Source organism: Ochotona curzoniae, unplaced genomic scaffold (assembly GCF_017591425.1).
Source record: "Ochotona curzoniae isolate NIBS_2020 unplaced genomic scaffold, NIBS_Ocur_1.0 contig_523, whole genome shotgun sequence".
Lineage (NCBI taxonomy): Eukaryota > Metazoa > Chordata > Mammalia > Lagomorpha > Ochotonidae > Ochotona > Ochotona curzoniae.
The window spans coordinates 2,801,554-3,279,492 of NW_024466459.1; the positions used below are offsets into that span (position 1 = coordinate 2,801,554).

The window sequence follows — 477,939 nt, forward strand, 5'->3', positions numbered from 1 at the left end:
AAAAAAAAAGACAAGGGGCCCAGCTTGGTAACCCAGAGGCTAAAGTCCTTGCCTTGCACATGCACCAAGATCCCATTTAGGCACCAGTTCTAATCCCCATGACCCTGCTTCCCATCCAGCTCTCTGCTTGTAGCCTGGGAAAGCAGTTGAGGATGGTCCAAAGCCTTGGAGCCCTGTACCTGCATGGGAGATCTGGAAGAAGCTCCTGGTTCCTGGCTTTGGATTGGCTCAGCACCGGCCAATCCACTTGGGGAGTGAATCATTGTACAGAAGATCTTCCTCTCTGTCTCCTCCTCTCTATATATCTGACTTTACAATAAAATCTTTTTTTAAAAAATCTATGAATAAAGTAAAACTTAACATGATGAATTCTCTACAGACGATGGCATATACTTCTGGGTTTAGCCTAGAGGAATAAGCATTTATAAAAAACCTGGAAAATTATGGATGAGAAGGCATTTATCCTAATGGCTAAGATGCCTGTGTCCCCATGGGAGAGCCTGGGTTCAGTTCCCAGCTCTATCCCCTGACAAGCGTTTCCACCAATGCAGACACTGGGAGGCAACCATAATGGCTCAAGTAATTTCAGGTCCCTGCCACTGTTTAAAAAAGATTTTTATGTATCTATTTGAAAGGCAGAGTTACAGAAAGAGGAAGGAAAGAGAAAGAGAGAGAGAGAGAGAGAGAGAGATTCTTGCTACTTTTGTGGGAGATTTAGATTGTGTGTGTGGCTCGGTTGCTCTGACCCCGGCACAGTTCTGGCTTTTGCAGCACGGAGTAGTAGATAGGAACTCTCTGCCTGTCAAACAAAAGAGAGAGAGGGAGAGAGAGAGACAGACAGACAGAGACAGAGACAGAGAGAAGAATAAGGACGAGGAGGAGGGGGAAGAGGAGAAGAGGGGAAGAGAGAGAGAGAACGAGAAAGAGAAGGAGAGAGAGAGAAAACAGCAGAAGAAAAGAGAGAGAAAGGGAGGGAGGGAGGAGAGCAATCAGTGAGCGGGAACTGCCAGGTGCTTATGCTTGTCATTCAGCTATAACAATGCAAACAGTCTAATGCTGTTGAACAAAATCAATCAATGAAAAAAAGTAAAAGCCATTTCTTATTGTGATTAATTACCTTGTTAAAAATAGCCATTTCTGGCTATGATTAACTAGCTTGTTTTAGAGCCACTCTTCAGCTGAAAATAATTAGGACAGTTGGATGAAGTGAAAATACATGGTTAACAATTCTCAAGTGCAACCAAAGAGACAAAGATTTGGGGGCGGGTCAAGAACTGAAGACAAAGGAAATGCATTGGAATCAGATGGGCATTCCCTACGAACTTTTCACTTGAAGCACAGAATGTGTCAGTTCCTATGGAGTTTGGCCCAGAGAGGCTGCCCAGATCCTACTGTAGTTAGGTGATACTGGGGAACCAAAACTAGGAACTGAGGACCTAGAAGGGAGGACAGATGTGGTCAACTGCCAATCCATCAAACAAGGGACCAGGATCAAGCAGCAGATCGGTCTGCACAAAGACTGCAAGCTCTGTCCACAACTGGAGTAGATGATCTACAAACACCCATTTTAAGCTGATGGCAACATGATGGAATGCTACGCTATTCCATACCGATGTCTAGCATTCAACAAGAAGTCATTACACAAATCAACGGGCAAGATTAAGGGGGAAAAAATCAGAAACAAGAACAATGAAAGTCAGAACATAATGATATTTTCAGGCCACAACGCCAGCTAGTTCACATTAGGGCTGGGACAGGGGTCAGGTGACTGCAGTACCCACCAGCAGGAGCTGGCACTGACGGGAAACTAGACCGAGTCAGGTCACACAATACAATAGTGTATGTTAAAGGGAGGTGAGCCATGCTAGCCTGGAGTCAGTGAATGCTGGATTCATGAGCACCGGGGGCTGGGGTCCAGTGGGGCTTGGGTTGTCTGGCCTGGGTTCAGGGGCCTGCCTGCAAGGTGGGTGCTGGGTTCATGAGCCCCAGTGTTGGGGGGATTTGGCGGGGCTCAGATTAACCTGCCTGGGTCCCCGTGACTTCCTGAAACGTGGGTGCTGTGTTTGTGAGCCCTGGATGTGAGGGATCTGGTGGAGCTTGGGTCACCTGGCCTGGGTCTCTTGGCCTGCCTACAAGGTGGAGGGTTGGGCTTGTGAGGTCCGGGGTTGGGAACCCGGAGGGGCTCAGATCACCTGGCCCAGATCCTTGGACTTGCCTGCAAGATTATACCCTCCTCAGTGAAAAAGGTGGAGCAGTGGACACAGACCCTGACACACACGGGGAACATAGCAGCCCATTGGTACCATAGCAGAAGAGGAATAGATCAAATTGGATGAGTACCCCAGTCAAATGATGACAGCAAAATCTGGATAAATGGAGACTTGAGGCTGACGATATCAGCCAATGGACATTGGGAGGACTGCATCATTCTTGGATCAGTGAAATTAACAGCATTTCAGAACTATCCAAACCCCTTGGGCAGAACCCTCAGAACACTGCACACTCCGGACCCTGGGTGGATATCAGGTGGCGGTTCCCCACCCTGGGCACTGGGATATTTGGGAAGCTGGGTGTGGTCTTCCCCATTATCTCTCCCCTTCCCCCAGAAACAAGAAGACACAGCAAATTTGGAAATAATGATTTCATCCATTTATCCCTAAACCTCAATCCTTCCCATCCTGATCAACCACGTAATTATCATGGAAAAAAAATAATTGCAATTTATCTGAGAGAGAGAGAGCACATACTACCATTTGCTAGTTCACTCTTCAAAGTATCAACAATGGGCAAAGTTCCAAAACCAGGAGCCAGGACGTCACACATGGATCTCACACATGGATGGGAGGAAGCTAAGCCCTTGTCATCACTGCAGCCCCCAGGAACCTGGGTAGGCAGGAAATTGGAGTAGGGAATTAAACTGGGGCAGTCTGCTGTGGGACTGGGCCAGTGTCCACTCTGATGACACTTTTCACATGTTGGATGAGAATCATCAATTCAGAATTTTATACCCAGTAAAGATATCCTTCAACATCGAAGAACTTTTTCAGACAAACAAAACTCAAAGAAATTTGTCATCCATAGACTTGAATCAAAAGAAACACGGAACAGATTCTTTAGGCAAAACTATTCAGCACTGAAGCACAGAAAAGCAATGGGAAGGGGAAATCATTTGAATAAATCTATGTAAGCATTTGCATACTATGTAAGCAGTATGTGTAGAAAGAAATGATAACACCGTCTTGTAGGTCTGACATGGCATATAGGATTATTTTAAGGTGGGCCTGGTGCAGTAGCTTAGTGACTAAAGTCCTTGCCTTGCATTTGCTGGAATCCCATATGGGTGCCAGTTCATATCCTGGCAGCCCTGTTTCTCATTCAGCTCCCTGCTCGTGGCCTGGGAAAGCAGTTGAGGACAGCCCAAAGCCTTGGGACCCTGCACTCACGTGGGAGACCCAGAAGAAGCTCCTGGCTTTGGATCGGCACAGCTCTGGCTGTTGCAGCCACTTGGAGAGTGAATCATCAGATGGAAGATCTTCTCTGTTTCTCCTCCTCTCTGTATATCTGACTTTCCAATAAAAGTAAAATAAACCTTTTTTTTTTTTTTTAAAGAATGACTTTAAGGTGCTTTGTTACCTTAAGTCCCTTGCAATACACACTGTCAGACAGACACACACACAGACTCCACAGGCTGCCAAAATTTTGACACAGGCACTGTCACACCTACTTGGTGGAAGTGAAAAGACAGAACAATGTGATGATATCCACGAAAACATAAAATTCTGCTATTTCATGACCTAGTAATTGCACGGCTAGGAATGTACTCTATGTATACACCAACAAAGGTAGACCGAGATGCATGAAGGGAGATGCCCCATGCTATACACAGCCAGAAGAGATCAGGGGCAACCGACATGACCCATGGCATAGGGGGCCGGTTAAATCGAGATTCCTGCATATTATAGACTACTGCAGAACTGCAAAACACGTAGATATTCCAGAGGTGCATGGAAGGCTTTCCAAGGTTGAGTAAATGATGAAGCTAATAATGCAGGAAAATACGGCACTCTCAGGTAAAAGAAGGAAGCAGATCTACTGTAAAATCTATCTCATGAAGTTCTAGAAGGCAATTTCTAAGCGACAGAGTTTGGATTCAAACCTACATGTGCCTGGTGTCCCAGCCCAGGCTCTGCCCACTCCCTCCTCCCCACACTTCTACAAATAAAGAGATCCATAAATTTCAGAGATTCTGCCTCCTCTCTCACACACAGTGGTGAATTCTTGAGCAAACAGGTTCATACCTTAACATTTTTTTGTCCTTCTGACTGATGGGCCCCCAGCCACAGTATCAGTTGTGCTCCCCAGTTGCAGCCCTCTCTCAGTCAAATCCCAACTAGGACCACGGCAGTAGAGGAGCATCCGGAGGAGGGTGCTGTGGTGCAGTGCGTAAAGATGGCCTATGGGAACCCCACATCTCATAGTGGAGTGCTGGTTCAAATCCCAACTTTTCTGCTCTCCAGATTCAGCTCCCTGCTAATGGACCCCGAAGGCCACAGGTAATGGATCGAGTGCTTGGGCCCCTGCCACACATCTGGCACATCAAAATGGAGCTTCTGGCTTCAGCTTGGCTGAGAACTGGCTTTTGTGGGCATTGGGCGAATGAACCAGCAAATGGAAAATCTCCCTGATTATCACTCTAACTTGCAAGTAGATTAAAATAATTTTTAAGAGACCCACCAGAACTCCCAACACCAGCTCCACAATGAAATGGATTCTTCTTTTTGCAATATTTGTAGAAATGAAAACACCCTTTAGAAAAAAAGGGCTGCCTACTTCCTTTCTCCTTTAGATTAAGCATAGTGATGATGGGGGTTGCAACCTACGGGATTCAGCAACAGGAAGCCTTCCTGTTGGCAATTAGAAGCTGCTCACACCTTCACCTGCTCCCACTCTCCAGCACCTCCAGCAGCTTCAGCTGAGAATCCAACCCCCTCTGCCCTGTGGCTACAGGGTGTGATGAAAACACTTCATCCCCCGTGTCTTAATATATGTAGGTAGGAGGAGTGTTCAGGGCTGATCTAATTCTGGTAACACTGGTCATCCATCACTTCCAAGCTGCAGAAGTCTACGGAGAAAGTGAAGACTTTTTCCCCATATCCTTTCTCTGTGCTAATAGACTGAACAGGAATTTGCTTCCTAAACTCTGCTGCTGTTTCAACCCCACGTCTTGTGTCAATGGCTAGCGGACTGATGCTAATGGTTGACGGGTCAAGGGTCGTGGCTTGGGCTTAGTGGGTCTTCACTGCGTCACTGGGGGCTTGCCCTTGAAAGGCAGATCCTGTGGGAGGGCTGGTTAGACAAGCTGAGTGTGCTCACCTCCAGCTCCTTCCCTCCACCACGATCTTCCCTCCTCCGCATGTGTTAACAGTCCACTGCCCCCTTCAGATACTAATAGGGCTGTCCCAACTCAGGTTTTGATTCTCCAAAAGTGCAAGCCGAGATGAACCTTCCCTGTTGATGAGCTCCTACGAGATGTTTGGTGTCGTAATAAAAAACCAGCTTGGCTCGGTTTTTCCAGCACCTGAAGAGACGGGCAGCTGGAAAGGTTGGAGGATTTGGAGGAGCAGGCTGCAGAAAGGTAGGAAGCTGTCCCCAGGTGGTTGCTGTCCATGTTGAAGAATGCCTAGGAGCCCTGAAAGCAGGTGGAAATGCAGGTGGTGAAGGCCCTACTCATGAGTTTGCAGGGAACTTATTCTCATTTTATTTGAGAGGCAGAAAAATATCTTCTAACCAGCGATCCATTTGCCAAACACAAGCAACAGCCAAAGTTGGGCCAGGCCAGGAGCCTGGAACTCACACCAGGCCTCCCACATGGGCGGCAGTGACCTGAGGACTTGAGCCATCACTGCTTCTGCCCATAGTCAGCATTCCAACTGCGGAACTCTGTTGTGGGATGCTGGGGTTCCAAGTGGCATCTTAACACACAGTGCAAACACCTTCTCCAAAGAATCTATCTTCATTGTGTTTGTCGTAAGACTTTATGGGTTGCTGAAATTAAAGATGGTGGGCTGGGCTATTTGGCAGAGGCAATTTCAAGACAGCCAAGCATGTAGGCACAGATGTTGTTGGCTGCTGTTGGCAAATTTTACAAGAATCAGCAGCAAATGGGAGTAGAGCAGGAAGAGTTGGAAAATCAACAGCCTGTCCACAGAAAGAAGAGAGTGTTTCCAGCACAGTTCACTGGAGAGATGGCTTGATTAGTTCAGGAAAGGGGGAATTTTGTGCTAACAGAGAAGCTATAGGAGAAAGACCTTAAGGCATTTCAGAGGCTTTCAGGGTATCCCCTCCCACTGCAGTCCCACCAAAGGTCTAGAAATAAAAAATTTGTCTCAAACATCTTCCAGGGTAGGTAGACTCTCTTTGGGAAAGAGCCCCGTGGTCTCTGGCTAGCCCAGTACCAGTGCTGGATTCTGGATTGTCCACCATGTGTTTGAAGCCTGTTACAGTGTGTGTTTGAACCTGCCTAGGTGTGGCTTCTGCATGGGGCATCCATGAGATGCTAGCTTTGCAGGTGTGCAGGATGCAAGAATTATAACATTGTTGCGACTTCCACCAAGATTTCAAAGAGCCTGGAGAGCCAGGCGGAGCTGGACCACAGGGAGGGATGCCTAGTGAAGCTGTGAGTGTAGGGGCACAGGAGACCCCAGAAAGGGAGAAGAAAGCAATGCAAGATGTCTGCCTAGGAAAGCTGCAAACAGTGTACCACGCCAGCCTGGGAAGGCCACATTGGCATGCAGCCCCAACACGCAGCCAGGAGGGCCCTGGATACCTCCACGGAGATTGCACAGGAATCTTCAGATGAGTGGGTGGTCCAGGCAGAGATCACAGGGAGGAGTCCCTGAGAGGAGCTTCCCCTGGGGGGCAATGCCATAGAGACATGGGGCTGGAGCTACAGTAACCCTGGCAGGACAATGCCCAGCGCCACTGCAGGACTGAGACTCCTGCCCCTGAGGGCCAAAGCAAGGGCTGTGCCCAGCACCGCTGCAGGGGTGGGGCTGCCTGGGCTGTGGGGACCCCAGACCCCAGCTCAATGAGCCCAACCTGTGGCCCACAGAGATCTAGGATTTGATATTTACCTCCTGGCTTTTGATCTTGCTTTGGGCTGGTTTCTCCTTTCCACTTTCCTGTCTCCCCTGACTTTGGTGTGGAGATGTGTAACTCTGCCCTGGGCCTGTTCTGCTATTCTACCTTGGGATTTGGGGGAACCAGGGACAGAATATTATGGACTAGACAAGATTTACCTCCCAAATTCATAGATGTTTCAACTCCAAAGTCTTCTGCTGGCAGTTAATGGATCGGTGTTAATCGCTGATGGGTCTCAGGCTGACTGATCTGTCACACTGTCTGGCAGGAGGGCTGGTGGGAGGTCTTTAGGTCACTGGTGGGCTGTGAGAGAACACTGGTTATATAAACTGAGCATACTCCTTGCATCTCTCCTCCTTGGTTCCCTTCGTGAGCCTCCCTGTGCACCTGTCCCCCTGTCCACCGTTCTCTTCTGACCCCAGGTTAATAGGGCTTCCCCATCTAGGACTGTGACCCTGGAAAAGTGTAAGTTGAAACCAAGTTTTTCCCTAAGAAACCCCTCAGGGATTTGTTGTAGTAGTGAATAGTCCATGAGGACAACACGACTCTGCCCAAAGCATGGGCCTGCCTTTCTCTACCTCCCAGGCTCATGCAGGCTAGCGTATCCCGGGACCACGAGCATACAGGACATTGATCTAAAGCAACTTCCATCTGCCAATTCACTGAATCCCCCTAGAATCCCGGCAACCCTTTGCAATGAGCACTGTTATTAAAACCAGGATTGTGAGGGTGACATAAGCTAACAAACAAACAGGCTTACATAGTGGCTGCAGCCTGGTGTGTATAGCAAGTACATGGGGCTATTTATTTTAGAATTTGTTCTGTCGATTTTTTCTTTCTGGCTCTTCCTCTCTTCCCAGGGTGGGGTGGGGGTTTGGCATCATTTACTTGTCCCAACACAGCTTTGCAGCCCCTCACCTGTCACCATTCTTTCTCTATAATCAACCCAGGAGGATCACATTCACACCCCTCTAACCAGACCCTTTGTCTGGCTGCTGGGGAGCAGAACAATCGGGAGACAATGCAGTTACAGCCTTGTGCAGTTCCACAGTTGCCTTCCCCAGTGCCCTGTGGTGATTTTGTTTTTTGTTTTTGTTGGGAATTCAGTCACTTGTGGTGTCACTTTCTTTGGGTCTGAAGAGCTGCTCTCTTGCCACATAGCTCTTCCAACAACAAGGTTTCTCCGTTTCTGTTTATTTTGGGCATCTTTAGTCCATCTGCGTGCTAGGGAGATGGTTTTTCTGGCTGAAAGGCTCCCAGTAATTCATTTGCTGTCTGCCAGTTCAACAGGAATCCCCACTGCCTTCTTGGCTGCCATGTGCCTGGGGAGCTGGCTGTGTGTCTTACTGGGGAGCTCCCCTGTGCCTGCTAAGTTGATTTAATTTCATGGCTTCCACAAATTCCCGTCTGCTGACAGTTTAACTACAATGGGTCTAGGAGGGGCAGACTTTACCCTAACCACAGTTCGCAGCCAGCCACCCCACCCCCCACCCCACTTTGTAAATGGAAGAGTTTGAGCCTCAGTGCAGCCCAGTCAAATGGCTCAAGATCATCCAGCCAGAAAATGGGGGAGCTAAGATTTGAATGCAGCAACCTAGCCCCAAAATGTGTCCTGCTTGGTTGCCTCACCCAAGCCTTCAGAGGATTCTAGAGGGATTTTGATGGCGTCCGCAGCTCAGTGCCTTGGGAATGCGTGTTTCTGAAGAGCAGGGACTTCTGACCTTAATACCTTAATTGTTTTCATAGAGGTCAGCCTCTTGCCTAAGATGAGGGAGCTGGGACTGCAAGGGCTTCCTTCTCACATCACACAGGGAATGGATGGATGGAACCAGTTTTTTTTTTTTTCTTTTTTAGTAGGAGTCTGAGAAGGGGCGGGGAGGAAGAAGAAGGTGAGGAAGCAGGGGGGAGGCAGAATTAGGTGAAAATTAGGTGAAGAAAAGGGGGGGAGGCAGAGGGAGACAAGAGAAGGGTGAAGGAGACAGCAGGAGGAGCGGGGAGGAGGGTTCGAAGACAGCAACTGGGTCCTGCAGGAGTTATCCGTGATCCTGCCCATCCTCCTCCACCATTAGAGTCAGCAGTTATGTTTCTAGAAAGAAATGCCTTTTCCTGCTGATTCTTGCTTCTGGGAGGAAGGGTGGCGGGAGGGAAGCGAGTCCTCGCGCAGCTCCTGGGATGCCTCGGGCTCTCCCCAGAGAAACGCTGTGCAAGGCAAAGAGCCAGCGCAGCTCCAGCCCCCGCTCGCTGCTATAAATACTCCCCGCCCCTCCCCCGCTTCTCTGCCCCCAGCGTGGTTACTCTAAGTCAGATTTCAGTGTATGTAGGACGGCTGCTCAGGTCTCCCTTTCTGCTGCCCCATGGGGTGCTAGGGGTCCAGCACAGAGTCTGACAGCTTGCTGGGGGCTCCAGGACAACACACCAGAGCCCACAGTCCCAGCCTGCAAAGGTCAGTGCAAAAAGGAAAACGGTGTTACAGCCGCTTCCGGGTGAGTGCCTTGAACTCAAGGAGAGAAACAGCTTCAGGGGAGCTGTGCTTCTCTGGGGAGCCGGTGCTCAGCATGACACTGCCTGTCCTCTTCATGAAATCACGTCTGAGCGGACCTGAGGTCCTGGGTGGCCTGGTTCAGAGCATGTCCCTGGGAATAAGGAAGGCCACGTGGAAGGCACAGCCTAGGCGCACCTGCTGACATGGCCCTGCCCTGAACCTCCCGTAGCTGGGTCCGCACCCCCCCAGAGGTCTCATGGCTCCTGGGAGATGACATCAAACTGCTCTTGGCTGGCTGGTGGAAGTGAAAGTCTAGGGAGAGAATTCTGGATCCAGAGGGATGGCCCCCTTAGGGGAGAATGGTGACAAGGTGTAGGAAGGCAAGGAGCTTCTGCCCTTTGCTCCTGTCGGCCAGTGACACTGCGGCACAGGCTCCAGAGCCGCCGGGCACACATGTGCACTGGTCTGGACATGGTCAAATGAAGCAGGACAGGTGTGAACCTCAGCTCGGCTGACGCTGTCCCTGCCGCTATCTTCCACATCTGGCTCCTAACCTTGGCCAAATGAGGGAGGCAGATGCAGGGGCAGGAAGGGGGCAGCTGTCAGGTTCCTATCCTGCCTCCACCACTAGGGGACGCTGGCTCAACCTCGCAGAGTGTTACAGACCATCCAGGGGTGAACACGTCCTTACAAACCTGCCTTGAGGAAGACACCGTGGAGAGAGACTGCACTGGTAGACTCTGAAAGGCCATGAAGACTGCCCACAGGAGTGCCTGAGCCCAGAGTAGCAATTACAGAGCCAGAGGGATGTTTGTGGGGTGGAAGCAGTGAGTAAGCTCATTCCAAACCAGCCTCCAGCTGGACAATGCAGAGATGGAACAGGACAGAGAGCTCAGGGCTCAGTCCAGAAGAAACCTCTAGAAAGTGCTGGAAAGGGAAAGGATCTGCCTTCCACCGAGTCAGGAACTGAGAGGAGACAAAAAGATGGCCTGTCCTCCTGGGTCCTTCCCAGGAGCCTGGCTGGAGCCCGGGTCCACAGTCACTGGCTCATGCGAGCCCTGTTGGGTCTCCCGTGGGTTTGGGCTGTGTTGAGCTTGGCAGGTAGTAGCACATGGTGTTGGCGGAATGTGTGTGTGTAAGACACAAGGCCTGCGTATGAGTCCGGGACTCTGCAGGTGCCCCCTATAACCTCCACAGTGGCACATAGGGCTAGAAACCACTCTTTAAAATAATTTTAGCTATGTATTTATGCTTTCTTAGTGTGACTATAAAAAGCTCTGAATTACATTCTGTAGCTTGGATCCCACTTAAATTGGACAGTGCTGACTTAGAGATCAGCCAAGTAAAACATGTATTTTTCTCTCATTTGATCTGTAAGGTGGCTTCATCTGATTCTGACAAGAATTTATCTTAAAACTTTCCCTCCCCTCCATTGATATTTTCTGACATGATGAAAACAGCCGAGTGCTTACTTACGGGGAGACCGCTGTGACAAGGGTGCCATCAGAGACCCTTGGATGATGCAGTGTCCTGTGTCTGGGCTGTGACACGTGCTCCCGGGAGGAGGACTAAGCAAAGGTCACATGGAATCTCCTCACGTTTCTTACAACCTTAGGTGAACTTACAAGGATGTCAAAATCAAAGGCTTCATTATGAATTTTTTGAAACAGCAACTTTCATACTCTTCGGCAGGAGCATACACAATGTGACTCTGTGGGAAAGCAACCTGATTGAGCTTTGAGCATTCACATTTTCCTTGGTCCCAACAACTCCATTTCTGGAAACTGCTGTGAAGGAACACTCAGAGATACTTGCTGACAGTTGCCAAAACACCAACCCACAAGGGAAATGTCACCTGAACTGTGTTCTAAGCATTACAGCCTATGGGACCTCGGTTTTCTGGTGACCGTACATAACCCCTGCACACAAAGGGGTGGAGGGCATGGCACACAGCAGCCCCGGGGAGTGGCTAGATTATCCGAGGTGATGCCCAGCTGCCTTCCCAGGTGGTTCTCCCACCTGCGGCCCATGGTGGGTACAGAGGGACACTCACTTGGCAACTCTGTGGAGCAGTGGACATACCATGTATTGTAAGCACACACTCATCAACTTGCACACGATGGGTGAGCTTTCCTGTGTGTGAATTACACTTTGTAGCAGGAGTCCCATCAGGGTCTGTCTTGGACTCAGCAGTTAAGATGCTGGCCAGGCTGCCCATGTCCCACACAGGAAGTGTCTGGACTCACTTCCTGCCTCTGTAGCTCCACATTCCAGCTTCCTGCAGTGTAGACCCTGGTAGGCAGCAGGGATGGCTCAAGTGACTTGAGCAGGATGGCCCTTCACTCCCCCGAGAACTTCATCCAGGTCTCCCGTGAGGGTGGCAGGGATCCAAGTACTTGGACCATCTTCCGCTGACTCCTTTGTGTGCAAGAATGGAAAGATAGACCAGAGACCGAGGAAAGACTTAATCCCAGCACCCTGATGTGGGCATCCCACATGGTGGCATCACCGTCACCTGCGGAACCACAGTGCCCATCCTCTTGTATTTTAATTCGGCTTTAATTTTTCTAATGGCCACAGCCTATTCAGTTTTTCCAATTCTTCTTTAACAACTTTCTAGAGAGCTGCCTATATTAGCATAAGCTCCTTATATTCTGTGTTAAAAATTCTTACATCTGTTGCTTTGTTCCACTGTCAATTTGAAGTCAGGTGCTGTCACTTTAACACTGTTTCCAGTCCTTCGTTTTCTCTCCCTGGTTATTTCAAGCACGCTGGGTGGATCTTCTCAATCTTTCCATACTGATCTACAGTCAATTTCTGGAGCTGCCAACTCTCCCAATGGCCGTCTGTGCTCTCAGGCTGCAGGATGAATCGTGCCCTCGTGTGCTTTGTGATGCTTCTGGTAGGTTCACCTTCTAGAAGGCCACTTGTCCTGCAGGAACCCTGCAGGCCTGGGTGTGAGAGGAGCCCTGGAGGGTGTTTGGGATGGATTCTGTGGAGTCCATCATCCAGGGCCGATTTTTACACTAACTTCTTAGCTCACGCTGTGTCCTCCTCGAGGGTGTTGAGGATTTTGACTCTGGGTTGCCTCGGAGCCAGGTACAGCTCAGTCTTCAACCCCTGGCATGCTGAAGGAGGCATCTGGGCAGAGCCAGATGCCCTGGCAGCTTGATCAGGGGCTGAGAGTTGGCAAATTTCTAGACTGCCATGCAGAAGTTTCAACACCAGCCCCCTCACCAGGGCTCACGGCCCCATGTCTTTCTATCCCCGAGTGGACACTTGCGCTCCAGGTCCATGACCAAAGCCAGCATCCCCAGTGCTCCCTGGGCCAGCTCTCACACTCAGCACCACTGAACGAGTTCCCTGTGGTAGTTTCTCCTTTCTTAGGGTCACGTTTGTATTTCAAACCCTTGGTCAGGGGCAGCAGGTTAAGCCAATCCGTGAAACCTCAGCACTCCTTCAGAGGGCCAATTCAAGTCCTGGTTGCTCTGTTTTCAATCCAGCTCCCTAACAGGCCTCAGAAGGCAGCAGAAGGGGTGGCCCAAGCACTTGGGTCTCTGTTTCCCATGTGGGAGACCTGGGTGGAGTTCCAGGCTCCTGGCTTCACCTTGACTCAGCTCAGGTCCTTGCAACCAAGTTAGGAATGAAGTAGTCAATGGAAGGTAGGAGTGTGTGTGTGTGTGTTTGTGTGTGGTCTCCTTCTCTGTGATTCTTTCAAATAAATATAACAAGTCTTAGGGGGAAAAAAAACAATAACACACCAACTGTTGTTACAGGGACTGCCTTAACAAAGTCAGTGTAACTTAAGCCTATGTTGGTTGCTTCTCTCCTGGGAAAGTGGCACCCGAGGCCTCTAACCAACGCCCCCCAACCCCAGCCTAGCACTGTGGAGTGCAGATGGGGGAGAGACACCCTCCCCACCTGTTTGTCAGTGTGCTGAGAACACATGTTCTTCTCCAGTTAGAGCACAAGGACGTGGGACATCTTTTAAAACCTGCATCTGTAATGAATAAGTCAAATGTTTGGGTGCCTATTCCCTAGACCATACAGGGTAGCGCTGACTCACATGGACATCATATTAGGTATCACACACACACACACAAATTCTAAGGATGCTTGAACACAAATGGTGGATATGGGTAAGAGATAGGCAAACACTAGGCCACTTCATGCAAGGGACACAGGATTTTGGTGTTTGGGGTCCCTGCCACCAACCCCTTCCTTCATCCCCCAGGATGCCAGCGAAGACAGTCTCCACACATGGTCTATGACCGGGGTGGCTGGTGGCAAGTCCCCTCCTCCTCCCTGGAATGGCCTTCCCTATTGCTCCCCAGGGTGCAGGCCAGCCTGCTCCAGGCTTCACAATGTTCTATTTTTGTCCTCATGATTTCACCGTGTCCCATATAAGCCACCCAGTACAGCACTCAGTCCCTTGGTTTAATGGCCGGCTGAGCTGGGTCTGCAAAGGCCCAAGTCACGTGGGTTCTCAGGCCCTTTCCCTGGTCACCTTCAGGGCAAGGCCCAAAGCACAGGGATGGGACCTGGCTGCCACGGGGAGGTTCCAGGTGGGTGCAGCAGGTGGCAAACCCCAGGGAGGGGATGCCGGGCAGATGAAGCTGTGGATACAGAAGGTGGTGTCTGCTCTCAGTACCGAAGGTTGTGCAGTGGGTTTTCTCATCACTGCTGCCTTGCTTCTGAGCCCTAGACTCAGCTCCCACTGTACCTCCTGGCCATCAGGAGCATGAATTCTTCTCTTAACAATTTCATTTCTAGACCTTCATAGTGGTTTTCTGACCACTGTATCCCAAACAGGCTGCACTCACAGGAGCCTGGTGAAGGAAGTTACAAGGCAGAGGGTGGAACCACAGAGCACAGAAATGTCTGTCAGCCAATGGCAATGACCTTGATCCTCCCTATGGGCCTGTGTCCCCACTGGATTCCTTCCTGGAGTCTAGGTGCATGGCATTGTGGGCAGTGTGGCCTACCTGACCTATGAGGACCCAGAGGCTGAGAGGACTGCCGTGCTGGGGAGGTGAGGGCAGGACTTGAACTTGGGCACTCAACCTGTGTTCACCACAGACACTGGAAAACAGTCAGAAGACATGTCCCCCAGAATGTAGGATCGGAGGTATTCCCAGCTGGGGCTCTCAGCATCACCCCAGGCTGGCTCTACTCCACTCCCCCAGCCTACCCCACCCCTGCCAATTTCCTGGGTGTGGACAGGCAAAGCAAGATGCCACTGCTGCCTCCTAGCGTCCTTCCTTCTGGGTGCCCAGCCCGAGTACGCCTCTCTGGGTTCCTCCTTCCCTCACAACCACTCCCAACCAATGATGTATTCATCAGGAAGGTAAGACAGAATGGAAGAGACCAGCAATGGAGACTGTCTCCTCTGTGTTGTGCCTTCCCTACTTTGCTCCACAGATGTGGAATGGGTAAAAAAAATGCTGGCTGCAATTTTCATTCTAATTGATTTTGAAACTAGGTGAGCACAGTAGTGCTCGCTTAACCTAGAGCTGATACTGGCTGGTACTGGGCTTGACAGTGTGCCTGAGAGGGGTGGCCCACAGGTCTAACGCTGGCCTCCCAGTATCTTCCTGTTCCCAGTGGGGCCTGAACTCACATATCCTGGAGCCCAAGAGGGAGCAGGACAGAATTCAGAGGAGAGGAGCCTGGCAGCCAGGCCAGCGTGACCTCCGACCCATCCTGCTGCCAGGCATGTATCCCCACCTGCTTCTGGCTCAGGTGTCTTCAAAGCTTAGCCGAAAGGCAAGTGGTGCAAAGAGCATGATGGGCCAGTGATGCCTCAGTCTGACCCTGTAGAACCTAGTCCTCAGTGAGGACAGTGACGGAGCTTGGCTCGGGGATGCAGTGAGGTGTGTGGGTCCTGGGGATGTGACTCACAGCATCCTCTGGGGGCACAGCATCTGCACACCATAGAAGACTGCTTAGCCCACTCATGCTGGGAAACGCTGGGCTACGTACAAGAACCCAGACAGGGAAGGACACGTGCTGTGTGATCATGACGTTGGGTACCAAGGACAGCCACACAAGGACAAGGCCAGAGACACAGAAAGCCAAGGTCTCACAGGGGAAGGCAAGGGGGGGGGGGTGGTAGAGGTGGTGGCAAGGGACAGCTTCCTGGGGACAGATCTGCCCTGGATAATGGTGACAGTTGCACAGTGCTGCAATACACTCAATGCCACTGAACTGCCTGGTAAAGATGGCTTAAAATCAAAGGTAGTGGGGTTGGTGTGGTGAGCTGGTATGTTAGTCCTCTGCCTGCGGCACTGGCATCCCATATGATTGCCAGTTCTAGTTCTTCCAGTCTGGGAAGTTCTTGTCCTGGTTGCTCCACTTTCAAGCCAAATCCCTACCAACGTGTCTGGGAAAGCAGTGAAGGATGGCCCAAATTGTTGGGCCCCTGCACCCATGTGGGAGACTCGAAAGAAACTAATGGCATTGGATCAATCTAGCTCTGGCCATTGTGGTCATTTGGCAAGTAAATCAGTGGATGGAAGCTTTCTCTCTTTCTCTCTCTTTCTCTCCTTCTCTCTGTAACTCTGCCTTTCAGATAAAAATGAATAGATCTTAAAAAAAAGGTAGAGGGCCTGGTGTAACAGTCTAATGGCTAAAGTCCTCACCTTGCACGTGCTGGGATTCCTTATGGGTGCTGGTTCTAATCTCGGCGGCCCTACTTTCCATCCAGCTTGGCTTGAGGAGTGAACCAGCAGATGGAAGATCTTCCTGTCTCTCCTCTCTGTATAACTGACTTTCCAATAAAAGTAAACAAATCTTAAAAACAAATGGTAGAACTGGTGTTGTGTGTTACGTTTCTGGATAGAAAGCAGGAAAGGTTGCATGTACTGACCTCAAAGAGGAGAAGCCACCACTCTTTGAAGAGTGTCCCTCCCTTGCCCCACCCACTCTTTGTCCCTGCACATGCGCCTAGGAAACTGGGAAGAAAGCTAAGTGCTCCACACAGGACAAGCCACAGAGTAACCACACTCAGCTCAGAGTAATTGGGGCTCCCACTGCAGTGCCCCGTGTCCACTGTCCTTACCCACCTACATGGGCCCATGATCCTACCACTGCACACCAGGGGTCAGCGACCCGCTGCCTCCCAGAGTGGCAGGAGACAGGCAGTGCCTCAAGGACCCTGAGCAGCTGTCATCAGCACCACGGACACCAACCTCCTAGGCAGGAACAGATGCACCAATGGCATGGGTTTCAGTGACCGTGGAAATGAATGCCACTCAACCAGCAGGCAGGGAGCATGCCCCTGGGTGATGCCCTGGTTGAGTGGGGTGGCTGGGAAGGTGCAAGTGCTGCTGGCAGAGCTGGGGGCAAGCAGGCTGATGCAGCTTAGCTGGGGATCCCACAGAGGCACAAGCAATGACCCACTACCCTGGAGCATCTGGGAACACTTCCTGGAAGAGAGGATACCTGAGCTGAACCCATGCCATCACCTGGTTCCTCTCTGGGGAACACTTTTTGTTTTAAATGGAAGGAAGGGTAAGAGAATTCTGGATGAGTTGTACTTGTGCAAAACATTCTAGTTACATTTCCCTCTGGCAAATTCCAAAGTTGCTGGACAGTGTCAGTAGCCACTGCCTTTGAACAGTGACTTTGGGGCCAGTGGTCTCGAAGGACTTGCTGTCATCACACCCCCAGCCATGGGCTTCAGCTGAATCTGCTCAGATGCCAGGGCAGGGAGCAGTGGGCACCCTGGCCCTGGTGCCAGGAAGTCAGGTCCTCCATGGACAGAAGACCTGTGCCTCCCACTGCTGCTGTCTCCCTTCTACGTGGCCATCATGCACCAACCCCATGCAGTAACCATTGTCCATATCTTTCTAAGAGAAAACTAAGATACAATTTCTTGCCCTAGGTCATCTGGAGCAGTGAGGGTCTGAGTCCCACACCCTGGCTGTCCAAGTTGTAGTGTGTGGGTGCCAGGGCTGGTAATGGAGAGCTTGGGCTCAGCCCTCCAGCTGGTACCCTAGCCTAGCCAGCTGGAGTCTTCCTTTTGCCCAGTTGGGGTCCCACACTAGGATGTGGAGCAGGGACAGCTACTGGAGTTGCTGCTCCTTCTAAGCTTGGGGTCCCCTGGCAGCAGCCGATTCCAACATTGGTTCATTCCAGTGGCTGCTTGCTTGCCCTACTGACTCAGGGTCTTGCAAGCAACTGGCTCCTTCCCAGGTCAGAGCAGCATCAACCACCTGCCCTCCACCCCACCTCAGAGTCCCTCATCCCCCGCTCCACTGCAGCCCTGGGACTAGGGGTTTGTGCTCTGGTCATGGCGGTGACCACTGAGCACATTAGGGCTCTTGGCCTGAGATCACATTACATCTACCTCTGATCCCAACTTCTTCCTCCTGCCAATCTAACAGGTCTCACTCCCTAAATGTTCAATGACCAGAAAATCAGCTCCATGAACACAGAGGGTCCCTGAAGGTCCAGAGACCTCCAGAGACAGGCCAGCCTCCTCTCCCCTCCAGGCCTTTCCTGTCCCTAGGTCACAGCTCTTCTGCCTCAGGGACTGTTCCAGTGGAAGCTTCCCCTTAGCACCATGGAGACCAGGGTTCTAATCCCCACTCTGCTGCTCCAGAGCCATGTGGCATGGGGTGGGTTTACTTTGTATCTCTAAGCCCTGGTTTACCCATCTGTGCAATGGAGACCAGAACACCCACTGCCCAAGATGATTTATTCTTTTAAATAGATGGTGCAGTAAGTACCAGATGCTCCCAAAGTTACCGTCAGCTACCAGCTTCTGGAGATGGCCCAAATAGGCAGTCTCCATTTGCTGCCACATGGGACTGAAGCCTGCACCCCAGCAGGGTGAGCTGTTGGGTGCCACGTCCCACTCACTGTCTGGCTGTTAATCTGCCTACCACCTGGGCCTTTCTCCAAGAACCCCCTAAACACACCCCTTGGTCCCAGCTGATTGGCCCAGAAGTAGACATCTGACTTACATGGTCCAATTAGACTCTTCCTCTTGGGGTCATGGTCCTGTGGCTCTTGGCTCTCTGGGTCCAGTGATGTGTAGCCAGTAGGGACCCTGGCCTCGAAGGGCTGTGTGAGCTGGTGGGTCCTGCCTTATTCCAGCTCCCTGATATCACACTGTGAGACCCACTGCCAGGTTCCAGGAAATGCCCGAGCCTCTAATCTACTCCCCTTTCTGCTTGAGCTGCTTTAAGCAGGAGCAGCCCGCAGGATTTGACTCCTTAGAGGCCTAGGTTCAAATCCCAGCTCTGCTGCCTCATTGAACAGGAGACCATGGGCTGTTGGCTAACTTCTGTGTGCGTCACGCTTGTCATTGCGAAAGTTTTCTTTGCAAACCCACCACTGTGAAACTCTCCCAGGAGTGTCACCAGGGAGGAAGGCTGGGAGACAATGAGCAAGGAACTGGCTCAAGTGGCAATGAGAGGTGGGCACAGATGTCAGCCCTCCAAGGCTGGGACCTAGCCATCTCACCACAGCCTTGCCCGAGCCTGCCAGGAAGCCATGCTCCCCACTTGTGCTTTGCAGGTGTCCTCTGCAGACCATTGGCTTCACCCAAGGTCACTGGGGGCTTTGGGGAGCCTAAGGTCCCCTAAACCACATGGGGAACACGGTGCTCTCTTCTGCAAAGCCACAGCTGAAGCCTCCACATCCTTCCTCAGCTCCTCTGTGGTTAGTGTCAGGTCTACTTTCCAAGAATCACAGCATGGTGAGGTCCAGGGCAAGAAGGGCTGTGAGACTGTGGGCTGGACAAGCAGGCTCAGGCATCCCTTCACCCCTTGAAACTACAGCATGGAGAACATGGCCCCTGCTGATGCCATTTGCTCAGGGAATCAAACAGCAGGTACACAGACACCAATGCACCTGTGTGCTTACCAGTTCCATAAGTGTCCTTCCCGGGATCACCCTCATCGCTGTGGCTGCACTCCCGTGTGGGGAAAGCCATCAGCTGCTTCTCTCTATTCAAGTATGCTTTAAATCCCCATTTACACAGGAACCTGCCAGGTGGGCTAAGTGAGACTCGGACTTAAGGGACTCAGGATCCTGGGGCTACAAGTGTTGCTAACACAGCCTGTGTCAGATGCACCCATTCAACCACACCGGTCTTCCCTTTGGCTTCAGGCTTAGCTCCTGGGTCAGGGTCACTGGACAAAAACAGACAGGCTGGTCTTGCAGGCCCAGGGAGGCTAGGACTCAGTGAATCAGCTCCTCCTCTTCGGCCCTCAGCGAGCGGCCTTTGATTGCCCTTGACCTCCTGCGGCAGTGGTCCCAACCTCACCAGATGGCTCTGGCACAGCTCAGTGGACAGAGGCGCCCATCTAGAACAAAGGCCTGTGGCTGGGCTGGGCAGGAGGCACAGGTGCCCTGGGGCATCTGGTGGGCACATGTGCAGGAACGGGAGGAAGTGACACAGAGAGGACTGGTTGCAAGATGTCACCTCGGACAAAGTGCACTGGCTGTCTGCAGAGGAAACTGAGCTTGGAGGAAGAGAGTGATCCGTCTAGGGCCATCCAGGTTGGTAAGCAGACTGGGCTGGGATTGGAATGGAAATCTGCCTGGCTCCAAAGGTCATATTGTGGCATAGTGAGTTAAGCCCCCACCTGCAACACCAGTATCCCATATGGTTGCCAGTTCGAGTCCCAGGTGCTGCATTTCTAATCCAGTTAATGAGCCTGAGAAGGCAATTGACAATGACCCAATGTTTGGGTACCTGCAGGCACATGAGAGACCCAGATGAAAGTACTATCTCCTGGCTTCAGCCTGGTGCAGCCCTACTATCACAGACATCTGGGGAGGGAACCAGCAGGTAGAATGTCTTTCTTACTGAAACTGACTTTCAATAAATAAATACATAAATCTTAGGAAAAAAAATCAAACAGGGGTGGGCATGCAGCCTGGCAGGTAAGGGACCCAGGTTTGACTGCACCTTCCTACCAGAGCAGGCCCTGGAAAGCAGTGATGGCCCAAGTAGCTGGGTCCTCAGCATCCTGGGAGATGCACATTGCATCCTGGGCTCCCCGTTTCTGTCTAGCCCAGCTGCGGGCATTGGAGACATGAACCAGCAGGCGGCAGGGAGCTCTGCCAGGAGAAGAGTTAGGGAAGAACAGAGGGTGGCCTTACAGGAGTATTGTGTGCATGGCAAAGGACTTGGCATGGGTTTGTGCCCAGCAGGCAGGAGTGTCCCTGACTCCCCATTTTACTCACAGAGCCCACTCAACAGCTGCCCAGTCTGCCTACCCCAAGTCTCCTCCCCACACCCCTGCTGGGAAGGCTCTCCCCGTCTCACTCCTCCTCCAGTCTGTACTTGACTTGCAGCTACAATACATTGGACGTTTTTAGCTTATTTCTTGTTTCTCCCCTCTTCTGTGTCCCCACTGGTTCCTAGCAGCTGGTTATCTTCTCCTCTCCCCTGCTAGTGTCTGGGGGCTAGTGGTAGTGGTGGCATGTCTGGCTGTTGCCACAGGTGTCATGGAGGTGGTGGGTGTCATTCATCCAGTGGGGAGACCAGAAGCGCTGCACTGCCCTACCCCCATAACAAAATAACCCAGCCCCAAATGTGGAGAGTGCCACAGCAGCCAGCATGTACACACAAGTGCTTAATGCATGCTTGCCACGGAATGGAGAGCTGTTCTTGCTGCTACTTAACACAGCTTGAGGATCACAACCCAATTCCTCTGGTGACCTGAGACTTCCTCCAGGGCCACAGGGCCAGGCTGCAGACTGCTCAGCACTGTGTTCTCCCGAGCACCCTGTGGACGCCAGCCCAGCTCTCTCTGCCAGACACTCGCGCATGGATTGCCCTCACAGGGATTCCCACTCCTCCCCATACACAAGTCCTCACCATGAGTCCACATGAAAAAATTCAGGACCTTGTGCTGAACTAGGCAAGGAACCAGCTACACAAGCCTTTGGGCCAGGCCCTAGCTGAGTCAGGCTCAGACAGCTGGGGGAGCCAGCAGCTTTTACTCTTCTCAAGAAAGGGCAGCAGGAGGGAGGGATGGGATGGAGGGGCAAGGGGTACTCAGGAGGCACAGGTTCCAAACTTGTCCCTGGCCCTGCACAGCCCAGGCACGGGGCACACGCATCCAGGTCTGTTAACTTCACCATGACCAGGTTTTAACAGCAAGGGGTTCCCTAGAAGTGAAGGACACGACCTGTAGGACACCCACTCCACACTGTGTGGCTTGGTGGGGCAGCAGGAAGCTGAGCTTGGGGTCTTTCCCACCTCTGCTGCCTCCACAGGCTGCCTGCCTCCCTGCCAAATGGGAACACCCACTTCCTCACCCAGTCGCATCCCGACATGCCCATGGGCAAGTCCCATGTGAAAGCCACTACTTCCCCTGCCTGCCAGTGCCCCTGCGCCATCTCCTTAAGATGCCCCTTGCCCCACCCAGGTCTCTTTGGGCACTATAGAAGTCCAGGGGTTGGCAACATACACCCCCTTCCTCTCCCACACCCTGCAGCCTTCTTGTCCTCCCCTCTCCAAGGTCCTGAGAGCTTGTGACAAGTCAGGATTACAAAGCCTTCTTAAGGAGCCATCACCCTAGCTGCAGCAAGGACCTGCTTGAGCTACCATATAGCTCCATGGCTGGGTCAGTGTCAACAGTGAGGCGGTGTCCCAGCTGGGAAGGCAGTCCACCTTCCCCAGCCAGCCACTGTTGGCCGTGTGTGAGCTGTTCAAACCAGTGTTCACAACGGCTCACTTCTCCCTCCTCCACTCCTCCCCACCTACTCCAAACTCAAGAGTCAGGTCAGACTCTCAAAGCCCTGTGGTCAGCTAGCGGGGCCAGGCCTTCTCACATTAACCCTCCAGGGAACGGGACTTGTGTCCAAGGGCAGCCCTCGTCTCGCCAGTGCCTCAGCGCACCCACGGCCCTGCACGCAGGAGGTGAGAGTGCAGGCTTGGGTGGGGACGGTCTCACCCAGGAGGCACCCTGGCCACCAGGGACCCAGAGGTGGTGACTCCAGCCTCCTGCCCCATCTCGCCCTCTCACCACCCAGAAGCCAGAGCCAGGAATTCTCAGACAGGTGGGAGACTCCAGAAGGAGGGATTGTCCACCACGAGGGGCAACTGACGACTGTCCCCACAGTGCCCATGGCTGCGATTCCCTGAAGACAGGGCTTGGGCCCCCAACCCCCAGCACTATCTAGACTGCTAACTGGTCATGTCACGGGGTTGGCTGAGTCAGAGACGGGAAAGGGATTACAATGGCGGCCAGGGGACCTGGTCTGGTGTTCCCCTAGGATGGTTGTAGGGCAAGAACTTGCCCCCACTCCCATGACAACTGACTATGAGGTCCATTCTATCCAGACACTTGGGGGCTGCTTTGGACGGTCTGGTTACTGATAACCCCTGCGGGGGGGAGATCCCTTCCCTTCTCTGAGCAAGAGCTTCCCCAGGGAGTCAGCCCTGGAGCACCTTGTGACTTGGAGCCCCTTGGCTCCCAGGAATTAGTGAAACCCCCTTCCTGGGTCCCAGGAAGCAAGACCGTTTCATTTCACTTAATGACTATCTTGCATCTTTCTTCAAACCCAGTTGCCGCTGCCACTGTCTCCGCGGCCAAATTCGGAAGTGGCAGACACAGATGAGTCTTCAGGGCACCCCGCACAGCTGCTGGCCGCTCGTGCGGTCGCTGCGCCCAGGCGGCCGGGAAGGTCCCTCCAGGGAAATAGGGCGACCCCTTCCCCGCGGCTGGGTTAAACGGGAGTGGAGGGGTGTGTGTGGGAGTGGAGGGGTGTGTGTGGGAGGGGAGGGGAGAGGTCGGCCCGCGTAGACAGTCCCAGCCCAACAGGTGGGCTGCATTATCCGGATAATTTCCTCCAGCCGGTCCAAGTCCTTTGGGAAAGTCTGCCCCGGCTTGGGCGTGAGCACCCTACCCCGCGCGCAGCGCAGGAGGAGCGACAGCGCCGAGCCCCCCGTGCACCGGTCTCTCCCGGGCTTGAGGTTTCCCCAACCCGGTCCCTTCCAGACTGCGGGGCCACCCACCGGGGGCTCTCGGGCCGCCGCCCTGGGGAAAGGAGTGTAGCCGGCATGGGGGCTGAGGTCGCCCCTCACCGCTCTCGCTCCTGTCCTCCCGCCTCTTACCTCGTTGGAGCCGCCTCGACCCCCAGCCGCAGGTGCCGTTCGGGGCTGCCCCGACGCCCGCCCCGTCCGGTCCGCCCGAGCCGCTGAGCGCCAGTGACCGTGGCCGTGGCCGCCGCAGTAGCCGGCGCGCGCGCCCGGGCCCGGGAGGGCGGGAAGGGGCGGTCCGGGGCGGGGCCTCCGCACTGCCGGGGCGGCGGACGGGCTCTGGGACCCGGCGGACGAGGCTCCTGATCGCGGGGTGCCCACCTGGGGTCTGCGTGGGGAACAGAGGGTCCTGAGGACGCCGGAGGGTTCGCCTCGGGCTCCCCTCGGATTCCAGCCGCGCGCGCCGCCGCCCGTGATGGTGATGCTGGTGGTGGTGGTGGTAACAGTCCCCCCAGCTGGTGGTTACTGGAAGCGAGGCACCCGGGGCGTGTAGGAAGTCGGTTAAGCCGCGCTCTGTCCCCTGTCTCTCAGGAGAACACCGAGGTTGCTGCGGCGGCTCCGGCTCAACCTGGCCAGGCAGGTAGGACAGGTGGAAGCCGGGGACTAGCTCCTCTGGCTCTAGTGAGTATCCGTTGGTCCCTGCCCCGGGCTCCTGGAGGTGGGAAGGAGTGTGCTTCCCACCCCTATCAGGATCACCCCCATAAAGTGGAGGGGTGATGTGGGGAGCAGTGCTGCCCAGCTGCATGGGCCCGTGAGGACTTGCACAGCTCAAGCTTGTGTAAAGAGACACACCAGCTTTCTTGTTTAGGTCTTGGACTTCCCCCCGGCAGCCATCTCTTCCCGGCTGGAAGTGCTTCTCGGCACCCCTCGACGTCCCCAGGGGTCAGGCCTCTGAACCCCCTAGTGGCTGTCCACATTTCTCAACTGGGTGGCTCAGATTGCCAACCGGTGTCACCCCAAGGTCTTCTGAATGCACCAGTGTCTGCTTTCCCCTGGGCTTGCTTTGTTCTCTGCCTGGAAAACTCCTATACATCCTTCAAGCCCCAATTCAGTTTTTTCCCTCTAACCCCAGAATTATCATCTCTTTCCTCCTCTGGGCACAGGAACTCTAGTCCAGTCTCACTCGTGAGGAGTTGGTTGTCTGTGATTTGCTCTGATCTGAGTTCCTTCAAGGCAGGACTCCTGACACACAATAGGTCCCAACACACAGTAGGTCTCTACACACAGTAGCAGGTGCTGGCATGCAGTAGGTCCTAACACACAGCAGGTCCTGTCACACATCAGGTCCCAACACACAGCAGGTCCCATCACAGCAGGTCCCATCACACAGCAGGTCCTGGCACACAGTAAGTCTCTAAACACAGCAGGTCCTATCACACATCAGGTCCCGACACACAGCAGGTCCCGACACACAGTAGGTCCCATCACAGCAGGTCCCGATATACAGCAGGTCCTGATATGCAGCAAGCCGTGTCACATAGTAGGTCCCAACACACAGTAGGTCTCTACACACAACAGGTCCTGTCACACAGCAGGTCCTATCACACAATAGGTCCTGGTACACAGTGGTTGCATCATTAGTTTTGGTGGTATGGGGAGAGGGCTATGAGTTGGGTACATTTCACCAAGACAAAAAGGAGAATGCTGCTAAGCAAATGCCTGGGTGGGGCTTGTCTGTGATACAAGAAGGTGAAAAGGAGCCAGAGTGGTACCAGGAGATGGGCCTTTCTCATGCTCTGAAGTCCTGAGAGGCGGGCTGGGGACCCATGGCCTGTGTGGTCCATTCTGCTGGGCGCAGTCAAGGCCTCAGGCTGCTTGACTGAGGGGTGCCAGGGTGCCCACTGGCTCGCCCTCCAGCATCCCTCTCCTGTCTCCGTGTCTGTGCTCTGTGGGTCACCCTGTGACATCCCAAGAGAGGTGACAGATCAGGGGATTGTCCTCCCTAGAGAGACCTCCCCCAGCCACTGTGCCATAAGGACAGTTAGGGGGCATTGTGGAAGGGGGCCTTCAGCCTGGCCCTGCCCCAAACAAGCTGTGTGACCTCACGCAAGTTTCTTGACTTCTCAGAACTCTTGCCTCTTTGAATTCTTCATCATTTCTGAGTCAGGGGATGTGTTTCCCTCTCAGCTCTGGACTCCTACAAAATGGCCCTTTTGCTGGCCTCCCCTTGCTTTGGTGGTATCTGAGCCAGATCAGGCATACATGACTCTCTGATCTAGTCCTGAAGGAGGAGCCGGCAGATGGAGTGCTGGGGAAGGGGCTTCAGGCAGACGGGCCACCACGGGCTGAGGTCTGAGGCCGTGGAATTTCGCCTCCAGTGGAAGGGCAGACAGGCTGGAATTGGGGGCAGGGAGCAAGGAGATTGGGGAGAGGACACAGCAGAGAAAAATTGGGGCTGGAACATGAGATGCTCTGGGTCCAGGACCCACAAATCCCCTTGAGGGTACACACTGGCACCTGTGCGCCCTGGGTGCGCAGTGGACAGTTCCAGTCATGAGGCAGGCAGGGGCTGGCGGGGGCGTGTCGGAGCTGATCACTGTAGACATGCTGGGAAAGTGCTGGAGGTGTGAAAGCCAGCAGCTGTGCCTGTGGACGCGGGGACTCCAGGCCCGATGAATAATGGAGCAGCTTTGGATCTCTGGATCTCTTTTTCTGTTCCTCTCAATAATTCATGCATTCCCCATTGGTAGAGAAGTTGCATAAAAACTCTGCTTTCTCTGAATCCCAGAGCAGTCTGGGCACATCTGAGGATGGCACACATGCACTTGCGATCAGCACTGTGGAGTCCTCCCCCGGCAGCAGGTCCAGGGGTCCCTGGAAGAGGCAGGGCAGCCCCCTGCTGGCTCTGTGCATGGCGAGCTGGTGACTTGGGTCCCAGGCCAGGTGCATCCGTTAGGAACCACTGAGTGCTCTACCATCCTCCATCCCCTGTCCTTGGGAGTGGCCCTGTCACTCTGCATTCCAGGTCATGCCCAGCACAACTCCCTGGATGGCCTCTGACACACTCATGAGCCAGGCAAAATGTTTCCTTCCAGCCACGGAGCTGCAGATGGCCGGGGGGCTGCAGGGGAGGGGGTGGGGGCTGAGAGGGCTGGGGAGGCAGTCAGCCTGGCAGAGCGTGGATTGGCCTGGGCTGAGTCTCCCTTCTGCTGTCTCCAGTGCAAGGACTCGTTTGCCGAGGAACTAAAGGGCTATGCTCTGCTTGCAGCAAGGAGATGAACAGAGGGAACTCAAACTCCAGGTCTCAGTAGCTAGCAGCGCTGATGCAAGGTGACCTGTATCAGGAAGATGAAGGCACCTTTATATGCACAATGCTTCACCTGGCTAATCCTCTGCCTTAAAGTGCTAATATTACATGTGGACATTGTTTCATGTCCTTGCTGCTCCATTTCCCATCTAGCTCCCTGCTTGTGGCCTGGGAAAGCAGTCAAGGACGGCGCAATGTCTTGGGACCCTGCACTCATGTGGGAGACCCAGAAGAAGCTCCAGACTCCTGCTTCAGATCAGCTCAGCTCTGGGCATTTGGCCATTTGGGGAGTGAACCAGTGGATGAGTAATCTTTCTGTTCTTTCTCTCCAAAAATCTGCCTTTCTAGTAAAAATGAACAAATCTTTATAAAAATATATAAATACAAAGAATAGCTCATTTATAATGTTGGTTAAAATCATGAAGAACTGCTAAATCACTAGGTGGATTAATAGTTCAACTTCAAATTAATGTGTGGAAATATTTTCAACCAATCCCAGGATAGGGGAGATGGGAGTGCCTTAGCAGGTCCATGGTCAAGTGTGAGCTGGGTATGACTGGAAGGCATATGGCGGAGTGTCAGGCGACTCAGCAGAGGGAAGGGGAGTGGAGCAGACAGAGTTGGGCATGGGCAGAGCAGCAGGAACTGAGCTTAGGATGTTCAGACACTGTGAAGAGTGGGTAAATACTACTAAGTCCTACTAGTACCCTTGCCTAGTACTCACTCTGCTGAGTACATTGCCCATGTGGCTGCTGGCCTGACAAGCAGGGATGTTACTGTCTCCTAGCTCCAGAGGTGGAAGTGGATGTGTAGACACATGATTTGCAGAAACGGCCACCATTGTCCATACCGCGAGAATGTGCAGCCGCCAGATGCTTCCAGCTGTCCCCTGCTCTGGCCAGGGGAACCGGGAGCTGTGCTAGGCCCTATGAGCCACAGGGCTGGACACACAGGGCTCTGGAGTGACTGGGCTACCGGGCAAAAGCATTTCAAGAAGCAAGGTTGTCCTGGTGAGGGAAGCCGGGCTCCCACATGGCACTTCCTGCCTTAGCTTGATCGGGAAGGCGGGCTGCATGTTGTGATATGCTAAGGCCCAGGGCAGCTTGCTCAGGCCCTTGCTCCTCCTGGCCTCTGCACCCAGCCCTGAAAGTGCCCCACTCTTTGCCTTTTCCTGGACTTGACATCCAGGATCCACAATGATCCTGGTTCTACCTCTCCCTTCCTCCACTCACTCAGACCTCACCACATCCTTCCTTTTTCTATTGCCCTGCTCCATTTGGTCTAAGCTGTTGGCCATGCCCCCGCCCGGCCCCTCTCCTTTTGGCAGTCCCACAAGTGCACAGCTTAGAGAAGGTGCTTGTGCCTACTCTAGATGCAGCAAGGGCTGAAGGCTGGGAGCCTTCACATGGCCCTGGGGTCCCTGCCCGGTGACTGGGCCACTGTCTGCTCCTGCTGGCCCTTTTCCAAGCTGCCTGCCTGCCCCCCTGAGACCAGCTGTTCAGCCTCAGCTCTCATCCTCTGTCCCCTTGGTAACCAGATGATAGCTTATAACACAGTTTCAAGGGCAGGGGAACCCGGCTACCAAGGAAGACATCTCATGGTTTTGATGGCTGAGCAAGCCATGGGACATTCAAGACAATGACACTTCACTGACTGGGACCCTGGGTGCAGGAGAATGTCCTAGGGGCCAAAGAGAAAAAATTGCGGGCAGGAATGTTGCTCAAATAGGTCAGCAGCTGGACAGCTCCCTGGGGCGCTGGGAGCCCTGGCGCTGGGGGAGGCTCAGTGAGGAAGGTGATTCATGCCGACAAGCCCCTGGCTCTACGTGGGTCTACCCGGCCTTGGAGGACTTCTGTGATGACTCGTGTCCTCGAGCCTCAGGGTATGCTGATGGCATCCGATTAGCCAGCGGTAGTGTGGGTCCACATGGCCAAGGCACTAACTGTGCCAGGTGACAAGCACACGGTGCCCGAGAACTTCTGCCGGGAGGGCCGGTTCCTGATGATAGCAACTGCCCTGGTCCCATGCTTGGCAAGCCTGTGGCTAATCCCAAAGGCAGGTAGCAGGCAGCTCAGCTCACCCACAACCAGGCCGAGGAGCAGGGCCTGAGTGTGTGTGTGTGCGTGCAGAGGAATCACAAAACAAAGACAAGAACCCTGGAGGGGGAGGATGGGAGTGAGGAGGAAGGAAAGGGCAGTGTTTCCTTGTATTACGTACGAAGAGAACAGTCCAGCCTCACCCCCGGCTCCTGGATGGCAGAAAATAGCTTCTTAAATAGCCATTTCCTACCTTTGAAGTTCATGTCCACAGTCCTGGAAGATGTAGGGAGAGCGGTTCAGCGGTTCGCTTGGCAGGAGCTGTCTGGGTAGGAAGCTGTGGGTGCCTTGGAGGAACCAGCCAGTGGGACAGGAGGCTGGTGTGCTCCCTCCCACCTCCACCCACGGAACATGGCGGTGTCTCCAACCCAATTTCCTTATCAGGGACCCACTGGCCCCCAGCTGGGATAGGTCAAACCCCTATCCCAGGCAGGGACTAGATCTCGAGGAAAAGGGCGATTCTAAGATTGACTCCTCCGGCAGGAATCTGCTGATGAATATTCACCACTTTACTCCATGCAGGTGAGTGGGAATCACCCTGAAAGCCCAGTATTGGGGGGTTAATTAGTTCAAGGGATCACGCCCATGGGGTAGGATAGCCATGGAGCCATTAAAGGTAAAGGAATTTTGGGAGGGAAGTGTAAGTATTGTGGCACAGTGGACCACGCCGTATTTGGGACATCCACACCCTACACTTCTGATCCACCTCTTACTGAGGCACCAGGGAAGCAGCCGAGGTTGGCCCCAGTACTTGGGTTCCTGCCTTCCACATGGGAGACCCAGATGGAGCTCTGGGCTCCTGGATCTAGCCTGTTCCAGACCTGGCTGCAGTGGGCCCTTAAGGAGTGACCCAGTAGATACAAGATCTCTTTATCACTTGGCCTTTCAAATAATAAAGGTTTTAAAGAGTATTCATACAGTAGGATCCTCTTCATGAAAGGGCAGGGGGTTAGCTGCACATGCATTGTGGAGGACAGAGAGGATGGCTGACACACACCTGAGTGTCGGCGGTTCTTAACCCTAAGAGACAGTAGGGGTGGTTGTTACATTACGCCGCACTCTTCCGTGTTGATCAAGGTTTGCTTCATTTCATTGATTTGTAAGCGAGACCAAGGGACAAAGACAGGAGCTCCCATCCCCTGGTTCACCCTAAAATGCCCACAATAGCTGGGATGGGGCCAGGGTGAAGCTGGGAGCCCAGGACTCAATCAAGGTCTTGCGCATACCTGGGGCCCAAGCCTGAGCCAGCATCTGCTGCCTCCCAGTGTGGCCTTCGCAGGAAGGTGGGCTGGAAGTGGAGCTGAGATTGGAATGCAGGTGCTCCAACACAGGGTGTGGATGCCCGAGTGGTGACTTCAAGCACCACCAGCAAGTTTTGCTGTATAAACATTATCTGAGAAATAACACTTATTATCTGTTCCTGCAAACCATCACTATCCTGAGATGCCACATTTTAGTTGTATCTTGGGATGACATTTTCTGTGCAGATCGGAGCTGAGAGCCGGAAGCTGGAATTTTCAAACTGGTGCTTACCATGGGTCCAAAGAGGAACATGCTCCAGGGTATCAGCCTGACCCCTCCTAGTTGGAAATAACATTTCAATATATATATTTTCTTAAACAGCAGTTTATTGAGATGAACTATGAAGTCACAGCATAGAAGCAAGCTTGTTAAAGGGAGCGGTCCTGTGGCACTCAGTGCATGCACAATGTTGTGTGTCCATCATGGCTCCCGAGATCCCAAACACGTGATCCCAAGACGAAACTGTGCCCATGCAGCAGCAGCCCCTCCATTCCCTCTGTGCACAAGCCAAGGGCAGCACCACCACTTTGCATCCTGTGTGCGTGCACTTAACCTGCCTGGATATTTTGCACCTGTCCTCAAACAGCACAGGGCTCTCCATGGTGTTCTTGCCTCAGAACACCATGTTCTCAAGGCATGTCCACATGGGAGCATGTTATCTGTCCCCTTTTTAAAATGACTGGTTAATATCCCATTACATGTGTACAATCACACTTTGTCTCTCTGATCACCTGTTGAAAATCTGAGTCACTTCGCTTTTTGGCTGTTGCAAATGGTGCTGCTGTGAACATAGGGCCACCCATGTGGTTAAGAATTCCTGTTCTAATTCCAGTGAGTTTGCGCCGTGGAGCAGAATTGCTTGATCAAGTGGGAACTCTACCTTCGGCTCTTTCAGATCTGCCAGGCGGTTCTCCTGGGAAGCTGCAGTGTGTCGCACTCCCGTCGGTCTCGTACCAAGCTTCCGATTTCTTCACACCCTTGCCTACAGTTGTTCTCTCCTTGCCTTTGGGCGACAACGTCGACACCTCAGTGGGTGTGGAGGGAGGGGCGCTGATCTGTGGTGCAAGGAGGTGAAGGAAATGCTTGCTGACTCCCACGGCTGCAGCAAGCAGGTTTCTCTGCAGACAGGCCTGCCTTGGCCTGTCTCGAAGCTTCAGCCCCTGGACATCTTGATTAAGAATGACAAATATCTCCAAGACCACAGTATGGCTACTCCTCTGCTTCCCGCCCCCATCACTGCCATCTACTGGCAGATGCATACAATTGCGGGCAGGGCTCAGTCCTTCATAGGACAAAGGTAAGTGCAGACAGCTGAGTTCTGCCACCAAGCAAAGCACGGATGGCCCCAGGGCCAAAGGACAGGGGCTCTGCACATCTGTCACCCCATCCTCCCAGGGTGGGACCTCAGTGGCCAGAGAGCAGACTCTTGGGAGTAAAACGAGTCTGAGACGGAACCTGGTCTCTGGCTGCCACTGACCAAGATACTTGGGCAAAATCCTTGGTCCCTCTAGGTTTTGGTAAGACGAGCACCACTTTGAGAAACTGAAGAGATCAGAGGAGATGATGTGTTCAAGTGGTCGCATGGGGGCAGTTCTGAGGGAGACTGACCACCCATGAGTGTAAGAGCTAAGATGACCAAAGCCTGAGCTAGGAGCCGATGGGATGGGAGGAAGTGGACTGGGACTTGTGCTCACCTGCCGTGATGCTTTCGAGATGACAAAAGCAATGCTCAATGTACCCGGTGCTTCTGGGACTATGGTAGGATGTGCGGAGCAAGTGGACGGCACAGCACGCACAGGTCGGTTGCAGATGGAAGAGCCTTGCGTCCTGATCGGGCCAGAAGCACGGGGGCTGCACAGGTGGCAGAAGCTCCGGGTACCACACACATGCACGCAGAGCGAGTGCTTGAGGCAGGATGAGTTCCAGATGCACCTGCTGTTGAGTTGATGGCTTGGGATGGGAGTGGGCGGCGGCAGCCTGTTTCTGCGCATGTCCTGTGCTTATGTAAGAGCTGCTCGCTGGGGAACTCGGGATGAAGAATAAGCGAGAACAGACTGTGCCACTTGGGCAGATTTCTTTTGAGTGTTCAATTATTTCAGAATAAAAAGTTTCACAGAGAGGAAGGCTGAGGAGGCTACATGAGTGATGGAGGAAAAACTCAGCTTCCAGAACGGCCTGGGGTCCAGCGATCACCGCTGATGCCAGCCCCTGGCGAGGCCTGCCCGTGCTGATCACACCCCAAGGAACCTGAGCTGAACAAAAGCCTAGCACCCGAGTCTTTTTGTGCATTTTTGGTTATTTCCTTAGGAAAGAAAAATAGTCCCTGTGGCAGGATTGCTGTGGGTAAGCACATTTCGAAGTCTCTTGTGACTCGGTACCAAATTGACCTCTGGAAACCCGCACAAATTTACATTCCAACCCGCCGCCTGGGAGTGGGCTGGCTTCTCCAACTCCTGCCAAATGTGATTTTAATCTTTAAAGAAAGTTTAATCTCTGCCAAGATGACAGATAAAACATGCTATCTCACTGTTCTTTTCCCCTCCAGGAATTCTAAACTCTTTGCTTAGATGGAGTTGGACTCCCCTCATTGGCCACAGGTCTGGGGGACCTGGGCTGCGAGTTCCCCCCATGGGTTGCCTTCTTAATGTTTCAGGAGTGCCTCTAATTTGATGAAAGGCACTAAAGAAAGGCCCTGGGCAGTTTGGTGCTGCCTTTATTGTTCAAAAATGGAAAACTCAAATGTAGTTGATGCCATTATTTCTTAATATTGGTCCATGTCTTGTCCACTCAATAAAATCAGACTTGAGAAATTTCTTCTTGGATTTTGTGCCAGGAAAGGCCTTCTTTCCCCAAAAGCATTCTCGGAAAATGGAATAAAAAGGTAAGTGTTGTTTGGTTCAAGGAACAGAAGAAATTTGTTATTCATGTATACTGGGGATCTTCAGAAAGTTCATGAAAAATGAGTATTCATGACAAAGCTACTTGTGGACTTCAATTTTTTTTTTTGCACAAAATATACTCAGCTTTTCATTCCATTTCCCACATTTCCCCACGTTTTTAAAAAAAGCATTTGGGAGACAGACAGAAAGGAGGAGAAAGTGAGAGATACAGAGTTCCCATCTGCTGGTCCACTCTCCATGTACCAGTAGACCAGCTGGAGTGAGAAGCTGGGAACTCAATTCAGGTGTCCCATGTGGGGGCTTGGGATTTGCGTAGCAGAGCCATCACTGCTGTGTTAGCAGAAAGTGGAAGTGGAGAGCAGAGCGGTGGTTATCCCAGGCGTTCTGACATTGCACGTGAGTGTGTTAAACACAAGGCCAAATGCACATGGCTCACTCCACATCACGCTCACACCCACGCTGCTGTGAAAGCTTTGAAGTCCCCTTGCGTATATTCTCTTTTCCAGGAGTGAGAACCATATAGCTGGCCATCATGAGCTCCACCTTTTGGCCACTAAGAAATGTGAGGCCAAGTCTGTGACCCATGAGGGCAGTTTTGTGGACTCCAGTGGGACCTGGGCTTCTCTGAGGGCTTCAAAAGCACATGGAAAATTTGCATCAGCCTTTTTCTTAATGCTTCTTTTTTTTAAAAAAAAATTTTTGGTTTATTTGAAATAGGAGAATTTGAAAGGCATAACAGAGGGGGCCTGGGGAGAGAAATAAATAGCTTCCATCTACTGGTCCACTTTCCAAATGCCAGTTTTGGGGCTGGATCAGGCCAAAGCCAGGAGTCCGTAATACTGTCTGGGTTTCCCACGTAGGTGACAGGAACCCAACCACTGGAGTCATTATGTGCTGCGCGCCAAGTGCCCACTCACGGGAAGCTTGTTGGGAAGTTCAGTAGCCAGGACTTGAACCCAGTCACTCCAATACAGGACACAGGTGTCGCCCACAACACGGCACCACCATGCCCACCACACACTGCCTTTTAACTACATTTTTCAGTATGTGTGAACTTTCCGAGGTTCCTAGCATGTCAGTTTGGTTTTTTATTTGCAGCATTTTACTGGCAAGCCACTGCAAAACCCATTGAAAGAGACAAAGCCCCAACAATTCTTGATGAAGTGCATTCCTAGCACTGAGCCCATTTGTTGAATGAGTGAATGAACACACGAGTGAATGGATCTCCCGATGACAAGCTGGGGAAGGACAGCAGGGCACCAGAAGGACACACCAGCCACGAGTTAATGTGGGAGGACGATGGCTCACCGTGGGAAACACAGGGTTTCAGGAAGTCAAACAGGAGACACCAGAGTCCCAACAAGTGTTCCATTATCGATTTCTGAGGCTTCGTTGGAGCAAATAACCCAAGATGCATTCAGCATTTTAGGAACAAAAGTGTCTTGTCAGTCATTTGAAAATAATAATCCCAATAAAACTGGAAAAGCATAAGATTCCAATAATGATGAGGACGTGTTGGTGACTGGTAGAATGGGAAGAAATTGAAGGTATTCCGTGCCAAGATCTTCTTGACTTGGAGAAAAATGGAAGCAGTATGACATGAGGGAGGATGCAGAATTGTATATTCCTTATGCTTGTGAAATGGTGTGTGCAGTGGTCGACTCCAGGCTCTGCGAGGTTTTATCTTGACTTTTCTATGTTTCTTAGTTGTCAACAGTAAGCGTGGATTTTAGAGAAATTAAAAGTGGAAAGGAAAATGACATAAACCAACAGTGTGACTCACCAAAGACCCCTTTTAGGACAAAGGGGATTATTAGTGCAGCCTCAGGAGACATCCCGAGCTAAGCTGCTACCACACTCCTGGTCCCCGTATGGATTTGCTGTGTGCAGTTGCTAAGTCTGGGAATAATTTGTTTTGCAGCAATAGATGACAAATACATGCGGTAACGATTAACTCTGCAGGCATGAATGTGTGTGTGTGTATGTGAAAATTTAAGTGACTCATTGGTGAAAAATTAGAATTCACCACTTCCTTTGTTTCTAAGTACATTTTAAAAAAGATTTATCAATTTTTATTTGAAAGGCAGATTTTACAGGGAAGGAGAGACGCAGAGAGAAGACTGTATGTGATTTGTAATGGTCGTAATTGGAATGTTGGAAGCCAGGAGCCAGAAGTGTGAAACTTCTTCTGGATCTCTCATGTGGGTGCCCAACAACCTGAGCCATCTTCTTCTGCCTTCCCAGGCACATTAGCAGGGGACTGGGTCAGAAGGGGAGCAGCTGGGACTTAAAAAAGCACCCACACGGGATCCCGGGGCCACAGGTGGAAGATTAGCATGCTAGCCCACCTGAGTGCATTTTTGATGTTGTATAGAGAGTCCTAGAAGTGCTCCTAGCCACTGACTAAGGACTCTACAGATGGGAGCTCATACCAAGGAAATGGAAACTCGGCACTCGAGTGTATGGTGTCTTGCTGGTTCGATTTTCTGCTGCATTTCTGACACCCAGACAGTGGCACCTCACACCTAGCAGAGGCTTGATGAATACTGGTTTGAATGAGCAATTGGTCAAACATTTGAAGACATAATGTTAAGGATATTCATCACAATATTTCCAATGGTAAAAAACGCATGAGCCATCTAAACACCAGGACACACATGATAGAGACAAACCACGGGTGTGGATGAGTTATAACGCATCTGGACGCACTGGAATACAAGGCAGCCCCGACACATGATGTGACAGGTGAGCCTTGCTTGGGAGTGCAGCTCTCCTTAGCTGAGAGACAGCGGGCAATCTCCCAGATTAACAAGCTTTCTTTTATCTCCTCTATTAAACGGTAATTTGTTCCCACGATATGGTAAACACCTTTTTCCTCTCCTCCCCATTCTCATTCTCTCATATTTCCAGGCAGTTTTGTTTCTGCTATGATTTGCTATGAGGCAGTGGATTTATTCCCAACAGATGTGGTGCCTGCTCTTCTTGAAGTTAAGTCATTTAAGCAAATAGTATACACAAGTGCCAAAAGGAGAATGGTCTTAATACAACATGACAGATGGCTAAGAAAAAAAATGAGTTTTTAAAAATGGTAATAGAGCCAGTCAGTTGCGGGCAGGGAACCCAGAAGAGTAGGAAGCTGTGGAGATGGATTTTGCATTCAGGTTTCGTTGTGAAAGTCTTGCTTTCTTTTCAGATAAACTCAAGTTGAAAACTTGAAGTCAAGTATTCTGAGTGGCCCTGAAAAACTTTATGGAACAAGGCCATCATGAGTCAATTTTATGATGTGGTGGGTCAAACTAAGCCTGTGTTATCAGCATCCCATAGGAACACTGGATCAAGTCCCACTAAGAAGGAAGTGAAAGATGATCCAAGCACTTGGGCTCCAGCCACTCACGCGGGAGACCTAGACAGAACTCCATGTTTCTGGCTTCACCTGGCGCAGCCCCGACCATTGTGGCCATTGTAGGAATGAACCAGCAGATAAAAGATTTCTTCGGTCTAATGTGATAGCCTAGTGGCTAAATACTCACCTTGAACGCGCCCGGGATCCCATATGGGCACCAGTTCTAATCCCAGCAGCTTTACTTCCCATTCAGCTCCCTGCTTGTGGCCTGGGGAGTCAGTAGAGGATGGCACAAAGCTTTGGGAACCTGCTCCTGTGTGGGAGACCCAGAAGAGGCTCTGGGTTCCTGTCTTTGGACTGGCTCAGTTCCAGTTATTACAGTCACCTGGGAAGTGAATCAGCGGACAGAAGATCTTTGTCTCTGTCTCTTCTCCTCTCTGTATATCTGACTTCCCAATAAAAATAAATAAGCCATAAAGAAAGATTTCTAACTTTGCCTTTCAAGTAAATAATTATTATAAAAATGAAAAAGTTAATTTTAGTGTAAAGAGTCCAAAATCTACACATATGAAAGGTTTTAAAAATATGGAAAATCTGTATTATAAAAATTCATGGGTTTCTAAATTTTTTTACACCCCCCAAAATATCTCTATTAATTTCATTTTCTGTGTGAACTTTGGGAAGTAACCTGGGATCCTTTCTGCAGGAGATGCCTCGCTCAGGCGTCCCCTCCTTTTCTGATGATTCAGTGCCCTCCGGTTTTCTAAATATCGTGTGTGTGTGTGCGCGCGCGCGCGTGTGTGTGTGTGTGTATGTGTGTGCGCGTGTGTGCCCACATACATGGCTCCTGCCCCCAAGGAGCAGCCTGGGCTCAGTGCTGTGTGATGGGTCGGCTTCTCCGACTGTGGCACAACAGCCATTGGCAATGACAACAGTGGCCGCCTTGGGGGTTTCTTTTGCTTCCCTGTGCCAGTTACAAGCATCTGACGTCATGGCTGTGTGTTTTCTAGGACGTGACAGCATCCCATGCTGCCCGGGCCAGCCTTCCTTCCCCACACTCACGCTGTCCAGTGCCAAAGGCATCTCTGGTTTCAGTCTGATCATTTCTGCACCCACCACCCACCTCGGCATGGACGAGGGTGACCAGGACCAAGGGCTGCTGTTCCTGTCCTCCCGCGGGAGGCTGCAGGTGCCTCCTGGGCTCTGAGAGCTGGTGCTGCTATTTTTCTCTCTCCACCCACAGGAGACGGTGCAGAATCCAGAGATGAGAAGAGGGAGGGTGGAGGTGGAAGAGAACCTTCTGGAAGTGGCAGTGCCAGAGCTTTATGGCTCACAGGCATTTGAGCAGCCCAGGAAGGAGACATCTGCCTTAGCAATGTTGGCCAGGGGCTGGGAGTGGGGCGGAGGGGGTTTTGATGGGAGCCACAAAGGGGCCCTGGCCCCTGGAAGTGCACTGGGCCCTCAGTTCCATCTCCACAGCCTGGCAGGGTCAGGAAGACAAGAGGGTCCTGGCACCCAGCCCCACTGTGCTGCTAGGGGTCCTAAATCAGCTAGTGACTCGCACCTTGGCTTCACCTGTGCGATGCTAATCAGGCTCTTGGTCCCACGGAGGTGTTACGGCGATCCAATGAGAGGGCTGTGGTTCAATTATACCTTAGGTGCCAGATAACCATCCATCCTTCCTGTGGGCTAGCTTCTGCTTACCTATGACCACCTCCCCATTCCCGCCATCCTTCCTCAGGCTACCCACTCCCCTTGCCGCCTCCTCCAGGAAGGCCTCTCTGCTCTTGTGGTGGGCTCAGACCACCCTGTGTTGCTCACTAGGGTGTCATTATTTAACCTCCTTGGACTTCCTATTTTTCTGAAAACAGTACAGTAAGCAGGACCTGCCTGGGGGAGTCACGACTCCAAGGGCCCTGCAAAAATACATCCCTCTCTTGGCCCCTGTATTGCAGAAGACCATGGACTGTATGTCACCTCTGGGGATGCAAATGACCACAGTGTCTTGGCGAATGGGAGGCGGTGTGGGAGGTGACAAGTGGGGACAGTAACACGTGGGTGATTTACCTAAGGCCGGGGTGCTGGGAGTATGGGGTGTGGGGTCTGGGTGCAGGTAGGGAGGGCTGGCCCAGCTGGGTGGGAGGATATGTGGGGTCATGCTATGAGCATGAAGAAGAGAATCCCCCGCGAAGCAGACAAGAAGGTTTGAGACGACCCTCACCAGGGCTGACTCTTGGCTTTCTGAGATCGGGTTGTTGTTTTACCTCTTCGCGGACCCAGTTCTTTTGCCAGTGTCCTGTGTTAAGTGTTTCGCCTTTGAAATCATCTCCCACGTTGTTTTCACCCCATGAATAACCTTGGGATGAAGGCTGCTGACCCTGAAAGTGGGAACAGCCCTGAAGTCCATCGCATAGCTAAAGTTGTGTCAAATGGAGCATCCCCTCAGCGCTGGGTGGGCTTCCTCTGTGATCTGCACCCTGCTGTGGACAAGAGGCTCATCACCACCACGGGCAGATGGGCAGTGCAAGACCTTGCCACCATGCCCCCCGATCCCAGGGCCTGAGCTGCAGCTTGCCAGACCACTGGGAAATGGCTGACTGAAGCAAAGACCCATCCGACTTTCTTCTGGTCATTGTCGGGGCTTTGGTTCAAAGGACAGAGTCTTTTGAGAAAAAGGCAGGGATGAAGCTGGCAACACGCACAGGTGCTGCAGGGCTAAGTGAGAGGAGCACTGGATGAGCCTGTCGCAGCGCCGCCAAGGACCTAAGTGAGACCGAAGCTGCGAGGAATGATCGTTATCTTTATTCGAACACACTTGCTTCCAAACCACAGCTAATGTATGTAACAAAGCATCGCATGCAAACACAGATCAGAAGTTGTACAAATGGAGCAATGTGGTCATTTACACACCCATCTCACCTGCTTGGGAAGAAATATCTTGTCAGTAGGTGCTTCTACAGAAAGGAAAAAAAAAATACCCTCATCTTCCATCTCTTCCTCTGTGCACATTTGGGTTCTTAAATGATGGTTTTTTTTTTCAATTAATAATTTAAACATGGCATGTTCTTACACACACACACACACACACACACAGAGCAAAAGCAAGGGTGCAAATGTTTCTGACCATCTAAATAAAAGATACTGTGAAAGACCCGAGGAGAAGGGAGAGGAGGTGTGACTTAAGAGACACCTTAGATTCCCTCCCTGGGAGATTACAGCCCCCCAGGAAAGAGAGAAACTCGAGTCTGCAAACCCACCCAGGAGTGGAGACTCTTACATTAAAGGAGAAGCCACGGACTTGGTTGTTCAACCTGACATCACATAGCCGCCCTTCGAGGGTGGCCTTGACAGCCGCTTTCTGCAGGGCAGGTTCTGTCTCCTTCCACAAAAGAGGAGGCCGGCAGGTGAGTCTGCTGCCATCTCCTGTTTCTGTTCGAGGAGCTGGAGGGATTCCAAGTGAGCGAAATCTTTCAAGAGCGGCTCTGAATCTCCCCCTAGTATGGAAACCTGGGGCCCCAGAAGGCTGGGACAGAAATGACACATTGTCTCCTCCTTTGGTCAACAGGTGGTCACAGACCCTCACAGAGCGAGCGAGGAAAAGGGCCCCGAGATCTCTGGGAATACTGTCCCATAGCCACATCTGGAGGGGGGACCCTAAAGCTGGTTTTCCTACCACCTAGAAGTTTCTAGATTTGTCTCCGGTGTTCACTAAAAATGCAGGCAGTCTCAGATTCTTAACTGAGAGTCCACCACCATGGGAAAAGTCTGCAGTGGGGCTGTGGGTTGGGGGCACTCTAGTGGAGGCCAGTGGAGTCTGCCCACAGACTCCGTGACTGGAATCTTGGAAACTGACAGCAGTGACAGCAGCTTTGTTTTAAAAATTCATTTTTAAAAGAGTTATTTAAGTTTTCTATAAAAAAGTACAAAGATCCCAGTATACAGTGTTGCTCTGTTGGAGTTAACACATTTATTTCTTAGATAAGGTTAAAAAACAAAAGGTCTTTGGAACCTGTGGGTTTCAGGCTTAGGGACATCGTAAGGCTGTTCAATGGCTAAGTGTGGCTTGACACCATCAACAACTGAGGGCTGACCACACAGTGGAGCCCAGGGTAATCACAGCCAATCTCGCCTCTACCCCAGCCATCGCCCCGACATCACAGAGTTAATACAACTGGTGACTGATGCCATTTTATCTTCATCCTTGTATAACTCAGGAGGCATTTCCCAGCATCCTGGAACTTCCAACACAGACAACGCTGCACTCCCTGGATGTACTGCCCTGGCTCAAATGGGAAAAGTTGGGAAAAAGCAGACTGCCCAGGATGAACCAAAACGAGTAACCGAAGCAGCTGAAAGAAACAGATGGCAAACACATTTCCCAATACTCCTGGGTCATTAACTAGCGCAGTGTTTATGCTCTCTTGCTCAGGGTCACAACTGTCCCTGTGACCTGCCTGGGCCTCTGCCCTCCTGGTCCTGAAGGTGGCACTCTGTAGGGGGAGCAGGTGGCTGGACCGCATGGAAGCTGGAATCGAGACTACTGCCCAAAACAACAGAGGGTGCTTCACATGACCAAAGTGAGAAAGTCACGGTCAGGTGGTATTGCCTGAAGCTTTTAAAAAACCTCAGACTCCCACTGAGCAGGGCTGACAAAACACAGTCCGGCCCCATCCCCCAGCTCTTCCTTGAGGGAGCAGGTGTGAATGGCTGTGGCTGCCTCGTCTATTTTTGCCACTTTCCCATTCACTTTCAGTGGCTCTATCTCTCCTGCTGGGTGGCCTCTCCCTGCTAGCCACTGCCTGAGAGAATGAGGAGCTGCTTCAGGCAAGAGCAGGGGCTGCTGTGGCAGGAAGGGGTGTTGCTGGCAGCCGGGGGTAGGAGGTACAAGCTGTGTCTGGCAAAAATAGGTTCAAGGGCCCGCAGGCAGTGGCTTCCATGGCTCCCCACAGCAAAGCCGCAGGACATGCTGCAGCCTCCCGCTCGCCACCTTGCCCTTCTTGGCCCTTTCATGGGCACCGGCACCCTCACTGCAGCAAGCCCCCTCCTCTGCTGAGGCCACCGGGGGAGCCATCGTTTGGTTTCCTGGGGTTTCCCTGGGCTTCCTGTCCACCTCTGCATGGAGTTCTGCAGGGAAGTCTGTACAGGCCTCCGAGGGCTGCCCCTGGAAGCAGCCTTGGGTTCCTTCCATTCAACCTGGGCACCTGGTGACTGCAGGTGCAGCACCGTGTCTTCCGCCAGCCCTTTAACCTGTGTCTCACCACTCAACATAATGCAAAGTGACTTTCAGTGATCTTTTTGGGGTCACCACCTTGTGGGTCCTGTGGAGTTTCAGATTATACTAGAATTTCCCCTACAGGCCCTGGCAACAGCGGCAGGTAGTTAGTGGAGGGTCCCCTGGGGAACCTGAGGCTCCATCCAAGATGCACATTTTAGATGCCAGGCTTGAACACTGGAACCATCTCTGCCATGTCACTTCGCACAAAGGACCCAGATGTGGGATGATGGAATGGAATTTGATAGACTGATTTGTGGGAGAGGCAGGAGTCATGAGCAGTTGCCCACATGAGTTAGTCTTTTAGCAATAACTGCTTCACTGCTCAGCCTTAGATTTGGGGCAAGCCCACAGCCAGCACCGTGTAAGCCAACAGCTGACCCCGTGGCAGTCCTTCACAGGCCCTGCTTATTCCTGCCCCTCCTGATTTGCTCTGGAGATTGCTTCTTTGGCAGAGGGCTGGGCTCCAGGCTCAGGGTCTGTCGCTTACACTCTGAAAGGACACACACCTGCTGACAGGTGTCTCTCTGCAGGATTTTGCTCGACTCCTGGGGGACAGGCTGGGGTCAGCTAGCCTGCTGCTTCTGTGTTGGGGCTGGCAGCTGGACTTTGTGTCTCCTGAGCTGTCTACAGATCAGCCCCTTTTCTGTGGGCACACACTGACCAGTGGGCATGTAGAGAGCCCTGAGTTAGGGTCCTTGAGAGCCAAAGTGCACAGCCTGAGTCTCGCCTCAAAGCCATGAATTCCAGACAAATGCTATAGCCACTGTGAAGACAGCTGAGCTGGGAGACTCCTGCCTGGAGTGGGAGGCGTGTGAATATAACAGCTGATTTGGACCAACAGCTACTGTCATGGTCACTTTTATCCTGCAGAAGTCTAGCTCTTCTGAGGCCATTGTTGAATGGGGAGGGGCCAATTCTGGCAACATGTGGAAGGCAAGGGCAGCCTCCACGAGCACTAGGGGATGTTTTTTTTTTTTTGCGACTAAGGGCCACTGGATATTTGTAATCTCATTCACCAAATGACCAATTTAAAAATTAGCCTGCTATGGATTTATTGAATTTGGAGTACTACCTTTGGTTTTCTTGGCAGGACCAAACCAAATAATTTTTAGGTCTTCTGCAACCTATGGGCTGGACATACCCTGACCCTGCTCCCCACGGAGTCCCTTGGCACCTGCCAGACATGACTGGGCTGGTGGTGGTGGTACACACGTGGTTCGTCTCATGAGGTCTGCACATGTTGGAGCAAATGGCAGGTTACCCAGGGACAGCATGTGGACCTCAAGACTCCAGGGTGTCCCGGGATATAGCAAAGAAGGGAGTCTCCTGGTCCCTGTCACCCCAGAGTTATCAACAGCCATAAGGCTGAGAAGAGGAATGAGCAAATACATGCACACATGTGCACGCACAGACAGACACACACACACACACACACACACACACACACACACACACACACACACTCAGTTCAGTCCAGGTGCTGTGATACCGCCTTAAGTGCACGCACAGCCCTTATCCGGGGAAGTTACAGAGACTTGCAGCTATCCGCAAGAGGAAGAATGGTGAGGAATCCAAACAGAGGACAGCATCACGAAGTGCAGAGGCTGCATCTCTAAGGTCATTGCTACCAACACCACATCTGTCCGCAAGGAGGATGGACTATGTACATTCGTGTACAGGGCAAGCCTAGCTGGGCATGGGAAGGAGCCATTTGTTTCTAAAATTAGATCTACATTGAAAAAAATAATCAACGTACTGGATATGGGGCCAAGATGCAACACGGAGGAGTGGATGGTGGAAGGGAGGGGCAGAGCTACGGAGGCATCTCAGCAAAGAATGAATCTATAAACTTAATCACAGAGGTTAGAAACATGAGCCTTCACAGAGCACGATTATGTCTTATAAAATTATTATATAATACTCTCTTTATACTTGATATGGTTATGTCAATAATATAGATTTCACTTGTTATTAAGGTTTATTAGAAACATGCAAAATTCATTGCATGATGCATCTGCAAAACGTATGAAAATCCTTCTACTCATAGAGCATCCTGTGTCCTGATTCTATCGCTCCAGGAGTGTCATCCAATGGGGACTGGAAATGGGGACCCAACCCACATTGCCTTCCACCCCCAAGTGGACGTCGGGGCCTAGTGGAGGGACGGGGAGGTCAGCCAGAGGGGACTGATGCTGGAGTCACCAGCTTAGGTTCCTGTACAGCGTACTTTTCTAAATGTTACTGCAGCCTAATAAATAAATAAGTACAAAAGGGGATGGGGCACACACTTCAGATTTTCAGGGAGGGTGATAACATAGGTGGCAAGGGGGTCGGGGGGAAGGAGGGGGTTGGCTAACAAGATGCGTGAGTAGTGGCATGGTTTCTGATGGCACCCTAGAAGGAGGAGCCAGCTCCCAGAGATTAGGGACACCCATACACACTGCTCTTGTGTCATCTGAAATGATTCCATGTGCTTGCTTAGCAAAGTCCTTCACGGTTTGGCCTCTTAAAAAATTTTGCAAGTATCAAGACAGTTACCCACCAAGTAGGGGGCCAGGTGACAGAGTCACCAGTGCTCCTTGGAGATGGTCTTCCTTCTCGAAGCTGGTGTCCGTTGGGCTAGGGTTGGGATATGCCATGTCATCGTTGGGGGATGGGGGTTAGTTCATCCTGGCCTCTCCGATTGACCTGAGGGTCTGTCTCCATGGAGGCAGAGAACACGGCAGATGGGAGTATCCTGAAGGCTGCCCCAGTCCTGGCCCTTCCTGACTCCCTCTCCGAGCTCCTCATTCCTTCATTCTGGAGACATGCTTCCAGTCCCCTAGGCGGGGGGCAGGTGTCCATTTTCACATCTCTGCTTGGGGGATCCTGATGGTGACATCCAGCCAAAGGATATGGAAAATATATCAAATCGTACCCAAAAAGGGGGGAGGGTAAAAGTCTGCTTTTTGCCTGGGAAGGGTTAGCCTACGGAAGGTGCAACATCTACATGATCAAACTGGCCACACTACACCGATTTTGTCTTCTGCTAAGATAACATTCTTGGTTTTAACAGTGAGACCCTGGACAGCTGATCACGTTGGGACTAATAACCCTACAATTTTCAGGCCTCCATGTGGAACAAAGACATAAGGCCGTGGCCTTAAAATTTTAGGGTTAAGGATCACTTCCTGCTGCTGGGGGTGCTGGGGACGTGGGGAGGTGATGGTTCTTGCTGGCGATTCTCATACTGAGCTCTGTATGATGGGGTGCACAAACTGGGGGTTGACATAGGAGAACCCTTCGAAATCAGACTGGTCTATGTTCGCGATGACCAGCTGATCCGGCGGCGTGAGGACGGGCTGTCCTCTGGTGAAGAACTTGTCGAAATTCTCGGCTCCTTTGCCACACTGTGGAGAGGAAAGCAAAAGGAGGTCAGTGAGGGCCCTGAGTAGTCGGTCACTCTGGAGGGGCGTGGCCTAGGGAGCAGGGCTGGTCAGGCAGGAAGACTCCTGGAAGATCTGTGGGCCTGCTGGGGTTGGGAGCCAGACACAGCCAACAGCGACTACAGAGACACACTCACTGAACCCTCAAACTGTCTTGTGGGCCAAAGTGGCAACAAGGAGACAGCCTCTCTTCTTTCCCTTCCCCATCACAGACAGAGCAAGCAGAGCTATGAGTGCAAGCACCATGCACAATCGGGGCCCTCAGTCAGGGCTCCATGGTGAAAAGGCCAGGATGTTGTCTGGGATTGTCACAGGGATGCCTGAACTGGTTGGGCAGGTGACAACCCCACAGCAGTCACATTTGGAACTGATTCCCTGACTGCCCACACCCACTCTAGGTTCCAAGAAGTATGGGGCAAGCCTGGGGAGATGTGCACCCAGGCCCAGCTGGCATTCTGCATGTCCATATGGAGCAGCCTGCAAACTGGTGGCCAGGACAACACGGAGTTCATTGGCATGCTGGTCCCAGGCTGGAGGAAGCTGGCACTTGGGGAGGCCAAGTAAAGGCTGCTGTCTGGGATACTTTGGCAGGGACCGTCGTGGCAGGGCTTCTGAGAAACGGCATAGTCACCCAAGCAGTGTGGTTTATTGCAGTCCGACTCAAACTGAGGTGGAGGTGTTGTGTTCTTCCTTACTCTGCCAGCCACCAGGACAGGATGTGGTAAGTGGGGATCTATGGGATTGTGGGGTGACCCAGAATCAAGGGGAGCTGGGTGTTTTTCTAACAACCCAGCCCATGATTTTCAACATGCTATAAACCATGCCCTTGAACCTAGTAGTAGTGACCATGGCAACACAGGTTAACGCAGTTAGCAGATGTCTTACAGGAACCAGGCATGGCAGCTTTTAAGCCGTCTTTAACAGAGGCTAGCTCATGAAGTGGGGACCACCACTTTCCTCACTTGTAGAGTGGAAAGAATGGTCTTGCCTCCCTCCCCAGGTTGTTACCAAGCCTGAAAGTACAGAGATCTGCAGGGGGCTCAGCATGTGAGGAAAGCTCCACAAGTTTGCAGAAAATGAAATTACAAGATAACTTATTTTGGAACAAATGTTTTTCGATCTGTGCATCTCCAAAACAGTTCATGGTGAAATGCAAATCATGAGCAAACTGCATGATTTCAAAATATATATATATACTTTTTGTGCCAGAAGAAATTTATCTTTTAGTTCCTGTCTCCACAAACTTTTTGAGGTGCCCAGGTCTTGGAAGGCTAGCTTGGTCCCCAGGCTGTACTTTCTCACCTTCCCTTCCCTTCTGTAAGGTTTTCTTGAGAATCTGCTTGCCTTACACTTTCCCTACACAAAACCTGCTCCTAAGAACCTGGTGAGGTGGAAAGCATATGACGACTTCAAAGTCAGAGTTTCCTAACTGGCAGATTTCCTCTCTGGGGTCATTTTTAAATAAGCACCAAAGCCACTCTGCACTCAGAGTGACTCACACTGCAGGGACTGGTATGGAAGTGGGGGACACATACGATGAGGCAGAGGGGAGAATGCAGGAGGAGGTTCTTTAGGGACCCCCCAATCACCCTTTAGAGGATAGCCAGACCATGAACCCTGACCACCACACTGATGTCACCTCCCACAGGTGACACAGGGATCCTTTCCCATGCTGGTCCCACATGGCTGCTCCCTGCCAAGATCAGCAGGGGCGGGTTATCTCACACATAGGCTGTGGAGAGCTCAGGAAGTGATTTTTGGGGAAAATGAGTGAGGGTGGCTGCAACCAGAAGCTGGCCCTTGAATCACTAGTAATGCGAGAAGCACCAGCAACCACAGTGCTATGCTTAGTTGCTGTGACGGCTCTTTGCAATGCACCTGTGGCTCTGCACCAGGGACAGTTTTGTCCCCTTAGGAAGCCCACATCTGACTTGGGCAGGAGCTGACCCTCACATCTAGTAGGTAGAAGCAATGGATGCTGCCAAACAGTTTGTAAGGTGTGTTCACACACACCACACACAAGCCAAATATGCACATCACCCACACACAGCATGCACTCACCCCCTTCCAGCACTATTGGGGTGTAGCTGTGGAGGACCCTGGGAACAGCCAGCTTCTGTGTGAGGCTGAGAGGCTCCTGAGGTCAGCGTGAGTGCAAGCATGGGGACCCACAAAGGACTAAGGCAGGGTCAGTCATGTGTGAGCACAGAGAAGCTACAGCAGCTCAGTGTGAGAGCAGGGTCACAGCCCACGGGAACTGCTCTGAGAAAAACACCTTCTGGGGACCCGGATGAGGTCACATCCACTACCTAGAGGGACTTGAATGAAGTTCTGTCATTGCTCTCCTGACTTATGTCCTCTGTCCCTCTCCTGACACTCACTGACCATGCAAAGCCAGGCCAGAAAGATTGCTGGGAGAAACTAAACAATGCCAGTCCCCAGAAGGAAGAGCAAGGCAAAGTGTTGTCTCTCCCACGACCGGCTGGACACCCACCTGTCTAGCTCTAGACTGATCAATTTGTTCTGAGCCCTTTCCTTTGAGTACTTGCCTTCCACAAATCACCTGGCTGCAGGAAAGTCTCCCAATGTGGTAGCTTTATGGCTAAAGAAAAAAAATCAATAGTCCAGGAAAATGTGAGTGAACAAGATCAGAAAAAGGGGACCCTGTGACCACCCCCACGGAGAAGCAGGGATACAGAGGTTGAAGCGGTTGGGTCTTAAAGCTGGAGCCCAGAAGGATGCATCCTGTCTGTGGTCACAGAGATAGGACAGAGCCTGCCGCTGGTGAGAGCCTTGGGCTCCAACTCTGCTGCTGACTGCAGGCAGAGGACAGGGGAGACCTGGGAACCACAGTCACCCAGTCACCAAGTTGCAATCACACCAAGTGATGACATCATTTTGAGTCTGAAGATGCTTGCCACTAGTGACTCCTTCCTTCTTGTTCTCATGCCAATCTCTTTGGGGTTCTCCCTATTCTCAAGATGTCCTATTTAGCAAAGGAAAGCTATTCCTAAACTGGTTTATTTGAAAGAAGAGATCAGGAACAAAGATTCAATACTGATCATGGAATCCCAAAGCAGCTAGGGATGGATGTATCTTCACACGCAATGGGGAAGAAACCTTGGAAAAGCTGAAGGTGGAGTCTAAGGGTCAGGTGAGATCATGTGAGGATGACCAAGGAATGGGGCTTACAGGAGTATCTGTTGAGAAATAGTGCTTATTTTTGTTTCTATGACCCCAATTAGGCCCAGAAACAAATTTACAGCTACTTGTCCTTCAAGGCGTCTAAGGGAACAATTGTAACTATCCTGTAACAATACTGCCAGCCCTGCCACCTGCTTGGATCCTTGGGGAAAAGACAAGCACCAAGGTGAACACATTATTACCTTTCTACATCAAAAACATTTATTCCACAACCTATGATCCAACCTTACTTGTCTCCATCAGTTTGATGGGCAACAGAACTCAGGCAAGATCTTGGATCTGAGCTGGGAGCAGGAAGAGGCACAGAGAAGAAAGGGTTAAGGGGGTGGTACTTGGTGGTACTGGTGAACATATCAATGAGGAAATGAATGAGTTTGGGAAACGAAAGTGGCCAAACTGCAGATAACTCCCCTTGCTTTGGGAATGAAGCAGGAAGATCATAACCATGGGGAGGGCAGGTTACTGGTGGTCCTTAGCCATGGGCGGATTACAGTTGTCCATGGCCTCAGAGCTCTAGGCCACCTGATGATACCCAGGAGCTGGGAGCAAGCCCTGGGGCTGGGTGTACATGGTCTCCACCGCCATAGGGCCATCCATGTCTTTTACTAATGGGGACAGAGGGGCAGCTTTCCATGTGAGACCTGATGAACCATACAAGTTGGTGGTGGGACAAAGGAGAAAGGGGATAGAAGAGAGGCGGAAGAGGTAGCCCCATCCCTGTGGTGCAGGTGCATAAACCCAGTCCAGTTCCTCTGGGTCCTCCCTGAGACCAGATGATGTCTTGTGCACTCACTGGGCAGGGAGTGCACTGTGGGTGAAGGAACAGATATCTGAGCCCCTGGGTGTGGCTTCAGAGCTGACCAACCACATTTCAAGGCATTGTGAAGACCAACGGGACGTGTGTGTGTGTGTGTGTGTGTGTGTGTGTGTGAGAGAGAGAGAGAGAGAGAGAGAGAGAGGGAGAGAGAGAGAGAGAGAGAAACCCTTTCTAAATGGCAAAGCATGACACAGACATGAGGGCCAACACACGTGGTGAGTGTCCAGCATGCACAAGGTATGTGATGTGTATTTGCTCTCTTGTTCCGCTCCCAGCTCTGGGTGTTGGAACTGACTCCTCTGTTGTGTTTGACATTCTCATCTGTTGAGTAAAATCACTGATTAATAAAACAGAGCTGGGCAACATCAGGTGTCATGAGGAGGGTACAAAGCACAAAGGGCAGAGGCCTGGTGGGATCCAGGAGAGCAATGCTTCCCATCCCTGCCCTGTGTAGCCAATGGCCCGCTCCCAAGCCCGTGCATCCCATGCCCTGGCAGGGGTACAAAAGAGGGCTGCAGCAGTGGTGGGATTCTCAGCTGTGACGCTTACCTGTGGGAGGTCAAACCCCGCCCTGTGCCTTCAAGCCTCTGCCATGAGACATATGACACATGGTCACTGGCATAGGAACATGACTAACTCAAAAAGAAAGCCACTAGCAAACCAAGCCAAGCCAAACCAAACCAAATCTGGAAGAGCAGGGTGAGCCCAGATGAAACAGAGCTAAGACGCAATGCAGAACCACCAAAAAGGGGAACAACCAGGAGAGGAACATCTCAGCCTGCTCTGCTTTGTCTTGGGTGAATTTTAGCCCCCACCCAGTGCTGCGGTGATGCAGGATTCACTGTGACCCTGCTGTGACCTGGGATGCACACTGTAATGTCTCCATTTGTGTTAAATGCCCCACAGCAACAAGCTGCGCTGCCTTCTGGTCTGGGCTTCCTGGGTGGCAGTGCCCATGCCATGAACCACTCTGGACCTCAGCAGGTCAGCATGCTTCGGGGCGGGGAGGGCAGTCTTCCGTGCAGAACCCACACAGGCAGGAGCACGTGGTTACGAGTTAGAGAGTGGGGTTAGTTGGCTTGTTTAGTCACCCAAGGTTCTGGAAATGTGCTCACCGAAGGCCTGGATGCCCACTGAAGCCAGTGCATTTTGGTACACAAAGTCTGGAGAGTGAGAAGGGACACAGAGGAGAGGATTTGGAGAACAGTCAGTTCCTGGCTTTGGGTCAGGAATGGCCATGAGAAAAGTGCCATAAAGCCCCTACGGGCTGATGTGGGAAAACGTCCCAGATACAACGCCACATGGAAGGCACATGATGCAGGATACAGTATAGCTGTATGCCTGTGTGTGTGCTCAGGTGGGCCAAGTTTCCTGGAGGGTTCCAGGAAAGACAAGGAGTGGTGAGATGGGAGGCTGGGGCAGCAGGGACAGCAGCTTTTGTGTGAGAGCCTCCCCTACTGCTCCACAGGTACTTAGCTGGAAAGTATGCTCACTGCTGTTTTTTTATTAAGAGGAATAAGGGCTTCCTTGACCTTCTGGTCACATCACTGCTTGTGGGAGCTTGGAGTGGGGCATTGGCTTCCTGGGCCATGCCAACCAGCTCCGGCTGCCTGGGTCCTTGCAGTGTCTCAGCGGGGCAGGTCTGTAGCAGCGAGGCTGTAGTTAGGTGACTGACAACTGATGCAGGCCACCAGCTGCCCGCCGACCAGCAGTGTGACAGCCGTGTGTGTGTGAGGGCAAGGCTCTGGCCAATTAGGGGTGTATCAACATGCACCATACCTGCTCTTTCTGCCCTTTCTTGACCAGCTGTAGCGGACTTATGGCTGCTTTTTCCAGAGCAGGTGTAATGGTGTTCACTATCAGGAACCCTGATTTGAGACAGTGGGAACTTACCCACTCATTGCAGAGGTCCACAGAGCACGTGTTTGTGACGGCACCATGGAACTCCCTGAACCTCGCAGCACTGCTACTGGCTCGTGTGGATTATTAAATGTCTCAAGTCTCCCATCTTCTCTTTCAAGTGGAAAAGTATTGAAGAGAGTAACTTTCTAAGAATAGGAAGCGGCTTGCCTCTAACTAGCCAAGATGCTCCCTTAGACTGGCTTAGGGCTTAACCATACCTAAGGTCATGGTGATATGACTTATTCTCATCTCCATAGGCTGGCAGCATTTACATGTTGTTGGCAAAGCACCTCATGTCTATAGAATCTCAACTTTAATCAGTATCACCACTGCTGGCTCAATAGAGGCCACCTGCCACTCCAAGTAACTGACAGGTGCAGCTTAGGGTTCTCTGTCAGTCGGTCGCCCCCACAAATCCCCTCCACTGTACCTGGACATCTGCCTCTCTGGATAAATAACCTTTTGGATCAGCTATAAGAGCAACAAAGCCCCAGGAGCTTACTCTCGGGAAGTATACACAGACTGACCTAGGTGTAAAGAGATGTTATGCCTGCAACTTACTCTCATGTGGTCTAGGAAAACAAGAATATTGTGTGTGTGCCTCTGTATGCAGGCATCGGCAGAGAAAGCAGAAAGAGAAAGAAACAAACATAGTCAAGTGGTGACATTCAGGGAAGATGCTCAAGGCAAGGCAGGGACTCCTGCTGCTGCTTTGCCAACTCTTCTGCAAGTCTGAGATTACAAATCATTTCAGACTACAATGAAAAACCTGTATCACTATGCCATGTTTGACAGTTAAGTCGGATAGAATGCTCTAGGCAAGCGAATGGCATGGACATAAAGGATTTTGTGGTGACTTCAGCGAGGAGCCTCGCAGCACCAACTCATGGAACAGAACTCCACAGCTGTCCTCATGGTGCTCTGTGGCAAGGGTGACAACATCCTGATGAGAGTTATTCTGGTTTTTTTTCCATCCCATCTCTTTCTGACAAAATAACTACAGCAATTTCTCCCAGAAAGGCCCATTTTCCAAGTGCTGCCTACCTTTCAGCTCAGGAATAGGTTTCTTGGTGTTAATGACAACAATTCATTTCTGTCTCTCTAATAACCATTTCCATGCAGTGCATGGTTCCTGCTTGCCTGCACCCCAGCTGTTCTGCTCTTGGGCACCGGTGATGGAATTCACAAAGGAACAATCAATTAGCTTTGCACTTTCAGTATCTGTGGCAATGGTGTCTCGTGGCAGTTAGGGTGAGCAGAGAGTTGAAGGCTGGTCTTGGTCATTTCATTCACTCGAGTTAACAAATCAATGGAGAAGCTGACAAAATTCAAAGCAACACTGCATCAGGGTCTTGGAGCTTCTCTTTTCCAAGCAGAGCGGAGTGGATGCACAGTCCAGCCCTTGGTGAGTTTCTAGCTTGCTGGACATGGCAGGTTGGCAGCCCCAAACTTCCCCTGTCATCCCCTTGCTTGCTTGCTGTGCACATGACGCCTTTCCTGCGGTGAAACCTTTCCCCCCAAACTTGCAAGGAACAAACCTGTATCTTCTTACTCTGCACACTGACAGGCCTTCTCAGTGCTTTGGGTTGGCTGCTGAGAACACCAGGTGACTAGGAGTTGGCCATCCTCAAGCCTGGGAAGGGAGTGGGGGCAGGGAAGAAGGGGAATGGAGGACCCTCTCCATCTACCGGCTTTCTGGAAGGGGTCATGAGACCAGGCTGCTGTGTGCTTTCCTGGCAGGTAGGAAGCACAGACACATAGCTGCCTGGTTAACCCCAGCTGCCTCTGCTTCTGCGTTGCAAAATAAAGCAGCACATGAAAAGCTGGGTGCTGCTATGCCATTGTTTCCTGTTCTAGAGAATCACCTGGTGCATGGTGGCCCACTGGGGACAAGAATGGCTCCATCTAGGGCTGGAATCTCCCACAACTGACTGCTCCGGGACAGGTCTAACCTTACGGCCATCAGAAAAGATGGCCACAGGGGTCCCACAGAAAGGTTTTACATAGAATCTGCAGCTACACTGATGTGGCTGCCAGCTGGGAAGTACCATGCATATCCTCCTGATGGAGCATGGTGTCTGTCCTTTGGCCAAAAGGTCAACCTCATGGAATCCATCGATGTGAACCTGATCTATTCCAGCAGGTTCTGTGACTTTGAGGCTGTGGAATGCCTCGACCCTTCTGGGGGTAGCTGATTTTGGGATAATTTTTTTATCTCAACACTGAAACAACCAAACATAAAGGGTGCAGATTCCAGCCGCACAGCCTTGGTCTCTGGAAGCAGAGGCTTATTCTGGGCAAGAGCTTTTACACTCCATGGGGGACAAGAGTGGTGCTGAGTGTGGGAGTAGCTTCTGCTTCTCAGGCAGTGGCACCTCTGGCAAACTAGATCACAGGCACAGTGCCAGGCAAACTGCACCAAGAAGACAGGGCCTGTCGGGCAGCCAGGGCTGGAACTATGTTCCTGGGGTGCAGTCTGTGGGGAGGCAGTAGCCTTTCCCAACCTCCTGCCCCATGGCACCTGCTCCGTAGTAATAAAGCATGTGGCTCCGGTCTTTGTCTGTGGACCTTTGTGCCTTTATGAGTTGGCTCTGTGGATGGAACCAGGTCGCTGGAGAATGTTGATTCTTCATTGGCTCCCCATGACCCCGACTTTGTTCGCGATTGTGCCATGGAACATTCTCCTGGGCCATATGGCTATGTTTGGCATGGAATCTCCGCTTCAGTTTGGGATGGGCAAATAGACTGACATTTTGGGTGCCCTTTGGGGAGAGGCCCCAGTTGGGTAAGGGTAAGAGCTCAGCTGCCATGCATGTGGCTGGGCCCAGACACCTGGGGAAGGCGAGCTCCCAAATGGCTGCCTGCTACCCTCTCAGAGACCATGACTCGCCTCACTCATCAGATGTCTGTTCCTGTCCTCTGTTTTGTGTTTCCCTGCTTTCTGTCCCCTGTCCATCTGCATCCCTGTTAGCACGCCTTCTCTGAAGCAGGATGTGGACTTGGTGCCATGAGCAGACACAGCCTCTGCCTTGAGCAGACACAGCTCTCCTGGGCCAGGTCTTCCAAGGGACCCTTCCATTTTAGGGCCCTGGATTCAGCTCTCAGCTCCGGCAGTAAGTTCAGGAGCTGGTCTGTCACAGCAAGATGCAAAGCCTGCCTTCTTCTTTGTCATCCAGCACTCAGGGAAACCCCACAGACAGACAGCCACACTCCGGGACTAGAAGAATAAACGCACAGCATCCATAGCCCAGCATCCCCCCATAGACAGATCTCATTTTTGCTGCCACAGCCTCAGCACCTTCTTATCAGAACCTGCTTAGGGTCCAGGACCCATAGAGTGGGAGATAACACCAACAAACAACTTCTTCTAAAACAAGGTGAAAATTAGCAAAGGGGTATAAAAGGATGTGTTTTATGGTTGACTTTGCCACAATGCATCCCTTTCTGCAAAGTAAGCAGAAAGTAGTTGCTTGTGGCTTGATCCTTAAAGCAAGGCGAGCACATGTGTGGAGACTGAACTGTGTTGTAAGCACTCAGGGACACTTGTTCTGTCTTGGGTGGATAAACAAATACGAAAGGCAAAAGGGGAAAAAGAAGACTTGGAGCACACCATATTCTTCCAAGGCCCATGTCTGCCATTGTTTGCCACTCTGGCCTTCACCTAAGGGGTGCCCCCAGGAATCAGTGCCCAGGATCCAGCTCAGGAGAAGGTGGAGGTGGCAGGTGCAGAAGGATCCTGTTGGAAATGATGACTCCCAAGCAAGTCAACTGACAGACCCCATGTGTTTCAGTTTTTCTTCAGTTTGAGTTAAAAATATCTACAAGAAACAAAGTGGGGCAGGCTCACCCATCATGGCTCTGACCTGGGCAAAGAGGACTGGCAGGCTGGCACCCTGGACGCTGCTGCTGCTGCTCCCGGAATAGAACTGTGCCAGCTGCCCAGTTGGATGCTGTCACCTACACCCCCTTTGCCTGCTCATGGGCACCCATTATGTGGGACAGATTTGGGACAGACCAACATGGTTGATGGTCCTGAAAGTGACAGTGGGACAAAGCCGCTGCCTGTGCAGGCACTGTGGACGAGGCACTGTGGTCAGCTGCCTGGTGTTGACCACAGTGAGGGCAGATCTGGAGTCTGCCTGGCCCCGAGCTGGGGAAGTGGGGAAAAGCAGGTGCCCTCAGCGACACTGCACATGGCAGGGGGTGTGAGTGAGGAAGCTGGCATCCTTGAGGCACTCAGTTAGTTCTGATACATGTGAGGTGGCTTCCGTAGGCTCATGGGGGAAAAACAGGATACAAAGATGCTTTAATTTCAGTGCAGGAAATTTTGCCATCCAGGCATGTGATTTCATAATGTGAATGTCCATGAATTGTTTGCAATAATTTTGTAGAAACAACTGGAAAGGCACGGGCTTGCTGCCACCAGTAACAAGATGGAACACTAAACAGGGGTGGGAACCAAGACTCTATTCTGGCTCCCCTCCCCTCAATCCATCAGCTGCATGTCCTTTAGCAAGTCACGCTGCCTCTTCATGCTGTGCTTTTTCTCAACTGTAACCTGGGGACAACAGTACCAAGTGCTGACGGGGTGTTGGGAGGTGTCACTTACTGAATGGTTATCAAACCCGGGGAACAGTGTTTGCTAAATTAGTGAAGCCCACAGAAATCACACCGGAGGCAGTGGGGAGTGTGGGAGCCGCAACCCGGCCCTGCCCATGTGCTGGCCACGGCTGCCCCCGACAGTCCAGGCGGATCAAGACCTGAGTGCCCAGGATAATCAGGGCAGTGAGCACAGCACTGCTGGATGTGCAACTCCAGGAAGCCTTCCTGCCCTCCCCCCCCCCCACTTCCCCACCTTCCCTGCTCCCCTGCTCCATTGTTGGAGGGCCCAGGGAGCCTCTCGAATTTGTGCTCTTCTTAGGTGGCAGGGTTCCCTGCCTGGCTGTCCTCCTACTCCTGCCGAGGCCAGGGTCATGACCACCCTCCCTTTGAGACTTAGGTGGCCGGAATACCCCCAGAACACGGGGAGGGCGGTGGCTCAGAGCAGAGGCCGCTGGCTGCACTCACCACTTTGGGCTTGAACGGTGGTTGGATCTCCCTGTTCTCCAGTTTCTCCCAGTCGATCCTCCGGAAGAAGGCATGCTCCCTCACGTCCCGCTCGCCCTCGGGCCCGCAGCCCAGCCGCTTGGCTGGGTGTTTGGTCATCAGCTAAGACAGCAGGGAGGAAAGGAGAGCATTGGGTGGCTGCGGTACTCCCAGAAGACTGCAGCTTCCCTCTGAGCATGGCTCTGCCTGCAGCCCCAACCACAGGGATGCCAGGATCATGGCTCAGGGCACTACCCCAGGAACTCAGGGGATTGCATGGAGGGACCTTGACCCATGGGGGGATGCTGATGGGAACAGGCCTTTGCACCACTGGGAGAAGGGCAGCAGTGTGGATGTACAGAGTGTTTACAGGCAGCTTTGCATTCTGTGTGTCAGCAGCACCCATTGACCTGTAGACAGTTAACCACTGTGTATTATAAGAGGAACTTGGGGGCTGCCACCAGCTTTCCACCCCTACTTCCTGCTGGGGCTGCGGTAGTGTTGGTCAAAGACTCATGGGTTAGGGTAAGAGAAGCTGCACCAAGGAAAGATACTGGTCCACTGACTGTGCCTCCTGCTGGACACAGTGGCCAGCACTACTTGGGAGCTCCCTGAAGGCAGAAGTGCTCTCCCTGGCCATGGTGTCTTTTCTAAGTGCCATGCCCTTGAAAGCTACATGACAAGTACTTCCCAAAAGACCAAACTAATCAGGAAGTATGTACAACATTTTCCCATGTCACTTGGTCTGAGAATTCTGTAAAATGAAACTTCACCATTAGAAGCTGATCAAGCCATCTCAGCAATTCCATTCCTAGGCACTGTCTTGACAAGAATGTGTTTGCATGTTTACGAAAACACACAATCCAGGAGGCTCAGGATAGCTGTATTTGTAAACTGTGCAAACTGAAGTACAGACAGTTGGCAAGTGAACATGTTCACCCAATGGAGTACAACACAGCATATGAAGAGAGCTGCGCCTGCCCACAGCAGTGTGGCCAAGGCTGCAGATGCCAGCTGGAGTCAAAGAGGCTGGGTCCCCTCTATAAAGTTGAGGACAGGCAAGGCTTGGTGGTGCCCACGGAAAGTGGGGTGTTGATGGTTCTGGGTGGGCCAGTGACGGTAAGGTGAGATACACAGGTGCATCTAGGGGGCCTGAGAAGCTCTGCTTCTTGCCCTGGGTGCGTCTGCTCTGGAAGACTTTGCTGATCTGCGCGCTGATGGATGGCTTGAACACAGACACACCCACAGAGGGCTGCCCCAGCTACACTAACTGAGCCAAGGACAAGAACCAACACTTCCCAGGGATTTTGTGAAATAGGGTGGAAGCAAAAGCAAGGAATGAAGAGTGGACCAGTCCACGGCCATAAAGGGAACCACACACTACTTACTCCCTTGCAGATGGAGACAGCCTCCTTGGATAAGGATTTGGGGTAGGAAACGTTATGTTCCATGATGGACTGGAACAGTTCATCTTCGTCTTCACCATCAAATGGAGGCTACAGGGAAAAGAACAGAGATGGGAGGGCACTGAGGAGGGGGTAGAATCCACGACCAAGGTCATTCCCTGGGAACCTGCAGATCCGACTCAGCCACAAGAAACAGGACAGGTTTCCTGACATGGCAGGCTGCCGAGAAAGCTCAGTTGACTTGTGGATTTGTTTGATTAGCTTAAATTTTTAATGAGGCTGGTGACTGTGTATTTTTCATTTTTTTTTTTTTTCTTCATCTCTCTCTTGAATTAGTTTGCTCTGGGCAATCCTGTAGAATCTTTAGGGAAAGTGTTCTTCAGTAATTCTTTTAACGATTTGCAAATAAATTATAATTAATCCATTAATCTTGTAATTACGTACTGAAAACTTAATTACGATGAAGTTGGGTCACAGATGGCTCGGGGTTCAGAAGGAGGGGGCACGGTGGAGAATGCTAATGCTTTCACGTTGGGTGATGCAGTAATGTGAATCTCTCTGGGGCCTTCCCACCCAGTAGGAGCAGCTTTATGGGGCATCCGGTGCCCGAGGTGCCAGTGATGAAAGCTGGGTTCTCCTTGGACACCCCCTTTGCCCTCCCTGTTGGGTTTACCATTACCACCTGGAGGGAGGCCTGGTGGCACCCAGGGAGATCATGGCTTTGGACTCAGGCAAATATTGGACCAGCCTCCCAGCTGTTATTCCACAGGCCAGTGGCTGACTCTGTGACACAATTTTCTACTTGGTACAAGGGGTTTCTGGTGACTGCGTGTAGCCCCTAGGACTGTTGGTGGGGCCCAGTAAAAGGGACTTGATGGTGTTGCTACTAAGTTGGAAGAATCCTCCAGGGAGGAGATGTGAGAACCCCCGTGGGAGGAAGGACTGAACCAAAGAAGCCTCGCCAGCTCCCTCTGCATGTCTGGGGTCTGTCTGTGTGTTAACGCACCTGGGAGGCAGCAGGTGACGACAGAAACCAAGTACTTGGGTCCCTGCCCCTTGCACAGGGGACCTGGATAGAGTTCCTGTTGCCGCCACTGAGAAGTGAACCAGTCGATGGAACATTTTATATTTTCTGTTTCTCTTCCTTCCTGCTTTCTCTCTTCTATCCTCCCTCTTTTCCTCCCTCCCTCTGTTCCTTCCTCTGCTCTCTTTCTCCACCTGCTTTTTTCCCCTGTCATTTTGCTTTTCAAATAAATCTGGACCAAAAAAATTCAGTCTGTTGTGGTCCACAGGTGCACAACAGTTGGCATTTAGTCCTTCCAGTCAAATTCTTCCTCAAAGTAAGACAGAACCATTGAGCTAAGAGTTTATGACAGTAGATCTTACTTCTTGCCCATGATACACATCCACTGGGGGCCAGCTCTCTGGGGTTCTGCTCTCTGTGGCCATGTGGAGGCTCCCTGGACAGAGCAGTTGCCACTTTGGTCTTGCCTGTAGAAACTGGCACCAGAGTCTGGGCTGTCGCCCACTGACCCTTAAGCAATCTGGCACCTCCATTCTGATCTCATGGATCAGAACTGGTCATGTGTCAGGAAGGACAACCCTGCCCTGTGCCAACAGGAAGGAAGCCCAGGAGCACTTGATGGAGAGCACAGCAACCAGGATATTCAGAAAAGCTCCCTGGAGCCCTGTGTTACATTGAAAATTACATCACACTAGGAAGGAGGGAGCCCACAAAAGGAGTATCCACATGTCATCTACCTAAACATTGCCTCTCATTTGCATGTGGATTCCCAGGCTTGCTTTTCCAACTGCAATTCATCAGAGGCAGTTGCCAGTCTTTCACTGACTATTGTAGTCACCAAGAGGACACATGACCCTGGCCTGGTTCATTCCTCCATGGGCACAGCTGCTTCCAGCTCGGTGTTCTCATGCCTAACGACCCCACAAACATCACACCGTACACTGTTTCTTTCACCTCTGAGTGACTTCCTAAACAGGATGGCCCAGCTAGGGGACAGCGCAGACCAAGGAGTTGAGCATGTTTATGACTCAGGTTAAGTCTGCCCAGGTCATACTTGGGGCATCCTGACAGGTGACTGCTTGCTCTCAGGACTCACTGTTGCAGCAGGTCAATGGCAATGAGTTCTAATCACCCCCATTTTCCTTCCCAGTAATGGTAGTTACTTAGCCTGGGGAGTGTGGAGAGTAACATGGTATCTTAGGACCTAACATTCTGAGCTTGCTCCTCTCTCCCCTTCTCAAAACTAAGCCCCCTATGAGCAATCAAGTCTTGGGTTGGTGCAAACATTTCCTACACAGGTGGTACTTCCCATCTACTCTGAGATATGTAATTAGCAAGATTTGAGCAGACAAATGGGGGTGCTGGTTCTCCCTGAGAAATTGGCTTCTAAATCACCAGTAAGTGGGCATGGCTACCCATTGCTGTGCCAAATTGAGGACTCAGGGTAGGGGTGGGGGAGCAGCCATGGATCATTCAAGCCAATGGCCCAATTACTGAGATGAAGGGCCACCTACTGATTCATCAGGAACAAAGGCAAAGCATAAGTAACCCTGGTACACAGCACATAAAGATGAGGGTGCTGGTCCCATTATGGTGAGCACCATGAGCACGGGGAGCTGCATCATGCTCATTAGAGTGCCGGGGAAGTACTATTTATGCTCCAAAGTCATCATATATGTCAAACAACCCAGGAACCGAATAAAGACTTGGGCTCCTTCTGCCTCACCACCCCCTGGCTGCTGATAATAAATATAGAAAACCGAATGACAGGACAATAACCTTTTCTTTTCCTCTTCTCTCTGCTCTTCAGCCCTCTGAGATGATAGAGAACAGATGGAGATTTCATGATCCATCTCACTTTTTGACAAGAGCACCTGTGGTCTGAGCTTGGCCTCTGAGACTCCTACAGCATGGAGGAAGGTACAGGGTAGGACCCCACCAGAACCTTCTGCAACTCTTTCTGGACTGACTGATAGTCCAGGAACTCATTTAAACTTGCCCTGAAAAGTCAGGGAAGAAGATGAGCAAAAGATTTTGAATGGCCAGGTAGACTCAGAGCCACCAGTGCTCCATCTGAGCGGATACTGCACCAGGTGTAGGAGACGTGCAGGTGTCTTTTTTTTTTTTTTTTTTTTTTTTTAGAATATTTTTGCTTTTTTAGAGCCTTGAGGGGAGGCACATAAGGCAGGCTAACTGGTGCCAGGAAGCAGGATGTGAAATGAAGGAAGAGGCCAGATGCTTATGGAATCTCTGGGTATGAGTAGGAGTCCAGTGCTCCATGGGGAGCTTGAGCGAGCGAGGGAGGACTTCAAGTAAGGCCTGGAAATTGAAGCCTAGGAGGGGCAAGGCTTTACAACACACCTCAAAGGCACTTCCCTGGCATCGTGGAGCCTTCACGAAGCTTTCCCAAACTGACAAGAGCTATTTCACGTCCCTGCATGTAAGGAGCCCTATGACACAATGCTGCCTACATCTCTATTCAACCCATAACACTTGGTGGCATATGCAAATGAGCCTCTTTATGAATACAGGGTTTGTTTTCTGGATTCCAAGTCCAATATTCAAGTAGGATCAAGGTGGGGAACTCGGCTTCTGGTACCTTCAGGCACAACATGACTCCTGTTGTGTTCCTTTTCTATTTCAGCTAATCATGGGCCATGACATATTTGCATCATCTACTTAGTGTCTGGTCAGTTTCTTCTCATAAGCTGCAAGCTTCACAGACATCAAGCTTTTCATCCGTTTTATTATTGTGCACACAGTAAGCGTTCACGGACATGGGCTGGATGAATAAGTGGATGGGTTGGCTGTGAGGGCGGCTCCCCAGCTGACTGTGGGATACTGTGACTGTATCCATCATCTCTTGCTCAGCTCTCCGGTGCACCTGTGAGGCTGTGGTGAGTTGAATTTGATGGCCCTCATGCTTGAGTGTAGGGAATTCTAAAACCCACCCACAACAGAATCACTATTCAGGCTAATGGCAGAGATCGGCCAGGAGCTTGGCTCCCCTCGCTGAGTGTTCAGACGGAAGTGGCCCTCTTGAGTCTCAGTAGAGTCAAACTTGGGGACAGGGGTTTGGTAGTGGAGAGTCAGGCAGGGGTGAGGAAGCCACTTGAAGGCCTGGCTTTAAAGCTTTCAGTGCAACTCCCTTGGCTGGCTAAAAGAAGGACCAATCAGTCAGTGGGGAGGCAGATGGTGAGAGAACCCAAGCCTTCCAATGATGACGTGGCTCTGTCTCACTCCCACCCTCCTCCACCACAGAGGACTATGTAAGGAATGTGAAATAAATCTATGCTTTGTGTTAAACCACTAAGATGTGGGGGCTGTCAGCATTGACTAGCCGGTGACACAGTTAAGAATACCACTGTGTCAGAAGATGTTAGGCAATAACACACTTGCTTATCTCATTAAGTCACATCCTAAGAGAAACCTAAATTTCCTTTTCTTTTGCTGGAAGTTTAGCTTCATTGGATTTTTGTGAAGAATTACTGTGAATTGCCAAGGGTGAGATAAGAGGAGATGAGGAGAAGCTATTAAAACACTCGTTGAAGTTTAAAGGCTTCCTCCTTAAGTAATAATACCATCAATTATGCACCTGGGCAGGAGCCAGGATAATCCTTGTGGGGAGACTACAGAGAACCACAATCCAACCCCAGATGGTTGATTCTGGAAACTGACAGTAGCCATGGCTAAAAACTACCCAGGGGGCATACAGGCACCGCCATTACGTCAGGTTGCGGCTTTCAGCTTGAGTATTTTTGTGACCAGAAGATTATTTTTTGTGCCTACAAGATGTGCCAATCCACTCTCAAACAGGGATCCCTCCCATGTCTCCCTCCTTCCCTGGATCAGGGAAGACAGACCCATCCTAGCCATGTTGCACTGCCAGGTCTGGTGATGGTTGGCTGAACACAGCTCAGGAACTCACCTGACCTGCAACAGGCAAACACAAAAGCACAGGGAAATATTACCTGTCCAGCTAGCATCTCATACAGCAGGACGCCGTAGGCCCACCAATCCACGGATTTTCCATAAGGCTGATAAGCAATGATCTGCATGAAAACAAATACACGGGTTACCCTTGGTGGCAAATCACACAGCTCCTGTCAGGACAAGTGAGTCAAGCATTAATACTCTGTTCCTGCACATGAGGTGATCGTAGGATCGGTCATTGGTTTATTCGCCAAGGTAAGGGGGTTCCCGCCAGACACACATGCTGTGAGCCATGGACCCCAAAGCTCACTGACAACAACCTGTTTGGGGATTCTGCTTTCAGATTCACCCGGGGAGATGCAGAGCATGGACTGAAGGTAGATTTAGTTGTTCCCCTGGGGGAAGGATATTTCAACACTGAGATGCATTTGCTTTTTGGAAAACACCTGAGGTTGTCTAGCACGAGGGCCTGACACAAAAAAAATGGCCAAACTCAGACATCAAAGCAGAGCTCTACCAAAACTAACATGGTGGCTGCTGGTGCCTGAGAGGAGCAGGAAGCACGTTGCTTTCTTTCAGTGAGGCACACTCAGTCAACCGAGGTTGTAAAGGGTTTTGAAAGAGGTGCAAAACACAACATTCAAAAGCAACATTTGGACATTGTCTGACTCTTGATTCAGGTCTGCCAACTGCAAAACAGAAGCTCTGAGATAACCTGGAAGATGAAAGCACAGACGACAGAGTGGGTGACTTAAAAGATTTCTAGGTGGCATGATAACCAACGACTGTTTTAGACAGCGTCCGTCTCAGCTAGAAAGGAGGGTATCGAAGGGTGAAACGTTTGAGAGATGACGTATTAGCGGGAGAAATGACGCAGTACCTTCATTCTCTAATAAGGTGCCCTTTCTGAGTAAAAGGGAGTGGGAAAGGATTGGACGTCATCACCACAGCTACAGTGCGTAACTGCATTTCGAAAGTGAATAAAGCCTGTCCCTGAAACCATTTATACTCTATGGTGTTTTCAGTAAAAAGATTTACCTGGAAGTCAAAGAGGCAGAGAAAAAGAGACAGACAGAGAGATCTTACATTCACTGGTTCACTCCCCTAATGGCCGCAACATCCAGAGCTGAGCCAGGCTAAAGCCAGTTCTAGGCTCTACATGGGCGGCAGCAGCTGGAGCTCAAGTCACCCTCTGTGGTTCTGCAGGTATATTAGCAGGGAGCTGGATTGGAAGGGAGTAGCTGGGACTTGAACAGGCACTCTCATATGGGAAGTTGGCATCTATGGAATGTTGATGTCACAACAGACAGCTTAACCTGCTGGTGCCACAGCATTGGTCCTAGTCAACTGATTTTGAACACAGGCTGAGCTGAAGCTGTGGTGTTTCCATAAGCACATAGGTGTTTTTATCAGCTGTTTTCTCCACATGGGTGAGGCACATTGATCTGGTTTTGCAAGCTGTCGGGGCATCTGCTTAGCTACTGGACCTAGACAGCAAAGCCATTTTAGACACCACAGTGTCTCAACTGCAGTTACAGGATTGGGTTTAGCATTTCACCAAACAATTTCTCCCTGGAGAAGCCCATGCGCCATCACCCTTGAGCTGGCATCAAAAGAAGCAGAGGTTTCCAAAGGGTTCAGTTATAGATAAAGAGTGCAGAGTCTGAATGCTGTTAGATTCATTTTTAGCAAAATGCATGCTTATCCCTCAATGACCCAGTGTTAATATCTCTAATTAACCAAAAGCAAAACGGCTACAGCACTAACTACAGACACACACCATTTAGGATGTTGGTTTTACCACCTTTTTGGAGTTCGATAACTCAATACTGTCTAATATGTAGCCAGTAGCTGCAGACAGGCAGTGAGCACGTGAAATGCACCCAGACCATGCTGAGATGTGCTCTAGCAGTAAAACACACATCAGACTTTGAAGGCGCAGGGAAAAATGCAAACAGTTCATGAGTGATTTTTATCTTCGATATAGATAAAATCCATTGCTGCAGTTAATGCCATCTATTTCGGAGCCTGATTTTTACTTCTATCTGTTCCTCCTGATCCACTCTGCTTCCTTGGCTTTTACTGGCCTGGGAAGGCAGCTTGGGTCTAAGGAGTAAGTTCAAGGGCCAGAGAATAATAGATGCTGAGCCTCTCTTGAGTCTGCCCCTACTGGGGATGGAATAGCTGTCTCTGGCAGTTCTGGCCAGGAGGCGGGTTGCGGCCAAGCACACAGTTGCCCAATATCCTTGAAGCCCCAGGCAAGGGGCAGCAAGGCTGACTTGGTTTCCCACAGCAGAGTGGCTTATAGAAGGAGAGGCTATCTTGGCCAGTAGGACCCATGCTGGCAGATTTTTCTGCAGCACATGGAGGTTGAACTTTGGTGTCAAAGACAGATGCTCAGCAGGGCCAGTGCCATTCAGTTTCACTGTTCTTTGTCACCATGAGCCTTATTCTGATTCTTACATGAGCCAACTGCTTGGGGGTTATGTCAGGATGCTACGAATGGCTGCCTGTCTTGCAAAAGGGAGATGTGAATGAGCTTTCTTCCAGCCTGGGCATAGGACCAAGTCCCAGAAGCTGACCAAGTAAACTTCTCATGTTCTAGGCCAAGGGCCTGTAGCAGCTGGAAGGAGGCCTTCTGTCCTCTGCTCTCCTACACATGCTGGGGGGTCTCCCAGAGAAGATGGGGCTTCAGAGCCTTTCTGACTTTAGACAGAGCAGCTCTGGGCGCACTTGGGGACGTAGACATGAGATGCCATTGGCATTAATAGCAGTGACTAACGAACGTCACCTTCACTGCATTCACTCTCTGCCAGGCTGCTCAGTCCCATTAGCTGATTTCAACCCTCACTAGCTCATTTCACAGATGAGGAAATGAGAGGCCCAACAGCTAGCTTAAGGCTGTTTATGAGGCAAAGCTGGCTTTTGAGTCTGGCCATCAAGCTTTGGTGCCTACACTCTGGCCCACATTTCTACTTGGAAGGTCATGGCTATGTGTGGCTCCCAGACAGCAGGATGGGAACTGGCCTGGTGACACTCAACAAGAAGGACTTCCCATACTCAACAGGATCAAGACAGTCAGGATGCCTGCTAACTCAGGAACTGAAGTGTGGGCCTGAAGGCTTTGTCTTAGGACAACATCTCCTTGTCTCGGCTGCACCTGAACTGGCTTCCATCCTTTTTTCCCCCTTAAGATTTATTTCATTTATTTAAAAGGTAGAGTGACACACAGAAAGGGGAGAGACAGAGAAAGACATCTCCCATTAGCTGGTTCATTCTCCAAACAGTCACACTGTCCAGAACCAGTCCAGGAAGAAGGAAGGAACCTGCAACTCCATCTGGATCCCCCATGTGGATAGCAAGGTTGCTGCCTTCTCAGGCACATCAGCAGGAATACTGGATCCAAAGCAGAGCAGCCAGGACTCGAACTGGTGCTCTGACCTTGGGTCTGAGCTTTGCAAATGGCAGATCATCTCACTTGCACTCTAGCACTGGCCCTATCCACTCTTCATTTTCATGCTACGTTTATTCACCCACCCTTCCAGTGTGCACTCTTAAACAATGATGCAACCAGAAATGTCTTTCTTTCACCTGTCATTATAACACAGTAACCTTTATGCATAAAACATGTCCAAGTTCTTCTACTATCTTAAGGAACCAGGAATATTTTTCATTCCCCATGAAATACATTCTTTTTTGCTAAAAAAATTATGACTGTTTTGGAAGACATCATAAACCTCTGAGGATGAAACATGGGGAATAAGAAGCTCTACTTATGGTCATGGTCAAAGCTGTCAGCCATCTGATAGGCCCAAACAGTACCACTGGGGAAGAAAAGAAGATGGACTGGTGTTTTTCCAGTAGTTCTGTGCTGAAGCCAGAGTCTAAGGCCAGAAATTTCTCCTCTGCTTCCTCCACTTGGACCCACAACTGCTACAGCCATAGGCATGTCATTGTTGAGGCTGATTATGCACACTTACTCCTCCCCGAGATCCAACCAGCACCCAGTGCCTGGACCTCATGCAGCATAGGGAAGACACAAGAACCAAGAGGTTGGCCCCCAAGTCCCATCCATAGGCACCTCCCCTCCCCCACCCATGGGTGCAAAATCAGCAGAGTGCTTAGGACTGGGAAGGCTGGAGGTGCCTGTGGAGATGGTTGAGACAACCACCTTTGGGGTTCTGCAAAAGATCCCAAGGTTTCAAGTGGCAAAGCAGCTTCCTCCAGGTTGCCAGGATGCTTAGCATCAGTTTAGGTAGAGAGAGGTCTAAGGTGGTCTGACTGTGCGCCCTTCCTCCTCAGAGTGTGATAACCAGGAAGCACCATGGTGGGGTGGGATCCCCAGTACTCATCTGGGATGCTCCCCAATCAAACTTCACTGGGATCAGAACACCAAATGGGAAGAAAGCACAGCCTGGTGAGACACTGCTGAACCCAGCTCCAGTGCTCCACCCAGAAGCTGGGTGGCCTTGGGCAAGTTGTACAGCCTCTCTGAGCGTCCATTCCCTCATTTATGTTGGAGTCCCAGCACCCATGTAGCAAGTATATTGGGGGGAGCTTAAGAGGGGATTATGTACATTGAAACAGGCTTATGTAGATAAGCTGAATATACATATGTTCATTGTGTAATTTCATACTAACATCAGGAATAGCGGACTCCCTGGCAAAGCATGTGGGTGGAAGTTATTCAAGGTAACAAACAAAAGTGAAGGAAGAGGAAAACATTTTGGTATGACGTAATGTTAAAATATCTATTAAACATCTACCAATGATGATTGACACCTGGAAATTTCCCATCAACTCCATATCCTCCATTCATTCTTTCAGCAGGTATTATCTCATTGTGTGCTAGATACTGTATTAAGCATTGGCTACAGAAGTGAATAAGAGAGATGGAAGCCTCCATCCCATTGGTGGATTTTATCAGAGCGGTGAAACTTCTCTCTTCTCCCTTGGCTGCCAGTTTCTGGGACTGTGTGATTAAACGGCCAAGGCACTCGGTAAGACATGGGGATTAGAAACCAAACCAGAGAGAGACGCAAAATGGATACATAAATAAAAGTGGGATTTCGAAGATCAAGGGTCTTAATATATCCCACGAGGAAGATCTGTGATATTTGAAATCTTTGAAGAAAATGCATTACATGAAAAATATTAGCACAAGATGACAAACTCGAACAGCCCAGAGCCCAAATCACATGTTATCTGTGAAAAAAAAAAAATTGTGCTTTTAGATGAGAGAGAAAAGAAAAATGGTTTCTTTAATGGCAATAAGACAAGGAAATGTGTTTTACAATTTGTTTTCTTATAATGTATGCCTAGTTTTGGTATTAGGGTAATGCTGGTGGCTTAGAAGGAGGCCAGTCCTTCTGTTTCTATGTTCTGAAGGAAATGGCAGAGAATTAGTATAATTTCTTCCCCATGGCTAGAATTCACCAGTGAACCCACCCAGGTATAACACATTGCATTTTGGAAGGTCATCAACGATAGAATCAACATCGTTAATAGATACTGGCTAATTCAGGTTGTCCATTCTCCCTGTTTTACTCTGGACAGTTTGTGCCTTTGCAGGAATTAGCAAATTGCATCTAGATTTATAAAGTTTATGGACAAAGAATTGTTCTCCGCAGTATTCATTATTCTTTTAATGCCTGTGGACCTTAAGAGAAGTCCCCTCTTCGATCCTGACACCAGTAATTTGTGTCCTCTTTTTTTCTTGTTAACTTGGTTAGAGGCTTGTCAATTTTATTCATCTTTTCAACGCACTAGCTTTAGACTTTTAAAAAAGATTTATTTATATATTTTAAAGGAAGGCAGTGTTAGAACAAAGGAAAGGAAGAGAGGGAAAGGGGGAGGAAGGAGAAGCAGGAGAGGGAGACACCTTGATCTTCCACTTGCTGGTTCACTCCCTAAATGTGTGCAAAGGGAAAGGGGTCCAAGCACTTGGGTCATCTTTCACTGCTTTTTCAGGCATGTAAACAGGGAGGTGGATTGGAAGTGGAGCAGCCCAGACTTAAATCAGAGCTCATATACGACACTTGCAACACAAGTGGAGGCTAACGCCACTGCACTGCCACATCAGTCCCTGTGGTTGTTGCTTTTGGAATTTCCTCTTTTGATGTTTCCAAACTTGCTCTTTTGCTCACAGCTTCCTAAGTAGAATCTTAGACAATTGATTTTCAACAATTTTTTTTTAAATTAATATATGCAACCCATGCTACATTAAATTCCCTTCCAAGAACCACTTTCACTGTAGTCCTTTTAACATTGAATACGCTGTATTTTTACTCTAACTTGCTTAGAACATTTTAACCTTTTCTCTTGAGATTTCTTGTGTGATCTGTGTGTCATTCAGAAGTGTGTTGTTTAGTCTCCAAGCACTGTGGAATTTTCCAGCTATCTTTCTGTAATCGATTTTGGGGTTAATTCCTTTGTGGTCAGAGCAGACACAGCATGACCCAGAATGTGGTTTATTTTGGAGAATGTGTTTCTGTGTGAGCCAGAGAAGTCTCTTCTGCTCTTGTGGATGAAGCTGCCTGGATGTCTGTAGGGACGGGTGACTGATGATGCTGAGCTCCATGGCGTCCTACTGGCACTCTGCTGGCTGGTTCCATCCACTGCTGAGAGGGGAGCGGGTACAGAAGTCCTCAACTAGGAGAGTGGATTCTTCCCCTTCTCCTCATGGTTGTAGCCATGGATTTTGTAACTGTTCCATCAAAGCATGTGATGTCTTCTTGGGGATCTGACACATTGATTATGCCCTGGTAGTTCTTGTCATCCCTGAGAACTAACCTGACTCTGTCTGAAATCAACACAGCCACTCCTGCTTTCTTTGGAACGGTGTGTCTTTCTCCACTGTTGTTTAATCTGTGTGTCTTTATTATGAAAATGGGTCTCTTGTACACAGCACGTGGTTGGATTGTGACAATCTTGAAGCAACATTGTGAAGCTCCAGGTGTGACCTCCAAGAGTGTCTGGGCTCTACTTTTGCCCTCTGAGTAGACAACAACTGTGTCCAGATTTTTGGATAAACTACTGAGTCATGGGTGAGGGACTGCCTGGAAGAAAAGGCTTTGCAGAACTGAACCCAAGGGCACCTGGCCAATAGTCAACAGCTAGGAGTCACTTCAGATACCCCAGCTCCAAGCAGAGCCCCAGGCAGGCAGCCAAGGCCCCTGCAGGAGCAAGCAGCTGTATCTGCCTGGTTAACGCAGTGGATTGCAGTCATCAGATATCAAGAGATGATACAACTGTCAAGGGGTCAGCATCATGTGCAACAGGCTGGACCACCTCTGCAATGGTGGCATTCTACATGGGAACCCTGGCTGCTCTGCTTCTGATTCAGTGTCCTGCTAATGTGCCTGGGAAAGCAGTCAATGACAGCTCCTTGGGCCTCTGCACCCCAAGTAGAGATCCAGGTGGAATTCCAGTCTCTTGGCTTTGACTCACCCCTAGGCATGGGGCTGTGGGGGATGGGAACAAGTGGAAGAAGACCTCTCTCGTGCACTCTTTCTCTGTCTTTTACTGTCTGAGACTTTGCCTTTTAAGACAATCAATCTTAAAAGAAAAATGAAAAACAGAACAAGGCTAATGGTGAGCTCTGCCTGTGGCCAGCTAATCCATTACAGACAAAACTCAACCCTTTGATGCAGGTGCTATGATCATCCCCATTTTACGGATCTCACGCCAAAGCTCTTGAAAGTGCAGAGCTACAGGCAAAGCTTATGACACTACCATGTAGAAAAAGCCAGACATCAAACAGGAAGTCTTCCCACTAGGAGGAGATGTTAAGACAGCCTGGGGCTACAACTCAGCAGAGCAGAGTTAGCTGGGAATCAAATTCCTTGTCATTGATCCTCCAGGCTCTCTCCAGTGGGGGAAACTCAACCACCCCTGCCCTGGTCTTGGGTCCCCTTTCTGGGGGTGGCTGGTAAAGGCAGATGGCTGGTCAGGACTCATAGCTCCGGGACCTCCATGGGGAGCCCTCATCTCAGGCCTCCACTGTGGAACCATGGGGCTCTGTGAGAAACCAGTGTGCATCCAAATAACAAGAAACTTCGAAAGGAAAGACTTAGGAGTACCATAGTGGGAGCCTGGCAGTCTGGTGGGCCTAGCAGCCAAGCAGGGACCAATAGCCTGCTAATGACTATGAGGCTGGTAGACCAAGGTCCTGGCTTCATGCCTTGCTATCCTGGATGTCTGGGCTGAGCCCTTTCTTCGCCCAGCAGTCTTTATCTTGTGGATAAAGCAGGCATAACACTGGTCAGCTCGGAGAACTGGAGCACAAACAGCAATGGTGCATACCAGGAAGTGAATAAATGCTATCTTCCTTGACATAGACCCACCTCCTCCCCACTCTTGCCCAGGTAATTTAACTAAGAGATGAAATACAGCCCAGAAATCTCTGACCTATTTTTACAGAATTAAAAAAATCCCTAACTGAGGGGTCAATTAATTCAAGTCCCAGAACGCTGGGAGTGGAAACGGATCAGAGCATTACTGGGGCTCTGAAAACATGTGGCAGAGCCGAGGCAGCAGCTCCCCAGGCCATGGGCACCTGAGCCTGGGTCTGCAGCCCCTTTCTCCAGGGAGAAGTTGCTGGCCTTGGCTGTAGACCCCCTAGTCCACCTTGAGCTGGAGTGCTAGGGGAAATGAACAAATCTGTGTGCCTCAGTTCCAGCATCCAGGAAGCAGAACCTGGCTTGAACATTAGACAAAAGAAGGAGAATGAGGTACTCAGGCCTGGTCTAGGAGAGGGGAGGCATTCATAGAGGGGCTGAGATTCCCCCAGGGGCTAGCTGCTTCTGCAAGGCCCAGTAGGAGGGGGAACGGGAGAGAATCAGGGCTAAGAGATGGTTGCAGCTGTTTCCCCAACTTCAATACCTGAGAGGAGACCCAGCATGATGAAGTGGGCTGGGCTGACAAAACTCAGAGAACTAAAGCAAGGCGTGTTGGTCCGAGCCAAAGAACTCTTGAAGAGAAATGCAGAGAGGAATACAGTTTCTGGAGACCGCTCTCTTCTGGCATCCCATGTCCCCATGTCCCCATGTGTTACTTTAGTGCCTGATGGCCTGACTGGACACACCATAGGAGCTATTCCCTGGATTTTCATTCTTTATCACTCATACCTCTCCCCCAGGGACAGACCTAGCTCAGGGTTGCCGATACTGGGGTTCCTGGGTCGAGACCCCATAGACCTGCACACTCTTGGAGCCCCCAGACTGCTGCCTGATTTTAATTCCTCTGACACCGCGTCCCATGTGTTTTGTCCTGCACCAGTCATGGTCTGGTAACTGAACTCAGGAGGTCCCTGGATCCCACAGCCTTCATCTCCTGTTGCTGTGGGGACCTTGCAGTCTCTGAAGGGAATGTCTGACTGAGACACGGCCCTGTAGAGCTTTATGGAGTGGACAAATGGAGAGAATCCGAGCACATGCAGTCCATCCATCATGGGCCAAGGAGACACACCAAGGACAAACCAGGAGTGTGCACTGGAGGTCAGCCAGGACAGGGGACCTGCATGGGTGACATCTGGACATGGACCTGAAGGAGAGAGAAGTGGGGAGCCATTGGAACACCCAGGGCAGGACATGTGGGACAGGGGATGTGAGGAGGCACAGTCCAGGGGAGGAGGATGTCTAAGGCCCAATGAGTGGCAAGGAAGTCCAGCTCTGCTCAGAATCAGGCTCAGGAAGAAGGGAGCTGAGATGCAGGGGGTAGTGGGAAGGCAGAAAACCAAGGGCTCCCAATACTACCTCTAGCTCTGCTCCTGGGGCTGGCTCCAGCCCCTCACACAACCCCCTTATATCCCCTCTTCCTCAATAGTTTCTGGGCTCTTCAGCACCTGGCCGCTCCTGGACAGTGCCCAGCGCTAAGCCACTCCTGCTCTCCTGCTCCAGGACTACTGAGCTAAACTGGGGATGGGCACCAAGCTGGACAGCTGCTGTGCCATCTCCTGCTTTTCCGGGCCTGGGGCATGGAGAGGGGATTAGATAGGCACTCCTGTCTACCTCCTGGAGCTGCTCAACCCCAGGCATTACTGTCCCCAAAGATGCTGCTACTCTTTCAGGACCACTGGCTCCTGGTAGCTTCTCTTCTCCCCACCCTGCCCCTGTGCCTGTCTGTTGGACCTCTGCATCCTTGGCCACCTCTAACTCATGGACATGTGCCTTCCTCAGGCTCCCCACACCAACATCTCTTGCTTCCTCCTATCTCCCGGGACTCGCTGGGTCTTTCCACTCCTACCTGATGGGTGGGTCCTCCCTGAAAGCCTCCTGAAGCAAGGTCATAGCTGATGGCCCACTGAGTAAATCTTATCTTGTAAACTTTATTGTTCTCACTGTTAGGCTACAGCCCACTTGGAACAACTGGGCGGTTGCCACATGGGAATGCAGGTGTCCAGGTGCTGTCACAGGCATCCCTGGGCATCACATCACTGAACTGGAATTCCTGTATGGATATGGCCAAGAGGCCACACCCAGGACCGTTGTCCAAACCCCTGGTCTCATTCAGTGCTCACCCTGCAGAGGAAACTGCCCCTTACTGAGTGGTAGCTGGCCCTGGGGTGGGCGAGCACACCCCCAAATGTCTCCCTTGGTGATTTTGGTCATGTAGAGGGATCATCTGTCATTGCCCAGAAGGATATATCTCAGCTATGTCTCTGTATCCACCCTCCCTGGGTCTCAGCCAACATTCTAAACAGTCTCCAGGCCCAAGGACCACCTAGCAGGTTGGCAAAGAGGGCCTTCCAGCTGGGCACCCCAGGCCTGTGCCACTGTGGGCAGCAGCAGTGTTCTTGGCTCACCCTTGGTTTCCCTACAAGGGGAAATGCCAGGGTCAACAGCTGGGCATGATTCCCAGTCGCTGACTATGTCCGAGTGAGCACAACTCAGCCCTGATTCCAGTCTGGGTGTTCTCCCGTGAGCTGCCAGTGACAAGACAGTCTCCAAACAAGTGCTCAGGTTGACTACTTTGTTCTCTCATGAGCTTGCAGACAACACATCATGGGTGGCAGAAATACCAGGCTCTCAGAGGCTCTGCTCAGAGGACATGCCCAGAGCAGCCAGTCAAGTGCATGGTCTAGCCTAACCGTCCTGCAGTGAGGCTGTGAGGGAGATACCACTTGGCACCACTTGAATAAGCCTGGCTCCCACGCAGTAGAGTACACAGAAGGACACTGCCGGGAGCAAGGGCTCTTGTGCCAGGAAAGAGCAGGCACTGCTGCAACCTGGAATTGTGATGCTTGCTGCCGGCACCCCTCCCATACCTGCTAACTGACTGGCACAGGGAATGTGAGATCTGACAACATTCTCCATCAGCCTTCTCTTCTCATTCTCCTGTGTCTGCCACCCTATGCCTCTTCCATGGGCACCTGCTCACGGCTGTGGGTGCTGCTGCCTGTCTCCACCTGCCTGGGCTGCTTAAGGAGATGCTGGAGTGTTAATTGATTTCAAGGTGTTTGAACAAATAGCCATGAACATGTACGCCTCTGTGTGGCCTGCTAAGGTAAATGCCATCTCAGGTAACTCTTTTGCATCTGCCCGACAGGACGATTTACACAGGAGATGGGATTATTTTAACCTTGAACGTGTCTGGTACACTCTGTTGCAGCTATGCGTGCGGGCACAAATGTCAACTCCCCGAATGCCATGAGGAAAAATGCTGGCAGAAGGTGAAATGAGCGCAAGTGATTGCGGATCGATTTCATGAAGCAAGGTGGATTTTTTTTTTTTTCTGTGAAGGTCAACTGAGATCTAAACACAGTGTTTGGGTCCTGCCTGTTTGCACGGTATCACCTCTTCTAAGGTGCAAACGCCTGGCTAGCCCCTCTCTGATGTGTTTTGTTTTCCTGGTGGCACCAGGCTTGGCACAGTGATGCATATGTGACAGTGGCAGCGCACACCAAGGGCAGGTTGTAGGCAGGTTGATACGGTGAGCTGCACAAAGGCCTGGAGGTGGCCTGAACTTGGAGTCCAGGCTTTGTGGTTGCTGACGAGACGGCCTCGACCAGGCTACTTGCTGCCTCAGTCACCTCATCTGGAACACGGGTCTGAATCCATCATCCCTACAGGGTGTGGGCTGAGGGCTAAATGCCTACGTACCTTGCATACTGCAGGCACTTGAGAAGTGGAAGCTGCACCCTCTCTTAGGACACACACAGTGGGTCTAAGGAGAGTCATGATGACTGCAAAAAGGACGTAATGTAGAGCAAGAACTTATTATTCTCGGAGGCCCAGAGTTATGGAGATGTGCCATGTGTACGGTTATGCATAACTGCTGGAGGAAGGTGGGGTGTCTGTCCTGGATAGAATGCTATCCCCATGCACAGGACAGACCAAATGATGTCACTGTCCCCCACCCATGTCCACATCCCATCCCCAAAGTCTGTGAACACACTGCCATGATGGGACATTAAGGACTGCGGCTGTATACTGAGGATGCTGAAACAGGTGGATGATCCCAGGGTTCCTGAGTCATCACCAGGGCCTGTTGTGGGCAGAAGGGGCAGTGACTTGGGGCTGAAAAGGTCAGAGAGAGAACAGCAGTAGTCACATGACATAGGGGGTGGGGAGGGCGTCACTGGCCAGGTATGTGGGCATCCTTGGCAGGGATAGAGACCATTCAGCCTGTGGGCAGTATAGGCCATGAGCTCACGTGGCCTGGGCCTGCCAAGGAAACTGTTGGCGGGACCTGAAATCCCATACATCTACAGCAGGCTGATTTTTCAGCTGCTGGTTTTGCATAGCCTAGGAAATGGCCATAGACAGGGAAAAAAATGTTCCCTACCCTTATCAGGGGTAAGGAAAGGCCAGGAGATAGGTTTCCCTGGAAAGCTTCCAGAAGGAGCTGGTTCTGGCCTCTCCAAGTGTCAGATGGCAAGTCTGTGTCACACCCAAGTTTCCATTTGCTTTTTAGGCTGGCAGAGCTGTGACTGTTACTGTGGTGACAGGAGACTACATGCAAAAGTACTGAACAAGATAAAAAGGACAAGGTTTCTCAGGCGTGAAGACTTAAGGATAAGGAAAATCTCTCAGGGCTCAGTGCCAGAAGTCATTTGATCTTTGGAGCCGTGGCCTTAAAGAAGATATTCAAAGCCACCTTTATTCCTGAAAATGCTACCATCCTCAGTCCCTAGGCTTCTGTAATACATCCATTGGGCTGTCCCACAAAGCTGGCGAGGTCCATGACCTTGGCTTGCTTGGTGCCTATCGGGCGTGGGAAACCTTCGAACAGGCTGTGTGTCGGGAGGGGCTGTGTGGTTCCAGCCCACCTCTCTAATCTTCATATCTGAGAACCAGGACTTGCTATATGGCTCACGCTGTGCCTGGGAGATGCTAATGCAAGAGTGTTTGGGGGGGGGGAAGCCCAATGAGCAACCTGTCCCCTCTGTTCCTGCAATTTCAAATTTGCATTTCTAAGCGAGCGCTCAGCTTCCATGCCAAACAGGTCCCTCAAAAATGCATCAACATCAGCTTCCCCGCTCTAGCAGATGGACTTTCGCCAGGGTCATGCTAGAGGCAGGTTCTTATTCAGGTACTTGCAGTCCTCAAAGCAAGCGTACACAGATGATACAATTATCCCCAAGTTGTCACTAAAAAGATGGGGGCCCAGTGGGGTTCAGGAACACACCTGAATTCCCACAGAGCCAGGAGTGCACCTTATGTAGTCTGGCTTCTGCATTACCTCCAAGATCAATGTATGAAAGACAGTGTGCCCAGGGAAGGTGGGAGCTGCTGCCCATGGCTGCTGTAAGGGCATGACTGCCCACTGTTGCCATCTACCCTGGCTGGGAAAAGGACTATTGCATCCTCAGGGCTGGGTGTGGATGGAGAGCTGGATACACAGCAACCCAGGGAGATAACTCATTCTGTCACCACCATGTAGGATAATTTACAAGGTAGGAAAAAAAAATTATCCTCCATTTGTGCTGTCATAAAGGCAGAACTGCACTCCCACTGCCGTAAAGATCTGGATTCTGGGACCACCTTGCTCCTAAGCACACTAAGGTGTACTTCGGGGGCCTGATCCACTTGGATGCCACTCCCAAGCCATTCTTGCCAACACCTCCTTAGCCAGCTTCTCCAGGCAGGGCATTTTTCACAAGCTCCCTGCACCCAACAGTGTTTCTTTAACTAGGTTGACCATGGCTATGCAAGGTATGTATTTTATGACACACCTAGCACTCTCGCTCTTGCTCTCTCTCTCTCTCTCTCTCTCACACACACACACACACACACACACACACACACACACACGCAAAAGGACAGGAGCCTTCCCATGTGTGAGGGGCTCGCCTGCTTCCATTTTCTTTCCATCCTTGTCCGGTTCAGTCTATCTGGTTGTCACAATGCAACATGGACTCTAACTGACAGCTAGGAGGGCTGGGGTCCCTACCTCTGGGGCAATGTAATCTGGAGTCCCACAGAAGGTCCTGGTCGTGACCCCATCCATCATGTGCTCCTTGCACATCCCAAAGTCGGCAATTTTGATGTGTCCTTCTGAATCCAGCATGACATTGTCGAGCTTCAGATCCCTGCAGAGAAGAAGGTTAGCATCAGATCCTTGGTCTGCAGCTGCTTAAACACAAGGACATTTAGCTGGATGGACTACAAGCCCAGGGACCAGAAAGGGCTACTTCTATCTCATCAGAACCTAAGGCAGAGCCTGGGATATGGCAGGGTCCATACTGAGGGGATGATTTAAGAGCTGAATTTGTGGGGCTGGCATTGTGGCATAGTGAGTTAAGCCCCTGCCTGTGGCACCATCATACCATATGGGCACCAGTTAGAGAGACCTAGCTGCTCTACTTTCTATCCAATTCCTTGCTACTGGCCTGGGCAAGCAGCCAAAGATGGCACAAGTGCTTGGGTCCCTGCACCCAAGTGGCGGGAGACCTGGAAGAAGCTCCAGGTGCCTGGCTTTGGCTTGGCAAAGCTCTAGCCTCTGTAGCCATTTGAAGAGTGGACTAGCAGGTGGAATGATCTTTCTTAGTTTCACCTGCTCTTTGTGCCTTCCAAAAAGCAAACAGGTTAGTAATTTCGAATCTTGTTGGGCATATTAATGCCCATATACCAGTCATTTCATTTATGAATGAAATGGGGAGAGGGGAGATAGTTAGCATACCACAATGTTGGAAGACATCTTTCTTCCATGGGCACCAGATTTTTGGGCAGCTAATGCCAACAAGGATCTAATCCAACAGTTTCCACCTTGCCTCTCTCCCAGATCCCCACATGCCTTTCCTGCTGAGGACATATGAGAGTAACGGAAATTCAGTGCTTAGCACTGCCTGACCTTTGTTCTAGATAAAAGGTGGTAGGAAGGAGCTGTCATCATAGAGAAAATCAAGACACCAGAAGGTGACCCTGACTTGTCCCCAGGCTGCTCTACTGCTTGGGACAAACGTCAGCTCCCCATCTGAAGGCCCCTTGGCAGCCCTCGGGGACCTGGCAAACCATGAGGCTGCTTTGATACACACCTATAGATGATGCCTCTTTTATGAAGGAAGAACAATCCGATGGAAATCTCAGCTGCATAGAACCTGCAAAAGAAAGTGCACTTGAGGGGGCTGCTTGCTTCCTGGGCCTTCTACATCCTTCTCATCTTCAGGTTCAGCATCAAAAAGAAGGTAAGACTCCAGGACTGTCAGAGATCAGTGTCACTCTCCCATGTCCTTCCAAATCTTGGCCCTTTACCCGCCATCTTATTACTCCAGTTCATCCAAGAATGGTCCAGTCAATAGACAGTGAGGCAGGTGTACTCTGGCCTGGGTAAGGTGGACAGGCAATTAACTGCCTACAATGCACTTTCTAATATACTCATTCAGAGAACGAACACTTGTCCAAGTGTTCCATATCAGGAGTGATAGTGGAGTGGACAAGATTTCCATTTCCCTACTCCTGGGCGGGATACCATGGCATCTGAAACCACAAACACTCCCAGAAGACAAAGCTTAGTGGATAACAGATTCTTCAGGGAATTAATTCAGCTCCTTCCCTAAGTGCTGAGATAAATGGGACACACACCATGATTCACACTTGAGTTTACCCCGTTAAATAATTCATCATAAAGAGCAGTGATTACTATCATTTCAAAATCATTAGTAGGGTAATATCCGAAACTCAGATGAGATACCAAAGGATGTTTTAAAAAATCTGCACACCATTTAGGAGCCTTTGAAGTTGGGAGATCTGTAGTGGTGCAATTATCACACCCAGGAGGCTTAAAATAAGCACACATACACATGTATGTGGAGCCCACCATGATGGAGAGCGACTCATACCAGGTGTGGGGTTGTGGGGAGGGCAGGAAGAAAAGCATGGGGCTGCAGGTGGCTGCTACATCTCAAGCTTTTCAGTATTATTTTAAAAAAGATCTGCCCCCCGCCCCCATCCACACAAATACAGCAGAAGGCTATTGGATAAGACTCCTTTATGCTACTCTGTAAGGCAGGGCTTCTGCTACCTGTTCCTTACAGCTCTGCCCTATTTTATAATCCCAGCATCTCTGTGCTTCCTAAACAATCATGTGAAAGTCAGGGATAAGGACAGGCATTTCTGAAAACTAAAGTAAAAATCAGAGCAGAGATATCCCCGGTCACCTTCCTTAAGCCTGCTACCACAGAATTCCCAGTGTCAACTGCCTTCAGTTAATCTTGCCCAGGGTGGGTCATCTCAGGTGGGCTAAAATTTCTTCCAATTCATCTTTCAGACTGAACATGGACCAGAATCCTGCGAGCATTTGCCAACTTGATTAGTCAGGAAGCGAGCCCACTGTGACCTCTGGGAGGAAAACACACTGCTGTGAGCATCGACTTCCGCTGACACTCCTGACACTTCCTGCCTCTGAGAAGGGAAATGGCTGACTGTCCATGGACATGGGAGAATCTTCCACCTTCTCCAGCAGCCCAAGCCTCCCTCCCAGACTGTGACTCCTACATTCCGGGATCCAAAGCTCATCTTGGGGACCCCTGCCACGCTGAATGTGATCCCCTTTCCCTATCTTCTCTCAGGGGTTGTCACGCCCCCATGTGCCCTGCCTTGGGCGCTTTCCCTCTCTCCCTCTCCCCAACCAAGGACCCCATTCTGATTTCCACACCCAGCCAGTTTCCCACAGACATTCAGTTAGGGATCAAGCACCGGTGATAGTCTGCTCCTTCTCCCCCACCATGGTTCTCTGAGCCGCCCCCATCCCCCGACACCAGCTGCCACATTCCTACCCATTCCGCCTCCCTTTCGTGGCCACAGGGCTCGGTCAATTGTCACTCTTGTGGTGTCAAGTCCCAGCAAAACTTTCCCTTTTCCTCATCCCATGAATGCCCCCTCCTGCTGCTCCTCCTGAACATGCTGACCTACAGGTTCTTGCAAGGCTCTCCCACATTCCTGGGAGCACCTGCTTCCCTCCCTCCCCAATCTAGGAAGCTTGTGTGGCTCCCTGGGTAGTCTCTTATATGACAGGAATACGTTACAATTGCTGAATTACTCCTCTAACTCCTGCTGGGACCAGGCGCTCCCCAGGGGCAGGGGTCACCTCCTGGGGTACACAGTGGGTGTGCAGTTCCTATTAGTTGCACAAATGGAAAAACAGTTCCATCCAGGAGACTAGGACTGAATGATGCTGGGATTTGGCAGCATCTTCCATTTATTGGCAAATAAATCAAACCACTCCTTAGAAAGCAGCCACATGGACTCTGCCAATAAGGTTGTCCCATGGGGAGGCCATGGTGCCCAAGCCCAATGACCAGAACCGCCCTCCAGCGTCTGACCTGGCAGAGGTTCCCACTGGGGGGAGTGGGCTGCCCAGAGGGAGGGACTTACGGTCAGTACTCACACTGCCTGTGGCTCCTTAAACTTCCCCACTTGTTGGATGTGGTACATGAGGTCTCCGCCGTTGACGTATTCCATGACGAAGTACAGTCGATCCTGAGGACCAAGGCCCCACATGTGAGCAGAGGACTCCCTTCACTCCTCATGGCCATATTTTGTTTTCTTACATGTCCCACTGGCCGGCCACACTAGCAGTTCTGCTCCATGTGGAACACCTCAACTTTTTTTTTAAAGCTCTTTCATCTGTTTGTTCTTTCCCCAAATGACCATAATGGCCAGAGCTGAGCCAATCTGAAGCCAGAAAGTTCCTCCAGCTCTTACACATTGGTCCCAAGGCTTTGGGCTGTCCTCTACTGCTTTCCCAGGCCACAGGCAGGGAGCTGGACAGGACGAGGAGCAGCTAGAACATGAACTGGCATCCATATGGTTTGGCACTTGGAGATGGAGGATTGGCCATTTGAACCAAAGTGCCAATCTCAAATTGCTTTTTTTTCCCCTCCCAAACAAAGGATGAGTGAAATGCCCTATTGCATAAGGATTGTGGGGTGTACAAAGCAGTTATGTGATTCAGAACTATTAATTCTTAGCATGTCTTCCACTTGAGTGACACGCAGCTCCCTACAATAGGAACGGCCTCCAAGTTCCCAGGCTCATAACGCATTTCTAAGCCAGAGACAGTGTGAAGGCTGCGTGCTGGCAAACAAACACATCTTAAGTAGTGCTTCTTGTGACATCAAATGTTGAAAGGCTGGCGTGCGATGTCTAAAATACATGGCATGCTACTGTTCCACGTGTCTGAACGAATGTCTGCAAACTGGCTGAAGTTGGGTGTATGAATTACACACACTCAGTGTAGCATACTGGACAGAGAAAAGTGCAGGCCATACACAGAAGAGTTATTACTCTGATAAATGTTCCTCTGTGGCTGTCACATGTCCTAGTATTGACTTTCTGCCTTGTGTCACAGGTGTTCTACGTGTCGGCCTCATGACACGTAGACTCACTATGTCTGTGTGTTCGTGAGGACACCATGCTAACAGTGGCATACAAGAGCAGGGGCAGCGTTGTGGCACAGAGGGATCAAGCCACCGTCCACAGCATCAGCATCTTATATGAGCACTGGTTCAAGTCCCGGCTGTCCCGCCTCCAATCTACCTTCTGCTGATGCACCTGGGAAAAGCAGCCAAAGAAGGCCCGAGGGCCTGGATCCCTGCACCCAGCTGGGACACCCGGGTGGGGTTTCAGGTCTGGTTTTGATATGGCCCAGCCTCAGCAGTTGCATCCATTTTGCGAGTGAAGATCTCCATATGTGTTTTCTGCATCTGTCACTCTGCCTTTTAAATAAACAAATCTTCAAAAAAAAAAAAACCCCAAACCCACCAAAACTCTAATAATGCAGCCTACCAAGGTAAAAGCTGACCTCTGTTCTCCTCCGGCAAACATCCCCATCTCACAGAGGTTATTAAGCATTAAAGTGTTGCAGAGGCAGCAAAACAAAGGGATGAAACTGGTACTAATAGTCAGAAAATGGCTCTGGGAGCTTCCCTCTCCAGCGTTCCCATTACGGACTTTAATTTCATCTCCCTCTTTGTTTTGCAGCTTTCCGGTATCTTGTAACCAGGGTTACCGGGTCTGGGCTGGCGACTGGTTTGCCTCCAGCTCAGTCAGCTCGCGGCTGCCACTCAGCGGCTGGCACCTGCCACTGTAGCCTGCTCTGTGCCTCCAGGCTGTAACTGTACTGTGATGCTGATCTTGTGAAGCGAGCTGGCCACCCAGGAGAATCTCCTCCCCCGAGCTTTTAAAGAAAAACATCAAATACAAAGCTGCCTTCTTGACCAGTTGAAGATAATCATTTTAAGAGGGACAAGGGCAGCTACTACTAGTGAGTCACATGCAAAGAGGGACAGGAGGCTGTCGCTGGCAATGCCTCACTGTGGGATTCCTTGGGGCCACTGGCAAGTCCCCATCTGACTGGTCAGGGCCTTCTGTGACAGGGTTCAACAACATTTTTCCTTAGAGGCCTACCCAGTAAGCATCTAATGCTCCGTGGGTTCCCTACATCTGCCGTCCTCACTTCTACCTTCATCACATGCAAAAGCAGCTAGGGGTGACCGGAAACTTGAACTTCATGTGACTTTCACACAAGATAATGTCGTCTGGGTTTTCTGGGGGAAGTGGGTGTTTCTTCAGGCTCACTGGCCAGAGACAGCAGGTCACAGTTAAACAAGAACGCATCCTTTTTAAGAAGCTGAGTCTCCCAGTGTCCTGGTGCTGTGCTTGGCAGCTGGACCAGCAGTCTTAAACAGCTGGGACTGTGAGTGAGTTTTATGCTTCTATACCTCTGGGGTCTTAACACCAAGCCTGGCATGAGCCCTGTGAATACTGCCAAGGGATGGGTTCCAGGCTCTCTCCTGGGTGTCCCCGATAGAAAATGGCCTAGTGTCTGTACCTAACCTGTACACATTCTCTCATGTGCTTTAAACTAGCTTCAGAGCATCTCTAACATGCCACACAAAGCCAATGCCAGCCCAAGAGTCAGGGGACAAGGTGAAGACCAATTCTGCATGTGTTTAGTGAAGATGCAACTTTCCCCCTAATATTTCTGCTCTGCAAGTTGTTGGCTTTGAGAATGTGGCACTCATCACTCAGATGCTGAATTAAATGGAACGAATCCCAAGCCTTGAGGCAAGGATGTCAGAGAGGACAGATGTCCCCAGTATACCCGTGGCAGAGGAATAAGGGCCAATCCTGCCTCCTGTGGCCTTCTTGTAGGCAGCACTGGCTCAGCTGGTGCCCCAAGGGTACCCCATGTCCTTACCACTGTCTGGAAGCAGGAGTGCAGCTGCGTCAGGAAGGGCGGCTTGTCCAGCAGGGCCAGGACCCGCTTTTCCACCATGGTACACTCCACATCATCGTCCTGAATCACCACGTCCTTCTTCAGGATTTTGATGGCGTACAGCTCTTCTGTTCCCTTTCGGTCGGCCAGCATCACCTGAGGACAGACCAAGGCCCAGCTGGCTGATCACTTCCGAGCAGACACCTGGTCTGTGGAAGGATGGCTGGGGAGTGGGAGGCCAGGTAACAGTTCATGTGGATTTGCAGAGTGTGTGATAGAAACACATGAATGAAATGTCTAAGCCAGGTCTGAAATACTGCACATCACCATGAATCAAACCCCTCAAGCATGTGCCTGACATGTACACTGCTGGTGTCCATGCGCTATGTACCATGTAGTGTGCTGACATAGGATGCTGCAACTTGGCTACTGGAAGGAATCAGTTGTCTGGGAGCACATTCTTTGGGTGAAATGTGACTGAGCTTTATAATCTCATGAGTCAGGAACCTGGACAAAGAGGAGGGCAGGACTGAAGCTGGTTCCTGGGTCCATCATGAGGAGGGGGACCATGCAAGTGAAGCTAGAGACAGCCTGGCTGTGGAAGACCCCGTTTTGGTGCCTCTGCATGGCTACCTAAGTCACTGTTTATGTTCTAGTTGTAGAAATAACTCATTCAGCCAGTGTTCTGGAACACTCATTCTGCTGCTGTGGCTCACAAAGCATACAGTTGCTTTTCAGGCAACAAGAAGGAATCATGGGAAGAATGGGCACAAACAGTAGGGAGACCTAATGAGTTGTTCTGTGTATCTCCAAGTGCAACACGTTCCTTCCGCCTCCTCCCCAGCCTGCGAACCCTGGATAAGCCCCTCTGCCTTGCACAGGACCGTCCTCACCTTCCCGAAACTCCCTTTCCCCAGCACCATGAGGAAGTTGAAGTCGGTGAGCTTCACTCTGTCCAGGTTGTTGGAAGGCTTCCGGTCTTCTGAGGAACTGATCACCTTATTGCCAGCGGGCCCCAGCTTGGCTTTCTAAACAACAAGCATAGACAGGAACAGCAATTGGTCATTCTTCCAGGGGAAGAGAGACAGGAAGAGGGAGGCAAGATGGGCAAGCAGGCATCAGAAAAACTCAGGTCCTTCCATCCGTCAGTGGCTCCTCTTTGCCTCTGGCAACAGGTAGCGGAGCACCAGCTGGTAGATGGCAAGAAGATGGATTCTTTCCATGACTGATGCCAAGGAGTCAGAAGCTGCTCTGGGTAGGTTGGCTCTAACTCTGGGATGTCACAGTCAACTTGTCTGGGGGGAAATATAGCCTTTCAGGTCTGTTGATATCATGAAGGAAAGAAACTGTGTACCGCTGTTTTCCTTATTTGTAGATTTTTTTCCAACTTAAAATTAATTCACATATAGAGTGAACTTGCTCCATCAAAGGCAGGAGAACAGTTCTCTAGCCATTACAGGGAGGTACAGTAATGGATAGCTCCGAGGTGACTTGCAGCTGCTTCCAAGCGCACGAGGAATTGAACTTGCAGAGGGAATGGGGATACCTGTGACAAGATGGCTTCCTGTGCGTCCCACAGTGCCCTCTGTATTTGGGGACTATCTGGTCTGTGATGGGGAAGGGATCAATAAGAGCATCCAAAAAGCAGACCCAAGATAAACACCACCCACTTGACTCTCACAGTCACACTGAGCTCAGGGTCATGGGGGAATGAGGAGAACTCAGTGAAAAAAGGGACCCCATGGAATTAACATAACAGCCAATGAAAGGGCCCCTTAAGAAATCAGAGATTCTGCACTGAGAATATCTGTCTGATAGCATCCATGGTCCAGTAGACCAGCTGACCCTCTATGGCACTAACCCTAAGCCCCAGGCTAAGACTTGCTTTGGGTCCACTGTTCACAGGAGAGGACGCCCTCTTCCCCATCGCAGCACAATTGAGTGGCTAGGACATCACAGAAGCCCACACCTCTGTGGTAAGGTGGCTGTGAAGATGGCAAGGAAGACATTCCAGGAAGCTCAGCAGGAATCAAAGCAATGGCAGGGCTGGCTCTTTGCTCAAGGGCAAACAGGTAACTTCCATCTTTTCCTTCAGTGAGAAAGCTTAACTGGGACTTACCATCATCTTCTCTGCAAGCACCAGCTTCCCTGCCACCCACCGTCAGGGAGACAGCTGCTTCACATGGCACCCACCAGCAGGTTCTGGCTTTCCAACCCTCACATGTGCTCAATGCTTTGGGAATGTGAAGGTCCCTATCAGATGCTGCAGGAACAAATCACTAAGATGGGGACCAGGTCATGTGCTCTGACAACCAGAGCACAATCTTGGAACATTACAGCATGACCTACAGTGTTGACATTAAGGCTGCCAAGTGCTGAACATGGCTGTGTCTTTTGGGGAGTTCAAATGCTCCCTCTGAAGTGGCAGTTGGGGAGTTTGGCAAGAGGAGCAGGAGCAGAGAACACTTGAATCAATATCAAAACACCCATGCATGGCACTGTGCAAAATATAAAACCTAGACAGTGTTGGATGGCTGAGGCTTCAATACTCTGTGCAGGGACGAGGGAAGAGGAAGGGCAGGCTATCTGTGGTCTTCTAGGGGCAGGAAATGATGTTCAGGGCGTACGAAGGAGTCCAGAGAGCAGGTAGTGATCTGAGACAGGTTCCTGGGCTTTGGGGGTGGTGTCTGATTCTCAGTGACTTCTTCAAGATGGGGATTTTTATCCCTGGGGGCGGACACTTCATGGAGATCTGGAAGTGTCCTCCTTGGCATCTGTGTCCCTTGGGGAGCTTGGGGAGTTTTGGAGACCAGCCTTCCCTGCTCTGGCTACCCCTAGCTGTAACTCCTTTTGGAGACAAAGTGGAATATTTTGGGATGCAGTTTTGTGAGCCCTAACATACCCTACTTCTACTAGCAGAAAGAATGGTGGGCAATTGTGGGTCCATGGGAAATACTCAAGTCCATGAAGACACAACATGAGCTACAAAGACTCATGGCTGGGCTGCCCCTTTGGGCAGAGGGTACGAGGGCTCGACCACTCAGGTTTCTCAATGTACCACCACCTAGTCCTCCAACTACCTGCCCCAGGAATGATCCTGATCTGTGGGTCCGTTAACTAGAAAAAAACAGGAATCAGCATTGTGGCATAGGGGTTAATGCTGCCCTCTGTGATGCTGGCATCTTATGCAGGCATCCTATACATTTTATGTCCCAGCTGCTCCACTTGTGATCCAGTTCCCTGCTAACGGCCTGAGAAAAACAGTGGGAGATGACCCAAGTCACACACGTGGGAGACTTGGAGGAAGCTCCTGGCTCCTGGTTCCAGCCTGGCCCAGCTATGGCCATTGCAGGGCTTACTGATACCTGTCTCCTGGGATCCCTTCTTCTTCTTCTTCCTTTTAAAGATGCATTTTTCTTAGAAAGGCAGATTTACAGAGAGAAGGAGAGACAGAGAAAATAATCTTTTGTCCATTGATTCACTTCCCAAGTGGTCACAATGCCCAAAGCTGAGCTGATCTGAAGCCAGGAGCTTCCTACAAGTCTCCCATGTAGGTACAGGGTCCCAAGGCCCAAGTCCTTGGGCCAGCCTCTACTGCATTTCCAGGCTGCAAGCAGAGAGCTGGACATGATGTGGAGCAGCCAGGGCATGAACTGGTGCCCATATGGGATCCCAGTGAGTGCAAGACAAGGACTTAACTACTAAGCCATTGGGCTGGGCCCCTGGGATCCCTTCTGAATGAAACCAAGTCCCATGACTGAATCACAAATGCTGATGAAACAAATGTGGGAACCTTCTTCCTATCCTGCCCCAACCTTGTCTTCCTCAATGGACAGTGGGCCTTAGGAGGGAAAGACCATGTCTTACCTCTCTCTGGACCTTCAGCTCTAGATACCTACGTAGAACTCACTGAATTCATCCCAGGCATTCATTCATCTGTGTGTTCCCGAAGCAGCAGGTGACCAAATTTACAGAGGAATGCACACAGCCAGCATGGCTGGCTGGAGGAGAAACCATGGCAGAGCAGCTGTTGTTACTGGGTAGGGTGTGGGAACAGTAATTGCTGGGCACCAGGCACCTGGATTTCACTGTCATCTGAGCTCTTGTTATCAGTCAATTACTGGCTACATTTGGAGAGCTGGGAGAGAAATGCTGGTGGGAGGAGACAGCCACACTGGACTTAGCCCTATGGCCAGCAAGCCAGCACCATGCCTAGGCTGTTTCTCTGAAGTGGGATTTCCCCCCCAAGGAGAAGTGTGATTTTCCTCTATTTTCTCAGATCCTGGCCAAACTTCTTAGCTGAAAAACCACAGCAAGCCCTGAGCTGACCATCTCTTTCCTTGAGCCTTTGAGGGGATTGTTTGGTAACTGGCCTTGCACGTTGTTGACATAACTGTAGCTGCTGTGAACACAATCTGAACTTGACTGGGAGCGCAAGTGAAGTCAACATATGTACAAGGATAAAGCCAAAGCTGACAGCCAAACCACAGAGAGTTCTGAGGACCTGAGAGGGGCACAGGCAGAGGCCTGTGGGTGTCCTTTACCACACTTCACCAGCACGGCCCCAAAGCCAGGCAAATGGCTGGAGTTCAAATTGCAGGGGCTGCCCTGTGCAAGTGCTCCTGAGCTGCTCCAAGCAGATGTCAGACCCTGAGTAAATTTCCAGCTGGCTGCCCCCAAGTCCTGAGTCTTGCCCACTCATTCCACTCATGAAAAGAGAACAATGGAGTGGCACCAATGAGTTGGAGACCCAGAGCTTCCATATGAGCTGCCAAGCCCTGGCATCTGCCGGCACCCCTTCCCTAGACGGGATTCCCCTCCGCTTTTTAGAGTTTTATTAACTCTGCAGAGAATAGCTCAGCCAAGAGAGTGGAGCTTGCTTCCTGACTTGGTCACGAACGGCTGGTGGCTGGGGATGAGTTTCTTTTCTTCTCCAGCCCTCTGGCCCTTCCTCTATAAGACATGTGTTGATTCTTGTTAGTACTCTCCTGGGCTGTTGTAGAGGGTGAGTGAGTGGGACAGTGTGAGCCTGGCCCTGTTGAGAACTCAGTGCTGGGTGCTACTTGTTTGCCTGTGTTCTCCTCTATTTTCTTGAGTTGCCCAGTGGAGTCCTGGCACACAGCTCTCACACAGGACATGTGTGCTGTTGAAACTGTGGGAGCCTCGTGTGATGCACATTCATCTCACAAGAACCTTGTGTGTCAGACATGCCCTGGACAGGGTTCCGGGAACACCAAGATCAATATGAAGTCAGCTCTCCGTGGAAGCTCTTGCGGTGCAATAGCCCTGCAGTCTACATCATTGCTACCCAGAGTGTGGTCACAGTACCAGCAGCATCAGCTTTGCTGGAGGGGCTTATCCGAAATGAATTCCTTCCAGACCTTGTGAATCAAAATACGCATTTATAACAAGATCCTTGAGTAGTCTCCTGTGCATGGTTAATTTTGACACATGCTGGTCTAAAACACTGGGACACATTTCAAAGACCCCTTTCAGATTCAACAATCCTTGAGATCCTTTCTGCCTTGAATACTCCTTGATGATAGAAAACTCAAGCACAATCCTAAAAAATATTCCTTGGATTTGTATTCCCAGAATTGGGATCAAATTTGGGACTTACTCATGTTCGCTGTGCAGTGTGGTGTCTCTGAGCACCCAGCCCCTGACTGTGATCCACAACAAGTAGGACTGCACACCTGGGCGTGCCACAGGAGCTGTGATGGCACCCTTCACCAAAGCACCTCACGCTTCACCCTTCTGGTCTCTTCTGCTTAGCCTGGGGAAGGAGACACTAGACCCACTTTTCTCTAGCCTTCAGGTGCCTGCCACACACCTGAGCCCTACGCATGGACCAAAGGCCTCTAGGATTCCATGAGCCACCACAAAGAGCTTGCATTAGTCGGCCAGGTGGATTCAGGGACCACAAATCCTGTGTTGTGCTTGGAGTAGGGCTGGTCCCTGCTGTTGGGTAGCTGCCAATGTTATACAGCCCTGGTGAGTGATGGGGTGATGGGTCATGGTGGGAGAGTCCTTACAGAAGGAAGAGTGCTTTTCTTGCAGGAGTGGGTTAGCTGCAGCAGGAGCCTGGCCCCTTCTCTCCTTCCACCTACTCCCTTGCTCCTTGCTCTTCTATTTCCTAGCCCAGGTGAATCCAGATGGGACTCTCACTGGAATCCATGCAGCTCACATGCCAGTGCCATGCTCCTGGACTTCACCACAGTGGGCTAAATAAACTCCTGCTTGTCACCAGTCTTAGGTGCTGTGTTCAAGCAAGAGAAACTGGACAAAGAGACCACGAGGCTGCAGAGGGGGCACTACAGTAGCTTACAATGCCTGTGGAGGCTGAGGCATGCATGACCTTACCAGTGGGCTCCCCCTCTGTTATGGTGACAGGAGCAGGGACAGATTTGGGCTCCAGCAGTTTACCTGGAGTATTTTAAGGAGCCTCCCTCCTGAAAGGCTGGGCCAAGCCTGTTACAGGAAAAGCCCTTGCCTGTACTTTGCTTAAAAAAAAGAAAAACTTTGATAAGAGGGAACCAACCTGAGCACCAGGATCTATGATGTTGAAAAATAGAACAAAGGGACATGAAACACTGCAGCTCCTTTCTTTCCTCATCCAACCAATGCACCACAGGCTTTTCTGGCTGTGATTCCACAACTTGGAATGCAGGATTTTCAGGTTTCTCCCCAGGTGGTGTCTGTGGCATGTACTGGACTGTGGCTCTGTGCTGCCACCGGCACAGAGCTTTGAGACCAGCCATGGTCCTCTCCTCCCTGAATCAGAAAAATCACCAGTAACTAAAGGAACTACAGATAGTCCTGGAGAGCCCTAAAGGCTCACAGCCCACGAGGATGTTCACAATTCCAGGATCTCTGGGGTGGCATTTTGCAAAGCAGATCTTCCCAGGTGAAGTTGCATGTGCTGAACCTGAGTATTTGCAGCTCCATTGCACTCAGAGCCCCAGTGCAGATGAGCTGCTGTGCTTATGTTCAGCTCGGGGGGGGGGGCGGATTTCACCAGAGAGGGCTTGCACCAAATAACATGCACTATCCACCCACAATGGGAGCCATTTTTTTTCTCTGGGAATTTCAACAGCTTGCAGGTGCTGAGACGGGACAGCCTGGAAATGGTTGGGGGCACCTGGATTTGCTGCACGCTGTGGCGTTCTGCAATGTCTGAACACACACCAGCTACGGTAGGTGGGAGAGCAGGACAAGCAAGTGTGCTAGCACCAACTGTCGGCTTTGTCTCTGATACCTTTTAGTATGCAAGTCCCTCCTAGAGGTGCTGGTTTCTGTCCAGAGATACATGTACAGGAAGGATGCCTGGGATTGAATGCACTCATGTCTCCCAGGGACCTCTGGGAAACCCTCTGAAGGAGGGCTTCACGTCCTGCCATATATTAAACATGCTCATTCTTGGCTCTTTGGCACCTACATGTTCAACAATATAGCATTTCCCAGCTTTATCAAACATATGGCTTAGATTTGTGTATTTATCAAAGACGACTAGTACGGATTGAGATGAACTCGACAGCAATGGAAGTTTTGTTCTAATTCTAAGCTTCTAAGGGCAGACAAGGCAGCAATGTCCGATTGCAGGGACAAATGACTAGCCATGGATTTCTCCTATAATACAAATTTTTTTCTGTACAATGAAAATGCTCTGCCTTCAGGATTTATTATCTGCTGGGCCCTGACAAAAGAGAGGAGCAGTGTTGCCATGCTGCTCCACATGTGGGAGAATGGTCTACAGTAACAGCCACGTCTTGGACAGTCCAGCACCAAGGTAGCAGCTCACCTCTAACTCACATGCTTAACTGGACCTACTACATACGGCACTGGTCAAGCAAGTGTTTCCGAAACAGAAAACTGCAGAAGAACCATTAAGGATTTTCTCAGCCAGACAGCTGGATTATTCTAAGCCATGTCATGACACCTGCCTCCTCCTTGTTAACTGGGCGAGTGATAGCCTTCTGGTGAGCCTTCCTGTAGTCAACCAAATGCCCACAGCTTTCCCTGGCTGAGTCATTCCTCACCTCTGGATCCTGCCAGCACACGGCTGCCTCTGCATGGTCTGCTTCCAGGGTACTCTTGGGGTCCCTTCTCTCGGCCCCCCACCATGTTTTAACACCATGCTTCCCCCACTCGCTCTGTTGACCTTCTGTCCTGTCAGCCCATCCCTGTGGTCTGAGCTCACTCCTATTTTTTTTCCTACCAGTTGGCTTGTTTCTCCTTGACACTCCCTCCACTGCAGGGCACACAGGAGCCCGAGTGGTTATGGGAGTATCTCCAGGGCTGGAGTGTCTGTAGTGTGGTGCTCCTCCACCACGGTCAGAACATGTAAATGAGTGCATGGGGAAGGCAGCTGAGTTTCACAAGACATTTTAAAATTAATGGACTTACTTAAAAGAAGAAGAAAAGAGAAGGGAAACATTGAGTACTGCCTCCTAAGTCTCTGGGAAACCCCTGCCCCATCAGGGTATCCGGTTCAAGTCCCAGCTACTCTGCTTCCAACTATAGTCCACTCCAATATGACAGCCCCAAGTACCCGAGCCCGGATCAAGTTCCAGCTCTTGGTTTCAGCCTGGCCCAGCCTGACTGTTGCTGACACTGAAGGTGGGAAGCAGCAGGCAGATATTTCTCTACCTCTCTGCCTTTCAAAAAGTTGGGAAAATTATTGCTCATAAATAATTTTTATACCACTGCTGCACTAAGTTATAAAGGGTATAGATGTTCATTTTAGAAAACCTGAGAGGCATGCATGAGTTAAAAGCAAGACTTAAGTGCATATAATTTCTTTTGTCACCCACAGATAATCTCTGCTAACATTGTGAATGCCCGGTTGAGCCTTTCTTTCCATGTTCTCTCACATGATATACACAGAATGACACAGCTTGTAATTGGCTTTTACCTTTATGACAAGTGGTCTTCTACCACAGGACCCACAGGACTGTGAAACTGTCCCCTTATGTGGCTCTACCATGGTTAACCATGCCCTCTCGTAAAAGGGTGACAGCATGGAGAACTTGACAGGAACTGGGAGTAAGGCTGTGCCGGCACAGAGACGGAGATGAGGCCATGTCTCTAAGGCAGCTTTCCTCCTCGGGTTCTGGGTCCAGAAACCCTGGTTTTTTTTAACTGGGGCTCTTCCTCCCATCACCTTTAAAGGCCAGCAAACTTCTCCCGTGAAGGTCTAGAGCAAAAACGCCTGTGGCAGCCCATGCCCCACCCACCCAGCTCCACCTTTGCAACAAGGGAACCAGCCTGGCCGTCTCCCAGTCACAAGGGTGATGAACACTGCCACCTGCTCTGGGCTGCTGCTGTGCTTGTCTCTGTCCAACGTTCTCAAACCGTTTATCTTGCTGTACAATTTGACTCAAAACATGGGCAGCTCCAAGAATCTTTGCAGTGCACTGCAGGAAGTCCAGTCTCTGTCTCTCTCTCATCTCTTCCATGCTGTAGGATTTGCTGACTCTCACAAGACAGAGAAGTTCTGTGGCCCCCATAGCACAGTGAGCTAAGCACTTACTCGGCAGAGCAGACAGATGAGGGAAGGGCAATACAGCCTCCTCCTTCTTCTTCTTTAATGAGAGATAGTTTCTGTGAGCACATCCAGCAGGGCTGTTACCACTGTTAAAAAATGAATTTGCAGGAAGCCAGCAGGCCTCTGTTGTCATGGTGACCGAGCCATACTCCACAGGGGAAAGTGACACTGGTGGCAGCGACAACACCGCACTTGGCTGGATGTGAGAAACGAAGCAGAGCGCTTGGCTCCTCTCGCACCATGCATCGGCCGCTGCCAGCACTGGTGTGTCTTTTCCACGGCCACCCCCATCTTCCCCACCCTGCTTCCTAGGTTTGGCCACTGACTGCTGGCACACCCACCTGTCAGGTGGTTAGCCTGGAAGGCTGATCTGTTTCACCTGCTCTGTGCCCTGTCCCTCCCTACTCCTTCCAAGCTGCCTAGAGCCCAGGCTTACACATGTGTCCCCCCTAAAGTGGCTCTCGGTACGTTTTCCATCTGTAAAGGGAGTTGCTGTCTTCCAAGGGAGCCTATGGCACGTGTGCATCTCCTGCCCACCTGAGAAGAGAGATGGATGTGAACAGACCTGGCTGTGGTATATGGTTACAGGTATTTGGGGACACTGGTGAGTGTTTTAAAACCAATTTGTCTTCTTGCTAGGCAGGCTGCCCTGGGGTTTGGGGCTATGCTGGCTATGGCTGGGTCAGGAGCCATGGGAATTCACCAAGGCAATCAAAGGAAATGGCTTCCCAGACAGCCAGGTTGCTTAGAAATGGGGTACTTCTCTGTGGCCAGGCAAACAGTACACACGAAAAGAGCCATCAGCAGGGGCTGACAGGCCCTGCCTTGTCCTGGGGCCACAGTGCGATTGGGAATCTAGAGCTCAACCTCATCATCAAGTTCCTTAGAAAGTTCTGCAAGATCCAAGTGGCGTGCAGCCAGTCAGTGAATTTTCCATTCATGGATCTTTACTGCCCTCTTGCGGCACTGATTTTCTCGAGTCGCTGCATCCTGGCTAGACCATCAAGGGAGGCCAAGGCCCAATTCATGCTGCAAGGTGGCACAAACAGGAGGCAGAAAGGGAATCACCCCAGCTTCACCTCCAGAGAAGAAGACCCGGAGGCTGATGGGGCCCCTGGAACCATGGAGTCTCCCAAAGCCAGGAGTGGGTTTTTGGCATCTCCACGAGAGATAGGCACAGTTCTAGACCTGGATGTGTTTTCTGCATCTTACCAAACATTCTCTCCAGGACTAGATCCATGAGTCACAGGTTCGAGAATGGGGCAGGAAGGGAAAGGAAGCAGTGACAGAGGTGAGAGGCCCTCCTGCAAGGGGTGGGGATCAGAGTCGCTGAGTTTACCTTTAAGATAGAAACAAAGAACCTGGAAAATAATGCAAGATGATGACAATTCCATGAGGGCAAAAATCAGTGCAAAAGCCACTTACTAGGAAATGTGCGGCAAAATAAGCAGAGTGGTAGCTCCTGAGGTCAGTGACAATGAGACAGATAAAGCATAAACCCAAGCCATGACTCCCCCAGAGGGGGGCTTCTGGCCAGGACCCTCCTCAGGAGGGAAGATGAGCAGCATGACAGGCAACCAGCGGTCGAGGCTTGGACTAGCAACCTTGCTGTCCCTGAAATGCTGTGGATATCAATTTGGCGGCTCCATCTGCATCTTTTATGTCTTCACAGATCACTGCAAGCATTATGAAAGTGGAGCTGATGGGCATTAAATTTAGCATGGCATTTCCATAATCGTTGATTTCATCCCATCTTCATAGAGATGGTTTTAAAACCACACCAGTGCTTAAAAGCCAGGGACTTAATTATAACCACTGGGACACCTGCTTCCAAGGCTGGCACAGCTGTATGGATGGGGGCTGCTCTCCAGGCACTTTGGAACCATGGGCTCATGGGGAAACTTCGGGTGCCAGGAGCGATGATGAGCATGGGATTTGGGGTTCACCACAATTGGACTGGAATGCGAGGCCTCAGTGTCCTCTTCTGTGGCATGGACTCAGCCTGCAGGTGGAGAGTTAAAGCAGGGCTTGGTAGTTGCTGGCAGGTGGCAGTATCAGAGTGACAATCCTCCAGGAAGGGAGCAGAGATTAAGCTAAAGTTATTGTGGGCTTCTCGTGAAGAGGTAAGGGGTCCTGGGGCCACAGGGGACTTGATCATGGCTAGCCCAATGACAGGGGTTGTTTAGCAGAGCTGGTCTCTAGGGCAGAAGAGGTCCAGGTGAGGATCTTTGGGGAAGGGGGCTTCCCATCTCTATCAGCAGGCACAGGCCCAGGGACACAAAGGGCTGCTGAGGTCAGGGGCTTTCTTGCTTTGTTCATTGTGTCCACACCAAAGGACACATGTGGCTGAAGCATGGATTCACAAGCTTGCCTTCTCTCTGCAGGAGGAAGAGGAGAAAAGTGACTGAGACCAAGTCACCTTGAAGGTGGAGGAAGCCTTCAACCAGGGACTTCCGAAGGAGGGAGTTCAGAAGAGGGTCAGGCTGAGCCTCGTTTTGATGTGGCCACTGTCCTCCCTGCTATGCAAGAGTCACTGGCTTGTCCTCAGTGGAGTGATGGTAATACCTTGATTTTTTTTTTGAGAAATTAGCTCTTTGTTGTGCTCCCAGGGTCACTTGAGAGCCCTAGGGGTGAGCACCTTCTCATTGTACTAGAGATACCAAGAGCTCCTGGGGGTAAGACCATGCAGCTCATCTCTTCCAGCTGCGCCCATATTCACCCAACAGTGGCCCCTCTTTACTTTCCTTTTCAGCTGTATCTGGACTTTTATATCAGCATCCGATTTGGTGACATACTATGAAATATGGCCCTGTTCTTCATGTGATTCCTCCCAGTGTCTACGATGACAAATGACACACTGCACAGGCACACCACGCCATAGCTGAGGGGTCTGGGTCATGCTCAGGGTCATTTCGGCCAAGCAGAGATGTCCTCTGTGCCTGGTGAATCTATGTTTATAAACAGGTGCCTCTTACAGCTTCTGGGAGGCATTGACAGTGGGGAGAAACTGCCTGGGGGCTCCTCCAAAGTGCCCATGCTGCCTGGCATGCAACCAGGACTGGGAACACACATCTGAGGATGGCAGTGGCATCATGGGCCCCGAACGGACAAGGTCACCCTCTCTGTAAGACTTGTGAAACCTCAAGAAATAATTCTCTGCCTTTACCACTAACCTCCTGGGTTCTTTTCAGACGACCGGTCTGTGGGTGCACACCCACATTCCAGAGAAGAGAAACTCCAAAGTCAATACTAAGCAGATGCTCCCTTTAGGAAAGAAAACATTCTGCATGGATTCTAGCTTGAGGGTTTATGCTTTCTAGATTTTTCTGATATAAATATACTGCAACAATCTATGGCTGGCTTTATCTTGAATTATTTGAGAGGCAAAGAAGCAAAGAGACCAACTATCCATCCACTGGTTCTCTCCCTCAAAATCCTGATGCAGCCAAAGCCCAGGTCTGCCACATGAGTGGCAGGGATTCAGACATCTGCTACCTTCCCAAGGTCTGCATTACCAGGAAGCTTGAATTGGGAATTGAAGCTTTGAAGCCAGGACTCTACAACAGGATGCAGACATGCCAACCACGAACAGCGATGCCCTAGGGCTGTCACACTAACACGGCAATGCATAGACAGTGCAGCTGCAACTAATCAGTGGCCCAGAAGACAGCAGTGCCACCAGAAATAACAGACCAGGTTTTAAAAATAATTCACATGCAACTTGCAAAATTCTACCAGATAGTCTGTGAATAGAACAGTTGGCTGATGATGTTGCAATAATTAAGCGAGTTGGCAAAAAACTTAAAATGAGAAAAAAAAATGCAGCGCAGCAAGAAGTATAAAGATAGGCACCAAGGAGATGGCAACACTCCGATGACTTTAGCCCATGATGTGTTTCAGCACATACATTCCACGTAAAGGCATTCATGTAGTCTAAGTGTACCATCCTAACTGCATGCCTATGTACATATGCACATCCACAAAACTGAAAATAAATTGTAGGATGAATTTACCTTTAGTCAATAGTTCCTTGATAAATATTAAAATGATTCTAGTTTGACAAGGAGGGAAGTCTGGTAAGTTCTCTTGGGGACTGATATACAAATTATTAGTGTTTTTTCCCTTGCTGGGCTGGCCACTTGGAGGGGCCTGGATGGACTAAGACATGAGCAAGCATGAGATGAGAACTCCTGGATGCACACTACATCCTCAACAAGGGGAGACATGCTCAGAGGCCAATGGTCAGCAGCTACAAAAATCAAGGCAAGTATTTTTGCACAAGACCAAGTGGAAGAGAGGGTAGGAGACATACTACCTCAAGAAGTGGATATGACATCTCCCAAAAGGAAAAAAAAATAGCTAGGTTAGTAAGGGAAAAGGCTATGTTTAGACAAACAAGCTCTATGAGAAAAATCAGAAATGAGGACAACACAGCAGGAGGAGGAGAGGCCGGACAGTGAACTTGGGCAGGTGTACTGCCTAGGACCTCGCCAGCATGGGCCTCATTCAGCCCTTGGTGGGGCTGTTTGAAAGGTCTGGAATCAGGCCATGGGAGCTGGGACCCTCTTCTCTTCTTCCTCATGGCATTTATGTGACTAGATGTGGTCTCAGGTCACACACTCCTACTCTCAGGAACATGCTGGGTTGTGCCTGACCCACACGTTGCAGGATTTGCTTTACCCATTTGCTCGAGGTAACACACAGGGAGATACCCAAGAGCTTCACACACTGCCATCTTTCAAGCAACTGGAATAAAACCAAACTTGCCATGAATACTATCAACCAAATTTGAACCAGAAGGCCCCCTCTGGATCCTGAAATGCCCAAGATTACACAACTTGGTGGGTTAACTGGATGGCAGATGACCAGAACCACTTACCGCTTCTTTTGGTCTTTCCAATATTGTTCTAGGAAACCCACTGTGATTGGGCAACTACAGTCCCTCAAGTGTAACTGGAGAACCGGCTGAGACCATTCTCATGAAGAAATCTATGGGAGGAATAATGGGAGTTCACACGGCCCCGTGAGATACCTTCGGGGGTGAACCCAAGAGCATGTCTAACTTCCATGCACTGAGTGTGTCTGACAGCCCTGAACCTCAACAGGGGAGATCAAAGGGAAACAGAGTTATTCTTTTACTTCTAAAGCTTTGTCTGCTAAAATAGGAAAGTGGTTGGATCATTTGTTACAGCTCCTCACAAGGTTCAGATAGGTTATCTCTTACTGCTTCTACGGTTCTTTAAGTCAGTAATCATAAATTTATAATTGTTCTCAATATAAATCATTTTAGTCCAGCCCCAAAGGCTCTGTGACCTTAATCCACATCAGGAGGGACCAACAGAGATATCTTACTGGAATCCTAATGCTCAGAAATCTTGGAGGAGATGCAATTTTCCCTGCTCCTTTCTGATTGGACATCCCAGTCCCTGGGCACTAGATCTCCTGGACTGGCTGAGATGCCCTCAGAGCACCTGGCCAGGTTTTAGGGACAAGTCTCCACCTCCAGCTTCTCTGCACTTGGGCACAAAATCCCTTCAGCAGAGGTACTACCATATCATGGCTGCACAGCTTCACTTCTTTCCACCAGCCTCTGGATGGCGTCTTCTTAGGTTCAGATGGACTCAAAAAGAACATTCAGACTATTTCATGCTTGGATATCATAGATCCCCATTTGCAGAAAAAATTAAACCAAAGCAAAGGAAAGGTCAATGTGGGGAATCAGCCCAGACACCCATCTCTCTCGTCCCTTCCCTCACAACGTGTACAAGAGCTCCATGGGATCATGTCCTGGGCTGCATGTCTGGTGCCTGGGTGGCTATGAGGAAGTAAAGTTGCTCTGCTCCATGTGGAGGTGGTACTACTGCCCCCGTGTTACTCATTCAGCTTCAGTTAAGTGCTGAAGACACGACAACCATTGAACTGACCGAATGCCAGAGCGATGATGCTCTAGGACACCAATGGGTTGCCTGGGTGAGCTGCAAAACACAACCATTGCTTGTATGTGACAACAGTTTCAGAATGCTGAGATCAAACTTATGCAAACTATAACACCCATGAACATTGCAGTCACAGATCCTGGCCCTCATTTTGGGGAGCAGGGATGGAGCTGCCAGTTTGAATTTCCTGAGACCTTGATGGTCCTGAGTCCTTGGGTGCGCCATTGTCACATCAGGGAAGCAAAGATCTTTTCAGCAATGAGGCTTGATTAGGGTCCATGGCTGGAGACTGGACACAGAACTGACTTGTGGCCTAAGTCTGACACCTCACCTGAATACCTGCTCATCCATTTACCTACTGCTTAGCAGAGAAGCCATGGGCTGAGAAGAAAGTTCTGCTTCCTCTCCACTGTGGCACTGAAGTACTGAGATGAGAAAAGGAGGTTTGTGGAGGGGTGGAGGAAGAGACGGGAGAAGAAGTCAAGGAGAAGCATGGTCCTAGCTAGGAGCTCTGGGTCCTTCACCAACAAGCTAGAGTATGTCCCTTCTGTGCTGCCATTTTCCCATCAATGAAGATGACAGTAAACGTCCCCTCCAAGTCCTAACACTGTTGTTTCATGAAGCCAGGGCTCAGTTAACTTTTTCTGCACAAGACCGATGGCACATGGCTGAAACTTTGGATTCACAAACTCTTTTGCATAGCCATAATTCTGCTGCTGTAGTACAAGAGCAACCACAGGTAATATACACACAGGTGAATGTGCTATGTTGATTTAAAAAAAAAAAAACCCTGTTTATGGACACTGAAATTTGAATTTCACCTAATTTGCATGCTTCACCATTTTTAGATTACTTTTAAGCTGTTTAAAAATATGGCAACCACTCTTAGCTTGTGGGCTAAGCAAAAACAGGTGGTTGAGTATGGGTCACCACACCTTGGGTTGTTTAATGTAATGATGATATGTTGAGGGACTCTGTCCTCACCATGGTGGAGACTGAGTTTTTCCTTCATCTTTGAGGTTTCATCGTCTTCTTGAATACTTCTTACATCTTCCTGGGCTGGAGGATCACTTGGCAATTGCATGCCAATACAGGTGGGATCAGTGTAATATCAGGCAAGGCCTGGAACTCCACATTCTTAGCTCCCTTCCTCCCAGGTGTCACTGGCCCACCCATCCTGCCTGAAGGTGTCAGTATACAGGGCATGGGCTGCTACCTCCTCTATGAGGACTCCCAGGGGTCTAGAACTCCTGGGACTAATTTTCCTGGGGACTCCTCCATGTTAATCATGGTTCTCTATGGGTCAAGGGAAAACACCAACTTGTTTACATGTGATGTCGCACTAACTCAGGGTGTTTCCTGGGGAGGGCAGTCGGTGGTGCCTGAGTTAAAGTCAGTAAGGACTTGCCACCCGGTTGATGTTTGTACCAAAGGGCAGGGCTCTGTGTCTCCTGCCCTTCCAATTCCTGAAAGTGGAAAGGAACATCCTTGGTACTTCTGCTAACTCCTGGTGCATACCAGGGCCTGGTAAGCTTGGCAACTGCTTCTAACATTTAATATCAGGCTTGTTCTCTCTTCAACCAGCAACATCCACCCACAAGGCCACCCGCTTAAGACTCTCCACATCATTTCGAGCACGCATTAGGATGGGGCAGACAGCTGGAATGTACAATCTTCTTTTGGTCTCTTAAAAAAACTTCCCTAGGATAAAAGAAGCTGAAAAACATTTCCAACGCTCTCCTACAAGTGCACTCCCCTCATGCCCCAAAGAAGTCAGAACTGCAAGCTATTCCTTGCAGAGGCTTTTCAAGGGCTTATCTGCCTGAAGGGCAGCGGATCTCTGATGGTAACTTAATGAGCAGGTGACAACAGCTTCCACTACCAAATCTTGCGGTTCTTCAGGTTTAAGACAAAGCTGAAGTAGAAACATTAATGTGTTCTCTTTTTCAATGGATGTGCAGCTCAGATATTCTTTCTTTTAAAACCACAAATTTTAGAAAGTAATTAAGTCAGTTATTTAGGGACAAAAAAAGAGCAGAATCCATATTAAGCACATAGATTTTCTGTTTTATATCTAAAAGGTCATCTGAAAGCACTCAGGTTTCCATAGTAACTGGTAGGCCTGATCAAATCAACAGATAGCTACCATTTGTCCAAGGGTCTCCAGTGAACTATATATAGAACTATATATATATATTTTCTACCTTTCTGGAAAAGAACATCCTGAATTAGATAAAGTAGTCAAAGACAAAGCACTTCTGGAAAATCCAATTTCAACAATAGCACCTAGAGGAGAAAAATACTTGCTTGCTCTTTCTATACATAACCTAGCAACAGTCTCATATGTTGATTTCGGCACTTTAACTGCAGGAGTAACTGGGTCATCTTACTTATTCATCACATTCGTGGTCTCCAAATGTATGCACGTGCACACACACACACACACGCACACTCATGAGGCCATCTGCAGTACCGCTACGCTGGTTCCTGTCAGGCTTCTTGTACCTTGGCACAATCCCCACAGCAAACAGATCCTTCCTGATCCTTGCTGTCTGGCTGGTGGGCTGTATCAAGCCTCTGAAGCCACTGGGTCTGGCCCTGCCAAGGTAACTGCAGTGGGACTTGAAATCCAATACATCTAGAACTGGCTAGTGTTAAAGCTGATAATCTTGCATGGTCTGCAAATGATGTTATTAATAGCCAAATGGCCTTTGACAGGAAAAAGGTTCTTTATTCATTCTAGAGGCTGGGATAGCTCTGAGTAATCATACACACAAGAAGATCAAGGCACACACTTGTTCTGCACTTGTCTGTAGGCCAGCTGGAGGAGGATTCTGCAGGTGAGGCTGCTCCAGGCATCCTGATGAGATCCCCGGGCCCCTCTCCCCATTTCTTCTCTTCATGTCAGTCATCTGGGCAAGCCCTTGACAGAGCATCCTGTGCCTTCTCACTGTCCATCTCCCTATTGCAGGCCTAGACTCCATCTGAGTTCTGAGCTGGGCTGAGGGAGAGTGATGCAAGCCAAGTGAAGCTGTTACTTTCACCCTCTTCATTGCATGCATGCTTGGGTTTTCTGCACCAGTGGTGTAAACTTTGCTGCACTCCCAGGCTCCCACAGAGATTTTCTCATCTGTGGATAGCTGTCACATCTGACGCTTCTGGGTCAAGTGTTTGGTGTGGTGGTTAAGATATCACTTGGGATATCCACAGCCCATACTGGAGTGCCTTTGTGTCCTGGCTCCTCCATTCCAAATTCCAGTTTCCTGCTAATGCACACCTTGGGAGACACCAGTCGATGGCTCAAGAACTTGGTTCTCTGTCACCCATGTGGGAGACCTGGATTGAGTTCCTGGCTCCCAACTGCAGCTGTGGCTCTAGTCCCTAGTCATTGCAGGTGCTTGGGGAGTGAACCAGAGGATAAGAGCATTCTCTCACTCTCTAATACACAGATTAAAAAAAAAATTAAAAACACACACTTATGTGGGCCGAGAATTGTGAGAAACAGATCCAGAACTGCACATCAGCACTATATTAAAATTGGAGGGACCTTTAACAGGTTTACGGGCAGTGGAATAAGATCTCTTTATTTTGGTGTAAAATATTTTGAAATCCATGTATATGTAAAAGTCCTTCAAAAATTTGATGGCAAATGTGTACTGCAAAAACACTGCAGAGTTCTATGGATGAACAAAGCTTGCAATGAGCTAAGCACTCAGGTTCAAACAACTTGCAGCAGCCTTGGGGTGTGGGGCCATGAAAGAGTGGGGCAGGGCACCATGAACCGGGAAGCCAGGGTGCTGAAGGGCTGTCAAGAAAGGAGACGGGGCAGACCAGCACTGCAATATAGCAGGTAGAGGCGTTAGCATCCGGTGTGTGTGTGCTGCTTCACTTCCAGTCAGCTCCCTTGCTAATGCACCTTGGAAAACAGTGGAAGATGGTCCAAGCGATGGGACACCTGCACCCCAGTGGAAGACCTGGCTTTGAATCAGCACAGTTCCAGCTACTGCAGCCATCTGGGGAGTGATTCATCCAAAGGAAAGATCTGTCGGCACCACAGGCAGAGGCTTAGCCAATGATGCTATATCACTCTCCCCTATTCCCACTTCTTCCTTTTATTTTTTTAAAGAGAGAGAGAGAGAGAGAGAGAGAGAGAGAGAGAGAGAGAGAGAGAGAGAGAGAGAGAGATATGTAGAATTAAACCTTGTGCTCTAGATAACTGTGATTGTGGGACCACCAGTCACCTATGAGGGTGGCAGGAACCTAGTTACTCGAGCAATCATCAGGGCCTGTGAAGCTAAAGTCAGCAGCTGGAATTAAGAGCTGCAAATGGAGCCCATGCACGCCCCTGTGGAATGCAGCTATCTTAACCACTAGCTAAACGCCTGCTCCCTCAGGAATGCTAAAAGCAAGAGTGAGAGAGATAGAGTGGGAGACAGAGAGAAAGAGATGCTCCAACCTGTGGTTCATTCCTCAAATGGTTGTTAATGGCCAGAGCTGGGCCAAGCCAAAGCCAGGAGCCAGGAATGATGATTTTCCATTAACAAGGAGTTGGAACAAAAGCCAAATCACCTGGACTATCCTCTTAGCTTTTCCCAGGCACATTAGCATCAAGATCAATTACAAGTGAAGCAGTCAGGATATAAACCCACACTCATATGAGACGCTGGTGTTATAGGCTATGGTTTATCTGCTATGCCACAACACCATCTCCCTGAGTTTTCTTTTAAAGATTTTTATTTTGTTTATGTGCAAGGCACAGCTTAAAAGAGATACAGAGAAACATATACACAGAGGGATCTTGCATCTGCTGATTTATTCCCCAAATGGCCTCAACAGCTTTGGTCAGGCTAGGTTAGGAGCCTAGACGTCCATCTGGGTTTCCAACATGGGTGGCAGGGGCCCGAGAACTTGGGCCATCCTCTGCTACCCTCCCAGCCACATAAACATGGAGCTAAATCAAAAGCAGGGTAGTGGGGGTGGAGTGCTGACACCATATTGCCATGGCTGAGTCCACTGTGCCACAGTTCGGGCCCCTAGTTCTAAGTTTTCATTATCTGCCAACATTATAAGAAGTCAAACCCTGTTTATGATAGAAGAACCTGAAATGTCGGCTTCTCTCGAACAAGTGAGCTTGTGTTTGTGCAGAACCACAATCAGCAATGCGGAGTTATGGAGGCTCCACATTCGGCTGGGCTTGATTTCACTGGCTTTCCCCAGACCCCACCTCTGCACGCTGCCTCACTCACTCTAAGGCGATGGTTAGCTGCCGTATGTTCACATGGCCTATGAATCATTTATCTTCCTTATAGCTCCTGCCTCTTGGTAAGTATTGCTAACATCCACTTTCACTTGGCATCAGGGTCCCATAACACGAGGGTTCTTAAACACTTTTTTGATCCACCGTCTTTAGGATTCATGCTGTCCAGATGAGACCTTTATGTATCTGTTTGTGAACAACAGAACACGGAAGACAAGACTACCAGCCTGCCTTCCCCAGTGATGTTTACAACAATCAGAGGTTGTGACATGGAACTGCAGCCAGGTGCTTACAGAAGACAAAGTTGAAAGCAAGCTGAGATGTTTGAAAGAAAAGAAAAAAAGGGAGAAATGGGAGAGGAAAAGAGAGAGAGAGAAGCTAGGAAAAGAGAAGCAGGGGAAGGAAGCAAGATGAGGAGGCAGGCAGAAGCCAAACCCAAGCACCAACCGGGAAGAAGGGTAAGAGGCTGGCAGTTACTAAAGGTCTGGGGCCAAAGTCAAGGGAATCCCAAACACAACGGAAGAGCTCTTTAAGCTGCCCCCTGGCACAGGATCAGGAACATTCTGCTTTCTGTAGGAAAAGAATTTGAGATGCAGACAAGATTTCAGAACCCCACATACAGCCTCTAGGAGAGGTCAAACCAGCGTCTCCCGTTGGGAGGAACACAAGCCCTTCTTACAGGGATCCTTGCTCATCTCCCTAGCGAGGTGCAGACCAATTTCTTATTCAGAACTTAACCATGCTCTCATTTTCTCCACATTTCCAATCCTCACTCTCTAAATGATAATAGACACAGAACATCAGCAGCTGGCACAGGGAAGTGATTATAGGCAACATTTGTGTTTTTAAATAAAGAAAAAGATTAACATTTAAATTACTTTTTGCCTTTCAACAGAGTACCCACAGCAGTTTGGTGCTGCTCAAAGTTCTGCTTTATGTAACTGAGGAAAGATGTGTCCAGTGTCCTTGTGTGTGGGGGGGTGTGGGGAGGTTCTCACCTCGAATTTCTGCCTGAGTTCTGCATTTCCATCTTCGTCGCCCTCTGGAATGGGCACATTGTAGTATTCCCCTTCTTCTTGGTTCAGCAACTTGTACCTGTCAACGACACAAGCAAGAAGGAAGTTGGGGTGCTGTTTCAGTACCCCATGGGTGCACAACCATACTCAACCTCTAATCAAGCTGCTTCACGAAGCACATCGTGGGCAGACACCACCAGCAGCGCTCTGCTTGGCATCAGAGTCTCTAGACATCCAGGATTTGGAAGCACTGGTGGTCTTGGGGCCTTGCTTACCATCCGCTTGCCGGCATCTTCATTAGCTCTGAAACACCGAAGGAAAGCGATCCCATGAAGTCATTCCTCGTGGTTCGATCCCAGTCCCAGATTTCTACAGATAGTCGTCGGTCTTTGTCAGAGGGTTTCAATTTGCTGCAAAACACAGGTGTACGCACACACATGGTAGGTTATGTGGATTGTGATTTCCTGGGAGATGTGGCTTGCCCACTTTAAGTCTGAGAAACAGTGTATTCTCTGCTTTTCCGGTGCCAACAAAACACCAGTTCCTTATGCCAGCAAGCAGAGCCCTAGGCCAGGGCTTAGCTAACCATACCCCTTTATAAAACTGCCCACTGCCTGTTTTACAAAGTTTTATGAGAACATAGCCACGGCCATTTGTTACAGATAGCTCATGGTTGCTTTGGCACCTGGATATCAGAACTGCGTGTGTATGACAGGGTCTGTGTAGGCCACAAGTTCAACCCCACACACAGCACAGCGGCTTCCTGGGTGGCAGTGGACATGGAGGACTGTGTGCCTGGCTCAGCTTCTCCTTCCTCCCCCTCATCGATATCTACCTCTGAAGTTCTGGCAAATCCTTCAAGGTCCATTCTAAATATCACTACCTCTGAGAAGTCTTGCCTGAATGAAGGTGAAGGTGACATGTCCCTTCAACACCAATGAGAACTTCTATGTTATTCAGCTTTCAACATCATGACTTAAATTCTTGCCTCATGCCCTTCTCTCAGACAGACAAGATAACACTTGGCACATTTTTATATGGGCTGCAGCAGCTCACATAGAATTCTTCATTATAGAACAGGCAGTGATCATCACAAGGGCTTACAGAATACAACTCTTCGCAAATGAAGGTACCATTCATTAACAGGGGTGATGGCAGCCACCTGATGGCAGTAACCTGAGAAGGTGTGAGGCAGCAAGGCAATGGCTAAAGAGCTTCAGAGGGCATGTGCCTCATTACCTCTGGCCAGTGGGTGGGTAGCTGCGTGGTGGGTGGGATTCTCACTGGGCCAAGAGAAGAGACCACTTACAATGTAAAGGATTCATTCCACTGGGGGTTTAGTGTGGAGCGGATGGTTTTGGTTTTCTGTTTGCTTTCATTCTTGGGATCAGGAATGAGTTTCAGCTTCACGTAAGGATCTGAGAGCCCGTTTGGATCCATGGGAATCAGGTTTTTTGCATCTCGAACTGGGAAGAGAGAGGGAAGGAAATGTTAAACAAAAGGGAACCGCTCCATATGCACCTGTGTTCTGTTGTTGATCCCAAGCTGAACAAAGTTAAGGAAAAGGAGGTGAGACTTGAAAGCATCTTTCTCAATGTAAGAGCCACCTGTCACCATCCCTGGAAGAGTCAGCAGGCATATACGGGTCTTGGTGCCCAGCATCACCTGACCCTCAGGCACTTGCTGGAAATGAAGACACCTGGGTCCCACCCCAAACTTGCTGAAGAAAAATTTGCACAGGAGTCCCTGGGGGACTTTGCAGCTCTCCCCTACCTGACCTGGACCATGGGACTGCAAATGTACTTGAGCTTCCAGTAAGTGGTGATCTCAAAGGCTGTTGGCTTCAAACCCTGACTGTGACTTGGCAAAACTTGTGGGGGGAAGTTGAGGAGATGTTAACAGGATCAGAATTAAATCAGAATGTCTGAGGGAAGTGACCCAAGTACTGGTGCTTAAAAGCTCCAGGTGGCTCTGCTGTACTTGGTGATGCAGAGTTCCTGCACAGTGCTCAGGCCCATGGACCAGCAGTGCAGCCGCCATTTGAGAGCTTGGTAAGCCTGCAGAACCTGGGCCCCACCTCAAAGTTACCAACTCAGAATCCTTATTTTTAGCAATACTTCCAAACTCCAAGGCACATTTTAGCTTGAGAAGCACTAGTATGGGATTCAACAACAAGCAGCAAGAAAGGTCATTTTACTGTAGAAGTAGGGCTGCCAGAAGCCAATCAGGAAGCCAACACACATTCATGTCACAGGTCACTTCCTCTATTAGCTCAAGCCAACCTGTACCACATACCTCTGCTACCTTCCCTGGCTTATTTACAACAGCTCTGATGATTCCCATCACCAGAATCCCCCATCAGTCAGATGCCTTCACACACCTGATCAAGAACAGGCTCCCTAGCCCAGGGATTGTCAGTGTGGCCCTTCGACTGGCAGCACTAGCACCACCTACTGGCCTAGGGGCCAGTGACCTGTGCTTATCAAATGAGCAGGTGATTTTGATGTCGGTGAAGGTTGGAGAACCCATGGATCTAGCAAGTGGTCCCAGATGATGGACTATGAGCAAGAGAAGAGATGTAGAAGAAGGTGGTGCTAAGGTGGCAGCAGGCAGGGGTAGAGGAGGGGATGAGAGAAAGTCAAAGATGCTAGGTTTGAACACGGGCCTAGGGAGTGCTTCTGAAAGTAGAACTCAGAGCTAAGTGTCCTCACGATGCTGGCTGTAGGCTGACAGCCTTATAACCTTGCTTGGCACAGGAAAGAGACAGAGGTGACTATATTAAAGTGGTGTGAGCCAGGGAATGGGTGGCTCAGTTCTGCTAACCACAGAGAAACCAAGTATAAGTTCTTTTGTACCCTGCTACCAATTGTACCTCTCAAGCATTTTTAACCTTTTTTCATAATCTTGCCTGTCTGGGGGAGTGAATAGAACATGAATCAACAAACAGGCATGGCCCAAGAGGCCCAAGAGGTCTGCTTCCAAATCCTGCCCCTTCCCCATGTAACCATGAGCACTGGGGGATGCAATTCCCCAGCCTGTTTCTTAATCTATAAAAATGAACAGCACCTATTTCCAGCAGTAGAGGGCTGCTGGGAGAATTAGGTGAAATAACATATAAAAGCCACTACACAGTTGGGTACTTGAAAGATGAGAAGAAAAAAAAAATCAAGACATTCCATGATATGATTGATGCTGGCAAGGCCTAGGCATGATGGTTTAGATCCATTTCCACTGCTCATCATATCATTTTGAAATCCTCAATGGGGTGGGATGGGAGGACCCCAGCAGATCCAGTGACTGGTGAATTCACCAAGCTTCTTCATAAGGCTTTTTGTTGGTTGTTGTTCCTTATTTTAAAAAGATTTATTTATCTTTATTGAAAAGATTTACAGAGACAAGGAGAGACAGAGAGAAAGCTCTTCCATTTGCTGGTTTACTCCCCAAAAGACTACAAGAGCCAGAGCTTAGCCAATCCAAAGCCAGGAACCAGGAGCCTCCTCTGGGTCTCCAATATGGGTGCAGGGTCCCAAGGCTTCGGGCAGTCCTCGACTGCTTTCCTGGGCCACAAGCAGGGAGGTCGGTGGGAAGTGGAGCAGTGGGATCTGAACTGGTGCCCATATGGGATCCCATCATTTGAACAGGGAGGATTAGCCAGTTGAGCCATTGCGCCTGACCCTGCAGAAGGCTTTTATATGATGCACAAGGTATAGCCTCCTGAAACACGAGCCCTGAGTAGCACAAAAGAAGGAAAATGTAAGAAATGGGCTCTCCTGGAGGGAAAGGACAGGAGCTCGGGTCTGTCTCTGAATAAACAGCATAATGGAAAATCAGGATACTTCCTGAAAGACAGAACTCGCCCACGCATGGTTAGCGTCAGAGGCTGCAGAAAGTCACATCTCAGAGAAGCAGAGGAAGGACCTTATCCAGGCCACTGAGAGCTCCTGACTCACCCCTGGCCAGAGGCAGAACATGTTTGGGTGCTGACTTCTATATTGTCAAGTTACAAAGCCGACAGGCAGCACACAGCTTCCTGAATGTGATCTTCGTAAACAGCACAGGCTGCACTCTTCTGAAAGGTAATGGGATAAGATCCGGATGTGGCTTAAAGCTGTAGGCTTCCCACAGAGATGCTACCGTGTAAGTTGGAAATAAAAGGAGTAATCCATTCCAAATGCCATGGGAGCAGGGAGCAGGTCCAAATTCAATTTCCTGCTGCAGCCAACAGCAACTTCCCAGGCTCAGGAGTCGGGACTGTGAGCATCCTATGTGGGATGTGCCCATCAGGTGAAACTGGGGCTACACACCACCTGCTCTCAACTCTAGCTCTGCTGCTCTATGGTTGGGAGCAACCCTAGTTTCTTCACCTGGAAAGCAGCACCCCCTGCCCTCAGGTCAGGGTTATATAGGTTTGTCAAAGTGGTAACAAGCACACAAGCAAAGGCCTACATGGAGACCGGTTGCGGGGGGACAGCAAAGCCCTGGTCTTCACTGTTCAGGAAGTGGGTTGGCAGCTGAAGGAGCTGGCAGGCAAGTGCTTGGATCCAGGGCAGCAGGGGTGTTTTCTGACATGGCTGCAAGCTGTGTGGCTTTCAGGAAGAAGCAGTGTTCAGGGGCACTGCCCGGCTACACAAGGCATGCACCTGCAATGTCCTGGGCCCACTCTAGGGAATGGGAGTCTCTTGTGTTGCGTGGGGGCCCAGGCTCTGGGGTCATGGAAGGTTCTCCAAGAATCCCTTTGTGAAGTCAGCTGGGACACTGCTGAGTGTATTTGTCATCTTTTGTGTGGGGCTCCTGGACTGGCATTGGTGGCATCATCACTATCTAGTCCTCAAATATATTTGTTTAACATGTTGTTTGATTTTAAATTCTTTTTTAATTTTAAGGAATTCAAAAAAATATGTATTTAAAAGAGCTTCAGAGAGAGGGCGAGGGAGGAAGGGAAGTAGGAGTAAAAGAGGGAGAGAGGGAGAATCTTCGTCTACTGGTTTTATTTCCCAAATGATTGCCACAGTCAGGGCTGGACCAGGCCTAAGTTAGGAGCCAGGAGCTTCATCTGGGGTTTCCACATGAGTTCAGAGGCACAATCAACCTGGGTCATCCTCCTTGCTTTCCCAGGCCATGAGCGGGGAGCTGGATTGAAGTGGCATAGCTTGGATGCCAGCATTGTAAGTGGTGGCTTAAACCTTATGTTGTAAAGCTGGTCTCTCAGTTGCTGTTTTAACACCCACCATTTAAAAGGAAACGTTATCACTATAGTAAATAAAAAGACAAAAGTGCTGTCTAAACAGAAAACAACAAGTAAATATAGGTACAATGAGAACCTGACGGTGTTGCTGATTTCTGGCTGGATACAGTAAGGGAGCTACAGTGGGGAAAGGAACCAGGGTTAGAGGGCTAAGGGACAGCCCAGTCCCAGACAGACACTTTCTTGGTCTTACTACCAAGACTGAGAGCAAACTAAAATGGAGTGGCTTCCTTATACCTACCTTGATGCTTCTAAATGGCAGTTCAGTGTCTTAGAAGTCCTCTGCAAGTACAACCAAAACTCACATCCTCCCACGGCCCTCCACATGTGCAATGCATTGCTGAACTTAGGACCAGTTCTGAAGTTGTGATGGGTGGGGAACACCAGTGGGTCCAGGAACAGCCTAGCTCAGTCCTTCAACTCTTATCTCTGATGTTGCACAAGAACTAAACTGTTTTGACCAATAGAATAAAGAAGGCAGAGAAAAAAATCATGCTACTCTGATAAGCTATTGAGGATGGGATTTTTTAAAGGTCTAATAGGCCATGTGAGATCAGTATAGTCAGCTCAGAGGATCTGGTAGCCTTCGCTGGACACCCTGAGCCATGGTGCCCCAGTGTGGATGGCAGAGCACAGAATCAGCAGTAAAGACAGAGACTTCATCAACAGCCTGCTTGATGGGCAAAAGTGAAGCTGTGACCGTGACTCGTAGACTACCACCAGGACCACTGGCACCACTCCCCTGTCCCATCTCAGGATAAAAAAAACCATATGTTAAAGTGACAGTTCCTCTAATCCTGGAACTGCCAAGGTTAGACTAGAGTCAGTCAGCTCCTACTTGTTCCAAAAACAGTTTGGGATTTAAAAAAAACAAAAATCAGTGCAATCCTGAATTCACTCAGAGAACAGTCCAAGACAACATATGCAGCATCACCTGCGACACGTAATGACACATACCCACGCACTTTAGCGCCTAACTCAGAAGCTGCACACTGAACCATCCTACCTCCCTACCTCCACAGTGGCTTTCTGACCTCCCTCTGGGGTTGCAGTTGCTGAGGGGTCCTCTGGCTGGGTTCAGGTCGAAGTGAGAGTGCACAAACAAGGAGCTTTTGCTGAGGACACAGTCACAAGCTGGACTTGTCAGCAATGTCCCACAGAGACCCTGCCTCGCCCACACAGGGTCACTGCCTGGCACTCACAAAGGTCAAGTTCTGCACCATCGAAGACAACGTGGTCCATCGGATGATCTATTTGACTTCAGTAAACTGTTTCTGGCTGCTTTTTCTTCCCCTCTAAGAGCATCCTTGTTTAGCACTCCTGCCTGAAAGCCAAGGACAAGAACAAAGGCTCAACACAGGGACTTGATGCAAAAGCCAGGATTGTTCTGCGGACACTGACCCAGTGATACCCTCCACCTCCACCCTGCCTGACAGCAAAAGCAGAAACAAAATTCCATAGTCCCACTCTACACTGTGCCTAAGCAAAAGCCAAGTCTTCTGACATGAAAAAAAAAAAAAAAAGAAGAAGAAGAAGAAGAAACAACCACCACTCTCCTTTGTTTGCGGTTCCCAACAGCAAGGAAATTAGAACACAAATATGCTGGAGGGACGGATGGGCAGACAAGGGCAGAGGACAAGTGGCATTTGGTGTCTGTCCACAGGACCTGGTGTCATTCAGTCTCAGGCAAGAGATGGATGGTGGTTCCCCGCATCCATGGACCCTATGTTCTAGCCGCGAAAAGTGACTTCAAACCTAGATCTGTGATTTTATTAATTGTGGGACATCTGCAGTGTGTGTTCAAAGAACTTTATATCCATAAATTGATTTCTCACAAAATGATGATTACATCTGAATGTATGTTTAATGCTAGAGGAACCTGATGGAATCCCGTCCAAGAATTTCGCCTTCAGAGATTAGGTGTAGGTAGTCACTTCTTGCTTGCTGTGGCTGTCTTTAGATGACCTGGACACAATGCAGTCCCAGAAGAGAGACAACAAAGCCAGGCATAGTGGGGAGGCCATGGGGTGGGGAGTTCATTTAGGAGACCGGGAGGAAGGAAAGAGATGAAACACCATCTCACTGGAGAGGGGAGTGAGGGCAGGGCCCGGAAGGACAGGTGACAGGCAGGGTCTGGGTTGAGGTGCAGGTGCACCGAGAGTGGTGGGTGGGAGGAAGGCAAAGGGTACTCAATTGCTTTTTCCAAAAGGAGAGTTCACATTGACAAATTCCAGGGGTAAGGATATGACATCTTCCTTCTCTAAATGGTCCCTGTCTAGCTCAATCCAGCTGCCATTAGGAAATTTCTTTCTGAGGTGATAAAAAATGTTCTGCAAATAGTGATGTTTGTATCATCTTGTGACTACATGTGGGGTCTTCATAAAGTTTGTGAAAGGTGGAAATTATGAAAAAAAAAAACCACACCTGGATTTCAACATGTTTTTGCACCAAAGCAAACATCTTTTAATTCCATTTTCCAGGAATTTTTTTTGAAGTCTTCTTACACTGAAAGCTACAACATTGTCCGTTTTTTAACGGATATAGATAGCCTTTTGGCCTAGCAGCTGGGATGCTGGTTGGGATGTCAGGGTCCAATCTTTGCTATGCTCCTCATTCCAGCTTCCTGCTGCTGCACACCCTGGGAAGCAACAGGTGACGGCTTAAGTGACCGGGATCCCTGGCACCCATGTCGGAAATCTGCACTGAATTCCCACCTCCTGGCTTCAACCTGGCCTATACCTGGTCATTGGAGGCATTTGGGGGTGTGAACCAGTGGGTGGCAGTCCTCAGTTTCTCAAATAAATAAAAATATCTTAAGAAATCAAGGCTTATTGTGTTCTTAAAGGGTGAATATGTTAGGGCGTGTGAGTTACATCTTAATACAAAAGAACAGATGCATTTACTGGCAAAGTTCCTCCTGACTTACTACACCGCTCACTGGAGCCTCACTATGCTCCTGTGAGATCATGACTCGGTGCTCAACTCGTGGATGAGAGAAGGGGCAGGGGCTAGCGCACTAACCTGAACTCAATCTCCCTGGAGTGGGCTCTGCATTCAGGGTTCCCCATCAGTGCAGATCAGGGGACAGCGATTATCAATGATTTAGGGTCTTGCTGACCACAAAAGTCTCCATGACAAGAATACTTGAGCCTGCTGCTGAACAGCAAAGCAGCCATAGACAGGATACAAACAAACAAATGTGGCTACATGAAAAATAAAAACCAAAAAACAAACTTTGCTTAAAGGAAAAAACCTTGCCAGCCACATTCAGTCCTTAGTTTGCTGATCCCTAGCATAAAGCAAACACCACCCCAACAGCACAGTGAGCTGTTTTGAAGAGAAACTCAGCTAAAGAGGACTCTTTGTTCTCCTGTACTCTATGCCTCTTGAACTCTGATTGCCCTGAAGCCTGGGAAGGATCCTGGACCGGGTTGGGAGAGGGCATCCTTTGTTGTCACCTCCTTACTCCTTCTGAGCCAGTATGCTTCCTATGTGCTTGTGTTTGCTCCTTTGGGTGCAAGCCTCTCCTGTTCCACACACCCGATTTGCAGCTTCCTGCCTGGACCTTCTGGAGTCTGGCCATGATCCTAGCCTGTTCTCCACTGAGCTCTACCTGGAGGCCTATGGCCTGAGAGTGATAATGCATCAACGGAGCCATTCTTTGATAACGGCAAGGTTGCTCCAGAAATAAGGATTTTAATGGCAAAATGCTGACCTGTTGGAGGATAGCTGGGCGGGTTGAGGATTCTGCTTCTGGATACCTGAGCTGGACACCCAAGGTGCTGAGGGTCTGTCCAGCCTAGAACAAGGACCTGGTGACAGGTCCTCAAGGGGCTGATGATGGGGCAGATCGGAAAGCAAAAGGACAAACTCCTTCTATCATTCCTGACAGTGTGGTAGTAGCTGTCACACGGCTCACACTATCCCGGGAAGAACATGCAGTGCCTGAAATTTGTTTGTAGTTTCTTGGACAGGCCTCTTCTGTTGAGGTGCCAGGAAGAAAGTGTACGTGAGGCACCGCCAGCTCCTCAAGCTGTCACAAGGCTGTTCTGCATGGCATGGTGGGGGGTGGGAGTGCGGATGTGTCAGGAGGCAGGACCGCCCAGCAGATGCGGCTGGGCATCCTGGAGAAGAGACAGATTGTTTTGGGGATGGGGCTAGCTGGCTGGTCTTCCCACTGACTCTCTCTGGCAATAAGTTTTTCTGAGTATAGGAGGCTAGGACTTGGAGTCTTGAGACTGAGGACTGTGCAGGGAGGCAAGGGTGGGACACATTCCAGGTGGTGTGGTGAACAAGGTAGCAGGGGACTCAGCAAAGAGAGCAGAAGCAGTTAGGGTCACCAATGGAGGAAGGGCCAGGCAGGTTCCTGCTGGCACATGGGGAGGGCACGATCTGCTCTCAAGCCATATTCCTGATACACTGGGCTGTTTCAAGAATCAGGGATATCCTAAAACCTTCTGGCCAGGCCTTCTTCATCTTCCTTAAGGCATAAACCACTCCGATGCTTTTGTTGGAGTTTTTATGACATTTTAATGCAACTGTGGGTCCTGGATTAAGGACCTCTGCTGGATGACAACGGAGGCAGGGTCTCTAAGGGTTTAGGGTTCTTACTTCCTCCTCCACACTTTAAAAGCCCATATGAAAACAGAGTGTAGCTTTCTTCCAGGCCAGTTACTATTTGGCCCGGGGGTGGGAAGAGGTGTGTGCTGAGGTCTGAATGTCTGAGTCCTCCCCTTCCCATTGCCTAAGGTTACAGGCTTAAGAGATGGGACCTCTAAGAGGCAGCTAGGTCCTGAGAGCAGATGCTCAAAAACAAGATCAATGTTCTCAGGAAAGATGCCCCAGGAAGCTTCGTGGTCCCTGTCTGCCCCAGTGGGAAGGAAGATGTCAGGAAACAGACCCTCACCAGCCAGACCTGGAATCTGCAGGAGCTCTGGTTCCCAAGCTGTGAGTAATGCCTCTCTGCTGATGAGGTCAGCAGCACACATGGCCCTATTGCAACACCCACGAGGGACTGAGACATTGTGGGGATTGAGAGGAGTCCTGGCAAGGGCAGGGACCTGCCAGGGGCGTGTGAGCAAGGGTGTGGCTCCACAATGGCCAGATGCCTATCAGCGCGAGTCCAGGTCTTCATCCATGAGCTCCTGCTGTCTGGCAGGCTCTGTGTTGGGGACAGTTTATTCCTAAGGCAACCCAGAGCCTCCAAGTTGATAGGCAAAGTGAGAACACATGAGGGTAGTGGCCCCAAAGACCATGGACCAGCAGACTGAATGAACAGAATCGTCCAGCCCAAAGAAACAGCAACCAAAGAATCACTTTCTTCTCTCACTAGCAAATTAGAAAAGAGAGATTTTCCATAGTAGTTCGATGGGCATTTTGTTCCTTGACCTCTGAGACTTCTGCGGAAAAAAGGACCAATAACCCACGCTTCCTATGCTTTAACAATTCCAGCCAAATTCTAGGGGTGCTACACACTGTGGCCCACCTTCATGTAGCTTGTGGTAGGATGACGTAGGAGCTGATATCCATTCTGTCTGGTTGAATATGTTCAACATTCAACTACATCCAACCTATTACATTGAGCTCTCACATCATCTCACGTCAGGGAGGCCACTCCCCTTGCTACTGACTATTTGGAAGCCCTGATACAGAGTGTATGAATCTCCAAGCTACACTTGCTCTGATCTTGTAGGTTCATGATGCCCCAGGCATGGGCACAGCCAGCTGGTCACCCTCTCCCCTCTTAGAGTTACTAGCTACTTCTCCCCTCTGCACAAGACTTGTCTTTCCAGATCTTCCACTTTCCTTCCGGCCCCAGCATCTCTGCAGACTGACAGCAGTGTGGGGGTAGGGGCTGCACCACATTAGCTGGGGCATCTGATCCCCAACACATCAAGGGTCCCCCATACCTATTTCCTGAAAAGCTAAGGTGGACAGAAAAGCTTGAAAACCTCTGGCCATCTAGCTGCAGTGCATCAGGTGGCCATTAGGAGGGACTCTAGGACAAGAGAAAAACCTAATAGGGCCTTCAAAGGGAGATGAAAGGCAGGACAATAGGAGTCAAACAGTTTTAAAAAATGTCAGATGCCGGGAAGAAATGTGCATATCCATGCATAGGAGAGGTTTTGGAGAATGTGTATAATAGCAAAACCGTGCATGGACTTTAAATTTTGTGTATGTGCCCAAACTCTCCCTTTAAACCCATCTTCAATCAACTTTTTGAAGCCCCCACTATGAAATATAAATTGGCAACTCTCCAGGGTCGCTCTAGGCTAACCCTCGGGACAGAAAAAAAAAAAATCAGGAATAAGGTGTGAGAAGAAAAAGCACATCAATCAGTCCTTCACAAACCAACTCCCAATATCTCACTATTTTTCTTACAGTCAGTGGAGAATAAAATTTTCTATTAGACTTCTACAACCTCAACGTTCCCATAGGAAATGGGATCCAATTGTGAGAGAAACACTGTTTTCTAAGTCATGAGAGATTGAAATGATTTTGTATCAATAACATAGGAAGCTTCTGGTGTAATGGCTCAACTGGGTAAATCCTCCCCTTGCAGGTGCTGGGATCCCATGTTGGTGCCAGTTCATGTCCTGGCTGTTCCACTTCCCGTCCAGATCCCTGCTAATGGCCCAGGAAAGCAGTGGATGGCCCAAAGCCTTGGGACCCTGCATCCATACTGGAGACCCAGAGGAAGCTCCTGGCTTCTGCTACTGGATCGGCTCATGTCTGGTTGTTGTAGCCACCTGCAGGGTGAACCAGTGGATGGAGGATCTGTCTTTCTTGCTCTTTGTACGTCTGCCTTTCCAATAAAAGTAAACAAAAATCTTTCAAAAATTAAATAAATAAATCATATATGAAGGTATTAATTTTAAGAAATACTTATAGGAGTAATGAATAGTCTTATCACACAAAAATCTAAATATGATACAAAAATTAATCTTAAAAATTAAATATGAACTTCCAATATGAAGATACAGGGAATATTGAAATTGTCCGTGCCTCTGCTAGGAGACAAGCTAGTTAGTGTCTTAACTGTCGGCGCCTTTTTCTCGGCATCGGTCTAGACTAACATTCACCTTTTTAGAAGTCACATCAGACGTACTATGATTGCAGTCTCCGATTTTGCCTTTGTAACCTAGGAAAGGCTATACTCTCCAGGTGTCTTTGATGCTCACACCCTTACACATGGCTCTACCATAACACATCTAATCAGGTCTACAAAGGGGACACTGTCATCTTCGTGGACAACACAGCAATGGACCATCTTCAGGTATGAAAACCTGCCCACGTTTCAGACATTTTCTTATAGGAAACATATTTTAAAGTAGATTGAAAGGTGCAAAGTTATCCCAGACGCTTGATATCTGTCACCACATTTCAGCCCCAACCAGGGGTGTGGCGGGGAAAGTGAAGAACAGCCTTGCCCTTCTGTCTCCCTTAACCATTTTTTAGGCTTGGCTTTTTTCCCATGTGGCTATTTGGCCATCAGTGCTTGCTTTCTCTGGATTTACTCCTTGTTCTGGTTTCCTACAGGGAGGTAAAGAATGTTCTGAGTGGGTCAGGAGAGTTGTTTGCATAGGAATGGTAACAGCCCTTTGTCATATCTGCCAGACTGTGTTCAGATCTCACGGCCATGCTTCCAGACACACGGAGGCTCCACCTCCTAGGCAGCTAGGCTGTCAGGCAATTCCTTCCATTCCTTCCATTTCTTTGAGGCATAGACAATCCTTCCCCTTTCGGAGAGAAGCTAAATATACCCTTGTGTTTTCGTTCACTATTTAGTTTAACTTTTCAAATCCATTTGAAATTTAGTATTTTCATGTACAATGGGAGGAAAATGTTCATTGGTTTTGTTTGTTTGTTTGTTTGTTGATTGTTTTACTTTTCTTCCAAGTGTTGCGACCATTTTCCCTATCGTACCATGGAAGCAACTTTTCCATGAGTTCAGGTGGTTGCTGTGGGTTTGTATGACACGCTGTTTTCAGGGTTAGCTGCTTTTTTCATTCAGTGTTATATGAATTCTTGCAATGAGCTGACCCTTTGTTCTAGATCACCAACATGCTTCCAAACACGGGGCTAAGAGTCCCATGTGGCCTCTTTCATCAGTGGCCAAACACGGGGCAATTTCCTTCCAGGTGAAACTCAGCCCACCCTTCACTCAGTGAGGGGGGAAGGTGGGCAGCCCAACCCTGAGAGATTCTTCCAAAATCAGCCTGAGACTGGATCCCTCAATGCTAGACCACAATAGAGCTTCACAAAGGCTCTGGAAGGAGACAGAGGGTCCCCAGGCCTATGAGAGCAGCATGGGTTCAATGTGTAAACACTCAAATAAGCAGGGAGAGAGCAGAAACTCCAAGGAAGGCATTCCTGGTGCCCGAGGGGCCAGCCCAAGGAAGAGAATCAGAACATCTAACTTTAAGTGGCGTCTGGTCCCTTAAGCTCAGAAGCCTCTATGTTGGGACAATGGTTCAGTCTTAGCCTGATGCCACTAACCATTTACCTAATTGCCTTGTCATGATACCATATTCTCTGGGCACTGCTCTGAGTCTCCGGAGGTCTGTCCACAGGGAGAGAAAGCACTGCCCAAGTGGATTCCTGCTGTGTAGGACAGCGTTTTAAATATAATAGTCTCTTTATCATCATTTGCCTTTTCCTGGAGCTTGACAACACAGAGAGACTGATGAAGTCAGTAGGCACACCGACAGCTTGATTTCTCTCTGTAAACTAATAAGCTGGCATCCTGCTGTATTGCTCAATGGGGATTACACTGGAATAAGTTTCCAGGGACCTGGTCATTCCCTGGGGTCTCAGTTGGGTAGGCATAATTAGTGACCTGCCCCTCCCTAACCCGCTTGGGTCCCTCCCCACCCCCGTCCTGCCTTCTGCAGTCACTTTGCTGGTGCACACCATGCCCTGAGCAATGGGAAGTTCTAGTTTTAGTCACTTCCCTCCACTACCAGCCTAAACACAGAGGCATTTTTTTGTGTTTGTGTTTTCAGTAACTCTAACCCACTTCAGGGCCAGAACAGGAAATGCCCAAGTTGCAGTTCTCAAATGTTCCATACACGACAATCATCTTACAAAACTCACTAAAGGCCTGAATCTGCTGTCACAGAATCTGGTTTGGGGGATCCAGGGTAGGAGGAGCTACCTGCCACAGGGAATGAATGATAAACAGGAGACAGCACTTTCCATCTCCATTCCATCTGACCATGGAGGGAATTTGATCCACTGGAGATCTCTCTTGCCACTCCTATGGCCAATCCCAAACTATTCCATGTTGGACCCACACCTCACACAGAAGACTCCTCAGGAAACCTTTGGGTCAAGTTCTCATGGAAACTCCCTGATTATAAGATGCTCAATTCAAGTATTCTCTCTGCCTTGTAACCTGGCAAGTCCCTGAAGACTTCCATGTCTCTACTTCCTCACTGATAGAGTAAGGGAAGAGTATCATCCAGCAGGAAGTGTAAGTATTACCTGGAATTATGCAAGTAAAACCCGTGGCATGGTGTTTGCACAGAGTCAGTCCTCAATAACTGTCATTACCATTGAGCATCAGTATCACCTAGAGAAACCTCTGGCATAGGTGGCTGTCCCTGAACACTTGCTGGGTGCCAGCACCAGGATGAGCTCAGGGATCCTTGAGTAAAGCTGACCTGGAAGGGTTCTGGGCTCATGTAGCCAGCACTCCAGTGGGGGTACGACTCTGCACTGCCAGAGCTGACATGAAACTGGATGACATTGCTCTATTTTTATTCATGCTCGATACCATGCCAAGTTCACAACATCCCTGGGAGCAGAGAATAATGGGGTGGCCCTGGAGTGTTGTTCCAGGCCTCAAGGCTGGCACTGAAGCTCCTGGTCAGAACATGCACTCAGATTATACCCACTGCGCAAAAGGTCTCTGACATGCTGGCCTCCAAAGCTCCCCAACCCAGCACATTCAGTCTAAAGAGCAAGAGTTCCAATGACACACTGATAGACATGGCTTGCTAAAAGAAGAAAGGCAGGGGCTGGGGAAGGTGTTATTATTCTAGCTCCAGAGAGAATTGCTCTATTTGTATTTCTGGCTGCCTAATTAGTATTCCCAGTCTTCCCTCCCCGCACAGAGCTTTTTTCATAGGAATGAGGGGACAACACCAGAGGCAAACAGAGAGATCCAGAATATGGTTGGCAAGCCCTGTGTCCATGAAGCTATCCCATTCATGTCAAGATGGGCTGGGCTTGAGATGGTAGGGAGGGGTGTGGAACACCCCTCTGGTCCTTCCCTCATCTGCCCCTCCTTCTGATTACTTCCACGTCATCTGTGCTTTAAATAGACTACACCAAATGGAAATAACCCAGGAGATTAAATTGAATTAAATCAGGCCTGGCTCCCAAGCAGCTGCTAATAAAATCATAAGCATTCACATCACTGAATGTGAAGGCAAAAAAAACGTTTATTGCTTGTGTCCACCCATTGCCTGAAGTAGCTGAACCCTTAAGAGACATAGTCCAGTGAAACTGACCTTTGGTCCATATGTACAAGGAAGAAGGCACAGAAGTCATGGAGGAGAGTGATAAGCTGTGCTCACCAGCTTGCCTGCGGGAGCACCAACATCCTGTGGTAGCTTAGGGCTGAGAATGTTCTGGCTGTGCATGAAGGATGCTACTTGCTAAGTAGCTTGCAGCAGCATACCAGTAAGAACGCCTTGCCCTTCATTTTTAGTCTTCACAGAGGGGATCAATAGTTCCAACCCAGAACTGTCCCTGCTACTGCAGAGCCCGTGGCTTCCGCATACCTGTCTGTTCTTGGTTCCCCAAAATGGGCTCAGCAAGCATTTTCTAAGGGACACGCTGATCAGTGGAGAGACTACCAATATCTGTCTCTGGATCATATCTGTCCTTGGCCAAAAAAGACAAAGCAGAACAGACCATCCCTCCCACCACAATCCTCCATTTTTCTATCATTGACATCTTTGAAACTACAAAGCTGAAGATACACATTAATTCAACATTATGTCATCCAGCTTAAGAGATTTTCACAGGCCAAACCTTGTATCACTACCAAAGTTCTGGCGAAAAGTCTGGAAGTAGGCATTTAGTCTAGTGATTAAGATCCCCACATTGGACTGCCTGGGTTTGATTCCCAGCACTGGATCCTGATTCCAGCTTCTTGCTAAAGCAGACCCTGGGGGGCAGCCATTGCGGCTCAAGTAGTTGTACTCTTACCACCCATGTGAATTTCTAGTTCCTGGTTCTGGACTGGCCCAGGTTGGAGTTTTCTCCATCTTCCCGTTTCTCTCTGCCTCTTAAATAAAGTTTAAAATTCAAAAAGTGTACATATATATTTGATGTTACTTTTGGACCTTATTCTGATAAGGTCAACTGTCAACACCTTAGACCACCACAAGGTAGTCACATATATCTAGCTAACGAGAGAGAAACTTGATCCTGCCTAGGGGCTGTGAGGACTGTGTGATGTGAAGATCCCCGGCCCACCCCACATAGCCTTCTAGTGGGTACCCTGACTCCGGGTGCTTTAGAGAGGATAGGTGGGTATCAGCCAGAATTGAACAAATCAAGCACGGAAAGCATCTTCTCAGCCACGGGAGGGCCTTGAAAGCCAGGCAAGCTGGCTTTTTCAGGGAGAGGCTGAGAACCCAAGGTGTGATTCCTTGCCAACTCATTCTTTCTCACAGCTGGTATTCCTTAGAATGCAAAGCTCCAGGGGTAATAGGCATGGGCCTGCCCAGTGAGCCTCATGGTCTGCAGACAAAGCTGCCCTAGGGAAGCGTGTTTAGGGGCAACAGCTCAAAGGCAGCCTGGAGGGCTTTGTCCAGTTCCCAGGCCCTAAATTAATGTCTCCACTTTTCTGAGCTACTCATTCGGTGCTCTGATGGTGACCACATTCATGGGACTCGGCTTCCTGCTGGCATCACCATCGCTAAACCTCTTCTATACCAATGCCATTTACATGTACAATATGGTGTGCTGTTTCATGGCTTCCAAAATAAGAGAGGTAATTAAGGCTCCAGGTGGTTGAGTTGGACAAATGTTACTGAATCAAAATTTTTTCTTTGTCCTTGGCTGTTTCTGGGAACTGGCTGGGCCACTTATGCGTCATATTCAGCTTTTGTACATAGGCTCAGATATGGTCTGGCTCTTCAGTAACTCAATAGATGGGTGATATGAAGGCAAAGGACACTGAAGTGGAAGGAGAGGGGTCTGGCTCCAGTCCCTACACCCAATCCCATTTCCTGTGCAACTGTGGCTGAGGTCTGTGGTGGTAAAAAGCAGGTAGAAAACCTGATGTTTTCTTTGCTTAGCAACCCTCCCTCTTCCCTAGCTCCCTTTTTACCTGCTTTCCATCACAGGTGATCGGTTTAAGGTGGAACATGACCTGGAATAGGCCAATAGATTTCTTCCCCAGAGGTTCTGAATTTGTGTCTGACACAGTAGGAGAGGTGAAGCTTCAGGAGGCAACACCATGGGATCCTCTGAGATCGTGTTTTCTGCAACATGAAGGAAGCCTACCCCGCCTTGAACGAAAAGCAATGGTGGCTGGATGCAGAAATATGCTCTCTGATTGGACGCTCTTGTCCCAACTGTGAATTTCAGAAGATGTCTTACAATTATTAATAACATTTTTTTTTCTGTTCTGAGAGTGAGGAAGGGCACAAAAGAGTAGGGAGAATGGACTTTCTCTCTTCAAGTAGGTTATTCTCTAAATGCCTGGAACAAGCAGAGCTTGAGCAGGTCAAAGCGGAGATCTGGAGTCTTTATCTGGATCTTGTACTTGGGGGCCAGGGATTGACTATTTGAGCCATCATCAATTGCCTTCCAGGGTGTGCCTTAAAAGGCAGGAGGTCTGAAACAGCAGTGGAGCTGGGACTTGAACCCAGGCACCCTGAAACAGGTTGTGGATATCCAAGGCAGCGCCTTACTACTGTGCTAAACATCTGCCCTTAGGTGGTGCTTGATCACTACCCTTTCTTACCAAAAGTCCTTACACACACACACACACACACACACACACACACACACACACACACACACACACCCTCTAAAACCTTGGTTTTACACCTGTAAAACCAAAGGCTTGGATCCCTACAGGAACTTCTAAATGGAATTACAGAACTCTTTCCAGTGGAAATATCATTCAGATCAGATGTTCCTGGGAGGAATTTGCTGTCCAGTTGTGTTTGCAAACCACTGGACCAGAAGCTTCTTCAATCCAGCTGTCTCATTCTCCATAGAGGCACCCCCATGAGCTGCTTGTCTTGGAAGCAACTCTCCCAGCAGCAGACCGCTAGTGCTGACGGCAGCCTCGGAGTTCAAGCAGATCAGGTGCCTTCACTGGAGTTTGCAGATCAGGACAGGGGAACAGAGAGAGGTTAGGAGCTGAGGTTCATAGTCAGTTCAGGTTTCTAAGGTTCATACTTCAAATTCAGATTCAACTGTTTTACCCGAATTTTCTTCTTTTTGAGGAGGGAGATGGGTAAGCAGAGAGCAAGAGTGAGATAGTGCTTCTCCTTCTGTTGGCTCAATCAAAAGCTCTGGGTGATGGGGACTAGGTCAGGCTAAAGGCAGGGGCCAGGAATGCAATTCAGATCTCCCACACTTGTGGGAGGAACTCAACTACTTGAGCCATTGTTGCTGCTCCCAGGGGTCAGCATTAACAGAAAACTGGAGTGAGCAGCTGAGCCAGTAGTGGAACCCAAGTACTCCAACATAGGCTGCAGGTTGCCTTAACTGTCACTTTGATTGCTTAGCTAAACTCCCACATTGTTCTCTGAATTCTGGAAAGCAATTCTGCAGCAAGTCTCTGTCATGCTTGGGAGGGATGGTAAAGCAAAGGCAAAGCTTTGGAGTTAGATTTTCTGGATTGCAGTTGGAGTCCCATGGTGCTTATAGCTACATCACCAAGGAATGAATGCCATCCAAGTGTCCCACTTGAAGGCACTGAACTCTATGACTAAGTTTGCCTGCAACACAGTCTCTAACACTTATTCAGCACTGGGTTAGTGGTACAGTCAGGAGTCAAATCAAGTCTGGCTCCAAAGCCAATGCCACAGGAGCCTTGAAAATTAGGTAGCCTCTACTACTTTGGAAACACATGCCCCTGCCCCCTGCCTCCCACTCCCCACTCTGTCTTCACAGCATACTGGTCATTGGAAGAGTATGGAGGACTTTTCTCAGGTGTATCTTGGCTTCTGCAGAGGAGCCAGATGTCTGTAGGGTCACAGCGTCCCTGCAACACAGGAGGAACATACAGCCATGTGCCATGGGGCCATCCAGAGCAGCTGGAGGTTGACTGATGCTCGTGGCACATGCACATTTCCTGCTGGCCTGTGGCCAATGGTGGCCCCTTACACATTCTTCCATAGGCAACAACAAAGCCCAGAGAAATGGATTCCTCCCTTACCTAGCACGCCTCTCCCCAACAAAGGGAGAGCAAAGAGAAAGGGAGGCCAGGGTGGCACTTTCAGAACAAGGACTCTCCTCTGTCCCACTCCACATGGGGTGTTCCGGGAAGCTTGCATTTCTGACAATTTCAACCGCTGTCCCTGGAAAGTCTCAACTGTAGAAAAGACTCTTCCCATAGGTAACCATTCTCAATTCAGTGCCCCCAGCTTGAAAACTTTTATAGGAAGTTCGCTTGACTTCTCTATTCATTACTCTGGGGCAGGAGGGTGGATGAAGGGACATGCCTGGCTGGTTTTGTAAAGGACCCTGGCTGTCTTTAATTAGCCACAAACCTTGTGTTAATTACAAAGGAAAACCGGAGGTGAAGTGCAGCTCCTTTCTGCTTGGTACAGAAAGCCCCAGGGATGCCGTGCTCGGATCTGCTGGCAGGACTGTGGCCCACGCTTTTCAAACAGGGATATTTTAGAGCCAGCCCAGGAGCTGACTGATCTGGTCCATTTTCTCAGGAAATTCAAGTGGAAATGCGTGGAAGCTGAGAGGAACACAGGTTGGTGTTCCTCTGCACCATTTAGGGAAAGGATTTCTTTGAAAGGCAGAATGAGAGCGAGAGTTAGTAAGTGAGATACAGACAGACACACAGAAAGACATTTTCCACTGGACCCAGTGACTCCACATAGCTGGCAGGGATTCAAGTACTTAGCCATCTTCTGCTGCCTTCCCAGGAACACTGGCAGGGAGTTAGGTCCTAACTGGAACAACTGGGCATCGAACAAGGGCACAAAATGGGATGGAAGGATTGCAAGTGGTGGGTTACCTGCAGTGTCCTGCCCTTCTTTGTACCATTTTCATGCCAATAATCAGAGCACATACATTCGCATCAGTGGGAGAACCCAATATAAACCATTTAAAAAAATAATTTTCAGCAAAAAACACTTTTTGGTGGCCTCTCAGAGCAGCTCAGTGTTAGCAAGGACTCTAAGAGGGCCTCTGTCTGTTCTACCTCTCAGCTGGACAACAGATGGAGAGAGGAAGAGGTCTTGGCGTTTATTTTCGGGTATTTCCACTGGCAAACCTACCCATTTCCTAACATGACTCAAGTTTTCCAATCTTCTGATGGAGAACCCAAAAGAGGCATTTACCTGTTGCCTGCATCCTTTTCCATTTCAATCCTCTTAGATCGTCTCTCCTCTATCAAAGGGTTAAGACACTTTCGATGGAAGTGATGGGAAAAGATACCATTTATAGGTTTCTAAGAGATTCTTCACAGAAGCTCTGACTTTCTGGAGAACGATCAAGTTCCTTGCAATAATTCCATGGCAATTAATCCTGCACTTAAATGATAATCCTATTATTAGAAGCAATTAAAATCCTGTGCAAGGATGACCCCGCTCAGTCAATGTCAAGTCTCTGTGTGCTAACAGGGGAACCTTGAAAGAGGCCCCAAAAATGATTTACTTCGCCTTTTCTGCAGCACAGGCATTCAAGACCTATCTTTAAGAGTGCCTCATTGTGGCAGCAGCTGAAAGTCAAGGAGACAGACAATGAGGTCCCTGTGAAGAATCAGGGGACTCGGGCTTCCTCTAAGCGGAACTAGAAAAACCAAGCCACTCTGTCTATGGTTATCAGGGGGACCGTCAGACCAAGGCAAGCACTGCATTAAGGAAATGACACTAGCAACCCATTTGCCCCTCGCCCCGATCTTGCTGCCTCCCACAGACACCCAGTGACTAAGCACCCAGCAGGGAAAGCTATCTTTGAATTGCTGAAGAGAGAACCAGGCATGAATAACAACCCGTAGGAGGGCATGCTGCTAGTTAGTACGCATTTGACATTTAGCTGTGCCACTAGAAGTCAGGACGAAGGGGCACAAGGAGGATGTAAGTAATGACACGCTTCTTGGAGAGGATGTAGCCTGTCTCTTGGTGGATGTGTGTTTCTCAGAAGGATCTTGCAAGTCTTAGGGCTTTGTGAATGAGACTCAAGCAGGAGCACTTTAACTTGGTCCAGACACGGGGTTCACATGGCAAGAGTCACTTGGATGTGGTGATATAGGAGCACAGTATGACCCTGTGTAAATTTCCTATGTTGTGCTCATTGAATATATCCATCATCCTTGCCATTTTTCATGACCAACACAAACTGGGCTGGGCATAGGGTTTATGATCTGGTAAAAAATAAAACAAAAGCAAATCCCACCCCCCCCCCAAATGTATAGACAAATTTGTGAAGTCACACAACAAAGTCAGAAAGGGCACAGGGAGAAAGTGGTCCATGGTAGGCAGGACATGAAACATCAGCAGAGACTTCATCAAGGTAACCAGGCCAAAAGCTAACATGGTGTTCATGAGAGAACAGGGCAATGGCACAAGCGGAGGTGAGGAGGGGAAATGCTGGAGGGCTGGTACCTGCCACACTACGGAAGCTGCACAAAGCCTGTCTTTCTAACAGAAACACAGGGTAAAGAGGTGGGTGCACAAGGATGATAGTGGGGAGGTAGGCATGGGACTGGCTGCAGATGGGGTTACAGGGACATAACACAGATGTTCAGGAATGACCAACCAAGGGAGGAGACAGAGCAGATGGACCCATGCAAACCTGCTGTCTTGGACTCAGACTGTGCTTGAAGAAGGCTGTCACCCCAGCAAGCCTTATGTGGGGACCAGCAGGTTGCTACAGGTTGGCTTAGAGGTGGGGCCCTGCTGTCTTCTGCTAAGGATGCGCCTGCATGGCAGGTATCAAGATTCAAAGCAGATGCCTGTAAGAGGTGATTTCTTCAAAGAATGTCTGAAAGGGAGATGAAGAGGAGGGGTCTCTAAAAGAGAACATCCCAGGCTAGGAGAAAGAAGGCAACAACAGCAGGGTGAGACCAGACTGATCCAAACACATACCCAGCTAACTCACACACTGTGAAAATACACCCACCAACCTTTGCTCACCCCAGTCCTCTACTGTCAGGCAGGGAAGGTCTCAGCCAGCTGCCCTGCTGCCAGACCTTCCTCCACAGTGGTGCCAGTGGTGCTGCAGTAATTACAGGTGCTCTGAGCCACTGCAGAGCAGCCTCAACTGTTAATTGCTGGGATAGTGCAAACACTATAGCAACAGTGCAGGCTTCATCTGTCCTCAAGGGAAATGGCTGTGAATTAGGACAGATGCTTCCTTGGCCAAGCTGGGTAAGAGAGTAGAGGGGCCATGTGGGGTTCTGGAGGCAAAGTGTCCCATTTTGGTAGCTGCACAGCCTGGGGAGGCCTCTGTATCTCTCTGACATTTTTCTCAAAGGGCTGTCATGATGAAATAATACATTGGAAAACATGCAAGTAGGGCCTGGTGCATAGAAAGTGTCTGATCAATGTTGGTCACCCTTCTTACAGGATATAGCCATTCAGTAAGTAGCAGCAGTGTCTTGGCCTCCTCATTTGCCAGACACCAGGCATGGATGGACCAACAGAAAAGGAAGGGCCTTGGCCAGTTAGATGCTATGACTGTGTCCTGAGCCAAAGGAGGGCACCAGTCCTCTCTGTGGACACCTGGCAGACACTGAACTCTTCATTCTTACTGCTCCACCTGCAAACCAAGAAAGTCCCTGCTTTTCATGTGCCTCCTATGGAGAAGCAGTGCCACAGTTCATTACCCACAGAACCAGCAGGTGTTGATGGACCTGTGGAGCTTTGGCCAACAAGGTCACTTGAGGAAAGGACACTCTGTATCAAGGATCAGGAAGTGCAACACCAGTGTGGATGCCCAAACTAAAGGAATTATAGTTCCACAGAGATGTGAGACTCAATGTTATTTTCTAAAGAGACACAAGTTGACTTGAAAGACAGGCTAACACAGACAAATGCTGAGCTGGTTCTGTGAAGTAGACACAGGAGATGAGGAGGTAGCACCCAAAGTGGAGGCAGGGCAGGTACAGAATACAACTGGCCCACTCAGCATTTTTCAGTGCCTCCAAGTTGATTTGGATCATATGTAACAGTTTTGCACCACTTGTTAGACACATCACTCCATGCACATGTGCACATATGTTCACATCCACAGGTGATTCCTTTAGCTGGCTAATTTGGGTTCTTTTTTTCTCCCAGGGTATTCAGAGTGGACACAACCCACAAGCTCCCAGAAACACAGAACACAAGTGCTTGCCCACTGTGCCAGGAACCTGCACCCTGCCAGGTTGAGTAATGGCAGGTCTCATACAGCAAGCACCAGGTAGCTCCAAGGTTATGGTCAGTGACTCAGCCACCGTCATTGGGGTCAGGTGAGAGCTCTTCCGGAAGCAGGCTCTGGGCCTCAGCCTTGACAAAGCAGAACTCAGGGTTGGGTAGAAGCATCCCATCTAACCACATCTGCTGGGGAGTCGAGGGAAGTAGAGGGCAGAGGAATATAAGGAGCTCTGAGAACTCACAAAACACTCCCAGGGATTGCTCCCCTGGGGATCTTTCTCGCAGCTGAGAACACTTGCTTAGGAGCACAGGTAAGCACCGATCAGTGGAACAACGTTCCATACACATGTATCATTGCCTGGCTTCTCAGAAGTCTGGGGTTGGCTTCAACAGTGAAGTTAACAGTTCTGTGAACATCTGTATACCCTCTGCCTCTGTACACTCATCTTTAACATTAACATCCTGCCATCAGCATCCCTGCTTGTACTCATGCTCTCTCCACCCCGCTCCAAGACTTGCAGTCTTTTTTGCTGTGTTTTGCTTTGCCTTTGATGATCCATTTGAAAGCTGTAGATGTTGGGGGAAAAAATGACCCCTGAAATATCTCAGCCTTCTCTTCCTAATAACATCAGCATCACTCAGGAACCTCACAACGATACAAAAACAGGTCTACAAGATAATGGAGATTTGACTTCCCACTGTACCCCAAGAGTCTTTTACTGCTATATTTTTTGTTTTGCTTTGTTTTGGGTCTAGGATCCAACCAACGGCTGCAGATTGCATGTGGCTGTCAGGTCTCTTTAGTCTACTTTAATCAACAACAGTACCCTTGACTGTTTTTATTTTCCCAAACATTGAATTTTTTTAAAGTCCAGCCAATTATCATGCAAAACACTGTGGTATCTGGATTTGTCTGTTTTCCCCACTCCTGATTAGATCTGGGATATAACACTGTGGCGGAACACTTGCTGCGTGGTGCTGTGGACTTCATGTGCTGTCACATCAGGTCAGAATCCCTCCAGTGTGAGGCATTACTGGGTAGGCTGGGGATAGGAAGGGGCCATGGACTGCATAAGGAAACCCAACCCCAGTATGACTGCATCCATAAATGGGCCATTGGGAGGGGATGAGCGCCCTTACAAGGGGACAGAGGAGTTGTGAGGACACCACAAGAAGACACCATCTGCAGATCATGGAGACGGGCCAGACACAAGATCTGCCAGAGCTTTCATCTGGGACTTTGAGCACTGAACATCGAGTCTCCAGAACTGTGAGAAAACATAGGTCTGCTCTCAGTTCACTGTCTCTGGTGCCTGTGACAGCTGCCAGAATCAAGGTGCATGTGTTGGGTGGGTTACTGATAACGAACGCCACACAGAACATTTAGTTTAGGTCATAGAGTTCTGGCTATACACTCTTAGTGGGATATAAAGATTTCTATATATTGCAGTAAAAGCTTGAACTCCATTTAGTAGGTTTGCTCTTGGTAGATGTATTACTGGTATAATTCTCTCTGCTACATGTAATGTGGAATGTGCACAGCTCAAGAACACAGGTCTTGGACTCCAAGCACTTTTCCCCATGAAAACACACAACACAACTCTGGAAAAACCCAACCCAAGGTTTCTCAAAGAAACAAATGAAGTACAGGGTGGGCTTTTTTTTTTAACTCAAGAATGAAAGAATGTGCTAAAAAATATCCTGTTGGGTGATGTCAAAAGGACACAGGAGCCAGCTTGAAGGGCCTCCCCTTGGATAAATTTTGGAAAAATTTGAACATTAGGAAAAGTAACTCATGAGCCCAACTGAAACTTTTTAGAGAATGTGTAAAGAAGCAAAAGGGAAAGTCTTCTTTCAGAACTACCGCTAATGAATACAGAAAGATGAGACAAAATATGACTGTCCTTTAGCCACCCATGTAGTATCTGACGAAGGCTCCTCAATGAACACCTATACGACTGAGTGAGACTCCATCACCACACCCAGACTCATTATTCATAAAGACATAAAAAGATGTCCTTGCAGTGGCAGTACCTGCAAGAGGAGACCTTTACCAGGGGATTCAATGAGACACCTCCAGTGACAGACAAGCTGGACATAGTAGAGGATCAGCAATTTCTGGCTGGCACCTCTCTTAATCCCAATCTCAAGGCCCAGATACAGCAGCTGCATCATTTTCTGTATCCTAAATTGGATTCAGATCTCATAGCCAAGATTTCATCTTTTAGAAATTATCTCCTGCTGGGCATGTCTGGTTTTTGAGTCAAGTGGAGGAGGCTGAAAGCTGCCCTTCAAACATTCTTCCTGGGGCCAGTGCTGTGGCTCAACAGGGTAAACCTACATTGTTAAGTGCCAGTTTGTGTCCTGGCTGCTCTGCTTCTGACCCAGCTCCATGCTTACGGCCAGGGAAATCAGTGGAGGATGGCTCAAGTCCCTGGAAACCTGCACCTGTGTGAGAGTTTCAGAAAAAGCACCTGGTTCCTAACTGTGAATCGACTCAGCGCTATCCATTGGGATCATTTGGGGAGCGAACCAGCAGATGGAAGATCTTTTTCCTCTATCTCTCCTCCTCTCTGTAAATCTTTCAGATACAAATAAATGAATCTTTAATTTAAAATTTATCTTTCTTAAATAAGCAGTTCAACTTCTCCTGCTGCTGGCCCAAACTAGTTATTATATTCCATAGCATACTGCCAAGGGGCACAGGCATCAGTACAAAGCAGTAAAGCAGTCGATGGGTCTCCCAAGGACCCCAGAGGCCTTGGTCACTGTGAATCCCAAACTTTGGGAGAAGGCTGAAGGAACTCAGTATGGGTGAGTGGTTATTCTGTCTATTCTACTTGAACATGTAGCCAGCTGGAACTAAGGATCTTCTGATTGAAAAAGGAACTCAGAGGACACCATCTCCCCCAGAGTGTGCCACCTGCAAACCCCTAACCCACACAGCTCTAATCCCTTGAAATGCACAAACATTTCTTCCCAGCTCCCCATCTCTCTCACTCCCCAATTCCCCAAATCCCTGAATGCTGTGCAGCATCCTGACCATCACCTCCAATGTCCTTTCCAGTCTTGCTGGCCCCATGACCCTGTACCATGGCAACTGAAGCACCCAAGGCTCTCACTGCACATTAAGGGATATAGTGGTTGCTCTGTAATTCCATTTCATGTCTTATAGCTCCCCACTACCCGTGCCATCCCATCAAGACCACACATTCTATGACAAACTCTATTCCCACTCTGCACACATGCTCCATAAGTACAATTAATGTGTAATCAAAGAATGAATGATGGTGGGCCCAGGGTGGTAGCTTAGCAGCTAAAGACCTTGCCTTGTACATGCCAGGATCCCATATAAGCATCGGTTTGTATCCCAGTGGCCCTACTTCCCATCCAGCTCCCTGCTTGTGGCCTTGGAAAGCAGTCGAGGACGGCCCAAAGCCTTGGGACCCTGCATCCGTGTGGGAGACCCGGAAGAAGCTCCAGGCTCCTGGCTTCGGATCGGCACAGCTCTGGCTGTTGCGGCTGCTTGGGGCATGAATCAGCAGATGGAAGATCTTCCTCTTTGTCTCTTCTTCTCTCTGCATATCTTTCCAATAAAATAAAATAAATCTTTTTTTTTTTTTAATGAATGATGGCTATATGAAACTGCCTTGCCTGAATACCCCAGGATACGAGGAAAGAATGCTCCCAAGAAAATGATGGCTTTAATCCCAGGAACAGACTCAGACTTGGGGAGCTACAATGTCACCCAAGTTACGGGTCTCTGGGCTGCAAGGATCCTCCGACAGGAGCTTGGCTCAGTATTTCACTCTCGACCCCAAATCAACCACTTGGAGCACTTGACAAATGAGACCTGCCTGAGACTAATCTATTGTGGGAGAAACATGTTTCTGCAACAGCTGAACAGCACATGATATTTTTTTTCCATTTACTTACAACACTAAATTGAAAATTGGTTCCCATGAGGGATTTTTTTAACCATTCCTCCAAATAAAAAAGCACACAAGAACGTAGGAAACCCATTAAAATCATCTGCTGCAATGAACCAAAAAAAAAAGTGACAGTGTTCTGATAACATCAGCATTGCTGCCCGGAGGCAAAAAAAAAAAAAAAAACCCCAAAATATACCATGCAAGCAGAGGCCTTTCCCATCAGGACCACATCGCTCTGCTTTTTCCTAAAGGTGATGTCCACCCCACTGCTGGACTCCCCACAGGGGCTGTGGGGTCTCCTGGCCTTGGGAGTGAGTCTGCACAGGTCAACAATGGAGACTGAACACGTTTAGCAGTGAACACAGCTGCCAGGGCTTAGGTTTGATCGCATTTCCCCCAGAAATCACCTGCCTTTGGACCGTCAGCTCTGCTCATCATGCCTTATTGTTTCCATTTGCATTCTCATGAAAGTGGGGCTCCCTCAGTTGGCGCTCTTTCTCCTCTGCCTTCTCTGTCTACAGCCCTGCAGCCTCCTCCACTCCCAGGTGCCTTTGCTGGCCTTGTTCCTCCTCCCTGCCCAGTGGGCCTCCTCCTGGGGCGCTACTTATTGAAGGCATGATTTGGCTCTCGATTATACATGAACTTGGACTGTTCTTCAGCTCCTTCCTGTGTCACTCTTTCCTTCCCTGGTTTTAAGATTCATACCTGGACTTTGTTTAACACCTCATGTGGTGCTGAACGCAGGCACAGCAAATATTTGTGGGTTTACAGCTTGTTGAAAAGGAGATGCCTTACTTGAGGGACTTGGGAGGTTCATAGTATACGCACTGTAGGTCAGACCTGGCTTCCAGCCCTGACTCCACCACTTTCTACCATGCAACCTGCAGCAATATCCTTCCCTTTGCAGAGGTCCTTTGGTCTTGTTGAAAAGGAAGACAAGAATAGTACTCTGTGATAAGATGACTACTGGATGCTTCGTGAAAAGCAACAAGCTATCCTTGATGAAGAGCCAGTTTACAACAAGCACTCCCTAAATGATAGCACCTGCCATCAAATTTGTACCTTAGCTGAGATGAGGTGCAGGCAGGTGAAAGTTTGTACTCCTTTGTTCATTTTGTACTGGGATAGCCTATTCTGGTGTCTTCGGCTCTTTAAGATAGCTCTCAGTGGCTAACACAAGTACCTGTTTTTTTTTTTTTTTTAAACAAATATATCTGGTAATGTTTAAGAATGTGATTGCTTTGGTACTTAAATTACAGCTATACAAGGATGCCATTATCAGTGGGCACCGGGTGAAGAGGTAAATGGATACTGTAATACTTTAAGGATTTTAAAAATTATCTTAAACTACAAGTTTCAATGAGACACTAATAAGCTATTGCTCTGATTTTTCTTTCTATACTTAGAATTGGATTTCCTTTATAGAAATAATTGCATTTTATAATAGACTTCAAGTTTTATTGATGCTATGATGGAAATATCCTTGTCCTCTGGTACTTAAATTTTTAACCACTATGCTTACCATCTGTGTGATCTGGGGCAAGCTGCTTCATTTTCGTGTGTCTTAGTTCCTTTGTTCATAGAATGAAGGTACCAAGGTGGGTATTAGGTATAATGGTTAAGATGCCATTTGGGACATCAGTGCCTGCTTGAAAGGAAATGTGTTTGCCCCTCACCATGTCACAACCCTTCCTACAACACCAGGACACGACATGAGGCAGAATCCATGAAGCACTGAGTGACCCATCACCACAGCCAAGGTCTAAGGCATCTTGGGATATAGCAGCCTAGTGGATAAAGCAGTATAATCCTTAAACTACCACTGAGCATGCGTTCTTGGAGTACAGCTGAAACTTACAGAAACCCTTGTGAGCTAATTTCCCAGAGACTTGACCTAAATAGCTGCTGTAAGTTATACTGGCTGGTTTTCATGCATGAAAAGTTCACGTCCAATACAGTGAAAGATATGGTCTCTTAGGGCAGTTCAACAATTCTGTGATAAGATCAGTCCTCAGCAGTGGTGAAACAATTAGTATGTCACGAACCTGGATCTGACGGGACCTGACCTTTCTCTTGTACTCAGGTGTCACCCTTGCCAGAGCACCTGTGCCCCTCTGCAGTTAGTTCCCTACCTGCAAGGCTCTTTGAGCTTCTAGAAGCGACCAGATGCCTCGAGCAGCACTGTATGATTTACTGCTTTTATTCTAGCAGAAGGCTCAGGGCAAGTCCAGCCTGCAGTGTGTGTTTTTGCTTTATCCAGAAACACAATGGGTGACAACTCAACATTTAAAACCTGTCCAGGCATTCTGGCCTTTACAGGGAGTTATGAGGTGCCACAGGCAAGTCCTATAATTAAGCTCTGACTATTCACCTGGGATGTCTGTTCTGCTGCCAACAGTAGTAACTGTGGAAATAAGGGAAAAGCACAGGAACATTTCACCACTAAAAGTCTACTTAATGCTGTTTAAACCCTTATGGCCTACGAAGACTTTATGTTACAGCAATTTCCTCCTCAATGGCCCACTCCCTGCCCTCAACACATGGCTCTGACAATGCAGTGGAAGAGAGAAGCAAACATAAAGATGTGACATGGTCAGTGTTCTCATGGCTCCCAAGGAAACTGTCTCCCATGGGCAAAGTGGAGCCCATGGATAGCATCAGCCCAATCAAAGGGAAATGCAGTTGATAGCCACAGCCTGAGTATAACGGCCCAGCAGGCATGGCTTCTGAGAAAACAACATAACTTCTCTAGAGCGCAGAATCCAAAGGGGCTCTGTCTATGACAGGGATTTTATTCACAATTCTGCCTAGTCAGTCTCAACAGGTGGTTTGTTTCATAGGGTTATCCAGAGGCAAACTGTTCCCAGCGATGTCTCATTATGCCTTGCTTTGTTTTCTTACTCAAGAGACAACATTGAGAGGAAAGTCTGCTTATTTTCCAAAGAGAAGGATTTGAGGATGTTTACCAAAGTTAGCTTTCTCAGAGAATTCCCCTGACCCCTTCTTTCTCTTAAGCAGACCTCTCCAGCTTTTCTTTTAAATACACAAAATTAAAGTAAGTCTTACAACACATACCACACATTAAATTTCCTAAATACAGATATAGCATCTTTTCTGGCCAAATGAAAACAAATGCCTCTGTCTAAGAAGTATTGTTTTAGAGTTTTCTGTGATCCACAAGAGAGACCCCAAAAGCAAGGAAAGAAAGGTCTGGATGTTAAGCCATAAACCACCACAGAGAGGGTTACAACACACAGAAGCCAAGCCATCCTGAGGCCAGTGGAGGGATCCTGGTCAACACAACTCCAGGATGACTTCAGTGAGTGTGCTAATGCATCTATAGGGGGCTGGTGAGAAAACTAAAGGAGAAGTCATGTCATGGCAATGCCTAGACACAGCTCTGAGGAGCCAGTATCCCAGCCCATTGTAGGGGATTCTGATCTTACGGCCTGTTTGTAGGAAGCTCAGATGCTGGGAGAATTAGAAGCACAGGACCTGGAGTCCAAAGCCGAATTCGTGATCCTGGCTCCTCACTTGGCAAATCTGCAACACTGCAAGCTACCAATTGCTCTTTGCCTCAATACCCTCCTCTCCAAAGTGAGGCTGCCAACCAGGCAGTTGTGAGGACTTAACAGACAGGTCTGGGTGTGGGGGGAGTGTTCCTAGCACCATCCCCTGCTGCTGCTGCTGTTGTTGGAGTTAGGAAGTCATCAGAGTCCCTCTCCACTAAACTTCTGGGTTATCCATCAGCCCCTTCTCCCTGCCTCTTCCGCTCCTATCAAGAGCATTTGATGAAAGTCCTTTCCTGTACAATACTATCCAAATACCCTAACCGACATAATGCTTGAGACTCTGAGCCCAGCTTCCTGGTGGATGTATTAAGTTAGGCCTGCAGTGCAGGGTCTAGGCACAGTGGTGACTCCACCACGACAGACACATTGAGTCTGGATCCATCCTGCCTGTGTGTACGCTTGACCTTCACCTGACTGTGCTGCTCTTGGCCAAGCAAGGCTTACCTGTGACATGGAGCTTCTCATCGGTGACCTCAGCCTTCAAGTAAATCCGCCCTCTCTTCTCGGTATGATCCATTCCACAGAGGCTGGGGACATTGATCACACACTGCTTGTGGACATTCATGTCACAGGCTGTGGAGAGAGAAGGCGCAGAGTGAGGGTAGCCATATGCTCTGTCATCACTGCTTCAGTGCTTTGCTGTCGGAGCAGGAGTGAAAATGAGTTATCCCCTAACTTGATACTTTGCTATCATGTTTTTGGTGACATAAAGAACTGTTAGCAGATGTCCCTTATGGCACAGGCTTTGTGTGAGTGACAATATCCTTAAAATACCCATACTATATTTGTTCAGTCTTAACTGAAGCAAAATATCCCAGCCTGGTCTTCCGTGATGGTTTCAAATATTTAACAGGATATAAGAGTCACACAGGTAATATGAACAGAGCTCTGAATAAGTCCTATTTTCTACACACAGAGGCAAAGACTGTTCATTTTTAGCAGAGAATGCTTTTTGCCAAAGAGCTCCTTATGTCTTTCTGAGCACACCACCACGAAAGAGTGAAAAGAGGTGATTTGGTTATAGGAAATTCTTAACATTTTCTTTTCCTCAACTACTTCTGTATGTTCAAGAAGGTTTAAGTACATTGCCTTTTTTTTTTCTAAAGAACCTGTATTTGGTATTTTAAACCTGCCTCAAATATTTAAATATCATTTCAAGTAAAACAAATACAAGCCTGGCATTATAAGCCACTCTTTTCAGCTGACATTACGTGGGCGACTTGGAGGTGGATGTGAAAGAGATCAGTCTTATTGCAGTGAACCAAAGAAACCCTGACAATAATCCTGGGTGCCGACCATGAACACAAGACTCGGTGTAGGAGCTGCTGCCCCCTTGTCCTTTCTGGTGCCTGGGGCTTCCAGAGGGATAGTGGCTGTAACCTCAGAATTCCTTCATGGTATGCTCATTAGGTCTGTCACTCAAGGTGCAGGCGTCCTATGCATTAAGTCAAGCCAGACAGTAATCTGTGAAAAGCATCACGAATGATGTATATTTGTTGTATGTTAAACACTGTGAGCAGGAAGATGACAAAGGGACAAAGGGCGATTATAGCTGACTGACACATAAGGGTCCTGCTGGGCTTTTATTTCCAAAGTAAATTGTGCAAGATCCTGTGCCTTGATTTAGCCCATATAAAGATGTCAGAAAAGTTGGTGTTATTGATATAATGTAAGTTAACTAAATCAGAGCTTCAAGTGTCTTGCCCCAATTCCCAGTATGGGTGTTTCCAGGCTCCACCATGGATAGTCTCTGCCCACACAATCTATGCTTTCTCAGCCAGCTTCTTCCTCTACAAACTCAGAGCCTGGCCTACCCAGGTAAACTTCCCCCACAACTCTAAAATGGAATCACATGCAGGATCTCATCACACAACAGGCAAGGCACAGGAAGACACTTCTTTTCCCATTGAAGTTAGAACAGAGGTTGGAGCCCTGGCACATCTGCTTATTTTCTTTCTCCCTTCAAAAGGCACCTGGGCAGTGTCCCTGGGAAGCTTTAAAACTCCAAGGAGACAAGATTACAAGAAAACAAAAGCACTGGTTCAGCTCAGTGGTTTTCAAAATTTCTTAGTAATGGATCCTGTTTTTTGTTTTTAAAATCAAAATCTAAACCAGACTCCTAACAGACACAGGAGATGACTGTTATCTCATTAACATAAATTCAGTTAATAATAAATTCAAATTCATACCATATTTATTAGACATTCAAGAACAAGTATTAAAGCTCTCTGATCTAAAGAAACCTTGAAACAAGCTGTTAGGAATACCAGCTAATATCTGCTATGGCTTGAATGTGTCTCTTAACAGCTCATGAGTTGGACTCCTAATCCCCAGTTGTGGGATCCCCAGGATGGTCACAGTAGCTTTGACAAGAAAGAGACTTGAGCTTGCACACTTGCTGCCTACTCACCCCATGCCATGGGAGGAGACCCTCACCAGATGCTGCCGTCATGTCCTGAACTTCCTGGTCTCCAGAATTGTGAGCTCTTTAAATTTTCCCAGCCTCAGATACTTTGTTATAGCAAGAGAAAACAAACTAAGACAATATCCCAGACCGGCATCAGTAGCCCATCTATTCTTGTATTTTCTTTTTTTAAAGCTCTGTGGCATCCACAAATACTGGTTCATATACAGGAATGTATAAGCAATGAGGAGCTGTACTTACCAGCACGCTTCTCCATCCAGGGACCCTTCAGAAATGTGACTACAGGTACTGTCCAATCAGTGAAGCTGGCATATAAGCTCAGCGAGGCACCTTGACCTTTGTCAATGCCCAGTGTACAACATAATCGAGTGTTCATTCTTGTTCAAAGGTTTACAATAGTGCATACAGTGTGTTTACAGAGGGTAGACAGTTTGGTCTAGCAGTTAAGATGCCCATGTCCCACACTGGAGTGCTGGATTTGAACCCAGGCTCCACTTGCGATTCCACAAAGTGATGGCTCCAGTGGTTGACTATCATTTACCTAGCAGACTTGGTTTTGATAATCTCGGCTTTGTGAGCATTTAGCATGCTTTCTCTCTCTTTTCTTCTGTCTTCATTTCCCTCCCAATTAACACATGAAATCTAAATGCCTTCAGGACATATTATGAATGCACACAGAGCTGGCACTTACAGAACTCAGAAAACCACATGTCTGAATCCTAGGGTTTTCAGAGACACGAAGGCCACTGGCTTGGATGATGGCAAAGGCATTGTAAACTGCTCTGTGGTTGTGCAGCTTCAGGAAATGGACAGTACCTGTGGTTGCAGAAACTCTTTCCCGTCTACAATATTCCTACAGAGTCCCTTTACATACTGTGTTTGCCCCCTGTAGGAGACAAACGGAAGGCTCTAGGGCCCTGTAGGACTTCAGCGAACGACAGCATACTGAAACTTCCACAACGCCTTCCAGCATATTAGAAGACTTGAGCTCAGTAATTACCTTCTCCTGTCCTAAAAGCCCCAATTTTTACTTAAACAAAGAGTCTGGGGAAATCACATAATTTAAGAATGCTTGAAGCCAAGAGTTTCCAACGTTGTTTTTTCCTTTCTCCTGGTGTTAGACAGAAATATGCAGATGATGGGAAAAGAGAACGCAAAAGGCTGATGTCCTCTTGATGGAAGTCCTCGGGGATTTCATCTTGAACTGGACCGAGATAAATCTGACCTTTGGACAACGTGCAGGATATATGGACTTAAGATGTGAGCCTGGGTTTTGAGTTCCTTTCGTTCCCGGTTTTAAGGAGCGCCTCCTGGATTTTTTCACATCCACCCACTAATTAGAAACACAGGAGGAGAATGACCACGGCTGCTCAGCTTTATGTGGAAGTTAAACCAAAGGCAGAGTCTGGAGGTGAGTGTCTTCTATAGGCTCTGACTTTAACCTGCATTTAACAATAATGGATGATTTCTACCACTAAAACCTAAATGTAAGGGCATCTACCCATTTCATTTAAAGTCAAGTGTCTTTTTGCCTTTTGTTCATTGTTGTGCAAGTAAGTTTAACAAGCTAAAACCATCCATGGATGGGCTGGTGATGAGAAGCGACTGGGCATGCAGTGCTCCATGGGCCATGAAGATGGCTGAAGACCTTTGCAACCAGAGAAGAAAACTTACTGTCACATTTCATCCCCTGGTGGATGAGTCCGTATAGCAATGACCCACAGTGATCGCAGAAGGTGGGGCTCCCGTAGGTATGTATTTTGAACTTGTGCTTGCTCCTGGGATCCTGGGGGGAGAGAAAGTACAATGCTTACACCATGCTCGAAAGGGACACATCTTTGGATTAAACCAAATTCAGACTCCACGCCAACCCCGACACCTACAAGGCTCTGTAACCAAACGGCACACCATTCTGCAGGGTCACGGGATGGGGATGGTAAGTTACTGAAACATCAGGTTCACATGTGGCAAAATACACATTTCCTTCTCTGGCATGTGATTGGCACATGCCAGGCTTTTTACTGAAGTTCTCACTTCTGGACCTATAATTTTCAAAACCCTGGGAGTGTGTGTGTGGGGGGGGCAGTGTTATCATTGCTGTTTTCATTTACTTCCCATTTTCACTTTTATCTGAAAAGCAGTGAAGATGCAGAGAGACACACAGAGCACAAATTCCCATTGCCAGTTCACTTTCCAAATGCATTCCTGCAACAGCCAGTGTTGGGCCAGATCTAAGCCAGGAGCCCAGAATTCAATGCTAGTCTCCGATCTGGTGTAAGGGCATCCAGTACTTGAGCCATAACCTGCTGCTTCTCAGGGTGTGTGTTAGCAGGAAGCTGGACTCAGAAGCGGAGCTGGGACTCGAACCTACACACTCTGATAGAGAATGTAAGCCCTATGCTGCTTCTTAACTGTTGTACCAAATGTATGCCCATGGCCAGTGTTTAAACAACTCAGCATCCCTGCCTCCTTGGGGCACAAAATCAGGGCCTGTTTGTGAGGCAGCCCTGAATGACCCTTACCTTTTAAAACAGCTGTCGTGCAAAGTTTCCAAAATGATGTATCCCCCCAAAACTGATAGTGAGACCTTGACTAGAAACTACAATATACTGAGAAACTGGGTGTGCCCCCAAACTGATGGAGACCTTGTCCTGAAACCACAATGCACTGAGTACCAGGGTGTACCCCCAAGCTGATGGAGACTTTGTTCTGGATCTGGGCTGTCACAGGAACACTGTCTAGGCAAGCTCTAGCACAGGTGGAGATTGGAAAGGTATGGGATTTTTTTTCCTATGCCCCTACTGCAATGCCATCTCCTACCCTAGCACACCACACAAGGGACCCAAAGGGTAACCAAACGTCATTTTTTGAGTAGGTAAATTTCAGTTGTATAATTCACAGATGAATTACAGACAGGGCATACCAACTCTGGTGATTCACAAGCTTAACCTCTGGGGTCACTGCATGGGCTCAGAATCTTGCCTCGGATGCAGATACCCGTTTTATCCTTTCTGCCTCATCGATAAACTGAGAATTCGCCCATATCTGTGGCTGTTATGAGGACACAACACATCAGTCTTCACGTAACGCTTCCAATGTTGCCTGACACAGAGTCAGTCCTGAGAATATGCAGCAGGTAAGCATCTTTGCTTAGTAATTTACAAAAGTTGAGGGGTGAGCTGCGAGACCGTTTGTTTTATTTACACTCAACATGATGCAGCAGGGCCCATTAAATTCTTCCCGTCACTGAGAATCACTCTTCGTGACCTGAGTGGCTGCGAAGACAGAATTTCTGTCACCTGAATTCAGGATGGAGGAAGTCAGGGTTTATGGAAAGTCAGGAGAACAGGAGTTGATTTACAGTGGCTCACCCTGAGCTATCCAGGGTAGGAGTTTGGCATGACGGTTAAGACACTGCTCGGTTCTCCAGTGTCCTCTCTGAGAACCACTGTGTCCGAGTCCTGGCTCCATTCTCATTGAGCTTCCTGCTAATGTGCACCCTGAGTGTCGCCAGCTGATGCCTCAAGTGCCTGAGTTCCTGCTACCCATGTGGGAGACCCAGAGGGGAACGCTAGTGCTGGTTTTGACTTGGCTCAATTCTAGCTGTTTTGGGCATCTGGGAGATGAACCAGTAGATGGAAGAACTTTCTTTCAAACAAGTAAAAAGAAAGTAATAATAATAATATTAATCGTGAGATATCCTATGGTCTAGTGTTCCTCAAGTACAAGACACAAAGGAAACCATTGGCTTTTGATGTTTTAGGGCTTAGGTACTGGTGACTTAAGGAGATCACAAAGGTGATTCTGATTTTGTTTGAAATTTTTGTTAGAAAAAATTCACCTTTTGTTTGATATTGGGACATCAAATGTCAGCCACATAAGCCAATGAGTTCTGATGATATTTTTCAGATGTAGATTCGAAAATTTCAGTATGTTCAAATTGTGTAGGAAAAAGGACGGTAAACCATACATACACTGATAAATGCCTTGGCCAGAACTGGTAAAAATGAGCATCCTCTGTGTTTTTTGTTTTTGCTGTGTAACTATCACCCACATTTTACAGAGACATTAGTGACCTTTACAGGAACACGTGACAGTGCAAAGCCAGGGCTGAGACCTGACCAACATCTGATTTCCACCCCAGTGCTTCCAGATCTCAGAATGAGATCTGCCTCTTTAAGATCTTTGCAATTTCTATATCTGCAACATAATTTTTTTTGTTGGTGGAGGGGGAGATAAGCCTGCTACCTGCTTTTATAAATAAGCTTACGTTGGAAAAGAGCCATGCTCATTTATTTACATACTTCCTTGGCCACAGTGGCACAGATGAGTGATGGTGACAGTCTGTGTGGGCCCAAAGCCTACAGTGTGTACTCTCTGGACTGCCTGGGAAAGTCCTGCCAGTCATTGACATAGGGAACCCTGAAAAGTGTTACATCACCGGGAATCTGTTTGCACACTGCGTGCAGGGCCTGTTAACAAACAGACCATGAAACCCTGTCTTCCTGCAGGTGACCCTAATGGCAGGCACATTGAAGACGGGAAATCTCTGCTGTAGCAGGCCATTCCAGAGTGGTTGGTAAAGTACCTAATGGGTGCTAAGCGAGCATGCATGTAGGTGATTCAGCATTCTTGAGACAGGTCACTAATTCACCTTCTAAATGTTTCTCTTGGAGTGTAAAACATTAACATCTTTCTTGAGAGATTCCTTCCCCTAGCAAGTGGTGGCTGTGACTCTGTCTGAAGCATGGGCACAGACTGGCGCTGCGCAGAATTCCCCAGGACCCCAAGACGTGAGACAGAATGCTGAGGGAACAGACTGGTGTCAGTGTCAATTAGAGATACCCATGCTGACAGCAAAGGTCGTGTCCTATGTCTTGGAGGGCAAAGACGATGCCAGGGGAAAGAGGCAGACCAGTTTTTCCCCTTTAGAAAGCAGGCATCAGCTGCTGGCACTCAGTAAATCAAGAGTGGCAGCTCACACAGAGCCTCTGGAGTCTGCCTGTGCCAGGCAGCCCCAGGGCAGCTGTCCTGACAGTTGATTGTGTAGCTCTCTACTGACATGGCACACAGGCAGCCTGCCTCATTTTCCAGGAGAATCCATGTGCTATTCATGCAGCACACACATGGTGTCACCAGGCCCTAGCCATCTGGAGGTGAGGGAACAGAGGAAACTATTGCTTCCACCTCCTGGGTAAGCTCTAAGTCTTGGAGTCCTTCCACGCATCTGAATTACAGGTGTGGCCAAGGATCCTGCTGATGCAGTAAAATGATGACAACAAAAACAGCAGCAGCAGCACCTGTTAGTCAGTCATCAAATATGCACACTTTAGCATGCTTTCTTATGAGCAAGATCTTATTGTAGAACCAAAGAGTCTTCCATCAAAAGAGCATTTACTGGGCCCCTGGAGACCTGGCACAGGCTCTGTGACCATGAAAAGTCAGGTCACTAATTTGTAAAGCAGAAATAACACCACCAGTCTACCTATGTCATAGGCAAAGGGTGAAATTCAACTCAGGGTACAAATAAGAACAATCTGGTAATGTGGAGATCACTGGATGAACACATGCGATTACTATTGTATCAATCCTGGAAATAGAAGCATGTCCAAGGTTTCCCCCAAATACATCAGTGGCCTGGGTTGAACGAGAGAGACTGACTTTCAGTGTTCACAGGAGGTCAGGTGAAAACCAACTGGGCTCCTACACGCCTTTCCTCTGCACCTCAGTGCCTTGGCCATTGTCCTGATTGATGACTTGTGAACCTGCCCACCTGAACCACCTTATGCACTGTGTCCACCACATGGACATGGGAGTCAGGGCCCTGGAAGCCCTTCTCCAGCATGACTAGCCTCTTTTTGTCTGATAAGACAGCACATCATGCAAACTAAAGGGAGGTGACTCATGATTTTCAGAGTGCTCCTCCAACCAAGATCTCCCTGGCTCTCCGCATTACTACCAACATCCACTGATGAACGAGGCTTTCCACTTTTTTGGGATCTGACTTCTTCCTCTTGGGACTTGAAAGTGTTGAATCAGATTGGCACTTTAAAAATGGTTTTGCATGAGGCCTAACAGGTGTCAGGAGGTGCCTGGGGCTGCTGAGGGTGGAGGTAGAAGACAAGAGGGAAGCCACTGCTGCTAGAATTAAAGTTGGAAACAACTGGACTAGATGGTCTTTTTCATACTATCTTGATTAATTTTTTATTTTGAAATCATTTAAGACTCAAAAGATCTTGCAAAAATAGTACAGACTGTTCCTGGGTATTCTTCATCCTGCTTTCCCCAGAGAGAACATCTTACATAACCACAGGACGTGAGCAGAACAAGGACATGGACACCAGCCCAATGCCATCAACTAAATGGCAGGCTTTAAGGTTTCACCACATTTTGTATACATAATTCCAGGGCGAGTATTTTCATTGTACGGTTTATGAATTAAATCTCTTTTGACTGAGGACGGAACAAGGTAATATTGGCTAGCTAAGCACCCCAAACTCAAGTGCAACTGCACTAAAGGGACATCTGTTCCTTGTGCATTAAATGTGTAACCCAAGGGTATTCATGTTAAGGGACGATGGGTGGATGAAAAGTCTGATCAGAATGGTCCCTCCTAAGGAAAGAAAACACAGGCTGTTTCCAAACCTTTCTGATAAGTTTTCCCAAATGAACTGATCTGAAGGCACAAGTTGACACCAAATACGATGTCAGCCTGGGTGATGAGAAATGGAAAGGAACGTAGGCACTGGATACAGGTATTGAAAGGTCATCCCCTACACCCAAACTCTGTTCACCTATTGTGTATTAACTAAAACAAATTAAAAAATACTAACTACTCTGAAGTATTCCACTCTACTCCAATAACAAGCATAGTTGAAAAACTAAGGGTGTCAGCCCAGTGCAATAGTTTGGTGGTTAAATCCTCGCTTTGCATCCACTGGGGGTCCCATGTGGGTGCCAGTTTGCATCCCAGCTGCTCCAGTTCCCTTCCAGCTCCCTGCTTGTGGCCTGGGAAAGCAGTGGAAGATGGTCCAAAGCCTTGGGACCTTGCTTCTGCGTGGGAGACTCCTGGCTTCGGATTGGCTCAGCTCTGGCTATCACTTGGAAGAGTAAACCAGTGGACAGAACATTTTTATGTATCACTTTCTCTCTGGAAATCTGCCTTTCCAGTAAGAAAAAAATAAACCTTTCAAAATGAAGCAAAAACAAATGGTGTATAGGCTTTGGGGCTTCCAGAGGATGCTAGGGGTGTGGACTGGAAATACAAGGTCAACAAGGAAATTTCAAGGCCTAAGCTGTGCCCCGCTGAGTTGCAGAGTAAGTTTCTTAATGGCTGCCAAATAAACTGGGCAAAGGGTGACTCATACGGGGTTCACACGTGGCTTGATGTGACCCAAGATGTGTGTGGCGGGAAGCTGGGCCATGGAGGAGAAGCTGATGTTTTTGGCAGGTGTCCCAATGTCACTTGTGTGCAGGCCATGAGGAGTCTTGGGACTCTTCCTCAAATCTCTCAGCCCTGGCCCTTAGCTCCTCTCACCTGTCCTTTCACCTGGACTATCGTCTTCATCCTCCTCATGCCCAGAACCTGCCTGCTGACACAACTGAGGGAACAGCAACAAAGTTTCCACACTTCTCTAGGAAGCAGCACCGGATACACCCAATGTGTTTCACTTCTGTCCCTAGAATGCCAAGATACTATTGGCCTAACTACCTCCATTTTCGGTTCTTCTTCACAACCATCATCATCACCACCATTATCCTTACAACACACATGCATATGTGACTGACACAACAGTCTATAGGAAAAGAGATACTCCTTAATCTGAGGACACCTGCTGAATTAACATCTGTACCAGAACTAAGAACAATATGGAGCTCTGAGCTTCGTGAAAACCAAAGCAGGAAGGTGAAAGACACTTGGTTCTCATGGGACAGCACAGCTACCTGCATACAGACATTTGTCTTGTTCTTTGAAATAATTTGTCTCATATATGGTAACTCTTCATGAAGTGGGGATGAAAGCAAATGACTAAATCCTTAACCAAGGGCACTTACATCACTGGCTCCCCGAGGATTCTAGGGGACATGGTCTCATCCAAAGGCACTTCAAAAAGTTGGTAGAAAAATGAATTAAAAAGTTGACTTCAGGACATCTTTTTTTCTCCTGAAGCCCATGCACAGTTCTTTTAAAATATTACATTTTGTATGAGCATTTTTTAAAAGTTTTATTTATTTTTATTGGAAAGTAACTCAGAGTTAGAGGGAGGAGATACAGACAGAAAGATCTTCATCTGCTGGTTCACTCGCCAAGTGGCTGCAATGGCTCGAGCCAAGCCAATCCGAAGCCAGAAGCCAGAAGCCAGGAGCTTCTTTTGGGTCTCCCATGTGGGTGCAGGGTCCCAAGGCTTTGGGCTGTCCTCTACTGCTTTCCCAGGCCACAATCAGGGAGCTGGAAGGGAAGCAGAGCAGCACGACACAAACCGGTGCCCATATGGGATCCCAGCACATGCAAGGTGAGGAATTTAGCCACTAGGCAACTGTGTCAGGCCCTTTGCATGAACTTTTAAAAAACCCCTTGTGTGAGTTACGACAAGTTTGGCCGTATTTAGTGTCATGAAGAAAGTGACCGGCAAATGTCAAGTCTGCCCTATTACAGGTGACACCATGCGTCTTGCTGCTGAAATGCATGCAAGTCCAACTTTTTGCTTCTCTAGCACTGGAAGGCCGTCTCTAACCCAGTGGGGCTCTAGGCTATGACTTCCTTCAGGCTCCCTCTTTCTATTTTTGATTTTATTTATTAAAAATGTATTATTTTTGATACAGTTCTACAGACTCTAGGACCTCTCTCTCTCCAAATCCCCTTCACCCCCTCCCCTCTATTATTATAGTAATATCGTCCTTCTTAACCAGTCATAAGTTCATCATTCTATTTAAGTGTACCCTGACACTGTAAGTATGGACAAAGGTAGAGAGTTCAGCAAGCTACTGTCAAGACGTATTTAACAGTCTCATTGACAGCAAGAGGATGCCTCACTTTCACCATCGATGAGTGCTCATGAGCCCCACCTGCAAGCCCACTGTGGGTCACTCAGACGCAGAGAACATATGCAACACCAGAACGCTGCTCTCAGGATGAGCCGGGTACCAGTCCTGGGCACTTTCTCTGGAAGTGTTTTGTTTCAGCTCTATGGCATAAAGAGTTTCCTACTATAAGGCTGCTGTGTTACTGTGACAGAATCAGACCATGTGATCAGGGTGGTTTTTTTTCTGTGTGTGTGCCTAGTGATTACTTTGTATAAAATGTATATAATTACTTTGTCTATAATGTCCTGAGCAGTGCCCCATGGCCTGGTGGCTCTCTGCCTTGCTCACACTGGTCTTGCCGAATGCTGCTTATTTGAAGAAAGTTTAAAGAACTTCAGTATTTGGAAAAAATATTTAAATTTTGATCCTAATACATGTGAAGCACTTTTACATTTGGACTGATCTGTCAACCCAGACTTTGCAAGTGAAGGCAGTCTAGCAGTCCTCCATTCATTAAATACTGAACCACAAACTGTTTAAGAAAACATGCTAGTCAATTTCCACCAGTGAGAAAATGGCTAAACAAACCATGCTATATTTCTATGCTGGAATACTATGAAGAAATTAAATCAAATGAACAAGATCTTTGTGACAACACAGACAGGTCTCCAAGATACGCTTTCTGGGGAAAAGAAAAACTCCTAGCACGAACATCAAATACCATGACATTTATATGAAAAACAGAAACAAAAATAACCCTGTCACAGACACAAACAATGCTGTTGTTTTTCCTCTAGATGGATATTTACTTCAAATGCCTCTGGGGAAATGTGGGGACAGGCCAGGTTCAGAGACAGAAGTGAAAGGAAGCTTTCAATATTATCTGAAAAGATTTCAGTTAATAAATGAGTTCCTGCATTATCTACATAATCTAAATTAGCGAGCACCCCCCCTCCCCGCCGGCTGCATCCATCTGCATCTATTTAAGCAGATCCATGAGATGCCATTAGGAGAGGATGCAGGTGTCGGGGAAGCAGGCTCAAGTGCATTATCTGATGACAAACTAGTGTCTACAGCTTCTCCAGGCATCTAGTGAGAAGTGTCTATATGCAAGGACCCAGAAGACATCTGGTACAGTCAGCTTTTATGGGGTGCAGCCAGTGACAGCCAGCACCCATCAACAGTGGGCCTAGGAGTTGATTAGTGCTCCTTGAGCTGGGCAGGAACAGGAACTGGGCTTGTGGCTAAAAAACACCTAGACTAATTGGATTCATCTGTACCCAATATCCTGGCTAAATTAGGACGGGAGGAAGGGGAAGAGTATATAAGGAGAGGTGAAGGAGCAATAAAGCGGGACTTCACAAAGACTTCTACCATCACTGGTCTCCTATCAGTGCTTCTGGTTCTGCTGATTGGAGCAATCATGGTCCTTGTGTACTGCTTAGATGGGACAATGGATATAGTAATGTTGTTTCTGGTTTGTGTACTATCAGGAGTGCCAGGAGAGTTGAGACCTAGCAGTGGAATGTGGGCAGAGAATTCAGGGAAAGGTGAATGTTTGCAGCTTTGTAACTGTATCCAGGTTATTCGTTGCAGGTCTCATAGGATAACTTATATTGTTGGGGAAGCTGGAACATAGGTCTTCAGCTTAACAGATGGACTTAAGGGTAATGGCCATTTGTTCCTTTTTGGATTATGTTTGGTTGGATAATGATTGGTTGGATTGCCGTATGGATTTGTGATTTGCTATTTCTAGTATGCGCTATTATCACCAAGCTTGGCTAATAAAAACTCCTTAATAAACCTTAGACATGCCTGGAGTGATCTCGCTTGCACCCCATAACAACTATCCATACATCTTAAATTTTAATTAAAAGCTGTTTTATGAACAATATTTTCCTGTCCTGCAGTACATTTATGGCGTCATCAAGATTAAGTTTTAGCTCCATCAATTATAGATTTCAAATTACAAAACACCTTTAAGAGTTTAATATGGAATTCCAATATTAAAACATTTAAAATGTATGCATAAATTATAAAACCTAATCATTATGTCTAAGGAAAAAACAAGGCTATTTCCTAGCTATTTATCAGCTTCTTCATTTTGCCTCACATGTTCCTATGCTGACGTCACTGTGTGCTTGCACAGGTGGTTTGTCCAGGTTTGCGGGTCTCAGATGTGGACCAATCCTGTTTCACTTGTGTGAGAAACAGAAAGCACTTTTAACTTGCATTCACTTTTTTTCACCGTTCACTTTGGGAACCCCTAGCTGATACAGGAACTTGTACCTGGAATATAGACAGTCTCATGGCAGAAGGAAACAAACAGCAGGACTACTTAAAAGGCTCTTATATCTCCTACTCAGGAATAATAGCATGATGCCAGCCCCCATTTCACTGGCCACAGCCACAGGGCCAAGCCGAAAGTCCACAATGCAGAGGAAGAGGCAGCTAGTATTTTGAACAATACTCTACAAAGACCCTTAGGAAACGTACTGTCTATTGTCACCTTTAGAAATTTGGTTAAGAGTGAATAGGATTGGGCCTGGCGCGGTGGCGCAAGTGGTTAAAGTCCTCACCTTGCACGCCTGGGATCCCATATGGACGCCGGTTCTATCCCGGCAGCCCCACTTCCCTTCCAGCTCCCTGCCTGTGGCCCGGGAAAGCAGTCGAGGACGGCCCAAGGCCTTGGGACCCTGCACCCGCGTGGGAGACCCGGAAGAGTCTCCTGGCTTCGGATCGGCATAGCTCCGGCCGTTGCGCTCACTTGGGGAGTGAATCATCGGACGGAAGATCTTCCTCTCTGCCTCTCCTCCTCTCTGTATATCTGCCTTTCCAATAAAAAAAATAATAATAAAAATAAATCTTTTAAAAAAAAAGAGTGGATAGGATTAGGGGTTTGAACTTTGAAAGCATGCAGGTTTAAACTTAACAGAAAATCATTTCCAGCAGAGGATGTAAGATAAAACTGTCCTACAAATGTTCTATTAGCTTGGCAGGAAAGCAGTAACATACAACCTCAGAATGTCACTTAGCACCTGGAGTGTTTACTCACTCATTTTGTATGTCACTGGCCACAGAACACCTGTCCACCCAGTCCAGACTGAGCAATGAAAGAACATCTTCCATGGGGAATTCTCCATGCTCAGGGCAAGGGCAAGGGCAAGGGCAAAGAAAAGCTAGCGGTGGAAGGGAGCAAGCGTCAGTTAATGCATCCTGCAATGGGCGTGCTTCAGTCCCTCAGCTCTGTGGGCCTATGTGGACCCCAGGCGAAAGTTCCACATCACCAGGGGAAGCTGTGGTCACACAGGAATGGATGGGGCTAGGAGCCTCATTCAGGTGAGTAAACTCCTGGAGAAGAACCAGGATGCAAGCTTCCACAGGCATTTCTTCACGTGCACGACATTCTCAGGAGTTCACGGATGTTTCTGTTTAAGGACATATTGTTATTTTTCTTTTTCCCACTGTCATACTCAATAAAAGAAATTCATTTGACTATTGTATATTTTTGCCCATTCTATTCTAACTGCCCTTATAACCCTGAAGACAGTGAGCTCTTCAGGAAAATCTCAAAGCTTGAAACATGTTTTAGGTTGAAGTAGTTTCAGACTCACAAGTTACAGAAAACAGTGAAGAGAGTTCCTGGGTATCCTTCACTCAGCTTTTCCCCAAGATAATCTCTTATATAACCACAGGACATTGTATAACACTATGAGCCAGCCCATGTGTCATCACCAGGTTTTATACACACTCGTTGATTGTGTGTGCACGCACGTACATATAGGTGCATGCATAGTTCGATGAAACTTTATCACACTTCCAGTCATGATACAGAGCTGCTCCACAAAGAAGCTACTCCCTGCATCTGTTGTCTACTACAGGGAGTTTTATAGAGCTTCTTAGCACTAAATAATGTTTATGCTAATTACACCCTTGGTTAGCCCCAGAGCCACAGCTTGAAAGAGAAGGAAACTGAAACATAAGGAGCATCTTAACGACGTGAACCTTGCCAGTGTTGTACAAGGTAGCACGACTCCTACAGACATCAATGGAGAAACACAGCTATTCAAGAGCTTCCAATATCTCACTGCCTGTGGTAAACAGAAGACAGAATTGGGTCACTGTGTGAGACGTCCTCTCCGTCATTCTGGATGCTATGGGATACAACATCATTTGCAAAAAGCCTGGTTTTTAGGCAAAACCGTAACATGGGAAGATTCCCCAAAGGCTGGTGTTTACTCATCCGATGAAACACAGAGGCGACTTGGTGTTATTTGACTGCAAAGTCCATGTGGACAACATCCCGACTTTAGGTACTGCTAACCGTTCCTGTTATCTTGTTTAAATGCATTGTATTTTATTTCAAAGGCAGAATGTGTGTGTGAGAGAGAGATTTCAAAGGCAGAATGTCTGTGTGTGTGAGAAAAAAATACAGGAAGAGAGAGAGGGAGGGAGTGGGGGGAGGAGAGAGAGAGAGAGAGAGAATATCATATCTTCCATTTTTCCATCTACTGGTCTTTTTCTACCACAGCCAGGGCTGTGCCACGGGTCTGGAACCTTACTGAAGTCTTCCACATGGGTGACAAGGACCCAGGCACTTGGACTACCTTCTGCTGCTTTCCCAGGCACATCAGCACGTGGAAGGGCAGCCAGACCCTGCACCTGTGCTCTGATAAGGGATGCTGGCCCTGGGATACCCCTGATCTTTAGGCAGGCTGCTCACTACTCCCAGAGAATACTTCCCAAACAATTTCCTTCTAGTTGTGAACAGAGAAATAGACTTTCTGACATGCCATGATCCTCACTTCATTTTTATGGTACCAATGCCTGTAGTAATTCATTAATTTTCAATTGTTTTATTCACATGTGTATTTACTTAGAATCACATTGACAGTAGGTAACTTAAAGCATGTAGTTAAATATAAAGAAACATAGACAAGGATACTTGAACAAGTTCACAGAAAAAAAAATAGAAAGAAGATAATATTTCAACACAAAAACTACTACGTGAAATCCGTGCATAGTTTTTTTTCAAGAACTTTCTTAGGAGCTCTGGATTCTGAACATTTTAGTCTAATTCATTCAAAAAGGATATGAAGGAGAGGGGAACAGTTTTTATAGCTTCCACTGTTGTTTACCTCAACAGTTCATCATTCCCTGCTACAGGATGCAAAACTGAACACACCTGAGTGTCCCACACATCATCATATGTGCGGAATATGCTGTTTTACCAAAAAGATTCATCCTCAGTTTCTCAACATGGGCTATTTTTACTTTCTCCTGCCACAGGCATTGAGTACACATTGTCCATGCATCTTAATGGATCCTTATGAAAAAAGCAAACATGCGCCAAAGAGGTGGACACACAGCAGCACACGAGAAGCTCTCAGTCCGCTCCAACACACGGTCTGCTTCAGGTTGGCCTCTCCCGACCCCCTCGCCACCCCAGCCCATGCGTTGGGGAGCCTCCTGTTAAAGCCTGACAGCAACCCCCCTCCCATCTTAGCCAGAAAGCACCAAGCTCTAACTATCAGGCTTGAAGCTAGGTTTGGGCATCCTTCTACAAGTTAGGTTTCCTCTCATCTGCTCAAGGATGGTTCCAAGCGTCCACAATCTGGTGGCTGGTACTTTTCATCTCTCCACGTCCCCAATCTGTTTCTGTTTTGATGATTGACCTTTCATGCCTTGTCCGAAACTGGGACTTGTTAACATTAAAGGTTCAGTCATCTTATTGAGATATGAATCTCTATTTGTTAGCTAAAGTTGGCTAATTTACAGCTATAAAGCATCAGAACATCTTATAAATTAAAAAGGAACCCCACATATAGTTGTTGCCTGGTATCCACGGGAGACTGGTTCGGAGACCTCCATAGATGCTAAAACCTGCAAGTCCCTCCTGTAAAATAGCATGAGCTGGCACAGAATCTACACACATCGTAAGCTTAAAGCATTGCTTGATTATTCATACTAACTGACACAATGTAGATGCCATGTATGTAGTTACTGTGTAGTATTGCTTAAGCATTAAGGACAAGAAGAAAAGTCCACACGTTCAGTACAAATGCAGCCATTGTAGGCCTAACTGTGTAGTCCAAAGTTCACAGTGCACTGGCTCTGCAGGGGAAGAAGCCACTGATCCCAAGGGTTGACTGTTTCTCTAGCCTGTTAGAAGTTTCCGATGCACAGGATTAGCTTTCGTACAACGTGACTAGGTAAAAGATCCTTCTATCTTGGTCTTCACTCATAACAGGTACTGTTCCAATACAGCTGTACTATCCTTCAGCATGGCTTTCTCTGCATCCAACTCCATACTTGCCCTCCTTGTTTTTGTCCAAGCATCTCTGAATCTGCCTGCTGTGTGCTGGTGGCTGTAGCACTGGCACAAGCATACCACTGATGTATTCCTTCCTCTTTTCTCCTCCCCACCGCCATGCTTTTTAAACAATAGGAGGCAACACTAATGCACTTTGCTCCCACTGTGACTTTACATACATCCTAAAAGCAATGCCTCCCAAATCCAACCTAAAGAATAATTGGGGTTTGGGGGGAAAAGGACTTGAGATGTCCCCCAGGACAGCAAAACCTCCAATGTCGTATCTTAAAACTCACTGGTACTGTTTGTTAAGCTCTCATAAAAATCTGAAGCTTGCCTTTAGGGTGGTGGAAAGCTACTATGCAGATTTGAGATTCATTATTCTGATTCTTTTTATTTGAAGATGGGGCAAAGATCTTTTATTTGCTGATTCTCTCCCCTCAGAGCCTGCAACCACAGGGACTGAGCCAGGCTGAAGGAAGGGGCCTCCAGCTCAATCAGGGTCTCTCCCAAGTACCATCACCTGTTGCTTCTGTGGGGTGTGCATTAATAAGAAGCTGGAATAGAGGCAGAGCTGGGGCTGAGCCCAGGTGCTACAATATGGGATATGTACATCCCAAGAAGTGCCTTTACTGCTGCACCAAATGTCTAATCCCTCCTTTTTTTTTTTTTGCTATATTTGTAAAACAAAAACCTTAAAAAATACCATTACAGAGATACTCATATATCTGCTTGTGGCAAATAACTGTTAATACAGAGGCAGAAATGGAGTGCTGCTTTCCAGGACAGATGTGTACTACTGAAGGTTTATATCTCCTGTTTGCAGGGGGATGCACAAGGATGCAGAGAAAGGGGAACAATGTGGTAACTAGGTGCATTCGTCCATTTACCTCTAGTTATCACGCACTTATCACTGGTAGATACATAAATGTCATCGCCAACTTGTTTAGCATCAGAAAAGTCCAACATGTAGAAGAAGACAAGGAAATACAACACACCAAAACAGTAGCTGGTGTGTTTGTGGAACCAAGTTAAAAGCAGTCCCAGATGCCATTGCTCTCTCTCTCTCTCTGTATGCAGTAGGCTTGGAAACAAAATGGCCCAAGGGCTGGCATTTTTTTTTTTCTTTTCTGATGTGGCCTTGGGGCATCAGTGGGCAGCCCCCAGTTTGAGGCTAGGGTGGAATGATTTAATCAGGATCCACAGCTTATGATTTGTAAAATCATGACTTCACCTCATGTCTTTGACGGAATTAAGTGCTTCTAGCTCTGTGCTAGACCCTGAGCCAAAGGTAGATCTTACTACATGTTAAATTCATTCTGGTATCAGCTTACAAAATGATATCTGCTCAGCCTAGTCTTCCCACTCCACGGTACCAATGGACATAGGGCTCTCTACCTTGCAGTGAGAAAAGGACAAAGATAAAGTATAAAAATACACCATGAGATGGAAATAAATAACATCATCTCCCATCTTTGCTGTCTCTCGATTTCCTTGCCTCCAATGGCAAATGCATCCCAGCTGGAGCTTGGAAAGACAAATCCCTTTTCACTCCACTAGAGGGGAATAGAATGACATTAAGTCAAGCATTTGCAAGTTCTTCCCCACTGGAGTACAAGGGAACTCTGCTGTCACTGCACTTCTGATGAATTCACATCTCAGACCCTATGCACCCTCTTACACACGACAGTCTCCTGGGGAGAGGCACAGCCAGGCTGAGATCTTATTCTGTCTCTATAATATGTGCAATTCAAACATTCTGTTCTTTCTGGAAAGTGATTTTTCTATTAGTCTTTGTCAAGCCCACAGCATTCAACCATCAAACCGATGTAATATCACAAAGAGCCTAATTGGTATCCATAAGTGGTTATGTTCTGTACAAATAGAAATTTCCACAGGAAGGTAGCTTGTGATATAAATCACCATGGGAGGATGTTCTCGTGATTTATAGAGAGACAAAGGGTTTGTTCATCAGAAAAATTAATGATCCAGCTCAGCGCTGTCTCACAGAAACTTCTGCAATGATGGAAATGTTTTCTACCCGCACTGCCCAAATATAGCAGACACTAGCTACTTGTGGCTGCCAAGCTCTCGAAATGCAACGACTTCTACTGCGGACCCGATTCTAGAATTTCTTCTAGCTACACTGAAATAGCCACTGGTGGCTGAAGCCACTGTGTTGGCAGTGGGAATTGAGAAGTAATAGCCAAATACTCTGCAAGGCAAAAAGCTCCTTTTCCCGAATTCTTCCCCAAAGGCCCTTGATGTAATATCTGAACAGACTGGTGTGGGGTGGAATCTTAGACTGTGGAAAGAACAGGATAACAGGGGCTGTTAATTAGGTTGGGGTTTCTCTGGAATTGGCAGTTTCATTCTTCTCCCTCTCTACCAGTCCAGGCCAGACTTTTTAAAAAAGGGATTTATTAATATCTTAGATTCTCAGTCACAATAAATGCAAGAAAATTACCACAACACAGTTTTCATCAATTCACATATTAATGTGATAGCAATACGAACAGAACAGATTCAGTGTGATCAAACACCTAGTCTTCTGGTGGCTTCCTTCCCTACATCCTGACCAAGTCATTCTTTATGATTCAATGACTGGCACACATCATTCCCTTGCTCAGAAAACTCTGGCGGCTTACTTTTGGCCACTTAGTCCAGCCAAATTTGGACCAGTCTAATAGCCTACCCCCACAAGCTTGCCTTGGTGTCTTGGTTCATGGCCCCTCCTGAACCTGCACCTTACTGTCCACATTGGGGAAACTCATCTTTCCTTTTCCCTTATGTCTTATTAGCATGGATCCTGAACAATTTCCTAAGCCAAATCTCTAGGATGCCACCACTTCAAAGCCTTCTCTTATCACCTCCAACTACCCAGTTTCCCACCGCCACCCTATATCTGTCATACCTCTCATTTTCTAAATGTTTTCAAAGAATTGTTGTCATCTGTTTTATGCACGTGTCCACTTAATCTGAAGTGATATTCTGCATTCTACTTCTACTTGTTTAAATACTGCACTTTTTTTTTTAAAATGCTAATTCCACAAGCACTGGAGAGTTTGCCTTGCTCATGCTGAATCTCTGAAACCCAGATAGGGCCTCTATATACAGTTGCCTCTTCATAAATAACTGCCAAATGAATGGATCCTGTCTGCTTGCCCAGTGGACAACACCTTCTTAGAGATCAGAGACCACATCTCACATCTCCTGGGAGATCAATACATCTGATGAAGATGTTAACAGTGATATTTAGCCCAAACAGAAGCCCTCGACTCATTATTACACAGTGACACAGCATGAAAGGAGTTGCTTTGCAAATTGGCCTTCCTGGGTCTCTAAACAAAACTATGATTTACTCATGAATATCTATGCCTTTCCAAAAGACTACTTCAAGGGGGTGGGCTTTTGGAGTAGACGTGAAGACCCTCTTTGGGATGCCTGCATCCCATGTCCAAATACCTGAGCCTCAGCTCAGCTTACAGTTCCAACTTCCTGCTAATGTGCTCCTTGGGAGGCAATCGATGGTATCTCAAGTTGTTGGGCCTCTGAAACCCATGGGGGAGATCTGGATTGGGTTCCTCACTCCCTGCTTTGACAGGCATTTGGGGGGGAGTCAATTAGAGGATAACATCTCTCTCTGCCTTTCAAACAAAACAGTTAAAATTTAGACGAAATACCTATGTCAAGTTTAGGCAACAACATATCCAGCACAAGTCAATATTTAAGGATGGAATAATCAAGTAAGATCTGTATTGTTACGGTGTAGGAAAATTCTAAAGCTCCCATTCGATTTCACTTGTGGATTTATGCTCCTATGGGTGATAACTTGGACGTTCTGGTGCTTAAACTTCTTTCACCAAGGCAGTGAGATGTGACAAGGCTTTTCCACTGGGGGAAGATAGTAAAAAACCTCCTTGATGTCTGTCCTCTGGGAAATGAGAAGAGAAGGCTGTGTTGGTAGCACAGCTTGCATCCAACTTATTCACAAATCAACAGTTCCTGGGAAAGGTCAATGCCCTATGTTTTTTGGGCTCATCACCTGCCATTTTATCTTCTGTAGGATGTCAGCCTTAAGGAAGGAAATGCCCCAAGTCCGACTGCAATTCACTTAAAATCCTCTGATACAATGTTGTGTTCCTGGGCACAGATTAAACCAAGTGAGTCATCTTCTAGGACTTCCATCTGCTCCACTGGGATAAAACTTCAGTTGTAAATGTAGCTATTTGTAACTGGCTTTCCCCTGTTACTGTTAATCTCATTTCTCAGATTGCAGATGGAGAAAACCATTGTTTGCATGCAATTAATTCTGAAAAACGCACTATGCATTTGCAATCTGCAACGAGGTGGCTGGGGTACTGCTAATGAGTGCTACTCAATTGATTTTTTTTTTTTTAAATTTTTGAAGTTTTACTTATTTTGAAAGTCCAAGTTACAGAAAGGAAGAGACAGAGACAGATTGGGTGAGAGAGGGGTGGGAGAGACAGGGGAGAGAGGGAGGGAGGGGAGGAGGGAGAGAAAGACACACAGAGAGAGAGAGAGAGAGAGAGAGAGAGAGAGAGAGAGAGAGAGAAAGAAAACAAGCTGCTGGTTCACTTCCTAAATGGCTGCAATTGTTAGTGTTTGGCTAGGCCAAAGCCATGAGTTTCACTGAGTCTCCCACAAGGCAGGCAGGTGTCCCAACATATGAACCATTCTCTGTTGCTTTTCTCAGAACATGAGCAGGGAGCTGGATTGGAAGTAGAACAATTGGAATACAAACTGGTGCCCATAAGGGACACTGTCATCACAGCCAGTGCCTTTACCTAATACACCAAAATGCTGGCCTCTCAACTGCCCTTTTTTTTTTTTTTTTTTTTTAAAGATATTTAATGCTAAGTTTAGCCATGAAGTCCTGGAAAGGTTTAACACAGTAAGCACATCTGAGGACTGAAGTCACTTAGACACACCCCAAAATGTGGGTCCCAAGGAGAGATTCCTAACCACATCTGGAAATGACATGCAGCGAAACAAAGGACTGGTTCATGCTCTTGCTGTTCTCAGTGATTTCTGTCACATTTTCAAAGAAAACACCAGTGCAGCTACAGTAATCTGCCTGGAAGAACATTCTACTCCATCAGTTAAGTCCAAGTGCTTACTGCTGCCTCTTAACCCCAGCTCTAAGAACCAAAGACCTTATGGACAAATCTCATCGTAACAAAGATACAGGAAGATGCCTACCTGGTTCAAGTGATCTTTCTGTTGAGCGTGAAGTGGTTTAAAACAGGGAGTATGATTTGATTGCTTATAACTGGTTTTCCAGTATTAGGGAAAGGCATCTTTAAGCACAGGGAATAGTAGGAAATGGGGTGTGTGGCCTTTTGGTCAGGAAATAATCACAGTTTAAAATGCCTCAAAGGATACACTCAGGATGCCACTCCATGTCTAACCAAAATATTTAGATGTACCTGAGTTCTGCATCTCCATAGTGCTAACAAGAAAATGCCACTGAGTGTGGCTCAAACACAAGCCTTTTTTCTTCTCTGTTGCATCCTGGAAGTTCTAAGTTTCCGCTGACAAACTTAATCCCCAATCCTGGGAACAGAAGGGAGGCTCTCTCCTGGATGAACATCAAGGTCACCCTGAGTCTCTTGACAGGACCTTCCGTTCCTCTGTTGAGGGGTCACCATTTGTTAGAAGCAAACACAGAAGCAAGAGCTACGTCACTGAAAGGACCCAGCTGAACATGTACTGGTGAATGGATGGATTTATTTTTTACCCACTGCCAGAAGTCATCTTCAGCATGGAATTTAAGAGACAAGTTATTTTCAGATGCACCCAGATACAGTATATTCCAAGCCCCAAGGCTATTTTGTTAGCTGCAAGGCAGATCTGTTTCTCTAACAAAACATGCATACATAAGAGCTGGGCAGAGTTCTTGGCTCCCAAGGGATGGAGAATGTTTGCTTGCTTCCTGTGGACTGCCCACAGTGAGCTCCCTGACCGGATGCAAACTGTTCCCCATGTCCATGGGGCTAGCACAAAAGTGTTCGTTTGGTTAACTGGAACAGTTTTGTTTCCAATTTACTGGATCTGAGCTCCCTCCCAGTAGCCAAAGCTGCTAAGTCGCTGACCAAAATCCATTCCTCTTCTGCTTCTTAGGAATACACTTCCAAATTTTGCTGGAATGAAACATGTGGCTAAGAAAATACACTTCCCCTGGGGCCAGTGTGATGGCTTAACAGGCTAATTTTTTGTCTGCTAGCACCAGCATACAAAATGGGCAATGGTTATGGTCCCAGCTGCTCCACTTCTGATTCAGCTTGCTTATGGCAGCCTGGGAAGGCCAGCAGAAGATAGCTTGGGTCCTTAGACACCTGCACCCATGAGGGATACCGGAACAAGATCTTTGCTCCTGGTTTCAGATTGGCTTAACCCCGGCCGTTGCAGCCATGTGGGGAGCGAAGCAGCAGACGGAAGATATCACTCTCTTTCCTTCTTTGTAAATGTGCCTTCAAATAAAAATAAATAAATCTTCAAAAAGAAAAAAAACCCACACTTCCTAAATTCTCTTGCAGCTACTGGTGACCCAGGTCCATAAAATCTGAACCCGAGTCTGCTGGGCACATGGAGCAAGGCTGTTTGCCTCTCCCAGAACCCTCCCCCTCCCTCACTGCTGCTCCTTTTCCTCTGCCTGCCTGGAGGTGAAGAAGCCCTGTTGTGATCAGTGAAAATCTTATTTTCCTTTTGAAGTGGAACTACTTAAAGAGGGATTGAATTTTTTTTTGTTTTTTACTTGAGATGCAAAGCACCAGACAGCCACCATCTACTGGTTGCAGTCAAGAGCCAGCAACTCAATGCATTCACAGCAAGCTGGGGATAGGAGTGGCGTCCAGAATGGAACCCAGGCACTGCCACATAGGACCTGAATGATTAAGTTGAATGTCTACCCCCAAGGAGCTGAGCCTTCCACAAGCTCAGGACAATAGGCACAAGCTGGGAAAGGCCGTTTACTGGTGGTGGGGCAGTTTGGTGGGGTTTCAAGCACTCTAACCAAGTTTCAGCTGCGTTAGAAACCAGCAGAAAGGATAACTGACTAATGTGCAGGCTGAGAGCTCATGGAGGAAAGGCTGTTCTTTGAAAGCTGCAGGACCTGTTCTGGGTGGCACCTGTGTCTGTAAGTCCATGTTATCAAAGTCCCAGAGGGACCACATGGACAGTCACTATAGATGACTTGCAAAAAAAATTTTTAAATAAATTAAAGAGCTTGTTTTCTTAGATATTTTGAGCTGTTCCTAAGTAACAGCTACCACGACATCTCGATCCAGTCTCCTCTGTTACTTTACAACGTCTTCATGGAATGAAGAAGACAAAGAGGGGAAAACAACAACAAAAACCAGAGAGCAAACGACCATCACATTCTGGACATTACACAGACATCTTCACCCCCACGTTCTGTCTTTTTGTTCTCCCTTTTAGAAGCTTAGAAAGAACGAGCATCAGCTTTGCAAAACATCTGCTTAATGAGGTTCTGCCTTGAGACACAGAATGGGGAGAGCAGGGATTGGCTTCAACATAGCTCAGCTTTGCCAAGACCTATGGCTTTAGGGAACATGCACGGTGCTGCCACCCTCCAAGGCTTTTATTTCATGGATGGAGATAATGATATTCACTTGAGGGGCATATTATACCCTTCTGTTGCATATACAAACCAGCCTTAATGGATATTTTTTAAAACTTCCCACGGGGAAAATAGGCCATGTGAATATGTCAGGCATCCAGCTGTCACTTCCTCCTAGGGGAAAATAAATGAAAGAAACTAACAGCCCTACTTTATTGGAGTCAGCGACGACTCTCCCTGTTAAACGCTCTTAATGTACTGGTCTACAGGTTTGGCTTTGGGGTCTCTTCAAACCTACCAACCCTGGGAGGGGTGACACCTGTCAGGATCATAAGCCAGATGGCAGCAGTGACTGAGCTTAAGACAGAGAAGAGAGAGACTCCCCTCTGATTCATTCTGTAACCAGTTCTAACTTCCATAATCCTACAGCTCATAGAGACTCAGCCAAGATTGTCAGTGAACAGCCCTTTTATCATCTAGGAAAATTAGTTTTCTGACCCTATGTCCTCTGGTTGACTTAGCCCATCAGAGAAAAATGTCAAAAACGAGGCACCTCTTTTCCTTTATCTTTTAATCCTTATGACTTACTTTCTCAGTCCCTAAGGGAAGAGGATATGATATTTGGGGTGAATTACACTCAGCCGGATCAATTTTAAAAATCATATGGGTTCTACTTCCTTATACATATATCTCAGGGAATGTCTGAAAAATCTAGAAACAAACGAGAACTGTGATGATTATGGATTGGATGAAAAAAAGAATGGATGGGTGGGCATGTGCATGGATGGATGGAAGGTACAGCAATTTGTACCTGAAGAAGGGGGATACAGCTGTCCTGTTGTTAAATCCTCTTTAGAGTCAGCTAAGGCTGATGTCCCTAGCCTAAACCCGCAGGAGGCACAGGTACAGTGGCAAATACAAGCATTTCCCAGAACACAAAGTCACCTGAGTCTCCAACTCTCACGTTCACATTCATGAGGAACGTCTCAACAGTCATCTTTTGACGCCTGGTATCTGTGACTTGTCTGAGACCCCTAGAGCACCCTCACAGCTGTACACGGTATTCAAGATTTTTAAAAATAACAATAAAAAAAAACCCTAAGTAGGCGGTTGGTCTTTGAGCAAATGTCTTAATGGTGGGCCCCCAAATAGATTTTTAAGAGACAAAACAACTTGTCATTTGTGCACAGTGAGAGTACAGATGGAGAATGAAGACTGGACTTTCCTGACAATGAAAGTAAGAGTGGACTGGGTTGAGTTCTGGCTGCTTTGCTTCCAATCTAGCCTCTGTTGATGCACCGGGGAGAACAGTAGATGGTTCATGTCCTTGGGTTCCCGTCACTCAAGTGGGACACCCAGAGAGATCATGGCAAATATATGAGGAGTGAAGCATTGAGTAGATCTCTACCCCAACTTTTTAAAGTTGATGACAGTAAATGAATAAACAAGTGGAGACAATATCAAAATCTTTAGTATAAGTCTTTCATTAGTATACTCTAAAGAACTAAATTTACAGACTGGACTGACCTTAAGGAAAAAAAAAAAAAAAGGATGAAGTTACTCTTGACAAAAAAAAATCTACTTGATGCCTGTTGTTCTGTTTCTACTCAAATAAGGGGACCTTGTTGGTAAATAAGCTTTCCATGATAAAATGAGAAAGTTAGCCTTTTAGCCAGACAAAATTTTAGTGGCAATTCAAAACAATGAGGGTTGATCCTTCATTAAAATATGATGATCAGACTGTGGAAGATAGACGTAAAAGTGCTTTATTTCCCAAAGTGCACCATGCTCTTCATGAAAACTTTTCAAAGGCAGGCCCCAGATCACCTAACAGGCATGCAGACCCAATTTCAATATGGTTTGTTCAGAAGTGAGGGGCAATGAGGTGGCCCCGTGTGGCCCCTATCTGAAAGCCTCCCTGTGGTGTCTTCCATGTTTGTATCCGGGTTTCAGTATCTGCAGGTGGCTTAGTCTCATCTGGCAGCTCCCAGCTAGCCTGTGCATAATTCGCCCAAATGGATGCAACAAGTCCATTAGAGACAAACCTTGGCGTGTCCCCCCTGGTTTATGATCAAATTCGCTTGCTGTTTGATCTCAGTGGCCCTGCAATCCTCCCTCTTTGATATACACAACGCTGGTGTCAGATAATAGCAGGAGGCATCTGGCGGCAGACAGGCCAGGGTCCTCTTGAAGAACAAATTTAGGCTTCCAATCCTTCAAGGAGCCAGAAAGGAAACAAGTCCCCAAACTCGATTACAAGCTAAAAAAAAAATGTCCATACCGGGTGCAGTCAAGGCATATGAAGCAGCCTAGAGGTTCCCTGTGTGAAACCTGGTGTACCACCACCCTGTCCCCGTCAGGCCAGAGATGAATTAGTTCCTTGAACACCTGCCTCCCTTTGATCTTGGGTCCCTTGCATTTTTCATCGCAAAACGACTAGGAAGGACATATGATAATGCCTTTCGTGTCACTACTCCAGGGGCTGTATTTTATAAATGTTCCATGTTAATGAGAATTACGAATGAAGAACTTATTTATTTTTAATCCTGAGAGCTGCTCAAACCCGCACTAATCTTCGCCAACCTCTGACTGAGGAGTCTCTGCACCCACCAAGAGGCAGAGCATGGCCCGTATCTCCTGTGCACCTTGGCATCTGAAAGCTTCCCATGACTTTTGAGAACTTCTCCTTGGCTCCAAGCCCTTCTCTCATCACCTTCCAGCCTATTGCTCTTTTTCTCCCAGCAGAGTCCCTCTGGAATAAAGGCTTATTGCACATAGCACAACTGTGGCTAATTAATGAATTGTGTGATGATGGTGCTAAGCAAATCCTGAGCGGTGTCCACCACCTTGGGAACAGGCTTCTGTGGCTGGGGACAGATGTGCCTGTACGCCCTCAAGCTCAGTTTCTGTGTAATTTATGGAATGTGTGGGCACACCCCTATGCCTCAGGTAGTGCTGGAGCACAGCAGGTGCTCAGAGGCAGTTGAACCCAATGAACAAATAAATGAGCACACGGACATCAGTGCTGCAAAGGCCTTCATTGTTGTACCTTACTCATGCCACATCTGTACAATGTTCCATCTTTGTTATTGGGGTGGGATTAGGGGACAAGGACCCCCCCATAGCCACTTAAATATGATAAATGAATTGCATATAACATAAAAGTTTCTGTGTGTATTTTGCTATTTCATTCCTCCTAGAATAGCATTTATGGATATTTAGCAAGCAATGATTTGCTATGCCCCAGTGAGGGTCGTAAATTATTACAAGAAACACTTATTGTAACAAGATATGTTTTGCAAGTGTTGTGGCACAGTGGGTTAAGTATCCTTTTGGGACATCTACATCCAACATATATGTTGGTTTGTGTATTAGCATCTCCACTTCCAATCTAACTTCCAGTAAACGTGCCTGGGAGGCTGCAGATGATGGCTCACATGCTTAGGACCCTGCCACCCATGCAGGAGGCCCAGACAGTATTCTGGGTTCCCAGATGTTGCAGGCATTTGCAGAATGAACCAGCAGGTCTTTTTTAATCTGCCACCCATCAAACACCCCAGCTTTCTAGTAGAAGAAAACAAATAATGATTTTTCTTGCTCTCTCAGATCAGGATTCAGATGAACATCTAGATTAAAACTTCACTCAGTAAAGTGGCTGAGCAAGGCATCGGGGGATCTTCCTCATTCTGGGTCTGTAAGCAAAGCATTCAGTGTTCAATTCTAAGCAGTTGTACCTCCTACCACACCATGCATGCTTGGGAGGCGGAGCCTGCATAACATGGAAGGCGTTTCACCGAAATCCTGAACAAGTCCAAGGCTGCAACAGAATGTTCTTTTCACTACACCATGTCCTTGGTGTAACAGTTAGTCTACATGTGTGGGTCTGCATCACACAGGAGCACCTCTACCCCAGACCACCCGCAGGTCAGGAAGGACCAAAGGCTACAGAGCTGACTGAAACAGAGGTGTGCATTATTCATTTGTTCTCAGGCTTGGGGGACGGAACAGCTCTCTATGGATGAAGGGGAGGCTTCATAAACATGTGCAAGCCTGTTGTCCTAAAACAGGATGTTTACACTCTCCAAAAGTTCACTGCAAATAGTAGTAAAAGATAGGCCAGTTTCCCAAGAACTTCCTGAAGCCCCTTTGCATCTGGTTTACTCCCCCAGACCAGATCCTCAATTCTGAAATGCTCTCTGCAAAAGCCCTACAGATTAGCATCCTTGTAAGAGCAGAGAATGGTGACTACCTGTCTTAGCACCTACTTCTCATTCCCTCCAGAGCTGGCTGTTGTAGCTTTAACTGAGATTGGAAGTGAAAGCACACATTTCTCCTCTGGCTTGTAGCGAGTGTGGCTGTATGACAGATGAGATGAATGGAAATGGTAGATGGAATCTTCCAGAGAAGCTCTTAGAGGAAGGTCTCTCAGCTAGGATACATGTTTTTTTTTTCTTTCCTTTTTTTCTCAGCTCCCTAACTTGTTCATGGGCTTCCAAGTCTGTTTCAAGTTAACCCAGGATGGCTTAAGTATTTAACATCAGACAGCTATCCACATGGTGAACAGGGTGGAAATGGCAATATTGTGAAGCAATCATCAACCAATTCAGTAAATTGCAGTTATGTCAAAAACTAGAACGAAAAGGAAAATCATGTGACAGAATTAATTTTAGTAATATATGCACAAGTACCTAGCATGTGATGCACAGTTCAAAAACCACCATCTTTTATCCAGATTTCTCATTCTGAGATGTATTTTGTTAGGCTATTTTGTTTGGGGAGGTAACAATATGGAAACCTACCATCATGAAAAATGAGAAATGCACATGGAAATGAAGTGGCTAGGTCAGGGGACTGGCTTGGACAGAGCCACGCTTCTGTCAAGTTTATGTCCATCTGGAATTTCAGCATATAGCTTTCCTTGGAAACCAGATCTTTGTAGATGCAATTGTTTATATTAAGATGATGTCAGGCCAGCAGGTCATTAATCCAAGGGCTGGAACCTCTCCTTTCGAGAGAGGATGCCCAGCGACAGCCACGTAATGACAGAGACTGGAGTGATGGAGCTGCCATTAAAAGAATGCCAAGAATTGTGGTGATCCACCAAAAGCCTGAAAAGGCAAGGAAGGACTCTTTCCCCAGTGTTTGAGAGGAATCATGGCTTTGAAGATTCCCTTAACTCCAGATGTGTAATCTCAGGGTTATGAGAGAATCAGTCTCTCATTTTAGCCTGCCAGTCATGGCAATTTGCTCCAGCAGTCCCAGGAAATGGCGAGTGCTTAAAAACAGATTCTCAGTGGTAAAATAGCACTGACTAATGAATGTATTTGTGACGTGCAGATTCAGCTTTGTGTATGTGAAAAACACCACCTGTTTGGTAACTTGCTTTGCATTTGACCTCTAGCTTTTGCTGCTGAGAACTACTTCTGTGGTGTTCTTGACTTAGCTTTTAGGAGTTTACTCCAAGCTTCTGGCTGAGAACTCCAATTAGAGGTCATTGCTCCACTACATCTGCTGATGATGTACTAGTTAGGTGAGAAAAGTTGGCTGGTATATGTCAAATACACCAATAAACACTTGCTAATTAGGTTTGGGTAAGAATTGATTTTAACCTGGAAATACAAGCAACCCTTGTTCAAAGTTACAACACATGCCAATTTGTATAATTCCAAGCTCAACGTTCTATTCTTCTGAAATTAACATAATCAGGGTTAGTATACTTATGTTCAGAATATCAAATGAATAAACATAACTTCATACATACTCCATAGTCTTACAAGTCTGTGATGCAGAAACCAAATTAGGATAATTTAAAAACAGAAAAGATAATTTCCTTTAACTGTCTGCAAGAGAAAAAAATGTTTTCTCCCACCAAAAAAATTCACAATACTCCAAATGAGACACTTATCTTCCGAGTTTCCACACAACTGAGCTAAAGACAAAAAATGTCCAAAAGGATGTTAAATTATACATATGAGTCTTGAATTTATATAACACGAGACATTCATAAATACAAAAATGTTCTCAATGTAAAACATTTATCTCAATAAACGCAGTAGTCTCCCAGAAGGCCACATACCTACTCTAAAAGGCTATAAAGCAATTCATGATTTTGCATGTGTCATATTTATGCTATCAATATCATATTTCTCCCCATCAGAATGATCCCTAAAATTCGGTTATATGAAAGTACAAGTTACTCAAACAGTTCTTAGCATCTCTTGGGTGTTTAAAACACTTGCTATTTTTCTCCACTCATACTGCTAGACATGTAATCAAAACACAAATAACAAACATAAAATGGGCCAATATTTGAACTGATAGTCCCCAGAGAAGATATCCAATGACCAATAAATATATGAGAAGATGTTCAACCTCAAACAATAGTGTAAATTAAATCAAAGCCACGATGACAAGCCCAGTCGGATAGCTTGAGTGAAACCCTGTGGTGACATGAGTTGAGGAAAGAGAAACCAGAGCTTCCAAGTCATGCTGATGAGACTGTATACTTCGTAGCAGAGACTCAAATACTTGGGCCATCTTCCACTGACTTCCAGGATGTGCCCTGGCAGGAAAATGGACCAGAAGTAGAAGAGCAGGAACTCCAAAGAAGCACTCTAATAGGGAATGTGGCATTCCAAGAAGCAACTTAAAAGCTGTGCCCAATACCCAACCCTAAACATAGCCTTTAAAATTTTCAGGAGCTTTTTGAAATACTCTCACAGATTATCATATGACACAGCAACTGCATGCCTAGAAAACATAAAGTTAAGTCCACATGACACCTATATGACTGTTCACACGGGCATTATGCCCAGGAGCCAAAAATTCTCTCAAGTACTGAATGAGTGTTGAAAAACATGGCTATTTCCATACAAGTGAATACTTTTCAGTCATTTAAAGTACCACATGCTGACAGATGTATAAATATTTGTGCATCTATACAAAATTACAGGTGACCTTGAAGACTAAGTAAAAGAAATCAGTCACAAAAGGATATATATATATAATATGCTATGCCATCTATTCGAAAGGCTCAGAACAGACAAACCCAACAAAACTGGAGGGAGGTTAGTGGCTGCCAAGAGGTGGGACAATGGGGAAACGGAGAGTGACTGCTGGTGACTACGGAGGCTTTTTCAGGGGTGATGAAGATATGCTAAAACTAGATTGTGATATCTGCATGACTGAATATTTTAAAACACCAAGAATTGAATACTTGAAGTGGGTAACACTTATGCTCTGTGAAATACCAATTATCTATTAAATATCAAATATCTATTACATTTTGGTTTGAGAATAATACATACCAGAGAGCCATCTTCTATCTAGCACCTCAGGTTTGATTTAAAAATTAAACCCGACACATAGCACTTAGCACAGTTGAGTGTGTGTTTGAACTTTATTCTTTGTAATCAAAGAATAAAGGTACCGTAAAACCTTAAAAACCCCAATAATGTGATGTTGTGATACAGTAAGAAATTTGGTTTCTGTCCCAGTACACATCTCGTAAAACTCTTATAATCTTCTGAGCAATGCAGATTCAAGCAGACTCTTTTGTCCACTATTTGATCTCCCATCTCAATTCCTATCACAGAGCCAGTCTTTCAATAATTCCTGGTGGGAAGAACATCACGTGTTCTAATGCGGTGGGTTTCCAGATGCAGACTGGTCACCAGAGACACCCAGTCATGACTGGAAGCCTGGAAGGTCCAGTCCCATCCCCTGCTCTCCAGGGGAAGCAAAGGGACTGGTCAATCATGTGTGCATGGTGAAGCTTCCACAAAATCCCCAGACTACATGGTCTGGAGCTGCGAGATCCCTGGATACCTGCAGGAGCTAGGAAACTGCTGTACCTGTGGCAGGCTTGGAAGCTCCTCCCTTTCTCCCCATGTTCCTTGCCCTCCATTATCTGTCCCACCTACCTGTGCTTGTGGTCCAACAGCACACAAATTGTGGGCAACCTACTAGTGATTGACGTCTGAAGGAGGGGCAGTGTTGGACAGTGAGTCCTCTACCTGCGGTGTTTGATGCTGTCTGCAGATGGATGGCATTACAACTGAACTGAATGATACGGACTCAGTTGGTGTCCTCTGGGGAAATGATCCTCCTTCTATTTGAGGGACCAGGGTTGCTGTGTTGAGCACATAGTAGATGAAAACAATTTTTTATCCTACCATAAAAATTTTTATTTTCATTGACAATTTAAAAATATGAGTCAACATAAATCAACGTAGTTCCTATGAGAATTCCTTTAGCCTCAATTATGTGATGTTTCCCTCCTCCCTTCCCTACTCTTTCTCTTATCTCTTTCTCCCTTACACTTTTGGGGCTTCTGGTGACATTATTCAGACACATTGGTCCATTTTTAACTGAGTTGGTGGGCTGTCTAAATCAATAGGATGTATTTATATAGCATGTAACTTAACCACACACTTTGTTAAAGAACTTTAGAAGGTGAAACCAGATGGACAGGATTGACCAATAATGGGCAATCAGGCAAAGTCAAAGTCCTGTTGTTTTCATTTTCCAGGATGTGGCTGGTCTCTCCTGTTTCTGCTTTGGCAGCTCTGTTCATTAAGCACTGTTCAATACAGATGCACATTTTCATCACTTTGTCCTACTCATTCATTCTCCTATGTCTGGACTTGCCTGCTACCTAATGGCAAAGTGCAAGCACCATAATCCAGTCTGCAACCCAGTGACTATCTTACAGTTCAATGAAATGACTTTAAACACACAGAAAAGAATAAAAAGTGTGAAGGAGGACACACAACTCACAAAATGTCTGTGGTTAAAAAGATAACTGAGTTATACAAATCAGAAGTCGGAATGCTCACTGTGCCCCAAGAAGAACAGCAGAACGCAAGGCGGACAACCACAAGAACGTTGACCTGAGAGGCAGAAGCAGTGGCTCTAGCTCCCTCCGTGAGCTCTGTGTACCTTCACCTGCTCATTCTCACCTGTACTTTCCAAACTTGGCTTTCAGAGTTTGAAGATTCACTTTTTTGTTATGTAAAACTTCAAGTGCAAAGGTTAGAGAGCAAAATGAATCTCCAAGGACTCATCATCAACTACTGAGTCTATTTCTCTTGGTGAGAATATACTGATATTGTCTCCTTCTCTGAAAGCTACTGAATGCCACACATGGAGGCCACTGATTCAGTAGATCTGTAATAGAACTATAGGGATTGTTGGTCTTTTCTAAAAGTTGGACTTGGAACCACTGACCTAAAGGACTCCTTTCCTCTGCCTGAAATGCATAAAACACACAGAAGGCATGCTTTTGAAAAACTCAAAATGTATTTTACATGTTGTACATACAATTAACAGTACCTTGGGTCACTGAGGAAGAAGATCACAGTACTTGTTAAAGGCAGATAGCAAAGAAAGCAAAATTCTGCTCATTGCAGGCTTTGACAAAATCCTCAGCTTTCCAGAATTTAGAGACACAGACTGTTGATCCTCCCAATTGCTTGCCTGGAGCCAGAGTTAAACCTTTTCCAAGTGGTGGTGGGGTACGTGCAAAATCCTGTATACCGTGCAAACTTCAAATTTAATCCACATGAAGTGCACCTATGTATTGTGAGCTCAGCTGATGGAAATCAGGGCCAAGATGTAGATGCAATAGCTGGCCTAACATATACTGCCCCCTTGGAAGGTCCTGAGTAGGCACACACTTTTGTCTTAGTCTTATCTTTAAAAAAAATCACACCTCTATTACTCTCCTATTGCTCTTGTGTTACCATCTGAGCTTTCAACAGTGCTGTTGACAGAAGAATCCATCCAATTCCTCCAGGCAACTGCATTCAAAAACCTATTGTTCAATCTCTAGACTGAATCACAAACAGCCTTTAAAGGGAAAATTCCACTGTACATCACAGCCCTGAAATCACACAACCCCAACAACCTCCAAACGAAAGGAACTTGGGGGACCATATAACCACCCAAACTGAAGAAGTTTCATTTAGAACAACACTTTGAACTTCCTGGAGAGTGTGTGCCATTTAAATACATAACAACGTGTACTGAACAAAACATAAAACCAATCAGCCCCTGCACTTTAGGATCACACTTCATGAGTCCAAGGAAAACCAGGCTGATGGGAAGCAGTGAACAGCGCAGAGGGGCTAGAAACAGCAGCGAGAGCTCTAAGTGCATCCATGGAGGGGGCAGGGTGGCAGGGTCAGCACGTTGGTGAGGAATCAGACATTGCCACCAACGAACGTCTACAGCTGGGTGAACATTCATTAGGATCAATACCAAGACACACAGGGGAGGGAGAGAACGACACAGTAACTCTTTTTAAGTACTAAACAGAGCACATTTTTCTTTAGACATTAGAGACTGAATACATTAACACGATGAGTCACTATCTCCTTTCCTGGAGAAGGATAAGACTTTTTTAAAAAAAAAATAATAATTTATTTTTATTTGAAAGGCAGAGTTTTACGGAGAAGCAGAGGTAGAGCAAGAAGGTCTTCCATCTGCTGGTTCACTTGGCCAGATGGCCACAAGCTGCCCAAAGCTTGGCAAGCTTTCAACAGGCCATTCAGAGCCTGTTTACGGCACATCTGCACTTCACTGATTGCATGTCTTTTTTTTCCCCCCAGAAAACTATAGAAATTGGAAAAGAGAATCATTTAACCCTAGAGTGATTTGTTAAAAGTAGAATTATTCCATGGTGTCTTAAGCACACTTTCCTCATTAAGATACTAACTGCTTAATTAACATTGCAATCTGAAAACCAACCCATTAAATCGGCTTCGTTGGTTTGATATTGATTGAAATAATCTACATAAAAATTAATAAACATTTCAGGGAACATAACTCTTAGAAACAAAGTCTATTTATACAAGTATTTTAAAATAACATTGAAGCAATCAGAATTCCTATTCATTAATCTTACAATCTAATGACTTTCCTTAAGCCTATATGTACATCCAAGGAAAGTGAATATTTTGAGAATAAGTAATAGCTGCATGAGAAATCTGACCACCAGCTATAGTCTGACCAGCGAAATGAAACTATCTCAGTGGGAGAAATGCATAGCCTTAGAGTCAGATCTCTCTACCAGGTGAACTCACCCTTGTTACTCACCTGGATTAGACATCTAACTTACTCCTCTAACTACATCCTGGTTGCCCATTGGTCGCTTTCTTTCATTATGGGGAACGGTGTAATTTTGGTCTCTGTTGGTCTGACAGGTATTTGCCGAGTGCCTACCATGCATCAGGTGCATGGTGACACGCTAGTCAATCGCCAATGAGAACACTGAACTCACACTTTCATTTTACTGGAGAATCAAAAAAAAAAAAAGTGTATACTGTTATACTTCACACGACACCATAGTGGATGACGGTGCACAGCAGGTTAAATGTTAAGTGGATGAATGAGTTCCTGAAAGACACAGAGTGATTCTGGACCTTGAACTGCTGTGGGTTCTCCTCTTACAATACAATTCAACCATACTGCTGGCATGCTCTCTTTCTCTCTCTAAACAACCCACATTTATTCAAATGGCCTCTGGGGACCTGGTGCTATGCTCATAGTAGTCTCTACTGTGCGAAGACCACTGATGAAGCTCCTTGTGCACTTGGGAGCAACGGGGGCCTAGGGACCTATAGCTTAGACATCTCACCTGCTAATTTTCTGAGAATTTTGCAGAGAATGAAAGGCCCAGAGGCTCTTGGTGAGCTAGAGAAATCCAAAAACAGCACAGATTTTTCTGGGTCAATTGTGGAGGAGAGAATTTATCAGAAGTGAGCATTTCATCTCCCTGTTTCATTTGTCCATTGTTCTGCTTCAAATAACACATCAGCAAAGCTGGAGAAGTTTTAAAGAAAACATACATATTTTGGCTCATGGCTCTAGTAGAAGAGGGAAGAGAGCTAGGTCTAGTGATGGCCTGCCTGCTGGAAGAATCCAGAGGGTGTGTGTGTGTAAGAACACCAGGAGTCAATCACAGCATTCCACCCTGCTGACCATATCTAATCCCACTACTTCCAAAGGCCCCACCTCTGGACACCAGAGTCAGATGATGTTTCCATCTTCTTAATGCCTCACTATGGGGATTTCATTCCAACATAATTCCTTGGGAGGCACATACAAACCATTTCCAGACCTCAACACTTCATCATGTTTGCTAAGAACACATACGATTATTTCCAAAGGCTGCACGAATACAGAAGTGTGGCAGGAGTTGAGCTGCGTGACTCACTGCCTAGGATCCTCCAAACTGCAGGATGGCAGGATCACATTGTGCCAGGACCTTTCTGCCTGCCTGGGAAGGTGCTGCCCTCTTTCTGAATGGCCCATGTCACAGGTGATACACCTACATATCTTCTCAGGGGTAGCTAAAGTAGAATCCTGAGAGTATCAGAATTGTAGCAATTACAATATTTTCCAAGTTTTAGAATCTAAGCCAATTTTGATTTTTATTCTGAGAACTCAGGGGATGCATCTGGGCTTTATTTTAAAGAAATGAACCTGTGCATGTGGCTAAAATCAGCTCAGAGTCAAGACATGGCCTTTAAAAGGCAGCCGCTACTGGTATGGCTAGGAAAGCCCCGATTTTAAGCAGTGTGGTGGTGAACTTGCACTTCATTCTGTGTACTATGGGAGTGAATTCAGCAAGCCAAGTCTAACACAGCAGAAAGACAGACAATTCCATTTCAACTCTGATTTACAATGAGTAAGGGGACAGGAGATAAGCTTGGTGACTGTCAACATTATTTTCATCGTAACAAAAGTCACACAAGGTTAACCAAAACAACTGAGTGCAGCCTCCAAAACCCAAATTTTCTTTCAGAAGTTAATTCCTACAAAAACCCACAAATGTAGGATTTGCAAAATGGTTTAAGAAACACTTTATTATGTCAGGAAGCTTCCCTGACTATGTGTCTCCCAGACGTCACCAGAGCCAAAGTAAAGCAAGTTATCATTTGGGATTATTATCTGTTCTTTTCCCTTTGTGCACATTTTGGGAGAGCCTGCTTGTGCAAATGGTTCATGACACATGTTTTATTGGATCTTACCAAGGAGATGCAAAAAGCAACAGCAAGAGAAGGTGAGATTACTTGCCTGTCTGGGCAAACCTAGAGGACACTGTGTCAAGTGAAATAAGCCACACAGACAAGACAAATCCTGTGTGATGCCACCTGTATGAGGCAAGAGTGGTGACATTCATGGAGAGAGAGAGAGCCGAACACGGGACACAGAGACCAGCATTCCCAGGGAAGAGGTGCTCAGGCTTGGAGGGAGAAAGCTGATGTGGGAGGTTGTCCCTGGGTCCAGGTCTACCTAGCCCATATAGGAGGCCATAGGCACATGGCACATTGTGTCCTTGACTAACTGAGACCCAAACATGGCTGTTAACTTGGCACGCAGTAAGAGCGATGGGCTGCGCTGTTTTCTGCTTCTTTCTGGGAGGATGAAGTTGTGCAGATGGATGCTGGCAATATTGCACAACAATGGGGATATGCTGAATGTGTCCCAAATGGCAAAAGTGGTCAATTTTATGTTACCTATATTTCACCAGGATAAAAAAAAAGGCAGCACAAATTAAGATTTCTTTTGAAGGCGACTTGGTATTTCTTGTCTTAAATAGGAAACAATTCAAACGAGGCCTTTTGGACAAAGCTGTTCTCTTGTTCCTTGTACCCTCAGAGGGAGCATGCGTTTAGGAGAGGGCTGATGGTCAGAGACTCAAGGGCAAGATATAGGAGTCATCTGGGAGGCATCAGAGCTGCATTCATATCCAGATGTGAGGATACGGTGCAATGTGCATCTCTATTTCCAGATCGATGATGGACACCCAGTGAAGCTGTTGGCTGTGTCATGACAATAGAATGCTGGACTCTCTGTCATTGTCCATGCCCACAATGATGGACTTATGACTGTTTATGAGGAACCATACTGTTGTAATGATATGGGGGAACTCAGTGAGGGAGGAGGAAGGAAAATCCCAGGGCCTATGGAACTGTATCATACTATGGCAATAATAATAATTGAAAAAAAAAAAAAAAACAAGGCTTTCCCCCATCCCTGATTCACACTGAGATTGGTGCAACACCTAACTTCCCTAATAGCAGTGCTGAGACATGCCCCTCCTAGGAAAAATGCATGCCTGACTTGCTGGAAATTGATATTTCTCTAATTTCATACAAGAATCCTAAACATCAGAAGGTAATAACATCACATTCCCAGGAAGACCAGAGTCACTCCATAGAGGGATATGTGGGGGTGGCTTCCTTCCATTGGGTGCAGAGTGGAGCAAAGGATGGCTCTGAAGTGAGGCAGTGAAGGCAGGAGGGCAAAGGAAAAACACGCCAAAGTGAACTTCATAGAACTAAATTACAGTGCTGATTCTCCCTGCCCTGTTCTCCCTGGCTTTTTATAACTCGCTTTTATTAGGCTCGAAGGAACCACAAAGGGCAAGGGTACAAAGCAGAAAACACGCCAGAAGGTGCCCATCAAGGAGTACAATAACATTTATCGAGCCAAGGGAGATGAATGACAGGACACATCCACCCACCAATTCCCCAGGCCAAGAAAACAGGCACACACCCAGGATGCCCACAGTGCATGGCTGTCATGTTCCTGTATGGCTGTGCAGACAGGGTGATCCATGAACATGGATGGGCATGGTCTTAGATGGCCCATCTCTCCAGGATGAGCTAGCTCACATTCTGGCTTTTTAAAATTTTCCTATTGCAACAACAACAACAACAACAATAATAAAGAGCTTCCTGCATTTTAACTCTCTACATTGTGAATCTTGGTAGTCAGCAGAACGGGATTTGGTGGTACTGGATCCAAAATCCTCTCTAAGGAACAATGGCTATGATGCTACTGTATCCCTAAGAGATAGGCCTAAGTTCTAATGTTGCTGTCTGGGAATGTAGCCTCCTAAGGAAATAAGGTCTTTGCCAATGAAATTAACATCACCTAAAACTCAGGATGGGCCTTCAAACCAGTGAGTGATGTTCTCAGGAGAAAAGGGGCTTGGGGATTTGAGACATGAGACCTAGGAAGAGGGCCTCATGAAGATGAAGGCAGAGCAAGGCTTCCACCAATTCAGGAACTATAAAGACTGTCAGCTACCAGAAGAGATTAGGGGAGCATTACACAAGGGAGGGAAACAACCCTGTGAACACTTGGATTTTACACTTCTCTTCTGAAACTGTGAGAAAACATCTCTGCTGTCTTCCACCAACAAGCTGACACACCTACCATGGAAGATCTGGGAAATGAACACATCTGCAGTGAATGGGTTTGCAGCAATTTCTACCATGGTCCTTGGCTGAGCACTGTGGATCAGCGAGCCAGCAGTGAGCCCACGGCTGTACCTGACCACACAGATCTGCAGCAGTGTTTCATGACCCAGGTTCTCCACTGTAGACAGGAGCTAAATCCCATTTCCATTCATAAACGGCTAACGGTTTTTACTAGATTCAGGGAAATTTACCACTGTGATGATGATCTCACAAATGCACAAGGTGTGGTAGAGGAAGTCACATCACCTGCCAAAAGTTGCAGAGCTGTTTAAGTGGCCTAATTGGGACTTGTGAGAGCCAAGCTCAGTCTCCCTTCACTGGGTCCTACAGAAGAAGATGATTCTGTGTCCCAGTTATGGGTCCTGGGAGCTGCCTCCTCATATGCTCAGCAAAGACAGTCTTGCTGCAGGATGAGCATGGCCTTGAATGTCCTCTGGGAGCTGTTACTCATCTTGTATGTGCCTGAGGACAGCATTAGTGGTGAACTGTTTACAAGCAGTGACACAGTGCCTGACAGACACATGATGGACTTGGAAAAAAGACACAACACCACTTTTCCATCCAGTATGCAACTTGAATTTCACACCTGAGAGGTAGGCCAGATGGGTGCCAAAGGTATCCCGTGGGTAGTAAAAACTGAAGTAAAAGACACTATATGTTTCATATCCAAGATAGGGGGTCATAGTTTCAGCCAAAAAAAAAGTGCTTTATAACACTGGCATGGAAAGTTCAGATGTGGTGGGGAAGTCATGGGCATCACTTCCCAAAAGAATTTCTGGCTGTTTCTGTTCATTCTTTTCAATGGAAATGAGCCCCCTTTGTCCTAGCAACAGCCCTTCTTTGTCCCAAATCTGCTGCCTTCCTGCTCAACAGCCCCACTTCCTTTTTGCAGAACGGTTTATTGCAGAGTAAGAGAGAAGGAGAAGAAAGAGAAATATCTTCATCTTTTGGCTCACTGCCCAGATGGCTACAACAGCCCATACTGGGCAAGGCCAATGCCAAGAGAGCCATCCAAGTTTCCCACATGGATGGCAGGGGCCCGAGCACTTGGGCTTTCTTTTGTTACCTCCCAGGGACATTTGCGGGGAGCTAGATGAGAAGCAGAGCAGCCAGGACCCAAACTGGCATCTGTCAACATTCCTTGCATAGCCCCATTGACTGATGAGCCCAGGGATCAGCATTATCATCTGCTCTGTCTCCCTGATTCATGAATAATGCCTGGCATAAAACATGTGCTCAACAAGTATCCTCTAAAAGCATGAACAAGTCAATTCAACAATGGTGGGTTGGATACCAAAGGTCTTAGAAACAAGCATAGCAATTCCAGGTCTCAGGATTTGGTTTGCTTTTGTTCACCAGAAGTAATTAAAGATATTAACAAATGTACATGTACAAAAAGGTTCACTTCTGGGCTGCTTTTAGAGCAAAATGGAAAATAATCACCATATTCAATAATGTGGAATCTTTAAAAATCTTTACTATTCAAAGGAACTCAATGAAGCTGTTCTCTAATGGTTTCATTGTAAGGGTATGTTCATTAACTAGGAAGACCTCTAAGGCCTATGTTATGTGAAGAATGAACAATGAAGAGCAACAGGGATATTACTAAGACTCTCATACTACTTGATATCCATCCACTCCTAGAAACACGGGGAGAGGTTCAGAAGGAGTTACATTGGAGTGCAAACAGCAGTTGTCTCTCATCAGGTCGAATGAGGCTTGGAGGTGGGGGTTAGTGATGCATTCTACAGCTTCTGTACTAAGTAAAACTTTGGAACAATGGCAGCTAATCATCTCCCTATTTCTGTGTGTTGGAAGATTAGTCTAGGACCTCCATGTATCACAAAAACAGTGATACAGCTGCCCTGTAGAGGATTACATAACCTCTGGTGTAACCTAACATCCACAGGTGCTGAAGACCCTTGAATACATGAGCCACTATTTGCATATAACCCATGCATATCCTCCTATATACACTAAGTCATCCCTAGTTTACTTACAAATATGTAATGCAAAAGCAAAAGCTATGTGAACAGTTGTTGACACCAATACTGAAACACCCCGTTTGCTCTCATCAAGTAGAATTAATGAACTGGGATTGGTGTTGAAGCCACTGCTTGAGCTGCAGGCACCTTGCATCAGGGCATCAGTATAAAGTCCCAGCTGAGACTGATATATTCACAGTAATGCCAGTAGTGCCCTCCAGGCCAGGGCATGGGGATCTGCTTTCAAGTTTAGCTGCCAGATGCTTCCTTGTCCCAGTTGCCCTCCATCTGTACCATGAAATTGGAGAGTAGACCCTTCCATGGAAAGTTCAGCTCAGTGGTTATTTAACACATCAGTGAAGCCAACTATGGCAGGTTAAATGTGGTTCAAAAAAGGTAAATCCAGCTCCAAATTCCCAAGACATGAGAATGCAACCTTATTTAATAGCAATATGACCTTTGAAAACATCATGTATTAAGGATCTCCAGGTAAGAAAAACACAGATAGAACATAGGCCATAGTTCAATGATTGGTATCTGCTGATCAAGATGCAGAGAGGTGGGGCAGAAGGCAGAGGAGAGATGGGTGAGGCAGCCGCAAGCCAAGGACACTGGGAGCTGGGACAGGCGGGAAGGGATTCTTCCCTAAGGATTTGTATGGAGACTGACACTGCCAACATGTTGATTTTGGACTTGTGGCCTCCAGAAACGTAAGAAAACAGATTTCTGCTCATCTAAACTAGCAGATTGTGGTAATTTGTCACTGGAGCCCCAGGAAATGAATTCACCAAACCTTTACATCACATATTTCCTTTATGCTAGGACAGAGTGGGGACACAGGAAGAAGGTAGGAGAGGAGGACAAGAATGTTTGTTCCTGACTGCCCACTCAACAGACTTCTGCTTGGAATCCAACGCCAAATCAAAGGCAAAACCAGTAGCACAAACAAGAGGTGCTCCGTGAAGGCATCTTGGAATAGCTGGACCTTCAAGACGCTTAAGGTTGTCTGCCTGGGTGTTCAGACACACATACCTCTGCAGTGTTAAAGCTGCCCTAAAGACAATTAATCTGGGGGAGACTGCTTCCCCTCTGCCCTGCTGTGAAAAAGGCAAATGTATCTTTAAAAAAAGATTAATACTTATTACCCATAATCCCAACACTGTAATAAATTTCCTTCTCATTTTCAAAAATTACTTATCGAAAATAATTTATTCTGCTCTCAACCCAGTGAAGTGATATATTTTCTTGGTTCACTTAACTGAGTAAACATTAACCTGGGAGTTATTTGATTTCGTAAAGATACATGAGAGCAGCACTAGGATTTCCTAAAGGAAACTCACCATTAGTTATGACTTCCTTCAAGATGTTTCTTTAACTCACAGATTCTTTTCGAACAGTACTTAAGACTTTATCATCCATTCTTTTTTTTAAGATTTATTTTTATTATTTTTTCATTGGAAAGGCAGATATACAGAGAGGAGAGACAGAGAGGAAGATCTTCTGTCCGTCCAATGATTCACTCCCCAAGTGAGCGCAACGGGCCGATACTATGCCGATCCGAAGCCAGGAGCCTCTTCCGGGTCTCCCACGCGGGTACAGGGTCCCAAAGCTTTGGGCCGTCCTCTGCTGCTTTCCCGGGCCACAGGCAGGGAGCTGGAAGGGAAGCGGGGCTGCCGGGATTAGAACCGGCACCCATATGGGATCCCGGGCGTGCAAGGCGAGGACCTTAACCACTTGCGCCACCGCGCCGGGCCCTATCATCCATTCTTAACACCTGTATTTTGGTATCTTCATGAGTCTCAAACAGTAAAAAGACCAGTTCAGAATTAAATATTTAAAACTCTTCAAGCAATGATACAACAGAAAATCATGTAATAATATCTAAGAAATCTTCCCCCTCAAAAATTTATCATTTATTATATACATTTTCTTTTCTACATGTCCTATAAGGGTACTTCAAAATATTTGGGGATGGGCATTTGGCCAAGTGACTAAAAATCCAATGAAGAGGCCCACATTCCACAGCGGGTTAATACTCAGGTCTACTGATTCTAGCTTCCTACTAATGCAGACCCTGCAGGCAGAAGTAACAGTTCAAGTGACTGGGTTCCTGCTACCCACATGGCAGACTTGTACTAAATTCCCAGCTCCTGACAAAGATGTAGAGAAGCTCCAGCTGCTGCAGGCATTTGGGGACTGGGCCAGCTGCTGGGAGTGCTCTCAGTCTGTTGTTTTCCAATAAATAAAATTCTATGGAAAATGGTGCACAAAGATGAGAAATGCATGCATGCTTGGGTACTTCAAAAAGTTCATGGAAAACGCATAATGTGGAAAACCTGCATATGGCTTTTGAAGTAGGCAGACCAGGTGAAGGAACACTTCACAACCTGGTGGTTTATGGGTGGGGGGGGGGGGAGAGAAAATCCTCCAAGTCAGAAAAGTCCTTTGGGGTTGGAGAAAATTTCATGTAGAAGCAAATATCTCTGTTAGCCAAGAATGCTTAAAACCATTTCCTGGGGGTGAGGACCAACAATAACTGTTGCACACTAGCCAGAGGCTGTGAATGGTTCATGACGATTCTATTTGAAGGGCAGAGTTAGAGAGAGAGAGAGATGGAAAATGAAGAGAAAGAGATCTTCCATGTGCTGGTTCACTTTACAAATGGCTGCAACAATTAAGTGTGGGGCCAGCGTGAAGCTAGGAGTGAGGAATCTCTTCCTTGCCTTCCACATGGCAGGCAAGGCCCAAGTATTTGTGCCATCCTTTGTTGCTTTCCCAGGTATATCAGTAGGGAAGTGTATTGGAAGTGGAGTAGCCAGGATTCCAACTGGTGCCCATACGCTTTGCAGTGGCTTGTCTCATGATGCCACCATGCCAGTCCGTACAGATGTCTCTTGTTGAGATGACGTTACAATCAAGGGTGACATCAACAACTGGCACAACCTTGGGTGCTGGACTATCAGGATAACCTGTGGGATCCACTAGATTGGATCTGTCAAGTAATTCAACCATCTTAGTGTACAGCTAGCTGAATATCCCTCCACCTCTCCCCATTCCATAGAAGTAAAAGACTCAGAGAACTTAAGTAACTTTTCCAAGGAGATACAGTGGAAGGATGGTGCCAGAGTTCCTATGTTTTCTGATATCATGTTGTTCCCTTGCTTCCTCAGCTCCTTCTGGGAAGGCAGATTTTCTGAAAACTTTAGGAAGACTCCAATATGGCTTAAAAAATAAATAAATAAATAAAGGGAGAATAATAATTTGTGACAAGTGACAATTCTATGAACCTCACATTTAGTGTCTGTTAATCAAGTGTTCTTGGCACACAGTCACACTGGTTGGTATATATATTGTCCCTGACAGCTTTGGCTTCACAACAGCGGAACTGAGTGATGACAACACAGACCATACGGCCTGCAACACCAAAAACATTTACTGTTGACAAAAGTCACCTTAGCAGTAAAAGTTTGAAGGCCACTAAGAAAATTCACTTAGGAGAGTTACTCCTGTACAATTAAAAAAGAAAAAAAGTCTTGGACTCACTAACAAAACAGTGTATAAGCAACACAGCCATTGGGCTACCAACATGTTAAAGGGTGGTTTGGCACCAAGCGTGTTTGATCCTTGATGGATAACTCTGCTCTGTTGAGACTGCACATTCTTTTTCTTTCCATTATTTGTAAAAACATGTGATAATTCCTAAATGTAGCTTGTCTACCCAAACTAGGAAATATCTAGACATGTGCTGTATAAGGCAACAGCAGGTGGAACTGGAAATTCAATGAACCTGCAGCAGGCTGACTTTTAAGTTGACAATTTTGTATGATCCACAAGTGATGGGATAAATACCAAACTGGCCCTTGGTAGGAAAAAGAAAGCCTCCACACCCTCACACTATATGATCTCTCCAGCTTATAAAGCTCAAAAATAGGCAAAACCAAACCAGGCAATGCAAAGCTGACAGAAGCAAGCTTCACAAACAGAGGCGATGCAGAAAAAGTGCAGGGGCTGCCGTGCTGCTTTCTGATCTAGGTGGGTATGTTTGGTTGATGAAGACTCTGCTAACAGCACTTTTACAAAGTATGTATGTTTCAGCATCAATAATAAGTTCACGTTGAAAAACTACTTGGCTGTGTGGACACTACTGCGCTTGTTCTACAATCTCCAAGATGCTAAGAATGCATGGAACCCTGCAGACAGAGCCCAAACACTGCACTGTGGTCTCATGTCAGACCAACGGGTTCCAAGGCCTGAGAAGGCCAGCCACGAGCGTAGGCCCTCCTCTCCCAGCCAGCCCCTCGCAGCTCCCAGGGTGCCAGAGATCTGGGCAAGAATGCTCCAATACCAGCAGGCAGCACAGACTGGCCTGCTGCAAGTGACCTCTTGACTTGGTAAGAATGTGGAGCTGGGGAAGTAACTCCGGCTGCTCATGCTATTAAGGAAATGGAAAGTTTAGCTTTAATCACATACTGCTGGTACCCCATGAGTAATTTATTTTATTTAAGGTATAAGCCACAGGCAGCCGGTGAGTCACTTCAGAGTTTTAAGATGAATGTGAAAAGCGAAATCACTCTGAAAAACACCTTGTTTCATCTTTGTGAACCAATTTACTGAGTTCCCACAGTGCACATGGGAACCCTGAGAGATGCCAGACCCACCAACAAGACAACTACTTTGATCATGAAGAGTTCAGTGCAGATGGGCAGAGAGATCTTAACCTGAAATTGTTCTTGCTGGTCAAGCAGGAAGAGCCAAAGGACGGGTAAAAGCAACCCTGGGGTTGCTGCTTGAGATATTTCTTGCTCTTTCCCCGAGTTCCCTTTTAAACCACTGCCCTTCCTGGCAAGCATATAGATGGCTGGAAAATGTACATCAGATGCTCTCACTCCCTACTCTGTGTGCATGGCTTTCCAGTCTGGCTTATGCCTTGCGACCTCACTTTGTGCGTCTAAGTCCCAATTACAAGGTCCCCTCTCAAGAACCTGATCTGGTCAATCCAGTGATTTCACTGGATCCAGGTGACCTGGCTTCAAATCCGACCATGCTACCAGCCATGTGTAGCTAATCAGTTGGTCTCTGTGCCTCCATTTCCACATGGTGTGGTGGACAGGGGGAAAGCGCGTTCTCTCTCAGGGCCTCATGCAGAACTGAGGAGTTATTACAGAGCTGCCCCAAGCAGTGCAAGCTCTTAGCAAGAGTGAGTTCTGAGGTCATCACCATTCCTCTCCTCTTGACCTTCACACACCTTGGTCCTTGGTCCCTACTTCCACATGTAAATCTTTTTTCCCACCCAGACTCCAGGATATACAGGAAGGCCAAACTGAACCTGGTCTACCTCTCTCCCCATGGTTCTGTCGTGGGGCTGAACTGTGGAGTCATGGCTGCAATCATTTGTTTGACGTCTGTCTCCTCTAAACTGTGGCCATGTCACCTGTCACTTGTTGCCCTCCTAGCACCATGTGGGGATGACTGACGAACTTATTATGGCTTGTGCACATGACCATACTATGGACACACAGAATAGCCAGTGTCAACCAGAGGACCCTTGAAAGGCCCCGGTCCACACAGGAAGTGCAAGTCGTCTCAGTGGAGCTGAGAAGCAGGGGCGGGGCTGCAGAGCATGCTCACTGAGGGCTGCTTGCTGGGCCTAACTCATATATATGGGCCTACCTCATATGCACATGAAGTGCAGTGTAGGGGGTGGCCAGGGGCTGTTGGTAGGGGAGAAGACAAGACTACAGAAAGGTGGTCAGTTAGTACACTATCACAGAGATGAGGAAGACATGAACCATCACACTGGGTTGCAGAAGTAGGGCCTGACTAGGGATAAAAGATGTAGAGGGAATGGAGTTCAATGGTCACTGATGGCCCTAGTTCTACAGAATGGTGAGTAAAAGGAACAAGTTTCCTTTTGTTCTTCCTTATCTATACATCACTTGGAACCAAGGATAGTGTGGAACAATCAAACCAAGACCGAGCACATTAGTGGCCTCATGGGTGTTTCGGGTGGTCTTTAGGTTTGCAGTAACCACCTTGTCCACAATGAGCTTCCAAGTGACAAATGCAAACAGATTCCTGCTTCCACTTCTTCTCCAAAGGATTTGGAGCCCTGCTGAGTTGGAGATGAACGAGTATGGCCACATGCAGGAGCCCCAGTTGGCTTATAGGGTTGTTGAAACTGCCACGGGGGCGTGTCTTTCAAGAGAGCTGATCCATAGATGGCGCCCTGACCCTGTGACATGATGAAGGCCGATAACAAAGGAAGACAATGAGCATCCAACTTCTGCTTCTTAATTCAATCCTTTCCCCTCACTGATGATAAGGAAAGGAGTCTGAACCTGGCATGTCAAAGGCAGCTGAGAGGGTGTGGTTGTGGGAAGGTTACAGAAAGAACTAAGCCGTGTGGAGGGGACACAGGACCCCAACACTAGCCCCAGGGTCGGTGGATGCTGCTGGCAGAATAGGTGCACAGGACGAACAGGAAGCGGAGGTGAGTGGCAAGGTTGTGGGGATCAGGAATCAAGGGTACAGTGTTGGGGTGAAGACTCAGGTGTATCAGAAAACAGGCAGCAGACCCCCTTCCTCGCCCTGTAACCCACCCTCACCCCAGGGTCATTCTCTGATTGAAGGAGAAGACTTCCAGTTAAAACACAATTCTAAGTTTATGTCTTGGGCCTTCCTTCAGATGAACATAATAATGAAAAGAAACACATACATCAAAAAAAAAAAAAACACAGAAAACTGAAAAAGCAGTAGTTCCTTCGCACATAAAATTATCACCTCTACAGGCTGCAAGCAGAGCAGACACCCAAGCTGAACCTGCATCTGATACTACAGCCTGTGGAACTCTGAGCAGAAAGCAGGAAAGGAGTAGGCAGGGGAGCTTGATATCAGGCAGACCACTGAACTATCTGTGGGCACCTGTTTCCAAGGACCCACACATGCAGGCCACCGACCACATTTTGGGGAGAATTCTTGAGCTCAATTTTGTTCTGCTCTCTAGAAAGGGAGCTTTGTGCTTCTTGGCCAAAGCCAGGAACAGAACTCAAAAGTACAAGTGGGTTCTTGAACTGTGGGCAGGTAACACACACATCCCCACTCTTAGGATCCCTCAGATGAACCATCCTTGCCAAATGCTCCCCAGTCCAAGAGCCTGCTAATGGCACCACTTTCTAACCGTCCAACCAAAACCTGTCATGAGCAAATGCAGGAATCATTTTCCAGAGTTTGGAAACTGAGCAATGGCAGAGAACACATACATCCTTTGTGAGTTCTTTGTGAGTGAGAACAATGTCTCCATAAATGTCTCAAGGATTTCTGGCTCAGAACACCAGAGAGGAGTTGGGCTGCTGGCCTTCTGTGTGTCCCCTCCTTGGTCTGAATCTGCTAATTCATATCCACCTAGCTGAACAATCAAATGAAACAACATTTCAATCCTAGTCGAGCTATACAAGGGTATCAAATTTCCCTTGTCCTGGGAACAGCAGAAATGAAATTTCAGCATGATAAAAGTCCTCAAGCACCTTGCAAAAATCAATAGGAAGCAAATTATACACTAAAGAGCTCTGGGTTTCTGCACTTCAAAAGATACTTGTTGCAAATTATAGACTGGTCGGGAATTATGCAAGCGCTGCCTTCATCTCCATGGTCTCTACAGTGCCATCTCTCACACTCATTAATTTCATCAGGACAAACTCCAGCTTCTTCATGCTTTGTCCATCACCATTGAAACTGGGACCATAACCATGAACTACAGGCCCCATACCTCTCTTCCCAGACAAGAAGAGCAGCACTGCATGCAAAACTTAGCACTCTTACGCATACTTCACAGTGTGCTGCAACTGATTGTACCCATCATGACACACAGTCCTCATAGTCACTCGTTGGAACCACAATAATTTAACATGCTTTCCTTCCAATAATCATCCACTTTATCAGGAAGACAGAGAGCTCCTATCTTCTGGCCGACTCCCTAAATGCCTCCCACAGCCTCCTGTGCTTCATGGTAGATGCCAAGGGCTGGGACCTTAGCGTGGTTCTCCGAAATGAATAGCAAGGACTCAACTACTTGAGCTATGGTCACTGCCTCCCAAGGGGCTCAAGGGCAGGATGCTAGAATACAAGTGTAGCTGGGTCTCAAAGGCAGGCATTCTGATATGGGAAGTAGGCATCTTATGCAGCATCTAAGAGGCTAAGCCAAACACCCTACCCCTTACACAGCAATGTTAATGGTACCAATGACACCTAACAAAGGTGCTGGATTGCTCTATGCAAGCACTGCCCTTAAGAGTTACTTCATTAAATCCTAACGACAATGCATAGGGTGCTCATAGGTAGGAATTTCTTGTGTGTTCTGTATGTGCTTGGTAAGGTCCATAAGCACTTTGCAGTTTCGTTCTCATCAGGGAGTCTTCTGTGTCAAAGCTTATTTATAATCACCATCTCTATTTAAAAAAAAAAAAAAAGGGAAGCAGAAGCCTAAAGATGAAGCAATGGGATCTGGACACATAGCTGTTAGGTGGTCACGTGAATTCAAATCTGAGGCACAGATTGTCCACTTCCACTGGGAGAGTATTTCAACTGCTTTCTCCATAAAAATACAGACAGGAAGTCACTAGGTCGAGGTTGGATGCAGGAAAGCATCTTGTTAACAGACCACCAAACTCACTTCCAAAAACCAGACCCAAGTTTAGAGGACACAGACAGAAAATGAGACTGTTTATTTTAGCTTCTTTACCCACCCTGGGTACTATATGATTCCACCAACTTAATAAGCAAGGATTTGTTTCAAGTTGCTTTATTACCCTCGAGACTGTCTTTCCAGATGTTTATTAACAAGCTGCATTTCATCTTTTGAAAAGGTGGAAAAGTTTCATGAGCTAAGTGTATATTCTAGTGGGTGGAAGGAGCCCTTCAAAACGAAAAAGAATACTTTGGACGTCAGATAGAACTGAATAAAAACAACAGTAAAGCAGAGGCAAAGGGTAGTGTTATGTCTTGTCATAAATCCCCATCAATGACGTTATAACAATCTACTCCATGTGTTTTGGGTGATCTTTCATTTTTTTCTTTCTACATTCCTGATATTGTTAGAATTTTCCATAATGAGAATTCAGACTCCTTATAATTGGGAAAAACTCCATATTGCTTCAGTCTGAGGGTAGGGAAAGATGGTAGTATGTAGGTACTGACTTTCTTCCTCTAACGGATATTAATGTTCTAACTAACCCTGGTTTAGCAGAGTGAGAACTGGCCAAAGTGCACAGAGCATCAGGTCAGGTAGAATCACTTGGAGAAAACTCCTATTTCTTTTCCATTCTCCTTTGGAAAGGGCATTGGGAAAACATAGGATTAGCAGCTAATGACAAGGCCTTTCTCAGTTGACAAGTGCTAAAATCACCTTGAAACAAGCAATCCTTTGCTTGGTTTGTCTGCGATTTTCTTACTTTCCAGAATCACTTCCTCAATTCAACCCAGAAACCAAGCATTTCTGTCTAAAGTATCACGCACTCAAGAAGGTTCCGCTTTGAGCAGAATATATATCTTTCAGACTCGGAAAAACAAATGCATATGCCTCCTCCTCTCCCTCTCTTCCCCTCCCTCTTTCTTTTGAATGTGAGAAATGGACAGAAGGATAGATGTGCATTGCCATCCACTGGCTTATTTCCAGAATGCTTACTAAGGCAGGCCTGGGTAGGCCATCAGTCCAGGTCAGCTCTGGGATTGCAGGGACATAAACTCTGAGCCATTACTGCTGCTTCCCAGGGTGCTCATGAGCGAGGAGCTTGGGTCGGGAAGCAGAGCTCAGACTTATGGGATGCAGCCGTCTTAACTGGTGTCTTAAGAGTTGGGCCAAAAGCCTGCCTGTGTCCTTTTAGAAGCTCCTGGGCCAGCAGCAGCCTTTGGAGTCTTATCAGAGGGAAAGAAATGAGGATGTGACTCCTCAACTGAGAGATGGAATTTTTCCTTGAGTTCTTTGTCATGGAATTACTGAAACACATAGTTTATAGAAAATTACTCAACAGGACAGATATCCATCTCTCATCGGATAGCAAAGAGAGGTGAAAAAAGGAAGCAAAATGAAGGCTAACATTTTAAAGATGTGCTGATAAAAAAACTTCTCAGGAAGGTCTCAGTGGGGGAGAGGTTATTTACTGGCTATCTGGATAATTTGATCACCAGGACAATTTCCGGAAAACTGGGTTCATCACTGTGTTGCTGATACTATTTTCCACAGCCCCTTCAAGCAGACTCTCATTCTGGAAAGTATACATACTGAAAGGTTGGTTGAGTAGCACCTAGGACTTAGTGGGTCCAGGATGGCAGCAGCAGGGCTCCTACTAGGCTAAACCAGAGTGACACACAACACCCAAGAACACAGCCACACATGAGGACTCCTCCCTATATCCTGGCACGGAACAACACTTACCCGGGTTTTGACTGTGCCTGACGTTGGCAAGTAAAACACTTGACAGTGAGTTACTGCCCAGGTCCCCTCTCCCTCTGCCACTCTCTGATTCTAACATGTAACCTCCCTGTCTTACATTCTTGGATTTAGAGGGGAGATTTTTATCTGCAAAAATATATGACAGATGCACAACAGCACTTTTTAGACCCTTTGCCTAGATCAATAGTCTATTTTGTGAGAGCAGCAACTCCTAAAGAACTCATTTGGGGAAGTTGTGTGATTAAAATGAAGCTGATTAAAACATGGATTTGCTTTTCTCTTCCTCTCAATGAGATGTTTCTTCTGATCAATTAATTGGATCCAAGATTCCCAATGAGCTTTTTTCTTCCAGCAGCAAAGAGGACATTCCAAACTTCATCGATGATAAGAATTGCAACAATTATGCAGTATCAAGTCTGTTTGGCATGTTATAAATGGTTAACAGGAAAACACAGTTAAAGGTATCTTTAATATACAAACAAAAATTAATTTTGAAATGGAAGTTAAAAGACCAGTGATTTTTCAGAACTAGCTCTTGTGTATTCCACTCCCTAGTGTGGTCAGCAATAACATGAAAAAATAAAAATAAGTATACACAATGCCTCAAAATGCTGCGGATTAGAATAAGAAATATCTACACATTAAGATTTTTCCCAAGTTTCCACACTGTGTTGATTCTTTTCACACAGTGCTTTTGTCTGCACACCTTTTGTGTCTACATTCAGGAAGAGATTTAAGAAGCATTATGTAAATGTGCTTGGAATCTTTTGGACTATGCAGTTTACAGAAGCAAAATTATGGTTAAAATTGGCAAACAGCACTTGCAGACACTGCCCCGCTTTATTTTCACAGCCCTCTTAGAACTGGGTGGTACAACTTGTGTGTGTAACTTTAGAACGCCATTGGGGTGGGGAACGCCTGTAGAGAGCATTCCTGGATGACTCGTTCCAGGTCAGGATTGGAAGAAGCTAGAATCCAGGGCTCTTGGCTTCTGGACCAAGTACATCCCACTGGATAATGCTGCCAGCAAGCGAGTCAGAACTGCATTCTCACAACTCAGGTTGGGCAGTTTCCAGCTGCTTTAAATACCCATCTTCAAACAAGCATGGTTACAAGACATTTTATATAATTTTAATAGGAAAAACCGCCAAAGCTGGTAAGGAATGGCTGCGAAGCCTGAGAAAAGAGCGAAAGCAGAGTCTTTCACACCACAAGCAAGTGATTTAGCACAATCTCAGTGGCAGTCTATTCCTTGGCACCTTCTCCTCTCGCCTGGGCTTCACGGGCATCACACAGACGCCAACAAAAGACAGCAGCCTGGCGCTGGAAGGTGTGGCTGAGAGAACTCACTTCCAAGGGGTGTGCTGCGTATTTCTCACATGCACCAATCACACCATACACAGTGAACCCACAGACCCACAGCAGCCGTGGGGGAAACCTGCATCCTGGCGGATGTAATGTGCCTTTTCTTCCAGCAGCCATTGTTCTTCCACCAAGAGCTGGCATGAAGCTGGCTTCCTACTGAGTTTTATATATGCAACAATAGAAAACACAGAGATCTTCAGACCTGGAACGTCTTGTCCCCCTAGAAGTTTATCTTACGGGGCCGTGCTATAGCCCAGTGTGTTGAGATGTCTTTGATGTAGGTATACCATATCAGAGCACAGCTTGAGTTTGGGTTGCTCTGCTTCCAGTCCAGCTCCCTGCCGATGCATCTAGAAAAGTAGCACACACTGGCCCAAGTGCCTGGGCCCCTGCTACCTCTACTGGGGATGAGGATGGAGATCCTGGCTCCTGGCTTTGACCTGGATCATCCCTGACCATGTTGGCCACGTGGAGAGTGAACCAGCAAATGGGAGATCTCTTTTTCTGTACCTCCCCTCTTTCTGTTACTCTGCCATCAAAAAGAATCATAGCTCTGGTTTGCTCTACCATCAACAAGAAGCAGAAGTCTGGATTTGAACTGGTGCTTTGATACACGATGCTGGCACGGCAGGAAGTTTAACCTGTGAAATCACAGCGCCATCCCTGGTGGCTGGGTTCTGCAGCTCAACATCCTATCTCAAAGAAGTATATCGCTGTTATCCATAAAAGGTGTTCTGCTCAGTGCTACCAAGTACTCTGTGATAAACTCCATAGTACCTTGTAAAGGACACTTTAGGTTGTCTCCAGGTTAAAGTAATTGGGACCAATCCTGCCATGAGCATTCGGCATGTGACATTTGGCGTATACACATGTTCACAGTCCTTTGGGAGGGGGGCGGCTGCTGTGTCATTGTGGTGCCTGTTCAGTTTTAATCAACACTGATAATTTCCTAGAGTGTTGGTACTAATTCACATTTTATGGGCACATCCTTACCAGTCCTTAGAGAGGAGATCTTTCTCCAGTTATTCTTCTCTGTGACTGACTCGGTGGTGGAATTTTGCTGTGGTTCTATCTGGTTTTTCCTGATGGCAGCAAGTTGGGCACTTTCTTGTCCATTTATATTTGCATTCAACAGCTAAAGCTGTAGTACAGCCAAATTTTCATTCTCTTAATGGTTTTTTTTTTTTGAGATTTATTTATTTTTATTGAAAGGCAGATACACAGAGAAAGAATGAGACAGAAAGATCTTCCATCCACTGGTTCACTTGCCACACGGCTACAATAGCCAGAGATGAGCTGATCTGAAGCCAGGAGCCAGGAGCCTTTCCTGGGTCTCTTTTGTGGGTGCAGCATCCCAAGGCTTTGGGCTGTCCTTGACTGCTTTCCCAGGCCACAAACAGGAAGCTGGATGGGAAGTGGAGCAGCCAGCAAAAGAACTGGTACCCATGTGGGATCCCAGGCATGCAAGGTAAGGATTTAGCAACTAGGCTATTGTGTCGGACCTTTCTTAATATTTTACTTACCAGAAACTTACTTTTACTGAAATCCAATGTATAATCTCTTTCTTAATACTAGTGCTGCTTGCATTTGCATAAGAAATTATTTTGTACTCCAAGTTTATAATCATATTCTCTTCTATTTTCTGGAACATTTATTGTTTTCCAATTATGTCTATTATCTATTATGTTTTTTTCTGTAGTATTTTTTATGGTTGAACTGTCTGAATATGATTATCCCACTGCCCTACAACATTTGCTGAAAATTCTTTCCTCACTGCTCAGAAGCTAAAGGTATAGACTCGATGAAAAGGCTGACCTTACATGTACCCAGAAAATAAAATCCCAAAGACACAAAGTTTCCAGAATGGCTGTGCCCTCAAGTATTCTTGCATAACTCCAACAGGAATAAACACATAAATATGCAGATGAAAGCGTTTGTTTTCAATTTCACCACTTCATCAAGTCATACAGCCCTGACCCTGGCTCGTAAGCTGGACTCAACAGAACACGAGGAAATAACTTCTAAATCATCTCAAAATGAAATGATTATCATGTCACTTTATACCACAAGGAACTGTTGATGTGCTTCTCAAAGCCCACTGCTTAAATCTCATTTTGAAAATGTCCCAACTGCATTAACTCCACATTAGCTCTTCTAAAGGGGAATGCGGGTTGGCGGAGTGTGATGGGGATGATGGCATTCCACAGTGCCCACCTCCTCAGCTGTCGGTTCCCTGACAAAAAACAAAGATTCTAAAGCTTCTCAAAGAATAGGTCTCTCCCCTGGTGCCCAGCGTCAGCCCCATCCAGCCCTCACAGGGAGAGTACCAACCTCTAGCAGCAAGGAAGACCCTGCGGGTGTGGTTCCTGCTGCCATCCCACAGATTCGTGTTTTTCTTCATGTTTTGTGTTTTATGTTCCACTGAAGAACTTTTCTAGGAAGCACAAATGCATATATCACACCCTGGTCTCTTCTTTTTCCCTATCCACTTACTCACCAGGACTTTGGCTGTTATTCAGCCAATGGCATGAACTCATCGGATTGCTTTTGTAAGGTACGGATGGTTCAAATATTTTCCAGATAACATAGTGGCATGTCCCCAATCATGGAGTTCCTTGGCATCCAATTTCTTGAATATCTGACTGAGGTACATGTGGAATCCCAGCCTCTTTGTGACTATAGAAAGGAGTTGCTATTTGTTTCACAAAATCGTGAGGTAGCAGAGAACAGGGTGGCCAGAGGACAGAGTGGAGTCCTGAATGGAGAAGGGACAGAAATGGTAGAATCTGCAACCAAAAAGTTAAAATCTGCCAGATCTATCTCCTCACTCACTGGAAATTCTAGTAACACAACCAAGGTTGGGTAGAAGGCCTGGGCTCAGGCACAGGGGATCTCTGACATAGTTTAGCTGAACCCCTCTGCAGAGTAACACAACCACAGTTTGGTGGAAGGCCTGGGCATAGATACAGGTGTGTCTGGAGCCTGCTTAGGGACCTATGGCACAGTTTAGCTGAACCCTTTAACAGAGTCAGTCTTGGTCATCTCCAGCTACACAGCCACACTCGGAAACATTCCAGACCTTGTCTCAGGCACCAAGTAACATGCTGTCTACCATGCTTTCTATACTCATCTTAGCATCTGTTTCTTATGTCTTCACTGTTGCTTTTCCAACACTTCAAGAGATTCCTAGTTGCTTCATATGCCAAGAGCTTCTCTTTCAAATTGAGCTAAATACAGTCATCACACTCAGGTCCCCATGTCACACACAACCTCCTTCCCCCTTGATATCTATTTACTCATCATAGTTAGGAGGTCTGTCTTCTCAAAATTTTACAAAAACATCTAAATAGTATATAATGTGATAATTACACTCTTTACTACTCTTGTTGAGACCTCAACTACCTATGTCATGAGTTTTTTTTTTCTTTACAAACTTTACACATCCCTTCATTAAGCATCTTCACACATGCATCTTCTCTCCATATCCCTATGAGAGCCTGGCAGGAGGCTCTTGGTGGTCTCCATTACCTGAGTGCCTTCAGTGAGGCCAAGCCCCCAACCATGAACCCCAAAAACTCTAGACTGAAACCAGGAAAGCTACCTGATATGGAAAAATTAACACGTAGATCAAACAACCTATTTGTACTTCAAAGCTAACTCTGATCCAGGTCCTACTGCTGAATTAACAAATGGTCCCAGCCTAATAAATATTATTCCTAAGATTTTATGTTATTAGAATAGAGTACATCCTACTATTTATTTTTTCTTTTTAAAAATAATTTCCCAACTGGTTCAGGACTCAGTAGATAAAACATTCAGAGAGAAAAAAAAAGTTCTTTTTCCCCTCCTTAATGGGGAAAATGTGTCCCTGACAACCTGACATTATTGTCTTCACAAAGCCTTCATTCCACACATGGTCCATTGTCTTGCAGTTTGAAAGCATATGCACGAGAAAGTACCTTCTGTGCTTCCTTCTCATTAAAACACATTAATCATGGGGTGTCTACCCCTTTCCCACCCTTACACTGACCAAACCTCAACAGAGAATAGAATGAAGAAACTCTAAGACAAGCCATAGGCTCTGTCTGCTCCTTAGTCAGTCCTTTTCTGAAACAAACAGATCAAGGAGACCAATTAATTTAAAGGATCCACATAGGATAGCACTCAAGAACCCATTCAAGCCCAAGTGTGATGACAAGGGACTCAAAACACATGGGAAGCAAGGACTCTGCACTCCCCACCCAGCCCATCTTTTCTTTTATCCAGTGGTCACAAAGGTTCATCTATAACTTCAATCAGCAGCATCTTCAGGGCTGGCCCCACACACCTGGGCAGGTGTGACCCTTCTTGAACCCTCTGGTTTAGTCCCTGCATCTTATTCCTGGCTCTAGGATGTGTACAGATGACGTCTGTACACAAGCCACTTGAGGGTTGCAATTCCTGTGGTCAAACTGGAATTCCCAGGGCAGTTCATGGTCTCAAAAATACATATGGTGGACAGATTAGTGGGCAACAGGCACAGCCTTGATAGAAAACAGTGAACAGGTTCCAAAGTGATACCATCTACAAAACATGAAAGTCCATAAAACCAGGATAGAAACCCCAAGAACTAATGCTGGTGCACTCAATTAACACATGACTTGGCACCTCCCATCTTCCAGTTTTCAACACACACAGATGCTGGAAGATCATAAGTACACCAGACAAAGGTAGATGGGGGGCATGGTGGTTAAGTGGATTAAGCCACCACTTGCAACACTGGCATCCTACATGAGTGCCAGTTCAAGTGCTGGCTGTTCCACTACTGATCCAGTTCCTTACTAACATGCCTGGTAAAGCAGCAGAGGATGACCCAAGTGACTAGGGTCCCTGTCATCCATGTGAAGAACCTCAATGGATTTCCAGATTCACAGGATTAGCTTGGCCCAGCCCTGATTACTGCAGCCATCTGGAGAGTGAACCAGTGGAAGAAAGCTCTCTCTCTCTCTCTCTCTCTCTCTCTTATTATCTTTTTCAAACACAAATCTTAAAGACAGGCAGGCATGCAGGCAGAAAATAGAAACCCCTAATGCCAAAATGTGGCTGCAGAGCCTGGGAGCACCACTGTCCAGCGGCTCTGGCCCTCTGCCAGGCCAGCTTCATTTCACACAGGAACTCCCTCAGTCGAATGCCAGGGCAATAAATTGTGTTGGGTTGGGATATCTTTAGTTAGAGTTGGAAATGAAAGTCAGGGAGAAGCTAGGGGAGTGCCTCAGAAAACAGGCCTCCCTGGGGCATGCTGGCTGAACAAAAGAAAGAGCAAGAAGTGTGAAAGAGAAGACTAATTGCACTTTAGAGCAATGTTCTCCTGCTCAGAGTACCCTAGAGGCTGCAGGAGGCTAACGGTAGAGATGCCATGTGGCTTTCAAGAGCCAGGCTGGAGACAAAGATATACTCATTTACTTATTGGAGAGGGAGGGGGAAGGACCAGAGGTGGAAGAGGAAAAGGAAAAGGGGAGGGATGGGGCTTGGGAGAGCGAGGGGCAGGAAAAGGGAAAGCCAGGCCTTCGGCTGCTGTTTCACTCCCCACATGGTCATCACCTGTTGCCCTTCCAGGAACATCAGGAGGATTCTAACTGGCACTCTGATCCGGGATGTAGGAATGCTAATCACTGTGCCACATGCCAGTCCCAGAACCAGGTCTTTTTGATGCTAGATTCTCTCTTCTCTCTCCTGGTACATCAGTCTTTCTTTTTAAAGGAGCAGTGTCACTCTAGAAAAAAGCATGATTCAGTGATAGTCCATCTAACATGCACTGAACTCCACAAGATCGCTGAGGCTTCCTTCTTTCAATCACTGGCTTGAAGATTAAACAGTGCCTGGCACGTAGTAGGTGCCTGATGAATATCAGACCAACAACACGTTTCATGGAGTGGGGCAGACAAGGGCCAAGTTCCAAAGCACTGTGCAAGAAAAACACAGCAGGAGTCACACACATAAAGTCAAATATTCTTGCAGCCTCATCTAAAAAGGTTATAAAAAAACGCAAGAGCTCATGTTAATGGTATGTTTGATTTAATTTGATATATCTAAAGCACTATCATCTCCATACATAATCACGTAAGAAATGACTCAGGATCTTTTGCATAAAAGCTTTGAAATCCAATGTGCATTTTTTACAGATAGTATGGACATCTGTACTAGGTCCAGGCACATGTCCTGGAGTCTATGGTTAGAGTCAATCCCGTTTATTCAATCCCTTCCCATACCATGATCTAAGGTCGAACTGCTTAGAAATTCAAAATCTTGGAAAAGTCACCAAGATGCTCTTGAGTCAGTGAATGCATAAACAGCCTGTATTACAGCTGCACAACAGAATGCGACTCACTGCAAAAGGAAATGAGCCTTTCACGTCATCCAAGGGCATGGGGGACCTCAAGAGCACAGGGCTCAGGGAACACAGCAACGTGCTGTGATCCAAACTCACAACATTCCGGAGACTGCAAAAGGAGAGACCAGCGGCTGCCTGGGTTGAGACAGGGAGCAATGAAAAGGAGGATGGAGGATTCTCAGGGCAGTGGGGTTACTCCGTATGGGACTGTGCTGGGGGCACCACATCGCTGCACGTTTGTCAAAATGCATGAAACGAATAGCACCAAGAGTGGATGCTAACGTCAACTGTGCACACACTGGGTCAGCAGCTGTGGCAGACAACACACTCACTTGCTCAAGGGATGGATGATACAGAACAATGCGGCTTTTTCATGAGACCTCAGTGTCTTCAAGGGTCACAGAAACAAGCTGCTTATAATTCTGCTGTATCTGTGTATCATGTTTTGTTTATCCATTTGCCTGTCAACAAGTATAGGAGGACATTGTGACCCTAGAAGGACAGCGTGCACAGGATTACAGTTGATTGAACAATATTCGTATGATAAACAACTGAATGCGAGCCTTTTGTGTGACTGATTGGATATCCTTTGCAGGAGAACAATGGAATGACTGCCTTTTGTATACCTGATGGGATATCATTTGTATAAGAAGAGTTGAGTGGAAAGGATGTGTATGAGAACACTTGGTGGAATATACAAGACAAAAGGACTTCCAAACAAAAGCATGGAAACAGTTGACGGGTTTGTTGATGAGCTAAATACCTCCCCCCTAATCCAATACGACCCTCAGTGTATAAAGTCTGATGCCACTAATAAATTTCGGCTATTGATCATCAGTCAGTAGTCCATGTGTGTTATTATCGGCTCTGTGCACCAAGTCCACTGCTGCGGGACAGCGACAAACAAGCATTTGGGTTACTTCCACCTTTTGCGTATTGTGAATGATGCTGCTACGAACATCCACACATATGAACCTCTCAGAGCCCCTACTCTCAATCTTTTTGATCCTACACCCAGAAGTGAAATTGGCTTTTTTTTTTTTTAAAGATTTGCTTATTTAGGGCCTGGCACCGTGGCCTACCAGCTAAAGTCCTTGCCCTGAATGCTCCAGGATCCCATATGACCTGGGATCCTGGCAGCTCCACTTCCCATCCAGCTCCCTGCTTGTGGCCTGGGAAAGCAGTTGAGGATGGCCCAAAGCCTTGGCACCCTGCACCCATGTAGGAGACCTGGAAGAAGTTCCTGGCTCCTGGCTTTGGATCAGTGCAGCATCAGCCGTTGCGCTCACTTGGGGAGTGAATCATCGGATGCAAGGTCTTCCTCTCTGTCTCTCCTCCTCTCTGTATATCTGACTTTGTAATGAAAATAAAATAAATCTTTAAAAAAAAGAGATTTGCTTATTTATTTATTTGAAAGGCAGAGAAAGATAAAGAAAAGAGACTGATCTATTTTCCACCTGCTGGTTTCCTCAGCCAGAGATAGATCAGGGCAAAACCAAGTACCTGAAATTCATCCAGATATACTGAGTTTGTGGCAGGGGATCAAGCAGTTCAGGTCATCCTCTGCTGTTTCCCAAGGTGCATTCAAAGGGAGCTACACCAGAAGAGTGCTGGGACTCAAACCTGTGTTCTGCTATGGGATACCAGCACGGCAAGAAAAGCTTAAACCGCTGCGCCTCGACACTGGCCCTGATGAGGCTGACTGCTGAAGAAGGCAGTGCTGCTGCCTGAGGATGCAGACACGGTGAGCGACCAGGTGAAGAGCATTCGCCTTCTGCAGATGAGGAAAGAACAGAGACGTCCTCGGTGTGATTCAAGTGTGGCATGCACTCAGCCTCGGGGTGACACGCACCCACGCCGCCTCTCCCCGCCGCCGCTCTCTTCAGGACCCACTGTGACACTGTGCTCTTTCATTTTCACACACTGACAAGGATTTCTGCATTAATGCAGGCTAATGAATTCCGCGCTTGAAATTTTAAACTCCAGTTCCGTGGGTAAACACAAATCTTTCATTAATCTTGGGTGAATTAAAGCACGTGTGAGAACGATCATTTTGCACATAGACCCCTCTCCTACTTTCTCACATTAATATCATCAGTCTGACTTTTAGCAGGCTTCAGAGTTGTTGAAAATGAGATGTTTAAAGAAAAATGGTAGTAGCTCTGGCTTTCCCAAGGCCTGCCACCTCAGGCATCTCCTTCTCAGTGCTCCAAAGTCGAGCAGGCTGCAGCTGAGTCAGTACTGAAAGGGGAAAACCTCCAGGAAAAACCTGGAGAGACAGGAGAGGGATGAGGAGGAAAGTGGGGTCGGCTGGCTAGGGAAGACAGAGGATGCTCTTGTGTACCCAAAGGCAAAGGGTTAGCAGGCCAACTTTACCCATCAGAAGGACCGGCATGGCATTGTAAACTTCCAAACCATAACAATGCCAGAGGGTTGCTGGTAATGTTTCTCAGTTCCTTAGCCTGATCTCTAAAAATGAGGGGCAGAGAGGAATCACAGCCCAGGGGTGTCACCCCGGTTACAGGGGGCTTTTTCACACACTTCCTCCAGTGAGCTTCTCCACACTTCAGCACCACCCTCTGTACTGCCACTTCTTGAGGTGAAGATTCTGAGAGACTACTTAACCTGCCCAAACGCGACCTGGGGCTGTAAAGTCCTTGCCTGGTGCTATTCCCATTACCCTGTACGGTCTACAGCTTGGAAGAGCTCATGAGCAAGACATCACCAAGTCACTGCTAAACAACGCATTAGTGAAGCGCTTCAAGCACAGACCATCTTCTGTGTTTTTCTGTGCCTGACCAGCAACACTCATGCAAGTTTTCACTTTGCATGGCTTCTGTTTCACTTTGCCTTTTCCATTCATTTTCCTCCTAAAGATTTACTTATTATTTGAAAGAAAGAGTTGAGGGGGGCAAGGAGAGACAAAGAGAGATTGTCCATTTGCTGGTTCAGTCCCCAAATGGCCACAAGAGCCGGAGCTGGGCTGGACTAAAGACTGGAGTCTGGCCTCATCCACATCTTCCATGTGGGTGGTAGTGAGCCAAGCACGAAGATATCTGCTGCTGCTTTCCCAGGCTCATTAGCAGGAAGCTCCATTTGAAGTGGACCAGCTGGGACTGGAACCAGTGCCCATTTGGAATGCCCATGTCACAGGCAGTGGGTTAACGTGCTGTGCCACAATGCTGTTGCCTTCATATCTTGTACTTTGAACTGCATTCCTGTTTGCTCATTCTCTTCTCTGGAGTCCAGCTGAGGCCCTCCTAGCACCATCTTCATGCGCTCTGCAGTTCTCACTTAACCACTTAGGTCTGCTCAGCCTCTGCAGACTTCTGCCAGGTGCACCTGCGGTCTCGGCTCTGAAGCTGGTAAGGAGCTGGAGCTGCCGTATATTGGCATGAGCACCGGCCTCACTTCTGAGTAACCATCATCCCCTCGGAGGCCTCCAACTCCAAACCCGGACCACAAGCCATCCGGCCATGATGCCCCCAGCAGTCATCTCCGTACCTCAAGCTTCTCAAGTTGCAGCTTGGCGCTTATTAAAAGAAGGGGAGGGAAGTGACACTTGAAGATGCTATAAATAGGGAATTCTGAAATCTCTCTGCCCTAGCGGCTGGGACTCATTAGATCTGAAAACGTTTGGCTTTTCACATGAGAGACCAGAGCCCAATTATCACAGTTCACATACAAGTGAAATTAGCTTGGTAACATTAAGATTCCACTTTTAAGCTGTTTACTTGAAACACTTCTAGAGGTTTTTTTGACTAGTTGAATCCTTATATAAATTAATTCTGAAAGGATTTATTCCCCCCTCCCTCCAAAAAAATCAGACCCTAGAAGGGTTTAATAAAGATTTACAGCAGGAATGTACAGATTTCCTAACAAAAGACAGTTTGGTTTCTCTCCAGCTCAGACACTTGCTGGCCGTGGCTCTGTGTGAACACCAGAATCTCTCAGAACCCCAGTCTCCCAAACTCCAAGCTGAGGGTTTCTAGGGCACACCGCTGCTCTGACAGCCTCCAACCCAGGGCTTCTTTTGTCTAAATCTTTTATGGTCCACTGTAGGAGCTGCAACGGCTGCAAACGTGTGTGATCTCACACGGGTCTACCTGAGCCCGGAGGGCTGCCCCACCTGCTGGAAGCCATGATGGATCCAGGGGAGACCTTCAGTGTGCAATATACGTACTTTGCCTGCATCGGCTCTGTCCACCGTATGAGCTTCAGATAGGAAGCGAGGAACAGGCTTCTCCAAAAGCCTTCTTGCACACCTCTTCCTTTCGCAGCTCCCTTCCTTGTCTGCAACACAACATGTGGGCCTTGTCTCTTCTGACCCCTGATCTTCTCACCCACTTACTGCTGATTCATCCATTCACGCTGCTGATCTTTATCCAGCAGTGGCCAGGGTCACCTACACCCTGCAGTGCTTTCCTGTGCAGCTCCAAAAGAATTAAGCCCCCTGTCCTGCTGCAGGAGGCCTAGCATGATGAGTTTCTGTCCAGCACCACATCTCAGCTTGTAGCTCGGTCCTCATTGCCTCTGATGCTCCAGAACCTGGTCCCTTTCCTCTTCCTTTGATATGTCCTGGCAAAGACCTATGTGCCTCATCTCAGCAAAGCTGTCCTCCTTTCAAAAGAAGAAGGCTCTCCTTTTCTACCCCTTTGGTGCACCCTGGGTTCTGCCTGGGTAGCACCTAGTGATGCCTTCCATCAATAGCAGACTTGTTGGCACACAGGCTCACTGTCTTCAGCCAGACCAGAGGTTCAGCCAGACCAGAGGTCCCGCCAGGGGCAAGTTCTGCACAGTGCATATGCAGGTAGCTGCTGCTACGTTAACATCAGGAGCAGGAATGAATCACCAAGCAAGCTGAAGCTCACTAGCTTGCCATGGTTCATGAGAACACACAAATAGACAGGGGCTGCCAAGCCAGCCAAGGCTAAAAAGTCTTAAATAGTTTGGGGTTCTCTAATGTGAGGCTTTCCGGCTGGGATGGGAGCGGAGGGCGAGGGCAGAAGTGGGCAAAGAGGGTTGGGGGAGGGCAGAGAAAGTTTACAGGCAGGCATCTGGACTCTGAGCAAGCATACCCTCTGTCTGGTTAGGACTGGACCTGGGTCAGGGATGTGGGGATCTGAACATTGACCTAGTGGCGAATGCTCACCTACTCTGTGTAGGAACTTGACATCCATGCTGAGACATCCTGTTCCTTCACCTGTCTGCGTGGATCTCTGCACTTATAGGGAGAAATAAGAAAGAGATACAGGAAAAGAATACCCAGATTTTGTGCCTGTTGAAGAAAAATTTCTTGGCTTTACAAGATAGGAAAATACGACTGTTAAAATTATTCAGAGAAGTGTCCCCTCCCCAAATACAACACAAATCATGTTTTGCTATCTGTTACACCCAGGACTGCACTGAATAGATTATCTAAAAATCCTAATAGGTAACCTTTTTCTACCAAAATTTAAGACTTTGCATAATTCATAAGACTGTGCACATCTTTTTTTCCCCCTGGCATTATATTTTGCACCCATTCAAAGACTAAGTGTGGGATCCTGAGTGATGTGTCTAAGAAATGTCAAGCAGGAAACCTTCTATTGTAAGAAGAGTGCATGAATAAAATATATTAGCAACAATTTAGAACCGTAATCTCTATCGAGTTGTCTGTCTTTGTGCAACTTGCTTCACAGAGAGGAGTCTCTGAATAATTCATTGTGTCCTTCCCCAAGTTCCTTAGGGGGGAAAAAAAAACCCAGAGACACTCAAGATAATATTCCATCCCTCAAATCAAAACAATCACACAAATTATCAGGCCAAATGGAGCTCCAGGGTCCTGCCTATCCCACTTGCCACTGAATGAAGAGATCCCTCTCCTAGCACGGTGCGGGCGCGGGGCAGAAGGAGGTAGTCTGCCTCTGGAAAGCAGAGGCCCGCAACTTCTCAGATCTGCCTGGTCTGTGAGCAGCTCCCAGCTGCTGGCAACTGTGTTCCTTGATGGATTCCAACTGGCTTCCTTATTCCCTGTGTTCAAAGTGCTATTCTTCTCTGGGAAGGATCAGCACTGCAGCCTCTCCCCACCATCAGTCTTCCAAAGTTCCCAGAGAGCTTGGAGGGCTTCAGACTTCCTCTTTTCATCAAACATTTCCATTTCCTTAGCCCCAGGAGCCAACCCTTTCAATAATCTCTTTATTTTCAGCTGATTTATTTTTCATTTATTTGAAAGGCAGAGAACACAGAGAAAGAGACAGGGAGTGATTGATCCTCCATCTGTTTACTTACTCCCCGAATGCCTGCAATAGCAGAGGCTTGGCCAGGCTGAAACCTGAAGCCAAGAACTCTATCTGGGTCTTCACAGGGTTGATAAGCACCCATGTACCTGGCCACCATTTGCTGTCTCCCAGGGTGCACATCAGCAGGAAGCTGGACCAAAATGGACTGAGCCAAGACTCAAACCAGACACTGTGGTATGGAATGCACGCGTCACGAGCAGCAACTTAACCTGCAGGCCTACTCCAATAAAGCACTACACACTAAGATGGAACCGGATTACATTGTCACCTAATGCCTATGAAGACTACTGTCTCAACAAAGAAAAAAAAAAAAAAAGAAAAAAGGGAGAAGAAGAAGGAAGGAAGGGAAAAGGAGAGAGATTGTTGTCAGGGCACAAGGGGTTAACTCATCTGTACAGGGCTTCAGGTGCAAATGCATATTTTAATAGATGTTTTCTAGTGATTACACTCAAACCTTGAATTTTTAAAGTGCCTTTCAGTGAAAGACTCAAATGCGCTCAAAATGGAAAGCTTCCAGGTAGTAAACAGAAACTCGATGCCCAAAGGTGTTCTCAGGAGCTAGCAACTCGGAGGCTAAGAACCCAGCCCTGGGCAGAGTCTCCCTCTGTGGCCTAGGCAGAGCTGAGCTGGGCAGCCGTCTTCCTTTTCACTGGCACAAGAGAATCCACTCAACAACGAAAAAGAGAGGAGGAGAGAGAAGGTTTCCCATCTAGAGACAGGAACAGAAAAAAAAAATTAGTAGCATGCGTTGCTGGGGTACGACAAATGAAATATTTCACGCCTTCTGCTTGGGTTCCACATTTTAAATCTTAAACAGCATCTGGACGGGAGAGTGTATCCTCGCTCCCCCAGGCAGGCTTAAATTACTATGGAAACCCACAGTTTGTCAACTGTGGTACAGCTCCTCACAGAAGCACTGGTAATAAAAACAAAACAAAAGAAGAAATAACAAAATAAAAACTCAAAGACTCCTTGTGCCTAAACTCCAATGTGAATCTGGGTGGTGTAATTTTACAGCAGGGTAAGTGGTTCTGAGGGGATGAACTAAGCCGTGAGTCACCAGGTTGCCTAGGAATTTCTTGGATGAAGAAGGGGCTTGGATTTTTACAAGATGTGCTTCCACAGAAGGCCGCTTCACATGACGTCGGCAGAGCATCTCCCTTGCTGGTTGGGAAGCAGTACCTTGCTTCTGCCGCTTCAGAGCTGGGGAGTGACATGGGGGCACAGGAGACCAGCAAGCATTCTTCCCAGCACTGCTGAAGAGTGGTAGAAGAAGCATGTTCCTGGGAAGGAATCTATAATGTAGCAACTTCCACAAACACACGTGGGCACACTCAGAAGGTCATGCACAACTGATTCTGGCCCTCTGTCCACCTGCCCTGTCCACCAATCCAGAGAGGAAAAACAGCCGTGCGTGTCCCTGCATAAACAGCTGCTTATGCTTCAAGCATTCTTGGGGAAGACCCAGTGATCGCCTTTCAAGAACGTACACTCTCCTTGAGGCAACAGCTGTGAGATACTAAATATTAATGGGCTGCTGTCCACCAAGTCTCCGAAGTTTTCAGAGGTGACAGGGTTGCCCATCTGGCCAGGCTATTCCTGTGACAGAACAAGTGACCCGGAAAGTCAGGCGGGAGCACATGGAAGCAAGCAGGGCAGCAGGTGTCAACCAACTCACCCTCACTTTGGCATGGGGACACTCTTTAAAATTCACTAAGAAATATAATTAAACAATGCTATTTGAACACAGAAATTTGAAATCATATAGGTTTTTTTCATAATTTGTATTTTGATGAGTTTTTTGTTTTATATATACACACACATACACTTGCTTGCTTGCAGGAAAAATACTAAATATTGTAACAAGCAGCTCAGCTTAGGATAGGTAGGCTTTAAAAAGGCAGAGGTAGGCACAGCAGCAGTGGCTGCAGAATTGTTTTGGTCCAGAAATGCAAGCTCCACTGGCTACAATGACAGCACAACCGTGAGTGGAAGGTCAATGAGCTTTCTGAGTCTTTTGCATCCTTTCTAACTCACAACCTGGGACTCTGTGCCTCCCTGCTCATGCCTGCTCCACTTCTGAGCAACTTCTAGAAGTTTCACACTGCCTTGGCAGGCCTTCTTGTGGTTCCCTGCTGAGTAGAGGTGGTCATCTGTTTTTCCTCTCCTCTTCAGCCTGGTGTAATTCTCTCCCTAACAGGCCCTATGCTTCTCACCTCCGTGACTCAAATAACCTCATGGCAGACTCAGCCTCTGAATGTCTGCAGTGATCCACCTGCTTGTCCAAATCCCATCCCAAGGACCACGTGGGGCTTATCCCTGCCTCACCTGCATCACTGATTGATGAGACAGCATAGGCTTCTAGCAGCAGCTGCTTCTTAAGCTCCCTGAGAGCCACAGCGACACTTCCAGACCTGACTAATGAGAAGGATGTGCTACCAGCACGCCCTGCTCCCATGTGTATTGGCGACATCTCAGCCACTGACCAGCAGTCTTTTCCGGGATAGCTAGAGCATGCTCCCAGCATGGCCTCTGGCTGCCCCAGAGTGAGAGACCCAAGGAAGACAACCAGGAGGAAGCTACCCAAGCCTCCTACACCAACTTTTCAGCATCACTGCTGCCTAGCCTATTTGGGAAAAGCGAAGTGAAAACTTTGTTGGAGGGAGGGATATTAAGGAATCTAAAATCTAAATCCCAGAGAGGGAATCTGAGAAACATGGGAAAGGAGGAGTTGTTGGCAGGCAACACAGGACTCAAACAAACTACCCTCCTTTTCATTTGTCGGCCTGAGAAAAATGTTTAATGCCACTGCATGTGAAAGAGACACAATTTAAAAATCACTCAGCAGAATTTGAAGAGATTTAGCGCTTTCGTGTAGCTATAGCTGTAGATCTTCAGAGGTTTGGCTCAAACAGCATCCCTTGGATCACAGCACTGCCATGGCTTCTACAAGTAGTTTGAGCACTGAGATCAGCAGCTGTGAGTTCTCTCCCTCTGCCGGCCACCTCCCCAGGCAGTCCCCTGCCCCTGGAGGTGGGCTGGGACCTGATACTTAGCAATACAAGTATCAGGTTGTTTTCTCGGTGGTTGGGTTCACTGTGACTACAAGCCGCTTGCACTTTTCTATCCACTTGGGCGTGGTTGCCTTGGGGAAGCAAACAAGGTGCCGACTAAGGAGCTGCCAGTCCAAGAGGAACTCGGGTTCCTCCTCTAACTAGGGGAAACCGAATGCTGCCAAAGTCACAGGAGTGGGGATCAGAGATCCCTCCCCTCAAGGGACCAAACATGTGACAGCTGCCAGCGACCCTATGCCACTGATACCCCACTGTGAAACCCACTGAAGCTTTCAGCTACAACATTTTGGGGTGACTCACATGCAGATCGCTAGCATGCATATTAATGCAACTATTGTTTACACTGCAGGTAAATAAGTATGATAAGCACTTTCACAAGATTTAACATTGAAGAAAATCTCATGCTCCAGAAACCTTAGAAAATAAAATGATCCTATATATTTTTCAGAAATCAAACTACACACTTATTATCAATGTATTTTATAGCAATGAATTATACTTCAATAATGAAGAGGAACATAATCCATGCTCCTTTTTATAATCTCACATATAAATCAGGATTTTCATAATATCTACTTTCCTGCTGTGTAATGGACTCCAGGGTGATTCTCTCTAACCGTGTGCCCCTGGCATTCACAGACTTACATATAATATCATCTCTGATAGCATGGGGGAAGATGGTAGCCAGTCACTTCAAAACGGGAGGACACAGCCAAAGTGACGGAACATCCCTTTGGAGGTCAGGTTACAAAAACCATGGATTCTGCCTCTCTTGACTGACGGCAGGGGAGCTTCTATGCTAAGAGCCCTCCCCAGCATGAACTCAAGTGCAGCTTCTGTCACAAGCTAGAAAGAAACCCAGACCTGCAGTTCCATAGCCTGCAGGGGGCTTGAGTGGACCCTCTGACAGTCAAGCCTCTGATTATTGCAGCCCCAGCCAGCATACTGCCTGAGCTCCGAGGAGGGCCAGCAGTCCTGCTAAGTCCAGATTCCTGACCCCAGGACACTGAGAATAAACCGAGTTTATTACTGTGAGCTACTGTATGTTGGGGGTAATTTGTCACATGTCAGCACAAAGTTAACATAATTGCCCACGGTAACCCCTGAGCTGCGGAAGGAACCCTGGGATTGGTAGCCAAATGTATCTTCTTCAGAAACATTGAGGAGCAGCCCCTGAGCCTAGCAGTTAGGGCACGCGCATCCTCATCGAAGTGGTAGCATTTGCCTCCTAGCTCTGCCTTTTGACTTCCCAGCAAAGCAGACCCGGAGGAGCAGCAGCAGTAATCATTCAAATAGCTGGGACCTGCCAAGTACACGAGGTACCCAGGTTAAATTTCAGACTCCTGGCTTCAACTTGATCAACTCCTGGCTACCACAGGCATTTGGGAAAGTGAAATAGTGTGTACAAGTGTGCTTTTTTTAAGTTAAAAAATATATACTTTCACATAAAAAATTATGAGCTAAAATTAAACTAATATTCACAAAGAGGTTTGTTCATTTTCATTCATTAAAATTATGTAGAAATTTCCATAAAATGTCTGAAATATATTATTATGACTATTACAGAATATATGCAAGCAAATTATTTTCCAAATAATGGGAAGTAATCTGTGAGTCAAATTTATATCTCCGGGATCCAAATGTAAGTTGTTATGCCTCTGAACTTTCCTATGAATATCACAGTAGTTAGACTGTAACCAAGAGTACACATACATACACTCTGATCTCACATTTACAAGACTGATGTATAGTTTGTTTACACTACGCCTGCTGCAGCAAAGAGGATGCAGGGAAAGTTTGACAGACATCTGGCGAGTGAATCAGTAAATGGAAACTCTGTCTCCTTCACTCTCACTTTCTATCTCCCACCTTCACAAAAGAATTCTTTAAAAATCACTTTCAGGAAGACAGGATGAGGCAGCTGGTTCTCCTCCTAAGATATAACATACGATGCACAGTGTGGGATCTGGTGTTGGGGTTCAGTGAGGTAAGCTGACGCTTGTGTTACCAACAGCCTGTAGGAGAGTCTGATTGAGTCCCAGCTGTTTGCTTACAATCCCGCTCCCTACAAACGCAATCAGGAAAGCAGATGATGATGGTCCAAGCATTTGGGTCCCTGTCACCAATGTAGGAAACACAGATGGTGTTCCTTGCCCAGACTCGGATGCTGCAGCCATTTGGGGAGTGAACCAGTGGATGAAAGATCACTTCTCACCCCTCTCCATTTCTCTCTGGCCTTCTGTCTTTCAAATAAACAAAAGTAATTTTTTTTTAAAAAAAGGTGGTGGGGGAGAATAAGAGCATAAAGGAAGATCAGCCTCACTGGCTAGATCAGCCCTGTGAGCTCTAGGTTATTCATGGCTAATGAGAAATGTAAGTAGTTGTCATTTTTGCTTTAAAATACTCTTCCACTATTCATTCAAGACAACATTCTCATATGAGAATCAACAGAAAGTTTCCTGAGGCTGCAGACCCATTCTTACAGCTTTAATTGGCTTGGTTTCTCTAATTGGGAAAAATGAAGTTCTTTGAACATTTCCACATTTAAAAAATGACTTGGGATTTCTGGGAAAGTCTAAGAAAAGAAAAATGAACACAGCAACATGATTTGCAGACTTCTAAGCAGCCACAATGTCATTTGTGGCTTGCAGTATTACCACTCAAAAATGATCAGCAAAATGTATGCATATTTTCTTATGTTAAATACACCAATGTCAGAATAAAATACCATAAAATGGTTCCTTTGATTGTGAATAATTATTTGCCAAGCTAAATATTCGAGTCAAAATTGTTGCTATTAAGATCCATTATTTCCAACATCAATGTGAAAATCACCATAGTAGTTATGCATCTGGAAAAATGTGTCCATATTGTCCTGTCTAGTTTGAAAGTAGAAAAATGGCTCAATTTTCAAGTCACATTCTATGAAGTTCACATTGAAGGGACTGGGATACAATTAACTACACTCCTCAAAAAGAAAAAAAAAGAAGGAAGAAAAAGAATCATTTGTCAACAAATCTCAGTAAATATAAGGGATGTTGACCTGGTTCTCAACTCATTCATCCCCTGATAACCTTTACTCAGGGTATACTATCTCCCAAGCTGGAAGACCAAGAAGACTCTGACAAGCTCCTGTCTTCCTGGGAGGAAGATGATGTACAAATTCTACATAAATAGCAACAGGGGCAGAGAATGGGATGTATCATCCATAGCAGGTGGGGATGGGTACAGCTCAATGTACTAGGTCATTCAAAGAAGGCATCATTTGTCCAGGTTTTGAAAAGGAAGTTAAGTGCTTGATGGGTAGCTAAGGGAGGACACAGAGGAGCTCTGCTTCAGCAGGAACAAAAGTGCAGAGATGGGAGACGCCTGGGCACATCTGGAGATGGGAACATGTAGCCAAGTGCGGAATGAGGGTAGAGAGGTGGCAGGGAGTGTCGCGGTCACAGAGGGCCTTGGAGGCCAAAGCAAGCTGATGAAATTTGTGACTGCTGAAGGCATGGGCCAAAACAGAGTAAGAATCCTGCCTTGGTCAGAAGTAGAAGGCATACAGAAGGGAAGGCCGATGTGGGAAATACCAGAGCGGCTTCAAGCTCCAGCATTTGGTGCTCATCCAGAAATAAGACGAAGTAGAAGGTTGCAAGGTTCTTACACTGCATACGATGTCATATGTTACTGGAAGGTAAGCCGTAAGGGGTTAGAGATGGATATTATAAACCCTAGGGTACTCACTAATTGAAAAAAAAGTGATATAGCTAATGTAATGCACTGAATCGTGTCTTTGAAGATCTTTTGTCCTAACCCATAAACATGTTTGGAAACAGGGTCCTTTGGGTGATTATGGATCTTAGTGGGGTCCTAAGAGTTTAGGACTATCTCTAAAGCCCATGACTGCTGTTTTTGTAAGAAAAGGGAGATCCAGAGATGTTGGGCATGAAGAGGGAAGGTAGCCATTGGAGAAGAGACAGATTGGAGTACCACAACTACAAGTACAACTACAAGTCCCAAAAGGAAAAAAGGGTTCGTGTCTAGAAACTTCAAGGGCATATGATCCTACCAACACTTTGTATAAATTTCTGCTGTTTGAAGACACTGTCAGAATCTGTTATGAAAGTCCTAAAAACTAATATATGAAATAAGCCAATCAGGAAGATAAACACGGAACAACCCAAAGTTACTAAATACCCCAGAAGAAGACAGGAAAGAAGAAAAATGGGAACAATGGGATGAATGGAATGCAAATAGAAAGGTGATAAGGTGATAATGGTCATTAAATGCAAATTATAATCCCATGTAAATTAATGATAACCCAATTACATATATATAATATATACACACATATATATGTGTAATACACACATATGTGTACACATATATATACACACATATACATACATACACAATTACATATATAGTGCTCAGGATCAAACTACATGTCATCTGCATCAAACCCACCTTAGACTTACAGATGTAGACATGTTAAAAGTGAGGGTGAATGTGTGGTTACATCACCACTAGGGATGCCACACACCAGACTGCAGTACCTCTTACTCTCCCTGATAATGCACCCTGGGAGGCAGCAGCACTATGCCTCAAGTACCTGGGTTCCTACCACCTGTGTGCGAGGCTCAGGCAGAGTGCCAAATAAGTAAGATAAAAGGATAAAAAAGAATATACCATGATATCATCAATCTGAAAGGAAGTTACAATAGCTTTTATTAATACAGGTAAGTAAAATTAACATATAAAGTGCTAATAGTCTGCAAAAATCTAATTTAGTTTTTTTTTCTCTCTTCTGTAAAAACGAATATGGCAAATCATTCTGCAATCACTTTTCACCTGAGTTACAGCATATATTCCACCATCAATTTTGAGTCCTTGGATTCTGTAGGCTCCATATTGTACTGCGATTCCCATAAGGATATGACTTTTACTGAAATGTTCTCAGCTTCTGTCATTGGTTATAAGATTTGCTTGATTTTTTCCCCCTTGAAAACAGCAAACACAAGCAGCAACAGAAAGTGAGCTGATATCAATAGAACCTCTGATGATCCTCCTGACCTTCAAAAAATTTATCTTTGACTTCAAAAAGTATTTTACATGGATATTTGTATTTCTATAAACAGATTTACAACCAGCTAGAGTTAAAATAACCTCTTTAAAACATTCACATTGTCCTTCAATGCAGCTTATTCTAAATTTCATCAAGTAGATTTAATTCAAAAGACTATGGGGCCCGGCGGTGAGGCCTAGCGGCTAAAGTCCTCGCCTTGAACACACCAGGATCCCATATGGACGCTGGTTCTAAAACCGGCAGCTCCACTTTCCCATCCAGCTCCCTGCTTGTGGCCTGGGAAAGCAGTTGAGGACGGCCCAAAGCTTTGGGACCCTGCACCCGCGTGGGAGACCCAGAAGAGGCTCCTGGCTTCGAATCAGCATAGCATTGGCCATTGTGCTCACTTGGGGAGTGAATCATCGGACGGAAGATCTTCCTCTCTGTCTCTCCTCTCTGTATATCTGCCTTTCTAATAAAAAAATAATAAAAATAAATCTTTTAAAAAAAATGTTGTTGAAATTTTTTTCTTTAATGAAAGACAACAGAAAGTATTTAATGTAGCTATTATCATAAGGTCATGTATACATTTTTCTGGATAATTGAGTTTTTCCACACACTAAGGTTTATTTACAGTTTATTTTTTTTAAAAAACATTGTCTATGCAAAAATATTCAAAATACATTGTATGGCACTTGCTTTCTGAAACAGAATAGATCAACTTAGTGTAACAGCTTTCTCCATGGCTGCTTGAGGTTCCTTCCATTGCTGGTCACAGCAATGGTTTGTAAGCTCCATGGTGCTCCTCCTCTGCACAGAAGCCTAAAGTTAAATCTTGTCTCTGAAATGCTGTTGGACCAGTTCAAACTGAACCCTAATCTCAATGGCTTACAGTCCGTGCTCTCTCCATCTCTGCTTCTGATGGCTGACACAGGAAAGCCAACACACCAGGCTTGCTTTGGGTCATGGGCTTTGGATGCTGGTCTTTTGCAGAGGGTGGGATGTGTGAGCTTCAGGACAGCACTCACAACTAACACCGCCACTGTTGAGCCTCGGCATAACACCACACCGCCTCGTGTTAAAATCTGCACACAGGCGGGAAGTCGCTAGGCTCCTATGGTGAGTCTCAGCAGAGAGTGGTTGATGCCACCGAAAGCTTTATCTCACAGTTACTTACACAGTTCTCTATCTTATAGCTTATGATTACATAAATATGAAAGTGAGTCGGATTTTTAATGAGAAGGGAACAAGAGCAAGCCAAGAAACACTGGCATTCTTGTCAACACTCAATGGATATATTTGAACTCAAAGGAAACTCTCCCCAAATTATATTTTATATAAATATGTTAAGCTGTATTCATTATGCAGAAATCTGTCATCATTTAAAAGAAACAAGCAGAGGACCATTTATCTGGCAAAATTTATACTGCGTCAGATGCTGTATCAGGCACACTGCATTAAACATTTCACTGACTATAAACAAGAGTAGAAATCATGGGAGTGCTTTGGAAATAGACTGAAAATAACAGCACGATCCAACATTAATTGGATTCCTATAGCTGAAACATCAACATACTTTTTAGCTATGTAAATCTGAAGGACCCACAACAGATTCTACAAAGTGCTACCCCAATCATAGCAAAATGACATGACCTGTCAGATATAATGTCGATTCAAAAGCAACAGATATGCAGGATCATTTTCCAAGAGAAGCACATTCAGTAACTCACAATGGGTTTCTGTCATTGAGTCTTCTCCAGCTACTTCCACTTATCTTCGCAGCATTTACTCCTCACTACAGAACTGCCTCATGCAATGCCACCCGGTGATGTATCAGCTGGGTTCTGAAGAGTTCTCACGCTTCCCAGCATCCTGAAGCTCCCACAAGGCTTTGCACCCATGCCTTGAACTAGAGTAATCCTCCACTCAAGTCCTATGCTCGTATTTTTCCACATTCTTCCTCACCATTTCATTTTTCTCAGAGGCCCCTGGGCAGAGAAAAAACCCTGCCTTGTTCTCACCTCCCTGGTACTCAGCATAGTCACGCATCATTTAGCAACGGTGCACGTCCTAAGAAATATGCTAGTAGGGGATTCTGCGGTTGTGTGAACATGATGGAGCGTACTGACACACTTCAATGGTACAGCCCAATACACATCTTGTCTGTGTGGAACAGCCTATTTTCCCTTGAGCCACGATGAACAAAACAGCAGGAAGTTGAATTCAACATGACATAAGATGAAGCAATTCAGAGATGCAGTAAACACAAGATGCATGAGGCCACTAACCACTGAAATAGGCCATATGTCTTACAGTAAATGTTTTCTTATAACTGGGCATATACTCTAAAGCATTAGGAAATACATAAACCAGTAACAGGCATTTGCTATCATCACCAGCAATGTGTACTGTGCATACGTTCGTGTAGACACCTGCAGCATGTAGTGTACACAACCGTATGTGGCTGACTCTCAGCAGCATGTACATGTCACACATGGCTGAGACTCTGAGTGTATACAGTACAGAACCGCTGTATTTGTACAACTGGCCACACAGACCTGTTTTCACCAGCACCACCATACACATGAACACCGCCTCTGGCTGTAATATCAATAAATGATGAGAACTTTTCAGATCTATTATAATCTTATGGTTTCACCATCAGATCTCTAGTCAGTGATTGAGAGATTCTATCCCCTGGGTCACTAACTGACCACCTGTCCTAGTCACACACAGGAATCCTGTCAGGTCAAGGACCACTGTTGTGTGTCCCCAGAAATGAGCACAAAGCTGTTGCACAGATGATGCTATCAAACATAACTTGAATTATTTACTTGCAAACCATCTCATAGCAATCCTAGACAAATAATAATTAAAAAAAAAGATCCTATTTTTAACACCATCTAATATGGAACAGTTTCTTAGGGCCTCTATGTAATGGTTTTCAGATTAGGAAAAAAATATATTGGGTTAGTTCACACTGGACAAACTCCTTCAACATCAGCTAGTAAGTTTTGGAAGCATGAAATTATTTGTTCCCCTGTGGTTTTCCATAGAACCATAATAACTTCAAACATGTATTTAGGGCCTCTGAAAAAGGCTGGAACTAAACTCCCATTGCAAGGCTCCTAGTAATGGTTACCATCAGCCTCACTGAGGACAAATGTGGTCAAACCATCTTTAAAAGCCTGCTGTGGGACCCAAAACCACATTTGGGCCACTCATACAGGTTTAGGGTTTTGAGATCGCAGAGAAAATTGAGAGGCACACACTGATGGAGGCGTTCCACCCCTCAAGCTGGTTTTAAGCAAAGCCACTCTGCATTTTACAGGGCTTGGGTTTTCCTGCAGCCTCTGGGGGACAAGACCCTCATTGCATTTTTTTTTCCCTGTGGAAGTCTCCGTGGCTCTGTGTGACTGGGAGGCAGAACCACATTGGTTCCCGAGGGCCACGAGATGTGGCTCAGAAGCCAGCTCCTTTTTGCACGTATGGCCATCTCTTTATCCTCCTTTCAGAACTGCAGCTGTCACCTGCTGCCTCTGGATGTGCCTGCCTCTTTTTGGAAAGTGGGAAATAGTTCTTCTATCATATCCCTTCTGGAAGGGCAAATGGGCTTTGAATCCCAGCAAACTGCTCCCTGCCTACTGAATAAAAACCAAGAGAAGCTAGAGCGGAAAAAAAAAAAAAAAAAACAAGTAACAATGGTGAGAACAAAGGTTATATCTCCAAAATCTTCCCTTTTCTTTGGGCTCAGCAAAGGTCTCTCAGCTCTTTTGAGGAACGCCAGGTAGGAGGATGGCAGGTACACTTCCTATAAGATCTTCTTGCTGAACTGCAATCTGCAGGCCACTCACCCAGATTGAAATCTAGTTAGGAAAAACCGAAGAAGCAGAAAACCTAATGTTCAGACCTTTGCTCGTCCAACTGTCTTATCAGAGCTATTAGAATAAGATGGACTTAGGAGTGATGCCATTTACGATAGCTCCTTTCCACAGAGAGGGCCTGGTGGTCAGCTCCAGCTCCAGCTCCCTGTTGATGTGTATCCTGAGGGACCACAGCTAACGGTGCAAGTACCTGGGTCGCTGTTACCCACACAGAGTTCCGGACTCTCTTATCCTCAGCCAGGCCTGTGATGGGCATTTGGGGAGTGAACCAGCAGATGGAAGATCATCTCTCTCTCCCTTCCAAATAAATAATGCAGAACTGTAAAATGAAATAAGAAGGACTGATTTGAGCTAGCCTCGAGTTAGCCTACCCTGTGGCTGGAGCACTTGAGGACAACTGGTGGCGGCCACTTCCCACTCAGCAGGGTTTTCCTGATACTTGCATAAATCATGTCTTATTTGGTTCATTACACAATGGGGGTGGTGTGGATGCTGTCACTTTCTCAGAGGCTCAGAGGGGGTAGGGAAATGTATAAGCAACTTCACTCAGTGTCAGAAAGAGGTGAAATGGTGACCGCAGTAACTACTGCTGGCCATGTCTTTATCATGCATCAGCACAAGGAAGGTCTGTCATGCTTCTTGTGTAGGTAGAGGGCCAGAAAAGTGAAGGACAAAGACGTGAGGGAGAGAGGTGGAACTGCGTGCTGGGCATAGGGTCTAACACACTCTTACCCAAGTTCCCCAAATAACTCTCCAAGGTGTACAGATCCTGGCGTTCCGCAGTCTGACCCTGCTGGCTCTCCACCTTGCTGCCACCAACGGGCAGGGTGTGGCAGCACCCAAGGGCTATAGGGCTAGCCTGGAGAAAACCCACTCCATGGGCCGTAGCCAACCTCAGACCAGGCTCTGCAGCCAGCCAGCCAGCCACCCATCCCGCTGCTCTGGGGCTGAATACAAGACAGGCCTGACTCCCAGATGGCCTGTCTGCGGATTCCTCACTTCCCTCCAGGAAGTCAAGGCAACACACGTGGTCGTGCCAAGCCAGGCTACCACCCTCACCACCCCTGCCCTGACAGTCAGGGCTCCTGACCAGGGCTGAACCACCCTCTGTTGAATGCCACTCTTTGTCTCCAAAGGCCTGGGCTGGCTCTTGTGGCTGGGAAGCCTGAACAATGATGAATCAGAGTATTTATTTTTGAGGTTTTCTCTAGGCTGCCTCTTCATCAGCTCTTAAATAGCAGCGTTCAAGCTGCCACAGACACTTGCAGGAGGCTTTCTGGCTGGCAATGTTCTAGTGGGGAAAACTCTGCCTTCCTGGCAACCACCCTCCCACCCAGCTGAGCAAGAAGAGCACACTGTGTTTCTCTAAGAGACAGGTGGCCTACATGTTTAAATTGACGTTTAAAATTGTTTTCAAATCCCGCAGGTTGTGTGAGCATTGGCAGATTCCTATTTCAAAGTGTGGTGACCTTTTCTCAAACAGTTTTATGCTTTTCACTCTTCTTTAATTGGTGCCACCTAAGACTGCGCATCACAATCATGTGGCTCATCTGAGCGAGCTGCTGAATCCAGAACATGCAAACTCATACCATCAGACCTGAATTCAAAGAACTATCAAGGAGCAAATGCTGAAGATACCAGCTGGGGAGCTCGTAACTCATACCAGAGTGCCTAAGCTCCTGTTCAGCTCCTGTTCCTAACTCCAGCTTCTTGCGAATGTGTGCCCTGGGAGTCAGCAGAGATGACTCAAAGTGGTTGAGCTTCTTGCCTCCTACGCCAAAGACCTAGATCGAATTCTCTGTTCCTGATTTCAGACAGGCCTTACCTTGACCATTTTGGGCATTTGGGGGTGTGAACCAGAATATGGGAGATCTCTCCCCCTTCTTTCTGCCTCTCAAAGGAAAAAAAAAAATTAGTAAGAACAATTTATGGTCACAATGTGTTTTTTTTTTCCACATAAAATTTTCATCTAAAAGTTAATGGCTCTTATTAGGATTAGAAGGTTGAAGTTATATAATAAAATATTCAGCCTTGAAAAGGGGAAATGTGAGTCACAAATTGGATTTTCTTTTTCTTGCTGTACGGTTTGACTGCTTAGGAGGCAACAGAAAAATATTTTCCACTTAAAGCATTTTTATACACATACACCACCTAGCTTAACGCATTCCAGAGTGCAAAGAAACAACAGAGAAAAAGGAAGCAGTCACACACACAAACACACAGGGAAAATGTGAGGGTGCTAAAGAGAAACACGGTGATAGATGAAACTTAAATCTCAAAAACCGTCATTTTCCTGATTCTGCTGTGAACAGGGAGGCTTAGATAAGCGCTGAAGAGGTCACAGGGCAATGGCTTGTGCTTTTCTGACAGCTGGGAGGATAAAAGCAAAGTCTGGAAGTCTGGCTGTTAGCATGCCCTGGGAGGAGGGCCGCTGGTCAGAAAATGCCGTGGTGCTGTTCCCTGTGCAATGACCCTGCTATGGCCCTTTAGGCTCATTGCACCGTGACATTATCTGTTAGCTGGAATGCTTTCTGGCACTTTCTGGATATGCCTTGCAGCCTTTGGAGGCCATCCTGGAACTCCAGTGCCATCAGTGCTCATAATTGGAAGAAGAAAGCGCTTGTCATAAAGCATGAAGCTGAAGAGAAATACTAGCTCCCACTGATAATCTGCTTCAAGTCTGTCCATCACTTGACCCTCAAAAGGTTACCACGGAGTGCTACTAACTCTCCCTTGTGGCAGAGGAGGTAGTCAAGGCCCAGTGAGGTGAAGAAATTCTGAAAGATGCACAGCTCTCAGTGACACTCCAAAGCTCTGTTGATCTTGTTGGTCACACATCTCCAGAAGAGATGTGTCCTGGCTCTCCCTTCTCCCTAAAGACCTTGGTAACATCAAGAAAAAACTAGAAGCATCCTGCAAAGGTTCCTTGCTATATTGGCAATCTCCATCTAGAAAAATATCTGAGAGCTTCAGAAATGGGCAAATAGAGAATGTTTTATTTTATTCAGGTCAAGTTTTGTACGATTCTACAGCAAAGATGGCAAGAATTACACAGTGAAGAAATTTGCACCACCATGGAGCATTGGGTGGGTGTTGGGCCTAGCAGTTAAAACACTGGATCGGGATGCCTGTATCCCATAGCACAGAGTGTACACGGGAGTCCTGGCTCTTCTCTCCAATCCAGTTTCCTTTCAAGGGATGTCCAGGAAGGCAGCAGGTGATGGCTCAAAATAACTGGATTCCAACCACTTCTGAGAGCGACCCCGACTGAGTCCCCACCTCTCAGCATGTACCAGGTCTTGCCATTATGGGAATTTCGGGAATAAACCAGCAGATGAATTATCTCTTGTTCTTGCTCTCTGTCTGCTTCTCAAAATAATTAATTACTAATTAAATTCCTTTTTCTCATGCCCTGTCACAAGAAGACCAAATGGTATCTGGGTCACAGAGAAATCCCAACTAGACAAATCTTCCCAAGAATGCTAATTTGCCAGTGGTGTCCCATAGATACAATCTAAATAATCCAAGTGCAACCCTCAGATTTAACAACAAAAGTGTGATCCCTAAGAAGAGTATCCCTGCAGCAAAGACCAAGGAGTTCAGAGTTCACTGAAAAATTCCAAGTTTTCCCAATGATTATGAACTACAACAGTATGCCGCTTGTGTCTCCAAGTAATTCTCACCATAAATTATGGTCATGATTGACTGTGGATGAGGAGGATTTGGGTTCCCTAAAAGAAAACATCCAAGCAATTTTTCAGAATATTAGAGATTTCCACCACCTTCCATTTGGGGTAGGTAAGAACTCTCCATACTGGGTGTGCATTTAGCTGTCATGAACAAAAGCAGCTTCAAGCGCACAGGGTGGTTTACCAAGGCAGAGCTAGAGCCCACGTGGATTACTGAAACGCTTGGATGGAGAGGGGAAGTCCCCTTGAGGGCAGAAGCAAGTCATTCTGCTCTGTCCATCCAGCACTCACTCCAAGCCTAGCCCCACTCTGGTGGTGCTTCGCTCAAAGAGGGCAGGAGGACAGAGGAGCTGAGAGGTGCAGGAAAGTCCTACCCTCTTCCCTGGGTCTATCCTAGGCATTTATAGGAATCTCTCACTGCACGAAACTGTCATTCTCAGGGGGGATAAGCAGATGTAGCCTGTCTTGTTAGCCTTGGCTTCTAATTACAGAGATAATATTAGCTACCACCACCATCACCAACATTTATAGCTGCTATTGTTGTCATGGGTGGTAGTGACATCAACAGCAGCACCCTGGGGATTCTGCCGCTCAGAGAGGTTAGGCAAGAAGCTCAAGGTCATAGAACCAAGAACTGGAAAAGCCAAGATCCAACCCAGGTCTTCCGACTGTGAAGTTAACTAGATTTACACAGTTTTAATAACATTTAAGATATTTTAATTTGCATTCTCCATCTTTTCCCAGACTGCATAATCTAATATATGTGATAACCTTGTGAAGTCTTTCTTTGCAGGTTTTGTTTTCCAATTCTGAGGTTTTTCTACAGGCCTTCTCTGAACCAGACTCCATGACTGGTGGAGAAGCTACGCAGACATCACGTGATTGAACTCAGATGGCCTGAAGATTCTAGTTCATGGATAGTATATGTGTATTAGACACTGTCCTGCTGTGTGGGCTCCTCAACAGAACCACAAAGACAGTGCTGTCATCCAGGGCTGTTATCTGCTATGAGTCACAGACCAGGTAAGAAACACAAACTACAAGGGCCTAATATTACAGGGCAAAAGCCAGCAGCCATCTACATTCCTGGCAAATAACTAATAAAGTGTGAGGAAGAAAATGAATTTTGAATATCTGATATGCTAGTAACATAGCACAGCATTGTTACTAATGTGAATTTTTACCATTTTTTTTCAAGTGTAAGCTTTCTGGGCACTCTGTTGTAAGGAAGAATAGCTGGACAACTGGACGTTTGACTTGGATGACACAAAGTCACAGTGGTATAGGCCCCTCTGTGAAAGCAGTGGGACTTTGTGGTCCCACAACCTCTGGGATCCCATAACTTTGTTCCATTGGTGTTGACAGAACAAAGATAGAGGCTGAGCAATGAAGAAACCCCAGAGAAACCCAGAAGAAAGAGAAAGAGCAAACAGGTACCAGGTGTCGCCTGCACAGTGAAGGGCTTAGAGACCCAGGCAGCTTGCAGATGTCCTGAGAGCTGTGTGTGCACCATTTACTCTAATGTGAGAACCTATCCCCTCCCCTCCCCCAGGAAGCTGGGGTAGCACAGAGTTGGCAGGGACACCTGCTGACAGGTAGAGGCATCCTGGGGGCAGGGGTGAGAAGACAGGTTCAAGACAGCGCCAAGTTTAAGAAGCTGCCCTGCCAATTTATGTGCCTCCTACCATCCCTTTAGGCATCAGTGTTTCTGCCATATGTTGGCTGGAGATAACATCAGTGGCTTGATGGACACGTAGATCAACAGATGGCCAATGTCCACTTAAGATATTTTAAGCGGGTCTCTTCCTTGGTGAATTTTCTCCATCTGGCAAAACATGAGCTTTGTAAAAGGCCGTCAGATGGGCTGCACAGAGCAGCTTACAGCGTGAATTCACAAAGCCGGCTGCAGGTGTTCAAGTCCTGCCTGTCACTTAGAAAACACTGAATGAGTGAAGGAATCTCTCTTACGACTATTCCTTTACCTGCAAAGCCCAGCCAGTGGACAGCGCAGTTTTAGAGTTTGAGGATGCTTTGAAACATGAATTCACATAAGATGCTGAAACATACACGTGGTATATGCTGTGAACATTATCATGTGTGGTGTACAGCAGCAAGTACACAGTGGTCAGACTTTATAGCCTCATTCTACTTAAGTCTAAACCAATACAACAAGCATATAATCACATGTAGGCAGCCTAGGCCTACACCAGGCAAATTCCCTTTATGTCATCATCAGTCATGAATAAAACAGGCTTAGTGTAAATGACCATTAACTCTTACAGCATGCTTGTCTATTTTCTCCATGCAACTATTTTATTATTCAAGTTGGAAAGACCAACCTGTGACTTTTAACACTCAGAACACAAAACCCAAGAGGCAGTCAGACATATAAGGAAAAGAAATAACCTGTGGGGCCAGTGCTGTGGCTCAGCAAGCCAGTCCTCTAGCTTCAAGTGCCAGCATCCCATATGGGTGCCAATTCGTGTGCTGGCTGCTCCACTTCCCATTCAGCTCCCTGCTTATGGCCTGGGAAAGCAGCAGAGAAAGGTCCAATTTTCTGATCTTCTTCCCTGCTAATGCATCTGGGAAAGCAGCAAATGATGGCCTAATTTCCTAGACCTCTGTCACCCATGTGGGAAGCCTGATGGAGTTGCATGCTCCTGGCTTCTAATTGGCTCAGCACCAGCCATTGCAGCCATTTGGGCAGTAACCCCAGTAGACTGAAGCGCTCTCTCCCTCTCTCTCTCTCTCTCTTTCCCTCCCTCCTTCTCACCCTCCTTCCCTCCCTCTCTCTTCTATCTTGCCTTTTCCCTCTCACATTATTCTACTTTTCAAACAAATCCTTAAAATACGCAAACTGCTTATTTTTGGGCACCCCTTTAAATATCACTTGGTCCAACTTGAAGAAGCATGAAAATAAAAGTATTATCTAAGAGATGAATCAGAAGGAACTCAAAAGGTTGAAGTACCTTAGTCCTTAAAATTCACCTTCAGAGGGCTAAGGGATGCTGGCTCACTTGGTAATCAGATTACCATGGTATTCAGGATTTTCCAGCTCTTCACTGGAAAAAGCAAGCATGCCAGATCTGGGCTAAAAGGGCACTAATACCCACCATGATAGACTGAAGCTTGCTGTGTATGCAAATGGCCAGCTGCTGGAAATAAACCCAGCCTCACCACAGCCTCAAGGAAGACACTGTTGCTGCAGATTTTTAAGCAGCAAAGCCCAGGGCCAGAGTGATGGAAGCCTAAGCCCAATCACATGTGAGTGGCAAAACACTGAAGCCTGTTCTTCCGGTAGCGTGCTCCCTCATGCAAATAGAGGAGGAATATGGGGTTGCAAACATGAATAAAGGCTTGCTGTTTTTAAAAGATATGAATCAATGGCATTGGAAAAAAATCAGCAATTCTTATAAAAAAATAAAAGCACCAAAGAGATCATGGATTACCATTTGTCTTTACCAAAACCCTCAATCCCCTCTGAGAAAAGGTGACTGAGAGAGATTCTGAGGACCTGCAGGGACACATTTAAGGGAAGAAAACACAGCCCCAAAGGCAGACCCACCTGCAGCTTCTCTTGAAAACCAACCCTGATGTGTGGACGAGTGGAACTTTGTGCTTTGTCACAGAGATGCTAAATTATGCAGGTGCCAAGTCCACCGGGGTAGAGAGGTGTCGGGGCTGTGTGATGAACAAAAATGCATGTTTGCTTTGGTCCTAAGTCAGGAGCCAGCACACTGCCCCTCCTTGGGGAAATTAAACTGAACCAGACAGTGAGGACCAGGAAAGAAAAGTGTGCACAAAGGCACTTCTAAGAAGACAGACCACTTTGCCAAGTCCCAGGTGCTACAGGTAGAAATGCAGGCATCCAGAATGCCTGGGATTCACCTGCTGCAGGTGATGAACCTGTGACTGAAGCCAGGTGATGACGATGTGGTGTGAATGGGAGGGCTCCTGCATCCTGACAAAGAGAGACAGCTGCGACAGCAGAGGGCTTGTGAAAATACAGGTAAGATCATGGCTCCTGAACCTGCACAAAGCATGACAAGTGAGCCACCCATGGCAGCCTGGTAGTTCTTCCTGCCTTGGCACTGTCACAAAAGGAGTCTCTATTGATGCTACCACGTGAAGACAGTCAAGTCTGCAGCAGGGTTTCTCAGCCCCAGTCCCACACTACAGTCACCCGAAGAGCTCTGACAAAATACCAATGCTGCCACTGCACCCCAGAAACGGAGATCCAGTCTGGAGCCCAGGCAGGCCATTGTGCCTCTTTATAAAGATCCACAGATTATTCTACGGTCAGAACTGAGAAGCATGGGTCTAAAGGGTGTTTAGAATAAAGGGCTCCATGGCTTGGATGCAGCTGAGCCTGCCTCACAGCTGGGGCTCGATGCACCAGTGAGCCAGTGAGCTGCTGGCCCTGGCTTCTCCATGGCATGGGCTCCCTAGCTGTGACACCACAGGATTTCTTGGGCCCCTCTCTCCCACTCACATGTTTCCCAAGTGAAGAACAGCCAATAAGACAGAGGTCTTCATTCTCAACAAAGGTCTTGGTAGCCTAATGGAGCCAATGGAGGTGCTACCTGAAGGATAGGAAGAGCCTGGGCTGGCCTTGCTTACTGTGCGCCGAGGGTGAAGTCGGGGCCCATGGAGGATTCTCCTGGGTCTCCACCCCTGAGCCTGACAGCATCATCTCTCAGAGGCTTGGTCAGAATGTCTGCAGCACAAGTGGCGTGCCTTGCATCAGAAGCCTGAAGAAGAAATTCCTAGATTCCCTCCCCTGAGAATGCCTTTAAGTAGGTCAGGGAGCCCTTTTTCTTGTGTTTGCTACTTTGGGAGTCAATGTTCCCCTTATTTTTCTGGTAGAGAAAGCAGAGGATGCTGGGAAGATATCCACCTTCTCCGCTGTGGGAGCCTGAGAGTCAAACTAAGGGTTGGAAAAGAGGCAACAAGCGGTGAACTTCCCATTCTGCTTTTTATATCCAGCCACTTCCAGTGTGAAAAAAGTGCTACTGCAGGATGTGTTTTTCTGCCCAAGTGTTTCCAATTTCCCTATTTTTGAGAGAAGGCTCAAAAACTGACAGCATGTTGAGTGATGAGATTTGTTGTGCTACACGCACCTTCCTATGTTAGGAAGACTTCTGTGTCTCTGAATCCTTCATTTTAACAAAGACACAGGTCAAACATCCCTAATTTGAACATCTGAAATGCTCCTGTGTCTGTCAGCCTCTGGATGCTCTGGATGCTACAACTTAAATACCCGGGAGGAATGATGCATGCACGAAGGAACAGGATTACAATCCTGGGTCAGCAGACCCATGGGTCTGGTGTCTCAAGAGGGTAGGGGCAGGCACGGAAGGCATATGTGTGGAGAGATGACCAGGAAGACAAAGGACAGAATGCACACCCCATATACACAGCCATGTGGCCTCCATCGAGAGACGCCACAATTCACCTCCAGGCGTCAATATAGGCAGACACTGCAGTTGGACTGAGTCTATACCTGTAAGAGAAGGTTTTAACTACCAATGAAGTTTTTTTTTTTTTTTTAAACTGCCATGAAGGTTATAACCACTAAAACCTTCAAAATCTGGTGACACCATTATGGCATTGCAAGGTAATTTGCTGCCTGTGATGGCAGCATCACAGTTTGGTTCAGGTTCTGGGGCTGTGCTTCTTCCCTTGTTAATACACCTCAGAAAGCAGCGGAAGATGGTCCAAAGGCTTTGATGGAGACCCAGAAGAAGTTCTGGACTCCTAGCATGGACCAGCCCTGGCCATTGTAACCATTTGGAAAGTAAACTGATAGAAGATCAATCTCAATTTTAATTTCTCTCTCTCCTCTTTCATCCCTTTCTTCTCTTTTTTCTCCTCCCCTCCCTTCTTTATCAATCTGCTTGTGAAATAAATAAATCTTTCTTTAAAAAAAATAAGTCAATCCAAAAAGGGCAAATATCATATGTTCTCTCTAAGATTCATGCAAAATAAGATTAAAAAATGCATGTACATATAGTCATCAAGAGGAACTGTATAATAGAGACTCTCATATCAATGATGTGAAGACACAATATACTGTGTGTGCATCTCTACTTCCAAATCAAAGATGGACTCCCAGTGAAACTATTAAATATATCTTGACAATATGATGCTGGACTGTGCCATTTTCCATACCTACAATGTCAGGATACACTTAAATAGCAGAACGATGGACCTATGACTGCTTTTGAAGGACTATATTCTTGTAATAAAATAGGGGAAATCAGTGAGAGGATGAAAAGGGGGAGAAATCCTAGAGCCCTTAGAAATGTATCATAAAATAAACAAATCCTACATTCAAAAATAAATTAAATAAAACATTTGATAAAAAAATAAAAAAGAACCTTCAAAATCTGAATCACTCCTGATCTGATGCATTTTGGAAAACCAATACTCAACCCATATACTTGTGTTTATCCATTTTCCATTATTTAAATCAGATGTTCTATGCAAAGGAAAGTCTCCTTTAGAATATATGTAGTTGGCTTATATGTATTCAGAGAGTTCAAAATCTATGATGCATGCTGGATTCTAGCCAGGAGATATATTATGTGGCAGCCAAAAAAGGGGACTGGACATGGAGGTAGGAGCCAAATTAATATCATTTGCTTTCCAAGAACTGTTAAGAGAGCATGGATTTATCATTTGGTCCCCAGGAAAAGAAGTTCTATGTCCTCCTTTTTCAGTTTTCCTTATTGCCTGGTGCAGACCCAAGATGATAGATAAAGAACAAAGGCGCAAAGGAGGCATCAGGAGTGAGTCAGCCAAAATATCAAGTATATTTGATTAGCCTGCCCATCAGGCTGTGTGATCAGCTGCTTATTCGGAGGCTTAAAAGAAGAGAAGTTTGACTCTGGGCTGGCTAGCTCAGCTGTGAACTGCAAACCTCAGAGACTTAACATGAGGGCTCCTAAAACTGAGCAACAGCCTCGAGTCCTTCCACAAGGACCTTTCCCAGCAATCCTCATTTAGTTGCTCCAAACATGTAACATGAGGCTTGGGACAAATAAAAAGAAATGAAAATCATCAGTATCTCATTTTACCCGGTGGAGAAACATGTAGACTGAGACTGTTCTGGAACTACACCCTTGGGCCACTCCTCCCCATGCCACTGGCTCATGCCAGGAAGAGCTTGTTAAGCAAGTGACACCATCCCCAGGTGTATGGCCCGATGGGCAGGCATCTTACTAGCCTTGTTGCCCTGACAAGAGCCCCTTGAACCAATGAGGATCAAGATTCTGCAAGTAACAAAACACTGGAGAGGAGCAAGTAAGACTAGGAAATGACCCTGGATCCAAAAGCCTGCTAGCCCAGTGGCTGGCTGAAGCAAGAAGCTGGCACTGTTTGCTCAATGCAGTTTCTTACACCTTGGAAATAATTAGGCAAAATAGAGAAAGGAAGAAAATTGCCTCTGAAGACTCTTAATCACAACCATAAACTGCTTTGTGCCATGTAGGTAACACATATGTTCACAGGTTCTGGATATAAGGTCGTGGTCATTTGAGGGGCTTATCATTCCACTTGCCACATGTGCACACATGTTTTACTGGATGGTTATAACAATATACATGCAGCAGTTTTATATTAATTTTTATGGACTAGTATCCAGATTTAGCATACCTAATCTGAAACGTTTTCAAGGCTCAGAGGATGGCACGAGCGGAAAATTCCACATCTGAACTCACAAGATAGGTTACAGTCAAAACACAACCATTTAAAACGACTCTCAGGCCACATGTGTAGGTCTGTACAAAACATAGCTGACTTTCATGCTTAGCCTGGGATGATAGCCCTAAATTAAGTGGAAATACACCAGAATCTGAGAAATTGTGTAACCTGAAACACTGGTGATACTCAGCATTTTGAACCTGTGTCACAGCAATTTTCCATGTGGAGGAGGGGGAGAGAGTAATGAGGGAGAGAGAATTCTTCCATCCTATTTTATTTTCCAGGTGGCCACAATAGCCAGAGCTGGGCCAGGCCAAAGCCATGTGGGCACAGGTGCCCAGACATTTGTGCCATTGCTACTTGCTTTCCTAGGTGCATTACAAAGGAGATGGGTCAGAAATACAGCATGGACAGCAGGTGTCCATGCAGGATGGTGATGACTTTATGTGCTGGGCCACATCACCAAACCCTCAAGATTTTTTGGAAACCATATAAAGTCCCATTTGGTCAATAACGTGACTATAAACATACCAGCTAAGGAGGTACAGTGTTTTGTTTTTCTCCTTTTATAGTTGCTTTCACATATCTTTTTTACAAGAAGTCAATTTTGCTTATTAAAGAAGAGAATGGAAAATAGAAAATAGTATGAACAGAGGCTGACCCATGAGGCCTAGGCAGTCCCCTCCCATCCCGCCCTAAAGCTGAGAGGAGGTCTGTGTGAGCAGTGGCTGGTGGTGTTTGTCATGGCCAGTGCGATGAGCAGGTCCAATCTGCACAAGACTCGGGCTGTCTTTCAGCAGAACAGGCATAACTTCCCCTTTGTCTCACATCATCAGTGAGCTGTGCACCACAAAACATGAACTTGGAAGGCCAAAGTGGCAACAGGCTTCCTCATTTGTATGTTCTAGAATCTGCAGTGTGCTGGTTTGTAAACTCTGGGTTAAGGATGAAAGCTTGTGACTGTCAGTGGTACTGGCTGACATGGCCAAAATCAAGGCATCCCCTATGACTCCTTATTTTATCTGTTTTTTTTTTTTTTTTTTTAAGACATAGAGGAAGAAAAATGCTAAAAGGCACATGACCAGAAAAGAAGGTAGCGACGTGGTAATTGCAGCTGAGTTTGCCACTCAAGAACTATTCGGGTGTATCCTATTAAACAGGAGTTAACAGATAGTAAACATTTTCAGCTTTGTTGGCCATCCAGTCACTTGTCTCAAGTACTTCAACTCAACCAAATGAGTGTGGCTGCGTCCCAGCGAAACGGTTTTTACAGAAACAGACCCAGGGAGCAGGGATAGGATGTGGCTCAATGAGTTGCAGTTTACCATCTGTGGTACAGCAGGGAGACAGATGTCTGTGTTCTATGTACACCAAAGTGTCCCCAAATTGCTTCCTCACCAAATATAACTCACCTCTCTGCCTGTTTCCAACAAGCCTTGGCTCATCTGGGGAGTCAAACAGCTCCTGCAGATTTCACTCCTGCCCCCAGTCCCTGCAACACGATACTGCATTCTTTTGTCCACAAGACTCAGGAATTCCTCCTCTAACAGGTGCACTATATTTCTCTGCTCCTTGTATTTGGGCTCCGCCATGTGATTCATTTCCAGCACTGTGATGATGGAGAAATGACAAAGCATTGCTCCAAGCCTTGGGCGAAGGTGACTTGGGAGTTCCTCCTGGGTCTGGCCCAGCTTTGGGGATAGTATGTCTGAGTGAGCAGGTGCTGGTCTCAGGAGGAAGAGAGGCACATGGACCCAGAGCCTCACCTGGAGAAGCAATGGTGCCCAGCTGAGCCCAGGTGAAGTCAGCCAATCCTCATGCGACCTGCAGGTTATGCAAGTGATAATAGGTTTGTTGTTTTAATGCCATGGACTTCTGAATGGCTCCCTTGGAGGCTGCAGCAAACTGATACAGAGACCAGTCTCACGGCAAACCAGCCGCTTATTCAAACACAGTTCATCATCTCCCTAGAAAAGACTCTCCTACATAAGTCCTGAAATAAATACATACTTGTTTCAGCAACTGAATCTTTCAACTTTAGCTTTATCAATTTTAATTTTAATTATGCATGCATTTTCTCCTTATTCTCTCAAGTAGCACGTAGCTGTTTTTATCCAATGACCCAGAGTTCTGCCTGCAGAGTAGAACACACAATTTCCAATACTTTTCAACTCAGTAGTATGTCATTTTTAAACCATTTCCTAAAATATATGGTTTATCATTCCTAGCAAAGCAAGCTGGAACCATACTGACTTTTCTTGTTTATTTACAAAAAGTATTATCAACAAGGCCATGTCTTTATAAACAAAATAAAAATGTTATGTACACAGAATATTCTCAGCCCTTCTTTTGAATTTAGAAAGGAAAAAACAAACAGGCTTTTTGGGAAAAGAGGGGAACGTGTGTAGTGTGACCCTGACAAGCTTCTACTTGATTCATAGAGATGGATGTCCACTCTCCCCTTGGATCCCACGCTCCTGGTATGGCTGAGTTAGGACTTTCACTAACACTTTCAGAGAAGACATGCTCTCTGGCACCACTCTAAAGCCAGGCTTGCCCAAATTCTCTTCAGGATTATTTCACACCATGTCTTTCCAGGCACCCGTTTCCATAAGAGGTAGAAGCGTCCACCACTCAGTGTCCACAGTATCTCAGCCTCGGGTGCTAACCTTTTTCTCTCTCCACAAAATACACACAAGGCCAATCACCAAATTCCAGGTGTCTGTCCACGAAAAATGTGCCTTTACTAGCAGGATGGTTTAGAAATGGGAAAGGCACCGTCCAATGCCAACCTTCAAACATAGATTTCATTCATGACAGGTGGGAAATATATTAAAATCTGTAGTAATAAGTGTACAAATAAGGCCTGTGTAATGACTGATAACAACATTTGCATTGATACTGATGGTGTACCTCCTGACATTTTTAGCTGGTGATGATCCATGCAGCTGCAGACATCTTGCAGCTCCACTGAGGACAGACTGCTCTGTGTTGGACCCTTTCCAGGGTTCAGGGAATGGTAACCCTGGCTTGGTCTAGGATAGCCTCAGGCTAAAGGCTCTTTCCTGTTCTGTACAGCCTCTCATCCATGAGGAGAGTGGCCAGGGACGCCTGCTGTGGCCACAGACATTCCGAGACAGTGAGCAAGGCCTGTCATTTGTGCTACCTTGTATTGGTCAAAGGAGATCACAAAGTCACTAGGTTCATACGGTGGAGAGACAGGCTCTACCTCCTGAGTGAAAGTGTCTCAGGAGAAAATAAAACCAGGATGGGAGGAGGTGTGGCTGCTGTTTGTAACAGCACATATGGAGACCTAACAGTCATACTGCCTATCATTTCTACATAACAGGGTGCTGAAACTTTTACAAAGTTGTCTCGTAGCAGGCAGAATCCCAGAAGGTGATGGAGGAGGTGATCATGGACAAAGGTGGATAGCCTTAGACCTCGGTCATGGGTGGCTCCTTACCTGGGGAAACTCGGTGGCAATGGCACTGGGACCTCAGTTCCACAACCACAGGGATTTGTCAGATTAGTTTACTAATGGATCTACTGCACAGAGCTGAGTCTAGCCATCAGAAACACAAGCAACAAAGAAGAGTGAAATGAGAAGAGCAGACATCTCCCAGGATTTCTGAATTGAGAGTTACCAGACAGTTCTGCAATGGAAGATGAGAAGGACTCAATCTTGACATCCAAGTTCATGCTAACTGTAACGATGAGTCATCTGAAGGAACTACCCATACTTAAAATTAGAGCAGAGAAATGATGTGCTGAGATGTTCCCACATTAGTCTCCCAAAACAACAGCAATAGCTGCTAGTGACTGGAAGTCAAACAAAAGCATAATGAAATCTCCTCTCAACAGAATTCCAACGGAACAAAAATGATCTTTGTGAACATTTACTGGAATCTGAATGGCAAGCAGCAGATCAGCAAAACACATAGCCTTCCTCTGAGCACTGGGTCTTGCGTGGTACCAGGGACCGAGAATCATAGATACACAAGCCCTGCTTTGGAAATGAAACACAGGAAATGTTGGACCCCAAATATTGCAGCCCGAGCCCCTGCCCAAGGCAACTGTCTGCTGCCTCTTCATCCTGTTCATTCTGAGGAAGCTGTAGTGCTGAGAGTTACAGGGCTGTCTAGGAGCAGCCAGTTCGTGGCCAGCAGAGATGGGACGAGCATTCTTAAATTCAGATTCTGAGTTCTGAACACTTCCCACTACACCCAGCTTGACAGCGTTTCTGACTTACTAGCAGCATAAATAAGCTTTTGAATATAAGCAACTATAAATAGCAATTAGTCAGCGCCTTGTCTTGGTAATGTTGACATCATCACAGGGCAATGCTGTTCCTCCTCTGACGCTCAGCCCGAGAGTTCTCCTGAGTCATGGCCTTCTCCATCTCTACCAGCGCCACTCGGGATCCCTCTCAGCTCCACCCTGAGTCCTTCCAGCATCTTTCAGCAGCTGGGCTTCCTCACAGTGTCTCCTTTTCCTCAGGGCACTTGCTATTCTCATCCAGCAGAGTGGGGAGCGTGGTTTTCTCTTTTGCATGGTTCTGTCACACTGAACAGGTGCCTGATGCACACATCATGGTTAAGCTAAACAAGAGCTAATCTTTGTTGACTGATTACCCTGTGATGAGCAATGAGCTAAGCATTTCCCATGCATTACTCCAATTAATTCAAAATTCTATTAACAGGCAGGCGGTCCAATGCCTCAGTGATTTCAGTTCTGTTATTTTGTTTTTTTTCTGAAACAAAAATGACAGTACGGTCAAAATGTGGTTCAAGCCCACCTTTCCCATGTGAGCCAGTCCATATACAGTATGGGAGAGTCTCACTTTCTCCTATACAAAACTTGAATCCCTTCTGCTCAAGCCCTCTGCACCATTCCTTTAAACTTTCAGAAGCCAAAAGGCATCAGATAATCATCCCTGAGCAAGCAGTGAAAAGTTCATGTGGTAGCGGTACCGAGGGAATAAGAAGCAAGCTCTGAAAGCCCAGGCTGGGAGGCCAGCAAAGCCAAGGCCTCTTTATTTCATAGCACCTCTCACTATGAGTAATGCCCTTTGCTTTCATGCTCTGGACCTGGCTTTCTTTTTTCTTGTTAAAGTGGACCACAATGACAGACCCAGCTGGATAGTCTCACACCAACTTCCCAAAGATCAAAACACATGCTAGTTTACATGTGGTGCATTGTGTTAGCATGCCTCCCCCACCAAGCCTCTAGCGGACCTTGAGCAGTTGGTTCCTCTTCTCTGGAAAGGGGCTCCGTAGGTAAAGCACCATCCTCAACAATGGACTGAACTCTGCAGGGACTCACAACCACCATCTCTTGGTGCCACCCTCAGCTGCAAGCTCACTCGGGGTTGCCTTGCCAACCTCCAGGGCTAGCTTTTTCTTCTGGCTCTGCCAATCGGCAGGAAGTTGTTTCTGCCTAGCATAGCTGAGATACACTCACACAGATATTAATACTACACGGGAAGAAACTTTAGGAAGTTACAAACAAAACTGAGTATTATATAATGTAGGCATCCCTACTCCACTATGGTTGGCTTCACTACTATCTTTGCCCTGAGCCAGACCATTTTGGAAAATCCACCAGGTCTCCTAAGACTGGGTATCACCTCAAACCTGCTGTCTTGGTCCTCCCTGCAGGTCCAAGTATGCTTACACCTGGAGAACCCAGCACTCAGGAGCTCTCTGAGTATATTCTGAGTGGTCCATGAACCAGACCACCAGAAAGACCCCTGTGTCTGTTATGCAAAATGGAAGCTAAGATACAACAAAGAAAGGAAAGAGAGATTCCACAGTAGCCAAGGGGTGGGGGGGGGGGCAGGAAGGTGTTTTGTTTTCCTCTCAAAATTATGTTTTAGTTCATTTCTGAATTTCTTTTCTGTAAAGATGTATTTTATTTTTATTGGAAAGTCACATATATAGAGAGAGGAGGAGGAGAGACAGAAAGAAAGATCTTCCATCCAATGATTCACTCCCCAAGTGACCGCATTAGCCGGAGCTAAGCCAATTCAAAATCAGGAGCCTGGAGCCTCTTCCAAGACTCCCATGTGAGTGCAGGACCCCAAGGCTTTGAGCTGTCCTCGACTGCTTTCCCAGGCTACAAGCGAGGAGCTGGATGGGAAGCAGGCCTGCTGGGATTAGAACCAGCACCCATATGGGATCCTGGCAAGTGCAAGGCAAGGACTGAGTTGCTAGGCTACTGTGCTTGGCACCCATTCCTGAATTTCTTCTACAGTCACAGTTTATTACTTCAAAGAACATTTAATATTTTGAAGACTTATCTCAAACTAGAAACCAGGTCTCTCTATTTCCTAGAGCCAACAGCCTTACTTTTCAAGTGAGTAAAGAGCTAACATAATTCTTGACCCTATTTCCTCTTCTTACACACAAGTATAAATCCATAAAGCCAGGAGTTCATTTTCTTATAAGAAATCAGAATCTGTCTCAAGCTGGGCTTCTTTTCAATACACATTCTTCAAGCTGAAAACCTTTTAAAGAACATGGATTCAAACAGACTGGAGTTATCACTATTTAACTGAATGTCTACACTGAGTTATCCTAATCAACCAAAATAAAGTTTAAAAAATTGCATTTCACTATTCTAGGAAAAAAATAGGAATCTGTTTTATCACACCATTTTCTGGGATTCCAGAGGCAATGTTTATTAGAGAAAATAAGAGCGTGACAGCAATCGAAAAAAAATAAAAAACCCTGTGTCCATGCAGTCTTATGATCTTTACTGCTATTTGTACCTAGATGTCAAAGACGTTTAAAAATCATCACGAATGGAACTCCGAGTCTTACACTCCCTACACCCATCATGGCAATACACGATTAGGGCTCTATTTGTACTCTCACACTAGAGAAAAACATGACTTAGCAACTGCCAAATGCTCCTCTTAATGTCTGTGAAGACACTTGTGAGAGAAACTGCACACTGCTGCAGAAATCCTGCAAATGTCAGGCATTTTTAGCACTTTTCAGGGGGCAATTCCCAAATCAAAGCTAGCTGGTCTGGAGTGGGCAGATCCCTAGATAGTGGCTGGGGATGCCACCTGCCACACAGCATCAGTGGCATCTCATCAATTAAGGCCTCCTGTGTCCCGGTAATCAGGAATGACCTGGTTTAAGACTTAAAAACAAGTATTCTATAGCAGACCTTTAAAAAGCAACAAAATCAGAAATGACAGACTCAGGAGAATTTTATTGTCTGTAAAATAGCAGCTGCAAAAGGGACTGGAATCATGTAACTTAAAAAAATATCCATTTTATTTTTATTCAAAGTTGGATATACAGACAGAAGGAGAGACAGAGAGGAAGATCTTCCATCCATCGATTCACTCCCCAAGTGGCCGCAACAGCCAAGGCTGAGCCGATCCAAAGCCAGCAGCCAGGAGGTTCTTCCGGATCTGCCACATGGGTGCAGGGCGCCAAGGTTTTGAGCCATTCCCGACTGCTCTCTCAGGCCACAAGCAGGGAGCTGGATAGGAAGCAGGGCCTGCCAGGATTAGAACCAGCGCCCATATGGGATCCTGGAGAGTGCAAGGTGAGGACTCTAGCCGCTAGGCTACTGCACCAGGCCCATTTATTTAACTTTTGCTGATAGTCTGGGGACCAGTTTTTGGGTTTGAAGGCCCAGAAACCAACAGACACACAGGACTAGGAATGTACAGTATCATATTCGAAAAAGAGTATCGTCAACTTTTCCTTCAGACCAAGTCAATTATGACTAATAAATCTGGACACTTGAAATTTAGAGAGACGATGGCTATACATTTCATGAACTTTGATACACTGAATTCAAGTGTCTGTAAGTCAAATAAACTTTTCCAAAGGCATCCTGTTATTTCAACAGCTCAAGAATCCCAAACGACCTTACTGAATAATCTTCTTCAGACACTGAAGTGTGTGAACTCCTGAAAAATGACCAGGAAGTGTTACAGGCAAAGAAGAATCATCTTCAATCATGTCCTGGGAGAGACCACACCCAGAAACATGTTTAAGCACAGTTATCAAAACAACGTGTCACTCAGGCAACTTGGTAAACACACACTGCTGGCTGGTCCCTCTGAACTGCTGACTCAACAGATCTCCGGCACTTGAGTTTGCACATTTCTCCCAAGTTCTCTGACTCAGGCGCTCCCTGGACAGCCAATGTGCTTGAGAATACTCAAAGAGGTAGGAGCAAGGGGGTGAGTACTTACCGTGCACCCTCCCTCCCTCTCTAGTTCTTAATGCAACTACTACTAGGAGCATTACCAGCTCAGAGGTGAAGAAATGGCGGGTAAGGGACAACTCCAGGACAAACAGAGCCCACTGCTTCTTTGCTGTCACCTGAGAGCTTGTACCACACCTTGTTTTCACCTAATAAGTTGCAAACTTATCAAAAAAAGCCTTGTAATTGGAGGGCTCCACGCCCTCATGTGGTATCTTGGGAGCCAATCTCTCTGTTGAAAGTGCTTGGAACTTCTAACAGAGATAGATGCCCTACTCTTTTTGCCTTGCTCCTTTCCGGTACCACTCGATGAGCTTACAAAGCCTTCCTTTCTCCTTGAGTCAACTCTAAGAGGGCATGCAGTGATGATCTGTCCTGAACACAGATGTGACTTCCCAAATGACAACACAAACAATGCTTTCAAGGTTCATTGGCTGGCAATTCTTATGTCTGTGTCATATTTATGGGTGTGAAAAATCCTGTCTTGAGCATGGTCCCCCCAAATGGACTGCCATGGTTTCTGTAGGATGCATTAAACACAACACCTAATGAAGGCTGGGTGTGGATGATAATGCCCTGCAGTAAATCTCTCTGTCAGGGAGTCCCTTCCACTGTATAATAAAACACCTCCAAGATCTGTTTCCATGACAACAGCGGCATCACATAGGAAAGAGAATGAAGAGACTACAAAAAGCCTCTTTGGAGACTACTACCAAAATGCACATCCAGTTTAAGGGACTACGGATAATTTTCCAGATATTAACTTTGGAGTTAAAATCTTTTCCTTCTTGAATTCTCTAATGATATGATTATTTTTGGAAATCTAATAGGAACTGATTCAGAACACTATAAATACCATCCATCTGCCAAATTTCAGGAGGTCTAAAATTAGGTTAACAGGTTCATCAATTTTTCTTGGAAGATTCTCATAAAAATAGACCCAATTTTTCTGGTAGCAATAGCAGTAAAATGCTGATAGTTACATGTAACACGAAAAAAATTACTCATTTCATGAGAAGTATTTGGAAACTTAAAGTATTTCTCTGAATAAAATTAAAATAGAAACTATCTTCTGAAACAAGAGCTTCTAGGAAGGCTCTTCCATTTACAAAGCAACACACTGAGAAGAACTCCCAGCAGTCAGAATTATAACTAAATCATGGGTCATCAGCAAATGCAAGACAATACACACAGCTCCTTTTTCTGTTGTGTTTGTGGATATTCTCTGCTGAAGTCTTCTCTTCCAACATGAAGGAAATGAAAAGATGAAATGCCAACCAACTGGGCAAGCCATTGCTTCATCTAATATTCTTTACTGTTGTCTTTTTGCTTTTTCCACCATTAAAGAAGAATGGTCTCTTCTACTAAAAATACCTCGAAATAGCAGCTAGCACTAGCACCCTCTTTAATTTTCCTTAGCTACTGAGGAGTAAGATAATTTCACCTACATGTGTGCCAAGTTATTTTTAACACTTGCTTTGTGTTTCTCCATTTACTCTATCTCAATAAACAGGCCTTGTTGTTCCTGAGTCCATTCTAAGCAGCCTGGTTGCTCCACAGTGCACACTGTGACCATGAACACCCGCAGTGAACAAACCATACCTGCAATCAGGGAAGGGCTCCACAGAAACAGACTAGTGGGTAGCTTTGAAAAAGACTTCTATAATATCTGAAAATCAGAATCACACAGTGAGAGGAGGAGATAAAGAGAGAAATCTTCCATCTGCTGATTCAGTCCCAAATGGATCTGAGAGTCCAGATCAACACTTGGGCTGTCTTCTATTGCCTTCCCAGGCTCTGTAGGAGCTGGACTGGAACTGAAGCAGCTAGGGCTCAAACAAGTGTTCCGCTATGAGGCAGCCAAATCACAGGCAGCATCTTAACCCACAGCACTACAATGCCAGCATAGATGAGTAATTTTCAACCTTATAGGCCTGGAGTTGGACATCTAAACCTGATGGCCATGTGCACAAAGAACTATTTTTTTTAATCTTTATTCTCAATAACCATCTATCATGCCATAAGAAGCTTTCCCCTCCAGCTCCCTGATTCAAGTTTTGGCTGCTCCACATCTGATATGACTCCATGCTAATGTGTCTGGGAAAGCCATGAAAGATGGCTCAAGTCTTTGAGCCACTGTGCCCATGTGGGAGGCCTAGAAAAGGCTCCTGGCTCTTGGCTTCAGCTTGGCTGTTGAAGTCATTTGGGAAATGAATCAGTGGATGGACTGACTCCTTCTCTTTATCTCTCTCTCACAGAGCTTTTATGCTTCTGGAAAGACAATATTTGCGGAACAAGCAAGTGATAGGATTTCAAATATCAGGAAAATCTACGACCTATATATGGGAGAACAGACTAACAAACAGCACAAGAGTAGGCCTAAAGACATCCCTCTAAGGAAGCATCATCTCAGCAAAGACCTGGATATCAGTGAGGACCATGAAGATGTAGGGGCCAGGTCCATGCATTGGGAATCCACCAGCCACAGAGTGCAAATGAGCTTAGACAGTCTGGTCAGTGAGACAGGCAGGTGTCAGATGACAAAGCATAATGATGGGTTTCATGGACCAAGGTAAAAAGCTCTTTTCACTGCAATGGTTTAAAGAGAGGCCACTGAATGATAAGATCTATCATGATCCCTGCAAACTGTTGGAGATGAGACAGAAACCAGGAGCCATGTTGGAAAGCTGTTAAACAAACTGTGCATTTCTCCTGAAGCCATTTGGTTGGCTTTCCCCATTTTTGGCTTCTAGTTAACAGAGGCTTCCTATGTGATAAAACAACCGACCCTGGCACACATCTCGAAATGGATGGTGGCCACGTGGATGACACATGTGACTCCTTCTGTAACAACCTGATGTTTTTCTTCCACGCTTCTACTTGTGTACATTAAATTATCGTGAATTACCAAACATTAACCAAAAAGGAAACAGATCCAGTATATCATTTTACGTAGAAAAATGCAAAAAGGAGAGCCTTGCTTTTCTAATTTTAAGAGGTGCCGTGTGAACTCTTCTTCTTTTTCAAGCCTTCCTGGTCTTTTGTGGGATTAATTTTAGTAACACGCGAACAACCTGTTTAAGAACAAATGAGTCATGATACAGCTTAATATCTAGAAACCTAAAATTACCCTCCTCCACAGAGAACATAATTTTTGAGTATGAAAGTCTCATGTTTGAAACACTGACATCCGTTAACTCTACAACGCTTCCTGCTTTCCAAATGAGAGGGGGAGGGACAAGCTGGTGACTCAGTATAGCTGAGAGGAAGAAATAAACTGCCTTCTGAAAAGCTAATCTGTATTAGGTTCGATGAAGAGAATTAAAAAATAATCAAAACCCTAACTCCTGCACAGCAGTTCATAATCTGCCCTTTGGATATATTTTTTCCCCACTGAAGTCCCATGATGATACAAGCTTCCCTTTGTAGTGGTCTTGGTATCATTGCAAAGATTTTCAAGCATATTTCAAAAAGTTCATGGAAAAAAGAAAGAAAAGTAATTCTATGTGCATGCAAACTTTTTTTTTTTGAAATATTTGCAGTTTCTTTTAAAGATCTATTTGATCTTATGGGAATGGCAGATCAGATTTACGGAGAGAAGGAGAGACAAATGTTTTTCCATCTGCTGGTTCACTCGCCAAGCAGCTGCAATAGCCTGAGCTGAGCTGATTCGAACCCGGGAGCTTCTTCTAGGTCTCCCACACAGGTGCAGGGCCCCAAAACTTTGAGCTATCCTCTACTGCTTTCCCAGGTTACAAGCAGGGAACTGGATGGGAAGCAGAGCAGCTAGGATACAAACTGGCACATATAGGATCCTGACACTTAAGGTGAGAATTTAGCCATTGAGCCATTGTGCCAGGCCCAACCCTTGCATTTTTTTTTTTAAATGAAATGCCTTTCAATGACTTGAACTTTAGGTGCATGAACTTTAATTTCCTTTGTACCAAATAAATCCATCTTTTAATTCTACTCTCCCATGAATCTTTTGAACTATCTTCATCTATCCTGGCATAGACCAGCATAGAAGTGTGCATCCCTAAAGTCATGGTCAAATGGGAAAGAAAACAAAAACCCTCAACCTCATGTCTCTATTGTTTCTCCCTGAATTGTGATTGGTTACAAACCTCTCCAGATTAATGATACAATTAGCAATTGCTCCAAGGAATAACCATCCAAAATATTCAGTTCACAAAACAGGACTGCCTTTAAAAGTCTTTGTTATTCACACTGATATTTCACAAAAGAGAAAAGATCCACCAAGTTGAAAAATTCTGGCCACACAATTAGCGAGCACAGTTCTCTGGACATCATACATAATTTGGGGAGACTTAAATCTAAAGCACTGAAAAGTATCTCAATGTGAGAACAAAAACTTCAGGGGAAATTCATTTTCCTAAAGATGAAAACTTAGCACCAAGAAAAAGCTTGGTTTCAAGTCTGAATCTCCAGAAACATTGTACTCTCAAATGAAGGCAGTTCTTTTAATGTTATGTGAGCTCAAAAACCTACTTTTCCATTCATTCGGTCAACATTCAGAATCCCTTGTGATGAGTCAGAGATTATGACAGGCATTGGGAATATAGAGATGAGTAAGATTTAAGGGAAAAAAACTATTATACTAAAACCAAACTAAGTTCTCCTGTGAGAAACTGGCATAGGAAGGCTCCACAAATTCACCCCTCCCAGAATCTACAGCCCGGTGCATATTTTTTTTCCAAGGTGGGTAACTATATGTCAGTTTGACCAGAGCATAGGGTGATCAGACAGTCAAACACTGTTTGTTAGCAGGGGCATATCTTTGGATTCACACCTGGAAGCTGAGTAAATGAGGTGGCTCTTCTGAATATGGGAGTCTTCACTTAGTTGGTTGAAGGCCTGAATAGAATGAAAAGCTGAGCCTCCTGCAAATTGGAGAGGTTTCTCCTGCCTTTTGACTTAAATCTGAAGCAAAAAGTTTTTGTGTGTGTCAGTTCCATACAGTACATAAAAAAGTCAATGTCTCTCTTTTCTTCTCTCTCTCTCTGAGAACCTCTAATACTTGATGATTCAGAGCTTGCCCAGATGGATATTAGGACAAAATGTCAGTGGCTGCTTGCCAGGTTCTGCCATCTTGAAAAACTTTCAGCACCATGTAAAATATCTATGCTATTCCCCTGGAGATACCAATGTGGGCAGAACCCAGGCCTCCTTGGGCAAAAATCACAGCTCACAGCCAATGATGCCACCACATGTGATCCTGTCGAAGTCCTTGGGAAACTAGCAGAAGGGTGTCATGGTCGGATTCTTTTTTCTTTTATAACTAGAGGACAACTGGCAGGCAGCGAGGGCCACATAGAGGGCGACCTAAACAACAGTCCTGGGTCCATGAGAACAACCTGAAAAACATGAAGGGGCCTTAAATAAGAAAGTAGCCATGCCAAAACAGAAACGTCTAGAGGTGGAGCCCATGGAACCTGGAGGTCTTTAGATGCGTGAGACACAGCAAGACAATCCTGAGGTCTCTGGCTTGGGAAGCTGTGCAGAGATGAAAGTCTGGTGTTCCAACAAGGGGTAGGACAACAGGAGCAAGCACCAGCATGCAGACAAAAGAGGATGCAAGGCAACAGGGAAGAGTGAGGAAAGTAAGGATGGGGATGCACAAGTCTGACCTGGTAGCCTCAGGACAAGGAGCTTGGGTACCTGTTCTAATGAAGGGTATCAGCTGGGGATGCTTCTTGCAGCCAGAACTACCAAGACCTGTTGCTGATGTTACCAAATGACAATGATACTGTTTTTCGCACTGGCCTTTCTTCTTGGTGTATTATTCTCAAAGCATATATATTTTTGAAATCTGTTAGACTATAAAACTAACAGATAAAACTGAATGAGTAGCAAAATAATAAATTACCAATTGCCCTTCCCACTATCTAGCATTAAACTGGTTGGTAGCAGACTCTGTGTGAGATGTTTGCTCAGAGTTTCCGGTGCAACCTAACAGAAACAGCTGTAGACAGGTTTCCTCCTCCTGTACATCGACCCAATCTCTCTGACCATTATCTAAGCCAAAACAGAATTCCTAGGAAGCAGTTATTTGATGGGCAGGTTTGTGTTTGGTCCTTGATCCTATTATGAATCAATAAATGTCATAGTGACAATACTGGACCCAAAGGCAATGTGCTTCCCTGTTCAAGTCTCTTCCTGAGTCTCTGCTGGAAATTTACTAAGCAGTAGAAGCATAAAATGGGGCCAAGATAAAGGTACCAGTTAATTTAATGGGATCTCAGTTTAGCTTGCAAGAAAAAAAAATGTGACTCACTAAAATCCAGGAACAAGCTTCAGGTGTAAACCCCTCTCTGGGCTGGTAATGCCCTGAAAAGTCCCCACCTGCACTCTGCCAAGGAGGACCCAGACCTTGTCTGTGAATGACTCCAGCTCCCAGCCTGGTCCTATCAGTCCTGCAGGTGCTGGTCTTCTCTGAGACACACTGATGGTCTTCCATGTGAATGTGTTCATTGTGAATAGCTTGGACTGTATCATTCCAAATTTCTTTTAATAGCTGGGACTGGGCCAGGCCAAAGCCAGGATCCAGGAATCACATCTGGGTCTCCCACAAGGGTGGCAGGGGCCTGAGTACTTTGATCATCACCTACTGTCACTCAAAGAGCAATACAAAGAAACTGAGTAAAATGAAGAGGTAAGACTTGATCCCAGGCACTCTGATAGAGAATGCAGGCATCAGAAGCAGTGGCTTAACCTGTTGTGCCACAACAGTGGTCCCTTTCTTCTATCTTTTTAGGATTTCTCACTGTCACCACACTCCGCATTCTATAGCAGCTGGCATATAATAAATGCTCAATAAACAATGATGACTTGTAACAACCACATGTCAAGAAATACTCTGGACATAAGCATTTGACAGGCATCATCACGAAGTCAACATGGCTTGTGTAGTGGACTGTCAGGCTCTGGGCTTCCAATGACTGCAGCTCTGGTGGCTAGTTCCCATTCCAGACACCATTCCCAACAGTGCTCACATCCAGATCATTTGGTTGCTTGTCCCTTGTGACCTGACATCACTAAGCCATTTGGACAGGACAGAAAAAAAAATTAAACAAGAAATCTATCATGATGATTGTTGACCCCAGTCAAAAGTCATGATCTAAGCACACCATGTGTTAAACAAAACTCCAGACTGAGCAGGCAACTGCTTGAAAATGGTTGCTGCAGCCACTAGGGAAGCCCGCAGGTGTGTTACTCTATCTGCTCCAAGGGAAGATCACAATGCTGACGCAACAGGCACTGCTCGACTCTACAGAATTGCAGGGAAAGGTGCAGGTGCCACCGACAACATTCAACTAATTCAAGATCAAATGAAGACCACTGGTGATCATATCGAGTGACTATATCATCATCGACTCATTCTCTTTCCTTCAGCAAGTACATTTTGAATATTCATTCTGTTCCAGATTCTGCACCCAGCAGCTGGACTTCTTTCTTTAAGATTTATTTACTTGAAAGTCAGAGTTGCACACGGATTTTCTATCTGCTGGTTTGTTCCTGCTAAATGACCAAAATGGCTTGGGCTGTGCCAGAGTGAAGCCAGGAGCCTGGAATTTGGTCTGCATCGCCCACGTGGGTCTCAGGGGTCCAAGCACTTGGACATCTTCTGCTGTTTTCCTAGGCACATTAGCAGGAAGCTGAATGGGAAGCAGAGCAGCTGGGATGCCCCCACTGCGGGAAGCCATTTAACCCTCTGTGTCACAATCCTAACCTCAGACACTCAGCTTTCAAAGAGACAAGACACAGGGCTTTGCCACAAAAAAATTCACTAGATATGTGAAATGCAAGACTCCTTATCAACATAGGTATTCACTGGAACTGCCCCTGAGATATTAACTACCAACTCATCTTCCATGCTCAACATGTAATTGTTTTGGACCTGATGTCAGGGATGGTTGGTGAATTTCCCAAGGAAGCCCTCTTCCTATGGTATTGTCTTGCTTTCTTTTTGACCCCCAAACAGCACCACATCCTGTATACATACTTTAAAGGGCCTCTCATTTTGACTGATTCCACTGTTTTTTGGCTGCTTCCACAAATGCTTCCACCACATTCTCAACAGCTGACAATTTGCTCAGAGTGGAGATTTTGGAAGGAATGTACTACTGGTCATCTATGGCTTTGCAAAAGCAGAGACCCTATGTTGGAGCAGTGGAAGCCGAAACCTTCACCGTAGGTTGAAAAACCCCTGAAGTGACTCCCTTGAAGACCTCTGTCTGGGAACCGGTGCAAATACAAGCACTGCACCTGTCCTGACTACAGACCTAACCAAGTGCAGGACGCATAATCAATTCCAAGGTGCCTTTCTGCTTAGTGTCTGGGCGGTGGGACAAGAAGGGGTGCAGAGAATGGACTTTCAGGCTCGCTGTCCTGCACATCAGAACCGTGGATGAGGAGCCGCATCTTCGAGGCTAATTTTAATTCTGAGCTAAATTAATTTGGCACAAATGCAGCAGGAGTCCCTTCCCCTGCAGGAAACACTTCTGTTACTGTGAAGCTAGCGCATAAAATAACCCACCCACGGGAGAGCAGAATTAGCCCTGGAGGTTTTTTTGGTTGGGTATGTTTCCCCTGAAATAACTTTTTGAGGTTTCCTCTGGCATCAGAGCACGTGAGGTAGGGCACCTGTTGGTGGGGGCGGAGGAGGTTCCCCAAGTGGGCGAAAGCTTCCTCTGAGGCTCACAGAGGGGGCATCACAAGGCGGTTCTTCCTGCTCGCGTTCTTATCACTGCACCTCTTGTAAACGTGTGTGGTGGGTGCAGGTGTGCTGCCACACTGTGTTGAGCACGAGATGCAACTTCAGGCAGTGAGCATGAGACACGTGGAAACACAGATTCACTGAGGGTTCATAAGAGATTTTTAACAAAGATCACAACAGATCCTAAAAGGTGACCATTGCCAGGGAGCCTTCCCTCATTCACTGTCTAGAGGGCTTCCCACTTGCCTCTGGTCAGCTGGGCAACACCTCCCTGTTCCATGTGCAGCAGTGACCCTGGGTTGTCTCAGTACAACAAGGGGCACACTTGACTCCTTCTCACCTTTGGTTGGTCATTCCTGGGTCTGGAGTGCAGTCACTTCCTTCACCCTAGAAGGGACCTTCATAAACACTTAATCATGGATGGAATGAATGGAACCCAGCCGAGAACAAGTTCAAAGATCCCTAAGTTCAGCCTCCATATTTGTAAGTTGGAAAACCAAGGTCTAGCAGGGAGGGAATCCCAATTCCCCAGTCAGGACTTTTACCATTACATTGTGATACATGTCAAATGAAATGTTTAGCACCTATAACTTAGGCAAATTTTACTTCACTTGTCAGTTCAGGAGTATAAAGATGTTTCTTTAGAGCAGTCTAGCTGATTTTGTTCAGATAATCACTTTATTTTCACAGTAAAAGTGAAAATATACCAGAAGAAAACAGATGATTCACTTCTTTATTTAGATGATTTTTGTCAGAAACGTACCTTTGAAATACTGAATTTCAATTGTTTTTTTGGCCTTCAGGCTAAGATTAAGTATGAAATGTTAAATTTCCAACAATACAGCAGCACTTAAAAACTTTATTTGGTGAGTTTCTATCAAAAGGGACCAGAGAACAGAATTCTGGAGGCAAGAAGGTGATCTTGACATAGTATAGCTTTGCAGGGATTATGACAGAAGTGTGCAAGGATTTGTGCCAAGACCACATTGCACATTAACTTCAATGTCTGAAGTTATTGCACCAAGTTCCTCTGAAAGAGTTAAAGAGAGAGATCCTACATCTGGTGGTTCACTGCCTGCCCAAATTGTTGCAACCATTGGAGGCTGGGCTAGGATGAACCCAGAAGCCAGGAGCCCTATCCAGTTCTCCCAAGTGGATAGCAGCAGCCCTAACATTTAGGTCATCTTCCAGTGCCTTTCTCAAGCAATAAATACAGTTGGATCAGAAGTAGATTAGCCAGGACATGGACTGGTACCCATACGGGATGCTGCCATCACAGGCAGCAGCGTTACACTTTATGCCACAATACAAGCTGACTCATTCCCTTTTAACATGCTAATCAAGTCTTCATTTGGTGTCCTCTTGTTTAAACATACTGGAAGTATTAGTGAAGGAGTGATGTCACATATATTCAGGCTGGTTGTTTACAAGGTGACGTACAACAACAAGCCAGGATATTACTTGAATTCTCAACTGCATAGTTCATGAGTAACAGGACCAAACTACTGTGTGAACGATGTCCCCTAGCCAGGCCAGGGCCACTGCTGGAAATGCACAAGGCAAAGAAAAACAGCAGCTCCACACAAACACAAGGGAAGTCTTTGAGCTGTTGACTCCACTCCCACTCTTAACCTCTCCAATGTCCACATATACTACGCAAGGAAAAAGTGTCCCAAAGATGATATGCAAAGTGATTGCAAGAGTGTGTGTGGGAGCTGCAGCCAGGAGCATGTGGCATTGTGACACATCAGGTAAAACCACCATCTGCAATGCCAGCCTGCCAACACACAGGTTCAAATCCCAGCTGCTCAAATGGTAACAATTCAGCTCCATGGCAACGTCCTGGGAAAAGCAGCGGAGGACAGCCCACATTTTGAGGGCCCTGCAACCCACGTGGGAAAAGAAACTCCTGCTTCCTGGCTTTGCTCTTGCCTGGCCCCCAGATATTGAGGCCATCAGAGAAGTGAACCAGCAGCTCTCTCTTTGTCTTTCTGTAGTTCTTTCAAATAAACAACTAAATCTCAAAATAAGGAAAGAAAAATAAAGGAAGAAGGAAAGAGAAAGGAAAGAAAGAACAAAATATGATAAAAGTGAAGAAAAAGATTAGGGGTCAATGGTAGGCATGAACATCAGGATCAAAATTTGTGTGATTTTCTGGAAGTGCCACTAGGTAGCCTTTTCTTACATCGGGCACACAGAGAAAACAGAAAGAGTAAAAGAAGAGGGCTGTGTGTACTCTACACACACATGCTCACACATACACATGCGTGAAAGTTGTTACAAACGTGCATGTGCAGTGGAAGGCCTGAGGACAGGCAGAACTGGAGGGGAGATGGTTCCCCCAAGGGTGAGGAGTTCCAGGCTAATGAACAATAAAGTGATTGATCTGGAATTTTAAGAACTGAGAGGAAGCCATCTGGAGCTGAGCCAGTCCCACAGAGTCACCCAGAGCCTCCCCTGGTCACCCTGCACCGACATCATTCCCAGGATAGGGAAAATGAATCTATTAAGGCAAGCGATCTGTGGTGAAAAAGTAACAGCAGGTGCAGCTCCATCTGCAGAGTAGTCACATGCAGTATCTCGCATGCCAAAAGTCAGACAAGGTCTTAGTCCTTCTTCTACCCCCTCATGTCTCAGTCTGATAGCAATTTAGTATTGGAGAGAAGAAAGCTATTTCTAAACAAAGACCACTTCTGTCATAGATAGTCTTGTCATGACATTGTCTTATCAGATCATGATTGCAGGGGAGGAGTCTTGCGGAGAGCCCTGGGTACTCTGGTTGTACACTTGGGAACAAATTCTACACTGACAGGGCCTTTCCAGCTCCTGAGTGGGAAGAGTACCCTGCCTGTCGTGTGAGGCACACAGTACAGGGTCTGAGCTTCCCAGCTCCAGAGGCATGCAGCCTCCATGGCTGAGCTCACCCCTCATGTCAAGTTCTTTCAAACCCTCTCAATCTTCTCTCTTTGCCCTCAGAGTGTATGGAGCTGCCCTGCAAGTTGAGGAAATGCCAGGCTTTTGTCTCTTCATGCACCGGCAGGGAATGCCTGAGGCTATGAGATGGGACACACGTGTGAGCAACTTCACAGGAACCTTCCACTGATCACAAATGCCCTTCCTCCTCCTCCTCCACAGCTCTCCTGAATTCATGCTCACTTGCAACTGAGCCTACTCCTGCAGTGTTGAAGGATGTCTCAGTTCAAAAGAACTCTTGTCACTCTTCTATATGGCCGCAATCATCGGGGCCCTGCAATTTGCTTTTTCAGTACTTTCACTCTCCTTTCATCTTTTAGATGGTAGAGTGGCCACAATATTTGTGGGTTTCACAAGGTTTATAACTTCAATTCCCTCACTCCACTCCCAATCCGTGAGTGTTATGGAGTCTGCCAAGCTAAATGAGGTAGCTATTAAGCCACGCAGGTATAGATTTTTCTCTAATCCAAAAGTCCAAATTTTTCAGGAGCAAAAAAATGCTTGGGGCAAGTTTTTTTTTTTTCTCTTGAATTTTATTGAATTTTCCTGATTCTTCCCCTTTTCTTAACTGGTCTTTCTCACGTCCTCCACCCCTCCTGGATAACAATATCCAATACAAGATATTTACATATTCTTCTGGCAGCAAGACCCAACCTGTCACTGAGCCCTCACTTTTTTTCCCTTGATGAGAAATTTCTCTTGAAAAAGTCAACCACAAACTCACTTAGATACTCAGAATACAGCACGGGATGGTGCCTCGGTATTTACTCTTCTCTTCTACATAAGAAAGGTGAATCTGGATAAATCTTTAACTTACTCATAAAATGCTAGAACAAGACAGTCCTCCCATCTCAGCTCTGCTTCATCTCCAGATGCCTTTGCACTCTGCAGCTGACTCCCCTGTGCAGATCTACATGACGACCTGGGATTCATCTTCAGATGCACACAGTGAGCGAAGCTCCGGCACCCAGGGACAAGACACACCCCATCTCCTGATTACAGGAAGTCTGAAGCATAAATTGCTCTGCTCCAAAGGGCAAAGGGCAAAATTCCTCCTGAGAACATCCAAGGCTTTATGAATCAGATGAGCGGGGCTCAAAGTATCTGTTACCTTTTCACTCTCATGTTGTTCTTTCTATCTCATTTTGGGGGGGAAAATCCCTTCTCAGTTTCACTTTCAAAGATATTAGATATGCATGGTTCAGCATCCAGAGCCAGGTAATACAATAGAAAATAAGCAAGGCTGCTGAACATCAGGTCACAGGTGCACCTCCCATTGCATTCCATGCCTAACAGATCTTCGCCAAAACTCTTCTGCCAGGCCCCAGGCTCTAGGAGTAGTGTTCTATGTTATGATCACCCAAAAGAAAAAAAAAAGTCTTGAACATGAAAGGGATCGAAGAAAATGAATAGATATTAACTGATCTATGGCAGACCCAAGACTTCCCCATGGAAACATGCCTGTACTGCACAGACTGCACGTTACTTATTCATGAGCAGCAAAAATCTGCAGAGAGCCCATTACAAATGCGCAGATCTGATCAGAGAGTTGGCCTTCAGCCCCCTTTGGAAACTGTCAAATCAGAATGGTCTCCACCTTGTTTTCTTCCTTGGCCTTCTTCTATCCTGAGAGCCCTGTCTTGGGACTTGTCTCTTTCTCTTTGTTCTATTCCTTCACCCATGTAAAGATCATTCATCTGCAATGCTTGAAAACAAATAGGAATCTTAAAATCTCCAGGATGTATTCCACATTTGACCTCCATAACTGGGTTTACCAACAAATGCCTTCAGAGCATCAAATTTCTCCAACTGAACATATCTAAAGCAAAACTCCACATCTGCCCCCAACCCACTCTCCTAGATATACACTGTCCCTCCAAAATCTACAAAGCCTTTAAGGGCCTCCAACTGTTTATGCATTTGGGCCAGAAACCTAGGAAACATTCTTAACATTTCCATGTCTCTGAGCCCACAAGGACCAAGAACTGCACAGATGGCTCTCAGATACATCTTGATTGAGTTCACTTTGTCCATTTGCTTTGCCTCATCTTTTCCCAAGCTTCTGTCATCCTGTTGTGTGCAGGTCCTGTAACCTTGGGTACTTCTCCATCTTCATCAGTACACCATGCCCGTTACAAACCCAACATACTCCCTAAAAGGAAACCTGAGCAACTTTAATAAGATGAAAATGGGATCATACCATATCTGCTTTCAAATCTCTCCCTGAGAACGCACTGCTTCTACACTTATGTTCAAAATCTTAAGTCAAATATCCAAAGCCCACTTGCCTCAGTTTCTGTCACAGACTGACCTTTCCACATCTTGGCTTTCTCATTTGTCTTTGTCTCATTTGCCTTTCCTTTGTCTAAAATAGCCTTTTTCAGGGCCCCTTATGACCTAATGATCTAACATCTATACAAAACACACACACACACACACACACACACCCCTTTTCCCTGCTTATGTGCTACATATCCTTGAAACTCAGTTTAAACACAACTTCCTCAGGGAACCCTTCCCTGATCACCTATGATGGGCTCTTAGGTAAACCTGCAGTGCACTTGTATCGTGTTTCAATGAGTGACTTCATAATGCCTGCTTTCTTCCCTTGAGAACAAGGAGCAGATCTCTGTGTTGATTTTTGCCCCACTGCCTGGGAGAGTGTGGCACATTCAAGATTCTCAATGACAAGTACGCAACTGAAAGAATGAACAAGTGAAAAGAGGAAGGAAGATGTGAAAGAGGTCAGACAAACTAACCATGCTCCTCTAGTCCATCCCCCACTACTCCTCACTTTCTTGTTTGAGCAAAATGGCAGAAAACAGGGAAAGAAATGAGGAAGGATAAGGTAGGAGGATGGAGACAGAAACAGGAAGAAGAGGACCACCAATTGATGCTTTATGACAATGTCAGCACAGCTTTTCAGGTAAGCCTACATTCTACCACTCATCTTTTTTTTTTTTAATCTCTAAAATGTTCCAAGTGCAGACAGTACTCGAGAAAGAAGGAAAGTATAGAAATTGGAGGGGTGAAGATAGTGACACTGGTTGTGTTGGCAGGAGACAAGTCAATCAATATTCATGGACATAGACTTCCTGTTCCATGAAAATGTAACACAAGATGAGATCAGAGGTGTCCTCTGCAGCTTTGGTGGAGCCTTGGTGGTCCACAGCTCAGGGGACCCACCCCACACTACTTTTAGCTTCTTAACAAAGACACAGCACATCTCAACGTACTGAGAAGAAATAAGTTCCTTCATAATAGGTGTAAAAAGACAAACCTGAATCTATCAATGTCCACAGTGAAGCCATCTGAGAAAGTGAGACTATCCATGACCTGTACTGAGAAAGCCACTTCTACATCAAAGTTTTCTGATGGGAACAAGGGTGAGAAGTAGGAATTGCTTAAGTATGTAATTGAAGAAGCAGTGACTACATAGATCTGCTAAAAACCATTCAGAATAGGAATGTTTAGTCTTACAGGCCCACAGCACAAATGTTTGTTGATGATAAAATACAACTTTTTCCCATAACAACCCATGTTTGTTTCCACTCAGGAGATTTTAGTCACTGATGAGTCCCATGATTCCCAACGCTTGCTCTCCATTGCTGATCCCAGTTTCCCAGTCAGCAAGAGATATAATAATATAAAGATGTGCAAAAGAGACAGGTGGAATCAGGGTACAAATACGTGAGGTGGGCGGCCCCCGAGACCCTTGTTCAGTGAAACAGATGCCAAGTTATTTCAATCAACAATGGCATCTCTAAAATATAACGATAAGGCTGTAAGAATTCCACGCCTTGGTATGTTGGCCCAAAGCAAGTGATAGGCCCCTTAGGATTTTATGTTCACTGTAAAATTAGTCAGCATAGCTGTTACAATAAATACAGTGTATCCAGTCACTGTGGCTGCTCTGAATGGAAAAGTACAAACTAGCAGTTCTCCAAGAACTGCCCAAGAAATAATCTGGGCTCAAAGGGATTATAAATCTGTTCACTACTACCAGCCAAGTTACACGAGCCTAATTGAGAAGTCTTCCATTAATAGTGTGCGCCAAAACAACAGTTGTACTGAAGCTCAGAAAATCATGTAGAAATTCACATTAACTTCATTTAATGAATTCCGCACATACTTACATCAGTGTCAGGTCCCTTATCCGCACCCGGACAAGAAAAAGTAACAAATTCATGGCACCTCTTGTGAACCACAAAACAGCAAACTGGTGGAAAGAAAAGAAATTTAAAATTAGAACAATCTAGACTGAATATACAAGGTTTATTTTCGTAACAGAATCCAGCACTGTTAGGAATCAATCTAATTTCACTGCAGAGAGATTCTCAGAATTTCATTCGTAAATCAGCAACATTTGGTATGGATTGGACTCATGGCTAATGGAGCCATGAAATCACAGCACTGACAGGCTCCAAGCAGACCTAAATGGCAGAGCCTGAGGAGGAAATCAGGAGTTGGGAAGTCCGTTTGCCAGCGCGTAGACCAGCAGCCAACAGTTAAAGTACACTGCACCATCCAGTATCAATAGAACCACACACATGAACTTGCAAACAGATGTATATAAACCTTATACTTCACGGAGCTAACATAAAGAGAATTATTGCCTATTAATGAGCCCATTGACATCTCCTTAGAATTCTGAACCTAAGAAATTCATTATGGCACAAACCTAATCTACAGCAGGAAAAAATATGTTGGGAAACAACTTAAACTTTCTTCCATTTCGCTGCTACAGATGTTGCTCACCAGCTAGGGAGTCCCCACATATCTACCAAAATTGTTTCCACAGGTAATATTTAAGCTCACCATGGCTTTGATAACTAATCCTAAAGATGAATCCAATGAAAAAATTTATGAAAATTAGTAAGTAATTCCCCAAGAGGTTACTGTGGATGATATAATGAGGAAAACTCAGACGCATAGACAATATATAATGACCAAAGTGCCTCTACTACTCTGTTGTTCTTCGGTGAATAGTAACAATCTGCCAAAAAGCACCAGGCCCTCAGAACCACTGGGAAAGTCTACTACACACCAGAGTTTGAATGTATGCTCTCCCAAACATCCTGATAAACTTGACGGCCATGGTAGTGGTGTTAGGTCTTCTGGAAAGTGACTGGGTCATCAGGGGCTTGCCAAATTTTAATCCAAATGATGCCATTATAAATGGGCAACTTGGGCCCTCTCTTGTCTCTTTACCCTTCATTGTTCCTGCAAAGGGATAGCTTTCATCTCTGCAGGATGTAACAAGAAGGTCCTTGGATTACCCAGCCTCCAGAACTGTGAGTAAATAAATTTGTATGCTGCACAGATTACCCAAGTCTACAGTGTTTCAAATGGATAAAAGTACTGCACAAGGAAGGCCAGCATTGCCTCCAGTCTTGGCTCATAGTTACATTAATGCCACTCCCTGCACGTGTGCCAGTAAATGAAGAACAAAGAAGGTAAGTCATCTCAGGGTGGGAAAGGACGGCAGGTATGCTGAGCTGAAATGCCCGAAGGAGGACAAGGTACAAGTTAAGGGAGAGAACACATTTGGAGGGCCCTGGGCATGGAGTAAGAAATTCATAGTATTACTGATAAGCCTTGGAAGCCACTTACAGATTTTTTTTTTAACAACAAAAGTTAACACAGGCTAAAGTAATCTTTTACAAGTGCAAAGGGTGGTAGAAGGAAGAGCTTAACAGAAAAGAGTAGCAGTCCCAAGGCCAATTAGAAACCTCTTAAATTTTTTAGGTATGAAAGTAATTGCTTCTCATCACTCAAAACTCTAGGAAATGACAGTAACGAATGACAGAGAACTTGCTGAATTGAAGAGACTTGCAACTGACTACAGAGCACCCCTCACTGGACATCCACTGTGGGCCAAGTACTCCTTGGGTCCTTTCACAGGTGTCAAATTGAATCATCACCATCATACTTTAATATGTTCCAATGTACCCCCTTTTATGGAAAAGAAAACATTACATATATCTCCAGGATCTTGCATGTTGTAAGCAAACAATGAGTATTGTGGATGGCAGAGAAAAAAGAAGGTCAATCACTAGATGAATGCATGTATCAACAGAGCCATGAAGGTCTGGCTGAAGGTAGCCATTTACTTTGTGACAGAGCAAGGATACATGCCAAAGTGTGCTTGGCTCCACAGCTTACTTTCTTTCCACCTGTCATAACCACTGACAATATATCTGGAGCTGAAAGGGTATTAGAGCTGATGCCAAGATTTTCCATATGGGTGACAGGAAAATTGGTACACGACCAAAAGTATGCACACACTTATATACAAATAAACACATTTATAACACACATACATTATATATAAGGCAAGAAGAGGAAGATCTGGGAATGCCATGTCAGGGAAGGAGAATCAGTTAACTGTTTTCTGAAGTAGTCTTTTTTTAAAGTAGTGATACTACCATTGAGTTACAACAATACACTTAAAAAAAAAAACAAGAAAATGAATGCTTGACATTTAGTAGTCAATGAACTGGACACATCAATGTGAATCTGGAACCAAAAGGTGATAAATGAATATCTCTTAATGGCCAGTGGAGCTGTATCAGATGAGATCAGGTGCATTCAGGGTGGTATGGCCGTAGACAATGTGGAGCTGTACCAAGCAAGGAGGTCTGAACTGCTGTTGGCTACGATCACCATTGCACCTGCCTGCCACGCCCCACTGCGCCTGTCTGCCATGAAGAGTCAAAGTCAGGAGGAGTGAATGTGAAGCAGGGCAAGTAAAGAAAGCAGGACTGTCAAGACAGTGCAGAGACATTAGGAGGACAAAGCTTAGCCCCTGTGAGCCTTCCCAGAAGTGTCCTTTCCATTGTGTTTTGCTCAAAACATCCAATGACAGATACAGCAGCACCACGATGGCACAAATTAATGAGACGTGCTCACTGCCCACAAGCACAAGGTTTTCTTCCATGCACAGAGACTGGAAAGACCCAGACTGCCACAGGAAAAGAAGTGCAGGAGCATTGTCTCATAGTCACAGCTTGTTAGAGATGTGGTATTTTGAGGGGAAATAAACATTCTGGTTTCCTTATTAATCTAGCTCACACATTTGGGTCTTTCATCTCCATATTCTAACAAAAACCACACTTAATCAAATCCCTTTGGAAGGACAGTCTGTTTTCTGTATCTGTCCTTTCTATCTGCATTTGCACATCAATGCAATCATACACCTCCAGCTGGAAGTACTGCTATTTTGCACCTCCAAAAAGACCCTTTCATCAAATCTCATCCTAAAAAGAACCAGGCCTTTGCTGCCCAGGATAATTCACAGGGATGGAGATTAAAAAAACAAACAAACCACAAAAGCTCCACTTCAGCCTCAAATAATTTCCTCCTAACCTGCCTGGTCAGTGCCTGCATTTGAGCCCCTCCCATCTCCAACGAGTGGATCTGCCCATCAGGAGAGAAAGGAGCCCAAGCTTTTCTAGACAGCCACTCTTCATGTGAGGACAGAGATCCCACAAACCTGTTCAAAGATGCAAGATTCAAAACAGGATCCCTACAGAAAGAAGAAATAACAGCAGATGCCCAGGCCTGAGTGACTAAGGAGAGAAACCTTGGCTGTCTCCTCTGTCACCCCCAGGAAACAGGAAAGAACTCCAAGGCTGGCTGACTCTGGTTTGATTGGGAAAGACAACCTCAGAAAACGCATTGAGAGCCAGAGATCCCAAAACCACTGACAGTTGGCTTTGACCTTAGGTTTCCAGTTGCAAACGAGATCAAGCAATGCATATTTCATGAGATAATATAATGAAAACATCTGAGAAGTGTTGCCTGTTAGCTGAAGAAGAGATTGTGGCTCAGCATCTTGGCATAACAAGGTTAAGCTCTCACTTGAGACTCCAGTGTCCCATATGTCAGTGCTGGTTCCAATCCTGGCTGCTCCACTTCAAATTCAACTTTCTGCTAACCTACCCAGAAAGACAGTGGAAGATGGTGCACCTGTCTGGGAGATCAGGACAGAATTGAGTTTTGGCTTTGGGCTGGCTGAGACCTGGCTATGGCAGCAATTTGGAAAGTAAGCCAGTAGACAGAGGATCTCTCCCTGCCCCCTTCCTCCCTCTCTCCTTCCTCTTTCTCTCCCTCCTTTCTTGCCTTCTTCCCTCTTTCCCTTCCTCCCTCCTTCCCTGCCTCCCTCTTTCCCTCCCTTCCTCTCTCTTCCTGTTGTTTTGCTTTTCAACTAACTAAATAAATCTTTAAACGTATTTAAAGAAAGAAGATTGGCTTGATAAAACAGGAAAAGGCACTGGGTTTCCCTAGATAAGGACAGTGCAGGCTCTCCCATGGCTAAAAAATCAGGAGTTGCTGTTTTTACCTTTTTATTTAGAATTCATCTTACGTTACATCGAGCGAGAGGAGTTGAGGAGAGGGTGGAACAAAGTGGCACCTGTTGTATAGAACATCATTAACAAATATCTGCCTAATGCTGGTGAGCAGGAAGCAACTGAAAGACAGCAGCCACTTAAAGACAGGCCTGAGGGCAGTGCAGACACCTGTCAGGACGGCTGCCTCCAACACGAGGGTGCTTAAGCAAGCACAGGCTGTCCTGCAAGTCTCAGAGGGAGTTCTGTTTTCAAAGTTGGGGCCACCTCTGCTTGTATAACCAAATGAGAGGTTTTAAAATAGGAAGCTACCCTGCAGCTGAAAGTTACAAAGTAAATCTTCATTTGATTATTTCCTAAGCACAAAATCATTTTGCTCTAATCCTGGATGGGATATGCTTATGTTGCCTTAGCAAGATGGATGACACACAGAACGCACAAATCACACTAAACAAATAACGTGGCAGCACAGAAAAACAACAGAGGCCACCGGCGTGGCTAGGTAAGAATTCTCAGTACTGTCCAACTTTCAGGCTGAGGGTGTTCTGTCTAGGATCCACATTGCTTGCAGATCCTGCTTGAAGAAGACACGGAACAGCCACCTGGAGTCCAGGCTGAAGGCGGAAGCCACGGACTCCACTGTGGTCTCCCTATGGGTGTCAGAGGTCCAAGAACTTAGCCATTTTCTGCTGCTTTCACGGTCACATTAGCCGAGAGCTGGATTAGAAGTGCAGCAGCCATTTCTCCAACCAGCAAACCAACATAAGATGCCAGCACTGCAGGTGGTAGCTTAATCTGCCACAACACTGGCTTAAGTATAACTTTTTCTAAAAAAAAGTAATCTCCAATTGTGATTTATATAAAACTGCAAATAAGAGGCACAGAAAGTCACTCCCAGTAAGAGACAAGGCCTTTTGTTCCTGTTTCGGTGGATTTTGCATGTCTGTGTGTTGATTGCTTGTGGTCACAGTACAATTCTAGTTACAGAACTGAGTTCTATAAAACTCCAGCGGGGATCTAGAGAAGACAGACTTCTGAGCAAGGACTGGACTAAATCCTGAGGATTTGAGATGTATTCTCTCAGCCCTCCCTGCTCTATGCACACTGCAAGTGTCAAGACGGAAAAACGGGCTTAAGACCATAAACCTGACTCTTCTACCTAACTGTTGAGGCGTTTTGTCAATCTGGCATTCAGTGGAGTCACTTCTGTTTAACTTGATGTGGACGGCCATGCTTGTTGGAGTAGAAAATACACAAAGCTAGGAATCATTTTCTGATCTTTGCTTCTAAAAAAAAAAAAAATCCTCTTCTTTTACCCTCAAGTCTAAATCACTCTAAATTAAGGTCAGAGTCAGGAAAATGAAATGTAGCATTGGAACTCATTATTATCCAAAATTAATGGGGAAAACGCCATTGTGTAACCAATTCTGAATTCAGTGAAGAACCTGATAAATTTTCTAGCTAGACTTTCTGTAGAACAGAAAAGCAGTGCCTGAGCTTACTTTAGTTCTGTCTTAAAAGTTATAAACGCTTGCCATCATGTGAGATGATTTTCATTAAATTTCGCTTAGCTGGAAGGGATTAATGAAAGGTAACATCACATCAAAATACAACACAATGAAAATCTTTAAGGCAAGTCAACCACTTTCTGCCTTGTAGGGAAAGTAATGAGAAAAACTGAGCTTATGTTACATTTGTATGTTAAAAGAAAATTATCAGTTTCAGATTTGTAACAATGAAAGCAGTCTCCTGGGATACATACTAAAGTTGTATGAAAACAAATTGAATAAATGTGTTTTATCATGTACAATAGGGAATGTCATTCTTCAGGCAGCATTGGTGCATGTAATCCCAATAAACTCTTCCAGCAATCCCAGGATTCCTACTTCTGACCAGATACCTGCCTTCCCTAGGAGAACCATCTTTTCTCCCAATTTTATCAAATATTACTGAGTTGCTTTTTGTGCATTCTTCCCTGGTTAGATCTGGGAAGCCTTCTGAGGAAGAGCTGAGAGACCATTTACAGGATGCAAGGCAAAGGGCACCATGGGATGACCTCTGGTCACCAGCCAGGGCAATTCAGCGAAGGGTGCTACCAGCCTGCAAGCAACAGGACAGTCTTTGATAAAACTGACAACATGACTAAGACAAGAGAACAAGAGCAGAGATATCAGTATCAACAAAGTGCCCACATTTAGACTTCTCAATCCTGTGGACCACTAAATAAGCTTTTACATAAGCCATTTTATAAACAGATGTCTGTTAAGTTATATGCACCATATAACTTAACAAGCTGATGTACAAATGATTATATCATACACACTCATATGGTTTATGTATGTTTGAATTGGGTTTATGGACTTGCAAATGAAAGAATCCTAATGCTAAGAGAGTAACAGAGAGCTTCAGGGAAGTGAGTGGAGGAGACAGGGTAGGGTAAGCAGGAATTAACTTGGACTTGGTAATGCTGGTATTACATAGGCAGAAAGTAAGAAAACTATTCTTCTACTCTATTATTTAAACAGAAGCTTTCTGTTTCAGATGAGTTGAATGTGTTGCTCCTCTCTCGGAAGCACCAGATAAGCAGGTATTATATTAGGGTCAGAGAAGCCAAAACAGCTGGAACTACAGACCACACTCAAGACACGCGTCTGCTGGGTGAAGGACCTGCACAGGCAGTGGGGTCCTGGGAAAGCTGGTCTGTTGTGGCTGAAGCTAGAAAGGATGACATAGTTGGAGAGGTGGGAGGAAATCAGAAAGAAGGTAGGGCCCAAGGAGGACTTAAGGAAAGAAACATCTCAAGAACAGTTGGGCAATCATCAGTAGACGAGGCTCCTCCCGAGCCAGCAGAAAAGATGCCAACCAAGACAGGATGTGATCATTACCGGACCACTGTGTTCCATCAGCCACACGCCTAAAAGAATGCGGATGACAGCAACACACGTGCCAACAGACCACCTCTCGTTTTTTTTCCCCCTTATTTCAATTTATACTCAAAATATTTAACTTGGAACTAAAATCAAATGGACACTTTCTGATACCAACCATGAGTATACATTAATGAAAGTCTAATATTTGACTAACCACAATATCCGGGATATCTATTTTATGAGACAATAAAAAAATGTTTAAACATAAGGATATGACAAGGCATCCGAATACATATGAAAGGAAGTCCAGGTTTGCTTTTTGAAAATTGGAACAAAGAGCATTTCTGAATCATCTGAATAATTCAAATCCACTTCTAATTTAATAAATGCATAAACACAAATAGCTTCAGAATACAAACTCCATCTGATCACCCCATGCATGACACATCTCAGATTCCACTCTGATTCTAAAATAAATAAATAGTTCAACATGTTCTACACAAGTGTTTATCAAGCTCATAATACTGGAATTGCCTCTGCAATATTTTTAAGGCTTTATTATGTGTTTAAGTCTGGAATTCAAGCTAGAGTTTTTCCAAGAGTTGCAAGGACTGTTGTAGACTGAATTAGCCCTCAAGGGGCCATACACCTGGCCTTCCCTCTCCCTCAAGTCCCATGGGGCAGTCTTGTTCCCTGTTCCCTCTGCTCAGATGTGAACTCATGGCAGAGGATAAAGCTTGTCCACAGCATGGACATCTGGCAGCACACTTTCTTTAGAAAACAGTGTGCCTTTTTAGCAGTGACCCGGTTTTCCTTAAAATGTCAGGCAAAAGAAATCATGTCTGCAGAACTCTGGGGTGATCCAAGGAATTCACATTACTTAGGACTCCTCAGTGTGGGGGAGGTCTCCACTTTCCAACTTAATCATAACGCACAGGCACCCAGCATACAGGGTGAGAACTCTGCTACTGGGGTACTGCAAGGCTACGGAGGATGGCAATAGTAGAAGCCATATTCTGGGGGCTCCAAGAAGTAATGTAATTCCGAGGAGCCCCTGGCTTTTCCTTTTGCTGTCTCTATGGCTAGAGACATGTGCGTTTGGGTGCCTGTGTTCTTTATGTGCAAGATTTGGGGAGAACATCATTCATTCATTCCAATTACTCAGCAAATGTTTCTTGGCCACCTACTAGACACCGTTTAAGACAGAAGCAGTCAAGACAGAGTTTCTGCTTTGGGCATCTCAGATACAGAGAGGGAGAAAAGCATGAACAGGAGTGGCTATTTCTCACATCCCCTCCCGCCCCATTCTCTTGTTTTCCATGTGTCTTGTACTCTTCTTTCTCTCTTTCTCCAGAACACAGAAATCAAGGCATATGTTTCAGTCCTAAACACTGAGTAGTTTTATCTATTGCACTTCAATCTTGAGAAAAGACAACATGTTATATTTCTCTTTTATATATATATATATATGTAAAATGACATGATGGCTATGATTCCCTTCAATAGATGTCAGCTAACAAACGAACAAAAGCAGCAATGCTCACAGAACAAAAGCTGACGAAGGCCGAAGCAGCAAATTGAGACATGCTCATTGTCTTCTTTCTGCTTTTGCAGATATATGGGGAAAGCATATAACGAGAAAGTGAAACACAGAGTCATGGATTCTGGCCAATGTGATCAAACACCATTGAGAAGGATATCAACGTGGATAAAAAGTCAGAAAAAATTCACTATCACACCAACTACATTAAGTACAATCTCAGCATTCTTTCATGTGGCAGAATTTACAACCCTGCCTTTCCTGCTAGTGTCTGAAGCACACTCGTTACCACTTATTTTTTTCTACCCATTTCTGCTTTCCAAAGTTGCCAAATAAAGTTTTCTGCCATCTGATTATTTCAGACTTGAGCTATCCTTTATGGATCAAACTGTGCCCCCGACCACATCAGCACCATTATCACCAAACATATATGTTTAAGTCCTAACCTCCAGCATGACATTATTTGGAAATAGGGTTGTTGCTGACACAACATGAAGAAGGTATAGAGTAGCTCTCTAATTCAATATAACTAGGGTCCTTTCTGTAAAGTGAGGTTTAGACACACACACAGAGGGAGATGCCCTGTAAAGAGACAGGCAGAGTGCAGTGATATGACTACAAACCAAGGAGCTCTAGGGGCCTCGAGGGACTACCAGGAGCCAGGGGAATCTGATCATGAAGTAGATGCTCTTGTGCTCACAACCTCAAAAGCACCCAACCTGCCAACACTCCACCTTCAAAACTTTCTGATGCTAAAGGCACCCAGTTAGTGGCACTTGTAATGGTAGCCCTGGCACATAGCCGCATACATCATAGTCATTTCTAGAATGTAGATGATTCAATACATGGAAATGAAGATGATACGAACAAGAACAAAGGGTTAGAGATTCAAGATATTCTTTCTAGACAGCTCCAGCAGACAGCTCTTCTGGATCTATTAAATTCATTGTTTTACCAATGAGTATTGAGGATACCTTCAGCCCAAAGCAGCAATGGGCTATTTACTGCACAAATAGATCTGGGTTCTGGTAATACTTCCATAGGGAAACACCACAAGGCAGGCAAAGGCCATAGGTAGTTGTAAGTAAAATCAATAAAGTAAAACTAAATCACTGATAGCAAATAGAAACTATGAAATTCAAAAATATATAGGGCATTTGTACAGACTCATTTTTTCCCCACAATTATAAATGAGTTTAATAAAGTCAGAAGTTTTAGAGTATTCAATGCAGAAGTACAGCCAGAAGTTCAAATTAATATCCCTGGCTGGGTGTGTGAGACTGAGTGTATGAGTGTGTGTGTGGGAGGGGTCTTCTTAATACACTCGCAGGTCTCTGGAATCATAAATCCTACAATGACAGCACTTACACAATGCTTGCTGGTTATTCTTGGTCTCCCCAAGTGGGTCCCCCACAAGTGAACCACGAGGGGGAAATGATCCCTTGGACTTTTCAGGGGACCAAGAGCACAGGCAAGTAATTTGTAGCACTCAACCTTCATAAAAGACTAATGCAAAAAGTACTAATAAATGTTGCTGAGATCCTGAGATGATAAATCACATACAATCTCCTGCAATGCTCTTAAAACTGTGCTCACCACAGGCCCTTTGGGGATTCTCTGGGTGGCTGGCAGGGTCACGGCTCCTCCCTGGTTCTGTTCTTTCCTCGCTAAGGCCCAGGCTACAGCTTTACTCTTAAGTTTTAGTGCCTTATCAGTCTCACAACGGGTCAGTATATTTTGTTTAGTAAATAAGACAGTAGGTTGAAAGCTCAAGGTTAGAGGCAAGGCCAAGAATGACGCCTATGTTTCTAGTGTTTTTCAATTCCACCATTTATACTCAATCCACCTTCAAAATAAAGTTGCATTTTTGTTCACCTGACTACTATTTCTACAAATACAAAAGTATGCCAAAAATTCATGGAAATTTAAATTAAAACTTTATGTGTATGCAAAAAAAAATACATTGAAAAGGTTCATGGAAAATGCGTCATGGAAAAACCACTGCTTTTAAAAACTTTTTGCATTAAAGTAATTTACATTCTTAGTTGAGAGGCAGAGAGACAGATATAAGGAGAGACACAGAATTCCATCCACTGATTTCACCCCCTAAATGCTCACAACAGCCACCAGACCAAAGCCAGCCAAAGCCAGAAGTCACTCCAGGTTTTCCACGTGGGTGGCAGAGACCCAACAACTTGAGCCATCAATTGCTGTCTCCCACTGCCTACAGTGGGAAGCTGCCTTCAGGTACACTCAGATGAGATGCACGCATCTTTACCACTTAGGCCAAATGTGTGGCCCTCAAATTTTATTTTTGCACAGAGTTTCTGCCCTTGTATTGTATCAAGCCCCCTGTTGAAGGTCAAAACGCCTGGTAGGCACAAGAGGGCGTTAGGCTTTCCTAAAGCAAAATCCACCTAGGCGTCTATTTAGAAGAGATGATGGAAATCCTGGAAATGCAGCTTCAAGAATGACGATGTGGGGAGAAACTGGAGTCACTCCTGCACAGCGCTTGAGTAGCAAGAGGAGGAATCAGGCATGAGTAGAGAGGGGACAGCCTAGAGTCAGGAGTTCTAAATCAGACAGGCGGGCTGTCTGCAGAAGCAAGAAGCTCTCAATCATGTCAGTCTTATAGCAACATCCAAAATACAACCCCAAGCCCTGGTGAGTGTACAAGACTCAGGTCTCCCCAAGGACACCAAGTCCAACTTGGGAAAGTTACTACAAATAAGATGAGCTCTTCCAAAGTTCACGGAAAATTCATATGATAAAAATTCTCTGCACTGACATAAAGTCATCTTGTAACTCCTTTTTTCCATGCACTCTGGGATCAGGCAGGACTGAGAGCAGGTCTGCCTAGTGTGAACTGTGAGCACAGAACTGATGAACACTGCAGGCTGTAGCTCAGTCAAATCTCAAGGCAGAAACGATGCTACTGCAGAGGCAGTTAAAAAAAAAAAAAGGGCAGCCTGGGCACTGGCAGCCACCTGACAGAGCAGGCAGCCAGCATCTATGCAAAAACTATGAAAACAGGCTTGAGCCACTCATGCAAACTATGGAGAGAAGCAATCGCTCAGAGGGAAATCAAGTGCTGATAGAAAGGAATGCGCATCACATCAGCTGAAAAAAATGTTATGTGGGGTCACGGTTCATGGAGAGAGATGAAAACCCTGTTCTAAGTATTTGAGCCGATGTTCCTGTTTCAGAACTCCATGCTTCGTTTGCTTTCACAGCCTTGTAATTCCAAAGCTCTGTGGATGAGTTAGGGCTTACAGCTAGTGTGCCAGTGTGGCTTTGATGGCACTCAACGATGGAGAACTGGAGGGGACTGTCTTAGAAAGGAGAGAAGGACTAACCATCCAGTCAGGTGAGGAGGTGCAGGTAAGCGGTGAGGCGGTGCCAGGTCAGTCTCAGACAACACTCCCAGAAGCCAAAGTCGGTGGGCAGAGTCAGGTACCATACCTAGGAACTCCAGTGTGAGACATGCATGACCTAACCCCTAGGCTGATATTTTTTAAACTTTCAATAAGACAGGTACAACCCCATAAATAAATAACCCCTGGGTAGACTTGTACAACACTAAGGGACATGCTATCCACCTTAATTTCTTATTTCCAAACTTTAAATAATTTTTCTTAATATTAGCATAATCATTGTTATTCCTTCAGAAGTCTTAGTACGCATTGATGCCTGAAATGCCTGGTTTAAGCAGGGCTCTCTGAAATGGTCTTCTCCAGGGATACCTGTGACATGTGACACAGGGATTTCTAATGCACCTGTCCTTAGCCCATGGCCCTACCATCTGACTGGCAGGGAAAGGCAGAGTCCTGGGTATTCAGCCAACCCCTTCCTTGACTGCTGGTCCTGGGCATGTTAGCTCTGCAGCTTCAATTTGCTGCATCTTTAAAATGGATACTAACACCCCCACCTTGCAGGGCTGTTAGGGACCAGAGGAGATACAGTCCTGAGATACAGCAGGCACTCAACAAATGATGCCATTCCTCCTTTTCTAGATTGGAGAAAATGCAAATTAACAAAAATGACAAGTCCTTTAAAAAAATCTTTAAATAGGCAGGGGTTATCCATAAAACAATCAGAAACAACTGACTTCCTTAAGGGAGAAGAAAGAGAGATGTTTGGTGAAGAACTGAAGACAGTCATTTGGGATACTCACACCTCAGATCAGAATGTCAGGTTTCCAACGCTGACTTTGCTCCCAATCCCAGCGCCCTGCTAATGCACACGCTAGGAACCCACCACAGATGGCTCTGGTAGTTGGGTCCTTGCCATCTAAAGGAGACTGGGACTAAGACACCAGCTCCTGGTTACAGTCTTGGCTGTTGATGCATTTAGGGAGTAAACCAGCAGATGGAAGATCTTTTATCTGTCTTTACAACTTTCAGAAAAAATAGGTAAGTAAAAAAACAAAGTTTAAAAGAAAAACAGAATTTAAAACATTTTAAAATGAGCAAAATGTAAGTGAAACAAAATCCAGCTGGTGAGGAAATCAACAATTGGAAGGATCATGGCAAAGCTGACGTTCAGGCATCCGATGCCTGTGTAGGCCCAAGGAGGTGAAAGCCCAGTGGCCACTTAAGCTCTTCTAAGTTGACATATAAAGGCAGAGGGAGGAGTCAGACCCTCTATCACACCCTGGGCTCTCCCAACTCTACCTAAAGTCCAGGCATGGACGGAGACTCAGCTTGGTTGTCTAGGCCCAACATCAAAATTCAGTAAATCTACAGCAAGTCCATTTTAAGTTGATCATTTTCTATGTCCTTTGAATAATGGTATAAACATCTAAACAGCTCTTGGCAGAAAAAAGATCCCCAGCTTTATATGGGTTACATTCTAGGTGGTATAGCTAGAAGTAAGAGTTCTTTACAACCAATCTTCACTCCTCCTGAGTTTGGATTCAGTGTTCCTTGGATCACTGTGGGCACAGCCTCTCCCTAGCTTAGGTCTCCAAAAACAAGAGGACAGGACTGAGAAACACATCTTAAGAGCACCAGGGTATCCAGCTCCAAAGGAAGACTTGGCCTGTAACTGAAAAAGTTTGCAAATACGTGAAGGTCTAGTGCTTGCAGTAAAGATTAAGCTTGTTCTGTTGGTCCCTAAACAACAGAAGCTCTAAAGGAACAGTGGAAGTTACAAGGCTTTGGATTTCCACTCACCACAAAAGGATCATGTAAAGTCTACCTGAAGTTGAAGGCTAAAGGACTTAGGGGTCAACAGAGCTGGCAGTTAGGCAGGAGCTAGACAACTGCTTCGGATAGCGAAGGCATAGTATAAACAACAAACACACTTGAATGCTTGTATATATATCCATCCTGAACTTCTAAAACCACATTTATCCAAGGCAATTCTTGTAGTAAACCTACTTAGAAAAAGTTTTTGCTCCCATTAGTCATTTGTTTAAGTGGACGCAATGGGATTTTGGTAAAATAAAACACATGTCAAGGACCTTTTAAAAGAAGAGAGTGTGCTTTATTTTGGGGGATGTACCTTCAGTGTATTTTAAAGCTAAAGGTGAACTGTGGAAGTCAAAGCTACAAACTTGGTCCTTTTCCATCGGATTCATTACACTACCAAACTCACACCACAGTCCCAGCTGTTTCTCAGGAGTGTGGCTCAATGGTGTGCTTTTCTGGTTCGCATTGAAGACGAGAGCCTAGCAGCTAGTTTGACACTACTTCTGAGCAAAGACATGCACAGACCACATCCCCTGGGTATCAAACAGAACCATACATTGCCAGCAGCCCAGGTGCCCATCAATATTTAAAGCTCTAATGCGCGCGCACACACACACACACACACACACACACACAGCACCAGAAAAAGGAGACAGTGTTGCCAGACTATTGACCATGTCAAGAGTATCACTTGGTAGTTTTATCCTAAACCATGGTTGCAGAAGGCTCTCTAAATAACATTATACATTGTGTAGTCAATTGGATTGACTGATTAAATGAGAAAATAAGGACTGATAATAACAGTAATACTCTTCATAACATTGATAATCCTATCATTTTTTTAAATTTTAAGAATTTGTTTATACACTTGAAAGGCAGAGTTACAGATAGAGAAGGGGAGAGAAGGAAGAGAGAAAAGAGAGGGAGAGAGAAAAGAATCTTCCATTTGCTGGTTTACTCTCAAAATGTAATGGTCAGGGGCCTGGCACGGTGGCGCAGTGGTTAAGGTCCTCACCTTGCACGCCCGGGATCCCATATGGGCGCCGGTTCTAGCCCAGCGGCCCCGCTTCCCTTCCAGCTCCCTGCTTGTGGCCTGGGAAAGCAGTCAAGGACAGCCCAAAGCTTTGGGACCCTGCACCCGCGTGGGAGACCCGGAAGAGGCTCCTGGCTTCGGATCGGCATAGTATCGGCCACTGTGCTCACTTGGGGAGTGAATCATTGGACGGAAGATCTTCCTCTCTGTCTCTCCTCTCTGTATATATGCCTTTCCAATAAAAAAAAAATAATAAAAATAAATGTAATGGTCAGGGCTAAGCCAGGCTGAAGATGAGAGCCTGAAACTCTAACCAGTTATCTCATATGGGTGTCAGGGACTCCAGCACTTGGGCCCCCTTCCACTGCCTTTCCCGGCATATTGACAGGGATCTATATCAGAAGTGGAAAAGCCAGGACCTGAACCTACACACAAATAAGATTCTGGCATTGCAAGTGGCAACTTAATTTGCTATATGACAACAATGATGCCAACACTAGTCATAAATTGTTTTCTTTATTAAGGATGAGGAATAATTTTGATGCAAAGGCAAGAATTAAGTTGTAAAGCAATGCAGTTAACACAGGCTGAGCTTGACTTGGCTGAGCCTCACGTTGAGGGCTAGAACTTTCACCCTGACAGTAGCCACCTGGCCTGGTCCTCATTCCTCTGTAACAGGACCAGAACTGTGCCCATTGTTTCTGAAGGGGCTATGGGTATGATTACCCTCTTTCTTTTTCAGCACACTTGGGTTTGAACTAATATAGAACAGAAAGATGCACAGAGGACTCCAGCCTGGGCGGCACTGTCTTTCTGATGGTTTGGGTATTAGCGCAAGAGTCCAAGCATGGGGAACAGAAGCTGAGACAGCAGAGCCACTCCAAATGAGGGGACAAATGGGCAGTAGGGCAGGGCAAGCCAACATGGACTTCATGGGGTAAAAGTGCAAACAAGGGAACAGGGAAATGGGGTGCACGTCCATCACAGCTGTTCACTCCCCTAGCCCAGGGCAGATATGCAGGATAGGCACCAGAGCTGCACTGATTTGACATCTGCATCAAAGGCCTCAGGTGCACCTGTGCAGTCTGATAGATTTATCTGATGCAAAGGAAGAAACAATGCAGGGTGGGGGAGACAAAGCGAGCAATTCTCCCAGCTCTGGCCAATGCCTTCACAGTAAGAAATAAAGAGAGGGGACAAAATGTGCTTAAGGGCCAACTTCAGGGTGGCTGAGAACAAAGGCTGCTTTATGTATCACACAATAGACAGGTCCAGATCCAATTAGTTCTTGGAGGTGGTGGAAGGGGCTGGGTTGCTACTACTTCTTAAACAGCAAGCACAATTTCTTAGAAAATGGAAAACTGGCCTATTATTTTTCACAAGTACCCAGGGTTCTCCTGCTACTTTACACCGGGGGATCTACAAAGAAACCCCCGGACTTGTTTTCTAAACACCATTTTTGCAGGGAAGCGGCTCAGCGCAGAAGGATGTGTGTGGGCCAGAGGCACTGATGGGCTTGGGAGTCTTGCTAATGTGAAAATCATCACTCCAGTGACTCAGCATCAACTCTGCTGACTCCTCACTTCTCTTGGACGACGGAACACTGAGCTCGGGAAGGAAATTTGAGGTCAACTTTGTGGAAATACCTGATAATGGATTTCTGTTCCCTTGGCAGAAAGCGAAGATGGAAGAAATGTTAATAGGATTTATCGGCTCTAAGTAGTGACCCGGAGTATTCCACCCTGCCACTGTCACTGGGCCAACCATGGAATCGGCCAATGAAAGGAGTGAGCTGTGAACACATACAACTTCCTTTCTCTGGTGACCAAAACCCTTACAACCAGGAAAAAACAAAACAAAACAAAAAAACAAGGTGAAGACTTGAAGAAGGAACCACCCCTCAGTATGGTCCCACTGAGTAGGTTGTCTCATTGGTTGTGCATACAAGGTTAAGCTTATGAGACTGATGAATTTCTACTTCCAGAGTACTTGTCTGGGAGTTCAACCCACTCATACATAGACAGGTTGCAGTGACACTAAAGCGGTGTCACTGTGTCACTTGAAGCTGGGCTTGAATTTACAACAACATTTCATGGACCCAGAGCGAAGGAGCCACATAGTACTGAATGTATCCCTTTGTGGTGAGAGGCAGGGACAGAAAGAGGGCTCCAATCTTCTGGTCCTCTCCCTCAAAGACCCAAGGCCAACAGCCAGGAACTCCATCCTAGTCTCCCACCTGGGTGGCAGGCACAGAAGCATCTGGGTCAGGAATGTGCACGAGCAGAAAGACTGAATGAAGAGCAGAGCTGGGGTTCAAACCCAAGCAACCAGATGTAGGACGAGGGCTCCCAACTGGAGCCTTACACATCAGGCCAAAAGCCTGGTTCTCACTGCTGTAAAGGACACAAATAGGGTCCCCATCTTAGCAGGTTCTTACCTTCCCAGCTCATCTTTGGATTCTCCAAGAAAGGCTAAACTGATAGTGCCCTATTGGCCCACCAGCTCAGCCTACATCTGATTTGCTTCCACTCTCTTCTTTAAAAAAAAAAAGTCATTAATTCTTGCAATGAGGATTGGAGATGTTATCCAAGTCATGTGTGCATCTGCATTTCAGAAACAGCCACACACACAGCATCTCAAAGCCAAAAGCTTATCATCAAAGCTTTGCAGACAGCTTTTTGTCTTCCTTCCAAATGTTTCCTCAATAACACAAGTTATAGAAGCGGGCAGCTGGGTGGACAATTTAATGGAAAATTTCCTTGAAGAAGTTTCACAACCTAGTAACTCTCCAATCATGTAATGACTACAAATCCACAAGAGATTACATGGGATGACAGATCAATTGCTTGGCACCATTAGCTTTTCAAAGGCTTATTTTATTTTGTTTCATTTTAAAGGCAGGGTCACAGAGAGAAGGACAAAAACAGATATTGAGATTTTTCATCTGCTGGCTCACCCTCCAAATGACTGGAGCTGGGCTAATCTGAAGCCAGAAGCCAGGAGCCTTCTCTGGGTGTCTCATGTGGGTTTGGGTCATCCTTTGCTACCTTACCAGGCTATAAGCAAGGAGCTAGATCAGAAGTGGAGGAGCCAGGACCCAAACCAGCCACCATATGGGGAGCTGGCAGTGCAGACAGAGTGCACCACGCCAACATGCCTATCTTCAACACCATTATTTTAAAGGACAGGGTCCATCCTACCCACCAACATATCAAGAAAGCCATCGCCCTTGGTACAGAGGGAAAGATGGAAAAAGGAGAGAGATGCTCCAAGCAGGCCACTGCAATCTGCCTTTATCCTCAGCATTTGTTCACCAGAAAGCCCAGGGAGAAACAGGGCTGTGCGTCGTCCCCATGGCCAGCTGGGCTCTCCCTGGCTGCCTCTGGCCCTGCTTTTCCTCCATAGTCTCTATTTCGCCTGAACTCTGGCCATCTAGCTCTCCTCCCTGCTTCAGGAGCCTGAATATTTGGTTCTTGCTTTAATGACACTGCAGTAGTTGAGCTTTGGAGCACACCTGCATGTGGAGACCCAGGGGATGATGCTGGGCACAGACCCCAGGTCAGTTTCTTACTGAACAGCACACTCACTTTCTCAAAGGTGAGGGTACCACAGGCTGCTCATGTCTTAGCCACATATGACCTGTCATTCACAAACCAGCTGGGCCTTACGAAATATGTGAATTAGATGCTGCCCTAGAAAAATCAGGGAATGGGTATTGGGCCTGATGGTTAAGATCCTGTTGGAATGTGGAACACCTGGGTTCAAGCAGCAGCTCCAGGTAGTTGGCTTCCCACCACCCACATGGAAGAACAAGTCAGGTAGCTGATGGCTAACTGTTAAACAAGATAACCAATGTGTGCTTAGGATCCCCAGAGCTCATCCCTCATGACAGCGACACAGCACCTCAGGGGCACAATGTCCTGGGATGCGACTGGAAGAGCATTTTCCTGGATTCACAGACAATAAAACATATTTAATTGGTCTTCCTCAAGTTCACTTAAAAAAAAAATGTTGCTGTCTGTCTCTCTATATATTTGTTTTCAAGCATTTCAAACAGATATCTGAATAGCAAAAAGTCATCCCATGGGTTTTATTTCAGTCAAAATAGCAAATGGAAAATATGCACCTCACTGCATAAGTATATCATTTAGGAGACATCATGTCTTCACCTTGCATTTTAGCTGAGCAGGAGGAAAAAAGGAAGCAGCACCAGCACCCACAAGCAGCTACAGAGCTACTCAATGATGAACAGTTGTTGTCTGACAGATTTTCAGGGAAATAAAGGCATGAGCAAGAGGACAAAATTCTGAGAAAAGATACCAGGTACATAAACACACTACAAAGCAAACTTTGTGCTTTCTTGCTGTTCTGAAATACAAACAAAATTTCATGGAAGTTTTAGAAAACATCAGGGCAGGCATATTTCAAGATTGTAGTGCTTTTCTACAGAACAAACGCTTGCCCAATTGAAGGAAAGTGATGTTCAAGCATTCGGATCACCACAAAAACCAGTATGTGAAGTCAAAAGACCTCCTTCTCGATGGAGCAACTGAGGCATCATTCCTTTAACCGACCAACCAGTGCTACCACGATACTGCTCATTCTTTAGGTCAGCCATAAGGCAGTCATGTAACACTAAGTGGGAGTGTTGGCTGACAATCGCACACACACTTTGGTATTCCTGGAACCCAACTGGTCACAGTGATAGAGACGCACAATGTTTATGGACTAATTGTGAGTTACCATGTCTCCTATAAACACAACATTACATGTGGTCATCCCTCCTGAAGCTGCTCAAAGGGGAAAGCAACAGGCAGGTCACTGACCTAGTGGTTAAGATCCTGGTTAGGATGCTCCTATCCCACACAGGAATGACCAGGTTCAAGTCTCCACACCCAATTCTAGCTTCCCGCTAATGTATGTCCTGCTAGGCAGCAGGAGTTCCTGCCACCCTCATGGGACGTCCTGGATTGAGTTCCCAGACATGGCCACTGCAGGCATCTGGGTAGTCAATCAACAGATGGAAGTTCTCCATGTCTCACTGCCTTTTAAATACAGAAAGGGAAGACAGGTAGGGAGTGACATATGGAGTTGCTAAACAGCCATTCCTCTCATTCATATTTCCAAGAAAATGGAGCAAACACCATGGCATTTAAATCTTAGGATACTTCTTTCTGCTATCATTTTTAAACTCCTTGCTACAGTGAAAAATGACTCATTATATTATACAAAATGCTAGATTCTAGCTTCAACCAAGAATCTGACTGCTGTTGCTTTTAATGGAGGAAGTAGGTACAACTTAAATTCTCCTATAGATTCCTGGATTTCTAGCCATGAAGGCACCCTCTAGCCCCTGCTTGTATCCACATCCTAAAGGGCAATAAAACAAGGTTAACTTTATCCAAAAAGTGAAATTTCTAAATTTTTGTGCTTTGCACCAAGTTTCATGAAGAATGATGTCTAGACTTTATGTGGGATAGTTATCAATTCTCAAAAATGCATATTCTATATTTGTTTTACTTTTTTGAAGTTTTGTGGTTGATAAAGGTTTGGCTAAATAGAACTCTGCAATGTTTTTCCCATCCTGAGGCAGAGGGAAGAACAGAGAAGGAAAAGTTGCTTGTTATTCGATGCAAAACACCCTGCAAAATAACTGCGAAGCCCCATCACAGCCCATCTCAACGCAGACACCTCTGAGAAGCCTTCCCAAAGCCAGCGACTCCTGAGCAGCACAAGTGAACGTGAACAGGGGGCTTCCTGTTTATGGACCCAAGGCTCTCTCAGCCAGGATACAACCTCGAATTTGCTCAGCTCTGATCCCCTGAAACACTTCTTTCACCAACAGGAAAATTCTTTCTATATCTACAGTTCATTTTCCAAAGTTTCAGCCACCAACAAGGCTTCCTAGAGTGAGCTCCAGATCTCTCCCAATCCTTGGAGATAGCTCAGTATTACCACAAACTTCTCAGTGCAGATCCTGCTCTCAGAAGCTGCCCAACCAAAGAGCTGCTGGCATAATCAGATATAAACACTTGGTCCTCTGTCTCTTCTCCATGGGACAGACTGAAGAAAGACATCCTGTTTCAGAGAATTATATGGCCTTATGGAAGAAAAATCTTGGCCTAATGCTAAGATTGTGCCAAATTAATTTCAAACAAAGCTACTTGTATGAAGAAATATCTGCGTTATTCTTCAGGGTTTTTTTTTAAATGTTGAATTACTTAAAAAAGTAAGAAACAAGGGATTTTACTGGGTCCAACAAACTCCCTTGCTTGGCTGAGATCATGGGATGGTGAGAGCTGGTCCCATAGAATCAAAGCTGTCTTTATTCATCATTAATGCCAACTTTTCTCTCTACAGGTCACCTGCTAAGAGGCCCAATACATCAGCTGCCAAATTTCCTACAGATATGCTACTAGAATCAATGGAATTTAACCATTACCCAATAATAATAACCTGGGGACAGGCTTGAGAAGTTTCCTTTCCAACAAAATAAGGTTTGGTTACAAAACAGGTGATAGGATTAAAGTTCTAGGCAAATATAAGTTTCATATCAATGGAAAATATAAAGTATTCATCCTACATGTTCTGAAAACATCAAGTTGTAGCCATTAAGGTTGTAGATAGACCTACTTGGGAGCTTCCCAGTCATGCATTCATTCATTTGACTTAACATGTTATTAGTGAATTAACTACTACATATGGGATTGCTAAGGAACATGCAAAAAAATACCACTCCTTTTTAATGTAATTAAAACCCCAAATACACAATGGCAAAACTCAAGAGGATAAGAAAGGGGAAGAAATTGTCAAGACCCGCAGTTTGGTGATAACTTTATAGATTTAATATCAAAGATGCAATCCATAGAAATAAAATCAGTAAGAGGGAATTCACAACAATTTACAATTTGTGTTCTGTAAAAGACACTGTCAAGAGATTGAGAAAATAAGACATAGGGAGAAAATATTTGCCAAAGACACAACTGATAAATGAATGTTCTCAAAATGAAGAACTCTTAAAACTCAACAACAGGAAAATGGATAGCCTATTTTTTCTAAAGTAAGTGCAAAAGACCTGCATAGACATCCTGCCAAAGAAGACACACAAATGGCCGACATGCATATGGAAGGATGCTGCACATTGCAAGTCACTAGGAAACTGCAAATTAAAACAGACTGGGGAGTCACCACAATTCTATCAGAAAGGCCAAGCTTCAAAACATTACAATCACTGCCAACAACAATGCATTCTGGGGAGGACAAACAGATCCAGAAACCCTCATGCACAGCTGCTGGGAATGTAAACTACGGGAGCCATTTTGGAAGGCAATTTTGCACTTCCTTGCAGAAATACATATATTCTTATAGAATCCAGAAATCACACTAGCTGGCATTTACCCAAAGTAGTTGAAAACATATGTCCACATGAAAACCTGCACATGGAGGGTGCTAACAGCTTTATTCCTAACTACCCAAACTTGAAAGAAACTAAGATAGCCATCCATCAGTAGGCAAACGGGTAAATACAGTGTGACAGTGGGCAATGGGATATTATTTAGCATGAAAAAGAAATGAGCTGTCCAGCTACAAAGATAATTTAAAGCATGTTACCAACTGAAGGAGGAAACTCACAAAGGCCACCTGCGTATGACTCCTACGAAACAAAATCCTGGAGAAAGCAAAAGGATGGAGACAAAAAAAAAAAAAAAAGGATCAGGGGTTCCCAGGGACTGAGGGCCAGTGGATGTGAAAGAGCAGAGTACAGGTTTCTACGACTTTACATGCCCCCCCCTTGCGGTGATGATACATCATGAACATTTGTTGAAAACCACAGAGTGGACAGCACTGAAACAAAACCTGTAAACCGTGGAGTGACCGCACCTGTCAGCCTCAATGCACCGATGGTAGCAAACACGCTACCGTGAACCACAGGGTGGACTGCAAACAGTTGTGGGCTGTGAGCAGGTTGGAGGCAGGACACATTTGAGAAATCTCTGTAATGTCTGCTCTGCTCTGCTATGAATCTAAACTTCTCTCAAAAACAAAACAAAAAAAGCCAATAAAACAATTACAGATTCATAAGGTAAGAATTTTTGTTGTTGTTGAATGGCTGCAAAGGCTTCATCAGATGACTTTAGGCACCAGCATGTCAGGACTCAGATGCACATATATCATTGTTAGGTGCAACCTACAAGCCACCAGAGTACAAATGTGGTGTACACATGAGCCCGACTGAAAGCAAATGGGACTAAAAACCTGGCTGTCCTCCTGAGAGTCCGAGAAGAACTGGACAGAAGAGGAAAGGTTTGTGTCAGGAGCCTGGCTTCGCCCACTGCGCAGTTCTCCAGGTGCAGCGTTCCTCCTCAAGCCCAGGGTCAGGCAGGGGTCCTGTTCACAAACTGCATCTACTTTATGGTCTCTCCCTCCCTTCATCTCAGTGTGGCACACATACCTGGCACCCACCAAAATGGATCCTTATAAACTTAGCACATCAGATAAAACATGGCATTTGGGGGCACTGTAGCTTACCCTCTTATGTGTATATCATTCCAGATAGAAAAAAAAAAACCCCAATCATTTCTCAAATGAGTTAGCTGAAACAAATCAATAACAAGACTGGTCCCTAACTACCCCCAGAGACACTGTTCAAGTGGACACAGTAGCGGCCACATGTCTGAGACACCTGGCTTCAGTTCAGCTAGACCCCCATGGAGTTCAAAGCCTGACTTCCTTAGGGAGCACAAGGACCCTGGCCTTGGAGCACTGCCCCTACTCAGAAGGTGACCATATATGAGAGATGGTTACTTTTCTGGGTAGTTACAAGCTTGTTCAGCGAGCTCACATGGTTTAAAGGGCCGGCCTGAACGCTTGTACTTCTCTGATGGTTTTGGATAAGTTTAATGAAAGCCCAGTTTCGAGGGCCATCAGGCATGGCAGCTGTTTCTGGCACTCATGGGCCTCGCAGAATGAGGGCGAGATGAGAGTGAGCCATGAGAAAACACGCACCTGCTGAGCTCCCAGGCTGCAGACAGACAGGGAGCTGCTTGCCAGTCTCCTCAAGGCCAGGGACAAACACGCTGAAGTCTGGAGGCTTAATGCTGAGATTGTAAGGATGATCTGCTATTGTTGTTGTTCCGTGTGTCGTAACAACACACAGTACACAATTCTTCCTTCACATCCCACAGTTAGTGTTGCCTCTTACCAAGAGTAAACCTTGGGGCTGCTGGTGGTAAGAGACTCTCTTTTCTAGAGGAAAACATTTTATTCCTCTGGGCTATATTTAACATTTATAATGATTTACTAAAATAATTAATAGTTTTATAGAAGGCAAAAACTGTAGGTGGGTAGGCAGGGATGCCTGCAAAATGCCTCTGAAGAAGCTGTCATCATCACAGGGGAAGGCCCATGTGACAACTAATAGCAGACAGCCTGGCAGGAACAGCAGGACAAGTCAAGCACTCTAGTAAATTGGAAATAACATGGTGGAGGTCTTTCACCCGATTTTGAGAATGAAACAAATTAATGTGTTCAACGTGTTCAACAAAATTATAGGTAAACCTGGGAGCCAGGGGGTGCGGGAGGACCCTTGCTTTCCTGTTTAGCACAATGTTAGAAAAACAAAAATGCTACACAGAAAAACATTTTTTTAGCATTTATTTTATTATAAAGGTAAAGAGACACAGAGAGATCTCCCATCTGCTGGTTCACTTCCCCAAACATCCACAACAGCTGTATTTGGGTCAGGCTGAAGCGAGGAGCCAAGAACTCCATCCAGGTCTCCCACTCCATCCAGGTCTCCCACCTGGCTGGGAGGGTTTCAAGGAATTGAGACACTTGCCCTGCTATCTCCAAGGAACTGGAATCAGAGACTGAGCCAGGACTGGAAACCTTGCAGTCCGACACAGAATGGGTATCTTAGCGAGCCAAACTCTCGGACTCCCTTGAAGCACAGCCATCCCTCCTCAGTGAGCGTCCTCTCCAAGTGCAGGACGCTCGGGTGTTTTCCAGCTTCTTAGTCCCCTCTGTGCTCTGCTAGACAGAAGCCGTTTCATATAGAAAACAATGAGCGAGAGATTACTGGTGACACACTGGGTTTGGTCATAGGTGTTAATCTTGGAAACCACAGAGGACCAGCCAGCCTCCAGCCATGGTGGGGAATCTGCCTCCCCATCTGGAGTTCAAACAGCCACGCAGAGCTGATGCTCAGAGATGGCACAGCCCTCAGCCTGCAACCAAGGCCTCATTTTAGAAGCGATGGAAATACAGGCTTGAAAAACAAGAAAAACTGAAAGCAGAACAGACTCAGAGATGTCCCAGGAAAGCTCCACCAGTGGTTAGGGGCTCCAGGCTCCTCCTCATACTCGTGTTCTCTCAACTCGCCCATCACCAAGTAACCCCTGGGCCATCAGGAAGCCCATAAAACACTTCAGGTCAAGAAGGTCCTTGGGTCAGTGTTCTTCAGGTTCAACCATCAAAACACAAACAGAAATGCCCAGTGAACACCGCTGTCCATTGCAAACTCAGCTTCGGATCCACTTCTGCAAAAATTTCAAATCCATTTTCCACTTACATCAGGCCTCTGAGCTTCAGCTGTTACATCATAAAATGAGCATAGAGTTGCTAGAACAATTAGTACAGCACTGTAATGTGAGATTGCTTCTTCATCCTGAATATCAGAAAATGAAGGGGTATTGAAATCGCTCACCAAACACATGGGACATCGGCGCTCCAGTAGTGATGACACAACTATAGGCCAGAAAACAGATACCATAATTGGAAGAAGTCTTTTGGAAGACAGTTAAAAAAAAAAAAAACAGATAATATGTTAACTGGTTGAGTGCTTAATTTGGCACTTGACCTTCAGAAGTCTTTGGATATGCTTTTTATTTATAAAGATTTATTTATTTTTATTTGCAAGTCAGATTTACAGAGAGAAGGAGAAACAGAAAGAAAGAGCTTTCATCCTCTGGTTCACTCTCCAAGTGCCCACAATGGTCAGAGCTGAGCTGATTCAAAGCCAGGAGCTTCTTCCGGGTCTCCCACATGGTTGCACGGTCCCAAAGCTTTGGACTGTCTTTGACTGCTTTCCCAGGCAACAAGCAGGGAAGTGGAGAAGCCAGGACATGAACCACTGCCCACACAGGATCCTGGGGCACACAAGGTAAGGATCCAGCCACTAAGCTACCGCAATGGACCCTGAATATGCTTTTATTTTACTTTTTAAAAGAAATATATTTATTTTTATTGGAAAGTCAGATGCATAGAGAGGAGGGGAGATAGAGAGGAAGATCTTCTGTCAATTAGTTCACTCTCCAAGTGCCAGCAACGGCCAAAGCTGAGCTTATCCAAAGCCAGGAGCCAGGAGCTTGTTCGGGGTCTCCCATGTGGATGTATGGTCCCAAGGTTTAGGACTGTCTTCTACTACTTTTCCAGGTCAGAAGCAGGGAGTTGGATGGGAAACAGCCACTGGGACACAACCAGCACCCATATGGGATCCTGAATGCAAGGCAAGAACTTCAGCCACTAGGCTACCATGCCGGGCCCTGGATATGCTTTTCTAAGAAAAAGACCTATCAAAACATAATCTTGGAGAAGGCTCCATATGTTGAGCTTGTATAGACTTGTTTCTGCAATAAGCCTCTGGGCAGGAGCTGAGACACATGGGTTCTTTCCTGCTGCTTTGATAACCGTGTTATCTCCTGGTCGTGGATGCAGAATGGCATCTCCAAAGAACCACAAGAGCCTTGAGGTTTGCCCACTTTGGCTGGCAGGTGGCAAAGACCCCAGCCACAACACTGAGAGGCGCAATCCTGCTGGTTTTCCAAAGCTCCAGCAGAATGGATCACATGGGAAGACGAGACAAGGATCCATCCGACTGAACCTTAATGGGTAAAAGACTCGAGCACAAGTTGAATTTTAATACTCCTCTTCATTGCGTTGCTGAAATTTAAAAGAGAACAAAATACACAAAATGCAAAAAAATAATTTCGAAAGATGAGGTAAAAGATGAAAGGGCTGGGCTGGAAGAGTAGCAGGTGTTGGCTCATTGACCTGAATCTCAACTGCCCTTTTCCCCTTCTCCCAACACAAACCCTTCTGTACATTCTGGATGTTTCAATCAGGTAAAATCTCAGGAGCATTTTCTCTTTAAAATACTACACATTGATAGTAAGAGCCATGACCCCAGGTATATGCAACATAAACAGGGGTCTTGAAGAAGTTCATGAAAAGTGTACTTATGGCTCTTGAATTTTTGCATCAAACCATATCTATATTTTAAATCTCACCCTCCCATGACCATAACAGCCTTCAAAGATTTCATGTATAAACTCCATTACTTCACACGATCATCAGGGCTCCAGGTGCCTGCCCCTTCAGGCTCACTCAGAACAAACAGTACAACTCTGTGGACCCCTGTTTCCAAACCTGTGTGACAGAAAGAAAGCGGAAAGCAAAAGCAGGACAAGAAAGGGAGAAAGGGAGAAAGGGAGAGAGAGAAAGAAAGAGATGACAGGAAGAGAGAAGAAGGCAAGAGAAGAGAAATGAACTTTGCAAGACAGACTGGCCTCCAGTGAGCAGGGATGGAAAACTGTCTTCATGAATGATTCATCCTTAGAGACTGCGGATGGATTACTCAGGCTGCTGATGTGGCATGGCTCTTCCTGCCCAGGTCCTGGGTAACACTGACAGATAGCACCCGGCAGGCCACATGTGCTGTCGGTCGCTGGACATCTTCGGCAGAAAAACCAGCACTGAAACAACAGCAATGCCCTGAATAATCAGTGGAGTCACGTCAGTAAGCACAGCCAACAACAGACCTGCAGCCCGGCACAAGGGTCAATCTTGAAGAACCGGACACAGTCGGGACAGAGAGCATGGGTCCCACTAAAGGAATTTTCCAGGAGACAGAAAAACATCCTGCACCCACCCAACTTTCTAAAGCACACTGAACTACTTCTCTGCCCTCTTGAACAGCAGGTGTAGCTCAGCAAGCAGCTGGCATGCCGTTCTTTGGTTACCCTGACTCAATGTGCTCCTCCATCCTTCGTTTGGCGTCATTTGAGTGTCTGTGTACGTGAGTGGGAAAACCTGACAGACAAACCAACCTGGGTTCAAATCTCAACCCCACTGGGGCCAGTGTTACGGTATAGTGCACTGTCTACAAGCTGGCATCCCATAACAACGCTGGTTTGAGTCCCTGCTGCTCCACTTCTGACCCAGCTCCTGCTAGTGCACCTGGGAAAGCAAGAGCAGATGCTCCAAGTCCCTGCATCCTTTTGTGTATGTGTCTGCCTCCCTGAAACTCTGCCTCGCAAATCAATAAACTTGAAAAAAAATTCACCTCCATTGCTTATAGCAAAGTGAAGCAAGCCACTTTTCCTTTCTGAGACTTCTACTTCCTCGTCTGCTAAATGGGGTAATAAGTACCACGTTAAACACCTTGCACCCAAGTGGCAAATATAACGAGACTTGCATCTTGCCTTCCTCCTTTATCCCCTTTGCTTTTCATGAACATCTGTATGCTGGGAGAGTCAGTAGCCGAAGGTGTCGAGAACGTTATGATAGAATAATTATCAGAAGATAGTCTTAAAAGAAACTTTGGCCATGTGCAGTATTCTAAGTGTTTTATGACAGCTGTTTCTAATATTTGTTTTTTTTTTTTTTAGCCCTAGAGTCTATGCCTTGTCTCAGAAAGTTGTAGATTTCTTTGTACTTTCTGTCAATGTTTTAGATAAAATTTCAGATGGCATAAATACAAAGTAGATTGATTCATATGACCCTGATAAAAGGCAGCATGCATGATTCTGCAAAACACGATCAATTTCATGCGTCAACATAAACTTCTAAAAAATCAAAATTGGTCATTGGCAGCTCTCATTCCTTGGGATGGCATTGTTACTGTCCCCACTGTAAAGCGGGAACATCAGAGACCAATGAGAGGCAGAATCAAGATGCCTGGGTCTCCCAGATGTCACATCCGATGAATCCAGTATCCTGAACAGCAAGGAGGCTCTTCTCTCCCATGAAGACTCAAATATGTGCTATTTCTGGATTCACACAGGCCCAAAGCAAAACAGCGGAGAATCCTTCTGGTCTCCCAGTCCAATGTCTACAATACCAAGGGTAGGATTCCAAGAGGATTCTACCTCCTAAATTCTTATTGAAATACTAAATCACTTCACCCATGGTCACTCCCAGCAAAAAGTTATCCACCCCATTCACACCACGTACCATCCCAAAGCCACATCAATGGAAGCCACTGGCATCCAAGACACAGCTAGAATCACTAAACTGCCCTAAACCACTGGATCCTCTTAGTGTCACCTGTTATTTTCCCACTCTGTGCTTTCCCTTTGGCCTGGAAAACTGTCTCTCCAAGCAGGAAAAGCAACAGGCATGATGAGTCCAGGGTGGCTGAACTACTCCCAGGCTCAAGTTGGTTTCTCCCCCGAGTGGTGTTTTGGACAGCTGGTGGATAGAGAGGATATTCTGGCTCCAGTATTGTTTTTTGTTTTGTTTTGTTTTAACATTGAAGATTTATTTATTTTCATTGGAAAGGCAAATACAGAGGAGTGACAGAGAGAAAGATTTTCCATCCACTAGTTCACTTCCCAAATGGCTGCAAAGGCTGGAGATGAGTCAATCTGAAACTAGGAGCCAGGAGATTCTTCCAGGTCTCCTACATGGTTACAGGTTTCCAAGGCTTTGGGCCATCCTGTACTGCCTTGCCAGGCTACAAGCAGGGAGCTTGGTTGGAAGAGGAGCAGCTTGGGCATGAGCCAGTGCTTAAAGATGGAGGATTAACCAATTAAGCCATATGCCAATCCCTTCAGTGTTCTTTGCCATGTATTCCAACCACTACCTCTAGCCTTTCCACAAGTAATCAACAGCATGATGCAACAGCAATCAACAGCAACAGAGCCTCATGAAATAAGCACAGAGGTTATGAAAGGAAGCTGGCCCAACAGATGACAATTTCAAAGTCTAGCTGATCTAGCTCTATCCCTGATCCACTGCTAAGAACTGAGCAACATGCCTTCGACTATCCCAAACACTGTAGCCATTGGGCAGCGAGGGAAATTACAATCAGTCACCATCAGCACTTACACATGGGCTAAGAAATAAAAAAGAAAAATAAATATAGAAGGAGCAATGAGCATCAGAGTGCACAAAGCTGTTTGAGAAGTACAATGAGGATAGGGGATTAGGAAGGTAGGTGGGTGGATGGGAGGGACTTGGTAGTCCTAGAGCTACCAGGGCAAAGTATCAGAAACTGGGCACCTTAGCACAAGAATGAATCAGCCCTCAGTTGTGCAGGATAGCAGTCCTGTGGCTCTGTGGAAGAACCAGCTTCAACCATCAGTCCTATGTGGCTTGTGGTGTCCCTGGCTGGCAGGTCCACCACCCAGCTTCTGCCTTTCCCTGTGTGTCCCTGTTTTCACGAAGCCTTCTTGTAAGGGCAATAATCCCAGGACATATATCCAGTCCAACTTCATCTACAGTATATCTGTGAAGACTCTATCTGAACACAGGGTCCCACTGTGAGACTCTGAGTGAACATGAACTTGGGGAGGACACTGTTCCACTTCGTACGGGAGAAATCAAAAGAAAAACAGAAACAAACCAGTGAACACAGCTAGGCACACACCTACGTACGAGCTGCCCATGAACTTCTGGCTCTGCTCCTCCTAGACACCAATGAAGAGCAGGAGGATGGTAAACGGGTGGAAGGAAAACGCCATGCAGGCTCAGTTCCAGCCAAACAGATTCCACAGCATGGAGTCTTCAAGCCCATGAAACGGTGGGTGAGGAGGTTTGGTACAGCCCCTCTCCTGTCACCTCTGAAAGTTTACACACTCAAAAGGGTGAGGAGTTCAGTAGGAATGTGGACATCCTCCAGGAGACCTGGGGAGTCACTGGCACCTGTGTTTAACCTTGTCCTCAAGTGCAGGCAGCTCTGGGAGACTCTCCCTACGCCCTGTGCTCCCTCCTCTGGGTCTTCCCCACGCCGAAGACCCAGCACTCTGGCAACTCCACGCTGTCTGCGGCAACGAGTGGTCCATTCTGCTTCTCAAGTACATTTTTGAAGCATGTGGAGCCAACGAAAATTAATGAACTGTTGTTGCCAACAAGAAGCAGGCTCCAAATTTGGTTGCGTATTGCCAAATAGACAGTGTGAATGAAGTCAGTTTATGAAGAAAATAAGAACATTCCAGAGGAGCAGCAGCCGAACACAGGCAGCCCCTGACTTGACTGTGCTGATCTAAAGGTATTACTCAATTGACAAAAATGAGCTCAGGCTGCAGCTGAGCCCAACACAGACCTCTCCTCCCTTTAAGACTACTGAGCATCCCCCTGTCTGTAGTCATGCCCCTATGTTTTCTCACTGTGGGTCTCATTGCCGCCAGGGCCCCTCAGACCTCCTGCCTCTTGCCTCCTGGGGCCAGGCTTCTCATTTGCCCGCTCAGGGTCAGTGACAGCACCACCCACAGTGACCCCAGGAGTTACTGGTTACTAGCAAAAACACTATCCTGTCCAAATCTTGCCTTTTCCAACACTAAAGACTTGCCCTGGGCTTTCTTCTAAAATAGAGAAAAACGTTTAATCATTTACCACAAAGTCCATGACATCTGTTTCCTCGATCTTTACCTAATAGCTTCGTTCCACATCCAACCAGCACTTGGCCCTGCTCACTTGTGAATGTCAGCTCTGTGCTCTCTAGGAAGCTGGCAACTGAATGACTCCAGGATCTTAGCACCTGCTCCAGCTGCCCCATGCAAGCACCTGCTCCAGTAGGACAGCAGCGCCTGGCTCAGCCAGCAGGAACTGGATATAACCTAAGGTGAATGTAATTAACCATATAATTTTTTTTGTCATTTCAGATGAATTCTGCTGAAGGCACTTCATGAAACCAGACCATGAAATAGACTTGTCTTGACAAAGAAATCGGACATAAAGTCTCTGTAAGTACTAGGTTCACATCCAATACTTACAGCTAAGCACACTGATGGGGGTCAGTAAAAATGTTAATGCAGCACAAATTCATAGAGATCATACCCTGCAACTGAAAAAACCCTAAATGCCCTTGAACCTGAATCAGGGCTGGTGGACACTAAAGAATGTTGACTCCTATTTAAGCCAAATGGCCTCATTTTAAAGCTCAGAGAGAGAACTGCTTATGTCAGGGAGAGAAAAGTTGAAGAAAAATCATACAACCAATTTTAGGCCTGAATAAAAGCTCAGGAGTGTTCTGGAAGCCCTGTACTGATTCATGTCTCACCAACACCTGCTTTTAATCCAGCTCAAGCTCAATCTAGAACAGATACAAAGAGGGGTGAGATGCTCAGAGAGGTCAGCAGCCAAGACACCAGTGACTGTGGAGGATCACCAGTTTCTGGGCTCTTCTTGGGATCTCCTCAAGTCTCCAATCACTGCTGCAAGCCCATGCCATAGGATCTGTCTTGCCTGGTTTCAGCCATGACTTATGTCCATTACTGTGACCACATCCATGATTATATCTATAGCCAGCTCCCTGACCACCTGGCCAATAGGGAGTGAGGAATGCCCTGCTCTTTTGCCACCCAGCCAGTAGGGAGTTAGGAATGCCCTGCTCCTTTTCCATCTAGCCAATAGGGATTTGGGAATGCCCTGCTCCTTTTCCACCCAGCCAGTAGGGAGTTAGGAATGTCCTGCTCCTTTTCTACCCAGCCAATTGGAAGTTAGGAATGTCCTCCTTTTCCACGCAGCCAATAGGTAGCTGGGAATGCTCTGCTCCTTTTCTACCCAGCCAATAGGGAGTTAGAATGCCCTGCTCTTTTTCCAGGCCTTTGTGAGTGAGGAATGCCCTGGCATTCCAGACAGCACTCTCACCATACAAACTGATGAAATATGACAGGTGACACAGAACCATCCTTCAATTGGAGCCCGGTGGTGGGAGAACCCAGTCACCATAAATTCCACAATTCCCAAGGCCCAGTGATACTGTGATCCACACAGCCACTGCTGAAATGAGGCTCTGCAGGCCACGTGTGGTCTCAATTTCTGAATGTTTCACTGCAACAAGAACAGGTAGAGTGACTAAAACACTCCTCGAGGTTCTTGGCATGCAAATTATCTCAAGAGGACGAAATGGAAGCCTCAAGACAAACTTGGGTAGTTCCTTATTTCTGTCATTATATAGTTGTGCTACTCCTTGCCACATGCAAACCCCACCAGCAAAACCAGTTCTGTTTTCTGGTTAAATCTCACAAGGATTGGGCCTGGTGTGGTGGCTCAGTGGCAGAATCCTCACCTTGCATGTGTCAGGAATCCATGGGCGTGCCAGCTGCTCCTTCCAGTTCCCTGCTTATGGCCTGGAAAAGCAGGAGAGAATGGCCCAAAGCTTTGAGACCCTGCACCTATGTGAGAGACCCGGAGGAAGCTCCTGGCTTCTGGCTTTGGCTTTGGCTCTGGCTCAGCTCCGGCCATTGCGGCCACTTTGGGAGTGAGACAGTGGATGGAAGGTTTTGCTCTCTGTCTCTCCTTCTCTCTGTAAATCTGCATTTTCAATATAAATAAGTAGTTTTAAATCTCACAAGAATGAATAACCCATTGTAGAAGGTTCCAGAAATGTATATGCTGTAGCTGAATTCCAGAGTTCTTGCTCCAGCTCCATCTGAGGTCTAGGTTCTCCACAAACGCCAAGTTGACTGTGAGGGCCAAGTTCCAGCACCCATGGACAGATAAAGCAATGGGGTCCCAGATGGTTTCCTGCACAACACAAAGCTGGCAGGGGGCGGTGGGGAGCATTCTCTGTCAAGGGAATTGTCCTGGACAGGAGGGAAAGAAAGTCACTGGATGCCTTCACTCTCTGGCTTTGTAAGCATCCCTGCCACAGAGAGGATCACAAGAGACTTCCCATAAAGGAGACCAGCGCACTGTGAAATGCAACGCCTGCCAGAGGCTGTGACGGAGGAAGCCTTAATCTGATTTACTTGCTTGTGATGTCCTGCCTCCAATCCAATTTTCTGGATAGTGAGATTGAGACAGAATCAGAATGGAAGTTGCCAGAAGCAAAAGAAAGATCTTTCTGTGCCCTGGCTCCCGTCTCTATTAGCGATCAATTCAGAATGAGCCAAACTGTGCAGGGAACCCAGGGTTCACAACATGAGTTTGCAGGGGAGCCTTTGATTCAGCCTTTGATTCAGCTCTGGCTCGTGGGTGGAACTGTGGACAGATGCTGGTATCTGTAGCTCCTTCCTGGTCCTGCCCTTCTGCATGACTCACCTGCCAGAAGGCTCAAAGCAACAGCCTCATCCCAAAAACCTGTCCATGCCTCCCATGCTGTGACGTTTTAAAAAGAAGACTTGTTTATCTAAAAGGCTGAGAGAGAGAATCCTCCATCCAGTGTTTCAACTCCACACCTGGGCCAGGCCAAGGCTAGGAAGCCAGAACTGCATCTGAGTCTCCCACGAGGGTAACGGTGACTCAAGCAGTTGGGCCATTTTCTGTTGCCTTTCTAGGTGTATTAACAGGAAGCAGGATCAGAAGTAGAGGAGGTGGGACTTGGACCAGTACCACCTAAGAGATGCTGGCATCACAAACAATAGCTTAACCTGCTCAGAATAACACTAGCCTGACCCACTAAAATTAAAACTCCTCCAGTCCTGGACACCCTCTAATTAGAGGAAACCAAAGTTTAAGTCGCTTTGCAAAACCACAGCATTTCAGTCATGTATGGCCTGTGGCTAAACTCCTCATCTTACAAGTGCCAGGATCCCATATGCGCACTGGTTCTAATCCTGGTGGCCCTGTTTCCCATCCTGTTCCCTGCTTGTGCCTGGGAAGGCAGTTGAGGATGAGCCAAAGCCTTGGAACCCTGCACTCGCATGAGAGACCCGGAGGAGGCTCCTAGTTTCAGATTGGCTTAGCTCTGGGCGATGAAGCCATTTGGGGAGTAACTCACCGGACGGAAGATCTTCCTCTCTCTCCTCTCTGTACATCTACTTTTCCAATAAAAGTAAACAAATCTTTTTTTTTAAAAGTAAGTCATCTTTCACTGAATTAGCCTCATGTAAAAAGGATTCCTAATTATGGTTTTTAAAAATTCTTATGAATAAAAATCCAACCTTGATATTAACTTCCATTACATGCTTTCACTAATATGTGCACTGAGAGATCAAATCTGAGACAAAAAAAACAGTAGATACGGTTTAAAAAGTAAAGGCTGAATACAGGACTGCATGAAATGAAATATAATATAATATAATATAATATAATATAATATAATATAATATAATATAATATAATATAATATAATATAATAATGAAGATTATTAGTAATGTCTACTTCAAGATTTTTCATCATTTTTTAAAAGAGCTATTTATTTTTTATTGGAAAGGCAGATTTTCAGAGAGAAGGAGAGACAGAGAGCAAAATCTTCCATCTACTGGCTAACCCCCGAAGTAACCAAAATGGCTGGAGCTAAGCCGATCCAGGAGCTTCCTCTTGGTCTCCCACATGGGTGCAGGGTCTCAAAGCTTTGGGCCATTCTCTCCTGCTTTCCCAAGCCACAAGCAAGGAGCTGGATGGGAAGTGGAGCAGCTGGAATATGAAATAGTGCCCATAGAGGATCCTGGCACATGCAAGGTGAGGATTTAGCCACTAGGCTACCAAGCTACCCTCAGTTTTTCACCATTTTTAGTCAAGATTCCACTGGTCCAATGAAGACTTGAGATGAGAAATGCAGAGACAGCCCTACGTGATGGCTTCCTCTGGAACACAGCAGACCCTTCTTTCCTCCCAGTCCTTAAATACTTTAAGGCCCTCGAGAGCCAGAGACTGGGACTTCCACTTTCAACAAACCTCTAAAACTTCCCTCAGCAGAACACCCCCATGTAGCCATTCCAAACAGCACCCTTTAAAAAAAAATGCAAGTGGAAAATGCAAACTGCGTACCAGTTGCATCGGTTAGCAGTTTCCGTAAATAATTCAGCACAGTGTATTTTAGACAAATATGCCACAGTGCAGGAACCCGTTTCAGAACAACTAAAATAGCAGAGTCTCATCAGGGCGTAGCTGCTTTTGCACTCACTGCTTTATGTGAAAGCATCGCAGCCGAGCCACAACACCTGCAGCTCAGAAGCAAAGTTCAGAGCATGTGGGAAGCTATCTCGGTGACAGCCAATTCACACGAGAAAAACACCTGTCCTAGGACCCCTCTCCCCAATCCAGATCCCTGTGTCCTTCCTGGTCTCCTTCTCCTGGAATTTCTTCAACTGATTCTCCATGTGCCATAGCAGGGGCACAGATGGAGCATGCCCTGTCACATACTAGACTTCAACGGATCTGGAGATGGAAGCCAGCATCCACTCAGCACACTGGTTAGCATTGTTGCCATCTTGATTTGCTTGACTCTCAGCACGATCCCTCTGATGGGCTGCATTCCTACTTTACAGACAAGAAGGCTGAGCTGGCACTCCCTCCAGCAAGTCTTTCTGAGCCTCAGAGATTGGCATGTGTGGGAGGGGAAGAAAGGTGATGAGCTTGTTTTATGTCCTGTTAGCCTAACCCAGCTGCCCTGCACTGTCTTTCAACCTTCAAGGACCCAGTGATGATTTCCCCCCAAACAGAAACTATACTCAATAACTGGTTATCATGTGAATCAGGAACCATGTTAAAGGTCACCTGCTCAATGGAGGCAGAGATGTAATTCAAAGTCCCTGTTTTCTAGTAAAACTGTCAGACCATGATTGAGATTTTGCAACAAAACCACCCTACCTCCCCCAATGGACATCTCCTTGGAAATAAATACCAAACAACAGGCTAAATCTGCTGATCCACTCCCCAAATGGCCACAATAGCCATGTTCAAGGCAGGAGCAAACCCAGAACTCCATCTGGGTTCCTATGTGGGTTATAGAGTTCAAAATATCTGGGCCCTCTTTCACTGCTTTCCCAGGCACATTAGCTGGAAATTGGATCTGAAGCAGAGCAACCAGGATTCAAACTGACACTCCAATATAGGACACTAGCATCATAAAGCAGCAGCTTAACACACTGCCACAGCGCCAGCCCAAGAAATCACTTCTTCTTAGAAGTTATCTGTAAATGACATGACAACTGTTTGTGTAACAGTTGCGATGTCAGTTGGGAGACCTGCGTCTTACATCGGAGTGCCTGGGTTCAAGTCCCACTGGATAGGCTCTCAACTCCAGTTTCCTGCTGCTGTAGATCCTAGCAGCCAGCAGGTGATGACCCAGTCAATGCCACCCACATGGAGTTCAGGATGGAATTCTGGCTCCCAGCGTCTGCCTGGCCAGGTCTGGGCCATTGTGGGAATATGGGAATGAATCAGTGGATAGACGGAAGTGAATTCACTCTCCCTCTTTCTCTGTCTCTCCCTCTGCCTTTCCAATGAATCTCTAAAATAATTAACTGAATCAATTAATGATTATGCTGCTTCCAAACTCAGGCTTCTGGGAACAAAAGCAGTCTCATCTGCCCTCAGGACAAGTGGGAGGCAAGGAAGAGCAATGGGAGGAGACTCAACTCCTTCCATCTTCTTCCTCCATGATCAATTCCACCAGATACACCAGGACCTGAAAGGACACCTAGGAAAGCGCCATTAACAGTAACAACTGCAAACCTTGAAGTATGCCCCTGCCCGGTCTACACAGCCCTCTGACTGGGTCCACTGATGTCTCCTTACTGCAGTAACAGCTTCATATGCACAACCTTTTCCCCAGACTACACTGTGCTCGACCAAAAGACTAGAAGCTCTCCTTGGGGACACAGAAAGTAAGCTATTCGGGCATAACAAGAAGGATGAAGATGTTTAACTGGCTATACAAAAGGGTCCAATTCAGAGAACAGGAAAAAGATTAGTGTTGCATTTACTGCCTATTTACACATATGCTTTTAAAGATAAAAAAAACTGTGGCTAAGGAGTTATGAAAAAATACTGTCATTTCTCTTTGTTCTCTTTACAGCTCATACAACTTGTTTTTAAGTTTGTAATTTTTCTAAGTAAGGTTTTCTGCAACATACTTAAATAATACCAAGAAAAAAGAGAAAATTAACATATACAATCAGTTTTTAAAAATATTTTGTTTTGTTTGCTTTTAGGCCTTTTGGCTAAGATGAAGTATAAAAGTGATTTGTTTTGTTTTTGCCAGAATCTAACTCTTGCTTATCCACATAAACATTATTACTGTAACATTAAATTTACTTTATTTCTCAAAAAGACATTTTGAAGAGGCTAAAACTATATGGATGGTTGCCCTGATTTCTGAGAGTAATTTCTGATAATGTTGAATGATTTTTTTTTCACTATGGTTTTAGTCAAATCAAATTACATGAGTGTGTTAAGAGACAAAGAAAACAACAGCGGATTCTTTTGAAGGTATAAACTCTTCCTAACAACCTGAATAATCTGCTAATATCTTTGATCAATCCATCTGGAATTTTGTGCAATTAATTTGCATAACAGTGAGTGAGCATAGATTCACCTGGAGGGCTTTTCTAAAGAGGAAGAACATTTACAAGGATACAAGCTTCCTCCTTGCTGGCTCGGTCCTTAAGCAGGGCAGCTTAGGGGCACTCAGCCAGAAGGGGCAACAAAGCACAACGCCAGTGAAGTCTGTGTTATTTCCACCAGGTACCTGGATTGTGAAAATTGGGGTCCAACTTTCATTGGACTGCACCACAGCAAGATAAACTGTTCCCATCAGGTCTTGTTTTTGCCGTACCACATTAGGACAGATTGTAACAGGACAAAAATGAGTAATGATCCATGATATCCTAAAGTTCGCAAGTACCAAGCACGCATTACACTACCAACTCAACAGTAACAGCATGTGCGACATCAGGGGAACAGGCACAGAGTGAAACGGAACACAGAGGGCATCCATCTTTCACCAAGATTTCATTCCAAAGAGCCTCGGCCTAACAGCACAACTCAAGATTCCACCGTTCTATTCACTCGCTTACCCAAGTGCCTTTTCTGACCACACACACACACACACACACACACACACACACACACACACACACACATACACACACGTGATCTACGGCCACAAAAGTGACCGAGCTATAGAAGTCCATTGCCCAGTTCAGCACTGACAGAAAAATAACCAGACACTTATACACAGGGGCTTTGAGAAACAAGCACAGAAGTATTGCCTAGTATGGGGGAACATCTGAATTTGATCTTGAATAGTAAGAGCAAGAAGGGCACCTCAGAAGGAGGGTGTCCGGGAGGTAAGGGAGACACTATGCAGCTTTAGCTGAAGCTGGAAAGAGAGGAGGAAGGGACAGAGCCAAAGGAAGTGCAGGAAATGGGATGTGACTCCAGGATCCTAAAAGCTGGTTCTGGCTATGCCATGCCTCCTTTTAAAACAACTCAGTCCCCCAAATTAAGCCATGCTTTAGCAAAAGAAAAAGGCGGGGGGGCACCCATATCTCATCGCTTGTGCTGTCCCAGGGAGGTTAACCCAAAAAGCATGGACTCTACTCTTGGGGATGCTCCTGAAGATGCCACATGTCCGAGAAAAACGCCAAGAGCAAAAGGACACACTCAGCTGTCACCCAGACAGCTGATCAAAGCTGTACTTGGAGGCTGAGGGAAAGCTACTTGGTGAAAATGAACTGGGTCTTTTTAGAACCTGTGACAGCTGCATTGTCCTTTCAACATGCTGATACCTCTCTCAGCCCTGTCACCATCCCATGCACACCTTGGAACAGGATGTTTCCCTCGCTGTCTACACCTTCATGACATTTTAAAGTTCTAGCCAAGACATTCTTGGCTATAGAAAGGATGCTCTGACTTCTTAGCTAAACTCCTTCTTACGCTAAAAGGCAGACAGGAGTAAGCCTCTGCAATTTGAACACACAAGTTTATCTTTAGAGATGGCTGTGCAGGGGATGAAATCAACAAGACTTTGGTGCCCCCACACAGACAAGATCTTCTGTGTCTTCATTTTACAGATATGAGGAATTGTGGACACAATTCCTGGCACACTGCTCCACAGTAGATCCAAGAGCACAGTTGCATTCTGAAGGTTGCCCAGGGTCCCGGGTCACAAAAGAGCCTGGTTTAACACTGCTACCTCTTAGGGTTAGGGCTCCAGTTGTACCACCACCTCTGCAAACAGGAAGAGGTCACCAACAGGTACAGCCAGTCCCTCCCTTCCCCATCCTTGGCGTGCAGGGACAACAGCCTTCAGCCCCTGCCCGGAATTGATAGGAAGGTCTTTCTGAACCTGGCTATACCAAGACTACTATTTATGAACGGCAAGAAAATTGCACTGTGTCCATCAGGGTCCAGGCAGGAGACACTGGAAGTACCTGGTGTCATCTCTAGAAAGCAAGACTGATGAGGGGGGATGAGAATGGATTCTGTCGCAGAGAAGGTAGCTCAGTAGGCTGACCATGATCCCATGTTGGCAGAGCCATGCTGGCCACATCTCATACTGTTGTCTCCTCCACAGCTCCTCCTGTGGAATGCAGGGGGTGGGAGGGAGTGAGCATGTGCATCTGTAAGAACGAGTGAGTGAGTGAGAAGGCAGATCTAAGATCTACAACATTTCCTAAAATCGGAAAGCAGCACCTTCACCAAGGCCAGGGTTGCTGGAATCTTAGCAAAGATCAGAGCTTGGAGTCCTCATCACTTCCTGCTTCCCAGGCTGATCCTACCCCAAGGCTGACAGCAGCAAACAGCAGCAACCACAAAGGACAGTGCTCCTACTCTTTTACCAGGGTGGTGGGCATTCACTCTAGCACAGCAAGGCAAGGCTGGCAGAGCAGAGCGATCCAAGCACAGTCTGAGTCCTCCCCAGGATCTCCAGCCACGGGCTATGCTGCAAGGATTGTGCTTCTTCACTGGTCCACTGAGGGGACCTCCCAGGATGGTTTCAAGTAGGCCTGCATCCTAATAAAGAGGGGATGCTCCTGCTCACTCCAGCAGCAAGGCTGGTCTTGGAGAGGACTGTCCTGAAGATCACCAGCCTCAAACACTTGCTCCCCTCAAGGTCAACTTCACTCACTCAGAAATCTCACTCCAGACTGACATGACAGACATGGCACTGAGGGGTGACCCTGGTGGCCAGTTGAAGGTGTCTGTACCAACACCAGTGCCTGTGCATGCAAGGACTCCATGGTTTCATCTGTTGGCGTTTGTGTAGGCTGCATGTTGTACGCTCGGAGTAGCAGAGAGAGGTGTTCAAGGACTCTAGAAACCAAGTGGGATTTTCTAAAAAGCTAAGAAGAGAAGCAAGCAGGAAAGGAAACTCTATTTTCCTCTCAAAAGCTTTATTGTCTCCGCCAGGTGCAAAGTCGGGCTGCAGGGGTGGGAGTGCCTTTCGACAAATAATTCCCACTCCCAACTGCTACAATGGAACTCCTACGTAGGCAGACAGCAGGGGAAGGCTTCTCCCCAAACTCTCTGCCAAGACATTTCTCCTGATGCAGCCACGGGAGTCCCGCCTTCCATTCCAGAAAAAGGGAGCATTATCCTGACAGTCTTGAGATGGCAGCTCTGGGCTTCGAGGTCAAATCCTGTAAGCATATCTAAGCAGCTCTTCAAGAAGTCATGGACCCAGGCACCAAGGGTCCCACCCACTGTGACATGCATGCACCCCTAGGGAATATAAGAATGCTGAAAACCGACTATGTCATGCCACCAGGAGAGACACAACTGGATTCCAGAATGCTGAAGTGTGAAACACAACCATCTAGGTCTCACACAGAAATGGTGGCAAGCCAGCTTCTCTCTACCCAAACTCCATCACTCCAGGAACCAGGTCTTCTTTCAAAACCCATGCAGCAACACTTGCACCCAGTAAACCCTCAACAACCTTGGCTGTGATGGCATTTATGGCCAATGTCTCACTTCTTCCAGGTAATGAAGATTCACCAGGCTCTGAGCTAGCCCACAGAGAGGAGTATCATACACCTATAGTAATACTGGCTTCATGATTCCCTGTTCTTTACCATCCTCTGACAGGATGAGAAAAGGACTCAGAAAGGCCAAGTGACATGTTGAGCGTAGAAAGTAAAGCATCCATCCCAATCCAGGTTTGTTTCCCTTCTTGGCCTGCATTTCTGGTTAAGTCTGTCTTTGGATGAAGCAATTTTCTTATTCACCTGCTCTCTTGCTCAATAGGTATCTATGTAGCCTAATTCTCTGCTCCTGGCAATGAGAAAGTATCCCTTTCACAAGGCTGTGAGCGGTCAGGAGTATGGGCTAAATCTTTCTCCTTCCCCTTTTCTTCCTTTTTCCATGTTCCTTTTTCCCCCCTAAAATTTGTATAATTAACACAATGTTTTTAATGCTTTATTTTTAAGTCAGAGTCACAGAGGGAAGGACAAAGAGCTTCTATCTGCTGGTTCACTCCCCAGATGGCTACAGTGGCCCAGGCTGAAGGCAGGAGCTGCCTCCAAGGTTCCTACATGAGCAGCAGGCACCCAAACACTTGATTCCTTGTCTGTTGCTTTTCCAAGAACATGAACAGGGAGTTGGATGGGAACTGGAGCAACTGGGACATAAAGTGGCACCACCCATTACGGGATGCCAGTGCTATAGGCAACAGCTTTACCACCAGACCACAGGACTGACCCCCTATTGTTCCTCAATACTCCCCTTAGGAGGGCCACACTTGCCTTACTGCCCACCAGTACACAGGCCTTAGTTCTCAAGATTCCCTTCCCCCACCTCAGTGACAGCTGCCTGGCTGCCCTTGGCTTGATTCAGCCTCACACAATCTGTCACTCAGCACTTCCAGGGCACTTCCTTGTAGTTGAACAACAGCGTGCAACCCATTTAGTGAGTTATTTCTTGAGTCAAGTTCCTTCTCCCACAAACTCTCAACAGGAGTTCTCCATAGCCAGAGTAAACAAGCCTTCTGTTGAATACACAACCATCTAAGAGGGCTGACTTTTTCAACCTCTGGTTCCAAGGCTATATTCTTTTCTAGGAGCAACAAGTGCCAAAAGCCACATCATGGCCTTCCCCAAGCAGCTGCTCATTGATTATTTCCTAGCAGCAAGTCATGATGCAGTGGAGTGTCAACCTAGTTGCCATTACAGAAGTTAACAGAGCAGAAACACCTCAAAAAAAGGGCATGAAGCCTAACTCGAGAAACCCTGAATCTAGACCCCTCATCCATCACTCACTCACTCAATGACAGGAGAGTTATTGACCTTTGATCTGCAGCTGTTTGTCTACAAAACAAGGTTTCCAATAACCAATGGGGGCACTGTGGGTCCACTGGGAGACCATGTAACTGCCCAGTGAAAAGAACACGGAACTACCGGCAAGCAGTCCGCACGTTCACATCAAGAGCCACCATGTTTAGGTTACCCTGAATGCGAAAACACTTAGAGGTTTTTGGACAAATCTGGGGATTGCTTGCAGTCTCCCTATTCTGGGACAGTCATCTTGCAAGTGAGAAAAGATAGGTGGGTGGATGTGTGGGTGGATGGTGCTGGCTGTGTAGGACAGAGCAAAAACAGGTGTGAAAGACAAGCTTTTGGTAAACAGTTACTGAGAGCTTGGCAGGTGTGAATGGGGCTCAAGAGTAAACAGGACAGGTAGATTCTGTCCTCAGCAAACCTGTGGCCTGATGGGAGGGCAGAGAAGAATACAAGGTGCCATCAAAGACATCACACCTGGAGTAATCTATTGATACAAAAAAGTGGGGGTGGCTCCAGAGCAGATCACAGAGGGGCCTGACAACGTCTGGGGGCCAAGCAAGAATCTTCAGAGAAAAATTGCAGCTGGGTGCTGAGAGGAACGGGGAGCCAACACGGTGAGCATGTGAGGCACAGGAATAACCCAGGAGAAGACAGGGGGACAGAAGGGAGAAGAGCCTGGAGAGGGAAGGGGGGTTGTAAGGTGAGAGCTTGGGAGTGTGATGTCAATGGGTGACCCGGGGCCTCTGTGGGACTCCTGAAGGATATGCACTTCATGCTGAAAGCAACGGGAAACCTCTCAAAGATGACACACGGACAGCACAGGGACAGGTGAGGCAAGCTAAAGATGACTGTTCAGGAAAGACAAGCGAGTAGTGGAAAGAGGACAGACGGGACAGAAAGCGAGAGACAGACATGCTGATGAAAAGCAACATGGCACATCCAAGTGCTTCTGTGAGACAACTGGGATCTTAAAGCTAAACTGGTGACACCAGGTGACATTTCTGTCTTCCTTCCCTCATCTACCCATGCATCGACCTACACACCACAGACCAGCACTGTGAGATGGTACACTACAACTGAGCCACAAGAAACAACCCAGTGAGGACTCAATTTAGGAAAACCATAACCTGGAGCCAACACCACTGGCATCTTGGCATCCAGGCATCCGTTAAGGTAAAAATACACAAAAACCTTAGCTACAGAGAGAAAGCAATTTCTGTAGGAATTGAGCATGCTTGGGAAAACTATTACTCCAAGAAGTTATCATGAAAAACAGCTTTGTGTTCTGCAAACAGCCCAAAGCCCTTATGTGGCCTCCTGTGGAAGGTGGTTCAGGGACATGGTCTTCCACTTGTGGCAGGCACGCACAGGTCCTTGTAGTGGCCACACACCACCTCAACAGGACGAGTACCTTTTCTGAAGAGGCATCAGAGGAAGGTGGACCAAAATAACCAACGTGTTCAAAGATTTTCAAATGAATCGGCAAACTGACGGGGCTGTAGTTCCTTGGTAGATGCAGCAGATTCAGAAGTGAAAGCAAAAGTATGCTCCACCATCAGGGAACCACGTTCCCCTGCACCATGAGGACTGTGAGCCTCAAACACACGCAGAGTCTAAGTGTTGGTGTCTAAGTCGTCTCTTCCTGCTATACTCCCTGATAGCACTTAGTGGCCCTTCCTGGGCCAGCAAGTCAAATGTCCTGACTCTACAGAAGGTGTTTGGCACAGCGTTTCAGACACCACTTATGATGCCTACATCCCATTGGTGGGGAGTGCCTGGTGTGAGTCCTTGCTCCTCTGTTTCCAATCTAGGCTACTGCTAATGTACACCATGGGAAGTGGCAGCTGGTGGCTCCAGGAGCTGGACCCCTGCCACCAGCACTGTTAACCCTGGTGGGCTTCAGACTGGAAGTAAACTAAAGAATGGAAGATCTGTTTCTTCCCCTCTCCATGACTTTTATATTTATATATTTACATATATACATTATATATATGTATGTATTTGATTGTAGGCTTGGTTTTAAAAAGGAGCCCCTGGATCACCAGCCTGAGTCCTAGAGAAGTCCCCATGATGCACATGTCCAGTGCCTCCTCCTGCTTTTCCTTTCCATCAGTCACTGCCATTAGGATCCTATATTTAGAATCGGTAAATGAGGCATTTGTTGAATATTTATCTCCCTGGATTCTAAATTCAGGGGAGCAGAGGCCCTTTTTCCTCTTATCTCCAGAGTTTCCCACCAGGAGTATGACAAGTATTTGTCAACTCCCTAAAGGATCAAATTGGCTCAAAGCAACTAGGCTGGTAAAATAGAAAAGGACCACAAAAGTGAGAAGTGCCGGTGAGTGGTAGCCAGCACACAGACCACAGGCATCAGCCTAGGAGGTTGGAACCTCCTTCCTTTCCCACTGCTTTCGAGGGGAAAAAACTGAAAACAATAGGATTTGGAGTTTGCTATTTTTATTCACCTTGTCAGTAACTTGGGCTTATCTGTTCAACACAGTCAAGGGCCCTTCAAAGCCAATGACTTCTATCTAGAAATTTAAGACTGTTCCTGGTCCGTCACAGGAAAATATATGAGGTTATAGTAAGCAATCTTAATATATCTCCATGTATGTGGGGGTGGGGAGAATAAGCCCTAGAATGAACGTACAATGAAGTTCTTTCTGGAGCTGAACTAAAATCCATCCACAGAAGGCAGCCACTGCACTAACTATGGGATTTCCAGGACACTTTTTAAAATACAGCATTACAGAGTCCTTCCTCTACCTCGGCTATTTAGGTCCTTAAAGTAGAATGCATGAAAGGGATTTGTGTTTTGTTTTCGTTTTTGTTTCTTTGGTCAAGTGATGACAAATGCTCTTCTGGCTAAATATCATTAGCTAAAGGCTGAATGTGCCATGGCCTGTCACACCCTTTGGCAAACTGCAAATAAGCCAAGTCCTCAAGGGCTTTGCCTTCCACCTGTGGGCTCCCCAGAATCCAGACTTGAAGGATGTCAACCCGTTGAGCACAAACATAAAAGGGCAATGAGAACCCCTAAAAAGACAACTTAGTCATTTAAGAGAGATGGTCTCTGGGGTATGACAGCACTTGGCTAGTCTGTGTCATGTGCAGGAGAGATGGAAATAACTCCGATTCACAACATCTGAGCCCAATTCACTCTAGGGGGGCCTCTTCCAAAACTGTGTGTGCTTGCTCTGGGGAGGGGAAAGCTGCAGTGCAAACAGGTCCTCTGACCCCTTGGCTCTTCTCCAGCCTACAGACACGTGTCTGTTGATGGGAAAGAGCAAGTCTTGGGTGAACTGTTTTCCAAACTTCATTTTCCTAGGAGAATATAACCTCTTTAAAACTCCTTCTTTCCCAAGACTTAGAAGTGCCGTGAATGAGAAACTCCACATTTGCAAACAAGAAACGCTGTGAGTTTCTTAAGGGTTGAGAAGTAGCAATACTCATCCAGACCACAAACCACAAACAGATTTTCTCTGGCCTTGAAAGCACCTGCTGGCAGGCTGTGTTTTCCTTTGACCCTCCCTAGCTATTCGCAGTAACGCCCACCCCACTCATGTTTAGGCAAAAAGGCCCTTGTACGTGCTCAGGAGGGGCTTCCCCTGTGGCCACTACACAGCCACACTGCCACAGTTACTTCATCTGCATCTCCAACTGCTTGCCCTCCATTCCTCAGCCCCGTCTGGTGGACGTGGGTGGTTTCCTTCCCTTGGCTGCCTCATCTCTGCGCCCCCATCTCCTATCAGGGCTCCTTCCTCCCTCAAATTCTGGCATCCAGAACACCTTGTTGCAACACATTAAAATGTGAATCGCCCTCACATTTTAAATAACAACCAGGTCTACTCACTGGTACCATTTTATTTTTTTTTTAATTCTTTATTTTCACTCAACTCTCAATGTATCTGACTTGAATGACATCTTTTCAAAAAGGAAAAAAAAATAACCAGCCTCTCGTTTCTTAGTTTCCATGACAACAGTCTCTTGATGTGCCTCCTGATTCTCCAGTTACTCATCAGCTGTGTCTTCCTTGAATTCCTCAATGCCCCCCACCAATCCACAGGGTATTCCCCAAGGTAATGCACTGACCTCCCTCTGCGGTAAGCCTTCAAGTACAACCTCCAAGTTCACTCCCCTGGGAAGAGCCTTTAGTCTCAAGACTCTCACCACATGCATCTTCATGATTGTTCCCCAAACTGAGGTTTCTCACCCTGACCCCCATTTGCCTGACCTCACAGCTACTGACTGTGGGCTTGATGGAGACTAAGCACTTGCTGTAGGCATTTCACACAAGTACCTCACTTAACTCTCGGAACTACCTTGTGAGACAGGTGCCAGTCTTTCCATTGTGCAAATGAGCAAAAGAAGATGTAGACATGCTGATGTGGCCAAGGTTGCATAGCTAAGAACCAGGAGACCTGGAGTGTGGACTCAGGGGACTGGTGTCTAGAACTCAAACTTCTACTCAGGGATACAGACTGCTACTCCTCTAAGAATTTTACTTAGGGGTGTGTGTGTGTGTGAGAGAAAGAGAGAGAGAGAGAAAGAAAGAAATATGAAGACAAAAGCAGGCAAGGTAGCAGAGGGAGAGCAGGAGAGCATGCAGGAAAGCATATCCCAGTGCCTGCAATGCCTGGGGCTTGGGTGGGCCAGGCTGAAGCCAGGAGTGAGCAGGGAACAGAGGATTCAATCAGGTCCTCCATGTGGCAGGAACCCAATTGCTTAAGCCATCACCACTGCTTTTCAAGGTCTTTATCAACACTCTGAGTTAGAATTAGGCAGCAAACCAAGGCACTTCAATGCACGACAACAATGTCTCAACGGGTAATCTTAACTGCTGGGCCAAATGCCTGCCCTGTTCCTTGTTTCTTTTGAAGACTGCTAATGATTCCCTGACCCCAGCCCACTGGCCTGACTATGCCATTCATTTCCAGCTCTTACATATCTTGAATATCAGTGGCATCCATTCTGTTGGTCCTCAAACATTAGTCATGCAGAACTAGGTTTCTCTCCTTCCTCTCTGTTTTTGGTTTGTTTTTACCATTCAGTTTTCCAACAAATCCAACCATCATTAGCTTTCCCCTGCACCACTACAGTAGTTTCTTGCTCAGTCCCATCTGATTAAAAAAAATTTTTCAGCCTCTACCTGCCTCACACATCAGCTCAGGGAGTTACACTGATCTCTCAGCCGTGGTGAAAAGAGCCACATCCCTGTCCAACCCCAGTGTCATGGCCAGAGCCTAGTCCTTTGCAGCACTGGTCCTGTGAAACACACATCTTCATTCTGCAGCACTGAAGCAACTCATGCCATTCTAACAAAAAGCTCTTTCAACATCCTGAGGGAGACCTGGATTACATTCCTGGCTCCTAGCTTCTCTCTGGTCCAGCCCTGGCTACTGTGGACATTCAGAAAGCAAACTAGCACACACTGGTGCTCTCTCTCCTTCTCTTTATGCATCTAAAATAAAGCAGGAAATGAGGAAGGGAAGGAAGGAGGAGAAAAATTCTAGACCTTTACAAGAAGTGTCCAGTATGAGACAGTGCTAGAACTTCTGTGTGTCACAGGTCCGAGAAAGAGGAACACTGAAGCCATGCTATCATGGCAGGGAGCTCAGAGTATAAGCCCCAAGATGGGAACCCTGCTTGGCCTTTGGGCTCAGCAAAAGCTTCTATCTCATGTTGAATTCAAATGTACGAAGACCCAACCCCACGATCAATATGTAGCCTTAGAATTTATTGTCATTTCACTCACATGATCAACAGACGCACACAGAGCACACATAAGTTTGAAAGTCAGAATTAGGAAAAGTATGATCAAATCCAAGGCAAGTTTGGAACACAAGAGCATAGACATTGCTGGTGGTTTTGTTAAACTAACTGAATAGCTACTATGTTCTAGGTAGGCTTTTAGCACCTGAAACCATACTGACACTTCATGCTGAAAATAACAAGAAAAGTAATACAATATAGTTTTAAGAATCAGATGGGGTCTTGCATTGTAGTTTAATGCATTAAGCTGATGCATGCAGTGCCAGCATCCCATATGGACACCAGCTCAAGTCATGTCTGCTCCTGATTCAGCTCCCTGCTAATGTGTCAGGGAAAGCAGCAGATAATAACTGAAGTGTTTGAATGCCTGCATGTACATAGGAGACCAAGAACAAACTCCTGGCTCCTGGCAAGATCCTGGCCCTCACCCAGCTGTTGTGACCATTTGGGGAAAGAACCAGAGAATGGAAAAATCTTATCTGCCTCTCTCTCTCTAACTTTGCCTTTCAAGTAAATAAAAGGAATCTTTAAAACAAAAATCTCATTGGGAATGAAATTCAAAGAAGTTTTGGTGCAAGAATTTTTTTTTAAATCTACATACATTTTTCATATATTTATTTTCCATGAACTCTTTGAAGACTTTTCCTATTACTATAACAGAGAAACAATTATTTTTACTCCTTGGTGTTATAATTTTAATCAAAGTACAGAGAAGTTCTGCAACCTAGCAAATTGTAGAACCACAGCAAGCACACAATGGGATTCCACAGTTACAGTTTAGGGAGATTCTTAGGAGAAAGGCAGCAGCCAGGAATCTTGCTCTGTGTTCCCAGATCACCCTAGGAAAGATTGTGATTGTTGGTGTGTCACAGCTACCTACAGAAATGGAGTGCTCTGCAGAAATGCTGCAGTGACAACAACGGTGGAAGACCAGTCAGGAGCTCTCCCTCTCTTGGCCCCCATCACCACAGACAGGGCCTGCAAGGCCAGATCAATGCACCGTCCACTTTCCACAGGTCATCACATAAATGCACTGACTTCCTTTCATTTGGGTCCCTCCCGTCACCATGAGGCCCAGGATGTCCTAATGAGGCTGACCTGAACTACATTTGATAAGACACATGGAAAGAGCATTTGGCTCCTGCTTCCACACCAGTCCCACCAATTAATCAGCTGAAAGCCCCATAGAAGACAACACAGTTACACAGCTGCTGCTGGGTCAGAGGGAAGGTAGCAATGATATCTGAGGGTGATGAGGGCTCAGGCCACTGTCCTTTCTCCCAGTCTAGTCTTCCCAAACCTTATGGGTCAGGAAGGAATAGGGTGCTTCATCTCTGCCTCCCCCTGCTTCCTGACAAGCCCTACAAGAGGCCTCAAGGAGGCAGAAGGCAGGGTCTTTCACTGCTCTGCTGCCATCAGGCCAGGTTTTTCTTGCTGACTCTGTCCATAGAGTAAGGCAGCAGGACCAGCAAGGAGCCCATGGGTGAGGGGAACCAGGGTCCTTAGGGAGTTCTGCGGCTGCCAGGAAGCCACAAGGGACTCCATGGCAGCAGGTGTCTCGGGAATACTGCCTAGGTGAACCTCTAGCCGACACAAACTCGTCCTCCATGGGGCTCCTTCTGCTCCTGTGGCTACAAACAAGCACAAACAAGCACTTGTGCTTGAGAGGGAAGACAAGGAGGTGTAAGAGCTGAGCACGGAGAGAGGTTGTTTCGAACTCTGTTTACAGAAAACTTCATTGCAGGTCATTTCATTACAAGTTGCCGCCAGGGCCAGGGCTGAAGGAGCACTCTAGATTTACCCCCAGGTACATATTACTGGTAAACACACATGCTGATTTATAGCCAGCCTGTTCAGTGCATCCCACTTATTGAAACATTAATTTCTAATGTGCCCCTTGCATTAGAAAAGAGAAAGGAAAGGAAAGGAAGGAGGCAGAAGTTCTAGATTTCGGTGGGCCACACATAACAGCCCTGCCCTGAACACTTCACCTGCCACCTACTGACAGATACAGAAGATGCTGCCTGCAGAAGTACAGGAGTTTGAGGGCTTCATCAATAACAACAGGTTCTGTATTCTGAGAAAGAACTAACACTTGCAGCCTCACTTTGTGCAATCAACACATGCCAACTGCACACGCAGGGCACCAAAGAGGTGCTCATGAAGAAGGCACCATCCCTGGCCTAGAAAGGCTGCAGGTCTAGAGCCGATTCAGGACTAGGTTCCCACATTCACTAGATGCAGAAATCTAGAAAGGTCATGTGCTCTAAGACATAGCTTTATTGAAATTTTCAATGTAACCAGTCTCTTGCAAAGGAAACACCATTAAGAAGGACTAGGAAAACAGGGAAGCCTTCCCTTAAAAGTTTCTCACAAAACTTTGCCTTAGCACCAAAAAGTAGGAGAGAGGGAGTCGTGTGGAGAGGGGAACAGCAGGGGAAGAACCAAAACTCATCTGTAGTCACAGCAACAAGAAATCAGGTTTTTTTTTTTTTCTTAAGATTTATTTCTTTTTACTGGAAGGGTAGATCTACAGAGAAATGATGATACGGAGGGAAAGATCTTCCCTTTGCTGATTCACTCTCCAAGTGGCCACAACAGCTGGAGCTAAGCTGATCTGAAACCAGGAGTCAAGAGTGTCTTTCAGGTCTTCCACATGGGTACAGGGTCCCAAGGCCTTGGGCTATCCTCTATTGCTTTCCAAGGCTGTAGGCAGGAAGCTGGATGGGAAGCAGGGCAGCTGGAACACAAACTGGCACCCATATGGGGTCCCGACATGTGCAAGGTGAGGATTTAGCCAGTGAGCCATCATGCAGGGCCCTAGAAATCACCAATTTCACTGATGAATGCCAATTCACAATCAGTCCAAATGCTTGTGTCCTGCTCAGCCCAACACCATGCTCACCTGCCTGGCAAAGCTGCCATGGGCCCTGTGCCTCCAGAATGCAGCACAGCACTGGCTCCCAGCTGTGCTGAGGCTGCCTACAAAAACAGGCTCCTGCCCCTATTTGCATGAGTAATAAATTCACCTTGTTGTTTCAAAAATTGATCAACAGTCTTATGCTTGAACATGAATCAACATTTCTGTCTGCCTTTCAGGGTACATTTTAGTCTAAAGATGCAATGAAGGGATGGTTTTAGAAAAAACTGTGAGGATGTTGATTCAAAATGTAAAATAAAGAATCGCTTGGCTTTCCATAAGGTGGGTTTTCAGTTGTACCTGGTGCCAATAAAAGTTGCTTTGGATACAATTCTCACATATTTAATTGGTGGCTTTCAAGGTACAATGAAGATTAAACACCAGCAGCAATTTGGGGTAGGGAATGGGGGCTGGAAACCAGAACCAATACATGAGGCCTCCAAGCTGAGCTACAAACTCAACCAGCTCAGGAACCAACTTGATTTAGTGCTGAAATGCAATGTCAGTATAAGTGTAGCGCAACATGGTGAGGAGGTGTGGTGTGTGGGTGTCATGAATGAGACAAAAAAGATGGTAGTCCCTTTGGAAGGAAGAGTCACAGCTTCTGCAGCATGGCCTTCTCTGCAGGCTCTGGGTGGCTGCACCTCAACTTCCGCAACATTCCTGATGCAATCAATTTAATTCTGACCAGCTTGGACTGAGAGCCACAGGAAGCAATGAATCTCAAACCATCCCCCTGCAGGCAAAGGAAAATATGATGGTGCTTTTCCTGAAGAAATGGATCAGTTTTGTAAAAAAAAAAAAAAAATAGGGAAAGATCTGAAAAAAAAGAGGAGAGAACAAATTCATTTCCATGACTATTGTCCAGCACAGCTGCACCCAACTCATTTACATTGCTATTTAATGGCCCTAATAAATATGAATATTGCACCATATAAGCCACACAAAAGGTCTGTGCTTGAAATATTTAGAGTATTGAAAACAATAGACACAGTAACCTCAGGAGCACAGCATTGGAGACTTCAACCCCGCCCCCAAATCAGAAGGACACCAAATTAGTGGACAATTATAAGAAACTGAGCATTCTGAAAGCCAGTCATTAGCAGTACACGAACAGGGATACATTTTTCAGTGTGAACAATAAGAGGCGGCTGTGATTTTATTGCAGACCTGAAACCCCCAACCATGCTTCTAAGAAAGTAATTTCACTGCAATGAAGCAAATCAACACTCCATTTCTCTTTGGGTCCTGTGAATTCCTTGGAAAGCTCTCCTGCCACTCAGCAGGCAGGACCTCTCCTCTCTGCCTGGAAGGGAAAGCAAGAAAGGAAAGAAGTGCGATCAGCAGTCATCAAGCCAGAGTGCTGGGGGCCTCAACCGAAGTCACTCAACTTCAGCTCTGTGTGCCATCACTGGGCCATCTGCATGCACCCTCGGAATGTCCCCAGAAGCCCACCTCCATGCCTCATTCATGCAGACAAGGCAAGGGAGTAATATAGAGATAGGAACCAGTCCTTCACTGCAAGTTCTCTGCATTATGAAAGAAAACAAGGCTTCACCAGGGGTAGGCCTGCAACGACGACGATACAGAGCCTCTTTTGTTCACTGTACAACAGAGCAAGTCCGTCCCCGCCCCCGAGGACCTGGAGACCCCTACTGCCCCACATGCAAACTCACTAAAGAATAAGGTAAAGATGTGCCAAATGGCTCGAGTGCCTTACTACCCACTAAGGCACAGCTTCTGATCACCTCTGGAAGAGGCCGGCTCTTCTAGAGTTACACTCTGGGAGTTGAGGCATGACGGGGCCACCTAGTCATCAGCTGGGAGCCAAGGCTGCTGCAGCTGACGCTGTGCTGTGACCACAACATTCTGCCCTGTACTTGCTGTCAACTCCACAGCTCCAGAGATAAGGCAAGGAGAAAGAGACAAGCCTCTTTCTGTCTGCCTCTCTCTCTCTCTCTCTCTCTCTCTCTCTCTCAATGCACACACAGCCTGAAAAGGAGGTATGATGGCAAACAGAGGTTAAGGACTGACAATCTCCTGCAGGGACAGGTAAAGATCGGCAGGTACTATACAAACTGGAAAAGGGAACGTCCAACCAGAACCACACAAAACACTATGAATGAGGAGCCTTCAAAAAGTTTGCAGAAAACAGGTATTAAGAAAAAAAAAAAACTGTGCATGAATTAAAAAAAAAAACTGCACCTAAAATAAACTCAACCATTCTTTCTACTTTTCCATGAACTTTCTGAAGTCCCCTCATATTTCCGTATTTTCATCTTTCTAGGAAATGAAGAGTGTATATAGCTCAGAGATCCCTAAATGATGCACGGAACAGTCACATTTCCTCACACAGACCAGAGAGACTGGCCATGCACTTAACCATGTACTCAAAGCTGTGAGGAATATTGGTCTCATTTCAGAAAGAGAATTTAAAGCTATCAGAAAATGACCAAATGCATCCACTCTCAATATCCTTACAGTAACTCTTTTGCCCCACCTATACGACCATGAGGTTAAGAGTCCACTACATGTCTGCCTTCAAGATGTGGGGGCATAGGGATGGGAGACAGATTCACGCCTGGAATAAGAATAGGTAGCAGCTTCTCTCTACACAAAATCCAGCAGCTGGACTTCATTTCCCACATCTGCAACATAAATGAAGTGAATGGGAACATCATCAGCTCTCTTTCCAGCGCTGTGGTTGTGTCTAAGATCCACAGAACCCTTGCCAATGACAACTCGTTCTCAGCGATCCTCACAAATTTAGCCCTCATTTTACACATAGAGCTGTAATGATATAAATTGTTTCTGAAAATCTGTTCCATACACTAATGTACCAAAATGGTGATAAAAAAGAAAATAAAACCCAATATATTTATTTTTACATGATTTTAGGTTAATAAAAAATATATAATTTGTCCATATTTTCCAATATGTGCAGATAGATGGAGGACTCTTAAAACACAAATCCTACAAAATGTATAATAAAAACACGTTCTAAAATTTATTTTCAAAGCAGAAAGCTGGAATGAGACAGACAAATTTCTTCTATTTGCTAGTTCACCCCCATGTCAATAATAGCTGGCACTGCAGCAAGCAGAAACCAGGAACCTGGAACTCAACCCAGCAGTCCTACCTAGGTGGCAGTGACCCAAACTCCACAGCCATTACCCGCTGCCTCCCAGGTCCTTAGCAGCAGGAAACTGAATTTGAGATCAAGGTCAGGATCTTAACCCAGGCACTCCTCTATGGGATGTGGGTGCCAGGAAAACCATCACAGAAGGAAAGCTCTCAGCAAGTAAAAAGGCAAAAAGGCCTTCCAACTACCCTGAAAAATAAGTTATCTCAAACTTCAATCAATTCCATGCACATGAATCATTCTTAAAAACCTTTAGGAAAGGCTGAAATTTACAATAATTTCTTCAGTGAGCCTTACCTTTCCATTTCATCAAAATACCTGTTGCTATTAATTGCTTTCCTCTTTAAAATTTTCAGCTTAATTTTACTGGCACACTTTTTAAACTTTTGAGATCTCTTGTACAATTTGCCCTGATTTCTGATGTGATGCGATCACATGAATCACCTTTGGTTCATGCAGTCTTCCCTTCATCTCACCTGCACATCAGTATTTTGAAAATGGTTCGATGTCTTTGCTAAAAGTATCACTTCCTGGAATGGCATCTATGGGTCTACCTTCTCTATTATTCAGCCCAGGATCAAATCTAACCAGTGGGCTTCTCTACATGCTTACTAGCCTAACGACATTGACAGGTTTGATGCAGCATCAGCCACAAAGAGCAAACAACAAGAGCTGGCTATTACTTTAGACAGAATTTTTTTTTTTCTCAAGAACTATTACAGAAGTAAAGAATCACTGGTAAAATGGTCAGATACTAAGGGTCCTGCGCATATCTCAAACTCTCCCCAACATTAAAGAGTCTGAGGTTAGGATCTGGGAACCACCGAGGCTACAAAAACCAATCAGACAGAATGTAATTTTGTTTAGCTTTGTCCTTGTCTGCAGCAGGTCACATTCAACAGTAAAGTCCATATCTGCAATCATGAAGATGCAGCTTACACTCACAGCTAAAATGTCTATATCTTCCCTTGTAATCGGTAACAATAAGCTGATCTACCCATTGGCTCTTTCCTCCTCTCTGCTCCCTCTCTTTTTTAGCACCTGGTGCCTGGCTCCTACTCTCCATGCCATGTTGAAATGGTAACAAATCCCTTAACATGACTGACTATTCAATCTCAGAAACTCTTACCTGGCTCCTGAGATGTGCAACTGAACCTCAAATGCCTATCTTTAGATAAAACAGCATGTTTAACCTACAAAGCCCTTGTTTACACTACAATCTCTAGTGAATATGTACAAAACAAAAAGCCAGTGGTTGGTTTTTCTTTCACTTTTTTTTAAAAATACAAGTCTCTGACTCCAAATAAATAGAAAACCTAGCTCAAAATAGCCTAAATCGGAGGTCAATGAACTTCATCTCTCAAGGGCCAGATACTAAATATTTTCTTTCACAATTTTTCAAGGCTACAACTGCAAAGGAAAAGCAACTATAGACCCTATGTAAATGGATGGGCATTGCTTTCTTCCAATCAAACTTTATATATATATATAATATGAATGATATGAAATAGCTGGCCTGGAGGTCACAGTTTGCCAATTCCCACCTTAAACAATAAGGATTATTTATCTCACAAAACAAAGAGCTGAGACAGGAAAAACCCCAAGCTGGTTAACCATGTACTAAGGTTCCACTTCCCTTTACCTTCCCAATGCCAAGCCACCTTTGCTCATGATTATAAGATGGCTGCCACAGCTGCCAGACAAACCTGTGCACATGGCAATGCTGAGCACAAGGAAAAATAGCTCTTTCCTTGTGTCTTTTTGGAGGATAAAGAAACTTGAGCCAGAAGTTTTCCCTTCAACTAACAGGAATCGCACGCTTCCCCCTTGAGGAATGCCCCCTGTAACAGCTCTAGATCATGCATGTACCGCTCCAGGGTGCCATACAGCATCACTGTCAGGACAAAACAGAGTTCTCCTCAGAGACCCATTGGGGGTGAATTCCAAAACTGCCCCCAACCAATGCCAACATCTTCATGCAAAATGGCATTTGACCTACACACATCCTTCATATCTCACATCATCGCTAGACTACTTACAATACCCACTGCAGTATAAATGATCCATAAACAGTTGTTACATCATGCTGTTTAAGAAATCGACAAGAAAGTCTGTATATGTTCTGTATGTGACCAATTCTGTCTTCTGAATTTTTTTCAAGATCATTTTTTCTAAAAGCAGAGTAACAGAAAGAGACAGAGGGAGACAGAGATCTTCCATCCACTGGTTTACTCCCCCAAATGGCCAATTATTAGATCTGAGTCATGCCAATGCCAGAATTTAGAAGTTCTACTGAGTTTTCAAATACTAGGCATGGCTGTAAGTGCTGTCACTCACAGAAACCTTCTAACAGTCACTGTTTTTGAGTTACTGTGGACATAGCTTCTGGAAGTGCTTGGTGTGGCTGGTTCCTAAAGCCATGCACCTATAAGGACATTCTTCCTCCCACCTTGTCAGCATTCACAATCCTCAGTCCCCAACCCTTTTTCTGATGCTCATTCTCCCTGACAGGCGCATGTACCTGTCTTCTTCCCAAGGTGGCTTTGTGTTTTGCTGCCCACCCAGGCCAGGCCTTCCCTCTGCTGTAACTATTGTGATTTGTTGTGTTTCGTCTGCAGGCGATGTGTCAACTGTGCATCACCCTATTGTTTGAGACCTTTCATTTCCATTGTCAACGATGTCAATAATTGCACCCTTTCAGTTTTGTGAAAAATCATAGTTGAAGTTTTATTTTCAGCTGCCTTCTAGGAAGAGAAAGAGAATAGGGTTTCGATTCCCTGTTTACCTTACTCTGGTATGAAATAAATGTTGCACTGGAAAACTATTACAAGGAGCTTGAAAGACAAGGCTTTGTGTCACTTTTTAAAACCCGGTGTTTCAAATTAGCATGATATTTATTCATAAGTAGCTGGTCTTGGTGAAAGCACCTGGGTAATTGCAACAGGGTAACTTATGCAAGTATTCATCGGTTGGAAGCAGAATGATCTTACAAGGATTCCCAGAGATGGTGTAGTTTTGAAGGAGGAAGGAGACTTGCGTGCCAGGCATGGTGTCACCAAACATGTAGTCAGAGAACCCACTGCTTGTACACTCATGGATTCAAATGAGCAAACACTGAAAGTGTTCAGAGGGGCCAACATGGTGGAACAATGGTTTAAGCAGAAGTTTACATCACCAGTACTGCATGTCGGAACACTGGTCCAAGTTCTGCTGCTCTGCTTCACACCTCAGTTGGCTCAAGTGCTTGGTTTAAAAGACTTTCATTAACTTACTTCAAGTTATACCTATTTCCAATATGTAAATTTCTAGTAAGGTGAGAGGAAATAAAACCTGAGCACTAAAGACAGGCATGCATGAGATCTGGAATGCTTGCTGTTCTCTCTCTCTAGACAAGGATGCTTCAGGTGCCCATGTGGGCTGAGAAACAGCTCTTGACTCAGGAAACAAAGACATTGGAAGGTAAAGAACAGTCCTCCTGGGCCTCCTGGTAGGAGTTCACAGCTGGTCTCTACTTCTGCAAAGACAGCATTATCATAATGCTACAAAGTGCCAAAGAGAATTGTTTTAATAAACAGGGTTTTTATGCTCTTAAAAAACTTGCACACAAGCACTTGATTCTATTAGCTAGAGTACACTGCGGCTAGCAGAGGATTCACAGCGGAACGGAACAGCATGGTGCTGTGTCAAAAACTGACATCACCAGCACTTAAAAGATTGAATTCTTAAACACATTCAGCTCGAGAGAAGCATTCCCAGTCTAATGAGAGCTATCCATGTACGTTTCTAGAACGGTAAGTATGCTTTAAATATTGTTACTGTATCACATGATTGTGTTTCTCACCTGGGGGCAGGCCACTTGACTACACTATATAATTATTAGTGCAGATTACCCGCAAAGACTCTCAGTATGCATTAAAAACCTCAATAAAAGTCTACTTTAAAGTGCAAACAGTAACCAGCAAGGGCAAGTGACTTCCCTTAGGGAATGTGCTTCTGAGTCAGGTGAACAATTAATGCATGTAAATGATATTTCTCAAGATTCCCAGAACTGAGCAGAGACTTCCTCAGCCCTATCGTTCCATATCATTTATCTCATTACTAAATCTACTCTTGCTAGACAGACTGGGTCCAATCTCTCTGCATTATCAGAATCTCAAATCTGCACATGCCAAATTATCAAAGATCCCAAAACCTACAGCTGTGGGACATCAGAGGCCACATGCAGCAGGTACCTGGGCAGAAGGCAGAGTACTAACTGCACTACCTCCAGGGACCAAATCCCTTCTGCTCTCTGGTCAGACAGCATGATCTTCGCATCATGAGCAGGAGGAAATCCCACTGAAAAACTCCCAAGTGCTTTTGCACTGCGTAATGGCCGGAGTTCTAACAGTACTTCTCTCTCTGCAGCAACACTCTAATGAGGTGAAAGAACGATCTACTTCTGTTTCCTGGATGAATGAATCTAAGATGGCTATGAACAAGCCTACCATCATTTTTTTTTAATGCAGTACCAGTATTAAAATGATTTGGCATGAAATCTAATGATGCTGTCAAGACAGATCTGGCTATGGAAGGCTATGAAGTCTGGCCAACTGTCTTCACGCTGAGCTTCTCTACTCCAGGATTACTGCCCAGCAATCCTGACGCTAACAAAAATCACCCCCGCCTTTCTGGACATTGAAGACATCTTGAGAGGCCACATTTTGAGTATTGTAGAGGGTGAACGCATGGATTGCAGTGTCTGCATGTGAGCACCAGTCTGTGACCCGGCTGTTCCACTTCTGATCTGGCTCTCTGTTAATATGCCTGGGAAGCAGGCACAGGACTGTAGGTACTTGGGCTGCTGCCATCCATGTGGGGGTCCCAAATTCTGCTTCAGGCTCCTGGATTTGATCTCAACCAGCCTAGCTGTTACAGCCATTTGGAGTGTGAATCAGCAAAACACTCCCATCTCCCTCTTGCTCCCACCACCTTCCTCTCTTCCACCTTCCCTCCTTCCTTCCTTCTCCTTTCAAATAAATGTCTTGTAAGAAGTATTCTGAAAAAGGGAACATGTGATTTCAAAGGTTTAGAACAACAACAACAACAAAAAAAAACACCTTTACACTAACATGAATTTATGACATCCTTTTAAACTTTCTTTACATGTAACATGCATTCATCCAGTAAATATCTGTGGCAATCTCATCTACTATCTACATGTTAGGAACATAACTGTAAGAATAAGAGTTTCACTAACTTTACATTCTCACTTATAACACATCAGACAATTGTAAAATGAGATGTTCTAAACCTCCGGAAACAGAGAATCTCACTTAGGGAGTCCCAGAGCTACACGTTCAAGATGGAAGAGTTAAGATGGTACTGTGAGCTCATGCATATCCTCACACACACACACACTTCACACAATGAATTCACATCACAGAACATAAGCCTACTTTGACATGGGCTCTTTAAGGCAACTGGCATCCTTGTAAGAAAAGGAGAGTAGGACCTAGACAGCAAGAGAGAGAAGACCAGGGGAGGGCAGGAGGAGGAGGTAACAGGCCACAGAGAGCAGCCACAGAGAGCAGCCGCAGAAGAGGCAACCCTCAGCTGCAGATGACACCTGCACGCCATGCAACTGGCTTCTGGAATCATGAGAAAGCAGAACCCTAAGATGGAAGTGGTCCAGTCCAGGGGAGCTCTGTGGGTATCTCAGCTGGAAGCTGCCCAGTCCAGGGGAGCTCTGTGGGCATCTCAGATGGAAGTGGCCCAGTCCAGGGGAGCTCTGTGGGCATCTCAGACAAACCAGCACAATGGGTAAAAGGGAGAAGCAGAGAAGAAGGAACTTCAGGACTACCTTTGCCAAATATGCTGAAAATCAATCACACACAAAATGTCACAGGTGACTTTTCACAAATGCACATCAAATGATGACAGAGGTAATTGGCCAAAGGGCAAAGGGACCATCCCCTCAAGATAAAAACCTGAAAATGGCCTCTTTCAGCAGTGTTCCCCAGAAGAGATTGGGGATCCCTGGAGCCAATATCCCCCAAAGCCAAAGTCTCTTTATATTTTATGTTTTTAATCATCTCTAAATTATTCATTCTAAATCTTTTCGCTGTGTTTCCCTTCCTCCTAAGCAAGAGTGGAAGAATGTGGCTTGCATATGGAGTAAGCAGAGAAGGAGTCAAGCTCTTCTGGAACCTTCACTCAAGTTTATTCAGTAAGAATGTCTGAACTGGGGGAAGGCAGAATACTGGCACCTCATATCTGAGTGGCACTTCAAGTCCCAGCTGGTCTGCTTCCAATGGGTTCCCTGCTAATGTGCTACGAAAGGCAGCAGAGGAAGGCCTGAGTGCTCAAACCTGTGCTACCCACATGGGAGACCTGCATAGAGTTCTGGGATCCAGGCTCATCTTGCTCTGTCTTCTCTCCCTTCCCTCTTCTCTCTCTCTCTCCCTCCCTCCCTTCTTCTCTAGGAGTATGTGTGTGTATATTCATAACTCTGCCTTTCAAATGTTTTTTAAATAAATAATGTTTGAACTATGATATCAGTCATCCACTAATTTAGGACTGAAGGTTTCTATTTCTGATTACAGCACAAAAATAATGCAAGATCAATAAGCTAAAAATGCCAATCCTTTCTCAACCCAAAGGTTCATTTCTCCCTGGAAAAGGGATCTTGGAACTCTAGAAAGGAAGGGATATAGGACACATGAACCAATGGACTGCAAGCAAAAGAAGCCATTTCAGTATCCTTGCTGGACCTAGATTGATCTCAAAATGATTTTTAAAAAGAAAAAAGAAAAATCTTTGCCAAAAGAAATAATCAACAGCCTCACAATATCTCTTCTCCCCTCCTACATAATAAGCGCTCACACTCTCTGAAGCTTAGACAAGGCTAGTGTTTTACAATCTTTAGGAGTAATCCCTTAACCACACAGCCAAGGCAGGCTGTGGTTACTGTGCATCTCTGTCCTTCAGCGAGCACTGGGCCCCACTGTCAATATCTGAATGAAGGAACATGGACAGGTGTTGGGCCGAGTGGGGAAGGTGCTCACGTGTCACGACAGAATGACCGAGCTTGAGTCCCAGGACTGGCACCTGACTCCAACTTTTCATTAACACAGACCCTGAGAGGCAGCAGGAAGGGTTCATGTGACTGCATTCCTGTTACCGATGTGGGAGGCTTGTATTGAGTGTCCCTCCACTGGCTTCACCCCAGGCCCAGCCTAGTCATTGTAGGTATCTGGGGAGTGAACAGGTGGAGGGGTGTTCCTCTCCCTATCTGTCTGTCTCTCACAAAAGAAATAACAATTAACTAACTAAAATGAGTGAAGGAATAAATAGATGGATCTATGCCTTGAAGACTTTCCCAATCATCTCCCCAAGATTTCTCCTTCAGTTTCCAAGGCTTTACTTGCATGTACGCAGTTTACTCCTGAACTCACAGAAGTCAGCAAGCCAAGCCATTCCCATCTTCTCTAAAAAAGCCCTTCCTGTCTACTTACAGTATCAAGGAAAACCCAAGTTCACTGGAAGTTCCGCTGGGCAATCTGCATTGATCATGAAGAAGGCTACACTCAAACACAAACCCAAGCTTCTCAGGTCTTCTTCTGTTTTCCTTCTAGGAGTAGAACAACGTTTAAATTGAAATCCAATAAAGGAAAATGTATTTCTTGAAGGACAAACATTATCTGACTTCTGAGAGGCAGCCAAGGAAAAAATTCAAACTAGTGTTCAGCTAAAGACAATAAATGTCACCATGGAGTGATACTGAAGGCAGAAGGGCCTTCTTAAGCTCAGGGAGCATGCCTTGAAGAACAAGACAGAGGGCAGATGTTTGGGTCCAGCAGGTAACATACTGAGTACTCATATTGAATACACAGATTCAACCCAAGCTCTGGCTCCCTGACTCCAGTTCCGGTTGATGCAGACCCTGAGAAGCAATGCTGATGGTTCAGGTAATTGGATTCCCCGTCACCCACATGGGAGACCTGGATTGTAGGTCGTCTTCTCAGCATCAGCCCTCCCAGCAACTGTGGGTCTTTGGGGCAGTGAACCACAAGTGAGAGTTCTGTCTGTCTCTGTCCCTTGAACAACTTTTTAAAGACAAGACAGTGAAAGCTCCTTGCCAGCACATTAGCTGAGTGTTTCTTCAAGTTAAACCCTCCAACCACAGTAACTGCAGAAAGAGATTGCACATCTCAAGCAGGCATGGCCCACAGCATTCCTTGCCACACAGGAATGCATGGGTCACAAAGGTGACAGGAACAGATACAGACCATCCAGGCAAATTCCTCTCTGCACCTGCTTAGAGACCACAAATTGCACTCATCAAACCACTATCTGGCACCTGTAGCAGCAGGGTAATTACACCAAAGTTTAACAACAGATCAAACGTCAATAAACTTTATATTATGACTGTAATGACTTTTAGTTAATATTTTTATTGTCTGTGGGAAATGGTAAGGGTCGGGGCATAAGTTCCAGAACCTTCTCAGGTTCTGGGACACATAGAGCAGATTCCAAGCACACAGTAACATCTCTGGATCCCAGAAAGTATGTCACAGGTGGAGCTGCTCATCTGGAGCCGGAGTTAGCCAGGCTTGAGAGCCAGACTCTAGATATACAAATCCCAGCACCTCCTTTTCCTAGTAACACAGCCTGTCCAGCCTTTTTGTGTTGTTTCCTCACCTACGGATAGGGATGGCAATGCAAGGTACTCAAGACTGCTAGGTGGAAGGACTGCCTGGCACAGGGGAAGCAGCTGCCGGCTGTTGCTACAGCGACAGCCAGCCCTGGAAAAGGCTGGAAGGAGATCAGGTAGGTCATTCTGGATGACGGCGGGAGACAGGAGCATCCAGTTCTGCGCTACAGCCCATAGCTGCCAGCTGTGGCATTGCTGTTCTTTGCTCCCCCAGCCACTGTGGGCATTAACGTCCTGCTGTTTTCCTTGTCCTTTCATCCTTTTGGTTGTCCAGTCCCTCGGGAACATGTGTGCAGCTGCTCTGATTCTATTCTGCTCCATATTTCTGCATGGCTCTGGCTCCAGTCTCCCCTACGTACCCACTCTCAGCTGGTCAGGACCCTGTAACCTACATGTGGTCACCTGCAGGGACCAACCTATTATGCACTTCAGAAACAAACACACAGCTTTGAAAGGGTCACACCTATCATTCATTCTTTCAAGTGATGGTTACAGAGAGCCCACTGTGCACTTGACATGCTCCATGATGTCCTTGGGAGCCAAATAGGACGTGGGAACACACAGAGGTTGAATATGTGAGCAAAACCACCATCATCCAATCTACCCAGAAACCAACGGACCCCAGGGTAGGTAGAGCTAGGTGAGGCTAGAAATCTTGCAACTGTTGTCCTTTGAAGATAACCCTTCTCTAACATCAAGTTTAAGCATTCCTTGATCTTTCTGGCAACAAAGAATTGCTACAAGAATGCTCTTAGGAGAATCAGCCTAGCTTTAAAGCTTCCCCTCTCTGTTTGTGCTGTTCCTAAGCAGACAGCACAAGGCTTTCAGAGTTACCTTTGAGCCAAAAGTTAATTATTTACAGCTGGGCAAGCACAGCCCTCCACTGCCCAGAAATCTCTAATCTTACCTGGATCACAAGAAATTACACCTTCCAGCCACTTGGGAATCAAACTGATACTTACGTTCTTTGAAAGAGGAAGTCCATGAAGTTTTCCTTCTTTTTTATGATTAGTTTCCATTGGAAAGGCAGATTTACAAACAGAAGAAGAGACAGAGAAAAGGATTTTCCATCCATTGTGTCATCCCCCCAATGGTGACAATGGCCACAGCTGAGATTATCTGAAGCCAGGATCCTGGAGTTTGTTCCAGGTCCCCTACGTGGGTGCAGGGTCCAAAGGCCTTGAACCATCCTCCACAGCTTTCCTGGGCCACAGCAGGGACCACGGGAAGGGAAGTGGAGCATCCAGGACACAAACTGGCATCCACATGGGATGCCAGCAATTGCAGTCAGAGGATTAGCCAACTGAGCCACCGCACCAGCTCTCCTCCTTATTTTCTGAATGAACGTCACACCCAAACTTGAACTCAGTGATAGCATGTTCTATCTCTAGCTATATACATGGCTGCTACATTTGGATCTAGCAGACATTATACAGATTTTACTGTGAAAGAGAAATGTTCCCTTTTTAACAGTGAATATTTTTAAATACTGATTATGAAAAATAATCTTTAGGTCAGGGGTTGTGGTGCAGCGGGTGAAGCTATTGCTGTGGACATCCACAATCCCAGAGTGCTGGTTTGAATCCAGTTTGAGTCTCTGCTTTCAATCCAGCATCCTGTTAACACACCTGGGAAGCAGCAGACAATGGCTCACAAGCCTGGACTCCTGCCAGGTGGTGGGAGATCCAGACGGAGTCCCAGTCTCCTGATTCGGCCTGGTCCAGTCCTGTTGTAAGAAATGTGGTGAGTGAACCAGCAGAGGAAAGGTCTTTCTGTCTCTCCATTTTTCAAATGAATAAGTAACATTTAAAAGCAAGCCAGGTCAGCTTTAGGAAAAATCTGAAGCTTTGAAATAATATAATGAGAAAATTACTCATTAAGCCAACATCCATTGATAAATTATCACATTGGTGTCCTTTCTTCCTATCTTCTTCATTGTTGGTGCTAGGGTAGTTTTCTTTTTCTTCTTTCATTTTTATTTACTTTTTAAGATTTACCTGGAAGGCAGAGTTACAGAGAAAAGAGGGATAGATAGAAAAAGAGAGTCCACCAGATTACTTTTCAAAATGACCAGAACAGCTGGGGCTGGGCAAGGCCAAAGCCAAAGCCAGCTTCCTCCTGGTCTCCCATGTTAAGCGGCAGGGGAACAAGCATAGGGGCCATTTCTGCACAGGGAGCTGGATTGGAAGTTGTGCATCTAGGACTTGAAGCAGCATTCACATGGAGTGCTGGCAATGAAGGCAGTAACTATCCCACTGTGCCATAACAGCAAGCCCCTACTCTTCTATTTTCTGAATATATTTCCACCGTGGTCCATATTTATACATATTGGTACCCTGCCATTTTTCTCAACATTAACTCTGTCACTAACTAGTCCTTAGAAATGTAATTTCTAGTAACTGCATAGCCTGTGAGTCATCAGGAGACCACAGTGCACTAAGCCAGACCCGGGTCTATCCCTGCTTCCTTCCATGCAGGCCTGGTATAACTAACCCAGGACATCTGCTTGAACTGCAGCACAGACACAGAAAGCAAGCAGGCAGCAGCAGCAGCAGCAGTTCTGAAGGACTGGGTATGCTGCCAAACAGGTCAGGTCACTTTCAAAATGCAAGGGATAGGCACTGTGGTGCACAGGTTAGGCCACACATACAGGAACTGGTTTGAGTCCTAGCTACTCCATTTCCCATCCAGCTCCATGCTAATCTATTTGGAAAAACAGGAAGATGTCCCAAGTGCTTGGTCTCAATATCACATGGAACGCCTAAATGAAATTTCCAGTTCCTCCTGGTCCACTCCTGGATGTTGTAGCCACTGGAGAAGTGAACTACTGGATAAAAATTCTCTCTCTCTCTGTCCCTCTCCCTCCTTCCCGCCCTCTCTCTCTCTCTCACTGCATTTAAAATAAATTAACATACTTTTAAAATCATATTATGTTTGTTCTCTTCTCTCAGTTACTGCTCTGATTCCTGAGGTCTGTGCAAACCAGGGTGACGTGAGAATCCTGTGTCCCCACCTTCTGATACACAGCTCCTACTATCTTCATGAGTTCCTGAGTGGTGGCAGTATCTGACACAGAACTCCTAAACCCCTTGAAACTTCCTGAGTGATAGCAGCAAGTATTTCCTCTTAAAAGGTGCTTGTTGTTAAAGTCATGATAGATGGGGAGTTCATGGCCAGGTAACCAACTGTCTCCTTGGAGGGTTCAAAGTTCAGCCTCACCCTCGGAACTCCAGGAAGGGACAGTCCCAGGGGTCAAAGTGATCCAGAATAGTAAGTGATCAATCATGTACGCATAATGAAGTCCTCTCGGGATCCAAAAGGACCAGGTTTGGAGGACATTCTGTGCAGTGTGCCCAGCCAGGGTGTTGGGGCTCCACAACCCTTCCCAAAGAGCTTGCCCAAGGCACCTCTCCATCTGACTGTTGGCCCGTGTCCTCCGTAACAAAAACAGCCTTCAACCAGAAAGCATGACTATTTCCTTGAGTTCTGGAAGTCATGCTTGCAAATTAATTACACCCAACAAGAGGACTGTGTGAGCCTTCAATTTCCAGCTGGTCAGTTGGAAGGACTAGTCATCACCAGGGTTTGTGACCAGCTTCTACTAGAGGCAGGTAGTCATCCTGAGGCCAGAGTCCTCAGCCTGTGAGATGTGACACTGCCTCCAGATAGAAAACATCCACGCTGAACAGAACTGTAGGACATGCAACCGGCATCTGCTATAGGTCAGTCTGGCACGGATGGGTCACAAATGTCACAGGCACTGTACCTAACAGGAGGGGAAACACTGCTTCCTCCTGTCTCTCATAGCTTGTGTCTTCCGGAGGACTGATTGGTTGTGGGTGTGGACTAAACCCCAGAACTTTGGTGACCAGAGGTGAATCATTCAGAATCGAGAGTGAAGAGACGGGAAAGTACCAGGCTTCTTTCTCATCTCTTATACACAGGGGAAGGGGAGAGGTGGAACTTGAGTATGTTCATGAAACTATTAGCCCCAATATAGAACACATCCACCTTCTACTAAAATAAGGTATGGAGTGCTTGGAAAACTCACCAAGGAAGGTAGCCAGAAAGCAGACCAGACACTCCTTGGCAGGGATCCTCCCAGGTGCTGGCAGTTCCTTGGCAGTGTCACAGTAATGGTTACCAAACTAATCTCCCAGTTATGCTCCAAGAGAAATTCATTCATTGTAAAGCAAATGACTGACATATGCCCAAGTTCAAATTACCATGAACTGTCTATTGCTTGTTCTTTTCATTCAAAGTAATTCTCCCTGAGCAAAGCACTAGTGAAGCTCATTACTTCAAACAAGTCTTTTTCTGAAATCCTCCACTCTTCCCTCTGCAGCAGAGGAACTAGCACGTACTTCCCATTTTGGTGTCCTCAAGAACATTAAAACCACAGGTAACTCAAAAGTCAGTGTTTAATAGCATCAACAATAATCACTGCTTCCCTGAGGCCATTCTTAAAAAAAAAAAAACTGACTTGGTCTTCTTGATCACTAAGCATGGTGGCTGCTGAAGGTTATGAGAGAGTGGCAGCACTGTTTGCTGTGACTCACGCCAAGGCACTGGCAGTTCTGCCACTCTCAGGGCAAATGTTGGCAAGTGAATACAGGCTGGGAAGAATTCCTTGATATCATAAGGATAATAACTTTGGAGCTAGTGTTGTGGCACAGTTAGTTGATATCCCATATGGGAGTGCTGGTTTGAGTCCCAGCTATTCTGCTTCTGATCTAACTTCCTGCTAATGTGCCTGGGAAGGCAGAGGATAATGGCTCAAGTCTTTCAGGCACTGTCACCCACGCAGAAGACTGGGATAGAGTTCCTGGCTCCTGGCTTCGATCCAGGTTGGATCTGACTGTTGGGAAGAGAACCAGCATTCATTCATAAAATGAGCTCCCCTCTCCTTGCATTTCAAATAAATAAACAAACATTTCAGAAAAAAATAACTTTGACATTGAAGACCTCCAGGGGTCCACAGATCATACTTCTTAGAAAGATTTATTTATGTATTTTTATTGGAAAGGCAGATCAGATTTAGAGAGAGGAGGAGGAACAGAAAGAAAGATCTTTTATTTGCTGGTTCGTCCCTCAACTGGTCACAATGGCCAGAACAAACTGATTGAAGGCAGGAGCCAGGAGCTTCTTATGGCCTCCCACGTGGATGCAGGATCTCAAGGCTTTGGGACACCCTCCACTGCATTTCCAGGCCATAAGTACGGAGCTGGATGGAAAAGGAAGCATTCAGAAACACTGCCCGAATGGGATCTTGGCATTTGCAAGGGATTAGCCAAAGGTGCCATTGTGCTGGGCCCAAGATCACACTTTAAAAACCACTGTGTCAAGGGATCAGTAAAACTAAAATAACCTCAAGATGGGTTTTTGCTGTTGCAACATTTGCAGTGCAACAAAAGTGAACCTAAAAGGCCAAAACTTGCTCATCTTCCAAGAAATTAAGAATTCCCACACCATAATCAATAATAAAATACTAATAGTTCCACACAAAGACTGGCTCATTATAGCTCAAGGAGGGATGGAAGGCTCTCGAGGAGAAAGCAAGAGCAAAACATAGCCCAGACTGGAGCATGCATTTTAGAAAGTCATCTGCTGACCAAGTTCAAGGGTTCAACTCCTTAAAATGTCAATGAACTTGAATGAAACTTAGAAGACTGTTCTCAGAAACCACGAAAAACAACAGTCCATTTTTTTCAAAGACTGAAAGGCTATTTTCCTATACATGGGTATTTATCCTAACAACTGTTGATGAACTCTCACACCAGGAAAACTGGGAACTGAGTCACAAGGAACACCGATGAGCCAGTTCTGGGTTTCTACTTATAACTTCCCTCATAATTTGTTAAGTGACCCAGGAAGTCCTTCTGCAGCACTGACAAGATTCATGATGCACAATTATTTCTCATGCAAAGGAAACACATCCCAAATAACGGCAGGGATGTCAATGAATTCGGATTATATTCCCTATGAAATTGGAAAAAAAAAAAAAACTTCCCAAGGCAGAAGTCAATAACTACATTAGCTACAACCTTTCAGAAAATGGACAAGGGAGTATGGACCTGCCCTCATACTCATTCCAGCCTGGCACTACACGTGACACACAAGAAGGTTTCTGCCCACCTGCTGGCACTCACTGGTTGAACTAATGACTGGATACACAAATGAGTGAATGAACAAAGTAGGTAATGGTAGAAACATGCAAGTGCTAAGACTGGCTTCTTCAGGATTTCAAATTTTACCTTTCTGAAATATTTCATTTTCATTTTTCTCAGAAGGCAGAAAGACAAAGAGATATAGATCTATATTTCGAACTCCTGGTCCATTCCTCTACAAATGTGTACAAGCAGCAGGCCTGGATAAGGCCAAGAGCTCCATCTGGGTTTCCTACACATATAACAGAAACTTAAGTCCTGGAGCCATCACCTGCTGCCTCTCAAGGTGCATGTGAGCAGGAAGCTGCAGGCAAAGTGGAGCTGGGATTCAAATCCAGGCACACCAAAATAGAGTGTGGACATCCCAAGTGACACCATATTGCCATACCAAACACCTGCCATTGAACTATTTACAATGAAATGAAGAGGAGCGTCTATCCAAGTGCACATCTCTTCTCAAACCAGAATCTTTGATAAACAAAGTCTAATGTTCTCAAAACATCTGAGAAAGTAAGAGGATCTACTCCATAAATCCTATCCAATATATTCATACAAACAGGACAATTAGCTTTCCTAACAACTTTCCCAGGAAAAAATATGAAAAATCATAATTTATCAATGAAACAGACACAATAATGCACAGGATCCCAAGACAGAGAGGACACCACTTGTGCTGCATGTAAAACCAACAGCAACGGACACAGTTGGTTCCCCAAAGGGCCAGTGGAGACTTCCGGGTGTCAACAAGCAAGCTTCAGGAGCAAGGACAGACAGACCCTTGTTCTTTCCCCTGCCCCTCCCTGTATTCATCTCTCAGGAGTGAACCTCCAGTGGTTTCTAAAACTCCCTCCAGGTGTCACGTGTGAGTGATAACTCAAAAAAACCTACTAAAAAGTTACAGTTTTTCTGATAATACACAAATACTGTTTTCAGTCAGAAACTGCCATACTTCTTGCACATGAAACCAACTAAGAAACAGCAAGTTAAACGCCTTGCACATAACATTCTTTCTCTGCATATTGATGGTAAATGTAAAATGACTACAACCATCTTTGTAAAAAGTCACATGAATCAGAAACACACAACATTAAGTAAGAGTTGATGGGTCTCGGTACTCCCACTTAGATGAATACCTCTAACACTTCTACAGTCCTTTAACACCCTAGCTGGATTTTAAATCATTGAATCAAATGATTAGTGGTACAGATTAAATGTGCTCTCTTATTATTACAAATGAGCTTTCAAATCTCAAGTTAGAATATTAAAATGTTTGAAAACCTTCAAACTAAAATAGTGCCCTAAAATGCAGTGATGTGAATAAATTACACCATTACAAAGGTACTAATTAACAATCAATGAAATATAGTCAAAACAAGCTCATAGCTAGGTCTTCTTACACACTGGCAATTAGATTGAAATTCTTCCTCTTTCAACTATTTTTCTTTTTTGCATAATTTCAGTTTATCTGCAAATAATGTGCTATTGATCTATAGCTGCCTTTGAGGACCTGTTCTGATTATCACAAATTTCCAGTACACTTCCCTTATGCTGCGTATGGTCAATCGATTCAAAGGAGGTGCAGGGAGTGCATCCATGTCAAGAATTAGTGTCAACATCAGTTATTTCTAATAGGTAATTGAGTGTGACCTTCTTGGAGGCCTGGGAAATTGTAACAAAACATTGCGTCAATGCTCAAATGCTCATCAAAACTGGTTTTGAAAGACAAACTCCAGCTTTTTAAGTAATATTGATTTCGAACTGTTCACCCATTACCTATTTCTGAAGAAAATGCATATAGAAATGTCCCTGTTAAAGACAGACTTCAAAAGGTACTTGCAATATTCAATATGAATACGCATGATCATCCTGGGCAAGTCAGAAAGCTATGACATGGTATTCACATGCCACATCATGCAACTGCTTGTCACTTCCAGGAAAACATTCTGCAAAGTCGCAGCCTCACATGGACGTCAAAAGTGAATATGCAAACTATCTCCTCTCGATGGACACAGTGCCTGGAATAGGTTTAAATCCAAAGAAACAAATGGATAAAAGATGATAAAAGGGACTTGGGATACCCATGTCCCATGTCAAAGGATCTAGATAGGATTCCTGGTTCTGGCTCCCAGCTTCAGCTTTCTACAGATGCAGACCCTGCAAGGCAGCAGTGTGGGTTTCTGCTACACACGTGGACTGTCTTCCAACTTTGACCTCCTAGCCACTGCAAGAACTGGGGGATGGAGGAAACCAATGGATGAAAATGTTTACTGCCCCCCTTACTCTCTGTTTCTCTCTCCAACAAATTAAAGGGTAGGGTCAGGAGGAGAAGACAGCTAAAGGTCACATTTGATAAATTGAGCTCATACTTTAAGAAGATGACCATTGGATAAGTACAAAATTAGTTCCACTAATTATAGGCAATTGTTTGCAAATATTAAGGTGCCAGTGTCTATCATCTGCAACACCAGCATGGGCACCAATTTGAGTCTTGGCAGCTCCACTTCCAATCCAGCTCCCTGCTAACGTTCTTGGGAAAGTAGTAGAGGTTGGCTAAAGTCCCTGGGCTCATACAACCATGTGGCTGACCTGGTTGCACCTCCAGGTTACCAGCTTCTAATCTGGCTCAGTCCTGGTCCTTGTGGCTTGCTGAGGAATGAACCGGTGGATGGGCGATCCCTCCCTCCCTCTTTCCCTCCTTCCCTCTCTCCCTCCCTCTCTCTTTCCCTCTCTCCCTCTCCTCTATGTTTTTCTAATTTTGTTTAAGTAAATGAAAAAGAAAAAAAAATCCACTGAGCATAATGGTCTCCAGTTGGGGCCATCTAGTTGCAAATGCTATAATTTCATTCTTTTTAACAGTTGAGTAATATTCCATGGAGTACATGTACCACAGTTTCTTTAATGGGAAAAGATTCTTTGGATGGGAATCACGGTTGCTTCCGTGTCTTTGCTATTGTAGATTATACTGCTGTAAATATAGGATTACAGATCCCCTTCTCATATGCAGTTTTCATTTCCTTCGGATATATTCCCAGGAGTGGGATAGCTGGGTCATTTGGCAGGTTTATTTGCAGTTGTCTAAGCGCTCTCCATACTGATTTCCATAGTGGTTGTACTAACCTACACTCACACCAGCAGTGAAGGAGGAAAGCCTTCTTGCCACATCCACACCAGCAGGTGTTGTTAATAGAGTAACTCAATCCCAAAAGGACAAACACCATTATGTTCTCTCTGATATAAGGCAGTGTTTGTGCAAATTTTAAAGTCAATAACCCTTTCCATACTGTTTTTGCTGCATCCCATGTGTTTTGATGCTTTTGTTTTTATTTTTATTTCTTCCAAATAATTTGCTTTCTCTTGTTGAATTAATCACCAGCTCATGGATGGTACAGAGGCATCATTTTACCCAAGAGGCTTTTGTGTGTTCTTTTTCATTTTTTTACCCATGTGCTGGTTATTCAGTGACACATTTTCAACTCCATGGTGCTATAAAGTTTTTGTTTTAACTTTATACCTGTTCTTTACTTTTTTCATTGCTTCTCATTTAAGGGAATGTATAGTAATTGTGTAAGAGACTGTCATCCAGATGTAAAGACACAATGCAGTATGCATCCCTACTTCCAAATCAAAGATGGACTCCCAATGAAACTGTTGGACATATTTGGATAATGGGATGCTGGACTGTCTGACATTGTCTGTACCAGCAATGTCAGGGTACACTTAAATAACAGATTGATCGACTGATGACTGCTTATGACTGATGACAGACTTATGACTGCTTATTGTAATAATATGGGGAAAATCAGTCAGAGTGGGAATTTGGAGAAGGGGTAGAGAAATCCCAAACCCTATGGAATTGTACCATAAAATTCAAAATTAAAAAACAAGAAAATAATAAAATGCTAATACGTAGGCTCTACTCTGCAAAGCAATGAAGACTACCTAGACATCATATGGGAAAGACATACACAAACACAGTGATTTTCTGAAAATTAGATTTCCTGGAAACAAAGCATCCTCCACAGATGGAGAAGTTGTGAAACTTCCAGAAATTCCAGTCTGTTGGATGTAAGCACAGACTGGTGCTTCCTCAGGAATGGCAAAGTTCTGCACTGAGCTCGTAGCCACTCACTCACCTGAAGACAAGGCAGGGAAAGGCAAAGAATGAAGACAGATGACCCTGACCTTCCCTTGCCCTCATTAGGCTCTATTTAAAGTATTCACACCAAATTAGCACATACATTTCTGAAACTGCCACAGAACTCCAGCACAGCAAGGTCCCTTGGTTCAAGCACAACCAGGCTCTCTCCTACAACCCTGGGACATCCAGGTCAGCTCTCCTATGTCTCATCTAAAATGCCCGGATGGTACTTCCTACCTACAGGCTCCTGGCAAGACAAACCACTTATTTTCTGGGTATGACACAGAAGGTGACCATTAGCCACCTGGGGACTAGTTTCGTTTTGGGTTCTCATATGCATAGGTGGCCCAGACAAGCCCTTATTGCTCCTGGATTTCTATCAGCATCTGCATAATGGGGTTATTTTCCCAAAAGACTATAAGAGTATCTGATGAACTTGTTCTGTTATAGCAAAACATTTTATTAAAGTGGCTAAACTCATAAAGAGGTCACAGTTTCAATTCCAATTGGCTATCTTTTTTTTTTCCTTCCTTACTAGGAGACCTATAGTGAAAAATGAGCTAGAAATCACTGCATTGAAATCCAGGGGCAAATCTCTCTTATGCCGTTTCCTTGGACATCTGTAGCAAGAATCATTGGGTACGTTTGGCAACTGCCCCTCAGCCTATGAGCTTCCACCAGCTCCCGTCACTCAATCATGAACCCAACACATGACAGCAAACTGGGGTGGCCATTCCAATCTGACAGCTGGCTAGCAAGGAGGGAAGGAAGCTCATCCTTTATCTGTGAGTGAGATGTACTCTATTCTCCTTCCATGCCCACAGAAGTCCCCAAAGACCACCAGAAGGAACAGTCACAGAGACCCTGGCAGAGGGCAGCCAAGCACAGTCTCCTACCTAAAGGCTTGACTTTCAGCCTTGACCTTGTCTACTCAGGCCATGGTACCTAGTGAGAAGAAATAACTTTACATCTTAAAGAACACAGCTTGAGTTACTGGATTGTAAACATTTAAAGAAATATGCTTTGCCTACCAGAAGCTTCTCAATTTACATTTTAAAGCCAACCAAAGGCACTCTAACTGTGAAATTCAAATACCAATTACAGAGAAGGTAGGAGTTTTTTTTTCCTTTATTACTAATGAATATGCAGTAACAGAAGACTGGTACTGGAAGCTCCAAGGATGACACTGAATTTGGGTAGAAGTTTTCCATGAGAGGCTCAGCTGGACCTGATCCTGAAGGCATCATGAGAAAGGAATGGGTGGTCCATGGGCAAATCCAAGGACAATGCAGTGACGCTGCCAGCTCTTCATGCAAGTCCAGCATCTCTGTGTCACACACGACCTCAAGAAAAGCAGACAGGAGCTGTATCACCTTGATAGACACTGAGTCCACCAGCAATGAAATGCTCCATGTGGCCCTGCATTCCCATGTCTGCCTGTATGCTGTCCCTGGACACTGCATCTTGTGTGCCACTTTGTCAGTGAACAGTGACCATCAATCACATGGGTGATCGGGGGTCTCTATCTCCCCCACTGAGCGGGGGACAGGCCTCACACCACAAGGCCAAAGCAGAGGAACCCTCGCCAGAATATGTCTCCTTTCCAAATGGAACAATCGAAATCAAATATAAACAATAAGTAAAAATACAATCTGTGGGATTCACTGAAAAATAGTGCTTCCTCATGCAAATTTACAATGCCCTGTTGAAACAACCTCAGGTTGTTTCAAATAACATCTTTACAGAAAACTAACAACATGCCACACAGCTCTGTTACTTGCATTGTTCATAAATGGATTTACAGCTGCTGCTGATTTCCCCCAAAGTCTATATTATGCACATTCCCCTGCCCCTCCCCATCTCACCACAGGCATTCATGAAGATATCCTTACATCTGTACCCTGCCCTCTTGCTGGGAGCTGGGTATTTATGCCTGGAAAAACTCTCACTTACATTACTTTAATGGGTTCTAAGTAAAACACCACTTGCAGAGATTTATTTCCCCATTTGTTTGGCCAAAGATTTGAATTATAGCTCACAGGGTAAATTCATAAATAAATAGTGTTAGTACCTCATTGGGGAGCTGTAATGTAATAGGAGCTTCAGCTTTCTCTTTGCCGTTATGGAAGCACTCCTACACACTGTGGAGCATACAGTGTATGCACACAGGATGGTAAATTCCCTAAAATGGGTACCTCCTTATCTTCTTACCAAACCACGGTCAAGAACAGAGATATGTATCGGAGATTTCAGAGATTCTTAGTTTTGCTTTTCGAGTTTCTGTTGGTGTTTGTTTATTTAAAGGTCAGAAAGAGACAGAGACATAGAGATGTTCCATACACTGGTTCATTTTTTCAGGTGGCCACAATGGGACAGTGCTGGGCCAGGCTGAAGCCAGGAGCTTCATCCTGACTTCTCAAATAAGTGACAGGAGTCCAAGTACTTGAGCTATGATCTGTTGTTTCATCCAAGGTCATGAGCATGAAGGGAGATCAGAAATGAAACAATCAGATCACAAATAGTGGCCACATGGAATGCCCATATTGCAGGAGCCAGGTTTACCTACTATGCCACCATGTTGGTTCCAGCCTACTTAGTTTTTAAAACATGCGATATTAAGTCACCCTGCAATAATTTCAAAATACCATACCACAACAGAGGATGGGGGACAGAGCAAATCCATCAACTACCCCAGCCAAGAGCTGGCAGTGAATACCTGGGCAAACAGAGACTCTAAGGTGGACTATGTCAGCCAGTGGATTCTGGAGAGATTTCATCTTGCTTGGAATGGCGCAACTGGCGGCAAATCAGAACTGTTGAACTATGAAAACCACCTGAGCAGTGCCCTCGGAGCATACCCCACTTCGGGGACCTAGGATGGGTGGGAGGTTGGGCGGGGCTTCTCCCTTTATTTCCTCCCTTACCCTATATACAGAAAAAAATAACAATATGGAAATAATGGTCTTACCCACTTTCCTGTAGCCCTTGAACCTTTGTACCCTAATCAACTATATAAAGATTACCAAAATAATTTTTTTAAAAATTTCAAAATGTCCGCAGAAGCATTACACTTCTAATCACCAATGAAAGTATAATACAGGTTGTACTGTTTAAGTTACTAGACTTAAAAAATAATGCAGTAGGTTCCTTTTGACAGTGCAGTGCTAAAATAACAATGTCAAATGAAAGATGCCCTGAAGAAATGAATCGATCCATACATATAGATCCAATCAAAGGATCACTCTGTGCTGGCAGAGGATCCAAAGCTCTTGGGGAAAGTTGAACTAGAAAAGGCAGAGAATCACTCTCAAGCTGACAAAGAGGCCGATGATCATGGTGATGAAAAATGAAGTGAGGAAATAGCCCATCCCAAAAATTACTGTTCAAGTATCTCTCAGCAACAAGCCCGTCCACACTTGGAAACCTTAATCCCAAGGGTTTTTTTTTTTTAATCTTTAATCAGTTCTTTAATGAGATATGGATATCACAAAGGTTTCAGTCCATTCCCTCCAGTTAAGGTAAAGTCCTTAACTCCTCAGCTCCTTCCTCAAAAGCAGGAACACTCCAGGTCCGGGAGCCGTGGTGCAGCTCTGGGTCTACACAGGTTACAAGGGACTGAGCGTCATGCTCTCAGTTTTCCCATTTCTAGACTTGGAATAATTGCCAGTGTCCATGTGTGGAAGCTGAGGATTAAATGAGTTCAATCAAGTACAGCTGCTGAATGTTGACATGGCACCAAGCCCGCAGGCTATGTTAATTATTAAAATATCAACTTTTTCCTTTTTCACATGTACATTTGGGTTTCCTGTTCTTGAGAGAGAGAGAGAGAGAAAGAAAGGAAAACAACTTCCAGGTGGGTTTTTGGCTCACAGTGGGGGGATTAAGCTGTGGCTCGGGACACTCACATCTCACACAGTGTGCTTGGTTGAGTCCTGGCTACTCTGCTTCCATCCAGCTTCCTGCTATTAACACACTCTTGGTTGGGCAGCAAGGACCTACTGGAACTCTCAGGTTAGCAGGTGAACCTCTACCTTCAAACTCAGCTCTGGCTTCACTCCAAGAGCCCTCCTTGACCACCACTTCACTGGAATATGTGTTACCTCCTTTCTCTTGCTCATCCTGGCTCCAGGGCACCCCATGGTCACCTCCCTCTGTCCACATTCACTGCTTCTTACAGAACTGGGCTGCTCTCCAGCAGCTCACTGAGGGGATAAAGTTATGCCCTAGTCATCTTCACATCCTCCAATGGCACACAGTAGCAATCAGTATCTTCCAAACCAAGTATCTGCATTCAACAGAACTTGAAAAGGTACATCTCTACTAAAATATTTATAGGAAATGAAATACTCAATAGCAACCAATGTTTCTTGTATTGAGAATCATATACATGGATTCCAAGATCTTTTACGCCAAACTAAGCTTATCTTTTAATTCCACTTTTCCATAATCTTTTTCAAGCACCCTCATATCTATAGGCATGCCCAATATAATGGCATTTTCGTCAATAATGGATGCACTTGTGATGGTGCTCCCTTCTTGGTTAGCATAGAACACACCATGCTAACTTATGAAAGTCTCATCACACAAGTGGTTCCTCTCTGCCCACAGCATCCGTCCTCAGAGCTATCCACAGTTAAATGGCCACATGTTTCATCTCTAAAGTGGAGCTTAATCTACACAAGAAAATGCAGAACCAGTAAACACAGAAATTGAGCATTAAATAAAATTAAGCCTCTGGAAACAGAACAAGTTTGATTTTTAAAGTAAACATCATAATTCCGTCTGCTCAATGCAGTAATGCTTCTGGAAGCTTTTAACAGCAGCAGGATCCTAACTGCTTAATCTTGTTTTCAATACTAGATAAAATTATGCTATATTTTTACTTATTAGAAGACCATGTAGTAAGCATGATGCTACTACTTCCCCACAATGCATCTGTCTTTCCTACGCATCAAATACGTGTGCTTCTCACCTTTTTCCGCTTACCTTGCATACGGACTGACTCTCGAAGGGGAAAATTCTCTGTCTCACCTGAGTAAATCACATGGCTTCTGGCTTGTAATCCTACAGGCAGTCAATGAACTTTTCTGCCCCATTTTACTGCTCTCTCCCACCCAACTGCCTTCCTATCTCCAACCAGTCCCTACTCCACATCCACCTCTCTTGCTCAGCTAATCTCCCCAGCTAGTCCAACATCCACTCGGATGTCCCTCCTGAGACATACGAAAGCCATATGGTCACACTCCTCAAGCAGAAGGTGTGGTTGGATTTTTGACACTACTGTAATGACTCTACTCTTATTTTTCTCTGCATATTTAAACCATTCCTGCGTAGAATAGAGAGAACCTGCAATGGAATCTTAATGAGCTTTAAGTGTTACTCTAGATTTATTATGGCTCATTTCCTTCCAGACCTTGTAAGATGGTTTCTTGAGTCAATTCCATTCCCAGCTCTGTCCATGCTTAGCTGTGTGAACCTGAGGAAACTACCCAAATTCCATGAGTTTTAACTATATCATCAATAAGATGAAGAGAACACTAGTGCTGCCACATACAGTAATGTAAGGATTACTTGCAGAAATCAAGTGCTAAGGTAAGCACCCAGCTATAGCAGGTGGCAGATGTCAGCTCCCACCGGGCAGCAATATAATGGCTATCAGTCCCAGGAGCTCATGCAGTGTCCTGAGCCTCACCCAGAGGAGCTCCTGCTCCATGTGGAAGCTATAGAGAAAGTTACCAACACAGAAAGCTGGAACAGGGCTGCCTTTTGCATCCAGAGGGATACAGCCCCCCTTGAGTGTGCCATATCAGACTTCATGTCTTGAAGTCAACAAATTTCTGTAATACCCTGATGCAGTCAAGTCTTCATTATAAAAGTCATCATCACATCACAGCACCTGAGTCCAAGTTCTGCTTTGCTTCCTGATAAATCACACCCTGCGAGGCATCAAGTGATGGTTCAAGTACCTGGACCCCTGCCACCTGCACAGGAAAGGCCTAAATTAAGTCTCCAGATCCTGGCCTCAACCTGTCCCAGCACTGGCCATTGCCAGCATGTGAAGTGTGAATCAGCACATAGGAAATCTATGTCTCTGAATTCTAAATACATACTTTAAAAATTAAAAAGCAAGGAAATCTACTTGTGGCCCCTGCCTCAGCAGCCCAAGGCTATGACTCAGAAACAGACTTGACCCTTGTCCATCACAGCTGCAGGAGACTAAGACTTTTAAAAATGATTTACCTTTCCTTCCTTACCAAAAATTGTATATCAAAACAGCAGGACTTCTTAACCTCTTCACTGAATAAATCTGCTTAAAATTACAAGTCCCAGCACAGGCTAGACCATGACGAAAAAGATGCTCACAGGATGAGAATGTGAACCTGTGTGGAGTCTTGGGGAGCATCTTGGCAGCATGTGCCAAATGCCATAAAAAAAGGTAAATATTGCTGGACTCAAGTGTCCCACTTCCGGCAAGTTATACACATATTTACACAGCAAGATGTTCGTCCCAGCATTACTTATAATAGTATGATTTAAAAAATTACAATGTCCTGTCAATTAAAAGCTAAATAAATAACAACATATTCATAAAGTAGAGTATTATGCTGGAGGATTTCAAAAAGTTCAAGGAAAATTAAATCAAATGACAAAAAGTTTAAAAAATTGAAATCCATAATTGATTCATAAACTTTTAGAAGTTCCCTCAAATAGCTATTGTTAATATCCTATTCCTGAAAACTAGTAACAAACATGAAAAAATTACTTGATATATTAAGTGGAGAAAAATAGGATAAAAATCACATAAAAACTGCATTACCAAACAGAAGCCCAGAGGTACAGGGCAGAAAGACAAAAGAAATAGGGGATTTGATTATTTAGTCTCTTTATTCAGATGAATTCCAAAGAACACATATGACTTTTATACAAGAAGATCAGCAAAGGTGAACGCAAAAACGTTTGCCTTACGTTTGCAGACAGCCTCTATCACACGCCTTCCCACAACCCTAATTCTCACTGACACAAGTGCTCTCTCCGGCGTTTCCAAGGCAGCGTTCATAAACCGCGTAGAACGTTGATTTCTTGATTTACAGCTGAATCTGAAGTGCTCCTTTCATTCCATTCAGAAAGAAGCACTTTACCCAGCTTAAAGACTGAGTAGGTGGGAGGAGAACTATAGTTAGTAACTGTATCCTTAGGTTTAAAATTGATAGCTACAATATTCAATAAAGTAACAGTTTAAACTTGTTTCACAATAATGTTAAAAATAGTCATTGCAGCCAGTGCCAATTATTTTTCCCAGTGGGAGGCTTTTCAGGTTAAACATGAACATTGGTGGAATTCCTTCCCATCATTAAGGAAAATCAAAAAGAAGGAAACTACACCGATGTGCGTGTACCTGAGATGGGATCTATTCTAACAAGTGGTTCAGAAACCCCGAATCTTTTCAAGAATCACAGTATCCTTTGCCCAGTGCCTGTCCCTGGGCTGTCCCATGCAACGCTGCCCACAGCAATAAGCTGTTTGTCATCTGAAATGCTGAAGGAAGTACGAATTTGCCTTGATGCATGAGTACATCAGCAGCAAAACAAAACAAGCAAACAAGCACGGATCAGTGGTGGGAATGGCTCCTCGGTCTCACTTAAGGCGATTTTGATCATCTCTCAGTGCCTGATCTGGTGGTAGCTGAATATGCTGAGATGCTCACGTCCCACAAAGCCTGGGTTAGATTCCCAGCTCCACTCCTGATTCCGGCTTCCTGTACGAAGGCATAGAAGGCAGCAGGTGGTGGCTCGAGTAGCTTGAGTCTCAGCCACCTGTGTGGGGGAACTGGATTGAGTTCTCAGGTCCTGGCTCTGGTCCCAATCACTCAAGCATTTGGGAAGTAAACCACGGAATGGGAACATACTGTGTGCCTCTGCTTGTCAAACAAAAAGCAGACAAACCAACCTTACCTAAACCACCATCCTCCTCAGCACAGCTATGAGCCAAGTGTACTTGCTGAGAACTCAAAATGTGTTCAGTGTACTTCAGAATTTTCTAGGTGCAAAACACACACCATGTTCAGGGGACTTGATGTAATCACCTCAATTTCTACATGGTTACTTAATACAACATCATAATTTGATATAAAAAAAAGAGATACAAGCAGGGGCCAGTGCGTTGGCTCAATGGGCTGATCTTCCACCTTCAAATGCCAGCATCCCATGTGGGTGCCAGTTCATGTCCCAGCTGCTCCACTTCCAACCTGCTCTCTGCTTGTGGCCTGGCAAGACAGTGCATGATCTCAAGGACATGGGAGATCCTGAAGAGGTTCCTGGCTCCTTGGTTTCAGACTGGCTTGTTCTGGCCATTGAGGCTATTCAGGGAGTAAACTAACGAATAAACTAACAGTGGGAGGATTTCTCTGTCTCTACTTTTCTCTGTAAATATGCCTTTTAACACAAATAAGTATATCCTTTAAAAAAATGCAAGGAAATCTTGAAAAAGTACCTAGAAAATGCAAGCTACGGAGAAACTATGCATGGACATAACTCACCTTCTAAATCAATTTTTTCCATATATTTTCTACATTCTACTATTTAAATGAGCTCCCCTGTTGTTGTTTTTTTTTTCTCTCCTTTCTGTAAAGTGGCTACCAGAAAGCTTAAAATTGCACTGTGTCTCTTTTCTACTGCTCTAGGCCATCATGTCATTTACTCTCAGAACATGCACCACCACCTGAGATGGTCCTACTTATTGATGGTCTCCTTATCTATTATGGCATCCCCACCCACAGAAAGAAATCAGAAGCTCCATCAGCACAGGGTTCCATTTCCTTGCCCCCTTCTAAATATTCAAATCAAGACCCTGGCAGAATGCAAGGCAAAGTGAATGTCAGGGATTGAACGGTGAAAGATTGTGAATAAATAACAAGACCCACATCCGGCAGTCTTACCCAAACAGCCATCCAGCCCCCACTGCAAGCCAATAACCTGGCTGGGAGTCTCTCCTGGTGACACATTCTTTCTCATTAACTGCCTCCAAGTCCACTTGCAGACCAAGGATGGGCTAGACAAGGTGTGCAGTGAGCACCAGGTTATAATGCCAGCCCAGGATTCTGTTGACAGTAAAATGCCAACCTAAGAGTTCTCTTTTCTCTAGGGCTACTCTCAGTGCCCCCGTCCAGTTGTCACCCTTGGACACTGGCCCACAGAGCCCCCCTCCCCATGTTGCCTCTATCTCCCTTGTTGCCAAACAATGGTTCTGGGGACCCACACAGCTTCTCAGTGCTGACCTCTGCAGATGCCCGGCTGGCTCTGGACACTCCCAGTCCCCTCACTTGCCCCCTGTTCACCTTAATTGAAAAACTACCTCCATCTTACGTAAGACCTGAAGTAACAGTCATAGTTCATTTTCCATAACCTCTCCCTCAATGTGGTCAATGAAATGCCCATGTGGCCTGCAACTGCCCCCTCACACACTGGTCTGGCACATGTGCTATTTGCTTATATTTTGTATGCCTGTGGATACTGCACTGTGTATGCTGTCCACAAAGAGCTTCGGAGGTGGCCTTTCAGATGCTTTAAATTTAGCAAAACTGCATTGTGTGCCAGAAACAGCTCAAGTTCTGACTGCTTGGGGCCAGCCTACATTTCCTTTTGTTTGTGAATGTATAGAATTTTTAAGCATGATTACAAAATAAGCCAGAACCATTATTTAAATGCAAAAGCTGGATTTGTTCATCACTCTAGGTCACTGAGTTTTCACAGTCATTTAGCACAGCGAGGAGAGCTCAGCTGACTAAACACTTCACTGGTCTACATGGGCCCCCTGCTCATTAATAAACCTACTAGTGAATGCAAGCAAAATTAAAGGCGCTTTTTCAATGACAGCCCCTTGAGAGGCTAGGGGAACAATAAGTGTGGTTATTACAAAACCACAGAGGAACCATAAAAGCAGAAGCTCCAAATATGGCAAAGTTGAATGAGTTTTTCAACAGGAGAGTAGACGCTTGCTTGAAAGACTTGTACCTTTTCCCTGTAGTTAAAATGCTTTTAACAACAGGCATGGTAAATAGCGTCTGGCTGTGTGGATTAGCCTAGATGTCAGCTGCTCAGAAGGACCATTTGTGACTGTCCCAGTTTCCTGAGATGTAAAGTTCCTCAACTCTGTGCTCTTCACAAACACTGGACTCTTCTGTAACACAGCATTTCCAGCACGAACATCTTCGTTTCTGAAGACTGAATGGAGTACTTATTTTCAGATGATTTGACCTAAGAGGAGAATTCGTGACTGTGAGCCTAAGTGTGTGCGTGCACCTACTTGTGTGTATACACATTAGAGGAGAGATGCATGGAGCAAGCGTGCAGAGATGTCAGACCCGACAGAGGGAAAGGAGTTCGTAGCACTGCACTTTCACTTTCTGGCTGGCTTGGTATTTTATAAAAGAAGAGGAAGCAGAAAAAATTGCCAGAGAAACAACAAGCAGAAGGGACCTGATAAATGATTGTCCAATAACTGCTGTAATTTGGGGTTAACTAAATAGCCACCTAGCAATGGAGTGGAGAAGTCAGTGCCAGTGTCTCATCTGGGAAGATTCAAGCTCTGCATAAGGCATACTACAGGGGACTCAGATGCTGGAAATCAGGAATCTTGGGCCCATGGGAGAAGGTGACTCTGATACAGGCAAAGATGCTGGGAAAGCAGGGAGGCTAGAAGAACCATCTCTTTCTTAAAGGAAAAGGGGGAATCAGGGGACACTCAAGGAAAACATTATCACAACTTGATATTTCCTGAAAGAACACCTGGATTACGGAGAACATGAAGGCAGCTCTGGGAGAGCCCATAGGCAGGGAAACAGCAAGAGCAAGACAAAGATTGATGGAACTCCTCTTTGCAGGGCTCCCACAGCTCCCCCCCAAACACCCAGGGCACAGGTATGAGAGCCATGAGAGCCAAGGTTCATGGCTGCGGGTGGGGAGTGGAAACTGTTTGCAAGCCCTCATTAGTGTTGCTGATTCCACTAGCACTCCCCAGCAGGATCTGATGTCACCTCTGGGGCATGCTGGGGCTGCCAGGTTCCCTGGGCCACATGAGACTGGTCCTGAGCTCAGGCTGGTTGCTCACTTGGGCAGAGATGAGCCAGTCTCCTTTGGGCCTCCCTTTCCCAGGTGGTGGTGTTGCTACCTGCCAGCTTTCTCCCAATGGGAGATTCCACATAACAGAGTAAACTCCTACTGCTTAGAATGTTACGATTAAATTTCCACACCACTGGAGGAGTCCTTTTGGGAAGCCTCCACAACAAGTCATCAGAATAGCATGTAGCTAAGGGATAGGACCCAGGGCCCAAGATCAGCAACTTGGTAATCACAGGGAGATTCTGAAATCAAAGTTGAGGCATTTCTTTTGTGCCCTCCACATAGTAGCTGTACACATTGTTGACCACTGAGAGAGAAACATTTATGCAAACAGCTTGGCCCTTTTCCTTCTTTTTAGATTAAAAAAAAAAAAAAACTATGTTCTTTAAAAAACAAGAAGCCGAGTGGGAGTTCACTGCATGATCTTTCTGGCCATCCTTCTCTTGGGCTCTTTGTTGACTCAGGGATATCTTATTCTTGGGAAAATTATTCCCTCCAACCTAGTTTTGGCTATGACAGTGCAAGGAGAACAGGAATGCCCAAATGTGAATATGGGCAATTATATCATGATTACAATCCTCCCCAAATACATTTTTAAATATATATATTTTTAAACATTTGCAAAAATGGACCAGCCTTCAAGATTTTCATTGCTCCAAGTAACTTACCTGTTTGCAGCCCAAAAGCTACTTATTGATGTTCAAGTGGATAAGCCATTTTTGGGTGCATTTCATACAAGTAAATTCTATTTCTTACTGCACAAGAACACAAAGACTGTGTAATAATGAACTTTTTGAGGTCAATGATTTGGTTGAGCACTGTCAAAAAAAAAAAAAAACAAAGACAAACTATGTCTAAACTCATCAGCCTCATTCACAAAAGGTGATGTTTCCCCTGGGCCAGGATCTTCAGGGAAACAGATATGGATGTCAAGCAGCACCGGAGCATTGCAATGCAAGGCAGACATGCAGCATCCACTGCTGTTACCAACGCCATTGCATCAACATGACACCAACACGATGCTCAACATGCCACTGCACACCATCTCCTGAGGGACCAGTACTTTGTTCCCTCCCTTACATGAGGGGCATATGTCCCCAGACCTCAGTAGATAACTGAAATTACCAATAGTTTACCAAAGTAGCAGAGAGAGGAGGAAGGGAGAAAGCAGGAGAAAGGAAGAAGCAAGGACAGACAGAGACAGTGAGAGAGGCAGGTAGAAAGGGAGAGAAGGAGAAGGCGGAAGAGGGAAAGGGAGATGGGAAGATAGGGAGATGGAAACAGATTGAGGGGAGGGAAAGAGGAACAGAAGAGAGGAATAGTGGGAAGGGGAGGAGGAAAGGGAATGAGAAGCAGAAGGGAAGGAGGAGAGGGATGGGGAGGGAGAGTGGAAGGGGAAGAGGGAGAGAGGAAGCAGAGCAGAGAGAGGAAGATAAAGAGAAGGACAGAAGGAGACTGGAAAAGAGGGACAGGACTCTCCCATCTACCGGTTCATTCCTTAAGTGGCCACAATCGCCAGGCATGAGCATCCCACATAACTGACAGGAATTCAAGTTCCTGAAGCAACAACTGTTGCTTCCCAGGTGCAATGGCAGGGAGCTGGACTGAAAGCAGAGTAGCCAAAACTCCAATCTGCACTCCAATACGGAATGTAGGTTGCCTCAAATACACCATGATACCTGCTATCCCCCATACTTTGGTTTTCCCTAAACAAATTTACCTGGAATAAAGTTTCAATTCTAAATCAGGCATAATAAGAGACATACAACTTGTGGGGCATCCTGGTACTGTACCACATGGTCCAGAATAAGGAAAAAAAATGAGTTTCTGCAGCTCAAGCACTTGGGTGCACTGTGGGTTATCCACAAGGCCCTGCACAAGGCACTCTCCCTTCCTGACCCCAGGTGTTCATGGGCAAGAGGACAGTTTCCCCTCTATGCAGAAGTACAAACCTACCATAGCAGCTGTGACACCCCCACCTGGCGTGCACAGCTTTGGGTTTAAGAATATTAAGAGTTCAGTTTTTCTAGGGAGAGGGTTATTGCTTCCTCCCAGTTCTCTAAAGGAGAAGTATGGGGACGGGCCCAGAAATCTCCGAGATCCAATCTGCTTCCAAAAGCCTTTGACTCCATAACAATGAAAGCATATCCATAACTGTATGGAAAAGTCAACACCTCTGCTGCCACCTACATCCTCATTACATGAAGACACTCACTGTCACGCAAGCTGCAGCTAAGGCCCTTTAGCCAGGTCTAGGGCCCGGGGTCTCAGGCACATTTGCACCCTCCCCTAACCTGTGGTCTCCTCTCCTCAAGCCTAGAAACAGACTTTGTGCTCCACTGTTTTAAAGATGGGATGTCGCTTCCAAAAGAGACTGTCACTTCCCACCAAGCAAGGAGAGTGCAGACAAGGAAGGTGCAGACAGCCTAGAACGCGGAGCCAAGGGCAATATGATGAAAGTCCAGCATTGTGCAAGGTAAAGCTCCTGTCCGAAGTATAGTGCATAGCTGGCATCACATAAGTGCTGTCCCGTGGCTTTCTCTAACTTCCTGTGCGCCTCCAACCTAGTCCTGGGGTTACTTTTCAGAGAGTTGCTGGAATGGCCTTGGAACTGTCAGGGCAAGTGGACAGGAATTCAGACGGGAGCCTCTGGATTTAGCAGTAACAAAGCAGGCCAGAGCACAGTCTATGACTTCTGTTGTTCTCTGCTAAAACCCATTTTCCCCTAGTACCTCCACCTGCTTCAGGATCCTTTACTGAGTGGTCAGGAGTGTCCTACAAAAGGCCAGAGGTGTCAACAGCTCCAGGATTCAGCAGTTCTCCAGGGAACCTTGTTCCTTTGCATGCCTCACCAAGAACCCCTCAGTTGCTTCTCACTCCCCTCCCCTCCTTCCAGTCTTCTTTTGCTGTAGGCACAGCCAGTTCTCAGGTATGATCTGACCCTGGGACAGATCTCGCCTTACCAGGTATGGTACACAAAAGCCTCCATTTTTTTGCCCACGCTGCTGAGAAGCTATTATTCATCAGCTCAAGACGACTCATCTATGAAGCAGAGCATTTCGTCTGTGTCTGCCCTCTAACCCTACCCAGCAAGAAGGAAAATTAATCCAGGAAGGTTTTCCTGTTTCACTACTAGTAGCTGTCAGTCATCTAGATGGCTCTCAACACTGTTCATCAAGCAGGAAGCACCTGTCCACATGCAAATGTCAAGCAACATTAAACACCCAGGAAGTAACCTTCATCCTCTTAGTCTGGCACGTTGTGTTGGGGGAGACAGGGGGAAGAGGCAGAAGGTCTCAACCACAGTGTGAAGACCACTGAGCTTCTCCATGATTTCACAAACTCTTCTGTGGAAGAGCTGCTTGTTGCACTTCCTACCATTCCAGTATCATATAAGAGGTGTCATTCCGCAGTGAGATCCAAAGTAAAGATGGGGCAAGCATTTGGCCTATGAATGAAGATGCTGATTAGTATTCTTATGTCCTGAGCCAGAATGCCTGGATTGAAATCTCAGCTTCAATTCCCAACTCCAGCTTTCAGCGAATGCTGACCCTGACACCCTGGGTCCTGACATCCCCGTGTGGGAAATCTGGACTGAATTTCTAGCTCCCAGCTTCAGTTTGACCCACCTCCAGCATTCAAGGGAGGCAGCATGTAGGAGATGACCATTCACATGACAGCTCAATCTGTCTCAATGAGTGACCCTCAAATACAAAAAATGTAAGACCAATGAGGTGATAGAAACAATTATACTTGTGCTCACATTAATTTTAAAAATCATGCTTTCTAGAGCTCAAAAATTAATCAAAGAATAACCTAGTGCAATACATGTTTATGGCAACTGAAAATACAGATCAAAATTTCAATTATGTTTTCTGAGCCAGCAATCTATCAATTTTACTCCTTGGAAGTTAGTTGCTTGGACATATTTCAATTGTGCAAACACTCCGGCAGCCATTCTGAGAGCTGATGTTTATTGAAGATTCACTTATGTCCCAGGCACTGTCCCAAGCACGTCTGGTACATTAAGTATTTTAATCTTCATACTGATCCTAGGGGGTTAGCATTCATTATTATCTTCATCTTACTAAGGAAAAAAATCTGGGAATAACAGGTGCAGTAACTCATTCCATGTCAAAGAGCTAGCAAGGGGTAGGCCAGGACTCAAACACAGCCCATAGATACTCGTTGTAGCTTTGTTTTAAAAGGCAAAACACAGCACAAAACTTCAATGCCCAACAACAGGGACCTGCTTAAGTAGATTACAGCACATTCACACAGTGAAATGCTACAACACAATTGCAAAATTAGGGTATCTTTCTATGTGCTGATGTGGCAAGAGGCCCAAGATCTATATCCTTAGTGAAAAACAAAAGCCAGTTGTAGAGATCAACATAAATTTAAAACGTGAATCTTTTTTTTAAAGCCAGCTATAGAACTGTGGGATGACACAAGTCAATGTGAGTTAAAATGAGAAGGGAAAAAGAGACAGAAGCAGAGCTGTATCCAAAGCAAAGGCCTGGAATGACACACAGACACCACATCAGTGGTTTACACCTGCCAAAGGGAAGTTGCAGCACAGAAAACGGAACTCTTCTGTGAGATCCATTCGTTTGAATTTGCTACCAGGAATATGTAATCATTTCAATTTAAATAGTAATCAGATCATTGCTATTGATACCAGGCAGGGAGGAAGTGCAGTGGGGGCTTCCTATCACATTCACACAGTGAAGGATTACAATAGGTTATAAAATATCATGATCAAAATCGTCCCATACATATGTGTGGTTGATTAAACCTGGCTAATGCCAAATTAAAGATGAAGTCAGCAAACCCCTGATTCTATGAAAATGATGGGAGAAAATGTATGGTCTTTGAGTATTTTCTACAACAAATGGGACAATACTGGAGCAATTTAATGCTCCCTTTTAATGTTCTCTTTCCTATTTTAAACTCTAGGCTGCCAGGCAGACAACAGAAAGAGAACTATTGGGCAGCATCATATAAGAAGGAAATAAAAGGGCTGGACCATAGCTAGCACTTGCCAAAGACAGTTGTGGTTCTCTCTGTTGTCCCAACTGCATGATACATCACCCGACTCACTGACCAAGGAAGCACACCAGATCCTCAAGGGAACAAAACTGTTGGTGATTCAAAAGACCATCCTACACAAGGAACAAGTGCCCCATATCAAAAAACAAGGAGGCAAAGCTCCCCAAATCCCATGTCAGGCACTTAGTCTAATACTAAAACAAAATAATTTAAGAGAGACGTTTCCAATATAAATACTTAAACAAATGTATGAGTACAAGTGGGAATGGTTTCCCCGACAAAAGACAAAATTTAGAAAATATGAAACTATGGCAGATGTTTTGCTTTGTGAAGGGTCAAAAATCTTTAACCTTAGTGGTAATTTTCATATGAATTTCATATTTGTGGTAGTACCACCCAATGCATGGGGGGAAAAATCCCTACTTTTAACATTGAGTTTCCAAAGCTCTATTCTGAGACAAACTGCTATTCTACAAGACAGGTTTATCATTAAAAAGTTACATAATTGGGGGATTTATTTTTGATCTAGGCTTCTATGCCAAGCAAATTATATTCAAGATCAAGAGGTAACACTCAACTGTAACCCTCTGGTATCATTGCCATGGAAAATTACACTGTCAGCCCTACCGTGGGGATCATGAATGTACTCATCCATATTTAATATATATTTACTGACCCTTCTGTGTGCCAACTACATGTTATGAAGATGAAACACTGAATAGTACCAAGTATCTCACAGTACAGGGAATACACAAAAAGGCAAAGGAGTCCCACTTAGACATGTTTCAGAGACTTAACTACTTCATCCAAAAAACAGTTGCTTCCATACTTAGAATTTGACAGGATTTTACAGGATATTCTGAGGGATTATTTTAAAATGCAAAAAAATTTCCAAGAAAGTTGAAAGCATTGGCATTTCTTTTCTTAACAAATTTCTTTTTAGTAAGCACAAGCATCATTGCACTGACATAGAATTATTCTTGAAATAACACTTGCTGGAATGAAAGACACAGCTTCATAATGACTTCTGGTGGTCCTGAGGAATATTTTAAGGACAACATTTATCCCTAAGAGAAACACTACTAAATGAAGGCATTGTACTTTTCCCTGCTGAATGTGTATGAAAATAAAATAGGTTGTCTTCTCCTCTAATATTAATGCTTTATGCTGGCAAGAGTATAAAGATGAAATCCAGGCACTGCTGATGACATTTTGAAACTAGTACCATGTCTTCGGAAAACAACTCAGAAATATTTGCCAGGAGACAAATGGAATAATCCACCATTTCCTTAGGAAAAACATAACATGAACTCCTGTAAATTCTATGCTTGAATGAGTCAAAATTGAGAATAAAAAAAATACACCAAGTTGTTAATGATAAGTCATCTACCAGAGCAATAAATCAGAATATTTCTGGTGAAGGAAAGCAACATAAGTTGCAAATGTGCGAAGATCATAAAAACACCATTAGACAGGGCATTATTACGTGTGTTAAAGGTAGGGTTGCCTTAGGGTGGGACTCTTGTGGAATTTCTCAGCCTCAACACTGTGAAGGCTGGGGTCTGCCATGTGTACCTAAGATGGAAGACAGCATTCCGAGCCACCTGTCAGACACTAGCAGCAGCCACTTGGGATGATCAGAACCATCCCCAGGCATTGTCTAACGTCTCCTGGGGACTGAAATCACCCGAGATGGCGGACGGTGAATTTAAGTTACATTTGCTTCTATCTTTTCTGAATTATTATTGTAGACATTGAAAACAACTTATTTTAAAAATAAAAATCAGTGGTAACAAGAAGCCAATGTTCGGTGCTTTCTTAAAACAGGCATCCCTGTGGTGTGCTGCCCCCAGCCAAGAACACACGACCTGTGGGTTTCTCTCATCCCCAGGCTGTTGCTCTGGTCACTCTGAAGTCCAGGGCTTGGAAGGACGCCAAGTTTTCCGCATTGAAGCAGCTGTCCCAGCTGTTGCCCCGTTCCCCTCCTGCAGTCAGTCCACATCTACAAACTGCCCCGATGCAGATCACACAGAAGGACACAGAATACCACTTCTCTTTCACAGCACTTCATGTTATGTTGCCATGTTTCCAGAGCGCCTTAGTCTCCACTGACAATACACAAATGGAGAACCCTCCACCCATTCCCAATGTTCCATGGACAAGGATGAAAGAACATGTTGACTGGCCACATGCTGTCATTTTGGAAACTACAGGTCAAAAAAGAAGTCACAGCATAAACTCATAAAAACAAACTGAACTATTTTTCTCACCCCAACAGAAAGGGCAATGCAATTTTGGACAATGGGAACTGCCTGCTGTTCTCTTTTACATATTACCAAATCCACATATAGTTTGCTGTTCTGTTCCAAATACCCACCTGCCATCTCACACCCTTCTCCCATCATGTCTGAGAGACAAAGTAGAGCATCTTCATACAAATTCTCCTCCAAGGATTCTTTACAAGAACCCAATGTAAATTTCATACAGGGTTCCACGTTCGCCTGTTGGGTTTTGCTTGGACAACCTGGTGGCACTTCACTGGTTAAGCTGTTGTGATGGGTGACAGGTACCTGAGAGTACCAACCAACCGCTCAGAACTACACAAATGCCATTCACACACCCATTCAACTGGGTTGATGCTTTTAGGAGTACAACTAACTTTCTGAAAATGGGTTATTTATGAGTAAGGGAAACTTTTTGCTCATTAACTTATTAAAAAAATGTTTAAGTGGGCAAAAAAAATCATTACATTTGAAAGTGTAATGATTTGAAATAATGATTTGAAATAATAACTTGAAAATACAAGCGATCCTCAAACAGTCTGGGTAGCATGCAAATTCCCCAAACTGGTGTAGCACAGTAGGTTAAACTGCTGCTGGCCACACCGACATCCCATGTGAGTTCTGCCTGCTGCATTTTGGATCCAGCTCCTTGCAAGTGTGCCTGGGAGAACAGTGGAAGATGCTTCAGGCATTTGGCACCCTGAAGACCAGAATGGAATTCCAGCCTCTTGGTTTCAGCCTGGTCCAATCCCAGCCATGGCAGCCATTTGGGGAATAAACCGGCAGACAGAAAAATCTTGCTCTTTCTCTGTAATTGTTTTTCAAATAATTAAACAATAATAATAATAAAAACAGAACAAAACATTGCGCATTTCAATGTTTTCCCATCAAGATAACCTTAGCCTTTAATTCAAATTGTGGCAAATGTGCTGAGGTACCCTCATCGAGCAGGATTTAACATCGAGGTGTGAGGGGGATGCTGTGGTGCAGCCTGGCTGCCCCTGTGATGCACACTTCTATCAGGGCTCCAGTTCAAGTCCCAGGGCCTCTGCCCCGATCCAGCTTCCTGTAAATGTGCCTGCAAAGTCAGCAGATGGTAGCTCAAGGAGCTGAGTTCTTGCAAACCAGGAAACTGGAGTTCTCAGCTCCTGGCTTTGCCTTACTCTAACCCTACCTACTGCAGGCAGGCAGGAAGTGACCCTATAGATGTATATATGGACACATGTATATATGTATGTTTGTGCGGTGCTCCCTTTCAAAGAAAAGTAAATAAACCTTGAAAAACAAAGTGAGAAGTACTGACTATGCTGGCAACTAAATGTACTAGAAATATTAAGATAATTGGATATTTAATAGTAATAAACATGTAATGAACATTTACTAAGCACCAGTTCATAATACACACTAGCTCATCCAATCCTCCCAAGAGCCCCATAAGGCATGTACTCTTACTTCCCTCACTTCAAACAAGGGATAAGGGCTCCATGAAACACTGTTATTTATCCTAGATTAGAACCACAGAAATGCCATTCACATATCCAGATGCATGAAAGGATGGGCAGACATCCAAACCACATATTTTCAAGTGTTCCCCATAATGTCAAATACGACACTTTAAAAGCAATTCCCTGTGAAGCAGCCCGGCAATGCTTACGTTCTTATTTTTATTATGCATGCTTCTTACATTGCTCACTAGGGGCAATGTCAAAACACTTCCTAAATTGGATGCTCTCTTAATAGTCAGTTCAGTTTCAGAATAAAATTCAGGCTGAGGCATTTATTTATTCCCTCAAAAAAACTAAACCTATAATTGTGGTATCCTGTGACTAGTAATTTTAATAACAGAATAGGGCTGACTATGATAATCCTCTTTAGGGAACATTAAGCCATTTTTTATCTTTTTTATATTCTAATAACCTTGGCCCAAAATGGCTTTTTTGAAATACTTTTAAAAAAATCGTATTTGTTTTCATCTGCTTGAAAGAGAGACAGAGGCAGAAATACCTTTCTTCTGCAGGTTCGCTCCTCAAACGCCTCCCACAGCAAGCTCTGGGACAGGCTGAAATCAGGAGTCGAGAACTCCATTCATGCCTCTTACGTGAGTGGCAGGATACCAAGCTATGAGCCATCATCTTCAATAGAAGCAAGGGAACTGGAATTAGAACCAGGACTCCCTTTGGGGAATATGTGCTTACCAAGTGGCAGATTAACCAATAGCCACAATGAATTCAAAAATTAATTCCATGGACAGGTGTTGGGCACAATGGTTAGGACACTAGCTGGGATGTACACATCTCATATCAGCTTTGGAGTCTCACCTGCACTTCTGGTTGCAGGTTCCTCCTAAACACTACACCGCAGGAGGCAGCAAGTGGTGGCTCAAGGTTCCTGCCATCCATGTGGAAGGCCTGGAACAAGATACAGCCCATTTGGGCCTGCAGAGGATATCAAGTGCCATGAGAGAAGATGCAGAACAGAATGGGTTGGACAACTCTCCCGGCTGAGCTTTGGCAGCAAGTACATGGGCGAGTAGACGCATTGCAACGAACTCTGGCAGCCAATGGACCTTGACAGATATTCTCTACCTTGGAGCAATGAGACCAACAGCATCTCAGAACTATCAAATTTGCTCAAGCAATACACTCAGAACATTCGGCTCCTCATTGAGGTTTCTAAGATGATATCAAGTGGACATCTCTCATCTCCAGGTTCTGATGTGGTCTGGTAGCTGGGAACAGTTTCTTCCCACTCCTGAACTCTCCTTACCCCATAAAGAAGAAAACAGAAGAAAAGGGAAATTGGAAGCATTTGTCCCACTCACATTCCCCCATGTCTTGACTCTCCTCACCCTAATCAGGATCCTCACAGGTGTGCATCCTGATAGAAACAACACCAAAAATAAATTATTTTAAAAATAATAAAAATTTATGAGTACACTGTACCATGCTCATTAGTACTTTTTAACTCTCCATTTTATCCATCCACAATCTCAATCATCAGTAACGAAAACAAGCAGTAGGGCCCTGGGTTCTGCATCAAGTCAGCTGCAACTTTTTTTTTCTTCTTTTGTTAAACATTCATTTTTTTTTTTTTAATGTCAGAGTTGCAAAGGGAATGGGAGAGACAGGAGGAATCTTTCATTCTTTCTTTCATTCCCCATGGCCATGACAAGGCCAAGCAAAGCCAGGAGCTTCAACCAGGTATCCCCAATAAGTGGCAGGGGCCCAATTACTTGGGCCATCTTCCACTTCTCCCAGGCACATTAGCAAGGAATTGGAGCAAAAGTGAAACTACGAGGACTTGTAACAGTTCCTATGTGGAATGCCAGTGGTGTGGCATGGCAGCCTCGGCTTTCTGGGCAGCTAAAAGGGCAGAGAGATCGACAACACTCTAAAATCCAGGCACTTTCAGACTGGCAGGGGTTGATTCAAAGCCGGGACCTGTCGTGGTGCTGGAGTTGCAGGCATCTGAGTCATGCAGAATGCCTCTGCCTGCCTGTGCCACAGGAAACATGCAGAGAGGAAGTCTTCACTTCCCTCTCCAGCGACAGCTTTCTCCAGCCCCACTCAAGCACCAGGAAGGTGTCACAACTGCATAAGGATTAACAGTTTCCACTCTCACTCCTTGCTAGGTGCCTGATACAGTTCATCAGAGACACGCACCTTGCACTGGAACACAGTGCTCCAATAAAGTTGACCAGGGCAGCCTCACCCACGACAGGAGGCATGTTTGTGTCTGTCCATCCTGCTGCACTGGGGCTGCTAGTCAAGGCTGAGTATACCGAGCTCCCCGAGGGGTTTGCTCAGCACAGAGCCTGTGGCCCCAGCCCAGCAATTCTCACACAGAAGTATTCAGGGAAACCCACGAAAGTGAATTTCTATCAGGCTGACACCACTTCCCCAGGACTGCATCCTGAGGAGGGTCAGCAGACAGCTCTGCAGCCAGCTCATGAGCTCAATACAGAGGTATGAAATCGTCCACGGAATCTCAGTCGAGATCATAAATCATGTTTTACAAGTGCCCCTATGCCTCATGTGTGCAGGCACATGTGGCTCCCTTTCTGAAAAGCACAAATGCCACCATCACTTCCTTCAACTCCGCTACTGCCAGCAAGAGGCACGTAAAAGCTGCCTGTCACACAAAGCCAGCACGATGGAGTATGTGAGGCTCCCGGGGGGTCCAGCTGACAAGGCAATCAGGCTTATCAGCAACAATTGGGTTGATTTCTGACTGCACTTATTCTCTCCCCATCTCTGCCTCTTTCAGAATTTCTGCTGACCAGACACCCTTTGCACAGTACAAGGCATAGTTATAAAATATTCCATGAGGTGGTAAGCACCTCAATTAGACTATTACCCCTTGAAGGCTGTACAGCACACCGAGGAGTAAGACTCAGCTGCATAAAGAATGAACATCAAGGTGTTGTGCACTTAGCAGATGCTCGAGAAGGTGGGAATCCATAATTATGTCCTGCTCTCCCCAGTGGATCCCCATAGCCAGGGCTCCTATGTCCCTTGAACAGTATCAAGCACAGCTGTTTCATTTGCTTGCTTCCTTAGTTCAGGGTGCTGGGGGACAGGAAGGCTGAGGAAGGGAATGAGATAGTGAATCTCCTGCAGGCTGACCAGGTGCCATGGCAACCAGCAAGCAACAGGCCACGTGACCAGCAGAGGAGACACTTGAGTGACACTGACAGCAGCAGACACAGACAAGCAGGTCCTACACAAACCAGTCCCTCCATGTGACAAGCAGCCAAGGGTCCCTCAAACAGGGGTGTTGAGCCACTCAGTACAGGGAAAGGCAAACGAAGAGAGGACATTTCTAGAGGGAAGATGTAGGGAGAGCCACAGGTGCCGGCTGAGGAAAACCCCAGGTCCAGGAGCAGCAGCCTGGGATGCAGCCCTGCCCAGGTGTCCCAAGTGTGGGCAAAGTCCTTGGCACATTCTCACTCTCCTGCTAACCAGGGAAGCACTGCCACTCTCTAGAGGATGGTGGAGGACATCTCAGGAGAAAGAGCCCCACTCCCATTCTCCCACGCTTCCCCCTACAAGCAGCCAAGCTCCTGCCTCTGGGAACAAGAGGGTTAACCAATGACATATGGGTGTCACTGATGGTAAGGGTGCTTAAAGCAAATGGAAATGTTCTCTCCCTCCTTCCCTCCTTCCCTCCTTCCTTCCCTTTCTCTTCCTCCCTCCCTCTCCCTCCCTCCTTTCCTGCTTCTCTCCCTCCTTCTCTCTCTCTCTCTCTCTCTCTCTCTCTCTCTCTCTTTCTCTCTCTCTATCTTTTGCTGGCTCACTCACTGGCTCTCTCCTCCAAGCCTTGACGATATGACATGTTGCACACCCACAGTCTGTCCCATCACAGCAGGGGAACAGAATGAAAGCATTTCAATGCATCTTTCCTTCTGTAGTGGTGACCTCTCTGTGGCCATCTCTGGAACAACATCTGTTAACCAACTTTGTGTCAAAAGCCATGATGACCATGACTTGACTTCAATAACACTAAAACCAGCAAAATGTGATGACTGGGATAAACTCTTTGGCCATGCTGATGCACATCCTATCAGAAGTGGGCATCTGGCACAGCAGTTCAGACGCCTGGTGGGACTGCCACTCAGAAGCCGGCATCCCATACAGAGTGCCTGATTCCAGCTCCCTGCTAACGTGCACAGTGCAAGCAACAGGTGACAGTGTAAGTACTTGAGTCCTGCCACCCATGTAGGAGACCTGGATCGAGTGCCCAGCTTCAGCCACTGAAGTCATTTGGGGAAAAAAACAAACAAACCAGCAGATGGGAACCCCCTCCCCTTCTCCCTCTCTCTCTCTGGCTCTCAAATAAACAAACATGTATAGGTACAGTACTGCATGCAGTTAAAGCTTAAGGACTTTAAGGGACACTTACAGGCTGCGTGACCTTGGGTAAGTCATTTATCTTGTCTAGTCCATATGTCTCTTATCAGTAAATATGAATAATCATATGATTCACAGGTTTGGGGGAATTAAATAATACAATCCAAATGCATGTCACACAGGAAGTACTCAATAAATGTTAATTCATTATTGTTACATATTTACAAAAACATTGTTTAACCTGCTTCTACACTTACTCATATATCAAGCATCTTTCCCTGACAACAAATACGTTTCTGTATTTTCATGGTTCATAGCCATGCATGTCTATCGTCTGTCTGGGTCATCAGTTACTCTCTCTGTTCTGGCTGCTCTTGTAGGTTGCTATCTACTGTCCCTAGGTCAGACAAAACTGCAGCAAGCATCCCGAGCCAGCCATGTTGGCTCACCATTCGAAACTTCTCTTGGGGAAACTGCTGGAAAGGAACCTACTCACACAGGTAGGCAGGAAGTAGCCTTTTGGAAAAAAGTAGAAAACCAGATCTCTAGATGACTCAATACAAATAAACACAAAATAAAATACCAGCTTCTTCAATTTTATATAAGTGGAACTCATCACCTCCCAGAAAAATGTCTGCAGATGTATCACTGCTTACATTCTAAAGAATTAGTGATTCACCAAGCACCACCCAAACATCCATGAATTCAGCTCCGAAATGTTTGCTTAATCCGCAGATTCCAAGAGTGGATTTCTCCATTCACACATGCAATGCAGCACATCAAACTTGCAGGTGGCAGCAGTCAAATCCCCAATCCTACAGGTGCCAACGCTGGACTTCCAGCAGCACTTCTCCACATCTGGTTGACAGAGCAGCAGTCCTTGTGGATATCTGAGAGCCTCTAGACCTGGTGCCTGAGCATCTTACATACTTGGTTTCTGAAAGGCACAGAGAGGGAAGACAGAGAAAAGACAAGGATGTAGAAGACACCCCTATATTCTGGTTCACTGACCAAATGCTCGCAAGAACCAGGGTCAGAGCCAAGAGCTGGAAAGTCAATCTAGGCCTTCTACATGGGCTGCCAAGTCCCAATTACTTGAGTCATCACTGTGGCCCGGACATCTTACCCTGCCTTCAAGATCTGCATTAGCATACACCAAGACTTTTAAAACTTCCACTTAAATGGAACAAAAGTACAAGATGCCTATTATGTGTCAGATCACAGGTAGGGACATTCAGGAGACTGATTCCAAAAGAATTTCTATTTTCAGCCTCACTTTTTTTTTTTAAGAGTTAAACAGGCACAGGTCAGGAACTCTATCCTCTACTGGTTTATTCCCTAGATTCTGCAGCAGCCAGGACCAAGCCCAGGCCAATGCAAGAATGGGAACTCAATCCAGATCTCCCACATGGGTAGCAGGAATCCAACTACTGGAGCCATAACCACCTCCTAAGGACTGCACAGGTGAGAGACAAAAGCCACAGCCAGAAATCAAACTCAGGGACTCTAATATAGGAACATGAGAATCTGAACTGTCGGGTTGTGTATCCACTGCCCCCAAAGAGCTGCCTTGAGGAAGAAAACCCACCATCTGGGCTTTGGGCAACACTGCCGTATGTCTCAAGAGATAAAGCATTAGATGGTTCTTCTCCTATTAGAAGGACTATCACCTAGTGGCCTCTATAGGGCAGTTTGTATGTCATAGATACAACAGTAATATTGCTGTTTCTTTATTCTGAGCTATGTTCTAAGAACTTTACCTCCAATGATGGATTAAATTCTTTGTCCACACATGGCCAGTGTCTGCTTTCTCTCTTTCTTTCTCTCTCTCTTTTCCTCCCTCCCTCCCTTTCTCTCATTCAACACACACACACACACACACACACCCATACATACACATACTCATCACAAAGATAAAAATAGCAGAGCTGAAGCCAGCACTGAAGCTTAACAGGCTAAGTTTCTACCTTCAAATGCTGGAGTCCCCTATGGGTACTGGTTCATGTCCCAGCTTCTCCATTTCCAATTCACACCCCCCACCTCTGCCCGCTAATGAAATGGAAAGCAGTAGAGAACAACCCATGTCTTTAGGATCCTGCATCCTGTGGGAGACCCAGAGGAGGATCTTGGCTCCTAGGTTCAGATAGGTTTAGCTCCAGCCATGGCAACCATTGGGGAGTGAACCAGTGAATGGAGAAGCTTCCCTTTTTTTGACTCTCCTTCTTGTCAAAGCCCTTTGAAATAAAAACAATAAATAAATTAAAAAATAATGATAAAAGTGGAAGAGCTTGAACTTGAACATGAGCAGTCTGGTCCTGAGTCATTCCATTCACCACCAGACTAGACCATGGCTTTAGGGATCAATGCCCCCACCAGCTGGCTTCCACTGAAGTCAAAATAATCTCATGTGAACCTGAACTTCAGGAGCACCAACAAGAATTCCCTCTTCATTCTCAGCTCTTCCCAACCTCCTTCATGACTGCAGAGTGGAGTCCAGCAGTTAGGAACTGGAGCAAATTCCACTAGCACGGCCGATGCCGAGTGACTAACCGTAGAATGAATTCTTCATGGGTTTAAAATGCATTGTTTCTGCCAGTGATGGGGGAAGTGGGGTGAAAATCACTACAAAAACACAACATATTCGTTTTACTTTCACATGCCTTCTATAATCATAGAGAATCATAAATCCGTTCTTTGTTGGAAATAAGCATGAAATTATTAGTTTCTGAGATTCACTAAGGGAAAAAAATATCTTGAAAAAACACACACGGCATCTTCAAAAAGTTCTCAAAAATACACACTATGCAAAGAAAAGTACACATGCATTTCAAAGGGCTTTTGCACTCCCACTCTTGGAAGCATCCCTCTACAGTTAGCACCCCTTGCCACACTGTGGGGTTCCTCCTGATTTGCATTATCTGCGTAACCCTGTGCCTATGAGGCTAAATTCTGAGTTTGAACCTCCACTCAGCTACCATTACATTCCCTCAGACAAATAATTTCTCTAGGCCTCAACATGTTCCTCTAAAAATATACGTACATACTGAACACAGTGACACCTCATCATCAGGGCTACTGTAGGGATTAATTAAATCCATGAAGCCCTGACCTTGCACAGAGCCAAGTGTGCTTCGTGTGTGCCACCCTCTTGAATTCCTGACCCTGTGCTTAAAGCTTATCAAAACAAGTGATTACTTGATTCAGTAGACAAATTATTTCTACACCACTGCATTCGTTGGGAAGATACATAAAGACTGCCCATGCCACCAGCAAAGGTTTGCTCAAGTCCAATAAACAAGAAGGGCAACCATATGTCCAGGTCTGCCCATACAGTCTCGTTTTACGCCTGTTGTCCCAGATTAATTATTAATGGCTCTTCTCCCTTCACTTTCAAAAGGGTGCTGCTTTGGGTGATGAACTGTATGTCCTCCACCCTAGTGATAAGACATCTGAACAAAAGCTGCAACGCCCGGCAGGAGGTAGCAGGGCCTGCAACAGTAGTTCAGACTTGCTTCACTGGTGGGGTGAAAGGCTTCCTTCTGCAAGGAGCCCAGGACAGGTGGGCTCAGCTGAAACTGGAGGTAAAAGATGCCCAAAGCAGGCACTGCAGAGGAGGAGGAAGATGCTCAACACTGGGGAGTGAACACCCCACTCCTTCCCTCTGTTCTCCCAGAAAAAAAAAAGCAGTCATACCCAACAGTGGAAGAAGAGCAAGAAGACTGTTTACAGTTAATTTTTAGTGCAATATTTGTGACATAGATGGACAATACATCAAGAGGAAATGAGTATGCCAAGGCTCACAAAGTGGACATTTTCAATGTATCCTATCATGAGCTGCTTTAATCAGATCAACATTTAAAATTCAGAAAGACACAGACAGCGAGGCCCTAAATAAATCCCCAAGCCTTGACACTTAAAACGCAGACACAGCAGTGGCTCCTCCTGGCCGGCTCCCTCCTCTCGGCACTCCTGTCTGACAGCTTCTGGCCTTCAGACACTCATTTTTCACCTGTCCTCTGGGTTTTCACAAAGCATTTTATTCTGCCAATATGACCGGGGACTTTTTCAAGCTCAGGTTCCAAGCTAGGGGGTTCTTGGCCAGTGGCCCAGAAGTGTCTGCTGAAGACCTGAACAGTAGGTCTCTTTCCTATTTCTTAACATCGACCTCCACAAAGATCACTGGGTCCCCTTTTGTTGCCTTGAAAGGAAAGCAGATTCTGTGAGCCCAATGTGGTCCTGTTAAAAAATTTAATCAGATTCCAAACTGCCTGTGAGGTGAGGTCAGTTATACATGCCTTGCTGGTGGCACCCTGGAAGCAGTGCTGTTGAAAGATGTTACGTCTGTCCTAAAACAGGCTTATCTGAAAGAGGGGAGGGGAAGGAGCCAACAAGGAAAGATAATGAGAAAAGCATTGTTCTGTAAAGGCCAATGTAAAGGGATGAACACTCCAATGTACCTCATAGATCCTTCAATAATTTAGAAGACAATTTCACTCACAATTTTGCTGTGGGAAATGCTTTTTAAAACAAAGATGCTGGTATTTCACAGGTATCTTCCATTCTGATCTTAAATCCTGTTGAGTCCCCTGTGATTCCTCCCAGCTGTAAGAGACACACCTGAGGTTTACTGCAGAAAGCGGGTCCCATCTTTCCTTCCCTGGAAAACCAGCCAATAAAGCAGGCTTGCGCCTCACAATTCATCCTATATGGTGTATGGCTAGCTCATGAGATTTATTCCTTTCCCCTTTTCTCACCATTTCATCATTTCACCCCTTCAAATTTATTTAATTTTGACAAACTTCCCACAACTAATTGATATGCTCAATTCAATTAATGGGTCAATTAAGATCTCTTCCAGGTTCATCGTTGGTTTTATATCTGTAGGGAAAAAACAAACAAAAAACAAAAACAAAAAAACCTGCCCCATCAACCGCCAACTTCTGGTACCAGGCCCTGAAAATAAGAACCCAAAGGCAATTTATTTTTAATAAGGTAGTCAGGTGCATATCATTACACAAAGCCTCTCTAGAAGTTACTCAGAAAACAGAGTAATTAAATTTTGCTAGAAAGTACCTTTTCCATCCAAAGCAATCTATGTTCAATAAAACTTTTGGCTTTGGAGAGATTTTTTTCTTAAAGTGCTACAAGGTGCAACAGGAATAAAATGCATTAAACAAAAAGTCACTGATGTGAGAGTGGTCTTTAATGCTATAAATCAGAAAAAAAAAAGAGCTTCTTCTAATAGCTAGAAAGTTGATGATCTTTCGGGCAGGAATCAGAGACATGTTTTAAGTGGCCACAGTCTTATGAATAAAGCAAACCTCAATATTCTAATCATGATATGGGTACATAATAACACAAATGTCCCCGATCATATTTCTCCAACTACTCTGCAAAGGCAACATTTACACATTTGCAATACCTCGTGCATACAAGTGAAATAAAAACGAATGCTGTGTTACTGTCAGCACTCATTCATAGCAACAGAAAAGCCACGGCTCAGATAACATTAAATGGTGCATAATCAATCATTGATGTTAGGCTTTGGCATGTGTGTTATGCTCCTGTTTAAATAAGAAAGTGTATGATAATCTGGGAATATTAAACATTCATAAGCCTGTTTACTCCGTGGCTATATACTCAATAAAATCGATTGTCTGTCAAGAATCATCTTCATTTTAAGAAATAGTTATTCAGCATTTAGGAGTATGTGAGACAGGCCTGGCATGATGTCTCGATGGCTAAATCCTCGCCTTGCATGTGCCGGGATCCCATATGCATAGCAGTTTGTGCCAGGCCTACTCCACTTCCCATCTAGCTCCCTAATTGTGGCCTGGGAAAGCAGTAGAGAATGTCCCAATACCTTGGGATCCTACACCCATGTGGGAGACCTAAAATAAGCTCCTGGCTTCCTGGCTTCAGATCATCTCAGCTCTGACCATTGCGGCCACATGGGAAGCAAACCAGCAGATGGGCGGTCTTTCTGTCTTTCCTTCTCTCTGTAAATCTGTCTTTCCAATAAAAACAAGTACTTATTTTTTTTCTTGTAGAGAGGATTATGTGAGACTTACTCTTGGTACCACAGGATATTTAAAGAGTTAATCTGCCAGAGGAAATGAATGTAACAGCTTTTAAGAAGCTGGAAGATAATCATCAGGAAGCAGAGGCAGTTATGTGATTAACAGCACATATCTTGAGTCAAATACATCTAAGATGGGCAGTTTCCTCTGATGAAATGGAATTGGAAGAGCTCATTTTTATAATGTGCCTACTTCGTCCGTCCATGGCTCAGGCCAGCTCCATCCACTCACACACCTTCTCCTGTGTCCAATCGTCATGGCTCAGGCTCAGGAGGCCTGTACCACTAGCAAATCTTTCCCCCTTATCTGTAGGACGCATCTACTGCCACAAACTATGATCCCAACTGTCTTGCTCCACAGGTCACAGAAATCCAATACAGCACTGAATTTGGGCAGTTTCCATAAGAAATCGACCTTCCTGAGTCAAGCTGATTCCTCCCCAAAGGTCTCAGGGAAAATCCATCTTCACAGGCAGCTATCTATTCCAGAAGCATACAGACACAACGGTAAAATGCTGCTTTTGAAATGTAACATCCCCCACTTCCCCTTACCAACGGGATGTGTTTGTTTCCTAAAAGGGGGCTATGGATAGACCTTTAGCGAATTGTCACAATTCCTGCTTTGCCAAACCTGGGTCCCAGGAAATTTTTACATTCTTTTGTCCTGAAAATAGTCAGCAAGTGGGCAAACACTACTCAAAAGTGCTCAGAGGGCCAATGGCAGATAAAAAAAACAATCACATCAGTTGGCTGCAATTGCGAAGAATCTGCAGATTGCAATGGGATGGAAAAATAGAAATGAATGAGAAAACAGAAAAGCCACTGGCCAAGTGAACATCTTCATGTGTGCACAAGAAGGAGTGACGAGCAGCTGTGGAAAGGAAGCCCCCACACCACGGCATCAAACCCTCTGCATCCCACAAGCTCTGCACGTCCACTTGCCAATTCCCTGCTTCTCTTCTGATGTCTTCCAGCCACTATGCCTCTGCCTGTGCCCCTCACGGATCCTGCCCTACAGTGCCTTCTCACAGGGTTACCTGTGGACAGCCTGCCCATTCTTTAAGTCCAAATTCAAATGCTGCATCCTCAATCCTTGTTCGCCAGCTCCAAATCACACTGGTTTTACACTTCAGCGGCCATTTCCCATCCTTCTCCAGTCTGGCGGCAGGTGGTTCCGTGGTCTATCATGACCTCCTTTAAAATTCATCCATCCCTGAGGCTAGCACAGTGCACAGAAGTTGCCCCTTACTAATCTGGCAAACTGAACCAGTTTTGCTTGAATAGTGTTTATTTTTAATGAACTTACTTGTAATATGTGAATTCATTAAGAAGTCATGACTGTGTTAATTATACTTTAAGAAAAAGAGTGATAAGTCTATTTGACTATCTCATTTTCTCATGCTGGTGCATACATGTGACAAGGAGTTGGAATAAATGCGCTTAGTTCCCGCTTGAAAAAAAGTCATGACTTCCGACTTAAACAAAGTAAGGTACTGCCTTCACATAGTTTGTTTTCCCAAATATAAAGAACAGCAATGTCCCAAAACAAATGTCAATGCTTCCTCTTCCTGGTTCATACTAGTATAATTCAGCCACTGTTTCATCTAAAATTCATCCCATCTAGCTGTAGTGCAGAAAGACTCACCTGTGTAAAGAAATATAGGATAATAATAATACAGTGGTTAAGTGAAGTAAGCAAAAAATTCACACAACGTTGTGGAGAAAAGTATCCAACCAAATCCAACAGACAAAAAACAGATTGGGAAAAGTATGTATTGTATATATATAGTATTTTTTAAAAGTCATGAAACGCTTACTGCATATAATACACAAAATGCTTACTGCATTCAATTTAGCTGGTGCTAAAGTATATAGCGTCTTTTCATCAAAGCAATATTTAGCTGCACAAGCACAACAGGCTGGATTTTAGCATGCAAGAAAAGACCCAGAATTGCTGAGATTGTTGGATATTTTAGGACTTTCTCCAACATGCAAGGATCCTAAAATTTCTAAGCTCTCTAAGTCAGTATCATAGTAAGACAAGAAGGTACACTTATGGCAGCATGCTAGTTGATGGAGAAAGAACAAATACACTTTCTTATCAAGCCACAGTCGAGGGACTTTGCCTGTGATTTCCTGCGCACCAGACTCCTGAGACAGAGAGCAACATTTTCTCTCTTCCTTAAGGAGCTCAAGATCCAACAGACATCACACACTGGGAAATCATAACCCAGACTCACAACAGAAACCCCAAAAAGTTAGGGTATCACTGATTGGACAGAGGCAAACACCCACCTCAAAAGGTAAGGTCAGCTGCACAAAAGGGCATACCCAACCCCTTCCAGAACACACAAGTGGTGCAAATAGGCAGGACACAGAAGCTGGTGGAGGTTGAAGTTTACATGTGTACAGCAAAGCTGTGGGAGGCAGATCCACTGTACAGCAAGGCCGTGGGAGGCAGATCCACTGTACAGCAAGGCCATGGGAGGCAGATCCACTGTACAGCACGGCCATGGGAGGCAGATCCACTGTACAGCAAGGCCGTGGGAGGCAGATCCCCTGTACAGCACGGCCGTGGGAGGCAGATCCCCTGTACAGCACGGCCATGGGAGGCAGATCCACTGTACAGCAAGGCCGTGGGAGGCAGATCCACTGTACAGCAAGGCCGTGGGAGGCAGATCCCCTGTACAGCAAGGCCGTGGGAGGCAGATCCACTGTACAGCACGGCCGTGGGAGGCAGATCCACTGTACAGCAGGGCTGTGGGAGGCAGATCCACTGTACAGCAAGGCCATGGGAGGCAGATCCACTGTATAGCACGGCCGTGGGAGGCAGATCCCCTGTACAGCACAGGCGTGGGAGGCAGATCCACTGTACAGCAAGGCCGTGGGAGGCAGATCCACTGTACAGCAAGGCCGTGGGAGGCAGATCCACTGTACAGCAAGGCCGTGGGAGGCAGATCCACTGTACAGCAAGGCCGTGGGAGGCAGATCCACTGTACAGCACGGCCGTGGGAGGCAGATCCACTGTACAGCAAGGCCATGGGAGGCAGATCCACTGTACAGCAAGGCCGTGGGAGGCAGATCCCCTGTACAGCAAGGCCGTGGGAGGCAGATCCACTGTACAGCAAGGCCGTGGGAGGCAGATCCACTGTACAGCAAGGCTGTGGGAGGCAGATCCACTGTACAGCAAGGCCGTGGGAGGCAGATCCACTTTACAGCATGGTCGTGGGAGGCAGATCCACTGTACAGCAAGGCCATGCGAGGCAGATCCCCTGTACAGCAAGACTGTGGGAGGCAGATCCACTGTATAGCAAGGCCATGGGAGGCAGATTCCATCTTTCAGACTGCACTGCACTGTTGCCAGGCCAGAGCTGACATACACTTAGAAAGGGCCCTGGCAGAAGGAGCATGTTCATATTCAGGAACAACGGCTATCACTATCACTCCATTAAGACAAGTACATCAGATTGTCTTGATTTCTTAACAGAAAGCTAAAGTACATCTGTAAAAAGTCACCTCCCACAGAAGAAAACTGGTTGAAAGCAGAATGAGAAAGAGGAGGTAGAGCCCATGTTGCAGGGTAAAGCCAAAGCCAACCTATACTCCACTGGAAGGAACTACACAGAGCTGGAGAGTCAGCTTCAAGATCCTGGAAGGATGTGGTGTGCTGAATGGCATGTGATTGTCACCAAAACAAACTTGACAAAGTACACTCAGAGACACACGCCCCATCGGAAACAACCATGCTACCTATTGCTCTGAATCAGCACCACAGCAGCCTGGGTCTGTGTTATGCATAATTTTCAATGAAAACAGAATGGCCACAGATCATTGAGAGTTTACTGGAGTCTAACATTGCATTCTTCCTCTCTATTTTCAATGCCTACCCCAAACAAATAACAGACCAAAACAAACAAAAAAAGCAGACAATGTCCTAAATTCCTTCAAAAACAGTAACAAAAAGAATTCCAAACCCTATCCCCTAAATCTCTCTCTCCCAAGCACCACAATGAACTTGACCGTACACCAGTTTAACTGCTTCTGAGTCCTGGATTCAACTGGACCAAGAAACTGCACTACCCGTTCACAAGACCAGTGTGGTCTCTGTGACTTCCCATGAAGACAAACATAGGGAAGATACAGTAAGTTCTCTTTGTCCCTTAAACATGACCTTTTACCTACAGCTCCTGAATTGATCTAGGACAAAGTTCCTTTCCTTGTAACTGCCCTGTCCCCAGCTGCCACAGACAACTCTGAGTTCATCACACTCCAGGGTCACTTCCAATATCCCTTTCCCCCTCAACTTCTGAGTAGGGACAGGAGCAAGGAGACTTCCCCAAATCAGGACCATGCCTGCTGAGTACCCATCTGGAAAGATGGTGGCAGTGCCACAAACAAGTAACAATGTGCCATTCTGGGGAGCAGCAACTAAGGCTCAAAAGGTGGCCCACATTTCCCCACCCCACCCAGAATCTTAAACATGAATTCTAATCAACTAGGGGCTGGCCTGTTTCCATCAGCACCACTCCTGACACCCACTCCCATCCTCCAGGAACGTTCTGGTGATCAGCAGAGCTTGTCAGCAGTGGAAACCTGCCCCTCTAACTTGGTAATCAAGTCCAGCCACCTTTGAGTGGAAAGGTTGTTTTGAAAGAACAGCTTCTATGCTGCTACAGAGTGACACACATTAGTCCCCATTATATAAATGATCACTTCTTCACTGAGTTGTCTTCAAAGGTATCCCCTTGCTGTCACCATGATAATTTTTGGTTTAGAGAATATCAAATCTGGGGAATGCAAAAAAAAAAAAAGAGCTACATAAAACTACATAAAAGACACTAAAGCAATGATACAGTTCAGAAGGAGTTAAAGTGGTCAGAGGCTACAAGAAAAAATTATTTACACCAGCTTTCAAAAAGAGGGATTGTAACAAACTTAGTTAATGTACTTTTGGTTCATGTGCAAGTTTATGCCTACTATAAATACATCTATAATCCTTTACAGTTCCCAACTACTTGAGAGAAGGCTAAAAAAAAAAATCTCTGAAATATTTTTGCACTGACCTAGAATGAGTTGTTATTAGCATTCTGGGTACAATTGACTCAGTTGTCTGTCCACATCCTTCAACATTCCCCATGGATAATTTGCACATACAACACAAGACAGTATTGGACTGACACTGAGCTCAAAAAGTCATTCAAAACCTGCAGAGCTGAGCCAGATGGCCAGGTGGGAATTCTTCTAAAAAGGAGTTGAAGCTTTAAACTACCCAACTGTATGTCTACTGAGAGATCTGTCATTACATGATGTCACATACTCCTAAGAAGACAGGAAAACTCATTTTCTGAAGGTGCCAAGAAACTGACAAAATTCCTTAAAGAAACCTTCAGCAGATTAAAAAAAATATCATTCCTCATGAGTTCAGGTTTTCAGAGAACTAAAGTGAGGCATGTCCGTGGGTTGTTAGTGATGAAAGTTGATGTCACTCGAGAATTTTCTGAGAAGTTCTTTGTGGAGGGCTATCTTAAACTTAACATCTAAATTCACATTTTAAATTGACTTGGCTGTTTCCAATTTCATTTTGGGAATGACACATTTCAAGAAAAATAAAGTTTTGCACTGCATTTCCAAACAACTTACTATTGGTTCTGAGATGAGCTTAGCACAGATGAAAAAGTAATTTATTGATGCAATCTGAGTGTGACCATAACTGTGTTGAAGTCATTATTAACTAATGGCAAGGGTTAGACTTGTTTCCTTACCCACCAAGGTGGAAGGCTTCCTTCATGGTACAGTTGCTTTGCTTTTGTTTTTAAAAAGTACTCTTATCTGAATGCCTTACTAAATTTCTTTTCAACACTTCAGACTAACATACGTATGTAACTGTGGAAATGAATAGGGAGAACAAGCTTGTGCCTGTGAAAATATAAGACACTTTTTCTTGGTGAGAATCAAGCCCCTGGAGCTGCAACCAGGAAATGACCCTTCCATGAAGACACTTGAAAGACACCTGAGCAGGACAAAAATGCCACCATCACTCTGGAGGTAAAAGACACAGCTTTAGAAATCAGTCATAAAACATATTACACAAAACATGTATGTAGAGTGTGGAATTAAAGGCAAATGGAAGGAATAAATGAAGGCCAGTAAGATCATATATTTGCATGAATTATTAAAGTTCCAGTATAAACTGGAAATTCCAACCCAACACAAATAAACTGAAGTGGGCATTACTCTAGCAGCTAGGATGCTCCCTGGGATGTGAGTATCTTTAACAGAGCACCTCGGTGAGATTCCAGCTTCCTGCTAACGCATACCATGGGAGACATGAGCTTAAGTACTTGGTTCCCTGTCACCCAGAAGGAATTCCTGGTCCCTGGCCCCTGTCTTTGGCCTGGCCCAGCTCTGGCTACCACACATACTTGGGAAGTTTCTGCGAGCTCTCCCTCTCTCAAAAGTGTTTTTAAAAAGTTTGTGCACACACTCATTGAAAAATAATCAATGAACACTTGACACAAACAAGTACATTTTAATAAATTTCTCAAAGTGCTCAAGAGATCTAATTATGAAACTGTAAAATATTAAATAATGAACAAAACACAAGATAATTAGGCTATAATTACCATATAATTCTGAATAACATCATCACACTCTGCTTCTTATTGCCTTTTCAGCAGCAAGGATGGCTCATCAAGAAAACATGTCTCATTCTGCTGTCCACCTGCACTTCCCAAATATCACATAGAATCTGGACTACGTTTCTGTTCCAAGTTGGCATAATACATACTGTATTCCCCAAGGCACAACATCTAATGTGCCTTTTTTAGAAAAAAAGATTTATTTATTCTTGAAAAACAGACTGACAGGTAGAGGGAGAGCCAGAGACCTTCTATCCACTTATCCCTCCTAGACACCCACAACAACCAGGGCCTGGCCAAGCCCAAGGTGAAAGCTGAGAAATCCACACTGGCCTCCCACACGAGCGGCAGGATTCCAAGCACGTGGACCATCGCCTGCTGCCTCCACAGAGCATGAGCAGGAAGTTGGGTCAGAAATCAGAGGTGCTGGGATTTGAACCCGGCATTCCAGTATAGGACACAAGCATCCCAAGCAGCAGCTTAATGTGCTGTGTCACAGTGGCCACTCCATGGCATGACTTTAAATAACACCATAGACTTCAGTGGGAAGTTCTTGATAGCATCATCTTCCAAGTACACAACATGAACTAGGTACTGTATTAAGAGTTTGTATGCACATAACATCTAATGTGATAAGCACCAATCCGAATGAGAAAGATGATATTATAATTTTCATTTTTTAGAGCACAAAATCCTGCTAGGAAAAATGATCTTTCCAAAAATTACTAAACAGTAAAGCCAGTATTCAATCCTTTGCTAATTCCAAGGTCCTACAGCCTAGCTGTGTCTTAGGAATATGTCTTCTATGTTAAGATCATGATGATGAATTGTTTTTAAAGATTTTTTTTTTTTTGCTAGAAAGGTACAGCAACAGAGGAACAAAGAGACTTTCTATACACTGTTTCACTCCGCCAAAAAGCCTGAAATCTCCAGCTCTAGGCTAGGCCAAAATTAAGAGCCAGGAACTCCATTTGGGTCACCCAACAAGTTGGCAGAGGCTCAAGGACCTGGACCAGCACTTACTGCTTTCCCAGGCGTACTGGTAAGAAGCTGAAACAGTAATGGATCTGAACTCACACTCCAAAACAGGATGCTGGTGTTACAAGCAGCAGCCCAGGCCTTTGCACCAGAACAACCACCTCCATCATAATCATTCTAAATGTATTGTTTGCTACAATTTATTGAGATTTATTTGCTCCTCTGCTACTTCTTTTATCAGGGAAGACTTTGCTATTCTTAGTAATTAAATGCTGGCTTATATATACAGACATTGAGGGCCATAGAGAAATGAAAAGTTAGATGCAGGAGGACTGAGTGGTCCAAGGCCACAGGAGCTCAGCACCGCCCTGTCCTCTTTCATCAGGTCAGCATTGGTAAACAAGAAGCACAAACACAGAGGGCTGGGTTGGGACACAAGGCCAGACCGTTGGCTGGGAATCACTTCACCTCCTAGCAATCAGCCCCATGAAAATATCTTTACAAAAAAACTTGACTGCTGAACCCAACTGAATTTAGTTTAAGCTTTACTTTGACCCCACAGCCATCATTTCTGGTTCTTTTAAACTTACTTTAAAATATCCACCTTTGTGGTGCTTTAGCATGTGATTAATATTGATTCCTTGAAAAACAAAAGTTGGAGTCCAGCGCACTGTCTCAATGGCTAAATCCTCACCTTGCAAGTGCTAGGATCCCATATGGGTGCCAGTTTCTTTCTGGGCTGCTCCATTTTCCACCCAGCTAATTGTTTATGACCCGGGAAGGCAACAGAGAATGGCCCAAAGGCTTGGAATCCTGCACCCATGTAGGAAACCCAGAAGCAGTTCCTGCCTCCTGGCTTTACATTGGCTCAGCTCCAGCCATTGCAGCCATTTGGGGAATGAACCAGAAGATGGAATGTCTTTTTTTTCTGTCTCTCCTTCTCTTTGTAAATCTAATCTGCCTTTCCAATAAAGATAAATAAATAATAAATTAAATAAAAAGTAGGAAAAATGATAAAGGAAAAACTCTTCCTTCACCTCATCTGGTACCCCGCATTTATCAGGTTTTTTCCCATACATCACTTTCTTTTTTGTAAAGGGCACAGGTAGTCAAATGAGTATGTCCCCATCCATGTTAAGCAGCATTTCGAAATATGCTGGACAATCTTCTTGATTATACAGTCAACAGCATCGCTGAACCATTTCTCCCAAAACTAAATACAAAGGTGGCTCTTCGGTTGTTTCCGCTATTACAAAGAAACCAGCAATAGGCAGGTCAATTGTGGAAGAATGTCTTCCATAGGGCTCATTGTCAAGTGCTGATTTCCATGGTCAGCGATCAGACAGGCTCTCAAAAGTCAAAATGGTTTTGGTGACGGTGGTAATGGCAATTATGGAGATGACAAACGCATGCAGGCACAGAGAAGTCCAGAGGTTGATGGAACAAGGGTGTCTTTGGCACAGAACACCGGTCTGAAAGCTGGTGGTGAGAGTGCCAACCCCGGGAGCAGAAGCACATAAAGACCACTGGAAAAGCAGCTACAAAACCTGACAATGAAAATCCTGGAATATACTGGTCTACACCCCAGGCTAAAAGAGGATTCGCACCACCTCCCTTCTATTCACACTTCTCCAGGTTTTCATTAGCACCTGCAGCAGGATATAAAGAACCTAAATTGGCTACCTGATTAAGAGTTAGAAATGATCTCAGTTTTAGTGAAGCCCTTTCTTCATCTATCAACTGAAAAGAGAAGGGGGGGGGGGAATAATCAAGTTGACTTGTAGGAATTTGAAGAATGCTGCAGCAGTAGACAAACTTATGTGGAATTCATTAGTTTTTCAGAAATATCGCATGTAAAAGGAAGAACATCTCTGCTTTTTACTTTCTTTTTTTCCCCCTCCAGCAAGCAGGTTCCATAGCGGGCGGGGAAGATGGAAGCAGGGATAGGAAGGAAGGCATCCAGTTGTGACGAAGCTGAAAATGAGCAGAATATAAACAGCAGCTACTGTAACAATAAAAGTTGTTTCTCCCCTGACTGTACTGGGAGATATAAAGAAATATCACCAAAAGGCAAAGGCATACATGGAAATTAAATTTCTGCTTAATCATCCTTTTACAGGGAAAAAGAGAAGTGCTTTATTTACGTGCAAGGCAATATCATCTTTTAATAGCTAGGGGACACATCACTATTATCCTGCTGCTTCTCAACTGGAGAAATAGGATTAGTGGCCTAAGAGAGAAGAGCTTAAACTGATTAGTTAAGTAGGCAGTCCTAGGGCAAACAGGCAGGGAGGAGCAATGGGCCCATCTTCTGGGAACCAGTGTCCTAGAGAAAAGCTGAGGGACACCGGCAGGCTCCTGGAAGCTAATTTACACAAAGAGGGTTTTTAATCTTCTATCTCCAAAATCAACTCCAAATGTCACATGCTGCTTCAAGAAACAGCTTATCTCCTACATTTCCATTCACTGATAGAACCGAGGCCTGATTCAGCAGTCACTTTCTCTTGGGCATCACATGAAAGTACTATGAGGAAGTTCATGGGGGCCAGCATTGCAGCACAGCAAATTAAGCCAATGCCTGTTGACACCCATCCCACAGGGCCACTCATTCTCAGAAGAGGAAAGGTTCAAGTCCTGGTGGCTCCATTTCCAATCTTACTCCCTAATGCATGAGGGAGAGGAGGAGATGGTATAAGTTCTTGGGGCCCAGAACACATGCCACAGACGCGGGAGAGGTTCCTGGGTTCAGCTCAGCCAAGTCCTGGGCATGGCAGCCACTTGCAACAGATGGACTAACCCGTCTCTCTATCTCTAGCTTTCTTACTTAGGCTAAGTACTGACTCTTCTTACCACCATTCCCCTCTGTAGCTCTGCCTTTCAAATTAAAAACCTTAAAAGAAAAAGTCCATAGAAAAATAGAATCAAAAGTATGTGGTTTTTTTTTGGTACCAAAGCAAGTTTAAAGACCAGATAGCTTTCAGAATGTACATTTTCATTGGATTGTGTTTCTTTTTTAAAGATTTGTTTTATTTTTATTGGAAAGTCAGATATAAAGAGAGACAAAGATCTTCTGTGTGTTGATTCACTCCCAAAGTGGCCGCAACAGCCAGAGCTGAGCCAATCTGAAGCCAGGAGCCAGAAGCTTCTTCTGTTTCTCCTACATGGGTGCAGGGTCCCAAGGCTTTGGGCCATCCTCTACCACTCCTCCAGGCCACAAGCAGGGAACTGGATGGGAAATAGGGCTGCCAGGATTAGATCCGTGCCCATATGGGATCCCGGCGCATGCAAGGCGAGGACTTTAGTCACTAGGCTACCACACAGGACCTTGGATTGTATTTTGAAGATCCCCTGTATACATGGATTTCAAAACAAAACTACCAAAGACGGATTTTTAATTCTACTTTTCCATGAACTTTTTTTTTTTGAAATACTGTCATGTCTACAGTAACAAAGGACCTGGAGCCTGCCTGCAGGAAGCCTGGCTGACATATCTCACAGTCCTGACAGGAAACCTGACATGTGGGTGACTCATAGCAACAAGAATGGAGTTTCTCAATCATGAGCCCTGATGTGGTAGGCGGGAGTTACCTTAAAAAAAAAAAATCACTACAGACCAACTCCTTCATTTTGCAAAAGTGAAACTGAACTCCAGGGATGTGTACTCACTGGAGTGCACCATCTAGCACACACACAGGGGTGCCCATGTCCATGTACTGAGCCACAAGCTCCATGGAGAACGCAGCCCATACAAGCTTGTTTGAAGAACTCTGATGCCTGAAACACAGGACATTCTCAGGAGAGTCTACATGATACATTCAACAGTTATTATTACCACCCAAGTAGTAAGGGACCTATTTGTACTCGGCATTTTAGCTTTCTAACTCAGGATGAGGAAAAAACGATTCTTGAAGCCACACAAAACAGCAGCAGTTACCCTGAAGAGAGAGGGAGAGACAGAGACCAACCGAGGGAAGGGTTCCCAGCAACTGGCAGGGTTCACAGGGACCTAAGTGAGAGACTGGAGACATCCCACCAGGAATGCGAGACAGAGCAAGCCACACAGGCCCCACACCACCTTCATGCTTTCATTTCCAAATAGTTTCTTCACAGTGTTTGCACTGGGAATTCCTCAGTGCTTTTCAACAGTAGTCAGAGGGGGGTAGGGCAAATTCCATTTCTGAGTCAAATGACCCGATTATATCAGTTGTGCAAAGGGATACCTGTTCTAAAATTTGGCAGACAGCCCAAACGGAAGGTTGCCGAAAGCAATCAGAAAAATTAAAATCAAGATTACGATGAAAGTGAGCCATCAAAAAATGGTTAAGCTTCACCAAAACGTGTACAAAGATCTGCTTGTACTCACTTAATGGAAAGGATTTTAAATGTAAAATCTAGGACATACCCCTTTAACCAAGGGACTTAGTCTGATGTAGTCAGGGCCGCCCAGCTGTTTAACAGATCCCTCGGGAGCACAGAAATGAAACCATCTTCATGACAACTGGGTAGTTGGTTGACCATGAACAGGATAACAAAAACAGCTCACTGAAGGGCCAGGTAGAAAAAAATTTTTTACAATAAATAATTGGGTGAAAGTCTTTCATCTTGAACAAACAAGAGCATGCCTGAGGTACAAGCTCCACCACTCTTCTCCCTAAACCTCTAAAGCAATATAACTTTATAAAAGCACAATTTCAAGGTGATCTTTTCTTTCCAGACACGCTTTGCCTTCCATTTTCTTAAGAGCTGTCCGTGGAGATTCTACCCACCGTGGCGGAATCACCGTTTCTTCATCCCTGCAACAGAGACCCCGGCTGCGTGCAGAGCTTGTGCCCTACTCTGAATAGCTGCTCTCATGCCCACAGATGGAAGGCACCGAGGCGTTCCCAAAAGGAAACAGGGGCAAATAAGCCAAAACCAAGGAAAGAAGCTGTTCTGTGTTTTAGAGCCCTAATAGCCTACGGCTTCCAGACTGTGGCATTTCCCTTCAGCCCTGGGCGCCACAATCATCCCCACCCTAAGACACTCTCCATGGGCAGAGTTAACCAGTTTAGAGCGGGCACTGACCTGGCTGGACTAGCCAAATTCTCTTTCCCTTGAGAATCTGAACTGAGACATGTGTCTGTTAGCACTGAACTTGAGAGCAACTATCCTCAGGATGTAATATTACCATTTTAAACCCTAACAGCATGGAAGCAGAAAGGGCCTCACCATGCAAGAAAAAGAACAAGGCCAACGCTTGTAGTAAGAGAAGCAGAAGTGAGCCCTGCAGGCCTGAGGTTGGCAGGGAGGGGCCTGGGTTCTTGGCACTGCCCAGACCCTGGTGCCAGGCCCTCTCACAGCCTGGCAGCATTTCCTGTCCTGGGTATCCTCATATAAATTTTACTGTGATAGCTTAAGCTGGTTTAAGTAGGCATTCATTATCTGCAACCAATAAAGACACACAGTCATATATTTAATCATTTAAAAGCTGGTATTTTGTAATGTATAACCACAGCTTATAATACCCGTTCTTTCAGCAGCATGTACAAAAATACCTGTTTCCAGTTTGAAAGTCTGGTGTAAGATTTCCCTATCGCCCTTTCTACCCACACGATCGGTATGGAGGTGAGGCGGGTCTAATACATACTCACGCAGACACTCTATATCCTAAGTGAGAAACCAGAAAGTCTAGGGTTAAAGCTTTTACTTGCAAGTCATCACACTTAGGCAGAAAGAGTCTCTCAGGTTTAGAACACACAAAACCACTATCCCCCACACCCCTGCCCACGTACCAGGCTGGGGTTCAGAACCAGCGTGCCTGGCCTGGGTGGAAGTTTAGTAAAAGAGCAGCCTCTGGTCATTACCAACTCCATCTCACAGTAAGCTGGCGGTGTAGACACAACCTGAGGGTTAGCGGAACTAGAGCGATGCTGACACTCAAGAACTCGGCTTCCACCCCTGTGTGGTAGACACTGCCTGAGCACTGCTTCCACACATGAGATTCAGCACCAGGCGGTTACAACAGACCCTATCCACACTCCGGGTTTCTTCCACTGGACATGTGCACTGCACTAAGAGACGGGAAACACGCACAGTGCAAACACGCTACACTCAGTGACAGGGTGGAGAGGGACCTGTGGCACATGGCAGAACAGCAGAGAAAGTTTCCCCACAGTGGAAGGCAGGAAGGGACTGGGACACCTGACTCAGAATACTCCACCAACTTATTTATGAGCTTCATTTATAACCCTAGTGACTATTAAACAACTGGCCCCAAGCACAAATAAATGGCCAATTTCCCAAGGTCACAGTTTTAAATGCTTCTATTTCTTTCAGGGAGTCATTACTGAAATCGGCCCCTTCCTCTCCATCCCCTCACATCTCACACCCCTGGGCTCCTCCCGGCTTGGGGAGTCAGGGGCTGCGAGAACCACCCAGACCAGCTCACCTGGTCATGGATCTTACCCTCCTGAGCCCTCTCTCTCACATTAGAAATGTTAAGTCTCCTTCAGAGTGCATCACTCTGCTCCTAGGACCTCCTCCTCCTCCTCAGAAGAAAAGCCTGTTCCCCCAAAGAGAAGAAAAAAAGGACTGTCCTCACCCACACTATCCCCCGCATTTGTAACTGGGCTGGGCTGTAAACAGACTCCTGCCAGTACCCGAGAGGCACAGCGTTGAGGACGCTGCCCCAAGCTTTAGTTACAATATCTTTTTTCACTGTCCATCAGGTGCTCAACTGCCCACTCTCCTCCTGCCCCTACCCCCATCACCTGGCCCCTGGGGTGGATTTTGTTTTTAACCTCTGTAACTAAAGAACCTAAGAGGGCCATGTGATAAGGGAATGGTGGCATAAAGCACCTGAAGTTTCCAATTTCAGTGGCCATGGCTCAGTTTTCATGTTTCACACGCAGAAGACATTAAGGAAGACCCTAAAAATAAGAGACATGGAGACAGCCAGACAGACACCTAACACTGAATCAAAACGGTGCCAGTGAGGAGAGCACCGGCAGCTTTTTGGGAGCCAGGCCAGATGTTCTTCCATTGGAAGAATGAAGTTAGCATTTGTGCACAGTCAGCAGCTGGGAGAACGCACAAGAATACAGAACCTAGACAACAGGGAGGCCCCGGGAAAACCCTTTCTGCCCTGCCAAGAGTTCCCCCCCTGGGCCAGCTTCACAGCTACACTGTTTGAAAAGGATGATTCATTTATCCCATCCATTAGGCCAGAAGGCAAACTAAGAGCCAGAGCAGAGAGGAAACAGTGTGACAGCTCTTCTGCAAAACTCTGCCGCCCAGCAGCTTCCGATTCACGATTCACAACAGGTCCAGGCAGCAGGGTTTTCGGCATCTCTGCTAAGAAGCGTGCAACTCTGTCCCAGGTCAGGTGTGTTCAACTGCAGGCCAGAGCAGCAGGAGCCCGGCAGGGATTCCATCTGCAGATGTCAACACAGAAAGCACACTGCCAAACTTGATGTGAAACTTGCAGCCACAGGAATGGAATACTTTCTTCCTGTTAGAGGATTACCCACCTGAAGTGGGAGGAGCTCAATTTATTAAGAAACAATGTTACCAGTTTTGCCCTCCATGGCTGCTCCCTAGAACTGCAACCTTAACTTGTTGTATTTGGTTCAAGGTCTGCACCTTCTGGATACTTCATAACGGAAATCATGAAGCCATGATCACAAAAGTGCTTTTCAGAACTGAACTCAAACTCCTCAACCCAACTTCCCCTACCTCCTCAGTTCAATGCTGTCCTACAAGTTCTCACAAAGTATCTATTTTGGAGACCTGAAATTTTCTTGCTTTTCAACTAAACAACTGACTAAAACAGAGAGTGATTTTACAAGGCCATCATCTGCATGTGGATGACTCATTAACTAGATCATCCTAACGTCAAGCTGCCCTCCCCCTCTGTTGTTCAACCTGTTTCCAGATAATGCTCCAACTGCCTGCTGTTACAGGTTGAAGGAGTGCATGCCCATCTTAACACAGAGGAAGCAAAAGGAGGCATTGGTGCTCACATCCTTGAACTGGTTTCTGTAAGACAAACATGAGAGTGTTACTTGAGTGACTTTGATCATTCTCAGACATTATTGCTTTCCTTGTTCTAGCATTGAAAAATCTTTCCAAGCCCTACTGATTGACAAAGTCCACATCGGGGTCTATAACATGACATCAAATGACCATCGGTTCTGTATTCTTGGGCGTTTACACCAGGGTGCTGATGTAGCTTGGCAGCAAGGAGTGGCCCCCTCCCATCTCCGTACCCTGGGATGAAAAAGAAAAAAATTGGAAACCTTCCTTCCATTCTCCTTCCTGCAAACCCCCACGCTCCTCGCCCTAAACAGTGGGCATGCATCCTTCTCAACTATGCAAACATTAAAAATAATATACTTATTTTTTTAAGACAAACATGAGTTTCAGACGAGGCACTGGTTTGAGTAATTTTCACTTTATCAATTTTAATGCAGTACTTGCAGTCTCTTAGCCTGTACCTCCCTCCACAGACCTTCAAGGGACCTCTTGACCTAATTACTTTCATAGTAATGCTAAATCAGAATTGCCTTTCCCTCTGTAGTGACATGTGCACTGGGTTGCAAAGGTAACAGTAGTGAGATAGCAGAAGGCTTGGCATGAATCAAAGTCAACAGAACCACGTTATAGCAACAGACACCATCTTCCTCCTACCATGAACTACCGAGTAAGTTCTCCATTTAATTCTAGTTGGGTTTCAAAATGTCTCAATAAAACATTAAAAATTCATTTTAGGAACAAATGTGTGGAGTGATAATTAGGATGCTACTTGGAATACCCATATCTGCTATCAGAGCAGAGTCCCAGCTCCCTCTCCTGATTCTAGCTTCCAGTTAACACGCACCATGACAGGCAGCAGTGATGACAAGAGATTGGTCCCTACCACCCATGTGGGAAAGCTAGTTCCTGGTTGTAATTTCAATCTGGCATTTAGGGAAGAAACCTTCAGATGGGAGATCTCTGTCTTAGCTCTCTGTCTTTCAAGTAGAGCAAAAATGTTAAAATGTCATGCCATGAGGCTCATGCTATGGTATAGGGGGTAAAGCCATCCCCTGTGATGTCTGCATCCCATATGGGGACCTGTTTGAGGCCCAGCTGCTCCACTTATGATCCAGTTTCCTGTTAACGTGCCTCAGACTCAGCAGAATATGGCCAAAGTGCTCAGGCACCTGTAACTATGTGAGAGATCTGGAAGAAGCTCCTGAATCCTGGTTTTGACCTGACCCAGTCCTGGTCAGTAGCTGGAAGCACTGTATGTATGAATGTGTGGATGTGTGAATGTGTTTCTGGTGGGGGGAGCAGTGTGGGTATGTCAGTGTGGATGTGGGGGGGTATGCAGATGTGTCTGTGTATGTGTGCACATCTGTGGGGGGGTAAGTGGATGTGTGTGTATGGACATTTGTGCATGTGTCTGTGTGTTTGTGTGAGTGGATATATGTGTGGATGGGTAGGTGGATGTGTGTATGTGGAAAGGTGGATGTATATGTGAATGTATGTGTTGGTGTGTATGTGGATGCGTGTGGGTGGGTGGGTGGATGTGTGTGAGTGGGGTGGGTGGATGTGTGCGTGTGGGTGGGTGGGTGGATGTGTGCATGTGGGATGGGTGGATATGTGTGTGGATGTGGATATGTGTGTGGGTGGGTGGTTGGATGTGTGTGTGTGAGTGGGGTGGGTGGATGTGTGCGTGTAGGTAGGTGGGTGGATGTGTGCGTGTGGGGTGGGTGGATATGTGTGTGGATGTGGATATGTGTGTGGGTGTGTGTGTAAGTGTGGATATTTGTGTATGGATGTAGATGTGCCCCTACCTTCTTGGAACACCTTTGTCATCTAAAAGGACAAACCTGGGTTGGTGTATGGTTAATCAGACATGGGTGCTTGGCAGAAGTCCTCCTAAAACTGATTGAAGTGGGCCTGTCACTGAAAATACCTGACAGTATTTACTGCCAATGATAAATTTAAGCTTTCCGGTGGGTGGGGTTGGTGGAAGAATATCTGAAAACTTGCACCTGCTGCCAGTTTGATGGCTCCCTAGTACTGGGATGACACTGACATTGATACTTACAATCATGATTTTTATTTTGAAGTTGTGCAATAAAATGCCTGCCAACATTTACATGACCTAAAGAACTCAATGAAAATAGTTTTCAAAACAACCAAAGAATGAGGCTTCATAGGCACCTAAAATGACACTCAGCATCAGAGACAGCCCACACAGACAGGTTTTTCTAGTCTTCACTGCAAGAAACTTTTAAGACACACTGGCTTGACAAACATTACTAGCAAAGAATATTTCTGCGGCCAGCATTGCAGCATGGCACATAAATCTGCTGCCTGTGACACCAGCATCCCATATGGGTGCTGGTTCAAACCCTAGTTGCGCCCAACTTCAATCCAGCTCCCAGTTAATGGCATGGGAAAAGCAGCAGAAGACTGCTCAAGTACTTGGAGTCCTGTTAACTCCATGGAAGACGCAGAAGCAGCTCCTGACTCCTCACTTCAGCTTGGGAGTGGACCAGTAGATGGAAGAGCATGCATGTTCTCTCTCTCTCCCTCTCTCTCTCTCTCTCTCTCTCTCTGGCTCCCTCCCCACCAAAACTCTTTCAAATAAATACACCATTAACATATATATATATCTCCAATTGCCTGAAAAGGCTATAAAAAATATTCCTGGTTTTTCAGATTCCTTATCTATGTCAGACATACACTCCAACCAAAACATACCACAGAACAGATTGAAAGCAAGGCAGCTGAGAGCCCAACCGGGCTTTATTTAAGTCAGACACAAGAGACACGAAAAACATCACCACTCTTCTAATTAAAAAAAATCATATAGTTTCATAAAATTTTTAAGTTATATAATTGTATGAAAATTATGTAAGTAACTTTAAAATATAAAGGGATTACAAGCATTTTAAATGGGTAAACAGTGTTTGAACTTCTCACTTGAAGTTCATAATATTGTCAATACTGGCAGATAAAAAGCTATATACATAATAGCTAGAGTCCCAAATAGCTTTTTAATATACAAAGGCACATGAGACCTAAAGTTTTGAGATGTACTGCCTTCATTTAGATTCAAAAGATTCAAAATGTCAACTCCACATATTTGACATTTCCAAATAAAAGGTTCCGGCTAGTTCATGACTTTCATTTATTTCTTTGCTGTCATGCCCAGAGATCATTTCTCAGGGCCTGTCACTTTTACACTAAAACCAAACCAACAAGTTACCTTGGGCTGGCATTCATTCAACTGGTCACTCGCAGTGTAGGTGATGAGTACCTCCCTGGCTAATGCTAGAAACACAGCCCCTCTGCCCTCATCCTTGGACACTGAATCCCAGTGGCACTCGCTCACTCACCTCCTTAGGTACTCACTCAATAAAATTAGTCACTTATCTTGTGCCAGGCCCATGTCTGGCCTCCTTCTTCAAACCAAAACACTGAATATATCTGATTACACTCTTTATCAGGGCTGTGAGTTCTCAAGTGTTCTTAAATGTTTTGTTTGGTTTTCAAATGTCTCCAGTGCATGATTTCTTCATCCCAGATGGGAAGCCTATTGCCTAGAGTCATTTTCCTGCCCATCACTTCATGGCAAATGTAATCCAATTGACAAGTGTTTGGTACAAAAGTTAGGCGGCCCTTGGAATACCTGCACCCACCCCACCCTAGTCCAGGCTCCGTTCTCCTCTCCAGCTCCCTGCTAGTGCACACACTGAGAGGCAACAGGTAACGACTGCAGTCCTGGGTCCTCTGGCACTCAGGCAGAAGACATGGATGGAGTACCTGGCTCCTGAGTGCAGCTTGGTTGTTTCTAGGAATTGGGGAGTGAATGAGTGGATGGGGAAAATACATATTTGTGTATGTGTGTCTTTCAAATAAATAAATGTCACTTAAAGATTTATTTCGGGGAGAGGCACAATTAATAGGGGTAGGGACAGAACAGAGGAACAGAAAAAAATCCATGTATTTCCCAAGTTCACCCTCCAATGACTGCAAGGGGCACTGCCAACTCTGACTGAAGCTAGAAACCTGGAATTTCATCTTGGTTGCCCACATAGGTTTCAGGCGTCCCAAGCTCTTGGGCCATCTCCACTGCTTTATCAGACACACTAGCAGGGATCTGAATTAGAAGCAGAGATTCTGGGATTCAAATCAGTGCTCATATGGGATGCCAATGCCCCAGGCAGCAGCTGACTCTGCCATGCTCACCTCATGAAATTTTCAAATCACAAAATTCTCAAGGAATGAGAAACGTATTGACAATCAGAAGAGCTACTGCACACCCAGCACCTGCATGCCTTCGCCTTCCTTTCCACACTGAGTCGGCCCCCAGCTACAAGCTCTGGGAAAAGCTGGCACCCACAATTCAAGGGGGACCCTGAGACCACCCCTAGGGAGACTCAAGAGAAGCAGTCCCTACTGGAAGATGACCAAAGACTGCTCAGGTTTCCTTATAAAGCTAATTGGGCAAGTGATGGCATACATAAACACTACTCTGAAAGCCATTAAAGCAAGATTCCAGAGGAAACTGAAAGATAATTGTCCATTAGTTACACAGGCTGAACATAAATGACCGTTCAGAAACCCAACCTCCTAACAAGGTTTTTAAATCCAATCACTACTCACATGCACAGTGCCACCACGTTCAGTAACAACTGCCCAGCAAACCCGGTGTGGGAGGTAAAGGTGGGCTCACAGAATCTCAAATGTGTTCACTGTGCATAATTCTGTATATTTTGTTATTTCCGAGGCAAGATGTGGCTTGAAGGTCACTACAAGGAGAAAGTGAATTCAGTTTACCAAAGGCACATGGGAATTTCAGGGGTGAAAAAAAAAAAGCTATGGAGGGAGGTCATCTTTTTTCCTAGGTCCCTGCTGGGCATCCCGTCAAACTCCAACTTCTTCTCAAGTCCTTCCTACAGGAAAGATTCAAACAGACAGCACAACCCCAGAGACAGAAAGTAGATGCGGCTTCTGCTGATCAGCAGGCTTTTTCACTACCCAGTACCTATCATGTACTTACATGTTCTAAGCCTCCACTTCCTTGTCTGTAAAATGGGAGTGCCAATGCCGGTGTCACAGGGATCATCAGGTGAGTTACTTAGCCAAGGCACAGGCCAACAATTGCTAGCTGTTTCTTGCGGGAAGGCTCAACAGATTCCTCCAAAAACATACAACAAGGCAAATAATGGCACATACACACACAGTCGGTGCCAAAGAAACTGGCAAGTAGGGCAATCACGTTGGTCTTCCTCAGAGACGACATTCTAAGAAAATAGCACTTCGCAGGAAGTTTCTATTCTCTGAGGCTGCCCTGTGCTTCACAACACGCAGTCCCTGGGATGAAACACATGGGTGCCTCTTAACCCTTCTTGAGTCATGACCGTCCCCAAGAGACTAACGAAAAATATAAAAGGAATTTCCCCCACCATCACCAACGAAAATGCTGCTGACCAATTTTTTTTTTTTCCGATTACATGAGAACCAGGGTTCAAGAAGTCAGCTCATGGGCCCTCCCTTAAAATATACAATGCTAGATGCTGTGGTGCTATCGATTCTGAAATGAAGCCAAGGCTACCTGCAAGGCTCCTGAGTCACAGAAGCAAACATCCAGCTTCTCATCTGCCACATTATCTCTGCCAATGGCACCACCGTCCCTCCTGCCACATACGCTGAGAAGCCAGGACACTCCTTTTCCATCAGGTCCTCTGTATCTGAGCTTCCACCAAACCCTGTCCTGCCTCTTCCTTTTACCCCGACTGCCCCTGTCCACATCACCGTGATGGCTGCAGCACCAGTCTCATGGGCACAGGTACATACATACTCTCCAGTCTTCCCCCCCGGCCTCCGCAAAGCAGGCTGAACCAATTCTTCTTTGTTTTGCTTAAGATTTATGCATTTACTTGACACAAAGAAAGAAAGAGAGAGAAGGAGGGAGAAAAAGAAACCGGCAGGGAGGGAGGGAGGTAAAAAGGGAAAAGAAAAAATCCATCTTCCATCCGCTGATTCACTCCCCTAATGACTACCAGGCTGGGTCAGGATTAAACCTGACACCTGGAAATCTATCCCGATCTCCTATATAGGAATCAGGGGCCCAGTCCTTTGGCTATCTTCCACTGCTTTCCCAAGTGCATTAACAGGGAGCTAGACTGGAAGTGGAGTAAGTAGAACTTGAACCGGCTCTCATATGGGATGCCAGCATCACAGGTGGCACTTTATCCTGCCTGTCTCTGAACTAACGTCAAAATCTGCTCATACCCCCATCCCAGGCCCACCTGATCTCCTCAATAGTTTTCCAAGCTGAAAATGCTGAAGGGAAACTTGCCAGTTCAAAGGAAGATATACTATTCTGTGACTGATAGAGTAGGTTACGACCCTGAAATCAATAAAGGTAAGAAAAAGGTGATGCGAGAAAAGGCAAGCATTAAGAGATGGATTAAATCTCAACAGTCCCTGGGTATGTTCCCAGCTACTTAAGGAGCCTAAGTCTGCACATGAAATATGACACAGAACCAATCTTCAGCATGGCTAACCATATTCTTCCTTCCCTTTTCTCTAATGTTGGAAATCAAAAGAAGAAATAAAATTCATACTTTCAGTATCCAAAATTAACTAGTTTAAGAATTCTGGTGCGGCCAGTATTGGAACAATGGGTATCAGTTCCAGTCCCAGCGGCTGACGGCCTGGGAAAAACAGTGGAAGATGACCTGAGTGTGTGGGCCCCTGCACCCACATGGCACATACCCCTGGCTTAGGCTCAGTCATTGCAAGGAACTGGGAAGTAATCCAGTGGGTGGGAGATCTCTCTCTCCTTCCCTCTTCTCCTGGATCTCTGCCTTTCAAATAAATAAGTTTTTTTTTTTTAATTTCTGGCATATTTCTTTTTTTTTAATGAAATATTTTAAAGAATGTATGCAATGCCAAAGTGAAAAGTCAGATACAAACATAAAGGTACTCACAAACCAAGACATAGAATATCACTCATATTAGGCAAAAAGCTCTGCAAATACCTCCCTACAAACTCAGTAACAAAAACGGACACACGTAGGCAGGCAGGAGGAATTTCATGCAAATGGGATAATATTCTACAGGCTAGCTTTTGTTTTTTAGGTACTGCATTTAAAGTTCCTTGACTGTAGCAAAGTTTAAGGTTAGGAGATGGTGGCAGGTAGGAGGAGGCCGGCGTACTGCCTCTAGTGTAAGCTGACAGCACTGACTACACTTTGGATGATGTGGAAGCCAGCCGAGTAATACCTTCTCTCTGATTTTTCCCTTTGCTTCCAGACTTTGACTCCATTATGTCATGACCACAGTATCCAGGTTTGTACCTTTCACATTGTCCTGTTCTCACAATCCCCGTCTTCCACTGCCTTCCCAAGTGCATGAGCTCAACTGGAAGGGGAGCTGGCACGCAAATGGGAATGCTGGCATTGCAGGTGGTAGCTGAACTTGCTGTGCCATAATGCAGCCCCAGAATGGTGGAAATTTAACTTTGGATCGGCTCAGCTCCAGCCGTTGCAGTCACTTGGGGAGTGAATCAGCAGATGGAATTATCTTACTCTCTGTCCTCTTCTCTGTATCTCTGACTTTACAATATAAATAATGTTTTCTTTAAAAGAGGGCCAAAATAGCTTGTAACCTATGAAAACCACATATATTATATCTGTATTCCACAACTAATAACCCAAAATCTTGAACTCCTTATACAAGAGGTTGTAAGAAAATAATTCACTGGAAATTTTCTTCTCAGTTCTACAGACTATCTTATTTGATATTTTCCCTTAAATTACAAATGAACAAAAGCCCTGAAAAATGTCTCCATAAGTAAATGCAAGTGTTTAGAGTAACACACACAAAACATGTATTTCATATAAAAGAAATGAAACCTAACATTATTCAGAAGATAACCAAGTCAAGTTCAATTTCAAATTGTAAAATGTTATCACACCGTGCTAGGATCACACTGGCACAATCAGGGACCTGGTTAATTATTTGTGACTGATAACGATGATAACTCAACAGAAAGATCCTTGCACATGACTTCAACATTCACAATGGTAGCACTTTTTTTTTTCAAAGTGGTGTCTCTGAAAAACTTCTCTCCAAGCAAAATACGCAGGACTCCCTCTGCACCTGAACTGTATAGCATGCTTTGCTACTGGGCATGAAGCAACCTGCCATGTTTCAGAAGTGCAAGTTCACCTCCAGGAGGAGACTTCACAGCAAACACAAAGACCACAGACACATTCTGGAATTAACTTAATACCCAGGAGAATGTGTTCTTGCCCAGTCAGATGCGGGGGCGGGGGGGGGGGGGGGACACAACATGGCCATGATTTGAAGGAAAGACAGGGAACTTGAGGAGCTGATCTGATCTTTCCTGTCTAGCAAAGAAACTGTGAGGCTGGGCACATGCCAAAATTTTCTACACCAGAAAGCTAGCAGTTTTCTAGACAGAGACCTGTGGCCAGCCAAGAAGTAAGGTTCAACAGGGCATCAAGATAGTTTGCTTTCTAAATTGTCCGCTAAAAAAAAAAAAAATTAGAAAAAATATAAGACATATGCAAGTGATTTTTCGGGTTTAGGAATACAGAATGCAGACATAAAGGATGAAAGGGCTCCTTGGAGGTTTCTAGAATGGCATGCACTTGTCCCTTGAATAAGATTTCACTGTTGGGACCAGTGCTGTGGCTTAGCAAGTCTGGGTACCAGTTTGAATCCCAGCCGTTCTACTTCCAAAGCAGCTGCCTGCTAATCATCTGGGAAAGCAGCAGAAGATGGCCCACGTCCCTGGGCCCCTGCATCCATGTGAGAAACCAAGAAGTTCCTGGATCCTGGCTTGGGACCAGCCCAGTTCTGGATGCTGCAGCCATCTGGGAAGTGAACCAACTGATAGAAGATACCTCTGTTGTCTTTCCTTCTCTCTCTGTAAATCCGCCTTTCAAATAAAAAAAAGTCTTTAAAAAAAAATAAAGATTCGCTGTCATGTTCCTCCTTGGACTGGCTCTCCAACCTTCTTAACTGTCAAATGATTCCAGCAAAATCATTGCATCGGGCCCGACAGTGCTCACAGTTGCTCTGTCAACGATGAACTGTGACTTACTCTGCAATAAAGCCATTACAAGGTATCCAAACTCAAAGGAACTTTACCTGCCTACACATGAATACCCAATTATGAAATTTTTCTTTGTTCTCCATTGAACATTTTAAATATCCAAATATTTATGCTCCAATTCCTTCTCCTCCCAACCCCCAAAGTAGTTTATACTCTCCCATCACAGGGGAAAAAAAAAAAAAAAAGAGGAAGAAGACATAATCATGATTACACCAAATTAATCTTCTGGAAAAAATATCCCTGTTTATTTAGCAGAAACACCAAGTCCTTGCCAATCTGTCTGTCTGCAGCACTCCCTGAACTCTCAAACCTCAACCCAACTGGGGCCACATTCTGACAATAGTATCTAAGGAAAAAAAAAAAAAACCCTGCCAGTTCTGAGACCAGGACTCAGCAGTGTCCTGGCAGAGACAAATTTACCCACTAACCCTGCTTCCCCGAGGCCTCTGGCTCTCTTACATGACTGAGCTTATCTTCCAGCACAAGTCTGTGGCTTTCGACTCAACAACGGTCTGAAGCAAGCATGTTACGGTACCTCACTGGTTTGTGAGGTTTAAACGCTGCTTTTTTTTCTCCCCCAAAGAGTTCAATGCAATACCCAAACAAGATGAAGGCATGATTAACACAGAACTAATCCACATCATTTTTTTTAACTCTAACAACAACAACAACAAGGGTCTTTAATGTTAAGCCAGGAATAAATCAAATGCACAGCAAATGGCAATGCTTACACTTTGAGCGCTCTCAACGAAAGGCATAATTTAGACTCTTAACTTTCGCCTCTATTATATAATTTTATAAAAGCATTTGGAAATCTGATTAAGCTTGCATTAATACTGATTAATACTGGGTGAGTTATCTTGCCGCAATTTCCATAAAATATTTGGGTCCTTGTGGGTGGCCTGCACAGGCTGCCACACTATGCCAGCAGCTGAAGCAATCAGACAGGGTTTGGGGTTAAGGTAGCAAAAGGAAACAGCTTCTATTTCAAGGACTTCAGGGGAGAAGAAAGAGAGTCAAGGCAAAACAGGGGGTCCTAGAGTTTACAGAGCTTTAAACGTTCTCAGTACAGCTGTTATGTTTCATTCTAAGGATCCCTGCAGTACTAATGACAAAATAGTATTAAGGAGCAAAACTGAGCAACAGAATAGAAACAATTTCCCTTACAGAAATGATTTTCCAATAACTCTAGGACAGCTGTAGAAATCCTGTAAGAAAAATTTTAGCAGAAACTAAAATTAAACTTAAGTTGGCTTCAAAGTGGTTCTTAGTAAAAAAAAAAAAAAAATCCTCACCTTAGTGAGACATACTGTATTCCAAGTACAAATTGAAACAATTTGGGATTTTACAAAACAATTCATTTTTCCTTCTGAGTCAAGAGTTTCCAGGTTTGATTCCCACCTCCGGCTCCTGACTCTAGTCTCCTATGGATACAGAGTTTGGGAAGCAGCAGAGATGTCTCAAGTGGTTGGGTTCCTATCACCCACACGGGAAACCTGGGTTGACTTTCTGGTTCACAGCTTTGGCCTTTGCCCAGTCTCAAGCATTCTGTGTGTTTGGGAAGTGAATGAACTATTGGGAGTGCATTCTCTGGTGGATTCTCTGTCTCTGAGTAAATCACAAATGTTAAATAACCCAGGCTGAAAAGACAGATAAACTCTAGAGCAAATGGACAGCAGAGCTGCTGTGCTGGCTCACAGAGGCAGCAGCACCAAAGCAGAGTCACACACTCTGTAGGTACATGCTGCAGGTCAGCCCCACACACCGAGCCCTCATCCACTATCCAAATTGATGCTGCAGGTGTAACAATTTAACCATTGCTTACCTCATCCCTTCTGACAGTATAAAAGCTATCAGAATCAAATGTATCATCCACCCTTCAATCTTTCTAGTCCACCACCCCCAAAACACACCCACACGTTCCTGGATGGAATGTCTAAGCAATGCCAGCAAGATAGATTAAAGTCTCTTTGAGCACTGCAGCAATGCCATCTCAAAAGGGCAGGGGGTGGGGAGAAGGTGAAGAGCAGGTATCTAAGCTGATGTTCACATCCTGTGTTAGAGTATCCAGACTCTGGCTCCTGACTTCAGCTTCCTACCGCTGCGAGGCTGTGATGGCAGCACAAGTAATCGGGTTCGTACCACCCAAACAAGAATCCTGGCTGGAGTTCCTGGCATTTGGCTTTGGCTCCAATATGAACTGATACCACTTATTTATATTCAGGTATTCGTTCTCAATTTCTCATTCTCTCTTTTCCTCTCTCCTCACTCCTTTCCTTCCCTCCCTGATAAATAAAGGCAAGATAAGCGATTACAGGATGGCAGCCTGAAATATGCTCTCATCATTTTCATTTCCTGGAGAACAGGAAACACAAAAATATAGTCCAAAAGTTTGTGGAAATAGAAGCTTATTTTAGTGCAAAAAAAATTGAAGCCCAGGCACTTTTTTAAAAAAAACATTTATTTAATTTTATTGGAAAGCCAGATTTATACAGAGAAGGAGAGACGTTTTTCCATCTGCTGGTTCACTACCTAAGTGGCCACAACGGCCACAGCCGATCTGATCTGAAGCCAGGAACTTCTGGGTCTCCCACGTGGGTACAGGGTCCCAAGGCTTTGGGCCACGTTCTACTGCTTTCCTGGGCTACAAGCAGTAAGCTGGATGGGAAGTGGAGCCGCTAAGGCATGAACTAGTGCCTATATGGGATCCCAGTGCATGTAAAACAAGGATTTACCCACTGAGCCGTCACACCAGGCCAGCACTTTCGTTTTATAATATGCATTTTTCACAAAACTTTTTAAAAGATGCCTTGTATGCAGAGATTTTAAGATGTTTTTGCACAAAAATAAACAGTTTCTAATCTGATTTTCTCTAACTCTTGGACGAGCCCTCTGGGTAGTTTCAAGTGGAGTGATACAACAGCCTGCTGAATTTCGTTGCTATCTACAAAAAGTATGTGCCATAAATAGTTTTTGTCATTGGCTGAGAAACAGCTGTACAAAACTTCTGCCAGGAAGAGACAATTACAATTGCAAAAACATCTTCTTTGCTGGTTCTAGTCCTATTCCATAAAATGTTTCCCTCCTCCACTCCTGCACTTCTTCCCACTGCAGCCTCATGAACACTGTCAAAGCCCAGATACAGCTGCAGAATCTTACTTCATTTGTATTTGAAAAATACAATCTATACTTTAGAATTGATAATAACCAAAAACCTCCCATATTCCAAATGAAGGGGAACGACCTTATATTATGCCCTTCTCACACCAAATTGACTACGTTGGACAGCTGCTTAATAAAAATAAACCAAAAACCAATATGATGAAAATGTAACAAATACAGAATGTGAATGCAGCACTAACAGGTGCTCCCCATGCCACCTCCCTCCACTCCTGCTCTGGACCATAAACCAGTAAAGAGGCACAGTGTGGTTCACAGCCTAAGGAGAGTCTCTGTTAGTCCAAGAGACAGCTCTGAAAATCAGACTGAAACTGCCCTTCTATAGCCGGGCAACAAATGTTTGACAAAACCAATGCTTCCTGCCCAGGGCAACCAAGACGGGGCAGTCCCAGTGTTGGTGTCAAATGCAAATACTCTGTGCACAGACAGATGAAAGGTGACTTGAGAGGCCAGGTTAAAATGAGTCCCCCCAGTGCAGGGAGAGGTGGGGTGGGGGCAAGACAGCATGATGGCTCAGTGGCTCTCACCCTGCATGTGCCAGGATCCCACAAGGGCACAGGTTCATGTCCTGGCTGTTACACTTCCCTTCTGGCCTGCTGACTGTGGCTTAGGGAAGCAGTACAAGACGGCCCAAGGCCTTGGGACCCTGCACCGGCCCTGGCTTCAGATTGCCTCAGCTCCAGGTGTTGCGGCCATTTAGGGAGTGAATCAGCAGACAGAATATCTTTCTCTGTCTCTCCTTTTCTGTATAAATCTGCCTTTCCAATAAAAACAAGTCTTTCAAGAAAAAAAAAAAGTACGTGGGAGAACTTTTTCAAACCACCATGGGAAATCCATTAGGAACAGCTGGGCATGATTCTGCTGCTTTTCACGGGGTTAAAGTCACCTCGAAAACACAGTAAGCTGCGCACAACCGGAAAAGTAGGCGAAAAAAGACATCTAGGCATTTTTATTTGTTCTGATAAGATATTGTGCCTCCAAGTTTCGCAACAAGAATTAAAGAGGGGAAAAAAAAACCTTTGGGATTTACAAAGAGGCAAATAAAATGATGAATCATCATAGGTTAAAGCTTCAGCATTTAAGATTTTCTGAAAAATTCCATTGAATGCACTTTTAATATTCAAAAGTCAAAAGGCCAGAGCCAAGTTTTCTGGTACTTCCCTTCAGAAAACAAAAAGTGTTGCTGTGTATTGGGGGGAAGGGAACCCTGTGTTGCTATTAGCTCAACCAGGTTTACAAGTCACATCTACCACAAACACCACCTTCCCCTTGCAGACTTAGCTTCCATGTCTGCAGCACAGCGAAGTGAAACTCGGAAACAGGGTGAGGGAAGAGCGGCAGGCTCCAGGCATGGCCAACAGGGACACTCCCCTCTCCACCTCCTGTTTTACCTTAGCCAGGTTCAAGGACATCCTAGGGTTGGTCCCTCACGGACATCCTGTCCTGTTACTCTCTACTTCTTGTCTTCCTCCCAGAATTTTGAGTTTGACTCTGTGGCAGAAGTGAAAGCATGATCTATTCGAATCAAACTTTCTTATAAACCACGAAGGAGGCATGTCTGTGGCATGAAGAAACGGGAATCTACAGTCCCATCCAAGGACCCGCAGGGAAGCCTGTCTTTTCCTAGAACTAGCACATTCTAAGCATGAATCTCAGCTCAAGGAAACACGGGAAGTAGAGAAAACACACCCTTCTGGACAGGACAGAGAGGAGCAGAGCAGCTAGGTGCTCGTGCAGGGTCTCCAGCAGGAATGGGAAGCACAGGCGCAGATCATGCTGGCCTACCCTTGGCCTGCCCTTATGCCTGGCCCCATCCTATACTGTAGGTGAAGCTAGAGGATTAGAAAAAGGACCCCAGGCTGTCCACTCTCCTCTGTTCTCTTTTTACATTCAGGGTCCTTCCTATCTGCTATATCGTCTCTGTCTCTCTCTCTGCCTCTTATCCACTTTACTGTTCCTTTCTCATACGCACACAAACACAGATATACACATATATTTTACCTGTGGATATGAAGGGCAAGCATAAAAGGACAAACACTTGGCAAATACATGAATAGACAAATATGAATATATAAAGCATACTTATAAATCAACACCCCTCCAATAATGAATAAGCCAGTCAAGAAAGAGAGGGTAGGAATTGAAAGATAATGAATACTGAACTCCTCATAGAAGAACCGCGAATGGCCCATCGGGGTTTGCGCCTCAGCTTTAGTCTAGAAACACCCCTTCTCGCCTGTGCTCCATTCAGCACGTGGAAGGAAGACCCGTGTAGAACAGTCACTCCTGTGCAGCACAGCCTCGGCTTCAACATGGCTTCCTTACAGAAGCTTTCTGTTGCATGTAAGTAAGACCAGGTGCCATCAATATTTGCTTCCATGTCAGGCACAGTTCTCAGCTGACGGCACCTGTTAGTTATTGTCATTTACAGATTGATTAAACTTATTTGAAAGCCAAAATAATAGAGAGAGAGGGAGAGACATAGAAGGAGATCTTTCGGATGCTGGTTCTTTCCCCAAATGACTCTAATAGCCAGGAGACTGGAACTCCATCATGAGTGGCAAGGGCCCAAGCAAGCACTTAAGGCCATCATCTGCTGCCTTCTCAAGCACATTTACAAGAAGCTAGATAAGAAATGAAACTGCTAGAACTCAAGTGAGAACTCTGATAGGAGATGCAGCTGTAGCAAGCAGCAGCTTCACCCACTGCACCATAACGACTGCTTAACATATCAGTTGCTTAATTGACTCTGCCATGAGACTGTAAGCACAGGGAATATGGCATGCTTGCTCAAATGTCCTGTGCACCTATGAAAGGATACAGCATCTACTAGCTACTCATAGATTCATTCAACAAGCACCAGCACTTCTCGTTTTTCAGGCACTATTTGTTAAATAAAAACTGCTCAGAGTCACAGGGGATACGCTAGATGCAAATGAAGTAGCAATGACATCCCACTGTTTGCCTTAATAGGTAATCTGCTTTTGGGGATAAATCACAGTGTCTGGAAAGTTTAGGTGAAATAAACATGCTCACACACAGCTGGTGGAAAAGCACCTGCTGAAACTTACGTGACCATGGGGCTCAAGAACTATAAAAAGATTCACATGACACAGGCCAGGCCACTCCTAGGAGCCTACCCTAAGTAACTGCCTGTCAAGGAAAGAACTGACACACAAGGACTTTGATCACGGCACCGCCCGCACACCACAGCGATGTCTACACACAGTGATGACACAAAGGGACAATGACTTCCCATTAAACGGAATATCATAAACAGATGTTTTCAAGGAGTACTGATGATGCAGGTGCTACTCACAGATGTTGCCTGAGATCGCAGTCACATACACATGGCAAAATTTCCCTTCCTAGCCCTAAGGGTATGGTTCTGGGGCACTAAGTACACCCACCATGCTCTGTGCCAGTAGTACTTTCTTCTCCAGATATGTTCCTGCAACCCATGAAACAGTGTCTCCCCATTCTCTTCTCCTCCACGCCCTGGCCTCCAGAGGTCTTGGAAATCACTGAATAAAAACACTTCATACAAATAAAGTCATTGAGCATTGATTTATTTTCTGAAACTGTCTTATTTCACTTACTATGATTTTTTAAAAGATTTTATTTTATTCTTATTGGAAAGTCAGATATACAGAGAGGAGGAAAGGCAGAGAGGAAGATCTTCTGTCTGCTGATTCACTCCCCAAATAGCCGCAACAGCTGAAGCTGAGCCAATCAATCTGAAGCCAGGGGCCAGGAGTTTCTTCTGGGTCTCCCATGCAGGTGCATGGTCCCAAGGCTTTGAGCCATCCTCAACTGCTTTCCCAGGCCTCAAGCAGGAACCTGGATGGGAGGTGGGCCACCGGGACATGAACCAGCACCCATATGGGATCCTGGCATGTGCAAGGCAAGGACTTTAGCCACTAGGCTACCACGCCAGGTCCAGCATGATGTTTTTAAAGTCCATCCACATCGTGGTATGTGTCAGAATTCCTTTCCTTTTTAAGGCTGAGTAATATTCCACATTATCTAGTCCCATATTTTGTTTATCCATTCATCCATCAAAGGACAGGCACGTTGCTTACACCTTTGGCTACCATGAATGCTGCTGCTATGAATGTGAGTATAAAAATATCCACTCATGTCCCTCCCTTCAGTTCTCTTGGGTGCACGCCCAGAAGTAGAATTGCTGGGTCACATGGCAATTTCACGCTTATTTTTTCTGAAGAACCCACACATCATTTTTCACAGCAGTGAAACTATGTTACATTCTCCACTAGCAATGCACAGGCAATCCAATTTCTCCACATCGCCAACGTGCATCGTCTACTTTGTGGAAAACAGCCACCCCAGCGAGCATGAAGCGGCATCTCACTGTATACCAAGCATCTTGTGTGCTTGCAACCCTTTTAAATATATTCTTTGGAAAAATATCTATTCAAGGCCTTAGCCCATTTTTGAAAAAGGTGTTTTTTTTTTTAAATCACAGTATACATTCTTTTTTTTATCGTTTTTTATTATCATTATTGGTTACATTGCATTATGTGACACTGTCTCATAGGCTCTGGGATTTCCCCACTCCCTCCCCATACCTGCCCCCATGGTGGATTCCTCCACCTTGTTACAGTATTACAGTTCAAATTCAGTCAAGATTCTTTCATTGCAAGCATAGAGCATACATTCTTAAGTGAGAAAATCAGGACCTAAATGGAAAAATCTCACCGTGCATACATATATACTTAAAAAGACAGCAAAGGGAGGCTGCTGTCGTGGCATAGTGGCTAAAGCTCTCATTTGTAATGCCAGCATCCCATGTGAGCACTAGTTTGTGTCCTGGCTGCTGCACTTCAAACCTAAGTCCCTGCTAGTGACCCGAGGAAAGCAGTAGAAGATGGCCCAGGTGTTTGGGCCACTATCGTCCACCTGGTAAAACCAAAAAAAGGTCTTGGCTCCTTGCTTTGACCTGGCCCAGGACTGGCCATGTGGCCGTCTGAAGAGTAAACCAGCAGGAAGATGCTTCTCTCTCTCTCTCTTTCCTTCTTTCTGTGTAACTCTCTCAAAAGAGAGAGTGGGGGATAATAAAAATATTTCTCAGTAGGATAATCATATGGCTTTTTCTATACTTCATTGACAACATTTCTAAAGAGCACACATGATTAATACAATCAAGGGGAAGGAGACATTAAATTCTTCAAAAACCTTCACCCAACCACAAAGTCAAAGTTTCAATTAAGAGCGTCATGCCGAAGAATCTCCTAGTCCCCCTCCTGCAGGGGCCTGACTGGGCTGGCTCTGTAGGTCCTGGCTGTGGGGCTCTGACTGGTGCTGCTGAAGAGGCCTCCCCCGTCAGCTCCCAGAGGAGACTGACCACAGAAACTGTGGTTGCTGGCAGGATCACCATCCCGCCAGTCCTGCCCTACCCCCTCATGCCCACAGCCTGGCTCCTTCCCCTGCGGAGAGGCCCTTCTTTCATGGCACCCTTCCTCTGAAAGCCTTTCATTTCATGTTGTAACAGGAACACAGGCAAAATTCATCAGGATTCTTCTGTTTAAGAAAACATGTAAATGAAATGTTGTAAGTCCCACTGATGATGAACTGCCTGCCTGCACGCTGGTCTCTCCTAAAGAGTCACTGCTATGGACAGCACGTGACAGCAGTCACGCTGGTCAAAGAGACGGAGAGGAACAAATCTCAACGTTTACCTTTACTTAAACAAAGAAGATTGAAGTCTCACGCAAAGGAGCCAGACCCCTTAAATTAAAACCAGATCCCTTGAAAACAACATTTATTTTGGATCTCACAGAAAATGGAGGAAGGCACCTTAGCCTGGGGGCTCACCAAGTAACTCTTGGATACTGATGTCCCTCAGCCACAATCTCCCTACCTGTCCCCCATTAAGCCTACCTACGGCAGAGGCTGTTTAGCAAATGAGAACCGGGGCATCAGAATTCCCACAGCCTATTCCAAGAGGTGTCATTTTATAATTCCTATTATGAACAGACCATGAGTTTATTTTTCCTTTTCTCCTAATATATTCTGAACAACAACAACAAAAAAACACAATTGGTGTGAGGCCACTGGATGTAAAAGGAAACTATTGATCAAATCATCAACAATAGTAACAAAAAACAAGCTACATAAGTACTGTTACACAGCAGCAGGTTCACACAACACTCACACCACTGCATCAACTATCAGAGCGCTGACCTGCATCCTGGTGGATCCACTTCCAATCAAGCATCCTGCTGATGCATCCTTTGACACAGCGGACGATGGTTCCAGCCTTAGATCTCTGTTACCCACGTGAGAGACTTGCATATAGGGGTTCCTGACTTCAACCTGACCCAGCCCTGGCTATTGCAATCATTTAGGGAACATACAAGCTTTTCCTCTGTCTCTTTTCTCTCTATTGTTCTGTCTTTCAAGTAAACAAAAATAATAACCAATAAATATTACATACATATGCATATACGTGCTTTAAATAATGAGCCAGAATGTATGCATATTTTATGTCTGTAAGCCTGTTTCCATTAAGGGAAAACTTTAGCAATACACTTTATAACCAAGAGGTTCTGCTAGCACAAGTTTCAGGAATTCACTTCCCACAAAGATAACACAGACATAGAAGAGACAAAAACACTAATCAACTACTCCCTTTCTCCCCTGAATGTTCCAACCCCACCCCTTGTCACCAGCAGGTCACGCGGCCTACTTTGGCCAATGACCCATAAGCAAAGGCGTCCTTTCTGAGCTGACTCAATGAACAAGCCCTCACTCCTCCCCAACTTATTCACACAGGGGCCTCAGCTTCCACATGCTGAGATCCTACAAGTCTTGGTGAAGAAGAGTCCTCACACCAATTCACTGGGAAGTAAACAGCAAAGGGAAAGTAAACCCTCTCTCACGTCAAGCCACTGGGATTTGGTGAGTAACTGGTGGCTCTGGTGAAGAACTTCACCAGCCCCAAGTAACACAGCAGAAACATGAAGACATTAAATTCAAAAGTAGCTTCAACCACGTGGAAAGCGTGCCAGGTGCATGAAGGAATCCTCAGAGGTTAAAGATACAACAGGTCCTGTTTATACTTCAGCATGCAAGAAAGCATGGAAACCACTGGACAGGAGGATGGCACACACATACCTTCAACCCAAACTCCCAAGACCAGACACAGCAAGAACACACAACCTCCTGTTCCCGTCACACAAGTCCACGAAGCAGGCTGCTATATGCTTCGACGGTGCTCTAACACCCAGTGCCTGCACATCACCCCCACATCCAAAACACTCCAGAAGAGCAGAGGGTAAAAACCACAGGCAAGTAGCTTCCTTCTTCACTGCCACGGGGGTGCCCGCAGGTCAGAACCCATCCATCTACTCCTGCCAGCCTCATCCGTACCACAGACAGATAAGTAAAAAATTGCTTTTCCTGTGCTATTTTAGAGTCCATCTTAACTAATTTATAAAATTCAATGATCTAGTTAATGTCAGAACACATGAACTTCCTAATACCTCTTTTTTTCTACAGTCACCCCGAGACCTTCTTAAAATACTTGAAAAATGGAGCTGATTCTCTAATACAATATTCTAGCTTAATACAATCTCTCTCATACATTGGCAAATGCTTGCATGTCTAGCATTTATCCATTTGATCTTTTCTGAAAGGATGAGTAGATATTATACCTGTACAACTCAAAAAGGACAGTAGGAGAAGTCCTTTTATGGATACAAATGTCCTGGCTGAGAAAAACAAAGGCAGAGGGACAACCTCACCACCACACTGACATCTCTGAGGAAGAAGTCGATCTCCCCAAGAGGCAGTGAAGAGAAGGGCCTGAGTATGACCCTTCAAGTTGACACTCAGTGTCAAATCCGTGTGAGACGAACTTCATTCTATCTTCTCCCTTCATCCTAAAAATAGGAAATCAGGTAACACCATCCTCCACCCGAATGACCGATCACAAACACAAGCCCAGGAAGCCACCACCTCAAAGACAACTCATGGCATGAAATCACGAAAAGTCATGGGATGGGTTCAATGGCCAATCCCAGCCACTGTCCAGAGGACTTTGTTCAGACAGTTGCTATTGTATTTCCTTTAGTCCTTGCTGTATTACAAAGAAGCTCCAACCCCACAGGCCATCAAACCAGTCACCTCACCTATGACGACTCTAAACACGCTCAGTTCTCCTTAAACTTCATTTCCTGATTTTCTCCCTGCCTTGCTAGCTTTCTCCTGGCCTTGCTGGCCACCCCCTTCCTCCTCCTTTGCAGACTCACTCTCCAGCAGGTTACCACCCAATGACTGGCAGCCTGCCATTCAGCTCTCTCCCCAGGCACCACAATCTTCCCATTCATTCAGTCTGAATCTACAAGCCAGTGATTCTCCCTTGGACTCTCCAGCCCTGGCTGCCCCTCTCAGGTCCTGTACATATATGATGCTGTACATATATGATCCTCTCCTTTCAGAGACCTCTGGGACACCTCTCATTCTGCAGGTCCAAAGCCATGAGGCTTCCTCCAGCACTCCACGCAATCATGAGTTGCGTAACCCCTCCGCATCCCACATCTCCAGCACAATGTCCTGCTGATCCCACCTCCTAGCAGAGCAAGAGATAAGACTTCAAAACGGGCTTCCCCATGTTCTCTACCTAGTTCTCATCAGCTCTCCATGTAGTAACTGGAGGCATGATCCTGTCCAGGGAACCTCCCTGATCAAGCCACCCACCCCTGAAAGGCTGCTGGAAGGTCCCCAGGCCCTCAGCCTAGAGGACTAAAGTCTTGGTGGGTCACCTGCAAGGCGATACCTACTTACCTCTCTCCAGCCTGGTCTCCCCCTCAGTCCCCTCCTTCCCTGGAAAACACTCCAACAATCTGGCCCTGCTTCCCTGAACACACCCTCCTTCAGAGCCTTTGTGGGCTCTAGTTGTTTAGTAAGGAAGACTCTTCCTTTCTGCTTCAATCAGTTAAATTCTTGCCATCCTTTAGCGCTCATTCAAATGAGCTGAGATGTTCCTGGCCCTCCTACCAAGTAGAGTCCCCTTGCTACACACTCAGTGTTCCAGCGCTTTCTCCTTTATAACCCCACACACAGTCTCTAGTTAGGAGTTCTATACTGGTTAGTCTGGTGGCTACATGGCTTTTAGGTGGAGCGAAGCAGAGGCAGTCTCAGTTTTGCTAGTCTGTATCTCCAGTATCAGACGGGGTGCCTGGCAGACATGGCAATGTGTTTACTTAAAAAAAAAAACCTGAAAATAGTCTCCTAAAATCGTAGACCTCATTCTATGAAAAAATTCTCCCCCAGATGTGTCACTTTAACATTCACACTAAAACTAACTATCCAACAACTTCACATTCTGAAAAGATGAGTGATGAGGAAGAACAGAGCAAACAGGACGAACGGAAATGAAGAGCATACAAACATGGATGAGAGAGACACAGCACAGATTTACAGATGACAGAAACATCCAAATGTATTGTTTATTTGCACCTTCAGTGAATCTCCATGTATTGGACCATAGATCATTGACAAAATGTCCAAATACTGAAAAATACAAGGGCTGGGAAAACTTAAAAAAAAAAAAAACATCTCAAAGACACATCTTAGGGAAGTGCCCTTGGCCATTCTGGGACAAGGCGAGCTTGTGATGCCACGCTCCATCTGTTGAGGGTAAAACTCAACGTTACTAATCTCAGCAGCCTGGGACAGACAGATGGACACAGCTCAGTAAGCACCAGTGATCCAGCTGATGCTGTGAGCTCCTAGCACTCCCCAACCTCAGAGAGGAAAAGGAGACTCCTGGAAAGCACAGGGTTAGGACTGGGCGACCCTTTCATTAAACGGGAACCCACCCCCATGCAGCTTTGAAACCGCCTCCATCTCATGTTTGCCAGATTTGATTGCATGTGCTTATAACAGCATCATACACTGGAAGACAGGAAATTAAAGTACATATTCCTGCAAATACATTCTCCGTATTTTATTTGGAGGCCTTAGGAATAGTGGCGGGAGGGGGGTAAGGGAAAACAACATCTAGATTCAAGTTTAAAACACACAAATCCATGAGGAGTTTACTTTCTGAAATCTTTCCTTATGAAATGTCACAAAAATCCATGTCATGAATAAAACAAAATAAACAAGATCTACATTCAAGGAGCTGGCACTGTAGTGCAATTGGGTTAAGCAGTCACTGGTGCTATGGGCAGGCATCCCTTACTGAAGTGCTAGTTTGAGTCCCAGATGCTCCACTTCTGATCCATCTTCCTGGGAATATGTCTGGGAAGGCAGTGGATAATGGTTAAGGCACTTGGGTCCTTGTCCCACTGTGGGAGACCTAGATGGAGTTGCTGGCTTCTGGTTTGGGCCTGTCTGTTGTAGGCAGTGGAGAAGTGAACCAGCAGACAGAAGCACTCCCGCTGTATCTCTCTCACTTTGCCTTCCAAAGAAATAAATAAAACTTCAAAACATAACCCAATCACTTGGCCGCATGATTCAGCCAACTCTTAAACTCTCCGAGCCACCACCATAAAATAATCTATCCTTGTTTGGTTGTGAGGATTAAATGAGAAAATACATCGGTGGAGAGCATTTAGTGCTGGTCCACTGCAAAGTGGGTGCTCAGTAAATATTAGATACTCTGCTTATTCCCAGGAAACAGCATAGTGCATGGCAGCTAATGTAAGCTGAATAATCATGAAGTGTGAAGATAGCTGGTAGCCAACTATAGGTGGAGGTCTTAGGGCTCTCACATCAACCATAAAACCTAAAACTTTATATGAAAGGCCAGCTTCCAAAGAGGGAAAGGAGAAGAGGGATGGGAGACAGGAATGGAAATCATTTTAAAGGTCAACTTTGCACAAATAGGATTTGTGCTTGCAAAAGCATGCAGTCCTATAAACTCAAAGTAATCCTAGGGCTCTCTAGCTAGCTCAAAGGATTGTAAGCGAGCTTTCAATAAATCACAACAACCCATCCCCCGGGCTTCTCCACAACCTGCCTTTCCCTGAACTCTATTCTCAAACAGTTTTAGGAATATCTGCATCCCGACTTTCTGCTTCCAACCTGACTCCCTCTCCCAGGCCTTTGTGGATACAGCAAGCTGTGCTCCCATCATCAAGGATGCTAAGTTGCGCAAGGGTCATTATATCAGTCTTCGTTACAGTTCCTGACACATTGAGCACAAAGACATACTCCCAGTGTCTATCTTGTTATTTCCTATTCAGATTTTTAATGGGAGGTGGGACAAATTGATTATTGAGGTAACTGACCATGGGGTCAATACCTGATTCAAATACCAGAGTTCAACAAGAACTGGACAGTTGTAAATACTGGCACAGGCCCAAGAAAAGTACAAAAAAGAATAAATAACAAATTACAGGTTACTTAAAAAAGAAGAAACAACATAAAGGAATAAATAGGGCGTGTGTGTGTGTGTGTGTAGTGTCTGTGTGTGTGAAGTTAACTCAATTTTGGCTTAAGGCCAACACACAGCAATCAATGGCTTGGTTTGCAGGAAGCTTTCAGTGATAACATTTTTCACAGAAAGTTTTCACTACCACATTTTTTTTTTTCGGAGACACTGCATTTCTGATAGAATTAAAAGAGGTCAGGTGGGAACAAGCACCGAGTAGCAGAGTAACTGAGACCTCCCAAGTGCTCACTTATCACACTAGAAGCCTCTCAGCTTCTAATACATGAATGTGCAGTTCAGGTATGTAAGCCATGTTTATGCACATACACTTAAAACTCCTTAGTAAGAGTGAACAGGCCCTCTCATTCTTAAAATGCACTCCTCTTCCTTGTCAACAGTTACTGTACAGTGCTGTAGACACATGGCAGGTGCGTGAGTTGTAGACCGACTGCTTTAGCAAGCAGAAATATACTCAGTCCACATCTTGTGTGTTTATTCTTTGTACTCAGGTGTTCCAGACGCAAAAATAACTCTAAGCCCAGATCTGATTTCATGCTGAAAATTCAAAGATCAGAACAAAATAAGAAAATACATATCCATACTAGTGAGGTTTCACCAGGTGAATGACAACACAACAATTCCATGAGCAACTTTCTCCACCCTCCCCAACAGACAGACATGTACCCACACCTCTTACCCACAGGAACACTTGATGAAAACTGAAATTTGCATATGGGTCTAATGAACATACTGACTGTATTTAGAAAGACCTCTGCTGATCTCATTTTCCATAAGTAGCACACAGATGTTTCCATGCTGCATACTGTGTACTCAAACAGTTCCCATAAACCAACTTCATTATATTATCCGTTCTCAGCTTTGGACACTCGGATGAAAAACATTCCTTGGTATGTTTTCCATAATAATAGATATGTAAGTAGCAAGCATGTGAAGTCACAAAGACATCTTCACAAACACATGAGCTCAGTTGATATGAGTTTAATCTATCAGATCTCTGTATCAAGCTACCAATTTGCAGAAACTACAAAGGAAAATAGTGAAGCATGCTCCAAGCATATAATCAGTAAACTTCCATAGGTCCAAAAACCCAGGCACTCCCTAGACAAATTATAAGGGAGAAAGTAGATAAAGAACAAGTTGCCAATTAGAAAAGATCTAGGGATATTTCCAGTGACTTTTCTTTAGAAAAAAAATATGCAGAATTAAACTACAGTGTCTTTGGATAACCTACACAAAGCTCAGGAAGTCAAGAAATGAATCTAAATCTCACAACTATGGTAACTCCGGCAATCAGGATGAAGTGATGGAGGCCTGACCTGGGTCGCAGTGCTGGGGCACATTCACTAAACCATGAACCTGTAGTATGTGTTTTTCTATATCTGTGTTTTATTTTACAATGAAAGCATCACAAAAAAATGAGTCAATTTTTCTACCTGAATAATATGCTAAAACTCAATGTCCTAATCCAGCAGCCACTATCTCCTCTTCCTTGTCAACAGTCACTTAGCTTTTACGTCAGTAAATTACAATGAAACACACACACACACCCTCAGATCTACATTTCCAGGGCTTAATAACAAGATGGTACCAGTGCCTACCACAATTAGACAAAATTCTACTGAATAGTGTCAGCTAGGAGCAGGGGGAAAGGTTAGTTTCCCAGGTCTCTGGAGCTCCATGAGTTGCTAGTTCAACTCTGCTAGAAGGCCAAGCAAACGCATGAGCTCCTTGGCCTCCAGTGGCTTCCAGGCTAACCTCACATGACAGGAAGAACTTGCCAGTGGGAATCCACACGCATTCACAGTGACAGTCATGCAGCCATGAAGTTTTTACAGAGGCAGTGAGTGTCCTCCTTCGTGATCAAGTGAAGGCAGCTGATGGTATCAATGCACACTTAGATATTCACTTAATCAGCCACACAATGATGATCCAAAACTATTACCTCTGAGGCTGGGAGAGAGTAACTAAATGCAATATAAAAAAAAAATTCATGAGGTTTGCAGTTTGTGGAACAATATTACACTAGTACTAATTTCCTGTTCTTACGTATTGTCCTATGGCGATATAAAATGTCTCCACTGGAGGAAGCTGAGTGAGAAGCACATGAAAACTTTGTGTTTTCCCCAGTTTTCCTGTGTGTCTAAATTAGTTCAAAATAAAATCTTCATTAGAAAAGCCATTCTTGCCTAACAATCTCTGTAAGTTAATGGGAAAGAACCCAAGTTAGAGCCAAGGATGGCTCAATCACACGGGGATGAAGTCTGGTCAGTACAAGTGTGAGTTCACAAACAATACCCAAGATTTCTTTTTCCAGGAGAATGAGCCAAATTTTTCGAAAAGCACAGCCACTTTTTAAGGGAGCAAACAACTTCCAACTAACAGGCACAAAGCACCAACCATGGAAATCCCAAAACCGCTTGCCCCTGGCACTTAAAGTTCCCCTAACAAAATTTTCTGAAGACCATTCATAGGCACGAGACAAGCAGCAATAGTTTCTGACTGTCCATAGAACAGCCGCAGGACAACTGTCCTCGGTTTCTAATTTTGGATGTGATTCAAAGATTCTTGGAGCAATACAGAATGTTCAAGAGTACTCGAGGGAAATTCAGCAAGGAAAAACAAGGAATCATCATTTGGGGCTAATTTTTACAACAACTTGGAAATGGAGCATATGAGGGGAAATATTTCCAAAGAACATTTAAAAGATTTTTACTTGTGCTTGGGATTATCTAGAAAACAAATATTTTATAAGGCATGGGTAAATGGCCATGTTTAATTTGCTTTTACATCTTTTTTTTTTATTTGTGTTTGTGTATCTGAGTTTCCAAGATCAAATTTTCAAGTCAACAACACTGCAACTGTAAGAATCAAACCCTTTTGTACGAAGTTTGCACTGATATCCAAAACAATTCCAATTCTAAGCATGGGAGTATTGATACTGTTAAGATCAAAGTGCCAAAAAAAACCTCTATGATTACAGTCATTCTTTAAATCTTCTTTAGAGAGGTAACAAAACATGTACATTTGCAGGTTAACAAATATTTATTTGTACATATATAATTTTCAATAGTATACCCAATGCAAAAGTCAGCACTGGTATAAGAACAATAGCAGACTAAAAAAAAAGAAGAATGTAGCTTTATTCTCAGAAGATACTGGGAAAAGCTTAGACAGGCATGATTCAAAGAAAAATATAGAATTTCAAGAGTCATTTTCTTGTTCATTAATTCTCATGCAATATGAAGTCTAAAGTTTTACACATCTGTAATATAATACTTTAAATATGTATAATTTGAAAAGTAGGATAGAAAATCAAATCACCCAAACACTATTCACTCCCATAATTTCCACAATTCATAAATCCCACTTCCATAATTCCATAAGTAGGACAGAAAATCAAATCACCCAAACACTATTTATTCCCACAATTTCTACAACAGCTGAGATTAAAGCCAGGACAAAGCCCAGAGCCCAGACCCAACCCGGGTCTCCCATAGGGGCTGCAGGGACCCAAATACTTGAAAGATCATCTGATGTTTTTTGAAGTGTGAATAATCAGGACGCTGGATGAGAAAACAGAGCTAGAACTCAAACCTAGGCACTCAACTATGGCATGCAGGTACCACTGCACCTAACGTCTATTCCTTAACACTGTATTCCAAAGTCTTCTCTATTACAGACTATTATTAATGAACTTTGAAAGTCAAACATGCAGTCAGTAAAACTCCAATTCTTCAGAGCAAAATTCATAGTTATCTCTAAGGCACTGCCATCTTTCCAATCACAATAAAAAGGGAACTTGGTACCTGCTTTGTTTGGGGATTCCCTTTATGGTTGGTTGGTGAGTTGGTGGGTTGGTTTCTAAATACATTGTTGTGTAGAGACCTGCAGTCACTGACAACAGCACTTAAGACTTTAAAACTACAGAGTGTGGGTCGATGCAAAGGTTCATGAGCCTCCAGGAGGTGGGAAGGGGCACAGGAGGCACAGTAGCTGGAATCTAGATTGTCACCCTCCTGTGTCAAGTTGACAGCAAAGCCCTTAACTCTCACAACAAATTTTATCTTGTAAGTTCAAACACCTCAGCTAGACAGTCTCCACGGTGCCTTGCCTCACTCTAAAATTATAACAACACAGCTTAGTCTAACCTTGGGATTACAGAATTCATCAAGGGTGAGAAAGGGCAGTATCTGAATGTACATGAAATCTGATCACTAACCCCCATTTAAACCACAAGCATGATTTTATCACCTATGAATGTATTCTTTCATTCTGTTGTTCAGATGCTGTGCTATGATGTGTCCCCCTAAAGGATTTGGTCCCCAGGGTGGCACTTTTGGGAGACAGTGGCGTCTCATGGGAGGGTCTGGCGCTGGTTACACACACACTATGCGCTCCTCCACCATGTGCCAGGTGCTAGGAGGCCTCACCAGGACTGAGCTGCTGCAGCTGTCATCCTTTGCATCTCCAAAGTTGAGCCAAATACATCTCTTTTCTTATAAAGGCAGACCCCTTGGGTATTTCATTCATGACAGAAAGCTAATGAACACAACAGAAGGGCTGCCCAGTTCTTTCTTAGGGACCACAAGTGCTGCTCATCTAACATGAGTATATTCTACCACGCCTCCCCATTCCTCCCTCTCCCGCCAAAGAAATTAATTCTAGGAAAAAGTTCAACCTAATTTTAGGCTATTAGGACAAAATATATCCAATGTCATCTACAGCTTGATTTAAAAAGGGACACATGAGAAAAGCAACAAATGCCAAAGCTGATGGCTTACTTTATAATTCTGAAACAAAACTGGGACCTTCAATCACTCCTCACTGGATAAGTCAACTCAAAGTGCTCCACATACAACTGAGCGTTATCAAAATTAATATTATGAAAGCTCTGTGTTCTCTAAAGTCTAAGTAAAATACAAAACACTCAGAAGAGTATCAATACTTTGAATTCTCCTCGTAACTGGAAAATTGAAGTAAAAAGCTCAGAGCCTCGACATTATTCTTTCACAGCATTCCATTAGATTCATTTTGGAAGACAGCAAGTGTTAGGCATATCAACTATTTCTGAGCTAATTTGCATCAACTTAACAGCCATTCAGCTCAGTACCAGCAGGTGCCACGGTGTCTGATGGTGTAATCAAAAAAAAAAAAAAAGGAAAATAAAGGAAAAGTATCTATCAAGTATCTATCAGCCCTAATCCCTAAACCTGAATTTCAACACTTACAAAAAAAAAAAAATCAGTCCTGAACCATTAATCACCATTTGACTTTTCTTTAAAGGCAGAGTTACAAAGAGAGGAGGAAAGACAGAGAGATGGGGGGAAGCAGGGTGGGAGAGAGAGAGATTGATTGTCTATCCACTGGTTCACTTTTCAAAAGGCCAGAATAGCCCAGGTCAAACCAGGCAAAAACCAGGAGCATCTTCTGGTTCTCGGCACGGTGGTAGAGGCCCAAGTACTTGCACTGCTTTCCCAGGCACATCAGCAAAAGGCTGGATTGGAAGTGGAATAGCTGGGAGTTGAACCACTACCCACACAGAACGCTGGCATCACAACAAGATTCATTTGCTATACCACAATGCCAACTCCATCATTTGACTTTTAAGGCCTCATATATGTGGCATAGAAACAAAATGAAATTAAAACCTCATTTTAAAATTAAAACTAAGCTGCTATATTAATGAGTCACTCAGATTGCATTCCCAACATTCACACGTTAAGACAGTTTTCAGTGTATATGTAGATGTATGCATTAATTCCACAAAAGAAATAAAATGAATGAAGCTAATTTATGGACATTTAGCTTCCAGACAAATTTGAAAGGATCTTAACAGACACATCCACAAGTGTGAGCCAAGCTTCTCTGAATCGCTGAGAGTTTTATGCCCATTATCACCAACATCATCACCAATCATACTTTATTAGAAAACCTGAGGGAAGGGAGAACAAATGACAGGAGGTGATGAAAAGAGATCGGCGTTGGGGCTGTTTAGCCCTAGACACTGTAACACCGCTGCAATGGAAACACATTCACTGAATCTGCATGCTTTCACATCACAGCTCTGCTATTCACTGGATCAGATTGTGTGAGCAGCAGACTCCCTGCCCCAACTTCCTCTCCTGCAGATAGATGCCAGATTCCCAGAGTGATGGCACAGCAGTAAGACCCTGCCACCCTTTACATGGGGTCTTGGAAAATGTCACAGAAAAAAATGCATTTTATGGAAAAGCTATGCATGAATTTCAAAATGTTTTTGCACTGGGGCCAGTGTTGAGATACAGCAAGTTATACCAGCACCTGCAGCATTTGGCATCCCACAGGAGCCGTGTTCAAGTCTCTACCGCTCTATTTCCAGCCCAGCTCCCTTCTGCAGTCCTGGAAAATCAACAAAGGATGGTTCAAATTCTTGAACTCCTACACCCATTACCAAACTCAGAAGAAACTGGATTCAGCTGGGTCCAGCCCCGGTTGTTGTGGCCAGCTGAAAAGTGAACCAGCAGATGGAAGATCTCCTCTTCCATTCTCTGCTAACTCTTTCTAATAAATTAAATATACTTATTTAAAAAATTCACCAAGATAAGCATTTTTAAAAGATTTATTGAAAAGGCAGCATCAAAGAGAGCAGAGGCAGAAAGATCTTCCACCTGCTACTTCACATCCCCAGATGGCTGCAACAGCCAGAGCTGAGCCAACTGAAAGCCAGGAGCTTCTTCCGGGTCTCCCACATGGGTGTAGGGGCCCAACACCTTAGACCATCCTCTGCTGCTTTCCCAGGAACATTAACAGGGAGCTGGACTGGCAGTGAAAGAGCCAGTACTTGGTCCAATGGGATGTGAGTGCTGTAGATGGCATCTTTACCTCCTATGTCCTAGTGCCAGAACCAATATATATTTTACACAGCAAAGTCCTGGATGTCCAATGTGATGCTGTAATCAATATTACCAGCTTCCTTAGAGAAGTCCTTTGGAACAGCCTTAGAGCAGCCTGCTTTCGAAAAGAGAAAGGTTTTTCCAAGACACAACCTTTCACAAGGAGACACATTGTGTTAATCTCCAATATTTGTAACACCTTTCCGGAAAAACTGACATTATAATGAAAACAAAAAGAAGGCACAAAAGGGAACAACGTTTGATGTGCAAAAATAATCTGCATGGGAAGGAAAGCAAGAGCAGCTCCCTTCCCACACCTTTCTCACACCTGTTCTTCCCTTTGGGAACCGCCAGCTACAGGACCTCAGAGAACTTGGCCTCTCCTCCTGGTCTATACACCGTGCAAACCTGCTCATTCTCAGCCTTTTCTTTGGTTTATGTTACTTCCTCATCTTAAACTATCTGTCCCCAACTCTCCTAAGGAAATTCTACACACCCAACAGAGCCCCAAACAAAAGCCACCTCACAATACAGCCTAACTACATCTCCTTCCTTCCCACAGGTTTCTGCAGCTCCTGTTTCATCCAGACCAGGAAGCAGCAATGAACGATCTGAACAATAATATTCTATTTTCTGAGTAATACGCAATTTAATAAATGCAACAATGAATGTAATATGTCTATCTTTTGTGCTCTCTGCAAAGCTATGCTTAGTGCTGCTGAGCCAGTGTGGTTGTCCCATGCTCTCCAGACTATAGAACAACACAGAACCGAGGTGTACAAATGTGACAAAACCTTCCACTAGAGAAAGCAAGTACATATGTACTACAGGTTGAGAACTCCTAATGTGAAAATTCAAAAACCCAATTGCCCTAAAATCCAAAATGTTTTGAGTACAAAGTATAAGAATTTGGAATATCTTGAGTTTTTGTTTTTCAAGTTAGGAATGCTGAATTGGTATATTCTATGCAAATAATCTGAACATCTTCAAGACCTGAAGTCCTTTCGGTGCCAAAGATTTCAGATTCAAACACTGCACCTGCACTGAGTGGGAGAACTCTCCATTCTTCAAAGCCTTTACCCTCAAACGGGAATGCTACGATCTGTACTACACCAGTATAGCGTCTGGACTCAGCTCGCCTGGGGTTGAATCCCCGGGGTAACTTTAAAAGAGTTAGGACATCTCTACAACAGCATTTGAGCCTACAGAACCTTATCATCACAAAAAAATAAGAATATGAAAAATATTTTAAAATTTTAAAAATCCATAGTAGTATGAAAAAAAATTTTAAATTCAGCTGTTAAACTGATACCCTGATTGCCTAACTTACCTCTAAACTGATTTTAAACATGCCTCCATACCCCATCTTTCCAATGCTCATTATTTATTTCCTACCTAATTGCTAGTGTCAGAAGCTAGCAACAGATGAATTTTGTACAAATACAATAGAACATTTTCATGTTTGGATTTTTAGATTAGGATTGCCCAATGTATAAAGTCTAAGCAAACATTCCAGAACCTGGAGCTCTTCTTGTCCCAAGCTCTTCAGATAAGAAGTCTTCAATCTGTATTTCTCAGCATACCAAAAATAGAAATGTATACATACTAGTGAGAAAGGAGACAAACGAGTGTAGGCACAGAGATTAACGGTCCTTATTCATCTGACTTTGCAGACTTGTTCTTAAACAATTCTTATCTTGTGCTGACAATTAGTCCAATCACTCGCTTCCATCCCACTCTTGATAGAAATCTATTTCCAAAAACCATTTCCCCCTTTGTATTATTTAAAGGAGGAGGATTGCTTAAAAATACTGTTTTAGCAATTTCCACCAGATTTGACTATTAATACCGTGCCAACACTGAAATGTTCATGTCTAAGGGTAGAGTCTAACATGAGGTTTTCAGAGTCCGGCTGAAAACAAGACTTGAAACACAGAGTTTGCCATGGAAACTCTGAGCGGCAGACGAGGAGGGTGAGGCCTTAAGAATCCTTTGTCATCAAGAAAGGTTGCAGTGTTTCCCTCAGCGGCATCACTCTTTCCTTGCATGAATCTGGGCTTCAAAAGTACCAAAAAAGAAGTTTCCACTTGGCTCTGCGGACTGTTTTCTGCAGAACTCATACAAAGTGAACCCCTGGCCGGGAGAAGCTTCACTGGCACTCATCTCTAAGACTGGAACACCACCAGGTCTTCTTGGCACACTCTCAGCAATAAAGCATCAAAAGTCAAAGCTCCAAAATGCCTGGCCTGCAAGAGTATAACACTTCATAAATATTAGCTTGTCTCTCATTTCAATTGAATAAGACCTTTAAAGTTGTTGTAATTCAACTGTAGCCATTCTGCTGCCCCATTGCCACGAGTCTCAGCCATTCCTTCTCGCATCAGCCATGAAAACCTTTCAGGAAGTCGGAGCAGTTGTGACAATCCGATGTGGGACCAGTGTCCCATAGCAGTGCTGGTTCATGTTCCACTTCCAATCCAGCTTTCTGCTATTGCCCAGGAAATCAGTGGAAGAAGGGCCAAATCCATGGAGCCTAATACCCACATGAGAGACCCAGAAGAAGCTGCTGGCTTCTAGCTCAGGACTGGCCCAACTCTGGCTCTTGCAGCCATTTGAGGAGTAAAACAGCAGATGGAAGATCTTTCTCTCTGTGTCTCTCCTTATCTCTGTAGATCTGCTTTTCAAATACAAATAAATCTTACCAAAAGAAAAAAAATCTTTAAGTTATAAGAAATTTAAAAATAACAGCATCAATGAGGCCGAATTACTCCTGGGGCCTGACAATTTGTTTTCAGCTGTTCACAACCTCACAGTAATATGGCTATACCAAACATGGACTCTCAAAGCTAGTTAAAATGTTTCACCTTGCAGCCCCAAGAAATTTTCTTCTTCCTTCAATGGCCGGCGATGTGCTCATCTTATTTGCATTAATAAGATTCTTCCCTGATACTTGGACACGTTTCTAGAAAACAGAGTCCAGCATTGTGATGTAGGGGGTAAAGCTGCCACCTGTAACAACGCATCCCATAAGGGTGTTGGTTCATGTCCTGGCTGCTCTACTTCTGATCCAGTTTCTGTCTAATGTCAATTTCATGTGCCATCCATGTGGGAGACCTGGAAGAAGTTCCTGGATTTGGCCCGGCCCAGCAGGAAACAAACTCAGTAGATGAGAGATCTGTGTCTCGGTCTGACTTTCAAATGAATAAATCAATCTTTAAAAAAAAGTGCAAAGCCACATTAAGTGGTTTGTGGCTATTGTGTTATCAGACTTAGTATTACATGCAGCTAATTGCAGATGCAAATTAGAATTTTGTGCTATTTTAAACAAATGCACATGACTTCAGAGAGTAATCATTCCAGTTTTTCTGAAACTGACATGGTGGCAGGATGAGCTAAACCTCCACCTGTGGTGCCAGCATCCCACATGGGTATGGTTCATGACCTGGTCACTCCACCTCCAATCCAGCTCCTTGCTAATGGCCTGGCAGAGGAGGATGGTTCAAGGCCTTGGGTTTTGTACTCACATGGGTGAAGTGACTTCAGACAGGCCCAGTCCCATTTGTTGTAGCCATTTGGGGAGTGAATCAGTGGATTGAGGAGCTCTCTCCCTCTTTCTCTGTAACTCTAGCTTTTAATAAACAAATGTCTTCTTTAAAAAAAAAAAGTCATTTTTCTTAAACCATCTAAAGATTTCTCCAATTTAGCATAACTTCAAATGATCAAACTCGCATTACACAGAGACTGCAAGCAAGCACAGAAGGGGTCAGCGAGCCTGAGAAGTTACATTAGCAAAACGCCGTCAAGGCAGTGACATGCCATGGAGCTGAAGAAAAGGAAATGTCATCATGGCATGCCATCAGCGAAAGTAAACACTGGTCAGATGGATGTCTGCTTCCTACGAGGCGAACCACCACCCGTGCACTGCAGCACCTGCTTCAGGCGCGACACAGGTGAGTGTGAGGAAAGTCATTACAGCACCTCCACATCATGGGCCAGTAAAACAGCAGTGACTCAAAAGGCCATGCCTCAGGAATCACATCTTAACAAGCACACAGCACTGAAAGGGAATCCCCAAAGGCTGGTTTTAGCAGAGTGTTTCCCCTTGCTGTAAGTACTCCTATGTTTTCTTCAGGGAGAAATAACTGCTGGATAGAGAAAGCTGTGCTGACTCCCTACCTCCGATGCGCTGCGTCTGCCAGGCATGCCTGGCCACTTCACCTTTGAGAGACGTGACCTGGCTGTGAAACAGCCAAAGTTTCAAATAACTCATTCCTCCGTGCATTCTGCTGCTGTGGATGCAGTGTGAACCCCAAGAGTTCATCCTCAGTTCACATCGCTTTAAACTGGGGGATGGGAGAACCAATCAGAAAATGGGATGCCAGGATGCAGACTCCTGTTGGGAAGACATAATAAGACCAGAATATCCTGGCATCGACCTGGAAAGCCAGAGGTCAGGCAAAATTGACAAGGCAGCCAATCCAGTGCAGGGGGAGGAGGAGAAATCAGGCCAGCCTCACGATTCTGCCCAACTTGGACCTCGGCCCTTTCCACCTCTTGGCACCTCATGCTGGCACTTCTTGGCCCCTAGGGCCCCATGGCAGATGAGGACAACTGGACATCCCCTGATGGAAGGCTGCCCATGCCATCTCCATGGTCGCCTTCTGTTGAAAGGTCACCCTCCCTTAAAGTCACTGTGGTTCGCTGGAATCCCTCAGTGCCTAAGGCCAAGAGGAGACTCTTCTTACTGCGTTCTTCTTCCTCCTTGAAGCACCAGCTTTCATTCTTCCAGAAACAGCATGAACCCCCATCCTGCTCAAGTGAGCCAATGGAGAAAGAGACCCAACATGAAATGCCATCCAAATGGGCGAGAAAGGCTGATTTTTCTTTTTAACACAACTACTGAAAAACACAGAGCGTCAGTTGGAGTCACAGGTTGAGTACAAGACACAGAGTGTTCCCAACAGGAAAATGACTCAAGATTCTAAACTGCCTTGCAATGGCATTACTGTGAGGCCAGGCGTAGGCGTCCATTCCCTGCAGGCCCCTCACAACCTGGCACTGACTGCTCAGAGCCACAGTCACCAGGAGATCACAGCTACTAGGAGGGGTTACTTCTGAAAATGTCTCCATTTAAGGTGTCTTAAAAAGCCTGGTTAGGAGTTTGCTTTAATCTATGGTATTATACAAAGGCAATAGCATAGAAAGGGAGCAAAAAAACATCAGGAAAACACACCAGGTTAGCCTACTGCAATACACAAATAACTGCTTGGCACTTAGAATAAGCAGGTCACATTTGGAAAGGTTGCTTCCACTACTGTAACTAGAGAAGTGCAGGGGTGTTGCTAACTGAGGAAGGAAAAAAAAAAATCGAGTTGGCTCACTCCCCTTTCCAGCAGTGAAAGCAGGAGATAACAGTGTTTTTCAGCTCCACAGCTCCAGAGGAGACAGTTTGAGCCACACAGAGGATCGCTAAGTTCCAGGATCACCGTTACTGGAAGCAACTGGTGTAGGACAAAAACCGCCAACCCAACAGACGTTCCAGACTGACACTGAATTTCTCCCTGGTCCAAAAAAGCTCTCTTTACAGAAAAGGAAGCCAGGACCGGCTTACTGCTCGTCTCCGGGATGAAACTGGGCACTGATTACATCCAGGAAAACCCTTTAGGCCAAACATCAACAGGCAAATTCACATCTTGTCCCATGGGCATTGAGCAGGGCGACAAACGGACAGGCCCACCTTTGTTCTTGAGGACCCCCAGAGAAGGATTCCATGGCCTCCGGATGTGCTTCACACTCTTCTGTCTTCCCCCAGCCTCACAGGCCCTGGCTTTCATTATTTCAGGCTGCAAACCCTCACAACAGGATCCTGTATTACTCACCCTGTGGTCAGATCAGTTTTCGGGGTTGAACACCTACACTGCAACATAAATTAGAATTACACAGAGTCCATTAAGGCAAAGTGGGAAAAACCAAGAAGCCATTCTCCAGAAAGACTTTCTTCTTCCATTTATGCTGCCTTTTGGGGAAGGGAGAGAGTGTGGAATGAGCTTCATGCTTCACACACCTGCACATTACAACGCTTTCTAGATGGCATCACCCTACTCAGACACATCCTTAGTTTTAAGGACTAAACCTCACTGACAACTTCAGTCCTCCTATTCTCATTCATCAGATAAAATTAGGACAAATATTTTTGGATCTTCAGCTATATGTTTACTACAGGGTATATCACACACTTTGAGTTCCTCTCAAGTTAAAAACAGAAAAAGAATACCTGCTATAGATAGTTTTACCTATTGACCAAGGAAACATCCTACATAATGGCAGTCAGAAACCACCTCCTCATCAGGAGAGAAATCCCCAGCATACAAAAAAGGCAAAAAGCAATCCAAAACTCCAGCTGCCGTGTCTGTGGTGGAGCCACACAGAGGGGAACACGAGGGTTACATTCAAAGCCATGGAAGACAACGAATTGTTTTCCAGAAAGATACTCTACTAAACAGAACCAAATGAACAAATTTAGAGAATATTAAGAGAAAAATCCAAATAATCTAAGTGGTCAGCTGTTAAGACAAAGATAAACTTAGAGAGGAAAACCAAAATAGGGAAACAACAGGAAACTACATATCTTAAAATACATTTTTAAAACTTTTATTTGACACAATAAGTGTCCATATTGCTGAAGGACAGTGGGGCTTTTCAACATATGTATACAATGTATCCCGATCAGGGTAACCTGGAATATGCACTGTGCTAGAAACTTTCAAAATCCACTAGCTACTTTGAAACATACAGTCAGCAGCTGTCCACCACACTCATCCCATTGTGCTCTAGGGCATCAAAGCCATTCCTGACATCCAACTACACCCACTAACCACTCTATTTCCATCTCCCTGTTCCCACGGAAACTATACTTGTATTTGCGGGATTAAAAGTTTCTCCATCTTCCTGCTCCCAGGATAACTACACTTGTACTTGCAGGATTAAAAGCATTGTCCTGAGCTAACAAAGTCTTCTAATTAAGTTACAACAAACCACGATACAATGGATTAACCTTTGTCTACTCAAATAGAAATGATACTTAACGAACAAAATGCAACAGACAGCATGTTGCAAATAAACCTGTACTTGAAAATACTTCTGTGAATTAAAATCTATAAATACATTAGTGAAATTCATTAGATACAAAGTTTAATCTCTCACCAAAGAATTAGAAACAAAGTACATAGTCATTTCTCTGATATATAAACACTGAATTTCAAATATCAGGTAAAATAAAGTCAGTCCCAGAACAAACACAAACAGCTAAAACACATTCGAAAAAAAAATGTTCAACCTCACTCAATCTAGCAGATGGAAATTGAAAAGAGAAGTCCTTTTTTTAGCTTCCTGATTGGCAAAAACTATACATTTTACATACGCCAACTGGGGTCTTACTGCTAGGCCACATACCAGCCTGTTAATGAGGTTTTGGAAGTTCCCCTCGTATATTGAGAAAAAAAAAGTGTGCAAGTTGAAAAATGATGCAAAGTCATGAATCCTTCTGACAAACCAGGTACCAGGTGTGTGAATGAGTCAGTGACTGAATGGATGTCTTACACAGCAGCTATCCGTGGATATGGGAAGAGACAAGGGTATACCATTTCACTTTTTATACCACACATTTTTAAATGTCCATGAGCATCACTTTGATCATTTAGGTAGAGGAGCTACGCTGACATGAGACTGCTAGTCTGCAAAGCCACTGTGAGTGCTGCTCTCTGGGACTCACAGAACCCTCGTGTAACTCAGCTGCTCTGCAATTCACACACATATCCTGTTTGAAGAAGCAGCTCTGAGAGAGACCAGTCACATTCTGGATTCTTTTTATGCAGAAAGGGAAATGTTCTTAAGACAATATGCTCAATTTCTCCTGGAGATGTACTATCATTTTGGAAAATTGGCAATTTTTTTTTTCAGTCAGTTCCCCTAGGTCCTCAGCCAAATGGAAAAAGAAATCAAGAAAGATAACAATGGATGTGAATCATATTAGCGAAAAATCGTCTGTATTGAACATTTCGCACCTTTTAACTGTCTAACATCACATCCAAGTCTGGATCCAATTCTCACCAATTAGAGTCAGGTGCACGACTCTAGGAAGCGAAAAGAGCAAACATTCCCTTTGGCGCCTTAAAGAAACAGTTGCATACCTCCTTTCTTCATCCTATTTTGGAAGAAATAGGCCTTGATTCCCAAAGGTGATTCTCAAAATGATTTACTCAATAAAGGTTGTATTAGTACATCTCAACTGAAAACAGAACATGAACGAATCACATCAGAGAAAGCCCCATCTGAAATGATGCACAGAGACCAACTCTTCTTGAACTGTTCACAGATTCAAACTTTTTAGAAGGTCACCTCCGAGCACAATTTCAAAGTTGTAAAATTCAGTGCACAGTGCCTCTGTCTCTCTAATTTACTTATTAGACAGTGTTTGGATAATACTTTCCAGGCTACAATGTACTTTTCACTTGCCCTAATAATAAACCTGTCCCCAGATGAGACATGTAACAAAAACTAAATAAATACAATAAAGACAATTAGTGGCAGAACCAAAAATGAGCTAGTGAACCAGTCACAACTTCACAATCCAGAAAATTGTTTTAAAAGGATGGAGAGTTTGAAAAGATGTGTGTGAAACACAAGTATAGATCAGAGGACAAAACCAAGGGGTTACTTTCTGGATGCGACACAGTGTTGTATCCATTGTCAGATAGTTAAGAAGAAAGAAAAGTGTGCCTGCCTGTCATACTGCAGCAATCAGTCATTACTGAATCACTGACATAAATCCCTAACTTGCAATCTGTGCTCTGGATGACAACTGGCAATGCAAACAAAACACAAAAACCCTTACTGGAGCAACGTAGGGCCTCAAAGGAGGTACGCAGTAAGCCCAACCCAACACAGAAGCCATAGAGATAAAGTACAAAAAACAAAGAGGAAGAACAAGAAAAAAAAAGTCACATGATACAAAGTGACTCCTTTTTTTTTTCCTCAACACCCACACAAAGCCAGCAGTTTCTGACAAGAATGTTCTCAGCAAAAAATAAAATTACAGGATTTTTTTAAATGAGAAAAAGGCAGTTCTCTACGTCAATTAATAGACAACACTGTTCCATGTTTTAAAAGGCCCAAAGGTATGGCCCTCATATTTCAAAATATTCTCTAGATAACAGTATTTTTTTGGATCACCAAGGGGGGGGGGGAGATGACCAGGAACACATTTCCTGTCTGGAGGGCTTACTTCATGACGTACTTGAAAATAAAACCCAACAGGGCAGCTTACCTTGGCACTGAAAGCCTTGCTTTCCAAACCCCCTGAAAAACAGAAATGAGAATAACACAGCTTAACAATCTGTGACGGACAGCACGTGTTTAACAAGCTATGCGACAAAACATTCTACAGATTTCACATCCAAGAAGTTGATAGGAATGGTATGCCTTTGTTTCTAACAAGATTACTGTACAAATTCAACTTGGAAAAAAAAAAAAAGTCTGCCCCACTTACAAAGGATGCAAGTTACTTGTCAATTCTTTACACTCTGTTACTGAAATTTCAAGTAACCAAAAAGGATGCCCTGGGGTGGGGGGCGGAGAGCAGAAAGTGCCTTAACCCTGTTCCTACAGATTTACTGAAAATGTTTCTTCTCATAGGACTTATGTGGTTGAGGTGAATTGTGTTAAAATTGGTCCAGTAGCCCCACAGCCACTTCTCACATTTAATGTTGGCTTAAGGGACCAGCCTTTATGAAACAGTATCCCTGCTCTTTGCCCCTGAGACTATCACGATCTAATTATTCACGAGAAACGGCAACATCCGAAGCAGGTGCAGAGGGATCAACGCCTGACTTGGACATTCAACTACATCTCTCTGCTAGGGATGAACTACAATACAGACATCCTCCAGAGCTGTAAGCGCTTCCTTTACATAACACTTGAAACACATAAAGTGCTTCACACACATGCTGGCTTAACTGAGGGGTCTCTCTCCCCACCAAAAAAAAAAAAAAAATGCCCAAATCCAAATAGTCTTAAAATAGCAGCACTTTCAGACTGAGGTACAACGAGTAAAGAAAAGACCCACAGAGGCAATGATGCAGAAAGTGCAAGAAATCAAAAGCACGCGCAAGACCTTTCCCTGATGAGCTTCACTTGGCTGCTCCACAATTAAGGGGACAAGTTGCAAGGTGCGGGGCTGGTGGGGGGAGGGGGACTTTATTGCCCACTTCACGGAACACCTGGGAACTTCAGTGCCTCGTGGGTTCCAGCCTTCCGGGCGGTGACAGGGGAGAAACCAGACCTAGCCTGAAGGCGTTGCAAGCAGGTCTCTAACTTACCTACTTCCCGCAAAGTCATCGCCTGCAGCCCCTTCCCCTCAGTGCAATCTCCCAGCTGACTCTAAGCTGAAGACCATCACCACCACCACCACCACCTTCACACACGCCCCCATCACACACATACATACACACAAACACCCCGCACTATCTCTTCTGGGCCCGGACGCTTCAGAAACTTCGCTTCAGCAGCCTTATCTAGAATTCCCTGCAACTGTGAGCTCCACCGCTCCTCAGGCTGAGGACGCTGGCAGGCGGACCGGGGAAACCCTTGAGAGGTGGAGGTACTTTACAACCGAACAGCCCGCTCCTCTCCGCGGCTTTCTACTCAGGGCCACCACGTGCAATGACTCGGATCCCCTGTCATGCCCCCATCCAGGTGTGACGGAACTAAGACTGAGCCCTCCAGCTACGGTGCACCCCTGGGGCGCCCCGCAGATGCCGGGGCACACCCACAAACAAAAGGTGAAGGAGTCGCGGGGTCCTGCTCTTCCGCATCCCACCCTAGCGTTTTGGGGGCGAGAGGTAAGTAGGTCACCGACAGTTGAGAATCACAGACCCCCTGACCTAGGGGACCCCTCCAGCCCATCAATTTTCCCCCACAGAGCCCTCCAAATGAAGAGTAGCTGTGATCACTGCAAATTGCGTTAACTCCGACACGTTCAGCCACGGCAGTTTGTGTTTTGTTTTGTTTTTCTTAAATGAGGCCTCTGTCCTCATCAGCGGGGTTACAGGTCTAATCTGGTGTGTTGACAGGGTCTATTTTAAAAGGCTCCCTCTGCCCTTCTGCCATTCGCCTGCTCGGCTCGCTCGGCCCTCCCCCCCACCCCACGCCGCCACAAGCTTCCAACAGTTTGCTCGCTCGCTGCCTCGCTCGCTCTCTCCCGGGCTTCCAGTCTCCGCGCGCCCAGCAGATCCTGACTCCAGGAGGCAGGGGACCCGAGGCTGCAGCCGAGGGCGAGCCCGAAGGAGGCACAAACACACGCCCCCCGAATGCGCCCTTGCCTACCCGGCCAGCCGGGCCGGACTGCCTGCTTCGCCACCCCGGCAGCGCCGTCCCCCGGAGGGAACTCTGCGCCGCGGCGCCCTGCCCTGCGCCAAGCCCCCGGGCCCGCGGCCGCTCGGCGGGCTCGGCCAAGGGCGGGCTGCCTGGCCCGGCCGGGCTCCCTCTCCAGCGGCAAGCGGGTGTGCCGGCCGAGGCGAGACTTGGGACTCTCCCCTCCGGCTCTCCCAAGTTCTCCGAGGGCGGCGGCGTTCCGTGCGCCCTCGCGCGCACCTACCAGATGAAGTCGGTGCAGTGGCTGCAGAAGGTGGGCTGCTTGAAGAAGCGGGCGATGAATTTGTGGTCCTTCACCTCGTGCACGTTCTTCTGCCTCAGCGCCCCTTTGCGGGCGAAGCGGTTGGCCACGTCCTGAGACGCCGTGGAGTCGTTGGCCGGGAAAACGTCAGCCATGGTCCCCCCCAACCACCTCTTGCCTCCGCCGGGGAGCAGCAGCCGGCGAGGGCCGGGGTGGGCGGGCGAGCCGGCCGGCGGAGGAGAGGCGCCGGGCGACCCCGGGCAAGGGGCTGAGGCGGCTGCGCGGAGAGTGGAGCCGGCGCGGCGCTGCGCTGCGCTGAGCGGAACCGGAGCCGCTCTCTCGCTCGCTCTCTCGCTCTCTCGCTCGCACACTCGCTGGCCCCAAGCTCACTGACAGCCCCGGCGCCCGGCGCTCGCGCTTCCTACTCGCCGTGGCGAGGTGGCCCGGAGCGGCGCCGCCCACTGCGCATGCCCCGAGTGGCAGGGCCGCGCGGGCCGGAGACGCGGCGCGGGTGCGCGCGGGCCGGGGAGAGGGAGCGCGCGCAGGGAGGCGCTGCCCTGCCCTGCCCGCCGCTGCCCTGCCCGCCGCTGCCCTGCCCTGCCCAGCGCTGCGCGAACGGGCGGGACAGCAACGCTGGAGCTGGGAAGCAGCCTGGAGAGGGAAGGCTGCCGCGGCCCGCCGAGGACTCCCGAGTCTGGGAGCTGAGGAGGAAGCCGGGAGGGGCGGACCTACTGTTCTTTGCCTTTCTCTTTGCGTCCGGCTTCCTCCTCGCCCTTCTCCCGGAGCTCCTGCCGCTGTACTCTAATCCTCTTCTGCTCTGCTTGCTCGGCCTGCTCCTAGCAGGATTCCGGGCTCCGCGAAGCCCAGAGTTCCGAAGTGGGGCTCCCACCTGTCTGCCCGGTGCCTCTCCCTGCACACTCAGCAGGTGGATGGCTTACTTCGCGCCCCCCTAAGGTGCCATGCCTGTGCTCAGTCAGCTCGTGCTGAAGTTTTTCCTGGCTGACAAGTCAGATGTGTGTTCCTCAAACCTGCACGCTGTGCATAGATGGCAAGAGAGAGGCAACAGCTTTTAGTAACTGGGCCCTGACGTCATTACCCACCTCCAACCGATAACCTATCTGTACCCATGAGTTTGTAAGCGTGTCCAGTGTGGACGTTGAGGTTTTGACACCACTGAGCATCGCTGAAGGTCTTGTCCTGGTGGCTTCTCCCGGTGTGTTCACTGGTTTCCCACAGCTACCATGTTGAGGATCAGGCCTTCTTAATTTTACAAGTCCACAGCCCTAATTTAGAAATCATTTTGCATCCTAAGCTAATTACGGCAAAAGTGGCAGGTGCAGAGTGCAGCCCAGAACATTTGTAGATTACCAAGTAAAGCTGCTTGTGCAAGAGTGCCTGGCATGGATATGCAAAGGACACAAGTGGCAATGTCCCTACTAATCATTTCCTGAATATTTATTAGGTCTGCCTGGAGGATACAAAAATTCAGAGAGGAAACAGCCATCGCCCACCATTTCATTGCTGCTTTTATTTGATTGCACCAGATGCACGAGGTTCACAAGACAACGTTATAAGGCAAAGAGAACACATTGTCTAGTTTTTAAAAGACACTTTTTTTTACAAACACAGAAGCTGTCTTGGAGAGAGTATAGAGGGAAAAACCAAGCAGGGCCGCTGTGTTTTGGTTATTACTTAATTGGGACTCTTGATGATGGGGCTTGTGCTCAGATTCTAACGAGTGTAAGCTGTGGGCCGTACACTTAGCTGACCCACTTACAGTCTGCTGTGCCAATGTTATTGATGCGTCAAGAGGCTGCACCTGGTTGATATCCTCGCTGATCCAAAATTTCACCACTCATGGGAGGCCTTCCATTTCGCGACAGGGCAGGAAATGTAGAGCAGGGCATGTCAGGAAATCGATCAGGTTCATCACAAAACACTGTAAGTGTCTCAAGCCATGGTTGTTTATGGCTTAATAATCATGAATCAGGCAGAGCACAGAAGGAACTGCCATTTCCTCCCATCTTTATCTAGCACTTGAGGAAGAGAAGTTTGTTTCTCCCAAGGCTTTGATGTTTGGAGGATGAGGCTGATGTCAGACCCCTGAGCCCAGCAAAGGGGAAGCTGAGAGTCAAGTAGATACGGGCAGCAACCTTGACGGCTCCTACGGATGGAGCAAAGCACCTGCTTCCACCTGTGAGCGCAGCAGGAGACCATGTCTCCGCTCAGGTTATGGCTCAGCTGTCTTGCCTCAGTTACTATTCCTTGTGGTTATAACTGAAAACCAGTCAATTGATTGATGGGGGGAAGGGTGGCAAAAGTACTTCCACTGCCCAAATCTTAGCTTCATATTGGGGAAGAATGGCGTACATGGAGTGGGGAATTACCAGTTACCAAGCAGTGTAGCACTACCTCTGGCCAAACCCGGTGGCAGTGTTGGGGCCGCCATGCCCTTACACAGCCCGCCTGAAACTTCCACATAGTACAACTGAAATGGGAGGGGCTGCGGAAGGGCTCTCTGGGGTGTTTGTGATCCTTGGCCATGGGCATCAGCAGTGGTTCTCAAGTCTGCTGTGAAGAGATGGTGTAACAAACAGAACTACAGATACTGTCAGAATCCTGCTTTGTCCACCCCTCTCCCCTGACCAGGGGAATCCTAAGGCTGGAGGCTGGCCAGGTTCAAAGTCAAGCCACTCAACTAGCTACTGAGTACCAGAATGGTTTACTTCAAACTAGTATCTTTGAGAAGCAACTTAAAACGTGCTGCTGTTCTCTGTAGCTAAATGGGCTCTTTCCTAAAAGACCAGGCTGTTTTCAACCTGGCCAATTGGAGCTACTTCAAGTAGAAAGAATGACTGATTGTGGTATCTTTAGCTAGCTAAATGAGTTAAAGCCTCATGATTTCTTCACATACTGTAATCCAAGGTTTAGAGGTGGTTACAACAACTGATAGGCTACATAGTTGACTGTGCAACAGCTAACTAATTCACAGTGACCGGTAGGTCTCAAAAGAGAGATGGGGTCTAGTTGAAAAAGCGACTGTGGGAGTCAGGAGAGGCACGACTAGGGCTTTAGGTACAAGGTGTGGTCAGGTGAGCTGGCCAGGCACAGGTGAGCTCCAAGGTTCCCAGGCTACTCATGGCATGAAGACAGGTACAAGATGAAGTCCAAATCACAAATTCTTCACCAACCAAGCCGTGAGTCTTTGTTTTCCCAGATGGGTAGCACCATGTCTAATTTCCACAAACGTACTGGGTGGGTGGAGGCCCTGAGGAGCCTCACAATGGATCCAGTGGGCTGTGGTTCTAGTGAAAGAACTTCTGTGGGCAGTGCTCTTGGACTTGAGGTTTGGGGACTTGCCTTCTAAACAAGTCTTTCTCTGACCTCTCTGCCTCTTCCTGTCTACAGTATCACTAACCACCTTGTGGCTGAAACTGAGACGATTCAACGATTACCATGATTCCTGGTTTTCCCTTCATCTTACTCTTACACCCAATGCTAGAGCATATCATGCAATCTCTAGCTTTAGGACTGGTTTCAAACCTGTCCATTGGTTCCCATGCTAGTCTAAGATCCATCGACCCTCGTCTGCTTCTGTTTTTGTTTCTTCTCTGTTTGTACTCAACAGGTAGGCATCTTGTAAAAATGTGCTTATTTAAACCCAGTTTATAATCTTAAGTAGATGCAAAGACATTGCACAAGTGCAATTTTCCTCAAGTTAACCATAAGTATAACAGCCTGAAGAAATAAAAGGAGGCATATTTTAGAAGCTGTGGTTTGGGTGTCTTTTACTCCCCTTAGGTTCATGTGATGGAAGCTGGATCTGCATCATGGCCCTATTGGGAGGTGGTAGAACCTTGAAAAGGTGGGTCCCAGTGGATGACCCGGTCATGAGGGTGCTACCTGCAGAAGGGATCAGCGTAATATCAGACGACCAGGTTGGTCATGAGGAAGGCTTACCCACATGTTCAGCCCCTCCTGTGTAAGCCTGTTGACTTCTGTACCAGTTCTGCACCAGGTGCTCATCCTCAGCAGAGCCCACAGCGATGAAGCAACCTGCTCTGGGACATTCAGACTCCAAAACTGTGAGCCAGACATCTGTTTTCTTTATCTAATGTTCAGATACAAGTATTTAGATATAGCAACATAAGAAATGGATTAGGATGCAGGCATAAAGGCTCATAGGGAATACAACTGTGGTACAAGAGGTTAAACTACTGCTTGGGTGACATGAATTTCATATCAGAGCGCCAGTTCCAGTCCCAGCTGCTCCACTTCTGGTCCAGCTCCCTGCTAATGTGGCTGGGACGGCAGTAGAAAAATGGCCCAAATCTCTGGGCTCCTCCAAACCATGTAGGAGACACAAATGGGGTTCTAGGCTGCTGGTTTAGGCCTGCTCCAACCCTAGCCATTGTGGCCATGTAATAAGGGAAACAAAGAATGAAACATCTCTGACTCTCCCTCTCTGTGATTCTGTTTTCAAATTTGAACCAAAAATGAATATAACTTCCTAAGAAGCAGAAAGAAATATCCTACCAGCTATTTATCAAGAAGAAAAAAGAATAATAAACCCAATGGAAAACAGAGGCCAAGGTTATGAGCAGCAAGTTCTGAGAAAAGGAAATTGAATAGATTTTAAAATGTGGCAAAATCTTCCATCTGCCTCATAAGAAGATAAATGCACATTAAGATCACATTGAAATCCCATTGTGACCTAAAGCTTGGGCGTGGATAAAAAGTGTAAGGAACACGCTGTCTTAGCAAAGGTGTGCAACATCAGATGGTCTCATATATCAGGCACAGGAGTACAAAGCATCACAGAGATCGCAAACAACAATTTGGAGTGGCTGTTAGAACTTAAGGTGTATCAAGCCCTTTAACTTGGCAGTTCTGTCTCCAGAAATGAATGCTACATATACAAAGGTGTGTACAAAAAGGCATATCTGTGAGGGCAGCATGGATCCTAATAGCAAACTGTTATCAAGGCTCTAGCCAGGAGACTCTAATTCAATCATTTCTGATGCATTTATATTACCATTTGCAGCTGTTTTAATGAAATCAGCTATATGTACTAATAAAGAAATATCTCAGATATAGGCATGTCGAAAACAAAATACTCAAGTGGATATAGAACAGTAGCATTTTATACATAGCATACTAGCATATTTCAAAAGAATATATTCCTGGCTAGATAGATACTTTAAGGATTTGAATACACGAATAATCCAGGAGGAGAAGTGGCTGCTGGGGGAAGAGTGATAGAGGAAGTTTTTCACTGTATTCACTATCTTGTACCTTAAAAATATGTGCTTCTGTTCAGGAAAGAAAGAACAACTCTTCAGAAGACTTCACAATATATGCATCCATAGATTTGCATCGGTTATATTGTATGGAAAGTAGCCCATACAATACAAGGTACTTGGAAAAGTTTGTGGGAAAACAAAAATATGTTTATTTTGGCACAAAAAATGTTTTAAATGATGCATATGAAAGATCTTCAAAAAAATCTATGAAAAAATGCATGCTATGAAAAAACTGTACATGGATTTTAAAATTGCATCAAAACAAACCATCTTTTAATTCCATTTTCCCATGAACTTTTCCAAGTGTCCTCATATAAACATGTGTGCATTCCTGCACCTACTGCTGTGTGTAAGTATGTGAGCCAGAATGGTTGTAGAAGTAGCCAGCATAATGGAATCAGATCTCATCCATACAGGAAGCCCAATCTTGGCCTCGGACTTGTGTAAGCATTTAGAATTGATTGGTGTTTTTTTTGTTTTGTTTTGTTTTTTGTTTTGTTTTTACCAAAAGGGTTTTGTTGGGTGGAGCACAAAGTGCCTTCCAGCTGGAATGTGGAATCATGATTTAAACCAACTCCTTCACTGCTGGCATTCACTAGGGGAGGTAAATTCATCCCTGGACTGCCCAAGCAGGGGTTTCTCAGGGTCCTTAACTTCAACTCCCTCCTCCTGAGGGTTCTCGTGGCATTTATTCCAGTTTCCCTACAATAGCCACAACACAGTGCAAGAGTCAACCCCCTAGGTTCAAGAAATGAGCCTAACATTTATTAGGTTGGGTTACTTGGATGAATGAGCTTCTTTAAGTCTCTCGTTCAGCCAGTAAAAATGACGATATTCCTAACCATGCAGGTGTTTCTTGAGAACGTAACCAGGTGAGATACATGAGCGTTTAATCAACACTGATGGTTTCTCATGCTAGCACAGGTAGAAAACACTTTGGCTCACCCACATCAGCATTAAGAGGAATGTGAAGTACAGCTCCCCTCAGCTCGTTCTCCCTTCCAGATTGATGGACATGTTTTCTGTCTGCTCTCGGTGGCTGCCATGAATTAGGAATCAAGAGCTGAACACACACAGAGGGAGTGTGAAAACTTCCCCTAAGGTTCGTATTTTAAACGGACACAACTTGTCACCAGCCAGAAAAGATCCAAGTAATTCCCATAGATGTGCATCCTCTACTGATTCAATTGAATTGGAAGCTGGTACTTAAGTTGTTATACTTTCTCATAGTATTTACTTATGCATATTTCCTGAACATTCTTTTTTATTTTAAAAAGATGTATTTTCTTTCTTGGAAAGGCAAATTTACAGGGAGAAGGAGAAACAGAAAGACCTTCTGTATGCTGATTCACTCCCCAAGTGGCCACAACAGCTAAAGCTGAGCCAGTTCAAAACCAGGAGCCAGAAGGTTCTTCTGGGTCCCCCACACGGGTGCAGGGTCCCAAGGCTTTGGGCCGTCCTCTACTGCTTTCCCAGCCCCTAACCAGGGAGCTGGATGGGAAGTGGAGCAGCCAGGACATGAACTGGTGCCCATATGGGATCCCAGCATATGCAAGGCAAGGATTTAGCCACTGAGCCATCATACCAGACCCCTCAATCTTCTAAGAACCAAAAATCTCTATCTGTAGTAGGAATTAATGTAGTAACAAAAAAAAAAGACTAAATTGTATTTTTTTCTCAAACATGTAAAAAACAGTTAAAAGCAGTAAATTCCATTACAGAGATTCAACAATTACCAAGTCATAATACATCTTATTCCATTTGTCCCCTATCTTGCTTTTTTATCTCTAGGTAATAACATTAACATACCAAATATTATTGCCAGGAGGAAACTTTTGGGGAAGATAACTGAGCCCACCACTTGTTGCTTTCAGTTACAGATCAAACTTTCCAAACTACATTACTTCTGTACATACAGTTTAGTGTAAGTCAATTATGCCTTAGTAAATCTACAAACTTGTTAAAGATGACAAATAGCTAAGCACAACTAAACCAAATAAGCAAACAAACTGAAAGTTAGTAGCAGAACCAGTTGGACCTCTCACATGGCATTCAGCTAAGACATGCACCTGCTGTCCAGTGGGTGTGAGACTCAGTGGTGGTTCCACCGCAAAACACATGCTAAGATGCAGCTCTGTGGCAGACTCTCAGCCAGACCAGAGAACACCACATGAAGAGAGCTTTTTCCTGTTATGCCTTTTGCCAGTGTGATTCACAAGCCCCCAAGCACCAAGCCTAAGTGAGTAGAAAGTTTTTCCTCTCTGACTTATTTCAACCACACAGTCGCATACATATATATTTGATGGTATCTGATTGCTGCTTTTTGTCCCCCTAGGATCTCACTGACTCTTCTCCTTCACCTTTTCTCTCCTGTGTGTAGGAGATCTAATCTCTGACTTCAGTTTGTCTACTTCTTCCATTTTTTTTAAAGATACATTTATTTTTATTGGAGAGTCAGATCTGCAGAGAGGAGTAAAGACAGAAAGGAAGATCTTCCTTCTGCTGATTCAATCTCCAAGTGACCATAACAGCTGGAGTTGAGCCAATCCAAACTGGGAGCATGGGGCTTCTTCTGGATCTCCCACACGGGTGCAGGGTCCCAAGGCTTTGGGCTATCCTTGACTGCTTTCCCAGGCCACAAGCAGGGAGCTGGATGGGAGCTGCTGGGGTTAGAACAGGTGCCCAAATGTGATGTCGGCTTGTGGTAGGCAAGGATTTTAGCTACTATGCTACCACACCAAGCTCTTTTGTATTTCTTTTAAAAGTTATTAAATGATTTTTTGTTGTTGTTTGAGAGAGAAAGAGAGTTCCCACCAGTGGTTCATTCCCTAGATGCCTGAGGAGCACATCTGTCCTGCTGTAACATGAACAAAGAGGCTCAGCTCTGGATGGGTGTTACTTGAGGAAGCTCCATTCCAGTGGGCAGGAGGATGTGCATTTGCATGAAAAGAATGTTATATATTTCTCATGTCCTTTGAAGGGCAGCAGCACAACTGCAACTTACAACCTCCAAGCACTCTTGCTCACACCTCCTCCTTCTTTCCCTGACAGTCAGTAGGACTCCCTACATTCTGAGACATCCCCATGCCATCGCTCCAGAGGAGATTTCCTCCTCAACTGACAGCAGGAACTTCTACGACCTCCCCCCCCACCCTTTAGTGCCTGTCACCACCACCGAGCAGTGGCGACACTAAAAATGACGACACTAAAAACGACGAGGCACGCTCCTGAGGGTCTGGGAAAAACTGGAACCACAACCGGACCCCTTATTGCCAAAAGCAGCCGCTGCTCCTGTCCCCATTGGTCTAAGCTTTCCTCCCTGCATCTTTGGCTGGCCCTCTTTCCGCCACCCTTCCTCTCGTTCTTCTTCCCATACTTCCCAGTCTCCTTTCCACCACCCTTCTTCCCGTGCCCCAGTCTTTCTCATCTGTTTTCATCTGTCTGTCTGTCTGTCCATCGCAATCATGCTGTCATCCGTCCATCCGTCCTCGCCTAGCTTTTACTGGCTACTTTTATACCATTCTCTACCAATCACTTCTCCCCGTGGGTCCACTTGGCACTACGTGATAGGTCAGTAATTGCAGCGGGGCCATTAGCCTTTCCCTGTGACTTCCTGTTTACATGCTGGCGAGACCAGCTCTGCCTCCTGGACCTGGGCCAGCTGCCATCTTGCAATGGCCCCTCCAATCTCAGGAGTGGCTTTAGCACCCCACTCCCCACAGTGCCTATTTGTGCTCTTTATAATAGAACCCTTTCAAAAATACCTCCCCTCCTCTCCTTTCAACGTGAGTCTTTGCCTGTCGCTGTTTCATGGGTTGGCATCATAGGAAGTCTAAGAATTGATGTTGTTCAGGGTAGCATCACCTACAGCAGAGGAAGAGTGTTAGAAGTGATCAGCATTCTCAGTCACTTGTTCAGCAATGCACACTGAGTCCTATTTAGTAATGACACATCATTATGCTATGTGGTATATATTGATGCAGAGATGAGTGGGACTGACAGACCAGGCCTCTGTGTCATTTATGTCCTCCTTCATGGTTCGTGTGGTGGGGGAGTTTGTGGACATTCCCATCTAGGAAAATGTAACTCATCACATTATGTTCATTTGTATTCCTTTCTATAATGGCCTTCATTTAATATGCAGGTAGAACTGCCTTCAGAACTTTGATACTGTTTTTGTTTTCTTGCTGTGAGCTATAATAGAATCAACTCACAATTCCGGGGATGGAATCAACAGCATAGTTCTTACTAGCAGGCCTAGCACCAAGATTCAAGCAAAACTGGAAGCTGCACCCCAGAAGTACATCTAACAGGGTGCATACAGAGAGACCAAAAGCTAACAGAGAATGACCACCTTCCCTTGGTGTTGAGCCTGGCTCTTTTTCCCATGTACACAAGGTCATTTGGTAAATAATACAACCTGTAGCTGTCTCTGTGATTGACATAGCACCCGGGTGGTAATGCCTCCCAGAGCCTTGTCAACCACTCCAATTTCTACATAAGGTATGATTCAAAAAAACAGAAAGAATATAACACATAATCAGAAGTAGAACTTATCTGTCAAATAAAGAATATAAAACATATTCTAAAGGAGAACTTATCTGTCAAATATTGATTGAGTACTTATTGTATGCCTCATCATGCTTGTAGATTATATGTGATGGAGATGAATAGTGAGTAAAGTATTTTTTTAAATGAATTTTTTGAAGGGCAGAGTTACAGAAAGAGAGGAAAAGACAGAGAGATCTTCTATCTGTTTCTAGTTCTCTCTCCAAAGGGTCAAAGTGACCAGGGCTGGGCCAGATTAAAATAGGACCCAGGAGCTTGTTCTGGGTCTCCTGTGTTGGTGCAGGGACCCAAGCACTTGGGCCCAAAAGCATGAGCAGAGAGCTGGATCCGAAGTGGAGCAGCTGGGACTCTTGCCCATGTGGGATGCAGGCCTCACCAGTAGCTGTACCTACTATGACAGTACCAGTCGCAGAGCAGTTTCAGTGGGAAGAGGGTCAAAGCTTGGCTTGAGAGAAAAGGGGAACAGGAATTTGCCCCACATTTAAGACACCAGTGTTCCATACCACAGTGGCCAGATTGGATCCCAACTCCTTTGCCTAATTTCAGCTTTCTGTCAGTGCAGGCCCTGATTGGCAGTGGTAGTGGCTCCAGAAGTTGGGTTCCTGTTGACCACGTAGGGACCCAGATTATAATCTTAACTCCTAGTCATCAAGGGCAATTGGGGAGTAAAGCTGCAGTGGCATTCTCTCTCTCTCTCTCTTCCTCTCCCTATCTTTCGCCTCCCATTTAAATAAAAAGTGATTTCTTTTTACTAAGAGAGAAAGGAGGCAGAGAACCTGAAGTCAGAAGTCTATGGAATGCTGTTAGAAACAAGAGAGGAGACGCGATGGAGGAGGACAGTGAGATGAAAGTATTTTTTGTGGGGAAATAACAATGTGCTTGTATGAAAATGGGAATGACCCTCCAGGGAAGACATGCTACATACGTGTCCTATAGGTATGTTGACTAAGAATGGTTGATACATGCCAGAGAAAAGCCTTTTACTCACTTAGGTTCAGTGCTCAAGGGCCTGTGAATTAAACTAACCAGACAGATAACCAGAGAAAATCCCAATATCTATCCCTATGTGTATGTAGGAACATACAGAAAAATGTGATTCAAAGGGGCGGTTATCATTTGAGATTTATGTAACATCTTAATAGGGGAGAAGAGGAGAAGATTTAGGGGAAATGAATGACTTTTAGGACGAGAAATGCTCCCCTCGGAGGCCAGAAGGGAAGAACCAGAGCCTTCTGTTGATGTCTGTTGGAGTGGTCTCTTATTCCCCCCAAGTGATGAGAGCAGCTCTCTCCCGGTCATACACCTCCCGGGGTAGAGATTTATGAGCACCGAGTTCTTTCAGGAGGTTCTGCTTTCAGGCTGATAAAGGGAGCTCAGGGCGGCGAAGCCCCTTACGGCATCAGTCGCTCCTGGGATGCCTTCAGCTGTAGATGGGTTTTTATGTGTGATGACATCCTCTGTATTCTGGAACTGACTGCAGAGCAACAATTTAAAAAGGGGGTGGTGCCACGCCCCACAGGCAGATCTGAGAAACGGCACTGGGTGTCATGGTGCCAGGGACTTTCTTTTGGCTGTCTTTCCTAGAAGTTGGGGCACCAGCTTCAGCTAGATGAAATGACAACCCCAGATGAAGACCCTGTACCCCTCTTCCATTCCATGGATAAGTGTTTCTAGTTACTGGGAGATTTTGAATTACGTGTCCAGATGAGAAACCAAACTAAGCCAGCGGTTTCTACATCTTACAGTGACATTTAGAAACAAACCATGTGCATTTCTGTTTGAAGGACTTTGGCAAATTAAGGGATTTTAATAGCGTGACTTTGTGATCCTAACTTAAAATATGTAACTGAGTCCCAAACTGAAAGTTTTAAGCTGAAATCTTGTTGGCTAGCTTGGTTGTAAGCATTGTTAAAGCAGCAAAAGAAGTTTAAGATTTCATGGGTCTTGTATGTTTAATTCCGTAGTTCTGTAAAACGTATTTAAGCCTTAATGAGGAAATTCTCTCAAGACAGTTGACAGTCTGTTGTTTATTATTGCTTTCCAGAAGCAGCCCTAAGTCATTTGCCAAATAAAGGTCTGCAAGCTGCACTTTAAAACTTAGGGAAGAAAGTTGTTTTTCAATGTGTAGCTTTCGTGAATTAAACATAGCAATTAAAAATAAATCCTTCAAAGTATTTTTCTGGGCAAAACGAAAGAATGTGCATGGTCCTCGGGGGATATAGATGCTCCCTTTGACATGTCGTCATGCTATTTTGTCATGCATCCACATTTAGACAGAGTTCTCTCTGTGTATTAACAAGGGGCTGGGAGCTCTGGGGAGGCACAGGGTTCACACCTGAGGGACCAGCATATGCGTTCTTGGCAGTTTGCAATTTGTTTTCCTCAGCATGTCCATCTCATTCAGAATGAACTTGTGCTAGAAAAAAACCAAAGTTGGATCCATTTCCTTTGGAACTGGGGACTCCTCTTCCAGTTTTCATGTTGCTCATCCAAACATGGTTTGAGAAGCTGATGTTGTGTGGCAGTGGGGTCAACTGCTGCTTGCAATGCTGGCATGTCCTGGTGTGCCTGGACAGATGATGGTACAGCAGATGATGGTACAAATGTTTTGGCCCCTCTATTCACATCGAGACCAGGATAGAGTTCTTGGTGTCTATCTCCAGCCTAGTCTAGCCCTGGCTGATGGGAGAATTTGGATTGTAATAAATCTATTAAAAAGTATTTTGAACTAAAAAAAAAAAAAACGATGGAGAAGTGAAAGTCTGACATTAAAAATAATCTGGCCTGCTATAGTTTATAGCCCTAGAAAAAAAAATTTGGTGGAATTTCAAAGAAACAGAATGGACGCAGAAAGCATATGATTGGCTTAGGGCTGTTTCACATGGAAGCTGTGACCCTGGAGAAGGGTGGCTGAGGCAGACGCAGATGATGGTGGCATTTGCTTTCTCATCTGAGCCAATAAAACACACTCTTCCGATCTGTAAACCATTGTTGCTAATACATGTCTCTGATTGGCACTCTGTTACTTCTCTGGAGTCCCATTGAAGTAACTATTTGTAAGGTTTAGCAGGAGAAAGCTAAAATCAAATTAATATTTCTTGAGTGCTTACCTATATGCCCTGAACAACTTGAAACACTTCTTAGGCAGATTTTAACCCTTCCACCTTCTGATCAAGGGTCGAGATCAAATGTCACCTCATTGGACCTCTGAGAAAACTGAGGCATAAGCAGGCGATGTGGCATACACAAGATCCTGCAACTGGTAACAGGCAAAGCTGAGGCTTGAACTCAGCAGCTTGCCCCAAATCTGTCCACTGGCTGGCTGGTCACGCCTCACTAACACCACCACCATCATCATTCACACAGGGCCCTGAGGACTTGACAAGAGGAATTCTCCTAAGTTGATCCTCTCCAAGTTGGAGTAGGAGTTTTTTTTTTTTTTTTTTCCAGTTTAGGAGATCTTTTCCTGAAGGACTATTGCAGCCTCGGGCAGAATGTAAATATTGAAAGAGGAGGAGAGCAGCAGCCAAGTCTTCCATCTAGTGGTGTGAGAATGACATGTGGGGATTGAGTGTGGAACTCCCTTCTGTGGCTCCAAGTAGGGACCATCAGGCAAAACAAGTATTTCAAGGAGTTTATTGCAGTCATCCCTGGTTTATTAGGTTTCTGTTTCTTTGCCAGAGTATGCCATTTACCTGGGAGCACAGGGCCAGAGCAAAGGAAAGGTAAGTGAAGGCTAACTCCAATTGCTGTTCACTTGTTCTTCCACAACTGTGTGCACTTTAACCTGAGCGTCTCTAAGCAGCAAGGAGTCATGTCGTGGTGAAGGTCACACAAGTATATGTGAACCGTGTGTTCAGCCTTGCTCTCTGCCTCTGTTAGGCGCCCAAAGCGAGTCTCAGCTGTAGTTACTTCGTTGATGGACAGAAGGTGGTAAAGAAACATGATCTATGGACACAGTCAAGACTTGACAAGCAACACAGGGCAAGCTGGATGATGGTGGCCCATTGCTCCTCCTACACAATTTCCTAAACCCAGTCCAGCAAATTCACTACCATGCGAGAGCCTGTCTTAAACTCAACAGAATCTTGAGGTCTCTGAATGAGTCTGTAGCAGGACTAGGGCCAGATATACCTGGGTTTCTACCATATACGTGAATAAGCCATCTGCTGCTCTTCCTTCTAAGGAATTAGGTGTCTGACCACCAAGACAAAAATATCTCTGCTGGCAGCATGCATTGGCTTTGCCCCAGGCAAGCGTTGGACGGAACCACTGGAATGGCCTTGTGTGTTCTGGGCAGCTCCTTCTCAAGAGCTGCAGGACCTCCTTTCCCTGCGCCGTTTGAAGGTTTGCTAGATAGCCAGCACCAGCCAGATTAAACAACAATAGACAAAATACACAGACTTATTCATGTGCACGGGGAGGACCACAGCAGGAGACTCCTACACAAAACATGAGAATCTCTGGGGGTCAGATTTGCCTGGGCTCTGGAGAGGAATAGAGGTTGGCATACAGAAGGGCTTTGGCTGTCATGGAAGGAGATGGGGACACATAAGGGAGGGGTTAGGGAAGTGGAGCTTGGGCACAAAGGTGTTACCGAGAGCAGCTGATAAGGGCTGGGGTGTGCCAGGCATGGGGGTGTTCAGTCTGCCTTCTCCCATGGTTTTTCTTTTCCTTGCTAATGAAATGTCCTTACAGTTGCAGTTGGGATCTCATGATTTGGGATTGAACATGAGTCTTGACACTAAATCCAAAGTTTAAAAGGGACAATTTTGTTCATACGAAAGAGTTAGGAAGTGAGGGGGGAGAGAAAGAGAGATCTTCCATCTGCTGGTTCAGTCACCAACTGGCAGCATCAGGCAGGCTGAGCCAAGCTGGAGGGAGGAGCTAGGAGCAGGGACACAAACACTTAGATCGTCTTCTGCTTTTTCCAGGTGCATTAGCAGGAAGCTGGATTGTGAGTGGAGCAGCCAGTATGTGAACCAGCGCCCATATGGGATGACGATATTAAAGGAGGCCTGTTTACTGGTGATGTCACAGCACAGGCTGCAACGTTTCATTTGAGAGAGACAGCAAGTTCTCATTTCTTGGTTCATGTCACTCATGCCGGCAATGGTTGACACTGGGCTAGGCTAAAGCCAGGATCTTGGAATTCAGGCCATACTTCCCATATGGGTGGTAGGGATGCCAGTACTTGAGTCATTACCTGCTGCTTCCCAGGGTGCATGTTAGACAGAGCAGGGCCTCAAGCCAAGGCTCTGTGATTTGGGATGTGGGTCTTAACCACTTGGATAAATCTGTTTGTGTGTATGTGTGTTTTTAAAGATTTATTTATTTGTTAGAAAGTCAGATATACACAGAGGAGAAGAGACAGAGAGAAAGATCTTTCGCCTATGATTCACTCCCCAAGTGGCTGCAACGGCCAGAGCTGAGTCAATCTGAAGCTGGGAGTCTGGAACTTCTTCCGGGTCTCCCACATGGGCTCAGGGTCCCAAGGCTTTGGGCTGTCCTTTACTGTTTTCCCAGGTCCCAAACAGGGAGCTAGATGAGAAGTGGGGCCACTGCGATTAGAACCAGGGCCCATGTAGGATCCTGACATGTGCAAGACAAGGACTTTGACCACTAGGCCACGCCGCACCAGGCCCCAAATCCCAGTTTTGATGCCAGTGCAATGCCAGTTGGGGTGGGGGGTGCTGTACCCAACAGTCTCTGTCCTGTCAATTATGGCCGTCTGAGTCCCCTGGGACTGCTGAAACAGAGGACTGGCCTAGGATTCTTCACTACCTGAAGGCTGGGAAGGGTAAAGATCAGGAGTCCAGCATAATCAGTGTTAGGGCAGGTACTGCTTCTTGGTTCATAGCCAGTGCCCTCTCACCATGTCCTCCCTGGACAGAGGAGATGAGGGAGCACTCATCCATTCCTGAGAACCCTGCCCTCATGCCTTAATCGCCTTCCTAACACCCACCCCCAGTACCATGATGTTGGGAGCCAGGATTTCAACCTATAGACTGGGAGCTGCACATGCAGTCTGTACTCACTCTGGCACACACACTCCCGTTTCCAGGCCTCTGCCGCGAGGCTGATGCTCACAGTGCTTGTAGTCTGCCCAACGGCTTCCAAACTTTAGTTGCATCTGGCCCTGGCCCTGCCTGACAGGGACAGCACAGCAAGGCTGCTGCCTCTGAACACCCGCCCATCACCACCTCTCTCTGAGCCCTCATGACCCCTCCTGCAACCTGCAGCCTTCAGCCCCAAGTCGCTGGAGTTCCCGGGGCCCACACACTTGGGTTGCCTCCTCGGAGTGATAGCTCCAGGGTTGTGGCTTGATTCTGATTGAGTCTTGTGGGTCCTCGGAAACTGACTCAAGCCAGGCTTACCCTCCTTGGGGATTTCAGGTTCCGCCTGGTTTGTCCACTCATGGATGGCCCTTAGGGGGGTGGCCCTCCTTTAACCTCCTTGTCCATGGCAGTGACCCTGTGTAGTCAGGTTTTGAGATCTGATTCCCCTACACCTTCAACCCATTATGCAGCTTTAAAACAATAGGAAGATGAACAGGAAATGCTCTTCTCTGAAGACATTCTCTAGGGAATTAAAAAAAAAGAATTTAGCAAAAACCATTCAAGCCCCAACTTATGCTTTGGTGTAACTGAATGTTCAGATAGTCTGTTACAGTGTAACTCCCTCTATTTCTACCTACTGTACTCCCTAGAAAATGTGGACACATTTAACCGAACTATCAAACACCTACCATAACTTTAAGAGCTCTTGGGTAATGTAAAACAGCTTAGCGATCCCCTGTGTGCCTCATGTCCCTTCCTGTGAGACACAAGACATAGACACTTCTGGGGAAGGATGGGCCAAGCAGAAACCAGAAACCAGAACTCTGAGTGGGTCTCATCCACTGATGGCTTCAAGTATCACCTGCTCCCTTCCAGCAGCAGGTGCACACTAGCTGGAAGCTAGATTGAGAGTTGAACAGTTGGAGCTGGAACCAGGAACTCCTATGTCAGATGAAGGTGTCCCCAGCAGGGATTTAACCACTGGGCTACACGCCCCACCCCGTCAGCAGTATCACTGACCGAGATGCTTTGTCAAGCTTAGAACATGGATGTCAGCTGGAGAAAAGTAATGGTGACATATTTCTGGGCAGTTTTCTCAAATGAAGTGGTTTCCTCAAAAAGTCCAGAGCCACATATCCTCTTATGGAGAAATCGATCCATTGTTCTTCCTCTTTCTTTTAGAATTTATGTATTTATCTGGAGGTCAAAGTTTCAGAGAGAGAGAGAACAAAGTTGTCCATCTGTTGTTTTACTCCCCTGGTGATAAAAACGCTCTCTGGCTGAAATCAGGAGCTTCATCCAGGTCTCCCACGTGAGTGGCAGAGTTCCAAGCATGTGGGCATTTTTCACTGTTTTCACAGGCACATTAGCAGGGATTAGAAGTGGAGCAGCAAGGGCACAAACGGCCACCTATATAGAATGCTGGCATTGCAGGCAACAGTTAACTGTCTATACGTCAACACCGATCCCTGAGCAGCAGCTTAGCTTGCTGTGCTGCAACACTGGTCCCTGAACTGGTTTGAAAAAGAGACTCAGATAGGGCCGTGTCCAAATAAAAATGTTACAGGAATGCTTTTCTGCCAAGCACCTTAGCTGTCCAATCCCCCAGAGGTAACTTTTTTGTGTACTTGCATTTTAAAGGAAAATATTCATATTGTGTAACACAGTGTCTTGGTCCATGTTTTCAAAAAGTGAGAGAAAAAAATGCCTTGGATAGAGTCCTGTGGACCATTCAACATGCCCCATGCCCTTGACTTTTAAAATATACCCACCATGTGGTGCCTGCAGGCATGTGGTATTAGGTGGTTCCTGGTACCATAACATGGGTCATCTTTGTCTTACCACATCAAGGAACTTCTTTCAATGTTTGCTCAGCATCATATGAGATCAATGAACATTTCCTGATCAAATACATTGTGCTCCACCCCGTAGGGGTTCATGTCATGGGAAAATTATCAGTGAGCATGCAGGCATGACTTTTGGCTCCCTTTGCTCCATTCCACATGTTTTAAGATAGCTTTTTTTTTTTTAAAATCAAAAAGAGGCCCATGGAATGAATGATCAATAATGTGGCTGAAAGAGAACGAGGGAGACTGGAACTAGTTCTTGCAAAGCTGTGAGTGGCTTCCTCGGAGGTGTTTTATTCTTGCTGATAACCTGGGTGAGGGCCCAAATCTTCCTTCCCTTGTGATGAAAAAGGTCAGAGCAAAAAAAAAAAAAGCAGAAAAAGTCCAGGTATATTAAAACCTCTATCAATGTCAAGTGGTTTTGAGAGTTGCTATCTTTTGTCCATTTTTCCTGAGAGATTCTTTAAATAGAAGCATGTGGCTGCTGGCTGCTGCTTACCATCAGTCTGCAAGCAGGTTGAGTGTCCCAGGAGAGGGCTGGCCAGGGAGCCAGAGTCCTGCCTGCCTACTTAGGCCAGCAAAAAAAACCCAGTCGGACAGAAAAACACTTGGTTCTTCAAATTTTCTCAAATTTTTCCTTTAAGGATTTCTACTAGAAAATCAGTGAGTAGAATCTGGACTTTATTAAACACACACACACATGCGGCCTTTCTTGGTGGCTTGAACAGTGGCTTGAATTTGTAGTCAAGTAAGTCGTGGGCATTTCTTTGCAAAATAACAGGACAGCGGGGGCTTTGGGGTAACACAGTTGTGGTGGTAAGCACCAGAGGCAGCCCACTTGGCTGTGTGAGGCCCTTGTGGATTGTCTGACCTCTCTGAGACTCAACTTTAAGACTCTCTGAGACTCTTCTATAAGTCGGGCATACAATGTCTTTCCCCACAGAGGCCGCTGGGGGAATGAAGTGGCACATTGTACATGAGACCCCGTGCCCAGGACCCAGTACATAACAGGTGCACAATCTAAGTTTGCAATCTCAGATGTGTATATTGGGGATGGAAGAAAGGAAGGATTATAAAAGAAGACAAGAAAGCAGAAAGGAAGGAGCAGCAGGAGTATGGCTAAGAACCTAATAAAAGGTTTTTGTGTCCTGGGGAAATTGTTAGTCCTTAGAGTTTAGCAAGGATGTGTGCCAGGGTCCTGCTGCTGCTTCCTCCTGTGGTCCAGTCTTTGGCCATTTCATTCCTCATTAACACCTTCCCTGGGAAGAAAAACAGAGAAAAGCTGAAACTCAGGTCAGCCAATTTTGCTGTTAGCAACTCTGGTCAATTCAGGAGGCAGAGAAGATGTGGTCAAAATAAACTAGAAATTATACATACATTTTCATTTTCTCGCTGTCATTTCTCTTCACTGAAGCATTCGGATTAAGATGCCTAGTCCTGTGTCTTCATTTCCTTGCTTGCCACTCACTACTTAACTCTTGTCCATGACCTGTCACACCCTGCTTCCAACTCGGCACTCTCCTGGGCTTGTCTTTTCGAAGGTCATTGGTGACTTCTTGGTTGCCAAATCATATGATCTTGTCTTCACTTACATGGTACTGATGTGGCTAGCCTTGAAACGTTTCCTGGAGGCTAAATTGGATGGATGCAGCCATTAATGAACCTTTTTGGACACCTAAATCCAATATCAGAGTGCCTTGGGTTCAAATCCTGATTCCACATCTGTTTCCAGCTTCCTGCTGCTGTGCACCCTGGAAGGCAACGGGTAATGGCTCTGGAACCTGGATCTCTGCCACCTATGTGAGAGACTTGAGGCTGAACAGCCGCACTTATGGCAGCAGTCTGAAAGAGGACATCGTGGCTGAAGCAAGCTGGAAATAACTGGCTTCATTTGTGTGCCCAGAGGACAGGGGGATTTAGAGGCTATTTGAGGTCAATGGACATGGGATCTTGGCTGGAGATGGAAGGTGGGCTCCATGAGGTGGTGAGTGGGCCTGGAATGGGGTGAAGCATGAAGGTTGTGATTATATAGCCTGTAGATGGGCCAAGAAGGAAGCGATGGGCAGGGTGTATGAAGGTCACTGGGAGTGCTCCTGGGGCAGGGAGGAGGAGTCCTTGGATGTCGATGAGTCACCATGGCATCGCACATAACCTTTGCCAGTTCTGTTTTCTTAGTGACACATCTTCCTCATACGTTGTGGTCACCCCAGTGGCTGGTCTAGAGGTTGATGCCAGCTCACTGAGTCATCTCCTGGAGGTCTGTGTCAGACACGCAGTACCTCTGCAGGATCCCCTGCAGTGTTGTCGGGAGGTACATAGGAGTCAGGTGGGCTCTTAAGACTTAGGGCAGGCTCTCTTTCTCTTCTGAGCCTCAGTTTTCTCAGCTGCAAAATGGGATTAATAAAGCACACTTGCCAGCTTTGGCATAAGTTAAAAAAAATAGTGGTTCTGGGTACCCCTTTGGTACTGTAGGATGCAATGCCACTTAGGATCCCCACATCCCACATAAAAAGTACCCAGGTTTGAGTCCCAGCTCCATTTCTAATCCCAGCTTCCTGATACTGTGATGAGCTAATGAGCAGCTGATGGCTCAAGTGCCTGGATCCCTTACTATCCACAGAGTTCTGTACTCCTGCGTGGCATAGTCCATACTTGGGGGGGAGTGGGGGCGTGAGCTTGCAGGAAGCCTGGGGGGTGGCACCAGCAGGGGCATGTGGGTCCTGGGGGCTCATGTCCAGGCAGGTGGGTAAACCTGGGGATGGAGTAGGGGAGGGAATGGAGAACCCTAGGTTAGCATGCTGACCTGGTGTGCTAATGGACTGAGTTTGGGAAACTTTGAAAGGACGTGGATCTTGAGTGTGTGGAGGGGTGACGTCCCAGGCCAGCATGTATATCAGGAGCTTGGGACCCTAGTGGGCAGCAGAACCCTAAGCCAGCATATCTCCCCATTGGAAGATGGGACTTCGGAAAGCTGGACTGGAGAACCCACATGCTCCCAGGTGCTGGAACTGTGGATTGATCAGGGAAGGGGCAAAGGGATGTGTGGGAAGGCGGACCACTGAGGGAGCATATTGCAGGTGAGGAATGACTTCTGAGAGACTGCCATCGACAAGGCCGCTGTACTGCAGGTAAGTGAGAGAGCTGAGACTGAGCGGTTTGGAGGTGGCAAGCCTAGGATCTTTGTGGATCAGACTGATGCATCAGCTCACTTGGGAGACCTGAGCTGGACTAGGGGCCAAAGCACTTGGGCCATCCTTTACTGCTCTCCTAGCCTTTAGCAGGGAGCTGAATTGGAAGTGGAGCAGACAGGACTTAAACTGGCATCCATGTGGGATTCTGACAGTTTCACAGATGACAGCTTAATCTGATCTGCTGTAATATTGGCCCCTAGGCTTGGGCTTTTGATGGCTTGTTTTACACAAGTCCAAGTAATTATCATTCTATACTTGAGAGATTGTTCTGTTTTCAAAGGAACTAACAATATGGAATATAGTGTTTACAGAGATGATAGTAATGATAAATTACATTTGTGTTAAATTTGACAAATATGACTTCACTTGATCGTCATCAAAACTTTATTTTGTAGCTGAAGGTGGTGAGGCTCTGGAATAGTAAGCAATTTGGTCAAACTCATACAGCTGGAAGTGGCACCCTGAACCAGCCACAGGTTTCCTGTCACAACTTTGTATTGTTTCTATCAAATATGATTATCTTCACTTTTTCATTATGATTTTAACCAATCAAGAAGGTGGATTTTTTTCCCCCTCTATTGTCACACATCTCAAAGACCTTTGATAAAGTGAATGATTTTATGCAAATCAGGGTAAGTTAAGAGGTTATCACCTGCAGCTCCCAGGAGCAGCCATAAGCAGAAGGCAAGTATTTATAACACTGAATTGAGAGCAGTTGACATAACTTTTTTTTTTCACATAACCATAGATGCACCCTTTGTGACACCTGCATGCTGTCTTAGAGTCTCTGGGTTCAAGTGTCAACTCTACTTCTGATTCCAGCTTCCTAATAATGTGCTCTTAAGGAGATAGCAGGTCATGGCTTGAGTGCTTGGGTCCCCACCACCCACATGAGAGTCCTGGATTGAATTCTCCATCCCTGGCTTTGCCCTGGTCCAGTCCCAGCCATTGTGGGCATTTGAGGAGTGATCCAGCAGGTGGAAAATCTTTGTGTGTCTTTCTTTGGCTTTCATATACATATAAATAAATTTAAAATAGTGCAAGTTTGTCATAGAGATATGCTTGATTTTTAACCCCAGAATAAACTAAAGCAACTCATGATGAAAGAAGTTCTGCCCTACCTTGGTCTCTCCCCTACAGCAGGGGTGGCCACACTGGAGCACCACACTGGACATGATTCATCAAGCAGAAACCGACTTAAAATCACGTTCCATCAGCGAGATTGATGAAAAGCAAATGGAAACAACACTCTATCCAGGGAAAAGAGGAACCAACCACCTGCCAAGAATGGGAAATTCACAAGACTGAGAAGCAGCATGTGGCTGCATTTGTGGGAGGATGTAGAGCCAAAAAGACACTCTCACTTTGACGCAATTAGGGAATTATCATTTTGCTGCAAGGAGCACTGTTAGGAGGGCACAGCGAAGAAAGCAAAAAGAGCCAAACTGGATCAAGACATACCTGGGCTCTTCTGCTTCCCAGATAATCCTGGACAAATGGTAGCACTTGCTCACTTTCAGGAATCAGTTTAGGCGTTAAGTAAGTTAATGGATATGGGAGTTGTGTTCATACAAAATACAGCACAATGTGCTGGTTCCCTTCCTCCACATGCTGGGATCAACCTGTACTGGACTTTTGTCTTTTCTGGTTGTTGTTGTTATTTGGTTTTTCCAACCATGCATCAGAACCTGGTGGGCGGCAGGCCCTGCACCCCTGTACAGAAGGTGAAGAGGTCACATGATCCTCCTCTCTGATACCTGGACAGCAGCTTTGGGTGATGATGATCTTTCATATCCTAACAGCTGAGCTGGAGACGAGAGCTTGGGTGTTGGGGGTTTGTTTTTGGGTTGAGGTGAGGATGAAGAAGTGCCAGTTGGAACTGTGTTATTGAGGCTGGTTATGGTTTAGTCCCTGGGCCTCATTCTGTTAGGGAACGTCTTAGGAACAATATGGAATTGAATCCAACAGTTGTTCTTTAGAAAGAAAAAGCTAGATCCAGCATCTCTAGTCCTATTCATATAACCAGGGGAAATGAAAAATAAATGTTCACTCAAATACTTGTACAAGAGTATTTTTAGTGGCACCATTCATAACAGCCAAATAATAGAAATAACCCAAGCGTCCGTCAAGAGCTGAATGGGTAGGTCAGATGAGGCATATCTACAACAATGATTCAGCCATGAAAAAGAATCAAGTTCCAATCCTTACTTCAACATGCAGGGACCTTGAAAACACGTTGAAGGAAAGAAGCCAACAGCAAAAGATCACATCTTCTGTGATTCCATTTATGTGAAATGTCCAGAACACGGAGATGTACCGAGACAGGAAGTAGATGAATGGTTGCCTAGGGATGAGAGGGCTGGGGAGTAGGAGGGGGTACCCAAAGGGCACCAGATCTGCTTCTTAAATGATGAAAATGTTCTAAAACAGCCTGGGGTGATGGTTTTCCATATTTGTCATTATGCAAAAAACATAGTGTTCCATACTTCACATGAGTGAGTTGTGTGACATGTAAATTGTATCTCAATATGGCTACATGTTTTAAACAAAGAGAGAGAGAGAGAGAAAGAGGGAGAGAGAGAGATAAATGAAGGAAACTGTACGCTGGCCAAAGGTAGTCTGCTCAGGGTGTTAACTTTCCCACAACTTCTGAGGTTCAGGCAGAGAAGTGGGAGACCTATCCACCCAGATGCAACCATAATGAGAGGTGGGGTCAGAGAGAGAGAGAGAGTAGAGAGAGAGAGGCCCAGGGCATTAAAAATATTTCCTGTGTCTGCCCTCTGAGACAATGACTCTCAAGGGAGGGCCATCAGGACGTAGGAGCTAGAGGAAAGTGACTTGCAAATGCAATCCACCCATTCCAATTCTCAGTGTACTCTTACACATTGAAAACCCGGGCTTGGATGGATGTTTGTACACCGGCGTAAAAGTGGGAACTGCCCAAGCATGCATTGTTGGATGGATAGACTATGCTAAGGACATACAAAAGGAATATGATTCTACCTTCCAAGAGAGGGAAATCTTGACACATGCTAAAACTTGGATGAACCTTAAAGACATCAAACTAGGTTTGGGACATTGTGGCCTAAGTTGTCATCTACAATTCTGGCATCCCATGTGTGTGCTGGTTTGAATTCTGGCTGGTCTACTTTCTATCCAACACCGACTAATGTACCTGGGAAAGCAATGGAAAATGGCCCAAATACTTGAGTCCCGAGTACCCATGAAGGAAAATCAAATGAAGCCCCTGGCCTCTGGCTTTCCTGGGGCCAACCCCAGTCATTGTGGCCCTGTGAGGACTGAGCCAGCAGATGGAAAGTCTCTTTCTCTATCTATTCTTCTTTCTCTGGAAAATCTGCCTCCCAATACAGGAAGAAGAAGAAGAAAATATGTAAACTAGTCTTGCCCATTTTCCCCTGATCCTCGACGCTTTCCACCTTGATCAACTATGTAAACATCATCAAAAAAAGAGGGCTGATACTGGGATAGGGTTTAGCACTGCTCTAGTCCGGCATCCTCTGCATCCTGGGAAGACATCCCCAGGTCTCCAAACACTCTTCCCAAACAGAACCCTGGATCCTCCTTTAGACCCTGTGGCGAAGGGAGGGCAGTAATCCTGGTTTTCAAGGGTTCTTTCCAGTGTTTCAAGCACCGTTTCAGGAGTAGCAATTGAAAGCAGTTGCTGTTGTCCCTCACTCTGCAGGCTCTGCTCCCTGGGCCCCCTGCAGATCCCAAAGTCTGCAGATGCTCGGGACGGTTGGGTATTAAGTCTGGTGTAGTGTTTTCATGGAACACATGCACATGATCCTGAATACATTATACTGTCTCTAGATTATTTATACTACCTAGTAATATGTAAATATCCTATAAATAGTTGTTATATAGTTCTAGCTAGGGGATTAGGGACAAGGAAACAAAGGCTTGTACAAGTTCAGTATAGGTGCATTTTTTCCCCCTGAACATTTCCATCTGTTGTTTATTGAAGACAACAGAGGCAGATCCCATGATTGGGAAAAGTTGACACTTTCCATTTCAACTCCTTCCCCCTCCCAATCAAAACCAGGCGTACTAGGACAACCTTTGTGTGGCCACCTCCAGTGACAGGTAACTCACTCCCTCGTCAGATGGCCCCATTTTCTTCTGGGTCAGCTCCAATGACAACACGTTTTTTCCAAGGCAGAGGGAGAGGTCAAATGAGGTTGAAGTTGGCCTCTCTGAAACTTCCACTGGTGATCCTGTGTGTTTGTTCTGTCACCAAACGCCATTTGGTCAGTTCCTCTCCCACATCCCAGTCATTCTAGTGCTGGACAGCAACATGACAAGTGGAAAGGGCATACACTGAGGAGTCTGTTATAATTGGGTTCTAGCTGTAGTTCTATTGAATGCGTGTTATAACACTGTTGAATGGTGAAGACATCAGACTAGGTGAAGGGAATCAGGCACAGGAGGACAAGTCCTGTATGATTCCACTTACATGACGTACCTAGAGCGGTCACATTCAGAGACAGACAGGAAACAGGGGCTAGTTACTGTGGGAGCAAAGGGGGCGTAGGAGTCATTGTTGCTGCTTTCCCAGGTACATTAGCAATGAGTTAGGTCCAAAGAGGAGGAAGCCCAGACTTGCACTAGTGCTCATATGGGATGCCAGAATCACAGGTTATTTGGGGAGTGAACCAATGAATGGAAGATTCTCTCGCTCTCTCTGTCTCTCTCTCTCTCTTGTGACTCCACCTTACAAATAATTAAGGAAATAAATCTTTCTTTTACATGAAGAATAGCAAGGACAGGGGGTTGTGAGGACAGGTTCTAGTGTCAGACATTGAGCTCTAGTTTGTAACAACTGTGTGCTGGCACCTGAAACCTTTCACTCGGGGAAGCCACTTAAGGGGTTCTCATCACGCTGGGGTCCCTGCATCTGCACAGTGACCTGCCTTGGGGTGCTGTAAATCAGTAATCCCTGAATTGCTATCCTGTTGCTTCAGACCCGGGAAAGAGAAACCAATAATGAGCCCAGCCTGACTCAGAAGAGTCTGCCTTGCTGCCCCTGGTGAGATGTCACTGGCTGCCCAGGCAAGAGCAGCAGGAGCGCTGTAGGGCTGTGCCCTTGTTAGTGGCTGTGGCTCAGCACGGGCTGCCACTTGCCATGTAGGCAGAAGCTGCTGCTGATGTAGAACCTCACACAGGCAGACCGTTCTGTTTTGTTCCCGAATTATCTGCAAACACTTCATCCTATGGTACCTGGACATCCACAGCTCTAACGATCAGCTGGCCCATCCTTTATTTGAAACATCTGGTATAATTCAGTGAGAAAAAAAAAAATACTGGGGCCAGCAATTGTGGTTGACTGCATTGGCCAGACATGAGCCAAACTGAAATCTTAGTCCAGGTCTCCCATTCAGGTGGCAGGGCCTCTAGTCCTCAGGCTAACACCTGTTGTTTTTCTAGGATGTGGCCTAATAGGAAGCTCAATTTGTAGGCAGAGCCAGGACTCAAAGTCAAGCACCCTGAGATGGGAGGCAGGCTTCCTAAGTGGTTACCGTGGCTGCTGTGCCAAATACCTGCCCTCCTTCATCTTTTTCTTTTATTGCTTTTTAAAAAAAATATGGAATGATATAATCGTAACTTTTTAAAAGTTATTCAACTTTTAGTAGTTTCTTCAATCTTGCTTTGGACTACTTGCTTGGCATGGTATCACTTTTTACTCTCTTTAATGTGCTTCTTAGCAGCACCTTGCCATGTGTTATCACGCACCTGGGTTTAGGCCAGGAAGCTGCAGAATGAGACACATTACAGCTTCATGTGAAGAAGAGAGACAAATGCTGAGGCAATCAACATCATCACTGGGACAGATTTTTTTCAGTGGATTATGGAAGTTAGGCTGCAGAGTCACGTAGACCTAAGTCTAAGATGCCTCTTATTGGTAGGGGAGCATCTACAAATGACCTGATCATCCCAGCTTCTGTTTTTTCTCAATGTAAAAAGCAGTGTAAACAACCCCCCAGCTGACTTGCCAGGCCTTGTGAGGATTAAAAGAAATAAGACGCAGCACGCTCAGCATCACATTGATCATTCTTCTTGATGGTTTCTAATTCTCTCCCACCCCTTACCCCCAGGTGTCAGAATGTTCATGAACAATGTGTCCAGGATGATGGGCCTCAAACTGAATGTACATCAGAGCTCCTGGGGGCTCATTAAAATGCAGACCACTAGATGTCCCGCCTGAGTTTCTGATTCAGTAGGAGTAGCTTGGGTCTTCAGCATTTTGCACTTTGAAGCCATTTCCAGATGATGTTGGTGACATTGATGCTGCTGGTCCAAGTGGCCACACACCAACAAACAGTGGTCTGATTAGCAGGTAGACTTCAGCCCGCATCCCTGCTGAGCCATGCAGCACTCATGCTCAACTGAGCCAGAGCCTACTCCTCTGAAACATGGGCGTAACTTCTGCCTCAAGAACATGGCAGTGGGGAAAGCTCTGGCCCTCAAGGTGTCTTCACCAGTCTTGGTTTGTCCCTCTTAGGGGCAATATTTATTGGTGTTCAGCTTCAGAATTTATAGGATTACAAGCAACTATACCTGTATCACTTTGTCCCCTTAGCAGCCATTCTTTGTTGTTGTCCCAGGCCATCAGCGGGGAGATGGGTCAGAAGTAAAGCAACTGGGATTCAGGCCAGTGTCCACATGGGATGCCAGCACTGCTGCTGAAAGCTTACCCTACTATGCCATAGCGCTGACCATCGTCTTAGATGCTTTAAAATAAAACTTATCTCAGTTGTTCAAGAACATTATACAGGTAGTTTGGGACACTGATGCCATTAACTCCTCAGCCATTTAGCTTCTGGCCAAATGACAGGTTAAATTAAAAAAAAAAAATTACCCCCTATAGACTAGAAAAGGTTTTTAGAAAGATCATTAAGAATATGTATTCATCTTAAAAGGCTATGCATAGATCTCAAACTGTTTTGCAGCAAAATAAACTTACTTTTGATTCCATTTTCCGTGAACTTTTTGCACTACCTTCATCCCAGCTGGTGAGTTCTTTTTCCACCGGGTATCCGTAGGCTGTGTGCTAGGGCTGCCATTCACCCTCCCCCTGAAAGGACGCTCTGAGGTGGCAAAGCAGGTACAGCCCTAATTGAATTTGTTCTGTTGAAATGGCACATGCTCCCGGAAGAAAAAGAACTGTTTGCTGTGAAATTGGCTTCCTGGTGTTCTGCCAAAGGGAAGCCTTATCATAGTAAATACACCAACTTGAATTATTCATTTCTATTGGCTTGAGGAAATCGTTTTACGTGACATACATATGCTTATACATTCCCTTGTTGTAGCAACACGCACTGAATAAGGCACTTTCAAGCACAACTGCAACTGCAAGAGTTATTATTGCTAACTGTACTCTCTGTTCTGATGTCAGATTGTCCATTTAGTTGGAGAAAAGATACGTGTTTGGGTTGTGGGGAAGAGCTATGCAGCGAACGAAGAGGATCTCTTTCATGTTCTGCCAGGTGGAACGGGAACAAAAGACCAGGCTACCATCTGCGATTGCTGATGAATTGAAATATCTCCGTCTATAGAAGTTCACTGATGTACAACTAGTTTTACGTTACACAATCTACATAACCAAAACAACGTTTGCATTGTGAAACCATGGCTGTCATACATATTAGGGTCTCTTCTGCCATCTGCTGTTCACTGAAGGAAATGTTCACTATACGTTAACTCATTTTAAGCTGAAACAGTGTGGCAACAATTAATGCTGAATGTGCAATTGTCAAACTTGATGACAGGCAGTTTCAGAATCTTTACCAAATTCCAAGGGAATCCAATATGACAGTATATATCAGAATTTAAAATACACATACTCTTTATAAATATATATATATATTGGAAAGGCAGATTTCCTGAGAGAAGGAGAGACAGAGAGGAAGATCTTCCATCCGCTGATTCACTCCCCCAAGTGGCCTCAATGACTGGAGCTAAGCTGATCTGGAGTCAGGAGCCAGGAACTTCTTCCAGGTCTCCCATGTGGGCTCAGGGTCCCAAGACTTTGGGCTGCTCCCATCCTTTACTGCTTTCTCAGGCCTCAAGCAGGGAGCTGGATAAGAAGTGGAGCAGCCTGGACATGAACCTACACTCAAACAGAATACAGGAGCTTGAAAGTAAGGGGTTAGCCACTAGGCTACTGCACCAGGCCCAAAATGCACATACTCTTGATAGGGGGATTTCACTTTTGTGAATTCATCTTATGTCCACCACCAACGAATGTATATAAACATGTTATCACAAGCACTGTTTATGTTACCAAAGACTGAAAAAAAGCTGAATAACCATCACTAGAATTTAGGTTAAATAAGTTGTGGTGTGCCCATGTGGTATGCAATGCAATTGTTCAAAAAGCAAGGTAAATCTATTAGCTAAAGGGACAAGATGATTACAAGGACACACAGTGAAGCAAAATAGGCACGATGTATGGCAATGAATTAATATAATAATATTCTGATGTTGGTACAAAAATATTCACATATATACAGAATATCTCCAGTAGGAGACTCAACCAAGTGGCAACACTGATTGGCTTGCAGGCTGGAAGTCAGGGAAGACAGCATTCAACAAGTCATTTCTTGGCATTCACATACATGCTGTAGGATTAATGTTTGCTGTGTGTGTTCATAGGTTACCTGTTTATATTACTTTTTAGATATTTACTTTTTTTGAAAGGCAATGAGAAAGAGAAGGAGAAAGAGAGAGTGAGGGATGAAAGAGATGAGAGAGAGAGAAAGATCTTTCATCTGCTGATTTATTCCCCAGGTGGTTGCCACAGCCAGAGCTGACCTGGTTCAAAGCCAGAAGCTTCCTGTTGGTACCGTCAGGTACCATCATGTGAATGCAGGGGCCCACGAACTTGGGCCGTCCTCTTTGATTTCCCAAACCACAAGCAGGAGGCTGGATCAGAAGTGGAGCAGCCAGGACTTGAGCCATTGCCCACAGGGGATGCTTGTGCCGCAGGCTGAGGATTAACCCTATTATGTCATGGTGCCAGCTTCCCTATTTAGATTATTTTAAAATACCAATGTCCTGCTGCAGTTCTCCAGGTTTTTCACATTCATGTAGGCATCTGCGTTTCTCATATTTGGAATTTTCACAAGCAAATCCTTCCAGCGTGTGAATATTCCCACGCACAAGAGACGAGCAATGGTGCCTATACAGATCCTTCCTTTCTCATGTCTTCTCGTCTCTTTCCATCCATCTCACACTAAGAGAGAGAACAGTGGGAGTGTAGGGAGACACGGGCTGAAGCAGAGAGGTCAGAGTGGACCAGCTGCTGGGAGTGCATAACCCTCATTTCAGGCAGAACTCGCAGAGCTTTCTCTGTGATTTTCTCAAAGGTGATGAGTCAGGTCAGAAGAATGCATGTCCTGGGAGGGTCTACAAAGCAGAGAAGCAGAGATGTGTCATTTCATGACAAAGTCATCCAACATGGTTTTCCAGAAAGGGGGCCCATGTTATTCTCACCCTGAATTTCACACTGGTCAGAACAGGAGCAAAGCTCACACCGTTACCGTGTGGTCACATCTGCACCTCCTGCTTCACTCATGGTTCTTTTTGCCCTGCTGCTGTTTCTTCGCGGTACTTACTCCTCGACACTTCATCTATGCATTGATTATTTACCCATTTTGTCTTTCTTCTCTCACTTCAGTGTTGGCAATTTCAGGACAGAGGTGCTACTTGCTTCTGTCGCAAATACGATGACAAATGGCTGATCTTAAAAGAAGAGACTCAGAATAAATGGATGTATGGACTACACAATAGATAGGGGACTGATATCCAGGGATTGTGAAGAGCTTCAGAAACTCAACGGCAGCAAAGTAGACAATTTTATTAACAAATAGGCAAAAGAAAAGACCAAGCATTTTTCAAATGAACAAATTCAAATGACTAATAGACATACCAAAAAAAAAAATGCTCAGGGTCACTTGCTATCACGGAAACACAAATAAAAATCACATTGATGGTCTACCAACTCCAGTCAGATTGATCTACATTCAGAAATCTACTAACAACACCTGCTGGCATGGTCACGGGGAGAAAGGCACCCTTCTCCACTCTCAGTAGGAGTGCAGGCTAGGACAATCACTGTGGAAGTCAGTATGGAAAGTGTTCCAACTTCCGTATGACCCAGCTAGCCTGCTGCTGTGAATACACCCAAAAAGAAGAAAATTGATGTTGTGGCTTTTAATTAATCGGGATGATATTCTGCTAGCTCTGCCTTCAGACCAGAGATGGTCTCCCCAAGAAACTGTTGAATTTACCTGGACAATAAGATGCTGGACTCTGTGCTTGGTATACTCTTGCAATGAAAGAATCTTGACTGAATTTGAAATGGAATACAGCAACAAGGTGGAGGAATCCACCATGGGGGGAGGGTACAGGGAGGGGTTGGGGGATTCCAAGAGCCTATGAAACTGTCCCATAATGCAATGTAAATAATAAATATATATATTTATTTATTTTAAAAATATTGCATTGAGGGTCTGCCATTGTGTTGCAGGGGGTTAAACTACTGCCTGTAGAGTTATGATCTCATCTGGGTGACAGTTGGAGTCGCGGCTGCTCTACTTCCTAGCTAGCTCCCTGCCAACGTGCCTGAAAGCAGTGCGACATGATTTAAATGCTTGGACCCCGCACCCATGTGAGAAATCAGGATAAAGTCCCTAGATCCTCACTTCAGCCTGGCCCAGCCACTGTCGGTGGTTCATTGGGGGAATGAACCAGTGGATGAAAGAGCTTTCTCTCTCTCTCTGTTGCCTTTTCTTTCTAACTTTGTAGCTTTTCAAGTAAATATACAAAAAAACCTTTTAAAAATATAACGGATGGAGTAGAGAAGTGTGTAATCTCATGTATGTAAATACGACAGTCCTTGGCACTGGGATGTTGACAAATAATAGAAAAACGTTGAAACTCGACACATACATGAAGGAAGTATGCTAAATTTAAAAGATAAGTGAGTGAACACATAGAAAACAAGGCATCAATCACAAATATTCTTCATACATTTTTAATCAAAAATATTTTAAAGATCTATTTATTTGTGTTCAAAGAGTTACAGGCAGAGAGGGGGAAAGACAGAGAGAGAATCTTCCATGTGCTGGTTTAGTGCCCAAATGGCTACCATTGTCAGGAATAGGCCAAACGGAAAACAGGATCCAGCAGCAAGGACCCAAACAATTGGGCCATTTAACACTGCTCTTCCCAGAGCATTGGCAGGGAGCTGAATTCAAAGTGGAGCACTAAGACTCAAGCTGGTGTGCCGGGTTGTGGCTTCTTCCAGCGTGTCACAATGCTGAACCCTAATCATGTACGTTTTTGATTGGCCAACTAATAAGTTGGGTTTATTTTGATCTAGGGGATAAGGACAGTCACCTGGGGGAGATCTTGGATGTATTTTTCACTAGCTCACATTTCTAGAGTACTTATTAAGGACCATGATCTTCTTGAAGGGTCAATATAAGTCAACAATGTTGGGTATCTATTTAAGGGTTTACATTTAAAAAAAATATTTCAGATTTATTTATTTTTATTTAAAAGGCAGATTTACAGAGAGAAGCTGAGCTGTTCCAAAGCCAGGAGCCAGTTGCTTCTTCTTGGTCTCCCATGTGGGTGCAGGGGCCCACACGGACTTGAGCCACCCTCGACTTCCTTTCCAGGTCATAAGCAGGGAGCTGAATTGAAGGTAGAGCAGCTGGGATATGAGCTGGTGCCCATAAGAGGTGCTGGCATTGCAAAATAGAGGATTAGCCTGTGTGCCATGGAGTCAGCCCCTAAGAGTTAAAATTTAAAGCAGGAAGCAACAAATCATATTCGTGGCAGACATTGTTGCCTTTGTCCCTTAAAAATACTAAATCATTCTCCAAGGCCTCCTTGATTTTCAGATCATGTAGATCCATCACAGAGAACAGGATGCCATGGGTTCCAGTTGTTCCATATTCCACATATGGTTACTGAGTTGGGATTTTCACATGCAAGACTTCTATTGCAGAAAATGAAATGAAAAGTGCACCTCAGCAAGGTCTTAGCAAACACCTGTCAAAGAATGGATACATTAATGGAACTCAGCAGGTAATTCACAAGAGATCAGGCACTGTGTAATACAGAAAGTACAGGCAGAAACAAGTCTTAATTTAGCATGAGAGAAAATATATAGGTGCAACCCTGTTATTTGAGTATGACTTAAATAAAAATTGACATGCAGGGTGAATGAGTCTGGTACAATCGCTGCAGTCATGCTTACCTGGGCATGTTAGAAAACGGGTCCATGAAAAGCTTTGCACAGTACACAGGAAACAAGGGGTTAATCTCCAGAATATATAAAGAACTCCAGAACAATCAAAACAACAAAACCAATCAACCAGTCAAGAAATGGGCACGGGGAAATGTGCAGACACTTTACAAAGGAACAAATCCAAATGGCTAACAGGCATATGAAAAAAAAAATGCTGAAGCTCCCTTGTAATAAGGGAAATCCAAATTAAAACATCACTGAGGTTACCACCTAACTCTAGTAAGAATGGTTCACAGATAGAAAACCACCAACACTTGCTGGAGAAGATGCCGGCGAGGGGGGCAGAGGAGGGCAGCAGCAGGAAGGAATCCTACTCCACTGCTGGTGGAATTGCAGGCTGGTGTAGCCTCTATGGAAATCGGTATGGAGAACACTCAGACAACTGAAAATCTTCATTCCATATGACCCAGCAATACCACTTCTAGGAATATATCCAAAAGACCCATTACACGAGAAAGCAACATGCACCCCTATGTTTATAGCAGCACAATCAATAATCGCAAACACATGGAAGCAACCGAAATGCCCATCAACAGAAGACTGGATAAAGAAACTATGGTTCATCTACTTTATGGAATAGTACTCAGCTATTTTAAAAAAATAAATACATTTCTTCATGGCCAAATGGGCCCAACTGGAAACTATTATGCTAAGGGAAATGAGCTAATCCCAAAAGGTCAGATATCATATGTTTGCCTTAATAAAAGATAATAGGATGTTAAATCTAAAAATAATACCTGTAAATTGTATATTATCCCACTTCCAAGCTGTCTGTACTACACATAATAAGATATTGTGATGTAACCTGTGAATCAATAATTCATGAGAGACAGATTACATATGTTCACCCAAGATTGTTAATATCCCTCTTATCACTGTTATTACTACTACCCATGGGTAACGATGATCTAGTCCTTGCTGTACTCCCATTTGAATCACATGGGTCATACGCTAGCATTAATTTCTACAGGAAGATGTTGGCCACCCTAGCCTCACATTGATATTCCTGCTACAAGGATGATCTCACAATGAAACAGCAGATAAGCCCCTACATTGTTGGGAGTCACCTCAATGGCAGTATGATGGATTTCAGAGGGTACTTGGAAGACGCCTATTGAAAGATTGGAGGGGAAAACAAGGGGGTAGGGAGGGGGGAGGGGAAACCCCAATGCCTATTAAAAATCTGTCATAAAATAAAGAATGTTTTTAAAAGGCAGGAAAAGAAAGAAAAGAGCTCCACTTCCAGAAAACAAGTTTCACGTTTTCTGTCTGGGAGCCCAGGCCTGAAACTTTCTTTAAGAGGTTCTAATGTACGACCCACATTAGGGGTAATCATTCTGGATAAAGTTAGACACAGCAAGATAAGAGATTCCAGTGTTGTTTTTCCAGAGGCAAAAGCTGCACATGTGTAAGGAACCCAGTACCCACCCGAAGCTGCCTCGGTGCAGACTGACACATGTCTAGATGTATTTCTTACCCTTTGTAATGCACTTATCATCCCTGATTGACTTGTATCATTGGAGCAAAGGAGTCTCCATCTTTCCTCTCTGACCTTGTTGGTGGCTTCTCACTAGAATTACCACCCAGAAACAGGAAAAAAAAAAGTTAAAAAAAAAAAAAGAAACTAAACTAGTTGCTAAATGTTTCATGCTATCGGTCAAAGTCTTTACTTGAAAAGCAAATACTGAAGTTTTCAAACATGTGATGCAATGCGGTTTCAGAATAGGAAACTTTGGACTCTGAGTCCAGGAACCTGTAGTTTTTAGAAATTAAGAGTAGGAAAGGATAAAACGTCATGAACAACTTCAAACAGAAAATCTGAAGTTTCTTTAAAAACTAATGTCCAGTCTTCTCTCACCTGTGTCTTATGTATTGTGGTTCATGATTGGTAAAATGCAGCATGCTTATATATCATGAGGGCCCAGGGTTGTTAATCTTTATTGGTGAGTATATCACAAATATTCCAACGAATCAAGCTTTTCCATTGAAGTATCATTAAATGCACAGATCTTAAATGATTTGGTCAATGATATCTGATAATTGCATGTACCCAAGCAGAAGCCATCTAAATTACAATTTAAAATGTTTCCACTCTTCCAGAAAGTTCCCCCATGCCAGAGATTATATCCATCAGCAAACATGATGAAAAGCCTGTGTGCTCATCGTGGCTCCTAGCCATGTCAATCACCGGATTCACAGACGCCAGAACTATTCTCTTCGCGCTTTCTCTTGTCTCTTCTCCAATTTTTCTTTTCTTGATTTTCAAACTGTTTGGCTTCTCTCTCCCTTTCCTATCTTTATGTATCTTTACTACATGGAACAACTTGGCCCCTCTTGGTTTCATTAGTTTTCTCTTTTTTCCACCAGTTGAGGGAATTCTCCCACAGCAAAGCAGAATCTGGGAGTGACCCGGCAAACCAGAATCTTTTCCTTAGAAGGACAAAAGGGAAAGAGCCACCATTATTTAATGTTGGCTGCAGCACACATTCCTTCTCACCATGGAACACAATGTGCATTAGAAGCGTCGTATAACAACCGTTGCCTGACACGAGCATTTCTCAAGCAGATGTGTCTTGAGGAACTTTAGACCCGTGGATATAAACCAAGACCACCCAAACGAGAGCGAAGGAGGGCAAGCAGAGCTATCTACTCAGAACTCGCTGAACAAGGGAGTTAGCACATCTGTGTGTTGCAAAGGGTCTCAAAGTGAGGCTGAGGATTGGGAACACTTTAGGAGAGAGATTCAAATATGCTCCAATTGTCTATATAGGAAAGAGGGAGGCAGAAGTGAGACACCTTTTGAGTTTTCCTTTTTCTTTTTTTTTTTTTTTCGGATTGGTCCTAAGTTTGACCAATTGCCTTAGAGGCTGTGACTTGATTTCCTGTTTGCTACGTTGACCATGGATCAGAGCTCTGCTTTAGTATATGCTCTGACTATTGCCTATCTGTGCATTTCCATATCTAGAGCAAGCTACATATCAGAGAACAACGGCATGATGGACCGTCCTTCTGGGCAACTTCATGAGTGGACTCATGTTCTCTTTTTTCCTCCATTTGTTTTCTGCTTTGAGTTCTAACTTTGTTTTATACACTAGATCTAGTATCCATCTTTCAGTTCTTACTGATTTTGTTTCACGGCTTTTCATTTAAAAGGCTTGTATAGTAACTGTGTAATAGAGACTAGCATTTCCAGATGGGAAGATACAATGCAGTGTGCATCTCTACTTCCAAATCAAAGATGGACTCCCAATGAAACTGTTCAATATATCTCGACAATACGATGCTGTACTCTGCCATTGGCCATACAGGATACACTTAAACAGCAGAATGATGGAGCCTGGTGCGGTGGCCTGCAGGCTAAAGTCCTTGCCTTGCACATGTTGGGATCCCATATGGGCACCAGTTCTAATCCCGGCAGGCCCGCTTCCCATTCAACTCCCTGTTTGTGGCCTGGGAAAGCAGACAAGGGTGGCCTAAAGCCTGGAGCCCTGTACCTGTGTGTGAGACCTTGTTCCTGGCTCCTGGCTTTGTATTGGCGTTGCACTGACCATTATGGTCACTTGGGGATTGAATCAACAGACGGAAGATCTTCCTCTCTGTCTCTCCTGTTCTCTGTATATCTGACTTTGCAATAAAAATAAATAAATTTTTTTAAAAATAGCAGAATGATGTACTTATGACTTTATGAAGGATTGTACGTTGTAATAATATGGGGGTGGGGGAGAGAATGGAAATCCCAGAGCCTATTGAATTGTATCTTATAATAAAATAAATTAATTAAAATAAAAAGGCAAGAAGTCTATTTTGATAGATCTAAGATTATTGAAAATGGATGAGGTTTTAATTTTTTTTTTTCTGATTTGACATGAGAGAAGATCAAGGATTCCAAGAGAGTGCAAGGCCAGGCCATAGCTGAAGGAACCAAGGGTCCAAGGATGGGGTTACTAAGTGCAGATATCAGAAGAATCAGAAATCATCATTTTATGAGCTAAGATGTTGAGCTCAATTATTGTGCACAACAGTAGCAGGTGCCTCCTCAAAGATGTTCTTTAGAATCATACATCTGGATACTGACATATCCTCTTACGGAGATGTTGACTAAGACAGGGAGAAGAAGTCATTGCCCAAAGTTTATGTTGGAAGGGTGTAGGTGAAACAGGCATGCCGACATATTGGAGCTCCATGCACAACATGCAAAAAAACCAAAGAAGGTTCAAGCCATCAGGACTCTGTCAGAGACAAAGATAAAATCTTTTTCTGTTTGTTTTTTGTTGACAAAAATGTCATGAAGACAGAAGTCGACTACCACAGATTTCACAACAGACCCACAGGAGAGTAAATAATTAAGGAACACAGGTTTCAGAGAACCTTCCGAATCATACCTTATCTCGTATTTGTGGAGATGAAGTCACGCCCCCAGCTGGTTAATATTTAAGTGCTCTTCTATATGTGTGTCTCTGTTTAATAGAGAAAAGCCACATCAGGAGCATCAGTGTGAATCAACCACGATGATTTCTCCACTGCTCATTTTGCTGTCAAGTTTTCTTTGCCATGTTGCCGTTGAAGGAAAGTGTAAGTACGCTTAGCTTCCAGAAAAGCAATTAATAAAGTTTAACTGCTGGTGTTTGTCAGGGACCAAAAAGGCTAACTTAAAATTCAGAGTGGATACTTGGAAGACATGACTGGTTATTCTTTAACATAAACATGTTTGAAGCTAACGTATGAGTTATTTAGGCAATTTAAGCCTCTGTGTATTGGCTTGTAAATTGGGGAAAATATTGCAGTTATTTCAAAAGGTTATAGAGGAAACTAGATGAGATAATGTATTTTTTTTTTAAAAAAAAGACGTTTATTTTTATTGGAAAGACAGATTCACAGAGAGAAGGAGAGATAGAAAGATCTTCCATTCACTAGTTTACCTCCCAAGTGGCTTCAGTGGCCAGAGCTGAACCAATCTGAAGCCAGGTGCCAGGAGCTTCTTCTGGGTCTCCCAGAAGGGTGCAGGGTCCCAAGGCTTTGGGCCGTCCTCCACTGCTTTCCCAGGCCCCAAGCAGGGAGCTGGATGGGAAGTGGAATAGTCAGGACACAAACCAGTGCCCACATGGGATCCCAAATTTAAACACTGAGCCATCAAGCCGGGCCCTAGATGAGATACTGTAAAGGAATTATTAGTTATGGAACTTGGTATGTGTACAAGAATACTTTTAAAAAGTTCATAAATATGAAACTAAATATATGAGCTTATTTTTGTGTAAAATTAAAATTCATACATTGTTCTTAATATATATTTTTCATATATCAATTTTTTGCACCAAAGTTATTTTTGTATCAAAATAATCATTCAGAATTCTGTATTTCCACAATGGTTTTGAAGAACACCTGTGTTTTCATTAGTACACATGTGCTAGCTGAACTTGATAAAGTGAATATAGGTTTCTTAACCATGTGCTTTGTGCTTTGTATTTCAGCCTGTCCCAAACCAGATGATGTACCCTTTTCCACAGTCTCTCCCTTGAAAACATCCTATGAGCCTGGGGAACAGATAAAATACATCTGCAAGCCAGGCTATGTGTCCCGGGGATTAATAACCCCAATTACCTGTCTTAACGTGGGGGTATGGACGGTGACAACCATGAGATGCGTGCGTAAGTCAGCATTCTCTCACTTTGCATGGATTCTGGATTTTCTTGTGTATAGGGAGGCTTAGAGGGAAAGGATAACCTATGACATCACACTCAGGGTGGAGAGGGGTAATATAGACTGCAGAAACAAAGGGCTGTGGGAAAACAAGAGATTCTGGAAGGTTTTCCGTGGAAAAAGAGATAAAATGCCATAGTTGGTGCTTAGCGAAGAGTAAGAGGGTGTAGTCTGAAATTCCAGGAGGTTTGGAAGAGATGCCTGGTCTGCTCAAAGAGAGGGGACGCTGCAGAAGTGAAGGCGGATGGAGATGCTCTGAAACACACACTGATGCTCAAGAACACCTGCCAAAGCAACCTGCACTGTATTCACGACCTTTTGGATTTGCCTTAAAATGAAAACAGGGCTAATCATTACTGAAATGAATATAAAAATCAGCTGAATTGAGTACGTCATAAATTGTGTTTATAATAAAATATAAACACATCAAATTAATAGCATAATTATTTACATGTCTCATTATTGCCTTCTTGCTTTTAGAACATGATTCTACGAACTCATGCTAGCATTGTATTTTATAGTCAAATGGTGAATGACCAACCAAGTTGAATTTCTTGCAATTATATCTAGAAGTTAAACTGCAAGAGTAGCTGTATGACCTATCTGAGCTCTGCTTGTTTTAATTATAGAGGCATGACTTTTTCATAATTTTATAGGCATGACTTTTTCATAATTCTACATACTCTTATAAGTGATCTTAGTGTGAGTAGATACAATTTTAATGAGCATCCCAATGATTAGGAAGAATTATTATTAATAGTTTCACTTTTCAAATAATTGCACCATGTATGTTTTTGGTACCTTGCTGAGAGTTTGTATGACTTAGTGTTTTTCTCTTTTCAGTAGCATGTCATAAAATTTGATTATGTCTGTGCTTTTTAACCTTTCATATTTTATTGGCTACCTAACAGTTCAACTATTGATTCGCTTTCATTGAAACATTCACATTAGTTGAAACACTTCTTTAAAAATTCAGGCTGTCCAAATGTTGGTGTTATCAGTAACAAAATAATGAACACCATGGTGTTTCTATCATTTGTCTTTGAGTAGTTGACTTACAATGATTCCTAGTAGATCAAAAGATGAAAATGGCATATTTTTGTTTTAGTGTTAACTATATGAATAGAAGCTTACCCTTTTATCTTTAAATTGCAGCGAGAGTATGTCCTTTTGCTGGAATATTGGCAAATGGAGTTGTACGTTATACAACTTTCGAATACCCCAACACCATCAGCTTTTCCTGTAACCCTGGGTAAGGACTTTTATATGACTAGCTAGCACAACACATTTGTGTGCCCTTAAGCAAAATATCAAGAGTGATCAATATTTTATCTCTAGCCTTTAGTATGTACTTGCCAAATACACACCAATTATAGTCTTAGTTTTGGTAAAAACTATAGTGGTGCTAAAGATGGGATAAGCAGTGGAGAACTTAACATTATGAATAAAATTTGAAGTCATCACTTCAATTTTTTTTCTAATTATGCATCTGCTGAGGTACATTGGAATGATTGAATCTTTGCAAATTTTGGGCTAAATCTTAGGGTTAAGTTAAAACACTTTAGGAATGAGTCTTGGGCTTTCGACATGAAGCTACTTGGATTGAACGGCCTGGTGGTAGGTAGGAAAGAGTTTAACGGGGAAAGTTGGGAGCATGGTGATGTCAAGCATCCTTCTCTTCATCTTCCTATAACGCAAAGCAATTTCCCCAGGAAGAAAGCATTTGTGGTTGTGTATGCAGCTCATTTGCTTATGGACAAGAAGGCACCGGCTCTGTTGATGGCATACTGGTTGCACATTAAGACAAACTTTTACTGTGAATGCTTGCTTAGGATTAAGGATTAAGAGCCACTATTTACAAATAAGAAACAGTTGTTGTTTCTGAAACACCGATTTGCAGGTAGGTTTGATGACAAATGACCTTAAACAACACTGGCTTCAAGGACAGCATGTTGCATTTTCATTGTTTGTTTTGAAATAATGAATAGCAGAAAATAGTCAGTTATATGACCTATCTGTAATTATGGTATATTGTCATTGTTATTAACTCTATATAAGAAGTTGCTAACTTGGCCCAGCGGTTGGAAATAAGACTTGGTGGTCAGACTCACAGGCTCTGGAATGGTCTTGTGACACACCTGCCACGCAGGCTGGGAGACCCAGTGAATCCTAGACAAGTGTTAACAATTCTTGAGGAAACAGCATGACAAAACAAGGAAGAAGTTAGGAGTATGAATATGCAACAGGGAAGGTATTTGAGATGCCAAAGATATATTATTTTACTGTTCAGTAGACTAAACTTTTCCTTTGTAGGTTTTATTTGAATGGAACCAGTTCTTCTCAATGCACTGAGGAAGGAAAATGGAGTCCGTCACTTCCTGTCTGTGCTCGTGAGTCTTTGGGTCCCAGTAATGGGTAGAGTGACTAGTTGATTTCCCCTGAGATTCCTGGCTTTAGAACTGAAAATGCCACCTTTTCTGCAAACCACTCAGCCCGGCCTCAATGAGCTGGTTGGTTTCCCTGATGGGGAATGATCATCATCCTGCTTTAAAGGATGAAGCAGCCACTTTAGAAAGAAACAAGTGAGACCTTCGCTCCTGAGCACATTTTGTGTCCTGGACCCGATGAAGTCAGTGAGGGCTGGGCTGATTCACTCTAAAGCCCCAGCAGTGTTTCAGTAGTGGCTTGCATATGCGTGATTTATCAGGAACTTCTGCTGTCTGACCAGGAGAGAATCTATAAACTCTCGATTGCGTTTCCTCCTGTTCTGAAACCTCATTCATTCATTCAGTCACTCACATGGTCAATAACTCTGAATTGAGGCTTTCAGGACAAAGCAGACAGCTCTGCTCGAAGGGAGTTAGTCTAGTGATTAGGGAGACGGAGAAAAAAATCTTCACCATGGGTTGAGAGACCATCGCAAGACTTGCATCCTACAAGGTGACTGAGATTCCTCTAAAGATGCTGACACATTCAGGGTCAGCTCTGGACTTCACTTGAATAAGGAGAGATGTTATTAGATGCTCTAAATTGCGCCTTATGTAAGTCCCCTATTTTTGCTTTAATTATTTCCATTTAATCTATTTATTTGAAAGAGACTAAGTGAGAGCGTTCACTCTCCACATAACTGCAAAACCATTCTTGCACTAGTTGGACTAGTTGGGCAAGTTGGGCTAGTTGGGCTAGTCTTTGGGCTAGGCCAAAGCCAGTACTGGAAGCTCAATCCAGATCTCCAATATGGGTGACAGTGACCCAGCTTCTTTTTAAGCCATTATTTTCTGTTTCCAAGGGCGCATATTAGCAGGAAACTAACCAAGCATGGAGGCAGAGCTCAGGTCCAGGCACTTTTGATTTTGAATGCAAGCATCTCGCTCAGTACTGTAAACACTGAGACAAAGCCCAGGCCCCTCCATGTGCACGCTTTAGTCAGGAGACCCAGGCCTTGCAACGAGAATCGTGATTATTTAATGATCTGTTTCGATGGAAGCAAGTGGAAAAAGAAGGTAATTCCAAATAAATTGTAATTTGAGAAAAATAAAGCAGCAGAAGATGTTTTAAAGAGTAAATTAAGTAGATTCCTTTCACTTAGAAGTAGGGACCATGATGGTTCCTGAAAATAACTTCCCTTTAAAAAAAACAGCTTTACATCCATTTTGGAAATAACTTGTATGTCTTTTTACTCACAAGCAGAAAGGCCACTTTAGCTTCAACCTGATGAGAATGAGTGGCTATCACTCTTTCCCTTTTTTTTTAAAAAAAAAAAAAGGTTTTACTTATTTATTTCTTTGAAATGCAAAGTGTGTGTGTGAGAGAGAGAGAGAGAGAGAAAGAGAGAGCGAGAGATCTTCCATCTGCTCATTTAACCCCCAAATGGCTGCAATAGCCAAGTCTGAGCCAGGCCAAAGCCAGGAGCCTGGAACTGCAACCTGATCTCTCATGTAAGTGACAGAAACCCGAACATCTGGGCCATCATTTTCTGCCTTCCCAGGTGTGCTAGCAGTAAGCTTGAGAGTGGAACAGCTGGGACTGCAGTCAGCATTCTGATATACGATGTTAGTATTACAAGGGATTTAACCAACTGCACCTCAGTGGGGTCCCATATGCTTTCATACATATAGGACTCAGAACTGTGCAACTTGCTAAAATGTTAAAGCTCTTAGGCAATGCTGGTGCTACTGACCCAAGAAGTCTATTTTTAGTGGCTAAGGTCTTCTCCTTTTCTGGACTTGTTGAAACTCTGTATTAGATAAAGGTGAGGAATCACTCACTAGTGTGCTCCTAGGTCCTTGTAGCCATTGGTTCGAATCCCAGCTAGAGTAGAGAGAAAGAGGCTGTTCAATGGAAACAAACAGAATTGGCATTGGAATTCAGACGTCATCAACATCTATGCACAAGCTGCTGTCCCAGCCATGACAGCAGGATGGCCCCTGAGCAAATCCTGGCACTCCAGGAGCCTCTTCGGCAGCTTTTGGTTTGTGGATTTTGTGGAAACCTACCGTTGTGTTGTTGTGAAAGGCAGATCAGTGAGGCCACGCTTGCGTTTACTTCATGTCTTAGTTTTCTGATTCATTCAGGCATCTGATTTGGGCATTATCATCATAGTTTTTCATTTGGCATCTACAATTGACTGTTTTTCCTCTCTGTTTTATTGAACTTTGCATTTTCTCAAATCCATCTTTGTGTCTGTTTTTTTTTTCTGGAAGGAATATCAATATATTTAAAAGCCTCATCTTTTTCCATAAAACCATAGTCCTTTCTTTTTCCAGCCGTGACCTGCCCTCCGCCACCCGTACCCAAGCTTGCAGTCCTTAAACTCTACAAGCCATCAGCTGGGAATAACTCCTTCTTTGGGGACACAGCAGTCTTCGAATGTTTGCCACACTACGCAATGTTTGGAAATGATACAGTTACCTGCACAACGCATAGAAACTGGACTGAATTACCAACATGCAGAGGTAAGTATCAAGACAAGCTAATTACGGTAGTGCAGAATCGCATTTTTGAAAAATGTTTAAAATTCCATGATCACGAAATCTTGGCAAATGATTATTGAGCATCTATTATATGCTAGGCGGTGTTCTAGGAACAGGGGCTATCCGATGACTGAAATCTGGCTTCTGACATGCAGTAAGCTAAACTACCTTGAGCCACTTGAGAAAGCTCCCAGAGGAAGTTTCCCTGGGACTTGGCTTGGAGGAGGAGTATGGAAGAAGGAAAGGCACGTCTCACGGTGCAACAGACTCAAGGTTGGGAAGACATGAAAAGCTGTTGTCCTGAGGGACAGCTGACTGTCTCTGTGCAGTCGAAGAACGGAAGCCTGCATGACCCTGGGGGTCCCAGGAGACAAAGATGCAAAACTGGGTTGGAATCGCATTGTTACAAGGCCTTACTATAATTTCCTGAATTCAAGGATCACAGAAATATTTAATTTAAAAATCATAAAAATGCCTCTTTTTTTAACCTGACTTGCCATTACCATTGGCAAATTTTGCTGGTAGAATAGCAAATAGACAAATTACAGAGTTAACATGTGCACAGAAGTTGTTCCAAGGCCATTCAGTTTTCCAGGGGTGGATATTTCATAAATCTAAGAAAGGCTTCAAAACATAAATGAATTCTATAATGGGGGAGCCATCCATCACACATGGTACCTTTTTGGATCCTTAACTACAGGTCAAGTGCTGGTATCCCGCTATGTGAGTGTCATCTGTGCAGATTCTCCCAAATCTGAAGCAGTAGTTTCTTTTCTTTTTTTCAATTTTTTACCTATTTGTATCGACCGTTAACATGGAGAGTTATCACTCTCTTCTGTTTCTTACTATTCTAAGCCTGGTTTTCCTGTCTCTACTGAAAATAAGTTATATATATGCATATGCATATATATGCATATATAATACATACATATATACACATATGTATATATAATAACATCGTATTATCCAGAAATATTTCAGCACGAATGTCCTAAAAACAAGGGCATTCTACATTCTCACTGTACCCAAGCCATTTCACTTGTTTTAAGTTACTAACAATAATTTAAATAAGTATTGAGGATCTCTTTGGATCTGAGGACTTGGGATGTAGGAACACTGTTATGTAGAAAAAAAACAAGGCACCAAGGATCCGGAGTCCAAAGCAAAAATCGATTGTAAGCTTTCCTTACATGCATTCTACTCATCTCTCTAAAACAACCTTAAAGAACAGACAATCCTAGAAATGTTTGGCTACAGTTGTTTTCCAAGGACTCCCAAGATTCATCGCCTGGCTGTCAGATTCTCAGTAGCGCTCCTCCAAGCCCCTCATTGCTATAATATAAAAATGCACAATGGTATCGTACAAAATTTGTTACAGTTTCATTTTTATAAAGTTGATCGTGAAATGCCATTTGTATTTATTGTTGTTGTTCCATACAGAATCTAATCAAGCACCACACTTTCTATTCAATTGCTGTGTTGTTTTGGCCTGCTTTAATTAGGAACAAACGATGCTTTACCCCTTATAGCCTTTCATTGAGAGCATACAGGCTAATTGTGTTATAGAATGTCCCATGTTCTGCTTGGTTAGTTTTGTACTCATGATTTGGTTCAAGTAAAACACTTCTGTTAAAAATACATTTCAAAGAGCTTGGAGATCCTTGTGTGCTTTGTCGAAATATCATTGGTCATACCAATGATGAGATATACTAGGCTGTCTTTCGGTAAAGACACTTTCATTTTTAGAATTAGCAAGAAATGTTGGGGTGATTCTTTGAGACTCAGTAGGTAATCAGTCTTCAGTAGTCATTTTAAAATCTGTTGATGATTCTTGACTCTATCAACTACGAAATGGCAATGTCTAATTCTACATTTTTCTTCCACATTTATTCATTAGACTTCTTACAGGGAGAAGAGCTGTGGCTCCACCCAACATCTTTGCAATGATTTCACAAACCTATAGATCCTTTTAAAAATTCAGTGTATGACAGAACCAAAATTGAGTTAAGCTCTGGAGTTGGTCCTCTTAGCAGTCTCATAGAATGAGCTCCCAAGAGCACTTCCCTCCTGACTCTGCCCTTGCTTTCCTGTGCCGTGGTGGAGAAGGATATGATCTTGTGGATTCCTCATTAAGGAGCTTCAGGAGTCCAGGAAGTAACACAGTTTTCTCAGGCACATTTCACTCTGAATGCTTACACAGTCTATCGATGATATTTACAACCAGGCTTAATGTTTCAAAATAAAATAATGATATACTAAATGTGAATGGAGGGTGAAGTCCTTGTGTTTTGGTTTCAAGCATCACTGAGAACTTGGTAGGTTTTTATTATTTATTTTCAAGGTGTTTTTGTTTCCTAAAAAAAAAAAACAACCCAGGGTTTCATACTTAGAAGAGAGAGCAGAAAAAATGAAGTACAAGGTAATCCCAAGTTATATTCCAGTCACATGAACATTCAATGATCTAATTGTTTATTGGAAGCAAAATATAACCATTCCACAACTGGACCAACATTGGATAACCCTGGTGATTATTAATAATATATATTATTAATCAACCTTTTTTTTAGAAGTAAAATGTCCATTCCCAACAAGACCAGACAACGGCTTTGTGAATTACCCTGCAAAACCAGTGCTTCATTACAAAGATAAAGCGACATATGGTTGCCATGACAAATTTACTCTGGATGGCCCAGAAGAAGTAGAATGCACCAAACTTGGAAACTGGTCTGCACAGCCAAATTGTAAAGGTATGGAAATGGGTGAGGCTCTAAAAGTTCTCTGAAGTTATCCAGTTGATTAGTTTTACTTACCATTTTCTTGCTGTAGTCATTTTCCGTTTGTTATTTGACTTGCTACACAGCCATTGGTGTTAGTAAGAGTTTAGGATTCACCTAGTCATAGCGATCTCATGCTTAGGAAGCTTGCTCAGGATAAAACTATGAAATAAGCAGATCCTTTGCAAGCATCAACAATATGCTGAGATAGCATGTAGGGTTTCTATAGCTTTTATCTTGGCCTGTGAACATCTTTCTTTTGCTCCGGCTGTTCAAGACTTAATGTAAAAATCATCAACATATTCAAGCCAATTCAAGGAAGATCGGAGGTTGTCATAGAAAGTGAATGTGTAATCACCAGAACATTGATGATGAAGAAATGGAATGCAACTGGACCCCTGAGTGTTGGAACTAAAAGTTAGATGTTTCCATATCCCAATGGCCTCTCCCATCTTGGTGTCTGTCTGTTTAGTCAGCTAGAGCATGGCTGGATTTTACTTAGGTTCTATCAGTTAAAGGAATGATCATCAACTGGCTTCTCTCTGAGATCTGAGATGCTGATCTAGTTGGCGTCATGTTTTCATAAGCAACAACAATCCAACATTGAGTTGGACAGTTGAAGCTGAGGGCTGGACAGCTGAAGCAAAAAGAAAAACTGATGCACAGCAGGCAAAATGATGAATGATTGTGTCTTTAGTGGTGTCCCCTAGAAAGAGAGCTCAAGACAGAGTTTCAAAAGCAGTTTGATTGATCAAATATCTCAGAATAAAGATAGCAAGGACAAAAGGATAAGTCAGGACAACCATCCTCAGATTTCACTGTGGATCAGAGTCACCCCCAAGAATCAAGAGCTTGATTCAACACAAATTTCTGCGATTCACCCCCAGAGCTTCTGATTCAGTACAGCTTGGATGGGATCTAAGAATTTGTGTTTCTACTGAGTTCCCAGGAGATGTTGATACAGCTGATCTAGGGACTGCGTTAAAACAAGTAAGGTGGACTAGCTAGAGTCTGGCTTCAATTTGACCCTGCAGGGAGCTCTGGAGCATGAATTCACCCCCAGAGTTATTTGCCTCAAGGGGTAAAAGGATGTGCGTTATAGCCAGTGCTTGGCTATAGTTATTCCTTTCCCCAATGCTGAGAGTGTTGGGGGGTGCTTTGCATATTAATGGAGAAAGGTGGCTCCCTATAGCTGAATGCAAAAAAAAGCCATTTCTGAACTACTAGTAGTCAACACTCAATGTGCCTAATCAAAAGGTGCACCAGCTTAACAAATGAAATCTAGGTAGATCAGCACAGGCTTATATGAAATCATAGTATCTAGTAGGATTACTTTCTCATTCAAACTGACAATCTGATGGGGTTCTGCCCTGACTTTATAAAACTACTGCAGCACTTTTTTTTTTAAAAAAAAGCCATTTTAGAAGCCATGAGTAATAGTTCTTTAGATAGAACACTGCCGCTCATAATTGGGTTAGCCTTACTCACATATGTACATTCTTAGAATCAGGTTGTTCTGACTCGTTTGTTGCATTGTACTCATCTGCTGGTTCAAATGCTATATTTCCTTTAAGACAGACTTACTTGAATCCTTAAGGCTTCTTGCCTATAAATATTGTCTCTTTCAGCATCTTGTGAATTATCTGTTAAAAAAGCCACTGTGATATTCCAAGGAGAAAGAGTTAAGATCCAAGACAAATTCAAAAATGGATTGTTACATGGTCAGACAATTTCTTTCTATTGCAAAAATAAGGAAAAGAAATGTAGTTACACAGTGGATGCTCAATGCAATGATGGCAACATTGAAATTCCCAAATGCTTCAAGGGTAAGTCTAGATGGGAATTTTAGCTACAGCTTCCGTGCTCCCCTGTCCATAAACAGAAGTTTTGTTTTACAATGATTGTAGGACACCATATCAATTTAGCCAACAGATTTTTTGAAAAGATGAGTTATGGAGAGAAAATAGACAGTGAAGCAGTGACCAGCTTATTGTGTTTCCACTTGCAAGCATTTTCATTCCTAATTTGTTCCTTAAAACTCAGGGTTGTGGTTTCACTCAATGAATACTGGTGTCAGTTATACCACCTGGTATACTTTCACAGTTAAGCTTGGCTAATAATATTTAATCAACTATTGGGTAATGAAGTTACCTACTACAACGGGTTCCCTATGAAGCACTCTCCACAAACTACAAAGGAAAACGTGTCAATGTCATTAATCTATGGATCTCTCAACATTTTTTCCATCTCTCAGCAAGTCCCAGAGTTTGAAAGATTTCAGTAGAGCAAAGTATTTGAAGGAAAATGGCATCATGCTTGCATGAGAAAAAGAAATGCAAAATGCTTAGCATTTAGAGTTGCTAACATTTATTTATTTATTTATTTACTTACTTACTTACTTACTTATTGGAAAGGAAGATTTACAGAGAGAGAGGGAGAAACAGAAAGATTTTCCACCCACTGGCTCACTTCCCAAGAGACTGCAATGGCCAGAGCTTTTTGTCTCCCATGTGGGTGTGCAGGATCCCAAGACGTTGAGCCATGCTTTGCTGCTTTCCCAGGCCATAAGCAGAGAGCTGAATGGGAAGTAGAGCACCTGGGTCATGAACAATTGCCCTTATGGCATTCTGATGCTTGAGAGAGGAAGATTAGCCAATTGAACCATTGCACTGGGCCTGAGTTCCTAGCATTTTGAGCTTTTTGATTTTAGGATTTAAATATCTTTGTGGCTACAAAGGGAGAATCAGCCAGAGACAGAAGGCTTGGCACATTGCCAACACTGTATCAACAGCTGGGAGAAGACAATGGAGAGCAGATAGGAGCAGGAGATGAGGGGCCTGAGAATCCAGCTGGAAGAAGAGAAGGGAATGATAGCTGAGTAGCAATATTCACCTCCTAGCATTTGTTTGATTATGGCAATATTGCAAATATTATATATGACATGGAAGTAAATTCTCAAGCAATGACATGATCATTTGAGCCACAGAAATTGAAATGCATGGAGTAAATTGTTATTACTCAAAATGCAGCAGGGCTTTGGTGAGACGTTCAACACAGAAGTAACATACAATATACCTAGTACAAATTAGCAGGAAAAACGCTAGGTGAGGGCAATGACCACGAAGAGCAGAGCCGTGTTGATGCACTTCTCCCCTGCTCGCTTCAGACAGGTGAAGCTTATTGGCAAACAACCAAAGAGCTGACGTAGGGTTTTTCTTTGAATATTCACTGTTGGATTTATATAAAGCCATTTGTTTTCTCTCTTGGATATGAATATATTATCATTTCCTGGATGTTTTTGTCTGTTACTTTAACCTCACACTACAGAGTTATAGTCCTGTTTCATTAATTTTCTACACATTGGTGGTATGTATTTGATTTGGTTTTGTTGTTTAACAAATTCAAGATGTGACTGTTTCTCTCGGATGTTTCTCCTTTCTCCCCCCAACAGAACACAAGTCTTACGCTTTCTGGAAAACCGATGCATCAGAAGTGAAGCCATGCGAGGATGCTTTACAACATTAAATGGCATACTAGTATCTGTGGTCATCTAAAGAACCTAATGGAAAGTAGAAAATAAAGTTACTGGGTGTCTTGCCTCAGCCATTGCAGCATTACTCTGAATCATTTTGTAGAGCAGTGAGATGCCCCCACTTTCTCTCTGAGACTTTGATAACTGAGTCTATGTAATAAACGGACAGTAGGCAGATGATCAGGAGAAAAGGCATAAATGCTAACAAGCATCACATAAAGAAAAGCAAGGCCCCTGCACCTGAGCGAGATCTGGACGGGGCAGGGGACAGGCATGCAGGCAACTTCAGGAAGAGGAAGCAAATGTAGAGGAAGATGAATGGGTGCCCAGGAGACACACAATAGCCTGCACTCAAGTTGGTCTAGCTGTGCTGCTGCCTTCCCTGCTGACGCAGGGGAGGAGATTCATGACCATGATTCTTTTTAGAGCTTTTGTCTTTAGGTAGATGAGGGAAGTACAGAAAGCCCCTCCCCTGACTGATGGCTCCCTCAACTAGAAGCAAGTAGCATATGTAAGTGATGTGGTTTGGGATGGTGTTTCCTGAACTCCTTCAATACTCCATTTCCAGTTACATTATCTAGTTAAGGAATGCAAGTATTTTGAGGTGGGCATTGGTGTAATGGTTCAGATGTTGGTTGGGATACCCATATCCTATATCAGAATGCCTAAGTTCAAGCCTCAGCTCCACTTCAAATTCAGCTTCGTGCTGATGTGACTCTGGGAGGCAACAGCTGATAGTTCAAATATTTGGGTCCTTGCTATTCAAGTGCGAGAACCAGATTGAGTTCTGGGCTCCTGGCTTTGCTTGGGTATTTGGAGAATGAATCAGCAGATAGAAGATTCTCTCTTTCCTTCTTTCTCTGCCTTCCTTTCTGATAAAATGAAAAAAATGGGAAAAAAAACCAATCCTCTAACGTCTAAACATGAGCATCATTCCAAGGCTGAGACATGGCAAGTGTAGAAGCGTAAGTAATCGACTGAGTAACTCTGCTCTCCTCCACTTCACCTGCTTCTCAGATATTTCTACCTGAATCGTTGGCAGTGCAGTGGTTTTACAGACTGCCGCACAGACTCACATCAGAATTACCCGTGACCTTATTACAAAAAGAAAAAAGGAAAAAAAGCGCTGTTTTCCAGAATCCCTGTGGCTAACTCAGGCATCGACCTGTAGAACAACATTCCCAGGTAACTCTTGAATATCCCGAAGATTGAGAAGCATTATTGTCTCAGCTCCTACACATGAACTTCCAGGCCACAGAAATGAACTCAAATGATACTTGCCTTACATAATGCCAAAACCCCCTTTCCCTTACCAACTAACATTCTGGGACCATCATCGGCCTTGTTCTCTGCATCTCTCCTAAACTCCACTTCTCTTTTCCTGTAGTACCTGCTGACCACACTCATCCCAGGCTCTGTCTGCCTCCCTTATGCCTGCACCAGAGCAGCTCAATGTTTCTGGGGGGAAAAATAGGCCTCTCACAATCACGCTTTCAGTGCCCACTTTGAGCTCACCAACGTGAAGCTTACACTGGTCTTCAGCTCTGGCTGGTGACCCCGCCCTATTTCCTTAGTTCTCTTCCCTACTCTCCAAAGGGACCATTTCCCCTTTCAGCCCTCTTGAAGCTGTCCTCCTTCCCACTCTCAGCTCATGACACCCTTGCTAATTATTTCACTAAGAATACAGAAAAAGCATCTTTTTGTCCTTACCCTACCAAGTCTGTCATCTTACAATTGTCTGTATCAAGGAATATGACCTCTGTCTCCTTAGGATGGATGAACCTTGTGATCCCATCCAAGAACAAACTGTCTCTTCATGCACTGGGCCTCATCTTCCCTTCCCCACTTAAGGATTCTGCCTGTCAGTTAGTGATCCTCCATTATCATATTCCTTTTCTATTAGACCACTTAAGTCAGCATTCAAATATGCAACAATATCGCAGCTTTTAAAAAATCTCTATCATTATCTCACATCCTTTTTCAAGCAGGTGCTTCAACTCTTCAATGTCTGTGTTTCACAAAAGTTCTGGAAAAAGTATCTCACCTTTGCAATTTCTACTATGTTTTGTTCATCATTATCCCCAAAGTCTGTGTTTTCTTTAGATATTGTCTCACTCTATCAGATTCCATGTGGTGGGGGACACATCCCTTCTTCCAGATGCTTCTTGGCCCTTCTTGCTTTCCCAGAAACCACTGTGGCTCATTTCCTTTCCAGGTTATCCTTCAATAGCTCCAAATCCTGTTAGTTAACCTTAAAAGAAGTTTAACTTTTTTTTCCCTTAGCTATTTCCCTCTAGACTGACTACATGCATGTGATGGAAGTAGACTTTCAAAGGTTGTGGTACTTCCTGTTTCTAAATCAAAAAGCCCTATTTAGGGATTTTGCTAAATAAAAAAAAAATCATCCACCCTAGGGTTCTTTTCTGCAAAGTACCTAGTTTTAGAACTACTGTTATCTTTAACTTGCCATATATTAATTTTTGGATGGGCCTCCCTCCCATGCCACCTTCTTTCCAGAAATGGAAAGAGAACAGTAAAATGTTAGGGCATCTTTTCTGTCTACAAGATCACTCCAGAAAAAAAGAGAGGATATATATACATATTTTTCTATTGTTTCTTTATTGCACAGGCTTTTACAATTAGTTTTATTGTTTTTAAACTTTAAAATATGTTATAAACAAAAAATGAGTTCAATAAAGTTGGAAGATATGCAATCAGCACATAAAAATCAGGGACTTAGGTGACACTAACTATGAGCTATCTCATAAAGAAACCAAGAACATGCTCTCATTCATGATAGCTATAAAAGTATAAATCATTTAAGAACAAATTCAACCAAGGATGTGGGAGACTTACATACTAAATCTTGTAAAACATTGATGAAAAAACTGAAGACAAAGGAAAGAGATCTTGTCTTCATGGATTGAAAAACATGACAGTAATAAAAAGAGTTTTCATGCTATCAAAAGTGATCTACAGATTCAATGCAACCCTTATAAAAACTCAAGCAAATTTTTCACAGAAATAAGAAAAAATATTAAAATTCATGTGACACCACAAAAGACTCAAAGTAGCTAAAGCAATCATGAATAAAAAAAAAAGCACAAGGTGAAGGCATCACACCAATTGTTAAGATGTACTGTAAGTGTGTGGTAATCACAGCTGTATATTACTGGCATAAACACAGACAGACCAATGGGACAGAAGAGAGAGCTCAGAAACAAATCCAGACTTTTATGGTCAATTGGCTCTTGATAAAATTACCAAGAACACACAGTGGGGAAGAGACAGTCTCTTCAATAAATGGTATTGGATTAAAGGGTAGCATGTAGAAAAATGAAATCAGGCTTTTAACTCACACTACACATAAAAATCAACTCAAAGTGAATTGAAGGTGGGAACATAAGACTTGAAACTATAAAATCAAGTACAGGAAAACACAGATATGACATTGATTTGGGCTATGATTATCTTGGATATGACTCTAAAGTATATAGTCCCCAAAATAGTGAAAGGGCAAAAAGGATTATATCGAATTTAATAGCTATCACAAGGCCAAGGAAACAACCAAGAGACAACACACACAGTTGGAGGAAAAATTTGCAAACCGCCCTTCTAAGAAAGGGTTAATATCCAAGCTATGTAAGAAACTCAACCATCTTAATAATAAAAAAAACAGGGGCTGAAATTAGGGTGTCAACTGCAGTGCCAACATCCCATATCAGAACACTGGGTTAAGTCCTCTACTCCTGATGGAGCTCTCCATTTATGCACATGGGAAGGCAGCAGACTATAGTCCAAGTACTTGGGCTCTTGATATCCATGTAAGAGACCAGGATTGAATTATAGGTTCATGGCTTCAACTTGGGTTAGCCTCACTGTTGTAGATATTTTGTTAGAGAATCAGTGGATGGAAGATTTTTCTCTTCTTCTGCCACTCTACTTTTTATTTAACTTTTTTTTCTAAAACATACAAATTGAACTTTATTTCATCTTTGTCATTTAAGACTTGTAAAACATTGGGCCCGGCGTGGTGGCGCAAGTGGTTAAGTCCTCGCCTTGCACACCCGGGATCTCATATGGGCGCCGTTCTATCCCCGGCAGCCCCGCTTCCCTTCCAGCTCCCTGCCTGTGGCCCGGGAAAGCAGTCGAGGACGGCCCAAAGCTTTGGGACCCTGCACCCGCGTGGGAGACCCGGAAGAGGCTCCTGGCTTCGGATCGGCATAGTATTGGCCGTTGCGCTCACTTGGGGAGTGAATCATCGGACGGAAGATCTTCCTCTCTGTCTCTCCTCTCTGTATATCCGCCTTTCCAATGAAAAAATAATAAAAATAAATCTTTAAAAAAAAAAGACTTGTAAAACATAAAAATATAATCATAAATACATAAACATATAAAACATAAAAAAGAACATTTTAAGAGTTTTGCATCACAGGAAATGAAACAGTAGAGATACTCATAGCTTCATGGGTTCAGCTTAAATAAATTAAAGTAATTAGATATTTTTTTGATACAGAACTATACAATGACATAAATGATAAGATGAGCTAATAAAGCAACACTTTCATTGCTTTGGGATTATTAGTTACCTTCAGGATCCAAAGAATCTGAACATTCAGACTTCTTTTTCTATATTTTATATTAACATGTATTTTTCTGTCTATATTCTGAGTCAAGCTACTCGACCCAAATATCTGATTTATTTAGGTATTTAGCGTCATAGCACAGATTTTTCTATTTGCAGTTACTACTTTCAAAAGCATAGACATTACAATGTTGATGAAATCTGCTGTTTCCTTTTCCATGATGTGCAGTTAATGGTGACCCTAAGATAAGAGAGACACCCCCAAGCGGGACAGTTACGCACAGCTCAGTAAAGTATAAAGTTGGCTTTGTTTATTTAAAACTTAACCAATGAAATCAAACTTATCACATGTGGGAATTGCATTATTTTCCTTAACTCATAGTCAGTCATTGACAGGAATTTTGTAGGCCACCGTGCTCTGTACTTTGTGGTTAGTTGTAGCAAACGGAGATGGACTTCTACAGAATTGGTAATAAATTGTGGTCCAGACTCTTCCCATTTTTCAGGAACAACCAAATTTTTGTGTAAGTCAGTAGATTAAACCAACAGGAAACTTCCAGTAGTGGCAGCAATGTCGCTGTAGCTGTAATCTGATCACTTCTTTTGCAGTCTAGTTGCATTCGATATCAAATTGCCATCTTTCCAGGACCTCACCACTTGCAGTATTTGAGATGACTACCACCAGTTTCTGAACTGAGCATCTCTACAGCCTTTCTTTCAGTTGTTCCGCCACATTATTCAGGTATTTAGGAGCTCGGGATTAGCAATTACAAGCAAGGTGAGTCCGTGTTTCTGCACTTGAGTGAGGGTTTCAGATGGATAAATGCCACGCTAATATACAATGCTGTTGATGCCAAATGAGAAGAATTTGGCCACGGTCTCCGCATTCCCGCTCAGTGTTGATGCCCTGCTCCCTGGCAGCCTGTCGCGCCGTGGCACACGGGTGTGGCCGCGTACTCTGGCTCCACCAACCAGGACAGCAGTGACTCACTCTACCTTTTAAATAAATAAACAATCAGCAAGAAAACAATCTAGTTAAAATTACACAAAAGGTGTAATATATATATTATATATAAAATATAGCTCCCAAAATAATTTATGTCAATGACCACTATGTCTATAAAATAGTCAATATCCCTAATAGTCAAAGAAATGCAAAAGCTTTAACTTACCTGTCCATCGATAGATGAGCTGATAAGGAAAATGTGGTATACCATGATAGAACACTATTTACCCTTCAGCGAAGGAGATCCTGTCATTTGTAACATCATGGATGAAACTGGGGAACAACATGTTAAACGAAATAAACCAAGCCGAGGAAGACAAACATGTGGTCTCATTATAACTAGAATCCCAAAAAAGCTGAATTCCTAAAGGTAAAAATTAGAATGATGATTATTTTAGTGTTGGGCGTGCGGCAGATCAAATAGATTTTGGTGAAAGGATCCACAGTTTCATTAGAGGAGAACCAAGTTCAAGAGATCTGTTGTTCTACATGTCAACTAGAGTTAATAACAACATAGTGTATTCTTGAAAAATTGCTTGAAAATTAGACTTTAAGTGTTCAGTCCCCAAATGTCTGCAGCAGTCAGCACTTGGCCAGGAACTGCCTCTGAGTCTTCCATGAGTGGGAGGGTCAGCAGTATTTGAGCCACCACCTGCTGCTTCCCAGAGTTCACAGTGACAGGAAGTTCTATGGGAAGTGGGGAAGCTGGGACTCAAGCTGGCCACTCTAGTGGGCTTGGGTGTTCCAAGTGGTATTCGAACAGCAGTAGTAGGTGACTGCCTGAGAGACAACTGTACTTGTCACTTTCTCTCGGCTCTCTTGGGCTAGAATGGGAGTTCTGAGCCTGGGCAGCAACGTGAAACAGGAAAAGCAGGAAATGAGGATTCTCCTTGACATCTGGTAGGTAGTTTTTTGGGCCTTTCTGTTAGAGATCTGAGTGCCAGGCTTTGCTCAGCCTTGGAAGCCCTTCCAATAAACATTTTCATAATTAGGCTTTTCCTCTTCCTTCATGATGGCTACTCTCCATTTGTATCAATTAAGACATAAAAAAAACCAGAAAATTTCTGATTTGTAAGTTTTTATTTTTAATTTTTTCTCATTGGAAAGATTTACAGAGAGAAGAAGAGACAGAGAGAAAGATCTTCTGTCTGCTGGTTCATGTGCCAAGTGGCTGCAATGGCCAAAGCTGAGCCATTCTGAAGCCAGGAGCCATGAGCTTCTTCTGCCCTGCCCCCCCCACCCCCCCCAATGGGGGAGTAGGGTCCCAAGGTTTAGGCCGTCCTTGACTGCTTTCCCAGGCCACAAGCAGAGAGCTGGATGGGAAGTGGAGCTGCCGGGATTAGAACCAGCACCCATATGGGATCCCGGAGCATTTAAGGTGAGGACCTTAGCCTCTATGCTATTGTGCTGGGCCCTCCTTTCAGTATTTTAAATTTATTTTTATTTATTTAAAAGTGTGTGTGATTCTATTCACTGATTTACTTCTCAAATACTTGCAACAGTTGGGGCTAGGCCAAACCAAAGGTAGGAGCCAGGACCTCCTTCCAGGCTCTCATGTGGATGGCAGGTATCCAACTATCTGAGCCATCATCTGCTGACTCCCAGGATGTGCATTAGCATGATGCTAGATGGGAAGCAGAGGCAGGACTAAATCCCAGACACTGTAATATTGAACATGGGCATCATAAGCAGAAGCTTAACCCACTGAGCCACAGTTCCTACCTCAGCTTTTCAGCGTTTTAATAGCCTGTTGTAGTTGTATTGGTATGTCCCATAATGCTTGCTTTGACAAGCGATTTGGGGCAGCATAAGAGTTCTGACAGGAGACATGCAACATCAAAATAAATCACACATGCCGAAAACAAGACAGACAGACACACACAGATATTGTAATTTCATGTATTTCAGGAAAGAGAGATGAACCCAGAACCTGGGATGCCCTGACAGTTATAATTATAGTTGGGCTTTGAGCTTTTATACATTGAACATATGGTTTTTAATTATAGAAAACTTATAGAAGGAATACAGAGGAAGGTGTTTGGCCCAGCAGCGAAGACACCCACTTCCATATCAGGGTCCTTGGGTTGAATTCTTCTGTCTGGCTCCTGGCTTCATCATCCTGCTAACGCAGACTCTGGGAGGCAGTGCGAATGTCAGGTTCTTGTCATTCTCAGGGAGACCTGGTGTGAGTTCCCAGATCCTAGTTTTGATCTTTCTAGGAATTTGGGGGATGAATCAGTGAATATATATGTATATGTATGAACCAGTAAAACTACATATGGATTCACTCTCAGATTGAGTTAGAGGCTGCTTGTGATTGGGACCTTTACAGGGAATGGGAAGAGAGCTGGGGTTCCTGGCTCAATAGTTGTTAAAGGGAAATTGAGTACCACATAACAGTATCCATGACGACACATACTGCCTTGTTGTATCCACTGGTTCATAAATCTTCTGACTCTCTCCTAGGCTCCTACAGGCTTCCTTTTTCTCTGGATGAGACCAGAAAGAGTAAGGTGGATGAGATGAAAGTCAGTCTAAGCAACTGCCATAGGTTTTAGAACTGCCACTGATGCTCGCCTTCTCCCTTCAGTGTCATCCGTTTGATATTTCTCTCACTCTTCGCTGGCACTTCTGTTGGTCGCTAGGGGTTTCCTTATGAAGTGATAAAGCTCCTCACCCTTGAGGTGTGGAGAGACCACAGTCTCCTTCTAAGACTGATGTTTCTGTACTTTTGGGATAAAAATTGTAGGGGGATATTGACAAAACGGTACCCTTTCTTATTCCTAATGATCACGGTCAATGACCTTTGCTTGCTTGTGGGACCCTTGGCACAAGAAGCTCAAAGTTGCCAGGCAACCTCTGTAGGTTACAGTATGATGTGACTGGCTGTGCCTGCTAGAGGGAGTGTTTCTCTTTGGGGAACCAGGGAAACTTTGAACTTGCAGATTTCAGATGTGGGGAAGAAAGCAAAGAGATGACCAAGTGGGTCATGGGAAGTAGTAATAAAGGGACACTCCTGCTTTGAACCCTTGATTCACAAACTCACATATTGTTCCTTCTGGGGACTCAGAACCTATGACGGCGTGAACCTATTAACGCATACATTTCTCTGGAGGAAATTAAAGTATAAATGCTTGGAGGATGGTGTCACTGAATTTCGGTTGTGTTTTGAACAAGCCGTTTCATGGTTCTGTCAGATTGGCAGCTTCTGGGCTATTCCTGTGCACAATGACTAGGTTTGAGTTCGGTATCATCAGCTATACAGAATGTCAAAAAAAAAAAAAAACCCTCACAAGCCCAGCCGTCTTATTTTAAACCTACCTCTTAAGTCTTTTCCAATCCTCTCTATTCCACCGGGGAGATCCTGGAATATGGCAAGCTTGCTGGGGACCACTTTCTGCATTATCATTTTTCACTGGAAGGCATTCCAGGTTGCAGCATGAACTTGAGTTTTTAAATAATCAGATCTGGAGGAGCCCTTAGGCCTACGATAAGAGGCTGGTGAAGACACCCGTGTTCCATCTCAAAGTGGCTGTGTTTGAGTCAGTACTCTGGTTCCCAATGCCCGCGTCCCGCTAACACCTTGGGATAGAACGAGTGTTACCCTTTTGGGAGAGGTGCACTGGGTTCCTAGTTCCCAGCTATGGCCTGGTCCTTTGCTGTTGTGGATCGTTGGGGAATAAACCAGGGGATATGTGCTCTGTCTGTCTCTTTGCCTCTCTCAGATTTTAGAGCTTAGGCTGCAATGCTGATTTTTGCAATTTACTGGTATAAAGAAACTCTGTTGTGTTTACAATGTTAAGAGGCTATTTGGATTAGGCTGAAAATGGCCCAGCTGCAGTCTCTCTATTTAGTCATTATTTGGTTCATTTTGTCCTGTAAGTAGACTATGAATAGGCCTATAAGTAGATTTCCTTTTCTAAATGCTTTCTTTTTAAATGTTTGGATCACTAGCTTGTCACTCTGCATATGTGTATATGTGGTTGCTATGGAAGGTGCATGTATAATGTGCACAGTATGCTGGTTGATGTGATTTTTAAGTTTGTGCTGTGTGTGTGATCATGTGTCCCTGTGAGAGAGAGAGAGAGAGAGAGAGAGAGAGAGAGAGAGAGAGAGAAAGAGAGAGAGAGAGACAGTGTGCAAGTCATTCTTCATGTGTTATTGCTGCCTCCTAGTGGCTTCTCGAAGTGCTTGAAATAAAAGACTCTATTGTGGTCTGGTCAGACACTGGGCAGAGTTTTCTTTTCTTTTTTTTTTTTTTAAGATTTATTATTATTATTATTATTATTTATTGGAAAGGCAGATATACAGAGAGGAGAGACAGAGAGGAAGATCTTCCACCCTATGATTCACTCCCCAAGTGAGCGCAATGGCTGGAGCTGAGCCAATCGGAGGCCAGGAGCCTCTTCTGGGTCTCCCACGCGGGTGCAGGGTCCCAAAGCTTTGGGCTGTCCTCGACTGCTTTCCCAGGCCACAAGCAGGGAGCTGGAAGGGAAGCGGGGCTGCCGGGATAGAACCTGCGCCCATATGGGATCCCGGGCGTGCTAGGAGAGGACCTTAACCACTTGCGCCATCGCGCCGGGCCCCAGAGTTTTCAATATACAGCATCTCACCTCTTTCAATCCCATCTTCCCAGTCATCCTATAAAGGAGAAGGAAACTGAAGTCTGGGTAGTTACGTAACTCAGTTCATGCACATCACAAACCTAGCGAGTGACAGGACCAGGCGTTGTAACTTCAGGACTGTCTTTGGTACAATTCTTCTGCTGGTTATGCTGTGATGTTTCTCAGAGGCTTCTAGGAAAAAGTCAAACTTTAATGTTGGAATGTTTGCTTAGTTGAAAGGGTTAAATGTAAAGGCGACTGTAGTCCTGGAAGTCTGGAATCTCCAAAGAGACACTTACATTCTGTTACAAGAAAAAGCTCCTGCTTCCTGAAACACCAGAAGGCAGACAGGAGGAAGGGAGAATCTTGGAGTTTTGAGATTTAGGGGAAAGACAGCTACCTTCCAGGCATGCTGTTTTATTACTGTCTGCATTGAAGTGATGGGATCAGGACCCCAAGCCAATGCACTGTATATTTCTATTTCCTGCTTTCTGTTTTGTATCGCTATAAACCCCTAATCATATATTTGCTCACTGTCATGTAGCTTTCGATTTTCCGATAGATGCTTGCTATAAAAACTCCTCACTTATTTTGTTTCGGGGCGCTTCTTGCTCATGGCAAGAGGTTGCCCCCTAACTGGAAATCAAAATCATTTCACTTGTCTTGGAGTCTCACTCGATTTCATCGAACCCCAACACTTAGTGCTGAAATAGATTGCTGAGTAGGGAAGGTCAGGAAGTATGCTGCTGGTTGGTTGCTAATTAGTATGGACACTGGTCAGGACAAGCTGTGTATGATTAAAGGAGAAGGAAGAGCTGGCTTCTCTGCCCGTAGGCTTTAGAGTGAATTGACCCAAGCTAGGAGAAAGTGCAGAAGTAGGGATGAAATAGTGGAATATGGAAGGATCCAGAATTACTCTGCTAAAAGCAGTGAAAAAAAAAAGTTGTTGTTTTTTTTTTCTAGCAGTGAAGAAAAGAAAATGTTTCATAAATTTTGGCTTCTACTTCCTTTGCATGGCATCTATTTGCAAATATAATTTATGCATTTGTGGTCTGCAAATAGAAGGTTCTGAATCATTTCAAACCCAAGTTAAGGAACTTTGTGGTTACAGAATTGTTCTCATATTTCTCTAACATATTTGCATAATAATAACGCGGGAATAATTCTAGATATTTATAATTTATGCTGTCTAGATAGCTGTCATTCATTTATTTCATTCAAATGACAAACAAAAATTGTGAATCACTGAATTTGATTAGAGTATCAGCTTTTGCATAAGTACTGTGTACAAAGCCACTGCTGGTTTTGAAACAAGAAATTAAAAATATGAAAGGTACTTATCAGTCCTCTGTCAGCCATCTAGAGAAATGCCAGAAAAACAAAGGGTGAAAGAGAGTTGGCAGAACAATGAAGAAAGAGTAATAGAGATATTGTAATATTTCAACATTCCTCATAGCAGGAAACATAAGTCAAAGAGATGCTGGTTCTTAAAAATCTGTTTGTTTAATGTATTTGAAAAGAGAGAGAGAGAGAGAGCAAGGGATCTCCCATCACTCCCCAAATACCCAAATGCCCACGACAGGTAGGGCTGGTTCAGTCTGAAGCCAAGAGGTGAGCTCAGTCCAGATCTTGACTCAGATCCTGTGTTAGAGACATCACCTTCCATTCCCAGGTGTGCGTCAGACCTGAGCACAGCACGGAGAGCCGGCAGGAGACGTGGGCATCCCACCGAGTCACTTCACCACCACAGCACATACTCACCGCTGCTTGTTTTTCCGAAGTTAGCATGAGGTAATGACATTGCTAATGTGAGATAGTTGCTCTTACAGACTGTTGAGTGGGATTGCCATTTTGCAAAAACACTTCTAGAAGGCAGTTTGGCAGGACTGATCAAAAGCCTTGATACTTTTTCTTATGCCCACAGGACTCTTCCATCGAGATACCTGGAACTTCAACGGACATGCATATTTGTGAAAGCGTTTATTGCAGCATTATTTATAGCAGCAAAATTGGTAGTCACAAGAGAATACTTAAGCAAGCTATGTTATGTCCAAATGATAGAACGATGAACAGGCATTAAAAAGTCATAAGGATTGAGTAGATATATAAATGTGTTAATAATGCTTAGTCTTTAATAGTAGGATGACCCATACACTGCTTTTATTTGGAAGGCTGAGTTACAGAGAGAGACAGCAGGGCCTTCCACGCCCTGGCTCAGTCCCTAAATGGCTGCGGTGGCCAGGGCTGAAGGAAGAAGCGAGGGGCCCAACTGTGTCTCCCCTGTGGGTGCAGGGACCCAGGTACTTGGGCCATTTCCTACCAATCCCTCAGGAACACTAGCAAAGAAATATGTAGAGATATGCTTTTCAAAACTTAAGCATTATGCCCTTTCTTTTGCTTATCACGGTTAGTCTCAGAGATGAGAAGTGTTGGTCTGTTTTTGCAGTGAAATGCACTTAAAAAAAAAATATGTTGAAGACAGTATGTCTTCCTCCAGAAGCTTGAAAGTCACTAGACCCAAACGAATGAATACCCCACCCCCATTTTTCATACAAAATTGGAAAGATGCTTCAAGCTGTGCTTAATATTATGTTTGGCACCACACTGAGTGTATCGCAGACACTTTAGAAGGAATCCTATTGTGAAAGCAAATGCAAAACAGAAGTAAGCTGAATTTCATTTTGAGGATTTTTACAATTTAAATTCTCTTTCTGCAAGAGATTTCAAAACAGCCAATTCGGAGCTTCTCCAGAAAGCTTAACAAAGACCGAAGCATATCACAACGTAGCAATGCAGACAGGAGACCGTCCTTAGGTGGTTGTGCCTTTCCGGCACTTGATGTAACTATTCACAGAATCTGGAAACATTATTTTTAGTTCAATCCAGGAGCTTCAGAATTTGGGGTGCTTTTTCTTTTCTGCTGGCCTCAGGTAGCTTCAAAGGCAAAAAACAACACATACAAAACAAAACTGGAAAAAAAAATTGCTCATATTCCTGGTTAATACAGAATCATTCACCGCTGGGAGTGAGATACCCAGGTGAATTCTCGTTTGGAATAATTCATCTGTGAAATTCGTCCAGATAGCCAGCGAGCATTTTTTGGGTATCCCGGGGATCGCAAGGTGCTCTCGACTCAGGATGCCCGACTAGCCAAAGATCCAGTTATCCTGGACCCGCCCAAGGTCCAGTTACGCTGGCCTTGCCTGCCTGGCTGTTCCCAGGCCAACCGAGGCATCGCTATGGCAACGGCGCGGCTCGCCAGCCCCAGTGGTCCAGAGGGGAGAGAAACGAAGAGCAGAAACCAGTGTAGGCGCGAGTGTCGCCATGACAACAGCACCACGCGTCGGCCACAGCCTGAGCGTGGAGCCCGGCCGGCAGGGAAGCCCCGCCTCCTGGCCTGCTGGAGTGTAGCCATGGCAACGACACCGCGCACCGGACCTAGCCGGAAGGCTGGGACACGCGAGGGCGGAAATCCCGGTCCTGGGCGAAGGGGGTGTTGGTCTCCGCCGCCGGGGGCGTCGCCACGGCAACAGCGAGGCCGGCGGGGCGGGGCCGGGGGCGGCGACAGGCGGCGCGGAAGTCCCCGCCCCCGGCCTGCTGGGCGGCGGCGACCCGGCGACCCGCAAGGATTTGAAACCGTTTGGAGGCGGTGGTGGCGGCGGTGGTGGCGGCGGCGGCGGCCGAGCTGAAAGCTTGCGTGTAGGGGCGCCAGGGTCTGGTTTCCAGCTCCTCACTCCCTCCACTCCCAGGTTCTCCAGTGGAATTTGGCGCGTGCCGGGGTCGTTCCGCGAGAGGGGCGTCGCTCCACAGGCCCCGGGCCCGTTCTCAGGCCTGTGGGGGCGCGCGCCCCGCATCGGGGCTGTGGTGGCGGGGAGGGTGGCCTGGGCACCGCCAGCTGCTGTCACTGCAGGGCGAAACCCAGGCCCGGGCACCGAGTGAGAAAGTTGGAAGTAAAGTTTGGTCAGCCCGATGGGACTGGTTAACTTGAAGGGGCCCTCCAGGGAGGACTCGCGGCTTGTGAGGAGAAGTCTGTGTCCCTGACAGGATAGGACAGCGGCCGCGGGCCTGAGTGCTCGTCCAAGTGTCTCCCGGGACAAAACCGGAGGCTGGCTGCTCAGGTTCTAGAAACAGTAGCGGCTGAACGAGTCCCCCTTGGAAAGGCCGTGCGCCAGCATCCTTCGCGGTGTTTCTTCAGTGTTGAGGAGCAGGGTTAAGTCGCAACTGTGTGCAAAGACAGACGGAATGAGGGGATAAGGGGAAAGGAGGTGCCGCGAGCTGCCCCACGGGGTGTGCACAGCCTTCAGGGCCGCCGGCCACTCCCCCGGGCCCGGCAGGTGCGTTGACTGCTCGCCACGCCCCTGGCACAGTAGGGGAGGGCTCCTGGTCAAACGTCAGCTAGTGCACCTGTCAGCCTCTTAACGG

At 45.7% G+C, this 477,939-nt stretch overlaps 2 protein-coding genes across 4 annotated transcripts; one reads left to right on the plus strand and one right to left on the minus strand.

Moving 5' to 3' along the window:
• Positions 1–39,298: 39,298 nt before the first annotated feature.
• PRKCA (protein kinase C alpha) lies at positions 39,299–413,466 on the minus strand. Of its 3 annotated transcripts, XM_040989543.1 has the most exons (21): positions 413,020–413,355; positions 410,692–410,723; positions 250,904–250,986; positions 140,430–140,541; positions 136,775–136,903; positions 106,316–106,472; positions 105,282–105,416; positions 104,989–105,085; positions 102,145–102,171; positions 101,540–101,613; positions 101,020–101,043; positions 99,782–99,792; positions 84,144–84,199; positions 83,233–83,406; positions 80,419–80,510; positions 78,068–78,130; positions 76,984–77,122; positions 62,628–62,708; positions 57,615–57,722; positions 56,209–56,349; positions 39,299–45,182 (listed from the first exon to the last, which is right to left on the minus strand). In XM_040989543.1, exons 1-21 carry the CDS (start codon positions 413,190–413,192, stop codon positions 45,018–45,020), a joined length of 2,073 nt encoding a protein of 690 aa, XP_040845477.1. In that variant the 5' UTR covers positions 413,193–413,355; the 3' UTR covers positions 39,299–45,017. The 3 variants fall into 3 exon arrangements, with proteins under 3 accessions (XP_040845477.1, XP_040845476.1, XP_040845478.1); XM_040989542.1 differs by lacking the exons at positions 99,782–99,792; positions 101,020–101,043; positions 101,540–101,613; positions 102,145–102,171 and having other exon boundaries at positions 84,144–84,278; positions 413,020–413,466; XM_040989544.1 differs by lacking the exons at positions 84,144–84,199; positions 99,782–99,792; positions 101,020–101,043; positions 101,540–101,613; positions 102,145–102,171 and adding an exon at positions 101,677–101,706.
• Positions 413,467–450,843: 37,377 nt separating this feature from the next.
• APOH (apolipoprotein H) lies at positions 450,844–463,392 on the plus strand. The gene is made up of 8 exons (XM_040989397.1): positions 450,844–450,918; positions 451,815–451,991; positions 453,199–453,295; positions 454,357–454,433; positions 456,810–456,998; positions 459,584–459,763; positions 461,419–461,616; positions 463,242–463,392. The coding sequence occupies exons 1-8, from the start codon at positions 450,855–450,857 to the stop codon at positions 463,313–463,315; spliced, it is 1,056 nt and encodes a 351-aa protein (XP_040845331.1). The 5' UTR covers positions 450,844–450,854; the 3' UTR covers positions 463,316–463,392.
• The last annotated feature ends 14,547 nt before the right edge of the window (positions 463,393–477,939 follow it).

Excerpts from the sequence above, each read along its gene's own strand:
- PRKCA (XM_040989543.1), bottom strand. The coding sequence starts at position 413,192 with ATGGCTGACGTTTTCCCGGCCAACGACTCCACGGCGTCTCAGGACGTG. Across the intron at positions 105,086-105,281 it reads AAGATGCCGGCAAGCGGATG|GTACAAGTTGCTGAACCAAG; the intron begins GTAAGCAAGGCC and ends TGTCGTTGACAG. Across the intron at positions 57,723-62,627 it reads ATGAGATGCTAGCTGGACAG|CCTCCATTTGATGGTGAAGA; the intron begins GTAATATTTCCC and ends TTTTCCCTGTAG.
- APOH (XM_040989397.1), top strand. The coding sequence starts at position 450,855 with ATGATTTCTCCACTGCTCATTTTGCTGTCAAGTTTTCTTTGCCATGTT. Across the intron at positions 453,296-454,356 it reads AGCTTTTCCTGTAACCCTGG|GTTTTATTTGAATGGAACCA; the intron begins GTAAGGACTTTT and ends TTTCCTTTGTAG. Across the intron at positions 454,434-456,809 it reads GTCACTTCCTGTCTGTGCTC|CCGTGACCTGCCCTCCGCCA; the intron begins GTGAGTCTTTGG and ends TTCTTTTTCCAG.